Here is a 576,716-nt window from a genome sequence, read left to right as displayed (position 1 = left end):
GAGGTCTTTTCCAACCTCAATGATTTTATTCTGTAACTCCAGATCTGTCTCTGATAAGTGCTAGTAAAGCAGTAGTAGAGTCTGGTAGTAGAGTCTGTTAGGTAAAAAAAAACAAACCTTGAATTAAAATGAACACCAAAAAAAAAAATTCCTAAATGTCTTCATTGTATTTAAGTAAAATTCTCTCTGAAACACTGGTATAAAAAGTCTGACTTTGTTTTTCCTCAAGTTTTCTTAGAGAAAATTATTTTCTGTCCAATGCAACCTCCTTCAAATATGTGGTTAAACATATACAGAATACTTTTTCCAGGAGAATACATAAGTTTTAACAATTACATTAAAAATGCAAATATACAGTTTTTCATGACCGCTAGTGATTTTTTTCTTTTTGTTTCTCTGACCCTGTAAAATCTGATTATGTCATGTAATTCTCTGTCCGTTTCTGTGCCAGACAATTCCTAAACTTTCATTCTGGGCTAAGAATTAAAGAACTATGTAACAAAACCTGAACAGAATTTTCAATACAGAAGGATGCATAGAAAGTGGTGTAATTACAAAGAGGAAAACAACAGTGAGGCTTCTGGGTCTCTGACCACTCTGCTTGTCAGAGAGCCGAGTCCTCGGAAGCCGGATAGCGTAATGAAATCTTCCTCTATGAAGGCGGGACGGCACACAGGCGGCTTTATTCCAGGAGGGTTTATTGAGGAACAGCAATTCAGGGAGCGAAGGGAAAACAACCACTCCGGGAGGGAGCTCGCTCTGAGAGCGTCGAACAGGGGGCGGAATCGGGATTATAACGGGGACAAGAGAGGGAGGGTCCAGGCATGAAGCGTTCAGTGAGGGAAGGCTTCGGGGGCAGAGTCAGGGTCGAGTGGCAGGGTTATAACCAATGAGGGTAAGGGGAAAGAGCGGTTTCAGGGAAGGAACCAATGGAGGTATAAAGAACAAAGAATTTTCTAGCACCAAGGGATGACAGACATACTGATTGATAACAGGGGAGGCAGGGAACTACACACCTGTCACCTCCCAGGGTAATTCGGGGGGACAGTTTCCCAAGTCCCCTCCCACATCTCCCCCGTTCTTGTTAATTAAATAAATATTTGCCAAAGTCTTGGTAAGCGTCTTTTTGAAGATGGTTAAGGCAACTGAAATGAGAAGGACAATTATGAAAATCCAAAAGAGTCCTTTTAAAATGGAGGCTGCCCACCCGGGAATGCCCCACTGCATCAATAGTTTGTGGACGGGGTCCACAGCCGAAGTTTCCGTTTTGATGTCCTGTACTTCGGTCCGGATCCGCTGGATGTTGGCTTGGATGGAAGTGCTCCGTGATGTTAAATTGAAGCAACACAATCCTTCGAAGTCCTCGCAGCTGTGGCCATGGGCGAGCAGCAGGAAATCAATAGCCGCTCTGTTTTGTAATGTGGCTTGCCTGGTGGTTTGCTGGTCTGCCAGAAGATCGGAGAGGGCGGCAGACGAGGCGTTGGCATGCTTGCTTATCCAACACTCCAGGTGAGAAAGCTCACCGAGGGCCTTAGCTGCTGCATACCATGGTAAAAAGATGGATACAGCGACCCTCTTTGTTTTTCCCCAATCGTAAATTTCGGAGTCACAATTTTCGTCGAATTGAGCATATGATCTTTTGGTGCGTGCCAATTGTCTTTCTTTTTTCCAATCTAGAATTTGAGTTCTGTTTGGAGTGAGGGTAGCAAGCTTGCCAAGGCTGCATGGGCCTCCCTGGAGCCGAGATGGAATTCCTGACCATACTCTGTCCCCACAGATAAGAAACATCCCCCTGGGCAATGTCTTGGGATGAGTGGATGAAACCGAAATCACCTGGCTAGTATAATTGCACCAGGTTTGGCTGTTATATTTTTTATTGATAGGTGTTACATCTTTCCGGTATGTGTCTTTGGCCAAGTCAATTCCGTGCCAATTTTGACTTGGCCTCCTATAATAGAATTTGACACAATATCTAGCTGTGGAGGACCCCAGTAAGTCCAATTCTTGGGGTTCCTCTTTGCTGTTGGGCAAAATTTTGGTCCACTCATCCCAAGTATCGACCGGGTTAGGCCTCCTACCCGTGGTTCGGAGCAGGTCGGAATTGGATACCGGCCAATCATCAGCTACCAAGGGGACCCCTACCAGGCAAGTGGACAGGGGATTGTCCACGTTGCCCATGGCCAGACATAGGTTATCCTGCTGCAAGGACTTTGCCAGCGTGATCCAGACGTTTTCTTTCGGCTGTGGTACCACCCAGCCATCTGCTACATGCAGCCACAGGAGGATGGAAAGCGTGGCTGCAACCAGCTGGGCGCAGTGGGACATCTTCTGTTGTTTCTTTTGGGTGAATGATGTTCTGGCAGCCATCCTAGTACTAAAATTAAACAAAACAATATTACCAACATACATTTGGTTCCCTCCCCTCCCCCAGCTCCCCCTTTTGGGTTAAAATAAAAATAAATTTCAGGACGGAGGGGTAAAGGGATGACGGGTTAGGTATGAGGGTAGAGGGAACAGCACAGGAGGGGATGGGGTGGCGGAAGTTGTTAAGTCTTGCAGAGGTAGGTATGTCCTTGTGATGAGGACCCGGGAGACGATGTTGGGTGGTCTTCCGGTCCTCTTCTTTTTTCTCCGTCGCCACGCCACTGCATTATCTGGTGGTGATTGTGATGGGGTCGCTGGGTTGTTCCTCGCTGGGGGGTCCGTGGTAGTGCTCTCCAGGTACGGTTTGACGTATTTTCCAGGAATCCATTTGGGACCCTGGGCTGTGGAAACACAAGCGTACCCTCTCCCCCACGTTATCAGAGGGTACGGCCCTGAGATGATTTTTGATTCTGGGTCTCTGATGAGGACTGGCGGACGCTCTTTCAAAACTGCCCTGGTGTTATTGCAAAAATGTCTGAGTGCAGGGGGATTCGGCTCTCGGTCAGAACAATTTAAAAAATTAAGAACATAAAGTGCCTTGCATAATCTTTCAACTGGTGTCATGGCCAGAGCCGAATCGTGTTGTTGTTCTAGCAGCCTTTTTAACTCTTTGTGGGAGCGTTCCACTATTGCCTGTCCTGTGGGGTTATGGGGAATGCCGGTGGAATGGGCAATTCCCCATTGTTGTAGAAATTGTGCGAATTTTGTCGAGGTGAATCCAGGCCCATTGTCCGTTTTGATGGCTTTTGGGACTCCTAATGTGGCAAATGCCATGAATAGATGTTTGATGATATCTTTTGTTTTTTCACCAGTGTGGAGTGACGCGAACACGGCCCCAGAAAATGTGTCTATGGACACATGCAGGTATTTCAGGCGGCCAAAAGGATTATAGTGAGTGATGTCTGTTTGCCACAGCTCCAATGCTGCCAACCCTCGGGGGTTTATCCCCGTTGGCAGCGGTGGAAGGGCGAAGGACTGACAGTTTGGGCATGTGGCTAGTATGGCTTTGGCTTGTTCTTTTGATATTTTAAATTGTCGAGCAAGGGCAGGTGCATTTTGATGGAAAAACGCATGGCTGAGCCTTGCCTGTGCAAAAATGTCTGGTAAGGTTAATGAAAGTGCAGGTGCAGAGTAATGAGATGTCATTGCAAGGAGGTCGGCCATCCGGTTCCCCTCTGCAATAGCTCCTGGCAGGTCTGTGTGAGCCCGGACGTGCATAATATAATAGAGTTGCTCTCGGTGGGAGATCAGCCAGATTAATTCCGTGAGCAAATCGAATAACTGTTTGTTTTGAACTTCTTTGAGCAGGGCGTGTTCTGCCCGTTCTGCTACCCCGGCAACATAAGCCGAATCTGTTACCAGATTGAAAGGTTGCTGAAATTTTTTGAATGCTCTCACGACCGCAGCAAGTTCTGCGATCTGGGGGGAACCCTCAACCAGTTGGATGTCAGACTCCCACTTCTGACTCTCCGGGTCCTTCCAAGTGATCACCGATTTGTGGGATTTTCCCGACCCATCGGTGAACACCGTGAGAGCACCTTTAATAGGTGTTTTATTTTTGAATGACTTTGGGGCCAAATATAACGTGTCTTTGAATATTTTATGTTTAGGGTAATGAATGGAAATCTGTCCAGGGTAACTGTCTAAAGCAATTTGCAAACTTTCGTTTGTCTGAAGCAGGGATTCCAATTGTTCCAAATTAAGAGGTAGGTAAATGCACGCCGGGTCACACCCTGCGAGGGTCCGGAGGCGTTGTCTGGCCTTTATTATTATCCTAGCCATCAACTCTGCAGGAGTTGAAATAGTTTTCGCTGGCTGGTGCGGGAGAAACAGCCACTCAATGATAAGGAGTGGGTCCTTCCGCCCAGCGTCCCATTGAAAAAGCAGACCATGGAAGTTTGGGCACTTACCCAGTATGGCAAGGGTGATGGGAAGGAGCCGATCCACACGGTGGGCCTGACGGGATCGTATGGCCTCAGCGACTCTCTCCAGGGCTCCTTTGGCGGCAGGTGTTAGCTCGCGAGGGGAAGCTAGGTCGCCATCTCCTCGTAGCAGGTTGAAGAGCGGCGCCAGCTCCTCCGTGGTGAGTCCCAGGAGAGGTCGGATCCACGTGATGGTACCGCAGATCTGCTGGAGATCCCGCAGGGTCCGTGGGTCGTCTTTGACGGTGACAGATTGGGGCGCGACAGTCCTTCCCGTAATGTGAAAGCCCAAATACTTCCATGGCGCTGACAGCTGGATCTTTTCTTCAGCAATTTCAAACCCTGCAGCTTTAATGGCTTTAACAGTTTTGGAAAGTGTGATCTGCAGATAAGCTTGTGTTTCAGCGCAGATCAAGACATCATCCATATAATGCAGGATGATCGCTTCAGGGAACAGCTTTCTGATCGGCGAAAGCACCTGGGCCACAAAAGTTTGGCAGAGCACTGGAGAATTTTTCATTCCCTGGGGCAAAGTGGCCCATTGGTACCTCTTATAAGGCTCCGCCCTATTGATTGAAGGGACGGAGAACGCGAATCTGGGGGCATCTCCGGGATACAATGGGATGTTGAAAAAACAGTCCTTGATGTCAATGACTGCGAGCTGCCAATCCCGGGGAAGCATGGAGGGTGAGGGAAGGCCAGGCTGCAGGGGGCCCATGTCCTCGATTACCTCATTGACCCTGCGCAGGTCTTGGAGCAGGCGCCATTTGTCTTTGCCAGGTTTTTTAATAACAAAGACAGGAGTGTTCCAGGGGCTAGTGGAGGGTATTAAATGCCCCAGGCGAACCTGCTCCTCTACTAATTCATGGAGCGCTTTTAATTTCTCCTCCACAAGGGGCCACTGGTCCACCCACACTGGAACATCGGTCTTCCAATTCAGCGGTGGGGAGGTGCGCTCCGCAGTGGCCCATACTAAAAATCCCATGCAGGGCTAGGGATATCGAGGCGGGCACCCCATTGGGACAAAACGTCCCTGCCTAATAACATGATGTTAGATGAAACAACAAAAGGCCGAATGGTGGCAATCTGTCCCTCAGGGCCCTCCACACTTACCAGGTGTTTGCTGCGCATGGAGTTGACAGCTCCTCCCACTCCGGAGATTGTGCCACAAGGGGGCACCAACTCCCAGTCGCGGGGCCACTTTGACCGGGGTATGATGGTGACGTCTGCCCCGGTGTCTGCCATCAGGTCCAGTTTGATGGACTTTCCCTGAAGCGATAAAACAGTCTCAATCATTGGTCTGGATTTGCAAACATTTTGTGTGAGGAAGACAAAATTGTCTTCCCCGGAGTCATGTCCAGCGAAATAGTCCTGTACTGGTGGATCGGTGGGGTCGGCCACGTCGAGGAGGTACATGGCAGCGAAGGGGAGCCCCTTGGTGATGGTGCAAGGTGGTTGATGGCAGATGACCGAGACGGTGACCTCGGACCCCGGCTGAAAACACACCACTTCAGGAACGACGGTAACACGGTCTGGTGTGAGCCTGCAATCTCCGAGTATTAACACTGTTACCTCACAATTACGGTAAGGGGGTTCCAGGAACCCAGCGGGAACTCTCACCAGGTCCTCATCCTGGAGAGTCACAGTGATGGAGCTTTTGAGGACCCGGTGAGTGTCTGAATTTAAGTTGCGGGTTCTACGGAAGAGGCGGAGCCCGTCGTCGTGGCTCCGCCAACCCTCCGGAACTGTCCGCTGGGCCACCGGTCCTCCCGGATGGTGGGGAGGCCTGGGCGCTGTGAGGGGCCACTTGTTGTCCTTGCGCGGCCCCTCCCCGCGCTCCGCGACCCGTTTCCCGCCTGCTGATGGTAGGGCATCGGGTTCCTGGGTATTGGTCTTGGGGAGGGTGTGTACGAGTAGTGTGGTTGCTTCGGGGGCCAGTATGGGCAGTTGGCTTGTATGTGGCCCATCTGGCCACACCCGAAGCACCGGATGGTGTTCATCGTCAACATCGCCTCCCCAATCCCCTTACTTACTGCAAGGGCGACAGTGGTCTCGGTGGAGGCGGCTTTCGTGCAGGCCTCCACCATCTGTGCGATGGTGGGTTCGGGGTCCTGAGGTAAAGTCCTTAATATCTTCTTTGTTTCGGCTGTCGCGTTGGTCATGGCCATCTTTCTCAGGAGCTCTTCCCTCGCTGCAGGATGGTCTATCTGCCGGTCGATGGCCTCCCTCAGCCGGTCCACGAATTTTATGAAAGATTCCTCTGGGCCCTGGGTAATAGCTGAAAAGTTCTGGAGCGGGGTTTTCCCATCGGGGATTTTTAACAGTGCCGCTCGGCCAGCCTCCTTGATGTCATCTAGGACCTCCGTGGGTAACAGTATTTGGTCCTCTGGCTGGCTGAACTCCCCCTCCCCTGCCAGGGCTTCTATGGCTTCCTCTCCCTCTCCAATTGCCTCTGCTAAATTGTGTTTTTTCAGAAGAGGCTTGAGGAGCTTTCTCCATTGAATGTCCCACAATAAAAGCTCGGTGGGAGTGAGCAGGGACTTGGCAATATATTTAACGTCATGCTGGACCAATGTATGGCCCGAGAAAGTGAGGTCCAATACATTCTTAAAGAAAGGAGAGTCTCGACCATAGTCTTTGGCAGCCTTCCTCAGTTCTTTAATCTCCACATATGGGAGTTGCTCCCAGTGTGGCCGCTGCCCCCTGGTCCTCACCACAGGTGCTGCGAACGGCCCCAGATCTTTTGCGAATTCTAAATCCCCATCCTTAATTGCCTCTGCCCTGATCCGGGCCCACCCACCTCCCGGCCTAGGTGTGGGCCGGGGGCTGTCGCTGTCCTCATCCTCATCGGAGGATGAGGCAGGACGAGCAAGGGCTCGGACCTTCCCCTTGGCCGGTGGGCTTCGGTGGCATGAAGCCCGGCAGGCCAAGATGGCCTGCTTCCGGCCAGGCCGACTTCCGGTTCCGGTGGCGTGGGAACCAGAAGAGGCCTGAGGGGAGGCGTGGCCAGGCTCACCCACCGGGGCGTGGCCTTCCGGCAGGGGGTTCCCTCCCACCGGGGCGTGGCCTTCCTGCAGGGGATTCCCTCCCGCCGGGGGCCCACCCAGGGGTGTGGCCATGGGGGCTGGAGGGGCGGGTCCCGACGACGTAACAATCGACGCGGTGGTAGGGGCGGGACCCGACGCAGGGGCGGCACTCGACGGAGGTGGAGCCTGAGGGGGACTGGCAGGGGCCCGGAGGGAGTGAGGAGGTGGAGAGGAGGCGCCATTTTGTCCCTCGGTGGCGGGCTGCTCGGCCATGTGGCCGGCGCCATTTTGTGAGGTGTGGTGACAGAGATCAGGAATCGAATAACATGGTTTTAAACTGGGTACAGGGGTTTGAGGGCTTTGGGGAGAGGAAAGAGTCGCACTGGGATGGCCAGTCCCAGGACGAGGAGAGGACAGAGTGGGGCGGGGAGCAGCAGGGAGACGGTAGCAGCCCTGTGCCTGGTTATGGCAGGATCTGCTGCCCGACCCACCCTTAGGGGAAACCGGGTTAGGAGTGGGGGGGGCGGAATGAGGGTTAGGAGAACCGGGAACCCAACTCTCACCCTTTTGTTTAAATAAAGTGTAAATAGAATGAAAAAGTGGAAAAAAATGCCCCACAGAAAAATTCCCATTTACTTGTAATGCGTATAACAGTTTCCCAATATTTCCCCAGAAAATAAGAGAAGAAAAATCATCCCTGGAGGTGTCAGGGAAGTTATCGAAAATAAGATTAACAAAAGCCTTAAGGTCCCTCTTTTTAAAAGAAATGTTACCCAAAACAAGGGAGGATTTAACGTGGAGGTAAAAATCCCGCCGGGCAGGAGACAAGCGGTTGCCCATTCTCACTGCAGAAAAAAGGAAATCCCCAAAGAGACAAAGAGAGAAACGAAAAGGAAAAGAGACAGGGTCGGGTGCCAGACAGGGCACCAGGAACTCACCACAAAAAGACCGCTGTCAAAACGAAAAAGCCTCTGAGGGGGAGAGGAAGCGCTGCAGATCTCGTCCCGTTCGGAGTCTGCTCCCAAACTCGAAGTCGAACCAGGACGAGGTGTCTGCAGCCCGCGAGGTAGGCGATCTTCTTCAACGAAGAGCAGCCGCTCGTGGAACTGGCGGCGAACGGCGCTTTTCGTCCTCGGGCAGCCGGATCACAGAGCCGATGCAGCCGAGGAGACGCTCTGCGGCTGACTCGTGAGAGGGGCCAGTCTGTTCGGGCGCCAGTTGAGGCTTCTGGGTCTCTGACCACTCTGCTTGTCAGAGAGCCGAGTCCTCGGAAGCCGGATAGCGTAATGAAATCTTCCTCTATGAAGGCGGGACGGCACACAGGCGGCTTTATTCCAGGAGGGTTTATTGAGGAACAGCAATTCAGGGAGCGAAGGGAAAACAACCACTCCGGGAGGGAGCTCGCTCTGAGAGCGTCGAACAGGGGGCGGAATCGGGATTATAACGGGGACAAGAGAGGGAGGGTCCAGGCATGAAGCGTTCAGTGAGGGAAGGCTTCGGGGGCAGAGTCAGGGTCGAGTGGCAGGGTTATAACCAATGAGGGTAAGGGGAAAGAGCGGTTTCAGGGAAGGAACCAATGGAGGTATAAAGAACAAAGAATTTTCTAGCACCAAGGGATGACAGACATACTGATTGATAACAGGGGAGGCAGGGAACTACACACCTGTCACCTCCCAGGGTAATTCGGGGGGACAGTTTCCCAAGTCCCCTCCCACACAACAGTATTGTGCTGTAAGGTATTTTCTTTAACTTCTCAAGCAGTAACACAACGATCTGTCTGAACAAATTCAAGACACAAAGATCATATGAGTAATACAGAATGAGTTAGTCTTATTTACCCTTGTTCTTTCTGAGATTTCTGAACTTGTCTCACATACTCTGTAAGTCATCTCTTTTCTAAGCTAAGAAATACTTGACCATCACCCTTTTCAATATGTGGAAGCTCTTTGGCCATCTTTATCACCCTTCTTTGAACAATTTATGTTTATCTTTGCTATATTCTTTCTTTAGGTGAGTGAGAACAACTGCACACAGTGTTCGAGGTGTAAGCAAGTCATGGATATGTACTGTGGAATAACAAAGGGGGGTTTTGGCTTGTCATTTTCTTTAGAAATTATATAATTCAGTTTGCCATTAATTTTACGTGGTTAACCATTTTGCCTGCTCAAAAGGCTTAGGTATATAACTGTAAATAACTAGAGCATAACAGTCTGAAAATATATGGCCAGAAATTGCATGGTTTCAAATGGATTACTATAAGAACCAGAATGGATAGCACAATATGAAGTTAGTTGGTGTGGGGCTTGTCTAGAGACTTGTACTGCTTCACTTTGTTCTCTGTGCTTGCTTGCAAGGTAGTGATATCAAAGGCTGCACAGGAAATTCAGGAAAAAGAGGAAATAATGCACGTCAGGGAAGTACTTCAGGCACAGATTCTCTTTTTTTTTAGGATATGAAGATTCCATAAGTACTTCCCTAAAGAGTTTGCAGCAATGACTCATCTGTCATAAGTGTAGAAGTGCTGAATTTTTATTCAGCTATTATATCTTGAGTACTTCATCCCAGTGACAAACATTTTACAATTATATTATTTTGTCATTGCAAAGAGGACTTGAAGAACAAAGTGATAGAATATCTGATTTTATTCTAGGCATACAGAATAACTGATGATATGCAGAAATTTGACAGCAGTTGGTTCGTTTTATCCTTTTCACTTCAGTAGTGGCTATTTGAAATACAACAGTATTCAAACAATAAGCATCTCTCCAGTGCTGCTTCCTTTAAAAACATATTCTGGTAAAACAAAAAACTGAAGGAGGGAGGAGAGAAAGAGGACTCAAAATCACCTATAAAAACTTAAGTAATCAGTTTTCGCTAAAATAAAACTGTTTTCTTTACTGTCATTTATTCCTTGACTATCACAACATATATTTCAAGCAAGTGTAAAACAAGCAAACCAAATAGAAATGAGAAAAAACAACAAAACTCCTCTCATAAATAACTTTTAAACCTTTGTATTTTACTTTTTAATTGACTTTGGCTAAGTCTTTATTATTTCACTGGAATAATCAGATCTGCTGAATAAAATATCAGCTCTGTTTATATTTCTTTAACCTGTCCCTTTTGAGACATGACAGCAACTCACACAAAAACTGAGAAGTATTTGTTTTTAATTAGGAAGGGTTGTACAACTTGGAATGACCAGTGCCATTGCTTTTTGACTCCTGTATCTCGGGTAACTTAAATGGATAAATTGTTGCAGAATACATAGGTGAACTGCTTTGTTATTTTTGTCACCTAGTGTTGAGTCCTGCAGAGTTCAATGATTTTTATAGTACATATCCTGGGGAGAATTTGCACATACTAAAATGCAAACTGAAGGATGAGTATTGGTTAAAATTAAGACTGTAGGAAAAAATATTTATGGAAAAAGGACAATTATGTGCTCCACTGAAATATTAATTACTAAGGGAAAAATAAACACTTATACTAACAAAATACACATTGTTCCATTTTGAATGATAGCTCATATGTAGCTGCATAGCACAAAATTTTTAATCAGATACCTAGGAATTTTTTTAAAATGTGAAGATTCTTAAGAATTTCTGTTAGTGAAATTTGTTTCAAAGCCCTTCCTACTAAAGAAGAAATTATGTCTGGATGTCAGAGCTTGGTTGAGAAGAAATCCAGAAAACATTTTAGTTACATGAGGTTCTTTTCATGGAATTAATTTTCAAGCAAAAACTTTATTAGTTAGGGGTCTGGGACTAGGCTGATCTTGTCAGGGTTTATTAGTGTGTGATTCTATGCTGATTTAGTGAAACTGCTCTGAAAAGTATCAGTGCTGGATTCTTTTCACTGTGATTCAAAACTGTGCTGTAGTGCTTTGTACACAGACCTTCTCTTCAGTTATCCTTGTGCTGCACAGCATTCTCTGTTATGAGAGAGTCCCTTAGAATCTAAATTGCCTTTGAAGGAAGTGGGCAAAAGCTCCGAAACTGGTCCCCTGTTGTTTACTGGCTATTTATTCTCCCAATGAAAAGAAGATTATCACCTTTTTCAGACAAGATAGCTTTTTTCACTGTACTACTAGCAGTTTTCAGAAACTTCTGTAGTGATTGAGAAGGAAACAACAGTTTCACAAAAGGACATATTTTCTTATTTCCTGCTGCACATACACTATTTTTTCTTCCCAGACCATCAATTTGACAGATGTACTGAAAAATGCAATTTTTTATGTATTTCCCTGCTCTTTTGGACTTCTACTTGCATTGAGACTTTTTATTTGGGTTTTTTTTTTTTTTTTGTTGTTGTTTTTTAAAATAAAACTTAGAAATAAATTGAATGAAATCCTGAAATTGAATATCAAGTAATAGAGGATGAAAACATTGGCAACATGATTGGAAGACAAGGGAATGTCTTTCTCTTCAACACTATGAAAGTAGGGAAAGGCAAGCATTTCTCTGTTCAAAGGCAGGCTCAGTTACAAAGTCTCACAGTGAATTGGTGTTTTCCAAAGGATGTAATAGTAAATCTGGCTTTTTGACCTTTCTAGCTGACTAAAAAGGTCAGGCTGCACATTTGTGATAGCACAGAAGAGTCTAAGTGATCAAGCAAGGTGATGTCAGTATTACCTCACAGTCCAGAAAAGCAATTATCAAATGAAACCTAAAGTTTAAGATAAGAGTTTTTGTTATTCATTTAACATTTAATATTTTTTAAAAGCTAACAGAAATTAGAGTAGTTTTTTCCCATCACTAAGGGTCTGTCTTATAATTCTCATCAGGTCAATCTATGATTAGAAGGGAATTGTCCAGACACATAAAAGGAGTATTCCTTCAGGCTGCAAGGAGATTTAAGATATTGAAAACCTATAAAAATGGAGACAGAATAAGCTCTTTCGGCAGTCTGTAGAGACACTAAAGTTAAAATGCTTTATGGAGATGCAGAAAAATCTGTTGCAAAACAAAGAAAGTTTTGGGTGAAATACGTCTTGAATAAAATATCTTTCTGGCAAAGAAAATCTTATATTTTAATTTAAATCAATTTAAGGCCTATATCTTTTCCTCTAGAAACCCTTTATAGGGTAATATCCTTTTCTCTTTTTTTTAATTATTTATCCAGAGAGGTTTTAAGAATATTCCATATATTTTACATTTCTCTCTCTAAAATAATTTTAATTTGAACTCAATGTATTGATCTCCAAGCAAGTTTTTATTATGATTTAGCATAGGATATGGTGTTTGGCAAGTAAAATACCTGTAATGGAAATGGTCCACAATGTTCAGTATCTTTTTGTCATTCATGTAGTGACTCCCCACCTTGAGTATTAACCCAGTGTACTTATGCTACTTGCTTGAGATATCAAGCTATATTCATACTTCCTGCAGTTAATTCCTTGGAAAAGAAAAAGATAAAAAGTATGAGATGATCTGCATCAGGATAGTAGCAGTGTTTGACAAGCCAAGCATGTTTAAGGAAAAGAGAATGTAAAAAAATCTTCCTTCCCAGTTCTTGGTGTAATAAAACAAATTGTCTTAATTCCAAGGAATTAAAATGGTCAAGTTAAAATTTTGAATGATTCATCTGTCTCTTTATAATTACTAAATATAAGACTGCAAATCTAGTGGGACCCATGTAAGCAGTAGCAATTTTATTTTAAAATATTTTGATTTAAAATGTTATTTCTTCTGTTTATTTATTATAATAAGATCTAGCAGAGATTATTTTAACAAGTTTTTTCCAAAATAAGTCAAAAGAACACTAAGTAAGATCAATCTTTGTAACAGTTTAAATCCATTTCTCTGTTTGTAGCTTCCCCTGAAGGGGAAATACCTTTTAAATCTATTTATACCTCTTTGGTTATGTTCACTTGGGAAAAAGTCTCCAATTAAAGTCTGAAGTCTTCCTGTTTTTTTTTCTTGACACACTTAAGAGTGCACTTATAAAATTTGTTGTATTTGATTATATGGTTAACATAATTTATGATCCATTAAAATAGTTTTAGAGGGACATGGTGCAAACATTTATCTAGCTTTGAAAAGCTGTTGCTGATTGTGCAGGATGCTGCCTCCTGCTTCTGTAGGATTAAGCAGAAATAACACTTTACATGTGCTCATTGCTTAGAAGATAGACTGGGCAAGATCAGCATCTTATCCATTAAGCCATCAAGGTTCTTAAACAGTAGAAGTGAAGCTTAAACTTGAATCACAAATGTGAAGTTCAGCAGTCTTTGGTGCAATGCATATTGGTATTCAGAGTTCTAAATGTCATTACACAATGACAGACTATCAAATATGTTGAATCATATCACTGAAAGCCAGGAGACAAAGCAATTTTCAACTATGTCCAATTTATGTTTATAAATGGAAAGCTCAGTTTGAGCCCTAATTAACTGAACAGACAATGCCTGCATGAGGTTAGATTTTTATATGAGCCTGTTTATCTCTAATTATATGCTAATCAATTTGATTTCTCATTTAAACTCAAACTGGGAGGCTTCCTTGTAATAACCAACTCACACTGAAGCAACAAAACAGCTTTATATTTACCACATCAGCAGGGTTTAATTGCACATTTGGACAATGAAAATTAAGATGGATTCATTTTCATTGTCCTTGCAATGAAGCAGTATACAATGCACTTTTAGTTTGAGCTGACACGTTTATGGTAGTGATATTAAAGTATAACATCCAAATATTTGCTAACACATTGGCAAGCCATTCTGTTCATATTGTTTTTTAAATTATGCACTCTGGCTGTGCACTGTTATATTTTCCACTTCTTAAAAATACTGACACTAATTGTATTACTTTGGTATGGCATAGGTCAAAGGAATAAAATTAGGATAAGGTCTCTATAAAAAGGAGACGGAGTCCAAATTGCATATGAGGAGCACAGACACGTTTCCTACAGTGAGTCCCCAGTGAAGCAATGAAAAGCATCCTATAGTGCTAAGCCTGTGTGCAAACGCCAGGTAAAAATCAAATTCATTTGTGGGCACTGCAGGAAAAAAACTGGAGGGGTGGTATTACCTATTTTTCTGCTCCCACAGATACAAAACCACGATGATTTAAAGCACATTTCAATCATTGCAGTTAAAAGTTTTATTTCTTAGTCATGGCTTTTAATTATTCAAACCTTTAAGCATTCTCTACATCCATGACTGTGAGTATACCCAAGGACTTCCCTGAGTCTAGTGCAAAATAAAGCCAATATCCAAATATTTGTGTGAGTTACTCTTAAAATGCACAAATTAATATCTTCATGAAATCTGTCTGATATCTGATTTACTGTTGAGCCCCTTGATACAGACAGAAATCATATTTGTATGAAATCTTTATTACAGCAGAAAATATAGCAAAATATAATACTGAATAAATCAGGTTGTTGAAAAGACAAAATTAAATCTTGTTTTGCTTGTTATAGCTAGATTCTTTAGTTGGATGTTAATTGTTAATACAATAAGATGTAAAAATGAAAATCGCATTAATTGCTCTGAACTTTGTTTAAACCTTGGAATTTTTGGAAACATAACAATTAATTGTCACTCCTAGTATAAAGATTTCCATAGAGCATTTCTGGGATACTGTGCAGTTCATTATTGCTTTCTTGAGATGTGTTGACTGGCATGCCAAAGCCCTTGTACAGTTGCTGTTCAACATGGCAAGACAAAAATTCTTTTATTTATAGTAGTATTTCTACAAACTAGACATTCTGAAAACACTCAAAACTCTTGGTCTTTGATCCAAGGAGATCACACTGTGAGAAACATAAAGGTCTTGTAAGTAAATTTTAACTGTAAGGAAGTGTTTTATATTGTTCTGGGGCTGAATATTGTTTTTACAGTGATCCTATTTGCACTCACATTGTGACTGAACTGGTAACAAGTAGACATCAACACTCGCTCTTTTTTAGCTGGAATATAGTTCGTTGCCCATTCTTGCAGAAGACCATATAAAATAATTTCATCTCCTCTCAAATATTTGGCAACTTTGAGCAGTCTAAATTATAAATAACTTCATTGTAATTTCTTGAGAGGAGCCCATTAATTTTTCAGAGGATAATTTGCTGTGATATTCCAGTCCTTTTTTCTTGGAGCAGTGGCCATCTCTGCTGCTGTTGCATGAATTGAAGCATGTGGTGCTTCGATCTCTCCACTCATTTTCAAAATAGTGTATGCTAGAAAACTGGCATTATCAGGTGATTGGCATAACTAATGCTTCTATCATGAAGAAGAGAAAGTTAACAGTAAGAATTGCACCTGTACAATTTCAAAGAGGGTTGTGAGTAAACATAACAACACATCTTTTTTCAGTTGCTGAGCTTGTGGAGGTTGTGTTATGCCAACATGAAGAATTTTAGCTAGTAAGGGCAATCTGAGGTGTTTGAATGTAACTTGTAATTTAAAACTGGTCACCGTATGTGATATGAAATATAAATATTTATTCAGAATTTTTAAAAGGGAGTAAATTATATTTGGTGAAATTCAGAAGTGTGGTGATTTTTTGCTTTCTCCTTCCCAAACTTAAATTATACAGCTATATACTTCTATACTTTTATACTTCTATGAAACAATTTCCACCACACTAGAAAAGATTTTGAGAGTTAATCACTCTGTCAAGTGAAAAAGATTCAGTAGCTGGGCAACACAACCTTCAGTTATCTCTGTATTGTAGTGAACTACCAGCCACAATGAAGTAAATTTCAAATTATAGATCACATGTGTACTTAGGTTTTCCCTCCAAATCAAAATTGAACAGAAGCATAGGTAATTTTTAAACTGTTGACCTTTCTTTTCTTTATAAACTGTTGAAGGGGTGTTCAGGAAATATGAAATAACCATGTTTCAGAAAAGTCAGGTTTAACAGAAATGGTTTTGGAAATCTTGAATGAAAAATGCAGAAAACTATAATAGTACTATCCCAGTGGTGCATAAGACAAATCATGTATGCAGTACAATCTTTTTAAAGATGTAGCGACTTTGCATTATGTACAAAAAATGAAGAAATGAGTTTTTCAAATGGTCACAGTGGATCTTATAAGGGACCCTAAAAGAAAGCCCTCTTGGTTCTGTCTTGGGAAATAATGTTTTCAAATCTCATCAGCTTCTGTTCCCTTGCCATCCACTGTTTCATTTCCAGCAGCTTCAATTCTGTTCTGTTTCAGTTGACGCAGTCATTTGGTGCTACTTCATCCTTGAACAAGTCTGCCGCATTTTATCTTCTCTGCTTGTCTGAACACATTCTTCTTCTCTATTAGTTCAGGCAGCAGTAGGAACTCACCCATCAGGACCTTCCTTTGTGGACTCTGTTTTGCATTACATCCCCTGCTCAGCACAGGAATGGATTGTTTGAATTGTATCTTGGTAAGAAAACAGAGACCAAGCAAAATGTGTGTGATAAAAAAACCAGTTGAGCAGAACCCTGGGGAAATAGTGTGGAAAATAGGTAGGAAGAATGGAAACACCAGTCGAACAAGAGGAATGTATATGAACAGAGAATGCTAAGCAGAGCATCTGTATTTATAGTTTGATTACACTGGATGAGAAACTATCATATGATTGCTTTGTAAATGAATAATAGAGGGAAGAAAATGGAATAGCAAGGCGTTCTCAGGTAAAATGTGTGTATGTGGAAGTATTCAGCAAAAAAATGAGGATAAAAAAATACTGTGGATGATACAAATATCTATATCTATCTATAAATATATGTATATCTAGTGAACTGTTTCACTATGTCACATAGAAAAAGAAATGAAGTAAACCGGATATTATTAAACTATTCCATTTATTTTATGTGCATTATTCAGCTGAACAAGGACCAAGAAGCAATTAAAGTTCATGTCTAAAAAGTATTTGGGACTATCTAAAAGAGCTAGGATTCCACTTTCTAAGAATAATACATTGTATTTTAGATGAGCAAACATCGAATTCAGTTTTTCCTCTCTTTCTGAAAATACTTGAGAACATAAAGGAATAAAATAACTTGAAACAATTTTGTAGTGAAAAAAGCGTGAATGATAACAGACTAACAGAAAGGGAAAGAAAAGGATGAAAGAGCAGAGTCCATAGAAATTTAGAGTCAAAAGGAATATGAGAGGAGCTCTTCTGTCTATAATTAACAAAGGAGCTCTTCTGTCTATAATTAACAAAGGACATTCATAAGTGTTTTAGTGTTGTTAAATAGTAAGTGAATACTACACAACAGGAAAATAGTAAAATTGCAGGGGTTTATCACAACTAATAGTGTTCAGAAAAACTGGCAAGATAATTTCCACACTATTAACTCATATGTTGTATTTCAGATTTGTCATAATATATTATTTTTGTGAAAACTTCCAAATAATCACAGAATGACTGAGATTGGAAGTCACCTGAGCAGGAATGGATGCCACAAGCAAGGTCACCCAGAGCTGATTGTCCAGAGGAGTGTCTGGATGGCTTTTGAATATCTCCATGGAAGGAGGCTCCACAATGGCTCTGGGCAACCTATGCCAGTGTAAAAACACTTTTCTTGATTTTTAGGGAGACTCTCCTGTGTTTCTTTTCATGCCCATTGCATCTTCTTCTGACAATGGACACACTGAAAAGAACATGTCTGTGTCGTCTGTGCACCGTCCCTCCAGGTATTGGTAAGTATTGAAGAGATCCCTGAACCTTCTCTTCTCCATACTGAAACGTGCCAGCTCTTTAAGCCTCTAATGGAGAGATGCTCTAGTCTTTGAAGCACATTCATGGTCCTTTGCTGGATTCTCCCATTATGTCCATGTCTCTGTTGTACTGTGGAAACCAGAAATGGAACTCCAAATAAGGCATAACCAGTTCTGTAACCTTGAAATATATTTCTCTCATTGATGAGAATGGTTTCATTTGTTCTATGTTGGGAATATGTTGTACTTAGATGTTTCATTTTCTACATGTAGAAGATGGCTCATCTCAGTATGGGACACAGAACAGAGTAGAGGAGCAATATTCTTGAAGGGGCAAAAGAACTCTTAGAGAGGAAAATATAACTGTATCATTGATCTGTTTTGATGTTGACTTCAATCTCCTTTACCATACTTTTTTATACTCAGACTGCTGAAAATCAAAGACTTCTTTCTTTTTGTAATTTATCTTTCTGATAAATTACAAAAAAAAATATAAACCCTAAAACACTTGTTTATATTCACCTTCATCTTTGTTAACCTGAAATATGGCAGAGAAAATAGGAAAGTCACAAAAGTCAGAAATCAGAATTAATTTTACATTTTAGCATGCTTTAAGCTTTTTTTGCCTTTTAATAAATAAGATATATTTTAGAAGACAGTCTGGAAATATTTAACAAGATGTTTTTGAAAATAAAGCTTTTTTATGTTCTAGTGATAACAATTTCATGCTGCATGTCTAGAACACTGTCTTTCAGAGAAATCCCTAAGCACTTCCTGTAAAACAGTTCCATTTAGAAAACTCATTCTGTTTGCTCAGACAAGGAATTGGGATATAATGAGTTTGGTATTTGAACAGTAGGAAGCAGCAATATGTTACATTTAGGAAAGAAGGGAGGAGTGGCTTTTCCCCATGAAATTTCTAAGATCATTTAAGTGGACAGAATGTAATTACTTGCTAAACTGGAATTCAACCAAAGGAGTGGAACTAACTATTTCTTCCTTGCCAAAACTAAAAAGCCAAACAGAAACACCATGGTGTCTTTCATGACAACTGGCGAGGATTTGAAATGTAAATCATGTTCAATTGGTTTAGTGGCCAGAATTTAAAATGCTAATCTTTGATACTTGTTATTTTGGGTTTTCTTTTATTCTAAATATAATGGAAGCTAGTTGCTTTCATGACTGGAACAGCCACAAATGCAATTGATCTTGGCTGCCTGAGAAATCATCTTTGTCAACAGTTAGGGTTGGTATATTTCTGTCAAAAAACAAAAAAAATTAGTGAAAGAAAAAACCGACATTTTTCTTTGTTGTACAGAGAAATCACTCAATAGCCTAGAAATCTGGGCTCAATAATAAAAACAAAACATTTTTCCAAAAAACCAAAAAACTACCAAAACCCACAACAAAACGAAACAAAACAAAAAACCCAAAACAAAACCATCAGCCCTGTGCCAATCTTGGTTTTGTATTCAGCTATCAATTAATTGATAAGTCACTCCATTCTCTTTTTAACAGTGAATTGCTCTGATATGTTTCCAGGTTGATTATTTCTCAAAAAAAAAAAACAAAAAACGATACACAAACAAGCAAGACTTTGTAGTTCTAAGCACTGCTGTTCTGACAATCTTGCTGCTTTTTAGACTATACAAATGATTAATCTACAGCAGTATAAACTTTGTAGGTTTTATAAATTATTTTGAACATTTTTTTATATGACCTACAATTCTTTTCCATCCGAAGGATGGAAAGGCTTGCCTCTGTCAGAGACATAATAGAGTGTTAGTTGAAAATAGTGCCTTTAGGATTTGGAAATCTAATTAAACTTCTCTTAGAATTGTCAGAGTGTGGGACAAGTAAAACTTTTGAGAGGGAGGTTAGATAGTGAAAAGCTGTGTTGGCTATTAGCAGAAAAGGCTGCAAATAAAAAGAATACAAAGTTTGTGAGTGACACAAATGGTAACATTTCTTTGAAGTAATTTGAAATACCAAAAATATCCAGGAAACATTCATTCTGTGAAAGTTAGAGTTTAGGAAAATTGTTCACCCTCATTTGCTCTGAGGGTGACTAAGCACTTGAACAGTTTGCCAAAAGAGATTGTGAAGACTCTCTCCTTGAAAATACTCAAAAATCATATGGACTTAGTCCTAAGCAACTGTCTCTTGGTGTCCTTGCTTGAGGAGTGAAGATAGAGCAGATAACCCACAGAGGTGCCTTGCAACCTCAACTATTCTGTGCTTCCTTGTTCTGGTAATTTCAAGAATGGCATTATTCACTTTTCTTCTGGAAAAAATAAAGATTTCCTACCAGTGCACCTGCTCTTCAGCATCAGGCCACTGAGAGTTTTTGGTATTTCATTGATTTGTAAGTGATAAAAGAGGAGGAAAGTAAAGTGAAATCTAAGTGATTGCCAGTCTTTGAATAAAGACAGAGCCCATCTGAAAGTTAACCTACTAGTTTTTTATTCTGTACTTGTCAATGTTCTCCTGTCAAGTTGTCAAGTTTGTTCTGTAATCACAACCAAATCCTTGAAATCCAGAGACACTTCAGTTTCCCAAACTGTAAAATGGTTCAAATGTCCTGTTGTAATAAACTTATTCATTCATATAATTTCAGTTCAAATTAGAAATTTTAATTTCCATTTAGAGCTGATTAATGTAATTTAATTGCTAATAGCAAATGCTGTAGAAGAACCAATTCTTTTTTCAGAAGCTTATGCGCTGAGAGACTGTATTTTGTGGAATAACTTTCAAGAATAGTTTGGAGAAGTTTTCCTATTGATAAACATCCAGCATGAGCTTTGCTTATAAAATAATATAAATAACTAACAGCAGAAGACTAAATTGTGAATTGAAATGCTGAAGGACTACAGGAATTAGGATATACAAGAGTAGTGGTGTATTTTATGTTGATATAAACAATTTATGTTTTGGTGAATTAATTTTGGTTACAAGAACTAGTTAAGTGTGCTAAACAAGGTTTAATATATGTTTAGTTGATAATAAAACCGAATTACAGAATGCATGAGTTTAGAAGGGACAAGGGAGGTCATCTGGTCCAGCTTCCTTTCCTTGGGCAGGGTTGCCCAGAACTGTGTCTGGATGGTTTTTGAAAGAAGAAGAAAGAGCTCATACTCTCTCTGGGCAACCTGTGCCAGTGCTCAGTCACCTTCGCAGTGAAAAAGTGTGGAACCTCTTTGTGTTGTGATTTAACCTGGCAGGTGGTTAGAACACCACACATCTGCTTATTCACTCCTCCATGCAGTCAGATAGGGGAGAGAATTGGAAGTAAAAAAAAGTAAAATTAATGGAATTTGATAAATACAGTTTAATAGGACAGAGAAGAAAAAGATAATAATAATGACAAAATAATTAGAATATAAAAAACAAATTATGCACAATGTAATTGCTCACTGGCTGGTGCCCAGCCAGTCCCTGAGTTCTATGAACAACTTTTCCCTAGTTTATATAAGGAGTGTGATGCCATATGGTACAGAATATCCTTTTGGTCATTTGGGTTCACCTATTACAGCTGTGTCTCTGCTCCCTAGTCTATTGGCTGTGAGGCAGGTAGAAGCTGAAAAGTCTTTGACACAGGGTAAGCACAGTTTAGCGGCAACTAAAATATTAGTGTCATATCAAGATTATTCTCATCCTAAATTCAAAACACAACACTATCACAGCTATACTAAGAAGAAAATTAACTCTAACTCCAATGAAACCAGGACATTGTGTTTCAGTTTGTGTCCATTGTCCCTTGTTCTGTCACTAGGCTACACCTAGCAGTCCTCAGTTATCTTCCTTCCATTCTTTTATGCACTTATAGGATTTCCCAAAGCCTTCTCTACTCCAACCTGAACAGTCCCAGTAAACTTTCCTCATTGGAGAGATGCTTTAATGTCTTAATAATTTTCGTGGTCATTTCCTGGAATCTGTCCAGTATCTCCATGTTTCCAACAGAGCTACTTAAGTAGTACATTTTTTTTCTAAGTATACTAATCGTTATTCCAAGAACATTAACCCTTTACTTCTAATTGCCTGTGTCTTTGATTTTTCAAGATAATTTTGAATTAAGTAATGAATAATCCATATGACGCTAAAACTTAATGAGATTATTAAAAAGCAACATGTCATTCTTTCTGAAAGGATAACTGAAATCCTGAAAAATGGAAAGCATCAGACAGTAAGAATATATTCCAGTAGCTTTTTAGTACTATCCAAGTTACAGTGATAAAGATATTCTCTGGGCCCTCTTTTGTCTTTCTAGAGTATCTGGTAGCCCTCTAGCTCTTTTGGGTCCTCCAGGATTTGTTTATACAGACATTCTATGGAACCTATCCTGTGTGAAAAGACAGGAAGTCCCTCCTAAGAGTTGTACCACAATGACTCTATATAAAATGTCAACCCTTAAATGAACTTCTTGTGAATAATATCTGAGACTGTTAATACAGTTTCCTGCAGAATCCCTACCATGCCTTTTATAAGTCTGAGCATATATGCATGGAGAAATCCTACAGGAGGTATATAAGTTGTTTTAATTGATGCCTTTTCCTGGTCTTAAAAATTTGAGAGCCAGACACAGTTAAGGGATAAGTATTTTAATAAGGATGCACCACTTATGGTGCTCCACTTCTCCAGCTGGGATGTGCTGCTATGCACCCTCAGGATAGTGAGGTGGAATGTATACAATAAGTGAGGTGGAATGTATACAATTTACAGACCTTACAAATTAGCATATCTAGCAAGGATGCCCCAATGGGAGGCCTAGATGAATGGCGTGATAATCCCCCATCCAAGGATATTCCCCCTGGATGGGCCAAAGCTCTAGTTTACAGGGTTTGTTCTAGAGAGTACCTGGTTTCCCAAGATAGCATAGGGTTTTCTGGCCTCCTCTGGGATGTTTGCTTTCCTGGCCTAACAGAATACTAGGACTATGCTAAATTATCAGACTTAAAGAATTACAAGTATGCATGTTAAGAAACTGAGGATACATAAAAGGCAGAAGAGCATCTTGGCATCACAATAACATTTTTTAAAGGATATGTGCTTTTACAGAAGATCTCAGTGAAATATTAAGTACGTTTTTAAAATTTCTCTGTTTGAATGAAATATGTCATATCTTAGAAGCAGTGGGAAGAACCAGACACAACATTTAAATACAGAAGGCAGCAAAATGAGGATGCCAAAGGTATATCAACAAGTTTGTTTATTTGCTTAGATAGATTTGTTTAACTTCTGCTAAAACTAGACTATATTTTTTTCTTTTATTTTTAATTACCAAAGTTATCTGCCCTAATGTTCACATTTTACACTTAGAGTTTGCATATTTTTAGATTTTTCTTCTGATAACACTACCTTTTCTTTTACCTCAAGCTGAATACTATTTAAAATTTCGTGTTTGTTTTGGGTTTTTTTTGCACTAAGTAGTGCAGTTTTTGTCTCTTTATTTTAGGGTGCTGATAGATGCTTCCATTTAATTCATAACCCCTGACTGGCTTTCTAGAAGAGCTCTATCTAAAATTATTGTTACAAACAAAAATTCTGGTGTAAATTTCCTGGCTCTTTCTTGTGGCTAATAGTTATGATGATTCCTTATGCTATATGGAACTCAAACTATTTAATTTATTTAATACTTTTTTTTTTTTTTAATGATGTGTGGGAACTCAAAATGTCTCTCAGACATTTTTAGAGGTTCCAGGCCTTGGTCAGAGGCATTCTAGACCCTGGCAGGCAGCTGGAAACAGCTGTGATTTTGAGTTTGAGCCATGGAATGAGTTACCAACTTTGGAGGTGGAACAAGCAGTCACAAAAGGTTAGATAGTATAGTAAAAGTAGCTACAAAACAGAGGGGAAATTTTTTTAGTATTGTACAGGGGGGTTTTAGCACATGTACAGGGGGGTTTTTACTTTGTACATGGGGGTCAGAAGTTCTAAGAGGAGGAAAGTGGGCTGATCTTGTTCTTCCTCCTTCCTTTTCCTTGCCTCCATGTTCTTGGTGATGTTGGCACTCACAGATTGGTTTAGAGTAGAAAAGCACTTTGTAATATAGGTAGTAGGTATTGGGGGAAAACTATAAACATGTAATACGTAATATATCATATAAAAGATAGCAGCAGCCCTGGGCGGGGGGAGAGAAGAAGAAGACAGCAGATAGAGAGGATGTCAGTGTGTGTGTGTGCCTCTACCCAGGCCGCTGATCAAATAGCCGCAGCCCGAGAACATAATCTGTTAGATAACTAACAATAAATCGTCTTGAGACCGAACAACAAGAGACTGCGCAGTTTTTCTTTGGGAGCACGGGTTGGAGGAGAGACTTTACCACCACATGGGGCCCCAGAATAAGGCCGGGGTTCTCACAATGATGCACATTTCTGAAGCCAGATGTTAGGTTTTTTTCCTTTCTCAGAAATTTCAGCATTTCATATTCAGCAACAGGGAGCTTGTCCTAGATATGTAATATTTTTTGAGCTTTAGATATTTTTTTCTTTAAGTTCTTGGCTCATTTTCAGTCCTTAGTCAGGAGCTTCCTTGAAAATTTATCATGGTTAAACTGCCTAAGGTTGAAATACTGTTTTGAAAGTGCTTTCTTAGTCAATGCCATATCAATGAAGAAGAGAGAAAACAAGTACATGGTAATAGAAAACTTTGATTCTGTATTTGGTATGGTTCTTTGCAATTTTCCTGAACAATTTAATAATGATTATTTAATGTTGATTTTAAAAAGATTAATATTATTCACTTCTACTTATATTTCTTACCTCAGCTAGAGGTGTGTCACCATGAGCTGCCAAGGCAAAACTGCCACATTAGTACTTTATTATTATGTCATTGTCTTAGATCATCTGTACTTTACTAATTGTGAGTCATTCTAAGTTATGCTGCAGCAGATATTTTATGTCTTTGAGTTTTCCTAGAGGCTTGTGATGTTAGTGGTTATTGCTGCTAACCTAGGAGCAGTCTTTGCTTAGAGATGACTCTGGCTGCTGCCATTTTGTTGGAAGACTGCTGATAGTGTCTATACAAAGCTTGAGACAATGCAGTGTGCTAAAACTTTCCACCTTAATGTGGCTGCAATCATCTGGAAAACTGTGCTTAAGCAGGGATGTGCTTGGAAGGTGCTGTGTGGCTGCTGTGAGGCTTTGGTTTATCAGCAATGCAGGGTCTAGGGGTCAGACAACCAGACAGAGGAATGGATGATGTATATCAAAAGAGGAAGTATATGGGCACCTTGATAGTATTGTAAAGAGAACAAATGACAAGACGTGAAAATTTGCATGGAAAATCAGGAAGGAGGTAGAAACTGAGGGCCAATAAATACTCTAAGCACCAGCAATATTAATTCTATTTATTTAGATAGATGGAGATGCAATTGTTTTAGAGAGTGCAAAACAACTTTGAAGATGTTCAGGACAAAATCACATCCCATTTTTTGATCTGAGAGTTTATTGATATATCAAAAATTTTCTCCTTGCTCTGTCTTTTCTGATCATGACTCCTTTTCTTATTCTGGGGGGATTATGACCCTGCACTGAAAGAACTTGCTAAAGTAATCAAAAAGGAACCTGACAATGGCTATTTTCTTCCTATTCTGATAGGCTGGATCAGATCAATAAGAGGACTGATGAGTGCTAGAGTACCTGCAAAAAAAGGCTCAAGAACTTGCAAACGGAAAAATGACATAAGAAGGAAGGGTAATAAGCAACAGAAAATGTTAAATTCTCAGACTGAGACATAAAATAGAATTTAATTTGAGGAAAATTAATGAATTTTTTATAGTCCAGTGTAGTAATCCATTGATAGATATATTTATGACCAGATTTTTATTAGAACCTATACTCTAGACCACAAAAAAAAAAAGAAAGGATTACATTACATTTGCCTTCACCTTTGATAAATCTTAATTGCCAAACATCTTGCAATGTTCACTATATATTCATTATGGAACTAACTTAAGACACTTAAAAAAACAGTTGTGGTTATATTTATCAATTCACTCTTTGCCTGTCCCTCAATGGCAAACATATATTTCCAGAATATGAAATTTTTTTATGCGTGAGGTGGAATTTATAAATGAGAGAGTACCTACTCTGCTCTCACAATGAATTATCATGTTATTCGCAATAAAAGGTTCATCTAAGCTGTGCTGCAGAGCAGCCCTTTAAATGCTCAGAAGAGAAGGAAAATCTTATTGCTGTTTCTCACATAATAAAGCTGACACTGAAGACTCATGTAACATGTCACAGATGAGGCTGATTCTCTTTCAGGGACTGTTCAAGAAATATAGAACTGATGGTTCTTCATACTGTGTTTTTGTTGCTAATATTGGAATATTTGCATAATGTGTGTGGAGATATTTTTGGAAGCATCTAAAGAAAACATGTTGTAGCAAGAGAGGAAGGGGAGTTAAATCTGGAACAAAATTTTGATATTTAATCTAAACCTGGAAGTTGGCTTGCTTTCCACAGCAGTTGGGAGGTACTGTGACTACTTTGACTTGCTTCTCTTGGACTTTCTTTGTACAGTGGGTTTTTCAATCTGTTTGAAATGGTCAAAATGGCTCTGCCTTAGTGGTCCAGAGGAATTGTAAGTGTATTGAAGTCAACAACACATTTTGGACTTCTATCATTGACTCAGTTTCAGAAAAAATAAAGGGTGTGGTGCTGCTGTGCAGTACCTGTAAAAGGTCTTCACTGATACCTCATCTGTAATAAGAGGAAAAATACTTATGAATTTTTGAGGTGATGCCTAAATATTGTGTCTTCTTAATCTATAAATTTTTTTAGGAAACATACTGTCTGGTTCAGATAGCAACATGGAAAATAAAAGGTTATTTATAAGCAGACTTCTAACATTGGGGTTTGGAAGGTTTAATACAATTGCTAATTATTTTCATCTGTAAACAAAAGTGGATTAGTATACTACATGCAGTTAAAATAGATGAAACAGTAGGACACATTTCATTTAGTAGCTTTTTTAATGTCAAAAGATGTGAGTTTTCTTTGATTCTAGAATTTCTTGCTGAGACAGAGATAATATCAAATTTTGGCACCAACTTTAATAACAGTCCTTCACTTACTTATTTTGCACATAAATGAAAAGTAAATAGGAAACATATCTTGCTTGTACAGTGGTAATTTAAAATTGTCTCCTAATTGAGCTTCTCATATTGTAATCTCAGTTTTCATTTATACCTGTGGTGGTTCTAGCAAAATCATTAATATTTGAATGAAAACTTAACTTTTAAGAGAGGATAATAATCCCTAGAATAATACGAAGCTGAATCAGGGGCAGTTGATGTTAAATATCATTAAAATATTTTTTCACCCAGAGGATGGTTGGGAACAGGCTCCCCAGGGCAGTGGTCACAGCACCAGCCTGACAGAGCTCAAGAAGCATTTGGCAACACTCAGGCACAGGGTGTAATTTTCAGGGCATCCTGAGCACACAAGTAGTTGGACTCCAAATTTGATGGATTACTTCCAACAGAGGATATAACTCTATGACTTCAAACTTCAAGTTAATGCTGTTTATCACATAATTAAAAAGTGAGTTTTATATTTTTTAACAGCAGTGTAATATGACTACTAAATAAGTTCTGACAGTGCTTAAAGCAGCAAACATATTTTACTTCATTAATTCAGTCAATATAAACCCTTATTTTTAGAAAAACTTAAATATTATTTTTTTAGAAAGAATTTTTGGAATTCAAACATATTCTGAAGATTTCCTTTCCACTTCTGTACTCAGTAAAATTTTTGCATTAACTTTGACTGCACAAATACTGAAACAGAATAAGCTTATATATTAAAAGTTTTTGTTAATGAAATCACATTTTATATGAAATCACATTTCATATGAAAAAAAATCTTGGCTTTTTAAAGTTATTTTTTCTTACAGTAAGGAAAATTATGAGAGAGATATCTTTATATAACAAGATTTAAAGATTAAATTATAAAGGTGGAGGCATATTTACATGTGTGACTTGCATAAATACAAAATCAAGAGTAATGGAAGCCCTATGCTAAATAGGAGACTTTGGTCAGTTACTTAATAATCAATCATTTTAAAGGAAAGATTTTTTTTCTATAAAAACCAAATTAGCAAAATTTTAAATCAATTATGCTTCCTTAGTTTCCATTATGTCTAGTGCTGTTGTGATTCTTGTCACCAAAGTACAATTTGAAAAGCAAGTAATTTCATAATATATTTTATTAAAATTTCAGGATACTATTTGATTATAGTTAGAATGGAAAGAAACTAAGGACAGGGGGGTTTTTTAAGTCTTCATTCACTTTCCTTTTCACTTACAGGTTTGATGGTTACTAAAAGCATAGATTAATACTTAGCTCCAAGGTAGGATTTGTTCCCATAAGAAATGGTAAGGATCATAAAAATATACCAGTTTTTGCTGAGCTCCAACTAATCTACCACTTTAGAAACTCTCATAATGGAATCTATTCCTTTGAATGCTGTATGTCAGGAAATGTATCACTATCATATGTTTAATCATTAAACCTTAGCTTTCCCTTAGGGCCTGTTTCCAATACTTTATTCATGTAGAGTTTTAAGTAACCTGCTCAGTGCTCGTTACAGTGTTATAAGGAATGGATTATACTTTAGCTTACTCTTATGGGATTTTTTTGGGCAGAATAACAAACCTAACAGAAATATTCCATTTGTAATGGACACTGGTAATGTATTATTGTACATTGACCAAAGTAGTATGAAAACACACAAATGCTATCAAGAAATGAGGGATAAGCTGAGCAAAAACCAAAAGTCCCCGTGCATTTATTTTAACAGAAATACACATATATGTGTGTGTGTGTAAGTGAACGTGTGATAGCTGTTTGCTATTCAGAAATAACTAATATAGTGTAGCAGTTCACCATTAGTGGAAAGAAAATGCAGCCATTTCCATATATTTGTGAAATACATCCCCATGGACTATTCTGTAGGAAAGCAGAATGCCAGATATATAATTCAAGCACTATGAACTAAAATGCAGTATCAAAAAAAGTAATTTCTATAAAAACTACCATGATTAGGGCTGTACAGCAACAACACATCTGCAAGGTTTTCATTGACCCTTCTTTCTTTGTGTGACCAGAAATATGTAGAATTCAAACTCCCAAGTATTTACCTGGAAAAATCATTCTGAACTTTCCAACGCATTGCTCCTGCTTGCCAGTTCTCATAGCCTTCAGAGATTAACCACCTAGTATCTTCTAGAAACATAATTCGCACTGATATTTCTTTTTTATACTAGCTGTGTCTCAGTAACTATATCAAACTGCCATCTTGGCCTTTTGTGCTCCAGTCCCCTCTTGCTCTTCCCTGCAAGAAGTTCTTTTTATCCTTCATTGGGCAGAGGCTCCTTCTCTCTCCTCAACTTTCTCTTTGGCCTGTATTTTCCTGTCTCCTTCCAGCTTTGGTAGGACAGTAGTACATACAATAAAGCTTCTATAAAGTCCTGTGCCCTCAAAGGAGAAGCCAGCAGGCAGTGTCATTATGCTGGCCTTTTCAAAACTTTTTAGTTCTTTCTTGTTAATGTGTTTGATGGGGAATATGTGGTTGACTTTTCTGTCTGCCTTTCTCATTTCGGCAATCTCCGATTCCTGTACATAAACTACCTAAGAAAAATATAAAAGTTTGAGGCCCTATTTCAGGGAATTTATGCAGATGCCTCAGTCCCTTTCTGCTTCCTTTCCTCCTTCACAAGTATCAGAACTTATGAAGTTCTTCATCTCTTCAGTTAGTGGTCTGTTATTTGGTCATTTAGTCTCAGACTAATTTGGTAATTTAGGCTAGACTTCATAAAAAATTAGAAAATGTTTCCCTGAGATGCCTTTATACTAATTATCATAGGCACCAATATTTTGACAGCACAGTACTGACTGCTTCACACTGCCAGAGAGATATGCCAAGGAATAGAGCAACTCTCTGATGAGGAAAGGCAAAGAAAATTTGGCTTGCGCAGCATGGAAAAGTGAGGGCTTCAGGGTGACCTAATTATGGCCTTCCAGTACCTGAGGGGACCCTACAAGGAAGATGGAGACTATTTACAAAACCATGTAGTGAGGACAAGGGAGAATGGCTTCAAACTGAAAGAGCATAGGTTTAGATTAGTTATTAAAGAGTTCTCTGCTGTGAGGTTTGTGGAACAGGTTTCCCAAAAAGGCTCTGCATGCCCCATCCCTGGAAGTGTTCAAGGCCAGGCTGGATGGGGCTCTGAGCAACCTGGACTACTGAAGGTGTTGGAATTATGTGATCTTTAAGGTCCCTTCCAACCCAAATAATTCTATGATTCTATGTCATAATCTTAAAAACTTGAATGCCATTGAATTTGTAGGGACAACTTCTTCAGCAGTTGAGATAAGCCAAACTGTCCAAACCCAGAGTATTTTGTATCTAAATTAATACTTGAAGAAAAAAAAAAAATCCTTAAAATACTGCTAAAAGAAAGCCCTTAAAATATTACTACAGGCTAACCAGCTCTACCTATACCTGAATTTTCACATGCAGGTGGATCCATGAAACATTCAATTGGATTGGTGAAACATATAACTGAATCGGTAAAATATGCATGTTCTCAAATACTAAAATAAGCAACACACAAAAGTGTGCTTGTTAATTAGTGAAATATGCAGACTGAGCAGTAAATCCCATAATATTATAAGATGACTATATATGCAACAGAGTTAAGAATAAAAACTGACTACTTTGTAAACTGTCCTCGATATTTCAGTAAATAAGAGTATAAAATTGTCTCATTGAAAGCTTTGATACGTTGTTTTGTTATGTCATGGGTATTTTAGGATTGATTTGCATACCATGTAAAAATCAGAAAAAAAATATGAAAAAACAGTAAAAATGAAAAATCTTCTCTTAATAGAAAAAGATTCTTCCTTTTTATTCTATTTCTGTACACAAGATTTTCAAGGTTCCTTGAAATCAAAAGTGAAGTGGACCAAAGAAAAAATGTAACAAAATTGGTAGAAATTGTCCCTCTTTTCCAGGGGAATCTAAAGCAAATCAATCTAATTTATTTCTTTGGGAAAGATAATTCTAAGCACAAGGGGTTTTGGCTTTGCACCTTTTGTTGCCTTAATCTAGTCAAACACACTGTAATTAAGTTAATGTTTCTTAAAATGTATTGCTAGTAAGAATAAATACTATTTAATTGTTTAATAATATTAATATTTATTACAAGAAAACTTTTTTTTGTAGACATTGATCCTGTTCAGCTCCATGCATTTCATAGTCTGCTGAGAAGGGAGAGGAAGAACTCTCTGAGTGGGGACTTCTTTCTTTCTCTGGAGGAGTTGTAGATGGTAGCAGTCTCACTAATGCAGCATTCCCCACTAATAAATTTTTAGAAATAAAATACTCTCAAAAAGAGAGTATTCTAATATATTTAAAAACCTCAGTGTTGAAAAAAAAAAAACCTTGAAGCACAACATTTCTCTTTCAAAATACTTTCAAAAGAAACAAAGTTCAAGTTGCTTTCCAAAATATATAAATATTTTATATCAGCTTTTGAATTTACAAATTAGGAAAACTTTTTTAATAATGTGAGAGTGGCTACAGCCCCTATAATCACACATGCATATCTTAATGAGGGATACATTTTTAACCTGATTATATTGTCAAATATACACTGTAATGACAAAAATGAAAAATTGCATTGTCAAATTTGCTTAAATAACAAGCATTTTCCTAGTTTGGAACTCACACTGTCACCCAGCAGAAACTTGTCTTGGCAGACTGCCACCTCCTTTTCCCTCCCTTACTCTAGTGACACTCAGTTTCTTTGAAGTAAATAGGCCTCATGCAGTTAGGTTTCAATGTCACTAGCTGTAATTATTTGTCTTTTCTACATCTATCCCTATGTGCCACTAAATTACTGTCCTCATTTTAAAGAGGAATTTGTTAGCAATAACCTTTATATCTCTTTCAGTAAACAGAAAGAATGATCTAAGAATAATTCAGTGCTATATTGCTAATGAGCAGGAAATGTCTTGCTAAGAAATAAAAACAAATAGTGCCCTTTGATTTCTGACTAAATTGTGTGATATGCAGCTTCAAATGTCCTTTGGAGGCATAAATAAAATGTCACTTTTCCACAAAATGCTGAAAAGTCACAATTTTTTTTTATTCTCTTTATCTGTGATACCACACAATAGTGCTAATGGTTGCTATGAATGTTTAGCAGTGACTATTGTTTACAAATGTCACCCATGCATTAATGCTACTTGAATTTGTAAGCAAGAATATTTCCAATCAACCAAAACAGCAGTACTTTGATTTTCGCTCTAAACAACTTAATTGTTTTCCATAAATAATGGGTTAAATTTATTGAGTATTTCCCCAAGGAAAAAAAATGAGTGGAACATAAATCCAACAGTCTGAATTAAGTCATTTGTCAGCAATTACATGTTAAATGTATATGTTCATAAAATCCATAACCTGGTTCCTTCCTTCAGTCAGACCAAATGATTCTTAATCTGTGCTACTTTTTTTAATCCAATCTTTCCTTTCTTGACTATGGGCAAAACAAAGAAGACAAAGTTTGGCTTACTTGGTTTGAAATATATAAAGATTTCAATAAATAAATGTTCCTAAATAGTGCTTTTGAGCCTCTCTAGCATCAGGCTTTTAATCCATAAGAGAGCAGCTGGCTTCTGCCACAGGTTATGATTTTTGCTTTTCATGATTCCTAATGCCATGTCCCAGAGATCCTTCTCCCACATTGAGAAGGACAGTTCAGAAAGTCAAGTTCCCCTTGTTACATAACGCTGTTCTCAGTAAGACCACTCACTGTGCTGTCTACTCCCACAGAAGCCCGTGCCATATTTGAATTCTGATGTTCTATTATGGCTTAAACAGCTGGTTCTTTTTCATTCTTGTATATTCTTCAGGATACAATTTTTTCTGATGTATCTAATATTTCTTACATATATAATTGGTATCAAAGGGCAGCAGGGACAACAGCTGTGTGAGGTGTGAGCAGGCTGATGTTCTACTCAGCCTGGTGGTACAACTTCAAGAGGAAGTGGAAAGGTTAAAGAGTACCAGGGCATCTGAGGAGGATTGACTGCTGGAGCTGCTCTGTACCAACCCTGAGGCAGGGTAGCAGCCCACTGCAGCTCAGGAAGCAGAGGGATCCCCTATGCTCTCCCTCACAGGCAGGAGGGGACCTAGAGACTGGGAAGATGGAGGCAGGTCCCTGCTTGGGGTAGCAGACAAATCCCGTCTTGGTCTGCCTTCCCACACTGGCTGCCCCCATGGAAAAGATATGAGGGTCTGGAAACTGGAAGTCAGGAAATTGATAAGGCAGGAGAAAGACCATCTTGGAGATTACCTAGGGTGAGTCAGCCAACCCCATGTGTTGCAACTCGCATTACAAAGCCAAAAAAAAGGGTAATCATCATAGGCAACCCCCTTCAGAGGGGCACAACATACTGACAGGACACATTCACAGGAAAGTTTGGGACATTACTAGGAAACTCTCTGATCTGGTATGTCCCTCTGACTATTACTCTCTATTAGTTATCCAAGTTGGTAGTGATGAGATTGAAGGAAGAAGCCACAGGACAATGAAAAGGGACTTCAGGGCACTAGGGCATTTTGTCAAAGGAGTAGGTACACAAGATGTGTTTTCATTTCCTTAAGATGTGTTTTCATTTCCTTCAGTATCAGGCAGGAATATTTTGAACCCTACTACCCTAACAGAAAATAAATACTAGCAGGTTATTAGTGAGTTAAAGCCACTTCAGGAGTTGTTCCTACTGAAGCACAGCTTCAGTACCAAGGTATTGCTATGTGCTAAACTGGATGTGCAAAGGAAATATCCTCTCTGTCTTCCAATGTAAATACTTTGCATACTGAGAGCCTACCTGCTAGGAACTAGCTGGCCATTGCTGCCTGATAGGAAGTAGAGACTAAATCTCCTTTGGTTTTGCTTTGCTTCAGCCTTTGCTTCCCTCCTTCTCCTCCTTTCCCCATTAAACTTCCTTTATCTTGACCCACATGTGGATTTTAATTTCTAGTCCCATTGAGGAGGTATGCAAGAACAGCTTGGTGGGCACTTGACAACCAGACAAGGTTAATCCACCAGGGTAACTTCTGAAGGACAGATGGTAGTCCTTATCTAGGGGCATGTAGACTCTGGTAGACTGCACAAATAAATCTTGGAGAGGTCCCAGGCTTTCAAAGCTCTATGGTAAAAGAAATCTTAAAGAAAAAAAAATCTGTCTTGCAAAGACCACATAAGTTTGCTGCAAATCCTTTTTAAATTTACCACAGAGAAATATTTAACAGAAAGATTTATTTTCATTTTTCTTTTCCTACATCACACACTTGTACAATGCTGTGAATCTTTTTTTCAGATTTATATATCAAGGTTTCTTACACATACTAATGACAGTGTTGAAGTGCAAACTGTTTCAATATGGCAGCACCTTCTTGTTTTCTGTATTTGATCTATCACCTGAGGGAGCAGTTGACTGTCATCACATGATTAGTTACCTTGAATATGTGAATAATAATAATAAAACAATCACTGATCTGAATTTACCAGCCAATTACTAATTGTATGTTTGGTAGTAATTAACCATTGTACACAAAATAACTTCAGATTAATTAATTTGCCAATGTTGAGGAACATCCAGTGACATTGAGACAGGCTGTACCTGTCCCATAGGTATGATCAAGGCCAAGACAAGGGTATAAAGGGTGTTGTGATGGGTCAGCACGGCTGTGGTGTGAGAGGGGCCTCTTTTGTGATGGTGAGGAAAGCAGGCTGAGAAATGCCAGGAGAGCAAGGGAACATTAAAACCAAAAATGCAGCTTTGAAGGGATGGGAGGCTGATGCAAGGAGAGGAAGGGAGAAACAAGTGCCACCTCCAGTCTACATATGGTTAGCAGTACAAAGCAGGCAAATATCTTTGCCGGTCTTGATGGGACATATGAACATCAGTATTTGTGTCTCCTGCTGGCACACCAGGAACTTCAGTATTACGAAAACTACAAACTTGGAAATATTTTCAGTCTTTCTGCTTTGCAATGAAAAATACGGGCTGTTTCTGAAGTTATTTTTAATGTAATGTGGTGATGACTAAGTCCAGTGGGACAGGATAGAAGGAAGCTTTGTAAGTTTCCTTGAGCTTCTCCTGCCATATCTGTTTGGCAATATTTGAAATATTTGCTTGATGTAGTCTGTGTTTTGTTAAAAAAGAGGCAAAATAAATGAGGGCATTGATTTTGGATGTCTGGCAACATTTTTCATTGACTGTGTTGAAATATAAGATAGAGAATGCTTCTACTATAGCAACAATGTGATTATGAGCAGACAGTTTTATCCTCAATGATAACTTTTTAATGTATACAAATTAGAATCCCTTAAACAATGCAACTGATATAAGTAAATGGGTATACATTAATTAACTTTTTAAAATGCTAACAGCAAGAATATTTACCAAATTTTAAAAAATGAAATTAAAGTAGTGTGAGTGATAATATCATTCATCTTAGCTTTTTCTCAACTTCTTTGATTCATTTAAAAGATCATTTTTAAAAAAGAATGACAAGCTTAGGTAAAGAATAATATATTGTGCTAAGTGTAGGAAGCTCTAAATTAAAATTCATTACATTCAAATAGTGATTGTTGTAAATATTCATGTTTAAAATCAGATGCTTTTGCCTCTTTATTTTCTTCTCTTTGGCCATATGTGTGCTAAAGATATTGAGTAATTCATCCATCACTTGGCAAGTTGAACAAACCTATGTTTGCAAAATGTAGATCACAAGGCAAAAATATCAGCTGGGAGAGAAACATCTATTTGGTCAAATTCTTTTTTTCTTTACTGGCTTATTTATAATTTTAATCATGTTAAAGATTTCTGCTGGGAAAAGTCAAGTGTGGCATGATTATTTGATAAATGTTCTGTGTTGAAGCTCAAAATATGGGCTTAGCAATACTTAAAAAACCTGAGTCTGTTTTTGACAACAAACCTCCTGTGTCCTGAAATTTATAATGCCAATCTTTCTGGATAATTGAAAATGCAAGATGGCAACAGTCTTCTTTTTGACATATTTTGTTAAATATTCCAAAGTACTTAAAATCTGTGTGTTAATTATGAAAAGAAGTTATGGTACAGAGCTAACAGCCACCATGTACATTTTTCAAGAAAAAAAATTAAAGACTGTGTTGCTTTTATTCACTTTACTGAAGTTACTGTGTAATTTTAAGAATGGGTCTCTAATTTTGGTCATGATATGCACTCAAAGTCCTGCAGGATCTGAATAAATGATGTCATGTATATGGCATAAATTTTTTTTAGTCAAGTTACCAAAAAATCATTTACATTTTTATGTCAAGATTTCTGCCTTAGACTGGAGGAGAAGTAAAAAGATGAAGAAAAGTAAAATAAATAAAAAGAAGAAAAATCTTCTAAGTTGAATGTGATGTAAATATTTGTAGGAATTGCAAAAAAATAATAATTCTTTTTAATAGAAAATAATATGTGCACAAAACAGGCCATAAACAGAATGTTCGTCACAGAGCACAGCAGAGGATCTTTTTTCCCCAAAAAAATACCAACAAGTACACTCTTGGAGACATTAGTAGTCATATTGTACTGATAAAACAATTTGTCTGTTTGCATGTATGTGTATATTTATGTATATACATACACACATGATTTCAAGAGCTTTTTCTTTCTCAGGAAATCAGAGGTTTGTTAGTAAATGTAACTTTAGGATTAGGGTTTTTTTGATTATTTTATTTTATAGAACAACACAGAAAAGATGCTTATTTACTGATCTCTCTTATCTGTAGTGTTTGGTTTATGTATTGCTTTAATATTGTCAAATGGGTAAAGTTAGTGCTAAATACCTATGAAAAATCTTAGAATTTGATTTTCTTCATCAAGCATTGAGCTCAGCTGCGTAGAAATAGAGTCAGGACCTTAAGATATCAGAAACTGATATGCTAATGATGAGTGGGCATTGTGTCTGAACAGTTTAGCTAGAGACAAAAATGGTTCTGCCTTTGAGCTGCTTCACTAATGTTTACATGCATTTCCTGTTCAGTACATTTTTACAGTGATTCTGAGCTCTGTTTATTAACATGGAAAAAAATACACTGGTTTGATTTATCATTATACTCTAGGAGGGAGTAAAAATCATCTTCAGTTATTGTTATCCTCTGTTAAGCCCAAAGGAGTTACATCTTGTTCTTGAGAAAAATGACTACATAGTTTATAGCTAAACTTAATAAGAAGTATTTGTGATCTTCTTTATGGTTCTTTATATTAAAAATTTTGTTCCACAATTATTTAATGTGAATATTAATTCAAACAATATGCAAACACCTGCCTCATAGTTGGTAAACTCTGGAGTAGTAAGTCTAGCTCTTGCTCCTTAACTTTTCTAATGATTATAAAAGCAATGTTGCTACTTATTAGTAGCAGGATCTCTGTCACCTTCTGTAGCTAAAAAAAAAAAACCCTTGCTTTTAATTTGCTATTTTATTACTGCAGACTCATTAGTAAAATTAAAAGTGCTATCTTTTGCTATTAAGTAAATTAGTGTTGAATTATTTATAGGCTAGGTAAATGAAGACTCAAAGAGTGTGCTTTTGTCTGTGTCTTTGTGTGTGTTCTTTGCTCCAAACGCCCTCACAGCAATAGGATTGATACCAAATCACAAGGAAAAGACTAAACCAAGACACATTAGAAAATCATTTCTACTCAGGTGACAGCTAACTAATTCTCAAGTAAGTCTTGCACAAACCCGAAGTCCCACTCCAACCTGAGAAAAGTCATTTAGATCTAAATGATAAAATGCTTCAAATGTCACTCCTATGCCTCTATTTTCGCTTCAGTACAACAAATAAATTGTATGGCTACTTGATTGAAATTCTGGAACTATAATCCATGTTATTCCTCTAAACTGGATATGGAATATAGTTTGATTTGTATATGAACTTTTTAAAGTATCTAGGATTGATGAAAAGAAAATTAATTGCAGTTGATCCACAGTCATATACACATAAATATCTATCTTCAGAAGATACCAGTCCCAAGAAAGGGTTCTCTGTATATGTTAATATATTTAGTTTAAGAACTTTTATTTGGCTTTGATAGTAGGATACTCTTTGGATCATTATGCTGTTTACTCTCCCTGAGACTAGTCAAGTAAGAAAAGTACCATCAAAACAAGGCTGTGCAACTAATTGATTTTTTTGGTTCATTGGCTGAATGAAACAAATGCAGAAACAATCAAGTTTAATGGTTTGGGTTTTCTTGCTTAAAACAAAACAAAAAAAAGCTTTAAACATATTAAATATTTTATATTCTTGAAATAATTACTGTGTAGTTCAGTTATGCCCTAAAAATTGGTATTTTGTTCAAGTAGATCTTCTATGTACTTAGTGCAAATATTTGTTCCTCCTTTTTATTGCAGTGACAATAGTAAGACATTTGTTACTCTGTAGTGCATCAAGTATGGCTCTTCAAAAGTAAATAGTTCAGCTCTATTTCCACAAAATATATTTTCTATATATTTATATTATTAGCAAGTGTTTGATACAATATCATTATTGTGCCACTGTTGTAATTATAAACATTATTTTCTTCTCTTATAGACCCTTTTTTCCTTTGTTAAATGCAATTCTATTAATCACAACTTTAATGCCTGAATTGCAGCATTAAGATATAATTCATTAAAATTTGTTCCAGACAGCATGAGTCATGCAGTAAAATATTTATTACTGTTTCCACCACTTTTAGCAGAAAATTGAATTTCAAAAAATAATTATTAAATATAGCTAATATATTGATGATATCAGTCTGTAAAAAAGTTACAGGGTTGTGCAATGCATTCTTTACATGGCAGTCTTATTCCACTATCCTTGCATGTGTTCAGCACCAAGATTTTACCAGAATTGTCTGGTTTACCTACTCTTCTTTTTTATGCACTCACTGAGGCCTAAAACTATAACACCAGTCAATGTTAAAATTCAGATTTCAGTCAAATGTGCATTTCAGTTTTGTTTCAGCCAGAGAGAAAACCTACCATGAGCATTTCAGGGGCTTTTAGGGAAGTCTTGATGAAAAATTTTTAAGATAGGTGGCTGAGGAGCCAAGAGAGGCAGACTTTACTGTCTTAAATCAAATGGCATTTTTACTACCTTAGTATTATTTGCAACACAATCTGCATTAGTCTGAGCTGTTTCCTACTTTCCCTCCCCAGTGCAACTGCAACTCCACCTGAAAGATCAACATAGATCTTGTGTTATTCAACTAAAGTTTGGGTTATTTAACTTTGGCAAAGCAAATTAACCTAGTAATCAAGGCTGATCCCTCTTAGTGTGTACTGTGGATAGATTTTAAAATCTATGAAAATGTGATAATTTTGGCCGATTAAGAGTTTTAATCATCATAGTAACTATTATGAGGCTGTGTTTTGGATTTTTGGTGAATATGGCATCGATGTCACAGGGATGTTTTAGCTATTGCTGAGCAGTTCTCACACAGAGTCGAAGCCTTTTCTGCCTCTCACCACCCCACCCACGACGAGCCTGGGTATGCACAAGGAGCTGGGAGGGCACACAGCTGGGACAGCTGGCCTTTAAGTCATCTAGAAGTAGGTTATTTGATGCATAAAACAGGTTTGTGGTGCCTCTATCAAAGTAATTTAGTGACTTTGGATATTTTCATCCTAATTTTGAAGGACTGGATATTCAGTTGTTTTCTAATTATCCTGTCCAGTGACCCAATTGTGGTGTTTAGTAGTGTCTAATGTTTTACAGAAGTGCATCATTGTAAGAGATTAGTAGTATTGTTTTTGCTCAAACTTCATTGCACTTCAGATAAATTATGAGCAGACATCCAATATCTTAGAGAGGGCCAGTGTTTTTCTTCACAGAATTAGCATCTAAATAATGTAGGTCTTGGGATAGAGAGATTTTGTCAAGCATTTTCTTTTTTTACTTAGTATTTGGTCCAACATAGAAACCAAAGCAGAACCTGGGTTGTGGATCAGATAAACAAACATTTCTTTTCATGAATAATGTTCTACCTAGAAGCTTGAAGAATTGGCTAAGTATTTGAAATCTAGGGATTTATCTCTTCAGGGTTTTGCCTATGCAGGAAATAGAATTTCTGCTTCTATAAAAATTGTGGACAGTGACTGTAGTCCTGTCTGTGTTATAATCTAGAAGGTAGGATACTTGGGAAGTGGGTAAAGTAATTTAAATTCTTCTCATATTTAGGAAAGAAATGATCCATGAACACTGATTTCCTACATGTGTTCTCTATATTTAGTGGTTATTATTGTGCAAAAATTGGACACTGCAGACATCATCATTTCAAAAAGAGTGACAGCTGCCCACTACAACTGATGATAGTTATACGTCACAGTACAGAATCCAGAGCTCTGAATTCATACTAGACACACTTGATAGAAACCTCTTTTACTGCTGTCTAAATTTATGAGGGAACACTTCCTCCTCTATCAATGTCTGACTGGCAAATTCAAAGAGGCTCAGTGCTTAAAATTCAGGGCTACTCTTTGGTGATGCATAGCTTTCACTAGAGACAATAATGGTTATTCTCCTAAGGGAGGTGCCTGAACTAGCCATCCACATCTAAGGAGAATGAGCAAGACAGAATGCTCTGATTCTGAACATGTGCCTTTGTGACACAATGAGAATATTTGGCAGTGGATTCTATTTATTTTGCAGTGCAATGCAAAATTCCTCTGACTACAGTGAAATGCCATAAATGGCAGAGCTCCAAACTGGAGTTTATTCTGCAGTCTTTGTATCCTTTGTCTTTGCTAGTACCAAACCTTAATCCCAGCTCCATTTTATCAGGGAATGACAACATTTAGACTTGGTTGACATTGAGTGTAAGTGTTCACAGACCCTCCCTTTGCCCACTTCCCACATCCAGCCAAAGCATTTGCTCAAGATTCACCTATAACTATTCTGTAAGCACCTCATTTGAATATTTATTGCAGTGATGCTCAGCATTTACATAACTATTACATGCATTATGCAGCACTTTCATAAGAATGACCTCTGAGGTCAGCATTTCTTGACAATTAATGACAATCCAGAGGAATTTGCCCCAAAGCCATTAACTGTGAGAAAATATTAATCCCAGAGGCCATTGCTTATAAATAATGAAAAATTAAGAATATAGAGAGCACTATTTCTCTACATCTGCTGCATCTCATGCTCTCTATGTGATGCTGTTTAGGTAATTTTCTAGCAGTTAATTACTGATACTGTAACAATAGAAAATCAGAGCTTCTTTTTTTACCATTCCATTCCCCCATACTAAAGTCTGAAGTTCATCTTCTTTCTTTCTTCCTTTAACAAAATCTTTGTCAATTGCTGATTGAAAAGCCCATATAATTGGCATTTTAGGTGCCATCTTAACATTGTATCTTGAGTTTCTTTGTTAAAGTTGGGTGAATAAGCAAGACTTGGGTTTGTTCCTTTTCTTTTTTAAAAGCTTGTTAAAAATAAAAGAAGATAACATTTCCATATAGCACATCTCAGTTCAGTTCCATATCACACAACTCTAGCTCAGATTTAGTCTGTGCAAAATGCCTTTCTTAGATATCTTTGGTATCACCTCTGTACCAATTTGACTTTTTTTTCTTTTTCTTAAATTTTTGTCACAATGTTTAGGTAGTGTACTGTTTTTATAGTGATTCCTTTTGGATGAATTTCAGCTTACATATTGGATAGTACAAAATCAAAATGTAGTTTAGCTGTGTGGCTATGTATATATGTTTAGCACCTTTCTTTTTCCTTTAGAAGAATTTTAAATGTTTCAGATTTCCTTGAGCATTGTGTTATAAATTTCCTATACTAACCAGACATATACTATGTTTTGTCCTTGACAAAGTTACTCCTGATAAAACCACTGTATAGACGGCCTTTATATATTGTATCACTGAAGGAACTCTTTAACTATTCCAGATTTTGACATTTCCTGACAGTATTCTTAGATCTGTATCTAACTGTGAAGTTTTAGCTACAAAGAAACTTCACGGATTTACATTTCACATGGTGATACAAACATTTTTATTTCTCTAGTAATTGATGAACTGTCTCTATCTGGATATTTTAGGAGGAGAAGATCCTGTTATTTATTATTCTGAGGAGTGTTTTGAAGATGGAGATCTGTCCATATAGATCTGCATTTTTTCCCAGTGCATTATTCAGTTACTTTTTAAAATTGCCAACAGTCTTCTGTTTAGTATTCCAATACGACAGTGTAGTAAAACTAATACAAACTAAATTCTTCTCATTGCACTAGAGCGGTGAAAACACTTCACTATACCTTTTTAATAGATCTGTCCCATTTAATTCCTCCTTATTCAGTGGTTTATTTGACACATGCATTTTCAGGCTAGTAATGACAAGGAAAAAAACATCGGTAGCTAAAAATAATTCCTTGCATAGTGACAGAAAGATGGATTTTACTCTTTCTCAACATTTTTGCAGTCATGTCCTATTCTTCAAGAAAATGTACTCCCTCTTTATAATCTGAATTGAAATACAGTAAAATTCTTCAAAGAAATATTAGTATGACTAACACTGAAGCAGACGTTACAAAGAAAATGTATTTTTTTTCTTATTTGAAGTATATATTATTCAAAATAGCTACTTTTCTGAAATAATTTGAACATAGGGGAGATTGGTTTGAACTTTAAACTTGTGGGAAAATTATCATAAGCTTAACATTAAAAGAATTAAATGTGTGTAGGATTAATGAAAATGGGGAAATGCTCTGAGAATGTCACAAAATGCAATAATACTGAGTGTTTCATGACAAATAAATATAAAATTAAATCATACAGGAAATAAAGAAAATACCATGACATCTGATTCAGAGATGAATTGTAGCCAGGTGATTTCACAATTTCAGGATTTCAAAAATAAACAAGAGGAGCTTAATAATGAGGGTAGTTAGTTCCTTTTCGTACTACCTATATATCATGCAGGGTGAACAGGGCCAGGAAAACTGACGATCTGTTATCTTCAAGTGTGGAGATGTATCTGGAGTGCCTCTTGAAGGAATATCATGGTCTCTCATATTTAAAATTTACTTCATCATGAAGTTGAAGAACGGAACATTAAAAACCCTTAACAGAAAATAGCACTATGAGAGGCAAAGATTCACCAGAATTATGTTTAAAAAAGCTATCTTGATGATTGATAAGTTGAGATTGTCAGTGAACCTATTTGAGACTTTTAGACAATGCTAACATACAGAGCACCTACATTTCTCTATTAATTTGTGATAAACTTAAGGGCTAAATCTTTGAGCATATTCGTGAACAGAGAGAAATCCTGGAAATTGTATAGTACATCCCTAAAAAACTGTGGATATTTATTGATGACTTGTAAGCAAGAATAAATTAGATTTTGAAAACCTGTTTAAACAAACACAATGCAAGGCAAAACTGAATGACTAACTAGTATGAAGATTATGAACATCCAACCTAATAGAACTTTCTGGCTAATAGTGTTGAAGTTACTAAAATCTTGAAATCAAAGTCCTCTAACATAATAGCTAGAATATCATATTTCATATTCTTTCAATTGTTGCTAAGACTTCAGGAAAATTCCTGTTTGCTTGTTGATTGTCTCTAGAGGCAGTATATTAGGATGTATATGGCTCATGTAAAAATCAATTTGTGTGTAGATTGGATGTTTTGAGAACGTGTCTAAAGAACTGATCAATTTTGAAATACATTCCTTGATTTTCTTGAAGGTAGGTCTTTTCTCAAGTTGATATTTTTCCTGCTTAGATGGAAAAAAACCCAACCAAACAAAAAAGTGACGGCTAGTTAAATTTAATGCAGAGAGTTGTAGTAAAATGAGTGGTTCAGAATGTGATCTTCAGACTTTTAGCTGAGTACAGATCACTTTTAAGTAACAAAATGTATCATGATTTTAATGAGTTCTTATCACAGTGTTTATTGGAAAATATTTTCAAAGTGATATATTTTGCAGATTAGCTAGAGTCTGTTAATGAGACTAGAGCTGGAGACTGCTGCTTTGGATTGCAGTCCATTGAATGCAAACTACAAATATTGTTCTGTGCAGGAAAGGAACCATAGGAACACTTAGAGAAAAAAGAACAAAAAAACCATTCCAGATTCACGGAAAATGTTACAAGTGAATATTACTATCTGAATTTTGCTTATCAAATAGATTGGGAAATTTGCTTTGAAACAAATTCAAAAGAGGTGCAAGGCAATTGAAAGTCCAGAATAAACTGATGTTTGCTTCATTAAGCACATTCCATATTGATACTTGGATACTAAACTGGTAACATGGTTAAGATGTGTTGCTACAATCAAGGAAAGGCTGGATATGAAGGAATGTGTTTTGTGGTTTACCGGTGTCACATTTTCAGCTGTAGAGGATGCTTGCTGGAAGCAGGAGAAACCATTTAAGAGTCCTGTTAAATTATAGTGTTGTTCTGTCTCTCAGCAACTGGTTAATTCAATCAGAACACAAAGATTTTTCATCATTCTTTAATTTGCTTAATTTCAGTGAGCTGTTGTCTCAGAAATTTTCCCATCTTTCAGCTCTGTGACTATTGCTCTGTGACAATTGCTTTGATTCCTTGTGCTATTCTTTCTCTGTCATTTCCATTTCAATATAGATTTTATAGTTCATTACCTGTCAATCAGTTTTAAATGGTGCAGTGTTCATTTCATAATGTTCTGTAAAAGTTGCATGCATTTTTCAATGTGCTACATTTATTTCAGTTTGAGCTCTATTTATTTCCTAAGCACTGCAGCTATCTATAGTTATATTCATTTTAATGAGTATTTATTTTAGCAAATGCAGTATTTTGTTTTACATTCAATTTATCTGGCATGTTGAATCAAACAAGTGAATTCTGACTCAACTCTGAAATTCTATATCAAACAATTTTTTTTCATGATATTTTTGTTTGTCACAGAATTCTCAGTCTTCATCACAGCTTCCCTGAAATAAAGCCAGCAAATTAACACAAAAATAAATACTTCTGTGCAACAAGTTCCAAACTATTTTTTCTTTCTGAACCTGTGGGACATGCTTTACCTCACAAAATAGCCTCTGCAATTTCCTGGACAGATAAAGGGGCTTTAGTTATTTAGTACAAGATCCCCAAGTTGACGTTTACTGCTCACATAGGGCTGCTCACAGTATACCCTTATGTTGTGTAGAGACGGGAAAGTTTTTTATGGCTATTGATGTGTGAAAATCTGATGTTGAATTGTTTCATGTTTTGTTTGCTATTTGGATAGCTAGTAACTTTCTGAATTCCCTGGGAAATTTACAAGATGATTTTGTAGACAATAGAAATAGTATACAAATTAGAAAAATATGAAAGTATTTTTAATTAGTTAAAGCAATAGCTATTGTCATTAATTAAGAATAAATATTCAGTCTAGGTCTGCTCAATGTCAGCAGTGCAAATAAAAACTGGGTTTTTTTGGTGATTGCAGGTTATTGTTTTATTTCTGTCCCTAGTCCAGTGTGCTGCATCTGTTTTCCAGTGGTAGAATTAATATTTTGTAAAACTTACAACTTCCCTCTTGCAGTTGTAAATGCTTGGAGATGAGGAAGGCATGGACAGATTATGGGTAAGATAGAAGTGTATATCAGCTGTTGGGGGAGGTACCAGTTCTCCACTCAATTACACACATTGGGTGAAAATGGAAGTTTGTACATATACTTTTAATGAACAGCCATTCAGAAACAGCTGTTGTTGCCTTCATAATGTACTGCATCACAGCAACTATTAAAAGTACTATTGTTACTTGCCATTGTGAGTCAATATATTCTCATTTCCTTGCTTTCATCTATATACATTCACTAGCAGTAATGTCTTCAGCCTTGACAAAGCAAATCCATGACTTTTAAAAAGTATTCTTCATTCATATTGCTTTCCCCCCCCCTATTTTCTAAAGAGGTATTTTTTATTCAACTTGTATTAAGATAGTATTTTTCTGGCTTATGATCAGTGTTGCTACAGTGCATCTCTCATTGTCCAGTGCTGGAGATTGTCACAAAAATTCAGGAATTTTTACTGAAAGCATGCTGTTGATTTGAAATGTAGACTCACCCAAAGTGCAGGCATTGAAACCAGTCTACTCTGCAGAAATAAATAAAAATTAATTTACTACTGTACTTCCTGTTCCACTGTGCAGTGAAAGAAAAATGACATGAATCTACTCCTGATTATAATTATTAAAAGTGTGAAACACATCATACAAAAGGGAAATAAGTTAGCTGTTAGGCCTTGACCATGTTTCCATTCACAGATGATAATACAGAATCTAGGATTATGTGTCTGGAAGACTGCTAGTTAAAAATGTGATAGAACTTAATGTGTGAATTTTTTCCCATGAAGAACTAGAATATATATATAATTATATATATAATATATATAATGTAAATATCCTGGTTGGGAAAATTGCATGTAGGATCTGCTGCTTTGAATATCACAGCCAGGTCAATAATGCAGAGAGCTGTCCTGAAAAAGCACTTGGATGTGGCTACAGATATCTCAGGAATTGCAGTTCCTAGGGCAAGAGTCATGTTTAGTGTATGTACTGACATGACCTACATCCCACAAACATTCGATGGACATCTTGAAATCTTTAAATTTGCTTTAGTCTTGATTCAAGTCCATGTCCACACAGACACTATTTATTTTGCACACTATTTTCCAGATAGGCCCTCTACCTACAGGCCTGACTGTGTGACTCATCGGGGAAACAAGGCTGATGGAGTTATGACAATATTTTGAAGGTATGGTGAAGTGCATAATTGTTTCCTCCCTTGGAGTCCCTATCAAATTATCTCGTTCAAGGACTAAGTGTTAAATTTACATTAAACAACCCAATTTAAAATTTCTGGTGACTGACTTGTGGCAAGGATTCTGCCATCTTTTTTTTTGTTGTATTTAAGATAACACCTCTCCGTCACCCTGGCTTTGTCCTTCTCAAGACCTCTTTCTGATGAGAAAAGTTTAGTTTGTCTCAGAATAAAATACTGGATGAATTTGTCTTAGAGCATGTCTGTTCTTTAGAGAAGAACACTTATAGACACTAGAAGAAATTTTAGTACATCTACTTGCTACATTAAATAGTTGCATTCTGGTACTGTCATAAGTAATGTTTCCCAGCCTCAGTGAATTTCCCAGTTCAAAACTAAAGATGTGCAACCTGTAGTTTTCTTCTGTTACAGCAAATTTATCAGTCATTCTGGCTTTATATCCTTAGGTAACAGATTAATCAGCATTCTCACTCCCCAGGAGAAATTTTTGAAACTTTTAATAGGTTTTACCTACAGTTAAAGATCTGCTTTCCAGTATGATATCAATGGGTTCTTTCAGTTCAAAATTGCAGACTCTGCTAACCTTAAATTTTATGTCTTCCCATTTATCTACTAAAAGAATTTTCAGTAGCTATGATTTCTACAGGAAAGCTTAGATCAGATACAGGGTCTTAATGCTAATTCCCCTTGTGTCATTTCCAGAAGGAAAAAGCAACCCTTAACAGGCTTTTCAAGGCTTTAGCAGAGGAGTTTTCTGACTGCCATGTCTCTCCTGAGTCTCATGATTTCTCAATAAATACAACTCTCTGCACACTAGAGTATAAATTCTCATTGTCCTTTTACACTGGAAAACCTCCTTCAGGAGGTTTCTCAATGTCCTTTTGTGTAAAGGCTGAAAGACCTCAGAGGGTGACAGTGTCCTCACAAAAGTTATCATCCTGGTTATCATAACATGCAAATGAATGCTCTTGAACTGCTGGCAGAGAACCTCCCTTCTTTGCAAGGGCTCGTTTGGCCATTTTAAGCAGTGACAGTGGCTTCTCTGTGGAACATTGCACACTTGGCATTTGCAGAGGCCACCTGGAGCTCTGTTCATACTTATACTAAGCATTATGCACTTGCTGAAGCATTCTGTGATCATGCTGCCTTTGGGAGTTATCTTTGTTTAATTAAGAACTCTAAGGGTCCTCCTCCAGGTAATTGTTCGTTCCTCCTCAGTCACCCACAGTGTGAGTGAATATATAGAGAATTGCTTCAAATATATTTAAAATACTCCCTTCTATTGCTCTCTCAAAGTCTTGCCTAATTTGCTGTATGTTTTAAGAGGAACTGAAAAGAAGGGACAAGCTATGCCCTGTCTGTATGGCTAACCTTCAAGGAGGGGAGCACCAGGAAGGACAACACTAATACAGATGTTTTCCAATAGTACTAACCAGTGCATCCTGATAGTGTGACGGTCACATAGATGACACATCTCAGTGAAGGAAAGCTATCAGTGTGCATATCCAAACACTCTACTTACAAGAAAATTTGATATCTTAAATTTTTTAGAGGAAAACAAGAGATGTCTTCTGAGTGAAGAGTGTTTTTTAAATTCCAATACAAATATTGAGGTGAATTCCAGCTGACACTTTTCCCTTAAACACATATTGAGACAAATTTTTATTTTTTATACATTCTGGTACAAATATTTTTATAAATTTACAGATAATCAAACCAGTAGCACATACATTTGCTAATTAGATGAAATAACTTTAATAGACCTTGAAACTGTACATTTTGGGGTCATTTTGTGATGCTTTTCCAGCATGCTGGGCCTGTAGTGGACAGCGTGTGAAACTTTGGATAAGATAACAATAAACAAGAAGATGAAGAATAAAAAAGTCCTATGTATCTGTCCTGGGTTGTAAGATAAGCTTGTATTCTATTTGCCATCTGTCAAAGGTTGGGCAGGTTTGTTATCTCTCCCAAAGACAATGGTTTGCCTGGTAGAGGTAATGGTTTGTTTATGCACCATTGACTGACTCACTGCAGGGCTGGTAAATGTAACACCATCCCATTGTGAGATGTCCCACACAGAGGGGGAAGCCAAGCACTCTTTTATTGTATAAAGGGGTAGCTTTTGGGGAGAAGCAGCTCGCTCTCTTTTTTGGGGGGATTCCCAGAGCAGCAGCTCCTTCGACAGGACTCCCGAGAGAAGCGGCCGGAGCGCGGTGAGGCAGCGGTGGCGGAGCTCAGAGGCAGCCCCGGCGCAGAGGAAGACCGACCTGACTGCCACCAGATCTTCAGAGAAAACTATACACTTCTAAAGATCACCACTGCAGCTGCAATTCATCAACCACTGCAAGAGGAGCAGCTATCATTTCCACCGACTACCAACACCCCGACTCCTCAGGTTGTGGACATTATCACTAGTTTTTTTGTTTGTACCAATTGCATTTGCCTTTTTAAATTGTTATCTAGTTTTCTCCTAGTAAAGAATTGTTACTCCCATTCCCATATCTTTGCCTGAGAGCCTTTTAATTTAAAGATCCTGGTAATTCGGAGGGAGGGGGGTTTGCCTTCTCCATTGCACAGGAGGCTTTGCCCTCTTTCACAGACTCCTGTCTTGTCAAACCAAGACAGTATCTCCTTCTTCCTAGTACAGAACTATTACAGGAGGTTTTCCCCTATCTGGGGAGCCCCCAGAAGGGCCCAACATAAACCAAACATTGATACACTTATATCCACTCTGCACCTGATAAAATCTGAGAGAAAAAATGCAATTACAATATGCAGCCTTATCCTCAGTGCAAAACTTATTTATGCCTCTTTTATAATCTTTATTTCTGTAGCTATTCCTTTCATATAGATTTCCTATCTTTTTTCCTTTTTGAAATCTAAATCATTCCCTTTTTATAAATTGTTCAGAATGGCAGCACTGAGGATCCCAAAATGAGTTTCAGGTGCCATATAGCGCCAGAGGTTTTAAGCACAAATTCTCAATTTTTTCTTACATAGCTATGGTTTCCTGAAGCCACGCACTGCTTATGAACCAATACTACTTGAAAACACCACAGTCTTGCCCATATTAAATAGATTACATCAACCTCTTCAAATCCATGCTTTTCCATTTTTCATGCCTAAAGGGCCTAAAGCAGTAAGTAGTCTTAGTGAGTGTCTAAAACAAGCAGCAACTTCTGACTTTCATCCATCAAACCTTGGCTGAAATCTGTGATTCTTCACTTGTGAAGCAGAATCACTTTTAGAGAAATCATACATGAAAGCAGTTTCCAGATCCTGCTTTAAGGATTGTCTTTAAAATGTATATGATGAATATTTCAAACAACTTCATTCATTTCAGCACAGTGGGTAGCTAAGATTTTAGTCACTGTCACTGCTTTGAAGCCCCATCTTTTTCCCTGGGTTGTTTTTTCTGTCTTCAACATGCATAGAACTTGACCTGTGAGCTATGAGACACAATTAATTTGTGTTTGTGTTCTTTGTTTTGGAGGAGCTTTGTTGTAGTTGGTTTTGGTTTTTTCTTGTGGTCTTCTAGTTTAAGTTCAGGATGTCTTAAATAATGAGAGAATTGTGGTAAAATGGTCATTTCACTGCATATCCACAAGGACAGCTGTTGCATATGAGATTTTTTTTTTTTTATAAGGCATGTGGGTGTACTGGTCATTGTAGGTCAGTTCAAATTAGAAAAAAATGACAGTTGGTGCCTTCCTTTTTATGTCACCTATACAGAGAAATTCTAGTGGGAATGGAAGAGATTACCAGGATGCTTTTTGTCTCAGCAGGGCCAATTTGTTTTCCCTTTGTATTCATGTAGGACAAAGAAAACGTCACTTGTGCCTAGAATTCTTGAACGTCTTTTTCAGGCAGATGACTGAAGGGGAGAAATACCTAACATATCAAATCCATCTTGTGCATTCCCACTGGAGAGACAGGACTCCTTTCTTCCTCTTGCACTACACCTAGGAAAATTTTTGTAAATTTTTGTAAATTTTGTAATAAAGAAACACCGGTGATGACAGCAAACATTTATTATTAGACAATCAATTTTTTTTTAAAAAAACCCAAACAAAGAAAAATGCCAAGTAGATGCTAACAGTCCACTTACAGTAATATGAGCATTTAGGGGTCAGTTAATTATAGCTCATTATATATAAACAAAGAGACAAACAATAAAACTGTTATATGCTGACCTTCTCTAGCCTTGTCCTGACCTTCATTCCAAAGTATGGTCTCATGGTGTCATGAAATCATTGTTGAAAGAAGTATGACATCCATGGAAGAAGTTCCTTCCCCCTCACTTGTGGCCTTAACTGGAGTTAATCTTATAAATTTGCAGACGTGGTCTAATTTATCATTCTTTTCTTATTAACTCATGAAGCTGATTTTTTTTTATTTTTGGTACATGGTATTTTACATGCATGAGATAATTCTTTGTTCTCATTCTCAACCCTAAACCAAGTTTAACACCTCTTACAAGGCTGTTTTTCTGCAATTACTGCTACATTCTTTTTAGAGCCCTTAGGGTCTCTGGCATGATGTGTTTGTATTTTCAAACACTTAATATTCTGTACTTCTAGATATCACTTCTTTTATCTAAGGTCATAGATAACTCATTTTCCACAGAACAATTATCTGTAGTTACTAAATAATAGATGCAAAAATGCATAAACAGTATTCTAATAATAAATGCTTAAACATATAATTGCACAAAGCTAAGTAAAAGCTAATATAAGGTCAACAGCTGTCCAACCTGCTTATAAGAAATCTGTGATTCTCTGGAAATCCTGGAAAACAAAAAAGTCCTAAGTCCTTGCACTGTTAATACAAAGTTTTTGACCCTGTTTTTAGAGACAGCAATGTCTTATTCACAGGAATATGTACCCTATAAATTGAACAATTTCAGAATCTTCATTCCTACATTTTTTTGTCATCATTGCTGTGATTCTATAGTTTTCTGTCATCTATTCTTTTTTTGATATAATTTCTTGAATGACATTCATGTAAAATTCTTTTTCTTTCTTAGGTTCTGATGATTAGTTCCTTTCTTTATCTTCTTTTTTCTCTGCTGACAACATCTTCAATTTTTTTCTCCATATTTAATCATGATATACTTAATTGCTAATGAAATCTGAGTAATAATTGAAAATATTTAATGCTTTAAAAAATTACAGTAAATTATTCTGCCAGTCTGCAATGGGTTTTGTTGTTTTATTATTAGTTTCAATTCTATTCCTGTCAGAAAAGCATGAATCTAAGTTATGAATAGTCTAATACTATACTGCATTTATTATAAATAACAGTTATTAAAATGTACTGAACCATGACATGAATTTTTATTTATAAAATTATAGCTATTTCTGTTTTAGAACTTTAAAAAGGTTGTAAATATCTGATGCTTATCTTTTTAAATCTCAATTTGTAGATGATGGTAAAGCTTGAAGCATAGGACAAAAATTACAAACAAAATTTTTTCCATGTTCCTTTGTCTTTGACAAAAATAAAAAGTATTATATAAGGGTGTTTACGTAACTGGAACCATTGATTTACTAATACCACACTATCATTCTTGGAAATGCATCTCAAAATGCTTCAGCTTTGAAGATTAATGCATAGCTTGGAGCGCCACAGCAGCTCAGATAGCAGTTGTTATGAAGCCCTTTACTGTGTCAATAGGGTAGAAAAGATTAAAACAATAAAAAGAAAGTGATGATTCTGAATTCTTCCATTCTTCTTATATTTCAGTCAATACAGCTTAGTTACCTTTGAAGTTTTTAATATTCCAAAATCATCCTTTGTTATGCTTTATTATAAACCGGAAAAGAAATGTTGTGAAGTGGGACCCTATGAAGTATGACCATTATCTTGGGGCAATTGCAAAGAGAAGACAATAATACGTAAGAGTCTATGTCTTAGAACTCAAACTAAGAAGTATTAGTGTTTTTGTGACTAGCTTTCTGATAATGACATTCCTGCTTCAAGTACTTGTATCCTAGTGCTATAAATAATGAGAGGACATAAAACAAATGCAGCCAAGTAGCTCAGCCAAGATATAATGTCTTAGGGCTACTTTAACTATCTGAGTTTATTTTGAGGGATGAGGGAAAGAAAAAACAAAACAAGAGTATGACTGAAAAATAAAAAGGAAATTAGAATTGTGTGTCTGCTGAGAACTTACAAAGAGGAATTATTGTACAGGCTGTTAATTAGTTTCTAATCATAGGATTGAGATCATATAACATTGCTGTGTATGATAGTAACTTTACTTTTTGGTGTTACTTGTTTGTCCATTTGTTTATTATTTGTCCATTATTAACTTTTTGGTGTTATTTGTTTGCCTATGGAAATTTTTATGGTACTATCTAACTTGGTATCTGAACTTTTAACAGTAACCAAAGTGAAAAAGACTTATTTTTGTGCTTCTATTTTATATAGCAAAAACTGAGCACTTAAAAATAATAAAAATACTTCTTTTTCATTTTTGGCGTTGCCTGAACTGAAAAAGAATTGCTGTTTGCCCAGTTTTCAACCATGGTCTTAATGTACTAATCCTGTGAAATGTCAGATGAAGGTAATGTTTATCATGCTCACTTATCTTCCCAGGTACTCAGTCTAATGGTGAGTGTGGGATGAACACAATGGCATGATGTGACATTGTGGTTTTCACAAATTGCATGGTTAATATGTGTGCAGAGGATTGTGAGGACATAAGGTGGCCTTTCAGAGCAAATTAGGTTTCTCAGTTTTTTGAGATGTGATGAAGACAATCTGGAATACTTTAGCTTTGCTCTTCCCATGTGTTCTGCCTCCCTTTTTCATCACATTTTTTTTTCTAATTTCCAAATTTCATTCAATTTTTTTCCTATTTCCTCCTTGAGCACCTTTTTTTAATCAGTGTTGGTAAAATATATCAGAAATTAGCCAGGATTTTGAGAATGTTCTCCCTTAAGAGAGTACATGCAAAATACCAGGAGAACATGAAACTTATAAAGCTAGGTTTACTTAGAATACTGACACAGATATTTTTTAATTGTAAAATCTCAGACCTGCTGGCTCAGAGAGTGAAAGCTGAGAGATTTGTACACAGTCTCTACTTTTGCTACTCTGTCTTTTCAAGATGAGTATTTGCTCCATTATTTTTGTCTTTTACACAATACAAGACAACAGCTGAGTGCCATCAGACTTCAGCTGATGCACCCTGAATCTCTGTTCTGCCTATTACCTTATGCACTTGAGTGGCCACCTCTGTCCTTCTCTTTTCAGTGGTTTCCCAGCCTCTGATTGCCCATGATATCCTTTGGCTCATTTTCTATAAGCCAAACAGAAGGCTCACAAACATTCAGACATTTTCAGAAAAAAAGAAAGTTCCATCTTTCCAGAAGTGTTATCTGGTTGAATTAAAGCAGCTTTTTGACTTTGCTGCCCAACCATTCCTTTTAAAAGACTGTCCTGGGTTGTAAGATAAGCTTGTATTCCATTTGCCATCTGTCGAAGGCGAACCGGTTGGACAGGTTTTTTGTTATCTCTCTCAGAGACAATGGTTTGTGTATACACCTTTGACTGATTCAATGAAAGGCTGAAAAAATGTAACGCCGTGAGGGGTCCCACCCAGAGGGGGGAAGCAGCTCTCTCTTCTTCGCGGGACTCCGAGAGAAGCAGCTCTCTCACTCTTCTTCGCGGGACTCCGAGAGAAGCAGCTCTCTCACTCTCTCTTCGCGGGATTCCGAGAGAAGCAGCTCTCCCTCTTCTTCGCGGGACTCCGAGAGAAGCAGCTCTCTCTCTCTGCGCGGGATTCCCGGGGAAAGCAGCTCTCGCTCTCTCTCTCTTCGGCGGCACTCGCAGCGAAGCAGCCGGCGCGCGCAGAGGCGACGGCAGCGGAGCTCAGAGGCAACCCCGGCGCAGAGGAAGACCGGCCCCCACTGCCACCAGATCTTCAGAGGAAAATTATACCCTTCTAAAGATCACCACTTCAGCTGCAACTCATCAACTATTGCAAGGGAAAGCAATTGTCCCAGCAAAACCTGATACTGGCATTCCTCAGGTTCTAGACTTTTTCTTTCACTAGTTTTGTTTGTACCGATTGCATTTTCCTTTTTAAATTGTTGTCTAGTTTTCTCCTAGTAAAGAATTGTTACTCCCACTCCCATATCTTTGCCTGAGAGCCTTTTAATTTAAAGATCCTCGTAATTCAGAGGGAGGGGGGTTTGCCGTTCTCCATTGCACAGGAGGCTTTGCCCTCTTTCACAGACTCCTGTCTTGTCTAACCAAGACAGAATTTGGCGCATCAACGTGAGGCCCGAGGGCATTGAGAGGGAAAAAGGATTAACAGTTCTTAAGTAATTTGGTTTTGTTGTGTGTAAAAACATCTTCAGCATCACCATGTGGTCTAGTTTACCTTGGTTTGGGTGGCATGTGATCGTAGCTATACTTTTCCCATTTGCAGACCCTTATCTAAAAATGGGTCCTATGACTAAGGCTACGGTGTCTGTTATCAAGTTTGGCTTCTGGGTTAATTGGGTGAGGAATTCATGGATCTTTAATTTCCTCTGGAAGGCAGGTACATGGATTCATAGCTATCACACGTTAACTGTATGTTTTTGGGGTTACTTTAATAACGGTACCTACTGCGAGGAAATAGCACCTGGGCAAACTTTCTCTCAACCTTTGAACCATCTTTTTGGGTCTGTTCCACCAGTTCTCAAAGGGTTAAGATCCTTTTTAAGTGCTAATGATACCATACAATGGGTGGTGTTGCTGATAGTCCTGTTATATTTAGCATTCAGAGATAAGGGAAGATTAACCTGGATAACTACCCTCACACCTACACCACAGACTCGAGATGCTGCTGCTCCAGAGCCTGACCCTGCCCCACAGCCCACCTCAGAAATGAACCGCCCAGATTGGGTGAGGGTTCTGGTTAAGGAGATACGAGAGATGCTGAAGGAGTGCATTTCCCCAGCTGGTGAGAAACCGGCCCTCTGCCTTGAGGAGGGACAGTCTAATAGTACAGCTGTGGAACCCACAGATGTTACAACTGTCCAGGTTCCAGCTGAACCACAAGGGCAGTCACGGTCAGCAGCAGTGGCCCCGGTAGAAACAAGGAAGTCTAAGGTGAAAGCAGAGCACCCTGCAGATAGGGACAGGAATGGAGGAACCTCACAACCCACAGGGGAGCCAGAGATTGCTATCATCACCGAGTCCCTGACGTACGAAAGTCTTCGCAATCTGCATAAAGACATTGTGCGACGAGGGCGTGAAGCTTATGCTACCTGGCTACTCCGGGTTTGGGATCTTATGGGTACAGGCGTGCAGCTGGACGGTGGTGAGGCAAGGAACTTGGGACCCTTGACCCAGGACTCAGGTATAAATCAGGTTTTTGTAAGGGAACCAGGGTCCCTTTCTCTCTGGGAGCGGCTCTTAATGAGTGTCAGGGAGAGGTTTATCCACAGAGAGAGAATGCAAGAGCACCATCATAGAATGCGCTGGAAGACCCTCGAGGAAGGGATCCAACAGCTGAGAGAAGTGGCAGTATTGGAGGTACTCTTTGGGAGGGATGGACGACACAATAATGACCCTGACAAGGTCAGGTGTACGGGACAAATGCTGTGGAGTCTGGCAAATCTTGGGCCATCTCAATACGCCACCTTCATTGCAACGATCAATGCTGACACCCACCGGGAGACAATAGGTTCTGTTGCCAACAAACTTAGGAATTATGAGAGTATGATTAATGGCCCAATGCAGGCTCATATCTCAGCTGTGATTAAGGAGTTTAAAGAGGAGATGAGGGAGGAGATAAGGAAGGTTAATACAGCACCCGTGAGAGTCACAGGCCCCAGAATCAGCACCCAACAATCCCCAGCTAGAGAGAGAGGGTACACCCCAAGGGCTAATCTGTGGTTCTTCCTGCGTGACCATGGGGAAGACATGGGGAGGTGGGATGGGAAACCCACCTCTGTCCTGGCAGCACGGGTCCGTCAACTCAAGGAGGGAAACTCTAACCGGGGGAGTTCCACCAAAGTGAAGGTAGCCTCAACCTCCCGTGACCAAGCTTGTGGGTACGATCTGTCAGACCCCCTTGAAGGGACCTCTAGTATGTATGCCCAGGGAAGGAATGATAACCAGTGTTAGAGGGGCCCTGTCTCTAGCCAGGGAGAGGCACGGGAAAACCGGATCTTCTGGACAGTGTGGATCCGATGGCCTGGCACATCAGAGCCACAAAAATATGATGCTTTAGTTGATACTGGTGCACAGTGTACTCTGATACCATCGGGACATGTGGGGGCAGAGCCTGTTTCCATTGCTGGTGTGACAGGGGGATCACAACAATTGACTCTGGTGGAAGCTGAGGTGAGCCTGACTGGGAAGGAGTGGAAGAAACACCCTATAGTGACTGGCCCAGATGCTCCGTGTATCCTAGGTATAGACTTCCTCCGGAACGGATATTACAAAGACCCAAAGGGACTCAGGTGGGCTTTTGGAATAGCCGCTGTAGAGGCAGAAGACATTAAGCAATTGAACACCTTGCCTGGACTGTCAGAAAACCCCTCTGCAGTAGGACTCCTAAGGGTGGAAGAACAACGCGTGCCAATTGCGACCTCGACAGTGCACCGCCGGCAGTATCGGACGGATCGAGATGCCGTGATCCCCATCCACAAAATGATTCGGGAGCTGGAGAGCCAAGGGGTGGTCAGCAAAACCCACTCACCCTTCAACAGCCCCATCTGGCCTGTGCGCAAATCTGACAAAGAATGGAGATTGACTGTGGACTATCGTGGCTTAAATGAAGTGACTCCACCGCTGAGCGCTGCTGTGCCGGACATGCTGGAACTCCAGTACGAGCTGGAGTCCAAGGCAGCAAAGTGGTATGCCACCATTGATATTGCTAATGCGTTTTTCTCCATTCCTCTGGCAGCAGAATGCAGGCCTCAGTTTGCTTTCACCTGGAGGGGCGTGCAGTACACCTGGAACCGACTGCCCCAGGGGTGGAAACACAGCCCCACCATCTGCCATGGACTGATCCAGGCTGCACTAGAAAAGGGTGAGGCTCCAGAACACCTGCAATACATTGATGACATCATTGTGTGGGGGAGCACAGCGGCAGAAGTGTTTGAGAAAGGTGAGAGGATCATCCAGATACTACTAGAAGCTGGCTTTGCCGTCAAGAAGAGCAAAGTCAAGGGACCTGCCCGAGAGATCCAGTTCCTGGGAGTGAAATGGCAAGATGGACGGCGCCAGATTCCCACTGAGGTCATCAACAAGATCACAGCTATGTCCCCACCAACCAGCAAAAAGGAAACACAAGCTTTCCTGGGTGCCATAGGTTTCTGGAGAATGCACATTCCTGAGTATAGCCAGATTGTAAGCCCTCTTTATCTGGTTACCCGAAAGAAGAATGATTTCCACTGGGGCCCTGAGCAGCAACAAGCCTTCACCCAGATCAAGCAGGAGATCGCTCATGCTGTAGCCCTTGGCCCAGTCAGAACGGGACCAGAGGTCAAGAATGTGCTCTACTCTGCAGCCGGGAACCATGGGTTGTCTTGGAGCCTTTGGCAGAAAGTGCCTGGGGAGACTCGAGGCCGACCACTGGGATTCTGGAGCCGAAGTTACAGAGGGTCTGAAGCCAACTACACTCCCACAGAGAAGGAAATCTTGGCTGCCTTTGAAGGAGTTCAAGCAGCCTCGGAAGTAATTGGCACAGAAACACAACTCCTCCTGGCACCCCGACTACCGGTGCTGGGGTGGATGTTTAAAGGAAAGGTTCCTACTACCCACCATGCCACTGACGCCACATGGAGCAAATGGATTGCCCTCATCACTCAACGCGCCCGTATTGGAAACCTGAATCGCCCTGGGATTTTGGAGATAATTACGAACTGGCCAGAAGGTGAAAACTTTGGTCTCACTGATGATGAGGAGCAGGTACAAGTGGCAAGGGCTGAAGAAGCTCCACCATACAACCAACTACCAGCAGAGGAGACCTGCTACGCTCTTTTCACTGACGGTTCCTGTCGCATCGTAGGGATGAACCGGAAGTGGAAAGCAGCCGTATGGAGCCCCACACGCCAAGTTGCACAAGCTACCGAAGGAGAAGGTGGATCGAGCCAACTCGCTGAACTCAAGGCCGTTCAGCTGGCTCTGGACATTGCTGAAAGGGAAAAGTGGCCAAAGCTCTACCTTTATACTGATTCATGGATGGTAGCCAATGCTCTGTGGGGCTGGCTGGGAAGGTGGAGAAAGGCCAACTGGCAACGTAGAGGAAAGCCAATCTGGGCTGCTGATATATGGAAAGACATTGCCTCTCGGGTGGAAAAGCTGACGGTGAAAGTCCGTCATGTAGATGCCCATGTCCCCAAAAGTCGGGCTAATGAGGAGCACCGGAACAACGAGCAGGTAGATCAGGCAGCAAAAATAGAGGTGTCAAAGATAGACTTAGATTGGCACCATAAGGGGGAGTTGTTCCTGGCTCGATGGGCTCATGATGCCTCAGGTCATCAGGGCAGAGATGCCACCTACAAGTGGGCACGAGACCGAGGGGTGGATCTAACCATGGACAGTGTTTCCCAGGTTATCCATGACTGTGAGACGTGTGCTGCCATCAAACAGGCCAAGAGGGTGAAGCCCCTATGGTATGGTGGGCGGTGGTCCAAGTACAAGTATGGGGAGGCCTGGCAGATTGACTACATCACACTGCCCCAGACACGCCAAGGCAAGCGCTACGTGCTGACCATGGTAGAAGCCACCACTGGATGGCTGGAGACTTTCCCTGTACCTCATGCCACTGCCCGGAACACCATCTTAGGCTTGGAAAAACAAGTCCTGTGGAGACACGGCACCCCTGAGAGAATTGAGTCTGACAACGGCACCCATTTCAAGAACAGCCTTATCAACACCTGGGCCAGAGAACATGGTATCGAATGGATATATCATATTCCCTATCATGCTCCAGCTGCCGGCAAAGTTGAACGGTGCAACGGACTCCTTAAGACTACCCTGAAGGCACTCGGTGGGGGAACATTTAGAAACTGGGAAATTAACCTGGCAAAAGCAACCTGGATGGTCAACACCCGGGGGTCTGTCAATCGAGCTGGCCCTGCTCAGTCAGAACCCTTACACGCAGTAGATGGAGATAAGGTCCCTGTAGTACATATGAAAGGTATTTTAGGGAAAACTGTTTGGATTAATCCCACCTCAGGCAAAGACCAACCCATTCGTGGGATTGTCTTTGCTCAAGGACCTGGTTACACTTGGTGGGTAATGCAGGAAGATGGGGAGACCCGCTGTGTACCACAGGGAAACTTAGTCTTAAGAGAGAACTGGGTGTAAGATTTCATGGTGTGCAGATGGAAATAGAATAAGGGGTGGATAATGTCCTGGGTTGTAAGATAAGCTTGTATTCCATTTGCCATCTGTCGAAGGCGAACCGGTTGGACAGGTTTTTTGTTATCTCTCTCAGAGACAATGGTTTGTGTATACACCTTTGACTGATTCAATGAAAGGCTGAAAAAATGTAACGCCGTGAGGGGTCCCACCCAGAGGGGGGAAGCAGCTCTCTCTTCTTCGCGGGACTCCGAGAGAAGCAGCTCTCTCACTCTCTCTTCGCGGGATTCCGAGAGAAGCAGCTCTCCCTCTTCTTCGCGGGACTCCGAGAGAAGCAGCTCTCTCTCTCTGCGCGGGATTCCCGGGGAAAGCAGCTCTCGCTCTCTCTCTCTTCGGCGGCACTCGCAGCGAAGCAGCCGGCGCGCGCAGAGGCGACGGCAGCGGAGCTCAGAGGCAACCCCGGCGCAGAGGAAGACCGGCCCCCACTGCCACCAGATCTTCAGAGGAAAATTATACCCTTCTAAAGATCACCACTTCAGCTGCAACTCATCAACTATTGCAAGGGAAAGCAATTGTCCCAGCAAAACCTGATACTGGCATTCCTCAGGTTCTAGACTTTTTCTTTCACTAGTTTTGTTTGTACCGATTGCATTTTCCTTTTTAAATTGTTGTCTAGTTTTCTCCTAGTAAAGAATTGTTACTCCCACTCCCATATCTTTGCCTGAGAGCCTTTTAATTTAAAGATCCTCGTAATTCAGAGGGAGGGGGGTTTGCCGTTCTCCATTGCACAGGAGGCTTTGCCCTCTTTCACAGACTCCTGTCTTGTCTAACCAAGACAAAGACATATAGTAAAACCTGGTAAGCAAACAAACAAAGGAAAAGCAAAAAACCAGTCATGACTGTCTTTCATCTGACCTTTATAAAACATTCATATTCTGCTATATTCAGTGAAACAGATGTCTTAAATTCTTACAAAAACGAGGAGGCACACTATGGAAACAGACCTCTCCAGTGGTCACTCTCATCTGTCTTGGCACAGCTTTCCAGTAGTGCAGGTCTTAACCTTCTAAGAAAAACACTGTCTGTTCTTTCAGATTCACACATCAGAAAAAATCAAGGTTTTACTCAGGATGTTATCTATTTTTCTCCTGAAAGAGCAATCCTAGCAGTATATTCTCACCTGTACTTTAAGCAGGATGCAAACAATACTAGAATTGGCTTGATTTTTAATTGTTAGTAATTGAGGAGCAGAAAAAAATCTATTATATACTGCTAAATTTGATTTTATCAGCACCTTCTTTCTACACAGTGTAATAGGATCTACTGCAATTTTCAAACAATAAACACCGTGCTGGGATGATCTGGCTATCAGTAACTTAAGTTTGACTCCAGACTTTGGTTTAACACTTTTGTACTAAATCCTAATAAAAAATGGTTTGAATTATTTATATAATTTGAATGATTTATATAGTTTTTCTTAACCCGGAATAAAGTATAGGTTGTTATTTTAAAGTGCAGCCTAATCTTTGACTGAACTAGATAACTTCACTACAGATGAACCTGAAGTGGAACAGAAATATGGAGATCACATTATATAATTTCAAATATTTATTCTTTAAATTCTTTTTATGTAGTCATCAGGAGCATCAGGAGGAGCATGATGCTTGTGGAAGAAGTTTTTTCCCCCTACTTGTGGATCTACTTGGGTTTGTTCTTTTTCTTTTTTTAAGACATAATCCTCTTGCTCTTCATTAATTCACATTTTCATTTTATATTCAAGCTTTACTATACACATGGTATTCTGTATATCCTGGACATCTGATGTGTTTTCTCTGATTCCTAAGACCAGTTTCACCCTAGTCAAAAAGTTGCAATCTTTCAATGGCAAGTAATTACTCATTTGTGATGATGATGATGATGATTATAGTCTTGCGGCCTCTATATTTTTCTGTGTTTTTATTTGGAAGAAATCTGTTAGCATCCTGTACTTGTACCTTTGGGAACCTTGTTTTAAGATCTGGTTAATGAGTGATGCCTTTGCTATGAAAATGAGATCATATGCTGAAGTCAATAATATACATATTATTTAACAGAGAAAGAAATAGAATAGTGATGGAAAGGGTGAAATGAAGAGCGAGATCAAGCATAAGACAGTCATAATGTTATCTATGGCTCCTGTTGGTCCTTCTTCACCCTCTGCTTGTAGGTGACGGGGGTCCTGATATTGTCAAAAAGTTTTCACTCATTTTACATTTTAGCAAATAAAAGAATTAATACCTATTGACTACAGAGTTCTCTTATTCTACTGGTTAAATGATTCTCTCAATTCTAATGCTAATTAGTCCCATGTCAAGTCTTTCTCTTCTTTTGAGCTGGCAGGTTTCTTGAGTCAGTGGGCTTTGAGCTGGTCACTATCTCCTCATGCTGAAATTATCTATTACCCAGTCTGAGCTGATTTCAGCACAGTTGCTGCATTGGCTTTCCTTTTGACCCATAAATTCTGCATTCTTTGTGTCCATTATCAGTTGTAGATTCTTCTCCCCCAGCCTGTTGACTTCCCCCCTAGGTCTGAGATAACACTTGGACAACAGTATCATTTTTTTTTTCTTATCTGAAACTCCTGTTAAGGTGGCATAGTTTACAATCCACAATGGAGTGACACTGCCTACAGAAAAAAACTGGGATCTTTTGTAGAAGACATAAAACAAATAGAGAAGTCTGAAATCTGTCTATGTTCTACCATTTTATTATTGTAGAGTGGATCAATTTTTGCAGCAATTGTCCATGTCATGTCAACTTTCACCACCTGCACATTTTGTCCTCTAAAAAATAAATTTGCTTTTCTTTTACCTCCAAAGTTTTTTCCTACATTGTCATTTTAGTTTGGATGAGGACTACATTTTTAGAGCAGCCCATCCCAGTGCCACTATTTATTATGCTTTGGTTTAGTCACAGAGTGGTCTCAGCAACCATACAAACTAGCTAGTTGTGGGTTTTTTCTTTAATAATATTAAATTTGAAAATGCATTTCAGAAGCAGGATCTCCTATTGCTGAGGTACTTTCAGGCCATGAACCGGGCTAAATTTAAACTGGAGTAAATCCTGGTGAAGTGTATATCCTGCAGTCACCATGTCCTTAAGCACCAGCTTTCTCCTCAGGTCTGCAGTTACTGGGCCATGCTAGCTGCTACTGGAGGCACTGCCTGGGGTGTTTGTCATGAGAAATAGGAGTTTTCAACAAGTGAGCCTTTCAGCAGTCCTGAGAAACTCTGTTTGTTGTTCCTTTTGCACTGCAGGTTTCTTACTGCTTTCTTTCATTCAAAGCCTCAGTCCAGGAGCTTATTCTGTTCAACCATACTTAATTACTGTTGGGGACCAGGACATCACTCGCTCATACCAGACCCACAGACAGTAACCAGAAGGAGGAAATTGATCCAATTTTAGCATTTTGATGTAAAATTTAATATGCTAAAAGTAAGAGATAGTGAATAACTAACACAGAAAAATAAGAAAATTGAAAACAAGTGAAATTCCTGCTGGAAATAAAAATGTGAACATTTTTGCTTGATTGAAATAGTAGATGTAATTGTAAATGACTTGAAGCTCCTAGCCTCTCTTAAGAGTTTTGGATGAGCTGGATATTTTGAATCAACTGTGAACAGTTGCCATGCTGCGTATATCATGTATGTTTATACACACAGATACCCAAATTTCAAATAATATATATAATTCTCCAGAGAAAAAAGCCCCACACACATGTTTATATGTGCTTGCAACTGAATACAGAACTTGTAAGCTATCAAATAATTTGTATCAAACTCATGTCATTTCTTTCAAGCCTCTTGTGAAGCTTTTTATGTTTAACATATGCTTTGATTTCCTCTGGTCTTCCCTGGCAAGGGGAAATGAATATGGAATGTTACTGACATCATTTAATATCTATCCATTTCTGTCCATACATTCCTTATACAAACATGTAGAGAAAAAACTTGAAAATATTAATTACTTGAAAATTAAATTATTTTACTATGCAGCTGCTCTTACATCTCTAAATACTCTATAAAAACATGTTTAGACTTTTCTCACAAGGTTCTTTTTTTTTTTGATGCGTCATATTTTTCTTCTTATATAACAGATGGCTAAATGGTGATTCAGGATGATGGTTAGTCTTTTTAATAATGGTAATTAGTCATTTTCCATCTAAACCTAGGTAAACACATTCCTCTGAGATTATGTTATTCATTTTTAAAGACTAGCAGATACTCTCTAAAAGACTTCTGCAATGAACCCTTTATAAACAAAAAAATTATAATTAACTCTGATATGATAAACACATGATACCAGCAAGACAGTTAGCAGCTCTATGGCATTTTCAAGGAGTGATTTACATGCTTCAACATTCTTTTACTGTGAGGACTCTTCAAACAGAAGTAGGAAATACTAGCAAAATTCAGGAAAAGCAGCTACATAATTGACCTGTGGAATTTGCTTTGGGACGTGGTCGTTTATCAAGAGATGAAGAAGGGAGACAATGTGGTTAAAATAGAATTCATGTGTCTTATGTCACTTTTTTCCCCTCCTGTTTTGATAAGAAATTCCAGCTTGGTTTCAGACTCTTTGTCAGTAAGTCAACTTTCATGACTGATACATTTTTTACTGCAAAATTTAATCTTGATGAGTTAACAAATTTTGACTACCAATGACCATCCTTAAAAAAGGAAAAAAGTTGTTCAATATTAGAGGTTTTCTAAAACTAATTCTAAAATTCTTCCCATTATAGCTCTTTAATTAGTGAAAGTGTTTTGTCTAGGCTGAAGCAGCTATGTAATGTATGTAGATAATTATTACTCAAGGGAAGGAAAGAAAGTTGAAGATCTTGATATTTGTATCTTTACTCCAGATATTCATGCTTTTCAGCATTGATAAACTCAGATAAGAATGAAAGAATCAGTGTGAGAAGGTAAACAGCAATACTTATGTTTTGAGTAGCCTTGATACTACTATTTCCTGCAATACCAGAAAACATTTCTTAAAGAGAATAATATATGTTGAGAACATGGTCTAAAATGCATATTTGAGATGAACTTACATTTGGGTTAAATATATAGATCAAATTTTATTTTTAAAGATAATGAGCATGGGGAGAACTGGTTCTGAGAGGTTAAAGAGGCTGAGCTAGAGGGAATGTATAAATTGGAGATTGATGCAGAGCAAAGTGTGATTTGAACCTTTGCTTTATCCTTTCAACACTGCAGGGAGAGTCAGATAATTGACAATTTCATGGATGGCTTCTAGTCTTTTTAATTTTAGAAATTTAATATCACATTTATTGTTTGCTTATTAAATATAACTACTGCAGTTACAGTCAATAATACACTTACTTCCTGGCATGCTTGTACACATTCTGAGATAATTTCAGCATAAGACTTGTTATATGCATTGCTCACAGGAGGTGATTTTTAAAGGATAAGGGTTAGAGGTAGCAGCTAATAGGAAAGTATCTGTGTGAAAGGCAGGTTATTTCTCTGCAAAAAATATTTTTAGTTTTGCTCTCATCCTGACTCCCTCTATTGCACAGTGTTTGTTGCATTTCAAAAGATATCTCAGCAAATATTTTAAGCCAACATATTAATATTGCATCATTCTGTACATTGACCACATTCTCAAAAGTAGATATTTTGAATTGTGCTTAAAAATCCATGTTGAGACATCACTCTTGCAATAATTTCCTTTTCAAAGGTGCAAAAATGAGCCAGAATTTGAATTTGTTTTGAAATTGCTTACTTGCCTGAGTAATTCAGAGGAGGTCACTTTATTTTGTGGTTCTGTATGTGTATAGAGGACATTTGAAAAGTGAAACAACATTGCTGTAAAATGCTGCATTGCACCAAGTGTCTAGGTCTATTTTAATTAACTACAGATTAGAAGACTGTCTATGGGTTTGTTTTGTTTTTTTCCCTGCAATGCTCAGAAATTGAAAAGACATTTAGTCCTTCACAAAGAACATTCCATTCTAACTTAAGCATTCAGTCAGGACAGCAGTTATTAATGAATTAAAGACATGCCACAACCTTAGTTACAGTTGCTTTTGTTACATGTATAGTTGCTATGTGTAATACATAAAAATAAAGGAGAATCATATCACGTTTTTTCCAAATTACACTAATTCAACACACTAGTCTTTTATTCTAGATACTGAAATTCACATGCTCCAGCCAACATGGACTTTATGGTAAATTTTGAGACTTGAAATGACATATTTTGATATTTGTCTTTCATGAGATTTACTAGATCTACTTCTTGGTGATTTCAGTGTGGACATCTAGATCTCAATTAATGATTCTAAAGTCTGTTTCTCTAAAGGGTTTAAATTCTTTCTTTTTCTTTTCTGGTATATTTTTTTCTCAGATCTACTGTACACTCAGGAAATTCACAGTGTGGAAGTGACTATTTCTTTTTACTGGGTATGAAAGGTGTTAAATGACTACTTGAAGTGACAAACCTTTACTAGAGTGATCATATTTTTAATTTTTTACATATGTTTCCTTTTCTAGATTTTTTTCAGAGTATTCCTGCAGATCTGTCTACCATGTCAACAGAAATCTCATGCTGTGTCAATAAAGCATGTTTAGAATATGTTTAATATAAGTCCAAGTGCACCTATATCCACTCTCCTAATACTCTCTGAGCCTGAAGACTGCCAGAGTGCTTGACACAGACCAACTATCACAGGCACAAACTTCATATAGCTGTTACCATGATTGATTTTTTCTAAACCTAAAACTACAATGCACTGGACTGGAAGTGACTTTACAGGTCATTTAATCTAATCCATTATTCGAAAGGCATCTATATAGCAATAACAAATAATTTCTGGAAAAATCTGACAATAAAAGCCAAAGTGAGACACAGAGAAAGAATAAAAGATTTCCAGTTTGATAAACATCATAAATTAGACTGTAACAGCAGTATGAAATAAGTAACAGAAATGTACAATAAAAAAGGATAGAAAAAATATGCAGAGTGATAATAGCATGTCTGTCTACCTCAGATGAAGGAAAATATGTATGAGCCTTTGCTGGTCAAAAATTTCTGCTCTTAATACCACTTTAAAATTGTCTGCAGTTCTTTTGACATTAGACATAAAATATTACTATCACAATCTATATTATAATTTAGAAGGAGAAACTAAGTACTCTAAAATGAAAGCAAAAAATATAATGTCATTTACAATACAGAAGTCATCAGTTGTTTCTTCAATTGTGCTATCTTTGCTTTCTAAAATGTTAATAATGCAATTGTTTAAGAGTTATATCTATTATGGGAAGGTTTTAGGTAGTCAGGAGGACTCCAAGTGTGGCTTGGAGAGATGAAAAGATGCCAGAAACTGCCCCCATGTCTGACAGAGCCATTTGCAGCAGACTCCAAGACAGACTCTCTGTGGGCCAAGGCTGAGCCCATTAATAATGGCAGTAATGCCTCCAGGATAACAGATTTAAGGATAAAAAACTGTTGGACAGCAGCAGCTGGAGAGAGGACTGCAAATATGTAAGAGAAAGAGCTCTGCTGACAGCAAGGTAGGGCTAGCAGGAGGATGGGATGTGCTTCAGGCACCGCAGCAGCCTGGTGCGGGCCATGGTGAGGCAGCCGTGCCCGGCAGCCCAGGGAGATCCGCAGGGGAGCTGGGATCCATCTGCAGCCTGTGCACAACTCCACACTGGAGCAGGTCAGCCTGCCCTGAAGGAAGCTATGACTGCATGGACAATCCGTGCAGGAGAAGGCTCCTGGAAGGCTGTGAAGAGGAAGGATCTCATGCTGGGGCAGACAGGACTGCAGCCCTCTGCAGGTCTTGGGCTGAAGCGGTTTATTTCCATGCACTCCATGGAAAGGACAGCGGAGCAGTAAGCGAAGGGCGCCAGCCCATGGGAAGCATCCAGTTTAGAATAAAGGACTGTTTCTTGTGGGAGGGGATCTCCTGTTGGAACAGGGAAAGAGCATGAAGAGGAAGAGCAACAGCAACAAAGTAACATGACTTGGCTGCAACCCCCATTCCCTGTCCTACTCCAGGGTAAGGTAGAGAAGTTGGGCATTAAGTTGATCTTGGGAAGAAAGGAGGGGTGGGAGGAAGATATTTTTTAGTGTTTTTGTTTTTTTTTTCCCCTTACTTATCATTACTTTACTCTCTTAGATTTGCAATAAATTAAATTATTTCCCCAAGTCAAATTTGTTATTTTGTAAATCTAGATCCATAAATATTCTTGAATGTTCATGAAACAAGGAGGGTCTTCTTTTTGTTTCAGGAATCTCTTCAAATATGAAGGCATATCATATATTTATTAATATCAAAGGAGCTTTGGATCAGGAGAAAAGCATAAGAAGTATACAACACATTGTATTTTTTTTTTTCTTCAGGCAAAAATATATATTGTTGTTACTGTGAAATTGTACTAGTAATAAATTCAAAGAATGGTCTTTTTAAAGTTAACTAAAATATATTCCACTTATGTCTTTTTGTACTCTGCACTGTATCCATAAGGGTAACACTAGAAGCTTTGTTCAAGATCAGTACCTTCTGAAGTGTGTAGTGCGATACTATTTTTATGCTGAAGAACAAGCAATCCAAACAGACAAATGGAATGGGAAATAGAGTGGTTTTAGCCTACTCATACTGATAGAAAACCAGAACATAAGGATAAAGGGTTATATTCTGGCTTCCTTGATGATAACAGCAAATTCTCTTTCATTTCACTTGGATAAAATTTTTAGTTGGTCTGTTTGGTAAGACATCATTAAAAAAATCCAACCAGAAATTCTTTATTTTCCATACACTTTGTATTATTTAGCAGAAAGAGCAGTCAATTTCAGATCTTGTCATTTTACAGAGCATATTTATGAAAAATTCTAGATTTCCTTGTCTGTGTATTATTAATTTTCTAACTGTTGAAACTCCTCAAGGACTTACAATAATATTGTCAAATAGTCTCTAAAATCTTTTAAGAAGAAATAAGGGAGATGGGTTTTTATGTGCCTGTATGAATGACTGGTCCCAGGCCCATCCTCTGGGATCAAATAGAAAGTTGTGTAAAGACAATAAAACAACACAGATAACTGGGCATCTATCATAGAATGATCAAAGAAAAAGATAAATTATGGTTTATTAAAAATACTGCCAGCACATGGTATTAATATATATCTTTAGGTAATATAAACAAGCAAAATTACTTTTCATATAATTATAGGGAAGTCCTTTGAATACTTCTAATGTCCATTAAGCTGTCTCCAGAATGCTTGTTGGAATACAATTGCCAAGGATATTTGCTTAGACTTTCACATCCAGGTAGTACCTGCAGTGTTATTATTTCACTCTGTTATTCTCTCAAAGGGTAGAGCTGAAACAGGCAAGTTTATATTTAAAGAGACAAATTTATCTATCAAAGAACACAAGTGTCAGGACAACAGCACTATTTGTGTGAAATTTAACCATTAATCCTGTGCATTCAAATGTCCAGATGATGGACTATTTTGGAGCACTGTACATTTTGATTTTGATTGGGATAATATCAATAAATACAGAAAAAAATTGTACTTATTGTATCAAAGTATCAATTGTTTCTAAACAACTGGCATACCTAAATGTTGCACAATTGCTGCAAATACATCAAGTGGTGTACTTTGGAGTATAAATGCATCTTTAAAAAAAATCTTCCAATTTCATGCCCTATTGTAGTGCATGTAGTGTAGTTTTATATACATTAAGAGGATCAGAGTAGCTGGAAAAGAACACTGTGGCTATCCATTTTATCTGGTGAATAATTGAAGGATCCAGAAATTATTACGACCTTCTCATACAGAATATATTATGGAATATTTCCCTTTTGTGTCTAGTTTTTATGTTTGTTTTTTATTCTATCAAGTCTTTATAAGAATTGGTGAGAATGTATGATAGATTGATAGATAATTTTTATTTTTATAATGTAAGGAAAATTTTTCCAAACTAGAATACTATTAGAATAGAATTAGGAGACTAGTGTTAGCTGAAAAATTTAAGCAAAACAGGAAAACTATTTATGAAGCATAACAAGAAAAGTTCTACAAGAATCAAAATTTATGAGAAATGTGAATACATACTATGCATGAAAATTTAAGGATAAAACCATATTTATGCTCTTAAAATATCAATTACAGCCTTTTTTTTTTTTTTTTTTTTTTTTTTTTGCGTAAGAAATTAGACTAGAAGTTTAACTTATCCTAAAAAAGCTGCAGATCATTTTCTGATCTATTTTAGTAGGGGTTTTTTAATATGTTGGTTTTAACAACTTTTGATACAATCATAGTTTCAAATAAATTTACAGTAGAAATGCAGAGGTAAAATATATATACATATCACTACCAGTGAATTTTGTCAAATGAGTCTAGATTTTTATTAGAAATGTGGGGCTACTTGGTCCCGAGAGAGAATTTGTGGAAAAGAGAATAGAATAACATTTTCTGTACATCCAGAGATGGCTGATTAACTTTCAGTACTTGTGAGGTCAGATTCAGCTGTGCTTTTTGCCAGCTTTCCATTTGATATATTTTCAGTATATATAATATTTAGGTTTCTTATAGTCTACTAGCTTGCAGCTTTGTGCTAATAAGAAGGAATTTCATCAAAATATAAACCTCAGAAATTAAAATCTGAAAATCTGAAAGTACAAAATTTTCACTTAACTTTACCTTAATTATGGCTCAAAGTGCAGTGGTGGTGACAATTCATTGCAAAGTGCAGAAATTAAGTCAATGGTGAGAGCCCAGCGGTAGTGCTCAACATTACAAATATTGCACAAATGATCTTCCTTTCTCATTATAATGTTCAAAGCTCTGCTGCTTTTCCTAAATTGCTGTCAAGTACATTCTAAATGAGGGCAGAAAGAAAATTTGTCTTCTCAGTGTACACTGTAGTCCTGGCTGTCTGCAGCAGAACATGACCAGAGGTGCTCAGACATAATGTTCTGAACAAAAAGTCACAATGGATTAAAACTACATTAGTTTGTTGAGTTCATTTCAGCTTTGATAATTTAATTTAAAATAAAAGGCTGATATATTTTACAGAGATTGTCCACAAATATTACTGGATACATGGTTTTAACAAGCTGGGGTTTCATATGTGAAATCTATTTGAATGTACATATCACATTAAAAAAATATAAGTTATTGTTGGCTATTTTCATCCATCATTTTGCAAGAGGCTGATATCACCTTTTTAGTGACTTCAAGCAGTGAAGACTGAGTCAACATTCTTTACCTGTGTTCCTGTGGGTAAGATGTACAAGACTGAGGGCTGTGGAGTTTTCTGAGAAACATTCTCAAATCCAAAGAGACAAGAACTTTTTTCTGATACAGCTATATGATGATATTTAATCAGTTTCTCGGCACACTGTCTCTTCCTCTTCAAAGATAATTTTCTTAAATCTTTGGATTTTTTCTAATCTTGTTCCAGTACCTCATTGGTAAGTATATCTTGCTGATGCCATTTTCATTGGCAATTAAAGCAGGATTTCTAATTGCAAAAAATGTTTTGAAATTATTTCCTGTTTATTTCCTCTCATGTATCTGGTTCTTCTGAGAAATAGGACCATACAAGAAAATTGACTGAAAAGTGTTTGAACCAAAGTCCTTGGAAAGTAGCATTTGGACTCAGATGGTTTCTCCTTGGCATTACTCTACATCCAAATCTTTTTCCTCAAATCAAAGAGTAATTGATATGCCAGGCTAAGGATGCTGCTTCTGGTATTTTTTGATTTGTATAAGGCAAGTGTGGGTATCTAATTTGCTAATGCCAAGTCATTTGACACCCAAAACATTAGGAAAAAAAGTTTATGTTCAGAATGCTCATAGTAGATGTCAGTTGACATTGAAGGGATGTTTAGGTTGATAACATGCTGAATCTATTTAAGTTTTCAAAATGAGTAAAATTACAGCCCTGCAGATAACCTTGCAGTAACCTTCTCTAAAGGTACAGGCATATGGACCATGGTAGAGGTTAAATCTGAAAAAAAATATTATGAGCCATGTTTGTGTGTGTCACAGCAAATTGCACATAATTGCATCTGCTTTTACGTCTCCTACCAAACTAGTAAAAATGGAGAGCATTTATTGTGCTTGAGGGCATAAGGTGAAGACAGTAAAAAACTAGATTTATATCTTTATTTCTTTATATTTTTTGTATGAAATTATGAATATGTATCATCCCAGGGATTGACACTTCTGTGTAACTGCCCATTCTTGAGTCTGTTAATGACTTCCCAGAGATTTTGTAACATATGAATAAGCCCAGTGATGGTTTTAAATTCACATAGTTCAGAAAAACTTAGGGAAAAACACTTGCATTCTTTATAAAGTGATAGTGAGAGTAAACATGGCTTAAACAATAACAGAACAAGCAAATTTATTTCGTCATGTACAGACATTTAGATTTTGTGCCTCTGAGTGCCTCTGAGCCACTACATTGATTATTTGGGATTTTTTACCCTTCTGGTGCTTTCTGTCGCCTATTGCAACATCACATGACAGCTGTCATATTTGATTATTTTTGCCTCATTACATAACCTTTGCATAGATCCAACATTATGCATAATTGTCCAGAACTGTTCCCTATTTTTGAGGACAATGCAGGGAATAATAACCCCCAAACTTGAACCTTTCTCTGAGACTGTAAGTAGGCAACCAGATTTGCTTAGTTCAAGTTATCCAAAAGAGGGAATTGTTCATTTCTAGAACTGTGCAGTTTGAAAGCACTCTTGGCATATAAATTCACTATAGTATTTTACATCTTATTTAGTACTGTTTAGCCATCCTTGTACAGAAATTACAGTGAGTAAATTTGGCTGAAATCATTTATCTGTGAAGCCAGATATATTCTTCAGCTATAAAATGTTCTTGAGTCAGCGTTGATGAAAGCTGGTGCTAGATTTAGTGAAGTGAAAATATTCTCTGATATACCTAATTTTTATGCTTGTAATTCAAATGGTTCTAGATGAAACAAAATATTCAGATGAATATGTATTTCTGTTAGAGACTGATAAAATACTGCCCTAATTATAGCTTCAACTCTGAACTCTGATATCAAATACAAAAATATTATTCACTCCATGGAATATGGAATATAGAATATGAAAGTTGTTCAGATATTGATAATCAAACACACAAAAGGTGTTTTGAAGGGATTTGCAACCAGGTTTTTAAAGTAGCAATACTCTGTAAGTGTCAGGTACCATGAGTCTCTAAACATAGAAATAAAAGCTTATTAACATACAAGTACTGGGAGTATTGAAAGAATGATGACCTTTCCTGCCAAACTGTTATTTTGTGGGTTTTTTTAGTTTTCTATTCCTGTTTTAGGCAGGTGGGAAGAGGAAAGGCAAATTGAATTGTAGGTTGTACTTCAGCCTTCAATTTAGCCTTAACTAGATCTTTTGAAATATAGGTAATTGCTGATTACATAGAAAATACTACTGTTTCTTGGACAGAAAGTCCATACTTATAAAGTTTTGTCATTTTGCTTATCCTCCTTTAAACTAAGACAGTGGCTGATCAGGTCAAATTTCTAAAAAATAAACACATCTACAGAAAATATTGACATTCAAAAGTTATTTACAACATGAAATTAGGAAGGAAGCCATTTTTTACAAAATTGTTTCAGTTTTTGAATGGTTTCATTTTTCTTGTTGGCCTTTTCTTCCCCTAGTGATGGTGATGTGTTTTGTTTGGTTTTGTGTTAACTTAGGAACTGTTCTTTGTTTCTGATGTTAAAAAGAGTTTTAAGCTGTTCTTTATAAGGTGATTTTAATATAGTGTCATGAGAAGAAGCAAAAAAGAATTGCCAAACTTCTGATAACATTATGGGAGTCCTAATGCTGTGTAATATGCCTCTGTTATCTCATGCATTGTCTCTATTTCAACTTGAATAAGAATATTTTGAGGAGATCAAATAATGAAAACTGCTTTAAATTCAGTATGTGTTCTTGAATAAAATTGTAAAGTTTTTTTTACTCTGTTTTGAGTCTAAAATAATGAACCTTATTCTTCTGTTCAGTGGTATTTTTCTCTGATATTCTCTTTGGCAAAGCACATAGGCCATCAATCTTGCATTTAGCAGTGTGTCACAGCTTTATGCAGCACAGTTCAGTACAAATGTTATCTTCCTCATACCATTTACCATGAGCCAAGTGACTGCACCTCTGCAACCACATATTTACAAGTGGAGAAAGAGCAAAGTAACTATTTATCATAATATATATCTTTATCATTATCTGTCCTAATAGCTTCTGCCTCTGTTGACTGATTATGAAAATTTTCTTTGGGAACTGAGCTTTGCATCTAAATTCAGCTCTCGATAGTGCTGAAAAGAGAGAATGATATTTTACTGGTTTATTCTGATAGACATAGATGAGGATTAAAGGCCTTGGCCTTTCTTCAAAATGAATATGGAGACCAAGGTCTTTAATATTGAAGGAAAAAAATAAAGGGGGAAATCACAGTCACTGTATACCATTCAAAATTTAGTAAATCAAAAGTGCCTAAATCCCCACTTTTTTATATACTTGTTTTCCTTTTTGCAAGAGTAATATTTCCTTAGAAGAAAAGTAGCTACTAATTTCCCCTTATATTTTGAAAACAAGTCACTCATGGACTTCATTCCCACAATTCACCCATGGCAAAAGGAATAAAGTTTCTGAATAAAAGTTCATTTCACCTGTAGTGAATAAATGGTGTTTAAGTTTCTTCAAAATTATGTAACATCAGGGAAAAACCTGTGGTACAGTAGGTCAGGGCTTCATTGAAAATTTACTTGTGTAGTAGATAGTGACTAGCCTGGTATTGCTTAGAAACCTGCCTCTTTTTATGATTATCTAAGTACTAGCACTAATAATAATTGTGGCTATTGCAAGGACAAAACTTTCTTATCAAAGGAAGTGTTTACTGTGAGTGCATGTCTGAAATACAAGCACTGCATACTGTTATCTACCAAATGATCTTGAATAGCATGTGGCATACATTAATGTGCATTGCATTTGTTTTCCATAGTTTGTTATTGTTTTAATTGATGAAGAGTGTATTTTTTAGGACAAAGGTGTAGAAGAAATTATTAATATATTTTTCTATAAGAAGCTTATTTTGAAATATGCAATATATGAGATACTTAGAAATACATCCGAATGCATCATTTTACATAAAGGAATGCTATGGAAGTGTTGCAGTTTAAACCCAGCCAGTAGCCAAGCATCACATAAGCTGCTTTCCCATTCTCTCACCATCAGGACTGGGGAGTGAATCAGAAGGGAAAAGACTAGAAAACCTGTGTATTGAGATAAAGGCAGTTTGGTAAGGAAAGCAAAAACCATACACAAAAGCAAAGGAAAACAAGGAATTAGTTAACTGCTTCCCATGGGCAGGCAGGTGTTCAGCCATCTCCAGGAGAACAGAGCCCCATCACATGTAATGGTGACTTGGGAATATAAAGGCCATCACTCCAAATGTCTCCCCCATTCCTCCTTCCTCCCACTTTATATACCAGGCATGATGTCAGATGGTTGGGAATATCTCTTTGGTCAGTTAGGGTAATCTGTCCCAGGTATGTCTCCTAGCCTCCCATGAACTCCCAACTTTCTCACCAGTGTGTTATCTCTGTATTCAACCCTGTGTTCAGCACAAGTCCAAAACAACATTTTACTAGCCACTGCAATTAATTCTACCCCAACTGACTTCAGAGCAGGCAGTAACCTGCATTTCTTGTTTATGATCATTTTATACCAGTTTCTTTGCTACAAGCAAAATTGCATCACCTTCTTCAGCAAAACTGCTCTTGTGGTGAGACTGTTCTTTGAAATCTTGAAGGCAAAAAGGGAAATTTCTCTGCATGTAGATAGAACAGTTATGTTTGTCTGCATTCATTTATCAGGTTTATTGTTTCAAACTTCGTTAAGTATTCAAACTTTGTTAAGTATTGGCAGAATCAGCTGATACATGAGCTAGATATAGCAGCTGTTAGTGGTGTGAAACTGGAACACCATTGTACCTTGAGAGCTTGATATGTTGCTTTAATAAAGTGTCTTGATGAGTTACTTTAATTCGTAGGCAAACCTGATTGAACAAAGTGATAAGTTTTAATGTAAACATCAATAAGAACATCATTGTGGGTCATATCTAAGAGAACTCTTAAAAACCTGAAAATTACATATCAAAATTCTTAAATGGCCAAAAATGTACTACAGTAAGGCTGATTTCTAGAGATGTATCTCTGACTTGCACAGGAATTAGACAGCAATAATACATCCATGCATAGCTATGCCTAAACCCAATCTGACAATCCTAAACCCAAGCAAGAAAAAGTACCTAATTCATGTATCTCATTTTATTATTTCTTACTGCTGGTTTAGTTTGGTATTCCAGGTCTCACACAGCTGAATTTTATGCCACTTGTGTAACTTCTTTTTCATTGATGGCATAATATTGATACTGTGAATTGTGTTCTTGTAAGCTGAAGGCTTACTTTTGTTTTGTTTGAGTGTCAAATTTCCACATGCCATTCTGGTCACTTTCATAAAAATGAATTAAAAAGGGAAACTCATCTATTCTACTGTAGATTTTCTAATATTTTTCTTTTTCTATTGTAATGTACCATGTAAATTTTTAAGTACATCCTTTCAAAGCATAATTTTGAGAACATAACACTATGAAGTATGTTTTAATTAATGCTGAATTTGCTAGGGATTCATGCTGAAATTACATTAATTTTACCCAACAAAAAACAAAATTACAAGGACTTTTAATATGAATTAGAAAAAATAATTTTAAAACATTGCATCTTGATTAGATGTTTTCATATAATATTTGGTTAGATTTAACACATTTGGTTTAAAAGTTTATATTTTAAAAAGTTTACAAAGAAAATTATGTAGAATTAAAATTTCTCTAGGTTTGTTGTAACATTCTAAAGGTAGATGACATTATTTTAAGTTTGATTATAATGCCAGAATATGAATGACTATGCTTATTATCAGGAAAAAAATATCATAATGGGGATCTTATTAAGGAATATTGAAAAAATCTGAAAGGTCCTGGAATATAAAAAATATTTACTCTGTGGAGCTAATTATACTTCACAGTATCATATATTTTTGTTTTTCTTGCACTTCACTTTAATATTACTGAGCACCTTCATATTAGATGATTTGCCAGAGATTTTACCAAATATATAGGTTTGCAGATCCAAAAGTAAATATGGATTTTATGCTCTCCCACCTTTCAGAAACTGCTTGTATCATCACTTTCCTTGTCCCTTATGTCAGTATTTCTTGAGAGGACCAATACTGTAATCTGAAAAAGATGCTGTCTAAGGACTTTAGTACCTATCAATAGAAACATGGTGTCCATAATATAAAATTATTCACATTTGATTTTATTAGGTCCTAGAAGAACATTTAAGAATTGTGAAACTTTCATAGTAATTGCAATATTTTAAAATATGCTGCTTCTTGTATTGTCTCATTGGTTTCATCATGTTCACCTGGGAGAAATTCTTCAAAAAGGACTGCCTTGTAAAGAAACAAAGTGTAAGTTTTCACTTCTGGAAAGCTCAAAGTTTATATGAGGGTACAATGAACAGTACTTGTGCAAAGACATCTGTGTAATGCCCTTACTGCTACATAAGTGGGTGGTCCTGATTGAAATTTTTTGCTTCAGCAGAATATCTTTAAATTCATAATTATAAGATCTTAAAGAAGGATTTATGCTAAATAATAAAAGGAAATTAATACTTCAGAATTTTACTGAATACTGTAATCTAGCACACATGGAAAAAAAGGTTTTCCTCATATCTGTTTCTATATTATGATTTCTAGACTCTGAACAGAAACTCTTCCTGCCTCTTTCAATACCAGAAAAACCAAAATGGTTGAGTTACTACAAAAATGCTACAATTTTTCCCAATGTGAGCGTTTGAAAGGATAGTGAAGCTTTCCTTTGAAGAAAATAAATATATTTTTAATACAGAATTCATCTTTTCCTATTGCTATGCTAGTCTTGTGCTATGCTAATGTCATATATCTTATGCTGTGTACTACAAAACAAAGTTCATGATTTTTTCTCATGCAGCTGTGTCATTGACTTAAAAATGCTAATTAGTTAATGACAACATCTCATTAAAGAAAAATTTCAAGAATAGGAGAATCAAGATGGAACTGTCTTGGTCATTTCAGTGTTCTGGTCATACTTTTTTAAGAGGAATTTGGACCTGACTCAATCAATATTTTGTTACCTTAGATTTTCGTGACTGACAGTACATGTGGTATAATTAGGGGTTAGGGACATAGTTTTCTTGTGTTTGAGCACTGGAAATAGTGAAGATGAGTTCTGCTATTCTTTAATTATATTTCTGTGGATTCTGCATTTTCTAGTAGCAGTATAATAATATATTATTTGAAATAATAATTTTAAAAAATATCAGAATCTCACTTGGAATGCAGTGACTTTCCAGACCCAGAGTTTAGACTGGATAAATATTGTGATAGAGAACACATATTCATAGACTCTGAGCATCTGGTCTAAAACTTCTCCATCTTAAGTGGTACTCAATTGTTAGCAGACAAGAAATTTTGGATTCTTTTACAGAACATTAATTTCAGATGAATATATATTTCTGTTAGAGACTGATAAAATACTGCCCTAATTATAGCTTCAACTCTGAACTCTGATATCAAATACAAGTTTTTTTGCTCAGAAAATTTTCTGCCACAGAAAATATTCATATAGAACTTCATCTAGGGAATGTAAAACATTGCAAAAAATGCAAGCTAAATCACATTTTTTGTCAGTTGTGCCACTAAATATTCTCAGGGGAAAAACAAAGAAATCAGATTCAAATATATTGCCTGAAGCTAGCTGGAGAAGAACAGAAGAGTCTGAAACTGTTGGAATTTATAATACAGCATAACAAGAAGATGAGAAGAAAAGATATGATTAGATCTCTCATTGCAAACCTCTGATCTATTGCTTTTGGCAATGGGATATCTCATTACAAGTGCCATAAAAACCCCCCAGTGCTGTGAAGGATACATAATAGTTTTATAATGGGAGGTAAAAATAATCAGAAAATAAATTTCTGATTCCCTCTTTTTTTTTGGTCTCTTTTTAAAGTCTTCAGAGGGGATCAAAGATATGAACTCTAACACTATAAAAGAAACAGAAGTTCAACCACAGGTATTCCAATTGAACATTACTTCAAAAAAGGCTATTTTTCTAAAAGAAAATAGACATTTGTGATTCCTAATTTCCTTTGGATGCTTTTGAAGATCCTCTCTTAAACATTGATAGACTGTGGGGTACCAGTTGCCTCACTAGGAATGAAAGCTTTCATTTTCTGGTAATGAGCACCAATTGACAAAGAATATTCACAGTATCATGTTTGGGTCCACTGAAAATCCTTACTGTGCTGTCTTATCCATAGTTTGAAAATTGGCTCCTGCACAAGTATTTTCTTATGACTTTTCTGGTTTATCCAAGGCTCCCTGTTCTGTACTAAGCTTCTACACAAACTGTCAGGCTTTTCCTCAAGCCAAATTCATAAAAATACCTAAAGACCACATGGTTTCCTGATGTGTAGAGGATATGGAAAATTAGTTTACCTCTTTTGACTCTGTCCATGCTACAGTTATTATGGGGCAATGATGAGAACTATTGTTGTACCACTGTCATGCTAGTCAGGTGCCTTAAATTTGTAGAGACAATGGGAGCAAGTTATAATAAATCAGGGAAAGAGAAAGAAAAAAGAGTCATAATTAAGTAAATTAATCACTCTTTATGGAGTAGGGAGATTCTTTTTTATTTTTGTCACAAACTTACTGAGCAGGGCAAAGTGCTGCAGATTCCATGGCACACTTCACTTTATATCACAAAGGTAATACCTCTTCCTATCCTTTTTTCTTCTTTCTTGTCAGTTTAGATGCAGTATTTGGGTATTCAGCATATTACCTTAATGACATCAGAATAAATACATTTGCTCAAAACTCATGACAAAATATACAGTTGTTTTAATTTTCTTGGTAGTCAATATTAATGAGAAATATTTTTAAGAGGTGAGTTTCTTTCAAAGAGTTACCAGGAGAGAGACATGGGTAGTGTTTTCCATTCATGACATATTTCATAAACAATTTTTCCACCAAATAATATTAAACCTGAATACATATATTTGGTAAATAGTAACAATAACCTAACAGGAGGTGGTGAATTTGCACATCCCTTTGTCTACATATCATCAAACCTATAAATTCTTTTGTGGGTCCTGGGCTCCCTGTAGTAGGTGTTGTAACCACAGGTCTTATTTCTGCTCCTTGGAGCAATTCTGGTTTGAGTAGAGTCAAGGACATGTATCTTGTCAGGTTCTGTAGTGTTTGCTAGAGTTTCACTAACTAAGCCTTCATTCCCAAAGACCTTTATTTCAGGAAGATGTTTCATTATTGGTACACTTTTCCTCATGATGCTTTAGCATATTTCATTTTGCAATATTGGCTCTGCTATACAGAATTATTATATTTTTACAAAGATTAATCTAAATCATGTATATGAAGTTAATTGGAAATCTAGAATTTAATATTTTATCCCACATTTGGCTGTTGATTCACTTTTGAAATGTCTTTATTCTCTGAAATGCTTTAAAATATATGTGAACCACTCGTAAAATAGGGAGTATCAGCTCTTTATGTAAATCAGCAATCGGTTGGATTTGAGGAAAAATATACTTCAAGTTTGTTGAAAAGTGAGAAATTTTATACTGCTATATGTATTGATCAGGAGCAGGAAAATACCTGTAAATAGGAATTTCCATTCCTAAGATTATTTGAATTATGTGGCAGACTGAGGGTCCTATGGGGTAAATGCATTATGCTTTCTCCAATTGCTAATTTCAGAGCTCCAAATGAAGATGCAAATTTATCTCTTATAACATATGAGAATAAATACTCTACATTAGGTCTTACCATGCAGTGGTAGAGGGAAAAATCACCTTTTTCACAGTTGCAGTTATAGGTACAGTTTACTACTATTAAAAATGCAAAACAAGAGGAGGAGTGAGAGAGAAAGGAAAAAAAGGTAAAAGAAGCTACTATGGTTTAGGTAGCTGGGATATAAAAGATGAAAATTCAGTCTTCCATGTACTTCTATAAACTCTTTACCTGTTTATATAAACTCATTATTCCTACTTGGTGTAATAGAGGACAAACCCCAAATTCCCTTCATTTGCTTTCTTTTTTCAAGAGTCTGTGTCTGAAAAAGCATGTACAATAATGTTGGGAACAGCATCTCTCCACAGAATCCTATCTAGTAAGCAAAACATTCAGTAACCAGCAGAGTAGAAAATAGAACTAATTCATTCTAAAGATACTATTTCCATAAGCCAGAAAAGACAGTGTAAAACATCACTGCAATTAAGGAGCATCAAGATTTCTTTGTCTTCCTTTCCAGTGAAAAAGCTTTAATGGTATTTCTCTATTATACTTACTACCCTATTGCAACATCAATATAAGAACATAAATTCCACTTTATACAGAAGGAATTTTAAGAAGTACTTTAAACAATTCTGCCTTCAGGGTGTACCCAAGTTGCTATCATCCTTTTATTGATGAGAACAATGACACTTTGCAGTTCAAAAGTGAGGGAGGAGAAAATCACTCTTCAGAACCTTCCCTTCACATTTAATATCACCATCAAAATGTAAAAATAAAGATGGAGTAAAAGAGTTTCCACTCTCTCAGAAGGACCAAACTGAAAAAGAAAACTATAGAAAGTGTATAATTCTCCATTCAGTGTGTTAATTTTACATTAATACAAAGGTTTTTTTTACACTTCCCTGTGCATTCTGCTGATGCTTGGAGCATGATGAGTGTTTTGTTTATATAGACCTTGTCTACATTAAGAGTAGCATGAGTCTGAAGACTGAATTGTTTTTAAATGGTTTGGTTCTCATTAGTAATAAAAGTAGAAAACAAACTTCTATGCAATAGTTTTGTAATAAAAGATTAAAAAGCCTATATTTTTTTTTTCAAATTACCAGTGATAATGGTAATTTAAATAAACCCTTAATTTCTTCTGGTATCTCATCACAGACTTGTTCCAGAGACATTAGATAACTTTCATTTCAGTGAATTCCAATTAGAGATGCACACAGGCATTTAGAAGAGAAACAAGATTCTAGTGAATAAAAGTATCCTCCTTGTTCGAAACAATGTCTCCAGGCTATCTCTTTGTCCCCTTCTCAGAATTGTAGAGGCTAGATGAGAATATAAAATATTTTTTTCCTGAAACTTCCTCTATTTTTGAAGGACTTTTCATTGTATTTGATGTTTTTCAAAATAGGAAGCTCTTATTTTTGATTTATTTGTTAGTAAGTGACCTAGAATTAGAGTGATAAGAAAGGGCAAAACATTCATGTTGCATTAGATAGCTCTAAGTTTCATAAGACATGTTTACACAGAGTTTTCTAGAATGTGAGGGGTGAAGGGAAAAAGAGGGGCTGGCACTGATCTCTTCTCTATGGTGACCAGTGGCAGGACAGGAGGCAAAGGACTGAAGTTGTGTTGGGGAAGGTTTATGTTGGATATCAGGAAAAGGATCTTCACCCAGAGGATTGGACAGGCTCCACAGGGAAGAGGTCACAGCACAAAGGCTGACAGAGTTCAAGAGGTGTTTGAACAATATTCTCAGGCATATTGTGTCATTCTTGGAGTGTTCTGTGCAGGGCCCAAAGTTGGACTTGATGATCCTGTGGATTCCTTCCAAATCAACTTGATTCTGTGGTTCTGTGATTCAGTGGAGAAAAAGCCTGCAATTTCTAAGTGCAGGAAAGATGTAATTATATATATGGTAAAAGCATCTTACACGCAGCTAATTTATACTGTAGGGAAAAAAAGCAGGGGGAGTTACCTGTCACATAGGGACTGATTTTTTAAAATTTTATTTTTATTTTTGAACACACACTTTAAACTGTGCCGCTGCTGGCAGACTTCATTCATTTACTGACAGTGCCTTCATGGTATTGGTCTAAACTATCAGTAAAAGAAATTTGTCTCTTGTAAAACTGGAAAAACGACAGGAAAAAATTTACTCTTGGAAGGTCCTAGAAATTACAAGGCTGAGCTAGCTTTCATGAATTTAAATTAGTGATGGGGAGATATTCATCCAGCAATAGCATGTTAATAAAATTGGTGCTAGAACATGCAGCATTAATTAAACACAGAATGTCTGAAATGAGAGGTTTCAAGGCTCCCAGCAAATGCATTTGCACGGAGCTCTGTGAGAAAGTGTCAACTACTTTAATAACAGAGTTCCTGAAGATGTGTCTGACTCAGTTGTTGGCTACCTTCAGTGCTGCAGTATGCAGCCCTTTGTAAGTTCTATAATTTTAGTTTTATCTTTTGTATTTTATATTCTCTAAACTCCAAATAAAGTACAGATAGTAGATAAATGTTTTAATTACTTCTTAATTTAAAATCAGAGACAGAAGTCCCTATAGAAATCAGGTTATAGAAAAAACTTAAAGTCAATTAAAGGAACACAAGCTCTGAACTCCTGTATAATACCATTTTTACTGCTTGTAATTAGACTTTCTTTTGTTCTTCTGTTATCAAAATTAATTTGTAAGTCCTTAAGGATATTGATATATCCCATTCCTTAAAAAAAAAGTACATCTGACTGCCAAATTAATTTCTTGAAAAAGAATAGTAATATTTTAGTAACATGTGTTAAAATACAGATATTTCAGAAAAGTTTGTTTGCAATATTCTTCTTGTAAGAATTTACAATTGTAATGGACACAAAATTAATCACATAGTGTGATTTTTTTTCAGTGGATCAACATAAATCAAAATCTCCCAGACTTTAAAAAATCCTTTTTCTTTACAGATTACTTTTTCCCTGTAAGATTTATGTATACCAGCCTATAGCTCATGTTGATTAGCCAAGGCTTGAAGATAATATTTATACTGTCCATGACAGAGTGTAACACAGAACAGTCTTTCACCTTCATATATTTAAGACATCAGTTTGGACAGTACTTTGAGAATTTGGCATAAAAGGTATTGGCAGGGTAGCATCTGTGATCCAAAACCACTGGAATGACTTGGGCAGTATTCACAGCTACGCTAACTTAAAGTTCAGTGAGCATGATAAATAGTTTCTCTTGAGTTAAGCAAAAAAAATCCTTTTATAATTGTCCTGGGATTGTTCATTTTACATGGTACATATCAAAAATGGCGTTTTGACTAATTTATTAAGTAATTCATTGTTACAGGAATTGCATGTATTCAAGTGTCTGTTTTGGGCAATAGCAAAATTCTCTACATGAAACGTGGCAGTGGTGCAGGAAGGTGAGTTTAGGACTATGAATCATTTTCCCTATCCATCTAAACTGCAAACACTAGAAATAAACTCTCCTACGCAGGTGTCACTGGAACTTTTTCCAGGAAGAAACAGAGGCTCCAATTGATAGTTGAAAAGTCCAAGAATAAAAATCTATCCATGACAGTAATTGCAAAAGTTGTTACAAGTTTTCAGGTACTATACATTACAGAATCAGTTTTTTAGATCTCTTCACTATCACATCGATATTTGCTAACTCCAAATGTTTATCACTCTTTAATTGTATGTCAAAACTATCACTGATTTTTCTCTCCAATCTCAAACTAAATCTGCACACTGAGAAATATCATGTGTTTTTATATCTTTTGCTGTTAAGAACAGATGTTCTTTTAAAGTTATTTAAAAAGAAAGTGAGTGTGATGAAAAGTGAATGACATCTGGATGAATATTATAATCTTAAGAAAAATAAGCCTAAATTAGAGAAAATTATTTAGTCTAAGATTTTTTACCATAAAATGTCTATAACAATATAATAAAAGAAAACTTATTATGTATTTTCATGTGTGATCTGTGTCAACAGCTGCTTTGCTGCTGAAACTTAGATTATAAAGTACTGTATAACCTAAAAAACTACAAAGAGAGCAATCTTAATCTAGAAGATATTTACACATTACTGGTGATCTTACAAGCAATCTTTCTTTGGTTCTTTTGTTGGTTTTTTGGTTTTTTTTTTTTTGTTTTGTTTGGGGTTTTTTTGGCGGGGCGGGGGGGGACTGGATTTTGGGGTTTTTCTCACCTTATAAGTCCAGTTTACTGTAGAAGTTAATTTGTATGTTAACCATCCATTCCTGGACAGCCTTTTATTCAGGTCAAATAATGAATTTGGGATCTGTATACTCATGCTTAGAATAAAATGCAAGTCTGAAAAGAAAATATCAATTGCAACCCATTTGAAATAGAAAATGTCAAGTCCACCCCCACAATCTAAATTCACAACCCATACTTGTGAAAAGCTGTGTATTTTTTTTTCCAGTTGTACTGTCCTGACCCCCTGTTTATGTCAGGTTCTCTACTAACAGGTAAGGAAAAGACCCAGTGGAAAGATGAATGCAGCCTCACTCACTGGGTAGGGTAACAAGGTATCACATGGCACACAACTTCAAAGGGTCTTATAGTACAGAATCTTTAAAGCAGGCTGGCTTTTGAGAATAATAATGAGAAAAAAATCAAAGCTGATGCTGAGATGATTATATACTGATACAGAAATTTGAAGCCATATAGATGAAAATTCTAATTAAAGTGAAACCTATAGATGCATGCAAAATTAGCTGCACTTATGAAAATGAACCATAAGTGAGAAGACCTAGTTTATATAAATATAGAATGCTATGGAAGCAAATATAATGCCATTTTAAGTACCTGTCACTAGACATCTTAAACCACACTCCCAAAAATTACTGCTCTCCTCACCTGTACTAACTCTAAAATGAGAGCTAATATCATTTTTTGCACGTATATACACCAGAGAGGTTACATAATGTGGTAATTATTGGGATGCATTTCCTAGAGCCACATGCTGTAGGAAGGCCATGCTTCAGCTAGGAGGTTGGACCAGGCAACCCCACCAGTGCTCCCATCCAACCGTAATCATTCAGTGATTTTGTGTTTCTGTGTATTGCCAGCTAAAACAGCCACTCGAAAGATGCAGGTGTCCAGTCTGTGGGCTAATAGAGGTAATTGATATCTGAGTGGAGAACTCAGGCAGTGTGAGTCACTGTTCAACACTAAAAGGTCTAAAGAACTTCCCATGTTTACTTCGCTTCAGCAGACTCACATTTCAATTTGTCTAAACCAACAAGGGCCAACAAGTTTAGTATGCCTGAATCCTCTGTGCACCAAATACTTCCTGTGGGTTCTGAAACCTCTACAAATTTTAGAGTTGTGGATTTTCACTTTTGCTATGTAGAGACAAGTGTTGAAAGATTGAATACACTACTGAAAGCAGTTTTTGTAGAATTTGTAAAAATTGAAGCAATAAGGTTTTTCATTTAACTTTCATATGTATTTTTATATGAATAGGAAATTAAACCTTTTATCTTAAATTTTAAAGAACTAAATTATGCATTTAAGCTTTCAGAAACTAGCATGAATGATTAAGGATTCAAAGAATATCTTTCTAAACATTTGATTCCTATTATTAATATGATCACCAAATAATTGTATTAATTGTCATGCCGACAAAGTATTTCAAATATTCTCATTTCAAACTTTGGTTTTTGTAGGCTTCTGCATACCTCATGAAAAACTAACAGCTGAGTTTTACCTACTTTCAAACAAAGTAATTAAGAAGGGCACCAAATAAATATGTGATCTGTAGACACTCTTAACCCTTTAACTCTTGTGATGTTCTTTGTGCAACAAGACCTTAAATAATACTTCGAAAATATAATTAGTATACTTTTCAAGAGTCTTCTGTTGTCACATGAAATAGGAGTGCAATGTTCTTTTCAGAGAGGATCTGCAGAGACAACCTGGTCTTTTCCTAAACTAAAACATTTCTTTCTACTCAGAATTCATAAAGCCAATATTCATCACTACCCAGAAAGTAGTTTTTGCCTTCCACCATCAAATGACAACCAGAGAAATGAGGTATGGACTTTCTTCTTATATCACAGTTCAGGGGATACTGCAATTACACAACATGCAGTTTTCCCATTACATTTTTTAAAACTGATACAAACCTTCATCTTTTATCCATAAGGATTACAATTACTAGGCCAACAAAGAGATAACTAAATGTATTTTATTTGTATACTTATTCACAGAATTGTTTTTAAGAGGGAAGGAAAGCATAAGAAAGAAGCTATTTAAGAGAAAGTATATAGCACGAGAAAAAAGCAAAATAACTTCTGCTGCTATTCTTCCATTTCTGTTTTGTTTTTGTGAACAATTGTTAGTTAATATAGAAACTGAAATGCTACTTGGCTTAGGTACAAGAACAGCCTGGGTGAGCCTCCCCAAGACTAGGATGGAGAACTGTGGTAATTTACATGATGGTTTTGGTTCTGTTTGTCTCTGTTTGTGTAAGAAGAGTCTGAAATTTTTACTGCCAATCTCTGCTCCTAGCAATATCCTCCTGCAGAGCACATTATTTTGGAGTGCTAAGAGAGTTACCAGAGATGAGCAGGAAGCTTGCATCATTTCAGGCAAAGAAAATAACTGAGCCCTCATTTTCTACCTCTAAAACCCTTGTGGTCTGTTTTAACAGGAAACCTGATCTTCTACATCTGTTCAGAACACACCAGATTGCCTCAAGCTACTCTGGTTGATGAATAACTATTCTATTCATTTTAACTGGATTTATAGAAGAAACAGGTGCAAAACTGTGAACACTAAGGAATATCTGTGCATGCTCAGAATGTCAATGTCTTAGGTGTCTGGGAACCTCTGGACATTACATGTGTCTGTAAACAGATAAAACAGCGTGCACAATGAGAATGGATTCATTTAATGTTGTTCAAACTCCTCTGGAAGTTTGCAGCCAACTACTCAGTGTTTGTGCAGCAGGAAACACCCATAACACGCTGTTCTGTAGTAAATGGATGGCTGATGAACTGAAATGCAGCCACAGAGGCTACATGTGAGGAGGTGGATCTGGAGCTGAAGCAGAACTTTAACAGCTCCAGAAACTTCAGTACAAAGTCTTAGATTCAGCAGATCTGATGTGCTTCCCAGCTAAAGGCACTTAGAAATCTCAAGAACATTAGACACAAAAAATTAGCTAGGTAATGCCTTCTATTCTGAGAGATGGAATTACCTTTTAATGGAACAGTGGGGGTAAGTCAGTCCATAATTAGTTTAATAATCAGTTATATGCAGGGAATGACTATGCACTGATTAAGCTTTAATGTCAATAATTCAAATGCATATGTCTGGATTAGTAATTTTTTAGAACTATTTTGTGTTGAAGATTTTCCAGGCTCCTTCTTAGACTGGACATAAATCATATAAAATGACAGAAATAATTTAAAAAGTATGAATAGATGTGAAATAGAATCATGTGTCTGTAGCTGGTTGGTTGTTTGTGGCTTTTTTGTTTGTTTGGTGGGGCTTTTTGTTTTGTTTTTGTGGTTTTTTTAGTACAAATACATTTAAAAGGTTATAAAAAACTTGTCTACCAATTTTTGCAGGGGATGAAGAAATCTTTAAATTATAACCATGTATTGTTAGATGTAATAGAAGCACTTTGTGATGCTCCAGTGATAGGTGATGGTGGATTTTTGGTGTTTTTTTTTTTTTTTTTTTTTTTTAGGATACTTTCTAGTTTTATTAGCCCCACTGAAGTATCTGTAACCCTCCACTTCTCCCAGGTTCTTACAGGTTTCCTGGAAAGGGAAGTTTGGGTTAATTAAAAATCAAAGAAGATGCTATGATCTTTTTCCAGTTAGTTTTAACTAATGAGAGTATTTCAGTAACAGGAGTTTCTATATCCAAGTTAATGACTTAGTTCTTTCAAGTGGTTGGTTTTCCCCCCACCATGATATTGCAAAGTGCGCATAATGAAATGATTCTTTCTTTTAGGTGTCTAATATCAAAGAAGATTGTTGGAGCTTTTTTAATGCAAATTATCGTAATTACTGCACTTTGATACATGTCCAAGCCAGCAGAAAAATTTAATTAATTTATGTGTTTTTCCTTTGTTCTACACTGTGAACAAATTTGGTTCATACATTTTTCACTCTTAAAGTATATATTTTCCATCTGTTCTCGTTGGGTTTGTTTTTGTTTGTTTGAGTTTCTTAAATAATCTTAATAAGCTTATTTGTTAGACATTCATTTTCCGTTTTCCAAAAGGCTAGTAAACATCTGAATGGTATGGTTAGAACTAGTAGTTTTACTTGTATAGAATTTGACATTTTTTAAAGTATGTACAAATATTAACCAGTTCTAACTAATAGGTAAATATTAAAGGCACTAGTTTGATTAGATTGTCACTTATTATCTATAAGTAATCAAAACTAACAGATAAAATAGGGATAAAAACAGTTGGGAAAACAATAGAAAACACAGTAATAATATATTAGAAACCTTTAAATGTTATCAAACTTATTTTATTATTCCATAATTTATTTAGCTAAATTCAGGAATAAATCAATTTGTATAAATTGCTCAGTTGTTCAGAAATATTAAAGGAATGAGCACAACTTTTTGGAGGAAATTAGCAGATCAAGAGTAATGACCCTATATGAAATATGGGTGAGTATGCAAAGATCATGACATATTATTGAAGGAAAATCTTGGCTCTATTTGTAGTCTGCAAGGTAATATGCATTTTATTGTGTAATTGCCATTTTTCTTCAGACTGTAACTGAACAGTTCTTTTGAGGCTGCCTGATGCAAATAGACTCTTCCAAATCAGTTGGTTGAGTTCATCGGAAAATTGTCTTTGAAGAAACAGAAATGGTAGGGAGGAAGACCCATACAGTTATAGTTTTGTATTTATTGCACTTAAATTACTTGAGCCATACACATATATATTTTCATCATGCACAGCACCATGGGGCCAGAATGTAGACTTGAATATTAATCTCAAATATCTAATTGTATCAGAACAGTTTATAAATATTCTTTCCATTAAAATATGAATATAATATCCCAATAATTACAAATGAATTCTCAAACAGGTCAGCCGTTTCTCTTTTCACTACAGTCCTTTGCATTTCCTTCAGCTAAGAAGTTCTAAAACTCTGATCTTGAGAGGTGGAATTAAGTAATCAATCAATTCTTATCATAAATTTTACATTTAAATTATGGATAAGCTTTTAACTGTTCATAATTTACTTGTTATGATACACCATCAAAATACATAGTTGCATATGTAGCAGCTGGCCGATTTTAAGTATTTGTTCACTATAAAAACTCCATAATTTACTTCTGCTAAGTTATGAGTATAAAGAAAATAAGAGGCTGGAAACTTTTCTCTCTCTGACTTTTCAGGAAGGCTGTTCCTAAAACAATATGAATAAATTTTACAACTTTTTTACCTTAGTCATTCAAGGGCAATGCAAAAACAAACAACAGCAACAAAATCCCACATTTCTCAAACTAAAAACAGACAAATCTCAAATAAATAAATGAGATAGTAATGCAATTTTCCTTTGAAAAGTATTTAATAAGGAAAAGCTGCCTTAAATATCAGGTTCTTTAAGACCCTGATGTTCATTGTTTTTAATAACTGACTGCTGTTCACATCATAGCTAAAAGCATATATAACTTTCCATGAGGATTTATTTTAAACAGTTAAATGGGAAAAGGTTTTTCTGAAGTGGACTTGTTACATGAAAGGAAAATAGGAGTTCTTATCCATATTCTCTTTCTTAGATACCAAACTGCTTCTCCATTTGTTTTGTTTTGGTTTGGTTTTTTTGGTTTGGGTTTTTTTTTTTTTCTTTAGACAGAATGAATTATTAGGTAGAGGTCTCTGCTATTTGCCTTTATCTCCTGGAAAGTTACATACAACTCTCTTTGTTGAGGTCTAGTGATGCTAGAAGCTGTTTTCTTGAGGTTTGGTCTGTCCTGAAAATTGTATTTTGTTCTATATTTTGTTTAGTCATAAAGTAGAAGCTGAGATACTGTCTCAGTTTTTTTTTTTTAATTTATTATTATGAATAAATAATTCTATTAAAAATTTGAGTTCATGGTTGCTAAATTTAGAAATTAATAGATTGTGGTTTATGCAAATGTATATACATGAATGAAATGTTTTATTTTTGTCCTGAACTCTATTAATTGTAGGTGAGCCATGTATATGATGGCATATAATTTTTAACAGTCACTAGTGATACTCTGCATTTGTACTTTATCTCTTCATGTGATAACTCGTTTGTTCCTTTTGGAAGCTTCAAAAATATGCATCAATGTCCTTGAATAAGAATTTAAAAAATCAGGAAAAAGAAAGCCACAGAACTACCTCTCATTCAATTTAAAAAAACCAAATATTTAATTTTTCTATTCTTCTTATCATTCTAAATAGATAATATATAGCTAGTGAACACATTTAATTAGCTTCACCTGATTTTTTTTTGTTCCTTTTTATGTCTTCCACTAGTGAATGTGCATCAAGTTGGAGCAGAGCTAGCAACTGGAACATCTACACTGGAACAGATCATTTACAATTCCAGCTTCTACCAGAATGGAATAATTACTTAAAATACTACAGCAGTTTTTGGAACAGAAAATGGATTTTCTTTCTCATATGAACGTTCCAACAAGTGGCTGAAAAAGAGTTTCTATTCTCAAACTTTGGCTTAATAAATGTGTAATTATTTTCTCATTAATGATATGGTTTCAACAAGCCAGAGTGAGTGTGTCTGACACAGTGATACATCAGTTACTGTGCTTAATATGGGTTTAATTCCTCTCAGGTCAAGTGGAAGAACTGAACTGGATAATTACATATCCTGAGCCATTGTGGAAATGTGGCTGCCCAGAGATATAGGGAGGGCTTTCTCTAGGAGGGCTAAGAATACTGCTAAATTGTCACAGGCTTGAACAGGATGCTTGGATCTTCTCATGCTGAGAAATGCTTGCAAGGACTTTCAAAGAGAGAATTGTGGGCTGCAGGGAAACAGTAATGTCAAGAATTTAGTCAAGGATAAAAGCTGAGATTTTGAATTGACACCAAGGAAATATTTAATTAGGACATATGCAGACAGGACAAAAATACAAACATCTTTTGATGACCTTGGTACTTAGTTTTACTTGAGCTAATGTTCTTTTTTCTTCTTATTTTTTGAAATGGGGTTTTATTTACTGACTTTTTTGCTACTTCTCCAATTACTTTGTTTATTCTTTTATAATTTTTTTTAATCTAGTATGTTTGTAAAGGTTACCAAAAATTACAGGATATCAAGAAGTCATGATTTAAAAAACTATGATAGGTTTACAACAAGCATGACGAACTGTTAGTAAGCTATCATTTATATGCTAAATGGACTCTGCTCTATTTAGGACTGAAAATAGAAATTTAGACACATTACGGCAGCAGACCTACATTTCAACATCTTACCACTGCAATTAGTTCTTATGCTGAGCAAAGGACGTTTTTGTTGAAAACATCTTGGGAGAGAAAAGTGGGATAGGAGGTAAATATTTCAAGATCAGGCAGCATTTAAGAATTTAAAGCCAGAGAGCTGTCATGCCTGCTTAAATGCCTTATCTAAGTCAGATCCTCTCTTTATGTCTGGGGCAAATTCATCCCTCAAACAGAGTCAGAAGGATAGATGAACTTGTTTCTTTCATACTCATCCAGTCAACTCAGATGAGCAACCCTATTTTTAATAAAAATATTCTTCTGGTGTAAACTGGCTCTGCTTTGATGAAAGTTATTAAGTAAAGCAAATTATTCCTATAAAAAGTAGTTGAAATACAAATATGAGATGAAGCATGTTGAAAGGCCTACCATTGAAATATAGAACATCTTCACAGATTTCCATTTTTAATTCACTACAATGACATATTTTTTCTTTCATCTGTAGTTTGTTTTGCCCATGTAAATGGTGTTTCTTCAGTTTCTACAGCACTATATACTTTCATATTTCAATCTACAAATCTCAAAAATGTAACTCAAAAAAGATCATGAAGATTAGAACAACATTAGGAGTATGCACTTGACTCTGAAACATGCAATTGTATTAAACTACAAGAATAAATATAAGTACACTATCCTGTAACATAAGAATGTGAAATGTCAAAGAAAAAAAGGATAAAATTGGCTGTCAGCAGTGTATAATTTTTTTAAGGATTGATAGAAGATTGTGCTCAGAAGTCACTGAAATCAGTAGGAAGCCAGTATTAAATACTTCAATCTAATATTTCAACAAGTCATTGGCAAAATAGGATTTTTCATTTTTATGGCTTCTTGCACCTGCTGCTCTCTGTTGAATGCTAGTGATGTTATGAGTGGTTACTAAGGAAACAGAGATCCTTGGATTTAATTAAGACTTGTCAGGTAAAGCTCTTTAGGTTGTTTGACTGGGTTTTTTTAAGGAAAAAAAAAACCAACTTTGAAAATAATGTAATTCAAAATCAACCTGCACATATCTTGCTACTGAGAAAAGCTCCCAAACAGATTTCAAATAGCCTGTAGCACTTCTCTCTTATCCGTTTACTTAGCAATGAAAATGGCAACTTCTAATTTACTCCTCATTTCGCACTATCCTTTTAAAATGAAAATAAGCTATACATGAAATTGCATTTTAGGTCCATTTAAAGTCCATCTGTGTTGTAGCTTCTATCACAGCAGGAAATAATATCTGCTCATATCTCACCTTGATAGCACTATTTCACATTTCACTGATAGCTCAGGTTCCTTGATTTCATGTTGAATAAGTTTGTTACATTGAATAAACTTTCCAAGGGGACAATTATATGGCAGCAGAATTATTATCTGTTGGAGGTATCCATTTCCTTCTCTCCATGGTAGGTAAGGGTTTATATGATGAAATAAATGTGGCCTGAATGAGTTCTCAGTATCTGTGGAGCTATTGAAAACTGCTTAAACTGTAAAGTTGACCGAAAAATTACAGACAAGGCATTCTAGGCAGGCACCTGTCCTACATAAAATAATTAATAACATACCAAAAACTGTGGGAAGAACAATGTTCTCAAAGGGAAGATTTTAAAATGTATAAAGGCTTTTTCATTTGGATTTACTATGCATTTCTTATATATGCATTATCAGAAAAGCTGGAAAATGAGTAAATTTTCCTGTTATTTGACCTTTCAGTCTTTTTTTTCAACATTAATCTTCTTTGTTGTTAAAATTAACTTTCCTGAAGTGCCAAAAAACTGTAATCAGAAAAAGGAAGGAAATGTTTGATTTGTTTGGTTTTTTTTGTTTGTGATTTGAGGTTGTAGTCTGGGTGTGGGTTTGTGTGGATGTGTGTATACTTTGTTTTTTCCCCTGGTCATTTTGTCTTGTTATTCTTCCTTTGTTATACCTTCCTGAGGCTTGTTCTCAGGCTCGTACAGTTCTCTGAGCATTTTCCTTGGCTAATCTTATGTTTCTTTAACCAGATGGTGGTTTTTTCAATGCCTTGTCTCCCTCTATTTCTACCTTCCTTGGCATTAACTGCAAAATTAACTTTGACCTCAACATCTTCTTCACTCTTATGTCTTAATTTTATAACAGACAATAATGAGGCACTGAAAATAAGCATTAATATCTTAGGAAAACCCAGAAATTCAGAAACAGGCATTCAAGGAACAGATAGGGAACCTAAAACACTAGCATGTTAAGCATATGCAGAGTCCTGTTTTGTGCTTCTCTTTTGCTTAGATTTTTTTTTCTTTGATTTTTCTTTGAGTTTTGCAAAATAAACAAGCCAAAAATTCAAACAGAAGAGATTTCTTGGGGAGGAAGAGAATACAATAATACTGTTAATTTATGCCATCCTTTTTCTTCAAATTGAGCTGGTTTGGATATTTATTTGCATTATCCATAAGATAATGCAAAGAATAAGTTGCCCACAATAGTCACCATTAATGTTATGCTGTGCATCAAATGAGTACTTTCTGACTCTGTCCTGTCCAAGTTCCATTATAAAATGTGCAATAGGAATGTGCCGTTACTTAAGACATATTAAGATCACTGGTGGTGCAACAGTTCTGAAGATATACATTAATTTTGAAAGACAAGTTTAGAATAGATAGAAGTTAGAAACAAGTCTTTCTATTGTTTTTTTTTCAGAGGCTAAGTGGATTGTCTGATACTGATAATTTTAAAACTGTAACTCTACTAGAAATTGTAATACAGTTTCACATATTCTTATTTAAAAAGTTATTAGAGTGTTATTTAAAGAAACTGATATGTCAAAATGTCCTGGTTAGACAGACACATCAAAATTGCTACTATAAATCTGCCTTTTTTATTAAATTATTAGCAATTTGCTTTGTTATGATTTTTGTGATGGAATATAATTAGGCTCACATGCACAATTTTTGAGGTGATGAATGGTTACTTCAGTGATGACAAATACATAAACCTTAAAAACCACAAAAGACACATCTCTAAAATTTTAATTTACTTTAGATTGCTTTTATTTGTAACACAGTGCTATTCATTTTCTTTTCACATACAATTCTCAAAAATGTTTCCCAAACCACCAGAAATCTGATTCACTTGTAAATGTTTTTTTGAAGGCATCTGTGATCACATGTAATTTAAATACTCCTCCCTTTCAGTAGTAAAAGGCTAAAGATAAACAAAGAAACAAAACAAAATTCAACAATAATGTAAAATTATTTGCAGTAGCTTTATTATAAGCTGAAAGATAAAATATTTTCCCCCATGTATCTATAGGATTGGCATAATAAAATACGAAGTTTCTTATATGGTATAGTTTTAAACATAGTTACAACTTTTAAATGCTGCTTAAAGAATGTTAGTATGGAATTTATATTCTGTTTAGTGGCTGCACTGCAGTGCAATTGGAAAGAAATATTATCTGCACTTTATATGTAATGGCTTGTCCAGGGATCAGCATGCATGTACATATTTCAGTCCTGGCTACTCTTTATCAATATGGACTGGTCTATCTATCTTTCAAAAGGGAAGTCTGAGGGATTCTTTAATAACTTCTTGAGTGGGACAAGACTTTATCATGTAAATAATCCTGTAACACTCCATTCCAGATGCAAGGCATAATTCAATTTTCTGTGTAATGAAAGTCTGTACAAGAAACAGGAGGAGTAATCTAACTGCTATCTTATTTGTAAGCACAATAATTACTTGTGTTGTAGCCTTGATCCTTGCTATTTGTTGCTCTTTGAAAATGACTCTGACTGAGAAGCATTTCTCTTGCAATTAAAAGTAACCTATAGTTTAATAATCTTTGTCAAACCACAAATACTCCAGCAACCTTAAATGTTCTACAAGTCAGAGTCACAAAATTGATCTAAAATATTACAGAGGTTGGTGGTAAATATCCCCTTTTCAAACTGGCATCCTGTCACACTTGGGATCCTCCAGGGGTTGATATTGGGCCCAATGCTATTCAATAAATTCGTAAGTGATCTGTACAACAGGATGGAATGTACCCTGATAATGTTTTTGGATGATGCCAGCTGAGTGGCGAAATGAGCACTTTGAAAGGGAGTGTTCACTTTATGCTACTCTGCATAAAGATCTGGATAGGCCAAAAATGTGTCATGAAGTTCAGCAAGGACCAAGTTTAACGTCTCAAGCCTGGGAAACATAACCCAGGAGTGCAGAGCAGAACGGGATTTACCCAAATGGGGACCTGGGATGCTGGTGGACGAACCCAATGTGAGAGAGCAGTGCTGCTGCAGCCCAGAAAGCCAGCAGATTCTGGGCTGCATCAACAAGGGCATCACCAGCAGTGATGAAGAAGTCATTATTCCACTCTATTCAGTGCTGGTCAGTCCACACCTGAAAAACTGTGGGGGTTTTTTGATCTCTGCAATTAAAAATAGCTGTGGACAGGCCAGAGAAGGTCTAGAGGACAGCTATAAATATGATCAAGGGGCTAGGAAGCCTGCCATGTGAGGAAAGGCTAAGAGAACTGGGTTAACTGGGTTTGTTCAAGTTTGAGAAAAGAGGCCTGAGGGGAGACCTTATCACCATTTTGCAGTATTTAAAGGGAGCCTACAGAGAAGATAGAGACTCCATTTTTATGGGAAGTCATAGGGAAAAGAAGAAGGATAAGAGGTGCAAATAACTCATGGAGAGATTCTGAGTGGACAGAAAAGGAACATTTTTCACAAAGAGAACAATAATAAATTGGAATAATCTGCCCAGGGAAGAAGTAGATTCCCAATACGAGACACTTTTAAGATTCATCTGGACAGGATGCTAGGCCCCCTTTTCTAGATTGTGCTTTTGCCAAGAAAGGCTGTATCATATGATCCTTGATGTCTCTTCCAACCTGGTACTCTATGATTTTCTAATTCTGAGATTCAAATAAAATCACATTACAAATTATCTTTCTTTACAATCTCACTCAGATATTATATTACATTTCTGTGTAGACATGTGGACAATGATGGTTTACTTTTCCATGTGCCAGATAGTAGAGTAGATCAAAATGTCATGTATTTATCTTAGATTTTTTAGATCAGTCCACATAGTCATAAGTGTATACATTATTTATGTGGGAGAGTAAGATGATAATAAAGAATACTAATCAACCTGTATGAGAGCTGCTGTTTTTACATTTTTCATTCTCTCTCATAAAATGAAATCTCAGGCAGTCAGCTTTTGTTTGTACTGACATAATATACTACTGGCCTTAGCACATGTATGCAGTCAATGAACTGGAACTCACATTTTAAATAGAGGAAAATAAACTAGGAAGTGAGGCAGACAAGATGAGAGTGGCAGACAAGATGAGAAAGGCAGAATTACACCCACATGTGGGACCATCAGTGAGCATAATTGACAAATGAATGCTTACTCACTTCACACAGGTACTGCAGTATCGTGAAATTACAAAAGACTCGGAGTCATTCTTACGTAAGTATGAATAAATAAATAGTTAAAATGAAATCTACATTGCTAACCACAAATATCTGTTTTAATGTAATGGAAGAAATCACAATATTTTAAGAAATATATTTAATAGATAATTATCCCATGTGGTTAGTTTTCTAGTGATAGTTCAGTAAGTTTGTCGTCCAAATTATTCATGGAACTATTTTTGGTTTGATTGCATTTTAATCAGTAAAGACTTTTATATTAGTTGAGTTCATATCAATCAGGAAAAAAATTAAAAATTATTACTATGACTCTTAGGATGAGTGAAATATTATTGTGTATCCTATTCTTTATTACGCAAAGAAGAACTTAGTACACTGGAAACCTGAATTTTACCCTTTATTCAACTTGAATTGGACTGGGCACCTGAAAATTACTATCAACTTCTCTCTCTTTCTATGAGAAGTCTGAAAAATGCTTTTCTTGCTGCAAAGTGGGTCTGCTTGCAAAATCTCAAAACTAAGTTAAATCTCAAAACTAAGTTGTTTGGGAAAAAAAACTCCCCAACACTATTCCCTTCATATCATACTTAGGAATACCTTTGAATAATTATAGCCTGAAACATCTTAGCCATGGAAGTGGCATCCATCTCGGGACAGTGGAAATGGCATGTTTTATTTGTGTTCAAATACAGTACTCCTATCGTAGTTTTTGAGGTGGAGATATTATTTAAATGTCTAAATATGTAGAGGAACCACTGCCCCGCACCTGACCACTGCCCTCAAACCCTCACCCTTATTTAGTCATATCCTTTATTACTTTGCTTTGGCCAATATTTTTTTTTATTCCATGACAAGGCAAGTAATCAGATGGTCTAACACATTTTTTTTATCTGGAAAGGAATACATCGAAACATCAATATGTATATAATTGTTTGGGTATAAAAACTTTTGTATTGCCAAATGACTTTCATTTCTGGTACTGTTCTGGGGTAGCTAATAATCTTTGGCTAGAAATTTCAAGTGGTCCTATTGCTGTGGCTTTGTGAGTCATTGTTATGATTAACCCAAGGAAAATAATGCTTTCAATAGCTAAGACATCCTGTCTGCCAACAGTCTTCTTTCTGCATAGCTTTATAGTTTCAGATTCTCACAATGGTCCCATCTTCTCCTTCACCATTCTATCTGTAGACTTCTAGGTTGTTTTTCCATAGTACAAAAATGAAATAGATAATAAGAAAAAGTATTCATTTTAATATCCAATATATATTAAACAATAATAAACACATTTAAGACAACCATGGTGTGCACAACAATTTTACCTAGTTAAAAATCAGTCCCAGCTGTGCCATGAAACAAAGATCAATAGAACGACTGAGTGTCTATAGAAGGTATTATTTTATGGAGGAAAAAGAGCCAGGATATTTCTTGTTTGGATTGGATGCTATTTCAATTCCAATTCTCTTGCTGCAGAAAAGAGGAACCCCAGGAGAAGATTCATATTGGAAAGCCTTTTCTACTTCCCATATAACCTCTTCCTATCCCTGTTACTTTGCAAAAATGACCTTGAGCTGGATGTATCCCTTTAACAGAGGACTGGAAATACAACTTTGTGTGTATCAACCTTCATCCACTTTCTATAATCAACAAGATTATTGGTATAATGATCTATATAAGTGGAAATGAAATTCATGAAGTAGAAATATGAAACTGTCTCACTTTCATAAAGGCTGATGGAACAGAAATAATAGGACTGGCTATTCTTTTATTTTGACAATAACATTTACTCTTTTCTAAATGAGCTCAGAAGACTGTGTTATTTAAATTTATGTCAAAGAAATCATGGTACTAAGGTTTTTTACAATCAGTGGAGTGAAATGACCAGTCAAACTGATATTGTTTGAGAATGTGTATTCTAAGCAATATGTTTTGAAAATATTTTAGGTGAATAATATTTGTTCCATCATGAGGTGAATACACAACCTTTTATGATAGAAGTATGTAACAAAAAAACCCCCAAACTTTTTATATATTTCATAATGCAGGAGAAAATTATCATTGTCTCATAATGTTATGTTATACATAACATTTTATTTCCACAGAGGTTTGAAAACCCTATGTTTTTTTCTAATTAATGTTTATAATGTGAATGAATATTGTTCTTACCTCAGAGCCTGAATGTGGTTTTAAGCCACAGAATCCATGAACAGACCTATAGCCTTCAGTTTTTGTATAGTTCTGGTACATAAATGAATTTTGTAGAGTATGGGATTTTGTTTATACAGCTCTCACAGCAGTAAGTTTTTGTTTTGCTCTTAAATTCTTGGTGTCTGAAAGTTTCCAGACTTGAAGAGTAGTTTCCTAACATGTAACACACATTTATAGTTTTTTTGTTTATAAAGTCTTTACCAGGATTAAATTTATTTTTCTCATGATTTTAGATGCACACCTACACTGACATCTGTATATAGACACCATCATTATGCTCAAAATAAGCAGCACTATATTTTTAATTTGAGTGTTTAGAAGATTAGATACATAAATTTCATTTTAATTAGTAGGCATTCCCTATTTAAATCTAATCTTAGTCAGCTTCCTCAGACTCTTCCTTTCATTTGATACTAAATTCATTGTTGAGATTGGATATAAAGAGAAACCTCAAGAGTGATCGGGAGTGTGCTGGCTACTTGGATTGGTTTCCTAATCAGTTTATGCCTGAAACTAGCTATTGAACCCAGGATAAGGTTACAATTGACCTCATAGTTATTGCTTTCTCCAAATTTACATTTTGACTTGCAAAATAATATCAATGTGATTAGGCAACTGCTCACATTGCTGTAGTCTCTGCTAATGTCATGTCCAAAAGACGTGGAGCAACTTTGGAAAATTTATAACACAATCTGTGAAGAGTTGGCTGATATCTGCACAGAGCATGAAGGTATCTTCTAATAATGTTGTCTATGTAAGACATCTACTAAAGAAAACATAATTTACAATTCTCCACAGCATGTGTTCTAATAACATCACTGAGAATTATGTAGCAAGGGAACCTTTTTGGTGCAAAAATGCTTCAGTGTCAGATCTTTGTGTTTGGTCCTGGTTCAGCTTTGCTTCAGACTCAAACATACTTACTAAGATTAAAAAAGCCCAAATTTTTTAGTAAAATTTGGAATTTTGATTTTCATTCTGAGGTATCTTTAGGTACAGTCCTGATATTTAATTCTTTCAAATTTGTTCAGATAGAATGTAATTGTCTATTAATGCCCATTAATTGTCTTGTTTTCTTCATTCAGCCATATACCTACAATTCAGACCAGAACTGCTTCTGTACTAAGGTAATATTTAAGTATTTCAAGCACATGAACCAAAAAATTTCTAGAAAAGTTAAAAAGATACATCTATTGTATACTTTTTCTTGTTGATGAAATGAACAAGGTTGAAGCAAACAATGAAATTTTTTAATACTTTTTTCTATAATATGAAAAAATGTTAATGTCAAATGTATTTTAAAGAAAAAAGTACAAAAGTAATCTTGCATTGAGTTTTCAAAAGATAATTATGTACACTTCGTCCTTTTTCCCTTAGCCATCACATTCCAGTGGGAATAAAAACTCTTTATATAGAGAGTTTTATGTAAAATACCTTCATTTCTTCTACTTTGCAAATCAAATTTTTGCATTCAAAGTCATTACTAGATATAATGTATGCAACATAAAAAACATCTATTTCTCTCTGAAATAATTTAATATTCCCTACATTTTTTTCCTATTTTAGACACAAAGAAACAGATATTAATTGAACAGACTGTGAAAAATTTTTCACAGGTTTGGAAACTTTCCACTGGAATAAAATCACCCTGACTATAAAAGTCATGACCATATTTTTGCCACCTCTTGCTCTCTCCTGGAGCACAATGAAAATGGAAGCATTTTCCATGAAGAGATTAATTCAAATCTAAGGATTCAAGTAGAGTAATCTATTTTCTTACATAAAAATAATTCAAATTTGAACTCTGTACACAAGATTCTAGGTATTGAAGAGGGGAAGAGAGGTAAACACCAGATGGTTATGTCTTGTTGAATGCTTAAGTTTAAATTGCTGTGTATCAAGCTGGCATTTTTTTGCCATGTTAAGTGAGACAAATTTATGTAGAAGGGTGAACCCACAATTGACACTGATGGAGTCCAATCATTTTTCACATCAATAGAGTTCTTATTTGATCTAGTAAGGACCTCAGATGTGTACTGGCTGTGAAGATTTGGTCATTAAGGGCAACTTATTCTCCATTTCTTGCTGTTATCCTAGAAGAGCATACAAAAGTCCTGTTACACTGATGCAGGGATGTAGCTGAATAGTTATACAGTAAATGAGTTTTGAATGGAAAATTTTGCTTAAGCAATTTATATTTTCATTATTTACTTTATATAGAGTCTTATCCTTTGGATAAAATATTTCAATATTCAAATATTCACTGCTTGATGGTGAAATCACTGACATTACTTATTTATGTACAGATACATTAAAAAAAATTAAAAATCTACATTTTTGTTTGCTATTTTTTGTGCTCTTGTTAATTTCTTTTGGGGTTTTTGGTTTTTTTGGGTTTTGTTTTGTTTCTAATCTGAAGCATTGTATCACTTGGGATAAGATATCTCTACTAAATTCTATTAAATATAACTATGATGGCTGTTTGTACAAAGCCCACAACACAAATTGTATGTGAAGCCTTCACTAAAGCACAGCATTTCTGCTGGTTTTTGTCACAAGAGCAAACAGGTAAGGATTGTAACTGCTCCCAAAGACATTTGTTTGGCTGAAACATTTTTTCACCCTTCAATTCAAATGTAGATCAAAGTATAATTAGCTGTGAGATTTATTAAAGATTTATTTCTTTAAACTAGAATACAGACAGCTAATTTGTGTAACCAACTCTGAACAGAACTAAATACAAACAAAATATTCTAGTGCCTAGGTTGAATTTTCAGTCTACATGAGTCCTTATATCATTATAGATATGCTATCATTATCCCCAAGATAAATCATATATGTCTACAAAAGTGGTAATCAATGATCTGAACTGTTAGATAAACATGTGATTAGTCACATTGACCTGTAATAGATGGAATTACAGTGAACCTAAAATTATGATCAGTTTATGAATAATTTTTTTCTTGGAACATGGAGAAGTATAATATAGCTTGTATTAATGGTATAGTGCATGCATGTGTAAACATAAAGTTACTTGATGAATTTTTAAAGGAACTAAAACTAATATACTGTGAGTTGAAAATGGATGAAGAAGTTGCTTAATGACAATAAAACCAGAGCTATTGCTGTGTACAGATATCATTTGTCAAAGTCTTGCTGTATTGATGAACAAAGTTTATAGCTGATGATTGGTTGTGTTCAGATAAGGAGTGAAATAGGTTAGTACTATCCATAAACATTTTGATATGTTGCAATATGGAACTTGCACTGGAATTACATAAATCAGGATAGAACATGTAGGAATTAGCAATGCCTTTGACAGTGATGCAGAGATATGCAAATAAAAAGAGTTTGTAGGAGAGCAAGGTAAATTTGTTAAAAAGTGAAAAATAGTTTTCATTCAGGGTCTTTTTTTGGAAATTATGAGAAACACTGCTTCTCAGGAGTGCTCCTCTCAAAAATTGTATTGTTTTTCTTGAACATGGCTGAACAATAGCTTTAATTTCTAATACTAAGGTATAAATAGAATAAGTATGGAGGAACTGTGATTATTGCATTTTGATTAATGTGTCATAGTTATTGTCAAAATGAAAATAAGAACCTGTGCTCCAGTTTCTATGATGAGTGTATTTTAGAAGTTTCTTTCTCTCAAAATCTTTCATTTATTTCAAAGGCAGAACAATCTTTGTGAAACTACGTAGTATTTAGATGCTGTATAAAAAAGTACCAGTCAATTAGTAGCCAGTATTTTAACATACTCTTTACAATACTGTTGCAGTTTATTTAATTAGTAAGTTTGCATTTCATTGGCATGAGTGTTTCCTTGATTTATCTAATGAAGGTATCTGACTCTTCCCCATCTCTTGAGACGATGGAAATTTCAGAGTCCTGAAAACGAACAAAAATTTTTCTCTTCAAATTTGTCCTTATAATCACATCAATCCTGTCTTTATCCTGTTGCCATTGTCATGTACAGATGTTCAAAAATAGTTACAACCTTTTCTTACTTCTATAAGAAGCAAGAAGAGCAGTTATGTTCTGAGCTATTTTGTCATGGTTCCTCTAACAGCAGAGAAGAAAAGCATTTAAATGTTCAAAACAATCATTCCTCCCTTCTCTCTTACTGCTTTCCACTCTTTTCCCCTTCTCTCCCTCATTAAAATCCAACATTATCAACCTTTTTAGCTGGAGCTTAGAGGCTATGTGTTAGCCACAGATGAAATATGATCCAAAGCAAATCTTGCAGTCCAGGTTTACAACCTTTCATGACTATCAGTCATGATGAATGGTGCTAGAAATATTTGTTTTGAAATATAGTCATGATTGTACTGAGTTGATACTATTTCCAATTGCTGTGAAAATCTTTGTTATGATACCAGGTTTATGACATCTCACATTTGCTGCAACAACTGTCAAAACTGTTATATAGTCCTTGAAAGATAATACTAAACAGAATTACCTTTGATTTTGTTAGCTTTTTGAAATTTCATTTGCTAGTGGCAATTTTTTATTATTCCTGCCTTAGTAATCTGTAAGCAAATACAGAAAAAAAACCAGGTCACATAATGTACAATATTGAAAAGGCTAAAGTAATACTTGCAGACTGCAGATACCACAGTCTCCCTTCAATTTTAAAATTAAGTTTCAGTTCTCATGACAGGCTACACTCCTGTGAATGTTCTATCTCTAACATCATGTATCAGAATACCTTATCTGAGAAAAATATTTTTGTGTGTGTTGTCTTGATGCCCTTTCCTTTGCTTTCTTTCCCATGCATATGGTATTTTGAGAAGCAACAGTAGATAATAAATTCCTAGCTGGGATATAGAGACATTCAACAGAGCCAGGGGGACTTAATAAATTCCTTTAAGGCCTTTTGCATCCAACATATACTCACATATGAGTTATAATCTCAATTTTTCAGGGCTGCAATACGGAAAATTTTGTGAATTCATTCCTGTAAAGAATAATTATGATTTCTATGAATTGTTAAGATATGTCTGAGTGCAATCTAATATAAAATGAAAAAATGTATTGTAACATTTTTACAATCTTTATACTCATTCTGTTGAAGCCAAGACTGTCCTTTTTTTGGAATATCAAATCAACGCTGTTTCTTGTATATTTTTTCTTTCATTTTCATTTTTTATTTCCTTTATATTTCAAGATTTCTTTCTGTTCTCTCACAAGATCTAGTAATATAGTCAGAACTCTAGTATTTTAAGTCACTATGTATATCATTAATGGAATTATAGCCTGCTAGGTTGATATTGGTCATAATTTTCCATGCTTGCATAGCATCAGACCTTCATGTCTGATACTTGCTCACACAGTGTTTGACAGTAGGGACCCAGGGAATTCAGAACAGAATTTAGCTCATCACTTACCATTCTTTAAGTGAGATTTTAGTTATTGGTGTGAAATGAGGTCTGCTTTAGTAAATGGCAGCAGCGCTCTGCTGGAGACATAATTAATGTCTGTGCTAAAATCCCTACAGGATGAGTAGCTCTATCTGGGCACTAGATGCTGGCTTGTTCATGATATTTATTGGTCTTCTGCCTTTCATTTGTTTTTGGTAACTAGGATTTCTATTGTGCAGCTGCAAGATACTTTGGAGAGTTGTTGATTTACCTTGGTCTTTTTTAACAGAAATTTATTGTGAGCCATTTTATGGCTTTTGCTTGTTCAAGTGGAATACAGATAATGCAATCTTGTAAAGCTCTTGGTTTCAATTCCTAATCTTTGTCATAAGTCACTAGAAGTATGAGGCTTTGTGGGATTTTTATTGGTTGGAGGTTTTTTAATGATTTGTTCAGCCTTCTTATTACAAGCATAATATCACGCAAATATATAATTTTGATGATAGTGTTGATATATGATAAAGATTTAATGGGAATAAAAGTGGGAAAAAAGAGTATTTGAGTGTGTAATCTTGCAAATCCATTGTCTGTCATGTCCTCAGTTTGGCTGCCAGGAAAAATTTTCTGTTTTCTATTCCTAAGTGTTTTAGTGATGAAAGAAAAAGTGAATAATTGTGATTTCAAACACTGATAAGAAATCAAGAAATATATTTCTTATGCTTTTACTTCTCTTGGTTTGTAGTTGATCAATGCCATCATGTGATCACATGAACAGCAACAGAATTTAAATTGAGTTTACAGAACTGGACATCATCCTGAAAAACTGAATTAAATTACATAGAAAAAAGAAAGAATCAAAATGAAACAGAAAGAAGAGAAAAGAAAAGGAGATTTTTCAGACTTTATCATTTGTCCTAAAAGTCAATATTCCGTATCCAATTCTCTTTGGGCAAGCTAGGGATATTATTCAATAACTTGCTATTCTTCCTATTAAAGCATTACTGCATTTTCAATTGATCAACAGTGGGAATATTTCCCTAAAAAGGAAATAGATATTGTAATAATTTAATTTATATTGGCTTTCCAAAAGATTGAAAAATTGAATGCCATTAGTTAGTAGAAATAGACAGAAACCCAATGCCTGTTTGAATGACATTCCTAATGATTTTCAGATATCAGATTTTACTAAATGTGGCAACTGTTGTGCATTATAAAAGGTTATTAACTACACTGCTACTTTGAGAAGTAGTCCAGTTTTATTCTATATTCTACAATGCAAATTAGATATGAGGCATATAGTAAACTGTCCTGAACACAAAAGTAGTCATTGTAAGCATTAAAAAAAAAATTAATTTGTGCCTGAAATTAAGTATTCTAGCAGACTGACAGAATTTTAATACTAAATTATGTTTGGGATGTGAAAGAGCTGCACGATCCATTTCTTATTTGGGGTAAAACTACACAGCTTCCAGCTTCACTGGAGCTGTGTTGGATAGTCTGCTGATGTCTACTTCAGTAGGAAACTTACTGTGTCTTATCACAAATTCTTCTGAGAGGCTGTTAGGCCTGTAGCACTCTTTACATTCCTTACAACATCAAGTCTCAAAGCATTCAAAAAATAACTTTGTTAGGGACACTATCTCTGTGATGGATGACACCACCTTGTCCTTGATGCTCATAAAACTTCAAGAAAAGCATTTTGAGTCACAAGATCTATTGTTTACCTCACAAGATTTATTATTTGTCTGTGTGTAAAAAAAAGATGTGAGCATAAACATTACTTTTTTAAAGTCACAGTCCAGCAAAGTTGGTAAACATACATTAACTTAAAGCAGCTGGGTAGCTCTACTCATGTTAATTGGGCTTCCTTACATAATCAGGTGTTTAACTATTTACTTAGGTGAAGGACTTAACTGCGCTGCTATATCTTTTTTGTATTCCTCTTGTCCAAGTTCTGCATTAGAATGAGAATGTAATTAGGATGAAAGTCAGTAATGTTCTTGTAAATTAAAAATTCAAGAGTTAGAGTAATAGGAATGCAGAAAGTGGTCCTTGATACACCAGCTCTTTTAGTTTCACATACAAAATGCTCACCACAGAGCTTGACCAAACCTGACCAGACCTCAACCACGCTACCTCAACCACAAGGAACTCCTCCCTGGAAGACATCCCTCCCTTCCTTGCTCCCCTCCCATCCCTGGCAAATGACATGAGGTGGTATGGAATAATCTCCGAGTCCTGGCTATGCCTCCTCCTGGATACTGCAAAAATTAACAAAACCAAGTCTCTTCTGTCTGGCTAGAACCAAGACAGTCATGTTGGAAAGGATGGATAAATATAATTGCCTGGCAAAAGATTCACAATAATACAGCCAGGATGAAAACAATCCCCCCTACTGGTTGGACAATGCCCTTACCTACAGATAGGTCCAAAAGTCAAATGGACTGTTCCATCTCAAACCCCAAAATGTATGGTTCATCCCACACCTGTACCCCTCCCCTAAAACATCAGGTGTCTGTGACCCCATTGGCCCAAGTCTTGTTCCAGCCCACCTTGAAGCCCCCTGATAAGGGGTCTCTAAGGGCCAGAACCTCTCTTGGGACTTCCCCTCTCTTGGAATTCCCCCCCTCTTGGAACTTCCACCCTCTCCTGGAGCATCCTCTCTACCCATTGTCTCTCCCCTCCCTCATCCCCTCAGGCCTTGCCACGTGCTGTGTCTGGCAGCTCCAAGCAGGACCTTTCTCCATCCCTAATAAACCTTATATCCTAAGAGCAGCCTTCAGAGAGGTCTTGTCTCCATTCATCAAAGCCGTCCTGGAGCACAGCCTTCCCTACACAGTCACATACTTTGTTCACAGTGATTTAATAAATAAAATTTCCCTGTTTATATTTTGCATAATTTTGGACAGAGACATAAATTAATAAGTTAAAAACCTTTATTACTAACTACAAAGATTATTCTTTGTTTTCATTTTGGTCACATTTCTGATGATGATTCAGTTAGAGGATGGAATACTTTGATGGCTGTTACCTGCTAAAAATGACAAGCTTTTTTACTTCAGTGCACATGAATTGTCTCACAGCTTTATAATTTTATGTAGCTTTTACTCTTAACATACTTTTATTCTTTTCACAATTTCTAGACTAATAATGAAAAAAAAGTTCTAATTTTTAAAATTAATATCTCAGTCCCTTCTTTACGGAATCTCTCTGAAAAGTTATAAATAATTATTACATAGGACTTATTCAATAGTTGCGGATGCTAATACAGTTATTACTCAGATTTTAATTTTATCCATGCCTATGAATCTTTATGCCAAATAAGTAGTCAAAATTTGGTTTTAGAGTTTTGTTTGTTTTAAAATAAATTAAAATGTATTACAATACAAAGAACAACTGCAGTACTTTTAAATGTTTTGAATAAGAAATTAAAATTTTGATTTGGCTTGGTTATGGCTGAGGACTGTGATTTCTGTATTCTTATTAGCATCATTTTCCTCTGGATTCTCTGCCCATGGAGGAGGCTACAGCAGCCAGCAACAGAGATTCTGTAGCATCATGATGGTCTCCTGTTCTTCTGAGACGGAACAGCCTCCCTTGGCCTCACTGGTAAGCGCTGTCTCCAAGACTGGCTTCTGTACTTGGCCCAAAGGAGGGCCAGGAGTTCTGCCAGCAAGGGGAGTCTAAGGAGCAAGTGACCCCTGGACACTGCATTCCCACTCTGCTCTGGTCATGTTGGACCAGACTGGGATGGCAGCACATAGGAGGGAAATGAGAGAAAGGCAATGCTGCAGTGCTGGACTGAACTATCCCAGGAGTGCAGAAAAGGCCATAACTGATCAGAAGTATGGAAATACATTTATATGAAAAAAGATCTTTCCCCACCTCCCCCTCCTCAACTGGCCCAGAATTTGTGAAAAGGGATGTAGAAAATACTAAAGCCCTGTTTTGTACATGCATCCCAAATAGCAAATACATTTTTAATCTTAACTAGTGCACTGGAAGTTTCAGCAACATCCTTTCAAGTTTATAGATTCCTTAACAAAACAGAATAAAATTTGAAAATAAATAATAAGAGTATTGAATATGCAGAAATCTTTCTGTGCTGTCTATAATAAGCTACTGGAAAGCAAATGGGAATAAAAAAGAGCCTTCTTTGATTTTTCAACCTTTGCTTTGAAGTGTCATTATTGATTATTTGCTACTGTATTCAGAGCAGTGCTCTTGTGCATACACATGTTTAATTGTTTCAATTACATGTACAAACTTCCATTTAGAATTTTTTTCCAGGATTCACCCCTCCTATTTCAGATGCTTGTCTTGCATACCTCTGATGACATAGTTGTTTTCTTTGAACCGTTCTTGCTCTGAATAAACCAAAGTTATTTTTTGTCTATTAAAAGTCAACAGAAAAAATATTAAAATAAAAATGCTAATAAGAATTTAGCTCTCAATTTGTCCACCCTTTACTTTATCCGGAATCCTTAATTCATTAAGGCACATTTCTCTGAACAATTGCTCTTCTATGACCTATCTTTGCACAAAGCAAGTGTTTTTCATTGCTCAAAAGTTGTTTTAATAATGCTGAGACTGCCCTTTCCTAAGTAGTCAGTAAAATGACATGAGCTGGTAAAGTACCTCTCAGTAGAAGATTCCCTGAAATCTTTTATTTAAATTAATCCCAGTGCAACTTTCAATGTTCTTGATCATTCTGTCTTTTAGGGCAAGTCTATTCCACAGTTAGGATAGTTCTGCTAATTAATGATGTGGATTTAAAGAGCATTAAATTCTTGAATGAAAGTCTCTTGCCTTTCCTCAAAGAGATGACCCTAAAGTAGATTAACACTACCTGTCTTTTGAATGAGATAATCAAAGAGGTATTTAATACATTTTATATTCACATCTTTACTTACCAGAGATAGATTTTCTTTAGAGGAAAAAACAATGTACTTGTAAATTCTAAACTTTTAATCACATTATGACTTCCATAATTATTTTTCTATTACTTTTATTTAGAAAGTGTTCCTAAACTGCATTCCCTATTTTATCAGTTTTGCTCCAGAGGGATTTCAAGATGCTACCAGCAACCTTACTTGATGTGAACAATGAACTATTCTTTTCTTCTTTCCTGAACTCATTTTCTTTTTTCTAAAATGTTTCATATCAAAAAGAAATAAAATTCAGACAGTGATTGGATTAGAGACATGCATATGAAGAGTGCACTGTAATCGCAAAAAAACCCCAGCAGCCCAAAGTGTGAATGGAACAAGTACTACAAATAAAAGGGAAAAAAAAATGAGGCAATTTTAACTAAAATCAAAAGTACAGACAATCTCAAGACAAAAATTATACTCAATATCACTTTTATTATGTTATCCTGGTAAAGTAGGATTTTAATATGGAATAATGCATTTAACATGTGATGTATATAATGCCACATTGATCTGAAAGCAAACTAACAGAAAATATTATAGTGATTCATTACATTTAAAAAAAATCTTATTTCTTTAAAAAATGTCAAATCTCTCTCAGACATATTTCTGACTGGTGACAGGAGATTTTTTACAGAGGTGTGCACAAACCTGAAAAGTATACCAGAATGAAAGAGTAAATAGAAATGCAAGCACCTTCTCCATGAAAACAGAAGAATGGAAGTAGGCACTAAGAAAGGATAGAGAAAGGACAAAAAGAAACCCGAAGTACCTACATGATTTTTCTGAGGTATTTATTATTGAATAGAAAGTTCTAGTGATATATTGCCACATATTAGCTTTGGAAATAGTTTTATTTCTCTGGAGAGATCAAATTATTATGCATTTGAACTGATATTGATGCTTTTATGTTTCTTCCTTTTTATTTTTTCTCCCTTTTTCATTCCTAAATCATTCATTAAAAGAATTACTTAATTTAAATATAGTTGTATTTTAAAAAATAGATTACTAAATTTTTAATATATTTTAGTAGCTAAAACAGCTTTAGAAGAAGAGATAAAACATGATTAAAATTGCTGTTTTAAACTTTTTCTGATCAGGTTCCAAAGTAAAGAGAATACTTGGATTAATGAATACATTGGCAATTTTCCTCATAATAATCCCATAGACCCTTTTAAAAGATGAATGATGATGGATAGACATGGTATCAGAGTGGTTTCAGAAATTTCCACTACAATGGTTTTCCTGAAAGGGTGGGACCACATTTTATAAGTTGTTCACATACTCCTGTCTCTGTGGGCTTTTTTGTGCTCTCACTCTCCTTGTTCTTCCTTTCTAGATGAAACCAGCATTGCTTTTTCTAAATTCTTAATAGGATTTTATGTAATTTAGAGCTGTACATTTATAGACAGAGCTGGTGGAATAATGCTTCTAAGAATTCCAGCTTTCTCAATCTGGTCAAGCATGTAAAATTTATGTTTCGTTGAAATTCAAGGGGCAAGGAGAAGTAACAAGGTACTACAGAATCAGTTTCCAAGGACAAGACTAGTATTTTGCACAACTAGTAATTTGCATAACCAGTTTTATTTTCTGGAAATAACAACAACAACAACAACAACAACAACAACAACAACAACAAACAACAACAACAACATTATTACTATTATTAATAATAATATTAATAATAGTAATGGTAGTAGTAATAATAATAATAATAATAAGTAGTAGTAGTAGTAGTAGTAGTAGTAGTAGTAGTAGTAGTAGTACTAGCAGTAGTTCATTTATTTAAAGTAATAAAACATTGTATGGAGCCAATATCATTTGGTGAAAAATAAGTTATCGAGTACTTCTAGCTTATTCATACATTGGTAATAAATTTAGAATGTGCTGATTGTGAAAGCTTTAAGCTGAATAAAATCAAAGAAACTAATTTTATTCCAAAACTCTTCTATAATTTTTCAGGTTAGAATGCTGAGTGAAATCTCTTTCATTCAATGTCTATGTATTATTCATGAAGGCCTAAAACTGGCCCTCTGTGACCATGAAGACTGTTCTTTTTAAATTCTAATGTAGTCCTATTCTTATGTACTGAATTATGGACCCATCAGATCAGCACCCATGGAGTGAAGAATTTAAGATGATTAGAATTCTTAATGATTAGCTCCACAGTGCAAGTTCTACTTTGGCTCATTGGTATGGAAAAATGCTTCTGATGCTCAGCAAATGCCCTACTGTTGTATTTTAATGAAGTGAATTTTTAACTTCATATAGTTTTAAAAATCTGCCATGCCTCCCCTCCAGAATTTTTAATGGAAAAAGGAAGGAATGAGGGTTAAAATTTTAGCATTCTTATTTGAATTCAAGAAAAATTGCTTCTCTAAGGGGGCTAAGTATTAAAGACACATTTAACTTATCTGCAGTTGGTAAAAAGGGTACATTCCAAAGTGTTTTAAACACTTCACCAAGCTAGTTTTCTATCATAACATGCACATTGGTGACCTGTTTTATTTTAAAAAACATAGATTTTAAAGTATTTGATTTTTCTCCTTTAAAAAAAAAAAAAAGAAAAAGCTGGGTAATACCTTATTTGAGGAGAATAATAGCTTTTATTTATTTATCAATTATTTTTCCAATAAAAATACCTTACATTTCTGTATATTAGACGTATAAATATTTATATTAAAGGTATAAAAATGTGTATATATGTACATGAGGCTTTCTATGTATAAACATATAAAATGTACTATATATCCAAGTAATTGGTTTAATTTATTTAAAATTTAAGGTTTGTATTATGTAATTATAATATATAAAAGAAATTCAAAGTAGACTAAATAGCATAAGATTTTTTTTCATCCACTTCAGTTTTCCTATATTAATTAGTTACTTTCTCTAGGTTTAAGTTTGTACTAAAAAGTAAATAAAAAATAAGTTTTTCTTTAAAAAAAGCTCATTCTCTGAATGACTGAATCTAGAATGACTGCAATCCTAGAGTTAGCTGATTTGCCTCAATGAATAGAATAATTGACTAAAGCAATTGGGAGCAAAATTTCTTACCCTAACCTTTCTAGAAGGCAGTTCAATTTTCCAGTGTTAGTAATTTTATGCCTCACATATACTTTAAGAGTTAGAAATTTTTAATTAAGTGTATTTCAGTGACTGTGATTTTACTTCTTAGTTTCATTAAATTATCTTTCCCTTCACATTTTCTCCCCCCTACCCACTCCACTTCAAGATTTAATCTATCCAGAAAGTACTGCTGCACCTATTGACTCACAGATCATGCAGGCTGTCAAATGCTGGGTTCATAATCAAGTTAGGTGTTCAATGCTTGTAGAAGCGATCATTCGCTGATATAAATAAATGCTGAATTAGGCATTCCTTTCTGCCCACGAGACAGATGCTTTTGTCCAGCCTATACCCAGTTTTCGATGATCAGATCATGCAATAACAGCATTAAGACTGTGTAAAATAAATGTCATGTGTTTTGTGTAACTTGATTTTTGCTGTTCAGCACTATAAAGCAGTTGGGAAGATAAATATTCAATAGGAAGAAGTGAACTAGCAATACTAAAAAGTGAAATAGGGGATAATTAGAACCTTCAGAAAATCCACTGAGCCTTTGGAATTCTTGAATTAACTGTTTCAAAACTGAATAAGCAAATGGCTTCTATGTAGAAAGTCCAGTATGACCCCTGAAAGTAAAATATTACATGAAATACTGGTACATCTTTGTGTAGTTGCTTTTACATAAGCAAAGGGCTCTATTCAGTTTTTTACTCTGGTGGGATGACCCCAGCCAGCCCCTGTGCAACCACCCAGACACTCCCACTTCTGCCCCAGCAGGATGGAGAGGAGAATCAGAAGGGGAAAATCTGAAAACTTGTGGGTTGTGATAAAGACAGTTTAACAGATGAAGCAAAGCTGTGACTGCAAGCCAATCAAAACAGGAATTTCCTTCCTCCTTCCCACCAACAGGCAGATGTTTAGACATTTCTTGGGAAGTCATGGCCTTAGCATGGGCCACTGTTACTGGGAAGAATAGTGTACTTATAAATCCCCTACTGCAACACGAGGCTAAAGAGCTGATTCAAACACAGCTAAAATCTGGATGCCTAAATTTTGGATATTTAACCTAGATAGAGTCCTCTTAAATAAGATTAATATCTTCTTCTAGAGATTGTATCAGTGACAAATTATATTGAGTATAAAAAGATATATTACCCTATAATTTACAGAAAAAAGAAGCAGAAATAAGAAAAATGGAAGATTGTACTTAAACAAACTAAATATTTTAAAAAATTAAGCATGTAAACAAAAAGATTAGACATATTTTCCTCATTTTTTTGCAAGATCCAAAATGGATCTCATAAATATTATTGGGTTTTCTTTCTCCATTTTCTCAAATCTTTTCCAATTACCTGACCAATTAAAAAACACAGTTCAGAACTATAAATGCCATGCATTAGTAGGATTTTTTAAAGTTTTTATTTTTAGAGCAATGGGCTATGTAAGCTACACAACTGAGAATTTTATATGTCCACATGCAGAAAAAAACCACTAAAATAAGAACCTCAACTTATTACTAATCTATATTTTAAAAAATCCACTACTCTGGATTTTATTTAACGTTTTTTGTAGTCTTTTTTTAAAATTCACATAATTTATTTTGCCTTCTGTTTCCTAAACATGTTTCATTATAAACTATTTATTGTCTCATTTTTTTTTTTGTTTCTGTTAAGTGTATATTAGTTTCCTGAATCTATTTTTGTTTCTATGTTTAAGAAAATTGTTTCCTTTTTTCCAGTTTAAATGGTCTCTAGCTATTTTTCTTTTTAACCTCTTCTCCAAACAATACCTTTGGTTGTGTTTCTTCATTTCTCTGTCTTTCATTATTCTTTCCACATACAGTTCCCCTACACATTTATACAGATAATATCTCTTTTTTTTTTCCTCCCGGGTACTGTCTAAGTTTTTACCATTTTGTTTTACTTCGGATGTGTTTTCCTGTGAACGCTCTTTGCATTAATAGAGAGATCATGAAATTGTGTGCTGAAAGTATTCAAATTCCAGTGACCCTTTTTCAGTCTTGTGCATACTGAATAATAAATTGATTCAGGACTGGCTCTCAAATTCAAGCTCTAGTGGGATTCTTAAGCTGAAAAATTCTGTTCTTAGAGCCGAACCTGATGGAACACCTAGCTGAGATCTGAGATATAAGGAGGTAACCTTTGCAGGCAACCTATTTTAGTAGCTATTTTGAAATATTTTTCTGTGATTTTTTAAAGGAATTTCATGCTCATCACAGTTCTACAGCTTAATATCTTGATGCAGTAAGAGAAAAAGAGACATAGTATAGCCAGCTATCTATTACTTTGTCAAAGGGAACTTCTTCAAAAAGATGAAATGTCTGAACTCTGTGGAAGTCTACTTTCAGCTTTACTTTTAAAAGATAAGATCAAGCATCTGCCAAAATACATTATTCACAGTGAAAAATTTCACTGGTTCTGTACCGGAGATACCTTGAGGCCGATATCTTCTGGCAGTATTTCTGCAGCAGCAGAACTGACAAAATGGAAGGGTTATTTACAGTCACTGGGAACAGCTCTTCCCTGACGATGGGCAAGCTTTTGAAACTGAACCTGTATATTGGAAAATTGAAAGAATTTCCTATGCATGTCTTATCTCAAAGGACAGCAGGGCGACGCTGTGAATATTTTTCTTTCTCCAATTTTGCTATCTGGTGACTTGACCTATTTAGTTTATTGTTCTTTCTTAAAAAAGAAAAGACCACTCAAAAATCCCATCTAAAAACAAAAGCCAATTTCCACCTAAATAAAAAAAAAAAGTAAATCATTAAAAAAATTAAATCTACATATCTTCTACATATCTTATAATATCTGCATAAATTTACCTTTTTTCTTTTCAGTGCAGAAAAAATTCAGTGAGATGGAATAGACCTCCAGCTGTGTTTATAGCTGAATTTAACTCTCGGCTGTGGTGGATTTTCAAAATTTAAGAAACAGGCAATATCTATACATACTATTAAAACATAAATTTCCTCCTGCTCTTATCACCTGTGTGAGGTGTCATCTAAGACCCTTAACTTTTCAGGAATTTGTAGAGAAACCTAGAGACTGAAAAGAAATAACTACCCCAAATCCTTAACTGTTTGGGGAAGAGTTAGCTATTGAGTCCTACTCAGATTCTTCTTGGTAGGTCTGGCAGTTCTAGAATGGTCAGTCCTAGGCTGGTCAGACAGCCGAGAGCATGCCTCTTAAATTTTAATGCTCTGGAATTTGTTTCCTTTGCTCTCACTGGTTATCATCAGATTTTTCTTTTTCAAGAAGCATTGCTTGAATATTGTTGCTTTGTGTTGAATAGACATTAATTCCATTGTTGAATTTGCTTAGGTAATCTCTATATGTTGATTATACTTGAGGACAAAATCAATTTTTGTGCCACTTTCTATACCAAGGTTCTTCAAAATATGGACATTTTTTATCCTAATTATTTTTATCTGAAATGGAGTAGGAGATGAACCAATCTCTCACAAAGAACAAGAACAGTTAACGTTCTAATGGAGTCACCCTGTGAATATGTGAAGCTGGGTAGGATGGAAAATTAATCTAATAAGTAGCCTTAATATTACTGAAAAATATACATTCTGAGCTTTTTGCCACACAGTGATGCATTTCTTATACTTTAACAAAATAATCTTTAAGATAGCAACGTTTATCATTACTTGAAAAATATTCCCAAACACCATGACATAGATTTTGGAGTAAGATGTCAGTGTGAATGATGGACTTGAGTGTGTTTTCCCTAGTGCCTAATGATGTCATTCTTTACTTTTTTTTCCACATTTATTAGTATTTATATATCTTGTCTCTTTTTTGGTGACCAAACAATATTCTTAGTAAGATTTAAAATTGACAGCCTGTATGTTATAGAATGCAGTGTTCATTTTACAGGAGCAATATTGCAGCTTTAAACATTTTATAGGTATCCTACAATCATATATTACAGTGTAAATTGTGCTCAGGAATATAATTTTCTTCACATGAAGGTTGCTAGGCAACAGCACTCACAATATTTTTGTTGACCACAAACTTAGCTCTGTGTATTCTCTGAAAGGAGGAGGGAAATATTAATTTTATTTCCCTTGGAAACAGATATAATAATTATAAGACAAAACGAACAGATATTTATAAAAATTTCTTCACTTAAGATACACTGCCTTTACTCCAGAGCAATGCTACAAGACCATAATTAGTGCAGGAAGGGCTTGGTATCAGGAAAAAGCACCTTAAGTTTATGAGCAAAAATTTATTATATGCTTCATTGTTTGTACAGTTTGATCTTTCTAAAATGCTTTCTAGTGTGGTGGAAGAGAAAAAGGAACTTTGGATTAGAGTACAGCTAGCTGTTATGAAAAAACATATGGAAAAATGTGTAGATAAAATCACCCAGATACACATAGCTTTTAGAGTTACCTCTACCCAGTTCTCCTGAACTTGAAAGTTTTATGGATCACCAAATCTAGAACTGACCCCAAACTGACCCCTGCCTCTGCTTGTGATCTTTGACAAGAGTGAGATTTGGCCTCTGCATGGAACTGACCTTTGCCTTCATCAGCCTCTGACTGCTGCTTGCAGATACCCTTATACTACCCTTTTACAGGGCAGGATATTTAGATAGTAGCTGACACTATAGATACATTTTAAGATACATCATTTAATGTATAAAACAATAATTTTAGTATATCAAATGATTTTGACTAGGGTTTTTTCTTAGCAATAGGAGTAACTACCTGTACTAGCTGATTTTTGTGGTTTTGTGTTTTGTTTTTTTTTTAAAGTATACCTTGAAAGCACTGCAGTTTAGGCATTTGAATCATAATTTTGTTTGATACTTTCTGGATATCTAGTTTCAGACTAATACATATGAGAGCATTATGACATTTTTTGTCAGTAGATAATTTACAAGTAGCTATGTACTTGTTAATGTACTAATACCATGAAATATTCATACACTGTAACTAAATATAGTGTAAAGGAATAAAACACACTAAAATGTATTAATATTATAGAGAACTTAAATACAAATAATAATCCCTAGGTTATAAGAAACTACCAGTTTAAGCAAATAGAATGAATTATTTATGTATTGTTTTCTAAGTACAGCATGAAAACATTTTTCATCAGTTGAGGTCTACAATAACTAAAATGTTTTTAGTTTTTAGGTATTTCTGTTATACATATGGAACACTAGATACCTGTGTATATCAAGTTTAATACTTCTTCAATAAAGTATTTATGTTTAATATATACATAATTAAAATACTATATAATTTTAGAATGTTTACTTGCATGCCATTATGACATAAGTTTTATGGCATGAGTTAAGCCTCGCAAAAAGTTATATGCGGAATCCTATGTGAAGTGGAGAATGAAGCAAATTTCCAGAAAAACAGAGTTATATTTTGTAGAAGAGTCACATTTGATATCTCATGAGTGAAGAAATATTTCTAATTACTTTGAAAAAGATTAGCTTGAATGAGGCATAGGAATAAAGCAGGAAATTGAGGCATATTTACAATAGTTAGAATTAATAAATTAATACTAATATTTTTGGAAATACATAGAGATTATATTTAAGGTACTGCTTGTTGTTGGAGATGAAGATAAATATGATGAATATAAGGCAAACTTTTGCATCTAATTAGATAAAAATAATTTTTAATGCATTAGAGCCACAGATGACTTGCAAGAGTAAATTTTACATTTATGTATGGTTATTTCAAAGGTTGCATGAAATGAAGTTTCTCTTCTGATCCATATCAATTTGTGAAGGTAGGCAATTCAGGTTGCTTTATGAAATATATTCTTATGAAGCATGACAAAATCCAATTTACCAGTAAAATCCATTTAAATTAAAATCAAAGTGTAATCTTCATATGATTCACTACTTGTACCATAATGATGAAATGAGATAAGATACCTATACTCTACATTTTTGTACACTGAATTTTTCCAGTCGTATACAGCGGAAATTATCCTCAATGCAAAAATGACAGGAAGGTCACGGTACTTGATTTTTTACTGTGCCAAATTCTCCAAGCACAAAACTATACTAGTGGCCATTTTATAGATTTGTGTGAAAACTGCTGATGTTCATATATCTGACCAGTGATATGACTATACATACCCTCCTCAGAGAGGGAATTCACCTTTCTTCCTTCTCTCAAATTTCACTCTAAAATAATTTTAGAAAAAGTGCACATTACTATAAGAAGACATTCTGGGATGTTTTAAAATAATCTTATATTTTTTTGAAAAACATCACTTTATAGATTCATAGAATGATTTGAAGGGACCTTAAAGGTCCTTTAGTCCTAACCCCATGCCATGGGTAGAGACACCTTACACAAGTTGCTCAGAGTCCCATCCAGCTTGGCCTTGAACACTGCCAGGCATGTGCCATCCATAGTTCCTCTGGACAACCTGTTCCAGTTACTCATTACCCACACAGTAAAGAATTTCTTCCTTATAGCTAATCTAAACCTGCTGTCTTGAAGTCTAAAGGCATTTCCCCTTGTCCTGTCACTACATGCCCTTGTAAAAAGCCCTCTCCTGTTCTCTTTTAAGTCCCCTTTGGGTACCAGAAGGTGCTGTAATGTTTTCCCAAAGCTTTCACTTCTCTGGTCAGAGCAATGCCAACTCTCTCAGTTTTGCTTCATGGGAGAAATTCTCCAGCCCCCTCATTATCTTCATGGCCATTCTGTGGACTCAGTCCAGCAGGCCCATATGCTTGTGATGCTGGGGATCCCAGAGCTGGACACAGTATTCCAGGTGGGATCTCATGAGATTGGAGTAGGGGTGGGGAGTCACCGCCAAAAGCACCTGCTGGCTGCTTTCCATGCAGCGTGGGGTACAATTGGCTTCCTGGGCTGCAAGAGCACACGGCCATGCCACATCAAACTTGTCAGCCATCACCACCAAGTCCTTCTTGGCAGGGCTGCTCTCAAGTTTGTTCAGCCTGCATTTGTGCTTCGGGCTTCTTCAAACTGCTTGCTAGACCTTGCACTTGGCCTTGTTGAAACTCCTGAGGTTCATACAGGTCCAGATCTCACGGTTGTGATGGTCCCTCTGGATGTCCTCTCTTCCCTCCAATGTGTCAACTGCATCACACAGCTGGTGTCATCAGCAGCTTGCTGAGGGTGTACTCAAACACACTGTCTGTGCTGCCAGCAAACAAACTAAACAGTGCTGGTCCCAATCTTGGCCTCTGAAAAGTATCTTTATATTAAGTATTTTATGCAGTATTATCCAGTAGAAATAATTTCATCCCCTATTATGACCTGAATTTTCAGAGGATTTGGGCACATATAATTTCAAGTAAAATAAGAGGAGCTGAAAATCAACACAGGTCCACCATCCATCTGGTCACTTATTGGTTTATGATGCAATATTTTCTGCAAAGGTTCATACTTATGTTAAAGTTTTGATAAAAATTCAGTTCTGATTCACCAAAAGTGCTTAACTTAGTATTGAAATCTGTAGTCAAGGAAAACATTGAAGTTTGGCCTACTTAATTTTTTTTTATATGTGTACTTAAGTTTCTTTTTTATAAGAAATTTTAATTAGTGTTTGAAACTATCAACATTTGCCTACTCAAAATGAAGTAAAAAATTAATAAATTGCTTTAATTTAAGTAGAATATTTCTAAACTACCAAGAACATACGGTAATACAAAACTGTTCACTCTTAGAATGAACCCTTGAAACTTCTCCCTAAAACAAATTCAGTGTTGGCTATTTCAAAAGGTTTTCAAAACCACTAATTCCCATCAGACACTCATTACTGAATTCCTATGTGCAACTTTAAAAAATTGCACTGATTATGGTCAATCAGAAAGAGGGATTTGCAGTAATTATCTACTGTAAGATCATACTTAGTTACTTAAGATATCAAAAATTTTCCAAATAAAGCTGTTAGAACATATTAGATTTAAGAGTGCAATTTTTTTAAGAAGGCAGAAGTGCTCATTCTGCTGTATAATAAGACAGTAAAAATGGTAGAAAGAACTTGGTAATGTAATACTTTAAATTGTAAGATAATGAGGTTTGTTAGATGAAAAACGTCCCCCAAAAAATGTCTTTATTAAATTTTAAAACTCTGATATTGTTTAAGACAGAATTATAAAAGAAGGGAAAAAAATGCAATCTGGAGTTTCCATGTTTATTCTGGTGTAAGTTATAAAGAGCAGTGATGTTTTCTTCTCTAAATTTCAATATTTTTATAAAATTGCAAAGGAAAGAAAAATCATGACAGTTGTCAAAAACATAGTATGCCACTGCAAGTGCATTAGCGTAATAATTCCCCAATAATTACGTTTTTTGGCATTGCTAAGTAGTTTAAAATTTGAATCTGAATGTCGACTAGATGTCAACTAGGTTCAGGAGGATAAAATTACTGAAAAAAAAGTCAAATCCAAAACCATAAAAGGAAAAAAAAAAAAAGAAAGTAACTCTGATTTTCATATGCCTGGCCTTTGATATCGATTTCTTGTTGGGCACATCACTGAAAAGCATCTTAATTGTTTATTGATTTAATTTAGGAGGTCAATTACCTGTTTTGATTGAATCAAATTAAGAAGTTCAATCAACAGCTGGTCTAGATCTAGTTATTCAGTTAGAACATCTTGAGAGGGTTTCTGACATAGGTAAATCCATAATGAGATAACTTTCCAATAGTAAAAGTCATTGCCATGACTTTCTTTCTTTGCTGATGAATCTATTACTCAAAGAAAGCAGGAAATATATTTTGTTGAGTGACATGCAGTGTGTGGAATGCCTCTATGGTTGTTCCATAGATATTCTGAGGTGCAGATTATGTGCATTTCTCTCACAAAAAAAAAAAAACTGCACTGGAGAAAATTGTATTCATTTAGGTTTGAAAACTCAAGGACAAAGTTAATTTTGTTAGTTGTGCTTTGTCTGAATGTGCTCACATAACCCCAGTTGTTAAGTAGCCAGATATAAGTTGAACAAAAGGACCTTTTAATTATTCCTTAAATGCATGCTGAATTGCATTTTGAAGATTATAAACCAGACTAATTTAAATCACCTCTCAGCAGTTTGCATCAGGAGAATAACAAACTATATTTCTTCAATGAATGATACATCAAAGGATCTGGTAAGGCCTTTTATTTAATGTCCCATCCAATACTTGTTTCCATCAGTCAATGAAGAATAAATCCTCTTTTTCAATTTACTAGCACTTAAAATCTATTACTTTTCCTAGCAAGGAGTGTTAACCTGCAAAAACGGAATACACAGTTTGTTCTTAGTTAATTTTTGTTTTAACTTTATTTTGTGGGTGTTAAATTATCCAAAAGGCATGAGAAACAAGAACATGACTGTTTTCTCTGCTTAACTGTATTCACTTGATAGCATAAATACAATCTCACCTGTTTTAATGACAAGATTGATTTATTTTGAAATGTATTTGTGAAGGGGGGAAAATACTAAGACAACATGAGTAAATCCTATGCATGTTTTTATATATATAGCATTTTCCTAGTGTACCTGTAGGAGGGAGTTATTTGACTAAAGTTTTAACCCTAGATAGGAAGAATTACAGTTTTTGTTCTCTCTCTCCAGGTAATTTTAATGCAAGATTTAATACTAGTTCTAGAATTAGTATTGTCAGACTGTGCTGTATTTTGAAAGACTGATTATGAATTTTAAAGTAAATGAAAGAGAAGATCTCTACATCTCTTTTCATGCTCACATTGCCAACTGATTTCCTTTTGTGGATTATTTAGACTTTAATTTTTTAAATTTTGATAAGTCCTGATTAAAGAGCAAAAGCTATCTTGTCATCAGTATAATGCTTCAACCAGGGTGGAGGTCAAAAAATTGCATGTTGTATTGTTAATGTAATTCAATGAATTATAAAAATTAGCATGATGACTAATTATGTGCTGTGGTCTAGCACCAGCCAGCAACCAAACCTCACACAACCTCTCACGCACTCCTCCACCAGAATGATCAAGGAGAGAACCAGAAGGGTTAAAGGATGGAAAACTCCTGGGTTGAGATAAAGACAGTTTATCAAGGAAAAAAAAAAAGCTACATGCACAAGTAAAGCAAGACAAGGAATTCCTTCACCTCTTGCCATGGACAGGCATGTGTTCAGCCATCTCCAGGAGGGCAGGGCCCATTCACGTCTAACTGTTTCTTGGGAAGACAAATTTAATCACTCCCATTGTATGCCTTTCTTCCTTCTTCTTCCTCCCACTTTATATGCTGAGCATGATGTCACATGCTTTAGTCTGTTGGGGCCACCTGCCCCAGTTGTGTCCCCTGCCAACTCCTAGTGCGTGCACACCCAGCTTCCTCTCTGGTAAGGAGGACTAAGGAGCAGATCAACAACAAATATATTAAAGAGGGCAGACCCAAATACTGAGCCTTCAGGAATCCCACCAGTGATCCCATCTACGAACTGGATGCACAACCATTCACTGCCACTGTCTGGGCTTAATCATCCTACCAGCTTTAATAGAGCCAGGGTTTCACCTGTCCAAGCCATGGGCTGCCAGCTTCTCCAGGAGAATTCTGTGGGAGGCTGTGTCAAAGGCTTTACTGTCCTGGTAGGCAACATCCATAGGCTTTTCCTCATCCACCAGGTGGGTCACCTGGTCATAGGAGAATAGGTTGGTCAAGCAGGATCTGCCTTTCCTAAACCCATGCTGGCTGGGCCTTTTCCCTTGTTTGTTCTGTATTTGCAGTGCAATTGCTCTCAAGATGATCTATTCATGATGTTCCTTGGCCCTGGAGTCAGACTGACAGGCCTGTAGCTCTCCAGATCCCCCTTGTGACCCTCCTGGTGGATGAGGCCACACACTGGGCAACCTCCAGTCATCTGAGACTTCCACAGTTAATCAGAACTGGTGATAAGTGATAGAGAGTGGCTTAGTGAGATGTTCCTCCAGCTCACTCAGTATCCTCACTGAATTCCATCTGACCCCTTATGTTTGTGAGTGTTTAGGTGGCTTAGGAGGTCACTAACTACTTCCTCCTGGATTACAGGGGAGGTCCCTGTCCACAGGCTCAGGGACTGCTTGCCCTAAGGATGATCATTCTTTAAAGAGTGACCCAAAGAAGGCATTAAGTTATTGATACAAGAAATGTTTTAAAAAACGATGATGTTTTAAAAAACTATGAGATTTTTTAAAAAATCTATGATGTTTTTAAAAACTGTGAGATTTTTTTTCCCATAGAGACTATTTTTACAATTCTACAGTTCTTAAAGAAGAGATTTTACATTTCTTTTCATTTCTAGTATATTCTTATATCACTCAAGCAGCCATGGTAAGTGTTTATAGCTCTTAATTAGAGGCAGTGAGAGAGATGAGATACCTGAAAGTTTTATAGAGCTTTGGGGAACATGATTCATTCAAAGGGACAAAAACTTGGCACATCCCAATCCCCCAATCCTCACAGATGTACCCAGAATTGTAGGTTCACTACTACCTCTTAACAATGAAAGATTGAACACCACATTATGAGATAAGAAGCTTAAATAGCTTGAATAAAAGTGCCATGAAAAACCTTAGATAACAGGCAAATGTGAAAGAAATAGGGATGTAAATATCTTGGAAACTAAAACAGGAGATTTATTTTTTTTGGAGAATACATGTTTCCAAGAAAAAGAAACTGACCCTCTGCCTCAAGGGAAGAGTACTGGAGTCAAGAGATTTCATACAAAAAGGCCTGGGAATAGGGTAGTTGTTAATGAGGTAAGATAAAAACTAGATTTTCCTAGCTGTGTCTTTAAATCACTGAACTCACATTCCTAGTCAGGTAAATCAGCATCTAAAGCATGCTGTCTGAAATGAATTAAGTTAATCTAACCAGCAGGAAATAATTCTGGAGTTAACCTATTTCTCTCATCCTTCTAACACAAACTAAATTGCTGACTTTAGAAATGTAAGAAAAGAAATGCATGAAGAGAATTTTAAAGTATTTACCAATTATAGAAGCATGATAATCTACAGTGCTGCTGCAGACATGGAATTTTTCAGTTTCTAAACAGCTCTTCCCCTCCATAGGCTCACCAGGGTGATATTGGCTTTTCAACATTTTTATTATTTCAAGAGTAGATGGTAGTTGAAGTAGAAAAACCTCTAACTGTCCTGTTTCATTTAAACACTGCCATACATCTGTCCATCTGTGAGTTGTATCAAGTCACCAATTTTAGCCAAAATTTCACTGATATGTGAAAAGTAGGTGTAGTGAAATAAAATACTTTAAATCTTTGAAGGCTTTACATATTCCAGACAAAAATGGTCATCTAGGGGAAAAAAGAAATATTGAAGCTATTACCCCTGTTGGGATTTATTCTTTATCATATTTTAGAATGACAAAATAATATGTTATAATGGATGTCTGGTGTTCTGTCTTTGACAATCTGAAAAATTCCAGCTTAAATTTTTATTGTCAGAAGCCTTTTCACACCTTCCATCTTTTGCAGTAATCCCGTCTAGGTATTTTTGAGTGCCATTTTAGCCTTTTTGAAATAAAGGGACCAGAACTACATGCAGTGTTTAAGGTATGGGTAAGCCATAGATTGATACAGTTATCTCCTGTATTTATTTTATTTTTCATTCCTTTCCTGCTAAATCATTACACTTGTTTTGTTATAAATGGTCCCCACTAAATGCTAAAATGATGTAATCTCAGAGATATCTTCCCTACCCACTCCAGGTAGTTGTAAATTTGCAAAGAGTATTAGTAGAAGACTGTAGATCTACAGAAATGAACGATTCATTAGTTCTGCTGTTTGGGAACTTGATGTCTAGAGCTAGGCAGAATTTCTGTGAGCATGTAATATAAACTAGCCATGAAAATAGATTAAGCTGACTAATTAGAGGAGAAATTCCCATTTTTAAAGAACTAAAATTTGAGAGATGGTTAACAGTGGATTGCCTGTGTTTTTGTTCCTATCTCCATAGCGTGGGATTCAATTGGTGAACCGTAATCCACACAGAAAAAACAAAGCAGCAAAGCTTGCAGATGTTTTCCTTATGTAAAGGGACAGCATATGAGAATTTCTGTTATTTTCTTTAAAACTTTCTGGAAGGAAAAACTTGATCCACTATTTTATATTTTAAATATACTGAAAAAATAATTTGAAATCACATTTTCTGCACAACCACAGAAGTGGAAGATCAATATTTGAAAAGCATCCTTTGAAGGCTTAGGAGTAAGGCTGTACTTCATAGGCAGTTCCAGTATGCTTCTATGCACACATTTTCATCATCGATGAAAAAAATCCCAAAAGAAATATATCAGGCAAATCCTGCTGTTCAAACTGCTTTTCATTAATCCTAACCTGCAGATAAATATACAAGGAGTCTGAGATTTAGAGACTGCATAAAAGATTACTTTTGAAAGTCGCCCTTCTCTTTTGAGGTGTTTGCATATGCAGGAAAGGGCTTTTCACTCTGCTCCTAAACAGACACCTTTCCTGAGAATTCATTTCTCAAGCACCTAGATTCTATCAGAAGCAAAATATACTGCAGAGAAATAAGTAAATGCAACTTCTAGAACATGTTTAAAGCAAATAACAGAAAATGAGACAGAGGGGAATACAGGGATATTATAGTAATTTTGCAATGAAACAAAGACTAATAAGAATCATAACTGTAGATTTTTCCAATTAAAAATATTAGTCTGAGACAACAGTTTATGAAATTGATATTTCCAACAGACATCCATCTCCAGACTCTTCAGCATCTCATACGTTCCAGCTTGGGACTGAAAATGAACTATAGTGACTCATAACTTTCTTTTGCACGTCAGTACAGAAGACAAGTTTCTATAATTTAGTTTTATACAGAGTTGCTCAGGACAAATGAAAATGTCCTCAAGAGGCTCCCTAACCAAGTGAACTGCCTATTTCCTGCGTAATGATAAAGAACTGAAGATTGCAGTGCTTTCCTGGAATGTGTTCCTCCTTCACCTAGGTACCAGCTGCAAACTGATTTTCACAAATGTGTCTTCTTTGAGTTTGATGTTAGGTCTGATTTTTTCCACACTCAAAAAAACTAAAGAAGGTAGGAAGTATATGTCTGGATCATGAAACATTTCATTATTCTGAATATTTTTTCACATGAGGAAAGCTGACTGTTTTTCAATACATATATGTTTCTTTTTCTCCCCTGACTTTTCTGTACTTTATTGTCATTTGCTTATAGCAAAATTGCAACTGGAATTTAAACAGTAACCAGGGGTTCTTTTAGTCAATAATCATAATTTTTATTGATGTTTCCAATGGGTTTTCTGAATCTGTTTACTTCACCTATGACATTTTTCATCTCTTCATAGAAAATTATAGCTATAATTGAGGGTTTAAGGGTATTTTATGTAATTTCAGCTCCTTATATAAAGTCTAAATTTACATTTCTCTTAATTCTTGTGGAATTAACCATTTGAGCTCCTAGCTCCTAGCCAATGTCATACATGTTGCCATACATAGAGCCAAAAGATAAAAATAAAGTCAATATAATGAACAGATTGTGTAATTACAGCTTATCTTAAAATGTTCATGCACAAAGAATCCATGGGTATAAAGTTACACAAATAATTTTACTTTAATAATTTCCTAGTTTGAATGCTTTTGCTTAGCACTCTTAAAATATTTAATAAGTTTTATATTTAATAATTGAAATCACTGAAATACCACCAGCATTTGGAAGGCAGTGTTTCTCTCAGAGTTTAAAATTCTGATAATTTGCATTGAAGAGAAATGCCTGCATTTTCTTTTGAAATTACTCCAACTGAAAATATATATTAATATAGGACCAGTACATTGACTTGACAACATGAGTTACAAATTACCTTGACATGTAAGTATACAGTACATACTTGAAAATCTAGTAGTAAGATGGAACATTTATTATAGAAATCAATAGAATGTGTAAAAACCAAGCAAAGAATGGGCCAAAAATACTCTCTCAGCAAATATGTGAGATTTGTTTCTGCTGCAATATGCATGGAAATTAATATTTGCCAGGGAAAAAAAAATCTTCTTTTGCTATCAGTAATCAAAACCTGAAAAGTTTGACATTTACATGACTGAAATTAATTCTACATTAATGTGGATTATAGAGGAGTGTAAAGTGTATTGCAAAAATAATCTATAGATTTATTTTAAACTAAATTAAACTAAACTAAATTATTTTCTGAACAAAATTGCTGTATGATTTATTTTGGTTTCCTCTTTCATCTGAGAAAGACATATGACAATGTGAAATAATATTTTACCAGTTTGACCTGATCAACCTGAACAGCTCACAGCCATCTCACTTATTTGTGTAGAAATACATTGTTATAATGTTTAATACCTATTTAGCAATCATTCCTTTATTTTAATTGCAGATATAAACCTTATCAGATATCAGAATATAATGGTTATTTTTAATAGATTTTTGTTGAGCTCTGTGTGTATCTGTGTGTGTTCTGTACACAGGAAGATTCAGGGCTTCCTGAAGCTGTGAGGAACACTACCTAATACTAGTGAAGCCCATAAAACAGTCTGTATGGTCCTGGAGCACTGATATCTATCCTTCATAAGAGGCCAAATTTTGAAGACATGCTTTTCCTTCTGATATTTTTCCTCCTATTTTTGTCTTTGACAGGCTGATATTTCTGACATTTTTGTTTTCCAGCAAAGCTCTGGAAAACAGGAATTGTCACAACCTCCCCCCATTCCCAGCCCTCCCCACCCCTCCCATTTTACTGTTGGTATTCTTACTCTGTTTTTTCATACTACCATATAATATAATATTTTTTCTTTTTCACCTAGGATGTGCACTCCAGCCCATGGTTGTGTGGAATACTATTCTAAAATGCTACAATCCAGCAGAAGGAGGAGGATGATAACTTTTGGTAACAGATTAGAACAGGATGGCTGATTTCCAGAAAGAGATGCAGGTTTGACTGCATTTCAACTGTATGTCATGGCCTTCAACTTGGAAAGATAGAAAATCACCTCTTCTGAACCAGTTTCCCATTCTGGAAGTGGAGATCTGACATTATCCATGTACTAGCCATCAGAGTTAGCTAGGCTGCCAAATGGTAATTAAATGCAAATACAATCATTCAAATCCCTTTGCCTGTTTTTATCCAATGTCTGTGACTTTGTTGGAAAGCAATTTTATTGAGCCTGGTCCTTACTTTACACTTACAGAAAATAAATTGGATTTGCATTGTGACTACGGTTGGAGGACATGAAAAGCTTAGAGCTAAAAAAATCGGAACTCGTGGTTTATTCTGGCACATTCAGTTCTGGTGAAACAAATTTTAAACTACTTATATATATAATTTTGAAGCAATTCCATTCCATCCCATCCCAGGAAAACAGGGTAGGGGAATCTCCTATAATTACATGATAAGATCAATATTGATACAGTATTAAAAGAAGCTTATAAAATAATAATCCTTTTATATAGCTTTAGAGATGTCTGGGAGATTAAAACCAATATATTTTGCCATGCTTACTCAGGAATTTTTCTGTTAGGCAGCCTTAACTAGATAAAAGTCCCTGAGGATACAACCAAATCTTTCTCTTTTGCTTTGACATGTTAGTACAAAAGAGAGGAAAGCTTTCAATAAAATAAAGTTTTCTGAGTGATATACAGTTCTTCCAACAAAAAATTGAAATACATATGTAGATTTAGGTATGTATCTCTGCTTTTGGTTTTATATATATAGGTAAAGATAGTGGTAATTTGGAGATTTCATAAGAAAAAATCTAAAATATAGTACCCCCTTTTATAAAACCCTTATAAGCTGTTTACAGAACTATAAGTGGATATTTTCTCAAATGCCATGATTTAGGATCAGCTTACATACTTATTTAAGCAAATATTTCAGTAGGCCTATATAGAAAAACTTATGGTACAAAACTTACAATAGAAAAACCTGTGAGGTAATACTACTCATATTTATATATTTCAGAGGTGTTATGGAATTGGAATATAATTTAGGAATTCACTATTTCTTATAAATAGTTCCTAAATTCTTCTGAAGCATACTCTCTCCTCTTTTACTCAAAAAGTCATAGAATTAAAAGAATAATATAATACAAGTATCCATAAAATGAAACCCACAGAAGCAAAGTCTGACACTGGAGCAGGGTTTTGACCCTATTGACTATGAAAGTTTATGCACTATCTAATAGCTCTTACATGCTTAATTCAGCTACAGTAGTTTAAAAATCTTTAAAATAATTGATTTTATTTATAATTTGACCCAGATTCTGGTCATATTACTGAACATGTTACTGATACAGGGCATAGAAATACCCTTATGGGAACAACCCCCCCCAGATTATGAAACAAACAGCAGTAGGGCAGTTTAAATATAGATCACAAAAAAACACTAGAAATATTTCATTTTAATAAAATCAGTATTTTATTTCTGTAAAACCTGACATATTCAATAATCTTGGGGTTTCTTAGTAGTCTTTTGAGGAAAAGCTGAATGTTAGGAAACTTATTTGGATTTAGAATTAAATATTTCATAAATTCCAGCTCTATGTACATTATTTCTCCATGGAGTGAGCATCATCTTCTTGTCAATATTAAAGAATATACTAAGTGCTGAAATTCCTTGGGCATTCATCATATCCTTTGATGGATGCTACTGAAGTCTGTGCAGATTTATGTTTGCAATAATTTGTCATTTAAAAGACCAGTTGCACATGTAAGTGAAACACAGAAATGGTGAATAGGACATTGAATTCAAGAGCAGCTGAATGTGGCTAATAAGAATGTTGTCTCATCACTGATAGTAAGGTTATATTCATTTACTAAAACATGAAAACAACCTTCTTCTCTCCTTTGGTCTGTACTCTAATTGTTCTGTGTTCTTACATCACCTACTCATACTTGGAGGAATGCAGCAAGTTCATACATCTCTTTATACAATGGACAAAAATGGCATGGTCAAGATATATGGATACTGGTCACAGAACTCCTCAAATTCAGTAACTTATTTCTTTTTGGCCAATTAATTTTTTGCTTCTCAATTTTTCAATGAAGAGATAGAAGTGACATGGAAATTTTCTTCACAATTTTCCCTTTCACATCACAAGCCATTTCAAATATTTCATATTTAAATTATTTGATTTTTAAAATCCCTTTATGATCATGAATTAAAACTTCTTACAAATTTTCCAAGAAATCTGTGTGTGAAAACTACATACAAAAGAGAAAAGATGTGAGGATCCATACATTTAAATTGAATAGAAGTGATTTTTTTCTATATTAAATTAGATCACTTCCATGAAGAAACACTCTCAGACGGCAGTAGGAATTTTTTCACTAAAAACAAAGAAAAATGAAGACAAATTCATATTAATTAATTTAAATTTCTATACAACTAAAAGTACATAGTGGATGCATATTTAACCAAAGAATATATTGTTAGGATGCTGTTGTTAGTATCCCTGAAAAGAAGAGAGCTCAAGTGTATCTGGGTTTTGTGCATAAGTAGTCTGCTTATATTACATACTCAGAATTTAGTGGAATGTAAATTCCTAAGGAAAGTAGTAGTTTATTGGTAGAATAATTTTATTTGTGGCATCTTTCCCAGATTCAGAAATAAAGCAGAATTTCTATGATAATTTGGTTTGACCTATTGCATAATGCAACAAGGAATTCCAGTTGGAGAAAAAATTATATAAGGCTGTGTTCTCTACAAAAAATGACCATGTTTTTTTCAAATGACATTTAATTTCTCTCAAGAACTGCAGCAACAGAAAATTCATAAATTCCTTCGTAAATTATTCCATTTCTGTGATTAGTCCCACTCTTTTTAAGTTGGCACATTATTGTTAAACTGAGTAAGTTTTTCCATAGTAAATTTTAAACATTTTTCTGTGATGCTCTTTTTCCTGGGTTAAAAATCTGCGTAGTCTCATCAACAAAGATCATAAATTACTTCTGCATTTAACTTCTCTACTGGGAGGGAAGATTTTGACAATTTCATTCCATTTTCACCCTGATCAGAGAAGATTATATTCCAAATAATACAAACAAGGAAGAAAGTGGTATTTGTCTTTCAGGTCTAAGATTTTTTTAGATGTGTCTAATTTTTTTCAGATTAATTCCTGAGGGAAAAAAGTAAAGAAATTAAAAAAAAAAAAAAAAAGCTATGTCATATATATGTGTCAATTCCACTGGGAAAGAAAAGTCTAATTACTTTTAGTCTGCTACAGAGTTACAACGGGTCTGTGATTGGTTTCATTGCCATTTACATACCAAAAGTTTGCTCTGCCATATCCTAGGCATAGGCTTAGACTCCTGTTTTTTTTTGGAGGAATTGAGGAAAATTAAAACACAGTCTTAAACCCCTGGTTGTTTTCAGAAAAATTGGGGAAAACTAAACAAAAACATGCTTAGGTATTTGCTGTGCAATCCTACGCATGATAGCAATGGCCAAAATTAGACATTTTAGAAAGAGAAGGAAAAAATTCATAGACTTTATATACTTGTGTTTTACATATATTTGCATGGAAAGATGGAGTTAGGAAGGAAAAGGAAACAAACAAGCGAAAAAAAAAGATGATTTAACATTTATGAACCTGGTGAGAAGTCAAATGTGAGAAGATCATTTCACCAGCAGAAAGAGTTACATACACTTCCATTTATGCTGGAAGTGTATCTTGTGGTGTGTACTGAGGTGGAGTGAAAACTTGTCCCATTAACTCTTATGGAAAAATTCCTTTTACCTTTAGTCTGTGTGTAAATAGGGTTCAAATGCTTTACAAAAGCCAAAGAGCTGAATCAAGGAACATTACTCACCTTCCCCAAGGTAATTATACTCTGCATTAATAACTGCAGAGTAACCTGGAAACAGGTGGTACAATGCAGTATCTCATAGTTAATAGACGTTTTTATAGAACATATGTCCAGCCGCAGCTCTGCATAGTTGTCATGAACCATGAATTCCACAAGAAGACATCAAGTGCCGGCAGTTTTCAAAATATGACAATGATGGACTTCCTTTCCTTAGCTACACATAGGTATGAAAATGCAGGGATACAAATGACAAGTAAGAATGGTAAAGGTGAAAAAGAGAAGCACAGAAAAAATAGAAAATTGAACAGAAAAAAAAGAATATATTTCTTAATATTTTTCTGCATGTCTGCTGATACCAAATTTTGTTCCTTGTTTAAGTGATATCCAGCAATTCATAGTCTGACCATCCTATTTCTCCAATAGCCATCTCTTAGATATCACATTATTATTTTCTTTTATCAAACCTATATTTAATTAAATAGCTGAGCTTGATAGTCAGTATACAAACCAAAGCTTAAGCTGAATTGAGACCAGAAGGTGCAGAATGCATGTTAAAGGGTTTGGGTTAAACTCACTAATTCTGGGGAAGAGATGAAACACCATGGCTCCATTAAGACCAACAAAATCAAATTTGTAGAACAATCTCATCTGATACAAGAGCATCTCTTCACTCACAGCTTTGAAATGCTGGCATTTTTCATAATTGTTCAGTTTCCTTTGCATTATTTCTTCTACTCCACCAGAAGCTTTGGATTATGAGATGCTAATTTTTAGCCACAGTGGCAAACCTCCCCGACTGAGTGAGTTTTGCTTTTACTCCCTTAGTTGTGACTCTCTACAGCTCAGAAGGTTTTTTAGAATATATTGTGCTTGAACTGTGCTTTTTAACTGAATGGCCTTCCAAGTTATGATAAAATATAGAAAGATTCTCAGCAATCAAATTCTGGATTTTTTCTTTTTAGACATAATTAAAAAAGAGTCACACATATCTTTAAGGTGTTAACAGAGACATCATTGTTTACAGATGAGAATTTCATACCTGAAATTATACCCCTCTTCACATAAAGATTTAGTGATTTCAGCCTACTATATATTGTCAAAATGAAAGCTTAAGAGAGTGCTTCATAATAATAATTTTTGGACTTTTATTTTTACCAGTTTTCCAGATCTTAGGTTATTTTTGTTGTTTTAAGATAGAGTCCATTTAAGGTCAGAATAAAGATTTTTTTAAAAAAAATTATCCTTTTACTATAGCTAACCATAAATGAAAGAACAGTGTTAGAGACAGGCTGCACATAAACTGGGTTTAGGCTACATCAGGCAGCTCCTTTCTAAGCTGTGACACTTCACATTCCTTGGATATGGATAGGCATGGATGGGCTGAATGAGTTAGCTCCCTATCTAATCTTTCAGCAGAAGTGTAGTAAAATAGGGACAGCTAGGAAAGTAAATTTCCCCTTACCCAATTCCCCACAAGATATCAGAAACCTTTTTCTTCTAAGCATAGGTAACTGGGCTGCATAACAAAAAAATATCCAAATATACAGTTCTGAGTCTTACCATCTGGTCAGTTAAAACTGAAAAAAAAAAAATTAAATTTCTTACCAGTGTAAGGATAACAGTACATAAACCTAGATAATATTTTTTATAATGTGTCCTCTCTTTAGCAAAAGTAATTTATTCATCCATAGCTAACTATGCCAACAGAGGGAGAAGAGAAAACCTGTTAAGTCTGTAGACTTTTATAAACTTTTATTACTGAGAGAATACCTTCTTCTGGCATTGTCTTTATGTGATTGAAAAAATTGAGACCATGATTGGCATATAAAGTTAGAAGCATGAAAATATAGATTTTACAATTAAAAAACTGGTTAAAATAATCCAAAAATTTAAATTTACTTCCCTTTTCTTTATAATACATCTCCCTAAAGAAAAAGCCTTTAAGAAGATGTATGGAAGGGTGTAAATATATTACTATAAAATTTGTTTAAAATGGTTAACATAGATCTTTGAGGATGTTTTCGGCTGGTTTTTGTACCCCCCTGAGAAGCATGCATTTCATTCAATTTGGATGAAATGTTCAAAGAAGCCAACTAGCTTAATAAAATGCTAGCTAGCAGACTTTTAGTCCCAGGGTGATCATCTGTGTCATCTGTAACAAAAAGAGTGAAGTTTATTAGATAGGAAATTATATATTTTACAGGAATTTTCTCCTTCCTTAGCTTTTCTCCTTTTAAAAATTCATGTCAAGCATTAACAAATGCTTGCATTTCCTTTTTCACTTATGCAGCCAAATATATTGCATGAGTACATTAGGAATGTGCTTTGCCAAGAAAGAATGTAAAACTAATGACATTAAAGGAAAAATACAGTTTTTAAAATTAGTAATATTTTTATATATATATATGCGTAAAGCACTGCATAGTATTATCATCCAATTTGATTTTTTCCATTTTACTAATCAGGAACAAACTTCTCCATTGAAGATTCTTCATAAGGCAATGGAGCTGTGATGTACAAAAGTAGGAACCAAAACTGTTTTGGTAAACCAACTGAGTATATATTTGAATTCAAGAAAAGCCTAAAAACCCTGGTACTTAGCCCTTCTATGTTCTCTGTGACTTAATAAAATGATGAAATGTTGTGAAGTAGTTTTTCTATTGCTATAAAAACTGAGAAATTTAGATATGAAGTGTCACTTAAAAATTATATTAGGCAATTCCCAGGAATCTTGCAAAACTAACAAAAAATATTCACTAACTTCTAAGAAATTTCTATGTGTGCTATGGAAGACATATGAAACAAATTCTCTCTCTGTACTAAAGTGCTACTTTAGAAAGCTTAATTTGTTGCAAATCAGACTAAATTGTAGCTTAAAATGAGAACATTGCTACCTTGCACTTCACGTTACAATGCTGCATCGTAACAGCATATAAACTATCACAAGATTTAGAGCTCTGTTCAATCAGGGACAACAAAATTAGAAATAAATGGAGAGGGATCAATACAAAGTGTTGTCTGGCATAATGAAACAGCCCCCAGGTAGAAAATCTATTTTATTTCTCTTGCAGCAGCTGTATTCTTTGGCAATCTCTGAACCAGTCCAGTAAACAGTCAGGTTATTTATTTTATTGAGAAAAAACATGGAGTTACATGTCTTATATTACACAAATACAATTATGTTGATCAATAAAGCGGTTAAACAATTTAGTTTTTATTGCTAAAGATACTTGTGTTAACATGGCTTTTATTTAATACAAGATTAAGAATTACCTTGTATTTTGTGCTGTTATGGTAATCAATGCTTAGCAGGTAATGCCATCCACTGTGCATTTATGTAACATCAGACTTTGTGCCAGATGTTGTTGAGTAATGACAGAAATAAAAATATTCCTTATATGACTGAACACTCAGTATGTAGTGTGGAATTCTCAGAGCCTACTTCTTTCTTTTCTTTTATATTTATGTCAAGGTCTAGGAGAGACTTGCCTATATACACTGAGATTTCTAATACAGAACATTATGCCACTCATGCCTCTGTTGCTTTTTTTTCAAAGCTTCCCTGGATGTGGAAAATCTGCTTCTGCACATGCTCATGGGTAGTTCAGTCAATAGGGATACAGACCACAATTTCAAATCTATTTTTATGGGAATTAAGATGTTCTTAACAGTTTCATCTATTCTTAAATGGATGACCTTGGCAGTCTCTCCAGATTGCTATTGACTGGCCCTGTTACTGCACTATCAACACCAAAAGCAAAACCAAACAAAAAAGGATGTGAGCTATAGAAGTGTCTGAGTACACAAAAGCACTCTATGTTTATCATGAAGGCATAATGACACTGAGTTTGGAATTTGAAATATGTTCCATCTCCTTTGACAATCTCAAGAATCTTCATAGTGTATTCTATATCTTGTTCAAAGTGTGAACTAATTTAGATTCTGTTCAGATCTGTTGCAACACCAGAGATTTCATTGCTCATTTATACAGGTAATACTAAGTAAATAATAATGTTCTAAATTAAATGCCAAGGGCAGGATAAAAAAGGAGAAAAAAATAGGATACCACATTGATACATATTTTTTTTTTTTTAGAATTACTACATAGAGCTTGAATAAATAATTAAATTCTTGACATTTATAGCTCAGACCTGCCACAATATCCATATTATGAAATCTGCTTACACAGGGAAAAAGCCTTTATTTTTAATTCTTTATTCCATTAAAGTCCTGAGCCACCCACAAAAAACATCAGTTAGCCAAAATCTCCCTTCTACCACTATCTGAAACAAAAGCAAGGAACTATGTATTTTGTAAAATTTTGGTAGTTTTTGATAGTAAACAACTTTTCTGCTTAGGGAAGAGTTTGAATAATTTATTGCTTCAACTGTATCTATTTCTATATTCAGGCTGCTATGATTCAGAAGTCTAGAATATGGTAAAGTTGCATGTATGTGCTAGACTAACAACATTACAAAGTCTATCTAGCATATTAGAACATGTGAAGTTTCTTAAAGAGAGCTGAGGATGAACTTTATGCATATGAACTTGTAGATATCAAACTACCAAAACAGATGATAAATTTGCATCAAAGAATACAAAGGACAGTTTTCATATGCTTGTGTTCTAACTTTTTAGGTTGTGTTTCAATAACAGTACTTGGATGATATACTTCATATTCAATAACAACTAAACAATTTGATTTTTAAAAATATACGTGCCAAAAAATTCACAATCATGTTTAGTTAAAGATCTGATTTGGTTTAATAGATGCCAATTAGTTTTTTTTCTTTACTTTTGGATAAATTCTATATCTTTCACTAAGCAAACTAAAGAGGCTGAAGAACAGCACTATGAGGAGGGACCTGGGTGTCCTGGTGGACAGAAAGTTGAATGTGAGCAGCAGTGCCCTGGCAGCCAGGAGGCACCAGACAGCCTGGGGTATCCTGGGGGAATCAGGCACAGCATCACCAGCCGGGCAAGGGAGGGGGTTGTCCCCTCTGCTCTGCACTGGGGCAGCTTCACCTCGAATGCTGGGGCAGTTTTGGGTGCTACAATATAAAAGAGATATTAAACTCTTAGGAAGTGTCCAAAAGAGGGCAACAAAGATGGTGAAGGGTCTTGAGGAGAAGCTGTACAAGGAGTGTCTGAGGTAACTCTATCTGTCCAGCCTGGAGGAGACCTGACCGCAGTCTGCAACTTCCTTGTGAGAGGAAGAGGAGGGGCAGGCACTCATCTCTTCACTCTCATGACTGGTGACAGAACTCAAAGCAAAGACATGAAGATGAGTTTGTGGAGGTTTAGATTAAATATTAAGAAACAGTTTTTCATATAGGTGGTGTTTGGGCACTGGAACAGGCTCCCCAGGGTTGTGGTCACAGCACCAGCCCTGACAGAGTTCAAGGAGTGTTTGGACAGCACTCTCAGGCACAGGGTGTGACCTGAGGCCTGTGCAGGGTGAAGAGTTGGACTCAATGACCCTTGTGGGTCTTTTTTGACTCAGCATATTTTATGATTATAAAAAATGTGGATGAATTTTAATACTTACTGCAAATATGAAGATTAGAAAGCAACTGATATCTGATACTTCTAGTATCAAATATTCAGAGCAAAATGTAATACGACCAGAGACATTGAATTTATTTTATTCTACTCTTCACAGAATCACTAAAGGAGTAGAAAAGGTGCGTAACTATTGTTTCAGTGATAAATTTATGATGACATAATATTACTGTAACACCTCAGGTGTGGGTGAGAATGGACAACATCTGCCTAGTTTTAATTCTCTTAAAAGAAGCGCCCTGAGCTATCACCTCTTTCTCTGCTGTTTAGAAAGAGGTCATTACTTTTTCTGACATCTCAGCCACCATCAGCTAAGAAATTTTATCTCTTTGTCTGTCTGATTGTTTATATATTTTCATTCCATAGAAATGGAAATGCAGGAAAAAAGAGCAAAAAATATTTTTCAGAGGTATCTCAAAAATCTCTTATCAGAAATTAGAAATCTAAATTGCTGAGACCATGCATTTTTTCATTTTATGACTCAAAATGTTGATGAGAACACTAACTAAATTGAAAGATAGATGTCAAAAGAAAATAATAAATAATTATTTGAGTAAGCACCAGAACTTGCTTATGAAATAAGCACTTTTCATTGGTATGTTCCTAAATATTTTTGAAAGCTGACTTCATGAAGGGATTGGTGGTACATGCACACATAGACAACTAGAGTAGTTAAAAACACAGTGCCCAACTAAACAGACATTAAAAAAAAAACTGTCTTTGGAATTAATATGACTTCTGCTTGTTCTAAAAACTAGTGACATTCAAGTGAATGGAAACCTTCTTTAGATAAGGCCTTTTATAAACATTTTCCAGGATATTTTTCACATGGTCTCCTAATAAAGCTGGCACAGGCTCTTGACTGACACAAATAACTGGACTAGACAGATGGGTAACCTAGCCCTACATGACTAATTATACATTTCTCACCAGGGCAATTTTCTATATTAGCACATATTTTTCATAGCATTATTTTTCTTTTGAAATTTGTATTTGCTACACGTAGACCAGTTCTCTATGTTGTGCTATTTTTCTTTTTTTTAACTTTTAATGATAAAATTAACTAAGTCATCTATAGACATTATTTTGTACTTTACTTTTTCTTCTTGATTCTTAATGTTAACAGAAGAAAAATTTTAGTCTATAAAAAAGATAATACTAATATGTACAGATTAATCTATCAGATTCATCTTTCCCTGTTTTCCTTTCCATCAATTTCTATGTATTCTCCACTCTGTGCACACATATTTTCACCATAATCTGTTGAAATTTTTTATTTTTGTAGCATGTAGAATGCAGAATGATGCTTAATGTAAATGTGCACATTTTGTAGTGACCTGCAGTCTTAATGCCTGTATAGACATTTTTTGCCTTACCCTTCAAAATTTAAACTATCTTGGTACTTCTCTTGGGATTTTTAATTCTCAAGTGAATTATATTTCTGGATATTTTTTAGAAGAACAGAACCTTCCTGGCATAATAATTCATAAGAAAGAGAGTTCATAGAAAGTTCATAACTTTCTTTTTTCTTTCCTTTGATGACATTTGAGTTATCTTGCATTCTAAATTGCAGTTTTTGCTTAGTCCTGACTCTCCCTAATTATTTTTAAAACTTGTAGTGGTTTACTTTTGCAATACAATGGTAAAACACCATTAATTGTGATATCTTTTTCTTATTTTCATTATTTTTTTTTTAATTGAAAGATTTCTAGAACTCTAGACCTAGCAGTTTATTTTCTTTCTGTTTTTTTTTTTTTTTTTGTGAAAATTTCATCTGCATTTCATAACATGCAAACAAGTCTTATGAATACTTTTATTATTTTTTAAAATTCGTTTGGTTTGAAATGTCAATATTTTATATCTTCTAATTTTTGAACTTCAATGTGTCAGAAGTACTGTCATAAATTTATATTGTTTACAAAATTTGCAGTTCTATTGATTTCTTATTTTATTTTCAAGGTGAACATATATCTGTCTTAGCAAAGTGCATGAATTAGATATTTAAAATACACTCCCATGACTTTACTGAGACCATCATGTTTTTTTAGCTGCCTCACTAGAGTGAAGAAACCCTAGAGCAGTTTTTTTCATGATATTGTGAAGTTGATTTCTTCTACATTCTGTGATAATTTTGATTAAAAGCTTATGCCAGAAAATTCCTGAGCCAGGTGTGAATATTTGTAAAGAGGCAACATGTTGTTTATCATCTATCTTTCCATCAAGGACAGATTATTTTGTACAGCTTAAAAATGAGACTATAGATTAATGCATAAATTGTTATGAAAGGTTTTTACTTTTGATACCAACTAGTATTGATAGAAAAAAAAAACACCTTGCTGAATAGATTCTGGCTTTACAATCCATTTAATTTAATAATGAAGATAGGATTCTGGACTAGACAGCTAAGCCACAGGACTTTACATAGACAAATGATATGCCATCCTGTGGGAATCTAATCCAGTTGTGCAAAGGCAAGGTTGGGCTTGGTGTTTGGAAACTGAAAGTAGCTTTGAAGAGTATATGTTCTTTGATGTACAATATTTTCATTGTGGAATTGGGCAACTTGGTTTGTTCTTACAAATAAAACAAGAAATTACCATTTTGTTTACAATTTGAATGCCATATGGAGATAGCACAGTAGTAGTTGAAAACTGGGTACTCTCCACTCACCTTTCAACATTGTCACAGTAGATTGCATTTGCAAGTTTTATAACTATAATAATGTTGTATCTATCTGACCACAACTTAATACCTGTATCCATACCTTTGGATACTTGAAAGTTACAAAAAATACTTGTCCTTTACATTTCAAATGTACTTGATGAATTTTTTTTTTTTATTTCTGAATGAATACATTGAATTTTTGCTCATTGCTTACATTTATAGGTGTTCCAATGAAGGACAGAACAATGGAAGCTATCAAATTAATGATGTGTTTTCACCTGGTAACATAGGAAGGGTGTAACATTTTTAATAGGAGAGACTAGATTAATGTCATTTCAGCCACCAGGAGCTGGGAATCAATTTCAATGCTAATCAGTGGTTTAAAGAATAGATTAGCAATTCAGTAACTGCCATTAACCTTTCAAGCACTGCATCTACATGAAGCTTCCTGCAGAGGCATAAAGCAGTGTGCAGCTGTGACACAAACAGAGCAAATACAATACAGAAAGGTATTGAAGATTTTATTAGTCTATTTTATGACAAAACTATATTCTAAACAAGTTACAAAATAGAAAAGCCTTACCTTGTAGAAAATAAACCAAACCCAAAGCAAACAAGAAAAAAATACCCCCAAAAAACCAACCCAAACTCCAACCAAGTATTTTTCAATCACATGCTTCTTTTTGAGCTGGAGTTTCCTGAAATATGAAGCAGCATCCATATGAGATGAATATATGCAGGTAACACCAAGATGTCCACAATCCACAGCTGAAGTGTGAATGAAATATTTATTCCACTATTTCACTGGCATTCAGGCACACTGCACTACTAACTTAACCCAAACTTAACAGGGACAAAAAGAACACATGACAGGCCCATTCCCTGCTTTGATATTACATCGGCCCTGGCACGTGCACATTCCTTTGCAAGGCTGTGATTTTACAGCCCCTGAGTTTCTAATCTCTCTTTTCCCCTCCTCCCATACCAGGAGGGTATGAGTGAATATCTATAGAGAATGCTTTCTAGTTATTTTGCGGCGTTCTAGTATCTTCTACAGAAATTCCACTTCTCAAAACAGAAAGAAAATAATGAGAAATTTTCCAGACTGGATATTCTTAGCATCTCCCACCTGCAAAGTCATCTTAAGTGAAAAAAATTCTAAAAAAACCTCTTTCCTGTCAACAGTCTCCCATTTTTAACCCTTTAAACCCAGAACCACCTGAACTAAAGATTTTTTGCAGATTATATAATATTCACTAGTAGGAAGCTTGATTTCCAATATATGATGTGATTTTACAACTTCAAATTTAAATGGTGTACAGGAAAATGCATATGTGGCTTTTTAAACAGCTGCACACAAATTATAATTGAGAGATAGTCTAATATTATTTACAAGTTTTCTCCTCTGTTTTAATGAAGATCCTGAAGTCAGTACTGACAGGTACCATGATCACAGTGCTCCCCTCAACAGCCTTAGAAAGAAGGAAAACCACATTATTTAACTCTATAATGGTCAAGAAAAAATATCCTCTTGCATAAGACCACAAATTCCCCTGGTACTGGAAGATTTCTATTTATAATGAACTCCAAGACTGATGTGAATGATATCTTGAACTTGGCAGTACAATAAAAGATAACTCATGAAATATTTTTTTTAATGCTCATTAAACATTGTACTTTAGGTAGTTAAAATGTTATACTGGTATCAACATATTATGACAACTGTCATCTTATTTCTAATGCCCAAGGGTTAAAATTACAAAGGTATTTCACAACAACACATATTCTATATGTAAGAAAGTTCTGTGACCTTGTAGAAAAAATTAGAAAGTAATTCCCCTTGTATAAGAGGGGAAATCTAAGATTTAATTTCTGACATTCTCTTGTTCACTTTTTAATGTTCAATCAGAATGGTGAGATGATGATACATGTTCCCCAAGCTTTCTAGTACTGGTATTCCATCATTTTGAAAGCATTGTTGATACAATCAATGATGATAAATGATTCATCTCACTTAATTAGGCTGAGAAAAAAGTGAGATACTTCAAACAAAACTATTTTAAAAAGATTTAGCTCCTAGAATTTCCTAGCCTCCTTTATTTTTATATATGCTAGCATTTTTTCTATCTCCATTAAGATAGACATATCAATATTTCATATGTCATAGATTTAAGACAAAATTAAATTAATTTCTCAAGTGCAGATTGTCTCAAACCTCAGTAGGACTTTTTTGGTTGGGATTTTCTTTGTGGGATATTTTTTTTCCTGTGATGCAACTGAGAAAATGTTATTTGGTTGATTTGTTTTATTGCTCCTACCAAATGGTTATCATAAATAATAACTTCAACAAACAGTCTATATATTTGGGGAAGATTACAAGTCAGCACCATTAAACAGCAAAACAAATGGTTAATGATGCACTGACATCTAGGCTTAAGTTTATAAAATGTAGGTAGCACCTTTGGAAGACAAAGGCTACCTTGTATGTATTATTAGTCTTTAAAAAACAGGAACAAAAATCAGTCATAAAAAACTATATGACTTGTCTCAAAAAAACAACTCTTGTGAAAAAGAGCCTAGAAATTGGAATGGAAAACAAGACTCTAAGCCACTGCTAAGACCTTTCCTATAACCATTTCCAATGTTAAAACAGGTTAGGTTTAGTCAAGAAAAGCTGGAAAACAATTAATTGTGAAAGAATAGCAATGAAAAAGAGAAAGAAGAATAAAACCCTGGAGAAAAAAATTATGCACAATACCATTGCTCACTGGCCACTGACGGATGCAATGATCATCACTTCCTGGTCTCTCTCCCCGTGTATAAACTCTCCCAGTTTATACACTGAGCATGCCATATTATGATATGGAATAACTCTTTGGATAGTTTGGGTCAGCTGTCTCAGCCATGCTCCCCCCCAGCTTCTTGTGCATCTCCTCACCAACATCATGATGGGTAAAGCTATTCATATGACATGGAGGTCTCTCAGTGAATAGTAGATACGGCAAAGAGCAGTTCTATGGGTGTGAGATGTCAGTACAAGATGAGTTCTCATCTTAATGGATGGTGTTTACCTTCTGAACAACCTAAATTGTTGCAATGCAATGCATTTCATTAATTTCCCATGTTCATCAACAGAAAAGAATTAATTTTAATGTTAAAATTAAATTAAGGGACAGTGGTATAAAAAATACTTGAATGTTTTGGGGATGACTCAAAAAGATGACTTAAGAGTTGATGCATATTAGCTGAAATACAACTCCCCAAACTCTCCATCTTCCTATCTCCCTGTAAACTGAGTCTTTAAAAATTTAGAATTATGAAAGCGGATTTGACAAAATCTAAGGCATGAAGGGGATTGTTTCAAAATATCAGTACCTGGCAATATAGAAAGATGATCTTGCTTTTATGGCCCTAAGCTAGACTTTAAAGTCTTTCATTTGGTCCTTACCATAAACTTACCTAAAGAGTAGCTATCATCATCTGAGCTTGTGGGGTCTTGACTCACTTGAACAAAATATGTGAAGCAATCAAAAACTGACCTTAAATACAGTCCACAGGAAAAAGCAAAATATTCAGTACTCTTAAAAGTTGCTGTGCTTTGTATCACATATTTCAATTCACTTCACAAGTACAGTGAGGATTTAATTCAAAGTCTGTCTACATCACTTAGCAACATTAGTACATCTAGGATATTGGTTTACCAGGAGCATCAACAAAGGGAAGCTCACTGAAATCTCAGATATAACTTGAAATAGAACAGAAGGATATTGTAATGCTGGAAAAAAAAAATTGGATTCTAAAACTCCATTGATATAAAAATGTGAGGTGCAAAATATAGATGAACACTTCATAAACCAATGGCAAGAGTGACTGAAAGTGAATGACAATTTGCACCAGCTGAGTTCTCTGTCCCTTTTCACTTTTGAAGGTGAGCACCAGACAGTGAGATTTGTGTAACACTGAATATGCACATTCCAAGTTTAATATTATTTTTTAATAAGAACCTTGTAATAGTTCCGCTGAACTAAGAGGAGAACACCACAACATTTATATTCTAGTCTTCTCTTATGCAGTGTCTGTAGTCTGTTCACGAGTCGGATCATTTTTACACTATTAATGCACTTTTAATTGAGAACATTGAAATTATTCTTGTAATTTCTATTGATGAAAACCAGTTTCTCAGAAAATATTCCACCATGAAAAATTGTGAACAATTGATTTTAAGCACAACCTTTTCAAATTTTTAGTTTAACTCAATAGCTGCAGGAAGGAAAAGCTTTATTAAACATGCTGTCAATGATCCTATTGTTATGTATAGTCAATGTTGAACACTACTTATTTTCTGCAAGTACAGGCTTATAATTATCATATCTTAAACTTTTCTGAATATGAAATGGGAAAAATAGTTTCATACAAAAAATTCTGTACTTCATGGTTCCCAGATATACCTGTTACCCATTTCTTCACTTTATATTTATAAAAATGTGACAATCTGTATGGAAAGATAAAATAAACAAAGCTACCATAAGTTCAGATAATTCCTCAACTGAGGACAATTTTACAAAAGACTAAAAATATTCTGCTTCACCTTCATGTGATCTGCATACATGTTTCTTCCTATCAATTTTTTTCCTTGAAACAAAATAACCAAAAAATAAAAATAAATATTTTGTAATAATCTAAGTTGCCAAGAAAAAAAAAAAGAGGAAAAGTTAATTTTACATTAATTCAAATATTTATGAATAGTGATATGTATTTCAGTAAAAGAGACTTTTCCACAGAACAGACCACTTAGTAGTCTTCATTTTGTCACACTGATACTTGCTGAGGTTCTTCTAATAAAACACAACAGAATCACAGATAGAGATCTTATTAAACTCTAACAAAAGCTTCTAATCAGTTGCTACCTCCATCAAAATCATCAGCTTGATTCATGTGTAAGTGACTCTGACATACCTCTCAGGAGTTTTAGTTTTAACTCATCCTTTATGGTAGCTATTCATTATTTCTGGAAGACTGGAAAAACATTAACGATGACAGAAGAGCCATAAAAAGAACATTTTGTTCACTTCCAAAATATCCCTTACCTCTGGTAACCTTTTTTGCTTCTGAACAGAGATTCCTTTCATGAGAGCTTATTTCAACAGTATTTTGGATCCTATTAGCATTCATAGTATTAGAAAAAAAAGATCTTGTATGGTTTCAGAAGAAAGGATTTAACTCCTGACACTTTGATTCCACAAAAACTATGTCATGGGCTTTCAGTGTGAGATCTCAGAAAATCAAATTCTTTCATTTTTCTAGTGCAAAGTTTATAAAATTATTCTGGTTCTTCCTTACATTTTTCAAAAGGAAAGGTGCAGTTTAAGGAAAGTATGAAGATAATTCTTCATGTACACTGAACAATATGTGAAACTGCATTTACAATACAGAAAGTTCACATGTCTCACAGCTTCCATTCATGAGTGTCTGATCAAATCAGTGCTGTGTCTCAGACAACTGCAGTGTCCTGTACTCAGTAGGTGTGCCGGCTGTTTATTACTCAGGGAGGAGGCTGATGGCTCTCCACAGCTGAGGTAACACAGGGATAGAAGGGGGTTAATGTCACAGTGAGTAGTTCCAAATGACACTAAATCCTCCTACACTTTCAAACCTTAGGAAAATGTAGCACACTATGGGTTTGTTCTGCATTCAGGTCAAAGGTTTTATAAGTAAACATGAAGGCTATCCCCACTGTATTCGTTAACACAGACGATTCAAGATCTATCTGAAGTAGATGAACAGGTAACTTGTCTGTGGAACTGATAACAGTGCTGATATAATTTTTGATAAGATAGGACCAAATAAGATAGTTTCTGCAGTTTGGTTTCAGCAAACAGCCTCAGACATAAGTACAAGGCATCACAGTTTTATAACAACACAAAGTCCAGGATTTTTTAATGTGCACAACCCCCTTCATGTCTGCCTTTTGTGTCATTGTCTACACTCTAGTCTGCAGTCATTTGGAATCTCTTCCATATGTTGCTAGCATATAAGGTACCTAGGGCTTATAAGGTATTTAAATTATTAAATTCCATTCTGTCAAATTATTAGCACTTAGCATATTATCATAAAGTCATGCTGTCTTCCTTAATAAACAAAATCTTTTCTTTCTACTAGTTGATATGTCATTACCTCAGCCAAATGACTTTTGTTTTTCTTCCATAATTCACAGGAAAAATTAATCACAACCTCTGATTCATTAAAATCTATCTTATATATGAGAACACTAAAATCAACTTTTTAATGCTACAATGAGGTGTTAGGCCTAATTTTTTTTTGCATTTTTTTCCTAATGTTTAAACAAGGAAAGAAACATAAAAGTTTCTCACATGTGGTACAGATGCAGATGCACATTAACATTTGCTTTAAAAGTACATTCCCAGGCTGGCTTCCACAGATAATTCTCTCAAATCTAGAAGGTTTTATAAAATGATAAGAGGAGCATCCTGACTCGTTAGACCAATTTTACCTTTTCACTACAGAATAAGAAATAGAAGGTTCTTTTTAAAAAAGATAAAATCTGTTTATTTTTCATTAAACTCTCTTTAATGTCTTGGTTTTACAGTTTATTTTATCCCATTTTCTTAATCTCTTTATAATTTACTGCTTTAAAGAATACTTAGCAAACAAAAGTCAGGAATAATTCTGAAATTAAATACTTTTTATAGTTTTAAAAAGAGGTTAAAAAAACCTCTTTATGTCCTCTACTTGATCATTCAGATTTTGTTCTTTCTTCCCCAGTTCCTCATACAGTTAAAATATACAGAAAGAAAACTGACTATTAAGCAGATTTAGTATAGAGAAAATTTACTTCACATGCTTGGAAACTATGTTCATGTCACAAAGTATACCACAGTTTTGAATTTCTAGTAGGCTGGAAAACAGAGGCTTCTTTTCTATGGTCATCTCTATAATTTTCTCATAGTTTCAAAACTTAAACTCCCAATTGAGTAGAAGCTTATTTTTTTTACATTAATTTATTAACTTAAATACATATCCACTTGTGTCTACATTCATTTCCTATCTGGCTATAAGCATAAAGCATATATAATTTTCTAAATAGATTTAAAATAAACATTTTACAAGACAGCAACTACACTGTTATGAGTTCTGGCAAGGAGATTATCCTTTCAAAATAAAATAATGTCTTTGATTTATGAAAGTAAGTATTTTGGTATACCAGGATGGATATGTACTGGTCTTTATGATAGAAACCTTTGTTTTATGTTTTTGTCTTTCTTTTAAAATGATAAACCTGATTAGAATTTCTGCACTTAATCCAGCTAGTAAATTGCACCCAATCTGATGAGTTGCAATGAAGTGTCCACATTTGAATACCCCAAACATTCAAGTTCCATGTGAATGTCTATGACATTCAAATCCCTTCTGATAGTTCTGTAAGGAATGTAGTTTTAGATTATGTATTTAAATACAAAGTTTTGTGCTGGGGATCCCATATTCAGATATCTCCCCTAGGCTATTATTTTGGCTAAAATGCATTACAAGATTTTTACTAGATTCAAATGATTTTCCTCCAGTTTTGAATGCTACTTGAAAATAATGAGAATTAGTTATATGAAGAGGAAAGCAAATTCCCAATTTCTAGTAGGATTGGTTTTTTCCTAAAATATATATTCTATAGACTTTGTCTTAATTCTTTCTATTAATAAAAACGTTACTATCAGTGTATTAGTATTTGGGGTGCTTTGTTCTTTTTATTCTGATTTTTTTCACTTAATAGGGATTGAGAATTTAAATATTGATGTACAACAAAATGAAAATGAAACAAATTATTCTGTCTTCAACATTCTGGTTTTACAGTATTCATATAGATAATACATGTTGAAGATTTTCAGTTACAGTTTAGTTAGTATCCCTTTTCCCCAGCCTAATTCCTGAACACAGCAGTCAGCAGTAAAACTTGCAGTGTCATGCATTTTAGAAGTAATAAAAAATCTTCTGCGGTGCACTTTGAATTCATTTTTGACATACACCTACTACAGATTTGCAATAATTTATTTTGGTGCTGAATAAGCCTCCTATTTTTCACACCTCACCACACCACTATTGTGAAGCTTAATTACAATGCTGTCTCTTTTCCATTTAAAAGTGTCAGAATTTATATTATAACTTTCATACTTAAACCAGTTAGCACTAAATAGTCATGCCATCTGAAACCAAGTTCCACTGAAGCTGAAAAAAATAATTTTTGTTGCAGTTAAGTCCAATCTCCTGCCAGTTTCCCTTTCCCCCAGGAAGGATATGTTACTATAACTTAACAACCAAATTATTCTCAAATCATGTAGTTCTGAAGGATTGATACAAAGGTATTTCAGTATTTTTAGTCAATTAATAAACAGTACCTTCATCTTGAAAACACCTTCTGAACAGTTTGTTGTAAACTGACTGGTATTTAAGAATTTTGCAGCAAGAAATTAAATGGTTTCCCTATAATGCAAAAATATTTTATGATATTTTTGTTAAAATGTGAATTCATACCACTTTTACTTCACAGTAATTTTAATGTGATGTACTCAAATCAAATGGGTGCTTACTCAGAATCAAAGAGTTGTTCTATATTTAAGAACTACATATCAACCATATTAATTTCTGTACTGTATGCTTTATTTCTTCAGAGAATATCAAGTTCGTGAATTCCAGCACCCACACAGGTCCCTGAAGACACTGCAGTTTAGAATGTATTTCATCATTTTAATTAATTAGAGAAAAATTCTCCAGCAAAACAGATCAAAAGAACATTCTTATCAGCTCCAAAAAATCTGTCTTTAGTGGAATAAACCCACACATTTTTAAAGGAGATTTATATAATTTTAGGTAACATTTTTATGGCTCTTGTGATTTTATAATTTTTTTTCCATCATGGAATATGCAACAATTTCATTGAAATATACCCAATTATAAAAAGGTTGGTTTTTTTCTGATTCTTCCTAGAGAAAAGCATTCCTGTGCATAAATATTTTCTTGATAATCCTACAGATTGCATCAGCTGACTTTCTGATACACATCACAGCCCAAGATGTTTTCCCCTGTCACTCCTGTGACAATCCTGTGCCACACACTAAAGCTATTATCTCCAAGGGATCAGCAAAGGAGGCTACAGAGACTTGATTTGCTTACCTACTCTAGCCACTGAGCGCCCAATATGGTGATTGTTTCATGTTTATTTGGAACTATGCAATTTCATTCTAAATAATTCTGGATTCTTCTTAGTAAATTTTGCTGTATGGATTTCATTTGTATGAAGTACGGAAAACATGCATTGATGAACCTGCTTGGGGAAGCACTGGCAGACTTTGCATTTTGTAATTTAACCTTGAAAACAGACATCAGTGACAGCATTTCATTTTCCAAACTCTATTTACAGTTCAGTCAACAAATTCAGATTTACAATATCTCAATATCCTGGCTGAATGATCATTATGTCATTATGGACATAAGGAATGATGCATGTCATATAAGGTGAGCATCCTAGTGTCTGTATGAGGATACTTCAAGGAACGAAGGTAACAGTGACACAGGACATGTAGCTGTGAACTCTGTCCTGCCCCAGAAACCTGCCATAGACTCCTGGTGCAGCCAGCACACAGCTGGAACACCTGTCCTGTTTAAACCCATCCAAAACCTACAAGTGTTCCACACAGGATTTTGTTTTGCCTTTTTTTTTTTTTTTTTTTTTTTTTTTTTTTTTTTTTTGTGGTAGCACAATATAATCCAATGGAGTCTCTGATCAATGATAGGGTTTAAGTTAGTCCACTTTCCTTTGCTTTCCATCCCACCACAGATAATGTTAGAAATTATGTTTGTATTTTAAGAGGTTTGGAAAAGGAAGCTTTATATAAATAAAAAATATCAAGTGTTTCCTTACAGTATGAAGTGCATGTTTAAAGTAGTATCGGAGACAAACAAATCTGAAGTGCTCTGATATTACAACTGTTAGAGCATTTCATTAGTCTTTTCAGGTGTATCTGCCAAGTTCAACTGACTTAGTAGTGAGGACTGTGTTTTAAGTCTCAGGAAATCTTTGACTGTAGATGAAGAATTGTAACAACAAGATGAAAAATGGACCAATATTTTAACACTTCAACAGTTCAGAAGGTTTTAATTTTTCTGTAAAATGTGGTTTATAAGTAGAAGGAAATAATGTGGTGTGTTCGAATGGTTTTATTTTGTTTTTTATATATACAGAGAAATTTTTTTAAGGTTGGTATATCAGAAAAAGAGAATCCAGCTTGGCACTTCCAGATGCTCTGCTGTCCATCTTTGCAAATATGCAGTTGCCTCTTTCCTTGCAAATAGATGTGAAGTTCACAGAATAGCTGGTCTTGGTAATCATAAATACAAATTCAATGAATATAAGAGAAGGTTTATTTTATTTTATTTTGCCTCCTGTCCTAAACATGAACACATCAACTACACAGAACATAATGTGGTATACATCACAATATTGTGGTTTCAAGTGAGCCCACTCACTGATGGGTGTGAGAACAGTAAAAGGTACCACTTCAGAAAAAGGAAAAATTGATTTAAAATATGCAAATATTTCACATAGAAACATGCTGCTATTTTATAATATATCTAGGTTAGATTATTATATTTTTTATACTGGAAACAGGAATTGTAGTCTCTAATGTGTTCATGTGTTTTCTTGAATATCCACTGAATGTAGCTGGCTAAGTAATAAGTTCCTTAAAAACCTGATACTTTTTGTTAAAGAAAAAGCTGTGCTTATTAAAAATTCTGAATAAGTTCTTCATTGATTTTCTTAATTTTCTTTTTAAAATATAAATTACTAACTCAACTACAACGTGTGTTTGACAGAAATAATTTGAAGGTAATTATACAAAGCCAAGCATTTAAACTCATGGGTAATTTGAATGCAGCTTCTTTCACCCTTTATAATTATGTACTTCTGGTGTTGTGCTATTGAGTGAACATTACCCTTTAAAAAATGCAGAGAAAGATGTAAGGGTTCAAAATTCACTCTGCAGTAGGAGACTTCAAGATATGGTACAGTAAAAGAATGTAGAACAAAGGAAGCCTTTCTGTGAAGTACAAATGTATTTCCAGCAGGGACTTAGAACTCTCAAAACAGGTATGAGATATTTTTTTCCTGTTATAAAAACAAATTCACTACTTCAAAGAAAGAGCTGTACAGATTGTATGTCTATAGACAGAGACCAGTCATCTATAACCGTAAGATAAATAATCTTATTTTGTCTTATTTTGATTTTGCCTCTGGTTGCTCATCAGTACTCATTGTGTGAGATGACTAATACTTTAATGATTTTAAACCCACATATATTATTTAAAATGCAGAGATTGTGTTTTACAATCAGTAGAATAGTTTTGGACTTATCTCAGTTAGATGAAAACACAATTTTACAGTAATAGCTCTTCAGTGTGTTTGATTCTAATTGATAAAGGTCATGTCTCCTCCCCGACCTTGTTAAGCAGGACAACATAGCATCCTCTGGTACTGTTCATTTTACAGTGATCATCCACTGAAGTAATGGAAAAACCATAAATGCCAACGTTTAAAAATGACATGACTATTGACCTTTGAGCTCCACAAAATATTGGAAATTATTATAACACAGTGAGATTTCCTTATCATTCTGTAGTGTTGATGCAGCAAAGGTTACATATAAATTTTTATTTAATTCTGAAGAGGTTGTGATCTTTTTTCAAGGGTTGAAAAGAAATTGAGAGGCAAATGTTTTATAGGAATTAGATGGTCAATGAAGAAAAGAAATATAAATGTGGACAACAAATGGAGAGTGCTTCATAATTTATGAAACTACATTTCAGCAGAACTAGCAACATAGAAGCAGCATACTGGAATTAGAAAAAATTGGAAAATTGTCTCCTGCAGTTAGAAAGAAGACACATGTTGATTCATGTTATTGAGACCACTCATAACTTGCTGATAGTTAAGTTTTTCACTATATCTTTAAAGATAAACTCATAATTTTTTAAGAAGCACTGAGTTGTTTGTTCTCACTGAGTTTAAGACCAGACTTGTTGCTTTAAGAAAATAATAATTTAATCCAGTAAATTACAGATTAAGCACTGACTTTACATCAAAATGAAGTTAAAGATAGATACTGGAAAACTAGGGGTCTGACAATTTTCTCTCCTGCTCTATATAAACTGCTATCCATATTTGTTATGGATGAATCTAACCTTTCTTTGGAAAGATATTTTTGTTGAATGTCCAACTTCTTGCTGTGACCAATGTAAATTATTTTTCCTTTTTATTTTTTATTTTTATATTATTGCTCATTCAGTCCAAATGAAGTTGCAATTAAATATTTAAATTCTGTGGATTATTTATTTGAAAACAGTACTATATGTTCGTTTCATATTAGTAATCTGTGTTTTCCCATCAGAAAAACTTCTAGGCAATGGAGAATTGCTAAAGTTTAAATTTTCTTGGGGATTATGTTCATTCTTTCAGAATACAAATAATGATTCTCTCATCTTGGGGAATTTATACTACATTTATAATTTTACATTGTTTTTCTAAATCACAGTACTTCCTTAGTCCATACTTTTGTGAATTCCATTGTGTTTTATGCAGTACCTGTAAGGACCTCAGACTTGTGTGATTATAATTTGTTTTGTAGCAAATAATTTCTGAGATAACTGTGTTTAAAGTTAGACACTGCAGAACATTTAGAGAAACTTCTAGAATCCTTATGGTTAATAATACTTGCTAATAGCTAAGGGAAAAACTGTAAATTGGAAGTTTATGGAAAATCAAAAACCGTACTCTATCAGAGACTCAGAATGAACAGAATTCATTGGAGACTGGCATTGTGTACTCAAAAATTATGTGAGCAATATATTCTAAGTTGCTAATAAGATTGGATGTTAATTGCAAGGAGATTATTAAATTTGTCCACTTTAGTAATAAAATGATAAAATCTAGTAAGTAGATGTTATTTTGAAGTTAAAAATGGTTAGCATTTCTATCTATTGCATGGGGTATGGCCCAGGTCATCTCTCTGCCCATTCAAGTCTATGTTACAATGCCACACCATACTGCTTATGCTGTTGAGCAAGTGTGCTACCACAGTTATCTCATAGGGAGTAGAAGGCATTTTTGGGCATAGCTGACAGCTTTCTTTAGTAAATATGGAATGGCTTAGGTAGTTAAATGTTTGGAAAAAAACAGGTCAGAGACATGTAATATATCTCAAATTTTTTTCTGGAATGTCTTGGCAATACATCTATCAATCTCCTATAATATAAATTAATATCCTTATCATTGCTGTTTCTGAAGCTGACAGATATTCATGGTAAAGTAAAAGTTTAAATTATGCTTGGTTTTCTTTTACTATTGTTTATTCAATGATTTGAAAGCATTCTACCAATTTAAAATATAGAATTAATTGCCCATAAGGCACATGATGAATTGAATCCATTTTAATAATGGTGCCTATGACTGAGTAACCAAAATCAAGTGGTTTGCTGATGATTCCTATGTCATTGAAGATATGCAGAACAGATTGTCAGACTCCTACTGTCATTTTTTTTTCAAAGGAGAAATACTGTTGCTTCCAGGGAGTTTGTTATTTTTAAGACTACTTACAAGCTGATGTTTTTTCTTTATTTTCTTTTTTGATGCTTTATTTTGAATTGTACTTAGGAGGTGGAGTAACTGCTACACTGAAGGCCTTGAACAGGAGCATACAATGCTGATAGAGCTGTCATATTTTTGGCTTCAACTAAAAACATAATAGGCAATCTCCCAGTTCAGTTCACTCTCTAGGCTCCTAAGTACACCAAAAATCTATTTACTACAAAGCAATTTTTTCTTTTATCTCATTTAAAACAGTGTTAAGGTCTTACTCAATTATATGTTCTGAAAATGAGTAATAGGCAAATGTAAAATAATCAATTCCACTGTCAATCAATTTTAAGTGGTTTTTTGAGGTTTACAAAAATGCTATGTTATTAACAACTATGTCCTAGTGTTTGTTTAACAGACAGTTCCCAAAACTTTGGGGAATTAATATACCAAAATTCCTTTATTAGTCTGTGATGCCCTTGGCAGACATGGCATAACTATACTGGTGAAAGCAATAAACACCAAACCATTGTCATTATAATTTAAGATAGAATAAGAGATTTATGTAGAATCATTTAGATTGGAAAAGGTATTTAAGGTAACGGACTCCAATAGTAAACCTAAAATTGCTTAGTCCGTCACTCAGCTGTTTCATACATATAGGTAAAACCTTAGACTATAAAGGCCTTGTAAAACACAGTTTTGGTATGTAAAAATAGCCTTGCTATTCTGGCTAAGCTAGCCTGTTAAGGCTTTCCTGTGAGGAAAGAATTATAAAATTCTTTCCTGTGAGGAAAGAATTATAAAAATGAGCATCAGTTTGTACAACAATCTATTCTTGTAAAAAAAAAAAAAAAAAAACCAAAAAAAACCAGCTCACACCTGTGAAGAAAATTTTATCCATTGGAATACACAAAGAAAAAATGTAAACATCTTGGTAAAGAGAGACCCTTAGCACATACACACACAAGCACCTTCTAACCAATGCATTGAGTGGCAAAAAAGTAACTAACCAAGTAGAATTAATCATGATAATTTTGAAAATTGTATAAAAATAAGCTGTAACATTAAAGTGGGGGCTTTTTGCCACTTGACTTTGAAAGTGTTTGTCTTTGCCACTGTTGCGACACTCAAGCACGCTGCTAAGTGCCTCATCTACCTCCAGGTATGCTGATTCCTCCGCTTCCCTGGTCCACCTGATCCAGTGCTTGATAACTCTTGGCGAAGAATTTTTTCTTCATACCCCATTCAAACCTCCCCTCGAACAATTGAAGGCCATTTCCTCTTGTCCCATAATTGTGAAAAGAGACAAACCCCATCTGGCTACAACCTCCTTTCAGGTAGTTGTAGAGAGGGATAAGATCTTCCTTCATCAAGTCCTTATAAGACTTGTGCTCCAGATGCTTCACCAGCTTTGCTGCCCTTTGGTGGACTCCATCAACTCAGTGTCTTTCTTGAAGTGAAGGGCCCAAAACTGATCACAGAGTTTGAGGTGTTGCCTCACCTGTGCTGAGTATAGGGGAAAAATAATTTCCCTAGTCCTGCTGGCTACATTATTCTGATACAGGTCAGGATCCCACTAACTTCTGGAAACACTGCTAGCTCATGTTCACTTACATTTATATATAACACAGTGACAGTCTTTGCATATTCCTTCTACTCTTGTACAGAAAGCTAGCACATATGAATCACATAGAAACTGGAATTTCATCTCTGAAACTTGTAATTTGTGATCATGCACAACAATCTACTTACAGTTATTTTCTAGCTTCTTTTGTACAACAGCAGAAACAATAATTTCATAAGATCTCTAAGAGAAACTCAACTCTGTTGGTGGTGATTGTTTCCTCCTTGTGTGGAATGGCCCCTCCTCCCTTCAGCAAGAATTGTACATTGTGCTTGTAGAGACACCTTTATGCAGTATGAGCAGTTTTAACATACAGCCAATCTTTTTCTGTCTCAGATACCATGCTGCCTTTTCCCCTCACTTAGCAGGCAAATCAAATTGATCAGAATGCAATGCTCCCTTCTGTCTTCAGCATTTTACCACATTTGAGGAGTTATGGATTTTTTCCACTAGGAGGCAAAAGTAAACATGGTGTTTCTTTGATGCAATCCTGTTTACAAAGATGGCACAAAATGCTATTTCTCCAAACACAATGGGAAGCATGGGAAAAACAGCAGAAATGTCTTAGTGCCAAAGCGTTTTTCGGAGCACATAGCCCACATGTTCTTTCAGATGTTGCCATTTCCCGAGCTAATGGTGCTTGTGGTTTGTTTTACTGCTTCTCTTCTTTAAGAGTGTGCATCTTTTTTCCTTCCTCTTTGCATGAAATAAGAAATACGTACAAATCAGTACTCAATGAGGTTTTTTTTTCTACCAACATTTCTGTTCTTCAAAAAATAATGCAGTTTAAAGATATGGAATTTAAAATGGACTGAAAATATATAATCTTAATCCTTCAGAATTTTTTTATATAATCTGTAATGAATTCTTTCTTAGTAATGAAATTTTCTTTCGCCTGTAAGCTGAACTTTTATGAATATGACATTTTGGAACTTTGTAAAAGAAACTGCACCTTTATAAAATTAATTGCAACTAAATTTATTTTCAAATTAAGGTCTAATTAAAGTCATATAATCTTGTGCAACTGACATCTTTAGTTAGGTTCTTTTCAATAGAAGCAGTAAAATTTCACAGCTTAAAGACTACTTGTAAAGTAACATTTAGACTGGAGTTACAAAAGCCTTTATTCAATTGGTATGTAAATTAATTAGGAGGATTAATGTGTGACTTAATGCCACCAGACATACAATATGACCTTATGCTTTGCCTTAATGACCTTAGAATTTGCAAGTAAAAAGAATGCTAATGTAATGATCATGTTGGCAAAATAACACGGATTAAAATGAAAGCATATATCAGATTTCAGGTTTTTTTAAAGTTTTCAGGAAACATATTAATGTTTTATACTAAGATTTTTACCAGTCTTTAAGAAAGATTAACTTTTTTTCACTCCTTTGGACTCACGCCAACAGGTAATTATTTTAAGGTCACATTTCCTCATCTGACAAAAGAGAATACTGTGGGACATGGTGTCAGAAGTCCAGGAGAGGACAAGTTATAGACCTTTCAGCCCTCTGCTTTATCCACATAGCCAGTCTTGGTGAAAAAATTATCAGTTCATCCAACATAATTTGCCATTGTTAAATCTGTGTTGAATATTCCTGACTACTCACTTGCCTGCACATGCCTGGATATATATTACAAAGTGACATGCTCTCCTCCAAGGAGAAAGAAGAGCTTGTGCAACCCACAGTTATTCAGGCTCTCCTTCTGGCATGTCTTAATGAAGGGAATAACATGAAGTTTTTTCCCAATCATGGATCCCTCCTCCAGTTGTCACTATTTTTCACTGAAGACATACAGGCACATTACAATCACGATCCACCAACACTTTCAGCACTTTCACGCTGAAATGATGAAATGTTCCTGCTGTTCAAGCTGATGAATTTAAATATATTCAGTTCCTCTAGGTACTTCTAAGGTGTTACTCCCAGATGATAGCTGTCTCACTCCTCAGACTAAGCTGTTACACACAGAGGTGTGAAAACAGGCAATGCCTATGAAGATCAAGACATAAAGGCATTGAGTTCTTTAGCCTGCCCCATGCCATCCCTCACTTGTCAGTCCCCCTATCTATCAGCAAACCACCTTTTCCCTGAACTTCTTTTTGCAATTAGTTTAACTGCAAGAGCCTTTTTGTCTTATCTCTAATATTCCTTGCTGAGTTTATCTCCAGCTGGGCTCTGTTCTTGATTTTTTTCCTAAGCATCTGAGAAATTCTATGCTACTCTTGTTGTCTGTCATTTCCATCTCTTATACACTGCTTTTTGCATCTTAGTTCAAAAGTTATTAACATATGTGCAAAAAAGTAGGTCATACTTAGGATGAATAAGTATTAGAGCAGGATAAAAACTTGCCAAGTTTAAAGTTTCAGGGATGTGAATATTCTGGTGAGATAGGAATTCTGGACTACAAAGGAGATATTTTGAAAAGGAAAAATATTACAGATACATCTATGTGTTTTACAGCCCTTTATTTTTGGCAGATTTTCATTAACACAACAATAAAACAAAACAACCAGCCAAACACAGAAAAACCCCAAATGACAGTCTACAGAAAGATGTGGTCAAAATAGAAACTCTGCACATGGATAACTTAAAAACCCAGATTAAACTACTACATCCTCATCAACATGTTACTGGAATGTAATAGGTTTTGACACCATTATTTTAACGTAATTCCTTGTAGTTGAAAAGCATATGAGACTCCTAGACTAAGGCAGGGAGCAGCAGGGATCAGACAAGTTGTTACATGTCGATTCATGCAGAGGAAATGTGCCAACATAAAAGTGGCAAGATCTGTTTCAAGATATTATAGAGGATCAGAGCTCAATGTATGTATTTATTCTCTACCTGTATCCCAGGGTATAGAAAGGACACAGCTTTTAATTTTGTCTGTGATTTTTCTTACATTAGTGTATAGGCTGTACATTCTGTATAGGCTGTATCATATCTGTTGGCAAAACATAAAAAATAGCATAGAACTGAAAAAGCAGGCAGAGTACATACTACTAGAGGTGACAGAAGCAATAAGAGCAGGTGTTGGAGAAAGAAACTTCATCTTGAGCCAGGTTGTACTTTACACTTTAGCCAGTTTACCTAGATTAATTTAAAAGCTTTTGGACAACAAATGCACCCTTGAAGAAAAGAGTTCTTAAAAAAATCACATTAATAGGCCATTGAGGTAATAGCTGGCAGGCAGGCTGTCTTTACAGAGAAAAGAAACTGAAGTAGGGAAAGAATATAAGGATGGCTCTGGAGAGAACTTGCTATCAGGCAAAATCCAGGCCACTGAATCAAAATAAAATGAATCATCTCACATGATTGAAAACTGTGTCCATAGCCTTTCCTTCTATAACTCTATCCCAAAAAGCAAAATGTGGGCTAGTAAATTTAACCTATTAATCTTTAAGCAATTATTTATATTTCCTTTAAATGTAAAATAAAAGCAAGTTTTATTTTCTTTATTTTCCCTCAAAATGCCTAATTTATAGAATTAAATTTTAAAAAGAGAGTATGTGACCGGGAAAAAAGCAAAAGTAGAACAAAATAAAAGCAAACAAAGAAGAAAAAATATCCAAGAAAAATCCTTATGGTTCTTAATTAAAGACTTACTTTCTTTCTTAATTTCTTTACTTTCTTAATTAAAAACTTACTTTCTGTTACTAAATATCTAAAAAAAAAAAAATCCTCTGCTGTGTGGTTTTACACAAGAAATATTCTACTTTTGTAAGGATTTGACTCCCGTGAAGTAAAGCTATGAAGTGGACATCAGTTCTTCAAACTACATGAGTAATTCTACAGATAAACAATTTTAATGAACTAGCTATTCACCTGTTACAAAACAATTGCTACACAGAATAACCATGCCCTTCATGCTCAGTTCACCCCATCACCTCAGTCTTTCTGAAATATGGAGGCTTTTGCCTGTGGTGTGGAGAATCTATTTGTCCACTTTAGGTAAGCTGGATGTTTTTCATTCTCTCTCTTCTGGGACCCTCGGGGGTGGAGTCTGGACAGATTGACTGTTTAGTGAAAATTAGTGCATAATGTTGAGGATATTTTATCTATTATGTGTTTGTGTCTAATTTACTTTTCTCTTTGAAAGTCCACAGTCTAGGTTTGCCAGAAGTATTTCTGCTTTTTGTCAGTCTGATACAGATTTTAATGATGAATTCTGATTAATAAAATGGCAGTTAATTAAACTTCCATGTCTTCATATAATTTATGTAATTCCAAGGCTGCACAAGGCTTTTATAATATTCTTCTGTGAAAATCCATAGCAGAATAATAAAATTTTTAGTACTGGTCTGAGAATGTCTTTGTTGGTAGAAGGAAGCATAATATTTTTTAATTAGGACAAAACTTGTTTAATCTGTTGGTTTATTAATCTGTCCAATGCCTAAGTGGCACTGTTATTTAATAACTGTTCTAGTTTTGCTAAGATCTACCCTGTAGAAGTTTCTAGAGGGAGAATTGGATGAACAACTCCTTTATTTCTGACTCACCAATTTAACTAAATTATAGTCTTCTTAATAAGTTATATCTCTTTTATATCTCCTATTGCCTTGCTTTTCCAGGTGGCAAAGTCTGTAATACTTAGAAATATTAACACTGAAATTAACATAAAATACTAGTTTGTAGAGTATCACATTATGTCTTAATGCTACTAGACAAAGACTTTAGTCTCAGTTATTGGTGTCAGCAAAACATGGAAAATAAGTTATGCAAGATATTAAAAAGAAAAATTTAAAACTCCGTATGTTTATTCCATTGTGACTTTTCAAATGACTCACAGTGGAGTTTATTTAGAGGTAGAATACCTTGTGTCAGACCAAGTTCTATATGAAGCTATCTTGTATAGCCAGCTGGAGAACAGGGAAGAAAGTTTATCATACTGACTTTCCCTGTTTGGGAGTAGTGTTAATAGCTTTTTGCTTATGAAGGTATACAAATTATATTATAAATGGAAAGAAAAAATTGTAGTAGCTCAACTCACTTTTACATCACCCCAGGTACAAGTTCTTGCTAATCAGAGCAGCTCCCAGATGCATTTCTTCAACATTATCTGAACGGCAAGAAGTCCAAAATCAAAATATATTGAATAGCAACAGATGGGCTTTATTGCTGACCCAGATTTCCCCAGAGTTTTAGTAGTATAAACAAATTATTTTTAGTGGTATATTATAGTCTAATTAGTTTAGCACGCTCAAAGTGGGTTTTTGTGGATACCCTTCTCAGGTTTTTCGCTGTATAAGACATCATTCAGTGTAATAGTATTCCCCCAAGATTGATGTTCCTACCCCTTGGCTGAAATCTCCAGAGCTCTGGTCAGTTTTTCCTTGCAGAACACCATGCAGGATTAAAACTTTCCTGCCTACATGAAAAATAAAGTGTGGTATGTGAGATGCCAACCACTGAATGTTACAGCTGTTCCCTACTCCCTTTCCCCTCCTCATATACCAAATTTAATTGTTAGTGGAGGAAGAAATGAAAGTGTGAAGTCCTTGTGAGAAACACATAGTATCTCAAAACCTTGGCTAATTCTAGTTATATCCTACAAATACAAGCCTTTAAGGTATGCTTACTGTTCTAGGAGCTGATCTTCCAGTCTCTGATAAATGGTAGCTCACTTCAGTGAATATAAACAGGATATATGACACTGATTTTACCATGGCTAGTTGAAAGGCCTGTTGTATAGATAATACTGTGGAATTGCAATAAGATAAAGTGACTACTGGGCAGGAACATTCTATCTCCTGGGTTTTTTCCCACTTTATCTCTGCTTCATGGGAATATGCAATCCCTTAGAAAAAATATATATGTACTATATATTATTTTTTTGCAGTTGGGAGGAAAAGATTGAATCAGTTTTACATATAGTCATAAATATGTTCAGCTTATATAATTTCTCGATGTTATTAGAGCTCCTTGTATATGTTAATTTAATGATCAGCCTAAATATTTCCACGTCCAAGTCTTGAATTTCTATGACACCTGAATATCTTATTTGGAAATGCATTTCAAAAACTTGCATTTCACAGCTACCTTTAGTATCTTAGAATAATACAGATGTGGATGCATACCCTGGCAGAATTTCAGAGCTTTGACAAAGATAAGGCTTGTCATATATCTATATGACAGGTATATGCCTAGCATGGTTTAGTGCTGAGAGGAACTAAAGAAAATGAAGAATGAATAGCTACTTGCTGTTATTTTCTTTCATCACTATCATGTTTTTTTCTTCTTATACATATATTGCAAGGATGGAGCAATAAAATAATAAACCAGAAATGGTCAGAGCTAAGGAGTACTGAGGTTAACTGACAAGCTTTTTAGCAACTGTTGAATAATTCAAAAAAACTTGTGCTAAACCTTCATTCACTTTTATTCCTGTCCTGGTTTAGGGCAAATCTGGGAGAAAACTTCCAAAGGAGTCCCTGTAGAAAGCAGATTCAAGTGGCCCCTCCTCCTGCTGGTTCAGGAAAAGATTTCCTTGGAGAAAAATGGAAAAAATTGTTTATTTAACAAGCAAAGTATTCACAAGCATTAAATAAAGAGTAATATTAAACAATGGATCCTCTTGCTGTTCTGAAGAAATGGCAAATTCAGAAAGTCCTTTTCATGGGGTGTAACTCGTCTTGCTCAGTCTCTTATCAGTCCCTCCTGCACAGGAGAATGCCACATCCAGGGCCCATAGGTACGTGCTGGTGTTTTTCTGGGTTTTCAGTCCAGAGCAGGGCCAATCAGTTCCAAGAAAAAGAAAAGCCACAGTCTGGAGAACGTCTCTGCCTCAACTAGATTAAAAAAACTAAGTAAAGCAAAGGCAAGCTCTCTCGTGCTGTCTGCACTGCAGACAACACGCACCAAGAAGGAGAAAGACGAAGCTCTTATGTGTATGTTTTTAAATACAGCCAACTCAGACATTCCACCACTTCTCCTTCTCCCCCACTTCACTCTCAGATCTATTTTTACGGTTGCAAAACTTATTTCAGGGCTAAACAGACGACTGGGGATACAATTCAGCATCACAAAGTCACACCAGGACAGCTCGCAATAGAAAGTGGATAGTTATGGGTGACATTTCTAAAACAAAATTACTCAACCAAAAGTAATTTCCTGTTGACAGCAATAAGGCATCTGCTAGTAAATACAGGATTTTATAATGCCATAGTCTTGCCAAACACTACCTGAAGCACATTATCTTCCCCAGCTCAGAGTGAGTATAAAATAATTTGTGGTGTACAGTTCTTAACTAATTGGTTCCAAATTTTACTTAGCATGAGTCTTCTTGTTATAGAAGATATAATGGAGCTGTGGTTGCTATGAGAAATAATGAGATGAGGAAATTAATATAAAATAAAAATGTCAGAGTAATGGATCATGTGTGTTGAGAGGAAAAATGTAAAAAAGAGGACAAATCATTCACTATAGTGTATGTTGCCTCATGATGCTTGAGCCCTAAGATAGTATCTTGTTTTTATTCACCATGTTTACATTTCAAGTAGAAGTTTGAGTGAGATCCCAGGTAAAATATATGCAAGTACTGGTGTAAATAGTTTTACTTCTGTACCTTCTGAGGCACTACAGCTAACTTCAGTTAGAGCTACACAGGTGGGGAATTACTAAAATAGATATAGATGTAACAAGTAGTGCTCATAAGTCCTTCTGGGCCTGTGCATTTCCAGAACTGCTTTTTTCCTTCACTCTTGCTTTTTATATAGCAACCTTCAGTGACTTTTGCAGGAAATTCCACGTGGGTACCTCTGGGTGTCCAATAGTCTTTCCAACCTCCTGTGAAGTCTGGCTGTGTATCTCTTCACTGCTCTACTCAGGATCACCTGTTCTCTTCTTCCCACTCATACAATTTCTCATTCTTTTTGTCATCACTTTTTGTGATCAGGAAGCATTCCCAAACTGAGTAACCTTCCCTGATAGTGTGATCATCAAGTTGCATCTTTTTTGTATGAAACTCCCTTTTCTTCTCCTCTTTCTTAAGACTGTTTCATAAATATATCTAATGGTTTATGTTTAACAAAAAGATCAGCTTAAAGTATTTTTTTTTTTTGCTATTAGTGTGAATTCATTATTTTTACATTCAGAAGCAGGTTTGATGGAAAGATTTGTGTATGTGTGTTTATAGATTTAAATCAAAATGTCAAATGTTACAAAAATTTTGCAAAGCAGATTACATATGAAAAAAATTTTTAGGTCTCAGAAATCTCAGCAAAAAATGCAAGTACCAAAGTTATTCTCTATGGTCATGGTATGCTCAGTGTCATCTGCAACTCGAGTGGGTGGATAGAACCTTTCTTTTCTACTTCTCTCTTCATGGATTTGGGATTCCAGAGAGCAAAGAAATACTAACAAGGTTAAATGATTAATTTTCACTCTTTGTACATAGTCTTCTGGGGATAATTAATTAGGAACATTCAACTATCTAAGAAATTAGCCGCAGGCAAGATCTCTATCCTGAAGTGTCAGATATCAGTGAAACACTTCTTGAATCTGGACATTTTGGAAGATATTTATTTGAATGAAAATTTTTATACCAGTTTTCAGAGCTGTCAAAAGTGTCCTCAATGCATCTGACACCACAGTGGAACAAAGGACTTAGATAAACATCTGTGCTTTGCTATAGATGATTAAGATTTGGCTGGATGTTGCACAAGATAAAATAATCTTAAAGTAATTCCAAATGCATTAATTAACAATATTTTCAAAAGGACTTATACACATTTGGTGAGGATACAGTCTTTCAGAAATTGACCTTGCTGCACAGCCCCAAAGCAAGTCTGATGAGATAAAAAGATTAGAATTTCACATTGATCAATCAGGTAACGATTCTCTTATTCTAGAATTATTTTTTACTTTTAAATTAGGTTCTCCTAGCATAAAAAAAAAAATCTAAGTTTAGATAATGCACTGGTATAGTTCCTGTGATGTTCAATATGAGGGAAATGTACTTTTCCAAACTTGCAATATGTTTTTTGAATTTTTTCAATAGAATAAACCTAACTAAAGTACTTTCAAAAAAATAATGTAGTTCTTTTTGTTTATTATACTGAAGGCCTTATACTGACTATAATCTACAGTAAATATTTCTAATTGCTGTTAATCAAATGCAATACAGTATATATCACAGCTTAAATACGTTGTATTAACAGTATCCTTCTGAGTCATAGTAAAAGGTAACATATGGACTGAGAAAAAAAAATTTAAATTCAGTACCAGCTGAAGGTTTATTTCATTTCTTTTTTCTTCACAATATGCATTTCTAAGTTTAATGACTTTTATGTATATTTTGGTAATGGAATATCAAATATTTTGTGGCATAAGTTACAGCAATTTTTATATGCTCCAAGGTGATTTTTAACCCTAGAAATTTTTGCTGAGTAAACGAGTAGGAGTAAATTTTAGTAAAGTGAAAAAGAAGAAGAAAAAAATCTTCATTGGTCATTGGTGTAAACTCTGTTGCCCATTATATTTCATTATGAAATAGACCACCCAGCAACTGTTAATTACCAGGAGCAATGTATTTTCCATTTCAATCTCAATGCACTTTACCTAATTTAGAAATTAATTCTAAGGTACCACTGCTCTGTAGATTTCCTTCTGCTGAAAAGTATGTGAGCAACAAGATGAAATGATTATTATTCAAGTGAACATTATAATTTCAAATTAATATTATCTAGTTAAAAATATGACTATGCAGCTATTTTTAAGCAAGAATGTGGAATGGGGAAAGCATCAGTAGAATTAATTTTTTATTATTACACATGATCCATTGATGCATTTGCACATAAATAACAAAAGTAATCAGTTTTTCAATGTCATATATTTATTGTAGTCCTTTACTGACCAAAGTACTCATTTGCAAATCATTCAAGGACACTATGACATGATTATATCTAGTAATAAAAAATGTCTGGTTTGAATTTTTTTAAATTTATATTTTTTGGGGGGGACATAATCTCATGATATTATCTGGAATGTGTCATTAAGTGAATAGATTTGGTTAAGAAATGTCATGTGGGCTGGAATATGATTAGCAGCTTTAATGGCATTTGATTTATCAGATACATTAGCACTCAGGTGAAAAAAGAAGATCTCCCACACAAAGCATGCTGTATTAACTGTAACTAAATGGGGGAGGGGGTAAGTTGCTTTAAAATAGTAATAATCTAAGCTATTAAATGCATCAAGAATATAACATGTTTTGTCTTATTTTATGAAAATATACTGCATGAAAGATTTTCTAAAATTGGAAGCTAATAAAATTAATATATTCACACTTCACTGAAATTTGTGGTAAATACAGTATATTTGCTCTTAAATATTTAAAATAGACTATTATAATAAATGTAGCATTAAAAGCTTGGGCTATTCTGTGGTTGTTTTTGGGATTTTTTTGAGTTTATTTCTAATAATACAGATAAGAAAGTACTCCAGATTTGAAAATGAAGGATAATTTCTTTTTTGTTTCAAAGGGAATGGTTGGATTTCTTCAGATAAGGTTGCTTAATTAGTTGTTTTCATTTATGTATTTTGTGCAGGCATTCCAAATTATACCAGAAATTGTCCAGAGGAACAAGACAGGGAAAAGGGAGGTGCCAGAAAGAAAGAAAGAGAAATTAGATGTGAAAGAATAGATTTATCTGTAACATTGTTCCCACTAGCCTAGTGCCAAATAAAGCAGCTGCCTCCAGGACACAGAAGATGGGTGCTGAAGGGAAAAAACACAACTTACACAGAACCTTTATTCAGTTTTGTTTTCTACACTGTTGATGGATGTTACTGTTGTGTTTGATTCAGAAAGGTGAAAGCTGCTTGGCTGGAAGTTAGACCCCAGAGGAGATGTACTTTGGGAAATATGAAAGTGAGAACACTGTTAAGCCTACAACTTGGCTGGACCTTTGTATGCTGAGGTCTGAGAATGCCATGTGATGGAATTTGTAAGACACCATAGTCTCTGGCACTGCTCCAGAATCCACACCCTGGGCTTTGCAAAAAACCATTGAAATATATCTATCTATAACCCTTGAAGTATATCTATCATGAAGACCTTTGTCCAATTCTCATAATCTGTCTTCCTCACAGACAGCAGCAAGCATGAAAATGCTGCTAAAGAGAAGTTGCTGCCACACTGTGTATAGTTGTTTGCTTAAAAACCAATTTGTTTGTAAGAAAATTTTTCTAAAAATTGTCAAGACCATGATACTAAAAATAACCCAGTAATAAACCTGTGAATTTAGGGTGGGGAAGGGCAGGGCAGTGAGTAATAAGAACTGCAGAGTAGTTATGGTGGGGAAGTATTTTAAAAGTCTGTGCAAGTACAAACAAAATCTCTGTGTGAGGGATTAGATCCTTTTAATGTATGGAAACAATTTCTTCATGAATGAGAAGGAAACTGCCACATTAATTTACTTCACAGTAGAAAAAGCACTGTCAGAGTAAAATAAGCTTTGTTCTATGCTGGATTTAAATGAATATATGTGTTGTGCTATGACATGAAATAACTCACACACTCACACTAAGATCTAAAAGGAGGAAAAGAGGAAGTTTTATTTCTGACTTTGCAATATATATAATTTCAAAAGTGACAGTGGATTGGAGGAAAAAATTTCTGCTTCTCTAACTACACTGGTCAAACTCAGTCTATTAATTCTCTCCTCCCACAAAGGAGAATGTAAAATAATCATTAATTACATGAACAGTGTGTGAGAACTCTAGTAGAAATATGTAAACATTAGAAGGCATAGAAAACTTCTAAAAGAACTTTAAAACTTTTAAAAGAACAGGTTGACATATACATTCATGTTTCATTGGAGTATGTATATATTTTGTTGTTATTCTCATTCTCTCCTATATCTCCAAATTTTTCAAAGAGGGTTCTATTAAGGCTAAATTTGGTACATAAAAATGTACTTGGTAAAGGGGAAAAAGTTATATAGTCAAGCTAACATTTATGGGGGGAATTAATTGTAATGAAGATTTAAAATCAATTATTAGGTAGAAATTTTGCATTTTACCTCCCAAAGAGGGAGGGAGATTCTCACCAATTAACTCTTTTTATACTGAGATAGAGATATGTATTGTAAATTATTTCAAGTGCAATCACTGAATTATTTGGAGAGTGCATCAGTGTCCACAGAATAGTAACCAGTACATCAAATCTGTACAGGAGGCTTTTTGAGACTGAGTTCTCTAAGTATTGCCCTTTTCAGATGATGACATACTACAGCAGAACAATTAAAACATGCCTGAATTAGACATGGAGACTTTCTGATGGTACTACAATGGTGAGAGGTCTGCCTTTTATGCAAAACAATGCATCAAAATGAAAAGGATGTAAGTGCAACAGTAGTCACGCCATAAGCTGCCAGGATGAGTAAAGGAAGACTTAGCAGCTGTTTAAGCAGGGATGTGCCAGTCTCAGAGGGAGACTGACCCGTAAGTAATTAATTGGTTGCTTTCTAAAATCCATAAAATATAACTGGACTGATCAAGCTAATTTCCTACATAAATATGTACAACAAGCCTACCTAAATTCTTACTGCTAGAAATCCTAAATACTTTGGCAAACATTAAAGGACTTGACCACCTCATTCATTTAAAAGACAGCCTGTCACCAGAGAAAGGACTTTGCTATGAATTGACAACAAGACATAAATCACTAAGATTTACTTTAGGTCTGCCCAGTTTTCCTGAGACCCATTTTAGGTCTCATTGCATGCTACAATTCTTATGGGGATGAAAAAAGGAATCAAATTATATTTAATTTCTATTAAAGAAAAATCTTATGGTGCCTACTGCATGCATCACATTGAATCACATATACTGGGGTTCCATTTTTTCAGTAATATCGTGAAACACACAAACTCATTTTAAGGAAAACTATTTTTTTTTTTCTTTGTTCAGTGAGTTTGGTTTTCCCTTATCAAAAAATGTGTGCCATTGTACTAACAAAAGCACAGTCTGGGAGTCAAAGTCTGAGTCGCAACTGGTTGCTATTCCAACACAGAGGCCATTTTAGGAATGACATTTATCAGATTTCAACCCAAAACCTTCTTTGAAGCCTATATTAATCTCCTAGTTACTATAAATGTTATCTTGTGCAGATTTTGAAAAGTTAGAGATGGGACCCATATAGTCAATTACAATGGCTTTGTTTTCTTGAGGGTTTTTTGCTTTTGGGTTTTTTTATCTATTTCTTTGGACTGAAATTCTTGTGCAACATACCAGTTAAATATATTCTATAGCTGATTACTCTTATCTACAGAGTTGTATAAGAGGTTTATTTAATGTTTGTTTTTTGGGTTTCTTTTTCATTTGATTACAAATAAATTCGTTGCATTCAAATTTTATTTCATTTTCCAAATATGCATGTATTCTTCATGCTTGGAGCATATCTATCACTGAAATTTTGTGCAACAGAGTTGGTTGTGCTCATCGAGCTCTCCAATATGGGAATGCATTAGTGCATTAAATACAATTTACTAAGGCACCTTCATATCCATTACTGGAACAAATGATAATTTCTTTCTGGCATGTCAAGTGCATTTTTGTGACTCCATAAAGGTGTTTTTCTAATGAAGACAAAGACAAGGAAACTGAAATAAAGCTTGTTTTGATTTTTTTTTCATTTATTCTGATTTGTCTTAAATTATAGGTCTATTGAGAATTCACACGTGTTCTGTGTAAATTCAGCCTGGCACTTTGCATTTGAAAGCAAGTCCCTGAAACATGCTTCAGAATCAAATCTAGGTACACAGAACATGGAGAATTGTGTTCAATGATAGCAAACATGGTTTATTTTGAAATATTTCTTTTGAAATACAGCCATCCTCATTCAATTTCCTCTTTATAGCGTAATCTGTTGGAAAATGTGTATAGTAAGAGATAATTTATATAAGAAACTGTCTTTTATCTCCTGAATTCTTGTCCATGATAGAATGATTAGACAGTTCTAAGAAATGGATACATCCAAGGAGATCTCATCACCTATATGTATTAGAGCAAGAGGGTTTCTTATGTCACAGGATTGCTATTTTCTGGACAAATTCCGTATAAATTCAAAATGAGGGCTTTTTAATCAAGATGGATTTTCCTTTTCCTTAGTGTTTAAGATTCATATCAGTCTATGTTCTACATGTAAAATAAAACATGAAGAATAATGCCTTGAAGTTTTGAATAAAAGCCTGAAATAGTCTATTTTTATGTATAATACATAATCTTTTTCATTCTTCTGTTTTGATGAGAGAACTGGAAAAAAAAAATGTGAACTCTCCCATTATTTTCCATATATTATCCTTAAATAATCTGCTTGTGATTATGAACATGAAATGATAAAACAAGTTCAAATGAAGGGGTTTTACCCCAGACACCTTGTTTGTAAGGTAGTCTTAGGATTAAAAAAAATTATTCAATTTCAATAAAACAAGTAACAACCTATGGTTCTTTTCATCTTTATTATCATTATATGTTTATTGTTTATTTATTTAGTTATTGGTAATCAGGATATTCAGGGAAGGTTTATCTAGTTTTATCACTGCAAAACCACTCAACAGTACTCCAGAGCTAAGGCAAAAGCTTTCTGAACAAACTAAAAGGTTTGGACATGCTTGAACGTGCTCTGAATTTTGCAGTGTACTCCCACAGGGTACATGATGTTTATATTATGGTTTTTTTCTATCTCATTTCTTACAACATTATTTCTCCCATTAGCTGTTTAATTATCTTATAGAAGTGTCTAAATGTCCTCCCCCATTTGTCTGGAATTATGTAATGGGGGTTTTGTTTAGTTTTATTCTCCTCTAGTACCTTAATTTTTTGCTCTCTGTTCACACAGAACTGCTGAGACTTTGGACACCATTAACACATATTCTGTGGGTTTCAAGAGAGAAACAATAAAGTTGCCTTGAGTTTTCAAGATGAAAGTTGATGTATGGATTCAAAGACCCCATTCACTATAATGCAAATAAGGGCTGAAGGGAACAAATATTTAGCTAAAAGATTGATTGCAGGAAATTTGAAGAATCTTTCATTGAGTGTTGAAATTTTAGAAGCAAATATGTCTCCTTACTGTTTAACAATATGTGTTTCTGCATATTATTATTTATTTTCTTTCTATTGTCTTTAAAATGCACAATGAGGAAGGAAAGAAAGCAGAAAGTTTACAGTAATCAAAAAGGAGAATAAACATCAGCATATTAAGGTCATATATTTTCATCCTTCTTCCCCTCACTAAGTCTCAATTAATTTCTTTTGGGAACCATGTGGAAGACAACTTTGAAGAGAGGCTTAAATAAATTCTCCCACAGAATTTGGCAAGTGGAACCCAAATAGCACATCTAGGTCTCACTTTTCTCTTCAAATTTACATACTTCTCTTTGGAATGTCATTTCCCATGTTACAAGTGGTTACTGTATGAAAATCACTGGCAGAAGGGCATTAAGGTGCACTCATAATAGAAGCCAACACTTTCAACTATTAACGCTTAAGATTAGGCAAAATATTTTTATGTGTGATTTATTTTCATTCAGACCTAATCCTCTATGAATCCAAAAGATAAAAAATAGCAGCAAGCTATGGCCTAAAACATGCAAACACTGACTACAGGTATTCTAAGAACAGTGAAAAAACATATGACACATCTAAAACTATACCAGGGTTCATTTCACAATAATGAAAAGGAGACTTCAAAAAGTTAACTCTTTATATGCATACACATTGCAGTTTTTCAGTTATTACATATGTATGCAAAATACAATATAGAGTAGCAACAAAGTCTCACTTTCTGTCACTGAAGTTTTCATCTTTGAATTGCATATCTCTAATCCCACTGGAATTCCCCATTAGAAGTTCTCTTCTATGAAAATCTAATGGAAGACAGGCAGGGTAAAGCTAGGAGAATATATTCTGAGTTTATTAACCAGTATTTTGTCTGCAGTGAAGAATGACAGAGAAATAGGTAATACAAACATTTAAGTAAATTGAGTTCCTTTACTTAGTAAGAATTACCAGTTGCAGGAGACTATTAATTCTAAAGATTTAGCCAAATATATATCTTTTTACTGCATCCTATTATATAGAAGGGATTTTAATATTCTTTAGAAATCTGCCTTGTAACTGTGGAAATCATGATACTATATATGTTTAAAAATTAAATAGGCACAGTGTATAACTATGGTTTATAGAAATCAGCTTTCCTAAAGTTTTGAGGTACCCAGGTGAAAGTACTCTTACAGTAATTACTTCTGTTACCCAGGCAGGTAACATGTCACCGTGTTACAATGTGCTCCACTCCACTATCACCTTTTTCACCCTCTGCTCATTGTGATGTTGCTGTCTTTGAGATATTGAAACATGTTTTCATAACTGAATTACAGCACATCAAAAATATCTAGCATGCTATGCCAAGTGTCACCTCTGCTTCCATCTGGGCCTCTCTGATCGACTCCAAAAAAATATCAAACTGAACCAGTAAATAACTTGGAATGGAAATACAAACCAAACAGCAAAGAAGCAAAATAAAATAAACCCCACCAAAATTAAACCAAGCCAAAATAATAAACCAAATAATAAGCCAAGCCCTATTATTTTTTGTCCTGGAAGTTCTTCTGAATTTATGTCTTGTTCTAAACTCTGCAAACTGAGTGACTATTCTTTGCTGGGTGTCTTGGACAAAATCTCTAAACATCCTCAAGGAATACTAAAGCTTTTTTCCCTGGGAAAAAAAAAAAAAAAAAACCAACAAAACAATTGTTACATTATCCCTTTCTTCTCCATCTGATACTAAAAAGGAGGAAGCAGAGGAGAATATGTAGTCAAAGTTCAGAATTTTACTGAGGCATTTTGGATTACTATGTTTTGCTTGCTAAATTGGTTTTCTGTTTCCTTCCATGTCACCCCCAAAATTCATCAGAAACCTCCTAGAAGATATGTCAATGTTGTTTATTCAAACCAGTGCATATGAATGAATCATATCTTCTAAAATAATAATACCACTATAAATAGTGAATTACAATTATTATATATTTTTAATTTATTAGAGATTGTAGATTTTTATGAATAGAAACTTGAAACACTGATATTGCTGTTTGACCCAAGTTGCTAAGGCACCAAGAAAAACAGCAGATTGGCACTGATGGCTCTGGCTGAAGCAGTAGACACTGAGAGCAGGGAGATGTGAGCGATTCTCATTTGAAAATTAATAAATAGCACACAAACCAGCACTATTTTTAAGGCTAGCAGGTGGCTTTCAGCTTTCTCTCTTATTGTGAAGTGAAAGTGGGAAATTTAGGGTTGGGCTGCTGCACAATGAGGTCTCTGCAGTTTTATTAGTTTCAGCAGCAGATGCAAGCAGGAGAAAAGAGGAATCTAATAATCTAAAATAATTTAAGGGAGATGTTTTGAAAAATAAAGGCTAACAAAATTAGGAAACATTTAAACAGAATATCACTGGAACTATGAACTGAGGATTTTGACAGTTCCTAAACAAGAGTGAAAATTAGAGAATTGTTAGGGTTGGAAGGGATTTCTAGAGATCATGTAGACAAAACTCCCTGCTCAAACAGGACCACCTAAAGCTGCGGGGTTTGGCCTAGATGATCTTGAAGGTCTCTTCTGACCAAAACCATTCTGTGATTCTATGACTTGAGATATTGTTATCTGTTTATGTAGAAAATATACAAATATTAACGACAGGGACTGCAGCATAGCCACTGTCACCTAGAAGTGTGAGTGTTGCAACACCCAAAATAATCTTTGAGCAAGGCAGCATGGGAAAATTTTTAATCCCTTTGGATTATAAATTACTTTGGGGTAGATTTATGTGTATTGTATGTACTGAGCAATTGGATCTGGTCAAGTGCTTGCATATGCTTCAAGGGGTGGTTATTAGGACACAGGCCAAAGGAGATTCTGTTTAAAAAAAAAATAAGCTGGACATAATGCCTTTAATGTGAAACACAGAGATTCGGTGGGGCCGTGGCTTTAGTTACTTAAACCCCAAAGAAATTTGTAAATGTTAATCATGCCTATTCACTTCACCTGGTAGACTTCTGTTAATGTGAGTGAATGTTTTACCCCAGGGCATGGGGAAAAAAGAGACTTCTGAAGTCATGTCCTGAAGATTTTCAGTCTCTTCATGCCTTTTTGATGAAAGCAGGGTTTATATCTCTTTCTTGGCAATATATTTATTTATCATTCTCAAAATGCTCTCACACTAAGGCTGTATTCATGTATATTCACCTGCATCTCTGTTTATTTACAGCTTAGCATGGGGGGCTGAATTTCCATTATATTGAGAAATTAAGTCTGAGAAAGTCATTAGTGGTAGATATCTAGGACTTCAGAAAGCTAGATCAGTTGAAACTAGAGCGAGGGTTTGCAGAAATATCTGTTTACTAGGGAGCATGACTGTTTGAAATGATACCTTTTCTAATTATTTTTATCCAATGTTTTTGAGGATAAAAAACTTCATTTGATAAGTTTAAGGAAAAACTCTTGACCTAGTGTTTTCAATGTAAAGTTTTTTACATAACGGTAGATATTAGTTACTTTGTCAAATTGCTTTGGCACTAGAGTGATTCAGAAAATTTCAATTCTTTCTCTTTTTGTGAAGTAGAGTGAGAAGCAGCTCATAATAAAGAAAAAACAACTTGTTACACAATATTTTTTAGAAGCATTGAAAAATATCAATCACTTTTTTTTGGAGGATTATCTAGGATTATCTACTAATGCTAAACATGGTGATTGTTCAGAATTTTAGCTGTCACTTCATTTTTTGCCAACAAGGGGAAAATACTGCTCTTTTATTTTCTAGAACATTGAAAATGAATTGCAATAACATGATACCTATTAAAATCAAAATGGAAAGAGCAGATAGTGGAACAATGAACTCAGTGTAAACAGATAAATTTTTGGAAACTGATAATTACCAATACTTAGATTTTTGGGCATAGTTATGAAATGTGTTTCCATTTATCAACTTTTAAAAGTTTGAGTATTTTTTCATATGGAAAAATCTAGGGTGGTGCTTTAAAGGTTTGTTGTGGGGGTTTTTTGTGGTTTTTTCTTTTTTTTCTTTTCCTTTCTCTTTTTTAACCTGTGGCTTGAAAGAAAGCAGCAGTGAAAATGAATTTCATGCTAGTAGACACTTTTAAGACTAGATTTAGTTGCAGTCACATTAGCTTAGATAATGGGAGAATTTTTCTTCATTGAAAATGCTCCCTGTCGCTTAAGAAGAACTCACTGAGGCAGCCTGCCATCTAGCTTTTTCACAGCAAAATAGGCTTGCAGACTGCAGATGAGAGACTCGGGAGCAGAGACAATTTTAACTTAGCCATCCCTAATTTATCTCAAGCTTTTTCAATTCATCTTCACTGCTCTATGCACACTGGAACACCAGATTGTCAACCCCTGGGAAAAGAAAGCAGCCAGGGATCTAGGGAGCTGTCACATCCTGAGAAATATTTAAATTGTGCTGATTTTCTTCTGGAGTGCTGAGCAGAGGGAATGAAACTCTCCATCAAGTCATAGCTTTGCGGGCAATAGATCAGAGGATACTGCCAGTTTTTCTAATGGATTATTGTTATCGGGCAGGTTCTTCCTGAAGGTATGTAGTTACTCTCTCAATTCATTACCCACACTATTTATCAGGTAATGATCTAATGAACTGGTAATCCAGATACATTAAGAAAAATGTTAACTAAATAGTCTGTATTGATTGAATGATGGCACTTTATTGCAGCATGTTTGCAGGTAAAATACTCTAATCTACTTACTGTAGATGTGTTGTACCTACTGCCAAGTGCTTTGTCAGCAATCCCCCCAAGCAAAACCAATCCCTAACCTTTAAATAAAAAAGCAAAATTCCATTGTGCTGCATATAATATTGCCACAAGTTTATGCTGACTGTCCAGAGAATGTTGTTTTCTGAAACAATAAATAAACAATAGCAAAATCATATGTCTGATTTTAAATTTGTTATAGATGAGTATTAATTTTGCAAAATATTTTCCAACCTGGATATATGCAGAACTCCCCTTAAAGTACTACAAATTAATTTTGGAGTTAGATATTTGATTGTTTACTATGATGTTCTGACCTTTCACATAGAGAGTTACAATATTTCTTTCTGAAAATCTCTGATAGATATGTGACAGAAGTCTGTTGTTGCATCTGTACTGCCATACTCCAGGAGCTTCTTAGTAAAGCATAAGGATTATAAACCATAACAGGAGATTTAAAAATAAAATCTGTAAATAATTTCTTGCCTTTTAAACTTCTGTGTTTATATGAATTACAGCATGTTCCTCCTAATCTGAATTGCTTGCTGCATTTCTGTATCTTATGAGGCAGCCTGACCTAAAAATGAAAGCTCTCTAAACTGCAGAAGCAGACAGACATTTTTGAACTCTTCCAAGCGCGGGAGTTGCTGCAGAGATGGAAAAAGCACAGCCACATTAAAGTCCTGGTCTTGTTTCATTTCCAGGTTGGCACTCTAGCTGAGTGCAAGCTCTGAGACTTAAGCACATATTGGCAGGTGCAGGGCTAAGCAGGAGTTAAGCCCTGAGAAAGTAAAAATGCTTATCTGTAGCTTCTTGTCCAGTGCACTGGCTGGGCTGCTGTCATGCTACTAGAGTAAATGATGTATGAGCTTGTCTGTGGTGTACTTGATTGTGCAGTTGATATGCTGAACTGAATTTTTAGTCACAAGACAGATGTTTGTCATATTTTTGAATATACTGCTGAAAGAAAGCAGTAAGATAGAAGTAGATACAAAGCTGGGGTATGAAGGAGGTCTCAAAAGCCCATATTGGTTAAAAGAAGTAAATGTGAGACAAGTGCATTTTCTAGTATGCTTATCTTCCTCTGTTTAAGGAATATAGTATGTTCAAGGCATTAATAAAAAATTACAGTAGTACATGTTGCTCCTGTATGCAACCCCTGAAAGTTCCTTTCCCCGAGTGTCTTGGAAAGGATGAAAGAAAAAAGTAGAGAGATTGATTCTATCCTTTTTCCAATGAACTCTCTTAAAGCATTTCCTTTCCTATGGACCTCAGAAAGACTCAGGCAAAGAGGCTTCCATTAAGCTCTCCCTAGAGGGTCCTACCATCAGCAAGATATTTTTAAAAGGAAATGTGCACAATAGCTGTGTTTTCCCCAGTCTCTTAAACTTCTCACTTAAATATACAGAGGCATCATAACATGCTTCTAGATATCCATGGATATTTCAGCATTTTGTGCAATCACTTATAAATGTTGTAACCTAGAGGGTAATACAGCCTTTTCTTATTGTACATTGCTCATATGAAAAAGTAACTTTTCCAGATCACATTCCATTTTGTCTTCTTTGGGTTCAATTATATGTTTCCTTTAAAATGTTTGGCTACTTTAACCACTAGCTTTTTAAATATAATTGTTTCTCCTATATGTGACTAGGGAGTAACCAAGAGCAACACAAAAGTATCTTGATCCTTTCTCCAAAGCAAGATGAAACACGCTAAAACTAGATTTAAATGGAAAGATGATATTAAATAATGGGAAATTAATGAAGATTAATAGCTTTATGTTTCATTTTTACCTTATTTTTCCTTTTTATTTTTATCATGATATTCAGTAATAGTCCTCCCCCATTCTCTTGATAGAGAATTCTGATGTACCCACATATTATGCCATTTTCATGTGGATAGTTCTACTGCCTTCTGATATCCTTTTAGACCATTTTTGTAAAGAATTGTATTAAAAAATATGGTATAGCATAAATGGATTACAATAGTCTGGGAAGAAAGCTGAAGCACAAATTGTTTCTTATGGTGTTAAATTTATAGTCTGTAGTCTTCTTCTTGTCCTGGTTCCATTGGCATTCCTGTTCCACCTTTACTTTACTGTTCTTTCTTCTTTCCTACATTAAGAAGTTAATTAAAAAATAAAATAGCTATGCATAAGAATTTACAGCAATGCAATAAACACACCCATTTTATTTACATTCTTCAGCAATCCTTAGCCAACACTGCTTATCTCCTGTGCCAAATTTTGCTGAAGCTTATATGTTGACTGTATTCCTTCCTTGATTCCATAGGTTACGCTCCTTCCTGTTCTGCTGTGTGCTAGAGAAATCATAAAAACAAAAGGAAAATTTTTGACCTTTTTTATGCAATGCTCCTGGTTTTCCCTTGTATTTATTTAACATGTGTTTGAGTTTATAATTTGTTCTTCTCCCAGAGTGAGCCTCTAAAAAGTAAAGCTATTACACCGAATTGTTGAAAAAAAAGGCAGCTTCTTACTTGTGTCATTCTTCTTCCATCTGACTTATTTTAGATTTGGCAATATGTCTGTGATAATACATAATTCTATACAGTGGATAAAAATAATATTTCTAGGAACACTTTTTAGTAAAAAGTAATTCACGGCTCTTTAATATCATTTGTTCTTTGAACTCTAGCAGGTAACTTGTGGCAAAAGTGCTTAGAAGAAGAAAGACCTAGGGGCATGGATAATGATAAAATGAATGTTCTCAGGCAAAACCTGGGTATTTCCAAGATCAGGATGTGCTATGACCTGATTTATTTCCTCCCTTTGCATGTCTTTTTACATTTCAGGACTGATTTGTTGCTGTTTAAGCATTTATTAAATCAATTATTTTGGTTCATATGTATCATTTACACAGGCCATTAACTAGACAGCACATTCAATTACATATTAATTCTGCTAAGAATTAAGTAGGTCTAATGATATACAGAAAATCTGTGTTTTCACACATATAATTTCACAATTTTGAGTGAACAAGAGTAAAATGATGGTTTTTCCTGAGAATCATGTCTGATTATTGTAAAGAAATTCAAGAAAGAGTGGTGGAAAGAAGATTAAAAAAAGCTAGTTCACATTTAACATATTGTCTTATTTTGGTTGAAATGCTTCAGCATGTTCTTAAAGTGTGATCCAGCTTCTTAAATTGTGGGATACCTTGCCTAGCTACAGGGACAAGTCCAATGCCTCACACAAGTTTTGTGTTGTATCTTTTAGCCCTTTATTTTAGTTATGCAAAATATAAGAAATTTTAGCGAACATTAATATTTTACTGAGCTGATATATATGTTCATGTCCTAAGAATTTTTTAAAAATATAAATAAGCACTTGAATTCACTTCTTCTTCTTTACTTAGTCTCCATCTCTTAAGAGAATTCAGATCAAATAATAACACAATTTTAGTGACTTATATTGTCCTAATCGAATAAGTGTAAAGCAGCTGATATTCCTGTTGAAAGGGATATGCCTCACAAAAATATTGACAAGTCTGTGATTAAATAAATTCATTTTTCCTTAAGGGTAACATCTTTCAGATTATGTATTTTTCAGTTAATTTTATAAAAGTGGACATTAATTCTTTTGTTCTATGATTACCTTAGTTTGACATATTTTAAGTAAAGCATTTTGTTTTGAAACACTTGCAAAGATTTGGGGTTTTCTGTTTGTGTCCCACACTTATTCTGCATCAACTAAATGTTATGAAACAGATTTGAAAATCTGTAATAACTACCCCTATTACCTTTCTAGAAAACCCACATTTTAGAGCAAGAAAATCTGTAAGTATATGTTTCAAAGATAATTTTAAATAAACTTTTTACTGTAAATTTGAATTTTGTTTCACCTTGCTATGCAGTAGAAAATAAATATGATTAAAATATGAGAATATATTTAATTTTTTCTTGTACTTTTTCTTTCTTTTATGTATTGCTGAGCATAGAAGTTATTCTGAAATATCCTAGGCTGGTCTCTTATTCTTGTCAATAAATATGCAGAATTTTCTGTAGTATGTATTTTCAGGTGCAATTAAAATTTGGTTTGTTCAGGGAAATTCAATATTGCTTTTCTAACTTAATGCTGTCGTTACAATCACTCTATGACATAGAGAGATAAATAACATTACTGAAGAAATTTTAGTGATGGATCTTGTTCTGAATGTCATTTAATATCCAGTTTGCCTCTTTCTCTTCTGGAAGTCAATACATTGAAGGCGATGGGATAAATGAGAGTGGAATCAAATTCCATATGTTTAAGTATTCCAGTTGCCCCTCAACATCTATCAGCATGAAGTTTCTATTTTAAATTGTGTCTGTTAGTAGGGCTTTGAAAGGTACATTATTTTTTTGCACATAAAACTCCTTATGCTTTGCCTTTCCAGCTGCTGCTGAAGACTGGCAAAACTTTTCAACAGTCCATAACTTCTCAAATTTTGAAAACTTAATCAGAAGTTAAGGCAGATGAAAAAATTATATTTCAAAAAACTGAAAAAAAATTCCTTGATTACTTCTTATTGACTTTGATGCCCAAAACTTTCATTATTTTAGGTGAATTTTTAATATTTCACTTTATTTCACATTAAGTGAAGCATGTATTTCATATATATATTGTTAGAAGGACACTTCTGAGGTGTGTTGTCATCCCAAAAACTTCTATTGAAACACTTTTCAGGTTCTTATTTCAATATTTTGGAGCAGCAATTAACTTTAAAAGACATTGGTAAGCATGCAAATTTTTGTGAGAAACAAAAAGCATTTCTAATTTGTGTTTTTAAATATGTCGAACATTATATGGAAGGATAGAAGACTTCTCTGTAAAATGAAATTACACTATTAAAAAAGGAGGAGTTGGTAACTGTCTGTAGTGAAGGTTTGCCTCCTTTCTCCATTATTTCCTCTAATCCTATTCCATCAACTTTCATTTTTCCAGTTGAACTTTTCTGATATCACATGACAAAAGTTAGAGAAACTCAAATTAAGAGGTTTTATTTTTTATGATTACTATTTTTTAAGAAATAGAGGGACCAGTAGGCTTTCCCTAGCTGTTTGTTCACATACAGTATAAGAATGAAAGAGGTTAATATCTTATCTATCCGCTGCATGCAAAGTCATGAAGAATACAGAATAGGTTAAAAGGACCAAAAAACCCCAAACAACAACAATAAAAAAAAGAATCACAAAATATTTTAAGACACCAGGAAAATATTTGTTCTGCTTTTTTCATTCTGTACTCTCAAGGACATTAATAGAACTATTGTGAATAATGTAGCACAGTCTCTGGAATTTAGGGATTATTTTTAGCACTTTGAAATTACTGAAATATCACTCCCATAAATGGCCTTTCACACTCAGCAGTTGATTCACACCCTCCTATGCTATAATCTATGTTAGCCACGTATGGTATGCTTTACTGTTGCTCCTTGTAGGAAGTGAGTTTGTGCATCAGTATGATGCAGCAGCAAGCACTTCAGCATCTTGCCAACACCAAAAGGAATATCATGCCAGGCCTTTCCACTTCTGGAAAGGCTTTGACTCTGAAGCTTGCCAAACCCCTCCATCAGCCAGTAAGGATAAGTCTGATAAAAAACTAGCTTTGTAGAAAAAAATTAATAGTTTTTCAATAGCTTAGTAATGTGAATCATGTTATCTAAGGACCTGATGAATCTGAGGCCCGAATCACAGCATCAAAATACCAGGGAGACTGAGACTGTCAGAGTAATGAGATGGAAGGAGGAATTTCCTCCTATTTTTGCAGCAGTAAACTGTTAAATTACAACAGCTATGACATTTAACCTCACATTAAAACTGCTTTGCATTCTTTGCATGTCTCTCCTACCTCCTGTCAAAAAGTGTCAGTGGAGGAAAAATGAGAACGGTGCTCACTTTCAGAAAATAACTTATTTTTCTGGTGTGTTCCTCCTTGGGGAAGAGCAGACTGGCAGCCAGATAGGGAGGCTTAATTCACCTAGAACTCTGACACTTCCTTTGCCATCAAAACATCTGCTGCAACATTAGTCAAACTGCTGAGTCAAAAGGATCTTTAAGAACTGTAAAGATCTGTACAGTTTTCCTGATCTAGTCAAGCAAACCTCAGATCTGATAAGTTTTATATAAACACTTCACTACACAGTTGATAGTGAAGTAGTTTGTTCTTGGGTTTTGTTGTTGTTTTCTTTTGTTGCTGTTGTTGTTTATTTTGGTTCTGTTCCTTTTGTTGCTTGTTTTTTTTTTTTTTTTTTTTTTTAAGTAAGTTTTTCTAAAAACTTCTTTGCTTGTTTTCTGTGATTCTGGACCTGTCAGTCCTCTGTGAGAAAACCCCCTCCCTCCCACACACCCCCCACTTCAAAGTCTAGGGATTTCTTTGGTTGGTTGGTTGGGGCTTTTTTCTTGTTTACTTCTGGCTTCTGCAATGCTGGAGATTAGAGGGACTGGGCATACTAAGCTAAACCTGTGCATAGATCTTTAAACAGGCAATGCTTTAACAGTTTCCAAGTCTGTACATTGGGTATTGTTGCATTTTACTCCTCAGCTTGATCAGGACCAACTTTCATTCCATGCATCTAGACTAAAGGTCTTGAGAGGAATTCCTAATACAGAATCACAGAATCACAGAATCAGAGAATGGGTGAGCTGGGAAGGGACCTTTGGAAGGAAACTGATCCAGCCCTTCTGGGACCACCTAGAACTAAAAGTCCAACACCATGTGCTGTCAGCTTCTGAATGCCTCTAAGGATAGAGACTCTATGTCAGCATTGTGCAAGTGCTCATGTCACACTAACAGTAAGGAAGTGATTCCCAGAGCTCAGAGGATACCTCCTGTGCTTTGACTTGTGCCTGTTTCCTCTGGTACTGTTGGTAGACACCACTGAAAAAGGCCTGGATCCATCTTATTTACACCATCTCTTTAAGCATTTGTACACATTAGTAAAATCTGCCTTGAGGCTACTCTTCTCCAAAATGAACAATCCCATTTCTCTCAGAATTTTCTCATAGAAGAAATGGTCAAATCCCTTCATCATTTTTGCAGCTCTTCACTGAACTGTCTCCAAGTTGTCAGTATCTGTTTTGTACTGGGGAGCCTAGAACTGGACCCAGTATTCCAGATGTGGCTTCATCAGTGCTGAGCAGAGCACAGGTATTACCTATCTCATGTACTGACAGAGCTTTGCCTCGTGCAGGTTGGGAGCCTCTTTCATGGCAAAGGCACATTACTGGTTCCTAATTAATTCAGTGTCCATCAAGACCCATGGTATTTTTCTACCAAGCTACTTTCTTGCTGTGTGTCTCATGACATATATTGTTGCATGGGTTGCTCTTCCCCAGATACGTGACTTTGCACTTCCCTTGTTGAGTAAAATAATACATTGTTTAAAAAGACTATAATATTTCCTTTCTTTATATATAGATCTCAAACTCTTTTGAGGACCCCAGGCCATATGATTTAATCCATTTTCTTAAATAAATTTTAAAAACTAAGAAATTTAGGACTAGAATTTCAGTCAGAAAATCAAGCTGTTCCCTTTCTTTTGTCTTACGTTAATGACTCCTTGGTACTCTGCACAAATATGTCACAAGTGATCACTAGCAGTATTCCTCAGGGTTTAGTTCTAGTGGTGGTTCTATTTGGTATATTTTTCAACAATATACAAGCAGAAGTTTAATATCCTATTAGCAAGTTTTCCGATTATACCAAATTGGGAAGTGCTGAGGACTTGGCCTTGCGGAGGAATCTAGATTGATCAGAGCACTGAGCTACGAACACTGGCATGAATATTAACAAGTCTAAAATTCCTGATTCTGTGATTCTGCACCTGGGACAGAGTATTGCCTGGCTCTAATATAAATTGCAAGAGGATTGGCTGGACAGCAGCTCTGCAGGAAAGAATATGAGGGTGCTGCTCAGCAGCAGGCTCTACACGTGTCAGCAGTGGTCCTTCACAGCCCAGAGGACAAAATGCATTCTAGGGTTCACCGAACACTGCATGGCCAGCTGAGAAAAAGAGGTGATTATCTCACTGCACTCAGTGCAGACTCATTTTGAGCGCTGTGTGCAGCTCTGGGCCCCATGGTTTGAGGAGTGAGAGTCCTTCAGTGGCTCTAGAGGACACTGACTAAAAGGTTGGGGGGAATGTATTGTGAGCAGCAGCTGTGGACTTTGGCTTTGTCTGCTTTGCAATAAGGGAGTCTGAGGGGTAATGATAAAGACATTAAACAGGACTCACCCTAAAATGAGCCATTAGGAACCTCACTAGTGACCATCTGCCAACCTGATGTAGCATCAGTCACCATTATGAAGAAACCAAACAGAACTTTATAATATATATATAAATACATATAATTCTCTTAGTTGCTTCATTTAGTTTATTATTATTAAAGAATTTTTTTTAATTTAAAAAAAATGTAAATGAAAGAAAAATTCTTACTTAAAATTGAAATTACCTGGATATCTAAACATAAAACTGACATATTTTCTCACACTGATTTTGTGTAAATATTGGTAGATGTTTATGCTAACAGAAAGAGTTCAAATTCCATACTGAAAGCATCTCTACTTATGAAATGAGGGAGCGTAGAATAAGAAATTGATAGAAACTCCAGAAAAACATGTGAGCAGAAATACTGAATACATGGCAACATTCACTATTGAATGGTTATATTCATAATGATCTTGGTAGAGAAAAATACCAGGGTGTATGGATTGAACCATAAGGAGCAAGCAATTATATTTTGAGACAATAAAGATCACTTACTGGATGTGGTGCTTTTATTCAAAATAAAAGTACTGCAAACAGTATCTCTAATGGTATAAGAATGGCAGACTTCCAGGTCATTTTGGAGAAGTACTTGGTCTCTGTATGCAATAGCAGTCTTGTAAGTACATGCAGATGAAATCTATTAATTCTTTCCTAGAAATTAATATGAAAAAGAAATTCTGTATTGCTAAATCAATAGACAAAATCAGTGCCCAGGAAAAAAAATTTAAGATGCTCAAAAACTTAATCTACAGTTCCATGCAGATAAGTGACTATTCTCCTGAACAAAATCTGCAGGTTATCTTTTCTAATCCAGTATTTTTATGAACACATAAAGACAAACTATTTATTTGTAATAACTTGAAACTTCCCAGCCTTAGCCATATTTAACTAACAGAGTGAATATTTTCTTGTGAGTATTCCAAAAAGATATTCATTAGCACTAGATCTTATTTATATTAGATTTGTTCCATAGCCAGAGATTCCTGTTTGAGATTTCATGTAGGTTCTCTACCTGCTCTGTAAAGAGGATTGGGATTTTTCAGTATTGTCAAATGGTGTAGCAGAATCTCAAGAATGCACAACCCATTTGCAGTCACAGATACAAGATCTGCAAGTAAACACCCTTGGTTCAGTGCCAGTAGTGCATGTCAAAATTCTCAGATTCAAATGAAACCATCTTACCCAAGTAAATAATGCACAAGGGCTCATACAGATGCTTTAAAAAGCCTTAAAATGGATTTTAGTTTTCAGTTGTGTAGAATTTTTTTGGTTTTGTTTGTTTTTAGTTTAGATTTAGTTATATGCAATATGAAACACTACTTCATCATAAAGTGAAAATCTGTTTGGCAAAGAAACAGAAAAGCATAATGGCTGAAATTTACCAGTACATCATGCCAAATTGAAGTAACCTAACAACCTGAAACTTTATTCTTAATCATTGAACTATTAATCCAAAAAATTGTTACACTTTTTAGAGAACATATTACAAATTTACCATACAGAATTCATGCGTTCAGTACTTTAAATTTATTTAAAAGTGCATTATTTTCACTATCTGTGACAAAGGATGACACATCTTTTATAAGCTGTTTGTGTCCTCTGCCTTCTTACTTCAACTAAGACTTTGAAATGTAAATGAAACATTTTAATTTCTTTTGAAAATTAGTTTCAAGATCCACAACAGTCTTACATCCAAAACTACACAAACCTCTTTTTTTTTCTATAAACTTTACATATAAACATTAAAGAACCTACCTGAAACATAAGACACTCTACTTAGCAATTAAAATACTGGTTAGCTGTGTTCTGACTAGTATTCTTAGACTGAGAGATAACTCTTTTATATAATAGACTGTTAAAAGACTTTTACTTTTTAGAGATTCTAGTAGGATTTACAAAAAAATTTTAAACATACTATTTTGTAAATTACAAATTAATCTTATTTGCCTGAATAATGATTTTTCTGAAAAGTGGAAATATATTTCAATGCACATTTTTGGGAGTCAAGACTAAGACCCAAAGATAATTTTCTGGATAAAAAAGTTTGCTTTTTCCCTAGAACCCCTTTTTTACAAAGGACAGGGTGAAATAATTTTGTACATGTAGATGTATCTATACCTTTTAGTGCAAAATTGCTGAAATTCTAACTGGTCTGTTTCATGTAACACTTGTCTGTTTTCCCTTCTCCATATACCCCCATTTCTTCATTGAATCATAATTCAACCACCAACATGATCTCTAAGATGCTGGGTTAGGAAGCCTTCTGCCTCTCAAAATTTTCTCCTGACATTATTTGTCTTATCAATATGGCAGAAAACAATATACAGATGACAATATGGCTAAGTAAACTGAAAATATCAAAGAAAAAGTGCCTTTCAGAAAAATTTTTCCTTCCCATTTAAGCTATCTAATTGGAGAAACTTGTGGGATAATGGCTTTGAAAACAGGCTGCTTTATTATGTCCTTCACTCTTTTTCTTTCACTATAGCAGATGTTTAGAGGAGCAGTGACATTTGTAAGGGTTTGTCCTGTTGAGTGCAAGGGTTCATTGACAGAAACAACTTTAATTTTTAGTGTAGTACAATGCAACCAGGAGAAACTTCATTTTAGCAGCATGGAGATTAGTTTAGTCACTCTCCAGTAATTGAGTAGGTTGCCATTCAAATTCACATGGAGTCCCATATCACAGCTCAAATTCCCCCCTGTTACTAAACCTAGTTGAAGTACCTGTGTTTTGCATGGCAATCTTACTGTAAACATATATTGCACCTCCTTAATGATGCAATGCTCTTATTGGGCTCTTGCTGTCCAGGTGAATCTTTAGAACATGAATGGTGAGGCAATGTAAATGTGACTGGAATCTTGCTTAGTGTTTGCTGTTTGGAGACAGGGACTAGTAGTCTGGTCACTCCTGCCAGTTATACAGATTTCTTCTACAACAATTGACTGGCATATCTTTACTGAGAAAAAAATATTTTATGTTTTTGGCCCTAAAACACTTTGTTCATACCACAATCTTGCACAAATATTTAATTTTCAATAGAAGTTTGATTACTGAAATACCAGATTCAGTCATGGTTTCAATGAAGACTAGTGCTGCTTAAAACTCAAGCTCTATGTTTCAATAGCACATGATTTATCAACTGAGATATGTAATGTTCCCAGAGTGTTGACATGTAGAGTGAGTGTTTTAATGAAATTAGTTTTTACAATATGGACAGAATGCTCACACAGTACTGTTTAATCAATTAGCAGGGGAAACAACAAAAATATCTCCTTTCAGTAGATCCAATTGCTCCACATACTGCTGTTGAAGCAGATGATGGATATTTAATACTAAATAGGAGCCCTGGTTTGTGTGCTGAAATGTTACCTCATTACTTAAAGAATGTGCTTATAGAACTGATATATTGCATTATTTGGTCAAACTGTGTCAAGCTGAATTGACTTATAATGTAAACTATGTAACATGATGTGACATCCTGTAATTTGCCATAATTTGATATGACATAATTTAGCAGGTCAGAAATGTAAAACAAACAAAAATTTGTCCATGAGGAAATTCATGCTGCTCATTTAGGCAAATGTGAAAAATGTTTTTGCCAGAAAATAAATGGAAGCATATTTCATATAATGAAATTCCCTAGAAATATTCTCTACATAACAGGGTAGAATTTTTTCCCCAAAAAAGATCTTGGAGATGATGAATACTTAGTTTAACTGAGTGTAGGTCTAAGTAGTGTCTTGAACAGTTGCCATTTTCCTCAGAAACCATCAGAATACAGGATCTGGCTTTCTAGTAATATTTTAGTACAGTGGATGACAACTTCTGTTCCCAAGTTATTAGCATAGACATTTTAACAATCATGCTGAAGCAGAAAAAATATTTTTGTGTGTAAGAGTTGATGGACTCATAGCTTTGAATCTGATCTCTGAGTCAAGAGATTTATGTTAACATGAAATCCATGCCAACCAGAACTGTCAGTGTCAGGCAGGTGTCACCCACAGTATCAAAGAGTGATTGACAGAAAATTCATTACTTGATTAGGGGTTTAATTGTTTTGCTTACTTGAGGCAACTTGTACTTACCAGCTTCAGGCACTCACCAGGGCGTAAGCTCTGGTGCCATAAAGAACAAAACCAATGTGAATAACACAGAAAAAAAGAAAAAGATATTCCATTTGTCAGCACCAATTTATATTTCTTAGGCTGTCCATATAAATGGGAAAAAAACAGTGCTTGAAATAAAGCAGAAGACAGTCCTATGTGTTATTTGAAGTGATCTTTGGCAAAATTACTTCACTAAGCTACAGCTATGTGAAATGATCTACAATTGAAATTCATGCTGAGCTTTGAGATGCAGTAATCTTCCAGCCTTGCTACAACCCAAATCTTTATAATGGCCAATCAAAGGGTAATATATGAAAAATATAAAATACTATCAATCCCTGGCAAGATTGTGCTTTTAAAGATGTATTGTGAATTTGCTTTTTAAGATGTAAAAATGAAAAAAATCATAACTTTATTTTATAAATATTTTATATTATGCATTGTTAAAAGGTACCATGGGTCTTGATACCCATTTCTTTAGTTAAATATCACTATTTTGTATGAGAGATTTTCTGGAAGAATAAATTGCTTCAGAAACATTTTTTTTCAAATATCAAATATATTTTGATTCTTTTATCTGTTCAGTGAAGTTGTTTCTTATAACTCAATGACTTAAGAAAAAAGTGGAAATTAAGTCAAATGTCATCTGTATATCCTTCCTCCCTAAATTAATCTATAAATCTGTGAGTCTGTGTAATAAAATTATTTGAGCATGTATAGAGTTTTAAAAGAGTATAAACACAAAGAAGTAATGTTGCAGAACTGTACAATGGCTGAGGTTGGCAAGGATATCTACAGATCATCTGCTGCAACTCATGTGCTCAAAGTATGGCCAGCTAGTGTACGTTAAGGAGGTCTGTGTCCAGTTGAGTTTTGATTATCTCTAGGGATGGGGATGCCACAAAAGAAATGGCAAATCTTTTGTGTTTGATCACCCTTATAATGAAAATATCTTTATTATGTTTTAGAAGAATTTCTTGTATTTCTTGTATTTGCCTCTTGTCTGGTCACTAAATAACACCAAAAATAGCGTGGCTCTGCTTTCTTTACAGCTCTCTTGATCATGGATAAGCTGGCATCTCTTCTCCAAGCTGAAAAAACCCAAGCCTCAGACTCTCTTTATATGAAATTCTTCAAAGCCTTAATTATCTTAGCTACCTTTGTGGGCTTGCTCTAGTAAGTCCACATCTCTCCTGGGCTGGGGAATCAAAAATAGGATGCTCCAGAAGTGTCTCACCAGGGCTGTGGAGGGAAAAAGGATCACTTAACCTAGTGGCAGGATTCTTAATAATTCATTCCACGGTGCTGTTGGACTTCTTTGCTACGAGGCCACGTTGGTATTTCATGGTCAGCTTGTTCACCAGTACCTCCAGGACCTTCTCTGCAAAGCCAATTCTTAGCCAGTTGACCACCAAGTTGTGGTATTAGTGCCTGATGCTGTTCACTGGTTACAGGTCATTGGTATTTTCCTTTTTGCAACTTCATGATGTTCTGATATGAACATTTCTCCTGGCTTTGAGGTCCCTCTGTGGTCCCTTTGTAAGGCAGTGCACCCATCTCATCCATTCCTGACATTCTGCACAGTTTTTAAAAATGTCATTAATGAAGAAGTCAAAAAACTTTGCCCCTGTTATTTGCCAGTAATCACTGAAAGCATATATAACCAGCAAAGACAAAAGTGAAAAAGGCATAGGACACCTCCACCCTTCTAATGTTCTCTGTCACCAGTTCTCCTTCTCTAATCAGCAGAGATGATGGTGGGCCTTCATTTTCCCTCATCTTCCTTTTACTGATGATACATTTCAAGGAGTCCCTCTTTCCCTGCATGTACCTCAGCAGGTTCACAACTCCAGGTGAACTTTTTCTTTCCTTACACCATCCCTTGTGTTTTCAGATAACTATCCTTATATTTCTTCTGGTGATCAGGCCCTGGTATACTTGTATACTTTCCATTTATGTTTAAATTTTGTTAGGTTCTCCTTACTCATCTGTAAATGTCTGTCACCTTTTCTTGACTGTCATTTTTGGCTTGATGTATTTTCGGAGTCTGAAGGAGCTATCTTTGAGACTGTGTGATTTAGATTCATTCTCTGCATTAAGTGTTAGATTTCTCAAAATTATTTTTGCAGAACAGTGATAGTTTGCCTTGACTTAGAATATACTTAGAATAATATTATTCTTAGAATAATATTTTTATATAAGTATGAAAAAGGACTATTTGAAAATATGTTGAGTTTCTTGCAAGAAATGATGAATTATAATCAGCCCATATCCCATACAGAATGGTTACTTTTATACTGAAATAAAAAACTTTCTCTAAGGGCATCCTTTTTCAATGGTAGACATGTCCTAAAAGTAACATCTTATACTGGTAAATAGCTGACAAATTGTGTGTTACAGAATCAGAACTGTGAAAGATCCCTGATACATTTTCTCGCAATAGAAAATAGAATTGTGCAATTTTAGGAGTGTGATGTTACCTTTTTCTGGAAATATCTTCACGTTTAATACTCCATTTAAGAAGGAAAAAAATAGCCATAACAATATAAAGCATTTTTCAAGTACAGATAATTTTATTATCTTGTCAGAAGTGTTTACCTATACATATAGAATATATTATGTGTAGAATACAATACTTATGTAGCATTATCAGATTTTATTACACTTGTTTTATCAAGCAACAAAATAATTTTTACGTAGCCTAGTGCATCAATATCTCATCTTCAATTTAGTTACCTTTATCCAAATTCCTACCAAAATCTGCAGTGTATTCAAAGCAAATATGAAAAGAGGTAGTAAATTAGGTGTCAGTGCAAAGAGAACCACTGTGGAGTTTGGCAGAGCTTTGTTCTTTAATGCCCACCTGTCTTGTTGCTAGGTGCTCAGACACACGGAGCCTTACTGAGTTATTCAGGCACTCTGGGCCAGAGGAGAGCCGGAATTTTCTCAATACTAAAAATGTGCACATGCACAATGAGGTTTTCCTCAGACAGTCCCCACATAGGGTCATGACAATGAGTGTCTCTGTCCATGGTGACAACTGACAAAGACTAGAGTTGGGGGTTTATGTGCTGATTACCCACCTTTAGCAACTAATTCTCAGGCAGGTCACATTCCAGTCAAATTCCAGCAGTCACAGTCTTCCTAGAGAGTGAATTTCCAAGTTGCTTGTTTAAATTCATCAATATATTTATGTATCAGCCCATAAAGATAGGGGTGGATAATTTTCACACTTAACAAAAAAGACCCTTGTTTGGGTTGGGGTTGTTTGGGTTTTTATTTTATTCTTAGCATAATGAAATATTTCTGTGTATTATTTCAACTTGTTCTGAAGGACAAAATGGTTTCCATTTAAAGTTATATCCATTGTAGAATAGCTTTTAAATTATTTGTTAGAAATGTATGAGATGAGTACATTTGTTCACTCTTATTGGACTGTTATGTTGCTAATATCTATAAAAATTAGAAGAGATTTTATTCCCCAAATGATTTCTATTAATTTGGATACACCTCAGTCATCTGAATTTAAATTCTTATCAGCTCCTCTTTTCACAGTAGTTTTTTTTTTATTATCATCACTGAGATTTTTGAGAAAATGAGAATCCAGCATTAATATTATGCCTAAATTGATATTATTTGCACATTTGTCCTAGTTGCATCAATAATAGGAATTTTATTATTTTAAGTAAATCCTAAGATTTTAACAGACAGTATGTCAGTAAAATTATTGGTTTTATTGATGGGTAACTTTTAGACTTCTCCAGAGCTTTTAAGTGCTAACAGAATTCACAAATTTGGTTTTCACTAATTAACTGCATGTTACATTATAAGAAAGAGTCAACAATGAATCCAGGTCCTGATCAAGGTAAAAGAAAAATAATATCATTCCTTCAGCCTACAATACTTCTACAAGTGTTACACAGATATGTTGCATTTTTATGTTTCCGTTAAGTCTATAGCCAAGTCTACAACACAGAATTTTACACAAGGGCTCTGTTCTTAGCAGACTGACAATGATAGTAGCACTTAAGGTTTGAAGCATCTTGAATTATTTCTGCTCATTCAATGTCCCAAAATGTAAATACTTAATTAGAGAAAGCAAAATGGCATGTAATCAATTATTCTGTGAAGCTAACAGATGGTCTAACTGCCTAGCTTGCTCATTCAGTTTTTTGTATACGTGCTTTTTTGGTTAAAAGGATGTAGCCAAGCAGCAGAGAGGAATGTACCCTGATTGTGCTATTGTCACTGATTCCACTTTTTAAACAGCAGCAGTTTTTCATAGAGGGGAAAGTTCCCCTTCCCTGATAATTCACAACACTTAATTCAGTAGAACTTCTGGAGTATTATGTGAAACTGATAGAACAGGAAGAAAGCCTGCAAAATCAAAATAGGTGGGAGATTGTTGAAAGGAGCAGAGCAGTTTTCCAACTAGAAAGTCACAGCACAAGAAATTTTATTTGAGATTTGCAGGAGGGACATGGAAACTTCTTCCTCTGTAAATCAAAGAGTTTCTGAAATGGAAAGAAAGAATCAAGAGGATGACATTTCCTCCAACAAACCATTGGGATGATTACAATTGCTTATCAGATATTTTATTTAATTTATTTTCTCCAATATATTATTTTCTGTGCTTTGATAAAATCTAATTTACAAACCTTTTTTTACCTATTTTCAAACTTACATGAAGGATAAAAGAGGTAGTAGGATGAAAGTGCTCATCTCAAGCTTGTGACTGACACAATCCCCTCACAAATGTATGCAAAATTGTCGTTTGTAGACTATTTTTCCAGTGCTTCTCAGGAAAGATGAAACTGTGAATGCCTCTTTACATAGAATTTTAAACAGTGTGTTAATGGGAAACAGTCTCCCATTCTGTAGCAATATCTGAAAAATGAAGTAACTGCTTCTACACTTGATTAAAATGAAGATCTTGGTTATGGTAAGAAGACTCCTTCAATTGCCTTTCAGTTGATGTGTCTGTAATCCAAACCATACAAAGAATGTTCAAACTTTTATTAGTTAGAAAATTCCCTTAGTACTTCCAGGAGTCTCACAGTACTGTGAACATTGGCTTTTAGAATAAAGTGACTCTGGTTCAAAGTAAAGAAAAATCCTATATTTGTCCTAAATTTTATATCACTCCAAAAACTAATGGAAGGAGAAGGGAGAAAAATATGAGTGTTTAAGAGGATTTTTTTGTGGTTATATTCATTTAGAAGGTAACATAGATGGATAAGGGAATGTTAAAATTATTTTGTGGCAAGTGTATGCACATGCTTCAACAAATAGCAGTGACAAAACCACTGTCAGTGAAAGAAGATGAGAGGTTTTTTATAACCCAAATGATACAAGATCAGTTTGGGTTTTTTAATTATTATTCAAAAGAGTATTTCCCTGTATTTCTTACAAATTAAAACTACCAGAAGTCTGTGCTTATACCAGCATATATGATTCATTCTTAAGAGTTGAAAAGGTCAAAGACAGCGTGCCTTTTGCATGATTGATTATTATTTCTTGTTTATAATTTTGATTTTTAACCATTATTGCACAAGTTCTCAATGCAGAAAAACAACTATTTAGTGAAGATGATTTAGCCCATGTAGAATTTCAGAAACTTAAAAGTCAGACTTGAAAATACAGCCAAAATTAGTATGGTCAAGATTCAGTGAAGAGAGCTTATTTCAAAGACTCAATATGACAAATGCAATAAGTTGTTTGGTGTGACTCTGCAACCACTACTCATCTAAGAAATGAAGTTTCAATCTGCAGAACTACTTTAATTTCCAAATATTTTGCTGTTAAGGTAAGAAAAGGTTTTATTGGTAATATAAAGTTGAAGTGATAACTTCAACAAAGGAGTATTGACCAAAAATTTGGTGTTAATTGCCAGAAAGGGCTATAGTTCTTCTATGCATCTTTTTAAAGTGTGATTTCTTATCTGAAATAACTTCCTATTAAGATTAGATCCAAGTACAGGACTGAATCATTCTTAAAAGATTTAAACAATTTGTGATTTACATGGATTAATAAAGTAAATGTTTCTTATAAACTTTGATGATCTTGAGAAATATCATTATGACTTCAGAGAAGAGTGATGACTTGGTGTGTTTTCAGAACTTTTTGAGGCTAACTGAACTGACAGGTAAAAGCTTTCTCTCTATACAAGGAAATGCAAGAATGGTTAAATTTATGTTCCTTTAATCTATTTCTTGAATGACAAGTAGCTTGCATCTAGATTAATGTCTTGTATCTAAAGTAGTATTTTTTTTCAGTTTTTCTCTTGATACCAAAAATGGAGAAAATTAACACAAAGAATAATCATAACAGGAAGTAATTAAAGGACTTTTTAATGTATTTGTATTCATTTTCTCAGCAAATTGTTCAGTTATGTCTTTTGAGATTTTTTAAATTTCGTCTTCTTTTATTAATACCTCTTACTTTCATTGTTATAACTAATTTAAACAAGAAATTTAAAAGATTTCTTTGAGATATGTTTGTGTTGAGCTTTCTGAGACAGAAACATTTTTGTTTCACTGTAAGATTTTTCCAGTGTTATTGTTTCTTAAGAATGATACCACTTCTTGTTTACTAAGCAAATTATTTTTTCATTCAGTAATATATTATTTTTTTCATTTCAAAATATGCAATTCCATAATTCCCTTTGTGAATAGAATGTAATATGATGTAGAACTTCTGAAATAAACATCTGAAAAAAACTCAGCCTTTCACATTCTTCTCAATAGACCTCACATTAATGTGCATATTTTGCAGTATTACTCTGTGATGTTATCTATTTGTAATGTACTCTGGCAGTAGAAACATACTGAAAAGAAAATTCAAGTCTCAAGCTTTGAAGTAACTGGAATATGTTAACACAAACTCCTCAGCTAAAAGTGCTGAAGAGAATCCTCCAAACCTAGGATTTCATCGTTTCCCTGACACTCAATAAGATTATTCTAAATATTGGTTCTGCCAGGGGAAGTTTGGGAATGTGAATTAAATTTTAAAACCAGCAAATATAACAGCCCCAGATTTGCAATAACTAAAGTTCAAGGGTTGTTTTTTTTTCATAACTGCAAATCAGTAAAGTTATTGTATGTTATGTTAGAATTCACTGTAATTTCTCCTTTGAATGACATGCTTCTTACTATTTCTTTTACAAAAGAAAATTCTATTCTGCCATAAAATACCAAGGTGGATTCCTATTAAAGAGAAGGATTATCAGAGAGAGGCATATTTTATTTCTATAATAGCATAACAAAGAAGTTATGAAAACCTTTTAGGTTTTCTTTATCATATTATTTTGAGGGTTTTGTGGTTTGTAATTGCATTTGACATAACATACTGATTTCTTTTCACTTCTTCATTACTTTATTTATTAATAATTTCTTTTGGTAAGATTAAAAAAATATCCAACTTGGTTTATCTTTAGTCTTAAAATCTCTTTGCTTATGTTGGTACCTATGATATGTAGTCTTCAAATTAAAAACAGTAGCAAAGACATCTTTATTTTTTTTTTAGGTAAATTTCACACAGTCTCATGTAAAATATCTGAAATGTTCTGAATTGTCCCCTTGCACGCTTCTGCTTTCTTCCGCTTTTTCTCTTCTGCTCTGAGTGCCACCATACCTAGCTGAGCTATGCAAGGACTTAGGCTCCAGTCTCCAACCTTCTGGCTCATCAGCTTGGTCCTTAATATACTGTGAAGCCACTGCTGGTGAGCATTTGCACAGGCACTGGAGGTGGCTGGGGTCTGCACTCAGTGCCTGCGCAAAGGTTGAACATCCCATTATAATCAAAGCTTGGCCTTCCTTACCACTGAAATGCGAGGAGCAATGCAAAATTCATTCTTCTCCCATCATAGAGCTCAGGCCAGAATGAGGGATAAGGCCACGTACGGGACTTATAAAGTGCTTCCATTTCCCACACAAGCTAACCATACATCTTTGAAACTGGTACACTGCTAAAGAAATACAGTCAATAATGCTTTCCTAGTTTATTTTCTGCTGCATTTAACTTCTGAAGCAATATCTATCATTGATTGTTCTTCTTGGAAAACTGTATAAAAAGAATGTATAAATCAGAGTATTAATTTGGTCCTGATACTAGTATTTATCATTAGAAAGTCAATGGAAATATCAGTATTTGCAAGAGATGTAGGATGTTTCTGTTACAGTTTTGATAATCCTAAATCAGTAATACCATTAAAATTAGTTATTTTATGACTATTATAATGCTGACTAGTTAATTTGTGTCAGAAAATATAATTAGGAAGTCAAAATTTCTTTTATTGTAAGAGAACACCCTCTTCCAGCAAGTGGCTTAGGACTAGATTATAAACCCTTGGAAAAAAAATAATCATGCTAAAGTTATATTCTTTAGAGTAGGACACTGGAACATTTTTCCCAGAGACGTTTTGGATGCCCTATCCCTGGAAGTGCACAGGGCCAGGATGGATGGGACTATGAGCAACCTGGTCTAGTGGAAGGTTTCCCTGTCCACAGTAAGGTAGTGAGAATTACATGATTTTTAAGGTCTCTTCCAACTCAAAGCATTCTATATGTTTTTATGATTCCTTGAAAAATTATTTTCAAAAAGTGCATCTGTGGGTTTTTTGTTATTACTAAGGATTTAATATGATGGGGAGAATTCAGAGCAGGAATGTTCACTTTCTATAATTTGGTGGGTTTCTAAAGGCATTTATCAAAATCATGCCACACTTCATACCTGCATTATCTTGCCTTCTTAATATTTTCTCCTGCCCATTACAATACTGCCAAATTCCCTGCTTTCCATTGTGTCATTTTTGGCTTTGACAGGATAGTGACACTCAACACTGTTTAAGAGATCAAAAGTAATTTGATTTACTAATGAGAAGTACTGAAGTTCCTGTTATCTAAAAAATATTCTGTGTCCATAGGCCTTTGTTTTTACACCTATCTCTCCTTCTGATTGATCAGTCTTTGAAAATTTGAATATGAGTGGCAATTCATAAGCTTGATGGTAGGATGATCAAGGATGATGAGGTGATAAGCCTATAAATATATGCATGGCAAATGTTTGATAGATTCTATACTACAACAGCATGCAAACAGCTATCGTGTGGGCAGTAGGATTTTCTCTCACTGTGTGCTGCTTGAAGACTTTACCAAGGGTTCCTTCTGTAAAGATGGACATGCTTTATATGTATAAGGCTGCATGGTAGCAACTGCCCTGTGCCACTTAAGGAAAATCCTTATTAAACAGGCCTTCAACAAAAAGACCCTCAGAGATAGATACTTTATGTCTAATACTCAGTGCAGATCTGGGACGTGAGATATCATATTATGCAATAAAATTCTTCTATAGGCAAATGTTAAAGTCTCAATTTACTATATGATAACATTCATGAAATAGAGACTTTTGAATATGCTCATGCTTATCTTGTGTTGTTGATTGCCTTTTAAAGAACCATAATTATCAGAAAGTATGTAGAAAATTACTGTTCATCTCTCTAACTGATCAACTGTCCTTTTCCTTTTAAATTTATAAGAATCAGCCTCTGAATTATGAAAATATTTGGTAAGTTTTAGCTTTTCTCCAATTAATTAAAAAAATATTATCCTCAGCAGAATGTGTTCTCTATTGTTTCCTCCTTTCTATTCTTCCTTTACCTTTTTTCTATCAGTCCTTACTTTGTAATAAGTACATAATATCAAATAAAAGTTGTTTTTCACTGCTTCTTTTCAGTAATTTTTAATAGAGGGAAAGATAAAATTTGTAACAGTCTCAACATCTTATAAAACTAGATTCCAGAAGGCTAATCTTACCTTATTCTATAACCAGCAATCTGAAAAATGCTTCTGCTTGTAATTGTCATGAAGGCAGTGAATGCCTTCTCTGTTGAGAAGGTGTCTGCTCCTTAGAATATATAAGTACCGGAAGTTATATGATGTGCATTCATCCTTCATCTGTATTACATATCAACCAGTATTCAAAAATGAATCCTTTGCGTAGTTTCCAGGTAAGGCTTTCTAGAACAATTTCCTTTGAGGCATTCAGAGGAAAGTGGCAGAAACCATCACTCTCATGACTATGTTTGGAGAAGACACCTGCACCCTGTTTGACTCTCCCCACCTTAATCCAGTTTGTCTCAGCAGTCTCAATCTCTCCTCCATAACATTAAATCACAAACTTGGACATTCAACACATACATTCTGTGCAAACCTCATGAAGTTCAACCAAGCCAAGTGCAAGGTTCTGCACCTGGGTCAGGGCAATTACCAATTTCTATACAGTATGGGAGACAAATCTGAGAACAGCCTTGCAGATAAGGACTGAAGGGTAAAACTGGATGAAAAATGAATGTGAGCCAGCACTGTGCTCTTTCAGCCCTTCAAAAGAAGTGTGGCTTGCAGGTTGAGGGAGTTTATTCTCCTCTGCTCATGTGAGACCCCATCTGGAATACTGCATCCAGCTCTGGGTTCCCAGTACAAGAAATATATGGACTGGTTAAAGGGAATACAGATGAGTTCTATGAAAACAGTCAGAGGGATAGAGCACCATTCCTATGGAGAAAAGCTGAGAGAGTTGGGATTGTTTAATCTGCAGAAGAAAAGGTTCTGGATGGAGCACACTGTGGCCTTCCAAGACATAAAGATGACTTATAAGAAAGATGGAGAAAGGTTATCAAACAAAGCCTGTAGTGATAGATCAAGGGGAAATGGTGTTAAACTGAAAGAAGGTAGATTTAAAGTGGGCATAAAGAAGAAATTTTTTATTAAGAGGGTGATGTGGCACTGGAAAGCTTTTTCAAAGACCTGGTTGGATGAGACTTTGAGCAACTTGATCCAATGGAATGTATCCCCTCCCACAGAGGTAAGGCTGGGCTAGATGATTTTTAAAGGCCCCTTCCAACCCAAACCATTCTGTGGTTTTCCAATTCTGTGATCACACTGAGCTCAGATGATCCCTCAGAGCAAATGCTAAATAGGGAGGATATGAACAGGCCATATAATTTGCTGAGAAGCAGTTTATTAGTACAAATGTGGGAGGAAACTCTTCTTGTCTTCCTTCAAAGATTTGTATTCAAATATAATTTAAGTAGGTTGACCTTTAAGGGAATCAATTTCCACAGAAAAATTTGGTACTACTGTGCACAAATTAGACAAACATATGCAGTAACAACCTGCAAGCTTTCTGCAAGGAAACTTTCAGAGATAAATCTCTGCTTAGGGTATATGCATATCTTATGCTGCAGAACCATCTTGAGCAAGCTCTGTCTTCTGCTTTCACCTGTACTTAGTATCTAAATTGACCAAGAATGAGCCTTTCAGTAATTGCATCTATGTATTTTATAAGTAGCACTTTTTCTTCCACTGAAACAGTTTCATGAAATATTGATTTTTTACCAAATATTTTATTGTGCTTAAGAGGTAATGACTTTTTTATCCTAATAACCATAAAAGTATAAATGAAAATATTATTTCAGCTTTCTTTAAGAAGTTGTTTTGCCGTACAAGAACTATTGTATATATATTGTATATATGTAGAGGAATAAAGGAAACTTATGAAGAATGGATTGACATATGCTATATGTAAAACAGACTAGAGAATGGGACCACACTTTTTACTTATTATACAATTGCTGGTATATTACTTATATTCATTTCTTAGAAAAATGCCTCTATTCTGGCAGAATAATAGAATATTTTGTAGCTACAACATATTGAAATGATACCAGAATACAATTGTTTTAGAATTAAAAACTTATCCCATACATAGAAATTTTTATGGATATCAGAATCAGCTGAGAACATTTCATATTTGGACAAGGAGATTCTCAAAGTAAAAGGTTTACCAGAGAGAGACTGTTTCCAAGGTTTGACTGTAGCTGGGATATTTTTTTTTTCGGAAGGACAATCTGATTATCATGCTATGGAAAATATTGCTATAGATGGTGTGCAAATACATGGTCCCTTTGATGTGGAAAAAAAGAAAAATATAGATTTATTTACACAAATAAGCCATTAAGTAATATTAAAGGGGTGAATGAGATTTTACATAATCATAAAAAAATCAAATAAGGATCAGTATAATATTTTATTTCCTTCTCTCTACTTTTTCTAGTGGTTAAAAGCACATTGCCCTGGAGTTTTACTGTGTCTGGATAATTTTTTTCAACTTGACACATACCACCTACTTATTTTCACATAGACTAACAGTGTCCAGTGAGGTTTAACACCATTGCTATCATGATTTATTTCCTGCCAGTCCTGTTCTGTATAAATGGCTCTGTTTAAAAACAACAACAAAACCAACAAAGCCAGAAAAATACATGCTTATGTTTCAGAAATTACCCATATGAATAATTTCATTGATTTCCTGGATTTAGGACTCTGCAGTTATTACAGTAGTAATAACTATCTACTATATCACCACAGAGTATTTGAAAAAATAGGAAAGAACAATTAATGGAAAAAGGAGGTACAGATAAACCTGACCTGAAACATGTGAAAAACATGTGAAAGCACCAAATGTGAACGATTTTTGCATTATCAGCATCTCTATTTAACTAAAGATAGACTGATATAAATCAAAGCTTAGGAAAGGAAAAAAATAAGAGAAACTATAGGAAGAATGAATAGTCTCTTTTGACCTGCAAATAGTATAGGAATTTATGTTTGAGTACAATTCACTTGGTGTGTTTGTGTATTGAAGTCTAAACAGGGTAAAAAAAATAATCTTACCATTTTTATGGTCTCAGGTGGGTTTTTTATTTTACTTTTGTATGGTAATTTTTGTCTCTATGTATAGAACAGATTTATAAACTAAAGAAACTAATTACCTTTTGGATATATACTTAAAAACTTCATTGCAAAATATGAATCCAGCCATTTCCCACAACAGTAGGTCAGTAAAATTTTGTCATTACTACTTATAGAACTGGATAGGTGGCACTTAAGCAACACATATAGCTTGTAGTATGAATTCCTCAAATTTTCTAACAACTAAATAAAGTATTTCTTCTTCACTTTCAGGGACAGATGATAATTCATCTTAGCTTAAACACTGCATATGCTGTATCTTTGATATACAGTGGCTGAGTTTATCTTGCTGTTTTCTACTCTGGGTATCTGTTACTGCATGAGTGGTCACTTCTGATTGATTCATGTGTTCCTTCTGAAGAGATTTTCTTCCTGACAGCATTTTCTCCCTGCCTAATGTTCCACTCTCCTGCCTATTAAATGATATATTTTTCTTCAATATATCCTTGCTTAGTTCTCCTTTCCTTTTTTTTTTTTTTCTCAATACTTTGTACCTGATTCTAATTTGGATTAGAAATTTATGCATGTTCTAACATTAAAAGAATATATTTTTTTATATTGGCTTGAGCAGTATCTAAAGAACCCTTTATTTATCTAGGAATGGAATGTCAATTCTAAATATCTCTGCTTATGCCAGCAGAAATTTTATCTAATATATTTTGCTTTAAAAGCAAAAATACATGAAATAGCTTCTAAATGGATTAAAATATGTTTAAGTATATTTCTTAAAAAGATTCATGAATAATTTAAGGATGCCTGGGGGAAGGTCCAATTTGTTTTTGGTAATTTGCTCATGTTTTCCTGACTTTTTGAATCACAAAGTGAATTATTGAATTAAATATGAGCCTCTTCAATGTTACAGGGGTTTTTATGTTTATACCATCCACTAGTGAGATGTGAAGTTTGGTTTAAATGTCCTTAAATATCTTCCTTGCCTGATATCCTAAAACATGGCTTTATCATCAAAGTTCAGCAAACGTTCTACAAGAGGGAAAACACTGTAGATACTTTGATACTTGATAGCATAAAACAAACAAAAGTACTTTCAATGTGCACATCAGCTTGCTTTAGAGGCCTTAGAAAATCCTCCCTAGAGAGTCCAAAGTTAAAATTGTAGGAAGGGGTCTTGTTGCTTGCCACTTTACTTCAGCATCCTGCATTTAGGTCACAGCAGGTGAAAGCAAGTACTGTATCTGTGCAAAAAAATCACTTATACTAGCAGTCTAAAATGAAATCTGTAACAAGTAAAGCTACTTTGAACAGTTAATGATGTTGCAGCATAAAATTTTTCTGATACAAAATTCATTATTAGCATTTCATTTTGATATTGCTGGAATTATACCTTTATTAAGCATCCATTATCTAGTACATTTTTTAAGATCCTGAATTTCAAAAGACATTATTTCCTCTCTGGAATTTATGAAAGTTTTTCAATATCTGTCTAAGGATTGTCTATGCCTCTACATAGTGTAAATAATACCACACAGTCTTTCATTTGGAGCTCTGATAATCCAGTCTTCAAAGTAGATTGATTCTTACGAGCTTATCTATCACTACAAGGAAGAAATATCCTTAAATAAAGGAAAACATTTTCCCCACACTGTAGTTTTTTTGCCTTGATGAATTGACCAGTGTACTTATTCAAACTAAGAAAAAGTTCAAAGGGAGAGAGTATTAGATTTAGCTAGGAACTAAAAGTACCTTATAAATGGGGACATTTTTATTTAATGTAACTTAGAAAAAAGAAGAAAAATAATTTAAAAAGAAAAATAATTAGGAAAGAAATGCTTAAATTTTCTGATTTAAAAGATTAAAAATAATATTTTCAGTCATAGAATTAAATATTTCCTGAAAACATCTCTCTTGTAATTTATTATTTACTGCTACCCTCCAGCAATATTCTGTTCACTTTTTTCCCCTTCATGCTTTCTAACTAGAAATTAAGTAAAAATAAATTTCTGCTGAGTGTTGGCTTTCTTATTTTTCTTCTTATATTTCAATCTGATTTTCTACACATTCTAGATTTTAAAGAAAACTTTTTTTTCAATATATTAATCTCAGAAATATTCTTCTTTTTTATTTCCACTGTGGCTGACTTGCTGGATTCTAAACTTAACAGATCACAAGGATGACTCTGTCACACATTTGTGGTCACACACACAGATAGAGCTTTTGTTCAAAAAGACATGTCTGCTGAGTCAGCAACAAGCCTCATAAGAGCACTACAATTTCAACTGAAATACTGTTTCTAAACAATATTTCCAAAAGGATTTACTTGATCTTAGATTTTTACTTAAATGATAATGTTAATATTTATTCGTAATGTTTACAAGTCATACTCAAGATCTTTCTATGAAATTGGAATTTTTTAATAGGAATATATGTATGTACCAGAGCTAGGAGAGTGATAGCTTGTCTTGTTTTGTAACTCTTTTATCTGTGTGTCTAAGTGTGTATATATCTGTATGTCTTCATGAGTTATTGTTTTATAAGTTTTTATAAGGTATAGAAGCCTAAAAATTGTATTTCTGTTCAATTTATTAAAAAACTTTTAATTTCTTATAATTGAAGTCGGATGTACAGATGTTACTTGACTTCATTCTCTCAAGCTTCATTGATACAAGAAGCAATATTAAAGAAAAACTCAAACCTTTCTAAATTCAACATAGCAATATGGATCTGTAATAAATGTTGGCTCTCAGTCCAATATGCAACAAAGATGTTTATGTATATTTCAATGAAATAAAAGCCCTAAAAGTCACAAAATCTTACTGTCAGCAGTATGATAGTACAGAACTGCAATTAGGTTTTCAAACGCTGTTTTCCAGCACCAGGCTTCTATGGCTGGTTGAGGGCTTCGCAGTTACAAAAGCAATAAGTAGCTAATCAGTCTCCTGTGTGCAGGTAGATGGAAATTTGTTACTAATGGTTTTTGTGCATTTTGAGTTTAAATTAACTCCAGAAAGATGGAATGGTAGCATAGACTCAGTACATCTTATTTTAATAAATAGCTAATTGATTTCTCACTGGAATGATAAATATATCTGGGAAGCACATATGAAGATGCTGCACAACAGAACCTATGTATGACTTCCTTAAGCATGTTAAGAAAGTCAACCTGATGAATGACAGCCTCAGGTGTTCTCTTTCTCAGTTCCTATTGAAAAATAGCGTCATTTTTCCTGTGTAACTATAATATGATTCATAGAGCAAAGTAAGGATTTCAGAAATGCTTTTTTCAGAAAACTAAATGTTTCAGTTTCAGAGTATGCCTAGGAGAAACAAAAGAGACATTTTATTTGGCAAGTTAATTCTTTGTGTTTTCTTCTGTGACTAATATCTGTGACCTCTGAAGTGGATAAAAAAATAAAAATATTATTTTCCTTCCATTTATTTTGAAGTTTTCAACTTATCTTACCAGTTTGGATGCTGGCTGGGGTGTGTGATACTTGCTGATGAGCACATATGTCCATTTGTTATTAAATTTTCCTACAAGTCTTGGCTAACCTTCTGTTTGTGTGGTATCCACGCAGTATTTCTCACTGGCTTTGACCCAGAATACCCTGAGGAAAATGGAATTCCTTCAGAAAAGGCAGTGATGATTTTATGTTTGATTTAAACATCAAGAATTCTTTAGGATTCAGTATCTTTCATCTGAACAGTAGAAATTTACCCAGGGTTTTCTTTCTAATTGTTAGCCATCTCTATTGCTAAGGAGCTACCTAAAATTCTGCAGCCTGCCACCTAAACCAGGTGTCTGCTCTATCAGTCCCATATATCACATCATTTTAGTTTTACTAATTGAAAAAGTAATAGACAATGCAGAAGATGAATGGACACATGGCAGATATCCTCAGAAAGAAACCAATGAGTTGACATTATGTCATACAAGAATGATATTAGTGCTTTGCCTATTTCATCTACTACGAGTAGGAAAAATATCCACAAACAGCAAGAGGGCTTCTGTATCAAGGGCATCACAAAAATAATTGGCAAAGTATTGAGGGACATTTTTATGTCTTCTGTCTTTGAACCAAAATACCCAAAATACCTAGGTGTATATATTATGGATAACCAAGATTTTAGTGACTCCTTTTGTGTGCTCATGTCTTAGTTTTCCAGTGTTTCTTTGATGTCTCCCAAAAGAAAGGAATCATTAAGGAATCACTCTTTCAGCAGGGACAAAATTACTCTGTACTATTCGATTTTAGTAAATGGTCAGAAGAAAATACCCGGTTCGGGTCTCACTGCATATGAAATTTTCCATTTCCTCTTGTGATCAGAGCTTCTTGACTACTTTCTATGACTCATATCCCACTTAATCTAAAAATTGCTTGTTTTTTTCAAAGCACCTGATGTACTAACTATACAACACTATAGTAAATTCCTTTAAAAAGTGGAATCTCTGCAAAATGAAGTTAAATGAAAATAATGTCCATATAAGAAGTGTGACTTGTACAGTGATTGCTTTGGTATTTTAACTGTTATTTAATGATAATGACATAAAATAAATTATAAATCTTTCTATTAATTGTAGCATTATGATCTACCAAGCCCATTAGTTTGTGTTTCCACTTACATCTGGAAAGAAACACAGTTTTAGGGTCATGATCTCTCTCTGAGTCCTCTAACCTTGTGACCCACATCTGTGATCTCTTAAATTGAATGTATTACTCATTTATTACCAGCTCTTTTTAAATTTCCTCTCCAGCTAACTCTGCAAATAAAAGGCTTCTAGCTGTTTTAATTTTCTCTTCTGACAGCAAAAGACATATCTACATGATTAAAATGCCAGATATCTTTATAACGGTTATCAATTAAATTAATTAATCAAAAATAGCAGTAGAATTTGCATGGGTAAAAAGTATTACTCTAAATCTTAGTTAATTCACAGTTGTCTGCAAGATGCCATCTCTTCCACACCTGTCTTATTTTTTACCCTTATGTGTATTCATTGTTAATAAATACCTCCCTAACAAGTATGATGTATAGTTGCTGTTTCTATCGATATGAAGTATGGTCCTATTGTGGTTCTATTTCTCAAGTTGAGAAGAAAAGGAAATTTCTCTCATAAAACAGAAAGGCCTTATTAAAAGCCTAAATTATATAACAGCAAGCAGTCTGTATTACAATATATTTTTTAATTAACTGAGATTATAGGCTGTGGGTTTATAGTGTAATATACTTTTTCTGTCAGAACTTTCCCTAAAATTATTTTCTCCTCTATTCATAGCTTCTGAGTGGAAGTTTAGGTCTTATATTAAAGTGAGCTCTGTTTGTGCAAGGTACAAAAGCAACATGTAATAGTTTCACATCTTGGCAGCCTGATATGAAATGGTATGGAAAAGCAGGTCTCAGTGATGATAAGACAAAATATTTCAGACTTAGTATTAGGCTGAAGTTTTAAAGGTTTTTTTTAAACTTTCTGTTGTGGGCAAGTAGCCACATTTATTTTAGTGAAGCTGCTTCCCCCAACAGAACTTCCCCCAACAGAAGCTGCTTCTACCAACAGAACAGTGCTGTTCATTAGTGTTCGGCAAATTTCATCATATGGATTTATTCAGTATGGATTCAAAAAACATCCCTGTAGGAACAGTGACTTTTCTTAAGCTGGGACCTAAGAATATTTTACATCAGTTCTGAGAATGCAGGTTTTTATGTTCTTATATGATTTTTATAACTTCAACTTTCCTCTGGCTCTAGAACTCAGTTGTTTTGGTACCTTTGGCCTCTTATCACAGCCCTCAGCCAAATGATCTTTTGGTCTGCAGCCTGGAGATCTCCAGAAGCCCCTGGGATCTTCCTGGGTTTGTAATTTTCTCCATACATGGAAGGATAGGCACAAATTTTTTCAGGCAATTTTGAACTCTTTACTATAAAAGAAATCTTCAGATTTGTTGAATTCTGTACCATAAGAGCTTGAAAATATCTGTATAAATTATGGTGGTGATATAATTTTGTAGAAACTGGACCGACCCTTTTGTTTTATTTATTTGTTTGTTTAATTCTTTTTTTTTCCTGATGAAATTTTTGGTTTGGTTTGCCACAGGGATTTTTTTTTTTTTTATTTAATTGACAGCAATGACACATGTAAATATGCTTATGCTGATATTTAGCTATTTTAGGTGTACTGTAGTAGGCAGTTTAAGAGGAACACAGTGATCTTTTAAATTGCTCTATTGAAAATCCAGGTCTTTATAAGAATCCTCAAATTGGCATATTTATTTTATTTTCTAGCCTTTTATTGTAGGAAAACTCAGAAGTCTTGTAGGAATACTCCAAAGAAGTGCTTCAGAGAAAGAGTCCTGAAGGGAAAAAAAAACCCAATCTATTTCTCCAAAGCATTCTGTAGCTAGAAGTGGAGTTTTTCTCACCTTTAATACCTCTACAATTCACAGAATAGCTGTTGCAGATGAAAGCCGAAAATTGACAAGGACCAGAAAGAAAACCTAGGACTCTAGCAGAGTTTCTTTCTTTTTGTTTCCATACCTCTGCTGCAATAGGTTACAATAAATATCTCTCCTCCTTTTTTCTAACAGAGGAGCATGCATGATGGTGCTTTACTTTCCCTGTTTGTCTGTACTTAGGACAGAAATCAGAACATTTCTGATAGTACTGAAGAAGAGAAATGCTAGAAGAGAAAAGCACCTCACCACTGAGACAGTTTCAATTTTTAAAGAAAGTTGATATTTTTAAAGGAAATTTTTAGGAAGGTAGTAATTGTTTTCTTTTTTAAACATATTGAATGTCTTTTATACTTAAAATTCAAGAAGAAAAACGTTCACAAAATTGTTACAAGACAGGCATTAGCAGGTAATTGCATTTATACAATACTTTATGATAATTGTATTTACCTTAAAGAAATAATTTGTCATTTGGAACACACAGTCTCTTTATCAGATTTGGAATACTAAGGAGACATTTTTTGTATGTCTTTATATATATCTGAAAAAAACAAAATAAACATCAGAGAGCTTTAAAGGGGGATAAAGTCAGGATCCCCAGCTGTTTATATTGGCTTATTGTTTGAGTCGATTACAGTGCCCATTCAGTCAAGCAGGACTGCATTATATTTTGCTTTTAGGAAAGTGTTCCAAATAATCATGAGTAGTTTTATGTTTCTTTTCTTCTTTTCTTCCTTTAATTATGGTTAAGTAAAAGTATGTGTTGCCTTCCCAACTATTAGATCATATTTTAAAAAGAATTTAGACTTTCTTTTTTAGAAATAATTTTAAAATATTTTAAATTAAAAAATAATAAAATAATACAAAAAATAGTTGCAAAACAATCTGTGGCCATTAAACAATATTCTGGGCATCTTTTGAAAATAAGTCAGTCAAGAAAGCCACTGTCTGGGTCACTATTTTGGTAACAGGTAACAATTTTAAACAATGAAGGCATAGCTTTGTTCATGTGCGTTCAATTCTGAAATGTGAATGATCTACCAAATATAATTTTGGCGAAATTAATTTTCTATCAAAATTTATGTTCTGGATTTTTAAATCCGTGGAAAAAAGATGAAGAAGTTCTTTGGGGGCAAGTCCTCTTGTGTACCAATAAATGCTTCCAACTTCCGTGAAAGTACATAAGTGGTCTGCATTACTGAAAATGAGTATATTTTTTAAATTAAATTTAACTCTGAAAGTCTGATTTTAGCTACATTCTAAAATATCATATAGCTCGTGATTTTTTATTTTGGTTTGGTTTTACTGCTAAAATGTTTTCTGAGAGAGGCTTGTAGTAAATAACAAAGAACAGCAAGATTCTGTGCTTTTATTTTACAATTGGTACTTTTAATTAACTTCAGTTAAGCAACCTTGATATGACTTAGAACCACACACTCAAATGGTTTCTGATAATATTTCCAACAGAAAGAGCAAACTCTAAAAAACATCAGCATTCTGCTTTGGGTTTTTTTCTTCTTACTAAGATTAGGGACAGCAATCATATATTTTAGAAAAGAGATTTGTTTGATATCTGTGTTGTCACAGGCAATATCTGGGCCAACTGAACCCATGATCAATGTCCTGAGTGGGACCAAAAAGCATTATTTGAAATTAATAAGTTCAGAGCTATTATAAACTGGAAGGAAAAGTTAATTCAATGCCAATTAAGGGTGATTATTCAATGATTAATCTTTAATGAAGACAGCATTATTCTTAACCTTGTGTTTGACTCATTTCACAGCAGTGCAGCTAATATGTGACTTTGTAAATGTGAGAATCTTTCACAAGAATTATCAATCTATTTCTTGGAAGACTGTAAATATAATTTTGGCTTTATTGAAGTTAATTTCAAAAGTCATGGTGGAACTTACTAGGATGAATGTTTCATATGCAGCATTTAAAGTATTCAGAGACATTAAAGTTGTTACAGGAAATGAATGACATACATCCTGGAAAATGCATTAGAGTCAAAAATCTTTTGAACTTCTACAACCAAAGGAGCAGCCATTTACAGACTCGTCTTGACACATAAATTAAAAGTCCTGACATAAGCTTTGTTCATCACTGAGATAACAGTGAAAGAACAATGAAATAAAAATTTTCCTTTCTTAGGATAAAGAATAGTAGTCTGATGGGAGAAATGGCTGTCACTGCTGCTTATAAAAGGAACTCAGGTTAAAATGCATTTATGCTCTCCATTCCATCTCTAGAAAAGAAACCAAGGAATTCCAAGAATTAAAAGCAGCTCACCAGTGCTACTAATCATCAGCTGCACAGTAAATTACTTAATAGATGTTGCCAGAATGCCCATCATGTCCACTAATCACATGGCTGCTATAGCTGAGAAGACAGAATAAAAATTCCCAATTTCAGATATGGCAACTTAGTAATTATTTTACATAATTGTCTTTCTTGTAACAGGTACCTTTTTTCATTTGGAAACAACTTCACTATATAGCATACAGATGGGTGTATTGATTAAGCTCTGATGTATTTTAAATATCAGCATAATCCTTGACATATTACTTATCAATTATTATGTCCCATGTAAATTTAAGTATACCTTTTATATTTTCCTCCTAACCTACCTTTGAGTCTTTAGTTCTTAAATTTTACCTACTGAAAAATCAGCTTGGAATTTTCCAAGATTCTTTTTCTTCCTTCATGAAATGTTTTGTAGAAGAATATTCTTATAGGTGATAAAAAAAAATTATATTGCTTTCTACTGTGCAGTATGATGTCAATATAATAGATCTGTAGCTCTTAGATCCAGGATCTTTGTATACTGTCCCACCAAGTCTTATGCAATTTTTTTTTCCTAAGATACAAAAATAGTCAGTGCAGTTCCACCAAGGTTATTATAGTGCTTGCTGAGAATATAATGGTTGTCTGGACTGTTTCAGTCAATACACCTGACTGTCTGAATACTTTCAAATCATAACATCAGTCTGTTTATTTGCTCTGGTTATAGTGGAAAAAAGTCCTTCAATTTTAATGAATTTACTTAATGAAATAATTCAATACTTTAACGTCATTCATGAAAGTTACATTTTTTTTCTTTCCTCCTGAAGATTTAAATCACAGTTTCTCTTTTATTTCATAACTGCCAACAACCATTAGTTAATCACAAACAGACCAGCAATGATGAATTAATCATGAAGTTTCTTTCTTTGCCTCTGGCCATCCCTCAAGTATCAACCTTTTGAGGACTTGCAGCTTCACATCCACATGTTTCTTGATTTGAATCTTGGAACTGTATGCTTTCAGTCAGTTTACATAAGTGATGTATTTCAATTTGGGACCCTCAGCATGGCAACAAAACTTATTTTTAGACTGGCATAGCTTAATAAAATTATTTTATGAAAATAATTTTTTAGGGGCAGGAAGGGCTGTTCAGAGAACTCACCAATATTTTGCATTGAGCTGAAAAACTTCTACTTTTTTAAGACTTTCCCTGGTGCATTAAAGTTTGTCTACAAGAAAGGCAATTAATTTGATTAGCAACAACCTCATTTAGAGATTAACTTAATGACAAAATCTCTGTTTTGGTTCTGGATATATAAAAACCTTGAATTTAAGGTACCACTCACAGACTTTTTCCTGTTATTTTTCTGAAATGGGTGAAAATATGATTGTTTAGTTCTAATAAAAATGTTATTGCTTCTTGAATATTTCTTTCAATAGTACTTAAGTGGTGTACACTAGGTGTATTCTTTCCCTTGAATAGTTTTTTCTGAAGTATCTTCTGTAGTTAGGTTTAGAGACTTCATAATCATACTTTGATCTTTGGCTAATATGAATACAAACTAAATAAAAAATGAAAAATTAAAATTAATCAAAAATGTTGCATATTGTCTTTTTCTTTTTAACTGGCCTTGTTTTAGTTCCAGCACTTCTTTTCCCTCACATTTAAATTGGAACAGAAAAATAATGCAGAGAAAAAAGCTATGAAGGACTGTATATTTTTTCTCATATTTCCAGGGTTGTCTCTGGATTAAATACAGCAAGGATACTGACGGTAAATATGTGATAGTTGCAAGGATACTGATGGTAAGTATCTGATAAAGGCAGGCATTCACATGCCCCCCTTTTTTTTTTTTTTAATTCAGTGAATTTCCTATATTCACATAAATGGAAACACAGTACCTTGGAATTTTTTCCAGTTAGATAAAAAAAGAAAAGTATAAAGTGAGTATACAGTTTTAAAATATTGAAAACTTTTCAAGATGTAGGAAAAGTTGATTATATATTATTGTGCGTTGAGTCTAATTTCCTAAGAGCAGAAAGGAATGCATGCATCTACACTTATGAAGAGTATAACATGACTTTCCTCTCAACTATACATACTTGCCTTATTTTTAACCTGTCATTAAGAAATCAGATTAAAAAGCTAGTAAATTTGCTTAAAGGAAAGGTAAAAACAAAGAAAACTTTACATCAACGAATGAATTTTTCAATAGTCTTTACACAGTACTATGTGGTGACAAAATAATAATAGGATGTTTATTTTCTGCCAAGATATGTTAATCATAGTCCACTGTAATCATACTAATGAGGCACTCATCTCAGCTGGAATGAAATTATCCTTTTGCATTAAAAAAGAGTTACTCTGATGTACATTAAAAAATCATTTATGTGGTTATTTGGAGTACTGAATCCACATTAAGTTGCCTCAGGACCATAGCATGTTATAGTGAGGGTATAAATATTACACAGCCTACTTTCTACAAGGTTTATGTAAAAAAGACTTGTTAATTTTTTAAATTGTTATTTCTGTCATAAACCAAAACCAAAAAGACAAAGGAAGTCATGCAGATTTGCCTATTTTGTGGGGATGGTTTTGATGTGTGCATAAGTATAAATCTCTTCATGATCCTTCAGGTGATTTAAAAAAAAACCTAAATCAAACCACTGGACAAAGTGAAGAAAAAAACCCAAAAATCTGCCCCTGTGTATTTCAGTCAAGTAATTGTAATAAATGTTTCATACATATATAAAATGGATCCATGAGACCCATGGGAGTTACTTCATCACTTATCAACCCCTTGGATAGATTTCCTTCAGTTACTTCTATTATTTTTTTTTCTACTTTTGATCTCCCAAGCAAATGAGTAGCAACTCAAGAGTAAAATACAGCCTGATGCAAGGATCTAGAGATTTGTTTACAGACAAACAGGATTCTATTGTGTATTTTTACTTTTGATTTTGTGCTTAGATAATGACCTTTTAAGAAGTGTGAATTAAGTTTTCAGAAAGATTTTGTGGCTTAGAAACATTTTTGAAAAGCTTCCAAATTTCAGAAGCCTGTGAGCAAAAGCTGAGTCATTACATGAGCTGTTGATTTAATGTTATAATTACATTCTATGTTTTGAAAATAAAAATTCTCTGTAAGTGGGAAAATTGGCTGGAGATATTTTGAGTTACTGTTGATGCTTACCATTGTGCTTGTTAACTGGCATAATTTTTGAGACTTTCCACCTGAAAATGTTGAAGAGTTATAAATTTATGTCATCTTTCTAATAGAAAATATATGAGATGTAAGTATTATTTTTCTTCTCTTATGCTTTTAACACCTCTGAGACTTGATTTCAAGTTTTGCCCTTTGTTATAATATACTTTTAATTCTTACTTCCTCATTGCCTGTGAGAAGGAAAACCACATATAAATACCATATTTATGAATAGAAAAAAAAACTAATCCAAATTGCACTTTGGTGATGCATTGCTCATTCTTTTACAAAATTTAAAAATATGTTAAAGAGCATCTTTTATTTAGGAGTTCTAAGTGATTTACCCAGTCTTGATAGGAGTTTTGTCATTTATTTCAGTGAAAGGTGGATTCAGCTCTCGATCTGTTTTAGACCTTGGACCTAGAGGCTTTCAAGCCTATTGGTGAAGGACAGATAAGATTTACCAAATCATATTTTTTTGGTACTCCAGGGAAAAAATTGTGCTGTTTCTAGTTTGTTTTGACATATGTTGTTTCGATGTGATGAATTTCTTTCCTTAAATACTCAATTGAAGTACACTGTACCAATTCTGAGAGTATTAGGAACTATATTATATTCTTTTGGGGGGAGGATGAGTAATGTGTATCATAGGAGAGCTAGTAAATGCACAAATTGTCAGTTATTTTAAAAGTGTTTCTCTTCTGTTATGTAAGAGAAAGGTATAGCTTGCTGTGAGGATCACGCTTATACGTAACAAAGTCTCAATATTCCAATTAAGATGCTTTGGTTAAAAGACAGGAAGCACAAATAATGCAGCTCTGTATTTTACTAACCCTCTCCAGCACCAACATTAAAAACATCATTCTCTTACCATCTTTGCTCCCCTTTTCACCACCCTCATCCATCCCCATCCACCCTCCCACCTCCTCCCAAAAAACTTTTAATTTTCTCCTAGTGTGCTTACGGAACCTTCAATTTTACTCTTATTTCTGTTTGGAAACTTTCATTTGTAAAATGTATTTTATGGAACACTGTCCATAGAGCATGGATCCATTTAATTTTCAATATCAGATTGTGAAAGCTGGTCTGAGTTTGGTCCATCTTCTTCTCTGCATTTGCTCTTTTCAATATTACTGAAGACAACATTTGCTCTTCCAGTCTTTGCAATGAAATTTCTAGACTTTCAATAATACGTGATACTCAAGAATATATTTATTAGTTCAATTCCACATTGCAAATGCTTTCCACATGCAACTGTTCAGCTGACTTAGAGCGAAATGTTCCTCATTTGCAAATACTTTTTAAAAATAGAAAATTCTAAACCATTAAATTGGATATTAACTACTATCTCATTTTAGTACTGTTTAATAAATATCTTTCTATATAACTCATTCATTGAAAAATAAGTAACTCTGTTGCATTGGAAGATATTAGCACACTTCATATCATATCAGCCCATAGTGGTGTGATGGCATAAAGCTTGAAATTACCTTATCCAAGTGGATTTTTTGCCTCTGAATTTTTTTGAAAATTATCTTCATACTCGCTTACATGTAAGAAACCTCAGAACATAAAGCCAAATAAAATATTTCAATGCAATGTTAGGTGTAAAACGTGAACATATGAATTTTTTTGCAGTGGAAAATTAGAAATACTTGCATTTTCAATTTCATTTCCTGTCCTTGCCTTGTGTTCTTCCCTCGTAAAGTATTTTTTTTTTTCTTCTCTCTCTGACATTAATAAACACACATGCACATTTAAATGTCAATTAGAAAAAAAATTACATAAATATGATTATTTATTTTGAATTTTTTTCCAAAATACTTTGGCAGGAGTATATTCTTTGGCTTCTAATGGGAAAAAAGACATTAAACTAGAGGTTGCTATGAAAGATGAAACATCAAGCTTATAAATCAGAAGGAAATTCCCAATAATTTCCAAGGAAATAGGAATTTTATCCAGTTCCACACAATTTTTGTGAGCTTTTCTGTGTTTTTTATGTTTTGATAAATGCAGCATAGCTGCCTATCTGGATTATATGTAGAATATCTCTAGAAAAAATTATACCTAGATAATATTTTAACTTTAAATGTAGTGGAAATTATGTATGACTTTGTTTTCTTGATTCATCCCATCTGTTTCACAAATTGTGAGTGCAGCAGTGATTTGTAATAAACACTGTGAAGTGGCATGAGCCGGTATCATTTGTATGCATTGTTAGTCAAGTGGCAAAGAACCCTGAATTTCTGCAGTGAGCAGCTTTATGTACTTCCTCCTCTTTGAATTTATTTTTATAGGTTCTCTTGAGAGTAATCATTTCATAAAGTAACTTTCCCACCCTTGAATCCTAGTAGGGGGCAAAATTGCTGCTAATTATTATAATTGCATGTTTCAATCCATTCTGGAGCACCAGGAATTAATCTTATATGAAATGTGATCTGCAGACAGGTCCCCTAGCTTGTTAATTTGCTGTTAAACTAAATCAGTATTTTGTTTTACTCTTGATGCTTGAATAGATTCATTCCATTCTTGGCCTCAATTAGAGTTTGTTTGAACTGTGTCCTACTAATCTGTCAGATTGAAAAGTCAATTGTATAATTCCATTTTTCAGTGATAGTAGTTGAAAAGATATTTACCTACAGTGATTTATATAAGAATTGCCATTAATTTAATGCAGATACAGTTTTACCAGAACATGATTAATTGTAAAACAAGTTGTATCTCCTCTAGAGACTGAATTAGTCAATACAAACATGAAAATTCTGATGACATTCAAAGAACACATTAATTCAAATGTCAGAGGAAGCTTTTTAAAACTGAGAATTCTTACCTGGTGTAAAAGTAATACTACCTTAAAATGTCTATAATAAAAAAGTAATTCTTGTGCTTTGAGCACCAGGATCAATATTTAGGTACTGTCAGATGTACAGTAGAATTAAAAAGACTTCAAGGATATCACAGGCTGTTAAACCAATACACATGTTGTCTGAAAATGTTCCTCCCAAGAATATGAATTTGTTAGCTGCTTTGATATTAATGGAGATGCACATTCTGTGTACATTATATGTTTCTGATTTAGATGTTGGAATTAACATAATAAACTTCAGTGCAAAAACCCCTCAAATTTTCTCACTAAATCTGTAAGCCAGTGATCCAATTTTTCAGTGCATTGTCAAACATCCTAAAACACCATTCTAGACAAATGAGTAGTTCACTCATCATCTATTTTTATTTTTTAATTGCTTCAGGTTCAGAAGACCAGCTTTTTCAAATACCAGTCCATGAGTTTGGAATAAGCTTCTTTAGTCAGTAAATTTATTTTCTTAATCCAAACATTTCTAATTGTAAATTGTAGGTGACATGCAGGTGCTGAACCTGATTCAGTGCAACTCTGAATATAAATGCAGCTTTGGGGATGAAAGGATGAAAATTGAAAAGGATATAAAATTGAACATGACCTAGCAATGTGCACTCACAGCCCAGAAAGCCAGCTGTATGCTGGGCTGCATCCAAAGAAGCATGATCAGGTTGAGGGGGGGGATTCTGCCCCTCTACTTTGGTCTTGTGAGAGCCCATCTGGAGCACTACATCCAACCCTGGGGTCCTCAATACAGGAAAGACATGGGTCTGTTGGAGCAGGTCCAAAAGAGGGTCATGAGGATGATGAGAGGGATGAAGCACGTCTGCCTTGAGGAAAGGCTGAAAAATTTGGGGATGCTCAACCTGGAGAAGAGAAGGCTTGGGATGACCTTATTGCAGCCTTTCAATACTTAAAGGAGGCTACAAAAAAGAGCTTGTAATGACAGGAAAAGGGAAAATGGTTTTAAACTAATAGAGTGTAGATTAAGACTAGATATAAGGAAGAAATTTTTCACAGAGAGGGTGGTGAAACACTGGCACAGATTTCCAAGAGAGGTGGTAGATGTACCATCCCTGGAAACATTCAAAATCAGGCTGGATGGTGTTGCTGGCCAGGGGGCTATGTACAAATCACAAATGGGATGGGACTGCTGAGTATTGTGTCTTGAGATGTTTATTTTCCAGCATCAGTCTCATTACATGGCTATGAAAATGGAAAGATGCCAGCAGCTCACATCCCAGGCAGCAGACAAAGAACTTAATGTTACAACTTACTTTAAAAGCTTTTTGACCAATCACACAAAGCAAAAGCATATTGACAGTAGCTCTATCCAACCGCTATCAGCACACATACCTTTGGTTAAAACAATGCTGTCTTATTTTGAATACAATACCTGCTTGTAAGCCTTAAGATACAATGCACAAAGCTCCATTATTAAGCTTAGAACTTCCTAATATCTCACTAGATACACTTTTCTTTAACTTAGGCAGTTATTGTATCTGAGCATTAATACACTGACCATTGTACTATTTGTCGTAACTTTCTACTTGTATAATTCTTCTGCTGACAAATCTTATGTCTACTGCTTCACTCTCACTGCAGTTCTGCTGTCTCTGAGGCCTGCCTTTTGCAACTTGCCCAAAACCTGATAAAGATTCCCACAATTCCCTCCCTTAGTTCACCTAAGAAACATTTGTAACTTTGTCGCTTATTAACTACCTTGCATTTCATAGCTTTACTATAATACATCTGCTTATTACTTGCTTAAAGCAGAGTGAAGGGCTGGAGAACCTCCCTTATGAAGACAGGCTGAGAAAGCTGGGATGGTCAGCCTGGAGAAGAGGAGGTTGAGTAAAGTCCTCTCTTCACTAAAAGACTTATTGAGCACTGGAAGAGGTTGCTCAGAGAAAGGTGGAATTTTTCTCCCTAGAAGTGTTAAAAAAATCATCTATCTCTCACTCGAGGCCATGGTTTAATGGCTATGATATTGGTTGACGTGATTGTAGATGTCTTTTCAATTCTATAATTCTTAACGATTCTATGATTCTATACTTCTCTGATGCCTTTTAGTTAAGGCATTTGGCATCTTAAGATGAGCTCCAGATAAAATACTGGTTTTGTCTACAGATCCTGTAGCTTCTGTTTCTGTCCCTTATAGTTTTTTCATTTACCAGTGAATTTATTTCCAGAGAGAATGCATGAGTGAGTCATGACTCAATTCATTACATATTACATCCTCTTTTTCAAGTAAAAACAAGGAAGTAAAAGGAAAAAGAACAATTTATTTTCTGATTACAGTTGTCAATGACACTGCAGGTACCTTATTTTCAAGTGATAATCACCTCTCACTGAGAGAGCTGCAGATGTGCCCTAATGATAATTTTATCACAATTAATATTTTATCAACATGGTAGTAGGACTTGTTGCATATGCTTATAAGTGTGGCTGTGAACATACAGAAGACTAGTGTGAAGAGAAAGAGTTAGCTCTATGGTTTGGTTTAGCAATAGATGGAGAATATACAAGGTAGAATATTAGTATGACTAGCAACCAAAGTCATAACTAGTATCTTATAAAAATATGCATGTCATGGTGTTCTACAAAATAATGGATTAAAGACTGAAAATGGAGGCAATACATGTTGTGAAAAAGATCACTCTTGGATGCATATTAATGAGTTCTTATTATTCACAAGTGATTTTTTTATGTCATCATTGAAAAAACTCAACCTCTGAGGTAAGTAACTCATTAATGGAAAGACTTTTTTTCTTTCTACTTAACTTTTCCATTGGTCAATTGTAATAAGCATACTTTTCTGATTGTAGCTGTGTTTGGCGGTTTTTATAAAAACATGTTTTTAAAATCAGTTATTTCTATTACTTTGTGGTTTGTTTTTTTTTTTCCAATAGTAATAATATGAGAAATGGATATGGACAGAAAAAAACAATCCAGGATGTGCTAAAAAGAACTTATCAAAGAGGAGATGATAGGGATCCTAAATACAATCTATTTGTCAGCAATGTTTTACTTATCTTGCCTATTCCTGATATAATTTCAAATAAATTAACCTACCTGAGTAATTGCACAGAATTCCTTTGGTTTTGATTTTATTTTGGTATATGTAAATATATGTTTAAGCAATTAGAAATTAGCTTTGTATTTATGAAAAAGGAATCATTCTTTGTAAACTGAAAGGCTACTACTTCTGGGGACAACAAAGATTATTTCCACGCAGTGTGTCAGAAGAGAAATTAACATTTTGATGGTGACCTGCTATTAATAAAATCTTATTCTGTATTTCCTATACTACATATGATTTTCTGTTTGCAAATTTTAGATGAATATTTAGCCAAGTAGTACTGTTGTGGTAAGAGAAATGTAGAAAATTTTTAACTGCCTTTATGTTATTTTGTACATGATTTATGCAAGAGGTACAGTTGAGAACCATTAAGCAAAATGGAAAAATGTCAGGTTAGGGAATATCCATATTTTCATTTTAAAAATAGTTGTTTTGAGAAAGGAAATAGTTGTAGGAGTTGTGGAAGCTTTCCTGAGACTGAATGTCTTGTCATATCTGCATGCAGATGATGATGACATGGAATCCTTTCTGGTCTGTAGGGGCTCTAGACAAAAATGCTGCTCTCTCTGTCTTCCTCTCTCCCAGTTTTTGGAGTGAGTTCACTTTGGTTCATTTTTGTGATATTCCTATGCAATAGATAAAAAATTTGTGCTTTTTTTTAGCTTTTTCATCATCCCTGTAATATTTGATAACATAAAGAAAATAATATCAAAAAAGTAGATACCTTTACAGCATGAGAAGTAGATACCTATACAGCAATTGAATCTCTCTCTTAATAAGATGAGAGAGATCTTGAACGCTCATTCATCCAGAAGAAATCAGCCTGTTCAGTACAACTTTACAGGAATTGGTTTTTTATTTCCTTTCCCACAAAAAAATTATCCACTTTTTTTTTTATTTACATGATAATGGTGGATAAAAATTGATGTCAAAACTTTGTAAATTTTTTGTTTCTCAGCCAGTCCGAAGAGAAAGAGATACCAAAGGTTTACAATAGAGCATGATATGATGTAAATTGTGAATTTCCATGAATAGCCTAAAAGCATAATATGGAATGATATAGGTTGATTTACTGTACACAGAAATTTACTACTGAAGTGCAAGAAGATCTTAAGGATAGAATGCATCTGAGAAAAGATATATTTCTAGCAGACCTGAGAGCAGACTGGAAATACTTGCAGTCTCTGGGAGGTGGTTCCAAGTCTAAAGATAGGTCTCTAAAAGACCATAAAGTTATATATAACTCAAAAGATGGAAAGAAAGTGGATTAAAAGTAGTGAAGGAAGACATCAAATACAGAAAATATAATCCAGTGAAAACCTCTTTTTAAAAAGAGGTAAGTGCATTCAGTCAATCTAAAATCTATTAATATGTCACGAGTTATATTAATTAGTAATAATTTAAAAAAATGTATTAGGTATAAAGGTACAATTATATAACTATATAAAGGTATAACATATCCCTTGTTTTCCCACACAATCATTTCAGTTGATGTAGATTTTTCTCTTTAAAATGTTATAGTGAAGGCTAATTTCATAATAAGGTCTTAAAATCAAGCTGAGATTGCTGGTCTTGACTATTATTTCTGACATTTATCACAGGCATCAGGTGCTCAGGATGTACTTTACTCTCTATCAGGAGAGAGAAGTTTTGGTTACATGTATGGGAAGCACATTTTTCCAACACACCAATGTCTTTTTAATATTTTGGGCCTATTTCTTTTTCAAACATCATTATTAACCAAACTCAGTTATTTTTTTAGTAGTGAATCATACACAAGATGTGGACCATCTCATTTGAAATGAGCTTCCTTTGCTTTCTTTTTCCTAATTTATTTTTCCTGTTTCATCAGTTACCTACCTGCAACTACTTACCTGTCACTATTAATTCATAATTTATAACTTGTAAAGGTTCATTACTGAAATTTCCTATGCAAGCATTATTTTTCTCTTATCAGTGTTCCTTCTAACATTTTGCCAGGCTTCTGTCCACTGTTCCTTATCTTTTGCTTCAAGACTTAAATTAAAAGGTGTCCTGTTCCATTTCCTTCCACTTTAAATGACAATATTATTTAATCATAATTCACTGGTTAATTAATAATTTCAATTAATATCTCTTGATTCTTTAATTTCTGTATATTTTTTATGTTGTTTGCCTTAGCTTTGTGAGGGCTAAAATTTAAGATTAATTTTAAACACATACATACCCATGGCCATTACTCACAGGGTAGTTGCTTAAATTGAAAGGTTGTGGGTTTGTACATTTATTTTTGATCCACATTCTTGTCTATTTTGGCAAAGAAGAAGAAAAAAATAGTCTAATCAAATGTCTTCTTCAAAACATGGAAATGTAGGTTTAATAATTTAAGAAATTATCCTTTAGATTTAAAGATACAGTTGCATTAATAATATGTGTGTAAGAGTCATGGATGACAAGGTGCCAAATGATACTGCTTGAAAATATTCATTAGGATAATTGTAGCTTCTCAAAATCTTGCAATACCAAAATATCTTAGATGTGAAGGACAGAAATTTCATCCAGGAAATGTGGAAGATTTATAGATGACTATGTATTTTCTTTTAATTTTCCAACTTTTTTGTAGTCAGCTTAGGGCTTCTATATAACATGATGAATTCTTGGATTGCTCTTAATTCTGGAAATATATAGATATATATAAAACAGTCTAAATCTACTTTAAAAGTAGAGCTGATCCTAATCTTTATTTCTGTAAAACGTGATTTTTTTTAATGAATTACATTCTTGTGTCGCATACATCTCTCATTGACACTTATCTGAGATGACTCATGCAGTTTGCAATTGACAAAATCTGCAAATTGCTTATGCTTACCTCCCTTTTTTAGACCTATAGAATACTTTCACATGCCTATATAATCATATAGCTTTTACTGATTTATAAGAAATTATTTTATTCTTCATTTTTTTATCCTTCACATCCCTACCATTGCCACTCTATCTCAATAATACACTCTTTGTTTTCCTCCCCTTACTTTTCCACATATATGCCACTCCCTCTTTATCTCATTTCTTCCTATGCTTGTTCCACTTTATATTTGACTTCTCATACATCCTGCTCAGTTGTCCCAAATTTATCAAAATTCCTGGCTACTTTGCAAAAAAAAAAAAAAAAACCTTCTCCTTTTTAATTTTTTTATTTCAAATTTTTTTCATTATTCATTTCTTGAATTTAAGATGTTCCAGTCCGCTATCTAAATAAGTACTGTCCATTATAAGTATCTATGCAAAACAGAAATAATTTGGTAGCATTTAGCAGCAAAGTCAAGGCAATAGCTTGTTCATTTGAGTCTGCAGTGTATGTTTTCCCTGAAACTAGCCACAGGATTATGCTCAATTCTGTCTTCCAGTTAGAAATACAGAATTTTAATTAGCCATTTATTTCCAAGAGAAAAGAGGATCTGTTTAATTTCCCCTTTGATTATTCAGTAACGGGAAGGCTAGGTTTTGGGTTTTGAGTTATTTTTAGATAAAACTTTGATAATTTCAGTAATGTCTTGCTTTTCTCAGCTTTACACAGAATTTTACCTTATGCATTGCCCCTGCTATTCTTGTGCTGCTTCCATAGAAGGATTTGCTGGACCCACAATTTTAAATGATCAAAACACTCTGTTGTCTGAGCTTAAAAAATGATAAAAATTTAATGGTATTCTTTTCTGGAGCCTAAATAAATGTCTGTTAGTAATTCTTGGAGTTGGAATAAAGTTCTTCCTGAGTATGAACATGACATTATAGCTATAACCGAGACAGATTAAACTCCTTTCCTTGAACATTCATATGTGGCTTCAAAATCATGACATAGATCCTAATTGTAAAAATTAAATGTAGGCTTAGAGATCATAAAGCAACATTTAAGTAGAACTCAGTATCTGTATGATTGGCAAGTATAACAGCTTCAGTAACAAAATAAGAGAAGGGATATAAAACCCATGGATTCAAACTGCAGTCTCTCTTCTTACATTGTACTTTTTTCTCCTCACTCTAATCTCTGGAAGTGTTTGAAATGTAATATGTAATTAATAAGTGAGTCAAAGGATGCTCTAATTAGAGACAAGATTTAGTATTCCAGTAGGGTTTCAGCTGAATATGTAACTTTTAATTATGCTTTTATTAAGCTAACTTAACCAACCACATTTCTAATACAGATGGAAAAGTATATATCCATATTAACAGAACACCTTCAAGCAGAATAACACATTACCTGAGTCTGTCAGTATGTTTATTTCTTTTGGAAATGGACAGATTATTTGAGATATTAAGCATTTAAGTAAATATGTTAATAGCATTAAAGACATGAGCTAAACTGCCAACAAAAATTAAGGCAGAGAAACATAATTTACATGTTCCAAAAGTGCACTGGAAAGAGTGCGAAACAAGGGTGCTCCTCCTGGCAGAAAATATTCACTAACAGGTGGGTTCAGTAAGCAGCTGCTTTGGCCACTAATGGCATGTGTCAGTTTGGGCTCATTTCTTACATTCCTGTATAGATGAAGTTTGGCACTACCTATGATTTAAAATAGCCATATTTTAAAATAACTCATGAGAGAGGAATATAGTATACAATGTCATGACTTTACACAGTCCTGTTTCTGCAGTCATTACGATTTGCATTAATAATCAATTTTAATTTAAATTTATAACCCAGCATGTTCATTTGGAATTCTTTGTGCAGGCGGTAACAGCTGTGCTAATGAATTTTGTGCAATACCTTATGAATAAATAATTTTCCTTGCTAGTCTCACTGAAAGAATTAGCCCTATATTACTGGCATTTGTCTAAGGGCACATTAAGCTAAAACACAGTTTTTTTATAGAATTTAAAAAAGCGGCTGTACTATATAAGATTGATGTAAATGAAATGCAAAGTATATAGAAGTACTATGTATGAGTGATATAAATTACATACAGGGCCAAGAGTACAATATAGAGAAAAGAGATGAAATATCAAACAAATATTCTCAATATGAAAAAAATCTACAAAATAATAAAAAAAGTGATTCACAACATGATGGCATTTTGTCTTGATATGTATTTTGGACAAGAATAGGAGAAAGTTTAGGAAGTCATTTTATTGCTTATTTGGATAGAAGTTAAACAAATTTTTGCTGCCTAAATAATCTAGGAAAACTTCTAGCATGTGCCTGCAGGATTCCTGCATCCTAGACAAATTGAACAGCAATTTCAGTCTCCTTTTTCAATGAAGTCTCTCTATTTCAATACTGTAATGCATCCTATTTTGAAACTTTGAATATGGGAAGATTGAAAAGCCATTTATATATTTTGTTGACTGGTTACCACATCTATTTTTGAATTTTCATTTTGCTGTGTGTTTTTGAAATACAGGCATCATGTAGAATTGTATACAATTGCTGTTGATCTGCGATATTGATGTAGGGGTTATTTTCAGTTAAATAGAAATAGTCTTCCTTCCCTTTTTCCTGATAATAAATTAACACATAAATGTATCAAATGAAGATCAAATTCTAGAGTCAATATTTAACAAAAGTCACATTGGAATACTATTTTCTGAGATACATCAACAAGAATCTGTAATAACAGTACAACTCAAACCTTACAATGAAAGCAGAAATCAATACACATTTCAGTATATCCTGAAATAGAGTAGGAGTCATTGCAGTAAAGAAGAAAAATAAGATTAGTTCTTATAAATATTTATTAAATTATTTGATATATTTAAAGTTCATATGTTTAGTGAAAATTGCTTTTTAAACATTTTTGCCATGAATGTTAGCTGTATTATTTTACTAAGTATTAGTTCTTCACAAATTCTATTGAAAATAATACCGTATCTGATGTGTTAAATCTTGTGAAAATGAACAACTGCATTTTTGTTTCTCATGGGTAACAGACTGAAGATCTTCAATATTTGAGAAAATTTCAAGGAAGATCATCAGATGCTAAATTCTGGATTAGGAATTAAAAATTTTGAGAACTTCTTTACTACTATCATACCACAGTCTTGGATTTCAGAAATGTGGCTGTGTATCAGCAGGTACTGAAAATGGAGTAGAACAACTCTGAAAAAAATGTTGTAAATGAAGTTTATGGTTGAAATAATAATATTCAAAGCACTGTCAGTTTTTTACTTGCATTTATTGTTAAATACCCAAAGAATCAAATAGCAAGTGCATTCACTTTATTAAATGTTTTAATCAGAAACTTATAATTTCATTGGATTTTAGTAAGATACATACATCTAGTTATCAACATATGCAGGCATAGGCTGTCTGTGCTTATGTAGATATTCTGGCTGGCATTTCAAAGTCTACAGACAATATAATGTAGTTATACCAACTGAAACCATAGCTATTTTCAATAATATAAATTTGCAGATTTTATCTTGGATTTATACCTAGCAGAGTGAATAGCATTTCTGAAGTAATTTTATAACATAATTAATATTTCCAAATTGTAGAGACGGTAATATAAATGCATTAATATTTGTTTGGAATGGTAATGCAGGAAGTTAATTTTCAGTGTCCTCATGATGTGACGTCAAATGTTTTTCTTTTTGTCTTAATGAACCCAAGTGGTTTATTGGTAACAACATATTTTTTAGAAAGAGGTTGGGCTTACTTGTTTACTAATTTATTTATTTTATTTAATTCCACTTATTTTGCATGGTTGATAGATTTGGAGAAAAGAAAACTAGTACAATAAAAAACTTCTACTTCTCATCTGTGGTGCCCTTTCCTTATCTCTGTAAAGAGAGTTAATGCTACAAAAAAATCTGAAAGTAGGTGTACTGTGCTTTATCCAAAGAATACTGAAAAACCTTTGAATGCTTTCAGCTATTTGAAAATGAAGATGCTATTGATTTCCTTACTGCAGTACGTATAATTAAAGTTTTTAGATCCATCCTTTTTGCTATGCTAAAATAGATCAATGCAGTCCCAGTTTATACTTTTAGGATATATTAGAGACTGCTTATGTGGTGCTTGACTTGCTGACAGTTTTCTCCTGAAAACAGCATCAGATATTTTAGGATATCTAAAGAGGAAACTTTTTAAAATGTGGCCTGCATGCTAAGAAATTAGTGAGGGAAGTTGTTAATAGTAGCTTCTCTAAGTTATTAAATATTGTTTTCTTGGTTTGATTACCTTAATACCCAGGTCTGATTAAAATATAAAAAGAAATAAAGATTTGCAAAACTAGAAGAAAAATATGTGGTGTTTTCCTTATATTCAATAACTCAGAACACAGTTTTCCCAAAGAGGAAACTTTTACTCTGCTTTTCCTAACAGGAATCTGCATCTGTACGTCTCAAATAAAAGCTAAAATGAACATTCTGGGAATAAAAAATAAAGGAAGGAACTACATAGAATTAGCTGATAAGAACAAGATATTTCAAGTAACTGAACTGACTAGAAAATTCATTGTATGGGTAAATATAAAAAAAGAATGAGTGTGGTTTTATCTTCACATTTTTACAATCTTGGTAGTGGGAGGTCTAGAATTTTAGCTTTTAATGGACTTCTGGAGTTTCAGTCCCTTTATTGTAGCTTTAATGGAAAATATTCTTTCCACCTGGTTATCGGGAAGTATGGAGTTGCTTTTCTGAATGTGAGTCATGATCTGAGCACGCTAGGGAGAGAATAAAATATAAATATCTTCTATCTGCATTAATCTGTGAAGGCTTCCTCTGAGAATGGAAATTCTTTGATTCTTGTGTGTGTACACTTCTGTCCTCTAGCCGTGGCTTGAGAAACAGTCTGTCCTTGAATGTAAGAAAAGAAATCATGCTTTCCTGATGCAAAAGGACTCCCCTGCCTATTAGATATTAAGAAAAACATAGGCCCTGTGTCAAGCTTGAAAACCCCATAGCTCACAGTTCCTGATGCTTGGATCAATGTGATAGTTAACTGCCCCAAACAAGTCTGCATCAGAAGTTCTAATTACTACAGGAAAAATTAGGAATAAATATTCTATGTTTCCTGAAACAAAACCTGAGGTTTCTCTGAGAAATACCAGATATCAGTTTCTCAATGCTCCCAAGATTTAGTGGTCTAGGGTAAAAAAAATTCTTCCACATTTCTGCGAGGAGTTTCACCTGTTACTATTTAAAACTTTCTAAGCTAAGGGATTCTCATCCATTAATTAACTTAATTTCTCTTCTACTCATGTCCTTCACCTACATTCTCAAAATCTGAAAATTCAAGAGTATTTATGCTTTATGCCTTCTGTCCAATAGTAATGAAAATTTCTAGGTATCTAGTATAATTTAACTGTTTTCATATTTCAATATGAACACAAAATAGCTTTTAAGAAAATAGTTAATCAACACTACTGTCACAGTATATACATAACTTAGAATTTTGTGTCCAAAGAAAGATGACATGAAAATCTTTAGTCTTGAAGTAACTTAGGCCTTTGCAACTCTCCTGTCATTCATAATGCTTGGTGTGTAAATGAGTCTTACTTGGAATATAATCAGAAACATGAAAAATAATCACCTTCATATAAGTTTCAATACTCATGTTCTTTGCAATGAAAATATTCTTGTTACCATGGGTTGGTTTTGCAGCAATATATGTTTTTAGATAGAACAACCAAATATGCCTTCAATGCTGAATTGTCAGAAGTACATAATGAGAATAAGAATGAATGGGAAGTGTCTTAGCAGTGTGTGTTCATCTGTTTTCTAACAGCTAATTTTTCATTAAAAGTATCTTTTAAATTGATAGTTACCTTTAAATAGGAAAAAATCCCACCTCTACATATTAACTTTTACTTTAAATATGAAATATTATTCTAGTTAAAAGTAGAAAATATTACTTAGTTGTCCAGAGCCTTTCATACTAATGCCATCATCCCCAGTAACTACAAGCACACTTTCCCCCATTCCCTCCCTCCCCCTACTTGTTTTTCTAATCAAGGACATGCTTTAGCCCCTGAGGCATGTGGGAGTTTAACAATTACTTGCAGCTCTAACACCAAGCAATTTCTTCTGGGACTGCAATCTGTTAGAGTTCAATTTTCTCAGCCATAGATGAAATGATCAGAATGAATTTGTTCCTTCAGACTGAAACAGAATGAATAAACTAAATGTGATTGAAATGAACTTCTGTAGCACTCGTATGAGTGGAGATTTCTTTTGCACGTAACCATACTGTCACGTACAAATACAGGTGCTGGAGTTTCAAATAGCTGCTTTCCTTCTTTCCTTCTGCTGCTTTTTATTGCAGATGTAGCTTTTAAACACATAACTTTCACCTACAGAGTTCATTATGAAAACAATTAAGGATTTTAGAAACAAAGTCATTACACAAACAAGTGGGAGAAGATTAGGACATTTTTGTGAAGAGGTAAAACAATATATTTAACAAGAAATTGATCTACAGAAAAAATCCTAAAACAACCAACAACAATTCAAAACAAAGACATATACAAACCACCATCAGAATTATATCTCTGCATTTACTTGCAAAATATCCATATCCCTGAACACACTTTCAACAAAACTTTTTTTTAAATTTCATCAAGGTTTAAAAATTGTGCAAGAATCTATTTGTCCTAGGAAAATCCAGCCAGTTTCCTGAGCAGACTTGGATTTGAGATTGTGGTTGATATTTAGATTTTTGGTTGAATTTGATTTTATTTAAAGTAGTTTAGTGGGTCTAACAAGCTTAATTTGGAAATTACATGAAATAGAGGATATACTCACTCCTGCAATAGCATGTAATGTATGTTTCCATCCATTCTTTCCAGAACCACATAAGGAAATGAAACTACTTGTGAAGATTTACAAACAAACCAAACTATATCTTTAGTTTAACACTTGCTTCTTACTCCTCCTTTGTGCTCAAATGCCACAATGTTCTTGTCTCAGATTTCATTGTGATTCGCATCTGTGGCTAATGTTGAAGCATTGTAAACAAATCAAAATGGTGTCACTGTCAAAACGGAGTCTTTTTATGCTTTGAAAAAGTGGAAGTGCAATTATTCAGCTGTTTGTATTTAATCATGTATTGTTTTTTCTCACAAACCAGGCACAAAGTTAGATAATGAAACCTTCAGAGACTTCCTCATATGCCATTATAAGCTGTAAAAACCCCCTGAAATTATTACTCTTTTGCAATGCTTCTTGAGATTTAAGTCCTGTGAACTATTGGGTTTTCTACATTAGTTCTTTGCAAGGTAAAACACTAAATAGATAAACAATAATCTAAAACTTTTTTGAGTGGGTTCCAAAATTTCATGTGTGTGATTGTGGTGTGTGTAGGGAGCCAAGCGAGGCACCCATCATCTCACTGTAGCAGCCCTTTGCAAACGGACCTTGGTCCTAGTTCAGGTGGTGCAAGTGAGACTGTCAGGTTGGGTCCTGGATGGTCAGACAAGAAAGTTTCCTCAACACAAGGCTGGATAGTACTGTAGCAGAAGGGGCTCATGCACTGAATAAATAAATATGAATATAAATATAAATTTGTAAATATAAATATATACATATATACATATATACATATATACATATATACATATATACATATATACATATATACATATATACATATATACATATATAAATATATAAGCATATAAATATATAATTATATAATTATAAATATACATATAAATATAGAAATATAAATATATAAACATATAAATATAAATATATGAACATATAAATATAAATAGAAATAGAAATAGAAATAGAAATAGAAATATAGAAATAGAAATACAAATATATGCAAGCACTTCTTGCAAACAATGAACAAATGTTCAAATTGCAACTTAATTTAATTTTCTTTATAGTATTGTACAACATTTGTGGTAGGTGATGAGTTACACTCTAGACAGTTTTTCTATCTCAGGACCTGAGGCGACTTGCACATAAATGCATCAAAATTCTAATAAAATATAGTGGTTTATATACTATAAGAAAAGCTATTTTAAAATTAGCTACTTTTCCTTTTGTGTTATGAAATATGAATTAATTTTAAAGTGATTGGTGTTCAGAGGCTGCCTCTTGTAGCACAGCCAAGTAGAGTATCCTTGGAACACGTGAACTAGGCTAGTGCTAATAATTCTCTCTTATATGTGAAAAATAGACTGACTGACTTTTAAAATGGCTGTGGTAATCAATTGTAATAGGACTTCATAAATTCTATTCAGCACTCCTTACTTAGCACAATATATAAGTAATAAGTCCAAATCCCTGAAATTTTTTAAAGAAAACAAACATATTTGGAATGCAGAAAACCAACATGAGTTTAAATGGCAAAAATTACAGATCTGTAATTTTTGTCACATAAAATTGTCACTGGTGCTAAGATATGTGAAAATATTTGTTCATAACTCAGGACCCTATCTTCTAGATGCTGCCAATATGCTTTTAAGGTAGCTGAGGAGCTCTGACACTTTGTTAATGGAGTGTGTTCATGTTTTGGTTTCCAGGTGTGCTTCGAAATATTACTCTGTGTGTGATATTTTTGGTGTGTATGATGGGCTTCCCTTTAAGATGTCTGTATGGACAACATGCAATAGAGCTTTCCTGCTCCCCCTCTCCTCCTCTGTGCTCTGCTAGAACAAAGTTCTCTTCTTACAGGTTCTTAAAACGTGTCTCTGTAACCCACAACAAGTCACATACTGTGTCAGGGAAAATAACATTCAGATGAGCTATGAAAAGGAAAGAGGGAAAGGCTAAGGTACAAGCTCAGAGTTTTTTCTTCTTTGAAAACTACTCACACACACACAGAATAAAAAGGTAAGATTTTAAGATTCATTCAAATTAGTAACTAAATTCTTGGAAAGTTTGCATAGATTAGCAATGAAATTAGGACCTTTATACTACAAAGTATATTCTATTTTTTTAAAGCCAAACTTTTTGCTGTTGGCCCTTGCAAGTTTCCCATGGTATGCAGTGCTCAATGATATTAGCCTCAGAATTTTGGACTTGATCAAAAACCTGCATGCCTTATTTATTTTTAAAAAATTACTACTAGCTGCTTGATATTTATATTTTCTGTTTCTACATTGAAAATCAAAAGTAAGACAAAACATAGCTCAAGCTCAATCCAAACATTTTGAAATGTTTGGATCAACTGCAGGTCTCAAAAGGATTTTTGTAATACTTTCCTAAATGTTCTTTAAGTTCTAGAAGTGTGAATGAATCATAGATACATATGTGTAAATTTGCAGACACTTATAGACCATCTGCTCCACTGTTCACAGTGACCTAACAGGCTGACAGCTATAACAATTCAATATACTGACACAAAATTCAAGGGTTAAAAAAAAAGAAGAAACAAATATAAAACTAAGCCAAAAGTCAAAGTACTGGCATGTTACCAGAAAACCAATTTATTAATAATAAAAATTTAATAAAACTAGAAATGCAAAGAAAAGGAATTCTTAATTGCATATGTACATATGCAGGGAGTCTGGAGAATATAAGAATTATATTTGTTTATTTGTGAATGTGGAATTTAAAATTAATTAGTATTCCTAAAATTTCCTTGAAAAATTGCACAACTGGAAAGTTAAATTGATGGATTTTAATTAAAATAGTGAGAAAGTGATGTATGCAAGTTATAAGATGGGAATTGGGGTTTACTGTATATTCCTTTCAATAAAGTAAAAAAGGCAAGGTTATTCCTATGACCATAAAATCTCACCTGTGTACACATGTTCCTATTTCCTGTTCTTTTTCATTATACACAGCAAAACATTGTATGTTAACAGTTACACTGGATTTAGACATTTATACAGGACCATGAATGGAGATAAACAGTACCCAAAAATTTAAGACTCCCAAATCTTCCTGTGTTAGTGTCCATAAAGTGTAGAATAGCAGAGAAAATCAACAGAAATAGAGCAAAAATAAATTGACTTTTTAAAGAGGGAGAGAAATAACATGCTCAATACCAAAGTTGAGTAATATACTGATGTGAACAAGCAAACATTACCAGGTTAAAAAAGGGGGAAAAGAAGGGGGAACAATGGACAGATGTTTTTAAAAAAATAATTCTGATTAATACAGATCTGAGAAGTATAATTTCATCAACTTTCATTTTTCATTAATAGAAACTTACTACGAGTTTGATTATAGAAATTTATTTAAGCTGCTTTAAGACATTGTAATTCACATCGTAAAGAATATAAAAAGCAAAATCATATTAAACCCACAATTTGGAGATCATCTGATACATCTTGAAATGTTTTTCTGGGTAATAGCTGGTGGAAGTGTTTCTATATTTTTTCCACAGAAATCACTGATAACTTTCATATTTATATAGTTTTTACCTCTTTTTTTGATAAGGAACACAGAAGTGTCACTGATGAAGTTTGAATGTAGGATGAGGACTGGGATAGGCATATGCATTTAAACATGACAGTTACCAGAATTGCTAAGCAGACAGAATTAATACAGGAAAGAAGTGTATCACTGCATCCTAGTGTAAACTGACTGGTGTAGAAATTAAGAAATCTAAGGATGCACAAAATACAGGCATCTTCATCTATAACTTCTATTTCAATAGTGGGAAAAGGAAGAATGTAAACAGTCAAATTTAGATTTCATGTCAAGTATTTAGTTAATCAACGAACATATAGAAATGCTCAGCTGACAAGCCAAAAGTGGAGAGAAAATTGATTCATACCAGATAAGTTTAGAATTAAAATCAGATTAAAAGCAAATTTTAAATTAAATTTAAAATGGATATGTGAGTTATTCAGACAATGCCTGTTAACCAGAAACTCAGTGTCTTACTGCTAATTGCAAAAAGCATTGCAGTGTCAAGAAGTGCAAAATTGTCTATGATTTGGGGAGTAGACAACCCACCCAATAAACATGTTCTTTTGACCCTAAAATCCAAAAACTTTTCACCCTTTTGGCTATATGGTGCAAATTGGTATATTGAAAGTAACCATTTGCAGAGCGGCCAGATTTTTCTCTCTTAGGGCATTCCCCTGCCCAGGGTGCCATGAGAAATGCTGTTCCCACAGAGGCAGGAGTAATTTCCTTCCTGTGGGTCTGAGCCATGACACACTTGAGTGCAGAAGGCAAAGCAATATCATAGCCTTGACCTGTTTTGAGTCAGGCATTACCAAAATTGGAAGTAGTAAATAGTAATTTCCTGCACTACAGATCCGTAAATAGTTCTTCAGTTTCTCTTAATAAAATAATTATGGGTGAACACTTTCAGTTGTTAATACAATTTGCTGGCATGTGCCAGGCATGAAATATAGTGACATAAGAATTTATTGTTTCTTCTTTCTTTGAACTTGTAAAACCTAAATTCTACTTCTCAGAATTATTTTATTTTCAGAAATTGCTATAACTTATTAGATATGTTTGGTTTGAATACCAGGAGTCTCTTTTAACCAGATGTCTCAATAAATGAAAATTAGTGATTTTTTGCTCATTGAAGTCTTTTGAATCGCCTTAGTTACTTTACTTAAAAATACAAAATGTATCCTTTAAATTTAAAGGAGTCAGACTGACAAATTTATTATTGTAATTGTTTTTATTATTGATAAAATTATTTTTAATAATACAAGTTTAATCTCTAGCTTTTGAAGAGAGGGATATATTAATTTAAGATTTCTCATTGCTGAAATAATTTGAATGATCAGTTATTCTGTAACAAAAGCTAAGTGAAAACTTATGAAAACTAAAGAAATTCTGGCTTTATCTAATCACTACAAATGTCTTATATTAATTAACTCAGTTTAATAAAGTAAGTCTTCTAGATTTTAGTTATAGATTCGCTTTGAATGGAAAAGAACTACAAGAATGTATCTCTGCCCTAGCAAAATATTTTTTATAAGCTTAAATGAAATGTACCTTGCTTAATAAAATCCAATGACAAATCACTATTAATCCATTAGTGTTATTAATATGACTTGCTATTGTTAAATTGCAAATATCATTTCTGCTGCCAGATATTCTAAAGAAACAAAGATAGCAATTAATAATATAACACCCTTGTCACTCTCACAAGAGGCAGAACATACCTGATGTTCCTGGTAGGGACTTTAGACAGAGCTATGCTTTCTGCAATTAATCCTGGTTTCTAACATTCCATGTTTTTCTAATACTGGCAGACATTTTTTAATGAAAAAGAAGAGGTAAACAAAAGTATGTGCTTTGGCAACACACCAAGTGTCAGTCTGAGATTCCAAAGTACCCTGAATTTTCATACAAATTAAGTGCTAATGTGAGTTGCTGAATTTTTTCAGCTGCTTAACCAAATAATGCAATGACCTCCTTTAACTTCCTTTTATAAATCTTCTCTTGACATATCTACAATGTAAGTAAAGTATTCTGTAATTAAAACTGCTTTCAGAAAACAAAATTATTTAGAATTTTTGACAAATAGGGGGCAAAAAGAGTCCACATTCTTACCTCTGTTCACACATATACAGTCTAGAGAATATTTCAGTTTTGGAGCTTATGGAATGACAGCATTATGGAAAGATAATCAGAATTATACCTAAAAGTTTCATTTTAAAAATATAGAATTATGTTAGTTGTCATTTCAAAGAAATTAATTATGATGTTACCAAAGTAAGCCTGTGTAGTAATCATCTTTCTCTGTTTTGAAATGTTTACAGCAGTGAAAGTCCTGTAGCTGCTGAAGGAGGCTTCCTAACTTCTTCAGACATCATCTTTTCTTAGATAAGAATTTAGAGTTGAAGGTGACCACTATTAGTAGATTAAGAGGAAACTCCTTTAATACTCCAATTGTAGCTTCATAGCACCTTACAATTCAGATGGATGATCTGTTGTGATTGTTGGGTTTTGTCCGGGTTTTTTTTTTTTTTCTTGGTGTTTGGGATTTTTTGTTTGTTTGTTTATTTATTTTATTTCAGATGAAATAGTTTCATCTTCAGTCCTATTTACCTGTTTTCTTTCTAAGCAGTCATTCCCAGGAGGTATGATTTCAATTTCCCCCGTAATTCATGACTTTCAGAACTTCTTAGCTGGAGTTTCAATGGGATTATATGAATAGTATTTCATCTGATTGAAGATCTGCCAGCATGAGATGAACAACCATTGTTTATGCAATGATTGTTTTAAAAACTTTTAAAATATTTTTTCTATATATATATATGAAGAAAAAGGGATTGCAGAGCGGAAAACAAAGTAGAACTTTTAACTAGGCTTGCATTCCAGACGTGCAAGTGTTGCTAAAAGCAAGAAAAAAAATGTAGGTACAAACCATGATTTTTTTCATAAGCAGCAGTTAAATATTGTCTTTAATTATTCAATGTGCACTTGAAATGTGCGACAGTTTAATTCCAGATAATTTTAGTAATGAACATATATATGCCTGAAAATAAATTAGATTAGTGCCTTTAAGCTAAATTTGAAATTAATGGTTTTTAGTTGCCATTGAAGGGTAAAATTATACTAATACAAATTATAGGTATATCTATATAGTTATATTAACGCTAATAATTACTAGCTTATGTCTGATTCTGAGAGGACCGTCTTGATTTCCACCAAGTGAAAATACATATTTCTAACATCAAATAGGATGAAAAATGTCTCACCTAATTATGCATTTGATATGTAATTAAACAGCAGTAAAATCTGAATGAAATTCTATTGCTACGTACAGTGTTTGTATAAAGTGATATTAAACATTGCTGGAATTTATTATAAATTCCACTAAAATTTCTGTAGTGTTTAGGGTCCAACAATAGGATGATATTGCTATTGCTCCATGGTTATTAATTTTGGTTTTAGAAGATCTTTGAGAAATGAGAGAAAAGGAAACATACATTTTCATACTCTTACTCTGCATGTCATTCCAATTTTTAGATGAAAATTTATCTAAAAGGAAAAATTTGTTATTAAGAGAATGCTTCAATATGATAAACTTAACAGACCTTAGCAAAGGACTAATATAAGTGTGAATAGAAAGAATAAGTCTGAAGGAAACTTAGAATTCAGGCAGAGACTGATTGAGATATTCCCAGAGTGCGTTTATGTGGACATCAGCAAAAATATCAGAAAAAAAATTGGATTTGCAGAAATAGACACATCAAAATCTTAGCTAAAGTAAGGAAGATTGTTCTGCTATGGAAATTGACTGAGGAGGTGAAAGGCCTGGTTTTTGTTTTAAAAAATAACAGTCAAAGAGACCCCAGAGTTGCCCTTAAATGTTTGGTTTATATCTAAATATAAGCAGTGGTGAAAGTTGCTAACTGGGCAGAACACTTTAATAAATGTCAACAAAATTTAAATAAATTTTCAGCATTATGTAGCAACTACCCAGTGAGTTGTTGCTCGTGAACATTTCCATTTTTGTGGAAAAATAGTTTATTAAATTAACATCTAAAAGTTACCTGTAAGATGACTAGCAAAGTACTTATAGAACATAGAACTTTTTCATTCCTTTAGCACAGCTGTAAAAATTCAGCTCTTCTAAAGAATGCGTAAAGGGAGCAAACAATGATTTTTTTCCACTTCCACCTAAAGGTTGTAAAATAAAATACTAGTATGGTTAACAATATTTTTTTTCTCTTTTCTCGGCTCTCCTACAGCATAATTGGAGCTGAAAGAGCATTGATGAGAACAAACTAGAATTTAACACATAGGAGGGAGAACATTTCAGAACTGCACTGAACTATTTCTTCAGTAGCCTTGTATTTTAAGTCAGGTCTCCTACTACATATAAAATTAAATTACATGGAAGTCAAGGTTTTAGTAATTTTTTTTCTCTAATTGGCTAGCAAAATAACTATTCTTATGGTAAACCACTACAGAACTAAGTCCCTGAGATTGGCTCAGCTGATTACAGTATGGTGCTAAAAACACCAGGGTTGTGTGTTCAACCCCTGTACAGTCCATTCACTTTGGGGTTGGACTTGGTGATTGTTAAGGGCCCCCTCCAACTGACAACATTCTGTATGTACATTGTTTAGGTCCTGATACAATTTAGGTTGTATTTTGCATAATTTCTATGAAAAGGAATTATGTTTTCATTCATGTTTCATTTACTGGAAGGTTCACTGTCTTCTCTGACAACCAATGCAAGCATACATAAGTCTATGTAATTTCTAATTAATTTGCTTTAAAAATATGCAATAAAAAAAAGATAAGGGTTGTGATAAAGAGGAGATATTATGAGAAAAATACTATGGAATCTGCATTTGTTAATGCTTGGTTGGTGAATCCATCTATTTTTACTTTTTTTTTTCTTCTCAGTGGCTTCATAGAGTCAAAAAAGTTCATGCTGATTGTGTAACCTCATTTCTTGCATAATGAGGCAAAGACCCTATTATTGTGACATGTTTCATACTGCTTTTGAATTATCCAACAAGATCTTGATCTAAAAACTTCCAGTCATGAAGAATTTAGCTCAACCTTAATTGTTCTAAAGAAAAATGGCCTTCTATTGTGTATAAAAACTTATTTTTATTTGAAGTATATGTAGGTTTATTCCAGCTTGATGCTTTATTGTAACCTTATATGCCAGACTGGGGGCTCCCTATTGGGAAATTTCTCTTCCCTAGAGAGGTATTTAAAGACTGCATGAAATTGCTCCTGATACACTGAGTTGACCGAGTTCCTTGAAACTGGACTGCAATAGTAAACATATATATTTTTTTTTTTTTCAATTTTTCATGTTTCTTATAAACATGTTTGAATACTCCTCAGTATTTTGCTAAGTTTTTTGCTGTGTTTTTACAGTCTGGACAGACATACTGGGTGCAATAATCATGTCACTGGTAAGAAAGTAACTTCATGCGATGGGTTGACCATGGTGCTCACAAAATCTGTCCCTCCCCTCCTCTGCTGGGGAGGGGAGAGAAAATAAAGCAAGGGCTCCAGGACACAGCTCCCCACCACAGTCTTCACCACTGGCTGCAGGGGAATCCCTGCTCTGGCTCCTCTGGCACATTCTGCCCCTGCTTCACTGATCTTGGTGTCTGCAGGTGAGTGAGAACATCTCCCACATGTTTCTGCCTGCTAATGCTTTAGGATTTTTTAACCCTTTCTAAAATCTGTTATCCCTGAGGCACTACCACTGTCACCAAAGTGCATGGCCAGTGTTGAGTCCCTAAATAGTAATTTTATAGTAATATTCATTACATCTCATGAACTTAATACAAGTTGAGTGGGTCCATTATAGGTAAAACATTACTGATTTTAGTTTAGCAGTCAATTTTTGTCTTTCAGTTGGAATTAAGTAATTCTGAAGAAATGTATTCTGTTGCAAGATAACACTTGTTTCTGTTTGTATTTACTAATTATTGAAAGCATTCAGAGGGTTTTCAGTGCTGAAGGCATCTTGTCCATCATTTCACCCTTCCCTCACTCCGAAGTCCTACAAACCATCTCACATTTTTTCTTATCCTATACAGAATCACCTGAAGTGTGTCATCACACGTTCACTGCTGTTCTTAGGGGTTTGTAGCTTGTAGTACACAAACAAAATAAATAGTTTATTTTATGTAGATTTTTTCACTAAAGAAGTATTCTTTGAACTGTAGCACATATTCAATACACCAGATATAAAAGATAATTTAGTTGTCATAATTAATGGCTGATGATTATCCTACAGCATTGCATAAACATAACTTTTTAGAGGAGTGGTAGAAGATGAAAGCTGAAACATTTGAATATGTTTCTACTTAGAGTGACACCCGGAGCCATCATAGTCCAGTAATTTATGCTGAAAGTAAAAAGCTAAATAACACATCTAATTGCCTCATTTTTTTTTTTTTTTTTTTTATAAATTCACCCCAAACAAATAACTCTAACCCAATTCTGAAGTGGTTACATGCAGCCAGCAATAGCATTCATGTCTCTGCTCCTGGTAAGTTACTTCCTTCATTTTTACCCTGCATAATTCGGTTGCATATGAAAAATAGTAATTTATAAGGGTTTCGGGTTTTTTTAAATAGATTATGCTCAGTGAAAACTTTACTTTCGATGACTTGACTCTCCAAAGGAAGCATTTACCACAAGTAGGAATTCCATGGGCTGTGCAGGAGCATTAGATGAACTGATATCACTCTTTTCCAGTAAACCACTTTTCTCTTTGTCTCATCCAGTGCTCTATAACCACTGATTTCTTGTCACTGATTGGATGTTAGCCACCTCAGCAGCTGTGTATCCTTGAATTGAGGAAAACATCCACAGTAAGCTCAAAGGAAAAACATGTGTCTGTTCTAATGAAGATCAATTTATCTCAGGATTAAGTCTATGAAAAACAACACCAAGTTCACCTTCCTCCAGTCAAGACCTTTGGAAATATAATAGACCTTTCATCTGACAGGAAGAGGCTTGAGGAAAACAAAAGATTTGCTTTGCAGACAGAAAGTGTTTTCTCTGTACAAGCTGAAACTAGCATTACACGCTACACAAGCCTTGTACATCATGACAGCTTTATTTTAAACACAAAGGTTTACCAAAAAAATTAGGCAAGCTTTTCTTTTAGGAAGGTAAAGCATTTGCTATTACTTCTCTGGAAATCAAAATTAAAAACCCATGAACAAACAAGCAATAAATTTACTATTTTTTTCTTCTATTTGATAAAAAATGGTTTCCTAGGACAAGAGTAAAGAGGGCTTTATATAATTCAGTTTCAGAAATTTCTGACAGACTTAAATCACTTTGGTTCTGGAGACTTTTATTGTAGATGTAAAACTTTTTATAAAAGCAAGTAGATGTTGTAATATTTCCCTTTACAAGGTTTTGTAATATACAAGCTGGTCAGACTGTGTAATATATTAATACTGGTTGCCTTTATAGGCTTTATATTTCACTGCCTTATTTGGCATTTCACTGTATTGACGAGAGCATTACTTGCCTAAAATGTAACTCTTCTCACTTTTCTCACTTTTCACTCAATATGGCCTCTTAACTGAATTTTAGTTTTATGACCCTTAAACCCACAAACTAAATGGAAAATGTACCTAATCTACTTAAAGGAAAACATCAAAAGCTGATTCACCTGCTAATATTATTCTTCTCAAAATCCCCTAAATGCCCAGTGCTTCTTACAACCCCCTTAGCAAAATACTAGCAATCACTGAAAATAATTTTAAAAGTTCTCCCATAGATAGTAGAAACTTGCAGTGATATTAAATCAGGCCAAGTGTCATTAAAGTCTGCAGGCTTTGTTGACATTTGAACTTCTTTTGGAATCAAGTCTAACAGGGATTTTGTTTGAGCTAAGAGGAAAGTCTCAGAGCAGTGTCTGGTATTAGAAATTCATTCGGTTGCATGGTTGTCAGACACTAAGAGCCAGGCCATAATTCCATGGAAGTATGAATTTGTGTTTGTGAGTGGTTACACAGCCTGATAGATTTGAGTTTGTCTTGGTGGCACTTGTAGGGTTTTTTGCTCCAAAGGTGGCAAAGATTGTTATCAATTTAAAAATAGCTTGAAATATTTCAAAACATATTCATGAAAGTCCTACAAATACAGTTTTGCTACCTTTCTTGTTTTAGTAAATCCCCTTTTGCTACCAAAATGCATATTTTCTGTGATTACTAAAAAGTCAATCTCTGTCTTTTTTTTCCTAAATATAAAGTGTAGTCACTTAGTATTTGCTACAGTGTTAGTTCTTGGTGTTGGGAAATTCTAGCCTTTGTCATTGTTGAAAAGGTAACTCAAAAATAAGGTTTTCATCACATCTGTGTACAGAATTTTAAAATACAATACAGAGGAAGCATATTTTAAAGTTTAAAGCTCAAAAGCATGGTTTAATTAAAATTTTGTCCTCAGATATAGCTCTTATCAGAGCCTGACTTTTTCAATTTTCCAGTCTGATGACTGAGGAACAGATGGGTAAATCTTGTGAGACTGACTTAAAATATTTTCGATTTTTAATATATTTCAACAGCTTGTGTGCTTTGTTCTCTTTTAATGTCTTGGTGATCTTCCTCTATAAATCCTGATAAATCTGTGAAAAGATACCAGGGTTTGATTTTTGTGACTTGAGTACTTTTACCAGCATTAAGAGTCCAAAGAATTGCTCAGGTTTTTGCAGAAAATATTGAATAATTTAGAAGAGAGGTTGAGTAAATAAAAATAAAACCAAAATATACTATGGGTTACTTTTTTTTTTCAGTGGTGATTCTGAGTAATTCTGTGGCAATATAAACATAGATTTTCTTGGTACCCTTCAGGTTTCCTAATTTACACCCAATGAAGTTCTACAGAGGGTGTAGGAAAATAAACTAAATTATTTCTTTTGTCTTCTCCATTAAGCTTTTCTAGCTATGGTTTTTCCATTGTATCTACATGGCAAAATGCTGAGGGATCTATGATGAAGATACCTTAAAGTAGAATTTGTTTGGCGTTGTGTTTTTCCCCCCTAATTTTCAGGAAACAGACCAATTGTCTTTTCTTGAAGATTTCACTTTTGTGACCAGACTAAATCACTGAATGATGAGATGTTCAAAACTCCATCAATCTGTGTGTGACTGACCAGCACTCTAATCCCAAGTCACTGAGAAACAATGTAGATGATGAATCAAGTTTTTTTTTTTCTTTTTACTTTGTTTTTTCACCACAGATTGTGGTGAAAAACAGATGAGAACACAGATGCTCAAAATAATCCCAACATCATTCCCAGGACTGCTGTGATTTTTTCTAAATCATTCTAGTACATCTGGACTGCTGTTGCAGTAGTTTCATGCAACAAAAACAATATGAAAGACATTTAAGGCAGTTTAAGACTACATTTTAGGCAATTCTGCAATAAGGGGAGCATTTGTGTAAGTGTGCCTATTTTTAAATGCTTTGGGGAAACTGCAGTGTGCACTGCTTATTTTTTATCTCCAGATCCTGCTGTAATATGTGTTGATGAATGAACATGTGAGCTCAAACCAGGTGTACCTTGCTGAAAATTCTGTCCTGATGTAAAATTTCAAAACTTTAGAGCTATGTTTATGATTTTAGTTTTATGAATAACTAGCACACCCTCAATTTCTGAGTGCTAAGATTTTTTACAGAAAGCCAGGGTTTAATAAACTGTGAGAACTACTGAAATATTTATATGTATTTTACCAAAGTATTAAAGATCAATTCATTCAAAGTTCAGATGTGATATGACTCACTCTCTTCACAGTGATTTCATGACTGACTTTCATTAAAACAACAAAGAGACACAATATCTAGAAAGTCAACACACGAAAGAGAAATATCCATAAAAGGTGTCACCTACAGTTACTGTAAGTAACTTTGGGTTTATGAAACTTCACAGCTTTGAAATTATTCTAAACATGGCAACAAGAAGTTTCCATTAATAGTACTTTTGTCAGAAAGAAATTGCATATAGATAATAAGAGTGTGATGAAAAAATTAAAATTTTTTGCTAGTTTTCCCTATCTTTTAAAACACAACTCTCTTTATATATTGTTTTTATGTGTATATTCTTTTACATGTAAAAGATTAAATGAATGTATATAATTATGCTATGATAAAACCTGTAATTGTTTTATATTTTGTCATTTAATATCCCCTATGTATGTTAATATGTTAAAGAACGTATTTTTTTCTTTTATCATTTTTTCTGCCTTACCTATTCTTGGAGTAGTTTAAAATGTGAGATGTTTCCAGCAACATGAAAACCTGAAATATGCAATGGAGCTAGGTCTTGATTTTGAAAAAAAACCCTGTAAAATTAGGTTATTATCTAATATATTTATAGGATTTGACAGAAAATAATTTATCCTTGTTTAATATATATTTTGTAGGAACACTAGGAAGATTTGTGATATCATTCAGAGTATGAAATTCAGTGTTCTTCCAAAGACTTTCAGATTTGTTTGGATTTATAATAAATATAAAATTCTGTCTCTCATATAATTTATGACATGAAGACATGAGTAAACAAGTGTGCCATGTAATGAAAACTTCACTAGTATTCAAATAATTATTGAAGCTTATCTAAGAATTAAGATACAAACCCTCTGTCCTTTAACAACTTTATATTCTTTTTTGTTTTCCTAGAAATGTCACCAAATCTCATTTTGTTTTGGTATCATTGTTTATCGTCATGTCCCATTTTCTCTAATTTCACATCTCACAGCCTGTGTAGCACAGTGAATGTCTTTCCTTTTTAGTTATTGTTTTGGTAAATAGTCTGTGATCTGTAATTGATGTTTACAAAAATAATTGCTTAAGGTTTTGTTTATTTGTTTCATTACACTGCAATATAGATTTCTAGGATAATGGAAATTTTTCAGCATGCTATTTCAGCAATGTATTTTCATTATATGCCAATGTTTATGCATAAAGCATCCTGTTTGCTTGTTGTTGGATGACAGGCAGCTTGTCAAGTATGCATGACTGACTTTCTTCTAAGAATATTTAAAATTCTTTATATAAAGATCTTTATATGACTAGATCTCCTCAACTAACTCAGTGAGGGGGAAAAGAACACCTTACTGAATATTTATAGCTTTGATGGCCTAAGTACTTCTTTATGGAATTTTATTTTACCTTTTTTTGGTTTTTTTTTTTCTGCTCTTTAAGTAGGTAGGTCCTTTTATGTATTAATAGTGTATTGCTAACAATAATCCTTTATTTAGCTCTTGGAAAGGAGGATTTTGACCTTGGAGAGATAATGAATCAGAGATTAAAAAACCTGAATTAACTAACTCAAGGTGTTTCCCAGAACTTAGTAATAGTCAAATTATTTTGATGCAATAGGTATTGTGCTAGTGCAACACTTGAATGTAATGTATTCAAACATGTATCAGATTATTGTAGTTATTACTCTGTTTTTCCTTGCCTTGGTCTGTGCTGCATTAGAGATAGGACCGTGAAACATCTAAAACCACCATCACTAACTGTAGATCTTTATGAAAAGATATCTGACATTCTGAATATGCAATTGTAACAAAGCTTACTGCAGATTCACTAAGCTCAGCTCCTCAGCAATCACAGGGCACAAAGGAAACCTGATTTAGCTGACTAAACTAATTCTGTTTGTGAGATGCTTTGTTTATACTCCTCTGCTGGTACCTTTAGGTACCGTTTTCAATGTGGTCATATATGTCTCTTTGTGTTGAATATACTGGCATCAAAGCAAAAATTAAACTGTTGAAGTTGACTCTGAGTACAACAGTTATATTTTAATAATGTTCACTGCATCGAATGCAAATAATTAAAAAACAGGAACCTCACACTATATTGCCAGTCTTCAGGACTGCCTTCAGCAAGCCCTTGGCAAGGAAGGGATCTTGGTTTTGTTTTTCTGTTGCAGTGAAGAGTCATAATGTAAGAACCTTTTTGAATCTTATGCCAATTCTAAGACACAGAGTTATCAGAGTTTTAGAATCTAAGAGCTCATATTTTGCTGGTGAGGATCTGCTTACAAAACAGGTTATGTTGTATAGTAAATTTTGGAACACTAATGCACTGAAAGATTCTTATTTATTATCAAATTCATTCCTTTACTGTTGTGGGTAATTTTTTCCTAAGTATGTTAAACCCTATTTTACTATTTCTTTAATGAATTTAGTATTCCTTTTCACAAAAAGATTCTCATATGTTCTTCCATATTTTTAAAGTTTCAAAGCACTTCATGTATACCAAAAGAAAATATTTTCCATGTGCAAAATTTTTGTTTCCTGTTTTGATTTGCATCTTCATATGATATTTTAACACAAGGTATTCATCTATGCCTATCTCTAGCTAATCAACAGTGTGGATTCAGATAAATGTTTTACTTTTGCTGACTAGCACTTAGTTTGATGAAAGATATGTAAACATTTCTAATGTAACACAGACAACCAATTAACAAAGAGGTGACCTTTTTCTTTCATTATATGATTGTCATTCAGTAGTGCATTTAATGAGCATCCAGAATTCCTGAGAGCCTCTACTAGAAATGTATTGTCATCTCTGATGAACATACAAGTGGCTGAAGTAGAATTTTTGATAAATGTATACCTTTATCAGCCTTGCTCTCTGGGACCCATTAGGAAAGCTTTAACATTGTGAATCATCTAGGCAACCTCAGATGTTTAAATACAGTGAAATAAAAATGGCACTGAGCTCCAAATACAAATTAGGGCCATACTTTTGCATACAAAAGTAATAAGATATAAAGATATAAAGGTCATTTAGGCACTCTAATGTATTATAACTACAGCATTTTTTGGGGGGTTTCAGAGATCTCTTATTTTTATGAACCATGTTGACATTTTCATACACTTGGCATAATCCATGTGAATAATAGACAGATTGGTGTTTTGATGCACAACTATCTATCTGCAAGATTTTTTGGGCTACAGTGTGATAGGTAGAACATAGTTTGTAAAGAATTCAAAGGAGGATTTTTGCCAATTTTTGTTTGTATGAAAACTGAATGTATTCTCTCAGGATCAGAGAGAACTGCATGTAGGAGGGGGTTGATGCTCAAAATCTTATGACAGTTCCAGCAACAAAAGTGATATAAATTTCACAATGGGGAAGATACGGGTTGATTATAAATATTTAACAGATGTTAAATTTCTTGTATGAAAACTTTTCATGAAACACAAGAATATCTCCAAGATAAGTGAAGGATAGATTATTAAGCTGACTTGTAACAGAGTTACAGTGTCTAAAAAGTAAGATGGTAGGGGTCAGTGGACAGGCAGCAAATCAATAATGTGCTCCTGCAGTCTCTCACCTTTACCGAAGAGTTTTGAGGGAGAAGAATAAGAAAGAAACTGAAAGGAGAATGATAAAAGACAAGTGATACACATCTTTCCTTAGAGGCCTGACATTAATGAGCCTGTAATGGGGGCTTGTTAGACTAAGTTATCTTTTGCTGAAAGATGTAAAGTTAAGCAGTTATGCTAATAAGAAAAGGAGTAGCAGGACAGATTAAAAAGAGAAGAGTCAAAAGCAAAATATGGAACTCTGCATTGCTAGTCAGTTTACATGCAGTTTGGCTGTTAAAAAAGTATAATTTAGGATTATAGAGCCTTGATATGTTCCAGACTAAGTTATCTCCTACAAGATGATGTATTTCTTCTACAAATATTGCCCCCCAAAATATTGGTTATATATGAGCACACACATTCACGTAAACTCATGTGAAATATTAATGTGAAATATTAATTTAAGATTAAGATGCTATTTTCTTTTTAAAACAGGTTGCCTGTTGACTGTCTGTTAATGTACTTGAGAAACTCTTATGCTGGACATTTGTTTTGGCTCTTGAGAAAGCATGACAGCATAAATCGAACAAATCACTCCACTGATGTATATTATAGAATACATTTTACTAAATATTAAAGTACTTTTTAAAGGGTGTTGGAGGTGATTGGAGGAAAAGTATTTCGGTTTTTTTTAAATATTTTTCAGTTTGACTAGTTTTACAAAAAGTATGGTCTATCTTTATTCCTACATAGTTGCTATCTGCAAAAAAACATACAAACCTCATTAGCTGAAGTTTAAACAGTTTCAGATGTGGTTTGATTTGGTTAGGTTTCATCTTTGAAGAGTTCACCCAAAATGATTTGCAGAGTACTTGAATTTAGATAGCATTTTGACAGGCCACTCTTCCTGGATCACTGGATGCCTTGCCACAAATTGAGGACCCTCCCTGTAGGCAGGCAATGGTATTCTGGTTGTGGTGTACAATAACTGCATCCTATCATAACCCTCAAGATTACAGTTTGGGTGCATTGACCATGTTATAGAACTTCTGGGTCACAGAACATCTGAGATCAGCATGAAATCACAGAAGAGCTGAGATTGGCATTGATCTCTGGGCATCTTCTAGTCTAACCCCACTGCTCATATCAGGGTCAGTGAGAACAGGTTCTTCAGGGCTTCAGATAAAAGGTTTCCAATATCTCCAAGGATAGAGACACCGCAGGCTAAGCGCTCTCAGTAACCTGGTCCAGCGTTTGACCACTCTTACAGTTAAGTCACTTCTCATATTTAAATGGAATTCAGTTTGTGTCTAATGCTTCTTGTCCTGCTGCTGGGAACAACTGAGGAGAGTATGACTGTTCTACACCCTCCCATCATGCATTCATATTGAAATGCCTGCTTTTGCAACTTGGGCTGGCACCAATGTATACAGAAGGAAGAATGATAACAATTTTAGTGGTTCTTGCTCCAGAGCTATATACTTTAACCTGGAATATCTGTTGTTTTTGGCAAAAATCTAGGACAAAGAGCAACTGGAAAAACCTAAGATATTTTTCATCATGGGAAGTATGAGAGGAAACATGAGAGTTATTTAATTTTGGACCAAAATCAAATAACTGAAAAGAAAGACCTTAATATCAGCATGTGGCTCATAATCCTTACTGGTACTTTATGTGGCCCTGCCCAGGCCAATCCCATTTATATATTTCCCCCACTTTGATGCATAATTCTGCCTGTGACTTTATTAGAATAGTTAACTGTATAATTTAAGCATAGCTGAAAATTATACAAGCATTTCAATAAAATGGTTTGTTAGGGGAAACTCTTATTGGAAAAATGCAGTCATGCACTGAATGGAAAATATGGAATGAGATTTGTAAATGGAATAAATTTAAGAGACAACTGAGTTGTTTTTATAATTGTTATTTAGTTCTTGTTTTTTCTTTTCTGATCAGTAGGATTACAATCTCTACCATTTTGTTTCTAATATATTCATTCATTAATTTTGGCTTTTTGCTTAAGACCATGATAAGATTTATAGCTGTATTTGCAAAGAAGCCAGGCTAATTCAGATCTTAGCCACATTTTGTATTTGAATGCTGATCAGCATGTTGTTATCTTCTTATTTTATTGCTCTCCTGTACATTTGATTTTATTGGATATCCCAAGACTATTGTGAACTCTTAGCATGTAGGAGGCTTTGATTTGGCACTGAAAGCATGTGTGTTTACAGAATAGAATATATTTATTTACATATTTAAATGAATATTTATCAGGGTTTTTTTCAAACTTGGATTATGCTCACTGGAATAACTTTGGGTCAGTATAATAACTGTACCATATGTCTCTATATTTCTGAACCAGGTGGCTGACAATCATGTCTCCAGATGAGCAATGGTTCAGTGACAGCAACAAAAACCCGTCTTGTTCTGTGCACACATTGCCTTGAAAAATCCCTGTTTTCTACTTTAATTTTTGTTTATTTCTGAATGCTGTTTTAGTATCAAAAATTATGTTGTTTGATGATAATTCAGTATTGTATAACTAGAATTTCTTTCCTATGTGACTGAAGGACAGATATTGCTAAGCAAAGAACACCTATATTAGCATTAGTTTCCCTGCAGTATTGGTTAAGTTACAAGTATTGTACGTCTCTTGCAAGAGTACTTGGCCTAGTAAGAGCCATATCATGTATTTGCTAAATTTATATGTTTCTCCATAGCCAGAATAAACCTATTTCTATAAACCCTACTTCCTACCTATTTTGTAGAAAGAAAATTTTTTAATGTCATCTTATAAGTCTGTGCTTTACATATATGATTTCTTTCATTCCAATTTATATTTTCTTTCCTTAGATTCATAGAAATTTTTATAGACAGTAGAAAGAGTTGGTCTAATATTTTCAGAGTTTTCTTCAATGTATTGTCTGACTTTATATGTACTAATACTTCCCTCACAATATTCCACTACAAAGGAAAGGTAAGGCAGTTTTCAGTGTTTTTTGGATTGTTTATTGGTTAGAACTTTCAAGTTACTTCAAGATATTACTGCGTGCCCTTTTTTGTTTTTTGCATATCTAATAAGTATTGTGTATAATGTGAATTTGTAATGTATATGTTTTCTTAAGTGTCTTTAAAAAAAAAAAAAGCTTAAATCCTTTCACTGGAAGTTTCATGCTAAAACCAGCACAATGCTCTAAGTTAGAGTATGTAAAGTTGTTTATATACCCTCAAAGCCTAAGTTCAAGTGACACAGAGACACTTTACCTAAGTTGGCCTGTTGCTATTTTTGTACAGACATACATACAGAGATATTTTTTAAGAACATGGAGAGTTCTGGTTTTAATGCAGCTTCATCCAGAAAAAGATCATAGTTTTGTTTTGCTCACAAATCTTGAACTCAAATATAATCCCTTGTTTCAGAGGGGAAATTTTTCTTTTATAGATAAACTTGAACTAGTACTGGAACAGGTATAAGCTGTTTTTTGAGACACTCCCATACTGTTTTTGTTTTGAATTTTTCTTCACTTTTGACCACTTCTCTTTTCTCTTCTGTACTTTAATCAAAAAAAGACAAAACCCCAACACCATCACTGGCTTACATAGTGTTTCTCATATTATCTGGTGGTCCTTCTCTGTGCTGCATACTTTGGCAATAAATGTGTAGCAGCTTATATTATGTGATTCTCTTACATGAGCCTATGTCTGTTATTTCCAAGGATATTTTCTACACAAAATGTCATGTTCAGAACTAATGGATGAGTGACTTCTGGACAAATTTGACCTGTTCTGTTCAGATAAAAATAGTAAGGTACTATTAAAAAATTTTAGCTAAGCAGGTCAGGAGGAACAGAAGAAATAAAAGTCTGAAGTTCTTTGTCTCTTCCACAAGTTCAGGAAGCTGACAAAGAAAGTCTCAGGGATTTTATGCATGTTTAAGCATGAAACAAACAATTGAATTATACACATATTCTACTAATGTGTTGCAGTAATAAATCTTTGCTTTTGATACACATAATCTTGACAATCAGTTATTTTGCCTTGTCTTCTGGGAATCTGTTCCTATATTAGGTAAGTAACTTTATATTCCCCACAATCTGAGAGAGTATAAAAGGGGCTAAGCATAGGCATACTCAAACAGTAATGGTTCTTGTTAATGTATCGGGTATTCAGGAGTGCTTGCTATATCTCTTCTCTGAGTTAGAATATCAAATACACAAGCTGAGCAAAGGACATAACAGAAGTACTGAAAGCTAACAAACCATCTATGTTGCTTTATTACCTATACAGTGAGATTTCTGAAAGTGCTCCTGTCTATTGTGTGCATTTGTTGGTTCCAACAGGGAATAGGATCTTTAAGTTCTTCACGAAAATTCTTCCTCTTGCCTCCTAAGAGAATTTGTGAGAAACCCAAAGTGCCTGAGAAACTCTGAATTTATGAATTATCTCTTACTTGTCTTTTACAAGCTTTGAGACATTTTTCCTAAAGGTTTCTCTTGTTATGCAAAACAAAAATCTTAACTAGACTTTAAATACCAGCCGAGAGCACCTGTCACAGAGAATAGGATAGATTGATTACAGTGCTAAAACCTTCAGTATCACTTATCTATATTTTGTTGTATCACTTATCTATATTTTAATTTCTATTTATTTTATATTTTTTTCATTGCTTGAATGGTGAATTTTCATCTCATAAAGTGACATATTTAAGTGCAATATAAGGGGATATTTCCTCCAAAAATTATATTTACAGAAATATTTTTGTTATACATTTAGAAGTACACTTTTATAGCTAAATTAAAGTTTTTCAGCATAAAAAGTTCCCAAAAGGAAAATTAAAACTAGATATATCCCATCACTGGGGGTAGCAGGCTGAACTATAATATTTTAGCTAAATATTTTTGCTTATAGAAAATAAATTCATTTCTGCCGGAATTGCATGACATATTATGGAATGAATTTTTTATGCATTATGCCCCATCTTTCAATAGAAATAGTTTCTGAATCCTGAAATTTAGAAAAGGTTTCTTAAAGAGAAAGTGGTGGTGTTTCATGGCTTCTGTATGGCAGTACTTGTGGTATGTTGCATGACATATTTAACGTAAGCAATCTTGTTTTAGTAGAAAGGCAATTGCTGATAAATGAGAAGCACTTAAAGGTAGCTTAATTAATAACTTTCTTTGATTACTTTGTGACTCCATAATCCAAGTCCTTCCCTACAATACAGCACAAGTATTTTTTGTTCACAAAACCCATCTAAAATTTCATTTCTATTTCTAAAAACAAACTAAAATTTGGCAATTTGCCAAGAAATAGCAAGAATGTTTTTGAAAGTCTCTTCCAACCCAAACCATTCATAATTCAGAATCATAATTCTGTCATTCTAAATGGACTGTGTGCAAATGCTTTTCCACTAGACCACTGAAACACTTCATCACATAGAAGAGAAACAATAAATAATATTAAACCATTGTTCTTCTCTATTCTCGTTTGTAAAAAGGCTCATTCCAATTTTGCCTTGCACTTTTGCATATGGAAATGTCAGTGCTTCACTGGGACTATGAGACTATACATATGAATTCTCCTAGAACAGTCACCATATGTAAGGAATGTAAATTCTGTGGTTCTGTCCCTAGAATATCCATTTATCTCTGGAAAGTTTTTCTCCTCAAGAATTACACAGTGTGGACCAACCCATGACAACACCAGGTAAGGAATGTTATCCTAAAAAATTTTAACTATTTTGTACACAATAGGATGACTTTGTAAAGTGAACCACTGTGTAAAAAAGAAAGAGGAAGAAAAGATATTCTGAAATATTTACATGGATTTCTTTTTTCTCTGCAGATTCTTTTAAGTGAAGAAGTGTGACCTTAAAACTTAGTGTCAAGCTCTTCAGATAGATACTAGATTTAACAAGGTTGAAAAAGGTAAGTGAAATATTTAATGCTAAATATTTAATGTTAAAGCAAATCACTATTAGAAAACAGAAACCTCAGTATTTACTAGGCACTGTTATTATGTGTTATGTGGATGACAGCCACAGTTTGAGACGCTCTTTGCGATCTCTGAAAATTTATTGTTTTGTTAAATTTCTCATGGTAGTTTCTAAGTTAAAAAAGACCCACCTACATGAAGGAAATAAGGAAGTGGAATTGCAAACATATTGTCCTCTATATAACTTGGTATCATTAAAACAAGCATTCAGGTTTTCAAATCAAAGTGTGACATGAGGGCAAATGAAAAAGGGTATAAAAACTGTGATGTACATATTAGACAAATGTAATTATCTTTTCATGTTTTTGTTTGGGGGTTCTAGTTGGGTTTTACTTTTCTAAAGCAGAAAACAAACTGGCCAAGCTTAACTGAAATAATCAAATAGAATGGAAAGAGTTAACTAAGCACACAACAAACAAAGCTGTCTTATCAAGTCTTGTTCATTTAAGTGATGCTGAATCTTTTGTGAAATAAGATTCAGTAAAAGCAGCGGCATCAAGAATACCTATTTTGCTATTTTACTAGACAGATTAGAGAAAATATATCTATTTAATCAGTCCTTTACATAAACATAATATGTAAAATGCTCACTTAAAAATTAATTTAAATCAAGAGGAATTAAATGAATGCTATATAAATCAGCATTTCTTTTATCTCTAAGAGAGACATTTTTCATCCTTTATATATTTGTGGGTCAGATATTGCCTCAAGGAGAAAGAAAGTTATGAATAATTTACGAATCACCATTTTTGCTTCTGATGAATCAGTATGACACACTTTCAGGGCTAGCTACATGCAACATATTCCAGGGAATATTGCTTATTAAAAGAAGGGTTTTCTCCTGTATTGGGGTCCCCAGACCAAGAACAACATGGACCTTTCAGAGTGGGTGCAGAGGGCCAAAAATAATGCAGGTCAGGAACACCTGACCTGTGAGGACAGGCTAAGAGAGTTGTAGTTCTTCAGTCTGGAAAAGACTTAAGGGCACCTTATCACAGTATTTTAATATATAAAGGGACAGTTATAAGAAAGATGGAGAAAAACTTTTAACCAACTCTTGCACTGACAGGACAAGGGGCAATGATTTTCATTGAAAGAGTGTAAGTTTACATTGGACATACTGAAAATATTTTTTATAATGAGGGTTGTGAGACACTAAAGCAGATTGCCCAGAGGAATTGTAGATGCCCCTCCCCGGGCAGTGTTCAAGGTCAAGATGGAGGAGCTTTAAGCAATATGATCTGGTGAACGATGTCTCTGCCCATGGCAGATGGGTTTATTAGATGGTCTTGTAAGGTCCCTTCCAACACAAATCACTCTATAACTCTATCGTGTGTCTGGAAAGAGAGTTTATACTTGGAATTTTAGAGAATATGACAGAAAAAATTTTGTCTGAATTTCATAAGCAGAGTAAAAATCATCAAAATGAAATACTAAAGCCTAACATAATAAAAGGACTAATTGTACATTAATATTATTGTCAATAAATTGATAGTGGGGAAAAGTCTCTAGAGAAAAAAAAATATCCCTTCTATATCAAACTATTAGGAAATTCTAATGACAGGTCTAATTCAATGATGCTCATTTTTCCATCCAGATTACTGTAAATTAATTACTGTGCTATATGTCTATATGTTTTTGAAATACATGCTAAAATCTGCTGTCAAAAGTGACCCCAGAAGCTAATAATACCATAATGCCATTACGTTAATGATCCAGAAAAATAGAACAAGGTAATATGTGGAAAATAATTTACTGGTTTGAGAAAAGGTAAGGAACACTTAGGAACCAAGCATACTTTTAGAATTAATGGGTATCATCAGTGATTCTACCTCTAGTGCTTGTGGCCAAATTTACCAATACAGGTAATTTTTTAATGAGGTGATGGCAACAAATTTCTGCTCTCTATTGCTAATAAAAAAAATTTCCTTTCTATTATAAATACCTCATTCTTCAGATAACATTGTTAGAAAATACATTCTTAATATGTATAAATTTTTTTTCTTCAATTAAATCACTATTATCAATGCTATCTATGCAGTTTTTAGTTCACTGAATTTTACTGACAATTTTTTATGAATTAAAAAAGTATTATTATTTATAATGCAGTAATTAATTAATTAATTAACTAATCAATAGAGAAAACTATTTTCTTTAAATAATTGTCTGTATAAGAATATTTTAGCAATATCAGTTTGGTACTTATTTGTCAAGAATGTGAGATATACTTACTCAGGTGATGAATTTTACAGTTCACTCCTTGTGCCTGACAAAACTAATTCCGTTTTATGCTTCTTTTGGTCAAAAGAAGAAACATGACAAGTCTTTATTCTCTATACCTTCAAACCATACAGTGTTCCTAATGTCTGACTACACGTGGTCTGCTTTATCTGTTTGATGGTATTACATTGCACTGCATTTTACAGAAAATAAAATGTTTCTAATGTAACCATAAAATCATCTTCTTCTGTTGAGCACAGAAGCTAAATCCTTAACAAAGAGGATTTGACATATGAAATCACTTCTATTTTGATGAGCTTTTATATAGTTGTTAATAAAATAATTGACACCCATATGCATTTAATATTGTATATATAAGAGAGGAAGATATAGAAAGTAAAAATGTGCAAGCTATTTTACTTGATTAACTATAAACTCTCTGATGCATTTCAGGAGGTGAAAATAGTGTTTCTTGATGTATTTCAGAAATAATTTTTTTATATCTGATTAAAATGCAGATGAGCATAACAAACTATTCTAATTAGTAAGGGTTGATCTCCTGATGCAGTCTTCTTCCATCTGCTTCAGGTGTAGGGTTTGCAGAGATTTTGCTACAAGTACTGTATGCAATTAGGGTGCAGGTGCAATCCTCAACCTAAAACTCTCTATGCAAATGTAAATGCTTTTATAATACTTTTGATGATACCTGCTACTTTAAAAAAAATCTGCAACTTTATAATGAAATCATTTTTCATTATGAGAAATTATAGAAGGGCTATGGAAAATTTGCATGAGAACACATGGAAATTCTGAGATCAGGATCTGATCTCATATTTAAAAGCTTCAAGTACTAGTAATGCTACTTGGGTTATTTTTAGCTCTTAGGTTGTTTACTTAATATTTTAGGAGACATAAAACAAGCCAGAAGTCAATGTAATTGTCTTAAAGACTTTTATTTCTGTGTTTTGCAGAGTAGATTTTATTAACGGTTTGATAGGGTCTTTTATTAAAGAATTGCATTGCAATTATTTAGGAAGGGAAATTATCCCAAAATCTCTAATCTCAAACATCTCTTTGAAGATGAACTCAGAGTAATTTTTATATACTTTATCACATTAAAAACAACCAATAAATGTTTACCACACCTACACTTTGAAATTAGTAGAGGCACACAAATTTCTTGGCATTATGATCACTAGATACAAGAAACTAGGAAGTGAAGAATTGTGTTCTTCAAATGTGTCAGAGAAAAGGAAATGTTACCAATTGGTAATTTTCTATTTAACAGATGTTGCATAAAGTGATGTTGCATTATTACTTTAAAAATATTTTAATTTTTTTATTTGGTAGGAAGAATAACAAACCTGCCCTTTCAGTAAAATATTGTACACAGCTTCTGCAAAACAAATAGTCTGCTTTGAAAGTGGGCAAGGAATGCAGGATCAGCAATGATTTGACATTGAAAAATTAAGCTGAATTATTTAGAGTCAGGAAAATGTATTCAATGACCAGAAAAAAACATGTATAATACTTCTCTTGCAAAGAACAGTAATACTCTGTAACATGGTTGCTTGTCAACAGGAGCTTTCTTTATAACTTTTTTTTTAATTGAAAAAAGTAATTGAATATTCAGTTCACTCTCAGTCAATTTTTTGATAGGCTGTGTGTCATCATATGGCAAAATAAATAATTTTTAAAAAATGTTATCTTTTAAATGATATTCACAGAAGTAAAAATCTGCAAGATTTTTTTTTGTCTGTATGATAACTGGAGTTATATGGCCATGCTTATGTCCTGAGCAAGAACTCTTCTTGCTAGAGCACTACACCCTTGAACACATATCTTGGACTGCTGGAATGAAGAGATAAGTAACATGGAAGAACTGACAGTGGATACAGACAGTAACAAAAACATTCTTAAGGGTGAAAGAAATCAAAGATCATAAAAACTTGGGGTTTAGAGTGTATTTCTTAGTGGGCATGTGTACTTTTATTACAGATAGTAACCAAAAGCTAATTATCTCTTCAAGAGGAGATAACAGCATCTATACGAAAGAAAAAAATCCCAGAAAGATCTAGAAGGTAGATTGTGATAATTCAATCATGAAGGGAATAGCATAGCTTTATTAATTTCTATGACTATGTAGAAAGAGCCTGACCTTCCTGGCCTGTAACTATTACATATGAATGAAAATTGGCAGTGGTTGTACAATTAGGTTAATTGCTGATACTGTGATAGAAGTTGCAAAGAAAGGGTGAAAGGTAATGGGTAAATTGCAACTGCATAATTTCTGATATATTAGAAAGGCTTTGACCTAAATCAGGCTAAGTTTACCAAACTCTGAATATGGTAGAATAACTGCCAGCATAATTGTCTAATGGCAATTTTTTCAGCTTTCTAGTCTGAGCAAGAAATATTCTATCTTCAGTTTGCATCTTCATAACTGTTATAAATTTGGTGTCCAGCTCTGGTTTTTAATATCTTTGTCACTTTTTATTTTTAATATTCTGTGGCTCTTACTGTTGACTTTGTGCTCTCAGATTCTATAAAACAAACTGGAACTCTGGGGAACTTTCTGTTTCCAAAATAATCTTGTGGAACTGTAGGAATACAGACAAAATGAAGTTAAAGCTCCTCTTAGAAAAAAGACAACTTGTAATTATAAGGTGCTTTTTGCCTGCTGAGGAGATGAGAGCTTTCCTGGTGGTATATTGGAGAGTTTTCAAAATGTACAAGAATAAAAGACTATTTTTTCTTTCTTAACAAAGAAAATATCACTTAAAAATGATAAAATATTTTTGTAAGTTGTCTTGTTTTTCTATTGTCTTTATCAGTGACAGCATTAAATACCACTAAATACCACTAAAAGAAATAACATACTAATTGTTTTAAATGCTTATTTTTCCCCTTTGATGTCATATAAAATTTCCATTAATATCAAGTATAAAATCAAAATCAAGCCAAGCATATATATATGTGTATATATATCTGTCTATATATATATATAGACAGAGAGCGATAAGACCCCCAAAATTACCCAACTGAATAGTGGTGACATAACTGATGAAATCTCAACATATCAGTCATATCAGTTCCTTTTTTCCTTGCTTCCTTTTCTATTCTCAGCTGAATATTACTTCTAGATCTGTTGCTCCATAATGTGCTCATCTGATCCCTTCACAAAATAATTCTGCCTAGAAAACCTAGATCATACCATAAGGGGAAAAAGAAATAAAAATTTCCTGCATACTCAAATCTCAGAGGGGTCACTCTAATGACAGAATTGAGGAGGCAAGACTGGCATGGCAGGAATGGGGGAGGAAGAGGAGTGGGAAAGATGTGAGAATTGCTCCTTTTGTAACAACCATTAGAACCAAACATATTTAACACTGGAATGCACCACCAATTCATTCTTTGTGAGGGAAGTTGCTTGGGGTTTTTTTGTTGGTTTGTTTGCATAGTTTTTGTTGGGGTTTTTGTGATTTTTTTTGTAGATCTTTTTCCTCAACTCTTTGTTAAACAAATATATTTTGTTTCAATGCAAGATTAAGCAGCCTTTAGCTTTCCTGAAATTCCAGCCATTCTAATATACTAAAAACAGCCTACCTTTTCACAGTTTTATATCATGACTATTATTTAATCATGATCGTTTCTGAAAAAAAAAAAAGTAATAATGTATTTCATTTTTTCCTAATAATTTTTAAATCTATTCATGTGCTATGGAAATGGGATACTGGTTCATACTAGCAAATATTCACTAAGTCACTAATATATACATTACTAGAATTTTCTGCCCCAGACAATACTGTACTACTGTGTTGTCCACTTGAATTCTTACTGAAAATCTAAAAAAATTGGTTTTATAATTTTGTTATTTCTATCAGTTGCTTTCACTATTATTTCTATTTTATCAAGATATATCAATGCAAATGGAATCTGGGAAGTGGAGGAGATATTAGTCGTGAAGGAATCTGGGAAGTGGAAGAGATATTAATCAATAATCAATTGTGCAAGTAAATAAGAAATTCAGATGTTAACATGTCTGTAGATGTGTTTCTCTAAATAATTAAAACAAAGAACACCACCACACCATCATCATTATCACCCCTTGTTTACAATGATTTCAAAGTTCTTGAAATGTTGGCACTGGGGAAGTTCTCATTACTATTTTAATTTAAATAGAAATTAGTTATTCAATAAAGTATTACTATCTCTGTTCAAGGGCTCGATGGGGCTTTGAGCAACCTGCTCTAGTGGGTGGCATCTCTGCCCGTGGCAGGGGCTTTGGAACTAGATGAAAGTTCCAGTATTGGAAGCCACACCATTCAATGGTTATATAAATACCCCCATGTTTAATTTAATTATGTTATTTTCTACCACCTTTTTACCAATGGGTTTTCTGTGAATGAGATTTGTCTTGAAGAATTAGAGCCCTGGAACCTATGGTGCAACAGTCTTCATGTGGCTGCTTGGTGAAGCAAGGAAAATTATCTTGCTTGACTCTTAGGCTAGTCATAAAGTCTTAAAAACAAATGGGTAAGTTCTGGTGTACATTTAGAATGTGTTCCATCAACTTAGAATAAAAATAAGCATGGCATTTACTAGTTCTCTATGGCTAATTACCAATTAAGTACAGAAATCTTGGGATGGGAAAACTCAAGTATTTGTTTCTATTGATTTCTTTTTTTTTTTTTACTGTTATTTTTACACTTCTAATTCAATCCTGCCCCACAGAAACTGATAGATTAACCCAGTTAATGTTATCAATTGGTAAATTGGTTAAAGGTTGTTAACCAAATTAATAATTTCTTCTAAAATAATCTGAGTTCTTAGTTATAAAACTATAACTTTATAAAACTATAACTTTAACTATAACAACTGTGTCAAAAATGTTTTCCGTGATAGACTGATGTTGTAAAGAAAAGCAAATATTCTATGAAAGGAGTAAATTATGTATTCAGATATTGACAGGGTAATAAATTATGCATTTCTCAATTATATATGATAATTATTATTAAATAATGCCTCTGTCTCTAAAACTTACTCTAGTTTTTAAAGGAAAAGTTTATATTACATTTTTTAAGATTGAACAGCATTTCTTGTTTCTGCTTCCATGTAGTGCATATTTACAAAAAGAATAATGCTGATATTCAATATGCTGAAGAAATCTGATTTTCAAAAGGCACTATATGAGACTTGTTTTAGCAAAAGCTCATTTTCAAATAATCTTTAAGACTGCATTATAAAGAGTTTGTCTTTCTGAAGTTTTAGGATAATAAAAAAATATGGAATTATGGTGACTAAACTTTTATCATTCAGAGTATTACATAATGAACATTTTATCTCCATTACCTTACAATTTAGAGCACTCTTTCTTTCTTCTCCCTTGCTCACATGAAAGAAGACCATTTACTAAGGCAGCCAGCTTTAACAGAGAACACAATTTAATATTTTAACATATGAAATACAGTGCTTTAAATTGAGGAATCACTTTAAAAATTCCAAAACTGTTAAACTTGTATGAGCTTAGAAGCCAACAAAAGCAAAATGGTTGGATTATATATAAAAAGGAGAATATTATTTCAGATTCTTACACTTTCACAAATAAGGTCAACTATAATTCAATGGCTGTATGTTCATATAAGATCTACAAATAAGTGCAGTCAGTAGGCAAAACTAAGTTTTATAATGTTTCTGTAATCAAGTGTCTATTATAATTTTTGTTAAAGGACTATTATTGTCTAGTACGCACAAAAGACATTTTCATAACTTTTTTCATGTCATAAAAGGCAAGTTTAGTACTTTGAACAATTTTAAGTTTTTAATATGTGTTTTTTCTGCAATATGAATTAATATTACATGTTTACTCATAACTGAGGGTGGTCTACCAAATAATACAAGAAAACTTCTGAAAGCTGCTCTTTCTATTTTACGTTGAATGTTTAAAATTAATCCAGTTTAGATTTTGTGTAACATACTCCAGGTGTGGTTGAATTAGAGTTTAGTTGTGGGGAAAGTTTATGCATTTGAGAGAGACACGTCAATCTGTTATTTCCCAGAGGAGTCTAGCTGGCTTTTTTTCTATAAGGGTGACTTGTGGGCACTTCCTTGTTTACATGCAAATGCTGCAGGTGACTCCTCCTGATCTGGATTTCATTCCCTTTCATTCACATCACTTCACACTCTGCTCAGCAATCCTGTCTGCCTCTCTCCCATAGGGCTGTTCACAGCTGTCTCCCTCTCCCATCATCACTAGGTTAAAATCCTCCTTACCTTAGAACATTAAACAGCTTCTGAAGACTTTATCACAATATAATGAGTTGTATGAAAAGATGGAAAACTGCCATCAAAAACAGGTGAGGGTCTGCAGGTTACTGAAATTTGTTAGTGAGACTGTGGTGAGTTCTGGAGATATTAGTACTGGGGCTCCAGCTGTATATTGGAAACATATTCATAAAGACCTCCATTGGTTCCATGATTATTGATTTAGCTTAAAGCATCATCTGTTATCAAAGAAGATTTTAAAACTTGAGGTAAAAAAATATAAAATTAAACTCAAACAATGCAACAAAAGATGTATCAGATGCAAAAATTCAGGATCAATCTATAAAAACTTATTCATAAAATAATATTTTGTTATCTCTATTTAATGCATATACATCTTTCTTTGAAGCTTCTTTTTGTACCTTTTATTTCCCTAAATACCTTATTTATTCCCAGAGGTTATCAAGTAGTGCAGAATAGTCCATTTAGAACCCAAGTATTTATATAGCATTTGAAAATATCCGAAACACTATTTTTTGCACTTAAGTACAAATTTTTCAAGCTTGACAGCGGGGAATAACCAAGAAAAAATGCTCATTTGTGCTCATTAAAACTAGCTAGTGCTTGAAGAACAGTTACAAATAATTAAGTAAGAGAAGTAATCTAATTGAAGAAAAAGATGGTGTACAGATGAATGTAGTTGCTCTTTAGCACATCATCTCACTCTACATAAAATCAGAGGTTTGAGAAATCCAAGGACTTTGATACAATTATATAAAAGCTAAGATTATTGATTTGAGCTTTCCAATTTAATTTTTTATAAGACTGTGTAAAAAATGCTTTCTCAAATTGAAAAATTACTTCTAAGCCAAAAAAACCCAGTGTAATAGGTTTAAATTCAGTCATCTGCTTGAAGCTTCACATCTGCAAAGCAGAAAAAGAGAGTACTTTAACTTTTATATTAACAAGTACTAAAATTTTCCTCCCCAAACAATGAATTACCTTTTTTTGCTTGATATTTAAAGAAATACTTGTAAAATATTTTTGTCTTCCAGATTTTGTGTTAATCTATTATTTCTTTAAATTCTATTTGACTGCCAAAACAGAAAAATGCAAATTTTTTGTATAAAATCTTTTCTATAGACTTTCTAAGTGTTAGTACATGAAAGAAAGGGAAAATATTGTAAAAGTATAGAGTGTCAACATCAAATATAATTGCCAGATTGGATGAAAGCCATTCAACCCACACTGACAACATACTTAGATATAAGGATGTATTATTACAGTACTAAATGATGTTTAGAAAATTACCACATATGCCAAGGATTTGCTCTATAGTTAAAGCTACAATGTGAAATCTTTACTTGATACATTCATATTCTGTCTCTATTTCAGAGTATCTTCAAGTATAAATGCAATATCAGCACAAACCCAAAAATATTTGTGCAGGCTTAGTAGAAAGGAATAGTAGTGTTATTGTTCAGAATTAGTTCAGAACTATTTTAAATATAAAATTAAAATGGAAATACCAAGTTCTATCCATGTGACAGTAAAAGAATGTAACAAATATACATTTTCACAATGGAACCTTGGCAACTTTTCATTCATATATACATTATTAGTTAGATATTTTCAATGAAAATTTGTTCAAAGATGTAATATTTTATCTTCTTTTCTACCCACCGTATTACAAATACAATATGTGCTTTTAAATTTGGATATAGCCTAGTTATTTAACTCATACAAATGGAATAATAAAATGGAGTAACAAAAATATGATTCAAGATATTTTTTCTGCATCAAACCCCATTCTAGATTAACTGTACGGTTACTTCTACAGTACAGTCTACAAATTAAATATTTAATTAAGAACTCCAAATAATACCAGAATTAGTCACAAAATATTGATACTCACTTATCAAATTGCAATAATTGTATGATATGGTGTAGATACAACACTACCCATAGTGACACCACTGTGACTTACCTTTTCCAACCTATTGAGACCTGGAAAGAGAAAATGTAATTGGTGGTGTAATTTCTTAAAATAGAGGTAGTCTACCATCCAGTTGTTTTTCCATCCTGCATTCATTCATGGTTGAGGTCCATAGGCTTTCAGGAATGGTTACTGAAGGATAATAAAAGCCCTTTTCCATCTGGAATCTGGAAACTCTATGGATTTGTACTCTTTCCCCACTTAGAGAGTTTGTCAGACCACAAAGTCTAGAGTTATTGGCAAGAAGAGGCACAAACTCAATGTTCAAATATTAGGACTAGTTGATAGACATGGGGAATTTTATAATTTCTTAACTTCATATACAGCATCAGAGCATGGTAAGCCATGAACACATTTGAAAACAGTAATCAGAAAGTACAAGTATGCCACTAGATAACTGGGGTTTAAATTAGTTTAATTTTCATTCTCAAAAAGCAACAAAACTGAAAAAGAATTTAAGTTGAGGTACCATGGACTTCATGCAATAGACAGACTGTCTCAATTTAAGCACAGCACAACTTAGGAACAATGCTTTAGTCATATTTCTGCTCTTTTTTCATCCAAGTAATCTGTCTCTCACACATACCTAATACAATTACTGACAATACATAATTTTTAAAAGTCAAATCACAGGTAGAAACATATGAGTTTCTCTAAGCACTGCAAAAGGGCAGGAACTCCTTAATTTCATCCTCTGTCCAGAGAGAATTGTGCAAGTTCTCATGAACTAGAAATTTTACCTTTGCTCTTTTTCTTTTCCTCCTTTCTTTTAACATGCCATTGAGACTGAAAATGTCTAAACAATCCAAAATGCCCATTAGTGTGTATTTTTTGTCCTTCCATGTAACAGATAAGGGATCTCCACACAAAAACAACCCTATAAAATGCTTTTGATTGTGAAACAAAATACTTTGAAAAACTAATGTATAAATAGTTCACTAGAAGAAATTAATAACCTGAAGATAAAGGGAAAAGCATGATAGAAAAATAGGATCTGTCTGGTTATATGCAGACATAATTAATGAAAGCATTTTATTAGTGAAATGCCTTTTGTCAATTAAAGAAATGAAAAATTTATTATCCACTAATCAAAAAAGTATAACTTCTTTTTAAGCTACAAGTGTGTTTAGTGAAATGTCAAAAAACCCCAAAAGAGCAAAAAAAGCACCTGCTATTTGCAAGAAATTGCCTCCTGTATGGTTTTTATCTATGACAAAATATGTTGCTTCAGAAGTAAATTAATCTGTATATGAAGAACTGCCCGGATAGCAACTTAACACAATGCATTGTTTTCTGTGCTAATTGTACTGCAATCTGTAGGCTCTGGATCTCACTAAGAAAAAAGTTAGGTAGATCAAGTAAAGAAGAAAGAAAAGCAAAATGAGAAAATGAGTACAATTTACTTTCATAGACTGGTATTCAGGGAAATACAGATGACACTCAAAATTACCTAAAAATACACTTCACATATCCTTTCAGCCTCATACTTGTATATTAACATAATACATTTAAGAAACATTGAAGTGAAGAAATGCGGGATATCTAAGATCTTTCTTATTATAAATTTTCAGCGTGTTTAATTTCAATTTTCTGTGTGTTTTATTCTCATGCTGTCTAGTATGTTTGTCTTTACATAATTATCTGAATTCCTGAAGAAATTATAAGTCTAACGATAGTTTGCTCTTAGAAGATCCTTGTTTTTCATAACTCTGTTAGTAGGAAAATCTTCAGATAGGGCTAGCATCTCCTCCCTGACATAAAAGTAACATTAAAATCGACACTGATTTCAGTCAGCTGAGACAAAAAATGTAGATTACTTCAGCCTTCACCAGACAGAATTTCTGGAAGCATTTACAACTGTAAATTTGTCCTCAAGGTTATGCATTGGAATGAAAAGGTAATGACTATATTTTGAGTGTAAGCTTGCAAGAATGAAATGAAATGAATGCCCTCATGCATTCAAAGAAATACTTCAATAAAAAGACAATGAAAGGAATCATGAACCTTCTTAGAAAATTCATCCAGAGAGATTAGAAATATCTAAACTGATTGAAGCCTGTCTTGTAAAATGCACATTTTCACACAGATTTTGTGAATACATATTGTATGCAGACCATTATCTATATAAATATAGAGTGTTTTCTTGTGGAAAATGCAAATTTAGAGATAAAAAGCATTAATATACATTAATGTCTTATGCAAAACATACATCAAAGGTCCAGGGAATCAAATGTTAAATCACTTGCCCAGTAGAAACAAAAATTAAAAAATGTCTATGTGATTAGGAGGAGTTTCTGTTCACCTTTCAAATGACTCTTCTTGGTTTATGCTTCAAGAAAAAGAGAACAAGTCAAAATGGTGGTGAGCTGGGAGCAAAGAAGGATAGTGGACCCCTATTTAAAGAAAAAAATCCATGTCTTTACTATTCTGTATAATCAGAAAAGACAAGTTTTCTAAGTAACAGATAAGTAACCTTATCACAAGGTCAGCATCAAGATCAGCATCATTTTCTCCTTTCAGAGACAATGTTAAAAATTTAGAACTTATTTTTGGAAACACCATTCAGGCATCCTAGGTTTATCATAGTTGTTCAGACTTATAATAATGAGTGAGTATATGCAACAACCACAGTAAACTTTTTCTTTTTTTTTTTCAAAGTGATAAATGTTGTGACATGTGGCCCAAAAGGTAAACCATGTTTCTTATTTCTGCCAATCACATTGAAGTTCTGTTGAAATCCCCAGCAGACCAGCCTTGCCAAAATGAGTCAACCCCTCTAGGTTACTTCTGATATATGAAAACAATTGACTGGCTGCTTTTTTCTTGAGCCCCAAACATGGAATTCGTCACAACAGCCCAAGATGACTAGTTATCTCACAGAGACAAAAAAACCCTGAAATATAGAGTGTCTAAATCAATCCCCACTGAGGGTAAAACTTTCCAGACTGTAGTCCTTTCTCAGCTTGGTACCTGTATTGGGAGAATACACTTGTCATTTTACCAGATGTTAAAACAGTTGTTGGAGAAAGAAAATACTCAAAATAAATATACTGTGAAGAAAAATATTACTTTTTGGCAGAAAAAGAATGGTTAAAATAGTCTTGTACATAAGCATGATGTCTACTAAGTGGATTTCTCTCATGAAAAGATGGTGGAAAGGCTATTCATTGCACGATGCACCAGAAAAAAAAAAGACAAGGATGACCTAGTTATTCTTCCACTCTCTTCTTTTTTATTGTGAATCTCTCTCAGCCTACTCTTATCAATAAAATTTACTGAATTTAGAGTCAGAGCAAAAATATTTTTCCTCTTCAAATTTAAGCACTTTTATTTCCACTGTCTCCATCCCCCACTTGACACAGCATAGTATATATCTTTCCCAGTAGATTCTGCAGACACTCATCCCCCTCTTGACACAACATGGTATATTTCTTTCACAGTAGATTCTGCACACACACAGATTTTATGCTTGTGGCTATGTAGTACAGAACATGATGAGGTGTCTTTTTTGCTTTTGTTTTATTTAAGCCATTAGTCTTAAATGCAAACTAACATAATATATTAAGAGAGATTTAGCCACAACAGTACAACTCCCTGGTTAAAAATGGTTTCATATTATTTACAAGTTTAGTGTGTTAGGAATTTAATTTTATATGCATCACTCTTTGTAAGAGATGTGTCAGGAAGATTGGTCTCTTAATAAAAACAAAGAGAATAAGTATTGACTTTATTAATCATTTGGATAATTAAATGTGTATTAACAGAGATTTCATTGAAACAATACATTAGGATACTCTCCACTTAGTGTCTTTCCCTCTTCTAGTCTAGCTACACTAAATGAATAATATTTACAGAAAATAACAGCTACCCAATAATGGTTTCCATCTAGGCAAATAGAGGTCGTGTATTTCACAATTACATGTAGTTGACCCACATCTTACTATATAGCAGCATCTCAGTCACCACAAGATACTAATAGAAAGCAGTGCTAAAATGGCAATAAATATCTTACATTTGATAAATAAAAAGAGGAAGAAGATGACCCAGAAATCCTAGTGTCACCAAATTTGTCATAAACCAGTACTTATTTTCCACAAGGGATGCTAACATTAGCTTGGACTACAGAGTATTTTAGGAGTCCTGCCAGCAGGTTGAGGGAATGGATTCATCCACCGTGCTATAAGCACTGGTTCTGAAGAGATATCTGGAGTACTGTGACCAGTACTGAATTTCCCAGTACAAAACAGACAGACAAAGTGAAGCAAGAAAGTCACAAAGATGATTAAGGGGGGTGGAGCATCTCTCTGAGCATCTCTATGAGATGAGGCTTAGGAAGCTCGAATGATTTAGTCTGGAGAAGTGAAGGTTCAAGAGAGATCTTAGCCTGAAGTGTCTGAATCCCAGAATCACCAAATAAGCTGATAGGACCCAGAAGGATCATTACATCCTGTTCCCAGCTCTGCACAGCACCATCCCCAGGAGTCACACCGTGTACCAGAGAGCATTGACCAAACACTTTCTGAACTCTGAACTCTGTGCTCCCCACTTCCCTGGGGAGCCTATTCAGTGCCCAACCACCCTTGAGTGAAGAACCTTTTTCTAATATCCAGCCTAAACCTTCCCTGACACAACTTAAGGCCATTCCTTCCAGTCTGATCACCATTCTCTCCCATTCTTGAGAAAGTTGCAGACTGCAGTGAGGTCTCCCCTCAGTCTCCTTTTCTCCAGGTTGAACAGACCAAGAGACCTCAGACACATCTCATACATCTTCCCCTCTAAGCCCTTCATTACCTTTCTTCCCCTCCATCGGATGCTCTATAATACTTTAGCGTCTTTCTTACATTGTGGCATCCAGAACTGCCCCAGCACTCAAGGTGAAGCTGCCCCAGTGCAGAGCAGAGCAGGACAATCCCCTCCCTTGCCCAGCTGACCATGCTGTGCCTGATGCACTCCAGGACATGGCTGGCCCTCCTGGCTGGAATGGTTCTGCTGACCCACATTCAACTTTCCACTGAATATTTAAAATAATGTAAAGATGACAAAGTGACAAGGCAGGAGGCAAAAGACAAAAAAAAAAAAACACTTGAGGTTCACCCTGAATATCAGGAAAATTTTACTGTGGAGGTAACAACACTAGCAGAGGCTGACCAGAGGGTAGTCTTATTCTTCTTGTCAAAAGCTGCCTGGACATAGTCCTGGGAAACTGGCTCTGGATGGCCATGCTTGAGCCGGGGGGTTAGACTAAATGACCTCCAGAGGTGTCTTCCAACTTCAACCATTCTGCACTATGATGATCTTGTGAGTCAGTGTTTTCAGGAAGTTTCACTGTTATTTTTTTCTGCTACAGAATTACTTTCTTTGGAGAAAAATAAGTATTCAATGTCCATATTCTCCTTTATCAGTCTTTACAGATATGAGGAAAGACTTTACAGATATGAGGAAAGATATGAGGAAATTCCCAATGGTCATGACCAATGTTCTCTTCTAAGTACTTTTATTATGATTTTGTTATATCTTCTGCTGCAATATAATAGAACTGATGAATTTATCCATTGTTCTTACTGTTCTTTAGAATTCTCCCATTCATTTATTTTGGAAAAATCACCAGGTTTATCATTTCTCTTTATTTGAAAGATATCTTGTACATGAAGAAAATAGTCTTAAACTGCAAGCAGTCAATGACAGGCTACTGATACAATCAATACCTGAAAAAGTGCTTACATTTTAACTTAAAATTGCATTAGTTAGAATAATCTTACAGTTTCTTTTAGTAAAAAAAAGAAAACAAAAAACATCCTTTTCTGTTTGATATCCATATCTCTTTTATGCTAGATATATCAAAAAACCTCCATACTTTATTGTGATAGTTACTTTTATTATTTTTTTGTTATTTTATGGGATTTTTACTGAAACAAAACATACAAAGGATTTTCCACATATCTAATAATAAGATGGAATCTGAACAGTTCTGTGTTTACAGAGTAAAAAAGTTGTTAAGCCATTCTTTACTTTCTTTTATACTTCTAGCCAAAACTCATAGTAAGAACAGGGAATAATTTGGTGGACATATGAAAAAAAAAATTACTGAAAACACCAATGGACATCATCCTCTCATGTACTGAGACACTGATCTACTTAGTTGCCTGCACAGTGAGAAACTGCTTTACAAGATTGTAATTTGAAATAGTGTTTACTGGGAGGATTTTTCCATAACCTTTTGACACTCCACATTTTTTATAAGCTGCAGAATAAATTTTTGCTTACCATTCCTCTTTATTCCCAATGCATTATTAATGCCAGAATATTGCAATCTGTTCTGTCCCTTTAGAAGAAATAAAGAATACCCCTGCTTCACAAGTAAATAAATCAATATTGTTTCTCTGAAAATAAAATGCAATGTCTCTGAACATTTAAAATTCTTACATCTTGTGATATGTTTTTAAACTGATTCTTCTCACTATGAATAACTTTATTAAAATAAAGATAATATTTTAGTGAATAAGAAATTCCGTGGTAGAAGTTAACTACAGATGGGTTTGCAAGAAAATGCACTAACCTAAAGTGGAATATTCCCAAAGGATTTGTTTATGTAATGTGCTTGCATTGCTTGATGCCTTAATAACAGCTTCAATGGAAGGCTTCCAAAGGATTAATTGCTTGGTTTTGCACAAGTTCTTTATTTATCATCATTAACAGGCTTGTTTGAAAGAGTTTTTTCACGGTGTAATGTATCATTTACTGAAATTCTCTTTCTGGCCAGCTGACAAAAGGAGTATATTAGATGTTATGCTGTCTAATTACATGGCTTGATTTTAGCAATCATTTCCAATTTGTTGGTCTCAAGACACAGGAAGATAGAGGAGCAGAATATTGTAGCTCAAAGCTTACAACTCTTCCCATTAGAGCTATATCTTAGATAGAATAAAGATGTTGGGAGAATTTATTTAGGACAAAACGTGTGCCAAAAATAATTAAATTATTGGAGAGATTTTCTAGGTTGTCCAGAGTGGGGGACAAAATCATTAAAGAAATGAATATCCCACAGAATCTTTGCTTTGAATGATGGTAGAACTATGTCAAAAATCCTAATCTATTGAAAACTGGTATTCAAGGCAATGAACTTTTCAAAAGTAGATCATTATATTTAGACTATTTTACAGAGCACAAGTATCAATTTTTATGTAAAGATATCCCTGTAAGTAGTAACAGCAATACATTAACTGTAAGATAATTAAATGTAGAATTAGTATACAAAACAGAATCATTACACTGAATTTTTCTTATAAATGCTATTACTTTCCTTTCTGTATGGTGGAAATATTGACTTCATACATTAATTAATCATCTGTCATTTTATTAAATTTCTTATTTGGTAATTTACCTAAGTTGCTACTCCATTTAAACCTTTTTGAGACTGTTGTTACAGCAAAAATAAGGCAAATTTTTTGGTTAATGTGCTCTTCTGTAGAGATAATTATTTCTCAATACCAGTTTTTTAGTCTGAGGACATTAACAAATTAAATAAAAATAATTCCCAAATGCAGTGCATTAAAGTAATGCACAAATGTATATAATTTGCATTATTGTCAATTTAATCTGAAAAAATATATGGTTACCTATTTTCATAAAAATTTATGTAGAATGCAGTGAAGAAATTAAGAGAGGGCAGTAGAAGAAATCAAACAAAGGGCAGTAGACTAGGCTTCATCTTTATTGCATTTTTTTTTACTTCTACCCCCCAGAAAAAAAGTATTTCATATAAACTAATATCAAATTAGTTCGCATCCTCAATGTTTTAAGCACTCTGTTCAAACAGATCTTGTCAGCCTGACTTGTTTCCAAAATCCTGTTTTTGATTAATCTTTCCAATTTACTTCTGAGTGGGTTTACTGGAATTTTTCATTTTCTTGTCTTGAATCATGGATGCTCTATATAAAACAACAGGGTGGAGTTTTGATTTTTTAAAGCAAGCTTTGAGGAGACAAAAACGCTATTCAAACTAAAGGGCAGAAATCCTATTACAAGAAAAAACTGCTACTAATTTAGATGAAAATAGTAAATTCCCTACAGAAATGGAATTCTCAAAAATCTTTCCAAAATCAACTCTTAAGGCAACATTTTCCCTGAGGTTATCAAGTCAGTAACTGTATAATAATAAGAAATGTATCGGTATAGTAGGTCAAAACAATCTCATTCTCTCCTCTTTACAACATTTTTGTATAGTGAGAAGGTTAGAAAACATTCTAGATATGCAGTGATACTTATGCAGAGTCCATATAAAGCAACACAGAATGATCTGGGTTGAAAAGGTTGAAAAGGAGCTTCCAAATTACCATGGGCAGGGACACCTTCCACTAGAAAACATGTCCCAGTAGACATTGTCAAAAATTTTTATTAGGCTGTAATTAATTTTTAACTTGAGTTTAATTAAGATTACAGACATGTAAGAGCATTTATGATATCAAAATATTCGTAAGATGATATATTTATAAAATACATGAAAACACAAGAGGAAAAGCACTCCATCTATTTACATCTGATTTAAGACTGTAATACCTTATTCTGTTAAAACCAAGTAATTAGTGATACATTATTTTCTGACACACACCTCACCATGGATCCTCTCTGTACATGTATCCCACATATCAGATGAAATCAGATACACATTTATTCCACAGGAGGAACTCCGTTTGCACAGCTTACACACTTTTTGGAGTCCTCTAAGAAACCACAGAAATATATTTCACACTTTTCTGCCAACCCACTGTATTTTTTTCTCCCTCAAGCATATATGTATCTATATCTTTTGGAAGAAAGAGCCAAATTAAGTCTTGTTTCATGCTTTTAGGTATACATATAAAAAAATATTCCTTTGTCAGAGCAGGTGTCAGCTTCTGATCTTGATTTTAGTGTAACAATTTCTAGACTTGACTAGTGGTCCTTCATAAGCAACTCATGCAGTACATTTGAGTATAACCTGTCTACATTCACTGTGTTCTATATCAGTCCATACATTAAGCACATTTGAAAAAAAATTTAAAATAGGCTTCATACATTCTAGGTTCCTAGAATGAAGGTAGGTTGTTAATACACAGCACATAATAAAATCAATACTTGGGACATTGGCTATCCTGATACATATCTCTGTGTTTAAGAAAAGTTAAAGTAGAAAATTCACTAAGTTCCTAGAAAAAAAGGATTAAAAATAGGTGTTTTAGAAGATATTTAGTCATTGACAGTGTTGCAGGTGATAGTTTTTACTTTCCATCTCTTCCATGGCATGACTGTTGCCTGTTAATGTCTTATTTTTACAAAATCAAGACACACAAAGAGAATCTAAAACTAAGGCATCTTACCCCTTGCATATTTTAGAATGTCAAAACACATACCTAGCAAAAATTTAAGGAAATAGATTCTTCTAAACATTAAATTCGGTATTAAACTTTTAATGTATTACTTTAGGTAAAAAAATTTGATCGATCTTTAAGATTTTAAAGACACAAGTATATAAAAGGGATTTCAAACATTATATTTCCGTAGTCTTTTGAGTACGCATATTAGCTCCTGTTGGAAAAGGGAACGTTTATCCATATTGCTTAGGTCAGTAAAAAAGTTTCCTTTAAAGATCTCTCTACTTGAATATATGGAAAAATAATTTGACTTTCCATTTTTATACTTTTTTATTTCTACTTTCTGGAATGAATGAATTCAAGTTCTGTTGTAAAATTACTCTGTCAAAAATAAATGGGCAAAACATAATGGATATTATATAGGTTTTGGAGACTTCTGTGGAATATATGATATTTAGAATTTCTGTGAGTTACTCAGACCTGTTTGGCACCAATATTGTATCACTGTGGATTTTAGAATGCCACAGACTAGCCTGGATATCACACCATTTTACATGTATTATCACAGGCCAAAACACTTAAAACATATGCATCCCTAAAATGCTACTACTCCTTTTATATAATGTTGCAGGGCATTCTTGCAGAAATAATCTTATTCCAAACAGAATAGTGAAGGTGAGATGGACTGTGCATTCTGAGCCCTCTGACAACCAGCTGCACTGTATCATGTATCCTCCTAATTTTGCATAATCTTTCATTTTTGTCTCTGATATTTTTTAGGTAATATTTGAAATCATTCACCAGAAATGGTGGCAATACTACACACAGACAATTATATTTTTTTCCATTAAAAGATAACCTCATCAACCTTGTATGTTGAGGGAGGTAAATTTCAAGATAGGCTGTCTTTTTCTCTATGAATTTAGAGAGAAATATCTTTGAGAAATTACATATTTAATAAACATGTAAATAAAATATCATTGTGTTTCTGAAATAAATCTCTGAGTGTTCTCACAGATAACTTAGTGAAAGTGAAGGGCAATTTAACAAATTGAAGGTGTCATTTTATTGAAATTTTTACATGTACTTTCATTCCAAAAACTGTTTAAAATATCAGACTTCTTTCAGAAATTCAGATAGCAGAATGCTCTTATTTATTCTCATTTTTTTCTAAAATATATAGGATGTTATAGTATGCAGCAATAAAGTCTTTCTTAGTTAGTTGTGTTGTAGTAAATCTCATGGGTAGAGATCAGACAGTCTTGAGTACCCAGCACTACCTCCTGTGTACCTTAGTATTTTGTGAACTCATCTGTTTTTCCCAGGCCTTCAGAAAGTAGATATGGACATGGGCATGAAAAATTGTTCAAGCTGACAAGAAAATGAATTTGCAAGGTTTTTCTCAGGAAAAGATTATACCAGGCAATGGCAATTTTTTCCCTCTCTTTCCTCATTTATAATATAATCCCCTTAGCCTTATTGTGACCGTTCTGAAAAGAAAGATGAATGCATTGTTTTCTTAAATACATAGTGGGAGCCAAACGTGAGATGAGCTGAAAAATGTTCAGCTCAAATCTTAAAAAGAAAACCAGAAGTATTTGAAGTTTGATACATTTAACATTTCTTTTACTCCTTTAAAAAAACTCAAACACATGTTTTCACCTCTATTGTATAATCAGAAATGGGCATGCTCTAATCCTAATTTACAGACCAATCACAAATGAGAAAAGCTACCTGGTTAGATGAACAGGGAAACAAAGGCAGCTACTTCCTGAGAGTCTCATGAAATTTAACAAGTCCAATTACAAGGTGTTTCACTTGCTTCTGGGCAATACCATGCACACAGAATGGGAAGAATTCACTGAGAGCAGCCCTGTAGAGAAGGACTTAGGTGTTCTGGTGGATGAAAAGCTGAACAAAAATACCATGCACACAGAATGGGAAGAATTCACTGAGAGCAGCCTTGTAGAGAAGGACTTAGGTGTTCTGGTGGATGAAAAGCTGAACAAAAGCCAACAGTGTGTGCCCACAGCCCAAGAAGCTAGACACATCCTGGGCTGCACCAAAAGAGTGGCCAGCAGGTTGAGAGAGGGGATTCTGCTCCTCTACTCTGCCCTCATGAGACCCTGTTTGGGGTACTGTCTCCTCAGCACAAGAAAGATATGGATCTGTTAAAGTGGGTCAAGAAGGCAGCTGCAAAGGTGTTCAAAGGGATGGAGCACCTCTCCCATGAAAACGGACTGTGAGAATTTGGGTTGTTCAACCTGGAAAAGAAAAGGCTTCAAGGTCACCTAGTTGGCGGCTTTTGAGTACTTGAAGGAAACCTACAAGACAGACGAAGACAGACTTTTTCAAGGGTATGTAGTGACAGGACAAGGGGGAATGGCTTCAAACTGAAAGAAAGTACACTTAGGTTTTATATTAGGAAGAAATTCTTTACTGTGAGGTTGATGAGGCAGTTGAACAAGTTGCCCAGAGAAGTTATGGGTGCCTCATCCCTGGAAGTGTTCAAGACCAGGTTGGATGGGGCTCTGAGAGACCTGGTCTGGTGGGTGGTATCCCTGCCCACAGCAGAAGGATTGGAACTAGATGATCTTTAAGTTCCCTAACACCCCAAATCATTCACTGCTTCTATGATGTGGAGAAAAGCTGTTGTTCACTGGATATCTACATGCCTTAGAATGCGTATATTTGAACTAGATTTCATAAAACTATCTTTGTATTTCATTCCCCAACCTTTTCTCCGCCATTATTGCAATTGGACTTTCAAGGGTCTCTGCCCAATTTCAAGGCATAAGACACATAAGTAATGGGAAAACTATTGTTTCAGGTAAATAATGTTTTTTAAATTATGAAGTACTAGCATATGTAGTAATGAAGGAAAAAGGGAAATTTTACTTATGTAGAAGTAAACTATAATTTATTTTTCATTTAGAAAACTCACAGATCTTTCCAAGTCATGTATAAATTTTTGTTTCTACATTGTGAATAAATAATTTGCCCCAGCAGGAAAAACAAAACAAACCAAACCAGAAAACACTTGACATAAAACAAAAAGAAACATAAAAAAAACCAATTACTTTTTTAATGTGATTCATACCTACAGGGTAATTGCTATTACTCACTGCAAGGAGGGGTTTTTCTATACTTTAAACATGATATCTAGACTGCCTTGTGCATTTAAAATAAATTTTAATTAATCGGGTTGTGTCAATAAGAGGACAAACTACTATATAAATTGTTTTTAAAGACTTTCTTTTAAGGCAACACTTTTTTTGAAGTTATGCAAATTTAGTGTTTGCGACAAATCAAGCTGTGGAAAATTGCATTTAGTAATTGTATGGTATCTGAGTTCTATCTCAGCCACTGTTACTAAGTCAAATAATTTCTAAGCATTGTTTAAATATATTCCTCATCTAGCGCTTGAGCTCAGACTTCAGATAAGCATCCTTGGTCTCAAAAGTGAATGAGTATCTGTTGGCACAAGTGTATAGGTCAGACCAATTTCAGGGCATCTTAATTATTTGTGTTAGAAAGTAAACTTGCCAATATTTCATAAACCTATTTCTCAATTTATATTTTAAAAGACCAGTTACTTCAATTAATTTCATGTGTGAAAAATGTGCCATTTGACTTTTTCTATATTTAGCTATATATAATCTACTTCTATGTAAATATTTTCCTGATATGAAAAATTTCTAGCAGCTATTGTGCTTGGTGTCAATGCATTTCCGGAGTAGTGTGCTTTTCTAGTGGATCCATTTTCATGTCCAATTTCTGGGTTGCTCTTCATGAAGGGGGAGCTTTGTGTAGGTGAGCAGATTCCCTTTGACAGAAAACAGGGTAAGAACAAATCAGGAATTTCTTTAACGGGAAAAAAATACATCAATGATTGAGCACAATCTTCCAAAAAGAACTAGCTCATATGTGCTGACAGAAAGTTTTGCACAAATCTGGATCTCATCCCACACTTTGGAGTTCATCTTATGTGATATAAAATATATCTCATATATTTTTATATTTGCTGTTGCACTCAATTTCCTTAGTAACTCCTCTTGCTCTTTCCTCATCGATCCCATATTTCTCTTGTCTCAGTATTCTTTTTCATCTTTACATGCCCTATGTTCAGTTGCCCCTTCTTGAAAGGATTGTTTGTCCCTTATCTCTCCTTTTGATATTTTCAAAAAGACATTCCAGTGTGATGTCACACAGGACTCCAAGAAATGGAACAGCTCATCAATCTTTATCAAAAGGAAAAAAGTCCAAAGGCATTGATGTACAGTTACATCCCTTTCATTCTATTTAAACTTCTCAACACTCAGATTATTTCTTGTTTGAAAGCACCCATAATGGAGTGCTATTCTAGGTGCCCTGACTCCTTGAAGATTATGTGGATATCTGACCATATAGCTCCTGAGAAAATTAGGTCCTTACACTTCTGGACTGAATAGAAAATTTCACCAGAGACTGTTCAAGACACATCTGCCATCCATAATTAGAAAATACTGAGAGTGCTGGTGTCTGATCTGTTATGTGAAATCACTTTTCACTCAGGGAATCAAAATCATGTTTTACAGCCATGTGATGTGCAAGTAAATATCACAATATGTTCTATCATCATCTGTTTTATCATCAGTGTTGCTTGAGTATAATGTCTCCCCTGAACAAGTTGATATTGGGGATGAAAATGTTTTTGTCTTGCTGAGAAAGGTGACATCATCTCCTTTGATTCTGGGACAGAGTAACAAAATTCAGCTTTTGCATTTCTCCTGGGAAGCCTTTCAAACTGTGCTTTATGCAATCATGAATATCCTGGAGTGGGCACACCACTGAAATTTGGAGCTTGTCAACACCACCCCCACACAAGGAAAGCACAGAGAAGAAAAGAGATGATCAATGAGAGGAGATATGTTTTCCATATTTGGATGGGGTCATCAGTATCTCTCATGTACATTATCAAGCAGAAAACTTGTAAGGTGTCCTCTCTACCTGATAATTCCATATCAACTGATTAATTGATAGCTAGTGAGGTATTAAAAGCTCCACCTAGTCATTCTGTTCTCACATTTAAAAGATCCTTAAAAAGTCTCCTATTTAAAATAAAGTTGTGCAAAACTTGCACTTGTATAAAACAACTATATCAGAAGGCTTCAGCTATGCCCTTCTTCATTCAAAGGTTCAAGAGCTAGTAGAGGCTGTCTCTTTCCAAAGAGAAGGAAATTAAAGCAATCTGTTGATGAAGTTGTTTCCAGGGATCACTCTCTGGTCATAGAAAGGCCAAATCAAACAAGGAAAAGACTCAGAAAATTACTATCCTTATCTTTCTCTTCACATAAAAGTACAATCAGGAGGTTTAGAATAAATCATCCAGGGGGCCCACATGTAGTAATTGCCATACAATAACAAAGTCTCTGTTTCGTGCCCGGCACACAGAAATTCATGCACAACAATGAACCTTTTGTGAACATTTGCTTTGTCAGTGCTGAGTCTCAGAGGCAGGGGTAGGTTCCCATTGCATGATCAGTGACATAACAACTTGTATACAAGTTCTGATGGTTGTTGCCTTTCCAGTTACTCATTCCAGCTTCACATTTCCATTCTTGCTCTCTCTTTTCTAGTTCAGTCTCATCTTCTTCCTCATGACAAGCCAGCTGGGAAATGGGTGTGTGAGGGAGCATCTGCCTTCATGCACATGGATAAGGGAGGAAGTAGGTTGATGTTAGATAAACTGCAGTAAGAAATCCTTTTAATTGATTTACAATGTGGTTTTTAAGCATAATAGAAAGAAGGAAGAAAAATATATATACATTTTTCTTTTAGTTTTTTTTTTTTAATAAAGGTAATGTAAAGGGCATGAATGCAATTGATGTAACTGACAATAGTTTGGGAACAACTTTCTGTGCAGGGTTAAGAAAAGGTACAACTATGGTGGAGAAAGAGAAAAACATATACTCTTAGTCTTGTCAAAATACTTTAATGTAATGATAAAATCTGACTAATTTCTTCATAAGAGACTTCTGTCAGTATATAAAGACCTAAACAGAATGAACAAGTAATACCTAACTCTAACTTAGGAGTATAATGAGGAAATGAATGAAAAAATATGCCTATCTAGAGGACATTTCTTGTGTTCTTTCTCTAATTTGTTTCATTTTAATTCTTTAAATTGCTCTTTCTGGCTTTCACTTCAACTGTAGTCTTCTCCTGTTGCCTAGGTCAATGGATTACAACCTGCATAAAACAAAAAGCCAAACTGTCAACTTTTCCAGGGCCAGAAGGCTACAACTAATTTGCATAATAGTTTACATTAAAATAATTTAAGTTTTCCTCAGTTTGTCTTCTCCTTTACTCCCTACTGGGAATAAATAAGGTTTTATTAAATTAACAGTAGTTTAACTTCTCACGGTTTCTGATTTTTTTGTTGATGTTGTTGTTTTAACTTTATTTTATTTTATTTTTAATTTCTTTAAGATTGGACACACTTTTGAGCTTCACCTTGGGTCTTAAGCATCATGTTTCAAATCTCTGAGTATCCATATTTTGGCCTGATTGACTCAAAAGGAAATTATTTATTACCTCAGAAAATCCATCATGACTACACTTTATCAAGTATTATTATTATAAGTCTTCAGTTTAAACACTGTACTTTCATTATGTATTCCTCTTTTATTTTGCTATCATACTGAAAGTTTTCTTTTCTCTTAGATTAAATTCAGTCTATTCAGTGAAAATAATGTGAATAATTTAAATGCACTAAATTAATCTCCCTTACACTGTTTTTGTAGTAAGGGATATTTGAAAAGAAAGACTATGCTGTTCTTATGATACCTTTTTATTACTGACATATTTTGTACTTAAATATGAAAAGTTTGCAAATAAGAAAATCCCTTAACTTCAGCTTGCAGCACTTTTATTGGAAGGTCAAAAAATGATATTGTAAAAACTTCTCATTCATTAAAGAGGTAATTTTCTTGTTGAAAAAAAGTTAGCTTAAAGAAAGGAGACTATGGCTGTGAGTTTTGTATTTATTTTTCAATTGAAATTAAAAAAAAATAACAAAAAACACGTTTAAATTTTGAAAATTAAGTTTTAAAGGATGCCAAAACTTCATTGTATAGCCAATAACATGATTTTAATTTGCAAAAATAATTTGAATATTTTTGTGTATGTATGTGATTGGATAGCCTACTACTTTCCTGCGGCATGGCTTTAAAATGGAGAAAACATTTTTGATTTTCTTCTGATTTTCTTCTGAGTTTCTTTCTTCTGATATGAGTCCATTTTTGTGTTTAGAAATGCTCACATCTATTATATAGAACACTATATAACAGAAATAAAAATACAATAATAAAAAAATCCCCTGAGACTATCAAGAGAATACTGATATAGGGCCATATGTGACCAGTTATGCTTAAACAAGGTCTAAACTTCAAGATGCAAACAGCTGAAAGCATGGTCTACAACATTTTAGAATTATATGTGATCTATTTGCAGCTTACTAAAGAGAAATAAGGATAACATGTTCTTAAGAACATGTAGCACAAATTCCTCCTTAGTTCTAGTCCATTAAAGGTTTTGTTCTTTTCCGTCATCGAGGTGTCAGTGGGCAGAAGAGTGCACATTACACTTTGATGAAGTCATCTTTTAAATTAAGTACAGCTACGCTCCTTCTATAAATGTATTTGAATAAGCTTCATGATCAGAAAAGGATTTATAGAAAAAACAGTTTTATAAATACCTGACAAAAATATTTACTATCTCAATTGGTACACAATTAAAAGACATCTTGTATATTTTTCCTGTTTATTTCGTTACATTTGGATTACCTGAAGAGGCCTAATTTATATCTTGTAACATAATTTCTCTGAGAGGGAAGGGTGGGGAATGTAAGGAAGGTAGGGTAGAAATTCATATTTTAAATATTGTAACAGGCAGGCTGAAGCTTCCTCCTTTCATTTTTTAGTCACCCTACACTGGAGTGAATCACAGTGGTTGAATTGCTAATTCAGCAATACTGAACAGCTGTACTGGATTATGTCAATCAAGTTGGGTCAATGACATTTTGTTTTATTGTTGCTGTCATGCATTACATTGCAGTAGAATGCTAAATGTCTGAAGGCAAACTAAAGTACTGAAAATAAATAAACATCTATTTTTCTTTCAACTCTATTTCATACTTTTGTTTATTTCTACCTTTTTAGCATTGTTGATCACCCATCTTTCCTACAGATCCACTTCTTTGACAGAATTTTCTAATTCTGACCTTTCCTTCACTTTTATCTTCTAGTACTTCACAATTTCTATTGTTAAAATTGTTCATTTTCCTCTGTTTTTCAAATGCTTTAATTTCATTGAACTACTGTTACACCAATAACAGGCTATGCCAGTCAGTGGCAATTATTTGTGATCCCACTTCATGTCTCTTTTTCTTTTCCTCCTCAAAACATGTCTAGAACTGTGTTCTGGTTTCTCTACTTTAGAATTTTTCTGATCACTCAATTTGAAAGAAAAATCTCCTGTGCTGTCTTATTCAAAAACAACATAATAGAAAATATATAATATTCTTCTACTCCTCATTATCAAAAGAAAAAAGTATATTGAAATATTTTGATCAATAAAATCTTTGTTTTCACTGCAATTTTATCCTAATGAAGCTTCCTTTATTCCTGTGGAGTTAAGTTACTAAAAATAAAATAGAATGATAGCACAGCAACCTATAATACTATTACTGTTGAAGGCCAAAGCAATATCTAACTCAGATCAATACATGTGCTTTAAGAAGCTAGTAAAATTTAGGAAGACATGTTTGTGGCATTCAAGAAACTCTTATTCCTGTGTTCTGATCTGGAAATCATATAAGGCAATATGTAATTTCTTTATAGATTATTACATCAAACTCTAATTCAGTATGTTTATATGGTGTGCTATGCCATGATTTACATACCACCAAGGTCTGAGTCCTGTTCCTCTTTGGGTGCAACCAGCTTGGGTTTCAACCACATGGTACCCATGTTGTTTATGTATATTGTACATGACCATAAATATAATGCTACCACATGTACCATTTTTTACAATATTTGAAAACTAAGTCCTCATTCTGCCTGGGTCCATTTGAGAAATTGTTTTATGTCAAAGTATTTTCATTTCTGAGTAAAAAAGACTCAATATAAGGAATAGGTTCTTCCTAATCCTGAGTTGTTTTTTTACAACCTTGACATCTTTCCCTACAATATCATATTTCTAAACCTGTTTAGCAAGGCTTCTCTTTTAGACCCTGGCATATTTGTTACAATGAATAACTTATAGAATGCCCTGAGTTAGAAGGGACCCACAAGGATAATCAAATCCAGCTCTTGGCCCTGTGCAGGACACCCCAAGGGTCACACCCTGTGCCTGAGAGCATTGTCCAAACAATTCTTGAACTCTGTCAGGTTGGCACAATGACCACTTCCCTGGGAACCCTGTACCAGTGTCCAAACACCCTCTGGGTGAAGAACCTTTTTCTGCTTTGAACAGCCTTATCCCGATTATCTAATCAACCTCTCCTGGCAAGATTCTTGCTGTTCCCTCAGGTGCTATCACTGGAGATGTGTCAAACCTGTCATAAGGATGCTGTTGCTGTGCTTAAAGGGGTAAAGCAGATATCCTAAAAGGAAGAACTTATTTAGTATAAAAGGAATGATGAGCTACATGGGACTTGGAAACTCCTAGAGGGTACATCACCTGTGTGGAAAAGCTAGTTCTACATGAGTCTTGTTTTTCAATAGATGTGGTAGCAACATAACTTATTTGTGTAGCTTTCTCTTTATTGTTTTATCTTTATTATTTATTATTTTTTTATTATTATTATTTGTAGGCAAGACATTTTCTCTCTTGACTTTTGATGAAAACATACTTATATTTCACCTGGATATCCTTTATTTGATACAAATCATCCATAATATCCTGTAAAATAGTTAAACCTTCCTCTCTGATATCTTCCAATAAACCTTGAACACCTCTAGTGTGCCTTGAGTACTGCATTACTTCAACAATATATAATTTTTTAGCTTTGGTCCATGAATATGAATTTCCTGATCACAGACTGAAGATAAAATTGTCTTATGCTTCACACATTGCTCTTGTTATATATTTCCTATAGATTTTTTTTGCCCAGCATATTTTCTTTCTGTAATATCAGAAATCAATTTTAAAAGTTTGAACATTAAGAATTTAGATTGTATTTCATACTTTTAAAATTCCATCACTTTTGAAAATGTCATTATCTCAATTAAAAATGTTTACTTTTAATTTTCATATGCTATCTCAGTTGTGCAGGCTAAGTGAAACAATTTTGGCAACATCTCAATAGAGCCAGTAGAAAGGATAAAGTTATTATTTTTTTCAAGATTTCTGGCCTACAGATTCATCATGTCTAGCTCTGATTTTACTTGGTTGCAGTTTCCTATTGACAAGGGACAATTTTTCTTCCTTGAAATCTTACTCTAGTTTTCTTTCTTCTGAATTTTTCTCCCCTTTTGGCCAAAATTTAGTTACCAAAACTGAGCAGACTGGAGCCTCAGCAGTTCCATTCTTCCTTCTATTATACCTACAGCTAAAGCCATCTCTCCTGTCATCCATCTGTTACTCCACAAGGTCACTTCTGTTGCCCTAATGACATGGCTCTCCTTGAAGAGATTGCTGTCATGCCACTTATGTATTCATTTCCTGCATAAGTGGCTTTTCTTTTACCTCCAGATTTCAAGCTACAGATCTTTTGTATGATGTCAGCAAATATATCAGTGGTTGCCCCCTTTCTGGAGACACATTTTATTCCAATTCTCTAATTCAACCTTCATGGGCAGTTACCTGTAAGTATCAGAACATTTTAAATTGCTCTTCCTGCAGTTTGGAAAGAATCTGAAATACCAGTACTATTTAATATGCTGCCAATTGTAATGCCCAATAACAACAACCCCTGTACATTTTCCAGAATTGCTTGCATTTTGCACAAGGTATGTTTTATGTCTTTTGGATTGAGTAGCTGTTCAGATGATTGAGGTTATATCTTAGTCTGATGTTTGTAATGGAGCATCACTCCAGTGCTTTATCATTTCAGGAGCAGCAGCACCACATGAGCTACTCTGTCTTGTCTAAAAATGTGTTCACATGCACACACCTGCTAATGTTTTCCTGCTGCTGGTTGAAAGGTTGATTTGGAATCAGGGCTGCTTATGCTTTGGTTCACAGGAGACCTGCAAACCCACTTACCTAAGACAGTTCATTTAAAACACTTTGTGCTATTCAAAGTAAAGAAGTAATGCTTCTGGCATAATTATTATAGAAATGAAAAAAGCCCAAGTACCCCATAAGAAATATATTGAGTGACCTATTGTTTCAGATTTCTTACTGGGAATAGGAAATGATTCAAAGAGCAAGCAGTGTCCAGATGTCAGATAAAATGCCCCATCCATCTTTACCTAATACAACAATTAAATGATGAGGGAGAGTGGAATTCTGTGTGTGGACAAGCACTAGATACAGATCAATAGCTATCGAAGATTAAATGACTGTCCTGTAGTTTACCTGATGCAAAGACTTACAAGCTAATGTTCAAAACCATTACCTTATTCTAAGTGCCATTCTTTGAATTGTGTGAATACGAGAATAACTTTCTAAAACCCAAATGGAGCATTGTGTTTTCTCCTGTGTGCAAAAGTATTAAGAGCTTCTTTTACAAAGTAGGATGCTGTTTATCAAAACTACTGCTACTAAAGGGTTTCACCCCTCATTTTTTATATTAGACAATTCAATATTCCTCTTTATTATTCGTGTCTGTGTATACCCACATAATTAATTATATCTGCGGTGCTCTGGGAACAATTCTTGTTAATTAACTTTCCCTTTGCTGACTATCTGCCCATGCAAAATATAGACAACTGAAGAAATTAAACCCTGATTGGTTTTTTGCTCATGTGGTCACCCTTATTTTAAAGTTTGTAAGTGCCTTAAATTTTAGATAAAGTAGAGATGAGAGTTATATCCATGCTGTTTGACTTAATTTGATAATTTCTTCCACATCCTGAAACTATCCAATAGGTGAACTGAGAATTTCTCTCTCTCTTCATCTTAAAATAGTAAGGTGTAAAATAATACCTTTTTTTTTTTTACATGCCAGTATAGCATATAAATTATGAAAAGGTATTTTTAACTGAAGGAAAATACTGCTTTTGCTATAAATCATTCCACAATATCTCTTTGACCGGAGAGTTTATAGATTAAAATTCAGTCTGAAAATATTCTTTTTCCTCAAAGTACTTTTAAGGTGATCTACTTCAGCTTAATAAAATGGCTTTTTGGGAGATGGAGGTGAGGTCATCATTACATACATGCTGGGTGGTTTTAGTTTATATTGTTTATTGTTTACTACTCTTGACTAAATGAGAGGTTTGACATCATTAGCTGTGCTCTTGGAAAATATTATCTGGTTCTGCATTATCAAAACCAAACTCAAAATCCAGTCTTTATGTCCACATCTGAAATCTGAGCCAATGTACACTAAGTGGGCATGACTACTTCAAGACCTCACTCCTGGTATGAACTAAAACACTAATGCAGACTTTGCTTGTCAGGCAAAGCAATTTTGATTATCTCTTGTCTTGCTTTCTTTCTGACTGTTTGGGATGGGAGACAGAGTACGGAGATTTCAGATTGAAAGGTTTTCAGAAGGTTTTAATATTTTGAAAGGTCTTACTTCAATGAGTACATCCCAAACACCTCAGAATGCACACAGTACTCCTTAGCCAAGTGGAAAATAAAAGTCAGAAAGGTAAGATGAAGGATGATACAAGAGAGAACTGGCTCAGAAATTACTGTGATGCAAGGAGCACTGCAATCCTGCTTTAGTTCTATGGACCATTTAATCTCTTTCTGAAACTCTTGTCAAATTTTTTTCAGCTGGTTTTATATCATCTTTATTTTGCAATCACTTTTATATTAAGGAGACAATTTTCCGTGCACCTTATGAAAGCTCTCAATGGAACGCCAGAAAGGCAATGGTGCAGTGCTGCCAACAAGGGAGGCAATGCAAGTCTAGATGGAGCCATATGGTGATGGATCAACATGCTGTGATTTATAGATCTAGACCTCTGAATAGTTCTGAATAATAAAAGAATTAGGAATCTCTGAATTCATAGAACAGGGGATTACTTAGCACATGGGAAAAAACTGAATTTATAAACCAGAATATTGCATGTCTCATTTCCCATTCATCTAGGAGAATGATAGAATTATAAACCTGAGTTCTTTATAAGTTTAGAAAAATTACAGTGGTATGTGTTTTCTATTGCAAAGTAGCTAGAATAAAGTTTTCATTTCACTTATTTTAATAATTTTCTCAGTAAACAGGTTCTCTCCACTACTTGAATGAGAGACAAAGTGTAATCACTGATAAATTCAAACCTCAAGCACTGACATTCTTGGTGATTATATAATTTGGAGCATGGATTACCTTTGTTTATGTTGCTGTTTTCATAGTCTGAAATAGAAGATCCACTTATTGTTTTGTATACATTAACATGGATGTTTTAAATTCAGCAGTGACTTTTAAAAGTTTTCATCATTGTGAGGACTGCAAGTTTCCCATCTTTGGTTCAGAGACTTTTCTCTACAGTTCAGAGTACCTAATTTTCGGCAATATCATTTGTAATTATTAAAGCTAATACAGTTTAAATTTAATATTCTCTATCCTTTCCAAATTCTCAAGTACTTTTATAAACATTTTAAAAAAACACTGTTAATATAAGATTAATCTGTATGTCTAAAACTATATTCCCTCTGGTTTATATGTCACATGTCGCATAGTTGTTCAAAGAATGTGATAAGTAATGTTGCATTTTCATTTGCAGAGAATCCACTTCTGGTCCAGGTTAAATAACTGTAATAAAATAGTTAATCAGTACTTTATCCAGCACAAAAAATATTGGTTATTTTGTTACTGTTTGGAAAAAAATGTACCCTTCACAATCTTCTTTTATAGTAGGATCTATCTTGTACATTGGTTGCATATTGGTAATTTCACTAAAACTCATTAGTACCTTTCCTTCTCATATACTTTCTTTTCTGTGTGTAAATTTAGATGTCCCAGCTGACATTCTCTGAATGTCACCCATAATGTAGAAAGCAGGATGAACTGTGTCTTTAGTACCTTCTAAAAAAACTAGAAAGAAAAATCTTCTGTCACAGAAGAAAATTCCTATGTCACAGAAGGAGGAAGGTAATGGATGTTTTTTAGTTAGATGAATCATAATAAAATTCATTTTTTAAAATAAAAATTTTCTGGAAATGCTCTGAAAACCTTATAATGTAGAAATAATACTAGTACAGAACAGTCTATATGGGTAGCTCTTCATTAAACATCATCGCTGGATCATTATATCCTGAAAACTAAGTAAAAGTCTCATTGAAACTCACAGTTCTATATATTTTTTTTTATTATCATTACAATACCTAATAACATATTGCAAAGGAAGAAGACCATTTGTACTGTTTTGAATTGCAATCACTCTTCAATTCAATGAAATTGAATGCAAATTAAATATTTAGATTAAAAGTTTTAGAGGAGAACTAAAATATCATAGAAAGAACAAATCATATGAAAGAGACTGGTGAGAATTGAGAATTTCATATAAGACCAAATATATCTATGATCATTTCATATAATATTAAAGTGTCTTGTTTTCTTTTATCTAGATAGTTTACATTTACATATAGTTTTCTAAATAATATGTGCTTTTTAATACATATTATTCTACTATAGAATAATCTATTATTCTTTGTTTGTAACAAACTCTTTTCCTCTTTTTTCTACTTCCATTTTGGATATCTTGAATATTTTTGCAAGTTGCCAATATACATTATTGCATAAATTTATATGCATATAAAGTTTTGATTGATCTGTAAGTCCATTTTAATTCAGTACTTTTCCATTTCTCAGAAGTGGTGTTTGATGTGTTATATTCCATTTGCCTTCCCATGTTTATACTTAATATATTGTTAAGAATACAGAAACAATAATTGTTTTCTTGCAAAGCATAAGTAGACTGCAAACATGAATTTTATCATACATTATAAATGGAAGGTAGCCTACACATTGAAGTCATAGTCCCTTAGTTTTTGTGATAGTGTTAGCAAATATGGGCTATCTGGTTTCCTTGTCTCTGTTTTAGCAATGTAACACTCTAACAGTATAAAACCTGCAAGGAAAGTATTGAATTAACTTTTTTACTTTGATATTCTGATGTATTTACATTACAGTTTAGGTATCTCATAGCCTTCCAGCAGGCCAGTTGGGCTTTATTGCTACAACTTTTTCAGCTTAGTGGGCCAGATATAGATTTAGTTTATACACAGAACAAAGAATTTAGCATTAATTTCAATGAAATCTAAACAAATAAAACAAACAAACCAAAAAACCCACCAACAAAAATATTATTCCAGATCAATTATGAGAGAAAAGGAAGTAAATAAATTATTACATAAATCCTTTAATATTTTTTTAATATACAGTTGACCTCTTGTTTTCTGGTGTTACACTTATATTTTTGCTGCCATTCTTACTCCCAAGGTGAGTAACTATCATATGAAACTGCACAACAGCTCATTTTAAAAGGTGTTCTTCTAGTTCCAAAGATCTGTATTCTATATGGGAACACTATCCTGTATCACAAATTCTTTATGTAAGTTTGCCTGAAATTTTCAATTGATTCTGCAAGTTGCAAGTAAAAACAGCTAACATGATAATATTTTAGCTAGACTGTCTTCTATTAAGAATAAATTTTTGTTCCTTTATTAAAAATAAGAGATTATTTTGGATTTGGTTTATAATTTTTAGGACAGCGACTGACAAACAATCCATGCAGAAATGGTATATGAAGAAAATTGTTGAATTTTTATGATTTCATAAAGGAAAGCAAAATCAGATCGATTTTTGATCCAAAATGAACTTTTATGTGTCTTTTTTTTCTCCCAGTAGAAATTTCTTAAACATTTATTTTTCTTAGCATAGCCTTTGATTTTGACTCATATATTCATTCAAAGAATCCCTCCTTTTCCTATGTTTCCCTTTACCTTTCTCAATTCTTTACTTTTTTTTTATTAAATTTGATACTAAAGCAGAACAAGGCAAAACAAGAACCAGCATATTAATATTCTGTCCTTTCTCTTAAATAGTAGCTTTGTGCCAGGGTAATTACAACTTTATTTCTTTTAAGACACGTAGTTGAGGAAAAAAATGAAACCTATTATGACATGAGGCATAATAAAACAAGATCCATAGTTGTGTAACCACAATTTACTTGTTTCAGGACAGTGTACCCATCTATTTTCTCTTATAATTAGATTGTAAATTTCAGCAGGGAAGGCTCTCTGTCATAAATCTATTGAATACCTAGCAGCATACAATCCAATTCTGCCTGGAATGTCTTAGAATATCTACCATAAAAATAAAAGAATCATAAGTATTGAGGAATTATTTATAAATATTATGTTCTATTTGTCTCTCAGCATTTTCCTAACACAAACCAGCAAGAGACATTACAATACATAATGATTTTCTTTGATTTTCTTTCTCCAAGAAAAACATAAATTCTCAAAAGATGCAATGTCTACCTTCCTGTTTTTGACAGAGTGGGGCACACTATACACACATTTTTACTAAGAATTAAAAAGTATAGTATTTTGCATGCTGTTTCATCAGAAGACTCTCTTGAACACAGGAACATGGTCCTATGAAGTAACTTTCCTGCTATGATACAGTTTAAGTATTTGCATTTTTCCTAGGAGTTCTTAAGTGTTCAGACATGAGCAAATGGGAGCAACTGCAGGATTCATGCTCTGAACTAAGACAGAGAACTTTTGTCTTTCATGTGACTTGGAGATCAAGTTAAATCTCCCCAGAGAAATGTCTGCATATCTACAACTTGGATACTTAATTAATTCTATCCAAGAGGGAAATGCCTTTCTCTCTGTGTCTTGTCCTGTTTACCAAAGAAACATATCTAATTATTTCAGTTTTCCCTAAAGTGAGGTAATATGTGTTAGTAACTGCCAGGGGCTTTGCAAGTTCTTCAGTGAAAAGCGCAATTTAAAGAAGGAGGAAATAATGATATTATTTACAGCATTAAGAAAGAAAAATGTGCTCTTCCCATTGTGATCCTGTCAATCATCCACAAGTTTGTTGGTTTTTTGTTTTTTTTTTTTTGTAATTTCCTATCTCAGAAATACTCACCAATGCAAATTGAAAGTACTGGCACTTTGCTTCTTTTGTTCTCGAGAATTTCAGATCTCTTTTTAATTAAGATTACTTTTTTTCCATTCATTGTCTACCTGAAAAACTGGTAAGACAAGACAGTGGTTAATTCTTCTGCTTCTTCAAGGTAACATAAGCTATTCTGTAACATTCAGTTTGATGGGATACTAATATATATTAAAATTAAATCAAGAGAATTTTTTAAATAGTCATAATCCCAATCATCAAGTTAGAAACTACTAAAGTCACTCTAATATTATGAGACTCTCAACAGAGAGGTGCAGCAGATTTTCTATTTCAGTTAAAACTTTGTGATTCAGTGTTGTGGTGACAGGTTTGGTGCCAATATCTCCTTTAATAGAGGTACAAAAGAAGATTTATGTTTGAAGATCTAGTGGGTAGGGACTCTACTATTTTCAAATTAAAATTCAAAAATATTATTTTGTTAAAATAAGGTCACTCTGAAATTACTGATACATTCACTTAGAAACCAATTTTTTGTTTCTATTTTTATTCTTGTTGTGTCTAACCAGAAATTCAGAAATAAACTTGGAACTGACCTTAGGAAGGAACAGAAAACCTTATGTCTCCTTCACCTCCACTTGATCCTGTCATCACATTACAATCATAAATATGGCTAGTATTTTTTGCATAGCATTTTTTTTTTTTTTTTTGCATTCTTTCAGCCTCCTTATTTGCTTTCCTAGATAACATTGTTGAGAGGCAAATAAGAAGCATCCTTGTGTGGGAAAACAACAAAGAGTACTTGAGGTTCAGTATGTCTGGTTTGGGGCTTTTCTTTTTCCCTAAAGAAATATGCTAGTATTATCTCTGGAATGTCACATTTCCAGGGCTTTGTAAGCAAGTATACAACTGAATTCCCTAAAAGGCAGACTGAAGAAAAACCTGTGGAGGCAAGTGCTTCTCAGACAGGGAGAGGGGGCTCTTAATAGAGACTGAGAGGAGCAAGAATGCATTAAGCTGGAACTTTGGTCAATCATTTCATAATGTGGAGCCATGCTTCAGGCAACAGAATACATTAGTGCCTTTTTCTGAATCACTCCCAGTAATTTAAATAGCTGAAATCCTCATAATTTTCACTTAAAGGAAAAAAAAAACCTACTGAAAATCTTATCTATTGAGGACAGAAATATGTATATCTAGCAATTAATTTGAATGCATCATAAATTCACTTCCTGGTAAACTAAACTGCTATTATACTGAGGTCATTTAAAAGCCAGAATAATATTAATCTAAGCTTTTCACCATCTGTTCTACTCAGTCTGAATGTAAAAGAGCCCCATCATCCAGTAGCCTTAAGGAGTAAGGTATAAATACGTAAATACAGCTGTATATTAGACAACTTTGGAATGCAACTAAGAATCTTGTGTTACATCAGTTAGTAACAGGAAAACATGCTCACACCCAAAGAAAGGAGTGATTGAAAGAAAGTTCAGTGTAATCACAAAAGATTCAGTTCTCTGATATTTTGATTAGAAATAAAAATACTTCTCCATCCCAATAATTTTCATTTTAACAGGGAAATATTTGAAAGTTCATTTTAAAAGTTTAACTGCAGTATTTTTTCCTGCATTAGTGTTTGGTTGTTTCTTTGGCTGACTGCCACGCAGATGTATTTTTGACACCTTCATGAATCACCTGTGTCCCATCTTCAGCCTCAGACTTCTTGTCAACAGTTTTCCAATGGTGGGCTGGTGACAAGACTTAAGAGTGTAAACCCCTGACAGTTCACTTCAATGACATTATCAGTTCTAAAATTAAGTTAATATTGCAGAATTTGTTCTTCTTCTGAGTAGAAAGGTGTTAATTACTAAATTTACTAATGTAGTATTTTTCACAAAGCATTTCATTTGAGATAGTAACCTTTTTGAGAAAGTGTAGATGATAAAGCAATAAATGTTTCCAGCCAGGAAAGTATTGTCTGTCTGTGACATAACTTAAGTGTGAGACTCTAATTTGGCTAGCCTCAAGTCCTCAAAGTCTTTTTTTCATTTGCTATTGTGGTGATATTTTCCTGTAAGTTAAAATTGTGTCTTTGCCTCTTGAGCAAGACATAAATAGCATACAATGTCCTATAACTCCAAATGTGCATAAACTCCTTCCTAATTCCATGAATTAAGAATTTCTTGAAGTCATATTTCTGAAAATGTACAGTTTATGATACTTGTTTACAGTAATTATCATCCAGGAAATTAATTATCATCCAGGAAATACATCATACAGCCCCATATTCATAATATTAATATTTTATCATCTTCAAAATTCTCATTCTTCCAAAGGACAATGTCTGTGACAAAATGTGCAAACCTGACATTTTACTTTTATCAGTTTTTGCAACTCCTCTGATTTACATATGTGGATTTCTAATGAAAAGAATAGACAGACTTTGAATGCCATTACAGAAGATATTTCTTTATATCCCTGCTATTTCCAGTAGATTAACATCAGCCATAGAACATATACACTGGCTTTAAGGTTTTTGAATACCCTCCTAGATATATTATATAAATCTGTAACTTCAGAATATGCTTCTGAAATGCATAAATTACAGTCAGAATCATTCAGACCAAAACCACTGTTTCCCTGGACGACTGCTGAAGTCAAGTATATACTATTAATAATTCAAACTGATTCCTGTGAAATTCTTAACTTTACAGTGACTTTGACAAACTGCATAATTCATGCTTTAAGCAACTTCATTTAATCCTAACTTCACCATTTCTTTTAGATTAGCATTTTAATGACATGTGCCTAACAAGACTGCTTAAGCTTTGCAAATTTTCTTCATACATTTATATATTTATGTTTGATTATAGAGTTTTGGTTTTCCTCTGGTGTATTCAAAAAGTTGAAGGACACAGTATTTGTAGTTGTAGGGAATATTAACAACTGGTTTAGGGGCAGCACAGTAAAAAAGGAAGCAAATTAGAATCAGCACTGAAAAAAAAAGAGTAGAAAAAGTTTTTGCATTGGTACATACCCTTTTTACATCCATATGTTTTACTATTACTAATGTTAATGACCTTTTATGGCCTGAAAAAGATGCCAGCAAACCTGTGGTATTTGGATCTAAATATTGGATACATTCTAATTTCTAAACAGGATCAGAGAAGTTGTGAGATGTGTGCACATACAAAACCAGTAGCTTGTCATGCAAAATAGAGAATTCATGTCTTTTTTTTGTCAGACACATGACCAATGAATCAGGTTTTGGTTTTTATATTGTTCTTCTGAGTTGGGTTTTTATGTCTTGTAGTTATTCAGGATTTTGGAGGGTTTTATTTCTATTTTTTTTTTTTTTTTTTTTTTTTTTTTTTTTTTTTTGTGCTGCTTCCCAGATTTTTAAAGTCAACTAGAAGCTAAGAAACAGTTCCAGTATTGAGTTAATTCTGTGGTTAGATGTTCAGAGTCATCTAGGTGCTGGAAAAAACTTATCTTAGATGAAAAGCAACCACTGTTGACTTTTGTACTGTATTTTTAACGAACGTGAAGACAGTGATTGACAGACCTACTTTGCTATTTCCAACTTTTCAAAGCTGGATTTTTTTTTTTCCATATCCAATTTGGAATTTCTTTCAATTATTTTGGGACCTAATAAATATTCAAACAAATAATTGCATACCTCTTCACAAAGAAAGATGAGGTGGAAATTTGAAAAAACACCAAGCCTTTCTTCCTCCTCGGTAAAGTTTTTACAGTACAAATATGTTTTGATTTTTTTAGAGACATCATTATTCCTTTGGGGTGAAGAAAATCTAGCAAGGTTTTGACAGCTTTATCACAAGGAAGAACTTCTAGAATCTGAAACCTCTGTCCAGTATGTCTGTGATAGAATAAATTAACATGTGATTTTCTTTCTCTTTGAAGTTATGGCAGTATTTTGGCTAGATATGATTGAAAAGAAAGTGTTACAAAATAATATACTCTCCAGAGCATGACCTAAAAATGAAGGTGCAGCAATTAGTCTGTAAGATTTTTCTTGTGTCTAGGACATTTTAAAATTCAATTTATAAAAACAGTAGACAAGTAAGAGAAAACATTTTCTTAAATAGGATTTTAGTCAAACTAACTATAGCATTCAATTACTTTTTTATTGCTTTTGGTTTGTACAGTTACCTTCATGGAAGATTAATAAATGAACTTAGTTTCATGTCAGTCCAATACAGCTGCTAATAAGCTTCCAGGTATGTGGAGTTGTGTTATTTGTATGTTTTATTATCCGGCACAGGTATATCCATTATATTTTTTAATCTTAAACTGGAGATCTATAGTAATTGAAGAAGTCCCTCTGAATAGGACAAAGGTGTGTGGAATTCCCTTTTTCACAGAAATATTTCAGTTCAGGTGAATCACATTTTGGAGTGGGAATAGTAGTTGCATTAAGTTATTGCCTGAAGGGTCCTCTTTATGTCCTCACCTTCAGAGCTTAAGATAATCATATACCTTGTATTAGGTATAACTCCAAACTCCATGTATTTATGGAAGCACTCCATAAATATTTTTTGACTTCCAAAAAATAGAGAAAGGCAGTGTTAGGAGTGAACCGTGCCTAATTCCAGAGAAAAAAAAAACTCTAAAATTGATTACTTAAATTTATGTTAATTTGAAACTTTTACTGGGAATTTTTATATAAGAAAATTGCTTACTTTGCATCCAAGTTTGACATTTATCAGGTTTAGTACCTTTAGTATTGGATTTTAATTCAGTTCATTACCTATTTTTACAATTATTTCTTAATTCAGTTCAAATTTCTGGGAAAAACAGAATTTTAACCCTCAAAACCCAAAACTGTAATTCAAAACCAATTCCATATGTATAAAAAATATTTTAAAAGCAATATGAATTTTCCTTGTCTTCTCCTTTTTTGCTTTGAAAAGATTTAAAAGGACCCTAGTCTCAGAGCAATTACTGACAAACCATGCTTGAATTTATGAGACAATAGAAATTCATAAAACTAAATTCTGTCCCCTGGGACTGTCTTATATGGCTTGAAAGGGGGTATTGCTTATTCAAAGATTACTTAAAAAGACATTTTACAAAGTAACTAGGAGTTTGAGTGCTGAAGAGGCCATTTTGAATGTTCACAAAATGTATGGTTTTTCATCTTTTCTTCTCCTTTTTAGCCCAATTTCATTAAGAAGAATTTGTGCAATCACTTATCCATCTGTCATTCCCTTTTATCTAGTAACCTGCTGGTTAATTTAAACTAAATTTAACAGAACTACAGATCTCAAAACAAATATATGGTTCTGAGTTTTAAAAATTCACAGGTGAGTAAAAAGAAAAATATATATATTGAAAGAAAAGTTTCTTCAGGCATTCAGCAGTTATTTATTCTTTCTGAATTCTAGGATGACTTGGGTTGACTTGAACCCTGGCAATTCCTGCTCACTCCTGCCAAGGTGATAGGTGGGAAAAGGGAGGGCATAGAAAGATCCAGAAATACACACAAGGTAGGCGAGAAACAAAGTGGTAAACTGAAGACACCATGAAGCAGATGTGTTGTAGGTAGAAACAACACAAATCACTTGGAAAATAGTTCCATTTGTTTCATTGTTCACTAAAAAAGAAGTAACAAACCAAAGGTATTTTTTAACTTTCCACTCTAGTAAATGCTTTTGAGAAAATACTGAAAAAAAATAAAGTTAACTGCTTAGAGCTTGATGGGGAGGAAGTACTGGTAAATTCAAGAGTGATATGTTTAAATAAGGTGTCCAAGTACAACATGCTATGATCCAGGGTCATAATCAAACTTTCATGTATGCTAGCAAGAGGTCACTTGTGAGCTGAATTTAGCATCTCTATTTCAGCACTGCATTTAAAACTTTGAATCACACTAGATTTTGTGATTTTAAGAGTTGCCTTAAATTCTTACATGCACACAGACTTTTCCTACTTGAAAGATGTTTTTAAATTTTTTACTTCACTTTGTATCTCTGAGATCATGTGTGGTTATGGAAACAGAAATGAATGAATAGTTAATGCAGTCTTTAGGGTTCTAATTTTTACAATAAATTTTTAAGATTGTATGCCTTTTGCATCTTATACCCACATTACTGTCTCTCTCTTCTGCACATGAAGCATTGTTGAAATATTTTTAAAAATCTGGATTTGCAAGCTGCTGAAAAAGCACTTTGTTGCATAGCAGGTGCAGGTGAACTGAAGGTCAAAATCTGCTTGATGTGCACTGCACTTTGCTATGATTTGATGTGGATACAAGCAAATACATTTGAGCAGAATCTAGTATATGATCAAAGTCAAATGCACATGGGATTAGAGTTTTTGATTTTCATATAATCTCTTTTGAAGTTCATAAAATCTTAATAAACTTTTTTCTACTTTTGAGAATTTGCTGTTTTCAGTGTTTATTTGTTCTTCTGAACCCATCTTTTTGATTCCAGTTTTGCTGTTCCCAAAAAAAAAAAATCAGTAAATCATTGCAACAAGCTATTAATTTTGTCAATCTGTCTGAAAATGCATGAGTTTTGGCTTTGTTTGGATCTCTTTTAGGTTAAATATAATTTGATTAAAATCAGGTTTTCTGAAACAAACAGTAGCTTTAAATTTTGAACAAAAATATTACTGAGATAGGATTAACCCCACCATTTTAGATCTAGATCCATAAAAATACTATGGTAGGCAAATACATCTTACTGTTGTATTTAGGGTATCATCCAGGCCGACCTTTTGCCCAAAGGACTGAATTCAGAGCTAGAGCCAGATTTCTCTTTGTCTTTTTAGGCTGAACTTTGAGTTTTGTAAGGTTAAGGTTTCACTCCATCTCTGGAGAAGCTGGTCCATGTTTAATCACTCACAATGTAAAGAGGTTTTTCTTCACAGAATCACAGATCAGAAGTAGGTTGGAAAAGACCTTTGAGATCAATGAAGTCCAACCTACCACCTAAAATCTCCTCATCAGCTAAACCATGGTACTGAGTGCCACATCAGTATTTTTTTATATATATTTAATTGAAATTTTTGTTCTGTCTCCTTGTTCATATTGTATTGTCTTATGAATGTCAGTGAGGAAACTGGCATCTAATAGTTGATTTTCAAGTTTAAACAGTTCATTCTAAATTTGTCCCATTTCTTGGGCTGCCACTGAAATACAGCTTACTTTTAAATAACTCTGGTAGCACAGCTTAAAATTAAGATGAATACTAATGTTTCACTGGGTTTGGAAAGATATCCACATTTATTTCTATTTTTATATCATTTTACACATTTATGCCTTTTATAATTTAATAATCCATGTTATGATAATGAATAACGCTTTTTTATTTGAATATAGATTCCTTTATTTTATTGATTTTCTCTCTTTTGAAAGTGAGTGCTCTAATTCTTTTTAAATATGGTCTGTCAGTGTCTTGTCTTTTGTGTGAGGGGTCAACCTAATGATTAAAAACTCTGAAGCATAGAGGGGGAGTCTTGTCATAAGGTTAACAAAACCTTTAACAAGGCTACTAAGTAAATAAAAATATTTCAGTTATACATTTTTGAGTATTAGAAGACTGGAATGCTTTAATAAAGGACCTTCATTAAGAGGCACAAAAAATTTTGGAATGGATCTGCTTTAGTTGGGAGAACCAAAAAAGTCTTGTTTTGATGATGAAGAAGAAGTAGCCATCCAATTCTCACATCTTCAGTTAGAAAACTCGATTGTCACAGTCATTACGCCACAGATAAATTATCACTGATGCACTGGTAGTCGGTGAGTGCACTTATGGGATGACAGCTGATTCTATTCACCTAAGCACAAAAAGCATCTCTTATTAGACATAATAATAAAAAGTGTTAGTTTATATTAATTTGATTATTTTTCTATTCTCCTATACGTTTTCTTTAAAACTTCTTTTGTAAATGAAGAGCATATTAGAGAGCAGGAAATAGAAAATATCTGAACTAAATGAAGAAGATCAAAAGAAAAAGTGAGTTTTGATGGTTCTTCTCAGACTATAGATTCAATTTTCAAATACTTTTATTCAGTATGTCCTAAATATGTCACATCCAGAGAGTTTACTCAAATTATGGGTTTTTTTTTGGTCTGCTGTTTTCTAGTCTCCCTAGTATATTGGCCAAGATGAATCTAAAATAGGTTATAGGAAATCTAAAATATGTTATGGAAACACATCTTCAAAACCACTGTGGCTATTTTACTAAAAAAAGTGATGGAGGATTCTTTGTCACAGTCAAGCAATTGGTCTCTCAATTCATACTGTATTTCTAGGAAACACCAGTAATCTTTTACTTTCATTTGAAGTTATCATTTTTTGAGGAAAAACTTTGTATTGCCATTCATCCATGAAAGGTGCTGCCTTTGTTGATAACGTCTGTAAAGATGTTTCATAGTCACAGTACATAAAATACACCCCCAATTTTGAGAAAGGAATTTTATACAGGTTCTTTTTAATCTTTTTTGTGAAAGGCATCTGGCATGGGACATATAATACATTAAATGCACTAGCAACAGGTTTTATGTATCACAAGAACACTTTTTCTTAGTAGATTACTCATTCAAGATAAATTATGGGAAACCAGTTAACATTTTTATAGAGTTTACAGACAGAGTTGTGATGCAAAAGATATAAGACCCTTTACAGAATCTGAGTTTAAAACAGGATGAAAGTATCTATATGCACTAAGATTAAAAGTTTGTATTTTTAAGTGTGTAAGAGTGGAAGAAATTTTGTTTAAAGAATACATGAGATATGTTTTAGAATTTCATATTAGTTGATCTTTTACATTTTTTTATTATTTTTTAACTATTTTCTTGAGTTTACCTACACAAAGAGAGTGGAAAATTTTGTTTCTGATTAAAAGAGTAAAATAAATATATCTAGGTTTTTTCCCTGTTTTCCTGTAGATTTAGTGGAATATACAGAGTAAAACAATAGAGAAAATGAAAAATAGAAGAATGGCTAGAAGTGTAATCATTACTGGTACAGCCTTTGTCATCTTCCTTAAAACTTAGGCATCTAGCATGGGGAAAAACCTGGCAAAAACCTGTCTTAAGTTTTCTCTTCCACCATAGAAAACATGAGTCTTTCACATACATTCCCCTAACTGATCTCACATTTTCCTCCTGATTTTCCAGTTAAACAATTTTTGCTCTTGTAGCCCTTTGGAAAAAATGAAATTGATTGCAGGAAAACAATCTGGAGAAAATTATCTGAAGCTGCCAGTAATTTTGATGATACTTAAGCTGAAATGTTACAGAGCTAAGTTTTCTTCATAACTTATTTCAGGCTGGTAATGTTGGAGTTTTTGAGAAAAAAAATAAAGTAAAAAAAAACCTAGCAATGCAACAAAGTTCAGGAAACTTAAAAGTGATAAATTTTCCAGATTCTGCTCTCAACACTATATTCTTCTTCAGATTTCTCTTTATACCCTGCATTCAGTTTTGGTAACAGATATAAGGAACAGGGGGAAAAGTACACTAAATATTCAGTTTTTACTGTGGTTTCATATTTTCTTTTTCTGTCTTTGGTTTTAGATTTATTTAAAATGTAATATAGCTAAAAAGAAGCATTAATAATGCAGAACAAAAATAATATAGGCTAGAATATCAATCAATAAGAACATCAGACTAGAGAAGACTATCAGATTAGAGAAGCACTTAATTCTACTAAAGTAATTGAGGCGGTGTTTTTGTTTCTATTTTCAATCTAATTTGGATGACATTTCATAATTTCCAAGAACAGGTTTAAGAAAAGCAGTCTTGATCAATCTATTAGACAGGAATAACATTGATGGGAATAGATAGGTTCATCAGTTCAATGCTTACTGGAACTTGGTAGCTCCAAGTTTGGTGTCATCAGAAAAATATTGGGATTTTGACCATGGGATGATCTATTGACAGCTGACAAAATGGGCCTTTTTTATAGGGGGAAAAAGAGTTCTAGCAAAGGAGCTAGTGAGGCTCATTGATAGAGCTTTAAACTATCTCAGAAGGAGGAAAGAGAAGAAACTACTACTGGCAAACAAAAAGCTGAGCACAAGCCAGCAGTGCTCTGGCAGCCAGGAGGGCCACCCATGTCCTGGAGTGCATCAGGTACAGCATGGCCAGCTGGGCAAGGGAGGGGATTGTCCTGCTCTGCTCTGTACTGGGGCAGCTTCACCTCGAGTGCTGGGGGCAACTTTGGACACCACAATACTAGAAAGACATTAAAGCATTAGAGCATCCAGAGATGGGCAACAAAGATGGTGAAGGGCCTTAAGGGGAAGCTGTGTATATGAGGAGTGGAGTGTCTGAGGTCATTTGGTCTGTTCAGCCTGGAGAAAAGGAGACTGAGGGGAGACCTTATTGCAGTCTGCAAATTCCTCAAGAGTGGAAGAGAAGGAGCAGGCACTGATCTCTTTTCTCTGGTGATCAGACTGGAAGGAATGGCCTGAAGTTGTGTCAGGGAAGGTTTAGGCTGGATATCAGAAAAAGACTTTTCACCCAGAGGTTTGTTAGGTGCTAGAACAGGCTCTTGGACTCCTGGAGCCAGACTTACTGATCCTTTTAGGTCTCTTCCAAATCAGCATACCCTGAGATTCTGTCTTTGAATTCTCTATTGTGCTACAGCTATCCAAGTTAATGTTACATTTCGGGATACATTTCTAAATAATGTCATGGTTGTGATTGTGTTTAATATTTTATAAAAAACTCAGTTGGAAACCCCTACTTTGGAATAAAGGCGCTTTAAATTGGAACAATTTTCTTTCTCTAATGATTAAATTTCAAAGTAATGAAATAAAAAATAGATTCAAACTCATTTGAACACTGTTTCTATAATTCTGTGAAAGGCAATTCCTAGATTCTACACCACAAAAATTCTTTGAATGCACAGGAAACCAGCTTTTAGTGTTCAGTTACCTAATTAATTTTGTCACTGGGAAATTGCAAACAATGTGATAATCTATCTCTGTTGCTACTTTTGTCGGGCTGGTGGGAGAAGCTTTTACAAATATTTCTAAAATGCTCTGTTTTCAATGATCAATGTTTTAAATACAGATTTTGAAACTGCTTAAGTGTATTGTTAGTTAGGTCCACATATAATATCTTTAGTACAGATTGGGCTTAAGTTAGCACAAACAATAAAAATTTGCAAATGAGAAATTGGAAAACAGTTAGAAATTTAGGTGGATATATGATTATATTTCTTTTGAACTTAGTTTATAGATTACTTTCAAAAGAAAGCCCATGTAAACAGACCTCAGGATGGAGTTGTTGCAGTAGACATATTACGGTTCTTTAAGCTTGGTTCTTTAAGCTAAAGCTTAATAAATATGATTTGTGAAAGTCAATACTTCTGCTAATCTTTCCATACAATGTCAAAACACAAAATGCAAATATCTATTATTCACTGAAGCAAATGGAAAAAGATGTGGCTTCATGCATTAGTAGTTAGGTCCATAAATAATTTCTTTAGTACAGAATGATCTTTAGTTAGTAAAAGTAACAAAACTTGCAAATAAGATATTGTTCAGGAATCCTAAAATACCAAGACACTGCAACTGGATTCTTAGCAGATGTCATTATTGCCTTGAACAATTCACAATCATGCATTATTAATATTTTCCTTTCTTTTGAATAATTAGAAAAACAACAAAAAGAGCAATATATGCAGTTGAGTATTTTTGGCCTGTCAATAAGGATGTTCTTTGAACACATTAATTAAATTAAATATTCTTTATGTTGATAAGATTAATTCTGATTTTACATATCCAATATATTTTATACTGCCCATCTTTATACATGTCAACAATAACCATGGAAATACAAATCATAATTTTTTGAAGATCATATGACAATTTAAAAGAAAGCTACCTAAAGTTTTTGTTATTACTAATTTGCTCTAAGTTATCAGACCCACACCTCTGCAGTGTTTTTATGCCATGTATATCAGCTGTTCCTATGGTTGTGGTGGTGGATCTTCATTATTAAAACATTTGCAAGAGTTGCAGTTATTCCTTTTCAAAATAATCTTTAGCTTTCATGCCATTTCACACTGCTTGAATACAGAAAATTTTCAGAGTGTTTTTTTCTTTCATCATTGAAGATGGCTTGATTCCATGGAAACTGTTAGTGTTTTTACATATTTGTGAAAATTATTTCATATCCACCCTCTTGCCAGCCATTCAGGTGAGCAGGGGGCAGTCAGAGGGTCATATGGAGGTAATTTAAAGGAGTTGATCAAGCAGCACTTGCCCTCTTCGAGTACGAGATCTTAACAGAATGCTCCCTGAACTAATTCATCCCTCTGATTATTATCCATTGCTGGTTGTCCAGGTTGGCAGTGATGAGATTGACAAGAAGGGTACCAGGGTAATTAAAAAGGACTTCAAGGCTCTGTGTTAATTGGCTGATGGCACAGGGCTGCAGGTGCTGTTCAGTTCAGCTCCTTTGGTAGCAGGGATGAATGATGAAAGGAACAGGAAAATAAACACATGTTATCAATAAGTGACTTAAGGGCTGGTGCCACCTGTGGAATTTTGGTTTCTTTGATCATGGGGTAATTTTTAGGGTATTAGCCCTGCTAGAGTTGGATGGGCTTCATCTGTCTAGGAAAGACAGAAGTATTCTAGCCTATGTGTTGCAGGACTGATTGAGAGGGCTTTAAACTAAGTTTGAAGTGGGAAGGAGGTGAAACCAGGCTCTCCAGAGATGAGTTGAAAACCAATGTATTGCTCAAAAGTCTGTATGTGGTCTACACTGGTATCACACTAGGCAAATCCACAAAAATTGATTTAAGGACAACTAATTTTGCCTCTAGTGCAATCACAAGCATTTTATTTTCTTTTAACTTGTTTTGGGACACTGTATTTACAAAATATGACAGAATTGAATACATAAAGGCTAAAATAAATAAAAGAAAGCTCAAAGAAGTAGTACTAACAAATGACATTTGGAATGCTGTATACAGACATAGAGTATAATAGAAAAAATTATTTACAGACCAAGCACAATTTTACAGAATTCTTAAGGTGTTGTTTTTAACAATACTGTAAGAGTAATTTTTGCTGCTTCAATTAGTTACTGATGACACAACCTTTTTCTATTTCTTGTTATCATCACAGTGAAGAATAGGCCTTTGCATCTCTTACAAAGCCATCAGTCAAGCATGCATTTCACTTGTGAGCCATAGAGTAGTTTTTGAATTGTTAGTGTCTTAGGAAATGTCAGTATGATGAATTGTCATTTAAAAGATGTAGCAATGTCAACTTTAGAAAGACACAAAATTGTAGTGTATATCGTACAACAGTATTTGCATAATGTTTTGCAATCAAATTCAAGCATTAAAAACATGGAGCAAAACAAATTTAAGGTTTATTAAAGCTGGAATGGATTCTATGAGAATATCTGAAATATTGTAATTAGTTTTACATAGTTATTGCAAACACATAAGCTATATGTTTCAGATTATTCTTGACTCTGCAATATCTTCTATGGCTGAAAGTTTCAATATTAATTACTGGCCAGTTCATTAATTGTATATATAGGATTTCTCAGTGACAGACAAAATTCATTCTCATCATTCTTTAACTAGGAATGAGCTTGCAGTGAAAAAGGTTGGAGTCTCAGCAGCAGAAATCATGCCCAGTCCAGTCAATTGGATCAGGAAGACATTATGTGATCTGTGGTCACAAAGGAGGAAATGAAAATTCCCAGGTTTTTCTACGCTCAAGGATCTGTGATTACTGGGAAGCTGGAAGAGTTCTAATATATCTAAGCCCACTTACTGAAAATCTGTCTGACAACACAGATTTCCACACCCTCAACAGACCAGGAAACCTTAACTAGCAATTTAAAGTAAAGCAATTTAAAGTAAAATGTGGACAATGACATGATGGAATTCAGCAATAGAGGCCAAATAGATTGTTTTTACATTATATAGATATAAACTGTAGAATTTACCTGTACAGCATGCCTCAGTGAAGGATTTCTGCCAAGCCATGGTGAGGGGAAAACAAATTCTGTTAATACAGGCAGGAGAAATATTGAGTAAACTAAAAGGAGAAATATTGAGTAAACACAAAGGATATTTAGCTTGCTTATTTTGGTCTATGGTCATCAAGTTACAAACATCCCCTTGGCAATATAGATTTTCCCACAAAGAATCCATCTGAAGATCCTCCATATGTTTTATTCCCTTGTAATTGTTGAAGACTGGGTCTTGTGTTTGAAGTGATGATTTTGAATCCTCCAATGAAGCAGTCCATATAATATTTAAAGATATGTAGCTGACATAATGAAAGAGAAAACCAGTAGAGAAGGAAGACTACATACATTTTTTTCAACCAGAAGTTTTATCAATAACTTGAGATTAAGCCTTCTCTTCCATTTAAAACAAACATACAAGCAAGAAAAGTCTAATAAGACAAACGTAGTTTCAAATATTTGAACTTAGTGCCAGAACAATGCTTTTTCCCAGCCTCAAAATCATTCTTCAAAATTGCTGAATAATTTAGGAGACACTGCACACTGTAGTCTTAATGACACAGGCATCTACATATCTTTGGTTATAACTGAATAGCAACCTATTGTCTTACTTGTTGATCTCAAGTCCCTTTTCAGTAAAATTCATGGAATGGTTTCACTTTTTTGGTGCCCTAATTGGTTCATGTGTCTGCCTCTAAAATTAATTTTTTTGTCATTAATTAGGCAATTGCAATAGCAACTGTGAAACTGTGCTACAAAGTATTTTATTTTCTTCTATTTCCAGCTGGAGTGTTTTGGGGCATTAAAGCGGCATATTTAGTAGGCATGTTTTCCCTTGTCAGAAACACTGATCCCTCTTAAAATACAGTCCAAGAGATTTTTTCACTTTAATTTTTTCCTACCAGAAATAGTTCTTCGAAGAGTTAAAGAGAAAATGTGTGATTTCATTGCATGGGGGTGAGAGGGAATGTTTACAGAATAAGTATAGAGTATAATATAAACTTTTCATTTCAACTTTCTACAAAAAAATTATTAAAACCTTCAGTGGCTAAATATCTATTAAGACCCTACAGATGTTCTAAAACCTGTTTTATTAAAATTATTATGAAACTACTTATATGCCTAACAGTCCAAGCCTCTTTATGATACCAACCATATTACTTTCTTGACAATTTCTGAAAAATACCTGATATTTTAAATTTAGAAAATCTGAAGAATTAAATAATAATGCAGAGGTAATAATATAATTGACATTCTGATGATAGATTTTTTTATTTTGGAATATTTACAGATCTTTAATAAGATAACTTTTAGCAAATTACGTGTTAGGCAGCAGAAAAAAGAATTTATTTTTTTTTTAATGAATTATGAATTACATTGCTTCACCACCCATACCAATACAATAAATTCAACATAGTTTTTATGAAACTCTTTTGTATGGGAAATACTTTCTTAAAGTTGTACTTTTGACTATATATCAACCTTGTTATGAATTTATATGTGCCAAGTCTTTTGTTGCCTACAAGGCTGCAGCCTCCAGAGGGCTATTATCAGACATGGTCACAGAAATGAAGAGATTTTTCACAAAGTATTTTCTCCACAGTACTATTACATTGTTTAACATAACTATGTCACCTACTTGCCTCAGCAATAAAAATGTTAAAAATATCTTACTCTTTATAATTTCTCATTCTATTTCTTACTACAGAAAGAATGAGCTTTCTCTGAAGGTACAAGTGAAATCCGCCTAAAACCACAAAGCCTAGTTCTACATTTAAAGATACAGAAGTTTCAGGGTTTCTGCATTCTTTGTTCTGTGCCATTCTTCAGTGTATACTTAGTACTTAATTCAATTGTTTTGGTGTGCTACAGTTCATGTCAATATTAAAAGCATAAATATATGTGACTATTCCTCTAATATCTAAACTTTATTGAAATATTTAGTTAAGCATGAAAATTTTATTTAAAAGGCACTCTAAACACTGCTCTTCTAAGTATCTCTTCTTAATTCCTGTTTTTTTTGTTAAATTAGTCAGCAAAAGAAAGCAGATAGAGCTATTGGTAGTTTTTTAAAATACTTGTAATACAGCATAATTCAAGACCCCTGATCTTTCATCTTAGTGGTACCCAGTTAGGTTCTAGTAACAATATTGACAATTTTAACTTTAAATAATCTCATTGATTATAAATGCATACTAGAAATAAAATATTATAAGATAAAGTCTGCATCCCACTGTGCAAAATTTAAAAAAAAAATTCATCAGAATAGGTTATAAGGATAAAATCAAAAGGCTAAGGAATGTTTAAACAAATGAGTAACACTGAATATGTCTGAGAAAAAGGCATTCCTTGTAGGATGTTTTGTTTGTTGTATTGTACCCAGTGACCACTTAATACAAAATTAAGACTAAGTCCAGGATGATTGGACTTTTGTTTACAGATGAAAGTAATCTTTGCTGGATAAAAATGTGTGAATCTCTTTGCTCTTCAGCTTTGCCCATCTTGTATTTCTGCTACATTGACACATATTCTCAGGTATGAAAACTGAGATATTGGAAAAGCACTAAGTATTCCTTATGTTATCCTCAGCAAAAGGCAAGAGAGAATCCTGTCAAAATCTACTTCTTTCCAGTGTGTATAACTGAGTCAAACAAAATAACTTATGCCTTCGAAAAGACCCTGTTCCACCAAAGCAAAGAGGCATAAATTTCCTGCCTTCACTGGCATGGGGGGAACTGACTCCACATCCATTGCCTGACCTCTCTGAAATACACTTACTAAGAAAAAAATAACCCACTGAATCTTATTTATGACCGATACTGTACACCTGACAGAATCTGAATTTAGTCTCCAAAGTCAATACATATTTTATAGAAAAATGGAATCAGACAACTAAAAAAATATAGCATTTCCATTTTGAGCCCTGAGTAACTCTTAAGCAGGGCAGTAAGAATTCCATTTAAAAGTAGCAGGGAAAGGAAAGAAATACATACAGCTTGCAGCTTAAAAGAGTCAATGCAATATGCCATGTTTTCTCCATATTTCCTTTAATTCTGATGCAGAACCTAAGGCTTTAGTGGATAAAGTTTTCATGGAGTTTCAATGCAATATGTGTGTTATTTGAATAGTTCCAGATGGAAGGGACCTACAGTGATGATTTAGTCTACGTACCTGACCACTACAGCACTGACCAAAATTTCAAGAATGGCATAATGGCATTATGCAGAATCACATTGGAGTGAAATGTAGCATAAGAAGTTATAGTTGCTTTATTGTACACACCTTCAAGCCAGATGCAAAACAGGAAAAAAAAAATCACTGAAACACATAGCGAATATTATATTTTTCATATTAAAAATGGAAAAAAGCTTAGCTATTTTAGAGAGCCATGTCACAATTTATAGCCTCGTTTATATGTTTATATGTTACAGGAGGTTCTACATATTCTTCTATCCAATGTTGGATACAGCACTAAATCAAACTTTGTTCAGTGTTTTATTTTTAAAGGCATTATAAACTTTTTAATCATTCAGTGGTCTAAATGACAACAAACAATGAATGCAAAAATTAATCAAAAAATAATAATTCTTTGAATGCTTGTTCTCAATTTTAGGTTTAAGGTTCTTAAAAATATAACTGCATGTGGTATCATTGCTTGATCTGGAGGCCATTAAATAATGATTTTCCCAATTATCTGGGTTGTGTAAAATTAAGAAACATTCCTCATGCATATTAAGAATGTTGAATATTTATTATAACTGCCATAGAAGACCATATAGAAGACAGTCAAGGCCAGTATCAAAGAACATGCATTTTTGTATCAAGTACACTGCCGAACTAATTTTAAATTCACAGTATTTGTTACACTATAGTAAGTGTGCTGATGTCTTTCTTTAGCTTTATGCTTGGCACCAAGTAGCTGTGTGAGAATACAGGAACAAAGTACACTAAAGTGGTTTCTAAAACAAAGAATCAAAGGGGAATAGAATGAAAAATGACATTTGCTTTTACTGTAAACAATCTTTATTCAACTTCTGCATTAATCGACGGTGTTATAGCACAACCAAGAAAATCTTAGAGAGGAGATTCTTAAAAAATGATTGTCATGGGATGGGTTTCTGAGCTTTACTAGAATATCATTTAGCTCTATAGACTTCTCTTAATGGTAATTCAATTTTGCTTTGATAGAAACAAATCTCAGTTATTAAGCTTATGCAGTACTTGTATAGCACTTAGAAAACCTCTGTAACAACAGTGAAAGACCTAGTCTATAAGAGGAGAAAGAGGATAAAACAGAAAACATAAATCTGTCATAAATTGGTTGCAATACAGAATAAATAGTGATAAAATTTATTCTTACTTTTTGAACTGAGACAAAATGCAATTTCATCCAGCTACAGAAAATCATTGGTCCTGTATCAAGTAAATTGCTACCCATATAAATCACTAAAGAGAGTATAATTATTCAATTAAAAATGTACAATATAACTTTTTAAAACTGACCAGCAGCGACTGTGCTTTCTTACCCTGTTTTATATACAAAAGCCATAAAAAAGAATGAATGTCTTATATTTAAGAACATAGTAAAATTAATTAGTGAATATAGATTTTTTATTCTGATATGTTACTATGCAGTAGCAATAGGATACTACTGATATGATAGGATACTCTGCCCCTCCATCTCCATCTTTTTCTCGCTACATATACAGTAAAATCATAGGAAATGTATGTTTTATATGGGGAGATAAGTTGATGAGTTGCCTAGCAACAATATCTGTGTCATTTTCCCTTCAGTATATAGTATGTATCCGTGACTAGAATGCTATTTATCTTCATTAAACCTCAGCAATTTAGGTTGCCAAGCATCTGGTGACCATTAGGTATCTGATAACCATATATTTTGGGGTCAATCAGATGTACTTTCAAGCAAAATAGAAAGAGCATAAATCCACTATCCTATATTTCCAAATGATGCACCATTAACACTAGAGTATTGCCTCCCACTTCATTGGTCCCTGTTCTTATTGATATCCATTCAGTAAGCTGTGAGAACAGAAAGTGAAGACCAAGCCTTTACAATCAATTTTCCTTATAACAGTGACATTGTCCTATCTGTCTTATCATAGCAGCTTCTTTTGCATTTCAGATAAAATTCTTAAGTTACTTTTTTTCATTGTATCACCAAGTAAGTCTGACAAACTCATTAAAGTCACTAAATGAAGCTCTGGATCACTGTGTACACAATTTCACTTATTTGAAAAAGAAGCCAATTAACAATATATTAAAAAAAAAACCAAAAAAAAACCAACAAAAAAAAACACAGCTCCCCACAAAAAACCCCAAACACCCACACACCAAAAATACCCACCACAACAAAAAACCTGATGACTTCAAATCCCATAAAACAGTAAAAACAAAACCCTATATGTATGTCTATATGTCCATCTTGAAACATATGTATGTATATCAATATATCTATGGATATGTATACATGCACATATACATCTACATATGTACATAAATCCCATTGACATTTCTGCCTCAAAACTGTGCTGCAGCTTCAGTAAAGATATTAGGAACTATGGCACAGTCATCATAAAACGATTTATTATTCTCCATAAAAAAACTCCAAAACCATAGGTAAGATTTCCGAGGTGATGTACAGTACAGTGACTCTCATATTTATAAGATTTAATTAAATTCTTACATAAATGTTTACATTTTGAGGTGTTTCTTATGCTTTCACCACTTATATCTAGCTTACAAAACCTTAATGCATCAGATTCTTAAGAAGCAGTGAATACTTAAGAACTAGGACATATGTCAAAGGATATTGAGAAATATTAAGAGACTTAGACCTTCTTGGATGGGGAGGGTATAAACGGTTTATTGTAACTTAACCTGACCCTTTTATCCCTATTGAATATAATTCTGACAAATGAGAAAATCTGAATAAAAATTTCATAACCATTTAAATTCTACTGATATATATGTGAAAATTACTTATGTCACAGCAGGTGAAATGGAAACTGTAAGTTCTATTCTTTAAAATGACCTCATCTTACTTATAAATACTATGCTTATTGAACTTATTGAACAACATGGCTGTGTGTTTACATTAAATACATGTATTTAATGTATAAGTATATATATGTGTATGCATATATACACACATACATATTTAAATTAATCTCATATTTAAGCAAATAAAATTTAATATATGGATTTCCTTTATTCTAGTGATTCATATTTTCTTTCATGACTAGCGAGAATCTTTATGCTGATCTGGTAATACAGCACTGTGACAAAATGCTGAACTTCTTTTATTATTATTACCCAGTTGGTATCTTAGACAAGCAATTGATGAATTTTATTAACAATGCCAGGATTGTGGTAGGATTAGCCAAATGGATTTTTACTGCATCTTTCATTGCTGGGATTGTTTTTTCCGTGAATTATTTGGACATAAATATCAGAGTATTTTTCCAAATCCTTAAAATGAAAACATAAAAAAAAACCCCAACAACCCAACAAACAGCAGCTAATCAGATTACACAGTAGCTGTTGTTCTTAAGATGATTATGATTCAAATTCCTGATTGAATATGCAAATAGAATATAGAATTTTGATTTTATAACTTTATATGGTCCTGAATATTAGGAGACTATTTCTTGATGTTAAAATTGATTGTCTTTAGAAATTCCTTGGTATTGACCTGCTACAGGGCAAGAAAGAGCTTTAACCAATACACACATTTTGTAGTATGAAAATGTCACATCTGAGTTTTGCATTACTATGACTACTATGACTTCTAACTTTGATTTAAAAGCATATTCAAGCTGCAAAGCAGAGAGAGATTTACAGTTTTCATTTGGAAATTGGATTATAGAAAATTAAAAGAGGTATACAAAAAATCTATACTGTTTATAATAAACTGTGCAACACAATTTAGAAAGCTAGAGTAGTTGATCAAGTAATGGCTGGCATAATTTTAGTAGGGAAATAAGTAATATTAACAAAATATCATATTAACTTTGTCCTGATGTCTCTTTAGTTCAAAATTTTGTCAAAATTTTAGGCAATAACTGTGAATCATATATATAATTATTGACTGCAGTACTGCTGAATATAGTATATTCAGGTACTTGAGTAACGTTTTATTGATAAGAATATTTAATTGTGCATGCTAAGGAATATTTGTGCACTAAGAGTGATCAGAGTGTCTCTTTAGTTTTACTCCTTTGCCTCAAAACTAATAAATCAAAACAATTTTTTTTCTTAAACTCTATGTATATTTTTTAAGCTCCAATTTTATAGAGACACTTGCGTTCTCACCCATGTGTGACTATGACCTCTGATCCATGAGACACTGAGTGCAATATCTGTGACTGTATGTACATATCTAGCAACATCTTAAATGCCTTGTCTGATCTGAACTTCATTAGTTATTACTGAAGAAGAAAAATCTTCTCTGGATGTCATGTGTCCAGCCCAACATGAATATCTGTAATAATTTAAGGTCCTTAAAACAGTATCTAAAATATTACGCTTGACTCCCTCAATTTTTTTGTTAATAAATGTTTTATAACATTTTTGTATTCTTAGAAATTTAATGTTAAGTAGGAAAATATTATTTATTACATTTTTCAGATAAGAAATTAGAGAAATCCTAAAACTACAGTTTGCTGCAGGATTTATGATTATTTCTGCCTTTCATTTCACATGAGCTAAGTGAATATAGGTTGGCTGCCATTTTTGTTGCCATTACTCTGCAAAAACTAAGCTGTACCCCTGGTGTCCTACTTTTTCATACTTGGGGTACCATAGAAAGAGGATTTCAGCATGCTATCCAGATGGATGTTGTGTTTGATTACCAGAGGTATGATTAGATGAATAAGACCAAGATTATACAAAATAACAGGATCCAGATGTATATAAATGTCCTTTCCTTCTCCCAGACCCAGCAATGAGTTAACATGGTTAGCTGAACTATAATTCCTATGGTAGCTGTTGATGTAAAAAAGAAATAAAACAAAGCAAGCTCTGGAGCTGTTACTAAGCAAAGGTTTGAAACTGGGGCATGTCAACAAGAAAAATCATTGTATAGTAATTTAAGATATGAATTTCAAAATGGCTTACTCAGGGACATTTTGCAAACCTTAATACAAAATTACTTTCATGTTGGCTATACAGTTACCTCCTTATATAAACAGTGTTTCAGTGATTTTTGTTTGGTGTTTTTTTGGGGGGTTTTTTTTGTTTTGTTTTGTTTTTTTTGGTGTTGCTTCTACAATGTTATAGCATAAAGACACTTAAGGTTTATTGATTTGTTACATCAGTGAGGGAAATGGCTTTCCTGTAATATCAGTACAATAAAAAAGATATCATTAACAAAAGAGACACTAGTCTACTGAAAGATAACTAAATCAAGATACCTTTTCTACAAAGTATATTTTGTTGCATTAATTCATGGATTATATGTGATATTCTCTAAACTTCTTTCCTGTTGGAAAGAAAAAAATGAAGGGTAAGATAGTTTGAGAGAGTATTGAATAAAAATATTTCAAACAGTGAGGAAAATTTCAAGCAGAAGTCTTGGATTCAGAAAGGTCATACAAAGTCTTGGTGAGACTGGGAAGGGGTTCATTAAGTGGGCCTATGGTTGACACATGTGAAGGGAAAAAGGCACAAAGGGACTGTAGGCAGAAAACTGAAATTGTTAGGTCTGATCCTTTGGCATCCAGAAGGAATTAGTTTGTTAATGGGATATATGGAAATACCTATAGAAGAGAGAAAAATGGTGCTTCTTTTGTTTTTCAAGTAAGGTAGGTAATGAGAAATGTCAGTGTTTGAATAACAGATTGAAATACTACCAGATTATATGTCTGTTTGGTATGAGTACTGAGAAAGCAATAATAAACTGTGGAGAGGTTGTAAAACAGGAGCAATTACTAGGTGGATGGTCATGGGGTCATCAGTTGTTAATGAAGAGACAGGTGCAACTGTCTCCTCTGCTGAACAAAAATTTATTTTCCTTTTGTGGCTTTGTGTTGAGCATTACTGTAAGAGGTGGAAGTCAAAAGGGCAGATGGGTAATCTGGAATTCAGTAAAAAAGGCTGTAAAATAATGTTATAGGTGAAAGCATCTGCTTCATTGAGGTTGTCTGATAATCATAGGCTTTTTCAATGCAAAAGGGAGCAATAAGTAAATGGGGCAGTGTTAAATAAGAACACAGGGAGACATAAACATTTTAGACAGAAGGGGACAACAGAAATAATGGCAGCGTCCAAAAGTGCACAGTTAGTTACTGGTAGACCTTTACAAAATCACAGAGCTTTAGAGAAGGCCATGTGGTCTTTGCAACTGATAAGAAAGGGAAAATAAGATGAACTTGTGATTTTGGGAATTTTTAGGAGGTCTGGGGAATATTTAAGTGAAGGGGATCAGGGATATAAAAAGTGCCCTTTACATATAAAACACTGCATGCTGGTACATTTGTCTGACCAAGTCCTGCATCTGATCATCTCTCTTACCTTCTGAAATCCTTTCTTCACTCTCTTTTCACATAATCCCATTTGTTCTGTGCAAGTGAGTACTTGAGTACTGCAAAGACTAGTGCCAACTACTGGTGATGTTAGTGTGAGTTGATTTGGTGTCAGCACCAGGGTCCACCCAGGGTGTAGGCACCCCAGGGGTGTCAACTGCCAGAGGTAGGAGGGGTCTCAGTGGCAGCAACTGAATTGGATGAGGGTTTTGACAATCTGCTAGAGGGGAGACAACAATACATGCCCCATAAAACCAGCTGTTGGGAGGGGCTGGCTTGACTGGGATGAGTGCCTCAGCACTGACTGTAAAATTGCAACTGCAGCTCACAGCCCCTGTGCCTGGTGCTGGCTGTTGAAGTGGAAAAGTCTCTTGCATTCTCTAAATTGATATTTTGTGCAGTTTGGTAGCAAACAGCAAGCAGGATGAGCTGGGAGTAGGTCCAGGCTAGAGTATCAGGTAGGCAGCGGGCCTGTCTGTGTGAAGCTGCCTTTAGGAGAGTCCTGATAGTGCATGTGCGTGCTAAGGAAACTTCCCTGCCCAGCTGTCCAGGAGCCACTCTGGCAGTCACACTGGCACCGCGTGAGCTGGGACGGAGATCCTTTTGCATCTGCACCCCTCTCACTCACAGAGCCACACCAGGTTTCCTTACCAGCTTGGCACCAGCTTTCCATAGCAGAGTCTCAGATCCTTAAAATTCTTCAATCTTGGTGCAATAGCTAAATACAAAATAAAAGCTTGAGCTGGTGCCTCTGAGAAGGGACCCCAAACAAAGGAGCATCTGTGTTTTTTTACCCTCACAATCTAAGCCTGTTAAAATCTGGGGGCTGCCAGCTCCCTGTCTCTGAGTGTCCTCTGACTTTTTCTATCAATTGTCATCTCCCACCCTGAGAATTGTTTTCAATAATTGCAAGACTTTCCAAAGTTGTTATTATGTGTTATTTCTCTAAGATGTATGCAAAAATTCTGTGCCATATTATAATAATGATCTACACCGAGTCTTTTAGGAGTGATTGATTAATAAATGTTTCAGAAAGGTAGAAGTATGCAAACTTTAGCCTTACGCTTGACAGTACACTTGATGCAGTTGTTAATGAGTCAATAAGGCAAAGTCTCATGTGTCTTAATTCCAATTAAAATGTTGGAACTATGTGAGATGAAGCTGATGTCTAGATAGATAATTATATTTAATCATATGTGTCTAAGTGCATAAATAAATCCACATCATTCTAGTTGGTTGTGTGAAATGTGCTAGTTTCTCTTCATGTCCAGTAAGCTTTGAGGTTTGAGAATTTCTTCCCTTCCATCTGAAATTTGAATACAGAATACAAAAAGTTTCTTATAGAGAAAAAAAACTAACAAAATTTGCCTGTAATTTACAACATCTTTAAGAAATGTGCCAGTGATGTATAGAAATACAGCCATCATCTGTGAATTATCTGCACGTATTTTCTCTTAATACCTGTAATTCCTGTTTAGATAATTTTTGAGGATTTTGAAAAATTGTTTATAATATAGACAAATCTGTATATTTCATCAGCTTGGCTGAAACCCTACAAGTAATTTTGACTGGGATTGGATGTCCATAAATCTTTTCTGTATACACTAATTTTGCAGAATAAATTTGATGAGTGTGAAAAGACTTTTGATGTTTCTGTAAAGTACAGCCCTTTCAATATGAAAATGTTACATTTTCACAATTTCCAGGAGTATAAAGGAAGCTATATTCTATTTTAGGCTTCAAAAGTTAGACATTAGGGAACTATATACTCTGTTAGAAAGCAGATGTGTTTTGCAGGCAGGCAATAATCTTGCCCTGTGAAAAAAAGTAGCTTCCTTTGCAAAACAGTTTGAAGACCAAATACTCTACCCTCACTCTGTTGACTAATGAGAGTCTAGGTACCTAATATTCCCACAGGGTATGCCTGGAGTTAATTAATGAGAAAGATTAAGCAAAAGAATCTGTCTAAAGTGGTATTTAACCCCAGGCTGAAAAGCAGGCATTTCCTTGTTTGGAAAGCAAAAATCATTCTCAAAAAAGTGAATATCTCATAAAATTATTTCAAAACACCTGCTCTGTAGTTGCTTTTCATGAATTTCCATAGATAGTTCTGCTTCCATCTCTCAATTGGCTGGCAGTTTTGGTGAAGAACAGAAAAAAAAATTATATTTTTTTTTATTTATTTTTGACTTATTATAACTAATGTGTTTTAAATATTAAAATTAAATAATTTCACTTCCCCTCCTTCATGCAACTGGCTAACATTATTTTCTCAGTAGAATTTTTTAAATTATATTCTTCTTTGGCCATTGGAAATGTGAACAGAAAAGACAGTACTGCAAATAGACAGGTAATGAATGCATATGATATATCACCTGCATATGATTCTTCTTTTATAAAAATTCCCTACATTTTGCAGCTAAGAAATAAATAAAATATTTCTTAGATTCAGAAAAATCATATTTTGCTTCAAATTTTACCATGGTATGGACAACTCTTTTCCTAACATATAAACTAGATATATTGTCATTACTTAAGTAATAAAAAAGCATTTGTCAAGAAGTAATTAACTGAAATTGCAATAATAAGACTTTCTATAGATTCTCAAGAGATGCATCAGAAAGCACAGAACACTATTATTGTTCCTGTCAGGACACCAAGATTCGTGGTAAACACTGTGTTCCAAGTAAAAACAGATTTTTACACCTATTGGTGGTGAAGTAAGACACCTTTGGATCCATCTTTGATCAACGTTATATTTTTAAATAAAATTAAATTTCTGTTAGACTTCACAACTAATAAAAGAAGGGATCATTAGAAGTGATAAGGGATAACAGAGACAGTGATAAAAAAACATGTTCTTCTTTCTGTTTCTGGTCAGAAAATACATAACACCATGCCTGATTGTGTTGTCTTCTAAAACTCATTTTAGACAATCGCCTGTGTATTATTTCACATGTTCAAAACACTTTTCATTGCAAAATATTTTTCAAATGTACATAAAGTGTAATGCTGATTATTGCTTAATCCAATTCTAAAAAGCAGCAATCTCTGTAACAAAATATAAAATATACTGTGTGAACCAAATATCTATAGGTAACCAAGGAGGCCAAAATCCACACCTGAAGTGTAAAGAGTAGATTTATTCCATAACTACACTGGCAGAATGGTGACACATGCACTGTTGAGTTAACTCAAACTTAGCAGGAGCAAAAAGTGCAAGAACCCTGCCCAGCCTCACATTAAAAAAAAAAAAAAAAACAACGTCCTGACACAGGCACAATCCTTCACAAGGCTGTGTTTTACAATCTCCAAACTTCCAATCTCACCTCCTCCCTTACAAGGAGGGCCAAGCCTATGGGAAGAATGCTTATAAGTCTTTAACAGCATCCTGTTATCTGAGACTTCCATTTCTTTTTAGCAGACAAAAAAATAACCCAAAGCAAACGCACTTATGTGAAATTTTCCCTCCTGAGTGTTTTTAGCTTCTCCCAGGTGCAAGGTTGGTATTTCAGCACAAAAAATTCTAAAACTAGCTCAATTTTCTTTCTTTTTGCCAATTTTCCATTTTCAACCACTTTCTTCCCACATATACTTAACTGTTGGGCAGAGGAGCAGAAGAGAAAGTTTTCAGAGAGAAACTGAAGTAACCTCACAAATTTAAATAGCCAATGCATGAATTTTCAAGATAAAATTTCTCTGAAAGAACTATGGGAATGGCATTCAAAAAGCCACACTGTCTTTATTATTTATGAGATTTCTCCTAGTTTTTAATAAGAATGTATATATCTGCTTGTGGTATTTTTTTGTTGAGGTCAGAAAATGTAATGTACTGTCAAAGAACAGTATGTCTCTACTTCAATAGATAACTACCTAGTTTTTTTCAGGAAAAGGAAAATGTCTCACATTCAGCTAACTACATATTTTTCTGAAATTATATAAAGAATACAGAAGTGAGCTTTTTTCATACTGAATCGCTAAGAAAACTGTCTGTAGTTCTACAGGTGCTAGGTTTATAGCTTTGTGGTTCTGGTTTTGCTAACTGGTATTTTTTAAAATTACTATCCTGGTAGATGTCTTGTTCTGTTGACAGAAAGTGGAAAGAAAAGGTAAGGAAAGAGAAACAGTATTTTTTCTTTATATGTAAGCAGCTCATAATGCAAATTCATAAATAATATGCTGTTGACATAAAACTGAATAGCAGCAAAAGTAGAGAGTAGGGAGAGTAGGAAGGGTAGGAAATATATCTCATTATGTGGATGTTAGGTTTTTAAAAAGTTACTGCATTTTTATTTTCAATTTTTCCACTTTTCTATCTGATTAATCACCTTATTTTTCTTTAATGTATTTGAGATCATTTATGTCCTCTTGCATTCATCTCATTCTGAACTTAAATTATCTAGTTCTATGGCATCTGATTAGACATTAATATCTCCTGATTTAGAATATTCTTTGTGCTCTCCAAGTTTCATGAGTTTGAGCCAGTGTCTGTTGCACTATTTGAATACAGCATGGAAGTTCCATGCTCTTCAAAGATGAACAGAGTCCACACTTTCCCTAGGGACAGCCCTACAACAGGAATGCAGGGAAAAGTTATGTTGATGAGAATGGTTGTCTAGCACTAGTTTTAGTTTTCCCCACATTTATATTTGACAGAAAATCAATCTTCATTAGCATTTTAGTTTGGAGCAGTAATGCACTTCTGAAACAACCCTTCTGAATTTTCTTATTTATTGTGTTTGGTTTTGACTGCCAAGTCTAAGCCAGATTACTTTCAGAGTAAAATCAACTGGGAAAACCACTTCAGCAGAACACCGTGTTTTTTCATGTAGTGCAGAAAGGGGCATCCAAAATTACTAGGACTATGCAGCTTACATCAATATTTACAAAAATAAACTTTCAAACCACTAAGAAACATCATCATATTTGAAATGCTCTGTATTAAGCTAAAAATAATTTGTCAGTCATCAGCCCTCTGGTTTTACAGCCCATTTCCTTGCTGTTTACAGAGATTTTTATTTTATCATGATGTAATTTCCTGTCTTGATGTAATTTCCTGTCCTTGCCTTTTCTTTGGCTACTATATCTTGTTACAGAATTCCTTTAGGGGTTTCTTGTATTCTTTTTTCCTTGCTTCTTTCTTTGCTGGCTTCTCTCTGTTGGGTTTACCAAAGGTTCAAGTGTAGTTTTTTTCTGTACTTGTGAGAAAGTGTTTCATATGTATCCAGCCTGTGGGCTGATGTCCTGACCCAGCTCCAGTCCATCACTTGGGGAGAATTAAGCTACTTCAGGGTTTTGTGCAATGCTGGTTCTCCTCACCCGGTCAGATCCTCACCCCCTCTATGGAGCTGCCCAGCCCTGGGGCTCGGGCTGCCCCAGCACCTGCTGATGCCCTGTTCCTTGCTGGGGAAGCATCTCTGGCTCTGGGTGCCAGAACCTGCCCTGTTGCCTGCCATGTGTTCCCTCCTCTTCCCCCAGCCCAGAGAGAGCTGCTGGCCCTTGTGAAACTTCGGCATGGATTGCGCTTAGTCCAGATGGTCAGATTAACTATAATGCCGTGTAACACATTTTAGCTGCAGGGTCTTCATTGCCTTGACCTGCTAATTCACTTGTAATCATCCCACTGCTTGTGAGAATAGACACTGTACCAGAATTGTGTTTTAAACCTTTAGGGAGACCCATAACCTCTATTTTGCTAATATTAAATAAGATCACTGCACAATTCTGAATGTTGGACTGAGTACATATGAATTACAACTTCCTGTGAGGTCACTGGTATTAGTGAAACACTGCAGAGTTATCAATGGTTTAAATAAAGTCATATTATATAAAATAGTCAAGAAAAAAGAAAATTAATTATTTGATTGTTGGAGCACTGCATCAGAGAAAAGGATGCAATTTTTTACAGATAACACATCAAAGAAAAGGCTGAATTTTTTTACAGATAGTTCAAGAAAGAGCTGTGCTAAGTATAGTTAGCCTGATCACCCATTTTGAGATCTTCAGACAGAAGTAATTTCTCTTGTCATTTTAAGACTATCAGGTTCCTTGTAATTTGCTTAGACTGATTAGACCAATCTATCTTTGAATGATGATTTTTGTAAAAAGGACAGTTCATTGTTCTGCTCTACATCTTTCAAATTTTACAGTGAAGTCAGAGGAGGAAGGCCTATATTTTTTCTACTTTCCTATGTGAGAAGTGCTATTCTTTAGTCATTCTTCCCAAACTTATATTCTGATTTGTAAGAACAGAAAAGTGATGTGACAATAAACTGACTTTACAACTTTATCTGAAGATGAAATGTATTTCTTATAACGTAACAGCAGGCTATAGTGCCTGTAAGACAGCAAAAGTTATGCATTTTACTTCTTTGCTGCTTTTTGTTTTGATTTCTTTAAATAGTCTCATCTATTTTTTGAACCTTGAAATTGAGATGTTTTAAATTTATATTAGAATTCATGTTAATGAGAAATCTATTTATGTATGTTCGTACCCTCAAGGCTACTTTCTGGCCTCCTTTAGCACTTGCAAGAATTTACAAGGTACTTACAATGGTATGAAAGAGAGAGGACAGTAACGTTTCTTAACGTGCACAAATTTGTACTATTGTTCTTGTTCCCTGAGAGACATCATCATAACATTTAAATAACATCACCATAAAGCTTAAATTTTACCTGTTCTCAGAACCTTCTAGTGAGCTTATCCATATGGTTCAGACCTTTGAAACTGAAATACGAATGGCTTTTTAGCTGATATTAAAAAAAGTTTTATGTATCATAACAAGAGTGTTCATCAACATGCAGACACAGATTATCAGTTTGTGAAATTTACTTAACATGATGTTCCTGGCATATCCCATATTTATCCATGAAAAAAAAATTAATCCAGCCCATTGGCTTTTTCCCTCAAATAAAATACTTCTTACTACCATGTTTTTTCAACAACGCAGAATCTAGTTCAGTTACTTTTAAGCATATTTCCAGGGATATGTTTGTTTCAGTTTTAGTTTTTATTTATGTTTTACAAATATAAAATTAGGGTTTTATTGCTTAGAAATAGATAAAACTTATTCCTAGTTAAGGAATGAAGTCCTATAAGGCAGAGGGTTATGTGATTTCCTGCAATACCTTAAATTCATCAAAATTAGATTTCCTCTTGATTAATATATTGTTATGCATGTTTCCTACAATCCTTATCAGAAATTCATTTTTAGCAGCTAACGGAAACGGAAAAATAACTGTGATAATAGGTACTACTCGTGTAAATATACAAAATTGAATCTTTATGATTGATGGTATTACCGCAAATAAAAATAAAGATTTGAAAATTATAAAAAATTGTGGTTCCTTAAAAAAATTGCCAGAGCTTATGTATTTTATGACTCCGTCATCTTTAATTTATCCGAAAAATTGTACTAGACCTACTTCAAATAGGGTCAAAGCTTCACCACAAATGGTAGTTCTTCAGATAACTGAGTCTTATTTTTTACTGCAGAGTATTGGGCACGTTAAAATCACTAGAGAATTACCTCACTATATCTTACAATTTGCTGTCACTTTAATGATGATTTATTCTTTAAGTCTTAATTTGATCTAAATAATATTTCCTAACTGAATTTTTAGTTTGAATTGATCCTTTTTTAGAGTATGTATTAGCCATGCTTTCAGCATTAATCACAAAAGCATAATATTGTAATATTCAGATTATACTTTTTTAAAATTTCTTTTTAATTTTTTTAATAAAAGAAACACTTTCTGTCCTTGAAATGACTGCTCTACAAACTGTAAATGCTTCTCTATGGCACAGTAGTGGTCAAATAGAAATTAAGCAATACATTCTAAGTTTTACAGGTTTAGGTATATTTTCCCTTCACTGGGTTTCATAAGGTTTACAGACATTTCATTTATTTTGTTTATAATTTTACTTTTTCTTTTGGTGGATATATTAGAAGGATAATTCATTGTATGACTTATATAAGATATCAGAAATTGTTATCTTCAGGATAACAATTGTTATCTTCCAAGTCAGTCAGGGGATCAGGTTCCCTGCCAGCTCTCCTCTCTGCTGCCTTTTCCATCATGTTGTCTTTCCAAGAGAACCCTCATTGATTCTCATTTTTTTGCTTGTCATTGTTTCCATTTTGCTGAATACTTCTGGAAAAAAAATGTCTTGTCCATTGTTTTCTTGTAACCCAAAATTTAAAGGGAAATATTCAAGTTCTTGAGTCAGTGATACTGCAAGCTATCTGTTCTCCATTGACCACATAAAAGAGCGACTTAGGGCATATTAGCTTAATTCACATAAGTATGTAGTGGTATCCAAAGAAATCACCATCACACATCTCCAAAGCATGTAATAGGACTTACAGTGAGTGGGGTAAGCGTGCATAGACTGCACATGAGGAAACTGTGTGCCATTCTGAGTCATGTTAATGATGACAGGAAAAGTACTCCCTTGCTTTTTGCACATCTTGTTGAAATTAGTTACATACATACCTATATTTCTACATGCACAAAGGTAGATAGAAAAACAGATGTAGAGCTATTCACAGATACAGAAATGTATGTAATATAAAATATCTGCAGGAAAATATCCTGCTTTTCTTAGTTTGGAATACTCCCAAAATATTTCTTGGTATTAAGGATCTTGCCTATATAATGTAAGAAGGTGTGTTATGTGACATGTATGGCAAAATAAAATCTATTTAAGGGATATATAAATATCTGTATTATATGAAAAAATGCTATCAAATATAAATATTTATAATATATCATTCTTTAAACACATTTTAGTCTACTCAGATAAAATGTACACTGTGAAAATAGATTCATGAAACTCAAGGGTAAGCAAGGTACATGATGAATTTTTTCATTTTAGAATATTGAAATATCTGAAATACATTTCCAGGAATTTCTGAACATGTATTATAATTGTGTTTTATTCAAGTATTTCATAGAAAGGATCAGCCACACATAAAAAATAAAGAGGGGGAAAAAGTCTTGTAAGATATTGCAGATGAGAAAAATGCACTGAAAGCAACAGGCATTTGTAAGAAGTTTTACAACTAGATAGGTCTAATCAATCTCCATAGTGCTATCAGTGATTGTAGAGTCTAAGGCACCTACATTTTTGATAAGCATTTTTTCAGCAAATTCTAACAGTAATGGTCACTCTGGTTAAATTGTTTCAAAGTTTTCTAAGACTACCATTTGGATTGTACGTATATAGAAGCATTACATATTCAATTAAGGTAACAAATTTGGCAGTAGAAATCCATTCTTGCTAATAACTTTCAAGATAAACTAATTCAGTTTCTCTCTGCAAAATCAGCTATTTTGCCTGAAATAGCTTATGACAATATTTCAAATTTTAAAATTATTATTAATAGTTTACAATTATTAGTAGTATTATTAGTATTACAACTATTATTATTAGTAGTAGTACTATTATGTTCTGAATATAGAATAGATAAAGACAGAATAATGGCATATACTTCTTGGATGGTCTCCTTAATACCAGTCACAATACAGAACAACACAGATGTATTTTCAAAGTAAAATACATCACTTTCATCCAAGCTTCTCAATTTAAACATCCCGCCCAGGCTTGAATATATGTACAAAATCTAAAAATGAAAATCAGGAGAATCCCATGTCTCTAAATATTATGTTATTTATCTCATCCAGCAATGTATTTGTTACATATCTATATGGGTGAGAATTATTTGGAAAAATGAGTCATATAAAACCAGTTTAAAAATAAAAACTATTTATTTCTCTGAGCTCAGTCCATTCTTTTTTTAATCATATGTTTTACTATACAATCTGGAGAATAAAAGGTATTAGGATAACTACACATATACCTAAAACCATTGGTGTTTGAGCCTAACAATTGTCACTGGGTGAGTTGCTTTTTGGTCTATTGTCAAATTCAAATCTGAATGAATGTGCATACAGAAACTATTTCATGCTTGTTAAATGCCTTTATTCCTTTCACATACTGAATATGTGTAAGTTTAAAAATTAATATTTGAGAGAATAGGAAGTTAAGATTCTGTTTTGTCTTTGTTTTAATAGGAATTTGCATTGTGGCTTTTTTAATCAGACAGCCAACCCCTTCCTTGACCTGATAAGAGCACTACTGGAAATTGTGACAGGTAATTCAAATTCACCTTATTGCTACCACTGATGACAGATAAAGATGTAGCAAACTTCTTAGCTTTAAACTCAACGAATGTAATATTACCAATTAATTTATTAATATAAATACACATTTACATCATGCTGAAGTAAATTAGTCTTCAGTAAAACACACATTTGTATATGAATTAAATGATCTTGGTATAAGCAATACATTATTTTATTTATGTTTTAAATTAATAGTTTGCAACTGACATGGGTTTTTTCCTAAACACAGACTGCTTATTATTTATGAATGTTTACAATTGTTCCCACCATACAAGGCTTTCCAATATTTATGTTTTAATGTATAATTTCATATTTCTTAGTTGTATTACGTTTCAGAGAGTATGTTAAACTTCTAAATAATTGTTTAAGGTTTTTAATGTTTTTTCAGAAGTAATGATAATGAGTTAGATAATTTTTTTGAGATGTGCTCAGTAAACTTGTGTATGGCAGCTTCTTCCCCTGAAAGAATCTCTTTTTATAGTCCTGCTGTTAAATTCTCGACCTTTGCCATGACCACAACCCTGAGGCATTTGAACTGTCAGATAAAAAAGTGGAAAGAGGCTGGTGAAAGTCGTAGAATGCAATAAGCTTTGTAGTGCATTGATGAATTTCCTGCCAAAACTTCACTGCCACTGCTGTCACATTTCCTTAAATAATAGGAGGATTTTTCCTCTAATGGACAGTGGAGGCTGTTTGCCTAATGAGAACTTGCAGAGGCAACCTGCCACGTGTCTGCAACTGAGGTGAAACAATCTCGCCTGGCTACAGACAAGTGGCTAAGAAGCTGTCATATTCAAATGTACCTGTCAGTAATTAATCTCTTTGGGCATCACCCCCCCCCCCCCCCCTTATTCATATATACTGTTCTGTGTGCAATAGAGCATTAAATTGCTATTGCTTTTCAGTGGGAGTAGATCATATTCAGGGGTCATCAGAACCATGTTCCTGGGTGGAGCATGCTTGATTCAGACAGGCTGTTTCTATCAAGAACTTGGTATCTGAAATCTCTTCCTCAGGAGATTTTACACCAGATTATCTTTTCTAATATTATTCTGGAAAACCTTATTTTTATTTAATACCATGTAGATAGATAAAATTCATTCAATGGATAGTTCTAATTCTGATGTAGCCACTGAGTAGCCACTAATTGTTGTGTCAAGATTCCTAATGAATTTTTCAGTATCTGCTAGCAAAGCTTTTTCTTGCAATTACTATATATTAAAGATAGACTCAATTTCTGACTTTGTCACAAGGTCCTCTTTTTGGGGTCAGGAGGATGTGCTATAGAACAACAGAGATAAATCTACTCCTTTTGGTGCAGATTTATTCAAGCCTAAGTCTGTTCTAAAAACTTCCTGAAGTCCTGATCCCTCAAAGTGAATAATCTTTTAATTAAAAAATAATACAATTTTCCTAAAAGTCAATCAGCAAGTTTTCAATGGATAAAAGTTACAGTGATTCAAAATATATTTTTTTGAAAATTACTTTTTTTCTCCTAGTGTGGGTATTAAAAAGATGCTTTATTTTGCTTCCATTTCCCAACTTATGATATGAAATTAATGCAATAAACGACAAGTCAAATATATTATAAGATCAATATTTTGTGGTTTTTTGTTTGGTATTTTTTAATTATGATTTTTTAATTGCAGCCTTTATAGCTGCAAAATATGTCCAGAAATTAATTTATTATTTTCAGTTGAGAAGTACATGTTCTATACAGGGATGAAGCACAAACCAAATGAAATTAGTTTCTTTCCACTTTAAAAGAACAGTATATTGTAGACCAAACAAAAAACATTACACTGAATTATTCCTTCCCCATCACTTCTATTATTAAATTATTTTTTTTTATATCAGTACTTATTAAGGCCTTAAGAAAGATAGATTATTAAATCACTAATTTAGAATTCACAGTATTTAAATGAAAATTCTGTAAGTTAAACTAGGAACTTCAACCTTGTGTTTCTATCTTATAAGTACTGGTGACAAATTTAAAAGCATTTATAGAGACATAATTATTTTTGAATTGTTAAATTCATCATTCTTTTTCAAGAACACAAAACTGAGTCTTATGTCCAGTTAAACATTTGCAAGTCAAGCATGAACAGGAAATTGCATCACATGAAAAGCCAACATTTTTTTCTCTTTTAGAGATATTATACATTCTGTCTTAGTTGACTTTTGAGCATGTATTGCTAAAGATGATAAATTTCCTGAATACTAAAAAATCTATACGCAGTAATTCATTGTGTTTTTCCTTTTTAAATGAAAATATTTTTGGCTAACATTTTTACTTGCATTTTTAATCTGGGACATGTCACTTAAAAATCACAGATATTATTTCGATGCTTCTCTCTTTCATTGAGATTTGTTCTTTTTTGACATTTTCTTATCCTGGCTGTGTTCACTTCCATGCAATGCATGAAAAGTAAAGGAAACTAGGCACAAGGCAAATGGAGTTAATGTGTTCTAACTACCTTACTACTTATGCTAAAACGTGTGCATGATTTTCTGAGCACTTCAGAACATCAGCATTAGATTTGGAAATTACAATTTCAGTCTTAGTTGTAGAAATTAATGTTTTACTGACTAATTTCCATTTTCTCCTTGTGTTCCATAAGCTATCAAAAAGATATGCTGTCTGATAATTTCACAGCAATATTTCCATTTTCTAATTTCTTTAAGCTTGATTTTTTTTTTTAAAGGAAAGACGTGACAATATTAACCTCATTCTGAATGAAGTAAAATTCCCTACTCCATAATTCTATAGTTGAAAACTACTTTAATTTTTTTTTCATTTTTGTAACTTGTCTGTTTGCCTCTGTTGAGAAGAACATATATATCCTGCTGTAAAACTTCTTTAATATTCGCTAATATACCTGGCTGTCCTTTCTGAATACATAAAAAATTACTGTTTTGTTTTTTTTTTTTATGTGAAACTGAAATGGTCCTCAAATTAAAACAGTACCAAATACTTAAAAGGGGAGAGTTGCCACTGTTCTATAGTTGCAGAATATGATTAGAAATTGTCATGTAAATATGTTGATATTTTGATAAAAGTGTGAAGTTCCTTGTCATGATAAGAGAGATACAATATGAATATCTAAATGAGGTTTATCTACACATTTGGGCTGAAAATGTCCTCCACACTGACTAGAAAAGAGGAGCTGGTAGTCAGGATCTGTGGTGAAATATTTTTTTCCATTCATACTTTAAAGATGCTGAGATTGCTTACAGGGATGCAGCAAATTAAGAGCTTTGCAACTCCCTAGAATATTCATGTAGTCACAGGACAAATATTTGCCATGTAACAGTTTTCTACACGTTTTATAATTTTTGAAACTCCCATGCTATTGTAAATATGTACCAATATTATAAATTCATTTTAGTAGAACTTACAAGAATTGGTGGCTTTCTGAGAATCCAGTGACATTTTTATTCATTGATTTGAATAATAGATGTGCTTTACAAACATTCATCATGCCTCTAAAAGTTTATACATATCTTAGCTACCTGGAAATCTGCAAGAATCTGATGAAAGAAGTTTTCTGGAAGTTAGAACTTTTCTAAATTTAAGGCAGTAAATTCATCAGCCTTCAAATCTTTCATTACACTTTCAGTCTTCTTCTTTTCCCGTTCTGCCTTTTTCTGTGATATTCCTGAATGAGTTTTCTTTCAAACAAAAAGACAAAAAGAAACCAATAAACACAATCCCCAAAACTCCCAAAAAACCAAGCAAACCAAACTAACTCACAAAAAAAACAAGAAAAAGAAAATAAAAAACCACCAAAAAACAAAACCCTAAACAATAAAAAAAAAAACCACCAAAATAACATGCCATGCTTACAAGCATTCATGGCTGTGAAAAATCCTTTTTTGCTACCCTCAGTGCGTTGCTGCCTTAATTCAACTGCTTGAAAAACTTGTGTTGTCTCATTTATTGCATTCAATTTACATCAATGGCTGAATTAACTGAAGCATTTATGTTGTAATGATATTTGTCTTTAATTTTACTAGTTTTTTTCAGCTTTTGTTTTTCTAGAACTGGCTATTGTTTCTAACTGTAAGAAAAATGTTATTTGTGAAATGGTAGCTACACCATCCTATATTAATTATGCATAATCTAAGTGCCTTAGACTGAGAGATTTGGAGCGTTTTAGACTAAATTAGTTTTATTTCTTAGCATTCCAAAAGACTAACCCTTCAAGTGTAAGAATATTGTCTTAGTATTACACAGGTCATTATAAATATTAGAAAGGCAGAGGTATTTTTCCAGATCAATTTTTTCCTCTAAGTATACCCTGACACTATTATAATGGCTAATTTGTTTGTGCAGCATTATTCCAGCATGAAATAAGAGACATAAAACTTCTGTGAAATGTGACTTTTGTGTCATCCTATTAGCTGAAAATAAGATTGCAGACTATAAAATGCCTTTTCTTTAATGAGTATCACTGCTGTATCCTATAAGATTTAATTACAAATTTATTAGTTCAGCTTTATACAAGGCCTTGGAGATGAGGGTTTTTTCATAGAAATAAAGGTAGCTTAAAAAAAGTTTCTCCCTTCTGTTTGATCTTAAAGTCAGTATTTATATAGACAAATATATGCTGTGCAAACTATATAGCATTTTAAGAATTCTCTGAAAAAATCTGCATGCCCAGTATTTGTATATTAAATTTTCAGGTGTGCAATAAGTAAAGACTCCAATAAGTAAAATCTGTATTTTTCACAGGCCATTAAAGAACATATTTATTCTATATACCTCTCTAAATAAGGATTACTGTATTCAGCCTCTTAGACCATATTGATTTTTTTTTTTTTTGGGTGCATGAACTTTCTGAAAATTGGCAGTAAACTGGACAGTCTGGGAATAAGGTAAAAACTGCAGAAAATGTTTGTGCTTGAACCTATTAATTATTAACTCTTGCAGACATTCTTAATGCAAACAGCACAGTGAAATGCACATCTCTAGGTGACAGGCTATGGATGTTTTGAAGAGAAATAATAAATTAAAAGCACAGTAGTAACACTGTCTTTTAACAGGGAATTTAGATCCAGAAAAAAATTTATCCACATCTAATGGGCTACTGAGAATGCCAGAATTGATGTTTAATAATCATTAAGATTGGAAGTAATCATATAATCAATAAGATCGGAAAAAACCTCCAAGATCATTGAATCCAACAATTATGTACCTATATCTCAATTCAGTGCTATCTTTTGTGTGGCTAGCAACCATGCAGTTGTCTTCAAATTATATTATTCTGTGACTCCCTTTGGTCTTTCAATGACAGTAGCTAAGAGCATTTTTTTTTTAATTTGAAGTTACATTATAAAACTATTCTGAATTGTGTGTATTAGTATTCTATAATGTATTGGTAAATAATGTATCAATAACTGTATGCCACTGTATAAAGTACTTCGTTCTATTGGTACTTATGCAAACTGAAACACAAAGTCTTAAGAGTCTTACAGAAGACTCTTAAGGTTTTTTGAATAGTACTGTTCTTGTCTGAAGCACTGGCTGCATCTCAAAATCCACAAATACCAAAGGAAATCTCCAGTAAAATGTATTAAACCAAAATGAAGTTTAATGTATTTCTATTGAGGGAAATTGTCATATTCTTGTTACAAAGGAAGATGTGAAAAGAATTAATAATTTGAACATGCACAAAATTCTTTAAATTACAACCTTTGATAGAATTTGACTTTACAGATCTGATATCAAACCCAGGAATTATATGAAAGATCTGTTCACTGAATACACCACTGCTTATGAAAGGACCATGACTATTATTCTCTTCTGTGCCGCTGAAGGAAATACTGGTTTATTGATTTGTCTCATCTAGATCAGGTCCTTTGGAATCAGGAGCTTATATTATTCTTGATGAACAATTTTTTTTTATTAAATTCTGTCTTGGGCTATTCATAGGAAAAAAGACCCACACAAGATGGACTTCATTACACATAAAGCATACTTTCTGTTAGCAGATCAGCATGTGAAGAGCAAGGTGCAGTAGGCTAGAACCAGTTAGTGTCCATCTATCTGGGGAAGATATGTCAATCAGATTGGCACATATAAATTTAATAACATAAGCATCATTTTTGGTTCTTTAGCTTTAAAAAAACCAAAACATTATACTCCTGTACCTCTTCAACCAGATTTAATAACAGTAAGATAAATATTATGAGATCTTACCATAAAATTCAATTTCATAATCCCTTATGAATAAGGAATGAAAAGAAAGATAGCATGTTAAAAGTCCTCCTAAAAGGTTAAGAGTTGAGAAGCATATAAAGACATAGCGAGCATTTTAATTTTTTTTAATATACGTTGCTGTTGTTTTTCTCCAGAATAGCAATCTGCATGGTTTTGATGAACATGCAAGGAAGGATTTCCGAGATAAATGTGGCTGAAATAGCACTGTAAATTAGGGTAATTATTTTAATATATAATTTCATTTTAAACCATACAATAGTATTTGCTGTAATAAGCAGTACATCAACTTATTGCTTAGTCTTTCAAGGCAAACTAGTCCAGTGCCTGGAATACACATCAGGCAACAACTATGCACTGATGGAATGAATGCCATAGCAATCCTTTAGGTCTCCTTACTTCTCCCTTTTCTTACAGAATTCCTGAGTCTAGACTTGTTTATATTTCCAAGCTACACAGGCTGAAACATTTCAAACATGCAGGAATCCTATGAATAAATTACAGGAAACTCTGAAGCTGTAGTTTGTCACTCTTCTGCAAGTTTTAGGAAGAACAAAATCTGCCATTTCTATAAACTTGAATTCCTTCTAGCTCAATGTATTCATCTTTGTGAATTAAAATGTAAACCAGAATACAGTACTTACCACAACAATGCATACAATTTTTGAATGGCATATATTAAGAAAATCAAGTTTTTGTACTCAGATTGTTACTAAAGGGAAAGATTTTGCTAATTCTTTATGTGAGCCTTGTCTTTCACTCTTATCTCTGTCCATAGCTCTATGACTATTTAGGATTACCATCCCATTACCAACAGCTAAAACAAAATACAAGTTCTTTGCATGTCTGCAGATAGAGACATCCAAGTTTACTGGGTTTCAGTTCATTAATTTTACTCATGCACAGACCCATATCAAAAATGCACAAGTCAAGTATTTAACTTCAAAAAAGGATCAGAATGTGAAAAGATCATAAAAGCAATGGTAATGGGCAAGATAAAAGACTTGTACTTTAAGATCTTGTGTTAGACAGTGGTCAATTGTGGATGCAAGAACAAATTAATGCTTCACTCAATTTAACCTCACAGCTACTGACATCCTGTAGTTTAATACCTTCTGAACTGGAATTTGTCTCTACATCTTTCTGTTTGATACCACTTAATAACTGCAATAGCAGTTATATTGGCACAGCATGTTGCCAATAAATTTCACAAGTCATTTGCACATTGAGTAAAAGAAAAAAAAAACCCAACAAATTTCAGTTAGTTCTTGAATATTCTTTTGATTATTTTTTAGTTTAATGTTGTGGAAAATTATGAATAACACTTATCTATCTCTACTGCCATCTTATATTCTTCTCCAATAATTTATTTTTCCAGAATCCCAGTTGATTTAATATCTCTTCATACACAAGTCTTTTCGTACTTATTTTTCACTTATACCTTTTTCTTTTAGTTGGGGAGACCTGAAAGATCTTCAGAATTCAAGATACTTAGGAATTACACAATTGTGAAACATTGCAGTAATGCTTTATAATTTTCTTGTATATTTTTTTCCTCTTCTCTAATGTGTCACAATTTTGATTTCTGCTCTGAATTTTTTTCATAACATTAACCTAATAACCCTAATGCTTTTTCTAAGACATTAGTTTAGAACCCATTTTTAAATATATGCACAAAAAACTTTTCCCCATATTTTTTCTTTACACTGCTTATACTGAATTTCTTATGCCATTTTATGATTCAGTTACTTAGTATCATAAACCACTTCTGCAATTCTTTGCCGTCAACTTTAACCTTTCTAAATAATTTTAATATAATCATATATACGTCATTGTTTAATACCTTTTCCAGACCATACACCTAGAAATATACTAAAAAGCACAGGTTCCTTGAAAGGTCACCAAGGAATTGTTAAAACCACTATTTATTCCAGTTCTTGGTTTACTGTTCTTTAGCCAGGTGCTAACTGTTCAAGGTGGTAGCACATACTTACTGTCTGATTTAGAAGATCTTTATTTCCATTGGGCAAGCGTACAACTTACTAGAAAGAGCACCTCATAAATTAGGTCAGAATGTACTTCCAAAAATACACCTTAACTTAAAGAGATATTAACACTTTTGTCTATCAAAATTAACACATCACTATATTTAGGCATTTAAATATTTTTGGAAGCTATAATGAGATAAATTTTAACCGTCTTGATGGGCAAAACAGTGAGTTAATGAATGTGCTGTTGACATCATATTTCATGGTCATTCAAAAAAGGCTTCTTGTAAGGATGAATATGTCCTGAATTATATTGATTATAAAGTGCTCTAATCCCAAAATATACTTTAAGAGTTAAAGTTTGCAACTGCCTAGAAACCCATGTCCAGTAGAAATTAATCTTTTTTCTTGTAATTACTTTTTAAATTACCAAAATGAAGGATTTTGCTTTCTATCTACCTGAATCAAGAAAATTACTGTTAGTAGACACCCTCATATAAAGCCAATAATTATAGAGTCAAGCAGGAAAGTTTTTTCAAATTTAAATTTAGGTGGTAATATTTTTAAATGTACTTTGGGGGAAATTGTGACATTTTTACTTATTAAAATAATTTTATATAAATATAAATATAAATAATATAAATATAAATAATATAAATATAAATATAATTATAAATATAAATATAAATATAAATATAATTATAAATATAAATATAAATATTATAAATATAAAGAAATAAATAGAAATAGAAATAGAAATAGAAATAATAGAAATAGAAATAGAAATAGAAATAATATAATTTTTATACATGGGGTAACCTTATTGTTTTGTATCATGTGGATGCATTGACTTAGTGACTCATACTTACAGGTCACTAAGTTGCATATATATATATGCACAGCTCATAGAGGTGATAATAAAGATGATATATAAAAATGTTCATTTAAAGTTGTTGAAGCCCTAGAAGAAACTTTGAAAAAAAAAACAATTCCAATGCATGTATTAGTTTGATAACACAAGCCCTGCATGAAAGATAACCAAATATCAAAAATCATTGGTATGCAAATTCTATACTATGCTTATTGCCAAACCAGTGAAATATATAGTGTTGTCACATCTTTCATCATCACTGATAAACACTATCTTCTCCAGGGAGTAATTTTCAGCACAGGAGGCTCTTCAGGTATCTATGTAGACTACTAAAATTAACAACAGTATTTTGGGCATAGAGCATACTGCTTGGCAATGCAAAATGCCACAAGGAATAATCCAAATGATACCAGGAGGAAGCATTACATTAATGTGTGGATAATGTGAACTACTAATATATTTTAATGTGTGTATTAATTCTTTGTGTGATGAACATTTTTTATAATGTGCTAATTCTGCATTATTTTGTCATTCCATCCTGCCTGTTAATATAAGTTAGTAAGGAAATATACTGAAGAGAGTGATTTGGAGCATTTCTAGTGATTTGGATAACACTTGATAGGCTTCTGTATCAATCTGCTACGTAGAATAACTGGTCTGATGTGATGAACTCTATGTTTCCAGTCAGTAAAAGCCAGTAATCCATTGTCATGCTGCTATGATTATGACAGACACAGATTTCTGTGCAACTTCTTCCCAGGCTGCTGCAGGCAACTTTTAGAAGTGACTGTGCTTAGTCACTATGTGTGAGCAAAGCAATCACAAATCACACTGCAGCATGGAGCCCAATGTGCCTGAAGTCTCACTGGCTGTGGACTGAGTGATTAAATTAACATTATAATGGGAAACATGCAAGTTTGCTGTGATTGTTTTGATTTTGATTCAAAGCCCTTCTTGGCTAATAGGTAGCTTCCCTAAGTAGTTGTTCCTCCCTACTTACCATCTATTGTGTACTTTTCAATTTCCTAATTCTCATTTCTGATGCCAATCAAATTCTCATCCATCTCTAGGCTATTGTAATATTGGTATGCCTCTAACACACAGTACTACTGATTATAATTCTTTAAAGTAATGCTTTCCTGGAAGTTTGTTTCAAGAGGTTGGCTTCTTACTATAAAATAAATTACAATAATGCTGGCAGGACTTGAAGAAGTTTAGATTGAAATTAAAATGTCTGATTCCTCTACCTAAAACAATTCAGGGAAGTACTTACTAGGTATTGATCTCATATTAAGAGTTTATTCCTTTATGAAATGATTAGGTGACACAACAATTTTTGTGTTGCATGCCCTCATCTATCTAAATTATATGTCAGATTGCTAAAGAATTTAGAAAAAATAAATGAATGTGATTAATATTAATTCAAAAGATTTATTTTCTGGGCCTATTGCTTATCAGGTGACTTGCAGAAATTTTGCAAAGCTAAAATGAGATAGAAAAGAAAAAGAAAATTTTTAGCTAAAGCCAGTAAGTGTAACAGATATGTAAGTGGGTATAAGTAAATAATAAAGACGCTTTCAATCTCTTCTATCCACCTAAAGGTTTCATTCTATGTTCTTGTAATAAAATTCTCTTTTTTATTATAGTTGTAGAAACCATTTCCCTCAACCAAACACTCACTCTCAGCAATGCACCCATAAATCAAGACATCTTAGTCTAAAAAATGCCATAACTCACCCTAGTTCACATCTTTGCTAACACAACTATCCATTTATTTTTTTTTCTCTCCCTGCTTGCTGCACCACATACATATTGAAAAACAATTCAAAGGAGAATCACAGAGCAAAGGCATCTGGTGGTAGATAAGCAATTGCTTGAATCTACATTCTATAATCTGTTGGAAAGAGGAACATGGAACTATTTAAGAGCTATGTACTTCTACCCAACTCATAGGCAGTTTAGTGAGAAAGAGACCCAAAGCAGTCTGTTTACGCAGCTGTACAATCAAGGCTATTACATTGAGTTCCATAAGTAGACTGGTCATCAGCTGAAAGGGATTAAATAAATATCTTTGGACTCTTTGGTAATCCCACCAGTTACATTTTAATTTTCTTAAGACAATGAAGAAAGTTAGCAAGACAAGTAATGATACTGTCTTGAAGAAAGTCCCAATTGTTGTTTGCTTGGCAGAAGCTGTGCTTTACTACAAAGCAGTATGTTTCAGTATAGAGCCACATATACTATATTTTAATGGCACTTGATTGATTTTGAGATCACTCAGCAATCACAGCTGACATTCAGTGAGTGCTGTTGTGAGTGTTTGTAGCTTCTTTCTTTACAGTATCTACTTACACCATCTGATCTAACATTTAACATACCTAAAAAATACTTCACAATTTTTTGGATACCTGTTCAGAAAAAAGGCTAATAAAAATAACATTATGGATAGTAGTACTAGCACAAAATTTTTGAACAAATACAACCCACTTCTGAAAAATGCTTTTGCTCTTGAAGTACTGAAGTTTATGAACTATCATAAACAAGATTATAAATGCTAGAAGACCCAGGGTCTAATTTACAAGTGAGGACCCCAGATTTTCTCATTATTTGCTGTGAAACCTCTTGCATTGAAACTTATAGTGTGCATGTAACTTACAGCTGACAGTACTGCAGAGTGACTCTGATCAACACTATTAAATCTGACAATAATTTTGATTCATGGAGATATTTAAGTTTATACCTTCTGACCAGAGGGTAAGGGTCCTTTACACATGTTGTCCAGTGGAATGAAGGAAAATTACCTGTATATTATGGCTACATAATTTGTGGCAAATGTGACATTGTTGGAAGGAACATGAATTAGAGGGTGTGTGCATGTGTGCTTTTGATTTAATTCATACTATTCCATAGCTTTTATGAAGTTGTAGAAATAAATGGGATTCTATGTGCATCTATTATTCATATGTGTTCATGTCTAAAGTTACATTTAGCAGTGCAATTTTTGACATGCCTCTTAGTTTTTATTTTCTCATGACGTGATTTTTTTCAAACAGGGATAATTCTAACCTCACTTAAGTCCATAGTATTTTAGTTTCATATAAAGATATATTTTTGTAGCATTCTAAGTCTGATCATGCCTCTAATTATTAAAAGTCACCTTCATCTCCTATCTTCTTTACAAAAACATTCAGCAAGAGAAGAACATAGTACAGAGAAAAAAAGTTGAAGAAATATTTTCAGATCCTCCAAATAATTTCTTTATGCATGTCAACATTTACAAGTATATTCAGTCCACAATTAAGAACTGGGACTCTGATTACCTTTACCTTTGGAGTTATAAGTCATTAGGTAAAACAACTTATTGCCCTTGGTTATAGCATCTCATTTAAAAAAAAAAAATTAACCATGTTATAATTGTAAAAAAATGAGAGAGTAAGGTTTGTCGTTTTCTCTAGGTTAAGCTCCTTGGCCAAGAAGAAGACTCTGGGGTACCAGAGTTTGTCTCTGTTAGTTAAATCAAGGATATTGATCATGACTTGAACATAAACTTTTCCCTGGTGATAACTTCCAAGTAGGATTAATGTTCTTTATACCTAGCTCACAAGATATGAATAACTTTTCTTTTTGGCAACTGTAACTTTTAAGTTAGTTTCTAGATATAATCATGGATACCATATATAAATTCTTACCAACTTGACTTAATAGAATAATCTTTACTTTAACCATACTTGATCAAAATAATACACTTAAATTCTGTGGCTATACAGTATATAATGTATTTTCAAGTATAAAACTGACATTTCACAGTACATTAGCAAGCAATAAAGGATGATTCTCTTTTAATGTAATTTAAAAATCTCACTATCAGTGCCTGTGCCTGACCTCCATGACATAACCACCTGAGTACATTATCCTGTGCCAGATAATCCATATGTTCTTTTAGATGACTTATTCCTTTTCACTTTGTTAAGTAGCCCTGGACAGTGAGTTTGGCATTCTGACATCACATTGCGAAAAGACATTCATAATTCCTTACAGATATGACTGAAGGGGCAATTGTCCATGTCCTTTCAGCTCACATTACCAGCTGTCCCTGTGATGCTACAGCCTCAGTCCTGGAAGAATTTCTTGAAATTCTTTATCAGAAACCCTAACTTTAACAACTTTAACAATTCTTTTTTTTTTTTTTTTCACATTCACAATCATTCTTATTAATGAAAACCTCCTACTTTGCATATTTCAAGTCATGTAACTTATGTGAGGAAAAACTGAAGGGTTTTTTTTTTTCTTTTGTGCCATTATAGCTTTGTCTTGCCCTGATTTTGTCTTCCCATTTTGTATATACAGAATCAAAATGATTAATCTTATTTTATCTCCCTAAATTCTCAAATTCTACTCAGAATAAACTTTCCATGTTCAAGGAACCAGACCCTTTTATCCAAGTTCTTTTACATGTTATAGACATACAGGATTATATAGTACTGAATTAAAAACGTGAATATTCGTGTACTTTTATGTTGTTTTTATTTTTAACTCAGTTCATACTGCTCATAGTAAATCATTCAATTAGACCATTATTCAAAGGCTTCTCCATGCATTTTTCCATGTTTACATGTATTATCTGGAGCTCTGAAGCAATCAGCTGTTCTCATACATAATGTAGTGTTTGATAAATGACTCAGTATGGCAGGTATGACAATCCTAGCTCTATCAATAACAGTAGGTGCTAGAAGTATCTTATTTTCTGTAATAGATCCAAACCTGAAGCAAATATATATATTTTTTTTCAAAACTGCATGACACTACTATAAAACTTCTACTCTTCAGATTAGTTACCCCTTTATTAAATAGCATATCACGACACCACTGATCTGACTTTGATTCAAAATCAAATGGGTTTCAAATGGCCTGTAACTTTCATTCAGGTTCCCACAGTCAAATCTATCTATGCATAATCGGGAATACTAAAAATGCTTGATTATTTTTTCATATACTTTTTTACTGCATTTTATACTACTGGGATAGCAAAAAAACTTTCCACTATAGACTTGAATTTACATTCTTCTGCATTCAGTCTGCTTATCTTCATTTCAGATACACTGGTGATATTTCACACATTATATTATGTGAAATATTAAATACAAAGTCCTATTAGATTACCAATCATTTCCCTTTGTGAATGTTGTATAAAAAAACAAATGCAATACTATATATGACAAAATTGAGTAAGCAGTATTTTGCATTTTTGCTGACTGCTATTCTTTCCTTAGTTAGTTAGTTAGTTTTCAGATGTATTAGTTTTGCACCGTTGGTTTTCATATGGATTTCTTCTGACTCCCAAAATAAGCAGGAAATTAAATATTTTGTAGTTGACTACATTATTTTTTACATTAGAAAACAAATCTTATGATATAAAAAACATTTTATGAGTATTATCACCAAACAATAAAACTTGTCTTTTTTTTTTAATCTTTCTGCATGAACTCACTGAAAATATTAAAAATGGAAGCTTCTACTTTAAGAAGTTATATTATTTAATCAGAATAAAGGTGGTATATGAAAAGATAAAAACAATATGACATTTAATTTTGTGTATTACCCCATTTTGTACATTGCTACATTTGACTGGATAGTGGATTGTTTGAGAAAAAATTTAAGCTTTGTTTTTCTAAGCTGCTCATTGAAATGTCTAACTTTTTTGAGCATAATATTGAGCAATTTCTCACCTTTGGAAAGCACTAGTGATACCTATATGTCAGTCCCTTCTCAATGAAGTGTGTATTTATACCTACACACCAGTATTATTTAATATCTTTATTGATTACATAAAGGGATGGAGTGCATTGTCATCAGGTTTGTAGATGACACCAAGCTGAGTGATGTTGACACACCTGAAGGACTGGATACCATCCAGAGACCTGGACAGGTTTGAAAAATATGTCCATGGAATTCTTTTGAGGTTTAATAAGACTAAGTGCAGTGAGCTACATCTGGGTCAGGGAAACTGCTGTCATAAATCCAAACCGGGGGATGAACAGATGGAGAGCAGCCCTGCTGAGGACTTGGGGCTGCAGGTGGGTGAGAGGCTGGACATGACCCAGCCATGGCACTCACAGCCCAGGAAGCCAAACGTCATCCAAAGCAGCATGGCCAGCAGAGAAGGGAGGGGATTCTGCCCCTCTGCTCTGCTCCTGTGAGACCCCACCTGGAACCCTGCATCCAGCTCTGGGGTCCCTGCACAGGAAGGACATGGAGCTGTTGGAGCTTGTCCACACAGTCCAGAGGACACCAAGATGATGAGAGAGATGGAGCACTTCTGCTATGAGGGAAGCCTGAGAGGTTTGGGATTGTTCAGTCCAGAAAAGACAAGGATTCTGGGTGACCTAATGGACACCTGCCAGTAGCTGAAGGGTTTGTGCTGACAGGACAAGGGAGAATGGCTTCCATCTGAAAGAGAGTAATATTAGACTGGACATTGGGAAGAAATTCTTTACTGTGAGATTGGTCAGGTGCTGGAACAGGCTGCCCAGAGAAGTCGTGGATGCCTCATCCCTGGAAGTATTCAAGGTCAAACTGTATGGAATTCTGAGCAACCAGATGTAGTGAAAGCTATTCCTGCATATGTCAGGGGGCTAGAACTAGGTGCTTTTTGTTGTCCCTACCAACACAAACCATTTTATGATTGTATGAGATATATATTTAAAGAAATTATAGTATTATATGTACAGGTAATATATATTATACAGTTATGTATATGCAGGTATATAAGGTATATATATAAGGTAGTATATATAAGGTATATTTTAGCATATTATGATATGTATATATATACACTGGAAACACAAATTGTTAGTATATATAACATTGAATAGTACACACTTTACATCATTTACATCATTAAATTGTAAATCATAAAATTGTACATCATTAAATTTACACTGCAATTGTACATCACAAATAGGAGGTTTAAAAGTATACAGTTAGAGTTATTCCAATAAATCTCCCCTATCAAATACATTATATTTATAACTTTAAATAATGAATAATTTTAACTAGGTGAGTGTACACATATGAAGAATGAAGTGGTGAACAAATTTTGCATCAGAAAATTACACCATCATCACAGATGTGCAGATTTACCTGAGACACTGGTTTTTTTTCCCCCCTTTTGCTTTCATTTATTCCATTTGAAGCACATAAAAATGAGCTGCATGCTTTTTATTTTAATATAATCAAAGTAAAATAAATTGTTTTGTAGAAGGACTACCAGAATTCAATTCCATTTTAGTTCTAATTCTGGTAGATATTTTGATCTGATCCTCTATCCAAAAAGAGTATTTTTAAATTATTTTTTGCAGCTACAACTCCACAGTATAGTCATTTGCAGTGAGATTTAGAAGTGATGTTTTTCCCTTGCATTTCTTTGAAAGTTAAAAAAGAAAACAATAATTTTAATAAATGAGAGGCAAATGGGAAGGGAGGGATGTGGAAGAGAAATAAATAGAAAAGAGATGGGGGAAATAAAAATAGTGGCAGGACAGACTAAGGAAAATATCACCATTCAGTGGATCCCAGTGATATCCTGTTGGTCCTCTCCATCTGGTCTTCTTGGCAGTAAAAGTACCCCGAAACCAAACCATAGAGTCCACTGGATTAATATATATTTAAGCCAGGTGGGAATGTCCTGATACCTTTCCTGAGGGGGAGCAAGATTGACACAGTCTCCTGCAGCAGACTCCTGCAGCAGATCTGCTGTTTCACTTTGTATCATGCGCAGTCCTGTCCTGCAAATTCCCAGGAATGAGTCTGGGGGAACTTTGGATGGGTCTTTGGTGGATTATGACACCTCCCAATGGCCTCTCATGTGAATGTCCCATGGATGTGCCCTTCCTGGGGTAGGGGGAGGTATACAGCTCAGCCAGTTTGGATGAGGGAGGATGGGTGTCCACTGCCTCTGATCAGAGGTTGTGCCACACACCCAAAATTCTCCTCTCTCCACCTTGGTTGGTGGGGAGTGTGTGCAAACCTGGCCTCAGCAGATGAGCCTGCGGGCTATGGCCTCCCCCAGTCTGAACTCAGCTAGACCTGATTTTCAGGACAGCTGCTGGGTTTGGCTTTCTTGTGGATACATTTTTCTCCCTCAGCCTTGTTTGCCTTTACTTAGACCTGAAATGATTGAACAATGGAACAATGGTGTCACCTTTATCTTAAATTCCCTTAGGTGTCTTAACTCACAGTCCAAATTTTCCCTCAGGAGGCACGTTTAGGTACAGCTGTCACAGCTACTCTATAAAGATTTCAAAAGTCCTTCACACCAAAGTTTAAGCCATGAACCATAACATTTTAGTTTCTGACATCTACTCAGTGGATATTCTCTACAGGCAATCACTACAAAAACATTCTGACTGTGAATTTTGAACATTATGGAGAAGCAGAAGATTTAAATTCCAGTGCATACTTAAATTTTCAGAGGCATTCCTCCAATTTTGGGCTAACAACATGCAAACATGAAATATTTATATTTCAGGGAACAGTGCGAGTCTTTCTGACTTGGTTTAACTTGTTTTAAAATTTCCAAAGAAGCCTTTATGTGCAAAAGGTCATTCCTGCTAAAGCTTAAATTAGATATGAAGTTCATTATTTCTTAATTATTTTCTGCACATTAATTCAACTAATTCTAGAATCAAGCTTTGTCTTTTCCAACACTGAATTATGCATAATGCAAATTAATTTAAGAATACTTTCAGCAAGTAGAGCTGATGGTTCAGATGCCATTGTTTTTGTAAAATGGAATTGAGATTAGTAGTCTAAAAGATGTGGAGAGTAGGATCTGTATCACGGGGTAGTTTTTCCAGTTGTTTTAAGAACTGACAGGACTTGGTTCCTGGATAAAATGTTTAGCAAGGTCCCAGGACACCCATAGTCAAAGCAATTCAATCTGCATTCTCATTGTGCTGTGAGTGGTCATTTCCCCAGTGCTATCTGGCAAGTGTCAGCAGTGACAGCTTTACGAACCATGAACTCCAGTGGAAAACTGCAGTTACTTATCTGGTTTCATCACTGTACAGAAAACAGGGGCAAGTCAGGCATTTCCAAACTCTCCATGTTTATAGCAAAGTATTAATGGAAAACCTCAGTAGCTTTTTTTCCTCTCTTGCACCCCTAATATTTGTTGTACTGTTCACAATATCAAATGTTGTCTGCTTCATTACTTGGTCCAAAATATCCTGGTTTAAGATGCTCCCACTTTTTCTTTCCATTCCATATCATACCACTGTTGTTTACTGTTCCATCCATACTGTTTGTGCCTCCTTAACCAGACACATTTTGTTGGCAGCAGCTACTTGTGGAGTCATTTGGTGAGTGGGAGCAGCAAACTGATTTAGGTTTTAAAATGAGTAATCCCGCCTTCTGTCCTCATTACAAGAAGGGCATGGAATAGTTTAAGTTGGTATTTCCACCAAACTCTTCTTATCATGAAATCACCTCTTGACACTCACAAGTTTTTTTTGTTTTATTAATAGTCACATTTATTTGGAGAACATAAAGAGGCAATTTTTATTTATTTTTTGCAAGGAAGATGATGAAACTAAAAGAAATGCTTTATTGTATAAAATTGTTTCAAACACATTAAGCATTGTAAATGAGCAAGTAAAGAAACAAGACAGAGGGAAAGGTGCAGAACTTCAGTGACACATTTCTGAGTCACATACACTAAAGCAGCTGTCTTCTACATGACATCTTTTTTTTGAGTCCTACTGCATCTTGTGTAAATTGCTGAATTTGCAGCTAATTATCTGATTGCATACAAATTGTGCATAATGGGTGGTACTATAACCACAAAATATTTTTTCTTCCTAGAAATAAGTGCAGCCAACAATGGAAATAAGGTATTTGCAAAAAAAAAAAAAAAAAAAAAAGAAAAAGAAAAAAAAAAGAAAGAAAAATCATGTAAGGAAGATGAAAATATATTGGTGACTATGACCACATTTCTATGTTGTATGACATATACATCTTTGGTTTTACTTACTAATTGTATAAATAATTGTACAGAACAAAAAAAAAAACAAAAACAAAAAAAAAAAAAAACAAAAAGACAAAACATCACAGGTGCTCATCTCAGGTAAAAGCCAAAGAGAAAAGAAGGTAAATATATATAAGTATTCCCTTTCTATGAGATGTTTTTCATTTTACCCATGACAAACAAGCTCTAAGAAATTTTGGTGTATAGCAGTAACTATATTATAAAGTAGCTACTTTTAAAGACAAGATATCTACAAATAGTTCAAATAGCATTGTAAATACAAAAGGATTTTGTACACATGCTGGTAATGGAAACCAAATTTAATATCTCAGGGCATTTGGATATTAAAATGAAAATATTCCCAGAAATCTTCACAAAATCAAACCATTAAAGAATTAAATATTTTTTATAAATGACCTTTATGATTCACCATAAATGTAGGGTTAATGTTGGCTATCACAGTGCTTGTGGAATTAGTCTTAATCTCAAATACAATTCTATTCTATTACATGTATAGATATGCATAATTTTTATTTTTTTTACTCACATTTTATTAAACTAAGCAATTTAGTAAAGTTACATTAAAAGTTATTGTAAAGAGCAGGAGACAATCTTCTGGCATTAAAAAAAGCAGAAAATAATTCAAAGCAGAAGAGAATTCAAATAAATAAATAAATCTGAATCCTTAGGTCAATATATTAAATCAGGTATAAAAGAAAAAGTAGCTAAATAAGAACAATTGAAAGCCTGTGCTGAGGAGCTCAGCCTTGGAAATTGTTCTTAATTGAAACAATTTAAGTTCCAATAGCAAAATCATTTACTTTCTGAAACTGAACAAAGTCATAATTTTTGCTCTAAGGAATTTGTGAAGATCAAATCATACTATGAATCACTTACTAAATTACAATTTAATTAATAATATAACTTAGTCTTCATTTTAATATCTGTTCCCTTGAGGGAATCGTTAGAGTGCTGGACATCTCTCATCTGTATTTTTGTGTTGGGGGCTTGTTCCCCAGCAGTTTTTAAAGACATAATCTTTTCATGAAAGGCAGGTACTGATATTCATGAACATAATTTGCCTTGAAATGTAGTTGAAATCCTGCCTTTCATCCTGTTTGACAACTTTTTTGGTACTTCTATCTGCATATAATGAAAGCAAATTTCACATGGACTATGTTTACAATGTCTGCCAATGATTTTTAGTCAAAAATCTAATAGTACATGGAAGTTGTCATTCAGGTGTAAGACAGTGCTTTTCTCCTTTTATCCATTTTCACAAGAGTGGACTGGTGGAAAAATTCAATAAATTTAATTATGGTGTTTTATATTAATTAAAGAAAATGTTATGGAGAGAAGAACAAGGCACTGGAAGGATTTTAGACCATAAATGTGGATATATGTTGCTTACATTGGTGGTCTCCTAATATGGAATATGTTCATAAGCTACATGATTATCTAGTTTATGCAGTGACTGGAAATAGTTGCCAATATAATAGTGTAGACTGGAACAATTTTTAGACTAAGATATGATAGGAAAGGCTTGGAAAAGGTAGAGGGAGTTCAGCTGGGCTCTTTGAAGCTTTCTAGTTATTTATGCTTTACACAATTACTATAAAAATAACCAGTGATCACTCCAAGACTACTGTTAGATTTGAGGTCTTACAATGCAGCTCTCTGGTTACTCTTGACTCAAACTCACCAGTGTTGGGGGACACAGAACACATACCATGATCTTGTTGGTGTAAGGATAACAACACTTTGCATCTTCAGTGCTGCCCTGCACATCTGCTGGTATACCGCTATGTATGTGTAGCTATTTATTTCTTTATATATACACAATACATATGCATAAAAGATACATTCAAGACATGTAAGATTATTTCCATTTACAATAAAAGCCATTTTAAATAATTGCATATCATATTTTAAATTAGATCATGTCATTTATAAATTAACACATATATAAGGAAGTTTGTTTGTTTATTTCTTTAATCTATACCAAAAACTAAAATAATGTCTAAGTAATCTATGCCCTCCTTGAAAAAGAGGCAGGGGTTATTCAAAAGAGAATATATTTCTCTCAATTTAAACTTACATTTATGGTTTTTTACCTTTGTAATTTATAAAGTAAGCTGAAATCTTGAAAGCTTTATATCCCCAATATTCAATATATTTATATTCTACATATCTTTGTGATTGGAGGATGAAATAGTAGCATAAAATATGCAACTCAAGCAGACAGCCTTTATATTTATTGGATAAAAAAGCTTAAATGAACTGTAGAATGGAAATGTATGGCTCCAAAAATGCACCATTTACTGAAAACATATATTGTAAAAGTTTTATATCACCCTGTTTCTGTATATTTCTGTATATTTCTGTATATTTCTGTATATTTCTGTATATTTCTGTATATTTCTGTATATTTCTGTATATTTCTGTATATGTCTATATTTATGTTCAGAATGGTTATTTTCAATAAGCTAGGCAGACTCACTGGCAGACTCTTCAGTTTTGTTTTTTTTTCCTTGGCCACAGGTGTACTCCAAGGCTAGTGGTTTTCTACATAGGTGCATGAGGATGTCTTGATTACTTTCTCTGTCAGAAGTTAAAATAAAGATTTAATCTATCTATGGAAAACTTCATAGTGTTTGAATAGAAATCTTGGCAAAATATTTACTTGTGGAGTTAAGTCATCAGTTCTAATTTAATATTTTGTTATTTTTCTGTTTTCTTGTCTTTTGAAATATTACGGTCTAAAATCTATAGCTATAGAAGAGTTTCTGGTATGTGGCGTGTGGATGATATTGCCAAAGTAATGCAGGTCATCTTCAGGCTGCCTTTGTGCAGCCATACTGTCAGTGCTGACTAACAAGCAGTTCAGGTTGGTACATGAGCAGGTTCTCAAAGAAAATTTTTACCTGCCAAGAAAGACGTGATTAGAAACAACTGGCAAATTAAATTATAGCTCAGAGTGGTATGCCTGTTTCCTCTGATGCTTTCTTGCAAATGCATGCATGCAAATAGGATAATTAGATCTCAAATTAGAATTCATGTTGCAGTCATAGCAGACCTTAAGAGTAATTTTTTTGTTGTTGGTTTTTTGGGTTTTTTTGTTTGTTTGTTTTCAGTCCTCTATTAGGCATAAAAGGGTTTGTTACAGGAGTATTTGTGATTTGTTGCTCTGTTTTTAAGTACTCAATAGTTAACTTACTCTGTAATATAAGTTAATTGTCTGTCCATGCACAATGTTTAACCAACTGTGCTTAAAAATCCAGCCCTGTTTGCCTTTGAAAATTAGAAAAAAAACCCCACTGCTGAACATTTTTTCTTGCAATCTATCGTATTCAGTTTACAGTTCTAATATAGTTCTTTTCTGTTAACATTTCTCTGTGAATGGCTGAATGCAACTGATATATAAATATTTTGTCCTTTAAAAGTATTACCCTGAATCTCCAGCCTAACACTGACAGGATGACCTGTATGAGGGTATTGTCCAAATAGTTTAAGAGCAAACACATTTGTTTGCATGTAACCCATAGATGTTAGCAGGCCCAAAGAGGCTCCCATAGCAGGAGGTAAGTACTCAATTTTCAGAAGCTAAGTATACCAGATTTATCTGTAAATTGCAGAAATGCCTGTCTAGGGGAGAAGCCTACCTGAAATCACCACTCAGATAGGGGAGGATTAGATTACATCTGGTCAATTGTAACTGGCAAAATTTATCCTCTTTAATGTGCTGAAAAACAAAGAATCAAGAGGTGAACTTTGTAGTACAACTAATGCAATGCAGCTTGTATTTTTCAGCAGCTGCACATAGCTAGATGATTCAGATATGCAGTGGAAAACCACAGGAGGACTGGTGAACAGTTAAAGATTTTACTTCCTTTTAGCGCCTTTGAGGCAGGAGGCTAGAAGGTGATACTTATATTATATGTGAGGAAAGTTAAAGAGATTGGCTGGCCTAGTCATTACTGATGAGTCTAGCTTGAAAAGCAAGCTGGAGGAAATGCATGCAGTAGTGAGGGGCAGTTTGCTTCACAGGATGGATTACAATCTGTTCCTTGTTGTGTGCTTCTACAGGTGTAAAAGTCTGTTAATCACTATAAAAACAATTTCTGAAATACCAGTGAAGTAAGTAGTAGTGTCACTGATATTGCAGAAGACTTCATGTGTTTCTGAAGGTAGATGCTTAGGCATGACTTCAGAAATTTCAGATCTGTGAATCTTGAAATAGAGGCAAGCACTGGTTCGTTAAGAACATTCAGAGGACTTAAAATCCATAGTTATATCCCAATATGAATGCCATGAGAAAATTTAAACCAAACTAAAGAGAATGAGAAAGTTTTGTCTTGTGGTTCATAGCTCATGTAAAAAAGCCATCTTTTATTACAGGCACCCAAATGCTATTTTAAAGACTCTCCAGCAGTTGTTTAATGCAGTTTCCTAGTATGGAATAATCTCATTTACATATAGATTAAGAACCTATTTATGGCATCTGTGATACAACAAACAATTGTGGGGGTCACAAAATCTTTATTGTATTTGTTCAGTGCTGTTTGATTTCTGTTCACATTATAGTACCATTAATGTTGCCACTTTAGCATACAGCATACGTCAAACATTTCTTAGTAAAATGACCTAACTTCATGAAAACCTTATCAATAGTCAAGTGTTAGTTTTAATTACTTAATCTAAATATACTTTGAGACTTAAGCAAATTGGGGCATCACATATTGCAATTCTACTGCCTACTGGAGAAATATCAGACATATGTTTTCTATTATAAAAGCAGTCACAGTGTCACAATATTAAAACTAACATATAAGCATAGTTATATGTAAACTAGGAGTGCATTTAAATTGTAGGGTTTTTTATATAAAGCAGAAAATACAAAGAAGGTTTCATCTTTGAGATTGCTACATTTTCTAAAGTTTATGATCAACACTGAAAACTAAAGTTTTCAGCTGTTAGGATAATTACCTTTGTATCCTGAAGCCATTCTTTTAAGTAAAATGTTTCAGAAGAGTCCATAAGAATGATGCATATGTGGTCACATTCTCATTGCTACAGAATGAAACTACTTGCAGGATCTGTTGGTAATACTCATTTGATTTTAATTGATATTTTTTCTTTTTTTTTTAACTTCAACAATTTAAAACATTTTTAAAATTTTATTTTATTGTTTCAAAGCAATATAATTGCTTTGTCATATAGGGTTTTTTTTATTTGATTTCTTTACCTTATTATGCCACATGTTCCATATATTCTCTGTTGGAGATTCTATTCTGTGTCCATTTTCTTAATTCCATTTTCTATTAAATATACCCTATACTGTTTTCAGGAATTGTTGTTAATGTGTGCAACTCATAACCTTTTAACTGGTTGACTTTGAGATTTAATGGTGTATACTTAATATAGAATTAACATAGGTTTTTGCATTTATAATAGAATTTCTAGGTAATACATCAGTTGTGTGATCTCTTCTTGCTTCAGCTGTCTATGGAAACATTTGTCCACCTTTTTCATGTTTTTTGTTTTTTTTTTTTTTTTCTTTAAGAGAAGCCCACTTTTGCTACATCTCTAAATTAAGAGAAGAAAGTGAACATAAATTTCTGAAATTTAGGAGAGTTTTCTCAACAGGTATAATGAGGTTAATTTATACAATCAGCCTACATGATGGGGCATAGGCAAGTGTGCAGCAGTTACTAGGACAGAGGCAAGTTCAGAAACTAAAGTGAATGAAAAACTTCATCTGAGAAGGCAACAACTAAGACATTGGATCTGAAGATGCCAAAACCATACTAAGACTGCAATCATGTAGCCAAGGGTCATATTACAATGCTTCTGTCAAAGACTACTGAAATAATACTGTGCAAGAGTCTTTGATATGTCTGAACTTCAAACAAGTGAAATGTGTGTTTCTATGATGGTTTATTTATTCATGTAGTAAACAGCATACTTAATAAGAGTAAACTATTTTTTGTAAGTTTTTTTTTTCTTTTTTATAAAGTCTAGAAATGTATAGGTTTTTCCAAGTTCTTTTGTTTAGAAGATACCATTTGCCTATCTTCTTTCTTCAATTTATAAGAGAATGCAATGTCTTTGTGATGTTTTTCTGCCTGCTTGGAACCAAAAGTAAAATCTGTTTCATGAATTCAATAGAGCACTTAATTCACTCTCCACTAACATCCAGCCAAAAAGAAAGCATGGAGGATCTAAAAAATGGTGCCAGCTTTTCAATTCCATGAGGGAGGACAAGCAGGTTCAAACTGAAGAAAAGTTAGGGAAAAGCATCCATCTATCCCTAACATATTTAGACAGGGAGATCTAGAGCATGAAGAATACATAGATTCCTTAGAGTGATGACTAGCTGTCATTATAGTGATGTGAAAAGAAGCAGAAGAGTGTTTTAGAAGATTTATGTGGCAATTTAGTTTAAACTGATAATCTGGATTGAGCAAACTCCATTTCCTGAGAGAAACTAGAAGTGCATAGAAGAGAAAAAAATTAAAAAGAAATTAAAGAAGGGGAAACTCCCCTGCCCAAACTCAGAAAAAATCCATGCCCAAAACATATTCCTCTTGTAAAATCAGCTGGACTTTTTTCATAAAAAAGGGGGTAAAGATACTTTTCATCTTTCAAAGAACTCTGATTATGATACTTACTAGGTAAAAAATTGCTCCCCACAATAGTTTTTAACAGTAGTCATTGTAAGTCTCTGAAATCAAGAAGGTACTTTGTCTGATGCTCATGCCTATTAAGTACTTCACAACAAAGCTGTTACAAACACAAAACCTAATATTGCTATACTTTGGTCACCAGGAAAAATGCTCTTGCCAATGTACACAAACATACCATGTCTTTTTCATTAAGTGTGCCCTATGACATTTCATCCAGAAATATGCTTACTGGAGAATAAAGAGAGGAATGTTTAATGATTTGTGATTAAAATCAGAGGAAATCAGAAATATCAAAATGGAACCTTGATGTTTTGCAAAAAACATGTTTTTTAAGAAGGGGAAGACTGGTTTGCCATATGAAAGGGTTAAAAAAAACAGCTACACAAAATGCAGACAATGCTGAGAAATGGATCACTTCTTACCACCACAATGCAGCAGTTTAGACCTGGCTTGTTTAATATTTCACATGAAGAATCCTCAGAGACTGACTTGACAGACACTGCATTTTTGGAGTAAACCAACAACTTCAAAAGCAGAGAGTCACCACTCCAGATGGTATATACACAGAAGTGTAAAAAAGCTTAACTGTGCAGTGACTGAGTGACAATAGAAAGATACAGTCCCTTACTCTAAACAGCCGAATGGCTCAAATGTTTGTTAAGCAGAAATTTAACTGTGCACTGATTTTACCGAATCATGCAGAATCGTTGAGATGGGAAGGGACCTCTGGAGGCCACCTGGTCCCACCCTGCTGCTCAGGCAGGGCCACGTAAGGTCACTTGTTCAGGACCATGTCCAGATGGCTTGTGAAGATCTCTGAGGATGAAGACTCCACAAGTGCTCTGGGCAGTGCGTGCCAGTGTTCAGTCACCCTCACAGTAAAACAAGTGAGTTTTCCATCTGAAACATCTACGTCTATGTCCATTTCCCTCTTGTTCTTTTAATTAGAGTTTAGCTACATATTTTATCTTTAAATGTTATAAATGTTCTCTTGGAAATTTTAAACCAGTCAGGTCTTTACATCAATATGTGACAACTTGCTGTTCAGAAATAATTAAAAAATAGGAATTAGAATGCCATGAAATAATGAAACATACCCAGTATGTTGTCTACAAAAAAAAAAAACCCAAAAAAATAAAACAAACATCTGTCACTCAGTTCTTCATTTCAATTGTAGATGTTAAAAATGTAATGAATAAAAGAAATTTGTGAACATGCTATATTCAGACTTGCCAAAGTTTGTTCATTTGATTTCATATGGAAGAGCCTGTAGAGAAAGCAAAATGTTGACGGAAAAAGAGGCAATGAAGATATAGATGTAATTTTATATAGAGATATATAAAATACATATAAAATATGTAAAAAATATACATTTTGGTCCATGCTGCTAACTACAACTCTTAACATGTCCAGTTCCAAATTTAGAATATTTATATAACAACCAGGGTGAAAAGCTTTTCAACAGCATCGAGTTTCTATAACTCCTATTGATTGTTCAGTTAAAAGAGATAATTAGAGGATTTTTAAACATGTTGAATCATTCAGTGGATGCAAATCTCTGTTTCTGGGAAAATGTATTATTCAGATGGCTAATATTGTGTATACCATACAAAATAATTGGCGGCGAATTTTTATTTTTGAAGGCAATACTTTTACACTTGACCAAGCATCAGCAACTCTTAATTTCCAGTTTACCAGTTTTATAACCTGTATCAGAAAATATCACCTATGGACTGAAATTTTTTGCTTCCATTTTTCCTTTATTAGAGGAAACTAGATTTTTCTTTGGCCAAATATGATCATTACATTTAGATTCTTAGTGTGAAGCAGTTCCTATCCTCAATAATAAAGTCAGTGATGGTATGTATAGTAAAGTGTTTTGGTTTGAAAAGACAGGTGTCTGCTAAGGAAGGCAGGAGCCTCTCTTGAAACAGAAAATGTAAACCCCCTCCCTCTGAATTATTATAATTTTTAAATTAAGGGGCTCTCAGGTAATGATAAGGGAGTAGGAATAACAGTTATTTATTAGGAAAAATAAAAATGCAGTAATACAAAAAATACTGACAGAGTAAGAAAACAACCTGACACCCTGTGGGTCAGGGTGTTGGCAGCAGTCCCATTAAATGGTGGCTGCAATCCTCCTGAAGAGACAGATGGGGTTCTGTTGTAGCAATGATCCAGGAGAAGGTGAAGCTATCCTTTGAAGGTCCAGTGGTAGTGTAGATGGGCCTGGCCTTCCTCTGGGAATCCAGTGGAGAAAACAGCTGCTTGTCTGGGAATCCAGTGTGAAAAGGCTGCTTGTGGTATTCCAAAACTCAGATTATATTCAGGTAGGACTGTTTGGCTCCTCCCCCTGGGTGGAACATCTCACAACGGGATGATGTAATTTTGTCAGCCATGCACTGGGACTTAATTGCCCATTAACAGAAGATATTTCCCAGAGGGAGGATGGGTCATTGAAGAGATAAAGAAAACTGCCCCACCTGGTTTTAACAGGTGCCCAATTAACAGCAGATAACTGCCCCACCTCTAACAGATGGCAATAGAATACACACCCTCAGCCATATTTTGCATTTGTAACCTAAGATATAAAGTTAGCTGTTTTTAACATGTAAGATGGAAAAAATGTAATTTCTTTATTGGATGCTGTGTAAATATGAGGAGGTTTTACAAATCACTTAACATTTGACAAAAATGGAATCAGGCAGAAAAAAAAAAAAGAAAGATGTCCAAACATAGAAAGTTTGTTCAGTAAATTGAAATTGAAGATTGAAAATGGAAAACTTTGATTTTAATCTGTGTCAAAGGGTATCTTTTCAGGTTTTTTTTTAAAGGCAAGTTTTATTAAATATTTATCTTAGAAATTGATTATTTGCATATTCTGCTTCTTGTTCGTCCCAATCTTCTGATGTAATCACTTCTTAAGAAGACTGAGTTAAAAATGCAGTATTATATATTTGAGAGTCTTTATCCTCATATATCAAACTCAGGAAAGGCTGAAATGTATTTTCAGCAACAGCCACCTGATGTATTGTGCAAACAACTACTTCATGTGACCTTTCAGAGAAAATATATTCCATGTTTGTTATTGTCATCCAATTAAAAACAAACCAAAAAATTCCAATTCTTTACATACCTATCCATTTCTCAATTACAAGCTAAAATTCTGTTCATGTTGCCCTGTAAGATGATAAGTCAGTCTCAGACACCTCCAGCTTTCAACGGAATGGAATATGAGGTGCTGTAAAAAGAATACCACTATTGTAATAAAAGACCTCATATATGAAACATGAAATATGAATCAACCTATTTTATACTCACAAGCTAAAAATCTTGTGTTTTTAAGCTTTAGTTAATTCAGTTATGAAAATGTTCTGAAAACCCAAAGGAGCTTAAGTCCAGGATTTACATGTCTAAAGTGGTTCACGATTATTCCAGGAAAAAATAGTAAATACCATACACAATCATTTTTGCAAGTTCCTACAAGGTAATTCCATCCTTAACCAGAAGAAGAAAGTAGAGTCATTTAGGGAGTTTGTGGATGAGTTTACAAACCTGTCCATGATAAGCAGAATTTGTTGCACAGTTCAATTTATGATTCAGTACACAAAGTAGTCAAGAACATAAAAGTGTATCTATCCACGAGGAAACTCACACTGTCTCATTCAGAGAAACATTTACAGATGATGGTTAGGTGTTATATAGATAAAAATGCTTGTGGATTTGTGGTGGTTTTGGTTTTATTGATTGGAGGATGATCCTGATGTTGCCACAATTCCCCCAGTAAATTAAATCATCTAGACCAAAATGAGGCTTTGAACCAAAAAAAAAAAGAGATTTCCATTTTTTCAGAGAGTGAATGCTGGGCTTTTCACTGATTAATAAATTGAGTTGAATATCTAAAAGAAACTCAGAAAATAAATTTTAAGTAAATCCCTGAAGTTTTATTTGTAATTGGACTGAGTGAGCAGTGTATAAGACAAAGAAGGAATCAAAAATGCTAATTGTTTTTCATTATTTATATAATTGTGAAGGGAAAACTATAATGAAATCAAGGTGCTGTGCCTCATCAGAGTTGTGACCTGATTTCAAATATCTCCTCTGATTCTCTTGTACATTGGCCTTTTATTGAAAGATTTAACTTTCTGAAGTGTGTGGCTACTTCTAAAGGACTCTTGAGTTAATGCAGGGGAGAAGAAGACGCAGAAAGCAAATAATGTTTACATGTTTAGTAATTAGGTAGTGCAAGACTAAATATGCATTTGAAAAGTAATCAAATACTGCACCAAATTTATATATAGCTAAAACAATTTTTGTGCATCGTATCAAAGGTAGAATCCTGTGTCTAACCTTGACTTCATGGTTTTCCTGGATCTAATTGACCTTTAAGTAGTAACACCAATATTAAAATATGTCATAACAAAATACACAGAAAACAAAAGTGTGTTCTTTTTGTATCTAAAAAAATGTTTTCGTCCATCATGTAGCCACAATATACTCTTAGCTGGAACAGCAACAGATTTAACAACAGGGTGAATGTTTTTCACTTTTCCTAGGTAATTAAGGTTTTAAAATCCCTATTTTCAAAATTAATTTTGTTGTTTAAGAATACAGGACAGCTAAAACACAAGGAAAAAAAGAATACAGGACAGCTAAAACACAAGGAAAAAAGAAAATAAGACAATCATTTGATAAGACTAATAAAAAAGCTGGATGAGAATTTGTTTTACAAATCTTTAGAAATATTTTTCTTTCTTACAGTCTGAGTGTTCACATGTCTGTAAGACAGTTGCATACTCTTAAGTGTGTTTGTATGTAAAAGCCAGAAAGACGGAAACTTAAAAAATATTTTATTAATAACTTAGTACCTCACTTCAGAGGTTTTGCATGGTCTTCAAAAGAGGTATGATTCTGCTGAAGTTATAAGAGCAATGTTACTTATTTTCATGAGCAAGCTGGTCTTCCTTAAGTCGACTAAATTCTTTGCTGGTTACATGTACAGTTAAAAAATAATATATGTCCCCAGATTCTTTCATTTTCCATTCAACCACTTTTTGCCATATTTTTTTGATTAACTCTGTGTTCATGTTTTTCTTTTTATTTTAACAAAATAAGAATAATTGTTAGATTAAAAATATAGTAAGCCTATGTGAATGAATCTATCATGCACTGTAACTTGTGCAAAAGTACTGTGCCAAACTGTAGTGTCAGAGAGGAATTTAGTGGAATACAGATTTAGATATAATTGGCAGTTAGCTTGACATGCTTGAATCTTCCAGGATAATATGCACAAAGTACCACTCACTGGTAGAGGTTTATTTGTTTTATGCTGCTTTTTTTTAGCCATATCTGTGAGAAAGAAAGAATAGAACATGTTTTCTTTCCTTGTAAAGCCTCCCAGCTTCAGAAACTGAGTGTCATTAATAGTGATAGGAGAAACCTTCAAGAAAAAAAATGTCATTTGAAGCTAATGAATGCACCTACTCATTTAAGATATTTTTCTCCCAAATTAGAAGCTCTCATTTATTGTCTTTATTTTCATTATACCCTGGTCTTATTTCAAATCCATTCCAAATAATCACATCCCAAAAAAATTTTTGATTCTCCTCTTTCTCTCTCTCTAACCTCTGTCATCTAAGCAGATGTAGCACTGCATGCTTTCCCAAGAACTTTTAAGCACTCTCTCTGACACAGTCTGAACCCCAAATGCACAGGCCCAGGTAATTCTATTCATACATGCATGTATATATATGGTTTGTATTCACAAGCTTTGACATTTTTACTGGTCTATCTGAATACACTTGTAGCCATGTCATTTCCTAATGATATAAAATTTCTAACTCGTATTGATCCTACCTCCTACTGCTCTTCATTAAATCCTTGGAGATCAGTGTTCTTCTCTTAAAATACATTATTCATTCATTACTAACACCATAAAAGCCCTGGAGTCCTAGAAAAGAAGTCTTTCCTTTTACCTTTCTGCTCTCTCACTATTAATAGATAACTCCCAGCTGCTATTTCATTTTTCTTCTGTCATGAAAGCTGTAACTACATGATTAAAATGGCATGCAGCTCTAAAACTACTATCAATTACACTAATTAAGGTCAAATAGAATTGAACAGCACTCTTTGTGGAAAACAATGAAAGTAATATAAACCTCTATTAATTTATTTTACATCATATATACATATGACAGTTTCTACACCTATTAATATTAATTTTCTTTAGGTAGTCTCTTCTATTGACTTCTCTAGAATGCATTTTGCTCTTTTCCATCTGAGAAAAAAACAACCAGATGGAAATTTTTGTTTTTCTTTTAACTGTGTAAGTAGAAATTACCTCTTTTTTTTAGAAAAAAAATTTTTTTTTGGGTTTTGTTTGGGTAAAGAAAGATCATTACAAATTTTCAACATTTGCCATCAATGCAGCTTCAAGGAGGATAACAAGTCAAGGAGGACTTGACAAACCTGTAAGAAATATGTTCTAACTATGTCTAAAATCTAGTTTTACAGTGGCAAATGCATGTTTCCTCTCAATACTGTCTGTCTAAAAGACACACTGTAGGAAATTACATTTAGTGGAAAATAATATATATATCTATATTCTAAGAGACATTTTGAAGGGAATGAATGTTCTAACTAATAATGCAGATGAATAATGAATAATCATGCAGATTATTTTCATTTTGAATGAGACAGAAGCTGCTGAAATTTGGCGAAAAGAATTAAAAAAAAAAAAAACCAAACACCAAAAAGCAATCTGACTTTAAATATTTCACATTATTTATTAAAAAATGATGGCATTTTCATCTCCTTACTGAGAGAAGCCACAATATCTCTCCTCATCTACATGCAGTCATCATTGAGTAAACAGTCATTCTGCTTAACTAGCAGGGGACTGCAAGGAAGATATTTTTCATTTTAAAGGATACTCAGAACTGGAACATATTTCCTCTCTTGGTATCAGCAGTGCTCAGTCCTGACCATCACAGTGAATTGCTGTTCTTCTGCATGTCTGTGAGTAGGGTTCTTGAAGGCAGCTGAAAGAAATTATTCATCATGAAAAGTTACTGTGCACAAAAAAATATCATCCTTCAACACAATAATCTTGATGAACAGTTCTTTAAATACAAAGCATGGCTAGTTCCAAGCACAAAACAGTGTCTCACAGTGGAAAATAATACCAAGTAGGACTCCCTTCTTTTTAAGCTTTTGAAGCACAATCATTGCCTCTTTATGAGTGTTTCTAACTAGTGCTTCAAGGTGGTGAATAATCCATCAGAAAGAGAATGAGGGTGAGGGGTTTAAAAGAGCTGCTTGAAAGAATGAAGGATCATAGGCAGCAGCAATGACTCATTTTAACACAAAATGCTCTGTGGTTAAATTATTCAGACTAGATGGGTGTTATAATTAAAAGTAGTTACCATTCCTCCCTGATAACATCCCAAAGAGCTTTTCTTAATTAACCGGATCATTTCATTAACATATTTTTAGTGATTAAAAATTTAGAGATATCTTCCTTTAAATTTCTTCTAAATGACCCCAAATTAACCTATAGAGACATTTCACTCATAAGAGATGTTTTTGTACACAGTGGAAGTTCCAAATGATATTTTGACACAGCCCCAAAGGCATAACTAAATTTAAACAAATAAAAGCTGCTGTTTTACAGTTTAAATCTGCTGGGGATTCAGCCTCACCTAACTTGAAGGCAATAACTAACATTTAGTTATTGGTTATGTGTTACCTACCACATTGAGAAAAAGCTACATAAAAAGGTTGAGAATTTTTACACTAGTATAGTAGTGTATTTTATACTAGTTATATAGATTTAGAAGCAGACCTTAATTTGGTAGACCTTCTTTCTAACTATTTTTCACCAGCATCTTACTCTGTTGTACACTGGCGCAGCTTCACCTTGAGTCCTGTGTACAGTTTTGGGTACCTCAGTGCAAAGAAGATGTTAAGGAATTAGAGAACTTCTAAAGAACTATGGAGATGGCAAAGGGTCTAAAAGGAAAGCCACATGAGGAGTGTCTGAGGTCACTTGGTCTGTTCAGCCTGGAGGAGTCTGAGGGAAGACTTTATAACAGACTAAACTTACTTGTGAGGAGAAGAGGGGCAGGCACTGATGTCTTCTCTGTGGTGCTCAGTGACAGGACCTGAGGGAATGGCCTGAAGTTGTGTTTAGGTTGGATATTAGAAAAAGGTTCTTACCCCAGAGGGTGTATGGGCATGGGAACAGGGTCCCCAGGGAAGTGGTCACAGAACCAACCCTGACAGAGTTTGAGCATCTGGAGAATTCTCTCAGGCATATGGTATGATTCTTATGGCTACTCTATACATGGCCAGGTGTTGGACATTATTGATCAGGATATTATATGATTCCATGATTCTCATGTAGTACTTCCTAGTTTTGAGGTTGGACTAGATGACCCACTGTGGTCCTTTCCAAGCTTACTCATTTGAGATCCCTTTAGTCTGTAATTATCTGATTCTTATCTATTCAGGAACTGTCTAGGTAATGTAGTCTTAAAATGATTTTTATGTAAAATGTGATTTTAAAAATGCAAACTTTAATCACAGCTTAGGGATCACAGGGCAACAGAAATAATGATTGATAAAAAGATCTTAAGCATTGAAGTTGATCAAAGCTCTTGATCTTGGAGTTCTGAAATATGAAGTAAGTAAATATTTCAACCAGCTCACAAAACAGACGTAGAACTTACCTTCAATTTTTGATGAATCCACAAAGGACATTTTATTTCATTTATCGAGTTCAGTTAATGTTAATGATTTCAAGCCAATTTGAATACATAAAGGGAAAAAACTCTCAAACATCCATCTTGTCAATAAGAATACTGATAAGTAATGTGAAAATTAACTTTTTTTTCTATAAGAGATATCATTTATATCAACTTTGAAAGTTCATAAAAGTCATGGTTTTGATTGGTTTATGATAGGATTGCTTTTTTGAATTTTTTTCTCCCAGAGGGCTTATTTTGGGCTGTGCATATCTAACAGTAGCAAGCAAATTGACAGGGAAACTCTATCACAAGTTTCATTTGTATGCACAGAGATAATGTACAGTATATTTAAAGGTTGATGTTGGACTTAGACAATTTACAGATTTTGTTCCTACTTTTTGCCACAGGGCTGAATTACAGCCACACCGCAAATTTGATTGTGCAGAGAGAGCGTGTGGGAGGAAAGTCATGTAGCTAGGGGCTCGGAGTGCACCTTACTGAGACAAAAGAGAAATAAAATGAACAAAATACAAATAAAACATAAAATTGGTAAAAACTAACAAAAATACATATAGGATGGGAAGAGGACACAGAAGTGACAGATAATCTGTACTAAAGCAAGAGATTACTTGTTTAAAATAATATTTCTTGATATGTTACTCTTTTAAACCTTTAATGGAAATGAAGAAATGATGGCAAGATAATAAAAGATTCATCTAAACAAAAATTAAGATAAAATGATTAAAGGAAACAATTTTATTAAAGGAAACCAAACTGGGTTCATCAATTCAAGACACAGAAAGCAAAAATAGGTATGAAGATTAATATTAAGTCAAAGAAAGGTTGCAAAGGTCATACAGATTATTAATTTCAGAAAGGAAAATATAAAATAGGATTCAAACTTTATTAAGCAGATTCAAAGCAGATGAAGTGGAATATATGAGTCATTAACTTCAATAAGAAAACTCAGAATAGATAATATTTATATAATTTTGTAACTTAAAGTAAGGCAGAAAATAATCAAAAAAAGGGACTAATTATTAACTGAATCCAAAGCAAGGTTATATCATAAGGTATACTTTAAAATAAATTTTGGAAATTTTTTAGATTAAAACAAGACTAATGTGGAAAACACAAGTCTATGTTTTGGTTTAGCAGTGGTGAGGGGGTAAGCCTCTCCCCATGAAATCAGCACAGTCAAACAGTGGCCTTTTTTGACATCATTTCAAGCAACTCTTCAGTCACGTACTTTAAACAGGAAGAAAACTTGTCATTGTGACATAGTTATCATGTCCTCAAAAAGCAGAAGATTCACTAACCTAGCAATATAGAGGACTGAAAAAAAATGTTTATGTCTAAGAAAGGTATACTTTACAGAGTTTATTTGCTTAGCATGGCCAGGTTTGGGTAGCGGTGGAGGGGAGGTGCAGGGATGGTAAGAAGTTGCCAGAAGCTTCCTCCATGTCATGCAGAGCCTCAGTGGCTCCAAGATGGACCTGCTGCTGGCCAAGGCTGGGGCAATCAACAATGATGGGAATGTGATAACATATTTAGGAAGACAAAAAAAAGTTATTACTCAGATATAATTGATATAATTGTGGCCAGAGAAAAGCAGGGTGAGAATATGTGAGAGGACCAGCTCTGCAGACACCAAGGTCAGCGAAGAAGAAGGGGGAGGAGGTGCTCCAGGTGTTAGAGCTGATATTCCCCTGTGGTCCATGCTGCCATGGGGAAGCAGCTGTTACCCTGAAGCCCATGGAGGTCCATGTAGGGGCAGAGATCCAGCTGCAGCCCATGGAGGACACCCACGCCAGAGCAGCTGAATGCATGAATGGAGGCTCTGAAACCCACGCTGGAACAGGCTTCTGTCAGGGAGACCAGTGGCAGACCTGTGGAGGGAGGAGCCCGCACTGGAGCAGGTTTCCTGGTAGGACTTGTGACGCCATGGGTAATAACACATTGCAGCAGCTTGTGAAGAGCTTGGGATGAGCTTACACTGGGGAAGTCTATGTCTCCCACAGGAGAAATCCCATGCTGAAGCAGTGGAAGGTCTCCTCTGCCTGAGCAGTGGCAAAAACAACCTGTGATGAATTAACCAAAACCCCCATTCCACATCTCCTTATGCTGCTGGGAGAGGAGGTAGAGCCCAAGAATGAGGAACAGGTCAGGGGAAAGTGTTTTTAAGATTTATTTTACTTCTCATTACTCTGTTCTGGTTTTGTTAGTGATAAATTAATTTAATATCCCCGAGCTGAGTCTGTTTTGCCCATGACAGCAATTAGTGAGTGATCTCTCCCTGTCCTTACCTTGACCCATGAGCCATTTGTTATATTTTTTCTCCCCTGTCAATTTGTGGAGGGGAGTAATAGAATGGCCTTGTTGGGTGCCTGGCATCCAGACAGGATCAATTCACTAGACACAAACAAAAAAAAAAAAATCTACTTCCTGAAATTAATTACAAGCAAGAGAAACACAATAGAATTAATATAGAAGCAGTAGATTATATAATTTCATATAACCAAAGAAGGGTTACAAATTTGCAAATGCAGTGCTAGTGTACACATATAATGCCTTGATGTGACTTTCAGAAATAACCAATGAGAGAAAAAAACTTAGAGCAAAGGTCTAGTATAGGATGAAACTCCTACGTTTTCATGTTGGTATTCCTCAGATTTTTCTTTTGAGACTAAATTATTGAAAGAAATTGACGTTATTATGATGTCATTATATTGATTCATTTATGCAGAATGAATAAACAAACACTCTGCTCTAGCTATCCTAATGTCTAATTCAGAAAAAAAACCAAACTTGTTTCACTAAATTAAATCTATTAAAATCTCAGCCTCACAACTGAAGAGCAAACACATTATAGAGAAGTCCCACCTCAGAGAGCACTTGTACTTTCACAGTCCTGATGATGAAAATAGCCATATACTTTTGGTTTTCCTTTCTTGGTGTATTTTAGGTAGTATTGAGACAATAAAACATAATATTGATTACCATTCTTCCTGTGCTTCATATACAAGTGCAAGATCCATATGCAATTTATGCTCACACTCCACAGTATTACAATAACTGGGAACATTTTACTTCAGAGTTTAGTTTTTTAAGTACACACCAAAAGGGAAAACGAGTAAAACTCAGGTTCTTTGCAAAGCTGGTTTCTGGGTTTTTGTAAATTGCTGTTTAGCCTGAATACCTTGGATGAGGAGGGTGCAGGTATGCTCTCTCCAGTGTTTACCCTTCACTTCTCAGAAAGGAGAGTTCAGCTACACTGGCCTCTATCTTTCAGATACCCTTGGCCATCTCAAAAAATATGAAACATAATTCAGAACAACTCTTGTATTTATAACTATACAACTATAGTTTCCCAAAGATACCTAGTTTAAAGCAAAATGAACTTATTTCTAGGCTCCAATGTTTGTATTGATTAGCTCTGCATAGTTATAAAGTGAGATAAGATACCTAACCACATGTAGATACCTGAACTTGTGAGTGTTAATTTAAAACTGAATCCCATATATAGGAGAGATTTACCATTTTAAATCATGCAGACAGATGTAAACCAAGAAAGATTTAATCTAGCAGGTTAATTGAACTTCCCTCCCCAAAATTCAACTATTTTGTGCAGAATGGTTTGACCAGCTTTAATTACTAAAACTGTTCTAAAACCTAAGATGTTATCACTTTAATAGACTGCACTTAATAAAGTAGTGGTTAATATTGTATCTTGTATATACTTTTCAATCTACAGGAAACTGTATGTGTGCTTTACTGAATAATAATTCAAATTGCATCTCAGTGTTGAAACATTCAAAACATTATCTGTGATGACAGGTAATTATGATTTTGTCAAAAAGTCATAGAATTGTAGAATGTTTGGGATTGGAAAGGATTTCAAAGATCACCTAGCCATGGGAAGGGACAACTTTGATCACATTAATCAAACTAATCAAGCTGACTTTGAATACTTCCAATGACTGGGCATCCACAGCATCTCAGGGTAATGTGCTTCAGTGTCTCACCATAATCATAGTAAAGAATTCTTCCTCATATGCAATTTAAGTCTACCATAATTTAGTTCTAAATTATTTTTCTTCTTCTATCATTACTACTGTACCCTGGAATTAGTTTTATTGAGCAGCATTGAATACTTGTGTTAGTATTTTTTCTTATTTTCTTTTACTACCTTCAGAAACTCTACTTTAAAAATATGCCTAAATGCATCTTATGAAATGCTTCAAACACCATATATAACTTTGTATATTAATATGAATATAACAGCAATTCACTATAATTTTTCTCCCCAGTCACCAGCAGAGACCTCTGAGAGCAAGCTGTCTTTATCACTTCTGTTTCTCAAACCAATGTCAGGATGAAGATACTCTTCAGGACTAAATTACTTCATATGTCAATGTCCTCAAGGTCTTCATCTTATATTTAGTATTCCCTTACAATCAACACTGAAGATTAATACCTTGCTTAAAAATTTTTTTTTCCTGTATTTTGAGTATGCTTATTTTAATAATGTAATGACTGTATTAGATATTGTTATACATGCTTTTGGAAATAACCTTTTCTGCGTATAAATAACAAAAATGTAGTTATTTGTCAGTTCAAATTAATCTTAACATTTAACACATCAGAAAGGTTGTTTGGTCAGTCAGCACAACACTGTACCTCAATCACTCACCTCTGCGTTTTTAGTGTGACATGGTTTTGTACACTGTCATGCTAGCTGCAGAAACAAGCTCTTCATTTCATACTGGCTCAAAATTTCCTGGTAAAACACCAAACACTGACATATTTATTCTGAATAACTTCCTCTTTAATAAGCTTTCAACTGAACAGCTGGAAAAGTTGTCATGTGAGGATGAAACTCAGGCGCAAGTTGAATCTCTGTGAAGGAGGAATGGTTGTACAGCTTTTTTTACATTGTTATGTCATATGATGCATTTATGACATAATTTATGTTTTTTCTAGGTCGTCATTAATATCCAGTACCTTTAGTATCCCTTGCAAATTGGTATTTGGAATGCCCAACACTGGAAAACTTCAAGAGGTGGATGACTGTATCATATTTTGCAGTGATCATGAGAGGTGTTCTCAAATACCAGCATTTCTGACATGGATCTACAAAAATTTGCCTTTGTCTGCAGATTTAAATAGAGTTACCCTCACTACAGTACTGCCTGAAAATTCTTCTCCAAAATAGTCAACTATCTTACAGGTCAAGAGGTTGAAGTGAACATTAGTGTTCAAGCCATGATTTTCAATAAGTTCTACTCATTCTTTTACCCCTGTGACCCTTAATTTGGGTAAACTATATTGCACAACAATCACAGCTTCCAGCTGTGCTTTTGATCTTTCTATTTGGGGTTACACTCACAGATAATGTTATCAAATCGGAAACTTAAATTTAAAAATATCTATGAAATTTTTATTTTATAACTCAGGTTCTATTCCTGTGTATGAAGTCATTATGAGTTTCTTATCTACTGTTTGCCCTTACCAAACAGTATTTTAACTTTGAAACCTTAAATACCTTATCTAGGAATCAATAATGAAGTAGTTAATTATCAAAATATAATAGACTAATATTCACAAGATCTCCAAAGCAATTATTGAAATTAGGTGCTAAATGGGTGGTTTTAAAAATTATCCTATTTTATATAGAAAATTTGTGCAACTATGTTCTTATCAGTTTTGTTGTAAAATTTTTTTCCCAGAGATTCAATAGTTCTGAGATACAAAAATTGTTCAGAGTTTTTATATGAATACCATCCCCCTCTGGAATCATATTTGCAAAATGTTTCTCTGAAAGTACTAGTTAGAGAAAAATTGTAGCCATTTAACAAGGAGATGCTTGTGACCACCTTGTGACCAGCTGAAGTATTGTAGAGATGAGATCATCAGAGAAGTAGAAAATATTTCCACATTTCAGCAGTTTTTTTCCTGAAAATTTTCTATTCAGTGTAAAAATTCAGTCTTCACATTCATGTTTTCTTATTGAGAATTCTGCAAATTCTTGGCCCAGGTAGCTTTATTACGTCATTCTAATCCATATAAAATTGCTTGGTTTTGTTTTTTTTTTTTTTTTAAAGTGTATTAAAATAGACCCTCACACAGTAGACCCAAAATAACAGCTGACTTATGCTGACATCGAACATCACCTCCACGTACACACACAGAGAAAAGTTGAAAGTCTTTTTTCCTGACACTTTTCACAGTTTAGTTTATGGAATGAACATGTAATTTTGTGACATAAATGTATTTTGACATTCTCTGATGAAAGACCAGCATTTCTGCTGCAACAATACTCTGACGAGTAGTGTGCTGTTACAGTTGGCTGTATTCACCACTCACTCTGGGATTGTAATTTGTACTGAATCATCTGCTCTGACATAACTGAGTTCAGGCTCATGTCGTGCACTGGACAGCTTGCCTTACCTTCATAGAAGTCTAAACTATCTCCAGTGGCCTTAATCCTCCTATCAGATCACCTTTTCTCTTTAGACCCTTTTAATCTACTTATCTTCTGCTGCTCACCTCAACCTAGTCAATGTTGATGTGAGCTACGTTGCCAAATATGATCTTGTCCTCTGGACTTTCACATCTGAGAGTTGTGCTTTTTCCATTGTGTAAAATGCAGAGGGAGTGGGTATGGTGCCTCTAAGCCATGAATCTTGGCCTTGCTGCCTTGTTAACAAGTTACTGCCCATTAGCTGATCCATCACAGCCATTCACACATGTACTTCTGCCCCACACTACTTAAGAGTTCATCTCTTTTTCATTAAGATGGAAATTACATCAATCAGTTCTGTTTTTACTACAACTCTGTAAGCTCCTGTGCACTAATTTATAATTATATGTGCAAAGGGTCTTAGTCAATGATAAATTTTAGGAAACTCAGAATTCCTTACTCCTCTCTGAGGGATCAGTGATTCCACTCAAGAAGTGCCATCAAAGACTGCATAGAGACAGGTAGCTAGGCCAAACAATTTCCTTTGAAATGGCTATCCCATGGGCAAACTGTTTCCTTGTTAAATTATGCATTGCTTCAGTAAAGCTTCATTTTAATTTACTGGGTTTCATTGATGAAGAAAATGCTTTCGCAACTATTCTTGATAATCATTTCAGCTGTGAGTGAACCCCTTGAAAAGAGCTAGACATTGTTATTTACCTTGTTTTTCTGTACTTTATCAATTTCACAAGGCACACATGGTTATTAAATGTCTGTGGTTGATCCATACATAATATCTCAGCATTTTAAAACTTAGAAATAAAGACATCTATTAGATTTTAGTAACATAAATGAGCATTCTTGATGAGTTTAGGTATAAAGCAGGGTAAAATAGATAATTACTTAGAGAGGAAACCTATTAACCTATGTTTCCTTTAAGTAAATAAGCATTTCCTTTTCTATCAATAAAACCTTTTATACTCTTTAAATAGAATCTCTTAAAGGTTATGCTGGGTTTGATGGCCTATAAATTAAAGCATGAAAAACATATGGATCTTAATGGAGATTCTTTCAAAACTCTAAAACTAAAGATTTCACTGTTAAATTTTCTTATTCTTAACTTAGCAAATTTTACCTCAATATTTGGGTTAATTAGTGCATATCTATTATGCTTGTTTGGGGATTTAAAAAAAATTCCTAGAGAGATAGAAAGTCATCTCTGCTAAAAAATGAAAAAAAAAAAAAAATTACCATGATTTTCAAGTTGAACATTGCTAAAAAAGAATGACCATGCAAACAGAGCTGCCATCTTGTGGATAAAAATCTCCTAAGAGCTGGTAGCTTGTGTTGCCTGAATGCAGGAGGAAAAAAAAATGTTTATAATAGTCATCAGGTCTACTTGACTTGGCATTCATCTCATGTACAGGATTATGAGAGCTGTAATTTTGAGCTTAAACAATCAATCTCTAAAAACACATCACCTGACTGAGTTCTAATTTCCCAAAAAATCTTTAAACCTAGCCCTTCCAATATTAATAATGTATAGGTTAAGCAACAGTGAAGAATTGCTTGTGTTTTTCAATTAGAGCTTGGTGCAGAACTATGTTTTGTAATATAAATAATTGGTTTAACCATTAAACTGATGTGACAGAAATAATTGTCAAGCAATTAAATGAAATAATGATTTCAGCTCATGGGAAATATATATTAATAAACCCGAGTTTCACTTTGCTCGAGGACTAAAATATCCCCTCTAGTTAGGTTCTTCAACATTATTCATACATTGATTAATATTAGTTTATAGAAAGAGAAACAGATAATTGAAAATCATGAGTCACTTCTCTTTCATTTCCTGTTCTTTTCTTCTTTCTTTTTCCATGTGATTTGAAGCTGAAACTACAAAATGCCAAGAAATAACACTGCCAACAGCACCTTTATTGTCTGTGCCTGGTCGGAGAGTTGACAAGCCAATCTTTTCAGATATGGAACTCATGGCACAGTGATAGGAGTGTATGATTTCCGTGTTCCTGGATTTCACACATAGTCTGCTTTGAGCTCTTGTAACCTATGTTAATTTCATTGGAGAGATTTTTCTTTTAAAGAAATGGCCTTACAGCTTTTTTTTTTTTCCTGAAGAGACTTATTATTGCATATTTGAAGGGTGTAATTTAAATAGTATAAAATCTTTTCATTATTTGTATTTTGAAATGGTTATAACCCATGTGTGACAGCATATGGAAGAGTGCTAAATGCTGTGTGACTTGATTAGAATCATGGAACTGCTCTGTTATCTACAACTGTTAATTTTGTTTAGGCTGGATCTCCAAATTCTTCCATGGTTTTAAAAATACGGATAATAGATAATTTTTGAAGCAAGAAGCATGGAAAAAAATTATAATTTATTAACAAATTCAGAAGTAGTTCAATTTCAAGACATTCATTAATCATATATTACTGTAGAAAAAATTACTTTTTTTTGTAAAGATATGTCAAATTTTACAGGTCATCTACTAAAAAGTATTCCCAAGTAATATTCCAAATTAGCATTGTTACTACACTTTCTAAGTAAATTATCTAAGTTACTGCTTAGCTCATAAAACATATGTTCTCAGTTATCACTGGAGAATAACAAACTTCATGAACACTGAGAACTTTGTAAAAGTAGGCACTCTCCCATTAAAGATAGTCTAGCAGGTAATCTGAGTGGTACACTCTTTAAAGGTATAAAGTGAACTCTACATAAATATAAAAAATGCATAGAACTTTGATTCATCATTTTAAGATTAACTAGATATGGGAAATCCAGGTATTTTTCATGCTGAATCAACCATTGTAATGAAATTTTGGCAACAATGTGTCAGTTTGGTCTAGACTATATGTAGCATTAAATATTCAGGAGAATATAACTTTTACGAATTATACATTTAAGCATACTTTATCTCATCAATAGTTCTTTTCCTTATGACTCATGATACTACATCTTACCTTTATCATTAATCATACAAAAGCAAAGCTGACAATCCCATTGTCCAAATTAGTCTTTTCTGAGTTGAAATTCAGTTTTGTCACTTTGCATAGCAATGAATCTTTTTTATAGATATTTCCATCTGAACTACCATGTTTTCTGAGCAGAAATAAGTGAACAAAGGCTTTCATTTTGGACTAAAGAATGTTTTGACTAATAGGTTAACCTCTAGATCCCCACACAAAATTGGTGTTATTAAGTCCCCAGAATTTAATCTCCTGAGTCTCTAAAACTTTGTGAAAGAACCACAGAAAATGACAGAGCTCTTTATCAAATTTATTCCCGAAATTTTACCTTATATATCTTTTAGATTAAGTTAAATTGTGTTTGATTATATTTAATTTCTCCTGAGATTTTTTTTTAGCTTGGTGTAGTTAGTTCTTTGGTCTTGTTTTTTCCCCCCAGAGAACAAACTGAGCAACAATATTTTTTTTTTTTTTGAGGGATAGCAGACCATAAATAGTCTCATGTGTTATATTATTTATTGTAAATACATTTGGGATCCAGTTCCTATCCATTTCAGGAAAGTATTAGTTCCCAAAGTTTTAAAAAGGTTGACATAGAACAAAAGATACAAATGCAACATGTGATAGATCAGGGTTTTTTTTTTTTTTCATTTTTCTATAGAGTAAAAGGAAACTTTGGCCACTTAAAGGTGAGAGATCAAAATATTCATTTATGGAAAAAGCAATTATTTAAGCACTGATTTGGACTAATTTTAAAGTTCTCATAATTTATGATATTGCCTGTAACATAGCTAAATACTCAGTGCCACTATATTTAGGACATCATACATTTGGCAATGTGTTTCATGTGTCATTTACTACAGAATATCTGGGCTGCTACTTAGCATTCAAGGGATAACTCTGTATGTACATTTGTGCATCCCTATACTTTTTCTGTTACTTTTAAATACCTAAAAAGACACAAGAATCAATCTAACATAGCAGTAGTGAAATATTCTTGAGTTTACACCCTTTTTTCAACATGTGCCTTTATTAATCTCATGCCTTAAGAGGATGCAATGCAAAACCATTAAAAATATGAGTTCTCCAGGTGCTGCATGCATTAACCTTTCTTTTAATACCTCCTCTGTACAATATTTTGATGATTACTGTCATTTAGCAAACAGATGATGAAAATGCAGTTACCTGAGGGTCTTGTTTAATAATTTAGGCAAATTAGTTATTAGCATTTATTTAATTGCTACATTCAATAGCTAAGCCAAAACAAGCACCTGGCCCCCAAAGCAGAAGCTTCTTCTACAATCTCATTTCCTTCAAGAGAAAAAAATTAAAAAGAAAAGAGGGAGAAAAAAAAAAACCAAACAAAAGCCAACAAAAAAGGTAAAAAAAAAAAAAAAGGAAGAAAGAGAATAAATGAAAGGTGAAAAAAAAAAAAAAAAAAAAAGGAGAAAGAAACAGGAAGACCAGAAAGCCCCCACCTGTGTGTATGTATGCAATGATGAGAGAGACACCTTTCAGTGGGCAGCTTAGGGTTAAGGGCCGGTCCAGGTGAGAGAAGCCAATGAGCGCCCGCCCGGGGCTGTGCCTGACATCATCCCGCCGGGGAGCGCCCAGCCCGGCCGGGGCAGCGCCGCCGCCGCCCAGCCCCGCCGCGATGGATGCTTACAGCTCCTCCGCCAAAGCCAATTATCTCGCTGTTGTGTGAGGCCCAGGGATCGCTCCGGCTGCCTGCTCGCACACGGCGCTGCTGCATCCAGCCGAAGCAATTGTTTTCACCGTGTCTGGTAAGAGTCTGGTCTTGCCTTCTCTTTCAGAATAAAGGTGATGCGCCTAACCTGGGAGGGGAATTGCTTTCGTAGTTCAGAGGCTTATATGCCTATAATATGTAAAAAGCAGATTTTTACTGGCAAAAAGGAGATCCTTTAGAAAGGGAATGGTTTTAAAGGAAAAAGAAGTCTGTGTCTGGCAAACTCTACTTTGCAATATAAATAGCCTGCATGTTTGTGCTGCTCTTCAGGTGAACTAAAGAGTTATTAGGCTGACAAGAACATTGTGCAGATCAGTCATTTAATACTTGTATTTTTCCTTTATTTTCTTTCAACACCTGTGTTTTTCCTTTGAAATATAGCTTTTGCTGATGAACAGAAAACCGGGGAGATTTAGGAAGAGGGAATTTAATGTTGTAACAGGTTTAAAAATGCTCCGGAATACTTTTGCAGATATCAGTCAAAATCTGTGAAGAATATTACCAAGATGTTAAAGTTTCCAGTTCTGGAATTAGTTATAGTTACTTTGTTCTGCTAATTTCTGTAATCTAAAGTGATAAGAAACTGAATCAAAGACAAGTGTTCAATATACAACATGCTGGTAGCAAAACGCTCAATAGAGTTTTTTGTTTATATGTTTTTCCTGTTTATGCTCTGTAGCTCATCTTAAAAAACATATCATTCTGTAGCTACATAAGGGTATATATACAAGTGTTTATATCTTTTGCACTGGTGGCAGGTCTGTGGCTTGCACAGAGAGAGGAGGGAGAGGGGAAGGATTCTGTCTGTGTAACTTCTTAGTTTTGCAACAGAATAAGTACATTTTAAAGCTTCTGAACCAATGTGGATTTAAGAGATTAGAAGTGACACTGACATTGACAAATCAGATTCAATACAGAATTTAATTGACTGAAGGAGTTCAGGGGCTACTGTATGAAGAATCCAATAACCAGTTTAACTAGTCAAATAGTGTACCTAATAGGAAATAATAAATAGCAGGTTCCAGTTAATTTAAAACTTGATGACAGTTACTTTATAGTGATTAGAATTCACTAGGTCACTTAAGAACTATCTTTATTTCAGTAATCCATGATTATGATCCATGATTATACAATCCATGATTCTACAATACAAAGTTTAAAATAATTACATATGTAGTAAGTATTACAACTGCTTGCAAAATTGAGATATACTGTCATTCAACTTAGCTATGACTATCTCTGCTCTAGTCAATGTTAGAAGAATAGTTATTTTCATCTCAAACACCACTCAAGACAGTAGGGCTTCTCAGCTGTATTATACTTTTGTGCTCTTTACTAGTTCAGGCCTGTCTGTGCTGGTCCTGGTATTTACCATTGTTAATTCAGCTCCGGATAATAATGTGATAAACAATCCCAGGCTTTTATTAAATGACATACCTCTAATATGGATGGCATTAAAAGAACATATTTTTTTAAGGTGAAACCTTTATTATTCTTTCTTGTCTTTTTACTAGCAAATTTTCTAGGTGAGATGACCATGGCCTATAAGGGAGAGAAGTATTTAACATTTTACTACTCTACCCTTGCTTAGGTCATTATTAAACTTGAATTTATCTTATGCTAGTCTTGCAACTATTCTTTTAATATTTTTTTAATTTAAATAAAAAGTGTTTTCACCTGTTCCTCAGTTACATACCTGCCTATAGGTCCATATCATTTATCAATGCATTACTAAGCTTCATGTCAGATCTCCCAATGTTTCTGTTCCTATGCGGTTTAGCAAAATTAAAAAATAAACAAAGTATCAGTAAAGTGTGATGCATATAGCATTGATGTAAGGCTGATTTGTTACACGCTCACAAAGCTCACTATCCAAAGCATTCAAAGACTGTTTTTAATAAGTGTGTTCTTTTATGTACCAATGCACATTGTTTTATTAGACAGTAATCATGGAACTAAGCAAGCCAAGGAAACTTAATGATATGATAATCCAAACCGATAGCAATCAGCTTCTTATAGGAAATGAGACCTTCTTCTTTAGCTTAACCTTTCAAAAGGAAGAAAAATAATTTTTGGTACACCATTTTATGGAAAAAAAAAAAAGAGTTTTTTTTCTTCTTTTCAATTGGAAACTAAATTTATCAGAAAAAAATGTAGAAAAAATTTTTTTAAATAAAAAAGTGTTGTGATTTTTTTCCTTAAAATAATAAAGGTAATTGTGATAATGCTAGCCTAAGGACTGCCTAGCAGAATGAGCATTGCTTTGGAAAAGAGTCCCTCTAGTCTTCTACTTGGGTTTACTCCCTAAAGACCATATTGCGTCAATGGCCTGCTGTATTAAAAGAAGAATTAGCATGAGGTTGCTTGATTGTATGCATAGGCCATTTTGTTTGTCTGATTCTCTGTGAATGAGTCAACTTGAACATTTTGACAATGACATCAGGTAATAGCCCTTAGAATGAAAATTTGAGTCATTCCTCCTACACAAGATACTCTCTTCTCTTGTCAGGTAATTTTGAGAAAAATTGACAAAAGGAAAGGAATTTTTGGGGGTTTTTTTTAGCAAAAATTCAATGCATTTAGTATTTCTTAGAGATAATAAAGGTGCCAGCTAAGCAGAAATACAACAATAACATCAATTTCTCAAAAAGTATCCATACCTCTAGTAGTAAAAATACAAATTGAAAAGAATCCTTCTCCCTCTATAATTGGGAAAGGAATATTAGCCCTAGAAAAATACAAATTATAGTAGTGTTGCAATAGCATGTTCTTTTTATATCCATTTTCAATAAGTACAGGAGACAGAGGAGTTCTTTCATACTCCAAGCTTTGGTCCATGGGTTAGATTTTTGGTCTAAGATTACAAGGACACTCCTCTAGGATCTTCCAAATTATAAAAACTGTCTTAACTGCAGCTTGTGCTGCAGACATCCTCCTTGTTCATCAGTGAGTTCCTTTATGTAAGTGTGCCAGATGAGACCTGAAAGTCTTGTTCCATTAGATTTTTATCCTTATATTCCACTACCCAAGGTAAAAAAAAAAAAAAAAAATCTTTTCCATTTAGGTAGTGATGAGATTTTTTTTTTTCTTTTTGATTTTTCTCTTACTAAATTCAAAAGCAACAGAGATCACAGAGACTATTTCTAAAGAGGGAAAAGTAAGATGTAGATCTGCATCTATTCCTCCAAGTCATTGTTTTCCTTTGGAAAGAAATCCAGATGGACAGATGTGGAGAACACAGCTTGGATATCCTCCAATAGGACACCTGTCTGGATGATGGAAGGAACAGTAATGTACATCACACGTTTGTCACACAGTGAAGACACAACTTTTTCCTTTTCTTTTTTTTTTGAATCTTAAATGAAGTACAGTGGATGCCCTGATACCTAATAAAGACTATGCTAAGAGATTTTGATGGTCAAGGACTTACAACTCAGATTTTAAAGTAATTTTGCAACTTTAGTCTAGACCTTTTGCCTAATATAGCATGGTGCTTTTTGTTTCCATAATTTGTGTATTTCCACACAAGTGTGACATTGTGAATGCATTGAGTTAATCCTACATGGTTTACTTATAACAGTTTTGGCTAATTTTATCCAGGAAGTTTCCTCTTCTAACTGTGAAGAGAAAGAGGCATCTCCAAAAACAAATTTCTCTCATCATTAAGATATTTATTTCAGGTAGATGAGCTGAATCACTCTGGAGGGGAAAATTTACTTCATATAGACAACTTACTCAAATACTTTCAATTATGTGTCAAACTTTCTGACTTTTAAATATTTTCTAATTGAGGTCTCCTAGATTTGAGTAGCATTCAATCCCACAAGTAACATAAACAATAAATGAACAAACAAATAATTATTCTTCTTATTTGTGGCACATAAGAGTCACAGTTACTAGATGGACTCTAGACTTCATCTCTGCAGTGGCAGGGGTGTTGACCAGAGCACTTGGTGCAAAGTTTTGAAGTTCTACAGGTATTTGCAAGAAATGTAACGATTTGGGAAATGCACATCTATGGCTAGCAATAGGGGGAGCATGTTCTACCTCTTACATTCATTTAAGAATTGTCTCCCATGCTTAGAACTTATAATTCCTCTCCCTGATCATTTTCTTACCCACTGTCTGAATATTTGGAGACTGTAGCTATTTCTCACATGCACTGCACATTTTTGAAGTATTACAAGTTGGTTAATTTCTTTTTCCCCATACTAAAAGACAGAGATAGCATGTGGCTGCTCTGGCAGATGTCGACAGAGGTGGCTGCCTTCACAAGAGCATCTCTTGGAAAGGATGGATAGCTCCATGAACCACCAGATGCCCAGACAACCAGGTGTTGTGTAGTAGCCTGACCCAGAGGAATAAGGGAGACTCTCTGTATAAGGTTCCAACTGCTGTTTATTCTCTGAAGGGTAGGAGGGTCCAGGGATAGCAGGGTAAGGCAGCAACTTGAAGGGTGTCAGTGACAGAGAGCCCCGAACAGTGGAGGATCCAGGGTATGTAACAGGGGCAGGGTAGGCAGGGCATGGAAACCGGGGAACCAATGGGAGAGAGGACAAGAGGAGGTGTGAGGATGGAGTGATGGGATGGGATGACGACCAATGGGAACATAGGGGGGAGTGACATATAACGGGAACCAGTGGCGAAACATAGAACAGTGAACTTTCTAGAACATGGGAATGGACCACAGTTGATTGGCACCACAATTTCACATAAAGAACAGTGATCCATGGGAAAAGGTTTCAAATCTTCATCATAACTTAACAAATCTATCTTCCCAAGTCATTCCTGCCCCTCCCTCTTTCATGCGGCCTACTACAATAGCATACAAGTTTTTTCTGCTAAAAATCTTCAGTTCCCTGTACTAGCATTAAGACTCCTCAGACATTCACAGTATTGAGCATGTCACTTGTCTAGCTTAATTTTTGGCAACAACATCAGATGTCTAGAATCTATAATTTCAGAACAAATGGTCATGAGTTTATCCTTTCAGTTGTGAGTCCATCCTTTTGGTTCTGCTTCAAAGCAGGGGTAAACAGAAGATGAGGAGTACTTTCAAGAAAGAAAACAATGTAAAACAGCTTCTCTCTTCCTATTCCCTTAAAGTTTAACAATTTAACAAAATAACGTGGTCAAAATTTCAAATATTCAGAAGTGTGTTTCCTGAATGAAACATAATCTATTACAATCTATCCTCATAGAATAATATTACGTTATCACTTGCAAATGAGAAGTGCAGCTTTCATAGTTGCCAAGCTGTACTTATCCAAGTCTGATGGTCCCCATTAATTTTTAACAATTGTCCTGTCACCAGTCCAGTGAGCTGTAGAAAATACTGTGGAGATATCACATTCCTTGATGATTGCAGTTAGTGCTGCTGCCCCTCTGAATCAGCATGAAATGTAGATGCTTTGATGACTGAATCTGCAATCTGGGATTTGATCATGCTATTTATAGTATTGCTAATGGTCTGTAGCACTGACAAGGGGTGTGTTGAAGACATTCTCTCAGTAACTCTTGTTTTCTGTTATAAGGCAGAACAGACATCTCGATCTCATATTTCAGTAACTAGACAGAAAATAACAGCACAAAGAGGTCATGATTTTCAGTGGTGGAAGATTTTAATAGGCTTAGGTTTCTTTTTGTGTGTGGTTGTTTTTTTTTAATATCTGTGGATGTTTTTTGGTCTAGGAAAAAGTAGGATTTTATTTTGATCTAGTTTCTAGGAGGTCAATTTCAGTCACATGGTAAACTGAAAGAAGGCTTAGCAACATCTCAAGAAAGTAAAGTTTAACTTAACAAAACCAGCTGTACATGGGTTTAAAAATTGCCATGAATTACTGTATTAGCAAAATGCAGTTTTCCATTTTTATCAAAATACTTTAGAAACACTGCATCACTTCTGAAAAAGAATGGTTTACTTCCAAGTCCTCACTTTGTTTACAAAGCCACTTCCTAGAATATATAGTATCTAGTTTGTTTTAGTTTTGAACATGAAAAAACCCATTATGCACTATAAAAAATATCTGAGAATAATCCATCTCAAGTTAATAACATTAGACTAGGAGATTGCCTGATTTTTACCCATCTCTGAAAGTATGTCTGAATATTTTCATAGCTCCAAAAGTATCAAGAACACTATTTAATGCCACAGTTCTCATGGTTGCTGAAACCAATGTGTAAAGAACATTAGGAATTACAGCATCTTGCTTTGTTATTTCAGCTTTTAATTCTCATAGAACCATGGGGAGGAAAAAACCAGCAACAGCTAAGTACATTAATGATCCCTGGAAAGAGTGCTTGATTTCCTATGGGTTTGTGTCCCTTAATTAATTAACTACTTAAGTGATTTATACTAAGATTTCCTTTTATCTCTCTGTACGCTTGTAAAAATTAAACCATTCTTCTCCCTGCAGGGCAAACAAGTACTGAGTCGTGCCAACTTGATAGAAACGAACACCATCACTAGCATACCAGGAGAGCTGCTTTCAGCCTTTTGGTTTTCCTCAACACAGAGCACAGGGAGTAAGAGATGGGTTAATCTGAACTGCTTTAATTGGCACTGCAGAATTGTCCCCCAGATGTCTAAGTTTGGTGTCTACTGCTATGTTTAAAAGTTCTTCTGTGGGGAAATAGTAGGCCTATTTTCTCAAAAAAACAGTAGGTTTTTTAAATGTATGGACATTAAAACTGTGTTACTAAAGCTCTGGCCACTTTTACCACTTGAGGATATCACAGGAAAATGGACTTGCCTTCTTCCACAAAGGTGCTGGGAAGCAGCTGGAAATTTGCGGATTTTACAACAGTGATGTAGGATGAACCATAGAAGCATTACATTTCATTGACACTATATTATGTGGACACAGCCTGCAACGTATGTCCAGAAGCATGCTAAACATTTCATCTGTACTCTAGAATATCTTTTGAATTTTTACCGTTAGCCCTTCCCATGTACTAATTTAGCTTGTGGGACTGTGATTTAGTAAGACATTGAAGTAGGCTATCTATCAAATCCTCTACTACAAGTTCTCAGAAGTAATAGTAATTAACTGAAATCATTCCAGAACAATAAAACTTATGAAGGCTGTGGGTATCTGAAAAGATTAACTTCTTTGTTTGGTTTAGCCAAAAATTTCTAAAAGTTTAAGTTTTCATTCCCAGATGGGTAATCATTTCTCCCTAATATCTGATAGAGACCTTTAAGTTGCTTCTAAGTTAGAAGTAGAGAACATAATAAACAGACCAAAGTCCTCATAAAGCTTGTTAACTTCCTTCCCTGTGACAGACATAGAAAGGAGGGATCTGTTTCTTGCACACCTGGAGTGAATTTCCTTCTGAGCCTTCCAGTGTTTCACCCTTGTACTGCAGTAGGTTCTCAGAGCTCCAGGAGAGCTACACTAAAAGAAATAGCTACGGTGACTTTGCTAAGAGTTTCAGAAATTCAAGAGTCACAAAAAATTGTGACAGACAACTGTATCATCATTTATATGAACAGCCATACTTAATCACACAGATAAGAGAAGCTAATTGACTAGGTTCCACATGCTCCATTTCTCCAGATGGATTCAGAGACTAAAAATCCATGCATTTGTACTGGAATCAATCCTCTTCTTGGCACAGCCTTACTTATTTTCATTTATTTGGTTCACTAGAATGCTTAATTTTGGTAGTTTCTTTTTTTTTGTTTTTTTTTTTTTACTAAGCATTCCATGAATGAATAATTTTTTCTTTTTTTTGGTCATATATAATATGCTGTATAGTATGTCCCAGGGACAGTATGCTTTTAAAGTTAATCTTTTAAGCAGCTGTGTTCTTTTACTCAAATAAGATGACAGGAATATTAAAATTAAATCAAATGTTAAACACCTGAGTTCTAGACAAACTTCAGTCTGAAGGAGCTGAAACCATTTGCATTTATGGAATCATATTATAAACACTCACCAGCAGACACAAACTTTCACCCAGGCAGTTGAATTTGGGATACTGTGCAGTCACACAAATGCATGAATATAGGTATGCTGGTTATGTACAAAGTCAAGTAGCTTTACAGCTGTAGTACTGTGATTAATGACAAATTCTGGATTATTTTTGAATTTTATCCAGGGGCTGCTTAGTACAAAACATCCAGACAATTCAGAGTTGGCTGCAGAACCAAGGCAATTAGGTTCCAAAGAACATACTGCATAACAGATGCATTCCCTGGTGTGCAGCATAGGCTTTGTGTGCACATCATGGCTATGTCCTCTGCCCACTTTGGGGTGAGAGACCTCTGCATCCTTCATTCTCCACTGGAGGAAAGACTGTGTTCCACTGTGTACTACAATCGTTTTTTGGATCTGGATAACTGGGAGCTATGACAGTGATGCAAAAGACAGACTGTCCCACAGGTAGTGTTTGTAGAGACTCTGATCTGGATCTGTGTTCAGCACACAGCCTTCCTTAATAATCACTCAGACAATTAACTGATTTAGACAGGGCGTCTAAGATAGGCAAGCATTACTGCCCACTAACCACCTGTGTTTTATATGGTCTAACACTTAAATTTTCTGACTAAAATAGATTGCCTGATTTTGACCTTATGCACTATAAGAAATACCACTCAGAGAGTGTACTACTCTTCTGCATTTTTCAGTGTTTTAATGTCACTTTTAAAGTCCTTGCTTAAATCACAAATATACTTTTAGTAGTTTATTTGGCGTAAGTTCTCCTACATTAGTCTGCCTTCTTCGCATGTAGGTCTACTTTCCTACTCTTTAAATCTCAAAATTAATGAATAAATTTATTCTATGAAGAACAGAATAAACTAAGACTATTTGAAGATATCTGATTTAGTGTCTTTCCCTGAGTAAAGATTTGTGGTTACACTAGTCAGACTGGGACAGGGAAAAGCCTTTGGCACACATTAGGAATGACCATTAGTTCTCATGCATTTCCTTAAGCGACTATTGTCAGAGAAAAACCTGTAAGTTCTAGCTAAGTGTAAAGATGTCCTAAAATATATTGGTCTCTTCAGAGAGAAATTGGCTGGGGATATACTAATGGGAATGCTTTCTAAAGTGGTCATATTTCTCTGTAGTCAGGTTTTTAGGTACAAACAAATTGGTACTGGGTTATGAGGGAAAAAAAAAACCTCTTTGCCTCACCTGATTTCACCTTTTTTAAAGTTATAGACTACAAAAAACAGCATCCTCTTTTTGCAATATGAAACTACTTTTGCCCTCTGACTAATGCTTCTTTGGCCAAACTCAATGTATGTATTTCCTTAATATCTATATCTTTGCACTGCTGTGGGCAAAATTGGTCAGTATAGAATCTCAGATTCTTGAGAATTATAGAGCTAAAATGTTTAAATTCCCTGTTGATTTCCTGTACAGGTTTTGTATTGACTAAAAGTTTATTTCCAGCCTAAAAAACCTATTACATCCTGCATAAAAAGAAGTGTGATAGGTAGGTCAAGGGATGTTATTTTCCCTCTCTGCTCTTATGAGAATCCCAACTGTAGTGCTACATCCAGCTCCGGGGTGTGCAGAACAAGGAAAGATATGGACCTGTTAGAATGGGTACAGAAGAGAGTCACAAAGATGATTGAAGGACTGGAGTTCCTCTTCTATGAAGAGAGGCTGGGAGAGCTGGGCTTGTTCAGCCTGGAGAAAGTAAGACTTTGGGGAAAACTCATTGCAGCCTTCCAGTACATAAAGAGAGCTTATGAGAAGGATAGCAAGAATTTTATGCAAGGCCTGTAGTGATGAAGCATGGGGCAACATTTGTAAATGGAGAGAGAATAGATTTAGACTGAACATAAGGAAGTTCTTTACATTAAGTAAAACACTGGAAGAGACTGATCAAAGCCCAAGCCAATTTGGCCCTGAATGCTTTTAGGACTGTGGAGTATCCAGAACTTCTCTGGGCAATCTGATTTGATTGAGCAATGTCTCTTCCTATGATAGGAGGTTTGGACTAAGTGGCCTTTAAATGGTCTTTTCAACCCAAACCATTGTGTGTGTTCATAAATCTACTGAGAGTCCACTGGATTAAGGGCATAAACTGAAATGAAGAGCTTTAAAGTCACATATTTTAGTGAGCCACCACCAACGCATGTGTAAGTGTTTTTTGGTTTTTTTCAGGCTTTTTAAAAATAATTGTCTGTTTCACTCATTTCGCAGTATTAACAAAATGTTGCAAGATATTGATTACAAAATGATGATTAGAATGTTTACCCACTGCATTAGCAGGAAATGCTATGAGGGGATCCTCAGCCACCAGTAAGGCCATGCCTGAAATACTGTGTCCAGCTCAAGTATGAGAGACAACATACGGGACAGAGTCCAATGAGGAGCCACAAGGGTGATCAATGGAATGGAACATCTCTCCTGTGAGGAAAGACTGAAGAGCTGGGACTGTTCAGCCTGGGAAAGAGAAGGCTTGGGGGGATCTCATCTATATATGTAAGTACCAGAAGGAAAGGTATAAAGAGAACAGAGAAAAGTTCTGTTTTTCAGTGATGTCCAGTGACAGGACCAGAGGCAATGGCCATAAATCAAAACGTGGGAGGTTCCCTTTGAACATCAGGAGACCCTTTTATTGTGAGACTGAGCACTGGTACATGTTCCAGTGCATTTGTGAATCTCCCTTCTTGGAGATATTCAAATCCCATCTGGACATGATCCTGAGCAACCAGTTTCAAATGGCTCTGCATAAACAGGGTGGTTGAACATCTGTGTATCTCTTCCAACCTGAATTCTTATGTGATTTTGTGATCCTTAATCTTCTAAGGACCCATTAGTACCACTGTTACTTTTTGCTTGGGCCAAACAAACTAAAAATAAAAATTATTGAGCGTGAAGAATTGAAATGGGACCAGACAACCCAGTGTGATGGGTCCAACCTTACCCATTCTGTCATTCTGTAATACTTTAGACTGGTAGAATTTCAGGCCAGTGTCTGTCAAAGCTACACTGCTTCAAGCTCTATGGTTTGCCTCCTGCAGTTTTATAAAGCACATTGATTTTGTGGGCTTAAATATTAGGATCTAATAATGGCTAGATGAATCAATATCAGCATGCAATAGGTGATCCCCTTTCCCTGGCTGTTTAGAACAGAGGAATGACCAACACATCTGGTGTTTCATTCCTGGCATGGGTTTTCCTGTGTCTAGGTTTCATCAGGGGATGCAATCATATACAGCCTGGAAGTGCTACTCATTACTTACAGTCAATATAATTTTAGGTTCACTGATACAGAACTGAACATTCTTCTCATGATCAGCAGTCACTCAGAGCCAAGAAACTTGACAGACATTTGCTTCATTTAGTACTTGTGCTCTAAGCATCACTGTGAGAGCCAAACTTTTGTCTTGCACACTGACTACAAATATACCAACTCTTCTTAAATTCATGGTTCACCTACCTTTTTCTCAATTTCTTCACATTTGCCAAAACTTTGTGGTTTTCTTCATGATTAAAAAATCCATTAACATGCAGAAAATAATAAAAAAGAAAAGGACAATGATAGGTAAATATAGCTTAGTTTCTTTAAAACAATTTAATTTAAGCGTTAATGAGACTATAACATCATATAGACTATTGTATGTTTTATAATGTAGAGATATTATGACTATAAAGTTTTGGTAAAGATTAGTGAGGTAATTCAGGCAGTCTTGAAAGAGTTTTGTTGATGTTGCTTTCCAATTCAGTGCCAGATGGCAGATGTGACAGCACTGGTGGCCCAGTAAGGACCAACTTTTGTAATATGGATATGTATTTCTGTAGCACTGCACTGTCTACTTCTGCAGCAGCAAGATTTGATAGGATTTACAAGGCATGAGATATTCCAATCTCATCACAAGTATCATTGCAATATAGCTTCAGGTTTACAAAAATAATTTGGTCATCTGAAAATACTGCCTATGTAATGCTGACTTTTCTGCTAATGTGAATTTCTAACTGTGTAACGTAGAAATGTAGGTAAATCCAATTTAACATGCCCAGAGGCACAGACTTGCGTACTTCTTTCTGAAATTAATCAGTTATTCATTCATGAATCTCATTTTCTTCAGTCATATCTACATACTTTTCATTTCAGCCTTTCATTGTCTTAACTTTCAAAATTCAGTATTTAGCTATGAACAGTGAAAAACATTTAATTGCTGTCTAAGATACCCCAAATAAGCTATTTGTAGTTAATTTCCTTTCTCAAAGAGAACAAGTATTACTTGTCTTCTTTTTATGACAAGTGCTCAGTCTCTTCCCCACCTCAGCATAATTTTGAACTTTTTATCTAGCTGAATAGAGAAAGCCAAAGTTTAGATAAGAACAGTTCAAGTTCTGTTAAAAGAAATTACAGAATGCAGAGGTTTAGAAAGGCAGAAGAATCTCATTGTACATTGACTGGTAGAAGCCAGATGCACAACTGGCCCGTTTAGCTTGGCTGGCGAGTTCCTAGAGCTTCTCTGCCTCATGGCTAGCAATGATGTCACGAGTGTCCACTTCATGTGGAGATGGCCTAGGAAAAAAAAATATACACATCTATAAGGAAGTTTTTCATTATTTCTGTTCTGAAAACAAGTTTTTTCTGCTAAGTGTTCCTACTAGTATGTAGTTATTCTAAGCTTAATTATTTTCATTTGCACTTCTTGACCAATATCCTTCCCTCTCTTTACTCTTTCTCTAATAATTTTGCCCTTCACCATTTTATTTCCTGCTTAGTCTTACTTGTTCCTGTTCCTTCTGTTCTGTCTGGTGATCAGGTCTTCAAATTATTCTAGTGTTTGTCATCTTGCAGCGTATGGACCACAGGTGTTTCACAGATAGCGGAAAATGGTCTATGAGATGCTGAGTTGTTTTCTTTAGTCAGACACATTTACACACATTTATATAAAGAAGCAAAGCAGAGAAGGTCATAAATGTGGTTGCCAGTGTGCTTTGCATGTAATTTGCTGGGGTTTTTATCCCTTGTATATTTTTCATTGAGGATTCTGTCTGACCTGCAATTACAGACACCATTTCTTAATCTCATGTGTTAGCACAGTTTTCCAGGGCACTAGATAAACAATTTGCACTCATCCTGTTGCAAGCTACAGTGTTCTGGATGAATTTCTAATATCCTCTCTATGTTCTATTTACCACAGAATATGTAATATGAGACAGAATCATGTGTTGATCCTCTTCCTGTGTTTTAAACTACTAGGGCTCAGATTTTAATATTTGGATTGAATTTTTTAAATGAGATCTGCTCAATTTGATTTTTTCATTATTATTTTTAAATATTTTAATTCTTCAGTTGCATTATGATTTTGCAGGCTAAAAGAAATTGGACATGTCTCTGCAGGATTCTTTATAATACAAGCTAAGCAAAATGTATGTGGTTTTCTTGGTATTGGGTAATAGTTTCTATCATAAGGTAGTTAAAACAGGCAAGATACAGCTGCCCCAACATGGTGATTTTCTTTTGGGGTTCTGCCGGTCCTCATTCTGCTTTCCTGCAATGTTGCAAGAAAATGGAACTTACATCTTCTTGCAGTGCAACTTGATAGTGTTGAAAGTAAAAACCAGTATATTAGAGTAATATCTTCAATATCATGCGTTTTTCAGATTGTATGACCTTTCCTTTAGTCTCAGTTAATTGGTTTTGGTGCTGTGGTTTAAGCCCATCTGGAAATTAAACACCACACAGCCCCTCCCTCAAGCCCCTTTCCCTCTGCTTGCCACTACAGTTAAATGGGGAGGGGAATCAAAGTAAAACTTCTATGTTAAGAAAAATCTAATAATTGAAAATAAAATAAAACACAGTAATAGTGGTGAATTATAATAGTACTACTAATAATAAAAAGGAAAATAAATATGCACAGTACAACTGCTCACCTCCTGCTTATCAATGTTAGACTCTCCCCTCCCCCCCCTTTCCAAACCCAGATCAGCACCTCTTCCAGGTACCTCCCCCCAGTTTATATCCTGGGCATATAATTTTTGTACTGGGATGATGACACTTCCCAGTATCCCATCACCCTTCCTGTTTATCTATTTTGATAGACATGCATCAGACATCATTCCCTCAGCCTATGGAACATCTCTGACAAAGGTTCATAAAATGGCCACAAAAAAAAGTATCTTGGATTAATTTAGTTCATGACTTTGGCCTTCATCCTCGGTAACAGTCTTTTAAGGAGGAGAGATGGTGTGAGATGTTGGATTGTTGCATGCTGCACATTTGAGTCAGTTCCAGCTTCAGTACTGCTGCACTTCTTCAGTTTTATCAAAGTTCATTCTTCATTGGTGAGAGTGTGATGGTCCAATGAAAGTCAGGCTCAGACCCCCAGAACCCTTGAGGTTAAGATCAGTGCTCTGAGGTGATGCACATATAGCCATCACAGAAGCAGTAATACAGTGTTGAATAGTTATTAACTATAGCTATTAATTACAGTTTATTTTATTGGCTGTTTTGACCCAAAATCAAAACCTCTTGAGACACACATTGGACTTCCCCATTTTCCTGCATTACCCACAAAGTGCACCCAAGTCCTTGAGCAAAAGTAATCCTATGGATGGGTTTACCTTTGCCTGTGACAGCCTTTTTGCCAAACCTTTTTCCCCAGCATATTTTTAATGTGCCCTTCAGGAACTTTATCTGTTTCTGTAGTATGTAGTATTTTGATTAGGCAGGGTCAGCCAGACTGGCAGATCCTCTGATGTTGACTATCCAGGTGGCTTTGGCTAAAAATGTATCCCAGTGTTTGAAGGTCCCATCTTCAAAGGTACCCATTTTCCTCAGTGTAGTCTCCAGCAGCTTGACAGACGTGAGGCTGCTGGTGCTCCTTTTCTATGTCTCAGTTTAGTAAAAATTTTCTCTGTAAAATTAAAGTAAGTTTATGCAGCTGCACTGCACTAAACTAATCCTTGGATCTCATACAGCTGATCCATTGCAAAGTGGATTACAGATTTTCACTCAATATAAGGCCAGGTGGATACAATAATACTTACAAAATGAGAAATTATTAAATTAAAAATAATTCTTAATTAATAAATTTGGTTTTGTAATAAATTGAAAAGGTGATGAAGAATAGTGGAAATGCAGCAGCACCATAAAGTCAGTACAGGAAACCAGTTTCCTGGCACCAAACCTAAGATACTGATCAGAACAGTGAACTTAATGCTTAGCATGTAACATGGAAGTGCACTTCTCAAAGACAAGAACATGTTCAGCTAAGGACAGGGTTACTTTTTTTAATCTTCTAAAAGAAAGACATATTCATAGAGCTGCTGCTCAAGGGATCAGGAAATTTATATGGCGTGGTTTTGAGTCTACAGAAATACTTTAGTTTGCCTTTAAATACTATATATACTTTATACAGTATTATTATTTCACTATATACTGAAGTTTTAGTCCTATAAATAGTCAATAAAGAGTGAATGTCCAGGTCCACAGGATTTGGGATTTTTTCCTGTAGTGATTGCAAAGCTTGAAGTCTAGAACAGTTCAAAACTTTTTGCCAGTTTTAATTATAGCAGTATTATGTATTGAAAATGCAACTACAAACTGAAAAATAGAAAACCTAATGTAGAATATTTTAAGCATATGGTAGACACTGGCAGTTAACATACTGTAACTGAGTTCAGGATGAGAAGATTAGTTGTGTAGCTGTATGTGTGAGAAAAGAATATTTTGGAAAATGGGGAGTGCCAGCTAGATTCAAGGGAAAAAAAATAATCCCTCTACTTCAATATATATTTTTATTGTAACTTTTTACTGGTAATCAGTTACTCTTCAACTTACAGCAAATTCTTATAATCTGAGAAGGCAAAACTAATTTTTTTTATTTTGCTCTAGGATATATATAATGTTATAATAATGATATAGCTATAATATTTTTATTTTAATATCTTATTTATGTTACTGCTAACTGTTCTGAACAGTTTAGTCTCCTAGTCCTATGTTCTATCCTAAGCAGTGATAAAGCAAAATATTTTTTAAATGAGTGTCAAATTTTGTCTAGATAAAATAACCAGAAATAATTTCACAGGATAGTGACAAAATTTAATATTACATTAGTATATCTTGAGACAGAGATGAAATCAAGTATTTTATACTAAATTTCTACATTTTTGTGCATATTATACAATTTGTACTAAATTCACACTATGTACATAAGGAAGTTGATTTTTTTTTCCCATTCATCAGGTAAGATGGAAATGCTTGCTTTCTTAAACCTTAACTTTTGTATCTTAACTGGTAGTATACAACTGCACTGATTTGATAACAGAACTTAAAACTCATCTCTAATTTACTAGAGATTCAAGAACCTGTTTCAGGAAAAGTGAAACCTTTCAAAATTCACTGCTATCACATTTCACAACCATATTGAACTTTTACACGTTTGTAACACATTGCAGACAGTGAAGGGAAATCTGATCTTCTGCACTTCAGAGTGACTTTTAAAATTATATGAAACTGAAAATTTTGTGAGCAAGGGTATAATTTTTCAAAGTGTCCCAATGAATATGAACTTTTTTTTTCTGAAGATTTAAGAACTGAAATGTGACTAAAGCATGTACTAAAAAATAAATCAGTGCATTTCCATTTTTTGACCATAATATAGATATGAGTTCTTTTCTGACTCCTGAATATTAGATTCATTATGTGAGCCAAATGAAAGCAGAATATGCATTCAATTAATATAGAAATGTGAATTACAGGCTATAAACTCTATTTGAATCAGAAGATTTCATCTTCTTATCAGCACAAGGTGAAAATAAAACAGAATTCTGCTTCCATTGAAAATGAACTTCAGCACATGATTTTTTTTTTTCTCTAGAAGGCACTTTCCTGTATAGCAGAGAATCTTTCTCTGACCTTTTTCACAGATGAAATGTAGAGAAATAAATTGTGGTATACAGGGTTTTGACTGCAAGTTGAAGTTCTTGCATCAATTAATTTTCTATTTAGTAGTGTAGTTTATGTTCTCACTAGAGTTTTAAATAGTGTATTTTTGTTATATTTCTTACTCTGAGTCCTGCAAATGTTTTTTAGTGTAATGATTAAATGTTTAAGGGCTGTAGGATGTCCTAGTACAAATATTATAGTTTATGTGGGTAATAAGAAATGCTTATAAGGAACTTTTAATTTGGACTGTCATTTCGCAAAGAATATTAATTTCAGGTGTATCAGTTAGAGGTTTTATTTGAAAGAGATATAGAAAGGACCCTATAATGCTTATGTAGCTAGTATCTCGTTAGATAACATATTTTGATTGATTTAACCTCAATTTAGGAGTTGGGTTGTTGAATTTCACATTATCAATGAAGCTATTTAAACAAGAATTGAGTCTGAATGTAAGAATTCTTTCTGTTCTTTTTCTCTTCTGAGTGTGAATCACTTAATTATCTGTTTTGGTTTCCATATTTTTTACTGTCACATGCAGCGTACAAGAAAAAAAGAATGCATCAGAAATGCTTAATGGTGTTTATGTTCTTTCACCATCTACAAATATATGTAGAGGAGCAGTCTCTTTCTGTCTAACTCAATACAAACACCTTAAAATAAACTTTTTGTTCTGCTACTAGGTAACAAAAAATAGACATTAGCTGTTTTGCAAACATGGACATATTAATCTAATATCTAACAAAAAGCAGAGAGTGAATTTCTGCCATAGAGGCTTAATCCTGTGCAGAACTGACATTTCAAATGATAATAGCATCTGTAACATCACCTTTTTTCCTTTTAAAACATAAATATATAGCTGACAAATAAAACTAACACAATTATTAGTAAAAAGAACTTTACAGTACAAATTTTTTTTTATTACTTTGAAATCAAACTATGCCTTAATTAATTCATTAAGTCAACAATGAACATGGAAAAATGTTTCCTCGTTTCTCTAAAAAAATGAAGGAAAACAAATAAAAAGGCAAAAAATTGCCAAACAAGCATTCAAGGCATGAACATGTGACCTGCTGTAGTTGTCTCGGTTTGGAAAGACAGGTTGTCCTGGCTTGTAAGATAAGCATGTATTCTATTGCCATCTGTTGGAGGTTGGGCAGTTTTCTTATCTCTTCCAAGAACAATGTCTCCCTCTGGGGAGATACCTTCTGTTAATGGACCATGGAATGACTCACTGCATGACCGGTGAAGTTACATCATCCCACTGTGAGATGCTCCGCCCAGAGGGGAGGAGCCAAGCATGCTTACCTGCATAAAATCGGCACTTTTTGAGACACTGGCAGCCACTTCGCTGGATTCCCAGAGAAGAGGCTCTCTTCTCTGATGAATTCCCAGAGGAAGACCAGGCCCAACTATTACCAGACCTTCAGAGAAAACTACACCCTTTTAGAGATCACCACTTCAGCAGCATTTCATCTGCCACTCCAGGAGGAGCAGCCAACATTTTAACTGGACTACTACCAACACCCTGACTCCTCAGGGTGTCAGGTGTCTGACTCCCTGATTAGTTTAAATGTACTAATTACATTTTTTTTATTATTATTATTTTTGTTTTTTTTTTTTTTCCTAGTAAAGAACTGTTATTCCTATTCCCATATCTTTGCCTGAGAGCCTTTTTTTAAAATTGTGGTAATTCAGAGAGAGGGGGTTTACCTTTTCCATTTCACAGGAGGCTTTTGCCTTCCTTCACAGACTCCTGTCTTTTCAAACCAAGACACAGGTGTCTGCTAAGGAAGGCAGGAGCCTCCCCTGAAATGGAAAAATGTAGACCCCTCCGAATTTTTATAAACTTGAAATTAAGGGGAACTCTCAGGCAAAAATATGGGATGAAGAATAACAGTTCTTTATTAGGGAAGAAATTAAAAAGACAAAATAAACAATGCAGTGAACCAAAACAACACTGAATACAAATTGACACCCTGTTGGACAGGGTGTGGGTAGCAGTCCAATCAGAATTGTGGCTGCATTCCTCCTGGAATGTCTGATGTGGTTCTGTTGGAGTAGTGATCCTGTAAGAAAAGGGTGTAGTCTTCCTCTGAAGAGGCAGTGGAAGAGGCAGCTGTTCCTCTGGCAAAATCCAGCACAGAAAAAGCCATGCTGGTGGGCCAGAATCTCAAGGCTATATATGCAGGCAGGAATGCTTGGCTTCCCCTTCTGGGCAGAGCATCTCACAGTGAGACGTTACAGCTCTTATCAGTCATACAGTGACATTCAATGGCCCAGTATCAGCATATGTCTCCCCAGAGGGAGGATTGATTGTGGAAGAGATAAGGAACAACTGCCCACTTAACACAAGACAACTGCCATACAGACAGCAAATAGAATACATCTTGCTTTTTCAATCTGGGACAGTCGTAAAAGCACAACAGATATTGCTGGAATAAATAATAGCTTGGATGAGAATACGATTGGCTTTTGCCTTATAATTTTCTGCTGATGTGTTTCTAAATATTTTCCCATAATAGAAGAAAAGAGTTAATTGAATGGATCAAAGGAGACCACAGTTTTCCTATCTCACTATTCTGTGTAATATCCACACTAATGAAGACTTCAATAGAGGAAGAAGAAGTCTTCATTCCGTCTTTTGAGATAGAAAAATAGGATAGTTTTTTGTCCTGAGAATTTTGGAAACTGGTTTTCTGAGTGTCATATTTACAGACCTTTGTAATAAAATTAAATAGAAATATACTGTTCTTTAGGAATTAAATAAATTATGTCTTTTATGGGTCCCAATACCAACTTCCACTAGGCCTTATTCAGGAGATCTTGGGTTTTCATTCTAGTCCTCATCAGTCCAATCAATTTTATCACTTGGTAGTTGACTAAACTTGGTTTGTGCCCTGGTCAGGACTGATGGTTTTTTTGTGTAAAGTGAAGATTCTTGATTTATGTGCATATTTCAAGGATTAAATAAATGTCTGAGAAATGTTCTGAGAGACACAAAAAGAAGGTTCTGTGTAATGAAAAATAGTGTTACTCTTTGGCCATATTACATCACAAAATAGGGAAGTAAGAATCAAAGTCTGTCTCTGAAATTCTAGCTAAATTACTTTTGTCTACTTGCTTTGCTGGATGTCCAGAAGGTTGGCAATTTTCTAAAGGACACAGTAAGCCCAGGTTTCAAACTTTTACTTCAGTTGTGTGACGTTTGTGAATTTAAGATTTACTTTTACCTAATACTTGTTAGCAAATGGATTATGAGGTGATTTTCTTTATAAAACAGAAACTAAACTCCCCAATAAAAATCAGTGGTGGGAAAAAAATATTTGCAAGATCAACTTAATGGAAAAACTTTAATAAACCATGTTTTAAATTATACTTCCAAAATGGTTAAACACTGGAGAGGTTATATATATTTTCTTTTTAACTGATCTGGTTTGTTGCTTGAACTTGTGTGAGGGGAATGCACCAATGCATGTGCCACCAGAGTTCTCGGTTGGAAATGAGTTCTGGTGAAAATGTTACACAACTGGTGTGGTAGTGATGCAGTGAGACTTTGTCTTTATTCTAGAAAGATCAGCCAGATACAAAGGGAAAAGTAGAAATGCAGCCTCTTAGTCCTTGGTTTTATTGCCATTTCTTTGTCTTTTGTGACTCTGAAGATCATCTATGACCTACGAGTTCTTGCCCGAGTCCTTCAGGGACCACAGAGTGAAGAACAAATTGCATTTTGATAATACTAAGAAAGCAGAGCTCCACTTCAGTGTGATTGCTGTCTTAATTAGCAGGCCATGTTGCTTTTTTATTATCAGAAAACCTCAGTCATTCAGACTGATGACTGAGAAACCCATTGGGGGTTACTGAAATATTGCAACACTCTTTCTCTCCACCCCTCACCAAATACACTTGACTCATTGATTTGTATCAATGGTTTTAAACTGATTTTACAAACTTCAGAAAATGGAATGGGATTGAAGAAAACTGATAATGATTTTTTTTTTTTTTTTAATCACAGGAGGGAAAGAAATATTGTAAATCGGATGAGTACATGGGCATATGACTATGTGAGAATATTTGTTATGAGCAGTGCAGAAGGCTCACACACATCATTAAAAATTACAGCACAGACTTGTAGCTGTAGAATTTGCATTCCTCTACTGTTAGAATTTATTTCTTGTGTTTTGATAGAGCCCAGGAGTCCTGTGATAGACTCCAAATTAGCTTCGTTCTCTGCTATGCAGAACAAAAAAAGACTCTGTCCTCATTTATCTCATTATGAATCGATTAACATGTTTCTATGCATTTATGAAAGTTTTAATGTAAAAGTAATTTTAATTATTTCAGATTATTAAAGTATGATGATAAGCTATTTTGTTAGAATTAATGACAATTAACTGTCACTGTATTGCAAAACCTCATGGGAACTAGAAACTGGCAGATTTTTTTCAATACTAAATAGAAATCAATCTTCCTTTCCAATTTTAGAGTGAACCACAGATATTTTGTCAATAGCTCATTTAGAACAGAACCTAAAAGAGAGATTTGTCAATTCTCTCATGATTTCATGACTGTTCATCCTATATTCCAGCATCTGGAAAAACAAAATAAAAACCAGGCAGATCTGCAGAGAATGTTGCAATCTACATCCGACATTTTTGTTTAACATACATTTTTTTCCACTGAACTAAAATAGGTGAACTCCTTCTCAGATACAGAAAAAAATCTAATGTCTCTGAATACCTTGAGGTCTTGCCATCATTCATGTTGGATGTAAAACCATATGTTATTCATAAACAGCCCTCAAAACAATCTCTTATCAAAAGCTGTGGTATTTTGGTTTTTTCCTAATAGTTTTTCCATGCTCTATTTCCTCTTTCAGTAAATGAAGAAATTAACCTGTGTAAAAGTCACTTAGCAGGGACTAATCATACAGGTTTCCAGACTGGAAATAGATGCATTAAACTTGAAAAAAGTTTTCATCTCCTGGATAGTCATCAAAATGGAAATAATATTTTTTTCTCTACAAATTATTCCTTTAGTGTGTATGCTTGTACACACATACCAACAAACCATTAAACATAACCTTGTAGGGAAGAATCACCTATTCCCAAAGCAACTCCTACACTTCAGTATACATATATTTATGTATATACATATATTTTAGTATACATATATTTATCCATAAATTTTATGTAAAGCTTATTTTTGTTCAACAAAAATTCTCCTGCAGTATTCAAGAAAACACTACTTCATCATAGGGAGTCACAGGGATTCTAGTGTACTTTTTTAAGTACAATAGAAATTCACATAAATGGGTTATGTATTTTTAAAAAATTGTTTCATCCTTGGTTACTAACCTTTGTACTTAATTTCCTCTGTTGTCTGAATACTGTCTTATTAATCCATTATGTCAGAAACATAATTCCTTCCTGGCTCCTGAACAAATTATTCACAAAGAGAATAAATTAAAATGCTTCTGGGGGAACGATCTGCTTTATAAGCAACCCAGATACCTAATGTATTAGACCTAATTAATATGGCTATCCAAAGCAATAAAAACTTTAAGTCACATTATTAGATATTCTTTTGTTTCTTCAGGGGTACTCAGTATAACTGAGGTCCTGGTGCTCTTTACCCATAACGATAGTGCTGTTACTTTCTGTTAGATGTGCAAACACATTTGAGAGAGAAAATAATCTCTTCCATAGTCTAATACATTCTCCCCACTTCACACAAAAATTAAGGAAAGAAAATCAAAGTAGAAAGGCAATTGTTTGATACAAGTCTAATTTTCAGTGATGTTCTTTACTACAAATGTAGTACAAATGTAGCAAGATGGCCATGTTCCTTTTTGCTTCATCTCTCAAGCTGCCCAGAGTGTGTCTGCTTGGTCCAGTTTCTGCTAGTGAAGATTCTAAGGCTCTAAGGTGTCAAAGAGAGATAGATAAAGTGGTATGGTGATTTATGCTTAGTGCTTATATTATGGGTAAAAAAATCTGGTCAGCAAGGCAAGATGTTTTGATAAGAACCATTTCCCTGACACAATCAGGAATTTATTGATTTTGCTTTAAAGAATTTAAGATCTGCTTTCAAGAGCATTCTAAGACAGCTGTACATATCTGTCACTTGAAATGGGATTGATTTATCTTTCTGACTTGCCATTTCCAAAATGGAAGAGTTCTCTCCTAAATTTTAAGGCAAAAATATTCAACAGCTAGTGTTTCCTGTAACTTTTTATTTAATTCATATCTCTGCTTGCTAAGATAACTTCTCTGAGATTCTGAAATTCACATTAACTTCAAACCTAAATAGTGTCAAATGTTTGAAATCTTATAATCCAACGCTAAGAAGTATTAGAATCCAGCTATATCTCAAAAATACTGAAACTAATGATTTTTAACTTTCCTAGTTAGTATATAGATTAAAAAATATAACCCAATACTATATAATAAAAATGGTTTTTCTTTACTGGACTATTTTAGTGTGATAGATAATACTTTATTTATAAATTTTATTATTAAAAAGTTGAATATTTTGCTTGATGAAAATAAACTATTCCATCATGTCCAATTCAACTGACAAGAAATCAATTCAATCTTAAGAATAAAATATTATTTAGTTTATTAACATTGCTTGCAGGAAAAAAAAGAGAAACAGTGATCACTGAATGTTTTCACAAAGCATTTGTAAAATGCAGTTGTTGAAAACAGGACTATATTCTTTTTCTACCATGCTCCCCAAATGTTATCATAGCAAGCTGACAGCTACCTTGTGATGCCCATGTTTCTGGGTTTTATTTGACAAATGGCAAAGGAGAGATTTCTTGTTTATTTTTATGATGCCTGAAAATCACAGGATTCAATTGTAATTTAATTCTTTATCAAAAATATCTTGTTTGGTTCTGAAAGAACAGTAGTAAACCTTGACTTTGGTTTAGTTTATAAAAATGTGAAATACAAACTTCAATTTTGTGCTCTACCACTGTGCATGTGCATAATGTCAAAAACTATTTCAGCAACAATTCTGCCTTTAGTGTGGTTACAATGAACATTGAACATTTTTTTGGTCCTTATGAGAAGAACTAGGAACAAGCATGGTGTACAAGATGGAGTACTCTAAACTGATGATGGTGGAATTTCATAGTCCTTTTTCGAGCACAGGTTTCAAGGTGCATGTACAGTGGGAATAATTCTGATTCCTCCGAATCTCTGAAAAATATAGAGTTTTATATTGTTTTGTTTTGGTTTTTCTTAAACTAAACCTGCAGTGTAACTGAGGTGTGTATTCAGCCTATGTTAAAAGAATATGCCCATTTTTCCCAACCTAATAGCTCTGCAGACATGAGGCCTAATCATTTGTGTGCCCTTTTAACAAGACATTATATTGCCCAAAACCAAAGGATAAGGAGTTAGATAGTCCCTCTCTCTAAAAATATTAAGGTATCAGTGCTTGGATTGAAGTAAAGGGCAAGTTGGCAAAAAAAGTGAATTAACAGAACAGTACGAGGATTTACATGCACAGTTGTAAGAAATATTTGTTTTCATAAGCACCACAGAAAGCAAATTTAAAAAGAACTTCTCCATTTTCTCAGTCTGGGGAAAAGGCTGAACAGACCACTTAGCAAAATAAAAAAAGCCTGAAAAATGTGTAGCAGCACATGAACATTGTAGTTTTCTTATATAGTATAGAGCAGGGTTTGATTAGCCAAAAGGTCCCTTCAAATTTTACATTAAATGAAAACAATTTAAATTCCTTTTCTATCTATAATTGTATATTCAGTCAATACTGGAATATGTGATTCTTCTGAAGCACATTTTACAGGAAGTCTTTGAAATACTTCACAGATTATATGATTTTTAATGGTGCATACCAGCATTTCATTGCCAAAATATCAGGAAGGTCAGAGATGTTTATTCTTCCATGTCAATGTTTTTCTATGAATGACCTAATTTTAGGTTTTTTTAAATTGATGATCAGACAAACATTTGTCACATTAATGTTGAAAGAGAGCATGTAAACTTACATGACACAATCCTACTTATATTTTTGAGAAAGGAAAATTATTTTTCACTGTAAAAAAAAGAAAGTTAGGGTTTTCTTACCACAAAATATATTTATTTTCTAAAATTTTTGTTAAAGACATAGGAGTCTTTTATTTTGCACTTTATTGTTAAATTATACTTTTTAAATGTAACAACAGTGGATTTGAAGTTTTTATTCAAATTTTTCCAAGTAGTACTGTAGCAATATAGCACAATTGATATTTTCTGCCCAATTATCTCCATAAATGTAAAATACTAATACTTAGAATATTATTTTAAAATGTATAAAACCATGATTTAAAAAGTACATAGGCATTTCTTTCTCTATCATGTCCAAATGCATTTCATGATCACTCCAGACATAAGAAGGCACAGTTCATATTTCCTTGATAACATCTTTTGTAATTGCTGATAGTATTCTCATGCTGGCTGGAGAGAGTTTTTTGGGGACTCAGTCCACAGAATCTGTTTTTGTAGCTTGAATTTGCTGATCATAACAAGAATGAATTCCCTTAACACTGGTGAATTTATAAATATTGAGGCCTGTCTAATCTGATCTTGTATGCAAACATGAAGTAGGATAATTTTTGTACAGAACAATTATGTGTCTTAAAAAGAAATCATATTCTGTTACATAGCTCTTTCAGTGAAGTCTCATGAGTAAATTCTCAATTCTTTTCATCACAGCAGTCTAAACAAGGCAAAATTAGATCTTGTTACTCAGTTGTATCTGATAAAATCTGCAGTTGAATTTTTTAGGACTGTAAGTTTCAGTGATCAACTAGAACAGTAAAAGGTTCAGCAAAAAAGTTAAGGTATTTGTTTTCTGTTGCTAAGTGATTGTAAGTCATAGTTACAAATCACAGAATCACAGAAATGTAGAAGAGTTAAGGTTGTAAAAGATGTCTAAGATCAGCAAGTCCAACCATTAACCCCAAATCACTGTTCTCACCACAAATCCATATCTGCACACCTTTTGACCTCTTTCAGAGATTGTGATTCTATATTCTCTGGGCAGAAGGTAAAATTTTTTGCCTGTCTGGAGCAGGTGATGTTGCTTATAAAAATGTAATTGTAGTCACTTTTGTGAATATTGCAGATTCTTATTTGAATATGGGCTGATGAGGTATTAGAGAAATAGAGCTCTTAGGATTGTCACTGAAATTGAATGGCTTGAAGGGTTTACATTTGACAGCTACATATGTATCAATCAATAAATTTTTTTGTTGCAAACATTTGCGTAGTCAGGACAAGAAAATCTGCTGATTCTGAAATAAACATAACTGATGTACTTCAATAATGAGATGTACTGCCATTTTCTGAGACAGAAGCAAGTACAGTAAACATCACTGAAAGATATTCCCATTTCAGATATGATTGTGGTATCTTCATAGAACTGGAGTTAGTTGAATCAAATCAATGGTGAATATTCACTACTGCTGTTGGATGGCCAACAAGATACATAGACAACAGAGATAACACCTTAAATAAAGAGGAAATAATAGGAAATAAAAATCTTTAACCATGTCTGTTTCTTGTGTATTATATAATTTGTAAACCATATTATAAAGTTTTTATTATATGTAGTGTGCTTCTTATTCTTTCTCTATTTTTGATAGAGAAACTTCTAAAATTAGACTATTTGCTCTATCCCCTCTATTCATTCCAGAGGGACTCTTTGCAAATTGAAAATCACATTAGGAATTAAGAAGTGTCAATTTACTGCAGTGACTCTCAAAACATCTTTACTATAAACCCAACATATTAATGGGCACAGGGTTCTAAAATCAGCTAGAGTAGAATTACAGTGAAAGAAAAGCTGGGAGCAATCTGCTCTGGACTGAACAAATATTGAAAATTAAACTGAAATGCATTATTAATATATAACCCAGACCAGAAGGTACTTCAAAATATTTGAGGAAACTATTCAGGTTATTTATTTGTAATTCAGAAAATTAAGTAAAATTTAGCCATAAAATTTTACGAATAACCTGATAACACCAGCCATTCAAATTTGTTGTTTCACTTTTAATATCTGTGGATGGAAAGAGAATGTATATACCATATATGTCATACATAAACATATATTTAGATATGCATATATACTCTCTCTCTATATATATATATTAGAGAGAGAGAGAGTATAGGCACACTTCAAATACTGGAACATAGTGATCAGGTCGTCCCTCAGTCTTCTTTTCTCAAGACTGAGCTAACACTGTTCTCTGAACCTTTCCTCATATGGCAGGCTTCCCAGATCATCTTTGTGGTCTTTATCTGGACCCCTTTTGGCATGACCACAGTTATTTTGAATAGCAGGGACCAAAACCTGAACACCTTATTCCAGATTTGACTTGACAAGCACTGACTAAAGTGGGATCATCTGATCTGATGGGGATTTGATGATATCTGCTGCTGATGCCTTTGTTGATGCAGCCCAGCATCCTGCTGGTTTTCTTGCTCCATCAGCATTTCTCGCTACCATTGGGCTTGTCTACAAGCACCCCCAGTTCCTTTTCCGTGGAGCTGTTCCCCAGGTAGGTAGATGCTGGCCTATGCTCTATTCCTGGATTATGTTTTTCAGGTGCAAGTTCTTAACATTTCTCCTTGTTGAGATTCATAAGGGTCTTGTTAGCCCACTCTTCCAGATTATTTAGGTCTTACTGATGAGCAATTCTCTCTTCCCAAGTGTCCACTGCTCTGCTCGGTTTACTGACATTAGCAAACTTCATTACGGTCCATTAAATCCAATTTCAGATAAGTTATTAAGATATGGGACAGCACTGGGCCCTGCATGGATCCCTGGTGGCAGAATGTCATTTTAAGAAGGAGCTGTTTACAGCTACCCCTCTGGATGCCATTGGACAGACGGATCCCCACCTGCCTGGACCATAATGCATCAGTTTCTTTGGGAGGAGTCTGTGGGAAACTGAATTGAAAACCTTGGAGAAATTTAGGTAGACAGTGTCTAGTCAAAAGGTAGGAACTGCTGAGCCTCATCTTCAGGCCCAGCAAGATATCCCACCTCAGTGAGGAGGGCATCTGGCAGGTTACACAGAGGAGCTGCATGGTCTCAGCTCACTGCAGGCCGGAGGAATGGGACCACACACTTCTGCAATGTGACTGATCTGTCAGTTCAGATCAGTAATGTTGGATACTAGAGGAGCAAGGCTATCAGAAAATCTCAAGCAAATGCCAAAGATGTCCTCCATTTTCAAATTTATCTTTTTATCTAGTACAAAGAACTGATAGACTGGTGGCCTAGCAGTTGAGAGAGAAAACAGATGCGATATCATCCTGATAGACGTCCCTTTCTATAGAAAGCATTTCTAACCCATTTAGAAATTAAACAGTCTCACTCTTTTGCCAAATACATATGCCTCTTCAGAGAGGAGGTTGAATTCTCCATTTCCCAAGTGACAAGCTTCAGCAATATTAACAGAATTTTTTTTTCCTAGTATCTGAAGATGAAGGGTTGGTCTTTTACTTGTGTACTTTCAAATCTGTGCAACATTGACAGTGGAAGACGTTTTGTGCCTTATGTGTCTGATGCCTCAAAGCCTTTCTGAATATTTTACAAATTGACTATTGTTCTAGTTTTATTTCAGCTTTGTATATTTTACTTTTAAAAAACATAAACTTCAGTCCATCAAAAAATATTTGCATAGCAGAATTTTGTAGTAGTAATGCTTTTTGTTTCTCCGAAAAGTAACATATTTAAGCTCTTCACTTGAAGAATGATTTTTATTAATTATGTTTTGTTTTAAATGCATTAAATGCAGACTATTCCAATAGTAATTGATTTACTTACCATATTGAATGAGGTATTTAGTTTCATCCATACCTCAGAATAGCTAAGGGAGCACATATTTATTTAACTTTGTCACTACACAGGGGACACATTCTTTTATAAATGTGTCTCAGCTTGGAAGTCTTAATAGCTCTGGTCCTCATGTTACTTTCCAACAGATATAGTGGCTATTTGCTTAACAAACAGAGCTAATTACTAATTCATGACTGATGCCAAAATACTGTGTGCTGCTGTTTTACACTGGTTGCATACTGTTTGACAGTATATTCACATACACAAAAACTTATCCTTCCCTTTAATCCCTATTCTGTAGCTCTGTTTACTGCTCCTTTTCCATTTGAGGATATCATTGAAATAATTACTATCCTATCTTTAGAAACCTTGTATTAGAGACATTTCATGTAATCTCAGTATATCGATGCTTGTTAATTGGTCACATTCACCTAACCCCTATAGGATCCCAATCTATTAATTCTGCTCAAGATATATTAGTCATGTTTAAGCCTTAAACATATTCCATTACAGTTCCTAAACCCATTCTGTCTCAGATGGGCTTAGGATGTGCACTGTTTTTAAATAGGAAGTGTATACCTTATGGATTGAGTGCACCCAGGTGTATAGGCAGAAACACATTTACAAATGTCAATAGGTTCCTAAATCTGAGGCAACTCAGAGTATAGGTATCTGAGGAGATTTGTGACCAAAATTTGTGATACCAAGTGATTTTATAAGTGTGTGATTCTTACAAGGTGATGGTTCAGAGTCGCCACAATTCTTTGGTGTCTCATAGAACCTGAGAATTAAGTTCTCTGAACACAATGGCATACTTATTTTCTGAAATATTTTAGGATCTGTAACTACTACTTAAATAACTGTCATGTTCCCTCTTTCTCACTTTCTTGCAAGTCAAAATAAAAACTGTGCCACCTTAAATTTGGATGGTATCAAGATTATTGGTGTTTCTGTTAATTTGGTAGAACTGGGAATTTTGTCATGCTTAGACTATTATCCTGCCCTACCAGTCCCTGCTATGAACTTATTCATTTGGTTTGCCATCTCAGTAACTTAGTCATAAATAATACGAGCTTAGTATATGTAGTGGAATATGCATAAGGATTAGAATTTTCCCTTGTGTGTGTTCCTAGATAACTTATTTTTTTGCTGCTTTGCTTCTGAGAGATGTGAGATACATAATGTATGAGCTCCTTTAGAAACTAATGTATGAGCTTCATATTTACTCTTCCTTCCTGTGAATGCAAATGTCTGCTTTATGGTCTATTTTACCACTAACAATGCATATGAATTGCTACTTGCTATAAAGCTATTTGTATTTTTCATTTTTTCATACCTTGCAGTAAGTACTGATGGTCATGTTGATTGAACACAATGATAATATTCATAATTAAATTTAGGCAAGATATTACTGCTGCTGTAATCAGGCAGCTATCTTAATCCTTAAGTGTGAAAAACTATATAATTTTTCATTCAAATTAAAGCACTTCATATTAAGGAAGGTTATTTTCTAATAAAAAATGAATAATATTTCATATAGCAAGTAATTTTTCATGAAAAGCTAACAATATTTTTCATAAGTAACTAATATGATGGACTTCTGTGTTTGCACTGTACCTAGCAGTTAACAGAACAGGACCTCAATCTTGATAAGACATAGGTTGTGACAGCAGTATAAATATTTAATCAAGTTAATTAAGTGTAAAAGGAGGGTGTCAGGAGTAAACTCAATGTCTAAGGAGTATGTTAGATTGAGTGAAACAGTACTCAGCTGAAAATATATCAAAGACCCATAAAATTTGAAGTTAAGAAATAAAAATAGAAATAGCTATTTGAGGTTACTGTTATACTTTCACATATTTAAAGTAATGTCCCCACAGTAAAGTGAGGTATTAAACAGTTACAGCTGTTTAATACAGTAGGTAGCTCATTAAAACAGTCCTAATTCTGCAGTATTTCACAGTGGGGAAGAACTTTGGCAAAATGTGAAATCTAAAAGGACCTCTGAGAGACTGAAGGAGAGAGGAAAGGGGATATTACAGAGGTTGAAAAGCAGGCTATTGACAAGCATATGCAGTCAATTATTTTACAGACAAATAAGAGTATGACTTAAAAATAAACATAGAAGTTTCTTATGACTGTTCAATGGTAAAACTAGTATTAGAGAAAGAGTAATAAAATTAAATTAACAACATAGAATTATTAAGGGACTTTTACAATCCCTTTTACCTTCATATTTCACTTGAAATATCCTGAGCTGTCTCTGAGAAGCTGGCCTTTACCTGCCAATCCAGAGGAACATAAAATAATACTTTTTCCTATCTTGCAGTCGTTTGCAGACCTCTCAGATACCTTAGAATATCTCAAAATGCCTCAAAGGGCACTGGCTTCCTCTGTGGGAGTCTTACGACGCCATAGATCACCTCCGAATATAATGTGTGCCTACAAAAGATCTCACATACACACAGTAAATCTACATTGAGAGATTATAGTCTTGAACTGAATCCCTCTCCAGGTACCCGTACATGGAGCTACTTTGAGCTACTTTGTTGGATCATAGGCCCTTTGGAATTGCGACAGCACAAAAGCACAAGTTACTCTAAGTTATCTGGGACAGGCCTGAAATATTGCATGCTGAATCTGGGTTCTTCTGGAGGGGGGCAAAGTGGGATACTTGAGACTACCTCCATGGCATTGGTTATCTGAGTGCTGAACAGAGTACTGAAAATCTGAACTCCCTTTAAAGCTAAAGTGAAATAAATAGACACTCCTTAAAAAGTGATTTATGTACCAGCTTCCCCAACAACATTAAAAAAATTTGGAGCACCAGGACCAATGTACATATCTACTCTGTGAAGTGTTTGGTGAAATGATTCTCAATTTTTTTTTAATGGAAAACTTATTTTCAGAAAGCTTATTTCACTTCCATTCCTGTGAAGTGAAAACTAGCTGTAGGACAGCAAAGAAAAACATTACAATGTATTAAAATGACAGAAAGCATTTCATATAGTACAAAAACAAATTACTTGTTGGGCTGTTCTTTTAAACCTTCAGTATGGTTTAGCAGAAATGCGTAACAGAGTAATGAACCCCACAAATGTTACTTCATTAGGAGGAACAACCAATTTCAGAATTGATTTGAAACCTTCCATCTTTGACACACAACTGATATAAAATAATTATCCCTCAGAGACAATCTAAAGATAATTCATAGTGACTTTCTGTTGTGATAGCTTAGCATAGCTTCTGTTCAAGTTACAAAAGATAAAGTGACAGAACACCAAGATTGTGACTGAAAAGATTTTATTTGGTTTTCATACTCTGTTCTGATTCAAACAGTGGTTTTCTCTGATGTGGTTTCTCAATTTGCAATGAATAGTCAGCACTCTAAATTGCATATTGAATCATTTTTTCAAACCACTGTAATAGGATTACAGTGGTGATTTCACTGTCAAATAAGATGACAGAGTCAGAATAGAACAATAAAATTTGAATCTGGAAAGAAGCTTCATTGAAAGTTTTCAAACAAATAAAGAACTAAGTTAAATTTAAACTACTACATCATGTATTAATTATAAACAATATTTTGTTTGGGGGAAAAGGATAGAGATATTTCTTGAGAAATGTGTAAGCATAAAGAACATCTACATGAGCATCTGCTCTTAGGCTACAGATTCAAACAAGTATTCTATATATCAGGAAAAAAAATTGAAAAAAGCTATGTTTTTAGCTGAAGATTAACCCCAAAAAGAAGGGTATTTTCCTAACTCTTGAGTTTTTGTATGTTTACATACATGTATATACATGTCTGTATATACACTCAGAGCAAAATATAGTGGAGAATCATATCTCTACTTAAAGAGATTGAAGAATTTGAATGCCTTCACAATGAAAATAATTTAATATATTGATGTCAGATTTGGGGCAATAAGGATCTAAACAGTGGTGTTTTGGATATTTAACACAATATATTAATAATACCAGAAGCACTGAAAGGGGGATTTTAGTTTACAAATTGACGCTGTTGAGGCAGGACAGGAATGAGAAGACTGAGTCAGAAGGTGAGAGTATAACTCTGATTTATTTCAAAATGCATTGCTCTTTATACAGAGCTTCGTGCAGACCAACTTCATTGGTCCTGAACTGAAAACAATCATACCATTGGTGTACAGTGCATGACGCACAGTGGTAGAACTTAAACTATAAACAATGTGAACAATAAGAGAGATCAAGAACTTATTTACATTCTTCCACAGAACTTTCTCAGGCGTCTGCCTGGTTAGAATTTTTCCATGTTCTCTTTGACTGAATCTGAGACCTACAACAAATTTATGCAAGTCACATATTTTTTTTTTATATAATAAATCATATAATTATAGTGTAGTTTGGGTTGGAAAGGGTCATTAAAGATGATCCAGTTCCAACCTCTCTACCACTTTCCAATATTTCAGGTTGTTCAAAACCTCATCCAACATGGGCTTGAACACTTTCACAAATGGGACATGCACAACTCCTCTAGGTAACCAATTCCAGTGCCTCACAAGCCTCACAGTAAAGAACTTCTCCTAATATCTGGTTTAAACCTACTCTTTCAGTTTGAAGCCATTCCCCCTTATCCTTGTAAATAGTTTCTCTCCATATACCTAAAGGGTCCTTTCAGGTACTTGAAGGCTCTAGTTAGGTCACACCAATGCCTTCTCTTTTCCAAATGGAACAATCCTAATCGTCACAGCCTCTCCTGGTAGGAGAGGTGCTCCATCCCTCTGATCATCTTGGTGTCCTCCTCTGGATCCACTCCAACAGGCCTATGTCCTTCCTCTGCTGGGACTCCAGAGCTGGATGCAGGGTTCCATGTGGGGTCTCACAGGAGCAGAGCAGAGGGGCAGAATCCCCTCCCTGCTGCCCACGCTGCTTTGGATGCAGCCCAGGACACGTTTGGCTTTCTGGGCTGTGAGTGCCATGGCTGAGTCATGCCCAGCCTCTCACTCACCTGCAGCCCCAAGTCCTTCTCAGCAGGGCTGCTCTCCATCTGTTCATCCCCCAAACTGTACTGATAATGAGGGTTTCCCTGACTCAGGTACAGAACCTTCTGCTTGGTCTTGTTAGACTGCATGAAGTTGCCATTGGCCCCCTTTTTGTCTTTGTCCAGGTTCCTCTGGATGGCATCCCATCCTTCCGGTGTGTCAACAGCACCACTGTTTGGTGCTTTCAAATCTGCAAATTTAGTGGAGTGCTCTCAATCCCTGTGCCTATGCCATTAATAAAGATTAATATACCAATATGGACCCTGGAGAGACACCACTTGTTACTGCCACCCACTGGGACTCAGCTGTTTACCACTACTCTCTGGATGTGACTATCTCATCATTTAACAGTCCTCATCATCTAACAGTCCACCATTTCAATCCATCTTTCTTCAGTTTAGAGTGGAGGATGATATGGGTGCCTGTGTCAAAGAGTTTACAAAAGTCCGGATAAATGACATCTGTAGCCCTTCCCCTGTTCAGTGATTTAGTGACTCCATATTAGAATGCATGTACATTGGTCAGGCAGGACCAGTAAATGCCTGCTTTATTTGTAAAAAGGTAATTTTTCAATTAAATTAATAGTTTCATTCTTAATCTCCTTTTTCTTTTTTTTTTTAGGTTTTTTTTTTTAGTTTTTTTTGTTTGTTTGTTTGTTTTTTTGGGTTTTTTTGTTTGTTTGTTTGGGGTTTTTTTTGTTTGTTTTTTGTTTCTTGTTACTCAGATTAACAATACTCCCTAGAAATATTTTGCATAATCTCAGACTAGATCAAAAGTGCACATTAGTACTGGTGTATAAATGTTTTGACACTTACAGAATAAGCATGGCTCCACATTTGCTATGTCCATTCATACTCAAACTATTAATAAAAAGTACCCTCATTTTATGAAAGTCAATATTGCTCATATCCAGGCTCCACATAAAGATTTCCACAAAGCAATTGTTCCATTCAAGCTGATAGCAATAAGCCATGTTCAGTGACCTTTACAATTTCCAATTGCAAAACTGCCCATTCTTGCAGTGTTTTCATTTAATTTTTTAATTATTTGTTTTTGTTCATTTGTCAATAAATTAAAACTGCTGCTGTTTCAGGCAATAATTTTCACTATTCTCTTGGCACATTTTTTTTTTTTGAGCAGAGGCTAAATATTTAAGCTGAAAAAATTAAGCTCCTCCATGACTTTATCTGAGATGATGTTAAGAATTTACTGTCTTGATCCTGTTTCTTTTCTATTAAATCAAACCCTGCTATATTTACAATTGTTTAAACCTCTGTTTCATCTGTAGCCCACAGCCAATGCCATTTGAATCAGCTCTGAATTCTTCCATGTGTGGCTATCCCCAAATTATCCCAAACTACATAGCTTTTATATATTAAATGCTCAAACCTTATTATTTGAAGGGAACAAAATGACAACTCATTATCAATTTTCATCAGAACTAATCTGATTTTTCTGCCCTGTTGTAAAGTGTACTTCAGTGTTTCTATCTCTGATTTCAGGTTCATATAAGAGATCAGAGTTTTAACAAATTGTTTGCTGCAATAACCTAAAAGCACTGAGACAAAATCTCACACCACAACAGGATGTAATTAACAGCTAAATTAAGGAAGGAGTGGGAGCCCCAGCCGGTAAATTAAAAAGGTTATTCTTTGGCCACTAACTGGATGATCATGATAGAATCAGCAGAAGAGGGCAATAGATAAGTCTGCCTGTACAGCTACATTATCTTGTCATTCATGAACAGATCTTCAGCCATTAATTATATTCTCTCTAGAGGGAATATGAGACCACCTAATTCTTACAGACTAAATAATTTTAATGTTCTGATTATTTGATCTATAAAACTGTTTAGTTTTGCATACATATGTTTCAAGAAAGTATTTTTAAATATTTCCTGTGGAGGAAGACAATTATTTCTCTTAATTTATAGATATTCTGTGGTTTGAGTGTTTTAATCCATCTGATAGAACTTATGTAATAGTACATTTGTATTTATAGCATCAGGTTTATGCCTTTTTGTTTATTAGACCATGTAGTTTTTACATAGATCTGAAAACAGTGGCTTCAGTCATCTGAAATGTAATAAACAAGGAAAGTTTGTAGAAAAAACATTGAATCATTGGGTTTTGTTGTAGTTTTACTGAGACAAAACCCAATGATTCAATGCCTCTTTCTTAGTTTTACTTTTTGATCTTTCTTTGCTATTTTTGTTTGTTCTTTCTCCTGGAACTTCCTTCCACATAAGTTATCTTGTTTTGCTCATTCTGACAATTCTTTTCCAAGTGTGTAACCACTGGAAATGCATCATTGCTGTTGTGAGGCTGAGTTTCTCTGTTTCTAGAAATAAGTTCATTCTTTGAAAATTGGAGTGATTCTGCTGATTATTTTTTTTTCTGAGAGAATTCAAGATTTGCTAAGACAATGAAATATTTTCCCTTTTATCTGCCCCCATTCCTGCCCTTGCTATTTCTACTCTCCTCTCTTCCCTTCTTCTTTCCATGACTGTCACAATAACTATTCCTAAAATGTTGGCATCATACTGTGGACTTTTTTACATAGCAAAAATTAATATACATAGAACTGAACCTGGAATATATGTATATGGGCATATATTTGTATATAAGTCCACATATACAACTTAAATATTATTCAGATAGTTTATTTTCACTTAATTGGTGATCTTATTTTATATGTTTGTGAATAAACTCATATTTTGAAATGTCATCTATGCTATGAGTGTTTAGAGTGATTTCCAAATTACCTACATAAGCAAGGATTCCTCTCTTGCTTATCTTTCTTTCATTGCAAAGTCAGTGAAGAAATAGTTTTCCAACATTAGAAGATTTAAAAACTGTGGTTAAATTTTTTTTTGCTCTTGTGATAACACAACATTATCCAACTTTCACTCCTGTTTTTCTCCCTCCAGAGAGTTATTGCTATGCTTGAATAAATAACATATACTCTAATCACTGCCCACCATCATTTTGCTAAATGGATTTAGTCTAGATGATGTGTATTTATCTTTAGGAAGTCATCTTCTCCTACATCTTTTGATGCAGCAGAAAACCAAAGCCATGTATCTGGTGTATTAAGAAAACTATAAATGTTTTAGAAGTGTGTGTTTATATAGATGCTTCAGATAAAAAAAAAAAAAACAACAAAACAAAACAGAAATGTGTTGTCAGGTGTGACAGGTGCCTCTTATTCTGTTATCACAGTGTGCCAGGAAATTATTTCTAAATCACAGAGCCTCATTTTTGATCAAATTTCTACCAGCTGGATTTCCACTATATAATATAATAAGCAAATTTTATCTGGTGTATTTATAATGCTCCAAAGTTATATGATGTCTATAACAAGATTATTCCAGAGTGTTCCACTCTTCAAACTGTTTTTTCTGAAACTCATATATATTTTTTATCTTAAACTCATTGAAATTGAGAGAACTGAGTGTTACCTTTGACTGCATCTATATTTAAAGCCGAGGAGACCACTTAATTCCAGGGTTTTGCAATACACAAATAGTTTAAATACCCTAAGGAACACAGCTCCTCACAGGATCCCAAAAAATTGTAGATGAACAATAATATTCTTCATTTCCAATATTGTTTCATTGCTAATTGGAAAAAAATCAAATGTTTCACCTCTTTTTTCAGTGTTCAACTTACCTTGTGTCAAAATCATACATCTCTCATGCCACAGAGTACTGTCCTGGTAGTGAAGTTTAGGGACCAAAACCTCTAAATATCACTTTGTAATAATTCTGTAGCTTTAATTCTTAATTTGTTGTAAGAGGACATCAAGTTATTCACACAGCAATCCAGACATGTTTACTTTTTTGCCCTACCAATGTGATTGAAAAGGAACCTTCAAATATGTATATCTACTGGGATTAAGATTTGTGTAATAAATTTCCTGACATTACATTTATTCCTGAGCTAGAGAAGAGTAAGGAGGAAAATTTGAGAAATAAATTGGAAAACAAATTAAGTGTTTGCAGCAAAGTTTCGTCTGTACTTTGGCCACTGGCATTTTACTTGCTCCTCAACTTGGAAATTAAATACTTCACAATGGCATTTTCCCCTCTGATTCCATTTGGGAAGGCAATTTCCAGGTTGACAAAGAAAATAAAGAAAATGGGCTTTGGGCATGTGAGTATTACACTGATAACAATTCCTAAAAAAAAAAAAAAAAAAAAAAGGATAAAAAGTCAGGGGGAAAAATCCCACAAAATATGGAACTTACTCAGTTTTACTCCTGTCAATGTTTCTATATTTAAATTTTTAAGTTATAAAACAAGCAAGGAAATTGCCAATAAAACTCATAGTTACCACAGCACAGAAGCAGATGTCTAACATCTAAATTTTTCCTGATGACCCCATGTTCTTGACTCTGCATGAAACCCAGTTTCTTAGGAGTTTTCTGAGACTCAGAGTGTTCCTGTAGAGGACTTTCTATTTACTTTTACTTTGAATTATTAAAATAATAATGAAAACCCTTGCATTCAATTTAAGTGCAAAAGAAAACAAATTCAACCTAAACTAAACATCTTATTTCTGACCACAAAGTATTTCTAGTGCTTACCTAACTCTGATGCTTGGGCTATGAGTATCAGGGAGCATTTACATTTTGGTTTTGCCCTGTTGCAGAGGTATATCAAAGTCTAATAAACTGAGGGAAAAAAATACAGACCTATAAATATTGGAACAAGTCAGGATTACTGAAAATTAATCCAGTGCTCAGATGATAAATTGAAATCTGCCAATGGGAGGTTTTATACCTGCTCAAACTTTTATATTGGAAAAAGCCAGGAATACTTTTTCAAGGAACTTACTTATTTTTCTGTTCCCAGTCATTCTGTAGGCTACCTTTCAAGCTGATAGTGGTGTTCAAGGCTTGTGTTCAAAGCTTCATGTCAGCTCAAAACAGAAACAAGAACTACTCCTTTCACCAGACAGGGTGATTCCAAAAGCCAGGGCATGGTTTAGATTAGAGAACTCACAAACTCCTTTGAATGTGTGCACTCTCTGATCATGTCCTAATTTTATATAGAATCATATGCAAACTCCCCTCTTTTCCCAGGAAGTGTGTTGTACAGAAAATATGTGTAGCCACCCCTGGCAGAAGGTCTGCTTTGTTCCTAACAGGGTGAACTTTGGATAGCAGGTATAAACACTTCATTTTTGGGCATTGGCACTTTCTGAGCAGAAGTCACCTTAGTGATTCTAATAGGTCTTCTTCAGCTGACTCAAGAGTATGCCATTGCATCTCACCCACTAAGTTGCTTGTCCTATTATTTCTTAGCCTTAAGTATTAATTTGCAGTTTTCAATGCTTACTAACTTGGAAGTATTTTCCAATTTGTTGGTTTTATAGACAATCCTTGGATTGTTATCAGGTATCTCTGGTCTACTGCGTGTGGCATGCACAAGGTGATAGTGAAAATATACATAACTCACTTCTGGAGTATATGATAACTAATTCACCTCTCACCCCCCCTCCCATATTAATCATTAGTTCTTCACAACATTCTATAAAATTACAGTAAAAACTAAATATCTGAAGGAAAAGGGGAAATTCACAAGTGGCTACCAGTCCTACTATAAAATATTGGTATAATGTACTTTAATATGGTTGATATATGATTAAACATACAATGAATATATAATAATTAAACAATTTTTTAAAGTAGCCCAGCAGCACATCTTATTTTTTGCTCAATGCAAGTATAGTATATATTATTTCCTGATGAGTTTTCCTTAACTTTTCTTGCATGACACTTCTTTTGTTAAGTCTGAAGAGAAAGCTATATATAGGAAGAACAAAACATTTTGGAAATTTGGGGTGAAAAGAAAATAAAATCAATGCATTTATTACTTATGTAGTTTAAAAATATATTTTGTAAGTCATATAGGGGAAAAACCATATTGCTTATCTCTCTTGACTGAAAGAAGCAAGGCAATATTATTTTTTCAGAAAGTGAAAGACAGTTTCTTAAGTATATTTAATAGTAAAATTCTACATACAAGGCTGAATAGAAAGTGTCTTTTCACTCTGGGTGATCTTCAGCAATCTGCATAAACCTATCAATTTTGTAGATTTTTGTTAGGTCTTTGCCTGTCTATTTTTGATCCAGTTGTGATTGGTTTATATACCTCTGCTTAAGGCTACCTGCTCTACGACATTTCATGTAGCAATGTGACGCTTTTATTCAGTGACAAGAATAAATACACAGCATCTCTTTTGTTATTAGCATACTCTGAAAATATAATAAAGGAAGAAATGTTTAGAACAGTGTGAATCTCTTTCATAAAATGTAAATTATAAATATCCATCCAATGGGCTAATCACAATGCATTATGCATCTTTTCTGATAAGCAGGAAAATTGCAGAGAGAGGTTCAGATACAATTAACAGAATGTAGAAAACTGTGGAGGAAAAAGGTATTTTTAAAGAGGCTCTAATCACAGGGTTTAAAAAGAAATCCTTTTTACAGACGATTAATTACACTGCAAAATACACTTTCCTCATCATCAAAATAATAGTTTTGTTTAATGTATGGTCTTTTATTATCCTAGATAGCAGAGTTTGGAACCTCTCAGGATAGAAATGTTATCTTCTATTATGCTTCTGGATATCAGTGGTATATAAACCACATTTTGTGAGTGAAGTCTTAATAAATAAAATTATTTTGCAAAATAATTATAAATTTTATTAAATTTGCCTAAGAGTTTGATTCTCTGACAGTTTGTTCAGCCTCATATTTTCTAAAGTATACTATATTTTGTGTCTACACTGTTTGAACTCTCCCCAATTAATATAATGCAGCTTACCACTTAATTATTGAAAACACTGTTCAGCTATTTCACTAATAACAAAAATTACACTTTGTACAATTACAGAATGAAATATTTCTGACAGAGACTGAGGAACTTTTTCATATAGAGATTTTAGGAAGCAGGGAAGGAGTGAACCAGCAGAACTTTTGTTGATGTATGCAAATCTCCCAAAGCTCATAAAATAAATGTTTGTGGGTCTTTCTGCAAGTAGGAATCATTTTCCTCTCTAAGCTATTAGAAGATATGGTATAGTTCTCACTGAGACTTCCCCCATCAAAATTTGTTGGCATGTAAGTATGACTTCTGGGGACAATACAGTATTCCTTTCTTGAAGACTCCAATTTCCACTAAAGTTGAGAGGCAGCTGTAAAACCAATAACTCATACTCAAAAGCATGTGAAACCTTTGAATAATGGATTACTATGAAAATTTAATATACATATAGACATGTAATTGTTTATTCTTAATTACCTCTAGAGATTAGGGCAGACATATGGGAGCACAATCTGATTATAGTGTTACATGTGCAATATAGAAGTTTTTCCTTACTTCATATCAAGTAATTAATTAATAAAGTGCATAAGCAGTTTCTGGAATTCAGGAACTTCTCTCCAAGTTTGGCCTCTAATATACTTTGTTCTCTGCTGCATACTGGACATATCTATGTGGGTATTTTAGTATAGCTCTGAGGTGAGCTTTCGAAATGAATTGTATTATTTTCTCCATTTCCTGGAAATTACCAGTGGCACAGCTATTGCATGAAAAATCAAATACTGTGTATTGCATAATTATCAGACTTTTCTTTCTGAAAACAAAACACAGATTGAGATGTGAACATGGTATGGGAGAGGAGGGCCTAAATCTAGGCCTATTGTTTCCCAGGTAGTCCTTCAGCAGTAGACCACTTTTACAATGAATATAGTACTTTTAGAAGGGACATAAGAGAGAGAGAAAGCAGAGGGGGAGGTTCATGTGCAGTGAGCACCCTACAGACCCCAGAAGTATGGTGCACCTTTGAAATTAGTTTCTATCAGAGTACAAGTTATGTCAAGATATTTTTTGTATAAAGCTCAGAATGAATCAGAGGAGACATTGAGTTGAAAGCCAGCCTTCTCTACTCTGCTGTCATCAGCCTACTGTGCTTTTGAAAAGAACGCCCTTTAACCCAGATGTCTTCCTTGGACCAGAATCTTTTGAATGGTTATGTAACTTGTGATAAGTTTGAAATGATGTTTTTCAGATGCCTGCAAACACAAAGACATGTAGATCTCTATACATGCTCCTTGAGCTTCTGAGAAGCCCCTCAGTGGTATAGTTTCCCAGGTCACCACCACTCCACCCACTCATATCTGCCTGCACTCTGCCTCTGTGGCCCAGGAAGACCCACAGATCAAACTGCAGTAAAAGAGAAACAAATCATTGTTCTCTCTGCAATACTAAATCCTAGTAAAGAAAAATGTCGTACAGTAAACATCTGCACAAGCAGGCCTACCTGTCACAATACATCCTATGTCTCCACAGCACTTTCAAAATACAACCATAGTTATGGCATTTTGACTTTGGCTTTTGTACAAGGACTAGTCTTTTCTAAGCGACACATTTCTTCTTTCCCATTTTTGACACTTCTCTGAGTTTAGGGAAACAAATTAATGAACAAATTAACTGTGTTTGAAACTATTATATCTCTTCGTCTGCAGGTTTTAGGTAACTACATAGGTTTTAGATGCCTAAGTTCTCCTCTGACTGCCATCCTTCATGTAATCTGATGTCATATACTAATAGTTTCCCCAAAGGGCAAAACTTAAGCAGTCCGAAGCAGGTTGTTTCAATTCTCACTTAACAGTGACTGCTAGATATCAAGATAAGTACAAAAGAACAATGGTTAGAAAAACACCCTTTAAAAAAAATTGTGTTGAATACTGCATACTACTTGATCTGTTACATGTCTATACTTATGGTGCTTCACATTCCAGATTTTGTTGTTTCAGATTGCAGTCCAAAGCTGATTAAAGTCAATTTATTTTGGGCAGAGATGTAGTAATTCCAGGGGTAGAAAATAAATATATTACTGATCAAATACTGAAATCTCAAAGTTGTAAGATGATAATGAGAATTACAAACATTAAGGGGAGTAATATTAAATCAACTAAGTATTAAGGTTTTCAACCATATTACTGATCTAACTTGTGCTGGATGTCAGAGTCAAATTCTGATTGCCATGCTGAATCAGAGTGAGAAAATTGAAATGCGTTTTCCTCTTCTTCACTTTCTGTCTTTACAACAGCAGCTATTTTCTTTCCCTTAAATATATTGTATCAATAGTCTGAATTTGCCACAAAGAAATATGGCACAGCAGGACTACACTTACAGAAAAAGATTTTGAGAAAAGGTGTCGGAGAAATAGGTACATTACATACTGTGGAGAAATGTATATTACCAATACCTCATTTGACCATATTTCTCAGTGTAATATCTCTGTCATTCTGTGGTAAAAAGTAGAACTACTGTTCATTAAAAAAAACATGAATATTCAATGTGGAGTTCAATAGTCCATGGGGAAGTTACATCTCTTTTTCATGCAGAGAATTTAATTACATAAATCTTGTTTATGCAGAAAAGTAACTCAGACTGTGGAATAACTCCCATGTAAACTTTGAGCATTATGGTTGTCTCCACCTTTCCTTATACAACCAAATGCATTAGGGTTTTTTTCAATTCTCCTCTGAAACAGGTTAATTTTTAATTTCTCATTTTGGAGTTTATTCCTCACTTTAGGGTTAGCATTTCTATTCTGGAAGAGTGCAGAAAAGAAAGTAGTTTTGATGATTTTGAATGTCAGAAAAATCAGGATTTCTTTAAAATTTCTTTTTCTGCTAGTTTTTATTAGTTTGTTTTAGGTTCTTGTTTGTTTTTTTGAGGATTTGTTTGTTTGTTTTTGGTTGGTTGGGGTTTGTTTGTTTGTTTTTGGGGGGTTTTGTGTGTTTTAACGTAGCCTCAAGATGCTTTGTAGTCTGGTGTATGGACTGTTTCAGTAAATTCAGTACCAAAGTCGTGGCTTTGTATTGTCATGTATTGCTCTACTTCTGAATAGCACATGCTGCATATATTGTAAGAGAAGTGGTATAAGTGATCTATTTTTAATGATATTGTTATACTGTAATCCCTTAAAATCGATTGCCAGAAGAGAGTATAATTAGAACTAAACTGGAAGAGAGGCTTAGTGATCCATCAGCTGAATACCTATAGACATGCCAAGGTTGAGGGTTCATACACTGATAAAGATATATCTAAGTTGTGGGTTTCCCCAATTTTTAAATGTTTTTTGCTAGTTGCCAACTGCATTTAAGTTCACAGAGGAGTAGACTTCTTCTGCTAGGGTTATTTGTATTATTTTTATGGAGAGCATTAAGTGAGATTTTCAGACATATATTGGAACATAAAGCTCAAACACTATTGGTTTTGACTAGGCAGAAGAATTCTCCGCATGTGTTAGTGGAATCAAGGTCTAACATGGTACGCTTTAACTGCTGCTAATTTTCTTTTCTGGAGCAAGATGACAATGATACCTTGTGATTTAAAAATCAAAGCTTCTGAATTATGAGTAGAGTATTGAAAACAAGAATGTGTTACACTTTCCCAGGGGAGAGATGTTTCATTATAATACATTATTTTGTAGTTGTCTGATTTCTGACCCTTCGATTTCAAACCACAAGTAAATTATTACCTTGTTTTAAAATGTGCTTTGAGAACTACCCTTGATGTTTGGAGCAGTTCAATAAGAATTTTCTGGAAACACATTTCTGAAAGTGGGAAGTGACTTTAAACAGAATAAGTTTAAAATTTAAATGTCTAGATGCCAGGAATACGTGGATAGACTTGCTTACCATGGTCTGTAAACCACTGAGTACATGTAAAATACATATCCATTACCTGGATCCCTGATTTCACACCACTTAATCTTATGTTGAGCTTGTTTGCATCTACTTGCGTTGTTGTTTGGATAATCAAATTAATTTTACATAATGTTGGAAGTCTGTCATGAAACTGTGTAATTTATACCAAAGCAACTCATTCTTGCAGTGCTGAGATTCATGATTTGGTCATCTTCTCTATTAATATAATTACAGAAACCATGTATACAAAATATTTAATGTCTATGTGAATTAATAGAGTAATTGATCTCTGATTTTCCATACTATGAAGATTTATGTACTGTGGACTTTCATTTATGCTGAAATTTCATCAGAATGACAACATTGTCTTTTCTGTGACAAGGCAAGATTGAAACATTTTCCACTGCAGTTTTGGTTTTTTTTTTGAAAGTAGGCAGTTGATCGAGTGCTGTGCGTGCCTGGAATAAGAAACAAACATTCTGAAGATAGCCATAGCCTCTAAAATGATATTGTTATATACATGTGAAAGCCTGGGGAAAAAAAAGAACAACCTTTGAAAAAGGCTCACTGACTAGACATCTAAAGAAAAATGCAGTTAAATCTCATTCATCCTTGTACCTGTGGGGCTTAAATTCACATGGAACCCTCTTAACCAATTAATGAGAAAGGCAATTTACTGTAGCTGCTTTTATTGGCATAAGAAATTGTTTGAGTAACTGAAAAAACAAACAAACCAACCAAACAAAACAACCAGCACCTAAAACCCTCACAAAAATATCCCATCCAAACTCGTGTAATTTAAATCAGAATGACATTCTAATTCCTAATAATTTTTACTGTAGGCACAAGGTTTTTTTGTCTCATAAAAATGAAAAGGAGTACTTGCAGACTGACATAATAAATTGTACTAATAAGAGGGTCATATTTGGGTGTATAATGTATTCTTCCCCCTTTTTCTGCACACTTCTGGGAGTAAGAAGCATCTGTTCTCCCCAGATTCAATAAGTAGTTGAAGAATGTGCTCAATTACTTTACTTTATGCAAATCTTGTAATGTTTACTTGTTTGTAGAATACAACAATATTAAGATATTACTTCTTTTGTCTCTAAAAATAAATGAAGGACATTGCTTTTATAAGAAAATTCTTGTATTTATATTGGCAATAGAAGTAGTTTTGGAAGCAGGAATTGTATTTTATAATATATTTTAGTAATAATAAAATAATACAGGATATAGAAAATTCTTAGTATTATATATATTATAATACAGAAAATTTTTATGGTGTTAACATCTATTTGTTATAATACCAATAACTTTCTAAACAATATATATAAAGGGTTTAAGTATATTTATTTAAGGGGAAATAGAATTGTGTTATGTATGGAAGAGACTAGATTTTGTGACCTTTGTTCTATCTCCAGAAGACATGAGTCATTTGAGTCCATTGTGATAAAGAATAGATGCTGTTGGAAGCTCTTTCATGAAAAAAAAAATGGTAGTCTCTTAACTGGAAGGGTATCTGATTGCATGCTATCAAAATTTTTGAACCAAGAGTTACAGCATATGGTCAGAACAAATGTTCCCAGATTTAGTCTTTACCTGAGATCTTAGGTAATGCTTAAAAAGAGCTCCTATGTTGGCAGTGCTGTAACAATTTATTACTTTGTACTTTTCACATTTCCAGGCCAAATTATATGATGCAGGACAAAAAGCCTGATATCACAAAAATTGTCAAATTCTTTCTTGGTTTATGCATTTTTGTTGCTAAATGTGAAGTTACTCAGTTGGTATAAGTTTCCTTTATGCTAATTCACAGAGAAGGATTTTCCAGGGCTCCCTAGTGAAAGCCCATGAGAGACCTCCAGGAAAGTCTGTGCTAAAAGGACAGATAGATCTAGAGTTTCTTAAGGTAGAGTCACAGAACACAGTTTATGCAGAGAAAAAAGGCATTGATTCAACTTGTCTGTTCACCAACATCAAGAGTAATGAGCCTAAGTGGCCTGATAAAACAGCATCTCTTCCACACGCACACTGTTAGACACTACCCCAGTGATCAGCAGTTACTGCATTGAAATATGCCTGGTAGCCCTGCTGATCACTGTATAAATGTAATTTTCTGCGTTGCAATAGATTTCTGTGAACAGCATGGGTTATCCATGTATGTGTTTCATTTTCAGGTACTACAATAAATCTGAGCTATCTTTTCAATCTAGTGACTTTTATCACATTTCTTTTTTCTTCTCTGTTGAATTAATTTACTAAGACCAAAAGTTGTAGAAGAAAGAAATCATAATGTAACAATGATCATTGGAACATGCCAGTTTATCATAATTTTTTTTCTCACAAATTCTTACAAGAGGAATAATGTGATATAATCCTCCTAACTCATGCTCAGTATTTATTTGTGATTTTTTTTGTTGTTCTTGGGTGTGTGGGTTTTTGGTTTGGGTTCATAATTGCTTTAGTTTTCTTTATCTTTTTCTAGTGGGACATCAAAAGAAAAGTACTTGTAAACACCTGAACAGTGAAATCACAAAATCTAAAAGTTATTGTAGAATAACTTTTCATACTTGAACCTTGATTCATTCCATCCTCATAGCTGTATCATAAGACCTAGCATGAGTCTGCATTTTCACGGGTGCTGAGAACAGAAATGGCCCCTCAGGTCTTTACGGGTTACCCACACCATTATCCAAACAATAATCAAGAAACAGGAGTTTAAGTCTGACTTCTACAAAACTCAGTAATTCGAAATCAGGTCACTCCTCAAAAATTTGCCTTAAACTTTTCAGTCAGCCAACATGACAATATTTTTGCAGGTACCTTTTTCCTTCTTTATTTTGCTCTATGATGTCCCATTAAGACCAGTGTTTTCCAGTTGTGTGCTGTCTTTCAGCACTATGCAACTTGAAGAATCTCAAAGCAGATTTCTACCACCTTCCTGGAGAGAAAACATCTGTGTTTTTCCGTATCTACCAATTCCAAATTGCAAAAAAGCAGAAAAGTTAACATAAAGCTGAAATGCTTTATAAGCTGAAATATACAACTAATTCTACATACTACTAAAAAACAAAATAGGCACTTCCTTGAAGTGTTCCATAAGTCAGCTCTTACGTTTTCTTTCTAGATGTTTCCTACACAGTGCATTTGCATACTACTTCAACAAGTTAAAAAGATAAAAATTTTAAAAGTTTGCTTTGTTTCGCCTATATGCTACTACGGAATTGTTTGGCCCTGATCTTATAATTAATTTAGTAGAATTAATATGAGTAGTTTTTCTCATGTATTTGTAAGTGGATGACACTAGGATATGAACATCTTCATTTTGTTGATGTTTTGTGTAAGCCAATAGCAATTAGCTTTGGAAATTAAAAGCATATTCATGGACACTATAAGCCAAAAAATGCTAAAACATAGCTTGTCATGCAGAAAGCATCAGAAATACTTCATCACACCTATGCAAGCATGATGGCAAGACTTATGAGAAGGCATAATCCTTCTTGCATAGGTGTGATGAAGTATTTCTGATGGTGAAGTAGCACATTTAACTATTCATTAGAGTTTAGATTTCTGGTTTGACATTTTGCATACTTAAAGTTGAGATAACTCTGCCTTATACTTACAAGTTGTTCTATGTTATAGAACTCCTACTTATAGTTGGCTAGTAACAAGTGGGTTTTTAATTATTTCCTATTTTGTAGCATTATTTAGTTCACATATTTAATTTCTCTTTCAGTCATGTTAAGATGCTAGAGCAGTCAAATCATCAGCATCTTGTCCACTTTTATTTCTGGAACCAATCCTTTAAGAACTGTAATTAATGCTCAGCTTTATGTGTTTTGGTTTTTTTTCTTTTCAAAGGTTAAATGAAAGCTATCTCACAATTTCTAAATTATTGACTTCCTAATTTCCTTTCCTCCTTATATTTTTTCTTTTTGATCTCTGAAAATGCTTTTCATTTCCTACAATAATTACAGCAAGGTTATTTTCTTTTTTCCACATTTTTTTTAAGCTAATTTACGAGATTTCCACACTAAGCTTATGGAGAAAATCTGGAGCTACTAGAATGTCAGTTGAATATCTTCTTGGCCTTAGTACTGGCATTTCACAGTATTGTTGCTATCTACTGCAAAGAGAAAACTTTACCATACTCTGCTGCTCGGGCACCACACAAACAAGAGACCTAATGGATAGCCCTTGTTTTCTCTAGAATTTACAGACTGTAAAACACCTGGCACTTATTCCTTTAAATATGGGACAATGACATCTGACATCTGATGGAATAAAGAAAATGCTTTTCCTGTTGGTTTTTTTTTATATTAGGTTTAAGAAACAACTGCACAGAAAGCAAATACATGAAATACTTTTCACGTCTTCTGAAATATCATTTGCAGGATTATTAACCTCAGTTTTTAGAATCAAATGTAGATGACAACAGACTCAACTCCAGCTTCTTTATTTCTTTAATAATGGAATGTAAAAAGCTAGGTAAAATGCAACGTGGTTGTCTTAATATGGAAAATAAAGTTAATTACTGATGTCTGGTCCATCTGAATGTGAGGTCTATCCTCTCACTACTCTTTTGACATGACAGTATTTCAAATCAAATATACACTTAGCTGTTTTATACTGCATTAAAATTTCTAACAAGATAAATAATTTCATATATCTTTGATGGACTTTAGTAGAAGTTTTCACTTAGAAACAAGCATTTATAAATTGATGTGATGGCAGAGTACAAGATGCCCTTTACCCTTCTAATTATATTATTTTTCTTATTTCTAAGAAAATTCAAGAAAGCAAGGATAGAACAATAGGAATGGCAGTGCTTTCAGAATAGCACTGAAATGCAAACATTAATTTCATTCAGATTAGGTCATTTGCATGGAAACAGTTCAGACTAATCTCATTACTGTCTCAGCCTGTGACATCTCTCCCTTTTACAGGTGCCATTACATTTACTAAGGTAACTCCCTTCATCGTGTATGAAATGTGTGAGCAGTACATGGTTTCTGTATGATGAATTGTTAATAACTATTTGTCTTGTTGTGTTCTAACACAGTCTTTTTAATTTGCCCTTCTTGAAATAGGATATTTGACAAGTCCCACACCAGGATTTTTTTCCAATTTCTCGTGAATATTTTCCTCCATTCCTTGTCAGCGATTTTTGGTAAATTGGATACTTTCTTAGTGATCAGTAGTCCTTTTCTTCAGCAATATTTAATTGACTTAAATATTTTAAACAATTATATTCTTTCATTCACATATGGATTTTTTGTAGTCCATCATCCACTCTTCAAAATATGAGATGCAGAATTTTTTCCACTTCCCCATATCATAACCATCAGGTCTTGCACAAATTTCTAGTCTGATTGCTGGCAGTTGATGGGGAGTAAAATGGAAGAAAATGGGTACAGAACATTTCAGTTGTGTAAATTATTTACTCAGAGCCCTGGATGACTGGGGAAGAAAAGGACACATATTCCCCTGTCTCTCTGTTTATAGTGGCAGATGCCTCTTTGTGTTAACTTTCTTTTGATGACTGGAAGGGCTCTTTGTCAAGGCTGCTACAGTGCAAGGTAATTGTTTATTGAATCTGCCCTCCATGCTGAGGGCAACAATGCTTAAATAACTAGAGGCATTTAATCTTTTAGATGTAATAAGGCAACAATTCCAAGGAACATACAAGAAAAGTGGGTAATTTTTTTGGCATTCCTAGGAGATGTTTGACATAGTTAATTGGAATATAAGAGAGTCACTTGGCTGTTAGGTTGTATCTATTAATGCTTTATATACTGCCATTGAAAATATTTTAAAATTTTTAGAGATCAAAAGTAGGTCAAGCTAATTTTTTAAACTTACTTCTACAGCAGTCAAAATATGAATGATTGTATGGAAAGTAAAACAAGAACAGAGGTCACAGTAACCATTCATCCAAGGAAGCAGATTAATTGGAACCAGATACAGAAAAACAGATCTGACAACATAATTTCTGATTCACATGTATAGACCGAACAAGTGATAACAGTTTATCCCAAGAGGATTAGCTATTCAGTTTTTTTATTATCACTGAAATATTTTCTGCTCAGAGTTTTCCCTGGAAGAGCATGCTGTTTATGTTCTGAGTTAGTAAGAAAAGACAGATGCTTCCATGGTTTCAGTAATTTTTCTAGGACTTGACCTATATGCCTTCAACTGTCCATTTTCTTACAATTTTTTAATGTGAATTTGTACAGCTTCCATGTGCATCAAGATCCATTTTTGAAAAGAAGTAGACTCATAAGAGTACTCTGAGGCTAATAATATGAAATATATTAATATTTATATGAATAAATATTCAAGTATTCATATAAACAAAATATTTTTTTATCTGCATGCACATACATAATATATTCATATTGTTATTTACATAAATATTATGATTGTCTGATAGTTTATAAATAAATGTGTTTATTATTATATAATATATAATATATAATATATTATATATTATATATTATATATAATAATATATTATATATAATATATATTTGTTATAACTATTTATTAATATTTTCACTGTGAATATAACACCTTAATTATATAAAATAATAAATATGTGAAAAAACATGTACTAAAAAGCATATGCTTGTCATCTGATTGTCTGTAACTGACTACTTGTCTGTGGAGATTTGCAACATGATTGCAAAGAACAGCTAATATCCATTTCTGATTTTCTTATGAAGATTATTTTCTACTTTGCAGTTTATGAGGGGAATGGTTTAAAATAAATTGTCAATTTTGCTAATGAAGTCACATCTTAATAAGGTACTGAATGGAATGGTGTTATTATTAACCTAAATATATTCTTCTGTTAGATTTTTACTCATTATGCCCTGTTCTAACATACTTGTTAATAACATAAGAGAATCCATTTCTAAAGACTAGAATGTAATGCAAATTTTTTATATTAATGACTTAAATTCCCATTAAATCAGACAAAAAATATAAATGAAAATTATTTTTTCATGCAAATAATTTCTATTTGAATGCATAATGATAAATTGCAATGTAGTGTATACCTGAAATGCTAGAAATCACTAAAACCAGAAAATGTAATAATCTAATATAACAGTTTCAGGATCATCCCCTGAAGCTTATAATTAGCTGTGATTATATCATCAAATGATCCTCTATATCAGCTCCTAATGAATATTTTTACTAAAAATATAATCAGGTTTTTTAGCTGGTTTCTTCTTTGTTCTGTTAGATGCCTCTTCTGAATTCCCCCTGAATATTAAATTCAAAGACTTCCTTAAACTTACTCTACATAAAGAAAAATGTTCCCTTAGGCTTATTAAATTAAAAAATAATCCATTAACTTGAAATCACCTACTTTCCACAGTGATTATAAAGTGATACTTTTACTATTATTAAAAATATCTTGTATTTTTGAATCTGGTTTATAATTCCTGATGTATGCTTTTCCTGTCTCTAATTAAACAGGCTGCATTTATTTTGCAAGCCATATCTATGTGAAACTCCTGCCATGGAGTAATCTCTTCCAACATTGCAGAAAAGAACTTGCTTTCACTCATTGCTAAATTATATATTCACTTTTATTTCTGCTGTATGAGTGACAATGTTTTCTTTATGTGCTCCTTTTCCCAGATTAAGTTTTCCTGCACACCCTTTAATATTTTTTGTGCAAAATCATGATTTTTAATTTACTAATTCAAAATAAAAAAATTTTAAGAGGTGAGAGATAAGGCCTTGAAAGGAACATAGAAAAATACTCTGAGTTGGAAGGGACCCATCAGGATCATTAAGTCTTACTCCTGACCCTGCACAGGAAAACCCGAGTCACACCCTGTGCCTGAGAGCATTGTCCAAATATTTCCTGAACTCTCTCAGGCTTGGTGCTGTGATCACTTCTCTCTGGACCCTGTTGCAGTGCCAAACCACCCTCTGGGTGAGAAATCTTAGTTTCTAATATCCAACCTAAACCTCCTCTGACACAATGTCATGGCTCTCCCTTGAGCCCTGTCACATGAGTGAAGAGATCTGTACTAACTTTGTGAGGGTGTTGAAGGCCACAATGAGGTCTCCCCTCAGTATCCTCCAGGCTGAACAAACCAAGTGTCTTCAGTTGCTCCTCATGTGGCTTCCCCTCCAGACCCTTCACCAACCTCATAGACACTCTCTAATAGTCTTGGTTATATTGTGGTCCCCAAAACTGCACACAGCACTTGAGGTGAGGCCGCCCCAGTGCAGAGCAGAGTGGAACAATCCCCTCCCTTGCCCAGCTGGTGATGCTGTGCCTGATGCGCTCCAGGACACCCCAGGCTGGCCCTCCAGGCTGCCAGGGTGCTGCTGGCTCATGTTCAACTTGCCATATACCCCAAGTATCTTTCAACAGTGCTGCTCTTCAGCCTCTCATTGCCCAGTTTATGCATACAACCAGAATTGCCCCATTCCATGTGCGGTATCTGGCACTTGCTTTCATTAAACTACATATGGTGGGTGACTGCCCGCTTCTCTGATTCAATGAAGTCTCTCTGCAGGGCCTCTCTGCCCTTGAGGGAGTTGACAGCTCCTCCCAGTTCAGTGTTGTTAGCAAACTTAGTTTGTATTCCTTTGAGTCCCACATTCAGGCTGTTAATGAAGATGTTGAAGTGTACAGAGCTGAGGATGGACACCTCTGGAACCCCACTAGTGATTAGTAGCCTGGGTATCCTGGTGCCATCCCATACACGGTAACTCCTTATTCCTGACCTGTGAATCAGTTGCTCATCCATCATGTAACCTGGTTATTCAGCTATGTGTTGGGCAGTTTATCTAGAAGGATACTGTCAGAGGCACTATCAAGATCTTTGCTGAAGTCCAAAAGTGTTATATCTATTGACTTTCCTAGACCAGCTAGGTGGGATGCCTGTCACAGGACGAAACGAGGTTTGACATGCTGGACTTCCCCCTCATGAAGCCATACTGGCTGTGAGCAACAACTGCACTGTCCTCCAAGTGTTTTATAATACTTCCCAGAATAATCTTACACATAACTTTACTGGGCACTGAAGTGAGACGTATAAGCCTGTAGTTTTTGAGGTCCTCTTCTTGCTCTTCTTTAAAATTAAGACAGTGTTCACCAGGTTACAGTCAGCTGGGAACTCTTCAGGTTCCCAAGACCACTCAAAAATGATTGAGAGAGTCAACATCTAGATTTTTGAGGATTCTTGGATGAATCCAGCAAACCCCATAAATTTGTAGGGATCCAGCTGTAACATATTTTGTCAAAATATTATTTCATAGACAACAAACAAAAGCCTGTGTTTGGTTTTTGATTTGGTTTGGATTTTTTAGTATACTCAATATACTTATTTTTATCTTATTACTCTGGTTATGCATTCAGATAGTTTTTCCCTGCTAAACTAAATTATGCATATTTTTGAGTTTATGATTTCCTTATTATCACTAATAAATTTACCTATCATTTAAAGGTAATATTCTAACTTTTTGAGGCAAATGTATATTCAGCCTAGAGATGTTTTTCCTTCAAAATTAGAAAATATCATCAAAGATTGCCTCCTTTATAATTTTCAGATAAAATCTGACTGACATCTGATGGAAATCTTACCATTTATAGTCTTCAAGAAACCTGCACACTCAGCCTAAAGTGGCTGTGGTTCTACAGTGACCAAGTGGCTTGAGATGCAGCTTACTGTTGGAAATACTTCATGTGTTTGCCAACCTGCATCAATAGCCCATCTTGTGGCCTGTGGCTATGATTTAATTCTCTGTGCTTAGCATTTTCTTAAACATAATTTCAGGAGATACAAGTTCCTTACATCCAGAAAGAATCATTCCCAAGTGGAAAGCCAAATATTTCTGGCAGAACAATGGTCAGATACCAAGCATCTGTTCTGGTGTGAATCACAATCACTTCAGAGCAAGAAGTTTCCTTAAATATCCCAAGTCCTGCAAGCCCTATAAAAAACTCAACTTTGAACTCAAAAGTAAACTGGTGGGTCAGATTAGAAGACATAGAAAAAGGACAGGAAGCCGGAACATAGAATATTTAGAGCATAAATAGAACTGTCATTTGCTTTTGAAGCATTGCATACACATCACACACTCACAAGATACCTGGGATGTGAATATTTTGAGTTAGTGAATGGACTTTGTTTTATAGGAGAGAAGGGACTGTCAGGCATGAAATAGGACTAAACTTCATGATAAATGATACCCTGTTTCCAGCAGTTACTGGTTTTGACAATATCAGTGAAGAAATTCTTTATTGAAGGAGAAGAAAAAAGTGGTTACATAGCGATCTTAAATGCTTCTTCTGGAAGAACACAAAATGAAACACAGGATATTTTCTGAAAAAAAATGGAAATACTAAGTAATTTATGAAGAACATTAACAAGTAACTCAACAAATTCAGTGAGGTAATATGCCTCTCTGAAACATTCAAATGACTGCTGGTGACTGAAAGGTGGAAACATTAAAAGTGCCTCCATATAAAGCCCATTATAAGTCATGAGTATTGTTATAATATAATGAAAGGAAGAATAAGGAGAATAGTAAAGCATATACAAAGTTATGACTGTAAAGAGAAATGTGTTTCATAAAATTGAGTTTATCAGCAGTCCTAAATGAGGTAAGATATTTGTTGCTATCAAGCAGTTTAATCATGCATTTACCGGTTTCTGACATTAGAGTAATATCAGGAACAAGATGAACCTCAAAGGAAGTTTATGCTCAGACCACTTGACTTAGAAAAAAACTCTCTGTGACAGAGAAGTCGGGGAAACAGATGAGCTACAGATAAAACTCAGAACCTTTGTGAAATCTAAAATACAGAAAGGAATATTAAGCTGAAAGTAAGGATTAGAAGACTACAGTGGAGATTTCAGATGTTGCTGATATTTTATGTGACATGTTCAGGCATACACTGAAAAGAGACACCAGAGACCATGAAAATGAAGAGTAGTATTATTTGAGGATACAATTCTACAGCTTCCTGTCTGTAAAATGGATTGGAAGCTACATATTTACAGAATCAGTCATGTCTTGAGGAATATGAAAATAAAAAAGAGACCAAAAATGAGAGAATAGTAAGATATCTCAAAAGGAAATATTTTATGGTTTGATGAGGAAAAAGAAGACAGAATGAAATACTAATTATTTGGGAGGGATCTGTAGGAGTCTCAGTATAGAGTGACTACCAAATATGAATGAATTTCCCAAAGAAAAAAATTACAAGTCTTTAAGTCACAGAAACCGCAATTCCAAGAACAAGAATTACACAAATATAACAAATATAAGATTTGAAATAATGCTTTCAGATGCTGATCTGATTTGTGAGCAGGAGTAAAAAGTTGAAGAATTTTAAAAGTAATGAGAACAAAAAGCTTAATATTTTACAGCATTCTTGATAAATTATTCACGACAAGAAAGGATAAACCAAATGCTTTGAATTTTAGTTTAGTGTTTTGAAATACTGAAAGAAAACATAAAATCGAAGTTTAAAAAAGATGATGTAAAACCACTGCAAAGCATCTTACCTCAGTGCAATCAATAGAATTATATTTATATATATATATATATATGTATAGCATAATAAATTATTATAGGACAGAATATGATTTGCAACTCTCAGTAATCTGTTCTATTCTGTCTACAGTAATTATCTACAGTACATGGCAACAATTTGGAACATTTAAATATCTTTGAGTGCTATTTATTACTAACAGTCTAATAAGAAATCATTATTGTAGTAGAAATTTACTTTATTATCCTGCAGACAATTTTTAGGTTAAAAAAGACTATACACTATAACACTACTGACACTTTAAATGCTATGATGTCATTATGTATAAGAAATGAGAACTCATCACTTAATAAACAGACAATTATATTTAAAAATATTAAGAATATTGAGGCAAGATTTTTTGAAACGGGGAAAAATGATAAATGAAAAAGGTCTAAGGAAGACTTCAGAGCTCTGTGAAAAAATAAATAGTGCAAAATAATGAAATGCCTACAATATGATTTGATAGGGCATGTAGTTAAGAATGACAAAAGCTAGACTAGCTAAATTATTTAATTGAAGAGCATTCATCCAGTTTTTTCCCTCAGGGAAAGGGAGGCCAGAACATTGAAAAGGAGTAGAAAACTCTCATTGTGAATTAGTAGAAGGGAATGCACAGTTGTGGTAGAAGCTGAGATCCTCCAGAGCTTGATACTATCTAATATAAAGAAGTTTTCAGAAAGAAGGAGCAGGTTGGATGCTTGGAGCACCTTTGTAGGACAGATGACAAACTGCTTGAGAGCTTGTGTGGTAGAGTAAAAGAGAAAAATGGCAAATCCTCTGCTGGGAAGGAATACCAGCTTCCAGTGGCAGACAAAAGGACTGGCTGGGGAGAAACTCTGCTGAAAAGTCCCTGGGGCTTGTGGAAGACAGAAAGCTTAATATGAACCAGATGTATGTCCTGATAGCAGAAAAGACCAATGGCATCCTAGACTGCCTTAATTATCCTCTTTTAATAGGTATTATTTGATATAATAATAATGTCCAGATTTCAGGCCCCCTCATTACAAGAAAGATATTGACAGACTAAGTTCAGTGAAGCCACCAAAACTATCAAGCAATTGGGGTTCCTGACCTGAGAGGATAAGCTGAGGGACTGAGGCTGTTTTTATCTGGAGAAAAAAGGGTTTTGAAAGGATTTAACCGTGATTCGCCATGAGGGTGGATGAGGAAACAGAGCTTCCACAGTGCATGGTGGGAGGACAAGAGACAATGGGTATAAAAAAAAGCAAGGGATGCTCTTACTGCATGTGAAGAGAAACTCCTCCTGTCAAACGATGAAACAGATTCCAGAGAGGTGAGCAGTCAACCTCAGCTGGATAGAGCCTTAAGCAGCCTCGTCTGACCTCAGAGCTGACCCTTCTTTGAGCAATAGATTGGATTAGGGACTTTGTGAGGCCCCTGTGCCTGAATTATCCTAGGAATAGTCTCTATGCATAAACTTTATTCTGATTTTTTTTTGCTTCCCATATTGTTAAGGAAGAATCCTAGAGAGAAAGTAGTAGCATTTCCAAAAAATCTCTTAGTGTAATTGTGATAGTGGTGTCTGTTTTTTTGTTTTTTATACATTTTTCATATGTTTTTAACTTTGTAGACTGCTAATATACAGTTATAACTTCTAGTACTTTTCCTGCCTTCTCCCATAGTTTGACAAACTTACATAAATCCTGTTTAGTCTTGCCTTTAGTCTAGCAAGGATAATTTGTTTTGCACCACACATCTTACACACAATAAAGTGTGCAGCTAAAAGATCAGGGTGGGAGGGGGCTTCAGTCGGGCAGAACCTGGGGGGAAATTACTTAACCAGCTGCTCTTCTAATTGGACAATATTTGTTAAATATATTAATTACCTAACCTTAAAAAGGTCTAGAAATCACTGCACATTTTCATACTGAAAAGCTTTCAGTTAAAGACTTGCATCTATAGTATCATTTAACAATGTTTGGGAAGGTTTGCAATTTATACTGGGCAACAATGGAGGAGTGATTCAAGTTTAATTGCTGCACTTCTTGTTGTCAGGCCATGACTCCTGAGCTAGGGAAAGAAAAGTGTGAATTGTGATAGCGTTTAGCTCATTTCTTCATTTAGGTTTTTTAGCTATGGGGGGATTTTTTACATTGTTTTAGTTTAGGGGTGGGTTTTTTATGATTTTTGGCACTTATTAATTTTCTTTTGGGCTGAAATCTCTATTTACTTAGCAGGTCGTTAAATATCATTAAATACTAAGGATAGGTCTTAATAGTGAAACTCAACTTTGAAAGTTGGTGGGGTTGAAAAGAGCTAAAGAAAAAGAGCAATTTGAAATATAAAGGGGAAGATAAGTGAAATAATTAAGAAAGGGCAACTGATTAAATGCAACACTGATATTTGATAACCTGTGGTATTAGAGTGACACTCCAGGTGTAGAAAACTGGTTTTCCAAAGTCACAGAGACATATGATCAATACAGTTCAGAGCAAAAAATATGGTCAGAAATTTTGGCTATGTTAAAGGTATTAAACTTGGCGTGAGGCTTTTAATAAATAAGAACAATGTGTATATCCTGAAAACAGAAAACCATCTGATTACAGTAGTGCATGCTTATGCACTCACACTCTCTTGCATATATAGGACAAATAATTCTCTAGAACATTTCAGAATGATTGGTCTGTTCATGTATATTGTATTTACAACCATGCTGTTGAAATATTTTAGCACAAATTCTGTTGCTATGATGAAATATTTAGCTGGAGTGATGGCACTTGGTATACATCATTGGAGTAGCAGCTATTAGTGTTATGTAGTACATCATCAATGTGACAACTTTGAGAGGACATGTAATATATAACCAGAAAAGTCCCATTTGGACATCAATATGTGGCATTTACTGGTATTAATAATGCAGTGGTTTTAGTTTCAAACAGCAAATAGACATAAGTCTGATTCTAAACAGCAGTGAAATTTCTGTAAACAGGAAATAATGCTTTCAGGTTCTTCTACCGTGCAGTGACCTTTGTGATAAGAAATGATTCTCAGCCTAGTGTCTACATATAGAGATTACCACTGCTGTATAGGTAAAAAACCCACCATCAACAAAAGAAAAAAGAAAAAGGTCAAAACCAAACAAGATAAAATATTATAAAATTAAGGCAAATGCAGACAGACCTGGTCAGCCATTCCATCATCAAAACAGTGTGGTACACTCTATGAATTATTCTTTGAGTAAAAAGGATCAGTGAGAGCAAAATGAAGAGCCTTGGGAAATAATAAAAATAATAATAAAAAACTAACCCTTGATGGTTGTGGAAATTGATGTATAACTTAGCTGATACACCTTCATCATTTAAACATTAAGTTATGAAAATAGGAGATTCCAACCTACACTCAAAGTGTTAAGGAAACTTCCCAGTCTGAGCATTCACAAGATTCTCTGTCAGTCACACTCCTGTCATCAAACACTTTCACTGCTGGGACCAAAGCCCCTCCACAGCTCCAGTGAGCCCACGGGTGCCCTGCACACCCCACTCACAGTCAGACCAGGTTTCCTGAGCAGTTTAGCTCCAGGTTTCCCATAGGAAAGTCTGAGATGTCTCATTCCAGAAAACCATTTATTCACAGTGCAGTAACCCAAAATCAGCCCGGGCTGGTGCCTCTGAGGAGAAACCCCCAACAAAGGAACCCTGCGCTCTTATACCTTCACAGTCTACCCAGGCACAAGTCTTGCTCTGTTCCCTGAGTTCTTGGCTCCTGCTGTGTCTCCCAGTGTCCACCCACCTGGCTGGCATCACCTTCTTTGTGCCAAAGCATTGGCACTTCATGGCCTCTTGTCTTGGGCTTCCTCCCAGAGCTCAACCTGCATGTTAATCTGCAGCTTGAAAACAGAGCTGCTTGCACCAGATGTATTCCTCAACAAAAGGAAAGGTGAATATATCAGGATGTAATTTTTGTTCCTGAAACCTACATATATTTCATGATATCAATTAAAACATATTTTTTTTTCCTTTAACCATGAAAACTTATGTTTGCTTGCTTCAATTATAACTGAAATTTAAACTTGAAAAATGGTCTGAGTATTCAGTTCAATGTTACTACTATATAGTCAAATCAGCACTGAATCTGGGAATTTTACTACTCAGTCTTACATCTGAAAAATAGCAACAGGCTTACAGAATCATAAAAAAACTCAAGCAGGACGGGACCCATAAGGATCATAAATTCCAACTCCCTTTTATTCACAGGACTGTCTACAAATAAATTTTCCAGAAAGATTAAGGAAACAGGTAACATAGAAGCTTAATCAGTCCAAAGAACATGTAAATCTTTTCAATAAAGAAGAAAACAGTCTTTGACTATTTGACCCCAATTATATCACAAAAAAATTCCTATGTTAATATTATTTTCCTCCTTAAAACAATATAATTTTTTCTTATCTTACAGTACATTCACTCTTGATTGACAACATGGTCTCATAGCTGTCACTTTAGAAATTAACACTTTATAGAAACAAAAACCAGGCAACATTTAAATGGGCAATGGCTGAGGTGGAATTCAATAGAAGAAAAGAAAATGCATAACAAGAGCACACTTGTTCAGCACATCTTCCAAACATCTAGTCAACAGACCTTCCACATAAGTCCTGTGCCTCAAATACCTCTTCGAATTTAATGCTGTTCCTACTTCCACCATCTCTACCAAACAATAGCAACAAAACCCAACAACAAAACAAATGTATTTTCTATCACTGTATTTTAAGATATAACTGTATTTTAAGTTATATCATCTACCATATCTGATGGTCAAATTCAATTCTAATAGCCTTACCTGAAAGATTTCAGTGCTTTTAGTAGATTTGTGTAATTCTCTAAAAACCTGTATTTCTTGATTGGAGCTTAAATTTTTAAAACCAAGGTTTTTCAGCATTGAATCTAAATTTCTTTCTTCCTATTGAAAATGTTTACTAGTGAAGATGGCTTCAGCATTTGCTCCTTAATTTTGGGCATTCTTGAACTAGACAGGATAGGGAGCCATTTAGTTGTATATATGAACCCATTACAGAATGTCCTGGATTGTAATTCCTTCCTTGACTAATAAACTGGTGAGTTCATTAAGTAACACATTACATAATGCATATATTGCACTCTGTACTGACAGTAAAGTGTTCAGATAGCCAGCAATGTTCCATATCTAATTTTACCCTTAGAGACTACCTACAGATTACTTGTTTACAAATTCGTGCCTCCACATTTTAACTTTACTTTTTGATAAATTATCAGCTAAATGTGGTGGGGAAAACAGGCTTAAAAAAGAATGAAAGATGAAAATATATCTAAAAGTTCTCACAAATAACATTAGATGGTTTTGCATAATGTTCATTAAAATATTCTCATGTTTTTAATATATTTTTTTTACCCTCAGTATTATCTAGCTGGAAAGTGTCCTTTTGAAATACATGCAAGAACATTTCTTCCTTGTATAAACATGAATTTGACAAAATGTGAAAAATTTAGCATTGTGTATATTTGTAATAGCCTTTCTTGTCCTTTCAGAGTAGTCTAAGGGAATATATGTATTTTAATATTTTTAACAAAATGTAGCAATGATAATTCTTATTAATCAGAAAAAAGTTCACTCTAAATTATGGTATTTACATATTCTTTATATTATCAGTTTGACCTGATAATGACCATAATTATAAAAATAAATAGATTACAAATACCTAAATACACAGATTACTTTAAATTAGCTTAGATTAAGATCTACATGAAAAAATGCAAGAATGGTTATTTCATGTAACTAAGTGTGGCTTTTAATCCTATATATTTTTAGGAAATGAAGATTGAAAGTAAATGTGATAATTTTTTTTTGTCTTCTATTTAATTTCCAGGGCTTGTTTGATTGATTTTGTTTTTTACTTTTTAACCTAAAATTACTTATAGTAGAAACTATGTCTCATCTGATAGCACAAGAAGGAAGAATCACTGACACACAATTAGGTGCTCATGTCAACATAATTTCCCAGCTATTTCACAGTAGTGAATGGGGACTGTGATTTTTGGAACATATTTGGTGATTTATGAAGTAATTAAACAAACACAGTTCAACATTTGTCTTGCTAATAAATCATGAAGCACCCCTTTTTAACTGCTTTTCTTATGCTTGAATTATTGATGCTCATGTTTTCTGTTGTAATATCCTTCTAAAACACTATTAAATATGGTGTGAAATAATGTGATATTATTGAGAGCTTAAATAGTAAGTACCATCAAGATAGCTCAAAATACAAGAATTCCATTATATTACTTTGCTTGTTACCAAATGCAAGTCTGGTCTATTATTTTCTGGTCTATTTCTACTTTTATTTCCTGTTCCAACCCCTCACCCTCAGATGTTTCAACTTCTGTACTGACCTATCTCTCTTTCCAAATGATGTGCTACTCCTAATATTAATGAAAATCAATTAATTTTCACTATTGTACAACTTATACATTGCATCCCTGCTATTTGAGTCCTATGAAAAATTCCTTTCCTTGCACCCTTTTTTCCCTGCTGATCATCATTGCTTCCTTGGATATCAGAGCTATTCTCCTCTGAAAGTGTTAGCCACTCATGAATAATGACATAAAAGCCTGGCAATGCTTTAGAAGAAGAGACCTTTATTACACTTTTCTAACAACCATTAATATTTCTAATACTCAGCAGTTTTCTGATTTTCTTTTGTGAAAGGATGAATCAAGACTACATGGCAAAATGACATGGGGTCGGCAACTATTACTGCTTTCATTAATACAGCTGAAATGCAAAGAAGCAGAATAATACAGTTCTTCTGTGTCTGACAGGAAATTTCTAGGTTTTCAACACCTCTTATCTGCTTTCATTGAGTTCATAAACCCTAATTAAAGCAAAAGTCTAGCATGAAGGTTCACATCATTTTTCCTGATCTGTGGGTAAAAACAGCAAGGCTGCATATAGATAAAATAATTTCCTTCTTTGTGGGAAATATAATCAGAATTTTTTTTCCAATAATAACAAAAAGTAAAACTATTAAAAAAAAAAAAAATTAGTTATGACCCTAGTTCTTCTTCATAAGGCTGTAATCCTCTGGGCTCATGCCTGAAAAGCATGATCCATAAATGCTAAAATTCATGGTAGGAGGCAGCAAAGGAGGTGAGGAGGAAAGCAAGGTAGCAAAGGTAGTGTTTCATTGCAATCTAATGGATCATTCAAAATGCAAATACATACTCCCAAAGTGACTTGCTGATTTTTCTCTAAGGACACATAGCACAAACGAGAAGAAAAGACAGTGACCTGAATGTATTAACAAAAACCTTTGTACATTTTTTGTACCACATGTATTCATTGACTGCACTCTGATTAATTCCCTGAAAACTTGTATTTAGTGTTTTCTCATTAAATGTTAAAGGAATCTTTAGTTTTTACTATTCTTGGGAGGCAGTCAGTCAAAAGGATCAATTCAGACCTGTTGGGAAGAGCTCTGAAGCTACATACAAGGAAATGTAATTTAACTCTGAAAAAGCTTCCCAGAGAAGTTAATACAGAGGTACTTTGCAGACAGCTTAAGCCTTCAGGCACATGACCAGAACAGCTTGTCCATGAACGATATGAAAGTTCATACTTTGCTGTTCCCAGCAGCAGTAGTCAATATGACTGCTTCCAGGCAAAGGATTGTGCTAACATGCCTGAAGGCAGGTCAATGCAGACAGACATTAAGTTTAGTCTATAAAAGTCTAAACTCAAAGTATTCATAGTAGCAAGTAGCTACTACATATGCTACATAGTAGCATAGTAGCGGGAAACTACTTCAGAATGCATCAAGACAGAGAATATATCTAAAGCAAATTTATAAGCATATAACTTCTCTGAGGCTTAATAGATCAATAGACAGTTTTCTACTGTCGTTTATAATGTATATAAGGACATCAATCCATAAAATTGTTAGTAATTTAAAACTAAATTTAAATTCCTTTTAAGCCTCAAAAAATTGGAAAAAATGGCAAAATAGATCAATACTAAAAATTGACACCTTCACTTTTATAAAGTGTTGACATGTGTGGTATAATCTCTAAAAATCAGTTCTTTAACAATAGTGTTATAAACTATCAAGCTTATTTATATTATTACTCTTGCAATGGTGGAGAAATCTCCCTTTCTCCACCATGCTCAGGACAGGATGTGTGGAAAGAAAAAGGAAGTAAATAAGAAGGGCTTTTTTATTGGACTTCCACTGACAATAAAGAGGGTTGTTCTCATTTAAGGTAATTCACCTTGTAAACCCAAATTTCTAGAAGCCATTATGTAAAAGACAGATAAATATTTTTTTTTTAAATAGAGGAGCCAAATATACAGTATACTTTTTATTTATAGCTAGTAGTAACTGAACTGGGTTTTAAAATTATTACTTTTCAAACAGCAGTCCTTCATTTTGTAAATACTTCTTTCTGCAGTAATAAATGATATATATTTATATCTCCTGTCAGGCATCTTGTCTTGAAAAATAAAATGGAATTTAAGGTATGTCACTTCAGGAGAAGCCTCATGGGAGGCACACAAAAAACCAACTTATATTTTTCTCAATCAGTAAAAATAGAGATTTTTTTTTTTTTGCATTTCAGTTTCCCATAGCAACACACTTGTTGACCTGCTTTAAAATATTCTGTCCATTTTTATCTGATTTTTGATTTTCAAAACTAAGCAAGAAAAGAAAATAATCATTACTGAGACCTAACTGAAATTTGATTCCTAAAAGGAGTCACTGAACACAAAGTTGCATGGGGTCAGGGTGAGATGGGTAAAACCTATTTTATTTTCATATTTTTTCAGGAGCAAGTTTTGTGTTTGTATGTATATATAAAAATATATTGCCTACATCCTTGTCATCTCTTCAGCTACCACTTTATTATGGGAAGGAATAAGATTTGGATGCTGCCTGGAAGAAGGATTTTTTTTTTTGAAGAAGGATTGGATAGGATAGAAGAATATCAATGACTTATTTTTTTTTTTTTTTTTTGCTTTTGTTTAAGTAATTATCATACATGCTTTATATAATCATATATAGCTTTATCAGTACTGAAAAACCCAGAAAGTAATGATTAAACAGACCGTTATAAATACATTGTAACTATGTCACTATATATTAAAATGTGCATCAATGGAAAAAAATCATTTGGTCATGTCAACTCTCTTAATGTAAAAGACAATTGAGTCAACATACACTTGCTCTTTTTTTTCTCCAATAAAATGAACTGGCGTCTAATACATCCATTGAAAATGTATTTCTGGGCAACTAGGAGAAATGTTCAACTCTCACTGAACTGAAAATTGAAAAAAAAGAAAAAACACGAGACATTTTATAATGGTGTTTTCCCTTTCTGAATTCCCTTGTGAGCCTGTCTTCAGAGAGAAATGCAACACAGAGTTGAGCTTTGACTCCAGCCTGTTCCTCCTCTCGGCTGTGAAACTCAGGGCACTGGATGTACATTTGTAAACACAGGCTGGACCTTGGTGACCAGTGCTGTGCTGAACTTCAACCACATCCTGGAGGCTGTGCAAGAAAGAGATTTCTTTCTTTGTCTGGTATTTGTGGTCTCGATCCCTGACAGCAACAGAGAGTGATAAAAAGTGAACCAAACTTTAATAAAACTCAGTACTTACTTTTTCTGCAGGTTGCTTGGTGTCTCTCAGGATGTTCACCTATCTTCACTTGTTATAGCTGCATGTAATGTTGGCAGAAAAGGGTAAAATCAACCTCAGAGACATTTGAATGAAAATACTGAGTATCAGAATTCAATGACCAAACATCCAGAATTCATGCTGTGACATCTCATATTGAAGTGCTCCCCATTTTTACATGGTACAGCTATTTATAATGTGCATATGCTGATAATTATTAACAGTATTTGAAAAATCAGCATTTTTCCATTTTATCTTAAACAGCTTCTCTCCATCTTGATATTTTTTCACTTTTTCTACTGTTTAATCACAATTTTTATACTGAATTTACTTTCTGTACTCTTCACTGATATTTATCCAAATAAGCAATTACAGGTTTCAGTTAAATTTTGGTTGTATTTAGTACTTTAACTTCTGTATCATTTAGATTGCTGAAGAAGCATAGCTATTTTCAGATTATTTTGACAATAATGGCACAAATAGATACCCCAGAAATTATCCAAGGTGGTAATTAAAAAATTTAAATTAATTTCTGTCTACAAAAGTGTTCTTCAAAAGTTGACCTTAAGGCTCTTATGATATTAAGTAGCCAAAGACACTCCGTATTTTTTAAAAGTCTTTTATACTAATAGATTATAAAGCTATTTTTGCTGCGCAGTGGTGTAGCAAACATGACCATAAGTGTAATGGAAATGCACATTTGCATACCTAATCCACATTGTTTTATATTTGATTAAGATTTTTCCATCAATACAGCTGGGAAACTAAAATGAAAAGTTTAATTTTCTGTTCGATAAAGAAGTGTGTACCCATTTGGTTTATCATCATGTTTGGGTTTTTTCCCCATAATATTCTTCATTGATTTTGTTTTATTTCATTGCAACTGCAGTCTCATTTTTCAAGTAGACTCTAATATTTACCTACTAGAACTAAACTTTATGTCTAGGAAATTAATTCCTTGATAGTTAAATTGTAAGTAGACCTGATAGTGGCATGATAGCTCTTGAAAAGGCACATTACAGATGTCAAAAGCAACTGTTTCTTACAAATGAAAAGTCAATCTTCAGTGCAAACCTGAGAAATACTCTGCTCCCTTTATTAATCTGCAACAAAACCTCAGTCATTATACTTGCAGCACACTTTCCACAAATAGACACATATTCTTTCCTCTGGAACTGGTGCATTTTTACCTATCCTATTAACAGTTGTACTGTCAGGTATTGTCTCTGTTTATTAGCAAAAAACTTAGGTTCTGGTAGTTAGGAAACTGGTAAGAAATTTACAGTACTGTAACATCACATAGATTAAATGCAGCTTGGTAAAGATGCAATTTATAAAAATGTTATAGATTATGGATGGAAAGTTTAAAACATTAAGGAAGAAGGGAAACTATTTTTAAAATAACTGCTATATCTGCAAAAGAATTTTAGGAATGTGATATTCATTGAACTTCAGTAAGCATGATGTATAATACAAATGACTAAATTTTATAATGCAAAAGTAATGCTGAAACACTTCAGTCGCTTCACCATGTCACATTCAAATTACTGCTTTCCAATCAATAGGCAATTTGAGCTACAATTGATATTCTGGAGCTGTAATACACAATTTGTACTATGGATATTATATATTCAAATCATAGATATGAGCTCTAGAGAAACAATTACAATATATGCAGCAAATGCATATTAAAAGGCAAATCACATTAAAAACCATGCTTTAAAAGGAAACATAACCCAGGCTTCGATTTTGCACCTGCAGGTATTTGCAGAATCAACAGGATGGTCACATAATTGCAAAGGAGATGATTATATTTGTTGCAACTGTTGAGATAGTTAATTTTCAGGTTCAGTCATCCAGTTACATATTTAAATGCTGTAATTTGTGTCAACAATTGTTAATGTATACAAGATTGCAAATATAAAATTTATTTTGCTTTTGCCAACTGGACCTTAATATCTATGCACTGTGCTGTCTTCAGGTGTGTTGTTGGTTGAAAGAAAGGGGGATACTTGTAAAGATATAATAAAAGGAGATTTGGTATTTTCTTCATTTTTTTTAAAAACAAATATGCATTTCTGGTAAAATTTCAAATTATTCTTTATTGCATTTAGGTAAGCTGAAAAACATGGGGTTTGATATATAAGAAATACTTGAGGATGCAGAGGGTCCAAAGTGTGTTAAAGCTACTTAGAAATTTTTTTCTTCCAGATTTCCAAAGTTGAAATTTTCTTTGACCATTTTGACTAAATCCATTTCACCCCAGAAACTGGTTAGCTGATCTTAGCCAATTGACTATAAGAATATTGTTTCCATAGACCAGCTGTGCTGTGTTGAAGGTGCTCACTTCTGTGCTGGATACAAAACCCTCTGTGCTATCAAGGGACATCCAGCAGTGTCCCCTACTCTGAGACAGTTCTGTACATAGCCTACAGAAAATCTCAAAATACTGCCTCAAATTCAGCAGAAGGTTTAGACAAAATGTTCTGGAGAAAAATTCCAGTGAGAAAAATTTTCATTTTATGTTATATAACCTTTGAGTTGCCTCTTGTAATATTTCTTCAATAGTTGTAAAGATCATAACTATGAAGATGGAAGACTACCCTGTGATTCCCCACACTCATGTTTTTTGGCAGCCAATAAATGGATTACCTACATTTGCAAACAGATGGGTTATTCTGAATACAGCTGTGTCTTGGTCTTCCACATGACCAAACCACAGACTACTTACTTAAATGAAACATGTTAACAAGAATATTTGACTTTGTGTTTGCTAGTTATTTGCAGCTACCAAGCCATAGCTCAGCTACAGAAACATGAATATGACCTCTTTGGGAGAAACACCGAGTGCAGTGATTCTGCAGTACGGAGGGATGGTAGCTTGCCACACCTCAATGGTACACTTTCTAAAAAAATCTCTAAGGGATCTTTATGTCACACATCCCTTTTTGCACAGATGTGTCTGTTTTGAGCCATGGAAATATCTGATTTTCTGGGTAGTCAAAATATTTTGTTATTGTCACATGAAAAAGATCACATGAACTGCCTACTGAGGTATCCCTGGCCTTCAGTTTAGAATTAAAAGCTGAGGTTGAGAATAAGCAAGAACTGCCAGTGAAGATTAGCTGAGGTCCCATACATGTTTAGAGATCATGTACATCACAAAAAAAAGTGCAATAATCAGAGAACTGTGAAAGGCTATGGAGTCTGCCTATTATCCAGAATAAAAATATTTTAAAGCAGTCAACAGTGTTGGGAAAAATGATGGCTAAATTACTATCATCAGTCAGGGTAGGATTTAGCACACAGATTAGGACACAAATAGGTATCTAGTTATCCAGTCAATATTGTTGATGTTACAAACAGAATCTCAGAAGCTGTTTAGCTGATCAGCCACCCAAATACAGGACTGAATTTCCCAGAGGCATCTGTTGTCATTGCAAGCACTGTGAGACATTCTCTTGGGCTTCAATTAACTCTTCCTTTCAAGAAGATGAGAATCTGTAGGTTTAACATTGTGTCTTTTAACCACATAAGCATGATTCATGTGTCAAAGGGTCAAAGATGGCACCAAATTGTAATACTCTGAACTCTCATATTAAATTGTTTTTTACTGAACTGCTGAGCTGTTTCTGGCTGAACTGCTCCTTAACCATCGCTGATTATGTTGAATATCATGCGGACAACTTCCCTTCAAGAAGGCACCTTGTGTCATTTTGGTGCTCAGAGTTATCTGCAATGTCTCTCTGGATGCAAACACAGTGCAGAAACTATGGAAGAGCAAAACCCCGGTAGAATGGCAGATGGAAAGATTCTTGAGTGAATATCAGTTGGCAGTAATTAATTAATGTGCAAAGAAGCTGATCTCTCATTCACATGTGAATATATCCATACAGATATCTTAATCTCTAAGAACAATCTCAATGCCATGAACTTTTTGGAGTAAAGTTGTTTTTTGTTTTTTTTTTCCCATGTGAATTTGTATTGAATTTCTTTACCTGAGGTGAAGGCAGCAGTGCTTAGAAAATGGGACAGACATCCTGGTGAATAAAAAGATCTGATCTTTAGCAGTTGTAAATATATGTAGCTTTAGTGGTTTTGATACTGATTTAGATCATATGGGAACTGATTGAGCTATGACAAAAGCACTCAGTGTTGTCTGAGGTCTGTATTCTGTGACAGGAAAAAATGTAATCTGTCATATGGCAGAATCAATTATCCTTAGAACCCAAAAGAAAAAAAATTGAATTGTCTTTCACTTAACTGTTTTAATACCATTTGCATACAAAAACATAGTTCTTTAATCTTTCAGAAAGACCTGCCTCAGAATTATTTGAAGCTAGCTAATTCTGCAAAATGTAAGAAACCAAAAGGCAGTAATTTCAATTATGAAATAATATTTTTTAGAAAGCAAGTTATGTTTTACTATTTAAGAGAGAAATAAATATCTAATTTTGCAATTAGGCGTTGATGATTTTCTAATTATAAGAAATACCTCGATAACTCTCATAATAATAATGGCATATACTGTTAATGTTATAGCTCTATTTGTTCAGCTGTAGAACCTCAGGAAAAATTAATTCATAAAAGATTTGAAGTGAATTCTTTTTCTTTTTTCTGATTCCTTCATATGCCCCTGAGTGCATTATTTGCTTGTTTCTTTTATAGAACATTTATGAGTACAAATAAACAAAGTAGTTTTGAATTGATTATTGTTGGTTTATTTTGTTTTGATATAGACTTGTGCAGGTATGAAAAATAAGTGCATGAGATGGATTCATATTTTCTTTCAAAAGAAAAAGCATACATTTTTATACTCTCTTTGAAACAAGGTTTTGTGTACTTGATAAAGCTACTGAGTATGGCACAGACTAGCGACCTGAATCATTAAACGCTGTCAAAAAGGAGCAATGTTTTTCTCACAACATCAATCAAATGGTAATGCCCCCTGACATAATTCCTAAAGGACTTTGGAAACTATAGCACACAGCTATGGGACGTTTTATTATTGTACATGAAATGCTGAGCAGAATTTTTTAGTGGGCAAAGGGATTACATGGTGCACCATAACACAAATCTTATTTTAATAATATCATATGATATATAATTATTTTGGACTAGAATTTTATTCTTTCATGTAGAAGCTGTGTAGAACACAGCAAAATCTTACCATTTTTATTGATTCTCTGGGATCAGAAAACACCAAAAAATTAGACTGTAGTTTAACTCTCACAGTAAAGGTTGGTATTTCACAGCATTAATGATTAAAGTGCTATGGCCAGGATAGAAATGCATTTACCTTATTAATTAATAAAAATATTAAGTAATCTCTGAAGATATGCCCCAGCTTTTGCTCCGTGCTAAACTGTTTCTTGGTGCTACTCAAATAAGTACAAAGTCAGAGAACTCAAATAAGTACAAAGTCAGAGATAGCAGTAAAGACAACTTTCAACTTTTCTGACTTTTCCAACTCTTCAGCTGAGATCCAGTGCTGAGATGGTTTCTAATTTATAACAGCTGAAGGGCTACTGAGACCTTGCCTTTCTTCACCTCTGGCATTTGTTCCAGAAACAACTAGAACTGACATGTCATGAAAAATTTTTAATATCATCTTTAGAGCCCCAGAGATATCCCTCTGCATTCTAGGAAGCCCAAGTACTCCCTAAGGTCATTTTCCTGCACTTAATTTAAGCAAGTGGACTGGGAGCTAAACCTGGTACATTTTTTTTTTACACCAGAAAGACTTCAAGTTATGAAGCAGTTTGATCAATACTGTAATAAATATTTTAGCCCTCCAAATATAATTTTTGCCTATGATTAGCCATCTTTTTTTTTCTGTTAGATGAGACATAAGTTATATTTTTGACAACTATCTATATTTGTAATTGGAAACCTGGCTGCCACAGGAAATGATCTGCCATGAGACAGTTAATTTTACATTCAGTTTTAAGTGGAATAAAAATTATCTTTCCTTTATATGGTCAGATAACATCTAAAAGTACACTGCTTTTCCTATACTGGAGTTCCATTTTTACTGGAATAGTGAAAAGAGGCTGACACCTGAAGACTGATGGGAACATGAAACACATAGGCTGGGATCACAAAATTATTATGAAAGCATATAACCCCAATATTTGAATTAATTTTAACCCCTAGCTTGATAAAATCTATTACCTGCTGATTAATTTTAGTAAGTTTGTCTGGCTGACGTTTTTTAAGAATGATTTAGATAGCCAGGATTTGAATAAAAAGAATAAAATTCAGTGTTTTAGAACAGTGTTTTAGAATTAAGCAGGACTTGATTTTAGTAATTTTTATAACAAATTTGCAATAAATTTCATGAATGCAAACAACTATGCAATAATATTTTTCTAAGTGGTCTCAAATATCTATATAAATTTTGTCTTAAATTGGAGATGGTTACCATTCAAACCAAAAATAAACTGTTTTGAAACAAGACATTTTTTCATAATCAAAATATCTACCTACAGACTTTCCAGAAAATCCTTTTTATTTCACTACACCTGAAGCCACAGAACACTGCTATAAAATGAGGGAAAATGCAGCTACCTGTGAAAGTTTAAAAAAAAGTTCAATGCCTACAAAATATTTTTTTCTTTATAATAAATGGTCTTTTATTCAAAGAGTAATGTGTATTCTGAGACATGACTAAAAATCTCAATAGGAAGTTACAGCTCTTCTGTGTTTGAAATTTTTATATCAATTTTAAAAAATTATTAACAGCACACAAAATGAATGTCAAAATCTACAGTTATCTTCAGATACCTACCATGGTCATTCAGTGACAATTATGTAACTATTCAACAGATATTTTTTTTTTTCATTCATCTGTGCTTTTTTTTTTTTTTTCCCTAGGCTAGGTTATTAGCGTGAATATGGTAGCTCTGGGAAGGTTCAAAGAGTCATCTTTAAAAAAAAGGTTGTATGAGTCAAGTCTTTTTTATGTTCTTCCATAAAAGAAGGCTAAAATGCTTTAGGGAATATTCTCCTTGGTATGAACATGAATAATTCCCATTAGCCATTCTGGCAGTGCAGTATGTGCACAGAAGAGGGAATGGATCTTTTATGATGACTTTTTGAAAAATAAATCAAGCTGGTCATTGTTTGTCTGCTCCTTGGAAGATTTACTATGTAAAGTGAATCAATTCTGATACAGATTGATAAAGTAACACTGGTAAACAGATTAAAAACAGGAAGAATTTAGTATCTTTTTAATACAAGCTTTAATAAGCTCATTTTACTGTGAGTCCTATAAAAGAATTATACAGATATATACTACTCTGATTATAAAATATAACTTATTGAGAAATCATTTACTAAATGTATACATGTGTTAGACTGTTTTGAAAGTAAAATAGAATAAAGGTTTTACTGAATATTGTCAGGGAATGTTTAAATTGAGAGTATTCAAAGTTATTGAATGGGAAAGCCCTTTTCCTACTCTCACATCAAGCTGATCTGTTGCCTGAAAGGTATTTTGTGTATTCTTTGGTGAAGTATTGCTTTGATAAAACGTAAAGAATGTCATGCTTTCATTTTTGCTGTCTTGAATTTTACCACTTGAAAATATCTATATCCTATTTTATTTGCATTTATAGGAAATAATTTTTTCATGTTATCAAATGGTTGGATTAAATGCAATATCAGCTGTTTTCATGTGACAATTTGTATTAAATGAAGACCACTACCTTTACTACTTTGCTTATGGTTTCCAGTTCAGTTGTAATGGGTCAAATCTCTGACTTCAATTTGTATGCTTGATTTGTTTTTTAGTCCCGTCTGGGCTTTCTTAATACTAAGTCTGTATGTGCAGGAATAAATTTGCTTATTTGTTCCTAAAGTCATCCTGGATCTGCTATACAATGAAATGGTAAAAAAGCATGACTAGTCATAACTTATTACAACTCTGCTCGTTTGTCTCACAGGACAGATTTTTTTCTGGTGGTAGTACAGCATTAACAATCTTGGAAAGGCTATAAAAGAAAGAATGTGCCTTACAGGTGTGTTTCCAAATAAGTATCAATCAGATTCTTCTGTGACTTCTCATTTTCTGTTCAATTTTTTTATGGTACTCTATAAAAATAAAGGTAACATTTACTGAAGTATAATATTCATAATGGCAGAAAGAACCCTGTTACAAATTCACTTGTATAATCGTAGGATAATAATATTAATAAAAAGTGTGTCTGAAATGAGCACAATTGACTTAGTTTATTTATTTTCTTGATATCTGAAAGGATTCAGATTACTTTTTTTTTATGTTTCCTTCTGTGCCCTGGGGGTTTCCTAATAAAAAAAATATCAAGTCTGGTTGATCATGAGGTAGTTGTCATGCTACTTCCAGGAATGTCATGAAATGTTGCCACTGCTTCTGCAATTAACTTCCAGTTATGTCATTGATGGTAATGACAATCTGACATGGGAGAAGCCTCATTTTTATTCTTCTGCTTTTACTTTTATACGAAGAAATAAAAGGAAAGAGGAGGATATATTATCATCAAGAAAAAGAAACAATGAGAAATTTTTCTTAATGCAGATATGGAAATATGTTTGCTTACTTCATTTTTAGTGTTGCAATAGGGTAGTCTGCAATTGTACAGGAATTATGAAGAAAAGATAAAACTGAGTAATGGGAAGAAACTATTAAAGCTAACTAGGAATAGGTCAAGATTAGCATATTTTGTATCCGGGGAAAGACAAGTTAACAGCATGGCATTTCTGAAGCAGTCAAAATTTGACAGGTAGTAAACCACAGACTAAACTCAGAAAGAAAAGACAATCCTATTTAGAACTGTATGCTTTACAATGAAAATTTATTATGGATCACCTATTAATCTTCATCATTTGAAAATCCATATAAAAATTATTTTAAGAACATAATCCCATTTTTTCAGATAAAACTTCCCTTGACCTCAATGTCTGGGAATATATTAAATTAAAATTTCCACTGTCTGACCTATTTATGTATGCTAGAAAAGCATGCAATTGAACTGGACTTCACCTCTTTCACCCCATTAGGATCAAGGAACAATTTGGTTCAAATATATTGGCAAATAGTTGTTGCAAAACAAATAATAGACTATGGACTATAGGATTATGGACCTATGGACTTGTGAATGTCACTGTGAAAATAGCTATATATTTAGAGACTGTCTCCAGACAGACCCTACAATGGTTTACTGTTATTTCTACATAAAATCTTAAGTGCATTTCCCTGAGGAGCTAAAACCTCAGCTTTCTCTCACAGAGGCCCCCATAGCTTCCAGTGCCAGTGCCATGCACCCAGGACAACACGTAGCAAAACTTGAACAGCTATAAAAATTGAACAGCTATAAAAATGGCAGGACTGAGAAAGATGTAGTGGTGAAGCTTACAGGTAGCCTAGGAACAAAAAAAAAAAAAGAAAAAAGTCCTCTTTTCATGATCAGTGTATTAAAAAGAAAACAGCAATAAATGATTTACATAGAAGGCAACCAAAGTAATTGAAGGCTAATAAGTGCTGGTTGGTTTTCAATCAATTAAAAATGCATCTGTAGGTGCTAAGAAATGAATGTGTTTCTTCATGACCCTACATGGAAACAAATGTCTCAAACACAATGAAGAAAAAATAAAAGATAAAGAAAACACAAAACTTCTTACGAAGCTCTATGAGCATTGGTTTTTTTTCTTCCAATACTCTCTTGGTTTTCACATTGACTTGCTCTATAGTTTTGTGTTCTTTAGTAGAACGTATTTTATATAAAGGCAGATAAATAACTATAACATATTGCCTTGTATACTTTGTAATTATAATACCCATGAGGATGAAAGAAATAGAAGGAAGCCCCTTTTTTTGAAAACTATGCCAGATAATTTGTTTAGATTCACCTAATTCCTTTCTTGTTAATCAGACACAGCCTCTATTCTAATTTTATATGTCTGTCTAAATAACAATATTATTGATTGTTCTAATCCTTAATTATTTTATCAAATTACATCCCATTAGATTACCTGTAATTTCTGAATTAAATACCTAATAACATATTATCTAACATACAAGTGTCCCCTGTATCCAGCAAACTTTTGGGAATAAATTGTTTTATTTAATACGTTTTTAAAATAACTAAATATAAAGTCTATTTTTTAGTGTTTCTAGATAATAGGCAGTTGCTGTCCAAATCTGCCATTTCAGATTTAACATTTTTCTTAGGCTGTGGTTTGCCATAGATTGTATATTGAGAATGATGAAATATAAAAAAAATAGCAACTACAACAAAAAATTCTTTTTGTATTTCTATACTATGAAATCAATATAAATTATATTATGAGGTCTAACATAATATAGAATACAGAGACATCCGATGCTATCTCTAGAGGAAAAAGCTTCAGAAAAGTAGCAGCCTGACATTTAATGTGAATTTTCCAAAAAAAAAAAAAAAAAAAAAAGAAAAAGACTCTATTTTTACTTTAAATCTGATAGGAATTGCACAATGTATAGCTTTTGAGTTTACCTGCCTTTGGTTAGACAATTTCCATCCGTAAAGCCTATGTTTCTGAAATAAAAGGTTTGCTACAGGAACAGATTTTTGTTCTGATCAGCAGTGATTCATTCCTGTGGCATGGCTTCTCTCCCATCTCTCATGTCCATCAGGTTTCTGTCAGAATCAAGTTTTAAACCCCACAGAAGATATTAATTAAGAGGTGGTGCAGGAAGAATGGTTTCTCTCTATATATCTTCAAACATTGTTGGTTGTGATTTCTGGTTTCGTATTTAAATTATTTAAGGTATTTAAAATGTCAAAAACTAGGGCATATAAATAAGGTATTCTAAGAATATTGATCTTTATAATTACAGTGTTTAGTTGCCATCTTGTCAATATGCTTGGAAGACCATCAAACACATGTTCCAGCCTGGCTTTAGGTCAGATTGAGCTCATCATCATTTTTACCTCTCTCTCTGCCTTTTTCCCACATGTAAAGGGAAATAGCTGCCCAAGTGATGCTTTATTTTGCTTTGTTTTAAAGCCTGAAAATCAAGCTGCCAATGGGAAAATAAGTTTCTTCTGCCAAGGGGTTAGCAAGAAGTTAAGACATGGAGAAAGACATGGAGAACAGCCATCACCAGGAGGGCATTTCTCAGCACATGGCGGAATCATAATTGACAAAAGTGTCCTGCATCAAAACTGAGGGCATGGATTAATTATTTAGAGGTGATATTCCTATGTGAAGGCTATGCAGACCCTCTAGAAGCTATTACTTAAATACTGAGGATCTTCATATTCTTTATTCTAAGAGCTTATATTTTCTACCTAGACACAAATTCTAATGTTTCCCTAGTATTGCAATTTACTTAAACTGATAGGTAAATCTGTATGTCTTTTGATTGTGCCATTCTGCTTCTTAGATAGTATTTAGATAATCTAAGGTCTGTAACTAATTCAATGTACCAGGTGTGCTTTATCTAATTCTACAATATTTAGGTATCATTCTGCATGCAGACTGATTGTATGTATAGAGAAGATGCATGGATAAATAAATCTGTGGCTAATATTCTATTCAAAATTAATAGCTTTCACTCTACATTGTGTTAACATTAACCCAACTAAATTCATTAGTAAAATTTTAGTGGAATACAAGGGAAACATATGTGTTACAGTATCACAAGAAATAATATCGCTCTCTGAAGCTGGGTTTATATGAAAACAGAAAAGATCTTTAATAAATGGAAGATTTATCCAGCAGAAATCATAGAGGAAGACAAGAAGGACATTCATTCTACTGCACATATTTGTCAAAGCTGTCTGATTCGTTCTCCATGGACAACAAATGCTTTTGAGAATTCTCTGTGATCCATGTGTAAACTACTAGTTTCCCACTACAAGTCAAATTCTTCTACATCTCAGAATCAAGCTCAATGGCAGTAGCTTCAGATTATTCTGTCAAGAAAAAAAACAAGACATGTTTAGCTAATTTAGAATATACTTTCATGAAATGAACCCAATTAACCTGCTTGTAATATATTTCATATTAAATTGCAAGATTTTTCAGTGAAGCCTCTTGTTAGTATAAAATTCTGTATTCATTTGGGAAGTATTAAAAAGTGCTTAGGTTTGCTTCATAATAAGTCCTAAATTCACATTAAATTGCTGTTTCAAGTCTCTTTCAGCTATTTCTTACAATAAAATTCTGAAGTAAGTGTAAATCTGAAGTGTATGAGAAAATAAAAGATTGTAATTTTTTTTAATCATTTTCTGTTCTTCATTATCCATGGCCATTAATGGAGTTTTAATTTGTTGTAACACCAAAGTTTTACACTTCATTAAATCTATGTGCCGATAATTACAGGCCTTACTGATTTCCTGTCTTTTTAGGTATTCAAGAGCTCTTCAGGGTTAGTTTCCCCCTGAATTGTTTTTTCTCACATTGAGATGTGCTTGCTAATCTTTCAAAAGAGAGGTATAAAATGTTTAGTCTCTCTAGAGCACGTTTTCTTCTTACTCATCTTACAATTATTAGATGAACTCACAAGACTTCTTCCTATGCATAGAATAATTCAGAATTATCTGTGATAATTCTTTTGTAGAAAAATATTAAAAAATCATTCCAGTGGTCTCACAATATGCAATAGGGTACATTTACAGCACAACAATTTAGTTTTTCCATTAATTCAGAGAAAAATAACCCAGTTTGACAGATAAGGGTTGCATAGATAAGGATTAATATTCAAAACTGAAGAAAGGAATTAAACTGCTAAAACAGAATGCAGGCAGATAGCAGTTGCCTAAATACAAAGCACTGATCCCTTTTAGTTTATTGTCAACCTGATCATATAAGTGTCTAAACTGATTTGACAGGCCTGATTTGACCTACAAGCTCCATGGAACTGCAATTCCATCTACATGTAGGTTTGGAGCAAACCAAACCCAAGCATGCTGGAAATTAAACTAGTCAGCAGTATGACAGAATAGAGGTATTTCTTTAGGAGAATTTAGAACATATTGACAAAACAAGAAATGTAATAGCTGTGGCAAGTAATATTTTTGCCCCTCAAATCTTTTTGGAGTTTCATATTGTCAGATTATAGTTTACGGTGTATAAAATAATTTTCGATTTTTCCCAATCAATCTGGAAAGCTGTATAATAAACAATGCAACATATACAAGCTAGAAGAAATAATCAATAAAAGAACAAAGGAAACAAACAAACAAAAGTCTAAAATCTAAAAAATAGCAAGGAACCTCATCTCTGGACAGACAGGAATGTCAGCTGTGACAAAGTCAAGTGTTTGGATATGGATTCTTTCTGAAGTGATTTTATTACCTCATTTCTATTACTCTTTGTCCTTGTTCTGGCCAGAACTTGTCTTTAACTTCGATATCCCGGAGGGGGCATGGCTAGGACCTGGAGGTTATTCCATGCCACCTCACATAGTTTTCTGGCATAGCAGGAAGTCACTCCATAATGACTGTGTTTTGATACCTAACAAAACCATTGATTTCTTATGAGATAAAATAACAACACAGTGTTAGATATGCCAGTATTCAGGAATAGAAAGCAATATTTAATATTTTGACGCACAAAACTTTATGGAATCAGTTGGTATTGTATTGCTCAGGACTATGGCAATTATGTCTGATGTCATTTGTCCAAGTCTGCCTGTCAACATATAGTAATATTAGAATATCAGCAGTTTATAAATAGCTTCATGCAGTCCAACATTCAATTCTGGTCACAGTTGCCTCCCCCATGGACAGATATACAGAGCATAACTGGAAATTTTACTGGCAAATCTGAAGAGGATGAAGACTGAGCAACAAGGGAAGATAAAAGCCTTGGCCTCTTCACATTAGTACATTTATCAATTCAATTCTCATAACCATTCAAATGAAATTCTCATTCTAGAGCAATTGGAAATTATATAAATAAGAATACAGATAATTCTGAATGTTAGTAATAAGAATTAACCAAGACCAAATGTTTATTTGATCTTCAGGCCGTGTGTGTTGAGTCCTTTATAATATAGTATTAAAAGTGTCAAGAATTTTTATATGCAACAAAATTATTGCTCTTTTTTTTCTCTATGAATCATAGGAAAAAATAAGATATGGATTCCTTTTGAATGAATTTTTCAGATGGGAAAAAAGATTTTACAAATAGAATATGTAAAATATTCTGATGTATGTAAATATGTAAAATATTATGTAATTACATATTACATTTACAACAATATGTAAAATCTAGATGACACAAAAAGTTTCACAAAAAGATTTCCTCAATTATCAGAAATTTAAGCACACAAAAATGCTCTACCAGAGAATCCAGGTAGCCAGACAAGACTCCAGTAATGTCATATTTATAATTAAGCTCAAAACACTGACAAGTGCTCTTGAAGAAAATATTTTTTAGGAGGATTATTTTAAAGGTATTATTTCTTCACTGTTTCCTTACAAAAATATTTTAAAGACAATATTACAAGATTATATAAAGTCAATAGATAAAGTCAAGTATCTGCTATTCCTTTTCTGCCTGTGAAGATATCTATCCTCACAAAGTTGGGAATTAGATTGTCCCAGAATTTACTTTTATAAAGAAATACATATTGTATCTTTTGAGTTTTGTTATCCCATGAGTAAATATATAAATAATATCTAAACACTTTTCCTAGTATATTCTTAAAAATCAGAACTAGACAGTTTTAGCTGTAATTCTCCAGGTGCTGCTTTTCCTCTCTTTATTATTTAGAGATACTATGTCTTTTATTTACCTTATCTCAGTGTATTCTTTCTTTCAAAGATCTTTCTAATGTCCATAAAGCTTTAGAATAAAAAAATTCAAAGACAGTTTGTGTCTCTTTCTTCACCAGGATTTATGGGTAAAATAGGACCCTTGTCTTTCAATAATTGATTAGAAGTGGGTTTAATATGGTTTAATTTTTTTGTATTTATTTATGTCCTTTCAATTATATTTCTTCTTTTTTTTTTTTTTTTTTTATTTGTGCATTTGTGTTGAGTATCTGGTCATAACATTTTCTGTAGAAGATAATGGAAAAACTGTTCCTGTAGTGTTTTGCTCTTCAGAGTAGTCTGCTTGAATGCCCTTTCTCCCTGATAGGCAATATAACTGGATTTTATTTTTCTCTTCTTCTTAACATGCACTCTATTATCATCTCTAGCCTCTATGGTTAGAGAACTCTAGCTCTTTTCTCTCCTTAACCTTTCTGACAGTATCCTTACATGCCTACTTGCCCTATATCTTCATACTTCTCTTCAGTAATATATGATTATTTCTATTTTGTGAATGACCTTTTTGATTTCAGTGCCATGAAATTACTACTGAAACAGTCAAATATGCCTCATCCTATGGTTTACCCTTGTCTGTGGGCTGAATTCATTAGCTTTTGTAGTCATGAAACTTTTTTGTGAGTGTCAGCTCACTGTATTCCCTTTTTGCTGCATAACTTTTTCCTAAGAGAAATTAAATATTTGACTTACTGAAGTCAGCTTTTCAAAGAGCATTATTTTCCTTTTCAACCCTTTTTCTTACTAAGTCCTTTAATAAAAATAACTTCCAGTCTTCAGGTTCTTATATTTCTCCATTTTTAATAAGAAGAAAACAAATTTAGCTGATATTATCTCTTTATAATTGGCTTCACTCACTGAACTGAAATGTTAAATTATAAAGAATTTCCCATGTCAGTGAATTCAGTATATTGCACTTGACAAGCCTTACAACTACTGATCTAAACTGGTCCATCTGAATCTTAAACAGCTTCATGTAAGAAAGTTATAAACCTTACGTTCTTGTAATTTATAACCCAACTGTTCTTATTGTGTGCATTAAATTCTTGTGCCAGTTTCATTCTTTATTCTATTTGTTTTTGTCCTTCATGTTGCCACCTTATTCCCTTAAAAAATTATTATCAACACATCTTAAGAACATACTGAGCTGTTTATTCTACTGCCTTTTTCAAAAAGAGCATTTAATAATTGGTTCCAGCTAGGCTCTCAAGATCTGTATTTGTATCATCTTGTATCTCTAGAAGTGGAGCTGAATCAACAATAAGATGGGATTCGAGTCTAAAGTTACCTTCACATTATTAAGGAACTTTAAGATCTGGGGTTTGGTAGTACTTGAATCTTTTGCTACAGTCAGGGAAATCATCTTGTCATTAAAGTCATTAGTCCGCTTGCATTTATTCCACATTTGCCTGAGTGTTGCTGTGATCAAATGTCTCATAGAATTTATCCACTAATGAGTGGAGAGACTTTTAGGGTCATTTCAGATAAAGATTTTCCAATTCTCCAACAATCATGATGGAAAGTGCTAGTACATTAATTTCTTGCATTTAATATATGTGACTAGGCTAAATAGAGAATAAAACTCAACTTAATAGTTTACATAACTGCAGTAACTACAGGAATAAAAATCCCTGTATAACATTAGGTACTAAATGAAAGAAAAAGAAAAGTATTTAGCATTAAATTAAAAAATACAAATATTAAGTTTTTTACTTATTTTTTATTCAACTGTCTTACTTTGCCCTAAAGTTGCACCTGTGAGAAGTTTACATAAGCATATTTTTCACACCAGCTGAAAAAAAACTCAATAACCAAGTTATTTTTTCAAGCAGTCTAGCACAAAACAAACAAATACATAAATATTGGAAAATATTTTATGTCCTACCATCTGAAAATGACTCTACACTGCTCAAGAATAAGCACTTAACATGCATCCTCAGTTTTGGACTTCTAAATGTCATCTACTATTTTGCATTTTGGAAAACTGTCATTAGTGGGGTCAGAATCAAACATAGGTTTTCCAGACAAAACATTCACCTTTAATAATGGTTTATAATTATTGTCTTTTCCTGAGTAATTTCTAGAAAATGGTGAGTTGTCTAAAATGTGTATTATTTGTTCGCAAGATGGTATTTCTGGGAAATCCAGGGGAAAAATAGTGAAGAAAATTTACACATTTTTTTCAGCCCATGGGACTTTAACTTTCCTTGCTGAGACCAAATGACTACACAAGAATATGTTCTCTTTATCAGTTCAGTGTTGGTCCATACTGCCTTGTATTGTGAGCTTCAGAGCACTTCAGAGCGAGGAAAAACTGTCAGGACCTTAATGCCAGCTCCAGTCTCCTTTCAGGTGCACTGCCTGGAACAGGCCTAAGTAAAGGTGGCTGCAGCCCAATGCATGGCAGAGACTTTTAGTTTTGAAGTCTTGTACTGGGCACAAATCTCAGGGTCAGAGGAGGCTGAAGGGACTGAGCAAAATGTGAGGCAAGAAGAAGGGAAGTTAAGACAGTTCATGTCTCTGTTTCTCAATACATGAATCAGTAATTAAAAGCTAATGTTAACTGGTTGCAAATAAAATTAAGGAAAATTTCCCAAGTCAAGACCTTTCTTACCAGCAGCAAAACTGTGAGTTCACACTATATTTAGGCTAAATCAAAAAGGTGAATAGAAAGAAGTATGGTCATGAGATTTGTCATGCTTGAGCCTGCCTGTGCCATCCTCTGGCAGTGTAGTTGGAGGTTTAGTGTTCTAAAGATGTGCCACATAAGTAATGGGAGACAACCATTGTTAACCATTGATTAGTAGACATGCTTATATTCACTGGTGCTTGTTTTTCTCAGTGGCTATCAAAGGCAAAATGATAGTGCAACTTTTAGAAGAATTGCATTTTACAGTAGCATTTGTGGAAAACACAGCATGAAGTTTCATACTAAGTCACACAGTGGTGATGAATCCTTTTTGTGTCCTGCTTCCTTGAGAAGCCGTGGTGCTGCTCCTTAACTCTAATATGGCATTTATATCAGCTAGTGACAGTAATGCTAGCACTGGTAGGTTTGCAGATGCTGAGCTGTGATTATAGATGTGAAACCTAATATTTTTCTTTCCTCACTCTGGATGCTCAATACTTTTTGAAGTAACATTGAAACACCCATCTCCATGTCTCTTTTGATGTGATGGGAATTTAGTGGGCAATTACATGGGACCATAGAGATGAAAAACGTGGTTATTATTTCAGTTGAATGTGTAGCATGTTCCAAGTACCTTTAGAATGATAAAAATAAGTTGAATACAATTTTCAAGACTGAGATATCACTAAGCCACTTACTTGAAAAATACCACTTTCACCTGAAAAATTGCCTAATTTTTTTCATTTCATTGTTCATCTAATGTTAAGTTGCATCAAAGCTAAGAAAATATATGAATATAACTCAATAATTTGCATCTAATAGCAATTGTATGTGCTCAGCATCAAGAATTAAATGAAGAGTGTTGATAATCTTCATGTAGTTTGCTTTGAATAAGTGTAGAGTTAAAACTAAACCATACTATGTTGAGTGATTTAGAAAATGAGTGGTCTAGGCTAAAGTCCTAGAGACCCTTTTGAGGTTTTTTGTTGCTAGCCCTACTTCAAGTTATATGGTTAAATAGCATTTGTAACTAATAAATGGGGTAAAATTAAATAAAATGCTGGTCCTACCCTAATTCTTGGTAAGACTTGTTAAGTACTCAAATGTGGCACTATAAAAACAGAAGCAAGGATTGAGCAGATGGAGCAACCACTTCACTAATCCTATAGTATACTCCTGTTTCATGACTGAAACTAATGTGCAGTATACTTTAGGAGATCATGTTCATTTTTCCTTATGGGAAATGCTTAGTCTTCCTATCAACAGCAGAACATGCTGGCATCTCGCTCAACAATTATGGAATTAAAGAGCAACTCACTGTTTCTTCGGGATAAATGGAAACAAAATAACTTGTGCCTTTATTGCTATGATATGACTTCTGTCCCAGGGGCCAGGCTGAGCGTGAACACACAGCTGTGAAGAGAGTGAGGAGACAGCTGAGGTATTTCCTAATATTTGACTGCTTGGCTTTCAGCACTAATACTGACATTTTAATGTAATTTTGTTTATAATATAAAGAAAATGAACTATTTAACTTGCCTATGGGTCTATTAGCTATCTTTTAGAGGCTGAGAATCAAATCAGAATCAAACTCCTTTTATTTGTTTTCCCTCTTTTTTCTCTAGAGTGCGGTAGCATTCCTGTTTCTTTTCTATGTCAGCTATTTCCTTCAGTAATGTTTAACTTGCTTCTGGCGTCTGAATTCTGATGGCTTAAAATTTCAGATCTGATTTCCTTATCATCATTTGTCCAGTACTTAGCTTCAAGTGTAAGTAACTATTACACTCTATGTGATATTTCATTTCTTTACCTGAGTAGGGAGTGTTGAGTTGAAGGTCATTGATCATACCAGAGTTGTTGCACATGCCAAAGTTGTATTCCAGTTTTAATTTCAAGTATTCTTTTCATTTACAACAAGTGTTTGAATGAAATGTATTTGTGTCACTTTTTAAAATTTTCTAGGGATAAATCTCACTAATTATTTTACAACTATTGCTATATAGAATGAATAATACTGAAAAAGATGAGAGAAAGTGGTATAAAATATATATTTAATATAGGTTTCTGTGGATGAAAGTATAATATGTTTCTAAAAGTGAACAGCTATATATACATGCATGCATACATACATATATATTTATAGCCCACTGTTAAACTGAATATAATAATCTTTTGATTCAAAGCTAGATAAAGCTTGGTTTCATAACTGTATGGTATCACAGTTAAAAAACCACACACATATTTAGCATGTCAAGTGTTTTCTGTTGCAGATTATTATTATTCTGTTACAGATTATTCTGTTACAAACTTTTCTCTGTACAACTGCAAAAATTTTATGATTTAGTAAGTGACTTTCCTTCTAGAAGCAGTGATTTTATTGTCTCTTGTGAGAGTCTCCTCAGATTTAGTGAAGTTTATATAACATTAAATATGTTTTTTCCCCTTTCTCTCTCATATTCCTTCAAGACTTCCTGCCAAAACCACTGAATGTTCCCAAGCTAGACTCTTGCCATGGAGACATAGTAGACATAGTGTGGTATCACTGAAAACGTTGTTGTCACAAGGCCTTTATGTGAAGAGGTAGAAACAAACCCTTCCTCCCCAAGACAGCTCTGTGGAGCTGAATTCCTCCCAGCCCATAAGATGCTGACAGAGACAGGCATTCTGGATTTCTTTCTTTCAAAACAACTTTCATACAGGCAAGAGGCTATCAGACATTAGTGATGGGAATGAAGGGGGAAAGGACAGATTCATCAGGAAATACTAGATCAATACATGACTCTGAAACTGCTTGTCATGTAGAAATTAGATAGGCAACACAGCCTATGTATAACGTGAACACAACAATGGCATTACCTAGAGGGAAAAAAGAAAAATCTTTCATAACAAGAAAACTTTCATTGCAATTCTGTGTCTTGATTCAGTAGTCTAGCTAGAATATCCCAGGGAAATGATACCAGCATAAAGAGATTAAAAGACAGTCCCAGTACACATCTTAGCAGAATTCAGTTTTGTATTCTCCTGTCATAAAATACAGTAAATATTTCTATGAGCCATATTGATATTTTTTACAACAAGATTGTTAAGGACAATGCCCCAGTATCTTAATTACAGATGGTGGTAGTTTTGAATTATGTAAGATTCTTTTGCTGCATTGGTAATTTCTCTCTGAGATTTTACAAAACTTTTTATTTGGATGCTTTTTGTTGAATTACATTAGTATTCCATAAGAAAGATAAAGTGTACGAAGGAGTCTGGAGTAATGCTTGTCTCTGAAATGATTGAAAAAAATCACAGTCTATTTCAGCATTCTTCATAAGAAATTTGGACAATTATGTACTATGGCTTTGAATTATGGATAATTTACTCAATTTTTCTGATATGTTAATTTTAATAGACTGCATTCTGAAACCCTTTCACTAAAAATTTGCAAGACACACAGCACAGAGTATTTGTAGTTAAACATTAACTTTGAAAGCACTGAAAAACAAGAGTTTTTTAACTTGAATTCCATCTCCTATTATTAATAAGTGTATATGCATATTACAAAACTCATATATGATGCATATGTATATGCATAATTTAATGCATATGTACATATTTAACTGCACCAGAATAAATCTTAAAATAAACTAAAAACTAAAAGTCTCTCTAAACACAGTGAAAGTTAAAAAGAAAAACTTTTAGGTTTGCTTTACAAAATCCACCTAGTGATCCTATTGTATGTTAGTTTGACCACGACCTATTAATTCCCTCAGCAACTTTAAGGAATAGTGATTCTTTATTTTCATATAGAAATAGAAATTTCTATAAACTTGAATACTGAATATTTTGTACTGATTCATATGCTTGGAAGGGGTCTTAAGGGTTTCATTTCACAAAATGTTGGCACCTAACTACTTTTGAGGGCAACGTTCTGCTCAGAAATGGTGTTGAAGGCCTAAAGGTTACAGTAGGAGCCTGCATACCCTCCAACTGCCATGACCCCTCAAATTCCACAAATATTTCCCCTGTGAGGCTTAGAGCTTCTGATTGCTTGCAGAGCTCTGACCCTTGATCAACATAACTTTCCAAAAAATGGATTTAACAGAGCCAAAAAACTCAAGTTTTAAGGGTGATAATAAGTGAAGAAGGATTTTTTTTTTCCATACAGTTATATCTGGCAGCTTTATTTAAGTTAGTTGCATCTGTAATTTGAGATGCAGCTGGTAGTATCTGAGAATTTTCTCTTAATAAATCCATCTAGAGTTGTAGCAGGCTGACCAGTGCCTTTGATCTTCCCCCACTTCCTCTTAAGGAAGTTTATATTCCCATTCTGTGAACTTCTGCCCTGTAAATCTAAGTTTTCTAAGATAGGAGAAGTGCTTTCTGACCCACAGAGAATGTGAAGCTGTTTGTGGATTCTTTTAGATATCATGCCTGCTGTATGGTTGTAAAGCATTAGGTCAACAACCCAGGGAATTCCTTTAAAACCTTGGTTACTCTGGAACTGGGAAGCAGAATAAAGTGTCTTGACCTGGCTGACGTGGATTATCTGTAGGCAGTAACTGTTGAACTCAGTTTTCCCAAGACAGGTATCAGCTCTGATAATTTGCTGTCTTCTTATTAAAAGAATGTCTATCTAATAAAAATACTCAGGTTTAAGAGTCATATATATATTCTTTAATGTAAACACATGAGAGATTTTCAGGTTATATATAGAAATAACATCTCCTTTTCCTTAGAGAAACTCATCAAGAAGTCTTCAATTTTTTACTGTTAATACTACCAATTTTTGATTGCATTAACATCTTTTTCCATCAATTATTTAGCTCTTGGTTTTAAATATTCAACTAAAATGGATAATAGTCCACTGTAGACACCTAACATGAAGCTCTGTGATGCACATCAAAGGATTTATACAAAAAAGGTATATATTTCAGTGATTTTTACCTAATGATGAAATAACTTTTGACTTACAATTTCCATCAATAATAGCATTGCTTTCATTATTTTTCTGAATTTAATAATGCAATTGTAATGCTATCGCACAATGGTAGTGCGATCTATCTACAATCAGTAAGCATTTAGCATTTTGACTTTCCTAAATATAAAAATATTCATACTTAGAAATTATTGAAAAGCTTTTAGGTCATTTTGCTGTTCACTGAGAGTCATTTGGGAAATGCAAGACTCTACATGATTCTCATTAAGTGAAATATCTGCAATGATAATATATTATTGTGTCATCTGCTTAAGAAATTGGTATAAATTAGCACTTTAATATCTGACCTAATATTAATCAGTACAATATAAACTATGTGCAAATTAGGTATATCAGGATTAATGGATTTTCCAGTCTTGTCTGAAATTAAGTTTGAAAGTACTCGGAAAGAATATTTTAGTCAAAAGTCCTCAACGTATAGATCTGCATTGTGGTACCCAGGCTTAGCCACAGGATCCAGCTGGATATTGACACACAGGGATACCATCTCTCCATGCCTCTGAGACCTACATATTTGTAGGCCAGAAATATGAGCATTACACAGTCTACTGGCTCCCCACATCTGGACAAGAAAGTGTGGCTTGAGCTGTGACTTACTTGCCTGTTTTCTATCTAGATTGAGCAAATTGCTGACTATTAGGACCAGACATGTCCCCAAACTTGAGAAATCACTTCAGTCTTATTTATGTCTTAACGTAAGTTAAAAAAGGTAATATAGGTAGGAAAAATAATTGTATCTGGAGTATCAACATATTTGCTATTTATAAATGTCAATGTTAGCAATTGGATCACTAACTAAACTATTGATTCCATTGTAAAATGTGCATTCAGAAATTTGAAACACTTCCAAAAAGTGTTATACTGATATACTTCATCCTGGATACTACAATAATTATTTTTTCTAACTCCACTGCGAAGCACATATTTACATTGAAAATACAGTTTTGCAAAAATATCTTGTGTACTGCAGGATGAATCAGAATATTAAATACAGAGCAATGCCTGCCAGCTCTTGTGCATGTTAATAGCCTTTATTCAGGAGTTTGTCTGACTTTAATGAAATTCATGATGCACTTATTTATCAGTGATGTCAGAAGGACTAATCTGAAGGATTTCTGGAGCAGCAGTTGGCTCTGCTGTTTATCCTAGTGACACTATTTCTAATGAGACTGCAGGCTTAAAGTCCTTTCCAGCTTTAATTGTGGTCTTGCTTTTCTTGACATTGAGACAGCAGTGGCACTGGATTGAGAGCCTTTGTGTTGGTCTCTGCAGCAATGACCTCAGTAATCGTGTCCACTAGGGCACTGACAGGAGTGTCAGGAATAAAGGCTTCCCAACCGCTGTCCTGTCTGGGACAATAAGAGAGGCTTCTTTATGAGAAGATGAGGATTTGGTGCCCATTATGTAGAAAAAGCTCAGAAACTCTTTGTTCCTCTGTCCTGAGTAGAAGTCTTACCTGCCCTATGCCTATTTTGCTGCATGTAGCTCTCTAACCTCCAGGTTCATGGTTGTGCACAGCAGGACCTGGCTGGTGTTTACTTGTTCCTTCACATCCCGGCAATTCTTGCCCTGCCTGATGCTCAGGCAGTGTTCCTCAAGGATAGAGGTAACCTGCCAGTCCCAAGTGGCGTCCTCATTTATGTGATTGCAGCACATAAAGAGCAGATTTTTTCTATTCATTGCAGTGCATGATATGCCTAAAGGTATAAAGATCAAGTTAATAATCTGTCTCATTTTCCAGAGGCGTCTTCTGTCCCCTAGGTTCCAGCATGGAGCTACAGGGTACAGTGTCCCCACTCAAGAGAGTGTTTACACTACATCTCCATTGGACACAGATTCAGCTCTGAGTTTCCAGTGCTGTAACTTTGCCATCTATCCACTAAGCACTAGAGAGGACTACCCAGAGACAAGGGCCATGCTGCCTAACATCTTGAGATTTAACATCCATTACATCTGTAGCATTTGTAGATACCAGACACCTATTTGTCTTTTTGGACATGAGAAAGAAATACAAACTACTGCACTCTCTTGGTTCAGTTGCTAGGCACACTAAAAAGACTGTATCAGCACAATGTGATCCGCTCCTGAGTGAACTCTGTTTCTTCTCGGAGCTGCTGCGGTCACAAAGGTGTAAAGGTGACTCAGGAAGATGCCTGGAGTGCCAGGGTTCTCCATCCTGAGAAGTTTAGATTGGACAGAGACATTTAAGTCTGTTTTACTGGGCTGAGAGAAAGAAGGTTAATGAAGATAGTGAACATTTTAATTTTGCTAATGCTTGAGGGTAGACTCCCCAGTGTGCTTTCTTCTTGCTGCGTGCTGGTGCAGGGCAGTCTGAGGTGTTGGATGTGCAGGGTTCTGAAGACAAGAAAAGACCAGAAGTGACATGCTGAACTTTCCATAAAGGAAATGTGGAATTTGTGCTCCTGGCCTGCTGGTGTGTACATATGCATGCTAATTAGAGTCCGTAGTTATAGTTTCTTTCATTAACTTGTCTTTTGGAAAAGAGAAAGGTAAGAGATATACAGCTGCCAAGTACCTTTTCTAGAGAAAAGGATAACATTTTCAGTGAAGAAATGTTTCTTAATACTCAATCAAAATCTCCCCTGGAGCAACCTGATACTCTTTTCTCTTCTGTTTCTTGCTACAAGAAGAGCCAGGCACCCACCTGGCTACACCCTCATTTCAGGCAGTTGTAGAGAGTGATAATGTCTCTCCTGAGCCTATTTTCTCCAGGCTAAACCACCTCAGCTCCACCAGCACCTCCTCATCAGACTTGTGCTGCAGATGCTTTGCCAGCATCATTGTCATTTGATGGACATGTTCTTCCATCTCAATGCCTTCGTTGTAGTGAGAAGCCCAAAATGGAGGTGAAAGAAGAACCCCAACCTGTGCCTGTAGAGACCGAAAAATCTAAGTGACTGCCCTCTGTGGACATGTTGTGCAACTCCCGGAGGCCATTCAATGTGTGTGATATTTGCCAGCTCCTTATCTTAACTGCATTTCTCTCTCTTTCCTATTCTGCACAGTATCCACTGTGCTCTGCCTTCGAAGCCCTTCCACCTTTGCTGTGCCAGCGCAGAAGCTTTGCAGCGTGAGGTCAGGAATGAATAACTCACAATGTAACAGGGGCCAGTCTCACAGAGCAAGCTGGCAGTGTGGGATGTGCCTCCCAAAGAGCCAGTCCTCTCAAGGAGGTGGGATTTTGCAAAGCAGTATCCTTCAGCAGGTCTCCTTGCTGGGGACAAGGATGCCTCTCCATCTTCTCTTTTATATTAAGTGACTGAGAGGGGAAAATTCACTGAGAAAGTGTCAGTACTGTTCTAAGTGTCTGATATTCCATGGGGATCTAGAAAATGAGCAAAAATCAGTTTTCAGAAGTTTTCCTGGAGAAAGAATAATCAAGGTTGTGAGGAAGGGAACATGGTAGAAATATGCATGTCAGGTGTCAGTTGCTTAAACGTGTGTAGATGTATGGCACTGCAGAGCACTATAGCTGTTCGCTTGGCTCTAAGTATTAGCTTTGAAAAAAATTATTAAGGAAAGGTTTTGGTGCAAATATCTCAAAGATGGTATCCTGTATAAGTGATCCAGTCATAGCTACCTTTAAGCTAAATCTTTGGGCAGCTATCTGGGGACTGCACAGTGGGGAGAAGTCTTTAAAAGAAGAATGAACTGCCTACAAATACAAAAATGCCAAGAACTTTTATCTGAAGCCTTAGCAGCTGTTCAAAAGTGGCTCATCAGTAGCCAGTAAAAATTTATATTTTGCACAATATACTCTTTTGTCAAGGGATGCACTAAATGTCCAGCTGGTTCAGGCAGCAAAAAAATACATAGTTTTGCATATATTCCTACTTCAAGAGTTTAACAGAAAGCAGCATAAGAGAACACAAAGAAAATATTTCTTACCAAGCTGCTTCACTTTCCTTCTGAAGTGATAATGTAAAAATTATGCATTGGTCATTTTCTTGAGTGCTTAGTGTTTATATGTGAAGTAATTTTAGTCAAAAAAGGCAAAAGATTATAAGAAACACTTTCTTTTATGAGTTTCTGAAAACCAAGATTGCTTTAAAACTGTTATAAAAGTTTTTTTTGGCTTTCAACCAAAATTACAACCTGTAAGCTTTCAACACATTATTAAAAAGGAAGTCATTAATCTTTTATATGAGCTGTATTTTATTCTTAGTATGTCCTCACATTGTTATAGCTTTCTTACAATCTATTAAAGTCAATAAATTGAAAGAACACTCAATTTCGAGAAGTTCAGTTCAAAAGTCTTTATGTACTAGTACTGGAAAGCTTTTCATCTATTTAAGCTGTATATCATAATTATGCCACAAATATATAACTAAATAAAGCATCAAATTAAATTATTTTTACAATGCTACATTTTAGCTATAACAATAGCTCTAAAATTCTAACACATGCAAAAATTCTCCTATTCTATCAATAGTACTTCTAAATTTCATTTGCCTGTCTTTATTCTGACAAAATTATTTTCACTTTTATCTTTATGAGGACTATAAAAATAAAACATAAAAATAATTTATAAACAAAGGAAGCTGAACTTTAAGTGCTATCATTCAGTAAAAGAATTTTCAGTGACATTTTGTCAGTGTAAATATGTTTACTACTTTAATTGATGTGACTGAGAGCTTTTCTTTAAGAACCAAATGGAAAATATTACAATAACTTTAAAGTTACACTGTAAAGTGTGAAAATGTGAAAAACCATTTCAGATATTCAGTAATACTAAATTAATTTCTCTTCAGATATACTATCATAAGTACTAAGAAGTATCTGAATTGTCTTGTAATATGTTCTTTCATATTGAATTGTTTTTAAAATTAATTATTGTCTTATCTGAATAGATACTGTAATACTATAGTATGCAACTTTGTAAGGGAAGAATATGAAGCTATTCCACTCTGCCATTAAATATTTTAAAAACATAATTATATGCAGAGCATATACTTCTTCCATGCTTGATATAAATTTGCTTTTATTTTTTATGGTGGTAAGCTAGCACCCAAAGGCTAATTTTTGCATTCTGCTTACCATGAATTCAAGATTTATAAATTCTTGGTTTTGTTTCTGTTCTATTCCCAGCCTTAGTGGAGCATTATTCGTTGTCATAGTGATCCCAATGTAAGTGGAATTAAGTAAAAACTTAGTATATTTCTATCATTCTATGAACTTTAAATGTTCTTTCCCTCTTCCTTCCCTCTGCCATTCTTTTTAGACATGAAAACTTCTCTATTGCTGTGAAAAAAAATCAAAGCTGATATTGGCTGCTAAATTTAAAGAAAAAATCTGTATAAAATAATATGGTTTTTTTCTTCTTTATATTATTTTCCTGGACTTATACAGATTCATAGACTTCACTAGGCAAATTTAATTTAACATTTTCAGGAAAGTTAATATAAATTTCTGCAACAATTGTACTTGATCCCTCTGGAAAATGTCCCCCTCTTTACACTTCAGAAACTGCCTTAGCTAAAAGAGATGAATCTGTGTAAAACCAGCCCTTTTCCATCCTGTTTTCCTTCCTTACATCCTTAGGCAGCCCTCGAGGTTCACACAGGGCACAAGAGCAGTGGTGCCCAGTACAAATACCTGCTGACTTGGCACAGTGTCCCTCAGTCTAGCAGAGCTTTGCTCTAGGAATGGTGCAGGTTCACTGAATGGCCTTCAGAGCAGCTGCCAGCAGTCATTTCTGGCACATGACAAAAGGAGATGTGTGCCATGCAAAAGCCTTTTGCTATGTTTCAAGGGATTAAAGAATACAGACTGGAAGAATGTGGCACAAGGAGGGACTTGCCTATAATCCATGAGGACTACTAGAAAGAAAAAAATCTCCTTTATGATTATTAAATAGATTAGAAAGAACACTGGTGTGACTTCCCTTCCAGCACTGTTCTAGAGTGACATAATATGTCAATCATAATATCCTGCCCTTAGCACAAAGAAATATGAGGACAATATATTATAGATATGCAACATATGGAAATCAAAGCCATTTGAAAAATTATTTAAGAATCAATTCCAGGAATGATTCTGAATCACTATTTTCAGTAGCTTATAGACATCAAAAAAGAATCAGCAACACCTTTTGATCTGTAACTGGAGAGAAATTAAGAAAGAACATTCATTATTTACCTGCCTTTTCTTTGTCTATTGATATGAAAAATTACTCTGGGGGAGAGAAACTTAAACTGAACAAAAATTTCTGAGAGGGCAGAAAAAGGTGATTTCAATTTCAGTAGACTTGTGGCAATTTGCATAAAGCAGGGATCTTTCTTTCAGCCTTCTCAAAAAAAAAAAAAAAAAAGGGAGACAGAGTAATTTTTGTCTATTCATTATTTGATCAGTTTGGTTTGTATTGTTCCCACTCCTGTATCACAAGCAGAAACTCTTCAGTAAGAAATCACTTCTTTCTAAGAGATGAGACAAGAGCTAGAATTGTTATTATCTGAGGAGAATATTATTGTCATATAGTGTAAGCAATGCAATATATAAATGTCAAACATTAAAACCAAAGTATATATTGATTACTTTTCAGTGACTAGGATGAGACTTCTGTAGATTTGTAATTTTTTGAGCTTTTTTTCCCTTTTTTTTTCTGTGTGCACGTGCACAGCCTCATGATAAATGGCCAGACATGAGGCTATTACAAGCTGATACTATGAGAATCTTTACTCCCTACAATGCTTAGTGCTGAGATGATTTTCCTTGCTGGAAGCCTGAGGATGCATACAATTTAGACACGAGTTCTGCTTTTCCAAATTATTCTCAGATTTTTTTTTCTTTTGGCAGTTTGACATGCTCTCTTTGTTGTGCAATTATTATTGTTATTATAATTATAATTGTAATCATCATCATAATTTATAATTTAACAGTTTTATTATAGCTGTGTTAAATTCCCCACGGTCTAAGCAAATACACTATTGACCATCATTTATGTCAACAATAATAAAAGAAGTTATAATTTCAGCAATTTTCTTGCCTATTTGTAAATGGAGTTTTATGCTATCTACTCAGGTTTCATTTTGTCCTGAAGACCATAGTGTGCTTTAGTATGTGGAGGAATCACAGAAGCAATCTATCTGTCTACTCAAATTTTGTATTTAACAGGTAACATCACTAAGGATTTAATGGATTTAAGGATTCAAAAGACAGGCTGAATCATTTGTCATGGTACTGCATCCCTATGCTGTGTTCATTCTAAGATAGGGACATTATAAAAATATAATTTTATGCGAGACTATCATTTCTCATTTCAGCATAGGATAAAAATTTCTTGTTTCATTTTATCAGCAGCAGTATAGTGATGTTAATGAGTAGGAAATTGTATGTTATAGCATTGTCCAAGGTTAAGGGATTAACAATTTGCCAGAGGTACTGTGTTCTCTACTGACCTGTAGTTATATCTCTTGGCTCCTGAACCAATGTACTTCCCTTCCCTTCCCTTCCCTTCCCTTCCCTTCCCTTCCCTTCCCTTCCCTTCCCTTCCCTTCCCTTCCCTTCCCTTCCCTTCCCTTCCCTTCCCTTCCCTTCCCTTCCCTTCCCTTCCCTTCCCTTCCCTTCCCTTCCCTTCCCTTCCCTTCCCTTCCCTTCCCTTCCCTTCCCTTCCCTTCCCTTCCCTTCCATTTTTTCAAAGCATTTTCTTCTGCAGTTTGTAGAAGAGATGCTGGGACAGTAAGAAATATGTTCTCATATTCCTAATATGCCACTTATTGTAGCACTCTCCCCTTCTTATGTTTGTTCAATAATACTTTGGGAATTAGGGTAATCTGTTTTACTTTTGATGAAAACATTGCTGATTCATTGGAGACTCACAGGCAGATTTTCAGCTAGCTATATTCATTCAAATAAGGCATCTTAAGAGATAACACACTTCAAGCTGTGATTTGCCTTCCTTCTATCTTCCCCTTTGCACTTCTTATTTCTTCCCAGATATGAATTTTGATCTACTGTTGAGGGTGTGCTATGAGGCTGTGGGTTTACTTGAACATTGGTAACACTGATTAAAATACAGATGACTGAATATCATCTGCATTTTAATTGTTGTACAGATAATAGAATAAATTTACCATCAATCTACACTGGTAGTAATTACCATAGATATTCCTAATAAAGTTGGTGAGATTTGAAAAATGTATTTTCATTTCTTGTCTTTCAGTTTCTCATTTGGATCTCTACTAGGCATTCTACTAGGAGAGTTTTCATGTCTTTCTTATGAGCCGTTGTGAGATGACTTTGCACTGAAGTTTTCAGTTCCTGCATCTGGTGGCGCAAATGAAAAGTTGTAAGTATTTTTATTACTTTTTTAATTTTTATTTTTAATATTTAATATTAGGTAATGCAATTATATCTTTAATTCTCTACCGATGTCAAAGATTATATCCAGAGAGTTTCAGATTAGACACCTGGGCAAGAAAAATCTACTGGAAGGGCAGGGCAGCACTGGAACAGGGTACCCAAAAAGATTATATAATATCCTTGGAGATTTTCAAACTTTGGCTAGACAAATCCACAGCTGACCTTTTCTAATGTTAGTTATAGCCCAATTCCGTGTAGGAATTAACCTGCATGAATCCCATTGACCACCCCGTCAAACAGCACTTCTATCTTGAAAGTGGAAATGCTGTGACTCCATAAAACAGCCACCATCACAAAGGGCTGTACATAAGGACAACCTTCCTGGAGAATTAGTGTGTTTGGACTTGACGATTTTCAGGAACTGTTCAATATCACACCAACATCCTGTGATTTAAAGGGATGATAAAGAAGCTGGTCACTTTTCTTATGTAATTGACACAGTACAGAGAAGTGTGTTACAAAACTAGAGCATCATTTTCATAGTTTATTTTAGTCTGACAAGGAGTTGCACCTATGTTTGTTCTGGACTGTTTGCAAATTACATAGTTGCATCCTTGTGACCTGAGTCATACAGCACAGTCTAGGCAGGACAAACAAGGAACTCAACCTAGGTGTTTTTCAGCCAGTCTTTAAAACTCATATATCACTACATTATCAACAAATGATGATTCATGGTCAGCCTTTTGTTACTGGCATGTATTAATTGAATTATAACCAGTATCTTTTGCTATGTAAATTCATTGTTTCTTCTTTGCCATAGGCAAATGTGTTACTCTTGCTACACCTCAGCATAACTGATTAGGTTATTACAGAGTACAGTACAGTTCTTCTGTTCTTGTATTTTCATATTTCACTAAGGCAAACTGACTCACTATTTTTTTTTACTATTTTCTTTTATCTTCCATGTTACACTGCCTTGTATTTCTTGGTTTATTTTTTATTTAGTTAACTACTATTAACATGGGTTAATTATATAGAAATCACTCTAAGGCTGAAGAGGCAGCCAGTTTTTTCAAATTAATATTAGCCTATGCCGGGTAGATTTTAATGAATTATCCATAAAGCAGCATAAATGGAAATGGATATCCTGACTCTGCAATGAACAATAGAAGTCATTACACAAGAATAGGTCATGCTAAAGGTCCTTGAAAGACAATAAGCTGTCTCTAATTAATAGTCTGTGACAATGTGGACTTTTACATCCTTGGAAAATTAATTGTATAGCACTGGGAAGGTTTTGCATTTTTCCTCCTACTTGTCTCATGATGCTTGTCATGCATTTGGTATTTCCATTTTTCTACTGTGATAGGATTCTACCAATCTGCTTCAAATAAAATTTGGAGAAAATGACTATATATTTCTAGACTTCTCAAAATCTACAGCAATATCTTCAGACAGGACTCACCTTACCTAACTTTATTCTTGAAAAAATGGAGTAAATGGAAAGAGTTTACCTATTCAGAGTGCCTTTCTGAAACACTTAGCATAGATTTGATTACTTTATAATGAGTACCTGTGTAAGCACCATGGATTATATGACTAATGCTTAGGTGACTAAAATCAGAGGATTAATTCTTTCCCAGCAGTTGAAAGTGCTGCTGTTTCTGCTCACAGCACTATCAACCAGCTTCAAGGTACTGTCTTCATAGCTCAAAATGTGGGAGACAGTGACACAATAATTTATTATTTGCTTTATGCCTTGTCTAGGTCTGGTACTACATTACTAATCCCAGACTGTCTTTTTGATAACCCTATAAAAACTTTCCCCATAAAAATTCCTCATTAAATGTTTGCATCCACCAACAATGGGGACTCAAATCTCATGATCTCTGTCCCAGACCCCCTCAAATTCACTATCCAATATTTTGTCCCTTCTGTCCACTAATATAGCTCCTTGTAAATCAGGAATTTGTCAGTCCTTCAGTCCTTGAGGTACATCCAGGAGATGCCAAATTTGATGATGTTTCTGGCCTCCGCATACATTTTGTTTGTTGTCAGTACCTTCACATGTATGCTGCTGATGGTTTGCTTAGAGTATTTCCAAAAGTCATAAGGAGTGAGGAGTTTCTGGTGAGACATAAGCAGGACAGTCTGGCGCTCCACTGGAAGTTCCATTGTTGTGAAATACTTTTAGCATTATAGTTTCCATTCTTATGAGAACACTTTTCTCAAAATGTTAGAAAAGGAATGTAAGTTTCAAGACTTGCTGCTTTCTGGAAGACACCATAATATTCCTCTTGAGGACACCAAAAACCCTGTTGTACATTTTTGTCTTGCGTCCAATGTGCTTAATAGATCAGAGCTAAGGTGACAGTGGTGGGTAGGAACACTAATCCTATATAATTATTATTATATTCCTATCTATATATTTTATATATATTATAGTAGTAGTAGTAGGAGGAGGAGGAGTATATATAATTATATAATAATTATATAATTATAATCCTATATAAATTTATAACTATATAATTGTTGTCATCCCTAGCAAAGTCTCATTTTTTAAACCTTGTCTTCCATAGATAAAACAAAATAAAGAAAAAAAGAAAAGCAGCTTTCTCTTAGTCCAGAGTATAATGAAACACCAAGTAATATGTTTCACAAACACAAGAAGAATCAAGAAGTTTATTACGTCATGTTGGCCTTTTTCACAGTGTTAAATTAAATCACACATTGCTCAGACTTTTTAATTAACAGTATGCTATGTGGAGGAAGTCTTTCAGTAATTAACCTTTCAGTTAATCAAAGCATGTTTTCTGCTTCTCTTCATCTTAAATCTATTTCATGTTTTTTTTCTCCCTTTATTTCTTATCATTTATTTTGTGGTCTAGATCTTGCCTTTGAAATACTAAGATCAAGTCCCTGATTCACAGCTACCAAAATTTTGAGTTATACTGTAAGATACTAGAGAATGCTAAAGCTTATTTTAATTCTAATAATTCTGAATTAAAATATCAATTCTAGTATGATAGAAAAATAAGTCCCATGAGCCATTTTTCTTGGATAAAGTCATATGCACTAATAAAGATGTCCTGCTTTTCATTCAAAATCAATGGTTATTAATTTTAGGAATGTAGAATTCTTTTTGTAAAAGGAGACGTAACCTTTGCTTATATATACAATAGAACTTCATCAAACTGAAAACTGAGCTCACATATCACCTGCAGATTTTCTCTTCCTTTTCCACAATGTTTCAAATTCTTAAGCATTTCTTAGGTAGTAATTTTTTTCATTGTATTCTACAAAAATATGGAGTTATTTATAAAGAATGTTAGGAGGTTTACAAGCCAACATATACAGATTTGAAAGTATAAAGAGGGCAGATAAAAATCTGTGAAAGAATTGTCTGTTTAATAAAGTAATTTTAAAAAGTGCAAACTGTGAAAAATAGTTTTCTCCAGCAAAGAGCAATATTTTTTCTCTCTTGTATCCACTTAAGGAAGGAGAAAAATATATTTCAACTTGACTACATCTTCTAGTTGATGTTTTATCCATATTTTTGCTGAATTATTTAAATATTCATGCATGTGTGTTTCCATATTTTTAGCTTACATAAACTTATAAAAGCCTACGAATAATCTTCTAAAGAGAGAGCATGTAGTGACAGGAGTAGGGGAAATGGATTCCAACTGAATTAGGGAAAGTTTTAGATTAGATATTAGGAAGAAATTCTTTACTGTAAAGTTGGTGAGGAATTGGATCAGATTGACAGAGAAGCTGTGGATGCCCCATCCCTGGAAATGTTCAAGGCCAGATTGGATGGAACCTTGAGTAGCCTGGTCTACTGAAAGGTGTGCCTTCCCATGGTACACCGCCATGGGAGCTTGGGACTAGATGATTTCTAAGCCATTCTATGATCTAATTACTGAAATATTTTACATTTTTGCACTTCTTTATAAGCCATTGCACACTCTAAGCCAGTATAAAAACACAAACTGCATTGTCATGTAGTTTAACAGAAACAACAAGCAATACAAAATCACTGTGTACTTACTGAGCTACAGAACAAGAAATATTCATGCAAAATAAACAACAGAAAAATGCAGGTAATGTATAATATGCAATTTATTTCTAATAATCTTCATTTCTGTAGATAGACTAAAAAATAACTAGGCTCTTTAGTGCACACAAACTTGCTGGAATACCCTTATTTTAGGCAGCAAACCAACTTTTCAAGTATCATGTTAAAATATTGACATAGCTCAGTGGAATCACAGAGAGATGTTATTTCACTTAATGATATTACAAGGTTATATCATGTTGATGTTATAGGATTTGTACAGTCAGAGGTCGACAGAACATTAAAAGCCTAGGCTGATATCTACAGTCCAGATATATTAGAAAGTGAAGCAGAAAATGTTAGTTTTATAGTACAGTCTCAATGGTGATTAGAGCTTCAGTCGTATAAAAATGTTATTAATATTGAAAATCTTCTGCTTCTCCTAAGTCCAAGTATAAAAAATACACTGCATATGTCCTGAGCAGCCATTAGATACTATGTCATACTGAGAGCTGATGGCACCTAAAAAGCATTCTGGCTTTTTGTTTCATGTTCTGGAAGTCACCAGGAAGAATGAAAAGCAATCACATATTTTTCCATGTAACTTCACAGCTTTTCTTGAAGTGTCTACTTCTAAAACTCATGGTGAAGCATTAAAAATATCCAAAGCGCAAACATGCAGAAATTTTGCCAGCAAAGAATTCTAAAAATGTTCTAGTACATAATCCCCTCTTACTACCATATTAATTTCAATCAAAGATTGACAACTATGAAAGCCAGAATTTTAGGCTTTTCCCCTTCATTATTCTTCCTGTGCTTATTATCTGTATTAAGGATTCATATAAAATTAACAACTGTAAACTTAAAACAAAAGAAGCCAACTATCTGCCTGATTTTCCACTTACAGTCAATTCATTTTCCTCTAATTTACTACCATTATATATTTGAGTCTCATATTGGCAATATACAAATCAGCAAGTTGCTCTATGCTTGCTTGGCTTCATTTGCAGAAATGTTTAGTCCCACTTCCCTAATCCACACACAGAAGAACCTGTCATAAAACTTAGTTGCTAAATATTTACATTTGAAAAATATTGATCATCAGCAATACTGTGAATAATTTCTTTCCCAAGGACATTGTGCCTACAGTTGATGAAGATGCATCTATGGTCTCTAGAGCTTCCATTAAAAAGCATATTCTCACACAGCTTGCAGCCAGAAAGCAGGGCTTCAGCATGCAGGAACAAATCACTTGTTCTAGAAGGCAAACATTGTAAATAATGAATGCTCCCCTTCTTCCTCCTTTCCTTACCTTTTATATCTGACCTGACATCATATGGTACAGAATATCCCTTTGATCAGTTTGGGTCAGCTGGCCTATTTGTGTCCTTTCCCAGAATTTTGCCCACCCCCATCCTACTGAATGTTGAGAGACAGTCTTGGTGCTGTGCCAGTGCTGCTCAGCAGTAGCCAAAAGAAAAAAAAGTTGGTGTATTATCAGCATCTTTCTAGCTACCAATGCAAAGAACAGCACTGTGAGAGCTGCTGTAGGAAGATGAACTGCATCTCAGCCAGACCCAGTGTGTGGGTTGAATACCCCTGTCATAGTTTGACACTGGCACAATGCCAGTGCCCCCATGAAAATGTGATCTCTCCCTTGAATGCTGTGAAGTGGAATCTAGAACAGAGCAAAGCAGGCCTAAGCTTAATAACAGGGAAAAAAACTTTATTAAGCTACTACTACAAAAAGGGAAAAAAGAAAGGAAAAAGGAAAAAAAAAAACACACAAAGATCAAATGAAAACCTTGCAAAGCATTCCTCCCCCCACCACCCAACTCCAACAAACCACAGTGAGACACAATCTGGACCCCAATCAGGTTTCCACCCTCCAAACAATCAATACTCAGTCCATCAAGGGAACAGAGTCTCTCCTGTGCCACAGACCCCCCAAGAAACACAGCTCCACATCCTGTGTTTCCATGTCACACATGGCACCGCCCGGAGAAAAAGTTTGCCATGGTGACCCTTCTCCTTTCCATGCACAGTGATCTCACCACCAATGCATGGATGGACAGACTGCTTTTAGGATTTTTCCTTTCAAGGATGCCCTGCCAAGAGGGGAGAAAACAACAGTTCAGTTTTTCATTGTTTGGGACCACAGTCCCCCCCCATTTTCCCCTGGGGCCGAGGGCTCAAGAACAGAGATCATCTTCTCTTCTCTTTCCTTTCCAGGGCAGGGGGACGCCACCACAAACCCCCTAACCTTTTCTCTGTTCACTTTTGTCTTTTTCCCAGCTGAAGCAGGTCTCTTGACTCACTGGCATCCTCCCAAAACACAGTCCCTCTTGGAGGAGATTGGTTCAGGTTGTGGCTAATACGGAAAAGTCCAGCCAAAAAACCACTCCTTGTCCCTCTCCCATCTAGAATTCCTCCTTCCAACATCCCAGGGTCCAAGGTGTCCCTCTTCCTCCCTTTCAAACCGAGGAGGGGAAAGGAAAATTCACAAAGCTTTCATTTCTCAAGGAAGGGTTAAAAGTCCGAACTCCCAGGATGGCTCGATGCCCGGACATCCAGCAACTCCCACGCACTGGGCACCTTGCAGCTCCCCCCCTCCTCCTTCCTCGCGGTGGAATTGCTGACAGAACTGCCGATGTCTCCTTCTCTCTCCCTCTCAGGAGAGAAACTCTGGGGGGGGAACAGAGACATCCCAGATTTCTCCCCGCTTCCATCTGCAGGGGCCAGCCCGGTTCCAGTCCCTCCACCCTTGGCCCACCTCAGTCAGGCCATGGGCCTTCCCCTCCCCACCCAGCCATGGCCGGGCAGGGGAGAGGCTGCAGTGCACGCTGAGCGGAACCAAAGAGAGCGAGTTCCCCTGGGAATTCTGCTTTTAACCCCTCTGTGTTCTCAGAGGCATGTCCACCTTCAATTGGTCAATATCCAAATTGACCTCTTCCTTCCGGAAAAAATTCTCTTTCCGTGTCAAACCACGACAACCGCATAATGCATGGAAATGAAACAGCTCTCTGACTTACTGTCCTGCTATTCAGAAAACTTATTCCACCTAAAATAAATTACCCCATTAACACAATTTAAAGGCATGGGTGCACTGTGACTGTTAAGCTCTTCAATGGGTATCTCTTTCAACTTTCATATATCCTGCAGTAATGCAATAGGTACCTACTGTGTGGCATGCAGCTAATAGTCTGTCTGCTGTGTGCTGTACTGTGATGAATCTATTGAATGGAAACTCCAGAAGCAGCAAAACCATGTTCTGGATAAAGCCGGGGGGGAAGCTGCAGAGTCAGATACCTGGAGTCAGAGAACTGATTTGTGAAATACACAAAGGGAGCTATCTTGGGATAGACAACCACACTTGAGATTTGAATGGAGGGAAACTTGTAGCAGTCTACTGCAGACAAGATGTGCCAGCTACAGTGCCATAGACAGGCATGATGGAGAATGTGGCCTTGTGTTATTGTAGAATTAAGACATTTCTGAGGATAGGTGTAAGTCTGTACTGTAGTTTCATGTTTTGGAGATAGAGACAGTGGCTTATTGATTGTGTGCTGTGCTTTAAAAGGAAGCAAAAAGAAATTACTAAGGTAATGTTAAAGGAATTCCTCCCTTTGTGTAACTGGGTATAATATCTCAGGCTGTTTTTGTAGCCAGTGAATAGAAATGAGCATTTTGGGGGCACAGCTCATCTGATGTATTTTAGAAAATAGTCTTTTAGTGAGATGAATCAGGGTTTAGAAATACTTTTCTTCATTGGCTACAAAGGAGACTAAGTGTGACTAGATTAGGTGTCTGTGTTTGGCCAAGAAATATCATTTAAAAAAAACCAATGAAGCACAACTCCAAGTAGTTCTCAAACAATGGGACATTGATATATCCAATAGAAATATCACCCAACACTCAGTAGTGGAGCAATGGCCTGAAAGAATCACCTCAGGAACTTTGTGCATCTGTCAATAAAGTTATTATGTGTTCTTCTGTTGTAGTAATTCCTAAAGGTCTTATTTGAAAAGATGCCATGTCCCTTTTCCTTGAGGCTAACTAAATCTATGCACATTGTAATTCATTAGAAAAACATAAGGTACTGAGATTTTATGAGCATTTGCAACAGTGTTTCCTGCCAGTGTTGAGTTAGACTTTTGCTTTCACTGAGCTCTCACTGGTGGTGAGAAGCCTCTAAAAAAGGTGATTCAGAAGGATATGGCAAGGTTGGTGTTCTAAAGGAACCAGTCTGAGCAAAGTGGAACACGTCATTACATAAGACTCACCATTAAAATTATTTCTGCATTTCAGGAACTATTTAAAAATAAGAGAGCAAGTGTACCTACAAGGGGCAAATCTAAGAAGTGATATAAAATATAAAATAAACAGGAAATTATTTTTAACTTGCCATGGAGATTTTATTTCTGATCTTTTTATTTTTATTTTATTTAAGATACTCTGGATATTCTGCTTGGTTTTCTTCTTAGTAAAAATGCTACACTTTGTTCCTAGTACACAGGTCCAACTAAAAGTTTAACTTATCAGTTGGTCTTGTTTGAACTTTACTTGCAAAGAAATGTATTTTCTAGTGTGAAACAATTTTATAGTACTTTCTTTTCCCCAAACTCTAAAATTCTCTTTTCTTTCCAAACAAAACTGTAGCTGCTGGCATTACAATGCTGGCATTGTAAAAATGAGATCAAACAGATGTTGAAAGTACACATTTAGATGTATTGATCTTATTTTTGACCATATAGTGAGAAATTCCTTCCTGTCCATGTATTGAATTTAATTTAAATAACTGGTTTATTTATTAATCTTATTTTTATATATTGATATGATTTAAGATACATGAAAGAGTCTTCAGTCACTAATGTGAAAAAATATTTCAGAGCTTCTTCAGAGGAAAAGTGGATTGGAAGTTTACCTTAAAACACTCAAGAAGAAGCCATCAATATATTTATTAAAGATTTATTCACCCTCTGCTACTAGGCTTTGATTATTTAATAATTTATTTGGAAAAATAAGGAATTTAGAAATATATTTTTGTATTAGAAACCTTGATAACTAGTAATATTTTATTGCCATGGCTTGAGTTTATTTATAATAACTGAAATATAGATTAGTGGAAAAAGTAATTCAAGCCTTTAATGATCATCAGGTTTGACATGTGGTAAGGATAAAAAAACTATTTGGCACACCTGATAGGCTGGTTATATCATCCAGCTATTTTGTTGATGTTTTTTTCTTCAGTATTGTTCTGTTTCATTTTCAAGAAAGACATGGGGGAAAGTTTTTTGTTTAGGTTACAAAATTATCCCTGTCACAACCTAACATATACCACCAAACATAATGCTACAAAACCATAAATTTAACCTAGAAGTAAAATGAATTAAACATGTCCTAGAAAAATGGGAAACCAATCTGCTGCAAGACAGAGGTAGTAACACCTTCTCCTTCTCCACTATCCCTTTGAATAATGGTGCATCATTTCAATGAAATCAGGCTTCAGCTGCTCACTGAATAGCAGAGATTTCCACAGGCACAGGATTTGGAAAGATGTTCCCTTCTCAAATTGAACTAGTTTTACTTGACAGGTCACAGAGATAAAGGGTAGCATGGCCGTGCTCACTGAAGGCAGCTTTAGATAAGTCAGTGTGCTTACAGAGATCCCATGCTACTCAGCTTCATGGATCTGAAATGCCTGTTAGCTTGGCATGAAGCTATTCATCCAAGGTCTCTTTGCACTCTGCCTAGAGCCACTTTTATGATGTCTGTGGAAAAGCTGATGATTAAAGTTGAATTCATCATCCTTGCAATTGGAAGCTGCTAGTGCACCTGGTATACCCCTCTTTTTTGAAGGATTTATTCATAAGGTCTCTAAACTAATATGAACTCAGAAGGCAAAAGCAGTGCTGATACTGACAACAGAGCTATTTACCCCTCCCACTACAGATCCTGCTTAGGATCAAATTGCATTAGTCTACAAGATAACATTGCAGATTTTAGGTACGTCTGAAATCATCTTCCTTCCTTACACAGTCAACATCAATTAATGTAATTGATCAAGGTCAGATTATTCCATAAATAACACAGTCCACTCAACAGCAAAAAATAATTTTAGTTCTTTCTTGTTAAAAAACAAATTAATGCAATCAAGCCTACCAGGTTTTGAACTCATGAACAGTTTTGGAGATATAGGTTGGGTTTCTGTTAGTTAGTCTGGCTGCAAAATCAAAGAAGATGACAAATTTTGGATGTATTTTGTCCGCACATTGGATTGCTTCTGTTGAAAAGAAATTATAAAAAAAGTATGTTTTGGATGTGGCAATAGGTGTAGACACAAAACATTAAAAGAATAACAAATACAGCATTTTGTAAAGAATTTTTTTTCATCTTATATATATATATTATTCATCAAAATTTACTGAAGTATTGTTGGTCCCACATGTACACATAGTTTTCTAAGCCTTCTCTAAAAAACGAGTTATTTTATTGACCAGGAAGTTGATGTCTGGGTGCTCATTGGAAAGTCTTAATGAAAATTTTGTCTTATAAACAAATTAGTAGTATGGCCAGTGAAAAAAATTCTTGGCATTTAATTTTCTAATCTATTTTACATTATTTCCCAGGGGCACCATGACCTTCACAGATACATGGCTTTGTGCAAATATTCAATTATATGGTAGAATCTCATGAGTTGGACAGTTGGCCCTTAAAAGTTAGCCAACTTTCTAAATGGACTTTTTTCCTCTTCTGAAAAAGTTAAATCTAGTCTTCTAAGTAGATGTTAAAGGACTCAACCATGCCATTAATTTAAAAAATGTAATAAAAATATTTGGAAGTTACCATATTAAAAAAATTACTTTTTGATCTTGGCAGTGTCCCCCAGATTCATATCATTATCTAAGCTCTGTGAAGCAAATATGTAAGGAAGCCAGGTAAAACCATATTTCAATACTTGACATAGATCCTTTATATCCGACACCAAGGGTATATCCTCAGAAGTGAATACTTATCATGAAAAATGGCACTCATTCCTAATCAGATAAAATCTCTCAGGGTTGTGTTATCTCTGGTGCTGCCTTCTTACTGGCCACAAACACTGTAAAGGAAGAAGAGGATGGAGAATTATTGTCACAACTCGGTGAGAACCCCCCTTTAGGGTTAAGGTTACATTAAATAATAGGTTGAAATTAGCCACAAATCAGGTTTACAAATTACTAAATGATTGTAGATGACACAAAACTGGGAGGAGTGGCTGATGTGCCACAGAACTGTGCTACAACTGAAAGGGACCTTGACAGGCTGGAGAATTGGGCTGACAGAAACCTCAGGTGTCAACAAGGAGAAGTTCAAAATCCTGCACTAATAACAACCCCTTATACCAATATATGCTGGGCACCACCCAGCTGGAAAGCAGCTTAGCAGAAGAGGACCTGGCAGCCACAGTTGACATGAATTTGAAGAAGAGCCAGTAATGTGCCCTTGCAGCAAAGACTGTGGGGAAATAACAAAATTGGCAAGGAGTATTGTAAACACACACTCAAGTGACTTACAGCTGGGGTGTCAAAGAACACATATATCATATTAATTGCTGTTTAGCCTTGTGTGTTTGACAAGCAGAACATCTGTGTTTAGATAATATAGGCCTGTGATAGGCTTAGAGACACCCTATCAAACATTCTGGAGATTTATTCTCTGCTGCAAGATCAAGCACAGTGGTAAATTCTACCTGTGCAAACCTCTGATACACAGGCAAAACCAGCAGGTTCAGGGACCCTCTAGCATGGACCAAGCTCTACTGTGCCTGCACCTCTGTTTGTGTTCCTGGGTGCTGTTTTGAGGATCCCCAGTTGGTGGATAAGAAAAATTCATGTACTCTGTGCATTTTGTTGCTAATTTTATGTTTGTTCCTGCATCCTGTCTGTGCTGACTCACATAAAGGTAAAAGGTATCCTGGGCTCCTCAGACAAAGCACTGCCAGCAGGCCAAGGGTTGTGCTGCACTTGGCTCTGGTGAGGCCACTCCTAGAGTGTTGTACTCAGTTCCCAGCTCCCCAGTAAAGGAGAGACATGGACATGCCAAACAGTCCAAGGAAGGGCCCCGAGGATGTTTAAGGAATTGGGGCATCTTTGCTGTAGGAAAATGTTGACACAGCTGGGACAGTTAAGTCTGGAGAAGATGAGGCTCAGAAGGAATCTTACACTGTATGTGAATATCTGAATGGACAATGCAAAGAAAACAGAGCCAGCAGTGCCCAGTGACAGGACAGAGTTAATGGGCACAAATTGTAACACAGGAGGTTTCTCTGAACATCATTTGCTGGGAGGATGACAGAACACTGGCACATGCTGCCCAGAGAATGTGTGGATCTCACTCCTTGCCTATATTCAAAAGCTGTCTGGACACAACCAAGGGCACCCCATTCCAGGTGGCACTACACAGATACAGAGTGGAACAGATGACTTCTAAAGGTCCCTTTCAGCCTCAAACTTTCTGTGATTTTGCAGTTCTCTGAAAAAGCCACTGACCTCTCTATTATGTGAGGCTACAGAGTGTGCTGATGAGAAAACCATGAACTGATTTCATCAGAATGTCTTTTCATCAGATGAAACTCTTTTCATCATGATCAGTCAGCTTTGGTCAAACATTTCTGTTCATTTTTTTTATCCCCAAAAGATGTTTGTCTCTCTCTCAGTGCAATTCTATTAAAACAGGGTTGTCCGTGGCACTTGACAAGCCCTTAGCTCTAAACCTCAAAGGCTGTGGAACATTGAGGTATAAGTTAAGACATGGAGGAAGTGTTGCTGAGACATTAGCTCATATGGTCTGTGATCTGGGTGAAGGGACTGAGAGCTGGAGAAACTTCACATCAGGATGTACCTCTAGTTTGTTCTTGCTGGTCCCTAATAGAATAAAATAATTTAGTTTATCTGATAGCCTGTACTTCTCATAAACCCAGCACTCTCATACTGTATAAATGCACTTTTTGACAGCAATTCATTAAAGTTTTGTCTTCTTTTGAATCTATCAATACTTGTGTTAATGTATTCCTTTCATTAATTAATGAGTCAATGGATAAAATCTACTGGGTATATATGTGACTTAATGTCTATCCTCATCTTTCTAAAAAGTCTCTTCTCTGAATGATGCCCAGTGCTATTTTCAGTGCACTGGGTTTCTCCCTGTATTTCAGATGCATACTTATACCCCACTCCTGTATCTCTAAAAGCTTCTAATCTCAATCTCCATTCTCATCTTTCTAAAAAGTCTCTTCCCTGAATGATGCCCAGCACTATTTTCAATGCACTGGATTTCTCCCTGTATTTCTGATGCAGACTTATGCCGCAATCCTGTATCTCTAAAAGCTTCTAATCTCAACCTCCTTGGATGTCACAGTTACGTGTTTCTTCCCTCTTCATGCCAGTGCCATTTTTACTCTGCTTTGTCTCTGTAGAGCAGAAATTCAGGGTTATTTCAGGTTTCTTTGTTGTTTTTCTTATCTTCCAGCCTTTTTCCACATGCTATTAACTCCCTGCCTATATCATTTTTCTAAAACTCATATTTTACACTACAACTTACTTGATAAAGTATATCCAGTGGTATACAGCCATCCATCCAATGATGGATTAGATAGTGCTCTACCATCTAAGTCAATGCAACATCATACTTCTTAGTCATCTCTTCCCCTTGATTAGACTTGACTCTTCCATGCCAGAAGAAATGCATTACATTTTGCTCAGACTGTTACAGACAGAGTTTTGTGACTCCATTTTATATCACTCTGAAGCTGTCAGACAGGAAAGACACTTCATCCACCAACACCTGCTTTGAATTTAAGCTCTTCACTTTTCTGCTTTGTTCAGGAACTTGCCTCTGCTGAATCATCTGTTTCCTCCCAAACTCTGATCCCTTTTCCAAAACTGTTTGGATCTGTATATATCTGTATGCTACATTAGTGTTTGAAATAATCTCTCACTTTCTGTGAATCAAGGATAATGACACCTTTCAAATTCTTTTCTAAAACCTACTTCTTTTGCCCATCCTTTTATCAGTGTCACTTTTGAATAATCTGCCTATTAGTACATCTTCATTTTTTAACCTCCTGTATCTAGAACTCGGATTTCAGACGATGTAATAATCTTTAAACCATTTATTTGAGCATGTGTAGCCACACAATCGGCTTATGGCTACTTTAAAACCTGAGCTCCTCTGGATTTGTTAGCTTCATTCTGAGTTAAACTTTCCTTTTCTTCAAACTAGTTTTTATTCCCCTGCTGCCAGTGGCAGTGAACATCCTGCCTGTCAGCCTTAAACATTTTATGTGTACATTCAGGCTTTCAGTAAGGTAGTGAATCTGCCTGGGAGTTTATCTGAGACCCCCGGAACAGCCTATTGATTACAATTCTCTAGTACACTGACCTCTGTAGCTCAATTCTACATCACAATTTAGGATTTGTTTTTGTTACTCTTGCATAAGAAAATCATGGTACATTCAAAATGTAATAATAACCGTGTAAAATACCTGGATTGTTTTGGGGCTTTTCCTGGTTTTTTTTTTGGACCTGTTTCCTTTGTGACTTTATAAAGATAAGTGAATGCAATTCTTGAGATATTGTGTGCAGCCTTCCAAAAAACAATGAAAATGAAAAAATGAAAAAAAAAAGAAATGCCTCGTTTGAAAATATTGAAATAATTTAGTTGCCATTTCTCACAGCTATCAATGCCTCTCTAAATAAGCAACTTTTTTTTTTTTTTGGGATGCTGGGGCACAGCACTCAAGCAGACCAGAATATAATACAAAGATGACCTTGTTGCTCCACCCCTGTACAGCTGTAGATACAAGCAGATTAACTGTACTGGTTAGGTAAGTCTAAATCCCTAACTTGTGCAGGCATCCTTAAGGGTAAAGTAACACCACAGGACCTTTTCATGTATCTGTTTATGGAGGAAATATGTAAAGAAGATAAGTGATAATCTCTAAAAGCAGGACAAAGCACAAATCCCTAGTATTATCAGAATGTGATGAAAAATTAGAATGGATCAAATATGAAATGGTTTACCAGATTGAGTGTACATGAATGTGGCCTAGAGAAATTATTCTTCGGATGGCAAAAAAAAGTATTTTCCCCCGAAAAAAGGAAAATAAGTAAAAAAAATATAAAAAAAATCCTTATGTCATTTTTTTCCTCCTGGGAATCACCATATTGAAATCCAAATTGTTTTAAAATTTTAATAAATTTAAATATTTTCATTTCAATTTTTGGTCTCTTTCATTTGGGATTTACTTTTTTAAAAAAGAAATTTAAAATTCTTCTGAGTGTTGCAAATTCTGCAAGAGAGAACCTCCCAGTATCATGTGAAAATCAATTCTTGACCTTTAACAGAGATTTCACACCTTTGTAGATCCAATAAAGAACAGCATCTACCTACTGCAAAGGTATTTCATTGTATTTTTTGGCTCACCACCTCTTCACTGTTTATTGTTTTAAAAGGTCAGAGGAATTATAATTACATATTACCATGTAAAACTGCACATGTATGCCTGATAGCAGCACATACATGTACATGCAGATCTATGGTCTTACAAGTTCCCTCTCTAGAGACTGAGGAATGAAACATATCTCATCTGAAAAGGAAAATATTTATAATTTATGCCTGTTTATTAATTATTTTGTTTAACTGCTTAATGCCAGCTTTATGAAACAAATTGCATTTATACCATTCTGATAGCTACTTAATTGTGCATGAATAATGAAGGCATAAAATCTTCAAGCAAAGCTGTGCCTTCAGAATTGAATTATGAATTTAAGACATTTTTTCCAATATCAAAGTCAAATATTTTTAGTAATGGCAAACATTCTGCTCAAATGGTCTTAAAGAAAATCAGACGTGTCACTGCAGGAGATTCTAAGACTATTTTGGAAAAGATGAATGACATTACCTTAAAAAAAAAAAAGTAAGATTTACTTTTTTTACTTTTTTTTTTTTTTTCCCCACACAAAATGTATGGACCTGCAAGAGATCGGATGAGCAAACAGCCCCCGCTGGCGCAATGTGCTTCCAGATGTTTCCACGTGCAAGCCAGCGATGCAATGGCTTCGTGTGCGCCCAGCGCTAGCAATGAGGGTGACTGTGCTGTGCCCTCCTCTCTGTGTACATCAGTTTTAGTCATGACAGCTCCTCTCGCTTTACCTGTGTAATCCCCTCTATACTTATTCCTAACCCAACACAGGAATGATCTAATACAGTATGTCCAGGAAATACAGTTCTAAGTCACATCCTCACGCTTGGGGACTTCAGACAGGTGGCTCAGGGCAAAGATGGAGGCCCTGTGTAACACCACAGTCCAGCCAGCAAATATGTCACATACATTCATCCTGTGACTGAGAAAACCACATTTATTTCTTTATTTCCAAGGTTTTGTTTGTTTGTTTGTTTGTTTGTTTGTTCATTTTTTTAAACCCAAGGGAAATGTGATATGCTGACAATGACTGCAAGAACCCTAACCCAGACTAACTGTATTTTCAATAGTCAGGATAGTTAATGCCACTAATATGAGAAGTGTCAGTATTTAAACCATCCAGTGATCCTCTGATTGGTTTTTAAAAGAGTGTAGTGTTTCGAAAATCAGTAATTGTACTGTGAGAAGAAGAAGGGAGGGGGCAGGGGAGAAGGGGGCCAAAAAAGAGAATTAAATAAAAATGAAATCCAAATTGTATGTGTAACACAGTCTTTTCTTAAACAGGGGCAACCTCTCATTTCCACAAAAGCTTGCTGGAATCCTCAGACAACTACCAACCACTGTGCTGTCACAGTGAGTTGCAGGGGTACAGGGAGGCTTTGTGGTTTTAGGCATTCATGTCCCCAGCACCTCCTTCCTCAGGTTTATTTCCAATGTCCTTAGATATTAAGAAAAATGAAATCTTTGATGTAACTTAAAAAAATATCTACACTAGAGTTTTCACCTTCAAAATAATCAGGTTTTTGTAATTCAACCCACCCTAAATAAAGACAGACAAAAATGTATATTGTTACTGTTTCCTTTTTTTTCTTCATGCAATCTGTAAATTGGTTTTATTCTCAACATAGTGAATATAAAAACATTCTGTGCACAATCAGCCTCCATTTACTCCAGTTCATTTCAAATCTATAGATTCCTTGCAATTACTAATTGCATTACAAATATTTTATGTACTTACCTCCTGGTTCTCTAGAGTCAAATGGATTCATATTTTATATTGTTAAATGTGTTTATTCAGTTTGGCAAAACAAATATACATTGGATTTTATGCTTGGTAGGTTTTTGTTATTAGGACAGAAAATTTTGTATGTGACATGACAAATCATTTATGGAACTCCTAATATGTCCTATTTTGTATCAGTGTAGATGTACACTTTCAAAAATGAAGGCTTTTAAGTGCAGGGTTTAACCATTGCATGTGTAGTGGATTTTACTGCTTCACACAGGCTAGCTTTAAATTCTTTATTTGTATTTAACTTCTATGCATAAAATTCAATTGAAAAATCATAAATTGCTGTGGAAAAGAATCAAAATATGAGTAAGAACATAATACATAAATAATAAGTTCATAGTCTGGTGTTTTGCTAATAATCCCTCAGGGTTTGGGCAGTGAGATCTTTAATTTAGGGCCAAATCTTTTTCAAACACATACAGTCCTACAGAGGTTAGCTTACAATTTAGCAGACAAGAACAGTATTCATCTTGTTTTCCAGAGTAAAATTACTAAAATGAATATGCAGCATTATGATATGACTAGACAGTCCTCTTTCTTGATCTTGACCAGAAATACTGAGGGGCTTCATGATCTCTGTGTCACCCTTATTTGATTTACTAATTGGGTTGGTAAGGATTTCCCAATACTCTGCTTAGATGTGTCTGGTTTAAGGTAGACACCCACCTTTCTTCTGAAGACGGAAATAATGCCTCCACTTGGCCTTGGGCCTCTGCACTAGGATGCAGATGTCATACTAAGGGATGTTATGCAGTGCTAGTGCTTTTTTGCTTCAGAGAAGGTACCTTATTTGTGCCTGATGTACAGAATTCTTCTATTGGTAACAACACTGAGTAACACAGTAATTTCCTCCTTGCCTGTTGACCTGGCCTGTCATTGAGAGGAGACACAGACACATGGGGGAGCAATGCCCAGCATCATCTCTAGCCACCAAGCTGGGATCTGACAGTTAAGCATATTAAATTAAACTGTTGATGCACTCCTACCACAGTGACATCCATCACAAGCCCACTTTAAAATGGGTATGACAGTGGCTATGTGTTTTTTCTTTACTGACACCAAAAAAAAAGAAGGGAGCTTAGTTTATAGTTAAAATTGTATATTAAACCTCAAGATGACAATGATTAAGAGAAAATAATTCTGCCTGAAAGTTCAGTCTATGTATGTTTGAAGGGATTTGATAACATCTGAAGGTAAGTTTAGTTGTTGCCATGCTTATCAGGTGAAGCATTCTTGTAATACTATGGTTTTATTCATAGGTGACACTACCGTATGCAGTTCTTCACGAGACACAACTTGAAATATTTTGATAAAATGAGATGCTTGCGGAAACGATCAGCAGTGTCGTTCTTAGGAATCCTTGTTGTTTGCTTGCTGTTCATGAACTTGTACATTGAGGATAGTTATGTTTTGGTAAGTTGTGAAGAAGTGATCCTGGAACAACACAACAGTAAAACACCCCTAGTATAACGGTAAATTGTTGAGGATAAGCAACATCTGAAATATTTGTGTAAGCTGGGAGCTTGTTTTTCAGTATATACTGCAAATCTCACCTCTGAATACTTTATTAAATGCTATTATAGAAATAAAATTATTTAAAAAAATTTGCACCCATTCTATCTACTTTAAGCACCTTGCATAAATAATTTCATTTTAGTGAGTTTATTTTGTGTTTTTCCTACTTTTTGTAACTCAGATTTTATTCTGATGGGTTCAGTGCTACAGCATTAAAAATTAGACAAATGAAACCTAATGTAAGTTTTTGATTTTGAAAAAAATTGTGGAAATATTTATGTTAGGAATTTCAACAAATAAGCTACTGACAACATAGCATAACTCTACAGCTTATGTGTAACCTAGAGGTGTTTCAGTGCTGAATGCCAAGTGAGCCCTGGAGACTTGATTAATGGATTGAATTTCCATTTTTTTGGAGATTGGACTGGGCCCAGTAAAAAACATAATGATTGAAAATTGAATCTTGCAAATAGTGAAATGACTAAACAGAATTGTTACATTATGGTATGACTAGATAGTCTGTCTTTATCTTGAAATAAATAGGAACAGTGTGGGTTTTCCAGTATTTTGAATGGTGAATTCTGATCTCATTTGCATCTGAAAAGAAAGATAATAGTACATCAAAAAGTGTAATACACAAATAGTAAAATCCTTACATAATTTATCAGAACCATATATACAGTCATAATTATTTTAATTTAAAATATTATAATTATAGTTACTTATAACAGTACTTTAAAGATTTAAAATATTAATATTATGCTAGCACCTTTTTCAGCCATTGAAATGATAGCCCATTCTTGTAGCATGTTCTCCATTACAGACATATTTCTTTGTCTAACACAAAGGCTTTACAGTTTTTTATTTATTTAACATTTCTTGGTTATGATTAAATTTGACCTGGCTTATCACTTTTTTTCCTAGTGGCATTTTCCCTAACATTTCTTCTCTGTTCACTAATTGCTTCAAAGTGCCCCAGGTGTTTCTGAAAGTGCTTTTATTATCACTGCTAATGGTGTTCCTCTTGGTTTGTTTTTGAAATCTAGTCCTGTCCTATTTTCCAGCTCCCCAGATGGCTCCATGTCTTATTCTTAATTTCTCTTTCCCTGCCCACCACCCCCCCACACCCCCCTTTAATAAATTTACTGTCTTTCATTGCTTCTCTCATCACAGTTCTGGCATGTTTGCATTCATGCAGCTCTCAGCCAAGTCTCTTGCCAAGTCTCCTGAGAGTTCTTCCCAGGTCTCTTGATACCTTTATGGTCCATCAAGTGTTTTTCAAGTGTGTTAGGATGTTGACTTTTCAGCTTATTTATTTAGTTTTATTCTCAAACTTCCTGACCCTGTCTGACAGCTCCAAACACACCATGTCTGGTGTATTTTCTCTGCTGAGGTAAAAGATGAGCAATTTCACTGTTTGTGGTGAAGAGAAATATACTTGGGAAAAGCTTTTGAGCACAGCAGGCTAACCAGTTTCCCTCAGGGAATGAAAATCTGAAAGTCCTCAGAGCCCCAAAAGCTCTCTGAACTGCAGCCAATCTTCTGCTGGATTAAGGTAACTGGTAGAGGGAAAACAGCTGACCTGGAGTTCCTCCTCCCAGTGGCAGGCAGCAGGCTGTGTGGTGCTGGTGTCTCTGGCACCAGATGAAATACAAATGGTCTTTTTCAAAAACTTAGAGTATTAAAATTACATTCATTTTGGTAAACCTTAAGAAGGGAGAAAAGAAACTTTCTCAAAGAGTCTCACATATCCAGAGAATCCTTCCACTGTTTTCTCCAGGGCGTTTGCTGAAGAAATGGAAAGTAAGGGTCCATGTGGCAAAATAGCTAAAGTATATTGGGTGAAGGTTATGCATTTATGCAGTGCTGATACATGTGTATTAGAAAAGTAGTTTAAGGTGCTTAATCTGCAATGTATGAACTGCATTTGATCAAGCATTTTGAAGACATACTAATCTAAAATATACCAGATATCACAATATACACAAGGGGGTCTTTTACCTATTCAGAGTTGTAAGTGAATTGTAAGTGCAGCATGTGTTCTGCACTCTCCTATGAATACTAATCACTATTTTGGGCACTATGCAAAGAATTACACTATTGTAGTTGACACAGCATCCTTAATAGAGCAAGGTGTCTTCATAAAGGGTGAAAACTGGCACTTCGTCCTAAGGCACCAGCAAAGACTGGAGAGCAAGTTAGATATTAGTTAACAGATGAAAGCCAAAACCATTCTAGAAAACCCTAGAGAAGAAAACCAAGGAGAGTTAATTAAGCTCCTCAACTTCACTGACCTCTACATAGTCAGAGATAGAAGAAATAGATTTTAATCTTTTGGAAAATAATCCAGATTTCAGTTTTGCCCATCATTCAACAAAAGAATGAAAGAGCAGCTATTAAAAAGAAATGTAAGCCACAAAGGCATTTATTAAAGAGGGGGAAAAAAGGAAAATTTTTGTGGTCAGTTTAGATATTTTGCTTATTAAATCAAAACATTTTCTTCTGACATTGTCTATTTCTAAATATTTTATGTAGCAAAACTTCAGCAGAATAAGTTTCCATTCCAAGACCTTATGAAACAAGGAATTTTGGTGCTCCATTCTGGAACCCATGATACAATGTTTTGTTTGCTTCTCAGATATTAAAGAAAGGGTTTTTAAAAAAGGAAGTTTTTGGACCAGCCTTTTTTCTTTGCCACCTGACATTTTTTCATAGAAAATCTCCTGAAGTTTCGGTGTATTTTCTTTCTAGATCATTAAGTTACATTTTAATCCTGAACTTGATAATTAAACTTCCTCTCATAATTTATGAGTAAATGCAGAGTGGCACATAAGCACTTGAGAGAAATTACACAAGAGACACTGAAGATCAAGAGAGCATAACAGTGCAGGTAGATGCCCCTGGATGGCTGCCAAATATCTTTACTAAGCCCAGAAGTGGATTATTTACTACTTCTATGCAAGAAAGACAATGAACTATAAATGAATGTAAGATCAGTTTACAGAAAGATTTATTTGTGCTATAAAATATAACTTTGACACATTTTTTAATATTTATGCCATTAAATATGAGCACTGTTTACTCTTTTTCTGGTTGTTTCTGTAAGCATCAGTACTATTACTGCACAATGCTCCCATTTAATGACAGATCCTGAAGTTTTAGTGCATAACATATTGCATACATCAGAAGAAAGAAACTCATTCATGCGTGTGCCTGTCATCAGACAAAAATCAAAACCAGATAAATTAAATAAGCATTCTTGCTTTGAAATTCAGTCCTCATGACCTGTTAGATATTTTCCCTTTTCTTAAGGGCTGAAGAACAATTTTCCCTGAGGCCCAAGTGACCGTATGAGTACGGCACTACTGATGAAGCCACTCTTTCCCTTCTGTGCCTTTACTATGACTAGGAAAGCCTCTTGGAGGGAAAGGGCTGAAGAAGGAGGAAGGAAGAGGAGGTGTGGTGATAAATGTACCTTTTGGCTATGACATCAAAATTGTTCTCCAAATTCAGAGAAACTTTAACTGTCTGCATGATCACATGCATTTCCTCTGAAAGCAAACCTGAGTCAAAGCTTCTCAGAAAAATATCAAAACAAGCCAGGTTCCAGGATCTAGGCTTGTCTTTCATTGGTAGCAATTTTGGTAGATTTTTTTTAATCACTAGATTTTTTTAAAAATCTTCTGTGTTTCTACATCTATGAAAATTATCTTATCTGTTGCTGAGTGATAGTTTCTTATCCCTCTTTTGAATACCACAGAATTTTTTGGCCAATAATTTAATTTTTGCTACCTTTCCAGAATTTTATACAAAGTACTTTTTCTTTTACTTTTACTCTAATCTGAAGGTTTATGGTAGATTTTCTGTAACCAAACTGTATGATATTCAGTAATGCTTGTTGGTTTGGGGGGGTGGGGGGAGGGTGTTGTTTGTTTTTGTTTTAAATGAGGTGACATCTACATACTTTCATGAAAGCTGAAACTGAAAAATGTTATTCTTGGAAACCTGCCTGTCCATGTTTCCTCTCTAACTGGCATTCACAAATGTGTTTCTCTCTCTCCCCCTTTTTTGTTATTTTTGTTTTCCCACTAATAGGAAGGGGACAAGCAATTAATCAGAGAAACAGCCACACACCAGCTCAACCCAGAGCGTTATGTTCACAGTTTTAAAGATTTGTCTAATTTCTCAGGATCTATAAACATTTCCTATCGTTACCTAGCTGGAACACCTTTGCCGAGGAAAAGTAAGTAACTGCAATTTGAATATTGCAAAATGAGGTAATTAAAAAAGGCGTGAAACCCATATAGTCCCTGTGATATTTCTATGCAAGAGGGGCTGAGTTAAGCAGTGATAGTCTCAAGAGAGTTAGTGGCCAATCTTGAGTGGCCTCTAGTCCAGACCTAGCAGTAATTGCCCCACAGCCTGATTACCTTCTGACCAACTGCCTGACTTGTCCTGCAGGCAGCCCCTGGATGTCTGTGGGAGCATAATTCCATGGATCTCCTCCCAGACAAAGGAAAGATGATTTAGAAAGCAGAAGCAAGGCACATGCTGGTGGTATTCTGCAACCACCCTCTGAGACCATACTGTCAATGTCCATATAAGGGGTAAATCCAATCTTAAGTATGCTTGGCATCACACGGACGCACACATCAGGTCCACAATTCTGCCACTCCAGCAGCTTCAAATGGACCTCCTTGCTCCTTTAGCTGTGCTAAAAAGGGAGCTGAATTGTGCTATTATTAGGAGAGTAAAGGAGGATTCTTCCCCCAGCTATCTGCAGATGGACTCTTTAGTTATTCTTACTTCACACATAGTTCAAGATTTTCCTCTAAAAGTGAAATATGGCCATACCTAGACTTTAGGCAGGTGTCCTTTGGGCTCCAAATCAACCATTTCACATACATAAACAAGGCTCTGAAGTCCAAGCACAGAAGGGAAAATAAAATAATGTGTGAATTGTAGAAAGCTAAAAAGTCTGTTCAAATTAGATTTGAAGAATTGGGGGTCTGTATGCAGTGTAAATTACTTCTGGGGGTTGTACTTCACTGTACCACTTCATTTTGAGCAGACTTAAGCCTCAAGGGGAAACCCTGAATCACTATCAGAGCAGTCTTTTACAAATTACTATATTTTAAGAACACTGGGGTAGGTTCAACTTAAGTACACCCTGTCAATTACAAAGTCTTACCATTTTTTACATCAGTAGCTAGAAAAATAGAGATATATTAACAAATATCTGAAAAATCCTGATTTGGAATGCTGGTAAAAATGCAATGGCAGCGGCTACAAAACAGCAGAAATTAAATTTCTTGTTTTATAAGATATATCTCTGTCTAGAAAGAATGTAACAGGATTAAAATTATTTGCAAAAGAAAGGAGAGAAGTTGACTTCTAATTTAAAATAATGTCTAAATTGCAGGGTGTTCCCTGTAAAATGTTCTCTGTAAATGTTGCTTTATCAGGACTTGATGAGTTCTGAAAAAGGGTTAGAATGAAAACTACTAGCAAGGAAAAACTAGACAAATTCACCTAAAACTGAACACACTAGAAATCTTTATCCATGAAAAATTCATAAAACTGTAAAAGTATGCATAGATGTAACTAGACTTTTAGCGGTCTTAAAATGATAGACATGCTGCATTTGGTAGTTCCTTGCTTTCAAAATATGGTGTGAATAATCCCCTCATAATCCCCTTTCTTTTGGCAAATTTACAGCCTTATCATTGTATATGTGGCTTTGTCTACAAGGCATAAATGTACACACTGCTTTGGCATTTGTCCCCATGCATTACTTCTGCCAGTAAACAAGTGAATGTTTAACACAGTAGTCTCCATATGTCTATTTGCTTGCAATATCATACCTCTTAACGAAAAGGCAATAAAGGTCCTTTATTGCATGTAGCTTCACATAGGCAATTTCTCAGTCTTCACCATTCGCGAGGTTTATTTAATATAAACACAGCATAATATCTTTGTGATAAAATTGCTTCCAATATCAGATACTCAGCTCTTGTTTGAATTTTCTTCTGTACAGGGTATCTTACAATTGGACTATCCTCTGTAAAGCGAAAAAAGGGAAACTACTTGCTTGAGACCATCAAGTCTATATTTGAACAGTCAAGCTATGAGGAACTCAAAGAAATTGCAGTGGTAGTACAACTGGCAGATTTTGACTCAGCCTGGTGTGAAGGGATGGTCCAGGATATTTCACAGAAATTTGCACATCACATAATTGCGGGCAGATTAATAGTTATTCACGTCCCTGAGGATTACTACCCTGTACTGGATGGCCTTAAGAGAAATTACAATGACCCCGAAGACCGTGTGAAGTTTCGATCAAAACAAAATGTAGATTATGCTTTCCTTCTAAACTTTTGTGCTAATCTTTCTGACTATTATGTGATGCTGGAAGATGACGTTCGCTGCTCAAAGAATTTTTTGACTGTTGTTAAGAAAGTAATTACCTCACGAGAAGGATCCTACTGGGTGACGTTGGAATTCTCCAAGCTGGGGTACATTGGAAAGCTTTACCATTCCCATGACCTACCACGCCTGGCCCATTTTCTATTGATGTTTTACCAAGAAATGCCTTGTGATTGGTTGCTCATCCACTTTCGTGGGCTGTTAGCTCAAAAGGAAGTAATACGTTTTAAGCCATCTCTCTTCCAGCACATGGGATACTACTCATCTTACAAAGGAGCTGAAAATAAGTTAAAGGATGATGATTTTGAAGAGGAATCCTTTGATATCCCTGACAACCCACCTGCAAACTTGCACACCAATATGAATGTATTTGAAAACTATGAGGCAAGCAAGGCTTACAGCAGCATTGATGAGTATTTCTGGGGCAAAGCCCCCTCTACTGGAGACTTCTATGGAATTGTATTTGAAAAGCCCATTAAAATCAGCAAAATTAAAGTTGTCACTGGAACTGAAGATCGGCAAAATGATATTTTACACCATGGGGCCGTAGAAGTAGGTGAAAAGATTATAGGCAGTAAAAAAGGAAGACAATGTACAACTTATTTGAGACTAGGGGAGTTCAAAAATGGGAATTTTGAAATAACAGATTTAGAGCACAAAGTTCTGTTTGATATTAACTGCATGAGAATACTTGTTACTAAAAGTCAAAAAGAATGGCTGATCATTAAGAGCATTAGCGTCTGGACTTCTCAAACACCAAATCAATAAAGCAAGGCCACCTGAGAAGGTACAGAGTGCATACAATCAACTGGGTCACAACTGGTGCCACTCCCCAGAAAAAGACACTTCAGCTCTTCACTAGAGACACAGAATATCTGGGGAAATCACAAAACAAGTAAAGCAATTTATTTTTTACCAGTTTGGTCAGGCAATATTACAAACATTAATTTGTTGAAAATTTTGAATTTTATAGAAAACAAAAGGTTCTCAAACCTCTCTTGAGATCTTTAAACCCTTTTTTATTATTATTTCTCTGTAAGAGAGATCATGTAGAATATACAGAATAAAACAAAAAAAAACCTGTCTTATAACTGCCAAAAAGTTTAAATCTGTGACCATTATGTTGTGAAAAGAAATTCGATTGCACCTTATGCACATAAAAATATAAAATCTTATGGTAGTATGCGTTTGTCCTGTAGTTGGTAATGTGTTTCTTTTCCAGGCAGTTGTGACAAGATCTGTCCTGAAACTGGCAGTTTACTTCTGAGCACTGTAAGAAAATAATGTGGCTAGTCATTGCAACTTCTTGTCAAAAAGGGAATGTATAAAATTATAAATCTGACATGACAATTATGTAAAAAATAGATAATTGCATCTGGTTTTCTGTCTCAACAAATATCCTTTATTCTTTTTCCTGGCTCTTTTCACTGAAATGAGCACTACTTGGATTCTCTATTACCTAAGGGACCAATTTATTCTTACTTGTTCAAATTGCCTCACACCAAGCAAGCTTTCTGCTTGAGTACCAATGTCAGTATCAAACCCAGGTACCTCAAGAGCAGCATTTCTCTCTTAGAGAGGCATCTTAACAGACCTCAGTTTCAACATTTTTGTTCATGATATGGAGAACTCCCCCTGAGAAATTTGCAGATAGCAGAATACTAGAGCATGGTTTCCAAGGATTGTCATACCTTCCATATGTACCTGTCCTGTTCATGATGATACAAATGCAAAATGTACTGGGTTAATCAGCTGGGGGTAAATGTAATCTCCAGCCTGTCCTGGATGACCTGCAGTCAATGGAAGAGACACAAAATGAAGACTCCTAATACAATGAGAAATTAATATGTTTCTTAATTAGGGGTGTTTTGGGGTTTTTTAAGTTCTCTAATTCTGTTTGTATTAATGTTGTAGACATCTTCCCACTGCCTCTGGTTATTTCCTATAAACATATCTTGCCTGACTTTAGACAATAACATAAAAGTTCCTCCAGTCTATATGACTTCAGTGTTAGCTCTGTGCTTCTAATGCATCACACAGGGAAGCTGTATAGTATATGATTTACACTATATGCATAGATTTATATTAAGCGATTCTATGGGGTTTTTTCCTCTAAGAAATTCCCTAGATTATGTCAGTAGACGCACTAAGAAATACGTGAGTAGCAAGTGTGACAGAGATGAACATTTTATTGTCAATCTCATTAATACTGTGCTTATCATCTGATTGCATTTAGGGAGTTTAGCTAAACCTGGAAGGCAAGAATTAAATTTCAAGAATGCTTGCACTGACTAGCGTTCAGTCTAGGATGAGTACATACAAGCCTAATATGGCTATTTCAGAAGGATAAATTATTTTTAAAATCTACACAAAACATCAATGCAATTGATTTTCCTGGTTCATAAATCTGGATAAATTCTAGTCCAGCTTTGGCAAATCACCCAATACAGAGGTAAGGTATGTTGTCAAATAAATCTTCTGGTATATGTTTCTACCTAATTCAGAAAAACATCTTTTTTTCAAAGAAAGTCTTTGCTTCTTTGTTCCTTAATATACACCTAGATCTCTGTTTTTTTACATAAATATGTTCAATAAAATACATTAAAAGTGCCATACATGTTCAATTTGAAAAGAAAAATTGAAGCTCTCTTAAAAAAAAAAAAAGCAAATACATACTAGTCTTAAATTATTATAAACACTTATGAAGGACTTGCTTTTTAATATTGATATTCCACATTTCAAAAATAGTTAGCTGGTAATTAGTCAATTTTTTTTAAAATAAGCTGTCAGTCTTCTATTTTTTCTTTTATAGAATCACAGAATAGTTTGGGTATAATAGGACCTTAAAGATCATCTTGTTCAAACCCTCCTGCTATGGACAGAGATTTCTTCCATTGGATCAGATTGTACCGAGGCACATCCAGACCAGTATTGAACACCTTCAGGGATGGGGCATTTACAACTCCTCTGAGCAACTTGTTGCAGTGCCTTGTTGTCACCACAGTAAAGAATTTCTTCCCAATATCTATTCTAAACCTACTTTTAGCTTCAAGACATTCCCCCTTTTCCTGCCACTACATGCCCCAGTAAAAAGCCCTTTGCCAGCTCTCTTTAGGTGCTATAAGGTCTCCATGGAACCTTCTGTTCTGTAGAACTCTAAGCCTTTACTCATAGCAGAAGTGCTCCTGCCCTCCAATCATTTTTGTATCTTTTCTTTGTATCCACTTGATCATTTTTGTGTAATTCTTTATTTTTCCTTGATCTCTATTAGGGCCAAAAAAGCAAATGTTACTAGGTTAAGCAGGAACCTTTCTTTTTATTCAGAAATGCAATATGTCTGAAGCAATTTTCTAAATTAGAATTGAAAATACACTCAATCCCAAGATTTCAAATACTCTTGAAATATATACTCTTGATTTCAAATGCTCTCTCAAATAATCAAAACCATAGACAATGTGAATGGCTAGTACAAATTAAATTACATAAGCCTAAGCAATCTAAATGGTGTTTTTTAATTCCAATCTGAATAAAACTGCTTTTCTTTTCAAAATAACAGTAGTATTGGTTAACATTGTTGGCACAATGGCTTAGCATCAAGACCTCTCATCTGATTGTTACCAGTCTTAAGAGATCTAACCCACAGATGCCCTCAGAGAAAGTTTTTCTTGGCTGTGAATAGTAGTAAGTGCTAAGAATGAGAGGCATGCACTATTCTTACTTGAAGGTGAATTTGACTTGACTTTGAAGAAATAATTAACAATACATTTATTCCAGGAGATTCTAGAATTCAGTTATGAAAGCTAATGTTTTGAGCACTCACTGTAGGGCATCCAGCTTCTCCTTCACTAAACACATATTTTATTCATCACATTCACACAAAAAAAAGACTACCAGATTCTGGAAGAAGAAAAAAGAAAAAAGAAGACACAAAATTGATGATAACTGGTTTTCAGGCAGATTTCAAATATATATATTTGAAGACATGATTTTTATTCATATGTTAGGAAAAGTGATTGTCTTCTGTAAGAAAAATATTTAATCAGAGATTTATACCTTCACTAATGCTTTGCAAAGCTTGAATTTTCTTCTTTTTTTTCACTAATTATCAGAATTACAAAGCTCTGTTCTTTGTGTATATAGTTGATTCTGTTAGAGTATGTTTCCTGCCTTCATTTGTGGACTGAACATCAATATTTTCATACCAAAATGAATCACAGAATAAGCTGTGTTGGAAGACGCCCAAAAGAATCACCTTTTCCAGCCCCTAGCCCTGCACAGGATACCCCAAGGATCACACCCTGTGCCTGAAAGCATTGTTCAAATGCTACTTGACCTCTGTCAGGCTTGGTGCTGTGACCACTTCCCTGGGGAATCTGCTCCAGTGTCCAATCACCCTCTGGGAGAAGAAGCTTTCCTGATGTCCAACGTAAACCTTCTCAGACATAATTTTAGGCCACTTCCTCCTGTTCTGTCACTGATCACCACAGAGAAGAGATCAGTCCTGCCCCTCCTATTCCTCTCCACAAGGAAGTTATAGACAGCAGTGAGGTGTCCCCTCAGTCTCCTCCAGGCTGAGCAGGCCAGATGATCTCAGCTACTCCTCATATGGCTACTCATCAAGACCCTTCACCAGCTTTGCTGCCATCCTTTGAATGCTTTCTAAGAGCTTAATATCTTTTTTATATTGTGGCACCCAACTGTCCCCAACACCCAAAGTGAGGCACCCCGGTGCAGAGCAGAGTGGGACAATCCTCTCCCTTGCTTGGCTGGTGATGTTTTTCCTGATGCCCCCCAGGATATGGTTGGCCCTCCTGGCTGCCAGGGCACTGCAGACTCATGTTCAACTTGTCATTGACATAACCCCCAGGTCCTTTACCACAGTTCTGCTTTCTAACATCGCACTCCCCAGTCTGTCCATACATCCAGGGTTGCCCCATCCCAGGTGCAGAATCCTGCATTTGCCCTTGTTGAACTTCTTATGATTGTCATTGCCCACCTCTCTAACTTTTTGAGGTCTCTCTGTAGGGCCTTTCTGGGAGTTGACAGATCCTCCCAGTTTTGTATCATCTGCAAACTCACTTAGTATCCCTTCCAGTCCTGCATTTTGAATCATTTCTGAAGATGCTGAAGAGCACAAGGTTGAGAATGGAGCCCTGTGGATTCCCACTAATGACAGGACCCCAGTCCAATGTCACCCCTTTCACTCTAACTCTGTGTCTGACCTGTGAGCCAGTTGCTATCCCATCACATGATGTGTTTATCCAGCTGTGTGTTGGATATTTTTTCCAGAAGGATCCTGTGAGAGTAACTATCAAAAGCTTTGCTGAAATCCAAAAAGATCACATCAACCACCTTCCCTTGATCAGCTAGGGATCATAAAGGGAAATCAGGTTTATTAAGCTGGACTTCCCTTTCATGAAGCTGTACTGGTTGTGTCCAATGACTGAGTTGTCTTTCAGGTGTTTTTCATCTGAATAATCATCATAACATTATGAGGCACTGAAGTGAGACTGTGGCTTTCCACAAATACTGAAAATATTGCACTGTGATCTGGACAGTGATTCATCTGTTCTGAACTTTCCTACATATATTGTTCCTACTAACACCTTTTGGGATTGCTGATTGCATAGCACGGGGAATTCTTGGGAAGTAAAATATTATTCACTTCAAATTAAAAGAAGAAATTAGCTCTTTCTGCAGAATAAACAAACCCAGGGCATGACAATTTTCAGGACAACCAATTTTAGAATATTTAATAAAACTACTATGATAAAGGTAATTCACTAAGGTTCTATACAAATGTGATATTTTTTAGATCAATCTTCTAACATGGTGCTCTGTTTTACTGTCTGCTCAGTATTCTCCTATGTAAGACATTAATGTTTTTGCTTTTATAAAAGGACATTGGAAACTTGTTCTTTATTGAATTATTACAAGTTAAATAAAGATCAAACTATGACACCTTAGAGAAGATTTCATTCTGGAAACTTATTAAAGTAACAAACCCAATATCTAACTGCCTTAAAACCTGCAGATGACATCAGTTTTCATTGTGAAGCATTTCAGAGAACCTGATGGAAATTATAGTTCTTACTGCTCTCTGGTTAAATTTGCAGTTCTGTTAGACTACATTAAAATAAGTATTAAATTATGAGTTGTAATGCAGATCATGTGTCATGAGCTCTAGCAGTGTCATGCACTCAAATGGTAAAGTATAATATTTTGTAAAAACAAGTGGAAAGTACAGATGTATCATAATGAAAACAGATTATTTTTATGTCATATGCCATATACAAAGACAAATTAATTGTAGCATCTCCACCACTCCCATCAGCTTTTCAGATGAAGCAAAATAAAGGGCTTAATCTTTGTTTTTCAATCCTTAGTCCTTGGAGACAAAAACTATAAAATTTCCTTTTAATCAAAACTGTGTTGTCCTATGTATCATAGAAAATTGAAAAAGTGATTTTGCAAAATAATTATATATATGCACCTACAGAACTATTTGTCTTATCGTCTTCATTTTAGTTTTAGCCACCCTGGAAGACTGAAATGAAGGTATTCTCCATATAGGTTTATTTTGGTATCTTCAGATGGCATTTTCCAGTATCTTGCCTCTTTTATTAGTTTTGCCACAGGAAAAAGTGTCACCTAGGTATGCATGCCCTTTGACAGAACAGTCAGTCATGTAAAGCAAGGATATATTGCTGTTTCTGCTGTAAAAGAAGAGAAATGGGACCATGTCCAGAGTCATCCTAGTGTACAACACTTGTCTAAGATCTGATTTCTTCTACTTGAAAGGAATTCCTGCACGATGATGGGAGACCATGCAAGAGATTTGTCCTGCATATTCATCTCCTAGATAATTAGAGATACAGATCTATTTTTTGTATGAGTACATATAATACAGATAAATCTAGATAAAACTACGTGATTCATAGTAATTATCTTTTAGAGATAATTTCCTATCAGCAGCACCATTCTTCCCAGAGAGGGTGTTCAATGTCTTCCTCATAAATACTATCTTGCAATGAGAATAATTATTTTGAACTTTAAAAAAAGGAATATGTATCTCCACATCAATCCAAAGAATTATTTATTGCGTGTTAGTTTAACAATTAAATTAAATACAGAGAAAGATTACTTTCAATACCATAACCATAATAGTAATCTGCTGCTAAATTGCCATGAAATTGAACTGGCAGCTGGGCAGATATTAGATTATTTTTCAGACACATTTCTAGATGTTTTTCAACTGTCATGCTACCTACTACTGTTCTTGAATAAAATTCCACTTTGCTCTGATAGTTGTAAAAAGGTTCTTAAAATTCCATGTAGAACTTAAAAATACTTTAAGTAGGATTGTATTGCTGATTAAACCCTTTGTCAGCCCTTTGCTGGTCTTACCTAAGAATTTCACATTTAACAAGTAAAGCTGAACATCAAAAGCTGATGTTCATTTCCTCTGTTCAGACAGTTAAATAGCTGCCTTCCTTCTTTATGGTATTTACCCATTAATGTTGGTTTTACTTTTGCCAGACTGAAGTCGGGAGCAAAAATTTAAAGTATTCTGGCTTTTTTTTCTTTAGTATACCATGTACCACTAAGAGCAGAGATCTAAAAGTGCAAGTTAAACCCTTTCACCAGCCTTTGCTGATACTGAAAAGTCTCTTGCTGTGCACTCATGCCACCTGGAATATTTTGGTTCATTTGCAAATTTAGAATCTATTCTACTTTCATGTTACATTTTCACCAGCACACAAAGCCATTCCCTTCTTCTCTCTTTAATTTCAATACTGCATAAATGAACAGCATCTTGTCTGAATATTGCCAAGCCACTTTCACCTTCATTCAGGAAACTGGGATGGTTAGTGCCATTTATTTCTCAGAATTACTTCCTGCTTTTGGCCATTGCTCACTACATTTAAATGCAACATCTGCTGGGAAGACAATAAGCATGCTCTAATGAGATACCCTTTTAAAAGAGCCATACTAATTCTTTTTCTTTTTCTTTTTTTGCCATATAACTCTGAGTGCACTATCTGATTGTGTCAAAATTATATGCATACCGTTTTACCTCCATGGAAATCCCATAAAGCAAACAGGCTTTATTAATCACTCCTGAAAATCGTTCCTGGCAGCAGTCTGGCTTTGCATTTGCCAAATAAGCCAGGTTTCTCTCTTCCAAAAAGTTGAAGAGCAACTTCCAAGGAAGGAGAAAAGAAAAAAAATCCCAAACAGATCTTCTCTCTAGTGGTTGTCTGCTGCCTTTCAAAGATACAATTTCTTCCCTATATTTCATCTCTTCTCTCACTGAAAACTGTATATTAAAATCAACATGAAGTCCTCTTCCCAATACCTCACTCCCATCTTTACACTCATAATTTTCTTTTGGAAAGCAGTAGTTGTAGTTTTAGTTTAGGCAGAAATTCTTAAAATGTAAGGAATAAATGACACAACACAACCAACATAAAAGGCCCATGTTCATTTTTTTAAATGGTTAAAGTGTGATATGCAATATGTTCATTCAAAGTAGAAAATATGTTTACTCAAGCATATTTGTGGTAACTGCTCCTCACATGAAAACAAACAAAAAAAAAAGTCAGGTAAGGCTTTTTAGGTAAGTAAGCGTGGCATGTGCATACATAAGTGCATTAATAAAAATATTGCAATCCCCCACATCTACTGTCTTCTGTACCAAAAACTTTAAACTTTCTGGCTTAGGAGAAAAGCCAGTGTGTCAGAAGTAATCTGGATATTAACTTTTATATCATTAATCACTCTTTCTTCTGATCCTAAACTAATTCCATAGAATATAATTTCTTGAGTTATATCACTTGCCAAGTTGTTTTTTAAACAGATGTTACTTTTCTTGAATATTGATTGTAATTAATATATTTACCTTGTCCACAAACTATTGATTATATTTTTTCTTGTTTTGGTTTATCTGAAAACTCATTTTTTTCTGTTTTAAACTGAACTAATATATCTGTTTTTTTTCAATAGCTTTCACATAAACATTATAGAACAAGGGAATAGGAGTCATATATTTAATCTGGTATGAAGCTGAAATCAACTGTTTTCTTAAAATCATATTTGATAAAAGTTATCTAAGCCATAAAAGTATATTTAAGCATTTATCTGTTCTAAGAAAACATAGAATATCTTTGTTTCAGGACTCTGTGATAAAAAATTTCCCATCTAAGACCATATAATTGGAAAAATTCCATTCCCCATATTTTCAAGGCATCTCATTTCTTCAATTCTGCTTCATGGTCAGATCCTAACTAGGATTGTATGCATTTAGTTAATCAACGTTTATCTCTTTAGGCTTATTGAAGATTGAACATCTATCTTACTGTCCTAAAGAAAAAATATTGCAAAATTCTGGTTAATATTTGGTTTTATTTATTTATCTTCACAGACAAAGCTTTATTGAAGAGCGAAAATGGTTGCATTTCTGCATCACCTATTTCTGTCATCACCTTCTTCACATCCCAATTTCACTACTCACTTTCTCATTAAAGACACATGTTCACCCAGTGAAAACACAAATAAATGGAAAGCAATAGGTTTCTGGTAGAAAGAGGAGCATGAGAGAGTAAGAAGCTGTCTGAGCTATTTAAAGTTCACTACAAGGAACACTAAAGAACATTTTCTTCTGCTGCCATGCCTTTTGACTGTGACATTTCTTCTGTTTCATGTGTCTCTGTGGATATGGGATCTGAAGCTCACTGCACTTGGAAATTTTCTAATAACTTTGCACTTCTTTGCTATTCCACTTCAGCTATAAATCTTTTTCCATGTAAGCCAGCTTTCTTTTTCCTTGAGCTACACCGTGTGGTGTCCATGTACCCTCTAGATGTCAATGTGGTTTTAAATCTGGGACAAATTACTAACCCAGAAAACTTTTTTGCAGCTGTTTAAGTTAGAGAGGTCTGTATTCCTGCTGAGGCTGGGTTCTGGAGCCAAACCTGGCATGCTACATCACCCAGAGGACTGCTTGGGCATGCATTTTTGCACCATAGGCCTGCACCTCTTATCCAGCCAGCCGACAGCTGGAGCGGTTTAAATCTCACCACCAGCTTTTGTGGTACTCCCCTCTCCTTGCTTTGCTTCAATTTACAGGCCCACCAGTGCAGCCAGAAGAAGAAAAGTGCTCAGTGCAGTGTCTTTGCTAAATGACTGTCCATTAATACTTTAACTCTTCTGAGAGGATGAGGACCGGCGTGCCAGAGGCATTGCCCCACGCTGCCCTCTGCTCCTGCCCAGCAGGTGAGAATGGGTGCAAGGAGCTGATTGTATGAAACCTTCAGCTGGCCCTTAAAAACAGACTTTTTGGGGGCTTTTTTGTCCCACATATCCTTCCCTATAAAAACTATTTTGCTTGACATTTTTAGTGGGGCTAACACATTTTACAGCAGAAGGGTTTTTTTTGTTTGGTTGGTTGGGGCTTTTTGATAGCAAAGTAATAAAGATGTTAAGGAAATAAAAGAAAAAGAATTGAAGAAATATGTCAACCTTAAAGTTTCTAAAATTAATCATTAAACATATGTCATATACAGTCAAAATTATGAGATATTTATCTTTTTTCAACTCAAATTAGCTTTGTTTTGTGGTTTGGGTTTTTTTGGGGTTTTTTTTTCCTTGTGTTTATGAGTTGCAGAGGCAGCTGAAACTGAAAAACAACAGCAAACTTTTCCCACCCTTACTTCGCAGTTTGCACAGATTTAGAATTTTTTTAATGTTTACCCACATGGAAACATCTACCATCTGGTAAGCATACTTTGGTCAGACGTTCTGCTCCCAGTAGTCAGGACATCTTGGAAAAATTCCTAGTTCTGGAAAAAGAAAACAAACCTTTGTCTGTGCCAGCATAGTCTGTGGGCCAGATGCTTATCTGAATTACACTGCTGTGAATAAGCACTTTCAATACTAATGAAAAATCAAAAGTTTGGTTGGGTTTTTTCCTTCTTTATTTTCTCTTCGTGAATTTAATTCAGTAATTTAATAGACCAAGTTTATTAAAATAGCCTCAAACATCTTTTAAGGGTAAAAAGATCTTTAATTAAACTTGGAGTAAGAAGTCAGCAGTTTAAGCTTCATTGTCTCTCACAAAAGGGAGTGGTAGAGCAGATTTCCCAAAAATTGGAACTTTTCAATCACAGGAACAAACAGAGGGATTCTTTCCTCTTTCCTTACCTCAGTATGAGCTATAGAAAAGTACCTTTTTTCTAAAAGAGCCTATATTCCAAAGGATAAAATTAATAATTTCATAAATGGGGAGTACATGTACTAGAACACTTACGGAAGCTTCTCCTGCTTGTCCCACTGTTCTAAAATACTGCATTTGCAGTAGTTTAAGTGTCCTCACTGCGCTTGCCTTAGTAGACTCAGTTTTCACGTTTCAGTCTTTAATGAAAAAAAAATTAATTAAAAATCAGGAATTATTTCTTATTTTTTTCTTCAGTTCACTGCAGTTTTCAGACAAAAAATATGAGAGACACAAAGAAACAGAAAAAATGTTTATAGCCTTCAGAAAAGTTATTTATTTTTAATCTCTTTTGTTGGAAAACAGATATATTTTTCTACATAGCACCTCAGAACGGAACTAATATGTATTCCAAAATGCTAATGCAGCTGCTTTTTTTAGTTTTCTCTAGTGTCTAAGCAATCATTTTCTGTTATGAACCCAAGGTGATCTTTTGTGTTTGTTTGGCTTTTTTTTTTTTCTTTTTCAGCTGTACTTGAATTCAGATGAGGACATCCTAATAGCTTCTTTTTGAGTTTTTTTTATTATTTTATTTTTAGACATAATAGGTACTATTTGTAAGAAACAATTCATCGGGTAAATTTAGTTTTTTGTTTTTGTTTTTTTTTTTTTCTCTTTTACTACTACAAAAGAAAGGATGCAGCAGGAAGTGGGGCTAAATTTCTGAGCTCTGCTACACTTTTCTTTTGGAATGCCCTACCATGCTTTGGCAGTGAGCATGCAGGGTGGCACCCTGGATAACATCTAATCAGAAAAAGCAGGGAAATTGTTTTAGCTTAAAAAAATGTTTCTTGAGGCTGAAGATAGAAATTCAATATTTATTGAAAAGGAATCAGATGTAAGAAGTGGACAGATAGTAACAAAGCAAAAGATGACTTGGGTGTTTCTAGTGATCCCATCCCAAAATATTCTGTAACTAAAAATATTCCAAAAAATTCAAAGACCACTTAAATCAAAAGGGATGCATGTCTTTCAACAGGTTTGATCACATCCTAATTTAGAAATTATTTCTCATCATTCAACTAGTCTTAGTGAAGGCGCTTTGAGACAATTGTCATGAAAACCAACAACCGTTGGTATTGAAGTTTTTTAATAAATTTTGTTCAGAGTTATACAGAATTTAATTAAAATTTATTCACCATTATTTCCACTGCACTGAAAATAGGGGTTTAGTGGTGCTTCTCCTCTTCCATCCTGCATTTCCACCCACTCCAGGAACTATGCTTTTACAAGTACCCAGTGAAACATATAGTGAATCAAGTAGAGAAATATAATATGGACTATAATCAAGAAGGAAATAAAAACTGTGATGTTAGTTCAGCCACCATTGGGCCATATCTTCATTTGTACTGGCATAGTTGAGGGACTGGAGCTAACACAATTCAGTTAAATGGAAAGACACCGTGCAGTTAATGACTGAGCAGCTGTTTGCAGACACAGATATTTCTAAACATTTTCCTTTAGTGTTTGTATTAGCACATAAAATAATCTTCTTATTGTCTCAGATCTGAAGACTTTGAAATGATGAAAGAAAGGATAAAAATAAAAATTAATTAATCCAAGAAGATGAACTAAAGCAGATAAATACTGAGTTACCAAGACCCTAAAGTAAAATTATTTCAGAGCCACAAACTGGGCCCAGACCTCAATGTGTTCTCATTGTTTGGCTGCAAATATGTTGTTCTGATTTTAGTTCTTTGGCCTAATTTTGTGTAAAATATAATCTCATGACCATAAGAAAAGCCCTCTAAATATAATAATTGCCTATTAGATTATCTAACTCAAAAATCAATTCCTGAAAATAAATTCTCTGAAATTTAATTAATAGTTCCTTTTACATTTTTGCTAAGTATTGTAATATATATAAAGATTTTAAACACTGTAAAGTCATACTAATTTAACTTCTCCTTAAAATGCATAAATAAGGATTATTTGAATAGCAGATATGTGTTTAAATCTCTGTAGCCAAGGAGGTGAATGCTGTTGCTAGCAGACTGGTGAAGACAACTGAGTATAAACCAAGAGCTTAAAGAATAATAAAGAAATGATAAGAAAGCTAAAACCAGAAAACCTAGGAATAATTTTCTGGTTGCATTAAAAATCTTCAAAAAAGCTGATATATCTGTCAATTCTTTTTCAAAATTCATAAGCTTATGCATATTTTTAATACATGATAACAGCATAAATGTAATGAAATGTGCATGGATGTTACTGATAATTGTCAGTAAAGTGCACGAGGCTGCAGGGAACAGGCACTGTTGCTACTGCAGGACTCAGAGTTATCCCAGTGTTTACCAGATGTCTTCCCCCAGCATGCCTCACAGCTCCCACTGCTGTGTGAAGGTTCCTACTTCACCCAAGACACCAAAGGATTCAATCAGAAGACAACTGTGGAAGCAGAATTCATTGCCAGTAAACAAGTTTCACAGCAAGAGCATGCAAATTCATGGCACTGTGGAAGGAATGTTGTGGGAATAAAAAAAGAGGTGTGGAGGAGTGGTTTTTTGGCATAGTTTTAAACCAAGGGATAGAAAACAGAAGTCTAATTGAATTGTCTTGGATAATTTTCTAATGTAATTTCCACAATCACTTGATTTTTTATTAGGATTGAAAAGGACATTTGGAGTTGCATGGTTTTGTAAAATAACATTTTTTGTTTGCAAGATGAAAAGGATCTTTCAGCTTTTGAAATAATGATATTGGAAAAATTTTATTATAGTATGAGAGAGGAATTCTAAGGCTGGAAGGGATAAAACTATATCAATCCCTCTCATTTCATACAGGGTTGGACACATGACTCATGACCTTTAGTAAAACATTTTTAAAAAATTACAAGGGTGGAAAAAAAGGGTTCTAGTGCAGCCAGGCCCATTGGGAAGTGAGAGGAGACAGAGATATCAGAGAATCATAGCCTAGACCAATATTGGATGGATACTGGAGGAAGATACAGGAGGGCAGGAGAAAATAGAGAAAATAAAAATTAAGACTAAGAACCGATAACATTTGTGCTCACATGAATAATTTTCCCAGAGCTGTCATTTAAACAGCCAACAATTCAGACAAAATTATATTTCCTGGAGGTTTTTTCTGTTTTGGTGTTTGGTTTGGTTTAGTTCTAGAATAGAAAATAATGAAGTTATATTTGGACATGCCAAATTTCTTCTAGCATTAATTGCATATTTTCAATGTGAGTCTGAGCTCTGAATTTTGAAAGGCCTAAAGCTGAGTTTGGGTCAGAAGATATTTTCTATTGAAGCTGGTCTCTTTGGGTGTTATGAGCCTACTGCCCCTTTCTTAAATTAAGATTTCTTATATATCTTTTTCAGATTAGTGTAAAAATTTCAGAAGTTTTTGGACTCACAATAGCTAATATTTCCAATGCTTCTGGTTCAAATTAAAAGTTAAGAAAATTAAAGAGAAGGTAGAGGAAAAAAGAAAAGAAAAGGTAACATTTCATCATTTTCAAATTAATTCAACTTGGTTGTAGTTGTGTAACTGGGAATAAGAGATGGTAAATGTTGTAATTGTTTGCAATTGTTATTTTCAGGTGTGTTGATGTTATAATATAATTATAATTATATATAATTATATATAATATATATATGCAGTATAATAATAATGCATTTTAGGCATTATTAGGTATTATTAGGTATTAGAGACATCTGAAATCCAGAATTAATCAACAGGGTAAGGGATGTTGCCTTCCAAACAGCCTTCCAAAGAGACAACTAATGGCCAAATACTTATCAAAATAAAAATCAGTAATAGAAATCAGTGTTGAAGCAACCAAAAGCAGAGGTATCTGTCTTAAGACAAGAAGTGTAGGTGCATCAATTGTCAGGACAGAGACGGGGCTCTCCAGAGGGCACTTCATGACATGCTAGGTTAAGTGCCAAAGAGAGGTGGTACCTCTCAGGGTACTCCTGTCACAAGAGGATGTAACGGGAAGAGGATGACCAGCTTAGACAAGACTTTCAGTGTTAAGTGCACTGATGGAGAGATATGTATCTAATGGCTTTGTCTGTTAGTTTAATCTCCTCCGACACCTCCACCCCAAATATTCAGGCTGATACTACAAACTGAAGATGGCTGTGTCTATACTTTAAAAAAAAAAAAAAAAAAAAAAGAGTTATTCCTACAACAACTTGTTATACTAATTTCAGTTAACAGTACAAAAACTTCAGGATCAGTTTGAAAGGATTTCCATTCCACTGTAACAGCTTGCAACTGGTTTTATTTCCCAAGCACTGATGTTTCACTGTAATTAAATTTAAAAGTGTATATCTTAAAGGAACAGTACATCAACTAATTAATCTTAGAAACATTGGATCATTTAGGTTGAAAATACCTTTAAGACCATCAAGTCCAACCATTAACACTGCCAAGTACACCACTAAAGCGTGAGCCTAAATGCTGCACCTATACATTTAAATATCTGCACAGGTGGTGACTCAACTACTTCCCTGGGAAATTTCTTCCAGCTTGACAGACCTTTAAATAAAGAAATATTTCCTATGCTATGGAAGATAATTTTGTTCATAACATCCTTCCACACTCTAAGAATTGCTTAAACTAGTAAACAAGCTTGCTTCAGAGAAAAGAAAAAAAAAAAAAGTTGCAATGTTCTCACAAACTAAACAACAAGTTTAAGACATATTTTAGTATTATTGAGTTAATTACATTAATCAGTGGTACAACCCGTGGGTCAGAGGTTTATGTACTAATTGTGAATATCAAGTTCTTAAATGCATAAAAGCTTGATTACAAGGGGGTTAAAGTATTCTGTGTGGAAAACTACAGTGTCTAATTCCAGCAATACAAGACCACTGATGACAGGATCTGACCCTTTCACAGTTCACTTACAGTTGCCTTGCCCAAATTCTGATTAAGCTTCCCCAATGATCTTTACAGAGTGTATGCTGGAGTCTGAAGTGGCTAATAGGGGAGGAAAATATTCACAATACTGAGCTAAATATCAGCTATCTGATTTTATCCCCTCTGCCACACCTCCTGCTTTGTTTGTTATCTGGAATAAGGATACCACCTACTGGCCATCAGGTTTTTTTGTAATTATCTGAACATATCTTTTTCTTCTGCTCAGTGGCAATTCTTCCTACCCTGTTGATTAAAATAACCTAATTTCCCATAATTTTGTTCCATTCTGGGCATGTGGATTTGAACAAATATTCTTTTTTGCTTTATATATATATATATATATATATATATATATATATATATATATAATTACATGCAGGAAGCCAACTGTTCTTGCCTTAGTGTATAGTTTTATAGTGCAGGCAAACAGTCATATATAAAGGAACAGCTGGATTTCTTTAGTATGAGAGGCAACAGCCTCCAGAATCACATGCTTTCCTACAAAGAAATGCAAAAAGATATGCTCTCACCTCTCTCTTTCTTTTAAGGATATGGGAGATAATAAAATCTTCTTACTCATGATTTTCAGCCCAGGGGTCTGACCCCATTAGGCACATTTTCTGCCTCTGAAGACTTCATTTCCTGCCAGCATCTGAAGCAGAAAAGAAAGGAGAAAGTTGTGAAGCTCCATTTAGGAGCAGCAAGGGTCCACACATAGACAATGAAATCCTGAGCATGTCAAGAGCAGGGTGATCTAAGCTGGTTCAGGAGAAACTCTGCAGTCACTCTTCTCACTCAGCACATCCACACTACTCATGAAAAACCACTGATCTTTTCCAGTCTCACATCTAAGGCCAAATTTCTGAAAGTTCCCTTTTACATGCCTTAGTCCAGGCCACCCAGAATTTGGGGAATTGCGCTTGTGTTTGTAGGGTTTTATTCTCAATAAAACTTGTGGACTGCTAGGTAGGTATGTTTACTAATTTTGTGACCTTAAGCAGGGGAAAACTAAACCTTGGTTTTAAAATAAGACAAATGAAATCATCATTGTAGAAGTGACAAAGGAGACTGCAGACTAAGTGTGCACTCCCTTCAGGTGAAGAACAGAATAAAATGTGTCATAGTGGTGAAGGCTGTGTATGAAAGTGCTTTTGATGCTGTATGTAGTACAGAAGTTTTGAGGAGTATCATTCATATCCAACACAAATGGCCCGACTTTCCTCATAACAGCTCAATCAGTGCTACAGTTTATATTTGTGATCAAAACAATACTGATGACACATTGATATAGTAAGTATTGATGAAGAGTGTCTGCACAGCACCAAGATCACCTTTGCTTCTCACTCTGAGTGATTAGGTTGGAGGTGAAATAGTTAAAGAAGGAAAGGCAGACAACCCAAACTAACCAAAGAGGTATTCCATGTCATATAGCATCATGGTCAGCCAAAAAAAAAAGGGAAAAGAGGAATTGGTTGGACATTGGTCTGCCTGAGGGAAGTAGTGAGTGATTGCCTTTGCACACCTTGTTTTGTCTTCTTTCTCTCTTCTTCCATTTATCCTTCATTTTTTTTTTTTTTAATGAATGGTTAGACACAGAGATTTTGTTTTGTTTTGTTTTAATGTTCTTTTTTTGTTGACCCATCCCACTTCAGTAGGGAATGAATGGGGGCTGTTTGGTGCTTAGCTGCCTACCAATGTTAAACCACAACACATGGAAAGAACTGAAAAAGACAGGTGTTTTAGGAGTATTGTGGGGCCCAGGAATCTCTTAGAGAAAAAAAGCACTTCTCTGGTGCCAGAGAGCTAAAGGTAATGGAGCACTGTAATGCAGCCATGTTACAATAATCTGAGAAACTAAAGAGAAGTACTTGTTAAAATGTGGAATATTTGTTTAAAAAGCCCATCACTTAAACAAATATGCTGTTTTTCACTCCCTAAAAGTTAACATAGGTTGAAAACAAAAATTAAATCTACCCTGCTTAAAAATATCCAGAATAGATTAATGTTGCAAGATACAATTAACTTGTGACACTTGTCATCAAGTGATTGGAAAAAATGAACAGCTCCTTACAAAACTGGCAATATCAATTGCAACAAAGCCATTCAAAATTACTATAAGTACGATAGGTCTCATCTTGTGTTCATAAATACCTGTGGCATTTAAATGTTACAGTCTTCTGAGTCATTTTAACTGCACTTTCCTCTGGACCTAGGTTTCCCATTTTTTATTCAGCAATATGGTTAAAACATGAACTTGTGTTCCCAGCAGATTGGAGTCCTTGTCCCACATGCTTAATTGCACTATGAAAATTATACCTGTTTGATATAGTACAGTTAAATCATTCTAGTCATGTGCTTCAAAATTAAATTGAAATTACAAAAAATAAATTCTTAAAAATTCCCACTTACAATCTATACAAAATAATTATTTTACTGAAACACAGTCCCAAATTTTTAAAGTTATATCTGACTCCATCCAGAATGTCTCAGGTAGGACAGGAGCTGTGGATATTGAACCATGTTTAGCAGGTAGCCCCTATTCATGCAAAGGGCAGCAGCCAGGTGTCTGCAAGCCCTGGGTGCAGCTATGCATTGTGTCATCCTGAACACGACCTCACTGGAAATAGACAAGGCAGAGCAATCCTCTCCCACCACATATGCGTGGCAACCACTATGAACGTCAATGTTTTTTCCTGATACCACTGTTGAGATCTCTTTCTCCCTGGCAAGCTGGAAGGGCTCAGCAGCTCTGCGCCATCAAAGGTGCCAGAGCACCTGCCAGCTGTATTCCCTCTGGCTTTCTAGAGATCAGAGAAACTCCTTCTATCAAGTACATGAAAAGCCCTTGTTACAATGCCAATGCCACAGTTATGTCCACAGTGTGCTATTAGGGCTGGTTAAAATGTGATAGGAAAACATTTTCCCATTTTAAAAAAATGACAGTTGTCTGGCCTGGCACACTCCTGTGGACTGGTTGATCTTGCCAAAACTCCAGCAGAAACTATCAGACAGGCTGACCCTTGTCTGTGATTGCATCACTGAGCTCAGCAAGATTTAATTCCCTGGAAAGGTTTAGCTGACTTGCTGACTTGGTAGCCAAGACTGCATAAAACACCTGTGTTTAAGCCTGCTTAGGTCCTTCTGCTGCAAATTCCCCAACATCTGGTGGTAGGTGGCTTATCTCAGTTGCCAAAAAATTGTCCAGGTGACATTTGGGATGCCTGGACATTTGAGTATTTAGGTTCTGAGCCTAGCAGGTGGCAAAAAAATAGGGAAGACACTGAGGATCCTGGAAAACATCTCTAGAGCAGAATATTTAATTCTAATATAAAACAATTATCAACATAGTTGTTTGGTCTATATTTTTCTAGAAATATTTTTTTTAAAACTGATATGTATTTTATTTCCAATTTTGTTGCACCCACGATATTTAACAACATTTATTAGTGACCATAGAGAGAGCACAAATACTATCAGCATATATTGCAAACTCTGGTAACTCATGAATTTTCAATGCAGTGTAAAATAATTTAGCTCCCTAGGTGCATAGGCAATAAGATTACAACTTTTCCCCTAAGATTTTAATCAAAAGTTTGTGGGGAAAAAAAAAGAAAGTAATCTTACTAACAATTTTTTTGAAAGAGAACAAAATTAAATTCTATCAATACCTAAAAAACATACAGCAGTAGTGTATAGCTTGTATGATAAATCTTGCCTGATATTTGGAAAAATATTTTGAATCACTTTATATTGCCATGTGGAAAATTCTGTCTTGAATTGCCAATCAGATGTATTAGGAAATACTGAAGTGTGTATTTAGTTTTAAGAATATCCTTGGGGCCCTTAAAAGTAAATATCTGAAGCAAATAAACTGAATAGATAAATGTGAAAATTACATGGTTTAAAGTGATTTGGTGCTCTAAATCCTCAAGAGCCCATTGAAGACAGTTAGACAGGGAAATAAATTTCTCAATTATCAAGACGGGTTAACCATCAAAATCTTTGTCTTTCTCTTTACTTCCACCAGATGGTGGTATATTGCAAAAAAAAAAAAAAAAAACAACCACAAACTTGAGGACTATTTTTTTTCCTTTCAAAGCTTAAAAGCAAGGGAAAATCATCAGTTAAAAAGAACACATTGAATCTCTATGAGACAATACAAATTTTACAGAAACAAAGACCTAATTTTTTTAAATTTATATCTGACTCCATCCAGATTTTTGTCGGTAGGAGGAGTACGACTTTTCTTCTAGTCTATTCTTTAAGCTGTCAGACATCTTTATTTTCAATATCTGGAGTAGGAGAGATAGTTATTCACAGTTATTATATTTTAATCAAATCTTTTAATGTTTTTCTATTCCACTTCAGCAGTGATTCCTCACCACACTCTTTTCATCTATTTTTTCCTAGAGTTTGCTAATTGCATTTTGCTCTCTGTCTCACCTGCAATACCAGTGCATCTTTCTGGTGGATTAAGTGCAAGGCCCTGGGCACTCCAAAGCAAATACTTAAATCTTAGTAAGATATCATGATGCAACTCTTAAATGTTCCAAACACTTTGACATCAGGTCAAGGAAGATTTAACTTTGGCTTAAAGATTATCCTTGGCTTCAACACAAGAAGATTCCCACTGATTCTGAAACCATTGCTTCAGCTAACAGATGGGCATGTGCATAAAGCCACATCAGCATTCCTACTACCTCCTCCAACTACAGAGTAACTCTGTAGAAACACTGGATTTTGAAGTTCTTATAGGGTATGAAGGCTTTTGCCATGCAAGTGCTATGGATATTGGTGGCAGGGAGTGATGTGGCCTGTGATGTTTCAAGATTTATTCTAGATAATTAATACTCTTACACTTCTTCTCCAAGTATTCTGGTATTGCATTAGAATCTATATATGTGGACATTTAGGCACTTACAAGCAAAAAAGAAATTGCTACAGGTTAAAAACTTTTTTATTTGCTTTTGAGAATAGAGAAACATTTTCTTCTATTGAGAAATTGTAATTTCAGCATCTGAACTGAATGGAGCCTCTCTGTTACTGGTTTAAACAAAGGAAAAACATAAAAGGCACAATATAATGCTGTTGTCTGTGCTTTATTCACTGCGTCTCTCCAGGCAGTGCCTTGAAATTCATTCATGAGCAAAAGGGTTCAATTTGCTAATCCTTAAGTTCCAGAGGCTGAGCTTGGGGCCCCTGGGAATATAATGTTCAACGCAAGTCCTGACACTCCACTCTAAGCTGTGTGGATTTGAAAAGCGGGCTTCAAGCCTCGAGCAGAACTGTTTTCTAATTATCATCTGTTCATGTGAAAGTCAAAGTCTCAGAAGCTAAATGTAATTAAAACAGTTATTCCACCCCTTGGTACCAAACATGAAGCAGCCCAAATTCCCAGCTCTGTCATCCATACTCTGCCAAGTTATTCTCTACCGTGTTGACTGCTGCATCCTCATCTATGTGCTCACCAATAATGCAGAAATTCATAAGATCACTGATTATGAACAATAGCTATTCATTTAGTCTCCTTACTTTGCATTACAAATTGTCTTTTATGCTATGGTGTGGCTAAACTCAGCATTCTCTACAAAACTTCTTGTATTGCCACTCTTCTCCTCAAGTCTACTGTAGAAACTAATCTACCCCACCCAAAAAGAAGATGAAGGGAAAATTCATGGGTATTTTTCTTTTAAAATCAAGTGTTCCTCACAGCTTGGGTCATAGAGAATTTAACTCACAGCTTTATTTACACCTGAAAAGGGGCCTAAAACCTTGTTATAGCAGGGAATTTAATCAAAAAAATATGACAATTTTTCAAGCGTGAATTTGCAGTTTATGCATTACTTTGATTTGTAACTGGTCCATTTGAAATAGTTTGAATAAAGAATAGCATGCAGAAGGTACAACATTCTAAAAGGCAGTCGTAATTGGCATAGTACAAACCAGACATGCAGACCTATTAGTAGCTATAGAAAAATTTATTTCCTACTTTACAACAGGCCAAGCAGTGTCTTGCAGCAATAAGGTCTAAGATTATGCTGCTTACAAAGTTGCTGTAAAAGAAGAAAAAGGGCACGACTCTGACGGTTTGTCGCTCTTTCTTTCCTTCTTGTCTTCTCCTTCTCTCCAGGCTATTCACCAACTCGCTACTCGCTTCTTTTTTTTATGTTAAAGATTTAAAGGAGTACACATGTAATAAGCAGTATATTAGAAAAATTTTGGTCTCCGGTTCCAGAATTAAATCAAATCCTGAATTTTCTATTGATAGCATATAAAATCTGATCAAAAAATCAACAGTAATCAGAAACCTTATAGTAAGGAAAATTGTGATTTCCAGCCCAAATGTTATGTGGGGAAAAACATGACATCTTTGTCTCTGTTTTCTTCATGTAGTAGTGACCAAATAGTGAACATTTGCTCCACTTTTTGTTTGAGTTTCTTTTATTATTTTACCCAATCATCATTTCCAGTTTACAGAAGGCTTCCCTCCTATCACTTTTGCAACATCTGAGTGTTATAATACATCTTCTGCTGCCTTAGAAGACTTAAGCTTCTCCATCGCCAAATCATTTCCTCTTCTCTCACTTCAAATTGTGTGTGCTCACTTCAGGATAGTGTAACTGTACAGGACACAGAATTGATTTTCTGAATGTTGGAAGGTGACCATCAGGCATACAGTTGTGCATCTCACAACCAAACCAGACAATATGAGCTATGGGTCATTGTTTTGGCCAGATCTGATAACACAAACAAGAATTATGAAATAGTAACCTTTTTTTTAGTTTGTTGGGGGTTTTTTTACTCAAAACAAGCATAAACATTCATTTTTCTGGAGATGAAAATCATGTAACATCCCTATAAAGCTCTTCTTTTGATGAGATGCATCCTAAGAGAGATAAGGAAAGAGAGCAGTGTCTCCATATACAATTGTGTGCTTGTGTGTATCGAATGAATATCATAGAATGGTTTGTGTTGGAAATGGCCTTAAAGAGCATCTAGTTACAACTGTCCTTGCCATGGACAGGGACATCTTCCACTAGATCTCAATGCTCAGCCTGGCCTTGAACCCTTACCCTTGATGGAGCACCCACAACTTCTCTGGGCCATCTGTTCCAGTGTCTCCCCATCCTCACAATAAGGAATTTATTCCTGTGTGAATGTGTACCTATATATAAGCAAAATAAATACTGTACATTTATTTGACTTTTTCCCTGTTTATCCAAAGTGTTTCAACTGGTTGTACAAAGCTAGACTATTTAAATAACACTTAGCTTTATATATTATCAATCTCAAGGACTATCTGTAATGGTGAATTTGAGCAATCCTTTCTTATTCACACCTGTTGCCAAAGGAGCAGATGCACTCCTAGCAGAAAAGCACTGAAGTGTTTAAGTGAACAGAAATCAGCTTTTTAATCACCATGCTACAGATATTTTAACACTCTATCTAAATAAAGACTTACCACAGTACACGTCAGCTCCTTTCACATCAAGATATGCCTTGGAAAGTGTTGCAAATAGTACATTATGTTTCTTCACACACTACTGAAAGCTGCTAATAAGGCATCAAAAATCTTTTAGCACAGCATTACTTCTTATGCCTTCTGCCTTGTTGAATGCTCAGAAGAGATTTTATTTATAATCTCTCCATTGCACATAAACCTGGATTTCAGGTCCAGGTCAGTGTACCACACATTAAAGTAGAATGTTTGATTTGCCACAACTATGCTAGATACATGAAGGAAATATAATTTTTTAAGGACCAGTTCCAGATTACTTTCTGAGAATATAAATTTCTGGAGTTTATTTCTGAACTTGTATCTGAGAAAAAAAAAAAAAAAAGCTACCTACAAATGTACATACATTTCAATACTAAAATGAGCTTCTGCTTTATGATAAGGCTTTCACTTTGGATCTAAATTTTCCTCTATTCTTTTTTTCATCTCCCCTTAAAAGATAGTCCTCTTGTATACACACTGGGATGTCTTCTAATTCTGAGACCAGTGTGACCAAATAGTGTTAACTTGATTGAGACATGGATTCAAATAAAAAAGTTTCCAAGCCTGTACAGATTGGTGTTGATTATCCCAAGCTATGAACAACAATCTGTATTTCTGTCTTGTACTGACAGTCTAAGCTTACTGAATGATTCAACTGACCCTGATTTGTGTATTTTTTGGCCCTTGTCATACACTCCCTCATCTTCCTGATCAGCTTTCTTTAGTTCCAGTTTCTGCTGAAAACCTTTCAATTTTAAACATCTCAGCTCAAATCCGTTTTTCTTGACTCAAGGGAAGTACTGGGAATGCCAGCCAGATGATTGCCCTTCCCATACACTGATGGGAATGCACCTACTTTTTCAGAATATGCATCTTCTAGTTTATACTAACTTACCTACACTTTAGTTCTTAACCAGCACTACACAAGCAAGACTTAACTCAGTATTATATTCCCTTTCCTCTTTTTCCCCTCCCTTTTTTCATCCCTCCAAATACATAACAATCCATGTCTCAACCAGCTCTGACAGTCTTTGATTAGAGCCTGACAGAAGGAATATCCAGTTAACATCTTTGCACCTTTTTTCATCAAGTCCCCTTCATATCTGCATTTTGCTTCCCATTCATCTGTTCCCTTACAGCACATTTTGATTCAACACTGTAATGCAGGAACCTAAAACCACAGAGGTAAATTGGAAGGGCATGGGATATTTATAAAAAAACTCAAATTTTAAATTTCACAACTCCCTCATTCTAATAGTAACTCTTAACTTCAGTATAAAAAAAAATTAAAAATCTGCTATCAGTCCATCAGTAAAAGAACTTTTGAGAAGAACGGAAGTATTTGTCAAGGATTTCATCTTCAAAACAGCTGCGGTTTCAGGACTTCAGTGTCTTTGCATATTAAAGGTAATAATTTAGAAATTAGTGTTATTGTTGTCTATTTCTGGAGCAATCAGATGTAGAATACTATAAGACTATGGTACTATAGTATTCTGCAGTTACATATTCCACAAAGTTATACTTTATATGCTACAAAATTCAGAACAATTTGATTGAACCCTTCATTTGTGGGTATATAAACATATACCTTTGCTCTGTATGGCATTATTTTTTGATCCCTTCTTTTAAACAGAACAAAAGGCAAGTTGTCTTTTCCAAACAGCTCTTTATTTAAAAGATCATTAAATAAAATACCAAAGCACAGCAACTTCTACAGTAAATACAGAAAAATAATATTCCTTGGTAATTCAAGTCCAGTTTTGCATAGTCCCTCTTTTCCTTCTGTACAATGGAATGTGGTAGAATTCCTGAGATATGAGCTGTACACTGTCTGCTTTGAAAAAGCAAGTATTCATTGGGCAACCAGGAGTTCCTGAAGGCTTTGTTTCTTAATAGCTGACACCCTCCAAAAATTACTGAGAGGCTCCCATGTCATTTCCTCATATTGCTACCTCAGAGGAATCATTCAGTCAGACAAAGCTTGCCTGCAAATGAGGTACCACAAAGCTCTTTCATTCCACTGATTGATTAGTCTGAGACCTATCCAAGTATCCTGGATTTGGATGATTTTGAAATCTGGTAATGAATATTGTACTTTTATGTGTGTTGTAATATGACACCTGCTGGATTCAAGAGGCTGCATGAGAATGTGAAATTTCAGTATAAATTAATATTAACAAGTAAATATGTTTAAGCTCTTCTTGTTGACAAAGCTTAGATATATGATTCTAATGCTCTCTGACAGTCTGGTAAATGGAAGGAAACAAAAATCATTTGACGGATATTACTTCATTTAGGTCTCAGGGATATTTACTTATCTATCTATCTATCTATCTATCTATCTATCTATCTATATATATATCATCTCTCTATCTATCTATCTATTTATCTATTTTCAGGGGTTTTCAGCCTTTTGGCAGCAATTAAAATCTCAATCTCCAAGTTCCATTGTAGAGGTCAACCCCTTTCTTCCACTTTTTTTTTCTTTCTGGAGAGTAAGATCCAGGTGCTGACTCTTTCGTTATGCCACAGATGTCAGCACAGCTTATTTTCAGGATTTTGGATGTGGAGAACATCAATGATCCATCTGGAACATTGGGGAATTTAAGAAAAACCTGCTCTTCTTTCTGCCCTCCAACATGAAATTATTGTAGTGGTAGCTTGTATATTCCATTTGAAACTTCACAGTGCAAATAGATAACTAATCTTGAGGGGAAAGAATAAAGTTCAAGACCAATTTTGTCTATGTGTTGTGTTCACTAGGAGTCGGGTATGAGACATAGCCAACATCATACATTTCAAAATTAAATCTCTCTTAATGTGAAAACTTAACATTTCATCCACTCTGTTTACAGCACATCCATCAGACTCTTACCTAAAACATAAAACAAAATTTTAACTTTTAATAGAAAATGCAGAAAAGACCAAAACTTATACTACAAGCAAGACTTAAGAACAAAAGACTTATTTTGTCAGCATTGCCTTTAACCTTGATAATAGCAACTATTCTGTTATACTCTTTCTTTTAAAGAAAAAGTAACAACTATATGCTTTAGAGATGAAAAAATTATTCATTTATCTGTGTACTTTTCCTGTATAGGGCATTTGAAATATTATAGATGATAACTTAAAAATACATAAAATTAAAGTAAATCTCAGTTCCATTTAATTCTTCATTAGAAAGTACTGACAGGTTTCTGCAATAACTGTATGACTATATCCAATATTTTAGGAGTCTAAGAAATAGTTAAGTATGAAGTTTCTGAATAATTGGTACAATTCTTCATGTATGAACTTAATTAAAAAGTCAGCAACAGAATTTATAAGAAAAACATGCTCCTCTGAAGACAGAAAAAGACGGAAGATCTCTCAATAATTGCTTTTATAAAAAAAATGCCTATATCAAAAGGGGTTCTTTAAGAAAAGGTAGCAGTCTCTAAATTAATGGTCTTCAAAATAGTATTTTTAAAGAAGGGAAGGGAAGGGAAGGGAAGGGAAGGGAAGGGAAGGGAAGGGAAGGGAAGGGAAGGGAAGGGAAGGGAAGGGAAGGGAAGGGAAGGGAAGGGAAGGGAAGGGAAGGGAAGGGAAGGGAAGGGAAGGGAAGGGAAGGGAAGGGAAGGGAAGGGAAGGGAAGGGAAGGGAAGGGAAGGGAAGGGAAGGGAAGGGAAGGGAAGGGAAGGGAAGGGAACTGTCTTAAGTTTCTGAAATAGTAAGTTCACATATTGTGATAGCCTTTTCTGACCCGAACTTCATCCAGCACTCATTCCTGCTGCAAATATAGCAGTATGGATATTGCAGGCAATGCACAGTTACAGATGAGCCAGGTACCCTGAAGATCTCACTGAAAAAATGTGTAAAATAGAGACAAATAAACCTAAGCCTATAATTTTTCTGTCGTCATCCAAAAATGAAGGCTAAAGAAAGGCTGCAATTCCACAGCAGTGAGGCCCTCAGGAGGTAGCAACAGCTAGAAGAAAGGAGATTCCAAGCAAGGAAGTCTCCCAGACTTCAAAATTTCCTTCAACAGCTCTGAGCACCTGGCATAATCCTATGGTTTGTGTTTTATAGAATTTTAATACTTCTATGCTTGCTTTTCATGAGTGACCAATAAACTGAAAGCCAGCACTGGATTTTTTAGCTTAAGTGACCATATTGCAATTACAGGTTTTTTCTCTTCATCTAGTTCAGACTATCACATTGAATGACATTCCTCTGTCACTTCTATCAGAGACTAGGGACAACTGACAACGTGTACTTTCCAGCCATACTTTAAGCTGTGTCCACCAGTGGCACACAGTAGCTGGCTGTGTGAGGATTCACAGTCTGCTGAAAGGAAATGGCTTATTTAATGCCATTTCCAACCATTCTGACTAATCTGTTAGCTCTGCACTGCAAAGAACAAGTACATGGTCACAAGGTAGTGTGGAACACTAGATGGGGATGGAACAGTGAGTATCATCATTTGAGGTCATATTTTATTACTGTGAGTGTCTAAATTACCTCCAGTATGAGACACGGAAGGGTCTGTGTCTGAAAAAATTACATTCTCTATCAGATGACAACCACATTACCTAACCCTATTTTTTATTAGCTTTTATATTGGTAAACTTAACATAAGAGAAAAATATAATGACCATTTTTTTGTCTTATTTTCTGATTTTCCCATGAAAAAGTGATCTTAAGTTACTTTTTTTTTTTTCCTCAGGTACTGCAAGCAGCAAATTTTGGAACAAACTCTTCTGCTTTGTCATTTCAGAGCCAAAGGTATTTTAGAATGCAAATATCCATAATAGGACTTGGGATGTTACAGGTTTGCTGGAAATAAGGTGTTTCTTAACCACTTGAAAGCATACTGGGTCTCCAGTCTAATTCAATGTGTTTCGTAAAAAAAGTAAGGGGTGTGAGTTTACTTATTTAAGTAAAGCCCTTAAGCACATTAAGCATTTAAAACATTGAGACTGAACATACTTAATTGCTTTGCTGTATTTGAGTCATAATGATTATTGCAATAATTAATGTATGCTCAGTTATTTCTTGTCAGTGCATGCATTTAAGGGTTACTGAATGAATAAACTGATTAATAATATTTGCAGTGAGAAAAGGAAAAATAATTAGTTTTAATATAGTTAAAATGCATTTTACTTTAGAAACTCCATCCCTTTCCATGAAACAAAGTTAACAAACTTGTGTGAGGATTTCAAAATTCTCCAAGTGTTTGGGTTTTCTGTTGTGTTCTTGATTGTTTGGGGGCATCTGTGTGTGTGGAAGGTGTAGGGATTGTTTCTTTGGTTTGGTTTTTTGTTTGGGAGGGGGTGTTTGGGATGTGGCTATTAGCTGGAGAACTGCTTTGAGGAAATACCTCAAACAGGAAACAGGCAAGTTTTCAAAAACAATGTCTGCCTTCTTGTCTGAGCATCCTGGCCTCACAGGTCTTGGACTAGCCCTAAAATTTTGATGGTTGTTGTGGCCTCCAGTCCATTCAGACTGTTTTCCTTCTAACCGGAACCCAAAATCATTGAGATCCCAAATCTCATGCACACATCATGAACACAGAACTGGGAAATGTGCAACAGGCAGCAGTTGATTCCTCATGGCTTAAAACCAATTCTTCCTATGCTGTGATGTTCCCTCTCTGTAAGTTTCCAAGACTGTTTCCAACTCCAAAACTTCCTGTTTTCTACACATTTGTGGAGGGATGAAAAGGAAATGCCTTTTAATAGTAATTTTAAGATGTTCTAATTTTAATTAGTCTTTCAAACACTTCATCAAGTTTCTCATGTAACCAGATTGCTATTTTGATTTTCTACAGTGGCAGCACTGAGACATGAAGCAGCTTTTTGTTGTTTGGATTTTCAATTACAAGCAAGCTATTTAAAACATTCATTTTGAAATTGCCACTTAAGAGTTAATCCTTTTTTTCCTTAGACTTATTCCTAATAAATTAATCTAGCCAAAGCATAAAATATTGTGGCACTTCTTACTACTATATTATTCAAGAAATTTGGAAACATTTACATGTGTGAGGTGTTGCATTAAGAAGCTGTAAGAATCTCAGTAGGATTTATGGACAATATCAATTTACTTGGTGTTATGTTGGTATGCTTTATAAAACTGGAAAAGACTACAAGGTTGTTTGAAAGCATGTTGAAATCTCAGTTTTGTACAATATATCATGCTTAAAAACTAGTTTTATTCACAAATGTATTAGTCCAATTAATCTCAAGTAGGAAAAATTCACAATCAAGAAACAGCAATTGCAAAAAAGACACAGCTATGTTATCATCTTGAATTTCCAGAGTATATTTTCACACAAGTATGATTTCAGATTTAGATAAGATAACCGTAGTGCACAGTTACCTATGAACTAAATATACATTGTTTTCTTCTGCTGCATCAGTAATATGAATTTCTCTTGAGTATGTATGGTCTTCTAGCTTTGTTCACATGTAGCTGCCGTTTCAGAATATAAGGATTTTTTCTCTTCATGATTTCTTTTTCTTGGCTTGAGTTCTCTAGATCAAGAGCATCTTGCTGAAGTAACTGTAGGATGCAAGAGACACACTGTTATCTTTTTTTTTTTTTTTTTTTTGTAATGAAGATTATAATCTCCTCAAAATTTTAATAAAATATTAAAATATTTTACTGTCATCAATAACAATCTTTACTATATTATCTGCAGCATTAATTTAAAAAAATACAAAACTCAAGGTACAAAACTAAAATCAGGCTAAAGATGATCTGAGCCCTACAGAAGTGATATTTAAATTCCAATTCAACAAATTAGATAATTGGTTTTGACTAGAGAGGAAAGCTGGCATATCCTCCTTAGACCAAAACTCAAATAGACTGAAGGTTTTCTAATGACTATCACTCTGTTACCACACATTTATCACTCAGTTATCACACCTGCTCGCTGGTTTCATCTTTTGAGAAACATTTTAATCTACAACTTCCTGCAAAGCAAGGAACTGTGATTAAGACATATGGGTAATTTGGTTCTAGGGTAGCTCCTTTCCAGCAAGAAATGAACTGATGGAGAGAGTCTTCAGAAAACTCTGGTTCTCAAAGAGGTTGCAGTTCTTTGTATAGACCACCCCACCTAATATGGAGATTGGGAATATAAAGAGTTATGACTCAGCAAATTACAACAAAACAAACTAAAAACAACCAACCAACCAAAAAATATCTGGATTAAGCTAGACTGTACATGAAGCTGAGATAGATTAAGAAATTTGCTTTACTGGAAAGTGGGTAGTGACACTGAGTTATCTTTTATTACTATACAAAGCAGCTTTTAGCTTAATATCTAAAAATGCAAGTGGATTGTGCCCAGTGTGCTTCTGTGTAATCACTGTAATCATTGTACTAAAATAAATATCACAAATGGACTATGAAAAATTACTATTTAAGAGCAGCAATCTTCATACAATCACAATGTCAACTTTCAGGGCTCTCTTTACATGTAGGGAAACAAAAAGCAGGAGTTACCTTGTTGCCAGTTTCCTAGCAATGATAAGAAAACCAGAGTACCTAGTAAAATGGTATGTACACATGGGCATGTATCTCTGCATTTTGAATCCAATTTGCCTTAGGTAAGAAACAGTGGGTACATTTACTTATGCTTCAATAGATTTATAGATCTATAATAACTTCATGTCTGTTAAGCAGATATTAATGATGTTTTCTGGCACACATGTTTGTTTGGTTACCTGGAATGGCTACAAAGAGTGGAAAAAGTATGTAGTTAAGAAAAGTTCTCATTTATCCATGGGTTTTTGTAAGAAACATACACTCATCAGAAACTGCACTAATTCACTACTCATGCGGAAAGAGGCATATTAGAAGTATTAAAGAATATAAAAAAAGGGAGGAAAGCTAAGACAATGTGATGAAGATGACATGGATATGGATTTTTACAACATCACTACAAACAAAGCCTGAGAGTTCAACAGCAGTAGAAACATGCATTTGTGATTGTTTTTGTTACCTCCCAATGCTGAAAGGCTCTGCTGTGGCAAACTTTTTGGAGTTGATATACTGTCAGCATTGCTTCTAAGCTGAAGCCATCCAGAGCTGCAGGGAACTGTCGTCCTGGAACCAGATCCTCCTCATCTACCTCTACTGTTTCCCCCATTTGGTTGTTTATGTTGTTGACAAGATTGCAGACATTTAGCAGGGTCATTTTCCAGTAAGGAAGTTTTGCTCTGTTAATCTGAAAATAAAAACACCCACAATTTTGGGTCCTTTGTATTCATGTGCTACATTCAAATGTTTTGTTAGAAACAAGTTTATATTTCTGAAGTGCTTTTCATCTGGTCAACTTTTAGACAATAATTAGAGTGCTGAACTTAGGACAACTTATTTATTACACACGCCAAGTCTGCTTCCTTGCAGCCTTGGCCCCCAGGTAGATATAAATGATGAAAAAGCTAAACTGCTACCAAACCAGAATGGCAGCATTTCATAGTCATTCTGCACAGGTGCAAACAAAAACATAGATGGAAATTAATATAATATAAATTCACAGGTGTAAATAAGGATAATTAACCAAACCCACTGGATAAATTCCCAGCTCAGGAATCCAAGCTGGATGCCTGTGGTTACCTAGACACTCCTCCCTAGTTCAGCACAAATACCAGTCATCCCAAAATTCCCTGAGTAAAGGAATGGAGTCCCTGCTTCAGAACAAACAGTCTGACGAGTCTGGGTCTGAAGTTACAGAACCTGTAAACCCCAGGAGATTTGGATGCTGGAAAGTGAAGAGCCTGGGAGATGTTAATTGAAGGTCTGTGGGCTTAGGAAGATGGAGCAAAGATAAAATATAGCTGTGAAAAATAAAGTACTCCTGATTTGGTAACTGGACTGAAAAACCAAGGCCAATTGTATCTTGCTTGTTCCAGTATCTTGCATTATGTATGAGCTCTTAAACCATTTTCAAAAAATGCTGATACGCATGATTTTTACTTTTCTACTTGTATTGTTTTTTCCAAGCAATTGCAGCAAATAGCGGTTTGCTATTTGGCTTTTGATTATCAATAGCAAAAAAGTAAGCTTAAAACTTAATTCTTATCTCATTTACTGCTTTTCATGATTTTGCCATTTTCTTCATTCTCACACTACTAATTACTTCTTCTGCACTGTATTCTTTTCAGTGCTGAGTATAGAATTTAGTTTCCTTCAACTAGAATTGGTGATATAGCAATCTCCAATCAAAAGCCAAATATTTATTCCTGGCAAGGAGTTCCTTGCTGTGCACATTAGGGTTCAACATTACCTATGAAGTGAAATGTAGTTGCTTCTTTTCCTGTATGTACAAGTTAAATACAGGTATAACACTAACACAGACATTGCCTTTCACACATACTTGGCAGCACTAATTAAGAATGTGGTGTAGTGTTTATTTGGCTGAACACCAGGTAATCATATAACTTGTTTCTTTAGAGCACCTTACTAACAAAGGGGCCTTGCCTGCAAGATTTATGCATATTCATCACACTTGACTATTTTTGGGGGGAAAAGAAAGAAAATTCAGAGAAATGAGGAAGAAACAAGAAAAGTTGGCATCACTCTTAGCATTAGTTACAGAAAGTTTTCTTTTGGCCATGATCATTACTTCAATATACATCTGATACATGTGCCTCTGAAAATAAGAATGATTTTGTCTTTTAATAAAACTGCTGTACATTCTCAGATTCCTGATGATATCTAAAAAAAATATTTTGTTTTGAGGCTAAGAAAACAAGCCTGAAATCTTATTTGGAAGCCTGTAATTGGTTCTGCACTCTTTACTTTGAGCTCATCGGTTTTCTCACTGAAATAGCCTAGTTAGTTTATCAAATTATTTAAAAAGATGTGACAGTTTCAAGATAAAATTATTCTCTTTGCAGAATATTTAATTATATTAACAGAAGTTAAGCTAGGAAAAAGACCAAGAGCCCTATGCAATTTAAAAATATTCTTTGGTCTGTTTTAACCTATTTTTGCAATATAAAAATATGGGGCTTTCCATGACAAATGAGAAGGTTTTTCCAGTTTACTGTTCTCTCCTGGGTATGCAAAAGAAATGTGAGCTAGCACTTCAACAGCTAAATTGCAATGGAGCATGGAATCTAGAGGCAGTGCTACATGAGCAAGTGATGCTTCTGAGTTAAGAAGCAAAAATATTCCAGTGGATAGAAAAAGAAGAGTAAAGGATAGGGTAATTTTTCATGCCTTCTTGCATAATTTATAGAATCTTTTTGATCTGAAGTTACTACTTCGTGTCAGTCTGCTGCACTTATATATATAAAGGATCTTTCTTGTGTATTTGTAAGATATTTAAATAGGAGATTTCCTTGGCTGAAAATTGTCTTAGCTCTTACTTATGAGGTTAGAAGAAAACAAATTTGCAGTGCTGTCTGCAAACTTCTAACTAATATTTCATTTGTTAAGGGAGTCTCATTCCTATTAATGCCATGCATACATCTCCTCAAAGTATTTTCATTTAGGTACACCTGCTTCTGACTTACTGCTACCATTAGCAATTCAGTCAGAGTGAATTTTGGGTTATTTTAATTGAACATGGAGTTTTCCAGGTCATGTCCAGTCACTGAACAGAGAAGTCATGTTATTTTTCTGCTCCACTATTACAGTAAGTATGAAATTCAGACCATTTGCTTTTTGGGTTATGGAAAATATCTGAAGCAGTTATCCTTAAAGGTATATGCAAAAAAAAAAAAAAGTTTAAGATGATGATAATCCAAATTTTCAGGTTAATTTATAATATGGGATATATTTTATATTTTATACTTTTATATATATTTTCCACACAGATATAAGCAATATCGAGTACAGTATCTCAACACGTTTTGGAAAACACTTACACAATGAAACAAGGAACCTTTATCTGCCAAGGTAAAACTAATTTTTTTAAGAGTAACTTGGAAAATATCTGGGAATAATCTGAAGAAAGAAAGGAGATTGAAGTACAAACTAGAATTTAAAATGTATAAGAATACTGAAGTGAATATGATGTATGTATTTCCACTGTTGAAAATGCTTGTAAAATAAGAATTGGATATATAATTTTTCACACTTCATGAATCTTGAAAGAGAATTTAAGAACATCTAAGAAACTGAAATAAGCTTATTTCCTTCTTTGACAACAGGCTTGTTCTATGCAAGACAAAAGAGATTCACAAGTTATAATTTATATGATATTTTATTTCCATATCTGGTTGAATGATACCCCTGATAGTATGTCTAAGATACTTCTTTCGTTACAGTCCATCCAGACATCCCAAATGCTATTTTTCATTAGGAATAATGATATCTGCTTTCAAAATCCTTGCCTTTCTCTAGCAAAAGCAGATAAAAAGCAAAGTCATTGCAAAGATAGTGTAGGATCTCTATGGTTCTTTTCTATAATAGCAGTTGAATTTTGTTCAGATTGTAACCATAGAAATAATATCTTTAGTCAGATATAGCTTTGAGTTCTGTTAAAGAAGACGTCCTTCCATGGTGCATATTAATGCCTGCAAACCCAATTAATTTTTATGTAATGACTGAGTCAGGAAGTCACTAGCTCCTAGATAGATGTAGATTCCTCCTACTTCTAGGCCGCTCCTCAGACAAGGAGGCTAAACTCTCTGGGCAAATGCAGTCATAAATAGGCATCCTACAACAATGAAAACTGGGTGGGTCCATGACTTCAGATTTTTGTTGGGTGGGATCCCAAAGGTGGAGTATATTCTAGGGCTAATATATTCTCCAAGAAATACTTTTGTTTTACTTTTTTTTTTTTCCTCTCTAAATAACATAATCTCAATATTATAGAGGTCAAAAAAGTTTCATCATGCAACTAGTGGTTGGTTTCAGGCAAAGATTTAGGAAGCTGGAAATAGAGTTATCTCTTTGGTATGAATAGAGTTTTCTATTTCAAACGAAAGAGAGACAGGAGAAAACTGTCCATGTATTTTGACATGTCAGATTTTGTTGTTTTACCTGATCTTCCAAATGGCTTCTTGGATTTTATCTTAGGAAGAAGACAGAGCAGTTTAAGGACTTGTTTGATCCTGTATCTTGGTTCAGATGTAACAGCAGGGAAGGGTGACAAACTGCATTAAGTGCTGAAGACAGGTTGCAATAAGCATGAACTACTTCTTTAAGGATGGAGAGTGATTCAACATATAGGTGACTTTAAAGAGCAACTTGAAAAGGGGCAGCAGATACTGGATAGCAGTCTGTGAAGTTAGAGGCATAAGGCAAATCTTCCCATAATATAGACAGACTACTGATTGTTGCAAAAGGTGTGCTTAAGTCCTGGCTGTAGTCTTGATACTATAGTCCACAAGTGCCTACTTAGGTAGATTTTTGTTCTATCAAATACTAAACCCACAAGTGATAATTCATTTTGCTGCACTTCTAGATCTCAGCTTTCATAAACAGTAATTTTTTTCCCATCATAACACATTTAAAATTGTTATGATGTTTAAATTGTTAGGATTTCCTTTGCTGGTTACCAAGTCAGTGCCAAATACAGTCTATGTAATTTAGCAGTAATCGCCCTAAAATTGAACCAGATCTCAGGCACAACACAAGACAGGTATTACACATACAATCTTCAAATTTGTCTATCACACCAGAACCATAATTTGTTGTAATGCGAGTTAAAATCTGGCAGTGGACTACAGGGAAAAAAAAAAAAAAAAAGCAATTTCAGTAATGAATGGGATAGTGATATTACTCTTGTAGAAGATTTGACACACGGTTTTTAGTGTTTCCACCATGTCTTGCTTTGATGTCAAGAGACAACATAAATTCATCTAATGAACTTTAGATGCTGATTTAAGGCAGTAAAATGTAGAATTAAATGAATGTCTCCAACATGAATCTACTGCTTCTGTTAACTTCAAGGGTCAGTTGACTGTGGTAAATACTCTAAGGAAGCTAAATAGCAAGCTACATGACATCAAAAAATGTAAGAATATTATTGCAATCATCATGACATTATTAACTGGTGCAATATATTTATGCATTTGGAGTTACCTGAGCTTGTGTTCTGTGGTGAAAGGGAGGAAAAGATGGATGTTCACAGATCCACTAAAATCAGTAGCAGAAACACCAATAGCTGCAGGGTTTTATTCCAGGGCATGCTGTGCTTTACCATGCAGCAAAAAACCCTGTTTTTGTTAGCCCCCTACATTTAAATATGCCTCATAAAAGGAGAAGTTATTAAATCTTTCTGTACCTTTCAAAAGTGAGTGACCAATAGGTTTATTTATAATCTAAGGTTAACTATCATGCCAGTAAAGAATATTGATACCTAAGAACTGCCAGACCAATTAAAGAAAATGCATTTTCTGGCCTCATACTTCTAGTCTATCCAATGATCCTGTGGAAAAGGCCACATATACTTAAATACAATATATGCAGAAGTAATCCTAGCAGGTTTTGTCTTTAACCTTCAACTAATCATTGGCTTATTAAAATTTCTTTTTTGGGGAAGAAATTTTTCTTCTCATTTTATTTTCCATTACATTTAAGTACCACTTAAACTTTATTGGAATAACAAATTAAAATATTCACCCTTAAACTCATAGCACTTGTTTCAGAGTTTGTTCTTCATGTGTTTTTGAAGATATATCACACACATATATTTCTTAGAATATTTATGGAAGATAATTGTGTTGAGAAAGTGTCTATCAGCCTGTGCAATACATACGTGCAACACTTTCTGCTTGTCAGTATGTGGTTTTCACTGAATTTTTATATATTCATATTAATAACATAAACATTACTCACAGTCTGGAAACCTGTCAAGGAAATGCCATTTACAAAGTTAGTATTTTCACAGTCATGTCCCCATGTTTCTGTACTGGCAATATGATCAAAATCCTAAACCAAAATTGCAATATGTATTAACTGGTTTTGCTTTATGACTGTCTTAATTTTATATGCATATAGGAAGGGTTCTGCATAAAAATAGCACTTACAGATTTGACTCAAGGTTAATTTAGCTTTCATCGGGCATAATCTTATTGGAAACACATTTCCTCACATAAATTTACATCTCTGTACATAACACAGTTTTGACAGTTTAATGAAAGTACCAGTGTTACAGCTGAGGAACATGTTTAGTGTGTCACATCGACACCTTTACATTTCCTTTGAACTGGAGAAAATCTTGCACCAAAGTAAAACCTAACACTGAACTTTTCTGTCTAGACCATAGGTTATTACTTTGTGCAAAGACTTTTGGGTTTGTAATGAGAATTCATTTGCTCCCTCCCTGTCAGTTAAAGGAAGAAAAATAATTACCTTTGATGTGTACATATTGGTCAATAAATCTGCTTCTAATGCTTTCATTTCCTCTTCTGAATCTGGGAATAAACCAGAAACACATGTTTATTATTTGATCATAAATCATGGACATTTCAATTCAGTATAGAGAACTTAGATATTTAAATGATATTTAAATGTTTGTGTTTAACACAAACACCAGTGACCTAGAGGGACTGTCAGGAGTCTTCAGCTAACAGCAACATTATACAAAAACAAATACTCAAGCTTATTGAACTGGATGGAACTGTTCATTTATCTCAGCTTCATAGCAGAAAGGCTCATTAAACTGCAATTCCTTCAGTATAAAAAAACTGCTGTGATATTCTTTATTTTCATATTAAATATTTGTCACCTCTGCTTACTTTGGAAGAAAAATTTGAATATTTATTTTCAAATAATATTTATTTAAGTAGTAATTATTTATGTAAATTGCAGTTATGGTTACTTGATTAATAATCAATATTTTTTATTATTCTTAATTAAATTAAGGCTATTTTAACTGATATGAGGGAACTAAGCTTGTCCAGTTTATGACACAAGCTCTTAACAATGTATATACAAAAAGAAAGTATTCTGACTGGAAGTCCAGGGTTTTCTTTACTGATTTGATCGACCTTTGATAGCTCAGTAGACTTGCAAGACTTGTGATTTGGTAAATAGAGTAAAAATTGCTGCAGAAGGAAAATGCACAGCCACATTTCTCCACACAGCATTATAAGATGAAGATGAAAATCACAATGAAGATCCTTGGTAGCAGCAATCACAGCTCACAGAGAAAAAAATGTAAGGAATCAGTTAAACTTTTAGGTGAAATACAGTTCCACATAGCTTTTACCTTTCCTGGAATACCAACACTCCAAAACCAAACAATGCACTAATATTTCAAACCATACTAAATCAAAATACATTCCATATTCATACAGGTAATATCTCACTTTCATTAATCAATACTGTTGGCATAGAAGACCCTACTACTGAATCGGTGGATAGATTCTGCCCATGCCTTAATTTCAGATCCTCACCATGTCGTGTCACTACCTTTCACAGAACATGAGAACTGTAATGGACCATGAGCATGTGCTAATGTGTTATAAGTTTCTATCAGCACAGAAGCCACTCATTACAATGCCCTTAAAAATCAGTCAAGGTAAATCTCAATAAATCTCACAACTACTGTTTGATTCTTCTTTAGGAAATGCTTCTAAATATCAGTACGTATTCACTTGCTTCTGATTTCAAGTCTAATTTATTTTTAATTACAAATGTATCCAAGGTTTGCAAATAAATTCTTACACTGTAAATAATACCTTTCTATTTGCAATATTTACCCATCATGTATTTGAGAGGAATCATTGCTCTTCCCAGCTTAGTGTTTTCGTGTGTCCTTACAAGTAAACAAGTGCAAGATCACTGTTTCCTTTTGGTCAAAAAACATTGTCCTGGAAATCCCATAAATGCTTCATTGAAAGGCTATGCCCAGATTTATTGCACTCTCACCAATTCTCCTTCCTTGCAAAATCCTTGTATTCCCAACTCGTCAGAGCAGACCTCTCCTGTCCCTGAAGTGTTCTCAAGACAGAACAGTATAGCACAGTTTGGTTCAGCAGCCTCAACACTTAATCACCTTAATGCTTACCATTAGCTACAGAGGGCAGCTGTCTGACATGTCTTTTAGTTTTGTTTGTCTTTTGTGGCTGAAAAACCCCAAAAAACCAGGCTAGATAACAAGATAATGTCTTTTATTCCTCAGATTTCAATAGTTTTGCTTTGGTTAAAAAGGAGCTTTTAACAGGAATTTCTATTATTTCCCAAGCCACTGCATTTTGTATTGCTGCACTGCTTCTTATTCCTATTATTTAGGTCATCAAAAACTTCCATGTGTCACACATATTCCCTTTCTCTGTAGTGATTCTCCTGTTCAACTTTGCATTACCAACACAATAGATTCATTCATTATTTTTAGCATTGAAGAAATTGCATTTAAGTGACTTGCTGTAATGCTGGTCTAAAACCAGTCTTATTCAATGTTCAAAATCTTCATATTAAATAGGACTAGTTGTAGACTGGGCAGCAAGTCTCTAGCAACTGATCTCCACCTAATGTCTTTCAACCCTTTCAGCAGGAATGGCAGTCAGTCTTGCCAGCTTTACCATTAGCCAAAGTTCTGGTGGCAGCACAAGATCACTTCAGCTGAATTTCTATCAATGATAGCATCTCCTGTGAGCAGGAGACGACAGCATCATGATTTGTGGGGTCCTGGACCACACCAGCTGAGAACAATTAAAGGACTTGTGCCTGTTTAGCATCTGGTTTTTGTTTCTATAAAGAATGGAAGGTAGCTTCTACACATCAAGGCTGGAAGATAGCTGCAGGCTTGAAAGATGGGAAGGAAGGTATTAAGAAGCATTTGGATTGGAAAAAAGAAATCTAGAGGACATTGTTTAGGAGTCAAGATGCCTTGAGTGAAAAATAAAGGAAGGCTTGGAGGGAGAGAAGGAAGCATGTTCAGGTAATTCAGGAGTCAAAAGAGATGGATGAGGAGCAAAAGCATAAAAAGAACAGACTCTCAGATAACAATGTATAAAAAGCATGGTTATATATTATTGTTAAAATCAGAGAGAAATTCACACAGTTTGATGTATTCTAGATTCCACTGAAAAAAACAAAAATAGTTTCTACTCATATATTCACATTTTACAGGAATAATTACATTTTACAGGTACATATTTATGCCTGAGGGCAAACATTTTCAAAGAAAATTTAAATTTTCTTATGGTATAAGTGTCTGTATTAGTTACAGATTATTTGTGCCCCTTCACATAAGCTTCTCTGTGTTGTTTCTCATTTACAAATAATTTCAAATTTTCAGGCAAATAAACCATTGTATTAGTTCCCCACACAATTTGACTTCTGGGGTTTTTTTATGAACCTATTTTAATTCCCACTTATTGTTTTTTAATTTAGTGGTTTTTCATTGAAGCTCTATAATGAGTTGAATTTGAAACTGCTTCACTGAAAATACTAGTGAGGAATATGTTTAAAAACCTTAGAAATATATGGGGAGAAAAAAAATGCTAAGTTTTGTCACTGAGATCATATGTTCTCTATAATATGCAGAACAATTATATTTAAACTGTAATAAAATACAGGTATTATGTGGTTTGCATCTTTCTTCTGCAGGGGAATATAAATTGTAAGCTTCTATCTAAAGTGAGAATTAGGAATTCTGAGTCCTTCTGAACACTAAAGTTGAAAAATGAAATTGCCTGTAAATTTACCCAGTAATTTAGTGGAGTTAAAAATTAATTTTCAAGTTACTTAAGACTGGATTTTGCAGGCTATTCTACTTCTACTATATATATGTGCATACACCTGTTTAACTATCTTCATACCTATTTGGTCATAAACCTTAGACATAAATGGCAGATGCTTAAGATATGTCATTTTTCAAAGAAGCAAGAAGTGCATTTTAATATATTGTCCTCCTTTTGAGCTTTTTAAAGCAGTTGCTCTTGGAGAAGAAATGAATTTACATGAATCTTCTTGCTGTGTGATCTGCCGGAGCTTCAGCGTTTTTTGGTTTTTTGTAGGTTTTTTTGTCATAATTTCAGATTTGTTGTTAGCAACTTTTTCTCCAGATAATAAAACTATGCTTCTCTTTCTAAAAAGCAACTGAAGGGCATACATATTCATTGATTTGGATTACAGCAGCTATTTGTGAGTTGCAGAAATTACTATTTGTATCTTAATTTGGAAATACATGGGATTCAATAAACCACAGCAGATGGTCTACACTGATTTGGATTTCCAACGACTAGTCTGCACTAATTGCCGTGGTATGGATGCTGTGAGGAGGCATGGGTTGGTTATGCAAAGAGAGAAAGTTAGAGGAGTGATATAAAAAAACCATGATGCTGCCCGTTATCAGAGGCGGCTCCCGGGCGCCTAATGGGGACAGCCGCGGAGCCCGAAGCGACTTCACTTCCTTGCTTTAGGTCCGTGCTAATGCTTTAGGTCTGTCCGCCGGCGCGGCAGCGGCTCCGTGCGAGCGGCCAGCGGGGCTCCGGCGCCGGGCGGTGCGGGGCGCGCCCGGCGGAGGCGGCGGGCACTTACCTGAGCAGAGGCTGCAGGAGGCCAGGGCCAGCAGCACCACGCACACCAGCTGGACTCTCATCCTTGCCGCGCCGCCCTCTAGAAAGTAAAGTCCATAAATCCTAGGGAGAGAGGAGAGAGAGACGAGACAGAGAGACAGAGACAGACAGAGCCCCGCCGCTCCTCGCCCTCCGCACGCGTGCTGACGGGCGGCTGCAGGCACCAGACGGGGGACCCAGACCCTTCCCCAACTATATAAGCCGCGGGGTGATGTCACGGCGGCACCGCCATCGCCTCCTGACGAAGCTCCCTCCCTCCCTCTCCCCCCTCTCCTCCCGCTGCCCCCTCCCCGCCGCTCCGCGCCCGCTGACGCCACTCGCGCCTGACGCACGCGGAGCCCCGCGGGGCGCGCAGCGAACCCCGCACCCACGGCCGCGGGGCGCGCCCGGCGCGGCTTTTCCCGAAAGGGAACTATCCCGGGATTTTATTGGCATTATAATTATTGTTTTTTAAAAAAAGTTTCCGCAGGTGCTCTGTACCCCGGTGCGGGGCCAGGGGAGGGGAGCGACCGCACCGCCGTCCTCGTGCGGTTGACGCCCTTTGTCTTTCATCTGTAGAACCTTTCCCTACAGCAAGGGAAGGAGCTGCGCACCGGTGACGGCAGGGATGCTTAACCGCGGATGGGCAGGGAATGCCTGACATGGGGCACGGCAGGGATATAACCCTGGCCATGGATATGAGTGTTGCATCGGGCACAGGTAGCAGGAAAAAAAGGGAAGAGATAGAGTCTGAATGTGTGAGAGATGGAGCAAGATAACGGGAAAAGCCACTTGATAGAGTGCTTCATAGATGCGCAAAACATTTGAGACCGACCAGGCTAGATCCTCCCTATTACTTCTGAAGAGCGCTTGACACAGCCACCCGCTGCGGTTTCAAAAAAGCGAGCGTTCCTCAGAGACATTTCTCTCAGGATGCACTTTTCCCTTTGATTTTCCCACTAGGTATCCTTCCTCAACGACTAGCACGGACCAGGCTCCGTGCCAGCACCCCGAGGTCGGAAGGGAGCAGGACACAGGGGGACCCCAGGCGGAGGCAGGGCGGCGGCGGGACGGACGCGCTCTGCCCCGCATGCCCTGTCCTCCGCGGCTGCCCGTCCCTGCCCCGCATGCCCTGCCCTCCGCGGCTGCCCGGAGCCCGTCCCTGCCCCGCATGCCCTGCCCTCCGCGGCTGCCCGGAGCCCGTCCCTGCCCCGCATGCCCTGCCCTCCGCGGCTGCCCGGAGCCCGTCCCTGCCCCGCATGCCCTGCCCTCCGCGGCTGCCCGTCTCTGCTCCGGGCGCTCTTTCCGCCTCCCAGCTCTCACAGCTCCTGAGCCGCAAAGCCCAGAAAAATGACCCGAAGGTGAGGAGGGCAGGGTGACCTCCAACGTGTGAGTATAAAAACGTAAAGCTGAAGACTGGCGTCAGCCTCCATCGCGCTACTGCTTTTGCAGTGAGTTGTGTTTTTTTTTTTTGTTTGTTTTTCGCTTCTCAGATACAGACGAATGCTCCATATGTTGAATACGGAAACAGATACAATGCAGAACATTTCTGTCTCTCTGAATACATTTAAGGACAGATACACGTGTCACACGTAGCAGGAACACACGCTGCCAGTAGATTCTTCTGTCATGGATGTTCCCTTCACCGCAGAAATGTTTCTCTAAAATGCAAAGAGCAGAAATGGGTGTTGTTTTCCTCCCATACCCTCTGCAACTTAATAAGTGTCACAGAAACTTGTAAAATTTTCGAAATCTTGCCACAGTGAACACCTGGTGAAAAAAGTTTGATTAACTGAATTCTTTCTTCCCTGAAACAACTTTTGCAGCACAAAAGACTTTAAATTCAAATGTTTCTTTGGTTTATGCTGAAATAAATAAACACAGACATGAAATATAGTGCACTGCAGTGGTATTAGATGTTTTAAGAGCATGATTTTTTGCATACAGTTGGAAACGCATCCTTCTGTACTACTGAGAGAGAAAATAAAAATAAACAAAACCCTCAAATCCCCGAAACACATCACATTTTATGTGGTGTGCTAGTCTACCAGAAAGTTTCAGCTGTCATTCATATGCCTGAGAACCCAGGTTAGATGAGGTAGACACTCACACTTCCCTCTAGTCCTATTTTCTATTATTTCTATGATATAGAAAGACCAATCTGCAGCTAATTTCGCTCTGTGGGTGTTCAATAGTTCAGAAAGCTCTATGAATGAGAATCATATTTCATAGATATTTTCTAGTGCCCACTTTCTGTCACAGAGTTCTTCAATAGTTTAATTACCCATGTTCTTATGTAACTGGAATTTAAAGGAATGATTTTTTTTCCTCAGGAAGAGACTAATTGCCATTTTTCCTGCCATTAAAATATGTCATTGCCTAATTATTGCTGTCTTTTTCTTTTTTTTTTTTTTTTTTTCCCAGAGGTAATATTTGCTAGTGATTTGAAAGGGTCAAATATATGGTATGTTGAACCATATTTTTTTGCTATTGGTCTGTTTCAATTTTCTTTTTCTTAGAAACTGACAAGGCAGAAACTTCAGTATTGAAAATCTTCTTTGCTTTCTGTCGTGCTTTGACACTTTCTTACCATGTTTTATGTTCCTGATGTATAATCTTCAAGTTCCCTGGATCAGGCTCAACTGAGCTTGGACAATTATATTTTTTTTTCAGTTGAACTCAGCTGTCATCTATTTCTCAGATACTCCTTTACTTACTTTTTCTACCTCTTTCATGCATCTGTGCTTTATACTGCTTCACAAAGAATTGTATAATAGGAATTTTAACCCTTTCAACAGTTAATTTCCTAAATTACCTCAACTTCAAGTCATCTTCATATCACATTTCTCCTGATGAAGAACAGAAGTTGTTATAAGGAAAAAAGCCAACCTCTTTGCAGATCTCTCTCTCTCTCTTTTATTTTTAAATATTCTTAGCTAAAGAAAATATTTATAACTAGTCATTAGTGTCAGTCAATTTCGGAAGCTCAGTTTATCTTTACTTGCTCTCAGCATGTGATTTAGACAGCCTGTCCAGGCCTATAAATCAGGTCAACTCACAACTGTGAGGAACTGGAGATAATGAAACAATCAGGTAAATGGCAGATTCACGGAAGAACAGATACATAAACCTCTATTTACTTTGTCATAAAATTACCATCGTAGCATATGGATAACACCAAACACAAAAGCTGTAATCACCAAACAGAAGGAGAGTACCATTCTGCTAATGTTCCTGCAGTAGAAGGAACTCTCAATATTGCAGTTACCAGTCTTATATCTTTGGAATAGAAATAAACACAGAATGAATGGAAGAAAATTCAAGATGTTCAATCTTGCTATTAAATATATTTAGGTCTTTTTTTTTTTTTTTTTTTTTTTTTTTTTTTTTTTTTTTTAGCTAAACCTAGCAGTAGTTATATGAGAAAACTCCAAGGAGAACCATGCTGGGGGTGGTCATCTAGAAAATGTTTCATATAGCAAACTGGCTATAAGATACTCAAAATCTTAAAGCTGATTTTAGTTGTGGTGATTAACCTGCTTTGTCCCTACAATATTTTGGCCATCAGCAGTTTAGGTTAACATTCTGGGCAGAAAACTGATGACTCAAATTAATTTCTATCATGTCAGGTCAAGGGACAAGCTCAAGCAAAGCAACAGGACATACAGGCCAGGGTATTCAAAGAACATTTATATCATTAATGTAATCAGACACTGCAGTAGAATTTCCCAGGCATTGTGAATTCTCAGCATCTCTTTTTCTGAGCTTAAATATAAGTCAAGGGTATTTATTGTGTTTGGTCAGCAAAGTAATGCTCAAAACTTGATGGTGATTCAACTGTTGAAAATCCTGGAGACCACCTCTGCTGCAAAGAATATCAGAAAATAATTCCAAAGTAAAAGGCAGATGGTGCTTTATACATTAGACCATTTTTACTAAGTAAAACATTGTGCAACTTCTTTACTTCAAAGCTAATCTCCTTTAGTCATTCTACAACTCAATTTTTTAGATTTATTATGTTGTGCACTTTAAGGAAACCTTGAGAAGTTGACTGAGTAGTACCAAAGAGCTTACTGATACAGAAAAAAAAAACCAAGAACATAAACAACCACATCTGAATCAGAATAATTTCTTAATATGCAGCAAATTTCTGCCACATTTTAAGGAGCCACAAATCTGTAGAAACTTCCTGGATGTCAAATGAGCTCATCCTTTGTGTTTTCAAGTTCTGGGGTCTAAAATTGTGAAAATGGCACACTGTGTAGCTTCTCCATATGAGGTATACCTGCATGGCAGAGCTTTTTTAGATTCTTTGGAGTTTCAAACAGCAATACCATCTCAGTACCCCAGGGTACTCAAATCACAAAAAGCTTAAAAGTATCATTTCAACAAAATAATCTGAAATATCATTTATCTTTTTTTTTTTTTTCAATTAAAGCACAGCTGTTACATTCCCAGAACTTTGGGATTCTCTTAACCCTTCTCATGAAAAAATAGATTCTATATTTACATTATTATAAAGTAAACACAATGTGTATGCATCAACACACCAACAGTTAAAACAACTGAAAATACAAAATTTTAGGACATACACACACACATATCTATACCTATTTGGAAATTGTTTAATAGAAGACAGTTTGGATAAAAAAAGGCCATAAGAAAACAATCTTCACTCCCACTCCTAATTTCCATTTCCTTTTAATTTTTTCCCCTTTTACTAAAATTCTTTTATATGAGAAAGCAAACAGTGCAGTTAGAAGTGCCACCACAGTGTGTCATGGGAGTTATGCTTCGGGCACCTCCTCCTTGCTCTCACTTCTCAGCGATTCATTCCCAGGCTAGACTGAATCTTTCTCATTTCCCTGATTACACATTTTCCCCAAATACCTAAGTTAATCAATTTTTCATTTCTCTCCAGTGAGCTATGAATATTTTAATTTAGGTTTGAGGATATAATATATACAAGAGACATGGGTGAAAAGCCTGATATAACTTTGTTGAGTATTGAATATTCATGTAATCCACTGTTCATCAGACTGATCATGCTTTGAAATTTTGTGTTAAATTGATGCAATAGTTAAAAACTGCAAAATTATTGTCTTAATACTGTTACTGTTGGACTGATAATAATGACTACTGACAATTCCTAAAAGAGCAACATGAAATTGATTTCAGATGGTTGACTCTCTTTTTCCCATGATATTCAGTTTTTGTCAGCAGTTATTCTTCAGCATTCCGTGGAACATGGTAACCAAAGACATAAGTATGCACTGTTATATTACACTGGTTCAATTATGCCATATAAATAGGAATCGGACTCCATACTCTGAAACTTTTGAAATAATCTCTCCTGTCTCCTTCACAAATTTCTCAAAGAATTATACCTTTCCCTTGTACCCAAAAGAGAATTTATTTTAACTAGTTATTTAAAAATCACACAGCCATTAAGAGATTTTTGAATTAAAAATACTGAGGAGTATTTTCTCTGTGCACAGTAAAGAGGCAATATATTATTAGTACCATAAATCACTGAGATTATGCTGAGACCTTCAGCTTGATCAGACAAGAGTTCTTCCCCAGAACTCCTTAAGATTTCCAAACAACCAGTAGCCTTTCCTTTTTATTCTCTTTTTTATTCTTTTTATTTTCTTTTTTTTTTTTAAATAAAGGTAGGCCTCAAAGAGTCACAGACATCCTTCCACTGTTCTTCCACTGCAACATAAGAAAATACAAAGAATCGCTTAGAAGTGTTTTTTTTTCCCTTTTTAGTTAGTTAATTTTCTTCTTCAGAAAATTTTATTAAGCAGGGCCAAAGCACCAGTTTAAATTAATTCTTAATATGCAAGGTTTTTTGCTTGACCATTTATGAGTAAATAATTTATAAATCATTAAATGTAATTGTTCTGGATTTAGGAGTGATAGTCAGAAACAAAATATGGATTTCAGGACTGTGCCAGCACGCATATACCAAGTATATACCACTTCTGCAACTTCCAGCTTTTCTGCCTAAGAGGGATGGAAAGCATTTATGTAATTTGCACATCTGTGAACTGAAATTTGCATGCATAGTATTTAAGAAATTCCTTGGAGATTGAAAAGCAGACATGCCAATAAAGACAAACAAAGTGGTAATAAGAATACAAGTTACAACAGCAAACACAGGCAACCAATCATTTACAACATAAGCAAAAACATCACTGACAAATAAAGAAAGCACCCTTTCTGACAAATAAAAAGAGGCTTTGCATCTGAAGAATATTTTGCATTTGCATAACACCTTTCCATTTCAGTGCTTCATAAACATGAATTAACTATATCCATGTCTAAACTAGAATGCAGCTTATAAATATACACTCCTCTAGAAAGAAAAGTTTGTCATCTGTGGCAGCCTACAGCATCCTAGATTGTAGTGTTATCACAGACAATGCTGAAGAGCTGCAGTGTTTATCCCTTATCAAAGCCATCCAGAGCAGTGCATGCTCCTGGGTATATGTCCTGACAGTAGTTCCACATCTATGATCACCATCCAGATCATAATGGCATCAAGCCTTGGTGCACTCACTCCTCTCTCCCTCTCTCCCCCTGCCCCCCTCCCAGCAGAAATATGTTATACTGGCAAGAGAACAGTTACACTGTTGTAACTGCAGGTAAACAAAGGGATTCAGCGAGCACAGAGCGCTCACACCCCAGATTAACACGCTGATGTCAGCCATGCCTTGTGCTGTAGACATGATCTCAGCTTCAAATCACTATCCTCGTGCATTGATTTGTGCTGCTGGAGCCATGTTTAATTGACACCCAGAGGGGACTCTTTTCTAATCACTCGATGATGTAGCCCCAATCCTGAAAACACCTTTATACATGCCTAATTTTAAGAAGATGAGCAGCATGACTCAAATGCTAAAACTCAAGCTTGTCTGTATCTGTAAATTTCATGTACCCACACCAAAGTGAACATGGATTGGTGATTTAAACAGTGAAGCCTGAATACTAGCTCTTAATTTTTGTTGAGATACTTACGGAATACTTTGGGCTTCAGCTCAAAATATTCAGCAGTCAAAGATTACAAGCAGGTTTGAAAAACATTATACTGACCTGAAGGTACACTGTAGCATGTCATGTTGTTGATTTAGGTAAAACTAAAATTTTTCAAAATCAGGAATAAATACTTAGTGCAGACACAAACTTCAGTTTCTTCCAGCTTTTCTCCTCATTGTCACCAGTCTCCCTTGGATGAACAAGTGGTCCAGCTGTATTCATGGTAACTGATGAGACAGCTTGACATTGACTGTTACAGCTAACAAGTAAATGGTACCTTTGTATTCATGTACCTACAGTGGTCTCTCTCCATAGGGCTATAACTTTAGGAGTAAGGTAAAATATGGGAAGTGAACATCTCTGACCCTATTTCAGTGAATATCACAAAAAGAAAAAGGTTTATTTACCCCTTTGCTGTGTGAATAGCCAGCTGAGGCTTTGATGCAGAAAAACTAATGTTAGAGACCACCTCATCATACCTAAAGGGATTTAGAAGGTGTGAAGGAGTTAAAAAAAAAATTAGCAGATATGGTGTATTGCCTCTGGCAGGTTTACACAGGTCCATCAAACAGCAGTAACTCCCTACAGTCTAAAGCTTCAGAAGGGGGCTATACATCACAGAGCAATGCCTCACTTCAGAGATTCAACTCTTACTAGAATCCTGGAACTTTTAGGTTAGAATATCTTCAAGTCATCAAGTCAAGACATTATCAAGTCCAACCATCAGCCTAGAACTGCTATGTTAGTCACTAAGCCATGTCCCATAGCCACACACCTTTTAAATACCCCCTGGGACAGTGACCCCATCACTTCTCTGGGCAACATGTTTCAATGGTTGAGAATCCTTTCCATGAAGAAATTTTTGCTAATATCTAGCCTATATCTTCCATGGCACAACTTGAGGCTGTTTTCTTTCATCCTGATACTTGCTACCTGAGACAAGAGACTGACACTCACCTGGCTACAACTTCCTTTCAGGTGGTTGTAGAGAGCAATGAGTCTTATTTTCTCAAGGCTAAACAGACCCAGCTCCCTCAGTTGCTTCTCATAACATTTGTGTTCTAGACCCTTCATCAGCTTTGCTGCCCTTCTCTCAGTATGCTGCAGCACCTCAATGTCTTTTGGTAGTGAGGGCCCGAAAACTAAACACACTTGAGGTGTGCTAAGTACAGGACAACACTGACAGAGTTTACCATTCAACAAAGTTTCTCAGGAACCTGGTGTCATGGTTTAAGCACAGCCAGCAGCCAAGCCCCATCCAGCCCCTCACTCACTCCCCTACCATTAGGACCAGGGAGAGAATCAAAAGGGAAAATGCTAGGAAACTCATAGATTAAGATAAAGGCAGCTTAATAGGGAAAGCAAAAGCCACACATGCAAGCAAAGCAAAACAAGAAATTAATTCACTGCTTCCCATGGGCAGGCAGGTGTTCAGCCATTCCCAGGAGAGCAGGGCCCCATCACACATAACTTGAGGAAAAAAAGGCCTTCACTCAAAATTTCCCCCTCCTTCCCCTACTTTATATACCTTAATATATGGTCTGGAATAACCCTTTGGTTAATTGGGGTCATCTGTTCTGTCTGTGTCTCCTCTCAGACTCCCATGCACCCCCAGCTTCCTCCCTAACATGGCAGTACAGAAAGCAGAAAAATCCTTGGTTCTGTGTAAGCCCTGCTCAGCACTAACAACACATCTATATTATTCACCCTGTGTTCAACACAAATCCAAAACAGTCCCTTACCAGCCTGTGAAGAAAGTTCTTTCTATGAAGAAAATTAACCCTATGCCAGCCAACACCATCACACCTAGAGATAGGGAATTATTTACACATTTTTTTATAACATCTGGTTTTGATATAATAGTGATTTCATCTGATAGCCTGTGCTGGGCGATCCTGCTCACTATCTTTTTGTGTGATAGGACAGTTGTGTTTTGAAATTCTTACAGTGTGCAGACACCTGCATCATCCCAAGACAGCCTACTGCCCTGGTACCAGGGTGAGACTGTGTGTGTTTCTAACAGCAATTGAGGCAAGAAGAGAATAGTACATTTCTCTGTCATGCACAGCAACCATTCCATTTCCCCCTTCCACAACACATTATTGCCAGCTATCATCCATATTTGCAATGCAGAATATGTCCTTTTGCATATAAAATCCAATAGCAGCAGTTTCTTTCCAGATCATAATCTTTGTGATTATATAGTTGATTTTATAGTAGTCCTGATCATAGGTTTATGTTTCCAACCAACTAGGTCCTTTTGGAGTAAGGCCTTGAAGCCATCACACAAGCCTGCACAATAAACCACAGTCACAGTCAGGAACTGCCTGGCTTCCATCCAGTGCTGCATCTTTTAGCACAGGGGAGGCTAGGCTTAAATATTAAAATCAGTGTGAGTTAATTATCTAAACAACTTTGTGCATTTGGACTGAGTCAATCTTAAGTCAAAAGTCTTTATGCTTTTAACTAAATAACTCTGCTTCCTTTGCACTGCTTCAGAAATTAGGATACCATCAGCTAGCAGAACAGAGAAGAAAACAGTGGAGTACATTCCTTTTATTCTCCAGAGTTTAGGTGCCTAGGCCTCAAGGAATAATCTTGCTGAAGTAATATTTAACACTTTAGTGGTGAAAAAACATGTACTTGACCAAGAGGCGCAGAAGAGTTTCACAGGAGCAAGTATCCTTCACTGCAAGGCATTATACCCCAGTTCAACACAGGAGAATGTCTTCAGAAGACATATGTCTTGGCATGAATACCTCTGCTGTGTAAACTGTCTTGTTCTCCTGCTTTGTGTTGGTCTGTCAGATGCAAACATGCAGCCCACATAGTTTTCTGCCCTTTGAAAATATTTCTGATTCTAGTTGTTCTGAAATGTCATCTGTTGCATCTGTGTCGGAAACATTCAGGCATTTGAAATCCACCTAAAACTTTCATTTCTTAATGGAACTAAAGTTAAATCTGTGAAAGAGCATATTTCTGAAGGACTCAGATTTGATTGTATCATTGTACTTGAAATAGACAAAGATGCTCAAAAATTATATATAAAATGATATATAAAATCCTAAAACCAGGAATCTGCACATGATGTAATACCTGGAGACAATTTATCAGTTGTCAGTCAATACCTAGAATTTATCATATGTTGTGTATTAGAAGATTCCTTCATTATGCCCTTATCACCTTTAAAAGTAATTAATGATCTGTTATTATACCACTATGAGATTAGGAAACAGCAGCATTTTGCCACTGAGGAATTTTCAGTGATGTTTCCACACTTTCCTAGAAGAGAAAAGATAAGTGGAGTACAAAAATTTGTTTCTGTTCGTCTGAAAACCAGGCTGGAGGGATGGATTAATTCTACCATTTAAGCAGGGTTTGAGTATTTTCCATGCATGGCTGGAATCTATCAAAGGAAGAGGGCTCATGTTTTAATGTGTGCCTGGCCCATTTGAGAGACGACATGTGGAGATGTCTGTCTCTCTGTGTAGGAAGACGAGAACAGGCATGCTGGAAGCTTACACAGGAAAACAATATCAAGGATTTTGGTGTAAAGTTGCAAAGTGATAGGCTTAATGGGTGCAGGTACTGACAGGATCCCAGGGACTGGTATTAAATAAGAACATGAGTACTCCCTCTGTAGTGACTGGAATAGTGTACACCTCCAGGGGACATTTGTTTCAGATGTTTGTCTCTAAAAGATTTTCTCTTTTAACAGATGAGCACACTCAGGCTTGTTTCTTTCTGAAAATAATTTTCAATTGAAAAGGTCAGTTCCTCTAAATACTGTAATGTCTACTTAAATTACCTAAAAATTAGTTCCTCTTGTGAAAGATTAAATAATGACCCAAAGTTAAATAATAAATCAACGGATCCAGCTCAATTGAGCAAAAGCTTCCGCAACGAAGCCACAAGAAAAATGTTTCCTCTGTATATGTGTGTATTTGAAGAATTATATCTGACCCTGAGTGTATCGACAGTTTATCTTTAATTCCAGTGACAATGATAAGAAGCAATTTAAAAATATATCTTTCAAGAAGAGAAGTAAATTCTATACTTGGAGTATGAAGGCTCCTTATCTTGGAGGTTGTCTGGTGGATAGGGTGTTCTAGTCCTTCTTAAAGCTTGCTTATCTACAAATACCCAGTGATCATATTTCCTCTAATGCTGCAAGAACTCACATTGATTATCTTTGGATGTAGGTAGCATAAGTGTTTTTTTTTTTAGTAGGTTATTGCACATTTTTCAAATTTAGATTACATCTTTTGAAATAAAAATATTTTTTATATAGAAAAAGATTTATTAAAGATATTCAGAACTCTACCAGGAAAGTATTTTTGTCACAAATCTGAAAAATGGAAAAATATTTTCTTTGTGTATCTTTGACTTCTAAAACTTTCCAGTCATAGAAAGTTTCTTTGATGTAGCCAGTATGTTTTCAATGTGTCCTTTTCAATGGATGCAGCTTGAGCTAAGGCTGTTGGAAGTGTACTCAGATCAGTTTTAGGTTTGGTGATAAATCCTCTACACCAAGAATTGCTGACCCAGGTATGGCAGCTTGGGACACAGAAGTTCATCTAAACTGCTCTCTTTGACTTAGATACCACAAGTCAAGCTCTTAACACCAAAGAATACAGCCACAAAATACTATTGCAACATGCTGCAAAAACTATTACAACAAGTAATAGTACAATATATAATCACAGGAGGATTAAAAAAAAAAAACAAACCAACAAAATAAAACCGAGTCTTAGGTAAATAATTTAACCGTGACTGCTGTTTCCAAGATAAATGTGCAAATCTGTAGGAGATGAGAATTTGGTTGATGTCTCTTAGCATATTTTTATCAAATTTACCGTCAGGAAAAAGGATCTGCTGGAGAATTAGAGAAAGGACAAAAGGAGAATTAATTTTCATGTTAATTTTCACATTACATCCAATCATTAACAGAAAAGTTGCTCTAGGAGATCATCTCAAGTACCTTGCTGGCATTGTGTCCTGTCTCTAATAGGTGGGCATAGCACATGTTTAGAGAAGAGTGCAAAAGCAAGGCAAATATCAGGTAGGCTTTTTACTCCCAGCATCAGGTAATCAAGGATTCAAAGATGTGGAGATCTGAAAGCTTATTTGGACCATTATATTTAACAAACTCCAACACAGACAGAAGGATGCTCTGCTCACTTAATTTCCTTCAGCTTTTTATTGCAGACTCTTCTAGTAACTAACTGACAAAAATTTGCACCATTACAGAAAGAGTAGGAATACATAAGGGAGGAGAGTTTTGGAAATGGAAAAATGATAAATCCAGTCACAGAGCATTGTTCCAGCACCTTTAAAAACAAAGAAAGAGATTTGGGGCTGGATAAAGAATGGGCCTACTATGATTGTGCAGGCAACTTGACTCCATATCTGGAGGTGCTCTCTTTACTATTCTTAGGAGTACTTGGGGCTTGAAGAATATAAAAAACTAGTTCTGTATCTACAACAATGAATAAAAACCTGCTTACAGGGAACCAAGCTGACTGTTATGCTCACTGTTTTATTAAAGCACAGGAAAATCCTTACATGGAAGTCATCTACAAGAGGGCACAGCAGCCAAGGTGATGCTTCATGTGGATCCAGTCTGCAAGTCAAAAGTAAACTGTGAAGTTTACTGTACTTTAGGCCATGCCAGTAGCTAGTGATCTGTAGGGAAATGAAGGGAAAAGAAAAAGGTTTGAGATACAGCTGGACTGAGGCAATAAAGACACAGAATACAGTGATTTTTCTAACTTCTCTTGATCATAAGATCCATGATTTTGCGTAATCTCTCTTTTTAACTATTCCTACCTTTTTCCTTCCAAAAAATTTGCAGTCAGATGGCCATTATTTGTAGTCAGATAGCACCTCTATCTTCAAGTCATTAACTTAAAAGTAAAATCTTTTTATGTGTATTTATTTTAACTTTGCTTTATGATTGTTTCTTTCAGCAGGTCTTTATATTTACACTGTGAGAAATAATTGTTTCATGTTTATTTTCTGCATCATGTAGATTATCATTGAGCTCTTTCAAATTAATCAGATATTCGCCTTTCTTCTGAGCCAAGAGTCTTATCTTGCTACTTAAGTTTCTCCTCACATATGAAACTATTCTGTATGTCAAGACTCTCCTCCTGCCATGTACTCCACATCCTCCTTCAGATGGGCTACCTCTGTTATTCAAAATGTAGACTCAGAGTGAAAGTTTACAGTGGCATAACAACCTTTTCCAATTCATTCTGCATTCCTTTCTCATTAATTGTTAACTCTCTCTTTTTGTTTGTTTTGGTTTAGTTTTGCTTTTAAGAGTATAGAACATTAACCTAAGGCTTTTCATGAACTGTTTCAAATAGAGTACATTTACAAGATGTGACAGTTAATTTAAAGTTTATTTAGATTTTCTTCTGAGTATATTGCTCCACATTCGTCAACATGACCCTCACGTGCCATTTTATTATCAGCCACTGGTCCTTTTGAGTAATTTATGCAAATCTTCTCAAGTAAGTTGAGCAGGGCAAATCATCAATCTCTCTGAATACTGATCACCATTTTTTCTGATGGATTGTAATCCCGATATTGACCTTTTCCTCTTACACTACTGGACCATTTGGTCTAGTGTCTTTCATTCATATATTTGGCTGACTCAAGCAGACACAATATTTATGAGGTTTAAAATGAGGAAACCAAAGTACCTGAATCAGCCTATGCACTAAGCAAGGAATGGGCAATTGTCCTATTCCTAAGGCACCTTTTGCTGTCTCCATTATTCACTGCTGCAGCCAGAATGAAGTTACACAATGTGGCTGAGCCAATCCAGCTGCTCAGGGCTGCTCAGACAAGACATCTTCCTCCCACATCTCTCTTCCCACATTCTTGGCCTCATCATCCTGTGTCTCTCCTCACATACCAGATCTGCCAATTGTCTGATACCTCAAAAAGCCAATTTAACTACCTAGCCCACAAAAAGCTGTTTATTTACTTCCCTGTGTCAAGTCCATTTTTCAACCATTTAAAAAGTTGCATGGTGTGAGCACAAAGCCTGTTGAAAAGCAGATTTGGCACAAGGAAAGGGTATGGAGTCTGTGACTAGAGAAATAGTAAGACCTCCTCACTTTTAAAGACAGTTAGCCATTAGATGAGATGAAGTCCTTTCTTGTGAAGCCACTCTTAGAACAGGCTAAGCTGCCAAGCTACCTTACTGCTCAGCCAAGGGACATCTTGCTCCTTCCCCATATTTCCAAGTTCTCCTTTGTTTCCTCTCTTTTTTCTCTTAGTATTCCTTCTTTATATCAGCTCTGGAAATCACACTACCTGACTGAACTTTTCTGATCCTGAGGTAAGTCAACTCATCTCAGCAATCAGCCAAAGCAGAATAAACAAAACTTATTTGCTGGCTTTGAATTTGCATAGATTACATCAGTTTACAAGGAGATCAGATGAGATCCTGGAGACTGTTTAAGATAAGCACTGGAGCAGAGTGGTGGGTAAGAGAGGTGAGAAAGGGCAAGAGGGAGCACAAGAACACCCATTCCTTGTTGTATTTAAGAAGTTAATTTGAAACTATACCCAAAGACTGATATGGTTAAAGCTCGGTTCTAAATCTGAATTAAAGGTGGAGTTTAAAGCATTTCTGTGCTGCAGTATTTTTGCAGAGAAGAATAAAATACTCAGAATGATCTGCTTAGGAAAATGGCAAGTAATACACCAGTGCTTATAATTCCCTTTCCTTCTACTTTAAATACAAGAATGAATTGTTGACATGTCTTTTTGAAGATTTCAAAATCCATACATATGGGATTTTTTTGGTTTTGTTTTTGTTTTTTCAAAAAATGAGTACTGCAAAACAGGCCCTGAAATTCATTAATTACTTCTCCAAGTGGGCAGATACTGTGATGGAGAACAATTTGGTGAGTTTATGGATGAAAAATTTGATGCTACCAGCTAGCCACCTTTTAGCTTTTTGCATGCAGAAAGTATGATTAAAAGGTGATCATACTCAAAACTTGAGTGGTTGTTACTTTTTATGTCAACATGACATGCTGGGAAGTTCCAAGGCCCTGGTCTGGAATGTTAGTACAATATTCCTGGAAGATCAGAGCTGCAGTTTAAAGAAAACTAAGGACATGTACATACAGATACAGATAATTTGAGGCACTTTAGAAGTTTAAGGACAAGCTAACTGAACTGTTGTGTCAACACTGCCTACAAAATTAACCTGTCTCTCTGCAAAGTTTTGCTACTATTTCTCCTATATCCAGAAACTATCTTATGTGCTAAGGAATGGAAATTCAAGCTCCTTCTTTTAATAAGAGCACTAATTTTTATGTGATTTTGTATGTTTTACTATAAACTAAGTAGGTCTTTTTGCCCCCTGTGTTACTTCTCTTTGCATTCTACAGATTAATTGCATATTGGAAGAAAGTGCATGTAGTCACTCCTTTATGGTGTACTAAACATTCTTTGCTCTTGTTTTTAGGAAAGGGCTATGTTCCTCATGCTTAAGATTCTCTCATTTATTACTCTGTAAGACTTTATCATACACTCACGTACTTTCTACCTGATTTTGGCTAGCCTAATTGTGAAAGTGCATAGACTGAGAGGCCTCTTTTTTCCCCCCTCAGTTGTGGGGAAAATGTCTCCTTATTATGCTGGAGTCTCTTTGCATAGCTACATGAATGCAAAAAACATTTTGATTTACTTGTGTAGAGGGACCCATATTGCATATATTTGGTTGAAATTGATTTTGCATTTGCTAGAGGAAGAGGAACAATTTACATGGTATTTTAATTTTTGAATAAATTAAAATTGTGAGATTACTCTTCAGAAGTAATAAAAGCAGCTACAAATATCTTTGAGTTCCCATTTATTTGCATAATTAGAAGTGAATATTATTTTGTAGATAAAGCTATTTCATTTTAACTTCACAATATAAATAGTTACTTGAATATTAATTATTCTCTAGGAAGTTCTACAGTGATTTGATTTTTATGCCAAATACGCCTTGAACTTTCTTAGGTACTGAAAAATTTTCCCAGTCCTTTGGATATAAGAAAATTCCATCTTTTTGCCATATATAACCTGATTCAAAGCAAAAACAAAGACTTCTATGGGCATAATGTGTGCTTATCTTCATAATACTGAAACCAGACTATTTCAAACCTACCCTGGCAGCAGGACAAGAAATCTGAAAGTTATTCTATTTAAGGTTCCCTAATTTTTTGTGTTATTTGAATGAATACGCAAATATTCAAGGCTTTTAAGAGGCTCTGATCCCTCTCTTTGTAGTTACAGTTCAGAGAATTCAGAGGCGTGGGACTGAACTGAAAATATGTGGGGTATTCCTAGAGCTGCCAGTAATAGGTAAACCATGAAACGGGCCTTTGCTTTGTTTTCTTCTGGAAAATTGAAATCTTGAACAAGGGAGGAAAGGGGAAATTTAGAAAAATACTTTTTTTTTTTTTTCAGATAAGCTCTAACTCCATTAAGCTCCTATTTAATCATTGCCCCTGGTTGATAAAAAAAAATTCCCTATTGTATTGTATCTTTGGGCAGCCACATAAAGAATCTGCCCTGCAAGGGGAAAAAAAAAAAAAAAAAAAAAGAAAAAAAAAAAAGAGAATTACTTACATCTAGTATGTACCTGTTAAATTACTGCAGAAAGGAAAGGGCTACGGTGTGCTAGGGCTGTGCACAGGACTTTCCACCTGCCCTGGGACCTCCACCTGCTGGCATCAGCCTTTTGGGCACAATGGCTCCTCTTTCCCCTGCCCTGCTCCAGTTTGGGGAGGGGTTGGGTGGGAGTTTTTCCGTCTGAAGCTCTACCCAAATCTCTCATTCCCAGAGGGTTTCTGTGAACAGGAACCATGGTGTGTGTTCACTTCCCTTCTGGCAAAGCCAGTTTAAAATAATAACAAAAAAGGTCGTGAAACAGCTTAGTATGAATCCAGTCTTTCATGTTGCTGCCTCACTTGTTCTCTTCTAGGCCACATTTTCGAAGGTGCATTTAGTCTGTAAAGGCTTCCATGCAAATAGCAGTTTACTTAAAAGTCCAGGGAGAGCAGAGGGGCCACAGCGGTCTTTTTCCCTTCATCTTCCCCGTACTCGTTCAACACCTTATGAAGTACGGAGGTACTGAAAAGGCAGGTTATATTATGCATTGAGAACTGGTGTGGCAACTGTAGCTCGCCCTTCATTAACGTGCGTTTAAGCTGAGCGACTTGACCTGAAGTGGCTGGAGCCTCCCGGGGAAAGTTTTCAGTGCTTTTGTGTGTGTGTGCGCCTTTACGGAGTTCCACACGGGAGCGAAACCCCCTCTTTCCCATTTGCTGCCTGCTGCCCTGAGGGTGACAAGGCTGAAAGTTTAGCAAGTTCTGTGCATAACTCCACATCACAGGAGCAAGAGCGTATTCCCCCCCTCCCCTTTCTTTTTCCTGCTTCTAAACACCTCCTTCAAGTTCGCAGCTGGGCAGGACTCCAAAGGTGCAGCAGCAGCAACAAGCTGGAGTTCAAAGTTAGCAGTAAATTGCACAACTTCCAGCTCATCGCTACGCTCGGTGACTATTAACAAGCTGGAAGGCGCTCAGGCAAAAATATAGGGGAGAAGGGAACACCTCGAATTGTTTGGGGATCGCTGATGTTATGCCGCTGGGATCATGGCTCCTTTTGGAAGGAATTTATTAAAAGCCCGGCATAAAAACAGGTAAAATGCGTGGGTATGCGGAGGAAAGGCAGGGCGCTATAGGATGAATTATTTTTTGTACTTTTTGTTTGGTTCTGGGGGCAGGATGTGTTATCCGGACCGTGCTGTCCAACTCCGGGGCTCACCTGCGAGCGGCAGCCGGGCCGGGGGAACGGAGGGGAGCGGGCCGGCGTGTGCCGAGGGAAGGGGCTTTTCCCTTGCCCCCTTCGCCGGACCTGCCGTGCCCCTCTTCGCTCTGGCTCTTTAGACTACTGGGCAATATTTTCCGTGAGCGGGAGGCAGCCCTTCCGGACTTGGAGCCTTCCCCGGCTGAACCGATGTGCCCCGCGCTGGGAAGGTGACGCTCGCCGGGGCCGGGAGAACCGGCTGCAAGCCCGACCTTCGCGTCCCGTAGGCGGCCAGGGGCAACCGGGAGCTCTTCCCCTGCCCCGGGACAAAACTCCCCGTTTCTCACGGGAGGGCCGGGCTCCGGGCCCCGCGCCTTAGCCCCGTTGCCCTGGGAGGTTGACCGGCAGCCTGCAGTCCCGTCGGATCAAACCCGTCCCTTATCTTGTCCGCTGGCTGTCAGCCTGGGAGGTAGGAGAGCATCGAGCTCTCAGCGTGGGGAGGCGGAGAGGGGGGGAATTGAATGATTTTTGGGTTTTTTGTTTATTTGTTTAGACTTTAGTCCGGGATGGACTTGTACTGTATCTACTTTTTTTTTTTTTTTTCCTTAGAAAATTCTTTAGAGAGACTGCTGTGGTCCTTGGGTCAGCTACAGCGAAGTTTCTTTATGGGGACTTTGCCCCTTATGCTCTACATGCTTCCACATGCCCCAGCGCGGGCTGCAAAAAGGAGAATGAGGGTTATGTAATCATGTTAGGCACTAAGGTGGTACTAGGTTTTTTTAAGAGTGAATTTGCTTGGACCCTATGGAATGTACAGTGGCTGAGCCCATATAGCTAAAGCTGAACAGAAGCAGATCACTGAAATTTTGCCTCACTGAGAAACTCTAAAATCTCATCCCCATTTTGCCTAGTGCTCTTCGCTGAAATTTAGTTTGTATTTAAAGGAATGCAAAAGATGATCTTTTCTATGGGGAATATAATTGAACTCTAAATAGTCTTGTAAAAATTTGCCATTTCTCTTCCATGTTTGGCTTTTGGTTTCAACATTTGAAAGTTATTTGGGGGGCCTTGTATTTGCTGGGATTGTGTAAAAGTATTAAGTTAGCATATTGTGTAAAAATATTAAGTTAGCATAATATTGAATATTAATTAGAAAGATTGTAACGGTCAATGTTTTAAAATTGGATACTATTTTAGAATTATTAATAATGTAGTTCACACAGATTAAACAGCGTATTTTGGTAATGGAAATATAATTCTCGTGTGGCCATTTTTTGTTTAGAAGATCAAGAAAGATGGGCATGAACTTTTCTATGAAATTGCTTTCACATAGAGCTGGAAAATTATTGTTCTTAAACTGAAAGTTTTGTTCCTGCTAATACCTACCTGAATAAGGATTAAATCACAAAGTACATTTTCACTGCGTTCAATGATGAAATTGTTTCTCTTTTGGGTATTTACAATATCTTCACACTAATTGCATCAATCTAATTATGCTTGCTGATGTGACATTTTATTCCTCAGGAAAAGAAAGTCATAATCCAAAGCTTTAAATAGGCAATAAAAATTAAAATACCAAAAGAACCATTACTGGTTCATCTAGGACTTTGTATTCATTTTATCCTCACATCCCCATAAATAAATAAATGCCTCTAATGGCTGAGAGGCTTTGTGGCATAAGAAGGGACTGTGTGACCAGAGAAGTGTAGAGGGAGAGGGTCAAAACAAAGCAAACTACATACTTCTTAAGATGTGTTATTATCTATTCAGATATTTAAATTTCTGCATATTTAATGTTAGCTTTGATAATGAATTTTGAGAATTAAACTTTGTTTATGTAGTTAGTAAAATTGTTTTACAGTATGATTGAAGAGCTATGTAATAATTATTTCTCATTTTAATTGTATCTTGGTGAATTCATTTGAAACCTTGAAAACTGAGTTTAAAATCCTTTACTGTGTTCAGGCCAGTAGCTGGAGAGTCAGAACTTGTAGCTCACTACTTTGTCTAACAACCTGTAAAGAAGGACCAAAAAAGGACATACACAAATGTATATCTTTAACCTGCTGCTTCTTTGTAAAATAAGCTTAGTGTTCATTCACATTTCTCGGAAACTGAGCTTTTTCCTTTCTCTCTGGAAGTTCTTAATGACCATTTGCTACATGAAAACATAACTCCTGAAAGTTATAAGATAAGCAAATAAGGAATAAAATCTATGTTTACATGAGGACATAAAGCTAAGTTGAGGTAACAAAGGTAGGTGGAAGGAGAGCCAGAAGGAAAATGAAGGCGTTACAGTCATTTGCTCAGATAACAAGATGACACCACTGTAATTAGTGCTTGTCTTGCAGCATCGCCCAGAGGTTCCAGATCAGGTCCATGTTTAATAGTAGGCTCTTCACATCCAGATTGTAAATTGTCAGTCCCTGTCCCTAAGACCTCAGAGTTTAAACAAAGAGGTTACACTGAGTCTGTGTCTAAGCAAGAGGCAAGGGACGTTGTCCATTATGCCACAAGTCTTTAGAGAAAGAAACTGAGATTAAATCTCAGGAAGAAAAAACCTATGCTGAACTACTGTTAGTGTTTGAAAGATCTTCAGTCAGTATGACTCTCTTGGGCTTCTGAAATGTCACTAATACAGAGACAGCACAAAGCCCATGTAGCCAAGAGATCACATAAGCCCTGGTTTGATTTCAGGGGAGCGGCCTCTAGGATTGTGACTCCAGCATATGTTTCTTGGCAAGAAGGACAATGATATCTTTTTCAAGAGCTATAAGTAGTTTTTACAGCATTCCTTGTCCTTCTGTGACAACCAGAAGTAATCGCAGTCCCCAGAATGTGTATGTGCTTGTCACTATGTCCCCAGGAAAACAATACTTCCAAGACACCCCACCCACTTACAAACCCAAATGTACACAGTAGGGACAGGTTGTACCCTCTAAGGCAACAAAGGAAAAACGAAAGTTTCCTGCAGGACTAAGGTTCTGAAACATGAATAAACTCAAAGGGATTTTTTTTTATGCAGATCTCTTAAAGATGCTTACCTCAAGAGTGAGAGGAATGCTCAGCTCACATCACATTTCAGAAGTGTAGTGAGAGCAGGAAATGCTTAGCTGAAGGTGAAGGCAGAGAAAAGGCACTGAGTTCTTTGCTCAGAAGGTCTAGTATTAATCTAACAAATTGCTCTACACAGAGACAAAACAGTTCCCTATCTAAATATGAGAAATACAGAACAAAATATATACTTGCAGTGTTTAGGTACCAGGATTTCACATTGTATTCAATTTCCTGATTGCTAAGTAGAACAGGAATTTATGCTGCATTTATTTTCAGTAGGATTAAGACTTCTCCACTGTTGGGTGCTAGATTTGATCACTTTTGAAAATGGGTCTTTAGGTTTATTTAAATACTTCGAGGATATCTGCATATATGTCATAGTGGGAAAACTGACCTCATTGCTATTTCTTTCATCCAGACACTTCCTTGGGTTTTGCAAATAAGCTTTAGATGAAATTGCTGAATATCTGTTGTTTCATTTGTGTTGTAGCTGGGATACTGAAAGGGAGAGGGTACAGATGATCCATCTTGATGCTGTAGGGCTGTCCTCTTATGTTCAACACCTTGAAAAATACATTTTGCCAGTGTACTTCATGCTGGTCCTATGTTTACTACTAAGGTTTGTACAGTCTGTTGGCTTGCAACAATTCTGAACCCAGAGTAGTGTTTCATGATTAAACAAATGTGTTAATATTTAAATTTGTTTACTGGTTTTGCTTTTCCTTCCTGTATTTTTTCTATTTTTTACTGTTTGCTATTTTCCACTGTTTTCCACTTTTATTCACTGCCACAGTAGTTAATGTTTTTCTGTAGGAGGACTTACTTTGCCTACTCTTTAGTTCTGCCTTTCCTTAATCAGCTCATCTCTGGTTCAGAGGTTGAAAGAAAGACCATGTATTTTCATTCAGTGTGATAGATATAAGAGGGAGTTCTTCCTGGCCTGACAGTCAGAGGCCCCTCCCCAGTGAGAGACACATTCAATTATTCTCTCAGTTTATATATTACAGTGCAGGGTAGTGAATTAAATTAGAGACTTCATCTATCTGATACTGACTTAGTATTTCCATGATCCCTCCCTTTCTCCCTCCCTCCAGTAGTCTCTCATTGCATCTAGTTAGCACAGTGATTTGTGTACTGCTCTGAACATCTCTTCTTTTCTACCTACGGTTGAGTCCACTGCTGTACATTTTAAACCTTTATGAAGTAAAACTGAAAATGCTCAGCATTGAGGTTTGGACTGGTAAAGCTCTTGGAGATCAGCTGCTTGTCTGAATGAACTGTGTATGACCCACAATGTAAGTCTCATGGGATCATGTGGGATGTCTAATATTTCTTTTGGATGAGCACACCTGGATAAAAGTCTTTATGAAGCTATAAAGGTGCTTTTTGATACAAGACTACAAGGTATTTGGTATGTATGTTGGAGAGGGTAGATAAAAGTTTTAGAATCAGTGGTGCTACCTGTGTTAAATTTTTAGATTGAAAATATGGTGCTTGTTTTGCAATGGTAGAATTAATTTTTTTTACATATTTCTTTAATTTATCCCTGAGTGTGAGATGTATTAGTGAACTATCAAAGAAGTTGTTCCTTTTTGAGCCACACTTCATACATTATAATTTATTTCCTGGTCTGCCTTGGAAGCTTTGTCTTAGGGGTCAAAATGGTTGCACACATTTTCTAATAATCTTTGTACATATTTGTTCACTTCACTTTCAGGAAGAGCTTTACATCTAGAAAAACACTAACCTTATTTCTAAAGAGTTAATTATCTACTATTCCAGGAGGGCAGGCAGCAATTTCATCCTGAAGGAGTAAATAAAACGAGTAATAGAAGTGTAATACTACACCATCTAAGAGCATGACTTCGGTTAAGTCGAAGCTAATCTGAAACACTAATATAGTGTAGAGTCAGGCTGAGAGATACATTTCAGGCGAAACTCCCATTTTGTTTTAGATTAAAAGATTAAAAAGGAAAATATTAAAAAGAGGAAAAATCTTGCTGGTCAGTTGTCTTTCCTATTTTACTGATGAAAAACTAGTATTGTGCATGAAGAAAGACACATTGCTAAATATGTAATTAATTCAGTAGACAGAAGTAAATTTTCTGAGTTGGGCATTTTTAAAATTCTATTAACTTTAATGAAAGTCAGTGATAATCACAGAGTAGTACCTCCTGATTTACCTATACTCAGAAAAAAAGTTTTTTGTTTGTTTTATATGAGTAATAATAGCAATTTAAAACTCTGGTCTGAAACACTATTATTTGAAAACATTAACATCTCATATGCGGTACAAGCCTTAATTAGTTCATCCAGCTTCTATATTTAGTATGTTGGTAAATCCTTATTAATAGTGACAGAAAGGATGATGCAATATAAAAATGTTAAGACCACGCATTATGTGAAGCATAGGACTGAATGTTGGACATGCGGGTACCCAGTCATGTGTATAGGTAACTGGGCTGTTATTGTTGCTTCTGTCGTTTCTCTTACGTGTTATGATGCTCTCGAGATGATGACTTTCTGTCTTCTGTACAGTGTTTCCATGTTAGCAGTTCCTCAAGTATCACACAAGACAAAATAGATAAGAGAGTTTCAGGAAGCCTTGTCCAAAAGAATACTTTTTTGAGCACGTTTCTGGAACTTGACTCAAATAGGCTCCAGGATTAAGCACATTGTCTTTTCCTGGTTTGACCTAGCCAGAAATAAACTTAGGGTGTAGGTGTTGCAATAGTGAAATGATACCAATTTTTTGTGACCTCAAACACCCGATAAGCTTACATAATTTTCCTTAGTAGTAATTTGGGTGTTAATATTTACAGGCCTCGGGAAAATAAGTAGGACATGACTAGACAGTATAAAATGTATAGAAGTGCAGACTGTGAAAGCCAGTAAGTGGAAGAGGTAAGAATTACATATGTGAGTTCTTTTATTGTAGTCCTTATGCAGTCCACTAAACATAGATAGTCATGCAGGAAAGTGACAATACACTTGTATTGTTTAAGTTTGATTTTATGCGATTTTTCTGAGGAATTTTTCATTGGTTTAAAATTTTCCATAATGTTAAAAATGTCCTGTAAGGAAGATTTTAATGTCCCAGAGAGAAAAATAAAGAAAGAAATTCCATGAGCATCTTAATATAATTTGAGGTGGTTTTGTGAAGTGAACAAAAGAAATTACCTGCAGAAACTAAAAAAATAAACCAAAAAACAAAAAGGAAGGTTCTTGATGGTAATGATAATAAATTGTCATGTAATTGTATTTTTAATGCTATAAAATCCAAGTTGTGATGCCATGTGGTAATGAGAAGACATCAAACTTCAAAGAAAAAATTCTATTGCATGTTTGGTATATCTCTCATGCACTTTATTCGTACCGTTTATTTAAAGATGTGTTTCTCTTTCACCAACTTTCTTGTTTCATTCTCACTCCTGTTTGCCTGAGTGCATTTTTCTCTGTGTCAGTTTGAGACATTTAAATTGTAGTTTTGATGGTTCCTAGACATGCATTTTTAAGCATAAGCATTAGAAGAAGCCAGGCTATGTTGTAATCTTGGAGGTGAAGTAAACCTCTGTTTTTCTGGGTTATGGTTGTTTTTTTTATGATTTTTTCTACATTAATTAGTAAGTTGCAGAATAATCATAGGAGAAAAACATCTTTATAGAGATGATCTTTGCTGTGAATATAACATATCATCTCTTTATATCAAGGGTCAAAATCATGAACCTGATTAAGTTGCTTTCTTTATTCTTCACCCCATTTGCTCTCTTTCATTGATGAAAAATGTTCCAAGTTACGAATTTCCTATCATAATGGTAAATAGAATCATCTCTATTAAAAAGCAGAAGATTTTGGTTTTTCCTCCTTTTAAAATACAAAAATATTGAAGCTTAAAATAAATATGCAAAAGCTTATAATTGTCATGTTCAAGGACAAAATCAGGTTGTTGAAAATTTAATAATCTATTAGACTTTTGTTTTGGTAAGGTATAAATATGTTTACCTTACTTTAGCTTCTAAGGGTGTATGACCTCACTGGAATAATGCAGTTGAGTGAAGACTACTAATTTTTAAGAGAGTCTGCCCTTGGGTCTTGAACATGCAATTTGCTTTGTGTTAATGGATTCCATCATCCATGTAGAACATTTGACTTTGCTTTCCCCAACTTCTTTCAATTCAAAGGAATTCTTTCTACAGAGGGTATTTTCCACTGTGAAAGCACTTTAAAGCTACAGCATTTTTCAGAGCAACAGCTGGGACACTGTTTTGATGATCTAAAGTATACCTCATTTACCATAGGAAGTTATCAGATTTTGCTCGCTGATCAAAGAGTGATTTAGTGATATTTATAAATGTAGGATCTTGTGCTGATCTTGTTCAGCTGTTGGTGTTTTGGTTGATAAATGGGTGTTTTGAACTGCTGTTTTGTTTGGACATTAGCAGTTGACAGACTTCCTCTGGACTGATTGCTAAGGTACTGGGTATACTTTTTTAACGTGATTATTGCCTGTACCTCACAGGCCACTTTGTTGTTAATATCCTGCTTTACTTAAAAGTCTTGCACAAATTCAGTTTTCTAACAGTCTAGGACTGGTATTGACTTTACTGCACTTTCCCAGACTTGTGGTACTTTAAAGATTAGGTAGATAACTAATAATGTTTGTTTACCCATGGAAGTCCCTACAAGTGTCTGACAAAGATCTAAGTTCTTATTGGAACTGCAATTGTAGATGGTCACAGTACTTTTGCTGACACTCATACTGCTCCTGAGATTCAAGTACACAGTGAAGAACAAATATCAAGCTCCTCTTACTCTACTTGAGCCACTGAAAATTTAGGTATCTTGTCATCTAGGTACTCTTTGTAGTTAATGGATACATCTAAACACTTCTGGAGGGCAATCCGTTTAGTCTTAGACAGGCTGTCAGTATGGGATTAGTCACCCTTTTGGAGGTGCCTATTTTATGCCACTGATTACAGAGGAAGGTCAGAAAATTATCTTTGCACATCTATATTTTTAAATAGCTTAAGGTAGATGATAGGCGCACCACCCAATCACTTTTCAAGGAGCATGCTCAGATTTGTAGAGCAGGTTATTAACCATCTTTTGCACCACTTATTTTAGAAATTAGAAAGGGAAACATGAACGGAGAGGTGAATTACAGGTAGATTATGTATGATTAAGGGAGAACCATCCTAATAGCATGGATGTCTTCCCTGACCCTGCCACAAAATTCCTACCTAGTTTTGGGCAAGACACATAAACCACAGTTTACAAAACTGTTTATTCACTGTGTGTTCCTCATTTGCTAATTCAATGTCCTGTAAACTCTTTTACATAATGGCTGAGCAAAGGAAGCTTACTTTGCACATGTCTGTAGATATCAATTCAGTTAGAGTGGGAATTTAAATGAGTGGATAGCTTTGGCTTGTAAAAGGGAGTTCTTTCCCTATGAGAATATGTGGAGATAAATTCTTTAATGTCAGCCTGAAAAGCAATTGCATAACTGATAGTAATGGACATATATCAAAAGTTTAAATTTTGAAAAGTGTCCTCTAAAAGGGTTGTACCATACCTAGGAGAAAAGATACAAATAAAAATGCACACATATTGAAGAAATGTAAGTAATAAGGGCTAATTTTATGAGGATGCCTAAATGTAATTCAAGACACCTAAGACAATTTTTAAGCGCTTTGAGTGTTTAAATTCTGACTGGTTGCACTCCCCAGCTACCTGTACTTCTATCATGTCTTACACTGGTCCTGAACACCATGTAGTTTTTGCTTACTTCACTATGCATTTTTCAGGAAAGTCTTGTGAAGTTACTCTAAACTGAAATTCTCTCAGTATTTCATGTTGAAGTTGCTTCATTTTCTGCTGGCTTATATTACAGTAAGGCAGACAAGGACAAGGATTAATGTTGAAAGCTTCAGGAAGAGAAGGGAATGACGTTTTGGGTTGTTGTGCTAATTAATATTTCTCTTTTTTTTTTTTTTTCTTTAATACAATGAACATTTGAACATGATCTAACAGCATCCAAGTCTTGCCCTTTTGTTCATGTTTCTGATTGCTTTAGGTCAGTTCCTGCTGAACTTGCTAGTGTCAGCAAGCCCCACTGTTAGAAGTTCATCTCTTTTGTAGTACTTTCTGTGGAAGTCCAAGTGAGTACTATGATCTTCAGCAGTCAGGAAGATACTTGAAAGTTACAATATCCGCAATGCCTCAGTACCTTCTGTGTCTTGACAAAACTGAGTACTGTCTCTTATACTCATTTAAGTGAGGCAAGTGACCAGTGGAGCAGAGAATGAATCTTTCTATGGATGCTGAATCAAATTACTAAGCAACAATAAGAAAGCAGCATGGAAATCTTTAACAACATCTGAAAAAATTCAGTACTTGGCTGCATGCTTAACATTTTTTTTGTGTTAAAGCATTTGTGCCTGGTAGGCATATATTCAGTATAAGAATGCATTTATGACAGCTTGTGTTGGATATGATCACAGAATGCATATGTATAGCTCATGTACTGTCACATATGTACGATAAAATATAACCCCTAAATCATTGTATATATAAATAATACATGCAAAAATAGCCACTTCTGTAGATTGCATATTTATGCATCTACATATTACAAACCTGAGTACACAAAAGCCTGTCAGAAGTGACAAACAGAATGTGCATATGTCACAGAAGGAAGCTAAATGTGTATCTCTTCCAATATGACAGAGCTGTTCACGTGGCAGAGGGAAGCATGCCTTCATCCACCTGTCACTGTGGTAACCACTCAGCTTATGAAGTACCTTGTTAAAAGGCCTTTTTATCCTCCCTGAGCTATGAAGCCATCTGAGTTGCTCATATGTTGAAAGAATCCCCACCTGCAAAGACATTTGGATATGTGAAGTAAAGAAACAGGATTAATTTGAATGTTGACTCAGTCTGACTTTCTGTGAACTAATGACAACAAGTAGTTTGCAGTGTCTTTCTGGTGTCACAGCCTGCTTCGGATAATCACTATCCTGCCATAGATGCATCTCACAAAACCAGCACCATTATTTCTTGGGTCTGCCTTGGTCTTTGGTCCAGTCACATAGCTGTGCTTGGCTTCATCTGTGCCCACTGTAGATTTTTGGCCTGTATCAGCTCTCCCCGTTGATCAAAGTTCTCTTGTCAGGAGTTACCACTTTTTCAGCTGCATTAAATTTTTGAAGTTTTTTCCTAAACTGTTCAGTCACATTTAGATGGCTATCCTAGATGGTTTAACAAGGCTTTTATCTTTATGGCTTAATTCATCATGACTCACTGGAGATCAGACAAGAAGCTCAGCTCCAATGGGAGGGTTGTGATGGACAGCTGACATGGTTATGAGCGTCTTCATATGGACTCAGATGGAAACACATTATCTGAACCATTATGTCTGTCATAGAACAGGTTTTGGGCTTAAGTCACAATTGTTCAAATATTTTAGAATTCACATGGCTTTTTATCTGAATCACATGGAATGTCATTCCTCTGCAGTCATCTTCCTTCATCTTTTTACAGCTAAAATTGTGGGGAGGGGTTATTAGACACCATTCTCTGTATCTCTCTCTTGTATATACCTTTCTTCTTTGCATTAATTTCATAAATTTCCCATTACTCTTGGTAATCATTATGATCCAGCTTTAAACTTGCTTCCAGACAGCAATTCATCCATTTTTGCCTTTCCCATCTGTATTACTCAGATGGCTAGAGCTAGTTTTGCAATCTCCTATGCCCTCTTTACACATATCCATTGCTTGGGAAGAGCACAGTTGGTGAGGTTAATAATTTATTTCATTTGTTCAGTAGCTTCTTTAGAGAAGATGTGGTTATATTTCAGAGACCCTATCAGCTTGTGGCTGACTAACTACATATTGAAGCATTCATTGATAGGCAATTTTAGAAAATTACTTGAAAGCATAAGCTGCACAAAACTCTCAGTCTGACAATGGACAGTGAAAATGCTTCAGGCTTCTTTTTAAAAAATTATGTCCACTCTTCTTGTTAGCATAATTATTTATCTAGTACTCAATTTATCTCTTTATAATGAACATTTATATAAGAGTCCACTTCATTATCTCATCTTTTTTTTCCCTTCAGCTCTTCAAATACTGTAAGTAATGGAACACATTTGCCACTGAATTGTCTTTCAGAAAGTTTGATGCAGAAATTTAAAAGGAAAAAAGAAAAGAAAGATTTGATTGTAAATTAAGTATTGACACAACATCCTTTGAGGTGATGTTTTTCAAAATTATTTAATTAAAGGAAATGAAATAGGAGAGATCATACAATGTTTCAGAATGGGGTGGTTCATTCTGTAAATTTGATTGCAATACATACAGGAGAATATTAAAGCCCATCCTGTCTTTCTCACTCCTAGAAAGCTGTAGAGAGATACCAAAACTGGTTTTTATGATATACAAAAAAGCTGTGTTGAAAAATCATTATATTTTAAGAAGTTAGGAAAGAGTAATGATAGTTGAAGTTGTTGAACAGCCCTACAGGCTTGCTGTAGCACAAAGAGCAGTCGTAAACCTCCTTTCCAGGCTCCTGGCCATTTTCTACCATTCCCTTTGCATTTTCCCTGCTATTCTCACTTAAAACCATAGAACCCAAATGAGTATTTTTCTTATTTTGTTTCCTGAGCCTTAGTTTAACCTTAGGATTGGGGAAAAAAAGCCAAGTCCATCTGGACATTCCATTATGAATGAGAAGAGCGCTTATCTCACATGGTGCCGCTAGGAGCAGAGAAGAGGTGCAAAACATGAACAGCATATAAGGATTCATAAGAAGGTAACCATCTCAGGCTCCTTCAGATCAGAGCTGTAACCAGCATTGGAAAAGTAGCTTTAAGTCTTATTATTTCCTTGTCTGTACCTCATTCCATTATTTAACTTGCCTTATTATCATCTGTCTACATATATTACAATTTGTTCATGTTTTGGCAGCTCAGACCCAACCTCAGAATACTTTGTGTTTGTTTCTTCACTGGGCAAAATGTCAACAAAGGCAGGGGAGGGAAACAGTACACTTTTGCCTTTCAACAAAAGCTGAACTGAATTTCATGGAACCACAAAAAAAGGAAAAAGAAAAAAACAAACAAAAAACAAACAAAAAACCAAGCCAAACAAAAAGCCCTTCATACTCTCCGTGCTTGGAATTCCCCTCACTTCTTTGATCTCAAGAGCTCATAAACAACCAGGGTGCTTCTAAAAGGCTGTTATAAAAATTATAATGGAAGAAGTTAGATAACACAAATTTCTATTAACTATAACAGCAACTCTATCATTTAGAAGCCTGTGTTCCAAATGAGATGGAAATTATTCTGCTAGCTCTATACTACTGAAAGTGACAGAGTTTTAAAAACATTCTGTACATTACTAATAGGAGCTTCATAAAGTTTGTAGAATGTAACCGGCGCTTAAATATGCATAGGCACTTAAATGAAACATAGGAGCAATTTAAAGAATTGTATTTTTGCAAGGTAGCAAAGTTCTTGTGGTAGATGAAAATTACCAGTGGCATTTTCATGTGTTCACTAGTGAGAACTACTCACTGTTCAAAATTAAGATGTAGCATTTACTGTGTTGATATTTCTAAACTCCTCATGTTGCTCATTAACACTGAGGAATTTGAAAATGCCCATCTTCACATCCCTCCCATCGTGATCTAAAGAATTACTATCACTGAATATGTCAGTGTTTGTTTTGGCTCTGGTGTTTTTCCTGGATCTTCCATTCCTGTATAACAGCTGCTTCCTCAGCAGCAGTTGTGATATACACATCAAAGCATGTTTTCCCAGTAAAGTAAATTGTTGATATTACTGTTACTCATCTTGGAAAATATTTTGGTGGACATCTAGTTCTCCTTTTCTCAAACCTCCCCCTCCACTATGTTACACTACTCCAAATACAGGCCTGGTATGATAAATGTGTTACTTGTCATGACATTTTGTGCACATGCCACACTTGCTGGAATTCCAAACATTTTTTGGACTAATATCTACTTACCAACCTTATGACTTTGACTATACAAAGATTATTAGTCTGACAGGAAGGCAGATTTAAAGCAGATGCAATTTATAGAGAATGTGTACCCTTAGGGGCAGAGGAAAATTTCAGAGGGAAGACAGGAGGAAAGGGCAGGGGCAAATGCAGTTTCCACTGTAGCCTTTGCACTTGCCTGTAGGTTAAGTGATTGGAAGTGTAAACATGTAATAAGTGAAGTGGAGAACCTAATAAAGTTTTGGTCAGCTTTGCTGAACATCTGCACTTGGCCCTTGCAAATGAGGTTTTGCAAAATGATATTGACCGCTGTAGCAGACACAGAGTCCTGTAATTATTAAAAAGAGCAGAGGGGAGTGTTCAGGTTAATCCATCCTAACTATCACTCTAGTGAACAAGGTGTATAATTCCCCTTACACTATCTCTTACTTCTGTCTTTCTGTTAGTGCAATATCCTGAGTTAGTGCAATTGCTTGGCTTATTTTCTATGTAGTACAAACTCTGCTATCCATCCACTTAAAGGATGATAGAATTATTACTGTCAGCCCTTGTTGGTCCTTCTTGTTGGCTACTTTAGTTTCTCATTTATCTGTTTTAAGTACTGTCAGGGCTTTTTTTCCTTTTTTGATTTTTTCTTAACAGTTGGTTTCTTTTCAGACACCTGTTTCCAAGCAGTACAGTTATTAGAATTAAGCACATGATTTACCATAGGATTTTTACCAAAGTCTGAAGTTTCAAGTCAGCAGCAGTCTGGTGTGAATGAGTTATTTGTAGTAAAATAATTATCAGAATGATTTTCTTTAAACTGTCATACCTTTCATATTTTTATTCTACAAAAAAGAATGCTATCCCATTGCAATTCAAAGTAATCCAACTGAAATTCATCACAGAGCACCAAGAGAGTATAAAGTGTTAGGTGAACAGAAATTTCAACCATAGATCATTGCTGAATTACAATGTATGCAATTTTGTACAGTAACTAAGGTGATGACTTTTGTCTGCAGAAGACATGAAGGACCTACATAAAATTTTAAGTATATAAATTTTAATTCATACAGGACATAATTTGCAACAGCTGTTGCTAATTAAAATGCTTCATAGAGTCTTCCTGACAGTATGTGTATCTTGTTGAATTAAAAATTTATGCCATAAAAAAGAGCAGAAAAATTAACATTAAATTTATACCAGGACAAAAAGTGTTGTAACTAGCTGGTTATAAAAATAGACTTATTTTAATTTTTTTTTAAATATCTGAAATATTTCAATTTGAGCATCCAAACTACTGTGTATATGTGCATGTTTGAAAAATATCACATGGCTCACAAGATGCCTAATTTTCTTTTATTTTTAGTAAATGCCTATGTACATTTCTGTATAGGAGGGAGTTTTAGCACAGAGCAAGATTAAATGGATGCAGAAGCAGATGGTAGGGAGAAATTTATTTCTCTCTATAAATAATAATTTTCTTGTTTTCAGAAATTCTGTGGTGTTCTTTCCAAGTCTTCCTGCAGCATTGGGACTACACTGATTAACTGTATTGAGAATTTTATTCTCACAGTTAAAGTACCAGTTCTGTCTTGCCATGATACTTTTCAGGTGACCTTTTCCCTGATTTTCATATGATGCAAAAGGGAAGAAGAATTAAGTTTCTGACATGTCATGTATGGAATTTCTGTGTCCTACATGACATGGATATTAACTGTGCCTCCATTAGTATTGTTTTTAGGGACTTGTGAAGGAGAATGGTTCTGTGGTTAATTTATAGGCTCATTTGAATCCCTAAGGCTTTGGAGTAATTCCAGCTTCATTGGGTAGTGAGAGAGTAGCTACTTCCTCATTGCTGCCCTTAGGAAACTCAGAAGTGTGTAATGTACTTAGGCAGGAGGCATACTAAGTATAAGATTTGGCCTTTATTGCTTTTTGAATAATTTCACAGAAAGGGACAGAAAGTTAAGAGAAAAGGTGGTTCAAATGTGTATAGTCTGAATAAATATAATATGGACTTTCAAAATGAGCCATTTATTCCTGAAAGATTAACATACTTCTGACCCTAGCTTTCATATGGACTGTGTATTCTCTATACCTTTAATGTCTAAACTCACTTTCAAAAATCCCCTTGGATCAAATTTAGTTTCTTCTACGCAAGAGCTGCAACACATGGGCCAAACTGTTTTACCTTTTTGCAAATTACACAGATAAAAATCACAAATTTCACAGATAAAAAGCCAAAATATATTTTTATCTTTGTTTTCATAATGCTCATATATGCATATATATATATATATATATATGTGTGTGTGTGTGTGTGTGAGTGTGTGTGTGTGTATATGTATATATATATATACATACACACATATATACATGGTAACATGCTGAGATTTTGAAAAAGAAACAAAAGCAATGCAACAAAAGCAATAAGTACAATAAAAGCAATAATACAATAAAAACAATAAAAGCAGTGTTATCTAAATGGTATGTGATGATGTATGTGTTTCCATGCTTTGACTTAATATTTGGTTATTGACTTCATATTAGGTCAGAGGTCTGGTAGAAACAGCATTCCCACACCATTTGCACAAAATCATTGGACCTTAGGAAAAGGCTTCTTCACTGAGGGTGGGGCTGGATGTGAGAACAGTCTCTCCAAGGACTTGGTCCTGGAACCAATCCTGTCAGAGCTCAAGGGACTTCTGGATGATGCTCTTAGTGATATGGTTTAATCTTAGGTAGCTCTGTGAGGAGCAGGGTGTTGGAGTCGATGATCCCTTTAAGATCAATCTATCTCTTTCAATTTGAGATATTCTGTTGTTGATATTAGCCTTTATATACCCTGGCATGTAAGAGTCACTGGTATCAGCAGCTTTCAAATTACATGTAGCGTGTTCCCTATGCTACAAATATAGGTCATTTTGTCAGCTAGGTAATATTGTAATATTGGCTGCTTATTATTTCCAACAAGTAGATATATAATTAAGAATCATCACGTTTTTGATCAATATCTTATCTTTGATGATAGTTATAGCTCAGATCTAAGAGCTAATAGAGATTAATAATCTTGGCACTGAGATAACTATGTTTCTAGAAATTGCAGGAAAACAAGGCAAGTTTTCTCTAGGCCATTGCACATGAAGAAACATCTGTGGGTGTTGAATAAAGATCATAGCACAAATACATACTTCCCAACAGGCATATTTATGTGCCCCATCAGCATGCTCAAAGGCCAGCCGCTTGAAAACACTAGATTACTAAATGCTTAGTTTGTCTTGTTTTCCCAGGATGATATGTGCCACTGTGTCACAACATTTTCCAAGGAGAGCAAGTGGCTCAGCCACTGAGCAGGCGTGGCTGGGAGGTTGTTCCCCCTGTGCAGCATGGCAGGTGGGAGATGCAGCACAGAACTGCTTGCTGAGGATCTGGGAGCGTACGGCTTAAGCAAGAAGGGAGGGACTGCTGAGCAGAACGGGAACACAGCCCTGCCTGGGTCTCCCTGAAAGTGTTATGTTTCTCAGTGGACTCTAGGAAAGCACCTAGATGGCAGACCCTAAATCTCTTGGCAAGGACTCCACTGCAAGAATGCAGTAGGCAACAGCAAGATTGTCTCTTAGAGCCTTTTTGTCTTCTCCATTGAAGAAAGTGAATTGCTCTTGGTGGTATCTTGGCATAATGTAGGGGTTTGCTTAAAGTTCAGAAGCATTTTGATCTTACTTTGGGAAGGTCAGGGCAGCAGTATACCTACATACTCTGGTCAGCTGAGGACCCCACCACAGTAGTCTGTCATTTATAAAACATGATTATCATCCGATATGTTGCAGATTAGATTGCATATGCTATTTGAGAGAGCTTAGGCTGTCATAGAATAAAACATGATTTTCACAAAAACTTGGTGAAAAAATGACTAAGATATTATACACAAATAACTTTCTAGCATGAGCTTTTTGATGGAAAAAATCTATAAATGATTAGGAGTTCTATGCATTTTCACAGAAAAGGTTAATGTATTGCTTGGTCTGTGATATATTTTCATCAACTGACATGTATTCCATATAAATTATTTCAATGACTGGGAAGAGGCAACTAGTAAAATTTTTGGTCATAAACATACTCTCAGGTTTGAATTCCTTCCTTAAGTATTTAAAAATCAGTTAATCAGTTTGATTTATATTCACAGAGGGCGTGTCAAGAAATATAGTAATACTAAAAAAGGAGTTAATTTCTTTTTTTGGGGGGGAAAGCCTAGAAATAATTTATTGCAGTGAAGGGAGACAAACTTTATCTGTGCTTTTTTTCAACAAAGGCAAAGTATTCTTTCAGTGTCCATTATATTTCAGAAACACTGCATTAAGTTGCTAACAATATGATATGGAAATGATCTAGTTCCAATAGAATGTTTGCAGAAAATAGTCTAGAAAAATAAGCATCTTGTACACATGAAGGTGAAATTCTAAAATGTAGGGAGATGCCTTTATTTAATTGCCATGATTGGTTGTAAAACTGATATATTGTATATTTAGGGCGACTGTTTCAGGAAGGCAAACAATTACGTTTGTCTATTTTTGGGCCAGTCATACCTTAAAGGTAGTGAATATCAAAAGTGCACTTTCCAGCATTTAAGCTATCTCATATTTTGACTTTGTGTGACATAAGTAAATGGTTTTGTTTTGTCTGCACAGTGCTGGAATGTATTACCTTCCCCTAGGCCTGAAGAATAAATTAACAAATTGTATATCTGACACACAACACTCAGTTTGTGCTGGTGTAATTAAGACTGTGTGAGGTCTAGAGCATGAATTGGGATGGAGTTTTGGGTCCTCTTGAAGAGAAACAGGACCAGAAGACATGAAAAAAGCAATCAAACCAAGCAAACAAAAAGATGGGAAACATACTTTTGACCATTATTAAGTTTAAATTCCCATCTGGTCTAGGTAATTAATGGTTTTGTAAAATTAATATAGATTTGCATGTCGTTATCATCAAGATTTTATAATCTTAGATGTATAAGTAGAACACTTCAGTGTTCAATTCAAAGACAGACTTCAAAACAGAACTGAAAGCTTCAAAACCTGCAGCATTATATTTAAAAAAAAATAAGTTGCCTAGCTAGTTTTGATGAAATTGTTATTGTGGTCATCAGGAAACTCAAACATTTAAACTGGAAAAACACATTGGCTGCTACACTCCTATTAACTGCTATTTTATTAAAAATGCTAGTTCTTTTGTGTCTTTTACAAAACTGCAGGACAGGAAATTCAAGGAACCTGTAAATATGAGAAGGTTGCCTTTCTGTTAAAGTGTCTGTTTAAAAGCAGATCTTGTTCCTGAAGATTTTAACTTTTAGTGTTGCAGCTAAGGAAAAAAAATAAAAGAATTCCTGTCAATTACCAAAAATTATTCAAAATCTCTTTCTTAGTATTGAAATGAATTAATGGATTTCCTTTATAAATAAATAAATAAATAAATAAATTGTAAAGTTATGATGTCTAGGTCCCATATTTAGTTGTCTGTACGAAATCAACTGCTGCTGCAACCATTCTTGTTACATTTCTCTCAGATAAACCAGAATCTGTATTAATCTCACCTAAATGAATCTGGTGAGATTAATCTCACCTGATTTCAGCTAGCTGAAAGTGAGCTATTTGATTGAAGGTGGCCATATAGGTCGCTTTTAGTTAATGAAAGAGAGAAATAGCTTCCTCTGAAAATTATTCTCAATGATCAAAGATGGACTAGGCAGTAGGGATTCTTCTTGGAAGTTTTCTCTCTTCTCTTAATGAGGAGGAACTTTTAAGATACTGAAATCTTAACTTTCAGATCAATTCCACTTCATAAATGCAGAATCTGCTCTTCACTTTCTATGAGGAATGCAGTTTAACAAAAGATATTTCCTAGTACTGGCATCTTCTTGCGTCCTGAAAGCAAATTTTTAGTAATTGTTATTCTGTGACTGACACAATAATGCTTCATTTTTGTTTGTAACTACCTGAATTAACTATTAAGAAAGACTTATACAATACATTTAACTTAAAAGGTCCATGGTAAGGTTCCAATTTACCATTTTGAGTGGAAGATAATAAAAAACTACTTTTGATATTTTAGAATATATTAGAATTCCATGACAATGTATGATTATAAATGTCTGTCCAATTCTTTTTGCTTAGAAGTAAAGATCCAAAATTAAGTGGAGTGATGGAATAAAAATTAAGATAATATATGTTGGGGCAAACACATAGAAAAATTAAAGAAAGGAATTGTACTTTACCATGTAGCTTTGATACAAAAATTACAGAGATGTTCATAAATTCTTTTAATTTCTTCTCTCATTTTCTGTAAAATATGACAATATAATTAAAAGATGTTGGTATACACCTTATATACATATATAAGTTCTTTTTTTCATGTATAAGCTACTTGATTTCTTTGCGTACCTGCATGTGCATACATTATCCAATTGTGTTACTAAGTTATAATTTATAGACAAAATAAAGAACAATATTTCCTCAAGAAAGCTGAATGTAAAGTCTGGAATGACAGGTGAATAATAACTGAAAAAGTTACAGGGGGCAATAATCATCTAGAAAATTTGAAAACAGTAATTTTAAGATGTTATTTTTACATCCATATTGTTTTCAGGGGTCCTGTAGAGATTGCTTTACAATATACAGTATGTTTCCATCAGAAGTTTGTTTAAGTCCTGCTGAACTCTGTGGGAATTCTGTATAAGAAAGTACAGTGAAAGTATTTTTCAGTACAATAATGATGGTACGTCTAGAGGTTCTAGATCTGAAGATTTGCTATTGCCCAGAGACAAACCAGCTTTATGAGAAAACTTTAAAGTCAGACTTTACAATAGGTTTCTGCTTAATCCACATAATCAATTACGTACTTAAAATATTAACTAGGAGAAAATATGCCAATCAAACATATTAAGCATAATAAATTATTTGTTGTTTTTTTTTCTTTTCATATCTGTAGTGTAAAGCAAATACTGAGTTATTTTTAGTCACAGCTGACTTATGTTGCAACTGGCTATTTACCTGAATTTCACTAACTGCCAATATGTTAACAGAAAAAAATGTAGTATCCTGCATATTGTAAATCTCAGAGGACTTACAGATTCTGATTTTTCAGTGTGTGATATACTTCACCACAATGCCATTTAATCTAATATCATCCTCCATTCCTTCCTCACCACTTAAGCTTGAATATAACTCTTTCTTTGTGCCACTTTGCCATTTTCTCTGTTTGTGATATGTGCTTTCTTATCTTGAGAAGTAGTCTATGAAAACACTATTAACTTTTTGAGCACCAGTTTCAGAAAATAATTACTGTAAAATGCTGGTCTGTGGGCAGGAGCTATTGGAGAGGGAAAATGATGCTATTACTCAGAGTCATCTACCAAAACACACATTTTACAGAGAATGTTCCAAGACCTGAAGCAATGTAGTTGGACAGAGCTCTCCTTTGCAATAATACAAATAAACTCACACTTGTCAGTTTTATTAGTATTCATTTGCAGTTTCCTTTTGTTTAAGGATTTTTGCCTCCTGGTCAGAGTGGCTCCTAGAGCTGAGTCAATCACAGTTCAATTTATTGGATTGCAGTGTGCCTGTCATGTTGTGTAATAATTAAGGAAAAAGGACAAGCTGGATTGCTTTACTAATCATAGGGTGTAACAGTAATTAAGACAAATAAAACTCCATGCTTACTACAACTCAGAAGTCTAAAAAAGTTCTGTGATAAGTAATCCTAGATGAAAACAAATGCTCTATTTCACTCTTTGAATATGGTCTGAATACTTATTTTCCTTTTCAAGCTTTCTTTCTCAGACCAGGTTAATCTCATTAATTCAAATTAACTGTAAGAGATACTTGAAAATCCAAAGACATTTTTTCCTCAGGGAATTTACTGTTTTATCATTTTGTGCAAGAGGTCAAATCATCAGGTCTGGGCAATAATAAAACTATATATTAAATAATATTCAAGTGGACTCTTGAAGACAGGAATATACAGGCAATTCTGCCAACACAAGCCTACAGCAGTCCAGGACCAGATGGGGGCAAACTGAAAAATTAGCTGTAAAGTCAACTTCAACCTTTGGTCTACTGAATTGCTGTCTAGGCACTAGTGATTGTACTGGAGCTACAGGAGCATAATGGGATCTCAGATACCTGGAGTTAGGTATCTCAGTGTATAAGGAGGTACCAGGTTAATAGCACATTCATTGCAATTCATAAACAAACAAGTAAATAAATGATTAAATAGGTTTTTTTGCCTTGTCTTGCATTTCTGTATCAGTTTAAATAACAAAAAAAAAAAATCAGATTCATGTGTGTATTCTCTTGTAGCAGGTATTCTCTTACAACTCACAGGACTTCAGGCTATTCGGTACTTCAGGAAGAGCAACAAATTTATTGACATTTATTAGTGGAAAAGAAAGGAAAATAATTGGTTTTATGCTTGTGTGGGCGCAGTTGTGGCAGAAGAGCTATAGATTTATCCTGTTGTCAGATTCATTGGTGCTGTTCGGTCATCTTTCCTCAGTCCATCTATGTTCAGTGTATTCTCCCCTTCAGAAGCCATTTCTAATAGCTTAGAAATGTCTGTGCAGTCTTTGTAATGAGAACAAACATGAAGATCCAAATGCTATGCTGTCCTAGGTCAGTCTGAAAGTGTAATGCAGATTGCCAAACTTTAATAACTCTTACTATGTCTAGAAAACCAAGATTTGATAAAGGACATTTTGTGAGATTCTCATTCAGCTGGACTAGTAATAATATCAAAGCAATAGTAAATTAAAGCTGTTACTTAATCCAAAGATATTTCTTCATGCAATTTAAGCAAGTATATTGTCTTGTACAGCAATACAGCAGTTTTAAAATGTGTTATTCATATCAGAATTATAGTAATTATTCATACTGTCTCTGCCATTGATATGTAATTTATACTTGGTCTCTTCTTGTTTTCCAGATCTCCCAGCAAGGACATGGCTTCAAATGAAAGAGAGATTGTGGTTTGGGTTTGCCAGGAGGAGAAGATTGTATGTGGTCTGACAAAGCGCACAACTTGCTCAGAAGTGATTCAAGCACTGCTTGAGGAACATCAGACAACATTTGGAGAGAAGAAGGTCCTTTTTGGCAAACCTAGTGATTACTGCATTGTAGAAAAATGGAGAGGCTCGGAGAGAGTACTGCCTCCCTTGACAAAAATTCTGAGACTTTGGAAGGCCTGGGGGGAAGAGCAGGCTAATTTGCATTTTGTATTGGTAAAGTCAGATGCTTTCCTCTCATTTCCATTGTGGAAGACAGCTGAAGCCAAGGTAGTACAAAATGTAGAAAAACAGTGGGACCTCAGTCCAGCAAACTACATGAAGATGTTGCCAATAGACAAGCAAAAGAAAATTGTGAGGAAGACTTTCCGGAAACTGGCCAAGCTTAAGCAGGACAGTGTTCAGCAAGAGAGAGATAATATGGAGACACTGATTCATCTGATCATTTCTCAAGATCATACCATTCATCAACAAGTCCTTAGAATGAAGGAACTAGATATGGAAATTGAAAAATGTGAAGCAAAATTCCATCTAGATCGTGTGGCAAATGATGGAGAAAATTATGTGCAGGACTCCTACTTAATGATTGGTACAAGTGAGGCTGAGCATCAAGGGAGTAGGCCAGATGATCAAAAAGAGATGCATGACTACTTGAGCAAAAGTGAGGGAATTTTACAGGTTGAAGAGAGACTGAAACATCACAAACAATTAATAGAGAACTTGTGTGCTGAAATTGAAAGAGAAGTACACGGTATTTGCATGGGAAAAAACGGAGAGTCTGTTCGCACAGAAGGAGCCGCTAATGCTGAACTGGAAACCTCAGATTTGGAAAGTGTAAAATATGAGCTGGAAAAAAGTATGAAAGATGGTCTGAGAATCAACTCATACCTGAGCTGCATCCAGAAAGAACTTACATACAGGGACTCACTGCTTCAAAAGAAGGAAAAAGAATATGAACTTCTTACAGAAGAATTTAATTTACTACATGTTAAGGACAACATTGAAACTAGGCTTCAATCAAATGAAGAGCCATCTAAGGGCAGTGGCATCTCCAGTACCAGCATTGCTGTTCCAGACTTTGTTCATAGAGTGACTAATCTGGACATAAATGATACAGACTCTGACACTGGAATCAGCTCTACACACAGTCAGGACTCTGAAATAACTGCAGGGGACATGGTACTGCTGTCAACATAGTTGAAAACGGTTATACATTTTTTAAAATTTTATTTTAGAGGATATTTATAAGAATTAGTAAACCTCTTGTCTTGAAAGTTAAGCTCTTCAAGGTATTAAAGCTGTGGCACTGCTTTAGCAAAGTAAAGCGTGTCTATTTATATCCTTAATAGTGTACTTGTGCTAGAATGCTATGTGCTAGAATGGGTTAACTGGTAATAGGTGAAAAGTTGTTGATTTTGCTACATCAAGACAGACTACTTAGACTTTGTAATGTTGCTACTCAGTGAAATGGGAGCATTCTGACTGGCTTAGACCAAAAGTTTGGAGATTTCATATTGTTCGGTCTTTGTGTCTGCTCCTGCATCTCCCTAATTTTTTAGGAATGTGAAGTAGAGACCAGAGAAAAGTAGACCAAGAGCTTGATTTTCTGTTCTATTACATTAGCTTTATGCAGATGGAGTTTCCTTGCTGTAAAAGATGAAGCTGCTGTAAAAGATTATAAAATTGAGCATTTAATCTGTTAAAAAATAGTTTTTATGATAATGTAGAACAGAAGAAATATAATTCCATTTATGCTGTATTTTTTAATTTAGTTTATATATAATATCAGGATGATAGTTTTAAAAACTCCTAAGTCCCATTTTAAAAATTACCTTCCACATATGGGTTTTTAATTTTGATTCTCTTTCAGCAGCTTTTATCTGCTTTTAAGATCCTTAAACCCCCTACTTATCTGCTGTTACCCTGTAGTTGCCCTAGTGATGTTTTAAATCCGCAGAGTTTCTGCCAGCAGGCATGTCAGGACTGCTTAGGTCCTGCTTGTGCAAGACGCTCAAATCCCAGGCTCACACCTAACCCTAGGGGCATTTTCAGCAAGACTTTCTCCTGCCTATCTCACTGGTTGGATCCAGTGTTTTAAGCCTCCTGAAATCATGACTACCAAAAAAAGCATAGCAGAAGCAACAGGTAGGAACCAGTCATTTTAGTCTCTGGCTAGACACTGTTTCCCAATAGCCAGCTAGCAACTATTTTCATATAGCAAGTAGGTTTTCAAATCCCATCTCATACTGTTTTGAAGCAGGAACCTATAAATCCTTCTTCCTCAGTGAGGACTTTGGGATATAGCTAAAACTGATCCACTTTATATAGTTAATAAAATATTTGGCTCCAGGTAAAATAAAAAAAAAAATAAAATGAAAGAATGCAAAACATGATAATTTTAAAACTGTGGTTAAGTAATTTTTTTTTTTTTCATTTAGGATTTAGTAGTTTATCTCAAACCCTTATCCAGCATATTGCTGTAGGTCCAAAACAAAACTGTAGAATTGAATTGCCTCAGTTACCAAATAAGATTTATAACTGTGCTAGAGGCTCTGCTAATGGAGAGCATGTGCATAATTTCTAGATTGCCATGTTCATTTTACAAATCAATCTGTTTAATACTTCTGATTAAAATAATTGAGTGGTGAAATAATTACAATATTTCTGAATAAAGTTCAGTTCTGCAAAATTCAAAAGACTCATGGAATTAACAGCCTACAAAGTGAACAAATGGACAGTACCTAGAAGGTGTAAATGTAAAATTCTTTCAGATACACTGCTTTCTTTAATTTTCTTAAGTGTCTGTCAACCATGTGTTTTCTAAAATGGCCAAAGTGCTAGGACTGCTGATTAGCACATATTTAATGCAGAAAAAAAACCAAACCAAAACAAAACAAAAAAAAAAAACCACCAAAAAAAAAACCAAACCAAAACAAAACAAAACAAAAAAAGATACTTTTCTGAAAAAATAATTTTTGTGGTTTATTTGTTATGGGTTTTTTCCTTATCCTGGCTATTATAAATAGTTTCTGTTTCATCAAAGTGTGCTAGTTGCCTTAATATATTTTTTGTTGTATTTTTTTCATAAATGTTATTTGAATGCTTCAGTGATACTGTGTAATATTTAGACTCATCAGCTCCTGATGGAAACACATGTATGAAATATATTATCTTTGTAATAATTTATTAACGCAACTCTGCATATTTTGACCTCTGTGGTATCACTCTTAAAAGTAGTCAAGCCCAGAGCTCTGAATGCTGAGAATAGACTAATGTATTCTATGAATTCTTATGAGTTTAGTTACCACTAGCTACACTTTCTATTGAGTCATTTTTTATATGTAACTGCTTAGAGGATAGAGAATTGAAACAGTAAAATACACAGCTGTGCAGGCTAGTACAAGACCCATGGGGGGAAAAATTAATTTCCACTCATACTCTACCAGATTTATTTTGCTCATAGGAACTTGTGTGGGTTCTCTCAACTGATCTTTATCCACACGTGGTAGTTGATTGTACCTCCCCTGCAACTTCTAGGTCTTAAGAGTATCCCTTGTTTTAAGAAGAAAATAGGTAAAATAGGCTGAGAGAGAGTATTAAAAAATAAAATAGTATTAAAAATCCAGTGTTTTGAAGCATTTATTTGAAGTTTGTACTTTTATATCTCAAATAAACTCTTTTTCTTTCAGAATTTAGAATGTTCAAGATGATTAAAGACTTTGTGCACTCTTTGCTGTTTATCTGCTTCTATACTTTCCATATTTTTGTTTGACCTGATTTTAGGATGCTAAAAGTATTCTTTATGAATGTTTATGCTCCTTACTTCCTCCTTTTCACACCTATCTATATTTTATTTTAGTTGAAAATTCGCATAATTTAAAATACACAATAAAAATCTTTGGATCATTTCCTGTCATTCCATTAAGCCAGTTGGCATATCCATCTTCAAATTTGGTTTTATTTTATAAAGTTTTACATGGACTAT

At 34.8% G+C, this 576,716-nt stretch overlaps 4 protein-coding genes and 1 long non-coding RNA gene across 14 annotated transcripts; 2 read left to right on the top strand and 3 right to left on the bottom strand.

The window, feature by feature from the left end:
* Positions 1–592: 592 nt before the first annotated feature.
* Positions 593–8,810, bottom strand: LOC146763485 (uncharacterized). The gene is made up of 2 exons (XM_085570195.1): positions 8,311–8,810; positions 593–2,374 (listed from the first exon to the last, which is right to left on the bottom strand). The coding sequence occupies exon 2, from the start codon at positions 2,365–2,367 to the stop codon at positions 1,009–1,011; it is 1,359 nt and encodes a 452-aa protein (XP_085426321.1). The 5' UTR covers positions 2,368–2,374; positions 8,311–8,810; the 3' UTR covers positions 593–1,008.
* A 167,081-nt stretch (positions 8,811–175,891) lies between these two features.
* MGAT4C (MGAT4 family member C) lies at positions 175,892–497,145 on the top strand. Of its 5 annotated transcripts, XM_085570191.1 has the most exons (10): positions 175,892–176,582; positions 252,246–252,328; positions 323,080–323,159; positions 453,710–453,852; positions 456,896–456,993; positions 464,110–464,202; positions 465,251–465,376; positions 483,963–484,116; positions 488,314–488,461; positions 490,256–497,145. In XM_085570191.1, the coding sequence occupies exons 8-10, from the start codon at positions 483,976–483,978 to the stop codon at positions 491,410–491,412; spliced, it is 1,446 nt and encodes a 481-aa protein (XP_085426317.1). In that variant the 5' UTR covers positions 175,892–176,582; positions 252,246–252,328; positions 323,080–323,159; positions 453,710–453,852; positions 456,896–456,993; positions 464,110–464,202; positions 465,251–465,376; positions 483,963–483,975; the 3' UTR covers positions 491,413–497,145. The 5 variants fall into 5 exon arrangements, with proteins under 5 accessions (XP_085426317.1, XP_085426319.1, XP_085426318.1 ...); XM_085570193.1 differs by lacking the exon at positions 464,110–464,202; XM_085570192.1 differs by lacking the exons at positions 453,710–453,852; positions 456,896–456,993; positions 464,110–464,202 and adding an exon at positions 252,035–252,107.
* Positions 355,741–368,939, bottom strand: LOC146763484 (uncharacterized). The gene is made up of 2 exons (XR_014952298.1): positions 368,659–368,939; positions 355,741–362,506 (listed from the first exon to the last, which is right to left on the bottom strand). It is a non-coding gene; the product is annotated as an uncharacterized LOC146763484 (long non-coding RNA).
* A 23,199-nt stretch (positions 497,146–520,344) lies between the features above and the next one.
* Positions 520,345–533,033, bottom strand: NTS (neurotensin). Its single transcript, XM_021528035.3, has 4 exons — positions 532,725–533,033; positions 528,588–528,649; positions 522,277–522,501; positions 520,345–520,829 (listed from the first exon to the last, which is right to left on the bottom strand). The coding sequence occupies exons 1-4, from the start codon at positions 532,783–532,785 to the stop codon at positions 520,683–520,685; spliced, it is 495 nt and encodes a 164-aa protein (XP_021383710.3). The 5' UTR covers positions 532,786–533,033; the 3' UTR covers positions 520,345–520,682.
* Positions 533,034–534,014: 981 nt separating this feature from the next.
* Positions 534,015–576,422, top strand: RASSF9 (Ras association domain family member 9). 6 transcript variants are annotated; one of them, XM_085570177.1, is made up of 2 exons: positions 534,015–534,192; positions 572,653–576,422. In XM_085570177.1, exon 2 carries the CDS (start codon positions 572,669–572,671, stop codon positions 573,926–573,928), a length of 1,260 nt encoding a protein of 419 aa, XP_085426303.1. In that variant the 5' UTR covers positions 534,015–534,192; positions 572,653–572,668; the 3' UTR covers positions 573,929–576,422. The 6 variants fall into 6 exon arrangements, with proteins under 6 accessions (XP_085426303.1, XP_085426302.1, XP_085426304.1 ...); XM_085570176.1 differs by having other exon boundaries at positions 534,083–534,102; XM_085570178.1 differs by having other exon boundaries at positions 534,110–534,130.
* Positions 576,423–576,716: the final 294 nt, after the last annotated feature.

The sequence above is a fragment of the Lonchura striata genome, chromosome 1A (assembly GCF_050655825.1).
Source record: "Lonchura striata isolate lonStrDom1 chromosome 1A, ASM5065582v1, whole genome shotgun sequence".
NCBI classification, from domain to species: Eukaryota; Metazoa; Chordata; class Aves; order Passeriformes; family Estrildidae; genus Lonchura; species Lonchura striata.
Note: the sequence above shows the minus strand (reverse complement) of the source record. Positions and strands in the feature narration are given on the sequence as shown.

What these genes read in the sequence shown, in the direction of transcription:
- MGAT4C (XM_077783549.2), top strand. Translation starts at nt 483,976, where the DNA reads ATGCAGTTCTTCACGAGACACAACTTGAAATATTTTGATAAAATGAGA. An exon ending in TTGAGGATAGTTATGTTTTG is followed by an intron (nt 484,117 to 488,313) that starts GTAAGTTGTGAA and finishes TCCCACTAATAG; the next exon opens with GAAGGGGACAAGCAATTAAT. An exon ending in AACACCTTTGCCGAGGAAAA is followed by an intron (nt 488,462 to 490,255) that starts GTAAGTAACTGC and finishes TCTTCTGTACAG; the next exon opens with GGTATCTTACAATTGGACTA.
- NTS (XM_021528035.3), bottom strand. Translation starts at nt 532,785, where the DNA reads ATGAGAGTCCAGCTGGTGTGCGTGGTGCTGCTGGCCCTGGCCTCCTGC. An exon ending in CCAATATGTACACATCAAAG is followed by an intron (nt 522,502 to 528,587) that starts GTAATTATTTTT and finishes TTTTATTTTCAG; the next exon opens with ATTAACAGAGCAAAACTTCC. An exon ending in GAGCCTTTCAGCATTGGGAG is followed by an intron (nt 520,830 to 522,276) that starts GTAACAAAAACA and finishes TGCATCCTACAG; the next exon opens with TTACTTCAGCAAGATGCTCT.
- LOC146763485 (XM_085570195.1), bottom strand. Translation starts at nt 2,367, where the DNA reads ATGGCTGCCAGAACATCATTCACCCAAAAGAAACAACAGAAGATGTCC.
- RASSF9 (XM_021528036.4), top strand. Translation starts at nt 550,453, where the DNA reads ATGGCTCCTTTTGGAAGGAATTTATTAAAAGCCCGGCATAAAAACAG. An exon ending in AAAGCCCGGCATAAAAACAG is followed by an intron (nt 550,500 to 572,652) that starts GTAAAATGCGTG and finishes CTTGTTTTCCAG; the next exon opens with ATCTCCCAGCAAGGACATGG.